Source organism: Spermophilus citellus (genome assembly GCF_964194105.1).
Source record: "Spermophilus citellus genome assembly, chromosome: 6".
Lineage (NCBI taxonomy): Eukaryota > Metazoa > Chordata > Mammalia > Rodentia > Sciuridae > Spermophilus > Spermophilus citellus.
Genome location: NC_138187.1, coordinates 24,015,333 through 24,437,784, shown reverse-complemented (window position 1 = coordinate 24,437,784; position 422,452 = coordinate 24,015,333). Strand labels below are relative to the sequence as shown.

The following is a 422,452-nucleotide window of genomic DNA, read 5'->3' as shown; positions in this document are numbered from 1 at the left end:
CCACACCTGCCTGTCCTCCTGCCATCGAGAGTTTTGGTTCTTCACTGGTGTCGGTGAAAGCAGAACCATCGTTTGATCAGACAGCCCTGGCAGCGAAAGCCTGCTTAGTGGGGGTTCCCAGGTGACTCTGACGGTGTCACTGGTGTGAGTCACAGGCTGTCCTTCAGGCCAGCAGAACAGGGAAGTGGGCCGCCATTTGCTGTGGACCTCACTCTCCACAGGACAATTACTTTGTGACTCACACACTTCCAGGGCCCAGAATTCCTCTTGCTCCAAGCACAGCCTTCGTTGTCACCTTCTGTCTGAAGAGGGACAGCTGCTGCCGCGTCAGGGACAGCAAATGGGCCAAGAATGGAAAAGCCAACAAGGAAGGGGGGTCGGTGCTTTCTGTGTCATTTGCTGCGCAAAGGCTTTTCCCTGTCAGCATGAGCAGACGTCCCCAAGCTCTGTTGTTCTGGTCTCTGGCACAAGTCACAACAGGAGATGCCCCCAGCTTCCAAGCAAGGAGATTTGGGCAGAAGGACAGCCCCAGTGAGGGGGCCCTGGTGAGGGGGCCTTAGTGAGGGGGCCCTGGTGAGGGGACACGGGACTCCTCCGCACTAGTTTCCCAACAGTTTGGACAACAGCTTAGGTTCCCATTCGACCTGGCTTGTACCGCCAGACTTAGTCCATTCTGGGCTGCTATAACAGAACGCCAGAGAATGGGAAATTTATTTCTAAAAAAGGAAATCTACAAATCACAGTCCTGGAGACTTGGAAGGCCTGGGTTGAGGGGCCGCACCCTGCATCATGCCATGGCGAAGGGCAGCAGGGCAGGAACTCATTCTTTCATCAGGAGCCCTAAGGGAACAGCGTGAGTTTGTCTGGGGTAGATGCCCACGGGCTGGTCACTTCTCAGTGTCCCACCTCTCCACACTGTTGTAACGGGGATTAGTCTCCGACACACAGGCCATGGGCAAACTCCCATCAGCACCAGCATCCTCCAGCTGTGATTCCAGACTTGGAAGAACATGAGAGTCACTGTGGAGGAAGGAGCTCTGCACGGGGACCCCGAAGTCATAACGTGGAAGAAGCCGGGCAAGAAAGAGGAAGCTGAGTGACCGCCGGAGCCCCCTCCTCAAGAGCTAACCCACTCCAGGACCACGCCGTTAACCCATCATGATCTCATTACCCCTCAAGGTCCCGCCTCTCAGTGCTGTCGCCATGGAAATCACTTACCTTCCAACATTGGCTTTTCGGGGACACTGGAACCACAGCATGGCCCTTCAGTGCTAGGCTGGCCACGAGGAAGAAGATGGGATTCGAGACTCAAAGGCCGTCTCCACCCTCACTGCAAAACCCAGGTTTTTCAACTCGTCCCAATAATTTTTCCTGGTCACCTCACTTATCACAGATCCCTGGGTTTCTGCAAGAAGCTCTTGTGGGACAGACAGGGCAAAGCACACTCAAAGTGAGGGTCTGGGCTGGCTGAGAATTCCGAGGCAGGTTGGAGCAATTTGGAGGGAGACTCAGTCGGAGGAAGTTCATTCATACAGAGCTCACAAATTCCCAACTCTTTGCACATAGTAAATGTTTTATGGAACTGGACTATTTGATAGGCACTGCGCCAGGAACCAACTGTTCTTCATGGCACAGTTGGCCACTCCTGAGGTGCCTCAGCAGCACCTTATAACCCTTCCCTTCTGGGAATGTTTGTTGAGCATCTATTATGTAACTGCCCATAGGCTGGGGTTAGAGAACACGCACACAAGATCTGTTTCCAGCTTCTGGCACAGGAATAAAGACAATGAATAACAGGATAGAATTGAAATCAGAATAGATTCTGAAGCAGGTACAGAGTAGATATTGAGATTTGGTAAGTAAGGGGAATGGCAATTAAGACCTTTGGATGGTGCTGAGATGATTACTCCAGAGTGCGGAAGCCCTGAAACTTGGATTCCTACCTGCACAATAATAGACTCCAGATAGACCAGAGCTAAAAATAAAAAGAAAGGAAACCATAATAAGAAATTGTAAGATCATGTTTCCCTCTGAGATGGAGAGAGGCCTTTAAAGCACAAAAGCAAAGGAGAAAATCACATAAAAACATCAATATATCTGACCTCACAATTTTTAAAAAAGTCCACACAAAGAAAAAGACGTAAATACTGTCAGAGGTGTCCCAGGTCAGCTCAGGGCTGCGAGTTCACACCTCTGTGCCGCTCCTGGCTCAGCAGGGAGGGATAAAACAGAAACAGGAAACCGAAAGATAGGCTGAGGCCTACGTGGAAGAGGAACATAATTTGGATTGCATTCAGTACGAGCACAAGCAGAAACTAGGTCCAGAGACAGGCTGGGGTGGGGCAGCTGAGACACCTCAGGGCTCTGTCTGAAGATAGGGACTGAGGAGAAGCTCTCCGCACCTCAGGAAAGAGGGGGACAGAAAACACTGCGAAATCCTGCACAAGGAAAATGTTTTCAGATCCTACATCTGATAAAGGGATTTTACTTAGAATATGTAAAGAGCTCCTATGAGTCAACAATAAAAAGACAAGTAAGCCAATTAAAATGGACAAAGGATTTTAATAGATGTTTCTCCAAAGTAGACACACAAACAGCCCTTAAATACATGGGAAGGGGAAGGTGTTTAACGTCAACAGCCATTAGGGAAAGACAAATCAAAACCTAGATGCCCTTCAATAGACGAATGGATAAAAAAAATGTGGCATTTATACACAATGGAGTATTACTCTGCATTAAAAAATGACAAAATTATAGAATTTGGAGGGAAATGGATGGCATTAGAGCAGATTATGCTAAGTGAAGCTAGCCAATCCCTAAAAAACAAATGCCAAATGTCCTCTTTGATATAAGGAGAGTAACTAAGAACAGAGTAGGGAAGAAGAGCATGAGAAGATGACTAATATTAAACAGGGATGAGAGGTGGGAGGGACAGGGAGAGAGAAGGGAAATTGCTTGGAAATGGAAGGAGACCCTCAGGGTTATACAAAATTATATACAAGAGGAAGTGAGGGGAAAGGGAAAAATAATACAAGGGGGAGAAATGCATTACAGTAGAGGGGGTAGAGAGAGAAGAGTGGAGGGGAGGGGAGGGGAGGGGGGATAGTAAAGGATAGGAAAGGCAGCAGAATACAACAGACACTAGTATGGCAATATGTAAATCAGTGGAAGGGTAACTGATGTGACTCTGCAATCTGTATACGGGGTAAAAATGGGAGTTCATAACCCACTTGAATCAAAGTGTGAAATATGATATATCAAGAACTATGTAATGTTTTGAACAACCAATAAAAAAATTAAAAAAAAAAAAACCACAAGGAGGCCAACTGATACCCTGTAAGATAACTCTTATATAAAAGGTGAGCAGTCACAGGTGTTGGTGAAGATGTGGAGACAGTGAGATCTTCATCTATGGCTGGTGAGGACAACCCATGGTACATGGTCCAGCTACAGTGAGATGATCTCAAAGCACCTCAGAATTACTTACCATATGACCAAAAAAACTCCAGAGCTTGGGAACAAGTCTACACAAAAACAAACACCAGAATGGCGTGCATCAGGTGCTGAGGGCTGAACCCTGTATCTCCAAGATCCATACATGGGAGACTCAATCCTGAATGTGATGGTGTTTGGGACCTTGAGAGGTAACTGGGGATAGATCGAGGGTAGGACCCTCTGGATGATCAGTGCTCTTAGGAGACACTAGGGAGCTTTCTCTTGACGGTAGAGGACATGGGGAGAAGGTGCCATCCACGGGCCAGGACGAGAGCCCTCACCAGAAACCAGCCACGCTGGCTCCTAATCTCGACTTCCAGTCCCTGGAACATGAGGAATGAGTTTCTGTTGATGAAGCCGGTTGGTCCACACTGTTTGGTTCTGGTGGCCTTAGCTGAGGAAGGGTTGTTCATAAGGGGGAAGAATTGGGAACAACCCCACGTCTGTCACCCGCTCAGTAGGTAATGATAACATGGTGTATCCACGCAACAGACCCACCTGATTAAATAAAGGAATGAAGTACTGAGACACGCTACGACCCGATGGGACCTGGAAACAGTACGTCAAGTAACAGAAGCCAGATGTGGAAGGCTGCACGTGCTGGATGCCACCCATGGGAAATGCCCAGGAGAGGCAGAGCCACGGGTCTAGGGGCAGGGTCTGGGGGTGAGGGGTGTCTGCTGATGGGTAGAGTTCTTGTTTTAGGGTTGAAAAAATTGTTCTGGAGTTAGAGAGTGGAGATGACTGCTTCGTTGGTGAGTCTACAACCTCTAAAAACTACAGAATTGTACATGTTATAAATAAGAATTGTATTTCATGTGAATTATATCTCAATAAGACCATTCTTTAAAAAAATGTCACCTTGGGGCTGTAACACCCGGTGAGCTGGAGGCTTGAAAAAGGTGAACCCAGACTTGACCCCAGCCTCAGGTGAACTTGACCCCAGCCTCAGGTGAACTTGACCTCAGCCTAGGAGCCTGCCCTGACCTGGACTGGCTCTGGGGGTGGGTTGGTGGTGGACCCAATGGCATCATGACTATGGTTCTGCTATGAGATCCCAGAGAGCAGATGGAGGCAACCGCAGACAACAGAAGGCTAAACAGACGAGAACCAGACAAGACCCCCAGCAACTTTGACTAAACCAAAATGCCAAAACGTAAGAAAAATGGATCTAATGGAAAATAACTGAGGAAATCAACATTCAGAACCTTCACTCCTGAGACACTGAATTTATACAGCCATCTAACAAAGACTTTAAAATATGTATCATCAGGACACTCGAAGAGAAAAAAAAAGCCTGTTCCATTTAAAAATTAAGAAATTGCACAATAAAAAGAAAGAGCCGGCAAAGGACAAGCAGTTTAAAAAAAAAAAAAAAGATCCCATTAAAGCAATATAATCCCAGGAAAGAAATATCACCATCATGGAAACTTTACAAAATGGAAACAAAGGGAGAATTAGTTAATTGGAAGATAAATTGAGGAGTTCACAGAACGTGCATCAGAGGGAGGTAAAGAGGAGCAAAACGTGAAACCGCAGTTAAGGGGCGCGTAGGGTTATCGGAGGAGCTTCCCCATCACCTGGCGGGGACTGGAGGTGCTCCAGAACCAATTAAAAAAAAAGGGAGGCCGTGAAAGAGACTCTATCTTTAAAGAAATAATTCATAGGAATTTTCTAGAATTGAATCAAAACAGTCTTCGAGATACTCCACGCACTGTGCAGGGGAAGCTGCCCAGAGCTCAGGGACGGGCCCTGGGGTGTGTGGAAAGTCGGGATGAAGAGGATCCATGCATGGAAAAGAGCCGTGCAGACATGTGTGGAGAAGATGCTCTCCGTATCCACTGTGAATGTGAAATGAAATTTAAAAGGACCAAATTTGTACATTTCAAAGGCACAGCTTTGTAAGCTTTGGGGAGAAAACATAGAAGTATGTCTTTGCAATCTCTTGGCGGGGGTGGGTTGGGGGTTCAGCAAAAGCAGGCACAAAACAGAAAGGGAAAGACAATGAGACTTCACAACATAAAGCTTCTTCACAATAAAGACAGAAATGAAAGTTAAAAGACGAGTCACACTGAAAGAAGATACTTAGAATGCACAAGGCAAGCGATTACCTGCTGGACATTTAAGGGACTTTCACAAAGAATGTTAAAAAGACGCTCAGAAGAAACAGGCTGCTCTGGTTTGAGTCAGCCCACGGTTCCCTGTTCCCTGGGTCAGAGGCGTCATCCCCCATGTTACATTAATGGTCTTTGAGAGGCAGGACCACTGTGAGGTGATCTGTCCTGGAGGACTCTTCATGTGAATGAATCAATCCGTGAGTGGACTTGGATTTCCTTGCTTCCAGAACGGCAAGAAATAAATGTCTTTATACATTGCCTCATCTCAGATATTCTGCCGCAGTAACAGAAAACAGCTGACTTTGGCAAGCAATGGGATAGGCAGTTTACAGAGGAGGGAAACGGAATGATCAACAGACAAAAGGATTCCCAGCCTCATAAGTAACCCTAGAGATATGAGGTGAAATATCAGTGGATGCCAATTTTCAGCTGTGCAATTGGCAAAATAGTGTTTGACGGTACAGGGAGTGGGTGAGCACACGAAGACACAAATTCTATCACACCGAGAGGAGGAGTGCAAATTGATGCTAACCATTTGGAGGTTGATCTGATTATATCTAATAAAGCAGAAGATTTTTATACTCTCTCAGGAATCTCATTGGAGGGTGAAGGAGACACATTTATGAATACTCATTTTACATGGGTTTGCGTTAGCAAAAAGAAGGAATAACACGAATATTCATCCACAAGAAATTAGATATATAGTTTGTAGCATGTTGAGATGGTGAAAGGTTCTGCACTTGAATGAAGGAGCTACAGCCCCATCGAGCAACACTGGGAAATGTGGGGAAATGCTAAATGAAGAGTCAGGTTATACAAGTGATATGGCAGAGGAGCAATGTACGTGTACTGCATGAATTTAAATCAGGGAAACAGTATCCTCCCAACTCTGCAAAGACCTAAATTTGTAGCAAATATCTGGAATGAAACTACCAAATTTGTGATGCTGGTTAACGAAGTGGAGAAGTCGGTGAGGCAGCTCAGTCAGCCCTCAGTCTTGTAGGACTAACAGACACCAGAAAATTCAGAGCTGCAAAGTAGACCAGTTGCAGAGGCTTTGCAATTGAGTTGACGTCAGCTCAGCCTCCAGAGACTGTGGTTAACAGAAACACTAGGCAGCTGGGGTCCAGCAAGGCAAGATCATTAAGTTCAAACCCACTGAGGGTTCCAAACCCACATCTGCCCTGCTCCAAAACCCAGGGAGGCATTTCCCAGATGCTCAGGGCAAGTTCCAGGTACTGAGGGGCAGATGGATATGCAAATAGTAGCCATCATCACCTTTACTTTGCTGGCGGAGTGGCCACTGCACCCCGAGGCAGAGACTGAAGATGGCACAAAGGTGTGCACAGTGTGGACGGAGATGCTGATGACAGGTGCACCCCGGATTCCACCACTGAGTGCGAGGACAGAGAAACCCGGTCCTGCTGCCTACTCCCATGGGCACTCGGAGAGCTGAGCACCTTCCTCCTCAGGTTGAGTCAGCCTGGGGTTTCTGCCCCGCACACACTTGAACATAAGCTCAGTCCCTGCACCAAGGTGCCTTTACCTGATTCTTACAACAGCACAAGAACCCAGAGTTGGTGACCCAGAGTCTGGGACTGGGACAGGGACTTGGAGACATTTAGTTTACCTGGGCATGGTTTTATTTTTTTAAAATAAGTCTGAGAACTGGGGCTGTAGCTCAGGGGCAGAGCGCTTGCCTAGCAAGTTCAATCCTCAGCACCACATAGAATGAGACTAATAAAATAAAAGCATGCTGTCCATCTGTCACTATAAAAAATTTTTTTAAAAGTCTGAACTCAATATAGAATAATGTTAGAATTTTATAAAGCAAAGTAATGAGTGTTTATTTTTTAATTTTGCTATATTTTAGATGTTTTATGTTTTACAGTCAAAACTTCAAACATTCCATTAGTAACAGACAAACGTAAACTAGGAAAGGGTGGTAGCAATGCATGTCAGATGATCAAGGCTTTTATTATATAACCTGTTCTTGTTACATAAGTAAGTGGGCGGGGCTCCCCAGAGAGAGGGTGGGCCACAATGCCAACCAGCAACTTATGGGCAGCCAACATAAACAACTTCTTGTCTTTGTCTTATGGAGGCTCAATATCACTGCAATAATAATAATAATAATAATAATAATAATAAATAAATAAATAAAAAGCAAATTGAAGCTTCAATTTTTTTTTTTTTGGATAAACTGAATTCTAGGAATTTAGCTATAGGGAGTAGCCAGAGGTACTCATAAAACTTTATGTTCAGGAATATTTTTTCATGGCTAACTGTAGTGGTAGAAAAAAATGCTTCAATAGGTGTGCACCGCCATGGGAGAGAGAAGTCTAGGTGAACTCTTGACTGAGACTATCTTTTTATTCCCCATCACCAGAGACTGACAGCTGTGTCTTAGCTTTTCACTGGTGTGACCAAATGACCTGACAAGAACAATTTTAGAGGAGGAAGCAAGTTTTATTTGGGGCTCACAGTTTCAGAAGTCTTAGTCTCTGGATGGGAGACTCCATTGCTCTGGGCCCAGGGTGAAGCAGACCATCATGGAGGAAGGTCGTGCTCAAGGGAAATAGCTCAGGACCTGGCAGTCAGGAAGCCGAGGGAGCTCTGCTCACCAGGGACAAAATATAACCCCCCAAAGACACAGCCCCAGGGACTCAACTCCTCCAGCCACACCCTACCTGCCTACAGTTACCACCCAGTTAATCCTCATCAGAGGATTAAAGCTTTCATAACCCAGTCACTTCACCTCTGAGCTTTCTTGCATTGTCTTACACATGAGCTTTTTGGGGACATCTTATATCTAAACTATAACACTTTGGTTCTTAAATTTGATGCCATACACTGGGGAGAGGCACTGGGGATTGAACCCAGGGGTACTTGACCACTGAGCCACATCCCCAGCTCTTTTCAGTTTTTATTTTGAGACAGGATCTTACCAAGTTGCCAGAATCAGTCTTGAATTTTCAGTCCTCCTGCCTTAGTCTCCTAAGTACCTGGAACTACAGGTGCACACGACCATGCGTCTGTGAATTTGGGATGTGTCTTACAACCATTGTGGGCCAGCGGGCAGTCATGGCTAGCTGCTGCTGCTGCAAATGTTCATCAAAACTTGCAGAAGAAGTGGTACAGTCTTCTTAGAAGCCTCTAAGTGATATCTAAACGTCATTTGTGCAAACAAGCCTAGATATGCATATTCATCTCAAAGTACCATCTTAGTTCATGTTAGAGTGAACTTCAGATGAATTTAAGCAGGTTAAATATAAACAATGTCAAAATCACACATTTACAACTGAGGTAACTTCTTAAGAGTGACTGAGGATGAATTTAAGCAGGTTAAATATAAACAATGTCAAAATCACACATTTACAACTGAGATAACTTCTTAAGAGTGACTGAGGATGAATTTAAGCAGGTTAAATATAAACAATGTCAAAATCACACATTTACAAGGTAACTTCTTAAGGTGACACAGAGCTAAATGGAACTAAGCAGAACATTTGGAAACAATCAGGAAATGGCACTTTTAATTCAAATGAAGTGTGAATTAGAGCAAATTTAGACATAACTAAGCAATTTATGTCAAACAAGCTCAGGATTGATCTTTTTTTTTTAATTATTTTTTACAGGTCACTAAAGAAAGTCTACTTAATTCTAAACAGTTTATGTGAAACCCAGTTCAAAATCACTTGCTGTCATCAAACAAAACTTGTTTTTGCTCATAATTGCTGATGTATATAGAACTAAACATTTGACATTAAAGGCCCGAGTGCAGACTGGAGCTTTCGTTTAATGACTAGCATCTTAGGATGACTTAGAGCTTATCCAGGTGAAACCAAGCAGCTTATGTGAAATCAAGCTCAAGTCACTCGACCTCAAACAGAGCTCACGGCTTCACACACTCTAGCTGCACAATGAGACAGGAATGTTCCTTGCCCTGGTGGCCCAGCGGTCCTCGGATTTTCCCCAAACCTTCACAGATGGATTTGGGTTGAAAAGGGCCCTCTTATAACTCTCTGGGGAAGTGTTGTGGTGCAAGAAGGAGTCCTAGGTGCTCCAGAGGACTGTCCCAACAGTGACAAATGACAAAGAGCCTGTGAAAATCCAAAGGAATAACCAAGTCTCCAAAAGATGATTAGGTCAAGGACAGGGCTGGCACAGGAAGCAGACAGTCCACTGAGAAACATTTGAAACTCATCCAGTTTCCCCCCAAATCAGGGAAACATGGACCAAGAAATAGATTTGAAATCACCAAAGGTTTGCCAGATGAGGCCATGCCTGGCTGTGAGCCCAGGGACTGGGGAGATGAGGCAGGAGATCCAAGTTCAAGGCCAGCCTCAGCCACTTAGTGAGACCCCGCCTAAAAATAAACAGTAAAATGGGCTGGGGTGTAGCTCAGCAGCAGAGCACCCTGGGTTCAACATAAATAACTAAATAAATAAGTGAATAAATAAATAAATAAGGAAATAGCGGTAAGCCATCCATTGTGCCCTTATGCTCAGGCTACAGTGAAGCAGAAACTATTACGGTCTCTTCCTCAAAGTGTTAACTGAGGCAGAGTTTCTAGAAGTTAACTTGTCAATATGTAAAGAGCTTTGGAAATAGCTGCACCTTTCTTGTTTATTCAAAAACCAATCCAAACGAACAAAAACCAGGAAGGAAAAAAAACTCAAAATGAAACAGGTTTGTTTTCTGTGGGGAGGACCAGGAGGAAGACAAAGGAGGTAAAGGTGGACAGGAATGACTTTTCCCAGCAGTGTCCTCACTGAGGGCCCCAGGCTGTGGGTCTTTCAACCCCAGTGAAAGGAGCCAGGGTGACCTGGAGAAGCAGTTCCAGAGCTGGGGAGGAAATGCAAGAGGAACCCAAAGTGCCTTGGACTGGCAGAGATTGACGTCTCACACAGCACAGGAGCCCGTGACAGATCACAGGGGCCACACCGGAGCCACTTCCAAGGCCAAACTGAGCAGCAAAATAAGTAAATGTATTGTTGGGTTAAAATCCACAGAGTGAAAAACAAAAGGTCTAAAGAAAGAAAATTCAGAGTCTCTATTAATAAAAATAAACAACTGGATAAATAAGTAAATAGGAGCAAAGTGATAGCCCTTGTTTACAGGCTTCTAATTAAAAACACAAAGGATGAAGGAAACAGAAACTCACTATCAGGCAAACCCACAGGGATAATCGTGGTGAGCAAGTTCCACGGTAGATGCTGAAGTTAGCAGCCGAACATTTTGAAATCAGTTTGCATTTCTCTACACTAATAATGAAAAATCTGAAAAGGAAACTAAGAAAATAATCCCATTTACAATCACATCAAAAGCAATAAACGCCGAGGAGTTAACCTAACCGAGGAGGTGAAAGACTTGAAGTCTGCAAACTCCACAGCATTGCTGAGAGAAATTAAATATGAGTAAGCGGGAAACCTCTTGCGTTGGGGACTAGGAGACTGCCTATTAAATGTCCATACCACCCCAAATGATCTACAGGTTTAATTCAATCCCCATAAAAATCTCAGTGGCGGCTTCTGCAGAAACAGAAAACATCAATTAAATTTGTATGGAAACCCGAGGGATTCCAACATGTCCAGAGCAACCTTGAAAAAGAAGAGCAAGTTGGCAGGACTTTGACTTGTTGATTTCAAATCACACTGTACAGCCACCATGTTGGGGACAGGGTGGCGCTGGCAGCTAGGATAGAGGAATGGAGCAGAGAGCCCAGAGAGGAACACCTGTGGATCTTCACCAAGGTGCCAAGGCCAGGCAGAGGGGGCACAGTCCTCCACAAGTGGAGTGGGGGAAACTGAACAACCACATGCCAGAGGACGGAGCTACCTGGACCTTATGAAATAGGCAATGGCTCAGCAAACATGGATTGAAGACCTGAGCATGGGATCTAACACTGCAAACTCCTGGAAGAAAATGTAGGGGAAACGGCATGACATGGGACTTGGCCACCAGTTCTTAGAAGGGGCATCGAAAGACCAGACAATGAAGAAAAATAAAAACACAGGTCTACGTTGAACTGAAGAATTCTGTGCACCAAGGGATATAAAAGACCAAAAAGGCAACTCGCTGAGTAGGAGAAATATTGTTGACTCAGAAATCCGTAAAGGGGCTAATGCTCAGAAAGTGTGAAGAACTCCATTTAACAAGCGACCCAATTAAAAAATGGGCAAAGGACTTCAATAGACATTTCTCCGAAGATGCTCTGAGGATGGCCAGCAGGCACAGGAGAATCAGGAAGAAGCAAAGCAAAAGGACCCCCGAGGTGGTCACTGTGAACACAAAGCAAAACAGAACAGAGAGAGTGTGCCTGGAGGACGGGAGACCCTCGGGCACTGAGGGTGGGATTGTAAAATGGTGCCATCAGCATGGAGAACAGTACGGGTGGGCTCAAAGCATCAAAAAAACAGCCACCATGTGATCTGCAAGCCCGCTCCTGGTATGGACCAACAGAACTGATAGCAGAGACTCAAAGCCGTGCTCACACCCCAGGTTCATAGCCGTGCTGATCCCAAGTGGGCACTGATGGACAGGTGGCAAACAGTGTGTGGTGTACACACTGAGGAACCATCAGACACGTACAGGGCGCGACCCTGGGCTGGAAAGGGACGTTCATGCAAACTCCGGTGATGCTTGAAGAAAACCTGCAGCTTAGTTAATAGTCTTCCACTGATTTTACCCTTCAATTGTTGTCCTGTGGCCTCACAGGACCTTGGCGTTAGGAAGGGCTAAGTTAAAGCTTTACAGGAGCTCTCTGCCGAGCTTTTGCACCCTGTCTGCAAGTCTAGAGTTATTTCAAATGACAACTTTAAAAAAATCCACAATTCTCCCTCCACCTAGGGAGTTCAATGATTCACCAGAAGGGAAATTCCCCAGTGGGACCTGCCTCTTTTCCTCACCAGCATATCCCTACTGCCATGCAGGACCTCACACACAGCAGGTGCTTAATAAGTGTTAGATGAATAAGAGGGAGTGAGAGAGGGACATGCAGGATCAGGTTTTTGGCCAAAGGACCATGGGGGACAGTGCAGCTGACCACCAGACACCAAGGGCAGGCCATGGTGCACAGACACCAGAATGGTGGGCAGAGAAGGCGGCGGTGGGAGGGCTGGGAGATGCTGCCCAGGCCCAGGGAAGCTTTCCAAGTACCGGAACCAGCTCTGCAGAGGAGGCAGGGCCGCTGGGCGGTGTGGAGGGTGACAGCAAGAATCAGCACCCAGACCTGCCCCCCTTGGCACCCCTGTGTGTGCCTGTCTTAGGCGCCACATTCCCTGGAGGTAGCTTCTCTGGGATGGCTCCTGACTCAGGACCTGTGGTAGCAGTACCTGCACTGGTAGGCAACTGTCCCCTGGTATAAGCCCCGGGAGCTACACACACAGCTTCTGCAGCCAGATCCGTCTGCCTTCCATCTTGCTTCTGTAATAGAGGGTTGGGCAAGAGGGGCACAGACACACTTCAATCACTAGAGTTCACCATGCCAGGCCCCCAGTGCTTTTCCTATACTGTCTAACCCTGATAGAACCTCAGCAAGGAGATGTCATTATCCCCAGCTCAGACATGGAGAAACTTGGCTTTGGGTAGGCTGAATATTTCAGGGAGGGTTGTGTAACCCATCCGAACCAGTTTGTGCTGGTGTCTGAGAGCAGCCGGCATCAGGTTGGTGCTCTGCAGCGCCCCACCTCTCTCCCTGGCAAGCAGGATTCTGAGATGCCTGAGGTGTCTCCATACTGCCATGAAAGCTGTGGCCCCCAATAACTGTGCACCTGTCAGTGTGTATATGCACACACATGCACACACATACGTGCAGGATATGTACAGCACAATGCTCTTGTAGATATTATACTCGTCTCTGCACATAACATGCATACACACATTCACAAACACATAGACTCACATAGCATTTTTCTAATCATAGCAAGAAGGTGTTGTCATCCAAGTTTCTGGATCATATTAAAAGTGTGAGGAGAAACTATTAAATCATCTCTCACTGGTACAAGGCTGCTCTCCTAAAATGATTTCTCACAATTGAGTCAGACCCCATCCTTGGGGACAGCACAGGAACTGTCTCCTTGAGAAAGACCAAACTCCCAATCAGCATCAGAGTTTACAGCTTGCTACAGAATTGGGGCCTTGGCTAAAATTGCCTAATCCAGCAAGGGGACCCAGTGCCTGTCTAAGTGCTTTATCTGAACATCCTTCCAATGGGAACTATCCTGAGGGTTCCCTTGGGAGGGTCCAGTTTCATGAAAATCAGACAGGGCATAGTTCACCCAGCGCCATCCCACAGAGAGCATTTCAGACATGCTGAACATAGAGACCCATTTAGAACCACACGGAGACTTCATGCCAGGGTGTTGGGGAGCCGAATGCTGCAGAGCTCTTCAGGTTCCTGGTAAGAATATGGATCAAATGTGGATCAAATGTGCACATGTACCTTCATTTCTGTCCTAAATTCCACTATAGCGAAGAGATTTTTAAAATACACATAAACACAAAAGTACGGGGAAAACAAGAGAAGAGACAGCCACAGAATTTTGACAAAGAGGAGGAGGTGTGTGTGCGTTGGCCGACTCAGGAGGTGGGTGTGGTTTGGATGTGCGTAAATATGTCTCCCAGAGGTCGGTGTTGAAGACTTGGTCTCCACTGTGGCACCTGCCAGGCAGGAGAACCTTCAAGGGTGGAGCTGAGTGCATGTGGAGCTGAAGGGATAAATGCTGAGAGCCATAGCCAAGTAGGAATGATGCATGGCAATTTCCTTCTTAGCCTACCCAATGTTGCTTAGAGGGAGGACTCTCCATTGTGGAAATGGGCTTGCCTTGGACCCAGGTCATTTGCAGTGACATTGCATGAATGTTTGAGAGTTTTGATTTGAAAGGTGACCTTGCTCAGGGATTAGGGCGGATCCGGGTTTAGGGTGGATCCTGCTGGGAATAGGGTGTATCCTGCTGCTGCTCAGGTGCCCACTCCTTGAGTTCTCCCGGGATTCAGAGGGTATTTGGTACACAGAGCCCGGTGGAGGGTGTATTTTCCCCAGAACGTGCGTGTAGAGTGCCGGTGATAGTTCAGGAATACAGAGTTGCTGTTTGAATCTACAAGGCTGTGAGTGGCTCGTGATTTTGTGCCCAGCCAGACTGCGGCAGATAAACATAGTGCTCCGGGGACTGTGGTTAGTCCTCACAAGAAGGTTGTTCTGAGAAGAGCAGGCCTAGTCCCTCTCCCCAGTCTGGCTTCTTATCTCACCAGGTGGTCCCTCACCCCATGTCCTTGTCAAAACCAAGCTGAGGCTAATGCTAAGCCCTCAAACCTTCAGGAATATTAGTTAAATAAGCCTCTTTTCTTTATAAGGTACCCAGACTTGCATATTTTGTGATAGCAACAGAAAATCGATCTAGAGACCAAGTAAGGCTCAATCCCAAGTGACAGTGGGCAAAGCTGAGTGCCATTTTGATGTATACTGCAAAATCCCAAAGAGGCATATAAGTGGTACTTCTAGACATAGGGTAGAGATGTAGAGGGTAAAAGCATAGCTAGAAAGAGGTCCCCTGATCTCAGGCCACTCTAGCTGTTGGCTCCTCCTTTATCCTCAACAAAGACTACAGACTTATTCTATGGAGTGAGCTTTTGGGGTCCACCAGTGCCAGGGAAGTGAGACTCAATGATTATACATTGAATTCTGAGATTCCCCAAATCCCCCCCCCCCCAAATGCTTTACACACACATTAACCTTTAACTAAGATCCGTGTGTTCTATGGCCAATCTGACCAGGTCAAGAGGAGAGATTTACAGCTACTGGCACTGGAGACATCATCCACCTTAAGATGCGCTCAACCTCAGTGTCACCATGTGTCACCCACATGCTGAGAGCTTCTAGAAAGGTCCTCATCCCCAACTGCAGCCCTCAGCAGACCTCTGGGGAACGCCCCCAACAGGGACTACAGACACCAAAACAGCAAGCAAAAGCAATTTGGAGCCAGATAGCCTGGGAAAGGAGAAAAGGAACAAGATAACAAGTCAATTTATCATTTGTGTCTTTGGAAAGGTCAGGGAATAACACATCCAAGAAGAGAAATGAAAAAAAAAATCAGAGAACAAAAGTGGATCTCTAGAAGTGAAACACATTATAGGAGAAAAGACATCCAACGTGTTTGGAAAACACAGATGAAAACATTGCCTAAGGGCAGCATAAAAAGAAATAGAAGGGAAGGATAAAAATGAAAAATTAAAGGACTGGGGATAGAGGTCAGCGTTTGAGTACTTGCCTAGGATGTGTGAGGTCCTGGGTTTGATTGTTAACATTGCAAAAGCGAACAAACAAACAAATAAAGAAAAAAACACCACCCGGGTGTGGTGGTGGCGCATGCCTGTGATCCCAGTGGCTTGGGAGGCTGAATCAGGAGGATTGCAAGTTCAAAGCCAGTCTTGGCAAAAGCAAGGCACTAAGCAGCTCAGTGAGACCCTGTCTCTAAATAAAATACAAAATAGGACTGGGGATGTGGCTCAGTGGTTGAGTACCCCTGAGTTCAATCCCCAGGACCCCCACCCCCCAAAAAAGAAAGAGAAAAACAAAAACTAAATATTGAAGACCCAACATCTGAATAATAGGAGATAAAATAAATATATTATAATGCACCATAGATAAAGTGAGCACATAATATCTGAAATAGATGAATCAAGTGCAGCATCTGTTATTTAGAATCACAGTGATGGTAAATGTCAGAGGAAACCGTGTCTCAGGAAGGAGCAGGGAGGGAGTGGGAATGGGGTCAGAGAGCTGGGATATCTTTTATTACTGTTTGGCTTTTAAGGTACATGCATATGCCATTCTAATTAAATTAAGATAAAATAAATGATGAATAATTATAATTACATAATAATGAAACAAAATGAAAACAGCTTGCCAAGGAAAATTTTAAAAAAGGCTTCCCATGTAACTCCCAGGCTCAGTCATTTGGGGGAGTCAAGGACCTACTCAGTGTGCGCCCTGTGCTGACCCAGAACAGGGGTGCTAGACTCAGAGTGGACACCACTGGCTTTAAGTTCCAGGAGCTCACTGTTTAGTGGAGGAGATGGACACTTCTCAGTGGACGCCCAAGCACCGCCGTGGAAAAGGATGCAGCCTGCGAAGGAGAGAGCACAGAGAGCGAGGGGCAGGGTGAAGCTCATTCTGGTGCTGAGTCTTACAGGACAGCTCCCTTAGCATGGGAGGGGAAGGGGTCGTGCCAGGTGCAGGGTGTCTGAGCTGGGGCACGGGCAAGAAGCAGAACTCGGGGGCTGAGGGAAATGCAGCTCCCCGTTGCTGGAGGGCATGGGGAGGTGAGCCAGAGGCTGGAGGAGCCGGGGTCCTGCAGAGAGGACCTGGAGGGGGATGCAGCATGTGGTCTCTGTTCTGGGAAAGGAGAGCTGACAGTTGTGGTAGACAAGAGCCAGCTGTGTCCCACTCGACTCTTAGATCACGGTGGCTGCTCGGTGAGAAATAGATGGTAGGTCCTGAGGCGAGGGAGAGGGACCAGCTAAGCTTGGACTGCAATTCTCCAGGCGAGGGACAGTGGTGATGGCAGGGATAGAGGAAGAAGACAATTTTATGGATTTTTGGAAGTGAAATCAGCAGGATTGAGATGGACTTGATGTGTGGCAGGGGAGAAAAAGGGACGGAGGAAATGGAGGCTCTGTCTTGAGAGCCGGATGGATGAATATCTAAAGGACAGTAAGGAAATGAAGCGAGGGGAGTTCTGGGGAAGGAGCAAGAGTAGGCAGCGCTGCCCCCATGCCCTGTGGGTGTGGGTTCAAGTCCATCTTGAGAAGGCCCAGCTGCACAAAGCCTCCTGTGCTTCTGCAGATGCCTAGAATGTGAGAGTTGAGGATTCCTAGACGAGGTCTTTCTTGTCTCATCCTCAAAATCGGAGCCTGGAAGTTATGGGGGTGGAGTTCTCGCCTGCCTAAGTACCTTCTCCAGAACTCCTTGAAGACGTGTCTTCTCAGTCTGCAGGTATTTCAAGCTTTGCAGTCCTCACAAAGACGCACGGATTTGTGCACCAAATTATCTTTAACACTCTTTGGGAGGGCAATAATTCAGATAAGATGCTCTGGGCAGAACACTTGACAGGCACGGCTACTGCCAACTCTTGCCTCGAGTCTCCAAGACCGATGGAGTCTGCATCCGGACAGTTCACGCAAACCTCTCCCTTTCTGCCTTTAAAATCTTCCCCTGGCCTGACTTCCAGGATGCACCCTCAGCTCACTATGGTACCTGGATCCCCACTGCAATTCTCTGCTATTCCCAAATAAATGTCATTGCTCTTCAGAGAATCTCTGATTGTTATTTAGGTTGTCAAAATTAAGCACATTGCATTAAAATAAAATCAAAATGCAACTTTGAAATAAAAGGGTACAAACTTGAGAATGTAAATTGAGTGAAAAATTTGAAGATTACCTGTACATGTTCAATAATTACAATGGGGGCCCAGATGAACTAAATCCTCTCACTTTGTACCTCCTGTTGATAGGGGCCTGGAACTTTCAAAAACCTTGTCTCTGGTAGTGATGCTTTAATTTCTGAGAGCTAAGGATGCCTCTACCTAAGGCCCTGATTGACTGGCAGGTCCCCAGAATCGCTCTCTTAATACCAACTGTTATAAACATCTTTGAGTTGCACATTTCTGAACTCATTAAAAATTCTCTTCTAGAAATACCCAAAAATGTCTTTGTTTCAGCTATTTGAATTTGGCTCTGGGTCAGATGCAGTAACTTGCCAGCACAGATGCAATTATAAAACCACGTGGAAATGATTCTCGTGGCAGGTTTGAGTAGTAAATAGAGAGACAGTTTAGGGTAGCGCAGCCTTTTTCGGAAGAAAAGATACTCATTGGCTTACATTATTTTTTATTTGTTATTGAAATGTATAGGAACATTAAATAGCACATAAATTTCTTATGCTTTTAGCTCTTAAGCTGTAAAACCAAAATGGGTATGCAAATCAAATTTAAACAAAATACAGCAGAACTCCAATACTCTGTAAAGCTGATAACATTGAGTGCCCCAAAGCAAAGATACAGGAGGCTGGGGTAAGACTCTTGCTCCTGCCATAAAGGACTAGAAAATAACGGTAGAGCATGAGATTTCACATATCCTTAAAGGCATCACCAAGCTGTGGGTACAAATAACTGCAAATGGATCAATTGCAGAGAGGAGAGAGCCCTTCGTAGGTGAGCAGAGATCAGCAGGCTTCCTTTTTAGGGGCACTTGCCAGGTGCAAGCAGAAGGCAGGGTTTGGCCTTGCCACAGGCAGGGGACTCCAGGAGGAAAGAAGCCGGGGTGATGTCTGAAGACCCCGTGGGCCGGCGTGAAGGATGGGAAGCTAGCTTTTCCTACCCGCCTGTTTTCTTGCACTGGACTTGTACTGAATTCTGGGGTTGAGGGTAAGAGTAGAGTCTGGCTAGACAGGCAGATAAAGAGTCCCTGCAAAGTACTGTGCCCAAGACGAGGGTGCTGGAAAAACACACATGAAATCCAAGGAGAACAGACTTCACCTGAAACCCAGTCCCACTGCAGCTTCCTCCCCGTGAGGAGGCAGCTCTCTCCCAGCCAGCTGCCAGAAAAAGCAGGGTATTGACTGTCTCGCCCACTCAGCAGCCTGGGAAGGTGGGATGCAAACTGCACCCTGAGCTCCAAGGTAATGTTATTTTTCAGAAGAAGTTACCCTGAGGAGCACGTGCCAATGACCATCAGGAGAACTTTATTCTAATACCAAATGTCCACCCAGAGGGGAGCTGAAGCCTTGTTTCCACAGCCCAGGAAGCAGAAGGAATAATCATACAGGATTGTAATCATACAGGATCACCCTTGCCCCTTCATATTGTGAAGCCTTTCCCCTCTCTGAATACGCATGCCCTGCCCAAATAAACTGCAGCTTGCCCCGGTTTCCACAGGCCCCAGCCACAATGCTTCCCACAGGGTCTCCTTATTTGCTGTGAACAGATTTGACTCCATGTACCAGCTCTCCTTTGTGCTCTGTTCTGATTCAATTCCCGCCAAGGGGCAGACCCGCTGAGTCTGGCAACACCTTAAAGGAGAAAAGAAGGTGGTCTGTCAGGAGGAAATAACAATGGTCTCCATCTCTGTGGCTCTTTTAGACACAATGTCTGACAGACAACAAAAAAATTAAGAGATTTGTAAAGAAGCAGGAAAATGTAACCTGGTAATAAAGAGAAATAACATCTTGTTAAAGTAGATCCACAGGTGACCCAGATTTTAGAATTAGCAGGGGACCTAGAAGAACCATTAGAGATATGTTTTCAGAACGCACGGGCAATATTGTTATAGTGTAGGCTTGTACTAACACATAATAGCACATTTCACCATCACGTACAACCATAACGCACCAATCTCACCATCACGTACAACCATAATGCACCAATAAGAAATGTGGAGGAAAAAAATATGGACAAAAATGGATGAGAAGGTACAGAATTTCAGAAAACAAATGGAGTGTATAGAAGGAACAAAATATCAACCTAGAACTTAAAAATATAGTAAGAATGCATGGGGTACATAGGTTGGGGGTGGGAGATTAAAACACTACTTCCAAACTGGTGGAGTGGAAAAAATCAGCAAATCTTTATCCCCACAAAACAATAGAAAACTGGGGAAAAGTGTTTAAAAATTACAATTTTTAAGTCTGTGGGAACTGGCCAAAGGCATCAAAAAACTAAAACCCCTGAAGTCAATGTGAACTGTGAGAGAACAATAGGAGCTGGTGGGGTTTTGGCCTGGGCTGCTCCCATTCTAGTTCTGCGGTGGCAAGTGAAAGATCGAAATTGAAGCTGACTTAATTTGTTGCTGAATGCATAAAAATCTTGGCCCAGGGGCCTTGTGGAAAATGGCAGTGATCTTGGTGGCAAAGAATCAGAGAAAGCCTGCATCATAGCCTGCCTGTTGTTGGAGCAAGCAAGTGATAAGCAATCAGCCAGAAGGGTAAGAGATTCAGGAAATGTGGTGGCCATACTGGACCTGCTATGCCCCCGGGTATCCCTGGTAATCTGCAAGTTTTCATGCTCAAATTGCTCATCTACTGGAGCAGGTCCTGAGTCTCCCATCTGCTAATAAAGGGCAGTGTAGAAGGCCCAGCAGAAAGTACAGATTTGATCCAGGATCAGCTACATGATTTTCAGGGCCTAGCACAAAACACAAATGCAGGATCCCCTGCTAAAAAGATTACATAAGCATGTCAGATGGCAATAACAATGCATTAAAAAAAAAATCTGGAGCCCTGCTAAGCAAGGGACCATGTGTGACCACACAGACTGCGTACCCAGGAAGCTGGCCTCCACTCTAGCTGATTTTTAATGCCCCTGAACTTGGAATGTGTTTCCCAAACTACATACAAATTCACTCGAGACAGGAAGAGACTTACTGGATGCGGTATTTTGTCATCTGCCTTGTCACGGACTGACCACTAAACTATGCTGTTTCAGAGCCAGACCCTAGGAAGGCAAGATTAAATACAAATACCAAAAAACAATGACATAAGAAATAAAATAGCATATAAAAGCATATAAAGAACAACAAAACTGAGTAGGAACACCAGCAGCACCAGCAGCTTCACCCTGTAGAAGAGACAGAATCTACAGAATTAATTCAAGCAAGTCACTGAGCAAACAAAACCAATAATGATAGTGATCCCAGAGGGAGGGACTCAGAAGCCAGAACTCCAGTGGCATACTGCCCAAAATACTTAGTTTTCAGCAACAGCAACATAAAACATGCAAAAAAATAATCAAGGGTGGCCCATACCCAGTAAGCAAAGCAGTCAACTGGAAATTTGCTGCTTATTGCAAAGGTTGGTATTAACTAGGAGGACTTGAAAGCAGTAGAAAACATGTAAAAAGATTAAATTTCTCATCAAGAAAAATATCACTAAAAAATAGACATAAAAATAAATAAAATATAAAATAAAAAAATTCTGGAGCTGACTAGTACTGAATGAAAAATTCATTGAAAGGATCAAAAGCAGATATGATGTGAATGGGCAGGAGAAAAAATCAGTGAAGTGGAAGGCAGGCCAGAAGGAATTATCCCATGTGAAGGACAGAGGGGGAAAGAGAAGTACGCGGTGCCTCCCAGATCTGTGGGAAACCATCAAGCACTCCAACAAGAATTCCAGATACAGATACAAGAAAGGAGAAAACAAAACAAAACAAAACTCAAAGAAATAATGACTAAAACCTTCTGAAATTTCATGCAAAACATTATACATCCAATAATCTCAATACACTCTAGACAAATGAAAAGAAATTCCATGTTCATTTACTAGAAGCCCAGGTGTGTGTGTGTGTGTGTGTGTGTGTGTGTGTGTGTGTGTGTGTGTGTTTTGGTACAAGAGATTAAACCCAGGGGAACTTAACTCCTGAGCCACATACCCAGGTCCCCCCTTTTTTATACCTTTATTTTATTTATTTATTTTTTATGTGATGCTGAGGATCCAGCCAGGGCCTCACTCATGCTAGGCATGCTAGGCAAGGGCTCCACAACTGAGCCCCAGCCCCTAAGCCCTTTTTAGGTTGAGATAGGGCCCTGCTAAATTGCTTAAGGCCTTACTCAGTTGGTAAGGCTGGCCTTGAACTTTGGATCCTGCCTCAGGGTCCCGAGCCTCTGGGATGACAGGTGTGTGACACTGTGCCTGGCAAAGCCCAGTGCTATTTGTTAAGAATGGCAATTCTCTCAAATCAAGCTATTGATTCAATGTAATCCCTATCAAAATCCAGGCAGCCTTTTTTTTTCCCCAAGAAATTCAATAGCTAACATTAAAATTCTTGTGGAAATGTAAAAAAAAAAAAAAATCTTAGAATAGCCAAGACAATTTTGAGAGAGAGACAAAACTTGGAAACTTAGTAGATAGTATTAAAACTTATGAAGCATTCAATCCAGTGTTTTAATAGAATATGGATAGACACATATTCATGGAACAGAATGGAATGTCCACTTGCTTTGTGCATGAACCTCAGCTCTGGCCATGTGAGCACACCCCCAACAGGGAAGGCTTGGGCTGGGGAGGGAGGCCAGAGAGCGAGAGCCTGTGAATGCAGCGTGGGTCTCCGCTGTGTGTTCTTGCTCCCCGCCTGTCCCTGAGCTAGGTAGACACCATCTCTTGGCTGGCTTCTTTCTGTGTGTTTTAAGCATCTCACATCCTGCCAGGCAGCGTCAGCTTCTAGGGGGGATTTCCAAAGCGAGAGGCTACCGGCTCCCCCTGGAAAGGTCTGCTATCCTTTAAGATGTTGGTTTGTTTCAGAAAAGGCTCCCAGAGAAAATTAAAGGAACCAGCCCACATTGCAGAGCCCCAGGAGTCAGTCTTCAGGTGACCAGGTGGACTTTGCTTGCTAAAAATTCATTGTAATGCTAAATCCCCTTCCATGTTTGAACATGCAGTGTTTGAACATGCAGTGTATGAAGCCCAGGACCCCACACTGAGCATGCTCAGGAGCGCACCCTCCTTACATGGGGTGAGGGGTCTCACCCTGCTGCCCTGCGGAGACCCTGCTCTGGGGTCACCCTGGTGCTCCCTGTCCGTGCCTGGTAGGGAACCTCTCCCACGCCTGCTTGCTCCTGGTTGTACTTATCGGCTTTAGACTCACCAAGGCGTGACGGCTCTCAGGGGTTACAGAGGCACACTTGAAACTTGTTGCTGGTGTCAAGGTGCACGGAACCTTCGTTAGCTATGTCAAAACCAGAACTGTCTCTGATTCTTTAGAGGTACTTACTGGAGCAACTCAAGAGAGTTTTGAGGAAGCTAAGAAACGGCTGAGTGTGTGAAACTCAAACTTATTCTAGGAAAAATATTTTCTTCCTAAAAAACAAAATAGGAATGAGCCCTACCAAAAAATTCCTCCTATTTACTTGTCCACTATTGTCCCTCTCTGTGGTTGGGTTTCTTGGTTTTATCTTAAAAATCAAGCAACTTCCTATGGTTGGAATTAGTTTAAACAGTAAAATGTAATTTAATGTTATGTCTCCAATGCCATGTTAAAATTCCATTGCAAGAATTCTAAGATCAGTTTATAATTCAAAGCTCTGTCTTGCTGGGTGTAAAGGTGCCCGCCTGTCATTTCAGCTATGTGAGAGGTCGAGGCAGGAGGATTGCAAGTTTGAGGCCAGCCTGGGCAACTGAGCAAGACACTGTCTCAAGATAAAGTTTAAAAGAAAGGTTGGGCATGTGGCTCAGTGGTAGAGCTCTTGCCTAACAAGGGCAAGGCCCTGGGTTCCACCCCCAGAACTATAGAAAACAAACTAAAAAAGTATATGCCTCTCTCTTCCTTTCCCCCTCCCATGCTTTTTTCTCTCAATCTTTTTTTTTTTTTTTGACCCTTCTCTATCTTTCCCTTCTCTTGCTTTCCTAAACAATTCAGTTCTAAAGCCATCAGATGGGGTGGGGCTAGAAAGGAGGCCAGGTGGGATAGTGGTGGCCCATCCTGGTGAGAAGGATGTCCAGCCTGGGGTGGCCACAGCTGGCCCTCAGTGGATTGATCACCTCCTGTGTGAAGTTCAGAACCAAGGGCGGGGGTGTAGCTCCGTGGTAGAGCGCTTGCCTAGCATGCACCAGGCCCCCGGCTAGATCCTAGCACTGCACCCCCTCAAAAAAAGGTTTTAAAAAATCCAATTCTAAGTTATTGTAGAATTAAATATGAGAGGCAGAACAACAAAGCTTCTAGAAAATAATACAGTAGAAAATTTTCTGTTCCTGGCGTGGGGAACATTTTCTTAAACAAGGCCATGAAAATCACTAATACACACAAGATTAAACACTGAAAATAAGACTTTTGTTCAAGCAAAAAACACTATTAAGAGAACAAAATGGAAATCAATACAGCAGAAGGAGGTACTTGTGGTGCACGAAACAAAAGCTCTCATGAAAGAATACGTAAGTAACTTCTATACATCAATAAGAAAGGGACAGAGAACAAAAATGAAACAGGGCACAAGGTTTGAAGAAGTCCTTCAAAAGAGAGCACATTGAAACCTCCTGTATAGAAAGTCTTAAATCGCATTAGTAATTAAGAAAAAGCAGATTAAACCTTCCAAGTCATCCCAGCACACGTTCCCCAGCCTAGCTGAAACTAAGCAGTCTGCAGGACGAGGGGGAATTCTCATACACTGGTTGTGGCGAATTGTTCAAACCCCATTGGGAAACAGTTTATTTTTTTACATATTAAAGTTAAAAAATCCTATGACCAAAAAATTCACTCTGAAAAGTTCCACCCATTATAAACACATCCTTATGTGCTGAAAGACACGGAGGAGTCTCTTCCACACGGCATTACTCATGCAACATATGTCCCCAATGAAGCAGTCATGACTAAACTATGTGAAGAACTCCCACAAAGCAAAAGGAAAGCCGTCAACAGAAGTGTGGAGATAAATCGCAGATAGTCACTTTATAAAAGAAGATGCCCGGATGGCCAGCGACCATTTGGAAAAGTACTGATGTCATTAATCATCAGAGAACCGCAAAACAAAACCCCATCCAATAACCCCACAGACGAACCTCTTACTCCTACGACATCGGCAGGATTTAGGGCAACTGGGACTCTCGGTGAGGCTGGTGGGAGTCAAGCATTGCAACACCATGTGGCTTTTCTGCTGAAGTCCCCATTGCACCTACCCTGTGGCTGGCGGTCCGAGGCTGCGGTGCATGCCTGCAGGACACGCTACACCGGTCTCAAAGGACCTTCAGGGCACATCTGTAATGGGCCTCATGGGGATCGATGAGGGTCACATGTGTGACATAGCCATTCAAGGCAGTAGACTACAGTGGCAAAGTCAATGAAACAGTGCCCCACATAGCCCCGCAGACCAGCCTCACAAGCCTAAGCTGAAGATGCCCAGAACGACCAGGCGCAGTGGATCATGCCTGAAATCCCCGTGACTCTGGAGGCCACCAAGGCAGGAGGATCTCAAGTTCAAAGCCAGCCTCAGCAACTTAGTGAGGCCCCATCTCATAATTAAAAATAAAATTTAAATTTAAAGTGCTGAGGATGTGGCTTGTTGGTAAAGCACCCCTGGGATCCACCTGCAGTCCAAAAACCAACCAACCAACCAACCAACAGAAATAAAAAAACAAATTGAAAAAGAAAACACCCAGGACAAAGAAAGTCTACTGTGTGGTTTCATTTGTATGTAATAAAAGAGACAGAAACGAGGGAGGCAGACTGAGATCCAAGTGAGACCGGACTTTAGCCAAGTTTTCCTCGTCCGTTCGGTTCCCTTAATTATTGTTTTAATTGTACAAATTTAGGGGGCACCTTATGATAATTTGATACATATACAATAGTCAAATCAGTGTAGTTAATATTTCCATTTCCTTAAATATTAAGATTTTTTTTGCTAATGTGTAGCTGTTGTACATATTTATGTTTGGGATATCTCAGCGAGGACACAACATGCACTGATCAAATCCGGGTGGCAAGGTGTCCATCTCTCACCGTCACTCCTGGTTGGCTGTGTGATGAAGCCTCTACCCCTGGACTTGTGTAAGTGCGTCAACCTGCCCCACACCAGGAACCCCACAAACACTGAGAACTTCCAGCAGCTTGAGGCTGCCTCCCTCCCTGGCCCCTGGCCCCTAACACACCTGCCTGAGAAAACTCAAGGGTGACCAATGACTTTACCCTTTGGCTGTGGCCACACCTGACCATGGGAAGAGTCAGACTTTCTTAGTGCACTTACTAAGAAGGACTTACACTGTGACTCCTCCGTCCCTGGGAGAGGTGCACACAGTCATTTGGGATCCAGAGGGCTGCTTCCTGGACCCCCTCGGATGCCAGAACCCACTGGGTCGTAGATGATGTCAGCGTCTGGCATAGGATTTGCAGGCAACCCACCCAGCCCCTCCCAGAGCCTGAATTCACATCACCTCTGGATCACTTACAGCATCTAATGCAATGTAAATGTTATGGAGTAATTGTTTCACAGAGATGTTCAGGGAATAGGGACAAGAAAAATGTCTGTACACATTCAGTAGAGATGCAGGTTTTTTTTTTTCCCCCAAATATTTCTGCCTGCATTTAGTTGAATCCTGGGATGCAGAGCTCAGGGGTACGAGGGCCAGCTGTCTGTCTTTCTCAAGGACCTGAGATGCTAATCATCAGGAGGTGTGGAGCCCTCTGCCCTCCAGCTGGCCAGCAGTGGGCTGGACTAGTCACTTACCTGACCCACCCTTTCCAAATGTTCCCTTCCCTGCTGCTACTGAGTCCCCCTCTTTCCCTCCCTGCCTCTCACCCGGCCCTTTCCAAGGCCCAGTCTCCTCTGTACAGATTCATGGGCTATTGCCCATTTATTAAGATCTGTCTGTACCACTTGTCTAGGGTCTGGCTTTGCTTATCTTTGACCCCACAGCAGCAAGGGATAGAGAGGGTGGAGAGGACAGAGATGGGAAGTCACCTGGGGCCTTCTGGGGGCTGAAGTTCTATCCCTGACCTGGTGTTGGTTGTACCAGTGGCTAAAAAAAAAAAGAAAAAAAAAAAAAAAACAAACAACGATGACAAAAACAACCTGTCCTTTTTTGATTTGCAAACATTTCTGTCGGTGTGTTACATTTTAAGTTGTTTTAAAGCATTTAAAAAACAATAACTGGATCTGCTACTCACCAGAGGTTTGTATTCAACCCACAGCTTCCTAAAATAATGTGAAGGAAAAGTGCTGTTTGTTATTAGCTTTGGGACAAAAGCTGTAGATTTGGATGTTGCTGGTAGAATTCATTGTAGGAAGAACATATATTTTTGTGTATTATTAGCTTCCTGAGAAGCCACTTGTATTAGATTTTAAATTTTCAAGGTTGAATCATGCATTTGTTGTGGTTTCTGTCTTGTTCTTGTTGCTGGAGGACAGGGAGTGAGCCCAGGGTGCTCTAGCCCTGAGCTACATCCACAGTCCTTCTTTATTTTGAGACGGGGTCTCTAAGTTGCCCAGGCTGGACTCGAACCTGTGAACCTCCTGCCTCAGCCTCTGGAGTAGCTGGGACTACAGGTATGAGCCACGCTGCCTGGATTTCTTTGCCTTTTTTGAAGTGTGTGTGTTGAGCAGTGGACACTCCTAGGGAGCAGCACCTGGTAAACCTTGGCTTTGGGGGATATGCATCCTAGTGTTGCTTTTTGATTTAAATTTTAACAAAAGCAAACACTTATCTGGTGCTTACTATGTGGTGTGTTTTCTCAGCACTTTACATGTGTATTAACTCATTTATTCCTCAAAATAAGTCCTTACGTGTGAGTTTTCTCTTGAGGCACAGAGAGGTTAAGCTATTAGTCCAAGATCTCACAACCAATAAGTGGAGCATCTGGAATCATGTGGTCTGACCTCAGAACTCATGCTCTTAACTGTATGCCATCCTGGTTGTACATTCACTCTTGTGATGGTAACTGAACATTTGACTGCATTTGGTAATAACAATGATGTTCTGTGGCCTTTAAAACCTATAGAGAATTAAACTGAGCATGAGATATTGAGCATGTAAATGGGCAGAGGAAGACCTATGCAGAATCAGAACCATCTGCAGCAGCCTGTCCAAGAAAACCAATCGATTATTTCTAGTAGCCAGCCCACCCATCGATCCTGCTGTCCCAGAGTCAGATTCATGGAAGTCAGACTGCTGTTACTAGTGACCAGTCCAGGAACCCAAACGGTATGGCATGGAGCCCCAAATGGCCAGGGCTTGGTCTATAACAGACAGCTTCCCTGATTTTGGTTCTGCCAAGCAGAGAAAGTGGAATGTGCTCCCTTCCATCGCAGGGATGCCTGCTCTGGGTCGCCCTCTTCCGCCTTCCCTGGACAAGCCCCCTCTTGGACCCCCGAGACACCCCTGCCTCCTTCTGAAGCTGCTGCCAGGCTGAGTTTGCAGCCCTGCAAAGGGCAGGAGGTGGTGGCCAGCTCCTTTGCCACAGCAGACTCCAAGTGAGCAGCTCTACGTGGGTGGTCTCTACGTGGGTGGGCTGTCTTTCTAGAAATGACACCATTTCTGCAAGGAGCGGCCACCAGCAGCCTGAATGAAGTACCTGTGTGAGCCACTGGCCACACTGATCACACCTCCGTGGACACCTGACCAGAGCTGTCATCCAGCTGCACCTGGTCTGCCCCGCGGTTTAACCAACATTGTAAAAACCAGCTCTAAGGGGTCCTGGGTACCACTTCCAAGGCTTCTGCCCTCGCCCACGCTCCTCCTGGTTTACCATCTCTCTTCCCCAATTCTCTCTTCAGCTGCCGCCTCCAGATCCTCTCCCCTCTGTCTTCTGATGCTTTCCAAGCTCTCGCCAGTATCCAAGGCCAGGCCTGGTCCCCACCCCCAAACAATCAACTTGGGAAAGGTTTCCAAGGACAGCCTTGGGACTTCCTTCTGGGATGCAGTGTGCCTCAGGTCACTGGAGGGGAGGCCTGGTCAGGATGGCCCCGCAAGATGGCTTTCCAAAGCCCCGTTCATCTCGAGACTCCATGGCTTCCCGATGAGACAGAATGATGGATGGAGCCCTGGTATTTACCCATTAAGGCAATGAGGAGTAGGTCTAATTTGTGGGATCTCTAACTGATAGTTTGCATTTTAAGGTTAAGATAGTTTATTGCTTCCAGATGGTCAGCTAACTTCCAGCCAGAGGAGCCTTCCTGCAGAGTTTAAGAATAGCTATGATGCAGAGAGAGATTTTAATTATCATGTAAAGGATCCAATTAAAAAGACATACAGAAGTCGGCTTTTCACATGCTCAAGCCTATAAAGATCGGTAGTTTAAAAAATTACCTTAAGGAGGAAATTGGAAAATTATTCAATTTGAAGCAGAGACACTTGAGGAATTTCTCAAATTTGGGACCTGGAAGGAGGCTGCCTGTTCGTACCCAGGCCCTGGGTCCTTGCCTTGCTCCTTCTGCCTCTTCACGGCAGGGGCTGTGAAGACTGCTGTGAAGACTCCTGAAACCCTTTTGTTCTTTATGAGTTTATTTCTGGAAAAAGGCAGATTCTTTTCAGTCAGTTAATCTGACAGCGAGCAAGCAATTGACTGTTTTTTTGCCTTTGAACTGGACACCCCACGGGTTTGATCCTGACTCTTCCCGTTACTGCGACCTTGGACAAGGTACAAGCCCTTTCAGCCTCAGTTTCCTGCTCTGTAAACGGAGGAGCCCCTCTGCTGGTTTCTGGGGCACCTCTGGGATGAGTTTTGCACCTGTGCCTAGTCACAGGTGAGGGCCAGACCCGACCGATGACAGGTGGGGACAGTTCTACATCAGCACTCTCTTCTCTGTGACATCCTCTCCCTGGCCCTGGGGCTCTGCAGCACGGGAGCATTTTGCAAAAGGAGCAGTTGTGTTTGTAGGAGGGAGGTGACAAAGTCCTGCTGGAGGCCAACGGGGCTCTTGGGGCTTAATGACTTGGAACCAAGAAGCTGCTGATGAGTGATACAGTGACCCTGAATTGACACCTTCTTCCCACCTCCCTGCAAGACAGACCTCCTGACTGTTCTCCTCATTTTCTCTGCTTGGCACCATGAGAGAGGGCTGAGACAGAAAGCTGAAGCCGGGCCAGACAGCCCAGGGAGGAGACCCCGCCCGCCGTCCCTCCTGGGTCTCACAGCGTCCCTCACCTCCCTGGCTGCTCTCCTTCCCCTTCCCATCCCAACTCGATCCTGGGATTAATTTAATTAGAATAAAATTGAGGTCTCTGAATATGTCAATCCTTTTCCCGGAGCTATTGTCTCCACAGCCCTGTCTCCTCTGTAGCTCGGCAGAGTACAACAAGCTTGGCCAGATGCTCTGCAAGAGGACACACATCCTTCTCCTGCTGCTCGGAGCTGGGGACCCTCGTGTGTCTGGCACCAAAGCCACTCTCCGTGATGAACATGCACCACCCTGACTGCTGCCCCACAATCCGGGGTGTCTTTAGACTTCTGTGTCCACCTTTGATGGTTGTACCTGTTTTTTGATGGAGCGGGTAGAGGAGACTGGCAGTGGGTGGGGATGATGAAGGAATGAGGCAAGGATTCTCCTTGAAGACCCGGGGGTATCTGGACAGACGCTCCATTTCCACACTCAGTAGGACTTAAAAGGCAGGACGTTGGCCCCGGTCGAGGGATGTTTAATTCATTACCTGCGTGACTATTGTAGCCTTATCTAGTCCTGGTGGGAGTCCCAGGTGGCTAATAACTTCCCGAAGTATCCTTTGCTTTGTTCTCTTCTTCCCTTTCTACCTTCCTGCCATGTTCAGAAGTCAGATTTAAAAGAATGGGAAGAAGATTTCCAGACCGGACCTCTTTGCTCTTGGGAACAAAGCAGAGAGAGAGAGAACTAAGTGCAGCCAATGCTAGCCCCGTCCATGAGCCTCTCCTGTCCACGTGGACCAGCGGGCTCTGGTCACTAGGATCACGGACTCTGCTGGGGGACAGGTCCAGTCGCTCCTCCTACAGACCACTGCAACGGAAGGCGGCTCTCCTGTGGAGATGCAGAAAGGGCTCCCACGACTCGGCACATCAGGAGAGAGGCGCTAACAGGCCTTTCCTGAAAGGAGGTCTCTGAATGACCTTCAAACACGGGGAAATGTCTGTGACCATTCGTCACCAGGGAAAATGCAAATTAAAGCCACAAAGAGATACCATCTCATACCCACGAAAACAGCTGAGATGGAACTGGCTGGTGTCAGCAGGCACTGGTGAGGAGCTGGGCAGCTTCTCATGACACTGCATATGTGGACTTCCAGCAGTCACTACTCATGGGACTGACACACGTGCACACAGAGGCTGTGGGGACCGTCCACGGCATTTTTACTTACACTGGCAAAAGCGAAGCTTACGTGTGTCCATCAATATGGACTAGAGAAAGAAACTGGAATGTCCTCCTATAGTGAGACAGGGTGTGAGTATTTTTTAGCATGAGAAAAAGAAAAAATTATCGATTCATGCTGCGATATGAATGAGGCCTAGGCTAATCATTGAAATTGAAAGAAACCAGATAAGAAAAACTACTTATTTGTATAATTCTGTTTCTATAGAAAACAAATCAGTTTTTCGTAGGATTGGAATTTTGGGAGAGACTGATGACAGAGGGTCACAAGGGAACTTTTTGGGGTGATATGAATGTTCTCTACTTTGAGAGTGGCAGTTGTTACCTTGATGTTTCAGGAACACATATGTGTTAGTCAGTTTTCTGTTGCTATTTCAGAATGCCTGAGACAATCAGTTTAATAAGAGAAAAGGTTTATTTCAGATCATGGTTTCAGAGGCTTCAGTCCCATGGTCTTTGGGCCCTGTTGCTTCACCCCTGTAGCAACATAGTAGCTCACGGCAGAGTGTGTGCAGGAGAAGTCCTGTTCACCTCCCGGCAGCCAGGAAGCAGAGAGAGATGCAAACGGGCTGGGTCCCAACATCCCCTCCAAGAGCACACCCAAACCCAATGTATCATCCAACTTCCTCCTACCAGGCCCCACTCTCACAAGCTCCACCATCTCCCAATAGCACCACAGGCTGCCTCTGGGGGAATGCATCAGCTCCAAACTATAGCAGCACATGTTGGTGAAACATCATTGAAATACACTCTTAGGACAGGTGCACCTTATGTTACATAAATTACACCTTGATGAAGCTGAATTTGGAAAACAGTAGGAAAGCACAACCCCGTCCGGGCCAATACATCAGCCACAAACTTTCTGAAGATGTCGCGTAGGCTAGGGAGTTACTTGTGGAGACGTGACCCAAACTCTTGGCAGGAGGGCAAATCAGAAGCCTTGGTGTTTGCTCAGGAAGACTTTGGTGGCTGTTCAGGAGAACAGGATGGAGTTTGTACCCCGCGAAGTCCCTCAACCACACACCACTGTGGTGTGGATGGTGAAGACGGAGGGACGGCGAGTGGTTCAGTGGTTCTATATAAAATTGCATTTATTATGCTCAGTGTAAAACCGAGTTACTTGAAAGTGGCGGATAATAATGGAAAATCAGAGGCTTCTGAACTCAGAAAATGTCAGCTGGCATGCTTTTGTGGGCCTGCACTGAAACGTGAATATCCTAAGCTTAGTGTTGCTATTACGGCTCTGGAAGGCACAGGGCAGGTGTTTTGATGTTGGTTTTATGACTGGCTATAAAGAAATTCTCCTATATATGCTCATGTGTATTGGGCACAAAGAGGCTTTCTCTTCCTATCGAATTCAAGTATCTCTTTTATTTCTCTTTATAGGAATAAATTTCTGTATACACAATGGAAGATACAAACCAGATTCCTGTGGACCTGCTCACATTTCAGGCTGAAGAACAGACATGAGGGCCACTGTGGGCCATGCCTCCTGACCCATCCAGACCAGAGACCGCGAGCTGATTTCCTCAGTTCATGAACTCCCCCCTCTCCAGCCAGTGCTTGTTGGGAGGGTCTCCCACCAACACGGAGAGTAGATGTGTACTCTGTGTGTCTCACAGTCCTTGGAGTTGCAGGATGGTGAGCAGATCACTAGGTCAATGTGGCTGTTGAGGGGAGCATCCCCAAACGCAGAGGGCATGTCCACAGGATGCAGGCTTTAGGGAGCTGGGGGAGATTTTGCACACACACACACAAACACACACACACACACACACATGCAGACTCACACACAGGCACGCACATGGTACGTACCTCATGGACATGCAAAGGGCCCATCTGGTGAGGAATCACGGGCCCTTGTTGTCCCCTTAACAGTCTCCATGAATGTGCCATCTGCGAATTCCTCGACCTACCTAGGGCTGGAAAGGAAATGAGGATGAAGGCCTGGGATGAAGAGGATGGGATCCTGTCTCCCTCATTTCACCACAGGGAAAGCCATCTTCTGAGTACGAAGCAGAAAAGAGCACTTGAGTATAATTTATTTATTCGCCTAATTTACTAATGTGCATGGATGAGCTTATTGATCACTCTGGCGCAGAAACGGTTGCCTCCCCCGCCCGGGTGCACAAGGAGCTTGGATCTGGCCACGTCTTCCTGGACGTCCACTCTTTGTTCTGCTGCCCCTCTTTTCTTTTGTGCCGTAAGATACCTTCAAACTTCTTGTTGAGAGATCAATAAGAAGAGATGTCATTTGTGAATTTCATAATGACATCCTGAAAGTGGTTGAATAATACAGCAGTCTGTGATAGGAGAGAGGAGGGGAGCCTTCTTGTCTTGCTCTCTGATTTCAGTCCAAACCAGGGTGGTGTCTGTTGTCATTTTCATCTAAGAAGCTGTGTGTCAGGCTCTGTCCCCTGCTTTCTTCAAAGAACCCCTCTCCCCCTGCATAGATGCCTGATGTCTCCTCGCATCCATCCATACCCAGGATCACCCCACCCCTGGCCTGGAGCAGCCTGGCCCTGAGCTGGGTCTCTGGATGCCGGGATGCAGAGAGATCGGATGTAATAATGCCAGGACTCAGCGTCAGGTGAGACGGGGTGGGGTTGGGGGGGGGCGAATGCCACTCGGACTCCATGGCCAGGTTCAAGGCCCCTCCTTTCATCCTGGTTCTCTTCCAGGTCCCTTGTCCCCTGGCTCAGTCCTCCACCTGGGTGCTGCTTGAGAAGTGCTATCTTTTTTCTAGTCGGTACCCTGTCCCAGGAAAACAGACCCCTGCACCCCATCCTGTGGGCCCCTCTATGACCTAAAGACAGAGCCACCTCTGTGTATCTCCTGCTCTGGGTGATCTGCCACTCGTCACCTGTTACTGGTCCTTGGAGACTAGGGTCCCCCTGCCTGCCAGGGCCTCCTCCATCACCTGCCATAGAGTCTGTGCTCCAGTGCCGGCAGGTGCTCCCCCCCACCTCCCCCAGCACTCTGTGGTCATCGCCCCCTGAGTGGCCCCAGCCCCTCCTGCGCCCCGCAGGCCACTCCATCCTCTGCCCTCCCCCTGGGGGTGGAGCTCCTGTGCATGGTGGAGATCAAAAGTGGCCACTGGCAAGGCCCTCTTCAGGTTGCTCTAGGGCTCATTGGCCAAAGTGTGGTGCCCACAACCCTGATGGAATCAGGTGCTTTGGGGAGGGACACTGAAGCACTTAATTTGCACAGTGACCACATATAGTCTACCTCGGCTCAGAGTATATGGACCCCAGACAGACTGAAAACCTGGCTCCTCCGCTCATCAGCTGTGGAACCTCAGCAAGTTACTGATCATGTCTGTGTCTCATTTGTTAAATGGGCATGATAATAATGGCCCCTACCTCATAAGATGCCTATGTGGACCAAAATGAGCGAATGCATGTGAAACGGTAAGTTGAAACGTTAATGTTAAGAGCACGCAGGGATTGCACCTCATGAAAGTTGATTATTTTGTAAATATTAGTATTTAAATTTTAGCTAATTAAAAAGAGAAGTGAGTTTGTTTAAAAAATATGTAAATGATAATACAGTTGATACTTAAACATTGAGAGGTGAGTACACCCAACTGGGAAGGCTGAGCTGCTGCAACAGATCTCCCAGATTCAGTGGTATCCAGTACTTGAGTATTTTCTTGATGTAGGATAGGTACCTCAGGTTAGCAGGTAGTTTTCCTGCATGTGGTGTTTCTGGGCCCCAGGGTCCCTGTGTCTCATTGTCATCATGTGCATAGCAATGACCAGGTTGATGCCTTCAGGTTCTAGTGCACGGAGAGGGGCAAGGAACAGCACGAAGAGGCCCCTGGAGCTCTGATGGTCCCTCCCCCAGAGGCAGTACTTGCTCTCCAGCTTATATTTGAGCAAAACTTATCGCAGAACTCACACCTGGCTGCAAGGGAGCCTGGGAAATGAGTCTATCAGGTCTCAGGCTTTGATGGCAGCTAACTGACTTGGAAGGTAAGTGACCGGTGTTTGGGAAATACTGCTTTTGGGGTGGGTGGTAGGATTCTTCTTGGGCCCTGGGTCAGGAAGTAAAATGGCAGTTAGGGACTCCCCATGACAGGGAAGGGCCAAGGAATTTTGGGTTCACCTCGCACTGGGTTTTACCTTACCCCACTCTCCACTGAGATTCCCGCTCTCTGTTCTCTTATGCAAAATTGGCTACAAAGTGTCGTGCTTTGAAATCACCTGGGGCATTGCAGGATGGGATTAGGCAGAATTATACCCCCACCTACAACCCCACCAAAGATGTCCTCACCCTAATCCTCAGAACCTATGGACAGATCCTCTTACGTGAACAAAGGGACTTTGCAGATGTGATTAAAATTAAAGACCTTAAGATGGGAAATCGGTCTGGATTTTCCAGGTGGGCCCAGTCTACTCCTGAGAGTTCTTATAAGTGGACGATCTTTTCAGACTGCGGCCGGAGAACCAGAGGGATGGCAGCATGAGAAGAACTCAGCCTAACGCTGCTGGCTTCGGAGACCAAGGAAGCGCCATGATCCAAGCAAACTGGGAAGCTCTAAAAACTCATGGTGAAATTTAATCCTGGTTGAAAACAGGCATTAAGAGACGGGATCAGGTGCAGGGATTGCACATTAAAGGTGATTAGGGCAGGAGTGCTTTTCCTCCTGAAGGATTAATCCATTTGCAGGTTAACGGATTAGTGGGCTATTTTAAGAGTGGGTTTGTCATAAAAGTCAGTTTGACTCTGTCTCTTGGATGTGACCCTCTTGCTATGTGGCACCCTTTACTACCTTTGGGGTCTGAGAGGGTCTCCAGCAAGGAAGAGCCCAAGATGTGCCCCTCCATGGAAGGACTCCCAGCCTCAGAGGCATGAGCTGCGCAGTCCTCGACTCCTTGCAAGCCACCTGGCACTCTGCCACAGCCACAGAAACAGACCAGCCCAGACCCAGAGGACCCCCAGAAGGGCATGTGGCCCTGTCAGTGCTTTGATCTTAACCCAGAGAGGTCCATGCCAGACTTCTGTCCTCCAGAACTGTAAGATAGGAAAGCTGTGCTGTTTAGGACACCAGGTGGCCAGGGATTTTTCACAATAGCAATTGAAAAAAATCACATGAGAACCTATATCCCTGGTTGAGAAGAAATGTTAAAAAAGAAAGATGGAGACACCAAAAACCATTGACAGTAACCAGAGGTGAAGGGACATGGGTGACAACCAAGGAGGCTGAGGGACTGGGGACAGTCCATTTACTTGTCCTTGGCCATGAAGTAAGCTAATGCTGGCCAAGGCACAACCCCAAGGATTTCCATTCATCCCTGAAAGTCACCTGCGCTGTGGGGACCCCAGAAGCCCTGCTCATTCCCATAGTCCTGGCAGAGAGCTCGGGCTGTTCAAGTGAACTGTCAAAATCACGCCTTCCTGGGCCTTTTCTCCAAACAAGCTTCCCATTCAGCAAGAAGCTGTGGTTGCAAAGGCCACCCTCCAGAGGCTCCGTGACACCCCCAGGTAGCCAGTCTTGAACCCAAGCCACCAACCTTTACACAGAAGTCGTACCAGCAAATATAAAATGAGGAAAGCAACATGGGGTTCATGAATTCACATCCGCATGGCCCTGGTGGGCAGGTCGTGGGCAAAGAAAACTCCATCCAAAACACCCAGAGCTGGGTTCTAGACTTCAGAGAGAAGATGGAATCAGGGCCTAATAAATGCCTTGAGCTCACCCCCCACCTCCCCCAAGCACCCATCCTTTTTCTGGCCAGCTGGGAACATGACTTGTTGGGCAGGACCAGGACTGGTTGGGCAGGGCAGTTCGGGTATGGGACTGAGTGTGGAAGCCTTCTGGAGCCTTCTGGCCCTTTCACGAATCATGCCTCCCTGAGCCCCTGGTTGTCCCCTGCCTTTGCCAGCTGCCTGGTCCACTGGGGCCTGAGTCCTCTGAGCAGTGTCAGTCTCACGTAGTGGTGATGTTGTGCAGGGAAAGCCCGCCCCTGCCTCTCCTCCATGCACCCAAAGCCAGCTCAGACCCCATCCCTGCTCTTCCCCAGGAGCAAGCGACAGTGACCAGGTACTGCAGGCCTTGGGAGGCTCCTCCTGCTCGCTGATCACTCATTTTCACTTACAGCATACAAAGACAGTCTCAGGGTTCTACAAACGTTTACTAAATCAAGAAAAGATGCACACATCAGTGAGAGGCTTCAGCTGAGCTACATTTCAGGAGAGCATTGCAGGCCAGGCAGCACACAGGGTGTCATCTGGGGGCTGTAAGTGAAAAGATGGGCACAGAGACAGAAGGAGAGAGAGGGCATGTGCTAGGGCAGACGGCTCGACTGGTTTCCCAAGGGCCATGACTCTGTGCATAAGCAAGACAAGGTGGGACAGGCCCAGCTAACCATCCCCCAGGGGTAGGTCACATTGTTTCTCCCAACAAAAATGTAATAACTTCGGTGTTGTGCTTTATTTGCTATTTCCCTCTCCTCCTAGACAATAAGCTCCAGGTGTGCAGAGAATATCTATCTCTGTGCTCTGCACAGAATGGTACACTGCAAGCACTCAATAAATGTTTAATGACTAAGTCATTGAATAGACACTTCATGGATTGGCAGATCAATCTGTGGATGACCTGTTGATTAAAAAGGTGCCCAGATTAATAACTCTTTTGATGGGGCTTCCATGGAGGAGCTGGTAGCACTGGAATTTTAGACTCTTGAGTTTTAGAGGTGATCCAACAGCAGAGAGAAGCCTTGGGTCAAGTTCATCCCCAGGGCTGGTGTGCACTTGGCAGGCAGAGAGATGCTGATTGCTTTTTCAGGGTGGACTGTTGGGAAAAGATGTGGAACAGTGTGATTACGTGTGCATATTTATTTAGGACTTGTGTACACGTGGGACTGTGGGTATGAATTGTGTCTATTAGAACACAGAGGTTCTGTGTCTGCTGCCTGCTTTCCAGTGGGTGCTGTGTGCCCACCCTCTGAGCTGCTGGTGAGCCTGGGGCAAGAGGTGTGGCCTGGATGGGGAACCTGGTGCTGATGCCTGTTTCCCCCAATGCCTAGGCTTCCTCAGGGATGGTGATTTTAACGGCAATAGCAATGCCCAATATTTATTGAGTACTGAGAGGCTGAAATACAAACAATGGCCAGACCAAAGATGGTAGGACCTCACTTTCCAACCCTGCAGCAATCCGCCCAGAAAGCCAATCCGTAACCTCCCAGCATTCTGTTGTAACAGCCAGGCCCTGCCATGAGCTTCTGGATGCCCTGCTTCCTCCCCAGGATCGACCAAAGCAAGCCTAACCAACTCCCCCAACTAGTCACACGGTTAACCTTTCTGGTTAGCCTACCTCTGGCTTCCCCAGGCCATCAGCCTCCAATCAGAGCACACCCGAAACCCTCTGTTTTTCCACGATAAATGCTCCCTTCCCTCTGTGTGCCCTTGAGCTTCTGTCCAGCACAAATGATGGTGAACCACCCCCTTGCAATACCAAGCCCTGAATAAACAGCCTGTGTTTGTTCCCATTTGAGTGGCCTTGGTTTGTTTCTGTGGTGCTTACTGTATGCCCAGCACTGAGCTAGGTGATGTACACATATTTGCCTGTTGTCATTCAGGAGATAGCTTTATGTATGAGTGTTATTGATGTTTACCCAGAGAAGTTAGGTAATTTGCCCACAGTCACACAGGACTTCACTGGTGAGAAGCATACACAATGCCCTGCAGAGACCATGAGCACACAATAGGATAAGTCATTTGTCTCCCCTCTTAGTTCCCCCCACCACCATTACCTGAAGTGGGGAAGTGGATTTGTGCCTTTTTACTGTCTTTAAAATAACTCCTCTACCACAGAACTCAGGGTTCCATGAGAGACCTTGTCCCCTGCTTCTGGCAGAAGTAAGTGGACTGTTGAAACCTCTGAAGGGCAATGAACTCCAGTTTTTTGTTTTTGTTTTTTTTTTTTTTTTGGTGAACTTGCAAGTCTTTTGGCCCCTCTGGTAGACGAGTGTGAGGTGCAAGAAATTTTTAACAAACCAACAGTGAGCAGAGTGAACCGTAGTTGAAGAGTAAAGATGTGTTTGGAATCAAATAAGATGTGTTTGGAATCAAATCCCTCCGTGACTCTGGACAGGTACAGTGAGTTCCTTTCCAGCTTGCTAGAGCAGAAGGCAAGCAAGCCAACAAACCAGTCTCTTGAAAGAGTGTTTGTCGTTCCACCATGTTTTATGACTGGGGAAAAAATTCTGGAGGCATCCAAGATAAAATTCTAACTTTAAAGTCAAAACTGATCTGCTCCTTGGTGACAGAGATGGGAGCAGACCCAGACCTCTGGGTGAGCAGGTCACAGAGCCCTGAGTTCTTTCTCTAGCTGGACTGGAGCAAATCACATGCAGACAGATGGCGCTACAGCTTGAGGCAGGTCACCCAGCCTTTTGGGAGCCTCAAGGTCAGGATGGTGCAGACTCTAAACCTGTCTGTGATCTGCGAGGATGTCAGGTAAGTGGCTCCGTGTGCTCCTGCCAGGTCTGGGGAGTCAGTCACTTAGCTGGAAGAACCTATTACATTCAGCTCCTTCCTACCAATCTGACCTCCATCCATACCCTGAGTCCTCCACCAGGATCTGAGTCCTCCATCAGGATCTGAAGTCCTGAGTGGCCTGAGTCCTCCACCAGGATCTGAAGGCAACCTGATAGTTCCATCAGCCTTGGGTACCTTGTTCCACTGTTTTCAGAAGCAGCTGGCACATGAAAAATATTTAACTGATTATGTTCTTGTATAAACCACTCTCCCTGATCCTCAGATCCAACTAAAGGCAGATCAAAAAAAAAATTTTTTTTTAAATTGCATCCTTTCTGAACAGGTGCTGACTTCTTTCTTGTTATTCCCTACACAATATTACCATAGCATTTACATTGCATTGGGTATAAATAACCTATGCAAATGCTACATTTCACCTAAGGGACTTGAGCCTCTGAGAGTTTTGTTGTGTATGTGTGTGTCTAAGAAGAAGCACCCACAGATACATGGGTGTGGGGGTTCTTTAATTTTTAGGGTCATAGACCACATTGAGAATCTAATGAAAGTTATAGGTATCCCCCCCCCCCGGAAAAATTCCCAGATGGCCACACACATAATTTTTGCTATCTTATTGAGAAGTCCTCACACATTTCTGAAGTCTTCCCGGGCACTTCTGGGGACACAAACTGGACACGGAATGTGCCTTTGAGCAGAATGAAGAGCCCAGCTAAGGTTAGACACCGCCTATGGGTAATGTCCTCAAGCTCTGGTGTGCTCTGGGTTTCCCTGAGTGCCCTGGGTTTCCCTGGGTGCCTCAGTTGGAGAGAAGGGTGATTGGGCGCTCGGTATTGCCCGGCAGGGTGTGGCGGGGCAGGTGGGAGCATGTGTATATACGCATGTGTGAGGAGGTCAGTCGCTATTAGAAGTGTGCTTGAAATAAATGAGTGACCATGAACTCCAAGAGGGTAGAGGAGGAACTGAGAGCTGGTGGGAAGCTCTACACTGGGCAGGAAGAGAGGTGGCACCCGGAGAAGGTGCTTGGTTGGAGTTGAGCATGAAAGAGGTGAAAGACAAGAGCGGCCGCCTGAGCTCCGGGTGGGACTCTGGAGCGGTGGCAGGAGCTGGCCCTGAAGGCGGAGCTCAGGGTGTAAGCGCCACAGGCCCCTGGAGCCTAGTGTTAAAATCAGGGAGAGAAGCCAGCTCTCCGAAATTGGTCTTGCCTGGATCCCTCTCATCTCCATTCTGAAGTCTGTTTCCTCCACTTTCCTTTTTGTCTTTCCCATCTCCAAATATGCACAAGCTCGGGAGTCAGACTCCCGGGGTACCGAGCCCACCATCTCAGCCTTCCCAGCTCAGCCTGAGTGAGGCTTCCAAACTGACTTTCAGATGTGTGTGTTTAAGGTGCTGGTGTTGGCACTCAGAAGGTGACACCCCAAAGTATGGCAACGTTGGCTGCTAAGTACTTCAACCAAGGAGATCAGATGACTCAGAAGTAGCCTTCAAAGCAAAGTCTCTGTTCTGCTTTGTCTAGATGTTGGGTCTCCCACTGTCTTTCTCCCCGAAAGTGAGTCATAGCCACCAGAATTCCTCTTCCCCCAAGGTGGGTCGTAGAAAATAGACCCCCCCACCCCAAGCCAGACATGAAACCTATGGAGTTCCTCTCTCCCTTCTTTGTTAAAGATGCTCATTCCAGAGGGGTACTGCCCTGAGCGGCACAGAGAAGGCAGCAGAAGGTGGACACAGGGGTCGGGCAGGGTTGTCCCTTGGTCTATCACCTGCAGATCAGATCCCTTTCTCCAGTCACCTTTCTGCACAGCTGTCCAGTCTTCATTGAATCTAAACATAAAATAAAGCTGTCCCCAGGTCTGTGGGCCCTCCTACCTGAAGGCTTCAGTGCCACCCGAAACTGTGATGAAACAATGTGTCATGCTTTGCTCTTCTTAACCTGTTATTATAGGAGTGTGGGCTGTGCCCCTTGTGATGGGTGAGGAGCACTGTGCACCTTTCCGCCCCTGTGACAGCTTCCATCTGTAGTGGTTATAATGACACCTGACTCAACTGGGTATTCAGTGGGATAATCTGGGGACCTCATCTGCCTCTGTGCCTGTCATGCCAGAACTGCTTGGTAGCCCAGATTTCTTCCCCCACTTCCCTCCTACCCAACATGTGTGGTAAAAAGTGTCTTTCATGGGGCTTTTCATTTAACTACTTTGTTTCCACTTTCTTATAGTTTATACCAAGCAAACACCATGAGGAGTCTATTGGATGGAGTTCCAAGAGAATGAAATAAAAAGAGGGTTAGGTTTTTAAATGTACTTTTCTATGTTAAAAATCAATATTTGAAATAACAAGCAAAACAACATCGGTTCGCTTAGACAAACACCAAACAGGAATAGAAATCCAATGAGATGGAAACGATGAGGCTGCTGGTGGAAACCACCAAGTTCATTTGGTTTTACTGTCTAATTTTTATTAGTTGGCAGCCTGGTTTCTTTTTCAGGCCTAAGGAATTAAGTGGATCAACGAGGGGGTTTGGATTTCAGTATTTGGAGCTCCTGGTTTTGGAAGGAGGAAGAGGTCATGGAAATCCAGTAGCCAAAGACACATGCTTCTTGTAATAAAATGCCAACCGAGGTGCGGTGGTCACAGAAACGGTGACAGGGACGGTCAGAATTCTCTCCCGGAGAGAACCTCCCAGGCCCGCTTACGGCGGGCCTGGCTCCGAAAGTCACAGAATCCGTGTCTCCAGGCCAGATTTTCCCTCTAGCCATTCCTGGCCACGCAAAGCGGAGCTGCGAGCACACAGAAAGGGATGTCTTCATCACCAGCCGGGATGGAACGAACCCGCCCGCTTGGGGAGAGCTGAGAACCAGGGTCCCTCCGGCGCCGGCCGCAGCCAGCATGACTTGACCGCCCCCATCCCGCGCGGTCCCCGCTCTCCTGGCGCCCCCACCCTCTCCGGGTGCGCGCGCACGAGCCGGCGAGCCGGGGAGCGGTGCGCCCAGCAGCCTGCGGGCGGCCACGGCGACTGGCTCGCGGGGAGCGGGCGGCCGGGGGCGGCGGAGGAGGAGCCGGCGCCGCGGCCGCTCCCCTCGGGCCGCGCCCCGCCCTCCGTCTCCACCTGCGCGTCCCCTCCGGGCTCTCCAGCCCCAGGGTAGTGGGGCCTCTCGGTGCCGCAGCGGCGGTGTCACTGCGTCCGCCAATTGGGAGACTAGGCGTTTGGGTCCTTGGGGCGCGGGACGAGCCGCGCGGCCCGCTCTGACAAGCGCTGGGTGCGCCGGCGCGCGTCCCTCCCCGCCGCGCTGCCCGCGACGTTTTGGGAGGGGGATCGAGAACTGCTGTGACTTTTGAGGTCCGACTTCTCCTTCCGGCCAGCCTTGCGACGCACCAGCTCCGAGACAGGCCAGTGTGCCCGGCAGGCCCCGAAGGCTCCCTGCGTGGTGCCGAGACTTGGAACGTGTCCGAGAGCCCGCGGCGCTGTGCGCGCTGGTGAGTTTGCGGGTCGGGCGGGGTGGCCCCGGCGCCAGGGACGGAGAGGACGTCGCGAGTGGCCCAGGCCCCCGAGTGCTGACCCTACTTTGAGAGTGATTGAGACTTGGTCGTGACTGCGGACCTGCGAGGATGCAGGCGCCGGGTGTGGGCTGTTCCTCCGCCCGGCGTGATGGAGCGGGCCGGTGAGCGGAACAAAGGCACCGGCCCGGAGGAGCGGATCCTCGGCTGAAGAGCGCGGCTCGTGCGCCGCTACAGCTGCTTTGGGCGAGGGTGGTGGCTGTGTGGCTCCCGGGGTGGCGCGCTCATCCGCGGGCAGACGGCGAGCCCTGAGCCCGGCACCTGCGCGCCACTCCCGCCCCGCTCCCGACTAGCTGGGTCTGCCTGCCCGCCGGCCCCGGGGTTTGCGGCCGCCGCGGCCCAAGGTTCAGAGGCGAACCCCTTGCTGGTGCAGAGGAGAGACCCTCCACCCCAGCCCCGACCTTTCGCCGCCAATCCTGTAAGGGGTTGCGCTCTGTGGACTGAGCAGGCGTCTCGGGGAGCACTTCTGCAGACCCAGTGCTTCCATGTGAGCCACTGCTCTCTCTCCCGACCACCCGATCCTCCCGGCCGTCTCTGCTGCCGGAGCTTCTCCACTTGGGGCCAGCAGCGGCTGGGATCCTCGCCCGCCGCCAGGTGTGTGAGGCTCGCACAGCCCCAGGCTGTCCCGCGCCTCACCCGAGTCTGAGGGGGCGCGGGTCCGGGGCGAGGGCCGGCCGGGTTGTTTGATGGCTTCACTGAGAAGAGTCAAAGTGCTGCTGGTGTTGAACTTGATTGCGGTGGCCGGCTTCGTGCTCTTCCTGGCCAAGTGCCGGCCCATCGCGGTGCGCAGCGGAGACGCCTTCCACGAGATCCGGCCGCGCGCCGAGGTGGCCAACCTCAGCGCGCACAGCGCCAGCCCCATCCAGGATGCAGTGCTGAAGCGCCTCTCACTGCTGGAGGACATCGTCTACCGGCAGCTAAATGGTAAGGACGCGCTGGCGCCCACGGGTCTCGGCGCGCTCGGGCGGGCGGTCAGGGTGAGCTCCCGGGGCTCTCTGCGCTGCGCTCGGTGGCCCGCACCCCAGGGGCCCAGCGCGCTCCCTCTTACCTTCCCTGCCCGGTGTTGGGCAGGAGGCGAGGGCTGCTGGGAGAACAAATGCTTGCTTCTTTTCTGTGCCCCACGGTAAGTTTGGTTTTAGCTTGGAAACATGTCAATGCCGTTGGCGCCCGGTCCCCGCGTGCCAGGCAGGAAATCATTCCTTGGTGACTCCAGCCAGAGCGCAGGAACTGGCAGAACAGCCAACTGGGACTGGAGGCGTGGGCCGATGTCTAGGGAGGAAATGCTGCTTGAGCGCTGCATGTAGTGGGGAGCAGAGCCGGTGCAGGGGTGGATCAGCGGCTTGAGTGTCTGCAGAGTCAAGGCCCCAGGTGGTGTAGCTGATGCCCTTCTCTAATAAGTTGAATGGATGTGTTTCTCTGAAGGCGAGCAGCACAGCTAATAAGGAGTACTTCCTGCTGCCTCAGTGGAGGCTGCTCTTAAGAACACTCCCATTTCTCATCCCACGCTGCTGCAGAGGGACAACTGCTGAAGTTCCCCCGCAGTCCTGGGAAACAGGTGTTCAGAGGGTAGCAAAGTGAGGTGTGGCATCCATCTGTGACAGTGGCCAGAATCTGCCTCATCTAAAGAGTTCTTAGGGAGAAGGGGGAGACTTTTAATGTTCCTTGGTTACACCCAGTCCCAGGGACTGATGGTCATTGGACACTTGTTGTCCCCAACATCGGTGTTGCCTACTTGAATTCAGGCAGCTCTGCAGGATCCTAGATGGGTTTATCTAAGGCTCCTCCCTTCCTGGGCTCCTAACTCATATTCTCATGTGGCAGTTCCAGAACTTCAGATGATCATAAAGATAATGCTGATAAATGATGGGTGGGATTCTGCTGTGTGCCAGATACTGTGCAAAGACATCACGAGTGCATTATCTCAGAACGTCCATGTCAGTCCAAGGTGGTTCCACCCCATCCCTATATGGGAAATGAAAAAACGAGGCGGCTAAGTTGTTCCGAGTCCTGCCGTTAGGAAGCAGTGAGGTTTCCAGTCAGAACCCTGCGTCTGGTTAGCCACACAGCCTGTGTTCTTGGCCTATGATGTCCTTCTGATTACGAGGTTTGCTGAAAATAGAAATATGTGGAGGGGCAAGTATAGATGGGACCTGTGTACTGTTGGGGACCATACTTAACTGTTTTCACTGTTGTGAGAAGGGATCAGCCCTGCGGCAGGTGGCAGGGGACAGGGAGGAGGAGGAGGATGCAGACTGTTCTCTTCCTGCTCTCTGATGGTCCCCTCTGGATGATTCCAGGGAAGTTGTGGTCAGTTCCTTGATCACAAGAGGGCCTCAGGGTCTTTCTGCATCAGTCAGGAGGCACCCAGGGGATGCCTTGACCACCATCTGCAGTGTGAAGCAGGTCTGGCCCCTGCCCCTTGCAGGTGGTGTGGCTAGGTGTGGGGGAGCCCACTGGAGCCTTGAAGAAGCTCTTCTCCCAAGTGTCTAAAACCAAAATGAACCAGTGTAAACAGGACCCCACAGCTAATTTCTGGAGGAATCAGAGGCTTAGTAGACCTCATGTTTGGCACAGATACCTGCCATAGATATGTCCCTGGAGCCCAGTGGACAGCCCAAGTCCCTGACTCTTGGCTGAATTCAGGGACACTGGCCACTTTGTGGTCAGTTTCTGTGGGGGATCATTAGCTGTGAGACAGCCACAGCCCCCAACAGGACTAATAAAATCCTACATGGTATTTCCTAAGCGTAACAGGCATAATGAATCCATCGAGTCTCTGCAGTGTCCCTCTGAGCCTGCTGCTCTTACTTGCTCCAGGGCAACTTGCTCACAGTGACCCAGCCAGTGAATGATAGGGCTGGGAGTTGACCCTGGACCATCTGGCTCCAGGATGGAGGTTCTCAGCCGCTGCACTAGAGTCTGATCTTTAGGGTGCTTCAGAATCACTACGAGGGCTTGATAAGACACAGATTTCTGGGCTCCACTTCCCAGGTCTCTGACTCAGTAGGTCTGGAGTTGGGCCTGGGAATTTACCTCTAACAAGCTGGTGACCGGGACCATGACCCACTGCTCCGTGCTCTCACCTACATCACGCAGAGCAAGGGCAGAAAACTCTTTCATGGGCCAACCCCAGCTGGCTGGGGCTTCTGAGAAGCTGAGACTTGTGTCCAATGGCTGGGGGTCTATCTCGTGGGCTTCTGCCATGGAAACAGTTCTCAGGTGGTTGAGTTGGGGGCTGTGGGGGTGGGGGAGGCTGAGTGTTCTGGACTTCCAGCCTCCGTGAGGAGCTGGCAGGAAGGCCCAGTCCAGAGCTTTTCCTGGGCAAGCAAGGAGCTCAAGCTGGGCCTTGGCAGATGTTACCCTCCTAGCCACCGGGTGTAATTTGTAGTGACAGGAAACCTGGAGGAAAAGCGCAGGGCAGGTTCCATAATGGAGAGGGCCTCCCTCTCCCTCCCCACCCTCCAGCCCTCCCTCTTCTGCCTGTGCTTGTTTGGTTAATGCCTGTGGCTGTGCTATTTCTGCATGGAGGGGCCAGAGGAGGAGGAGAGGCTGCCCCTCCCTGGGGAGATGGCCCCTGGCGTCCCATGGCCCTTTGCTCTGCTCCTGTCTGCACCCATTGCCACTGAAGGAGAGGGCAACCTTGACCTCAGCGTTCCTTATTCCTCAGCTCAGACCTGCAACTGGGCTTCTGGTAGGAACTTCCAGGCCTCTGATGCACAGGAGAGATGGCCTCTTAGAAGCTGCTCAGTCCTGTAGACTTCGGAGGCTCCAGGGGAGGCTCTGGGAGGGCCCTTTCCCTGCTGTTATGTGGCTGTCCCTACTGCTGATGGCACAGGAGGTTGTGTTGGGCCTGCTGAGAGCCAGGGGTAACCCAGACTGCCTCCGAATTGACCCCTCTGCTGAGACCTGCTGCCAAGGCCTGGTGTCCTGCCTTTTGGGAAGCAGTTACAGGTTGTCATCTTTTCTTAGTACAGGCGGTGAAGGACCCTTTAAAGAGAAAGCTGAGAAGCTGGTGCTGAGAAGCACAGGTGTGAATTAGATGTTCTCTCCTCCAGAATCTCCCTCACAGCTCTTCCGTTTCTTCCATCAGGTCCCCTCCCCACCTCCTTCCTTGGGCCTTTATTTCCTGTACCTGGACTCTTGTGGCGCTGTCCTTTGACTGAGTGCTGTGTCTTGGTCTCCTCTGTTCTGCTGGGCACACAGTGGCCCAGCTCTCTGATTGGAAAGCAACCACTTCCAAGGGCCCCCGCACCTTCCAGTGGTTCCTGTGTCCTAAGGGATCATCCCAGTCCCCTTGGAGGCTGGTAGTCGGTGCCTGCCCATACAGCTGTAGGGGCATGGCCTGTGTTCTCAACCCAGCCAGACTCATCTGCTTGCTGAATACCCTGCGTTGACCTGGGGGTCTCAGCCTCCACATTGCAGCCCTGATCTTGGAGCTGTGCGGGGGGGGGTCCTGGCTTGCTCTGCTCTCCTGATCCCTTCCCCAGGTGTCCATCCTTTCAGGCTTGGCACAGGTCACCTCCTGGGGGGTGGGGTTGTTGCAGGCTGCACTGTCTGAGCTCTTGCTGTCTGAGTGTTTGAGGCTCGGTCAGTGGCCTGCACTCCTGTGCCTTGGAGTTTCGAGTTCTGAATGAGACGACAGGCTCCGTAAGGGCTGGAACCACACTGTAGACTTCCATCCCTCCTCCACCCCTCAGCACCTTCCATGGCACGTTGGACAAAATGTGGGCCCTTGACCTTGTTGATTGACTGGATGGGAGCTGGTTTTAGGAAGTAAATGAAAGCCAGAGGAGATAACCTTCAGCTCCAAAAGGCTGGGTTGGGTTGGGTGATGTGGGGAGGGGAGAGAGCTGGAAGGACTTGGCTAGGAAAACTGAGTACTTGGAAGCTGTGCTGCCTGTGCCATCTTGTCTGGGCCATCTTGATCCCATCATGTACCTCTGCCATCTCCTCTGTACCATATTGCCTGCACTGTCTTGCCTCCGCCATCTTCCCTCTGCCATCTTCTTCCGCCATCTTCCCTCTGCCATGTTGCCTCCACCATCTTGCCTCCGAATTCTGTCCTTCACCATATAGCCTGCACCGTCTTACCTCTGCCCTCTTGCCCCAGCCATCTTGCCCCCTACCATCTGGAGTCTGGTGTAGTCTTCATCTTCCTGGCTGAAAGGAACCAGATCCTTCAAGGAGCTTGGAAGTGAAGCAGTCAGGTTAGGCACCAGCAAATATCAGTGCTTTTTAAAGTGTATTATTTAATGATATGAATATGGGTTGATATTGCTTTTTGTAGTATAAAATCAACTCATTGATTACAGGAAATAATCAGAGAGAACAGAGAACTTGGTTAAAACACTTTTAAGTTGGTGGCGTGTGGTTTTGTGCCAGCATCAGGCATCAGGGGCAGATGGTTTTCCTGCTGGATTAGCAGGTAACTCTGTGCAGGCCTGTAGCTCTCCGTTGCCTTTCCTGTCACTTTTGGAGGAAGTTACTTATTCTCTTGTTTTAGAGATGAGGAGGGAGGGGAGCAGGGGGGCCATGTGGGTTAGCCAGGGAAGCACAGCCCCTGAAGGACAGGACCAAGACTCATGATCACCACGGCACTTTCCCCGCGTCCAGCCCCCTCCCACGTGCAGGGCAGCTGGAGGGCTGTGGGCTTCATTGTCCCACCCTTCTCAGAGGACCCAGCACAGTGGCTCTGAAGAGTGCACACCAGCGCTCCCTCCCAGAAGCCCAGGGCAGCTCTGTCATAACAGGAAAAACAATCGATTCAAGTTAGGGTCCAAATTTAGATTTCAGAAGGATATTGAGTCAAAGTGGAGTTGCTTGAAGAAATTGAAAAATCTATGGAAACAGAGAGAAATCAAAATTACCTGTCTCAGTCCTGCCCCGAAGCCAGGCAGCTAGAGTCAGAGCCAGATGTCCCTGGATAACTCCCTGCACCCTTCCCGCCTCTGCACAAGCCAGGCTCCTGGGCAAGGAAGGAAAATGGGCACGGGGCAGAGGAGGGGTGGCACCTGGGTCTCCAGGGTGGAGGCAGAAAGAAGAGGAGACCTCTCTTCCTGGATGGCAGGACCTGCCCCACGCTTTGCCCCCTTCCTGCTGGGGCTGTGGGTGTGCCTGTGTAGACCACGGGTGCTGAGTGGTACCAGGATTTCCATGGGAAGGTGGTAGGAGGGAAAGAGGGCAGGGCGGGTGTTCATGTGACCTCAGCCACAGGGCCTGAGCGTCCATCAGCAGAGCCTGGTGTCCTTTACCTCCAAGGACTCAGCATCTGGTTGCAGCTGGCCCCTCCTGGAGGGGTGGGGAGTCGTGCTCTCGGACAGCCCTGGGAGGCGGGCACATCTGTGTTGGCCAGTACCTGTCACAGGCACCCTGCCAGTGGGGCAGCTGTCGCCTGCCCAGCCCAGAGGTAGCCGGAGAGGCAGCCAGAGTCATTCTTGCTGAAGAAATCCAACCCCCTGACCTTTGGCTGGTGCCAAATTGGGAGTGTTCTTTGTGGACAAGAAGGCTCAGCAATTAGAGCTGAGGGTGAGAGTGGCAGAGGGAGCTGGGCACAGCAGGGTCTGTCAGCTGGAGGGACAGCCTGAGATCAGGGCGATTAGGAGGAAGGCTGTGGACATGGGCATCCAGACAGACGGGGCTTGATTGGCACTTCTGTCACCTTTTAATGCTGTGACTGTGGGCATGTCTCTTCCTTCTTGGGCTGTGAATTGGGGTCGTGGGCTGCCAGGGTGAATTGAGAGTCAAAATGCAGAGCACGTGCATGGGCTCACTGGATGGCTGAGGGAGGCTCAGCTCCACAGAGCAGGAGACCTGGTGCTGCTCCCCCCATATCCAGAGGCCTGGAGCCGTCCGGGCCTGAAGCAGGTGCCCAGGTGCATGGATGGCTGGTGGTGCTTGGCAGCCTGAGCCTGCTCACCAGCATCTAATGTCAGTCTCTAGTGGGTCCAGCGGGGTCCTTTCCGCTCTCGTTTTCCTGGGCCGAGACTAACTTGTGGTCCTTCTCTTTGCCTGTGTGGGAGGTGGAACTCTTCCCTTCCTCTCCTCCTCCCCTTGCTTACAGTGCTGGTGGCTTTGGGAGGTTGCTTTTGAGGCCCAGGAGGAGAAGTGGCAGGCTTCCTGCCGTGTCCCCTCGTCTCTTTCCATGGCTTTAGTTACCTGAGGCCAGTGGCAGTTAGAAGTACAGGAAGATATTTTGAGAGAGGGGAAGAGGGAGGAAGAAGAGAGAGGGAGAGAGAGAGAGAGATAGGTCACATTCACATAATTTTTATTATAGTATGTTATTCTGTTTTTTCATTAGTAGTAATTATTAATCTCTCATGAATTTATAAATTAAGGTTGATCACAGTTATATGCTTAGGAAAGAACGTGCAGCCTATTGGGCATGCTGGCCAGCTTTCTGTTACTATAACAGAGATACCTGAGATAAGTCAACTTGAAAGAGGAAAGGTTTATTTTGGTTCCTCGTTTTGGAGATTGCGTTGGATGGGGTACCATATGCCATGGTGGAGTACATGGGGCGAGCACGCCTTTTCACCTCATGGTGGGTGGGGAGTGAGAGAGGAAGAGAACAGGGTTCCACGGTCTCTTCCCAGGGCACACCCCCAGAGGCCCAAGACCTCCCACCAGGCCCCACCTCTTACAGATCTCCACTGCCTCTGGAAGGCTGGGGCACAAGCCCAACACCAGCCTCTGGGGACACTGCAGACCCCTGCCATGGGTCGTGGTTGGCAGGATATTGGTGTCGGGTACCCGCCCAGGGGCATGCTGTATGTCAGTCCCTTCGAGGAGCATGAAGGGTCCTTCACGCTTACTAGTGAGCTCTTCGGGAGAGAGGCGTGGAAAGGGTGCTGACCTCCTGCTGCCTGGCCCTGGAGCCCTAGATGGAAAGACCCCTTGGAGTTTGACCAGGTGCACACCAGGTCCCCAAGTGTGCTGGACTGGGTGTGCAAATATGAGCCTTGAGCAGACACTGGGTAGGCACTGGACCAGTGAGGGCTGGACTTGCACAGGGGCACCAGGAAGTCCTGACACGTGGGACACAGAGCCCAGGGGGGCAGGCATGGAAGTTCATCAGAGGAAATGGACGCTCCTGGAGCTGGGAGGCCTCAGACTCAGGGTGGGGGACCTGCGTGCAGGCAGAAGAGGGCTGGGCAGTAAGTGAGGTGGCTGGCGGTGGAAGTTGCTCAGGGGACCAGGTGGGGGGCTGGCCGGCCAGGCTTGGAGTCCCAGGCTGGTTTGGACTAGGCCGTCGCAGGGGCTTCAGCTGATGCTGTGTTAGGGCTTTGTGTCTTGAGGATTGGGGAGGGGGCTTAGAATATGGAGCAGGTGTGTCCTGGGGTCTGTGGAGTTTGGGTCCAGGACCTGCCATGCATACCAAAATCTGGTGACATCTAAGTTCTTACATTAAGTAGTGCAGTCTTCATGTAGGATTTACTTACGATCTCCTGTGCTTTCCTTCCCTCCAGATTCCCTACCAAACCTGATCCAATGCAGAAGCTCTGCAAGTAGTTGTCACGCTGTGTTGTTTAGGGCACCTTCGCAAGAAAGCAACTCTGGGCTGGGGTGTAGCTCAGTGGTGGAGGCTTGCCTAGCATGGGGAGGCCCGGATCCATCCCTAGAACCCCAAAAGAAAAAGGAGAAGGAGGAGGAGGAGGAGGAGGGGGAGAAGGAAGAGGAAGAGGAGGAGGAGAAGTAGGAGGAGGAGGAGGAAGAGGAGGAGGAGAAGGAGGAAGAGGAAGATCAGGAAGAAGAGGAGGAAGAGGAGGAGGAGGAAGAGAAGGAGGAGGAAGAGGAGGAGGAGGAAGAGAAAGAGGAGAAAGAGGAGGAGGAGGAGGAAGAGAAGGAGGAGGAAGAGGAGGAGGAGAAGGAGGAAGAGGAAGAGGAGGAGGAAGAGCAGAAAGAAGAGGAGGAAAAGGAGGAGGAGGAAGAAGAGGAGGAAGAGAAGGAGGAGAAAGAGGAGGAAGAGGAGGAAGAGGAAGATGATGAAGAGGAGGAGGAGGAGAGAAAGAAAGAAGGAGGCTCTGTCCTTTTTGAGAACAGACACAGTTCCCAGGGTATTCTGACCAATGGCCTCTGGGCTGCCTGGATGCAGAGCCCAGGGCCCAGAAGCTCCGAAGCTGTGGATGGAAAGGGCTGACCCCAGGGGGCCTGTGGTGCTGCCCAGCCATGCCCAAGCGCAGGATTCGGCACTCTCTGAACCTGGCCTGATGCCCACTGTGCCTCCCTTGGAAGCCTCTACCTTGGTCACCTCCAGAAGCAGGAGTTGGCAGCTGGCATGGTTCCATTTGGAAAGTCAGAATCAGCCCTGGGAGGCTGGGCCCTGCCCTTTCCCTGGGGTGGCCCCTTCCTGGGCTCCCAAGGCTCTGAAGCCTTCCGAGGCACAGCCCAAGCATGCCCTCTTCCCTGGCTCCCAGGCTCCTTCCTCCATCCTCTGGAGCCTGTGGGGATCCTTGCAGCTTCTCCAGGACCCCACCTCCCGTCCCCATGGCAGTCCTACCTGCAGGCTCTTCCCAGCTGGACCCTTGGCCCTTGGCCCTGAGGATGGGTCTCCCTCCTGTGCTCTGTACCTCCCAGAGCATCTTCCAGAGAGGAAGTGGGATGGGCTGGAGGGTTCTCTGGAGACCTGGAAAGGCTAGAGGAGTGGCAGGACTCCATGGTGTATCCCCTCTCATCCCCTAGCCCCACTGTCTGTCACAGAGGACAAGAAGCTGGCTCCACCCAGCTGTGACCCCAGCAGCCCACTTTATGCAGGCTGGTCCAGCTGTGGTTGCCACACCCCGGGGCCCACCTGGGGGTGCTGTCGGAGGCCTCTGGGCTCTGGGGCCTCCAGATCTTGTGGACAGGGATGGAGAACCAGGCCCTGGGTGGGACCCACTGTCCTCAGCAGCTCCTGGGAAGTGCAGAGGAGTCTACTCTGCACAGTGGCCTTCAGCTGGATGGGCAAGAGCCATAGTCCCCTCTGCACAGGTGGCTTGCAGCTGTAGGGACAGGAGCCATAGAGTTGTGGATCAGTTCTCTCCTGTCCTCCCCTTTCCTCCCTCTCATGTCCTCTCCCTCCCTCCCCCTCCCCTCCCCCTCCCTCTTCCTCTGGGTGGGTCCCCACAGTTGGACAGGTAGATGACAACTAGCTTAGCCCCTGCCGCAGTCCGGCTGCAGCAAAATAACCAGGGGGTGACAAGCAACTTGTGTACATTGATATAGCAGGAGTGGGAGCCATTTATTGTAGGACAGGAGGGGTATATATACATTACACAAAGCTTATCTTAATTAACATAAACTAGATACAGCAGTCAACCAATAAGGAATCTCCACACTTAATGGCTCGCTGGCGCCACCTCACAAACCACTCCCTCTGGCAAAATGCCAGGTGCCATCCCGACTTGTTTACAGACCCTAACATTTCCCGCTTTTGTTTAATTTAAATAACGACCATAGTGGTTTTTACACAAACACCATAAATAATCTGCTACAAGCAGAAGGGGAGGACACAAAATGCCACAATACCCAGCCAATTGATGGCTCCATGTAAGAAGCCCTTGGAAAAATTATACCAGCAATGACACCGTTAGCAAAGATACCGAGTTACAATTTGTTGTAGATTACAGTTTGTTGTCTCAGTCCAGGTAAAGCAGTGTCTCAATAGATTAACTCACAGTCTAGGTAAATTCTGCAGGCAGCTAGCTTAAATCACAGTCCAGGTAAGTTCTACAGGCAGCTAGCTTGATCTGAAGTCTCATCCGGTTCTCAGCAACACTGGAAATCTCTCTACCCTAGTCCTCACCACACTGGGACCAAGGCAGGAACTCCGGCAATGATGCTAAAGAAAATCCTGTAGTATTCCAGCAGGCGCTAAGAAAACAACCTTCTGAACAATTTAGTACATTATCTCAAGGTTTTTTACATTTGAAATAAGCCTTAATAGTGCTCATTACTCATTAGCTTCCAGGTGTGGGCGAACCATTGTAGTTACTGGCCTTGGAAATGATCAAACTTCAGGGAAGCAGGCCGTCTTCCGCCTGCAGCGCCCCGGCAGCCCCAGATGGCCCCAGAGAGAGTCCAGGGAGTGTTCTGGACTCAAACTGCCACTGGGCACAGGGAGCAAGAGCCTGGGAGACTGTGCCTCCGGGTCAGGTTTGGATTTGGGCTCTCAAAGTGGCGTCCCGCTCCCCGGGCGGGGGGTGGGGAAGAGCCCGCTGCCACCACTTGGAAAGTCCTTGCTGCACCGATTCACGCACCCTCCAGTAACGAAAACTATCCAGTAAGAGCCTTTTGCTGCAACTTTTTTCCTGATAATCCTTCCTCCTCTGAACTTTCTTTTTCTTTCTGACTAGAGTTCCTGGGCTTCCATCAACACATGCCCTAACTATTCTTGGTTCCATTGGGGTGCCTCCTTCCCTTAGTAATTTACCTAACACCCCTTCCATATTTTCGTCACAAAGACAATACAATACACCAAGACAAAACAAGACACAAACATGCTGTATCAATCCTCTCCATTTTCTCGAAATGGCCATATTTCCTCTCGCCCTATCTAGGGACGAGCAGATTTGCTCCCGTCCTATCTTTCTAGGGACGGGCAGCTTTTTTTCGTCACTTACCCCTGAGTGTCCCGGGGCTCCCGGTAGGGGCCACCATCTACCGCAGTCCGGCTGCAGCAAAATAACCAGGGGGTGACAAGCAACTTGTGTAGATTGATACAGCAGGAGTGGGAGCCATTTATTGTAGGACAGGAGGGGTATTTATACATTCCACACAGCTTATCTAATTAACATAAACTAGATACAGCAGTCAACCAATAAGGAATCTCCACACTTAATGGCTCGCTGGCGCCACCTCACAAACCACTCCCTCTGGCAAAATGCCAGGCGCCATCCCGACTTGTTTACAGACCCTAACAAGCCCCCATAGAGAAGCCCCCCTTTAATCATGTCCTGTCATTGCTGACTGCAGTGTGAGCCTGGCTGTGCCAGAGGAGTGGGCCACCGAGGAGCAGGGCTAGGACTGGAGCCAGGTTCCAGAGGACGTCCATCCTCACCTTGGATCAGTGCTGGCTGTGAGAGGAGTGTCCATGAGGGTGTCCTGTGGACATGGGTCGTCAGGAGCCAGGGTGGTCAGCTGTTTCTGAGGACCAAAACCTGTGCACTACAGATTGAGCTCATGGCTTTGGGTCCTTTAACCGGGATCCTGAGTCACCTCTCCTCTCCACCCTTCCCCAAGCCCCAGTCCCAGGCTCTTCTCCCAGGCCCTCCCTGACCACCTTGTCAGGGCTAATTGTTTCTTCTGGGCTCTCCTGGCCTTGGCAGGGGTCACTCTTAGCCCTTGTTCAGGGCTCTTGGTCCTAGTGCATTGTTGATGAGGTGGACCCAGTGATTTGCAAGATAATAGACTTTATTGCCCTCTGTCATTTAGCCACCAATTGCCCAGCATGGAACCTGTTCTCACTTCACACTCCAGACCCAGTGGTGGCTTGTGGTGGCTGACGGTGGCTGGTGGCTGGTGGTGGCTATTGGTGGCTGGTGTGGCTAACTTGGCTGGGCATCATGATGTCAGGCCTCAGGTCAGTATCTCGTCTGGTCTTTTCCTCAAGGTTAGGAGATGGCAGTTGTTGTCCTTGTTGTCATATCTACAAGGGAGGAAGTGCTGTGGGCCGGTGACCACATCTGCTCCTGTTGCTTAGTCAAGAAACAAATCTTGGAGTTTCCCAGGCGGGCTCCCACTTTGGCTAGGATATAGGCTGCGGCTGGCCTCGCTTCAAGAGCACAGTTGTTTTTGTGGTGGCCAAAGAGGAGAGGGGGAGTGGCATTTGCACTGTGAGGACACGTGTCTGCCATTCCCTGTCCACTCCCAGTACAGTGTGATGACAGGACCATGATGATGCTTGTTTGAGGCAGGGTGTCACCTGTTGCCAGGCCGGCCTCTATCTCGCGGTCCTCCTGCCTCAGCCTTCGGTGTGGCTGGGTACGGGTGTGCACCACCAGGCCCAGGCTTCAGTAAATATTAAAGTAAAGCAAGACTCTTGGTTGTCTAAGAAAATCAGTTGCCTAGAATATTTAACTTCTTGGGGATTCTAGTTAACTTAGACCTGGTAAACTTAGATTTCAGAGATTGAAACTACACACCTAACTGTCGATTGTCAGTGTTAACATGCACATTTTTTCATCTCTGAAATTAGAATTCAAGTTCTGATCAGTGACACTGTAGTTTAACTGACAGCAGCTTCTCCCTTATGGGTAAGTAAACTCGCCGCATCTTGCACCTGAGCATCCTGGATTTGATGAAGGACAGTACGTGGTATTTGCCTGTGTATATATCCACCATCTCTCACCACATGCAGCTATTTTTTATTGAGCATCTAATACATAGACAGGTGATCAGTGGTGACTCTGTATCATAGCCACTTATACTAGTATATCCGTTTTACAGACCAGGAAGGAAAAACTCAGAGCAGTGAGTGGTTGTCCAGGGATCCTGTGCCCTATTCTGTCTTCTGCTGTGAGGTTGGTGCTTACTGACCCCTGGGCTGGGTGAAGTGTTGGTCAGTGGGCAGCTGGTCCGGGCGCTGCCTGGGTGGGTCCTGGGCTGTGAGCGGGATGGGTGGGGGAACCTTCCCTCCCTCATGCAGGGCTAGGAGTCACCAGCGTGGAAAGTTGTCAAGCTGTTAATTCTAGGGCTCTAAATTGTGCTGTGTGAGCTTTAAATCCAGCCCTAATTAGAACAAAATGCAAAAAAAAGTGAAATTGATATTAAGTTAATTAAAAGGCTTTGCTTGTATTTGCAAGGACATTAGCTCAGCTAAACAGGAGTGCTGACCAGTGCATGGTGCTGATTCCCTCCCAGGGTGCTCCCGAAGGCTGCTTTCCCTGGCCCTGCCCCGCGCCCTGCCCTATGCCCTGTCTGCCTCCACGTGTCCATCTTGTTGAGGTCTCCTGGCTCCAGCCAGGCTGAGCCCAGTGTGATCCTGAGATGGTCAAAGCCCAGCTCTGAGCAGGGGCCACACCACCTGCCAAGGGCCCTGGAGTGTGGGGGCCTCAGAGGGGCTGTGTGGTCACATGGGCACCTGCTTCGAGAAGATGGGACCAGGGGCTGAGGCAGCCCCCTGTAACCGCAGGGCACCTTCTTCCCATGCCCCCCATCATCCTGATGTGTAGCCCAGACCTGGGTTGGTGGGGGTGTGGAGGGTGGGCCCTCAGTGTGGCACCCTACAGGGAGGGGCGTGTCCGCTATGATCCCTGTAGAGCAGTCCAGGGTGTGCACGGGAGACTGACTCAGGCGGCCCAGAGCTACCCTTGCTCCAGCTGGGGCTGCAGAGGCCAAGCTGGGCTCACAGAGCTGACCCTTAGCTGCCCTGCAGCTCCCTGGGGCCATGACACCCATCAGCAGAGGCAGGTGGAAGCCATGTGGCCTCTGTCAGGACTGCTCCACAGACTCCCGCGGTCTTCTGTGCCACAGCCACCGGCCCCTCTCCCCCTGCTCTGCTTCCCTCCTCCTCCCCTTCCTATTTCTCCTCCCTTCTCTTCTTCTTCTTCCTCCTCCTCCCCTCCCTCTTCTTCCTCCCTCCTCCTCCTCCTTTTCTTTTTTCCCACTTTCAATGGTGGTTCTGCAGTGCACTTCTCAATGGCCTACAAGGTGGGAGGATTCCTGGTCCCTGATTCACTGTGTGGAGCAGAACCTACCCTCCCTAGCCATCTCTTGCTGTCTCAGGGAATCGAACCATTCTTATCCAGGCGAGTTCAGGCAGGACTGGAACACTCGTCTCCCTGAGCCACAGGACAGGCTGTCCCTCCATCTCTGTGTTGGATTGATAGGAACAGAAAATGCTGATTGAACTTAATAATCACAGGGGTGGTGTGGGTGCTTGGATTGAAAGCCACCTATTTCGAAGCTGGCATCTGTATTTGATCCGCTGCTGGCTGTAAAAAGACAGTTTTGTTTACAGAATGACGGAATGATTATAATCATCCCTACTTATGCTCCTTGTGGAGCTGAGGAGTAAGTACTGAAATATAGCTAAGTTGTTTGCAATTATAAACAACCAAATAATATATGCATTGTCCTTATTACAGCTTCTGCTGATAGGAATTGGCATTTTTCAAGATGAGAGAAACCAAAAAGGTTAGTTTAAGAATTAGCAATTAAAGAAACCACGGTCTTTGCTGCCACTGCATTCTAAATCGCGCAAACGATTCTGTTGGTGCGAGTTCCACCGTCTCCTTTAGAGCAATTACAGAGATGCATTCTCAAGATAAAAATGGAGTTCGGTCGGAGAATATTTAAGAGCTCTTTAATGATGTTAAAAACTTTGCTAATTTGTCAAGTTCTTTTAAAATCCACTTCATTTTTTTTTTCCTGCCTACCCATCTTCCCTGCAACTGGTCTGATAACAGAAGATTTGAGAACAGGGGCTGAGATGACTATTAAAAGATACAAGTCTCATGAAATACCTTCTCAAGAGTTTTCCGTTTGACTTTATTAGCTGAAGGTGAGCGTGCAGGAAGACAGAACCCTTGGGCTGTGTTTTGTGCACAAAGCTATTTGGGGAGAAAACCAAGGCAGAACAGCAGCTGTAATGGGTGGTTTGGATTAAACTCTTTCTTCCAGTGCCCCTCAGGGGCTGGTGTGCGTGGGCCCCGGGGAGGAATGTTTTGCTTCGGCTTCTTCATCTTCTGCCTCTATATGCAAATACCAGCCAGCAAGTGGAAGCTAGCGAGTGGCTTGTGAATCCCAATCCCTGTCCCTGACATCATTACCTGTTGTTCCACCTCCTTCTTCAGGACACTGTGATCTGTGCATCTGCACAAGAAAGGGTTGGTGTTAATGGTTCACATTGTCATTGGTGAGTGAGTTCATGAGGACCCCTCAGGAATGGTTCTTGAAAACCCACTCTTCAGGAGAGAAAGTTTGACACAGCACTGAGTTCCAGACAAGAGTCAGAGACATGGCCTTGGCCTTCTAGCTCCCTCCCTAGCCGCCTGACCTAGAGGAGCTTTCATGCAATAGAGTAAGTAGCAGCTTTGGAGTTAGATGGACTCTGTATTAGCTTTGTATTACTGTGACAAAATACTTGAGGTGATCAGCCTATGAAGAGGAAAATTTTGTTTTGGTTTGCAGCTTGGAGGTTTTAGTCCATGATTGGTTGACCCATTGATTCCGGGCCTGTGGCGAGGTAGCACATCATGGGGAGCCCAGGGGCTGAGGGAGCTGCTCATCTCAACACAGCTGAGGAGCGGAGAAGAGAGGAAGGGGCTGGGGTCCCACGATCCCTTTCAAGAGCATGTCCTGGTGACCCGACTTCCTTCCACGAGGCTCCATCTCCTAACGGTTCTGCTGGCTCCTGACAGTGCCACCAGCTGGGGCTGAGCCATTCACTCTGAGCCCGAGCCCTTGGGGTCATTCAGGAGAGAGCTGGGGCGGGGCATGTCACCGAGCTGTGGTGAGCCCTGTCATCCACCTGGTAAACAGTAGCCACTCCTGCGAACAGGACCCAAAGGTGTGAGTGAGGTGGGGTTTACAGAGTCTTGAGCGCCTGCACACAGAAGGCCTGGGCAGGGGGCTGACGCTGTAGTGCTGGCCATCGCTGCCGTGGCTGCTCCTCAGGCAGGACACCCAGCCCCTCCCCACTCCATTTATTCCCATGAAATCCTGGAAGCCCTGGGTGCTTTAGGCACTGTGATTTTGCGGACAGGAAGCACGGCTAGGGATGCAGGGGTACATGTCCATGGGAACGATCTGGCAGAGGTGGGCAGACGGGCTCCTTCTGGCAGCAGGGAATGGGCAGTGGCTCTCCGAGGGGTGGTGGTTTTAAAGCACATCTGCAAATTCTGACATTCTCCCCATAGAAGGTCAAGTTTGGTCCTCCTCCTGTGGATCATGTGCCAGCCTCAGCGACTCCCTTCTAGCTAATAGAATTTGGTGGAAATGATGTTTCACGATTTCTGAGGCTGGACCAAAAAAGGGCATGGAGCTTCTACCCTGTGCTCTCTCTGGGGATGTGTGTCTTGAAACCTGGAGCCACCGTGTCAGAGACTGGGCTCCCTAAAGCCAGGCTGGAGACACCACATGGAGAGGGACAGAGGCCAAGAGCCTGTTCCAGCTCCCACTGGCTGTGCCCAGCGTAGGTACCAGAGGTGGGAAGGAGCTGGCCTTCCAGCCTCTCCCAGCTGATACCACGAGCCAGCAAAGAGCTATCCCCTGCCCTGATTTGTGCCCTGTCCAATTGCAAATTCATGAGCAAAATAAATGTAGTTGCTGTTTTAAGCCACTAAGTTTTTATACAGCAATAAATCATTGGAATACCAGGGCCAAGGCCTTAGGCGTACTAAGGGGTTGTTTTCCTAAGTGTAAAAACTAAAAGACTCCTGAGAGGATGGAGCCCGAGATGCCAACAGCGAGAAACCAGCGACCGCGAGCACCTACTGAGCGCTTGCTTCACGCACCAGGCCCTGTGCCGAGGATGCTGTGTGGGCACCAAAGTCAGTGATGGACGTTTGGGTCGTCTTGGGTTTACCTGCCACCAATGGACTGTGGATAGAGCTGACCGTCAGGTGGGGTCAGGCTGGCCTGCATTTCTGGTGCCCGTCAGCCGAGTCTCTGTGCAGTGTTGGTGGGTTTTAGATGGGGAAGGAAGGAAGGTGGCCATTGTGCGAGGCTCCTTCCCGGAGGGCGTCGCTGGGCCAGCATGGAGCCACGTGCCTGGTCTCAGGGATGTGCTCCAAGCTCATGGTGCCTCACTGCTGGAGGTCTTTGAGCAGAGAGCACTCGGTGGAGCTTGGTTCTACGGGTTCAGATACTTCTGCTCCAGAACCCAGAGAACTGGTGCTTCTAGGGAAAGTTCATGCCGTGAATGTGAGGCTTGCTTCTCCTGGGCATTTCCTGCATCAGTGGACTGTGGTGCTGGTCTCTGAGACTGTCCACAGCGTGGCCTCCTCTGGACCAAAGATAAATGCTGCCCGCTTCTTTATTCTCAGTAAGAAGAGAGGGAAGTAGAGGCGCTTGTATAAATCATGGTCTTACAGCAGGAAAACAAGTCAGCATTCCCCAGGTCCCCAGAGTGGCAGCCTTTCTTACTCCATTCTTCTCTTGGAGACATGCACACACACACACACACATGCACATGCACACGAATATGCACACACACACACACATGCACACGCCCACACACGCATGTATATGCACACACACATGCACATGCACACACTGCTGGTAGCTTCAACCCTTACTGAAGGTCAGGGATACAGTCCACCATTGCTTCCCGGGCCTGCCAGAGCTCGCTTCCAGTTACCTGGGGAGCTTGGGAGAAAGGCACCGAGGCCCAGCTCCTTCCTCCTGGAGCTTTGCATTTTAGAGGTACAGGCTGAACTTCCTGAGTCTCAAGACTGGAGATGTAGATTCTCTGAAGTCTGAAGCCTTTTGAGTAATTGGCATTTTGGGGTTTGGATTTTTGGATTACAGATGTTCAACTGGTAAGTTTTAGGCTGAGGTTCCAAAATCTGAAGTCCTGCCAATCCCAAGCACTCCACCCGGATGAGGGACTGGGCTCAGGGACTGTGCTCTTCTCGAGCTCAGGGTGGGTTCTCAGGGCCTCTGAGGTGGCCGCACCTGTGTTTTGACGTCCAGTGCCCCCACCCCACCTTGGTTTGGTTTCCTGAGGTTTCAGTCACCCACAGTCAGCTGGGATCCAGCCACATGTGTGGATCGTTCCAGCAATGAGCACTGAGGAGTGGTACGGCCCTGTTGGCCCTCTTCTCATCCCCCTTGGTGCCTGGGGATGGCTTCTTGTTGTGGGGTGGACAGGCCCTGGTTTCAGTTCTGAAGTATTGAGCTTCCTGAGGCTGCAGTGTAGACAGGATGAGTTGATTTATGAGGGTGTGTCAGCATCCCTGACTCCTAGGAGAGTCTGCATCAGCCCCGTTTCTGCGGCTCGTGGTCTTGTGGCCAAGGTCGCCGTCTCTCCCCCGGGGTCCCCGGCCCTCTGTGAGCATGGTAGCCAGCCATCCTAGTGCTCCGGGCCCTTGTCCCATGCTGGCCGGGTTGGCTCTTGATTTGGTAAGATGGGTCTCAGAGGCTGCATTCCGTTCTGTTTGCTGTGAGCACAGTTTTGGTGTTTTTTCAAACGTGAGGCTTGCTTCTCCTGGGCGTTTTCCGCATCAGTGGACTGTGGTGCCGGTCTCGGAGTCCGCCCATGCCTCAGTCATTCACAGCCCCCTCCTGTCTCCCTGTTCCTCAGCAGGGCTTCTCCCACCGCAGAGTGCAGCCCTTCTCGCCTGGGACCTGGGGGTTGGCCCTTCCTGGGTGCTATGCTTTGTCCTGCTGAGCAGGGGCCATTCCCTCCCTTACACATGCTGTTCCCTGGCCTGGATTTTGCTCTGTATGTCTCTCCTTTTGCTGCGAGGGACCTTCCCTTGGGAAGGAGACATGTCCCTGCCAGCGGTCCCAGGCAGTGAAGGCTGGTGGCCGGCACAGTGGCCACGTGCAGGACCATCCCTGTTGTGTGCCTGTGTTCTGCGGGATCTTCTAGCCTTCTTCGTGGTTTCCCACTTCTCATGGTCTGTTTCCCCTTCAGCCTTCCGAGACTTTCAAGCTGGGGTTCATGGACGTGGTTCCCCTCTTTCTCTCCTCCCAGGGCGTCGTCAGTTTATGGATCTAATAGAATTACGGGATTGCAATAACCAGAGCAGCCGGCGGAAGGGGTCTGGGAGGAAGCGGGTGAGCTGTGGCAGGTGTGCAGCTCAGCTGGCGAGAGCAGAAGCGGGCAGCCTGGGCTAGGGTGCCTCGCAGCCTGCATCCTGGGCACCTGCGCTGACGGCATTTACCAGGGTGGGCGTCGCCCCCACCCTGGCCAGTCAGTCAAGAGGGTGTCCATGGTGCCCAGGGAGATCGCTCATCTGGTACAGGGCCAGGGAAAGCAGTGTGCAAAGTGGCACTGTCACGACCCCACGGCGTTCACACAATTGCACTTTGCTCGGTGTGTGTAAATATGGTTGCATCTTTAAGATCCTTGGATATTAAGATTGTGTCCAGTGGGTGCAGCCCATGTCCTTGTACAGCATTGGGCACCTTGTAAAGACCTTTGTGAAGGTGGATCTTGTGGCATCTCAACCCTACGGGTTCACCCAACTCACTTCCCCACCTGCTACAGCAGATATGAGGCTGCTTCCAAAGGTCTGAAATGTCACACACCGAGGGTGATGTCCGCCATCAGGCAGAAGCGGTCAAGGTGTGGGCCTTGGAAGGTTCTGCTGCGCTCGCTCGCTCTGTCTAGCTGTTTCCGGTAGGTCTGCATTTCTCCAGCCTGCAGGGTCTTTGTGGGTGGTCCACAGCGAGTAGATCCTGTGATTCTGGAACCCTGCTGACATGGAAGTTCACAGTCCCACCTTCTCCTCTCTTGATTGGCGGTGAGATTGCAAATTTCTTCAGGTGTCAATTATTTGCATTTGTAGAATTTTTAGTTCTGAGTTACAGGTTGAAAGCAGAATGGCCTTGTTGAGTAATTTAGCTGTTGATGTGTGCACCTGTGACCTGTGAGGATGAGCTCTCTGCTTAGGTGTTGCCTTGAGTCTGCTTCCTGAGGGTGAGATGGAGGCATGGCCTCACACTCTCGCAGACCATTCACTTTTGCAAGGTTCTCCCTCATTCTCCATCTAGGAAAATATTCAATGTGTTTTTCTGTTTTTATTAGAATGATTCAGGGGGGGGGGTGGCTGGAGCTGTGGCTCAGGGGTGGAGCGCTTGCTTAGCTCGTGTGAGGCCCTGGGTTCCAGCCTTAGCACCGCATAAAAATAAACGAACAAAATAAAGGCACTCTGTCCATCAACAACTCAAAAAAAAAAAAAAAAAATCCAGAGGGATGTTGGTTGTGACTTTTGTGTCCTGGGGGGCTGAGGTTCTGAGCTTGGTCTTGCCCTGATGGCTGAGCCCTGTTGGCCTTCTCGTGGATCTGAGACTCCTCCTGGTGCTCTGCACTGCTGAGGATTCAGGATGCCTCGCGAGATGTCCGTCCAGTGCCATCCTGCACTGGGAGCCCCGCCGTGTGGTGTTGGGGATGTGACTACTTTAGCCCCCACATTTTCCTTCTCATCTTCTGGTTTTTAAAAGATGCTCATTGTGATTCCACTTGTTGTTCACAACTTCCATTTGCTAAAATTCCTACTTTTGTTTCTGTGTCAAAGACCAGCAACGTTCCTGGAAGGAAGGAGCATAGGATAGACTTTCGGAGATTTTGTTTTGTATTTCCTTTTCTTCATAAATATGCACTTTGATGGATGCCAGAGCCACTGTAATGGAAACTGAACACCTTGCTTCATGCTGTTCTATGACATTTAGTGTCACAGTATGGAGGCCAAATCCCCCCATCCATCTCTCCACCCATCCACCCATCCATCCATTCATCCCCCCATCCACCTATTCACCCATCCACCCACCCATCCATCCACCCATCCATCTACCCATCCACCCATCCATCCATTCATCCCCCCATCCATCTATTCACCCATCCACCCATCCATCCATCCACCCATCCATCCATCCACCCATCCACCCATCCATCCATTCATCCCCCCATCCACCTATTCACCCATCCACCCACCCATCCATCCACCCATCCATCTACCCATCCACCCATCCATCCATTCATCCCCCCATCCATCTATTCACCCATCCACCCATCCAACCATCCACCCATCCACCCACCCATTCACCCATCCACTCATCCATCCATCTACTAATCCATCCACCCACCCATCCACCTGTCCACCCTTTCGTTCACCCATCCACCCATCTATCCATCCGCCCATCCATCTATCCATCCATTCACCTGTCCACCCATCCATACACCCATCCACCCACCCATCCACCCATCTACCCATCCATCCACCCGTCCACCCACCTGTCCACCAGTCTGTCCATCCATCCACCCATCCATTCACCCATCCACCCCATGCCTTCATCCAGAACCAGCTACATATGTTGTGGGGCCCAATGAAAAACAAAAACGCAGGCCCTTGTCAATTACCAACAGTTTTGAGAAGGTAAAAGCAGAGAAGTAAACAGGTGCAGGGCCCTGCTAAGCACAGGGTCCGTGACTGCTTGAAGTCACCTTGAGGTCAGGCCTGTATCCCTGATGGACACCCAGCCCCTGGACACCTGCTGGGCATACCACATGCTCTGTGCCTCAGGGAAAGAGCCCTGTAGACTCTTGTAGCCAGTGGAGGGCATAGGTGAGCTGTCTATGGCATCTTGAGTCCAGGAGGACAAGGTTGCCCAGAGGAGAGAGCTCCCCTGACCTGGCCTCCAGAGAGGACTTTCGGGAAAAGACAGTGTGTGGGCCGTAGGGAGCCTTTAGAGAGTCTGAGCTCTGAAAAGTGACATGTTCCAGCTCACCTGCGGGAAAGGCCCACCTGCTGCATGGAGGACGTTCTGTGGCAGTGCAGGTGCTGAGAAGTGGTCAGGTCCTGAATGTCTGGAAGAGAGCACTGTAATATATGTTGGTGACCAGAGATGAGGTTGAGGGGGAGGGAGCAGCGAGGACAGTCCCATGATGTGGGAGAATGGAGCTGTCACTCACTGCCACGGGGACGGCTGTGGGCGACAGGCTTGGGAGGAGAGGGGACGTCTGGCTTTGCACACATGAAGTTTGAGGGGCTTGCTAAACAGCAGGAGGAGATGTTGAGAGGGTGGTGGGCAGTTCTGGACCTGGGCTGTCTCCAGGAGGTGGGGAGAGGGAGGGAGAGACTCTGCCAGTGAGGGGAGGGAGCCTGTCAATAGATGGCCTTGGTGGCTGGTGGTGGGGAGCTCTCGGTCGGTGACCAACTCGAGGAAGGAGAGGGGTTCGAGAAGGAAGCTGACCAGCCAGGCCCTCTTTCCCCATCATAACCCAAACAGGGGCTTTGGGCTTCAAGCCAGGTTTCCTTCTCTTGGAAAGAGGTGGTCTTGGAGCTACTTCTTCTGGCTAGATTCCTGTGAGACACGGGGAAGGCGATTTCTTTATATTCATTTAAGATGAGGAGAGAATGTGCTGCCACCGAGATGGATCACTGACGACATAGGAGGAAATGACTTCTTTCAGAAGCACCAGCTCTGGAGGCCTGTCCAGTAGGGGCCAGATGGTCAGTGACCTTTTTCAGTGACAGGCCTAAAGAGTTGGTGGGGACAAAAAGATTGCCTTGGGTGGGTCCAGGATCAGTTTGTTTATGTCTCCAGGTGCACCTCAGAATCTCGTCTCTGTCGAGGGGTCCAGTACTCCATTCCTCTGTGGTGGTGTTTCACAGGAATCCCAGGGGACTGCAGAGACGGTCAGCTCCTGTAGGGAGAAAGCGGGTACTCTAGATCCAGTGCCTCTAGACCTGGAGGAGGACATTTCGGGGATCAGAGAGACCTTTCAACCAGTTTCCAGAGACAGTTCTGCGGTGTCCAGCTGTCCAGCTCCAGGGGTGGTGGTAAAATATGCAGAGGAAAAAGACACGTGCTCACGCCCTTCCAAATTAACAGGGGCTTTTGCAGAGCAGGGGACTCTGGGGCAGTGCCCTTCAGGGGGCTGCAGCCTCTGTCTGTCTGGAGCGTGGAGCTCAGCAGGGCAAGGGGCAACCGAGTAGCTAGACTGGGTGAGGCGAGGCTGGGTGCGCGGGTGACTGGGGGTGCTTCCCACTGTCCCGCCTCCATTCACGCCCAGGGAAGACGCGCAGGTATCCAAGGATAGCCGAGGATGTTTGCTGCGCTCTGAAACGGATGAAAGCCCGTCTTATTTCCACTGAGTGATTTAAATATTGCATAGCTCATTTATAATTGAATACAACTGTGGTGGCTCTTCCTGATTTTGAAGGCATTCTCTCCAAAAAAGGCTGTTTTGTTTTCTCTTTTGGAAATAAACATGAATTTGCATAAGAAATAAGGAGCCCGTGAAAGGAATCAATAAAATTAGCTGGAATTGGATTTCGCCCTTTGGATGCACGGCACGTTGCCATTGGGGAGATGGGGAGAGCCAGAGCCGGAGTCAGTTCAAAGAGAAGCCGCCCTTCGTGAAAGCATGACCTACTTCATGAAGATGAATATTTAAAATAAGAAAAGCTTTAAAATAATGCGCTTTACATTGGTGGACCGGAGCCCAAAATAACAGAGAAGCCTAACAAAAAGGCTGTCTTTTCAGGAATTGGAGAGGAGAGGACAGGCGCCCAGTCTGGGGTAGACCTCAGGAACCACGGGGACCCAGGGCGTGGAGTCTGCAGAGCTGGATTTATTTGAGCTACATAGGTTTTTGTTTTGCTCCTTGAGACTGTCTTCCTGGCACAGGAAATCTACCTGATGTTAATATTGAAATTAAACCTGTTTAATGTCTTCAGTTGCAAAAGTGAGTCAAGAATTTTTGGAGTTCCAAGTCTGGCTAGATCCAGAGTCGAGAGGCTGTGGAGTATGTGACTCTCTGCAGAGGTGACGTGCAGACCTCCCTGACTAGGTGTCAGCTGTCCCTGGACTTGGCTTGCAAGGACATGAGGGAAAACGGCTGTTTCCCTCACCTGAAGCCCTCCTCCGTCCTGCCTGTGGGGCCTTCTGGAGGTGGGGGCGTGTCCCACAGTGAGTGGGCCTTCAGCGCGGCTTGCTGGATGTCCCTCTGAGGAGCTGCCCTCTGCAGGGTTGTACTGACCTTATGAATCATTGTCAACTTTCCTGTGCAAATGGAAGTTGGTGTTCCACGCAGAGCAGCTCCTGGAGCCTGGGGGGACTCCCTGTTCGGCCACCACGGCAGTTCTTAGCAAGTACAGGTCGGTCGAATGACCCTTTTCCAAAGTGCTTGGGACCAGCTGTAGTTTGGATTTGGGAATTTTTTTGATTTTAGAAGACTCTTGGTTGAGTACCCTTACTCTGAAATCCAAAATCCTCCACCATCAAAATGTTTAGATTTCTCTTTTGGACTTTCAGATTTTAGATTTTCAGAGTAGGGCCACTCACTCAGCCTATAACTGAATTTGCTTATGAATAACACAGAGAGAACACCCATCAGATTTGTTCAGAAATCTCTATTTCTTTATTCCTTCTTTGGATTTTTAAAGACACTTCTAGCTGGGTATGATGGCACATGCCTGTAATCCCAGTGGCTTGGGAGGCTGAGGCAGGAGGATGGAGAGTTCAAAGCCAGTCTCAGCAAAAGCGAGGCCCTAAGCAACTCAGAGAGACCCTGTCTCTAAATAAACTAAAAACTAGGGCTGGGAGTGTGGCTCAGTGGTCTAGTGCCCCTGAGTTCAGTCCCCGGTACCAAAACCAACAACAACAACAAAAACCCAGCTCTATTGTGGCATAATTTGTATATAATAAGCCACACATGTGGAAAGAGGATGGGTTGGCAGGTCTTGGCATGTGCATAGTGCCATCGTCACCATGGTCGAGATCAGGAGTGCACTGTCTCCCCAGGCCCCCTCTCCACCCCTTCTCTGGCCACCACTGGCCAGCCTCCTGCAGTTCTACCTTACTGTGGTAATAGCTGTGCGTTCCTTGTCCACCTGGTTTCCTTCAGCTAATGGAGAGTGACCGTGGGCCACCCCTGTCCACTGCTGAGTGTATTCTGTGACATGGAGACACCACGGTTGGTTCATCCATTCTCCTGTTGATGGACACATGTCCACGTTTTGGCTCTTACAAGTAACACTGCCGTGGACCGTCACGTGCGCATCTCTGTGGACATGGCATAAGCTCCTGCAGTGGAGTAGCTGGAGTGCACGTGGAGTAGCTGGAGCGCATGTGGAGTAGCTGGAGCGAATGTGGAGTATGTCTGGCCTTTTAAGAAACCTCCGGGCTTATTTCTGCTGTGCCCTGAGCGGGGCTTGAACGTCCCTTTCCTGCGTTCCTTGTCCTCACTTTGACTGTTCAGTCTCTTTGGAGTGTGTCGTGGTTTCTCTCAGCAGTTCTGGTTCCCGTGTCCGGGGGCTGAGGATGCTGGTCATCGAGGGCTGGTGTGTCACCTCTCTTCTGGGTGAAGCTTCTTTTCCAGTCTTTGCCTATTTTTAATTTTTTTGTTCTCCCCTTTTTACTGAATTTTGAGAGTTCTTTATGTACTCGAGAGTCAGATCGCGACTCGAGGCTTCTCCAGTCCGCGGCTTGGGTTTTCATTCTTCTAGTTTTCAAGCGACAGATGGTTTAAATTTTGATGAAGCCAGTCGATCAGTTTGTTTTTCGGTGGATCTTGCTTTGAGTGTCGGATCTGTAACGTCTCCCCCCAGCTCATCCTCACAGACGCTTTCTTCCATGTTTGGCTTGATCAGTGGGATAGCCGCAGGTTCTAGTGTAGAACTACAGGCTGCTTTGAGTTAATTTTGTATACGATGCAAGTTATGGATCAAAATATCTTTTAAATTTTTCAAATGTGCACAAATGTGCAATCATTCCAGCATTGTTTGGTGTCTCCACAGAGGGCCTTTGTACTCTTGTTGAAAGTCAGTTTTCTCTGTATGTTTGGGTCTATTTCTGGACTTGGTATTTGTTACCGTTTAGAGTGAGGTGTCCCCCAAGAGCTCAAATGTGGGACATTGCAGGAAAGTTCAGAGGTGAGACGTTTGGGTTATGAGAACATTGATCTGATCAGTGCACTAATCCACTGATAGGGAGTGACTGGGTGGTGACTGCAGGCAGGTGGGGTGTGGCTGGAGGAGGTGGGTTCCTGGGCATGCACCTCTGGGATGTATATTTCGTCCCCAGTGAGCAGAGTTAGTTGTCTCTCTGCTTCCTGATGGGATGTCCTGAGCTGCTCTCCTCCACCATACCCTGCTGCCATGATGTTCTGCCTCACCTTGGGTCCAGAACAATGGAGCTGGCCATCTGTGGACTGTGACCTCTGAAACTGTGAGCCTCATAAACTTTTCCTCCACTGAAATTGCTCTTGTCGGGTCCTTTGGTTGCAGTGGTGAAGAAGCTAAGTCAATGTTCTGTCCTGTTGCTGTTGGTCTGTGTTTACAGGCCACACTGTCCCGATTGCTGTCCACTTACATACACATGGTGGAATGATCACTGCAGCCAAGCAGATCCACATACCGTCGCCTCACATGGTCACCTCTGTCTGGTGGAGGCAGGTAAGAGCCTCTGAGGTCCGCGCTCTCAGCAAATTTCCAGTGTACAATACGCTATTGTTAACTTCTTTATGAAGTTTTTTGCATTTCCTGAAAGTGAGATTTCTTGTGGGATTTGAGTTGCCGCCATCTTGTTTGGAGTGACCGTCTGTGTCCAGTGGCTGGTGGCCCCAGACGCTGTCCTGTCCTGTGAGTCCCGGGCACCATTACCACTCATCCTTTCATGTGGTTCTTTCTGTATTTCACGGTCGTTTCTTCCCACTCATGCGTCAACCATTGTTCGGCATGTGTCTTGAAGGGGACCCTCTGCAGCTCTCTGGTGTGGTCTCTGTGCGGCTGTCCCTCTGCCCTGGGAGCTCTGGCTGCCTGGGCCGCCTTGCTCCCTGTCGGTCCTCTCAGCCCAGGGAGCCCACTCTGTCTTCTGCGTTCTCTGTTCTTAGAGCACGGCTGGACACACTCTAGCAGCTCACCTCACTCAATGCGTCCCTTGGGATCACTGCGGTTTACTGACCAGTGTCTTTACCGCTGCTCTTTTGTGTATTTGCCTGATATTTTGCTGGTTCGAGTGGAGGGCAGGTTTGGTGCCTGTTCCTCTCCATCTTGGTTGGAAGTGGAAGTCACTTACCTTCTACCAGGTGGTCTCTTAGGTGGTGTGGTGTCCCTCTAGATGGGATGGTACCCAGCCACGCTCTCTGTCCTTTCATGTGAGCTCCAGTGTTGTCCACGCAGATGTCCTTTGTCTTGGATTGAAATCTATCACAACTTGACCACTGCCATTACTTTTTATTGCTTCTGTGTCCCACTTGATGGCCCTGTCTTTGAGGATCATAGCTGAGTCTTACTTAAAATCTTGCCCTGATACTAACTGTTGGCTGTGGCGTGAACAATGCAGGAAAGGGAGCGAGGTTTTCCTTTTCCCGGAGAATATACAGGGTGCTGTTTTCCCTCTTGCCTCTCAAAGGAGTAGCTGGAGAGACGTGTTCTGTTTAAAGGTTGAAGCTGTATTTAAAATTCAGCTTATTCTGAATTGAGGTGTGTGTGTCTGTGCCTGCATGGGCACAGTCGTGATAGGGTGCTTGGCGTTTCAGCCTGGGTTCAGGGTGGGTAATTGGGAGTTCAGGCGCCCCCAGAAAATTCAGTGTGCATTGATACATTTGATCTTCAGGAGAAACAGACTCATATGGCCCCAAACTTCGTTTTCTACTGAGAGTGTATTAAACAAACGCCATGAAGCTCCATAGCTATTTTAAGTATCCCCCTGTCATTTTTACTGCCTGGTGGCACAGATGGGGAGTTCCCCAAATATGCGATTAATAGCAAGCTTCTGTGGGAATTTTCTCTGCTTCAGGAGTGAGTTTGAGGGAGGAACAACATAAGAGAGAAAAATTAGGAGTGTCTTTATGAATAATTATTTTAGACAATTTAAGTCTCATTAAAAATATTCTCATTAGGAATATTTGATTTCCAATTACGTGCAAGTTACAATTGGGGGAGGTGAATCTGCTCCTTGTGGCAGGGCTCTGCTGGGTTATCTGTCATCAGTGCTTGTGGCCATCACCTGGTGTAATATGTAAAATGAATGCAGCCGGGTTTTTAATCTATTTGAACAACTTGGAAACGTGAATCCCACGGTAATGGAATCTGCTATGCAGCGCCAAAGGATTTGTTATTTTGTTTTTCCCTAAATTGTGAAGTTTTGGGCTATTTATTTTCGCTTTATTTGAAAAAGATCCTGGGACAATGCCAGTGACAACTTGGAATTACTTGCAATAATATTAGAAATACTCGCACGGGGCTGAATAGGGCTGTGCAGCTGCCTGGGGCCGACCTCAGGCCGGGAGTCCTCCCTGGGCTCAGTGATGGCTTTTCACCAGCTAATCTTTGTGCCTGCAGTTGTGGAGGGACAGGCCATGATATGAAGAAGGGAGGCATATGGGAGTTCTGCAGCTAGGATAACCTGATGAACGTGCCCAGGCTGATCTCGTTGGCCAGTTTTGGTTTCCCGTTTAGTGCACACTTTCCAGAAGGGTCGCTCCCCGGCCTCCCTCGCCAGCCCACCTGCGCCGCCATCTTGGTTGATTCTTTTCAGCTGTCGGGGTACTTTGTCAGGGGTACTGTCTGGGGTACTTTGCCGCGCTAACAACAGGGACACTTGGTGGAAGGGAATTGAGGGGTAGATGGTTGAAAACCACACAAGACTGTAGAAACCGGGATATGGGAAGAATATGGGAAGAGGGCAAAGAAGTGAGAGCGCACATGAACGCGTGCGTGTTCCTCAGAACCATGGATGAGATCAGCCAGGCTTGTGAGTGGATCCAACTCTATTCTGTCTCCACTGAGATGTCCGGCTGCCCCCAGGATGGAGAGCCACCTTCTAAATGCTTTTCAGCCCCAGAGACACCACAGTTACCTGCCTTCCAGAGGGAAAGCCACTGGGGGGGCCAGGCCGTGTCACCGTGCCCATTTCCACAGTGCCTCCTTCAGTGCTCCCTGAAGGGTGAAAATCTGCTAGTCTTAGAGTCAGACTCAAACTCAGGATCTCTTAAAGATGGAGTGACCTGATTACAGAAATCAGTAGTTAGAGGGGACTTTGAAATGTCCCAGTACAGAACATCCCTTATCTGACATGCTTGGGACTGGAAGTGCTTTGTGTTTAGACTTTATCTTCAGATTTGGAATTTGTGCACGGCCACCGTGAGATTCCCTCAGGGCCTAAGCGGGAAACCCATCTATGCTTCAGGTGCCCTTCACGCGCATCTCCTGCAGGCAGTTTCGTGTAGTATTTTCAGGCACCTGCATTTTGACAGTGACCTATCACGTGAGGTCAGGTGTGACAGAGAGTCAGTGGTCAGAAGCCTCTGGTCATGGAGCGTTTTGGACTTTGGAGTAGGGATGCTGCACTTTCTCTTCCTGTTGGTGTGAGATGGGACTTTTGCCACGAGGACATTGCTCTGTCCTAAGGGCCAGGAGAGGGACTTTGGGCAGAACTGAAAGCAGTGGAGGGGAGAGGAAGACGAGGAGGCGGGAGCCGAGCCGAGCTGAGCCGAGGATAGGACGGGGTTTGCCTTTGGCACGACAAGGCCACTGCATGTTTCTGGCTCTCACGATCGCTGTGGCTCTGTGCTGCGAGACTAGCTGTCTCTCCCTCCTGCGCATCCGCCTGCTGTAACACCGAGCCTGGGGTAGCTACAAGGTGCTGTCCAGGCCATCCCAGGAGCGCCCAGAGCTGCTCTCCATGGAGACATCCTGGGACCCACAGCTGGGGCAGTGCAGAGGTCCTAGGGCTGGCAGCACCATCCCTGGGGGAGCCTGTGCCCCCATGTCTCTGGGAGTTGCAGTAGGGCCTGCGCTGTGGGCCTGCTGGGTGCTATCTGGTGAGGGGCTGGGTGGTCCTGGGCTCAGCGCCTGCTGGGTGCTGTCTGGTGAGGGGCTGGGTGACCCTGGGCTTAGCACCTGCTGGGTGCTGTCTGGGGAGGGGCTGGGTGGCCCTGTGCTCAGTGCCTTCTGAATGTGTCTGGTGAGGGGCTGGGTGGCCCTGCGTGAGGGTGTTCTGTCTGATCTGTGGCCTCCAGAGTTGTCGTCTTTCTTATTAAAAGTGAGCCACACAAGCTTAAGAGTGGGGATGGTCTTTAATTGTACCCTCAGTACCTGGGACAGTGCTGGGCACAGAGTGAAGGCTCAGTCGCTGCAGATGGATGTGAGCTTGTGGAACCTGCAGCTGCCGTGAGTGGCTCAGGAGGGGGCGGGGCAGGGACAGACACTCCTACACCTGACCCCTGCTGACCCTCACCTGGGAGGTTCTCCCGTGCTGCTGGGACCCAGGGAAGGGCCAGGCACAGAGATGACAGATGGGGGGTGTCCTTGAGCCCTTAGGCAGGAGGGAGGTGGCGGTCAGTACCTGGAGCCCCTCACAGTGCTGACCCGAGGAACCAGAATCCCGACAGGATCCGCAGGAGGGACATCTGATGGGGACTTCTCAGCAGACACACTGGCACTGAGAGAGAGCCCTTGGCCTGTCGGGGACATACACCTGGGCAGGTGGCCAGGAGCCCTGGGGCCCGTGGGAAAGGTGGTTCAGCTTGGGGCCCTGGGCAGCAGCAGGAGTCACATGGGGCAGGGGCATAGCTGCCACCGGCAGGGGCTTGTATTCCAACTGTGGGGAGTGATGGAAAGTCGATTTTTATTTTTGGAAAGATTTTAGAGAGAAAATTTTAAATGTGAATAAAAAAGGAAAGTACAGTAATTGAACTGTAGATGAACCAGACCTCTAGGCTCAAGGTGACACTTCCGTGTGTGCATGGGTGTATGTGCCTGTGTGTGCATGCCTGTGTGTGTACGAGTGTGTATGTGAGCATGTATGCATGCATGTATGTGTGTGTGTATGGATGCATAAATATGTGTGTGCATGTGTGCTGTGTGTGTACATGTGAGCACATGTGCACGTGTATATATATCCGTACGTGTGTATGTGTGTCTGTGTACAAGTTGGCATATGCACGTGAACATGTGCATATGTGTGTGTATATGTATGTGTGTGCCTGTGTGTGTGTTTGTGTGTACCTGCCTGTATGTGTGCATATGTATGTGTGTGTGTTTGTGTGTACATGCCTGTGTGTGCCTGTGTGTGTGTGCATATGTGTGTGTGTGTGTTTGTGGGTTTGTGCATGATGGTGCGGGATTGAATCCAGGGCCTCACATGTGCTAGGCAATGCTCCACCACTGAGACTCACCCCTGGCTCCTGTCTTTCTACAGCCTGTCTGTCTGTCTAGTGGTGCAGATTTCCTCCCTTCTTCCCTCTATCCCTCCATCCACCCATATGTCTACCTATCTATTATGGTGTCCCCCATAAGCTCTTGGGTGAGACGTGGAGAGTTTTCGAGGTGAAGTGATGGGTTAGAAGAGCCGTGACCGAACCAGTGGATGAAGCCCCAGGGGGATTAACTGGGTGGTGGCTGTAGGCAGGTGGGGCTGGGGGAGATGGGTCCCTGGGGTTGTGCCTTTGGGTTTTTGTCTGTGCCTGCTGAGCATAGCTGTCTCTCTGCTTCCTGATGGCATCGTCCCCAGCTGCTTTCCTCTTCCACACCCTTCTGCCATGACGCTCTGCCTTACCTGGCCCCTGGGAATGGAGCTGGCCCCCTGTGGACTGAGACCTCACAGAGGTGAAGAGCTGACAGAGCACCTGTGGCCCTTCCCCTGTCCATGGGTTCATGCAGGAGAGTGGCTTGTGTGTATCTTAGAGGGTCCCTCAGGGGGTGTCCCTCAGGGGGCAGGTGGGGGTGGAATGAGAAGGCAGGGCTGAGTTTGGGAGGATGCATGAGTCCACCTGGGAACTACTGAGCCCAATGGCGGGCTGAACGACATGGTGACAGCAGAGTTGGCATGTGGAAAGCTCAGAGATGCTTATGGGGACATTCCAGTGACTGTGACTCTGTAACAAATTGTCCCAAAACTTATGGCTTAAGATAATGACGGTATTTATTTTGCTTGCAAGTCTGCGATTTGGGGAGGGCTTGGTTCTGTCCCCTCACTGTCCCCTGGTGTGGCTCAGAGGTGCGGGTCTGGATCTCCCGACTCCTGCTACTCGTGTCTGGCTGGCCCATGCTGGCTATTGGCTGGGGTCCACCACAAGTGGCCTCGGCCTATGGCCTGGGTTTCTCAAGGTGGGATCTGGATTGTAGGATGAGCGGTGGGAGGGAGTGCAGGGGAACAGGACTGGACTTGCTGACATGGCTTCGTGAGCCCTGGGTCTTCCCTGTGGCCATATTCTGTTCATCAGATTGGGCACAGTTGCAGAAGAGGAGGAGCCTGCAGCCTCCATGAGTTCAGGAGCCTGTGGGTCTAGAGGCACTGCCCAGCCATTTCAGGAGAGGATGGCTCAGCGCCCCTGGGGACTTGTTAGGAGATCCTGTGTCAGGACAGCTCCAGGAACTGAGCTCACAGTCAGTCCAGAGGCTAAATGGGAGCCACGGTGGTTGGGAAATGGCTGGCGAGTGTCCTGCGGGTTCCTGTGCTGGAACGTGTCCTCAGTGGTGAGGCTCAGAGGTGGTGGGCCCTTTAAGAGGTGGGGCCTCAGGACACAGGGGCCTGACCTCCAGGAGGGATAAGGTGTCCTCATGGGACCCTGAGTCAGTTCTCCTGAGAGCTTTGCTTAAAAAGGATGGTGTGGCACCCCCCTCCCTCTGCCTCCCTGACCTACCCTTGATCTCTCCTTCCTGTACACACCATGAAGTCTTCACTAGAACCCAGCAGAAGCCAGCATCATGCCCTTGAATCTTCAGAACTGCAACCTAAACTTTTTTCTTTATAAAGTACCCAACCTCAGGCATTTCATTATAATAATGGAAAAACTGGAGGATGTAACGGGTTTCTGTAGTTGAGTGAGGGGAACCAGGGCGAGTGAAGAATCTGAGGTGACATCTGGATTGCTGCTTTGTGCTTCTGGAGTGAGGATGTCATTCACAGAGAGGGCAATGTGAGTGGCAAGACAGGCTGTTCCAGGAAAGGAGAGATGGTGAGGACCCCTTGACTTGTACTGTGTCAGGACAGCTCCAGGACCTATGGGTCCTCAGATGCAGCTTCCTCCAGCAGTGGACGCCTGAGTCTACCGGGGGTTTTGGAGAGTTTTGCACAGGGGAGGGTCTCCTGGCCTCTCTGCCTCCCTCCAGGAGGCTGGTTGCCCTCCAAGTCCATGCAGAGGCCTGCGGCACGTGCTGCCCTGTGGAGTAAGGCGGGTAGCGCTCGGTGCTTGCTCAGTCCACCTGCAGGCTGTCTGCAGTCCTGGTGGTGTGCTGGGACCTGGAGGGACAGCGACTCTCTAAACGCACCGGCCTTACCCTAAAGAGCTTTGTCTCTCCCAGGGGAGAGGGAGCTGTGGCTGCCACTACATGAGCTGCAGAGGTGGCAGCTGAGGTGACAGAGAGCTACCAGCAGGAGCCTGTGGTGTGCGCTTGCTGGGTTTGTCCTTGCCTCCGGGTTCCACAGCGGGTGGCTGTTGCTGGTGTCCCTTCTGGAGCACAGAGGTCCCTTCTGTCTGAGAGGAGAGGCCAAGCCCTGGCCTCACACGTCACAAGCCTGTGATAGACGTTGGGCTCTCCTGGTTCCCCGGGCTCAGCACCTGGTCCCTTCCCTGTTCTCCACTCCCCAAGGCAGAGGCTACATCCAGGTTTCCCTGGCCAGTGCAGTCACTGGGGTCCCATCAGTCCCACCTCCCTGGGAACTCGGCCTCTGCTCCCAGCTTCCCATGTCCTGGCTCTGATTTAGGGTCATTTTCCCTGGGTGGCTCTGAGACTGGTGACTGAAAATCCGATTGCTTGCAGCTCATAGTGAACGTCTGTAATTCAAGTCAGGGGGCCCCAAGTGGGTTCAGAGAGGCAAGTCGCCCATCTGCCTGGCAGTACGGGCATTGAGGAGCAGGCATTGAGCTGCCCTGGGAAGGCCATGGGGCTGGGCGGACAGAGTTGGTGGAGGGGCGGAAGGGCTTTGGCTAGAAAACTAGCAGGAGTGGTGTAAGTCAGCAGCGCTAGTGGAAGACAGCGAGGAGGCTCCCTGTGACCCAGCCATCCCACTGCCGGGTGTGCAAGGGCCACGAGAGTGTGTTTCTGCATGCTTGCCCATGTGAACACACACGTAACTGTGTGAGGCTGTTGACTTTCATGTCTTAAAATTATTATGACAGTCATCTCATAGTTCCATCCTACCTGTTCAGGGACGTTGGTTGCTTTTTGTCAAGAACCCAGGGTGAACGGTCCATGTGAATCTCCAGGGGTGTCAGGGACAGGAGCTTGGTGAGTAGAATCTGCAGACTGGGAACATTTTTATTGAAGGCAAAACTCATGAAATATTTTGGAAAGAGTAATGGCACTTTTCAATCAGTACTAATCTTTGATGTGAAATAGGTACTTATTTCTATGCAAATTAAGAGAAACAAACTACAAAGGTAAGTATGGTGGCTTGCCAGATGACTTAGGGAATGGAAAATGCGTCATCTTCCAGTGGCTGCTGCTTATGTTTCTTAAAAATTCATTTATCCGTTTCTCACTAGTGCATATGAGTTGTACCGGGTAGTGAGTTTCCCGGGAGACTCCCACACATTCACGTCCATTCCCCTGTCCACTGCCCCTCCCAATGCATGCCCTCCCCTGCCGGCCCCCTTCCTGGTCCCTAACTGTCCCCTGCCTACTTTCAGGTCATCCTATTTATCCTTATTTTTATTTTGCTATTTTCTGCGTAGGAGAGAAAACATGGGATGCTTGTCTTTCTGTGTGTGACTTATTGTACTCCAAACGATGTCCTGTGGTTCCATCTAATTTTCTGGGAATGACAGGATTTCGTTTTTGCTTGTGACTGAAGAATGTGTGACTGGGTGTCCCGCCACCTCTTCCTTATCTGTCCGTCTTTTGATGGGCACCCAGCTGGTACCCTCCCTTGGCTGCCTCCGAGAACAGGAGTGTGCTGGTGTCTCTCTGGAGTGGGACAGTGGGGTCACGTGGAACCTTGTGCTGTCTTCTTCAGTGGCCCTACTAACTTACACCCCCCCACACAGTGTATGGAGCTTCCTTCCCCCACATTCTTGCCAACTTTTGTTATTTACTTTTTGAAAATAAGTCATTCTGACTGGGGTGAGATGCAATCTCTTTGGAGCTGAGATCTGCATTTCTCTAATGGCTAAGAACATTGAGTTCATTTCTGTATTTTGTCCTTTTAAAGCTCAGAGACCACTGTATACCCCTCATTGCCAGTGTCTCCACTCCTCCCTGTATATTTGAGATATCATCTGGAGTTCTTTCCTTCCAGGCTGAGGACATTTCCTTAGATTTTCTTGTAGATTTTCTTGCAGGTCTGCTTGAGACAAACTCTCTAATTTTGTTCCTTTGAAAGGGCCTCCATTACATTTTTATTTTTGAAGGATAATTTTGCTGCATATAGAACTCTGCATGGACAGTTTTTTTTTTTCCTGTGAAGCACTTTAAACATATCATTTTAGTGTCTTCTCCTCCATGGCTTCTGGTGACAAGTCCACTGTCATTTGTATTATCATTTCGTGTATGTAATGGATCTTTTTCTCTGTTTTCAAGATTTTTTCATGTGGCTTTCTTGATATTTTTCCTACTTGGGTTGTGCTCACCTTCTGGAATCCATGTTTGTCTTTCAACCACCTTATTTTTAAAGCCTATTTCTTGACATTTTCCCTTCCCCATTCTCTCCCTTCTCTCCTCTGGGATTCCATCTTGTCTCGGGGGTCCTGAGACTGTGCATTTCTCTTCAATATGTTTCCCCTTTGTTCTTAGAATGGCAGGGTTTCTATTGATTTGCCTTGAAGTTCACTAATTCTGCTACTGTCTCCAATCTGCTGTTCATCCCACTTGTTAGTGTGCTTTTCACTTCTAGAATCCTTACTTCGTTCATTTGTCATCGTTTTTAAATTTCGAAACCCAGGTCCCCATCTGTTCATTCATTGTATATGTATTTTCATGGAATTTTTTGAGTATATGTGTAATGCCTGCTTTAAAGTCCTTATCTACTAATTGCAGCATCTGGGTCATCTTTGGGTTGATCTTCTTTGAAACATCTTTTTCTCAAGAACAGGTTGTTTTCCTGTTTCTTTGCAAGTAGTCATTTTTGATCAATTCCTAGACATTATTAAATATATGTTATGGAAACTGTGGCTCCTGTCCTATCCCTTTCAATAGGACTTGTGTTCCAACAGACGATTATTTGGCTTGGACTCAGACTCCAAATTCAGTGCCTTGTCCGAGCTGGGCAGTGCTGATATCTCCAGTTATTTATTTCATCCTCCGGCTGCTGCTACCCACACCCAGGTCGCCTGTGGCCTCTCATATCTGCGTGTGGGTTCCCAGCCAGCCAGGACTCGGGTGGACGTCGTGCACAGCTGTTATACACAGGATTTCACCCCACACCTCATGGCTGTTTTTGTAGCCCCTGGGTTTTCTGCTGAAACCTCAAACTAGACAGCTTGTGCCTCTTTGGCCCCTGGATGGATTTATGTTGGAGAGGATGCTCAGGTAGGAGGCTGTTGAAAACTCATAAATCTAACCTGCTATGCTTGTTTCCAAGGAGGCTTCTGACAGTTTCTGCCTACTTTCCTTCAGTATCTTTAAATGAGTTGTTTTTTTTTTTTTTTTTTTTTTTTTTTCTAAATACAGTTCTGGCTTGATGATAGGTACCTGCAGGAAGGTTAGTCTGTAAAACTCCTCTGCTGTTACCGGGAGCCAGAGTCAACAGTGAGATTTTGGCAATTCTTTTTATAGCTTTATTGATACATAATAAGCCCTAATATTTAGACTGCATACTTTGATGAGTTTTCATAGATGTTCACCCTTGGGAACCCTCGCTGCATTCAAGGCGGCAGTCAGCTGGGAGTTTTATTAAGGAGTCCCATGAAGATGAGCCATGGGAGTAGGTGTTTCTCCTTGACCTGCTTTGTGTTCCCAAGGTTGTGTTCCAGGCAGTATGTTATGTGGTCCTTGCAATCCCCAGGTGAGTAGCATGGTGACATTGAACCCTCTACCTGTGAAAAACTGATGTGGGCGAGTTCAGTGGCTCACCATTCTCACAACACTGCCCTGTGTGCTAGCACACTGCACATCGGGAAATGCGTGCCTCCTCCTAGACACTGGGGAGATGCGTGCCCGCGCCCTGCAGGTCTGGGGAGATGCGTGCTCGCGCCCTGCTCACCTGGAGAGATGCTGAGCTGTGGCTCCAGGAGCCCATCTCATTTCATGTGTGGAGAGAAAGCTGTGTAGGTGGGATTGGGGGGCAATAGGTTGAAGGTGTAGAGTTTGGAGACAGCAAAGCCCCATGTGAGCCGAGTGGGGACTGCAGTGTGCCTGAGGGGGTGGCTGAGGAGCACAGAGACTTGGCACAGCCTGGGGAGCAGGTAGAAGGAGGAGGGTGGTGCTGGTGGGATGGGAGGGAGAAAGTGTCCTTTAAAGGAAGAGTCGAGAGGAGGAGCCAGGTGGGGGAGCGAGGGAAGGAGTGGTCCAGGCCTTTGTGTCCACTCTTGGCTGTGGGCTTCAGGTGGGATGGACACCTGGAACAAGGTGTGGCTTGGGCCCTGTGTTGGTCTTCTTTTCCTCCATGAGACCTGCCTAGAACACCTGGGGGTGGGGAGTTCAGTTGGCTCTTGGTGTCAGATCCAGTCTGTGGTCGGCGGACTCCATTGCTCTGGGCCTGCAGTGAGGCAGAGCCTCATGGTGGACATGGTGGCACAGGCAGCTCATGGCAGCCCGGGGAGCTCTGGTGCAAGGAGCTGGGGATGACATGATCCCCAAAGCAGCTTCCAGGAATCCCCTGCTCCAGCCATACCCACTGCCTGTGCTGCCACCCGCTGATCCCTTAGTCCACCAGGTCATGAAGCCCTCCGTGGATTAGCCCCCGATTCGCTGCAGCTCTCATGACCCAGTCACTCCAACCCTGCACGTTCTGCATCATCTCCACAGCAGCATCCGGGGACACCCAGTATTCAAACCACAGCATGCCCCAGGGGTTCACGTGCCGGGCGCTTGGTCAGCAGTGTGGAGATGCTGAGAAGGGGCAGAACCTGCTAAAGGCGGGGTCTCTAGGGAGCTGCCTGGGCCATGCCCACCCTGTGACAGGATGAGTGAGTGTCCACAGCACTGTGAGGGCCCCTAGGGGTGGGTTAGTTCCTGAGAGAGTGGGATATCGAGCAGAGCAAGCCTGGCCCCTCCCCACTCTCTCCTTTCCTCTCTCTCTCTCTCTGTGGGGCCTGCTCTCGCTCTCTCTTCCTTTCTCACAAATCTGAACCTTGTGTGATGTCACCATACTGTGACACTGCCACAGGCTCTTCCCAGAGGCCAAACATATGGGGCCACGTGATCTTGAACTTTCAGCCTCCAAAATGGTGAGCTGAAAAATCTCTTTTCCTTCTAAAGTGCCAGCCTCAGGTATTTTGTTATAGCAACAAAAATGGACTAAAATAGTAATTAAAAGTTTTGTTAAAATAAATTAATTGGCTGGTGATAGGGATGAGGGGTGAGGCTTCCTTCTGTACCACTAAGGTAACACTTCCCTTCCTTGAATGTGCATCTGAATCACGTGGAGGGCAATTATGGGTGTCACCTGAGTTTCTGACTCAAGGGTGGGCTGCCCCACAGTCTGAATTTTGACTAGGTGCAAACACTGCCAAGTTACACTTATGCCGCGGGCCCTGGGCTGTGCTTTGGGGACCTTCACACATTCCCCTGCCTGTCCCTGTGCTCCAGAGCTCTATGGCTGCTCTGAAGCAGGAGTGTCGGGGAGTGTTTCACCCTCAGGCTTGTCTCCTGGAGTCGACAGGCACAGAGGTGACTTAGGATCATTAGTCACCATGTAATGTAAAATTTATTTTATTACCCACTTGAGCTCCAGAGCCCAGAGCCTTGCTTCTGGAGCCCCTGGGGTCACTTGAGAGCGCTGCATCTTCTGCGACAGATTCCCTGTGAGCAGACGAGGAGACCTCCCCTGTTACTGCAGAGGCTGAGTCCTGGGAAGGGCAGCACTGGCCGGCTCCAGCAGTGACCGTGGGGGGGTCCTCCTGGGGCTACTTCTTAACCAACAGTAGAATCGTGACGTCACATGTCATCGGGAGGGTGTTCTGGTCATCCTGCCAGTTTGTCGGAGTCTTCTTAAGCTGCTGCTTAGACGCAAAGAGGAGACTGTTCCTCTGTTGGGGTCCCTGTGTGTTTTCCAGATTCACATGCTGTGCCTTTGCAGGGGGAGGGTCACTTTTCTTTAAGCACATCATGTGCATTTCATGCCAATGACCGCAGTAGTGACCACAGTACTGACCGCAAGGCTGGCAGGGCACTGTGGGCCTTGCTGATTTCATGATTCCTCTCTGGTGCTATGAACCAGGGGTGCAGAGTGAGGAGGTGCAGCTTCCCAATTTAATGTCAAGACAGAAACTGAGCAGATAGTCACCCAGGGCCACCATCGTTTCTCAGGGGGCTGGGCCTGGGCACGTGAGGGCACGCGTGCTCTCTGCTGGACAGCTTAGCATTCCGCCCAGCAGGATGAGGCAGCGGGGGCCTTTCTGTCTTCCTACAGCTCTTCCCAGGACAGCTCTTGAAGACAGGCACTTGCCTGGCTCCACCCTCCGGCCTGACCCGATGTGCCTTTGAGACAGTGTGGTCATCCCCCCGTCCCCAACTCTCCTCCCGGTGGCAGGCCTTTTATAAAGTCTCCACATGCACACTTTTGCAGAAGGTCCTCCTGGGCTCACTGAGTTCCTCCCTAGGAGTTTCCATCTGGGGTGACTCTCCTGGGTGAGAATTCATTCCAGGCACTGCTCCCCAACACCCCGAGGGCTGACCCAGTCGACAGTTGGTTAGGGTTTAGCTACGAGGGGTTCCCCTGGGAAGCTCTGCATGAGACTAGGTGGACTGTCCAGAGGTGAAATGATCCGATCACGAGAACTGTAATGTCATCAGTGGATTAATCCATTTGATGGATTAATCATTTGAGTGGCGTACTGGATGATAACTGTAGGCAGGTGGGGTGTGATTAGAAGAAGTAGGTCACTGGGGTGTCCCCTTTGGGGACTCCTTGCTCTTGCTCTGTGCTTCCTGGCTGTCATGAGCTGAGCAGCTTTGCTCTTCCAGGCCCTTCCACTATGACGCTCTGCCTCACCTGAGGCCCAGAGCCATGGAGTCGGCCAACCAGGGACTGAGGCCTCTGAAACTGTGAGCCACATTCAATTCTTCCTCCTCTAAGTTTTTCTTGTCAGGTATTTTGGTGACAAAAAACTAATAGCACAAAGTTCTCTTGGCCTTCCCCCAGGCCAGAACCCAGTCTGCTGATGTCCTGGGAAAGCCAGCGCACAGGACTGGGGATGTGCCCCTTGCACACGGGGCCCTGGGTTCCATCTCCGGCACACGTGCGCATGCACGTGCACACACACACGGCCAGAGACAAAGCAGTAGCAGTAAGAACTACCATGTGGTGCCTTAGGCTGCACTGTGTCCTTTCGATTCACATGTTCAAGATCTGACCTCCAGGACCTCAAAAAGTAACCATATTTGGAGGACACATCTTGAAGGGGTAATGAAGTTAAAATCATGTTGTTCTTACAACCAGAGGCGACTAGGATGCAGAGGAGCTCAGAGGGAAGACACGGGAGACACCTGCCGTCTACAAGCCAAGCAGAGGCTGCAGCCAGTGCCGCCTGCGGCGACTGGGTCTCAGACATCTGGCCTGAGGGACTGAGAGCACTTGGTTCCTGTGGCTCAGCACGTGGGTGGCAGCCTAGCACATTAAGGCACGGGTCAGGCATGGCGAGGACTCCTTGACTCTGGACTGTGTGTACAGCCCAGTCAGTCGACCTTGGCTGCCATTCCAGAGCCACTGTCTCAAGGCCTGCAGCTGGTCGGGGAAACGAGGAGGGAGGGGAGGGTTAGAGGTGGGGCTCTGGACCTGGAGCCACCCTGCTACACAGCCGTGGGACCCTCAAGGCTACCCCTCAGTCTCTGTGTCTGAAACCCGGGGCTCACAACTGCAGCCAGTCACAGGGTCACTGTGAAGTCCCAGTGCCAATCTAGGAAACCAGGGCTCCATCGAACGAACCCTCGGGAGGCCCAGGGAGCTGTTGGGAAGATTGGTTTTGTGCCCTCCAGGAGAGTCCAAGAATCCCTTGCGCCCTCTGAATCAAGAGACATTAGTGACGCTGGGGGTGATCCTTATGTCCCATATCAACCACTCAATCTAGGCTCTCCAAAGGCAGTCAGTCCTGCAAGAGAAGAAACTGAGTCACAGCCCCAATTTTGAACATAGAGGACTCTGCTTTTTGATGGATCTTTTAAGTCCTTAAATTTATATTTATTTTTTCTGAATAACCCCCCTCCACACACTTTTTATTAACCAGAAGCTAAAATGGCATCCCTCTCTGGTAGGGTTTGGATATGGAGTGTCCCCGAAGACCCCTGTGTGGAAGGCTTGGTCCCCAGCTTGGCACTCCTGGGTGTATGGTGGGAGGTCTGGGGTCATTAGGGCCGTGCCTTCGCGGGGTACTGTGGGGCCTCAGCCCCTTTCCCTTCTTTTCTTTTTGCATCCTGGCCACAGGGTGACACTTTCGCCATGTGCTGCCACCATGACATGCTGCCTCACCCGGGCCCAAAGCAGTAGGGCCTGTGGATCATGGAGAGAAACCTCCACAGCCATGAGCCGTAGCAAACCTCTCGTCTCTTTAGGTGGATTACTCCCAGTGTTTGTTGCAGTAACAGTCAGTGACGGGCATACTCTCCCTCCCCTCCTTCCTTCCTCTCCAAGTGGGGATCACTTACCTGCTGGGTCCAGATCTAGGACCCACATGGGCCAGCTGGGAAAGCTTCGTGCTTAAGAGTGCCCTCTCTCTGCTTCTTCTCCCTCTGCTGTAGCCCTGAGTGGATCAAGACCCCACCCCCTGGGGCACGCCAACACTTATTATCTTAACTCTTCTCCTGTGGGCACTTTGTGGCCTTCAGGTCCTAGCTGGAGAGTACAAGAGCTTATACTGGAGTTTGTGCCCAGCAGGTGGACAGGCTCCTAGGATTCACTCCCAATCCCCTCATGCCAACCAGACCTCACTTGCCATTTGGAGGTCAAATGGACCTCCAAACCCGATTTCCTAACCGAGGGGCTGGTGGGTATTGTCTCCCCAGGCAGCACCAAGATGAGGGAGGGATTTGGGCCTCCAAGAACAGAGGCAGCTCCTGTCTTGTGTGGAGATGCTGCTGCCCGGGGAAAGTAAACAGTGCCCCTGAGGCAAGGAAGGCTGGCTTTGCCGCAGCCTGGCAACTCCTTCTCTGGAGACAGAGCTCGAGTCTCTCTTCTTCTTCCCAAAGGTAAACATGCAGGCAGAGCTCCCAGCCTTCGACCCAGGTCCCCTGTCTTGTTTTCTCTGGATTTACTATTTTAAGGCAAAGCTTGAATCTCTGACAGATGCACCCAGCTGCACCCTCTGCAAAAAACAGAGCTGTCTCCAAGTCTTCGTCGGCGCCTTAAAACTGTTGATTGAGTAAGAGAATAATTCAGCAAGGGATAGAGCGCCAGAGAGAGACGCAGAAATCTCTGTGGTCAGTTCTGCTCTCTGCTTGCTGTGTTTGTCTCACTGTTGTCCATTGCCCTTGGTGTTGTTAGAGGCACAGCCGCACTCATGCACTATCTCCCAGCCCTACACGCCCTGCTCTATCCACTGTGGAGTTCTGAGAGTCCAGTTTGTGTTTTGAAGTCCGTCAACGCTGACCTGCAGACAGACTGCTGCTGTCCTGCTCTGTCTCAGAAAATGACACCAGAATGGTGCTTCCCGCTGAGGGTCAAGTCACTCTCAAGTTGAAATGTGCACAGCAAAGCTTGGGGCACATCGATGAGTCCCTGGACACATGTGTGTCTCATAAGAAAGGGGAGCAGGGAGGGTAGGGAGGGCCTTTCTGAAGGGGCCCAGTTTAGAGGTCAGGTGCAGTGTGGCATCTAAGGTGCGTGTGTTGAATCATGTTATGCAGCTCTTGCAGAAGGAAGAAAATGAAGTTTTGAAACAGGAAGGAGGAGAGGACTGGGCAGAGCTATGTCCTCCTGGAAGGCAGCTTGTGGGGTGGCCCTTGGCTGGGGAGTTGCTCCCTCCGTGGGCTGCAGGGATGGCATTCCTAGTGTGTAGGGTTAGATAAGACCGAGGACTGGCTGCTCTGTGGGTCTCAGGCACCGGAGAGAAGGGTCAGTCGAAGAGAGAGGGGTTGGAGGAATGGTGACCACAGAGTGTGGGCCAGTGGTTTGTGCCTGGAGGAAACAGGCCTTGTGATCATGGGTGCTGTGGGCTCTGTGGAGGCCCCCGGACCGTTTTGGGTGGGAGAAGGTTGGTCTCACTCCAAACTTCCTCCAGAGCATCTATGGTTTGGGGTTTTTTGTTTGTTTTATCTTGGCTATATCTTATAGGACTATTTGAACAAAAAAATGTAGATAAAGTAAAACCATTGTTTTCCTGTGAAATCTCAAGATCTGAGACCTGGCCATTAGGAACAGTTGGTCATGAAGAAAAAGTATCTGCCCAAGCTGGCCTTGACTGTGGATGTTAAATGAAGGCCAAGATGCACAGGGTCCAGGAGGGGAAACAGGTCCAGCTCAGAGCTGAGATTCTGCCCTTGTGTTTCTTGGAGGAAATGCGGAGTTTTAAAACCGAGATGTGCTCCGCAGAGCCTCAGTGTGCAGTTTGATCTGTTTGGACAAACGCATACTTCACATGGCTGCCCTCCACCAATACACGGAACAAGTCCTGCCCCCCCCAAAATCCCCGTCCCTTCCAGTCGGCCCCCTACAGCCTCCAGAAGCCACGCTGTTGTGATATTTTTAGCCATGGATTAGTTTTCCTGCTGGAGAGCTCCACACGGCCAGATTACACAGCAGCCTCCGGTGTCTGTGATCCGCCTCCCCAACTCCGCATGTTTTTGTGTTTATCTCTGTTGGGGTCTGCAGTCCTCTTCTGAGCCCAGCAGATAGTAAATATTTCAGACTTGGCAGCCACCAAGGCTCCATGGCAGCTCTGAGGAGCTGTGGCTGCTGCAGGAGAGGAGCTTAGACAGGATGCAGCTGACCAAGGGTGGCTGTGTTTCAATAAAACTTTATTTTAAAAAACCAGGTGACTGGTCTGTGACACAGAGGAGCTGAGCTCTGATGCAATGTCTGTGGTTCCGTCTGCAGAACCGTGTGCTGCTATCACAGTTCATCCATTCTGTGGATGGACACTCCGACCGTGTCCATCGTTTGGCGATTATGAACAGAGCTGCTGTGAATGTTTTTATAAGACTTTTTCATGCTAAGTGACGATTTCTCTTGTGTCAATGCCTAGGAGTGGAATTACCATGTCACGATAGGGGCACATTCAGCCTTACAGAAACTGCACCATTCTGCACATTTGTTGGCAAAATCTGAGTGTTCCGTTGCTCCTCCTCCTCCTCGCCTGTGTTTGTCGGGCTCGGTCTTTTCCATCTAGCCACCGTCACGGGCATGGACTGGCATCTCCCTGTGCTCCGCACTCCTCCTGAGCGCTTCAGCTGCAGGGTCGTGTTATTCTGAGGGGGCTGGAGGGGGGCCTCGCGCTGCGCTCAGCCTCTCAGGCACGGACTGGCCTCTGCACAGACCTGAGGGGTGACGTGGATCCTGACAGGCGGCGACAGAGGCATCTTGGTCTTCAGTCATTACCTGCCTCAACAGTCAGTGGGAATCAGGCTTTGGGGGACGAGGCAGAAAGGTAGACCAGGTAAAGGCCTCGGAGAAGGGAAGGAGGGCAGAACTTCACGCGTCCTGGAGGAGACGTTGGGTCTGGAGGACGTTCTGCCATGGGCTGCTCCCGACAGCGGCGACCACAGTGGCTCCTCGATGCCTGCTGCTGCCCTAACAGCGTCCACACAGAGCTCTTCCTTACCCACTCCCCTAGCAGGGGCTGATCATGGAGTCTGCCCTTCCCTGAAGTGCTTCCTCTCCCCACAGTGGTGCCAAACCGCAAGGTTGGGCCTGTCTCCTTAATTATGTAAATGAGGGGTTGGAGTTATGCACTCTGATTCACTTACTAAACTCGAGGCTTGGAAGGTTGATTGGTCCAGATTAGCTACCTCCCCACCAACCACCTGTACTCGGCCACCAGATGTGCCTTTAAAACCCCCGAGAGCAGACCCTGTGGACATCCCTCTCCAGGGTCCCCTCTCCAGGACCCCCTCTCCAGGACCCCTTCTCCGGGAGCTATGCTTTCTTCCTGTTGCTCTAGTTAATCCTGTTTCATTGCTGTCATCCTGTGTGTATGGATTTTGTCTTTGAATTTGCAAGACAAGGAACCCCCCACTCACACTCCATGGGACCCCATTTTCCCCTGAAGCCCGTTGCCTCTTTGGGTCTAAACACCCATCTTTGGCAGTTTGGTTCCGCAGGTTGGCAGGTGTCAGGGCCCTGCCTTTCAGAGCCTGGAGACCAGGCAGGCCCCTGTGTAGGACGCCCCCCTGGACTCCTTCCTGCCACGTGGTTGGTGCCCCTCCAGGGAGTGTTTGTGTTTGGAGCTGTGGAGTTTAATTTGTGTCAGAAAATAGCAGCATTCCTATTTCATTGATTTCCTTTTTGCTACTTTCATGGAAGGGAAGAATGAAAGCTGGGAAATTAGCTACAGAAATAGCAAGTGAATAATAAAATAATGTGTTGCTGGTGCTTGTGCAGCTGAGAGAGGAGCCATGTTTTCCTGCCTTTTGGTCCGTGTTGACATTTCTCGGTTTCTCGGTTGGTGTGGTGTGGTGTGGTGTTTGTTTCTCGGTTGGTGTGGTGTTTAGGAGATATAAAGATTTCTTGCCTCTGTACCTAGTAATACAGGTAACCCTGTGCAGGAGTTTTGAGCAGAAGTGGTGGTGTTTTGTAAACGAAGAGTCTGAAGGTCACAGGTTTTGGACTTGCCCCAGGTCACTGGGCATGGACTGTGGTTCTAGTTCAATAGGCATTTGCAACCAGTTTCTTGATGGGTCACAAGATGTTTTCATTATTATGAGTTTTACCCTACCTAGGAAAAGGGGCTTTGGGATTTAAAAAAAAAAAAAGAAAAGAAAAAAGAAAAACAGAGGTTGGATTATGAAGGTCAAATAAGGTTCTTCCCAGGATTGTGATGGTCAAATAAGGCCCTTCCCAGGAAGGCAGCATCAGAACTGGAGGAGGGAGAGGGCATAGAGGGCTTCTGGGGAGAGAACTATGCATGGCGCTTCCTCCTGCCTCGAGAGGCAACTTGGCATCATACTGCTGCTTGCTGGGGAGGACAAGCACAGGGTGGGGACACCCCAAGCACTGGGCATGTGTCACCCTGGCTAAGTCATCTAGTGCCCCTGCTGCCACCACTCACCTGAACCATGGGTTCTTAGGTATGATCTCCTCTCTCCCTCCCAGCCCTGAGCACTGCTTGCCATCCATAGCAACTGCGGGTTCCTGGTTTAGCGCCTCTCTTGGGTTACAGGAGCTGCCTCGTGGGAAAAGCAGCAGACACCAGCAGGCCTCAGTGCTGCGGCACCAGCTCACCTTGTGTAGCTCTGTGGGAGCCAGGTCTTCAAGGAACTGGAGGGACCCAGAGATGGGCGAGGGCTGTCTGTCCCAGGGCCTGCAGCACTATGACAACCTCCTTCTTACCATTGCACCATCTTTAGCTCCCAGCACGTGAACTGAGGTAGGAATGTTTGCGTAGCTCTGGCCTGGGGCTGAGGGGTGAGTGGGGAGACCAGGGTAACTCCTGCGTATTGAGCATGTGTTTTGTGTCTGATGCCTGCTCAGAGCTTTACATCCATTACCTGGTTATATGCTTATAACAGCTCTGAGGTTTGTCTTCCGTGACTGTGATGAAATATCTGAGGTTGACTACTTGGTAAGGGAGAGAGGTTTACTTAGCTCACAGTTCTGAAGTCTCACGGGCGTGGTGCTGGCCACAGCTCAGCTCTGGTAAAAACTTCCTGGCTACAGTGTAGCATGGTGGGAATGTGTGTGAGAAGGAGGGATCACAGGTGGGACTCGGTCTCTTAACATCACCACCCTGGGGACCAGGCTTCCAACCCAGGAACCTTTGGGGGACAGACTCAACCATTTCCAGCCATGACAGGTGGGTGCCATGGAAAACCCATTTTACGGGTGAAAGCTTCCTAGAATGTTTAGTGAAGCATCCCAGGCAGCAGAGCTGGGACCTGAGCCTAAGCTGCCTAACTTAATCAGTACTTCAGGAGGAGCCTTGATCACCCAAGTCGGTCAGCCTGTGTGCCTCGACATTTAGGACCAGCCCCCAGCCTTGGCCACCGAGTCGCATTGAACTTCCCCCAGGGGACACATGCCTCTTGTCCTCATGGCTGCTTGAGGGCTCGTCCTGTGTGGCTCCATGGAGAGGGGGCTCCTGAGCACTTGCTGCTATGCCCTCGAGGGCTTTGCCTCTGCTCCTGCTTTGTCCCCTTCCACTGCAGTAAGTCACAGCCATGGTACTACTTGCTGGATGCTGTAAGTGCTAGAGAAATAGCAAGCCTCCAGTATTCTTGGAACCCAACGTACCTGGGTTTAAAGCCTGGTCACGCCACCTGGCAGTGTGTGGCCTCGAGATGGTCAGCTTCTGACAATCTTATTTCTCATCCGTAGAAACAGAGATGGAAACACCACCTTCTGTGGACCCGGCTGTGTAAAGTGAGGAGTGTGCACACAGGGCCGCAGGTAGCTCTTCTGTGCTGCAAGAGCACTAAAGAACCCTCACGGGCTCCCAGGATCTCCGTGAGAACAGAGCGACCTCTGTGCTCCCAGCGTGATTCCCTTTATTCATTGAGTTAGGCTCCGTGCACTCTGGTGGTTTTGGTGATTTTGAGTCTATTTACTACACGTGACCTTATGCTAGAGAGACGGAGAGGAAGCCAGAAGGCTGAACTTCCAGAATTTTCTCTGGGGACTCCTGGTCAACTAGCAGTAAGTGGCAGACGCTAGCAGTTAAGTGATGGCTACAAACAACCCCCCCCCCCCTGCCCCCGAGAGTGAAGACATCATGAGTAACTCTGCCTTAGCTCATGCAGATTGGGAGGACAGCTACCGAAGATTGGCAGACTCTTTCGGCCAAGTCCAGAAGGCTTGGTCACCAGCTGATGGCGCTGTTGGGAGGTGGGGTCTAGTTGAAGGAAGCAGGTCACTGGGGGAGTTCCCTCGAGGGGTATGGACAGGCCCCTTCCTCTCTCTCTCTTTCCCCACTTCCCCACTGACAGGAGGTGAGCAGCTTTGTGATGTGTACACCATGAAGTTCTGCCTTCTCACATGCCCAGAGTGACAGTGACCATGGAACCTTCGGCACTATGAGCCAAAATAAATACTTCCTCCTTTAAGGTTGTTATCTCAGGTGTTTTGTTACAGCAGCAGAAATCTGGCTAACGCAGAGGACAGCACTGTGGTCTTGGTTTCTGCAGGTGGAATAGCTGAGACTTGGTATCAAAAGAATTGTCCTATCTGAATTTCTCCCAGAAGGTCTCTGTGTTTTCCTTCAGAGAGGCTTTATTTTTGCTCCTTCCTCATTTCCCCCTCAACTCTGATCAAAACTAAGTGTGGAGTTCCCTTAATTTATGTGCTGGTTTTAGAATGAACTGGAACATCAGCAGGCTTTAGAATGATCCGGAGGGCTTGTTTTACACAAATTGCTGGCATTACCCCCAGAATTTCTGATTCATTAGTTCTTGGTGGGGCCTGAGAATTTGCCTTCCTAAATTATTCCCAGTTGCTGCTGGTCCTGATTATGCTTTGAGAACCCTATGCCGGCCATCTCTTCTCTGTTGAGAGTGACTCATCTAAGCACCTCACAGTGCAGTTCATACCCTGAGGAAGTGGCAGGGCCTAAAGCCTCCTCTAGAAAGCAAGAACTCTGAATTTTTTCTTTGGAAGATCTCATAAGTGGTGCATTTGTTTTCCATGGGGTGTCTTTGGCTTGCTGTCTTGTTTGGCTGTGTTCAGAACACCACTGTTCTTCCTTTTGCAGTTTTTAAAACCCACTGGAATGTTTAACTGGTTTGAGCAGTGGATTAAGATTCATAATTATCCATCCATCCCCCATCCACCCACTCACCCAACGTAAGGTGCTGTTAGACTGTAGAGCTGTAAGAAAAACTGAGACGGTGTCCCTATGCACAAGGAGTTCATGGTACGCAATAGAACTCTTCTATCTTGTCTCCCTTCAAGCTAAATGTGCTTCCCCTGCTTTCTAGTGACTTGAGATGTTAGTTGATCCATTCAATTAATATTGACCCTTCTTGTAAACACACCTCTCTTTAGAAAATGCTTTGAGAAATCTGCTGACTTCTTGAAGTCAAGGCACCTTGGGTTGAAAATCAGTTCCTTCCAGAGAAACTTTACAGGGCCCCTTGGTGCTGATGTCAGAAGAGTCTCTGAATAACAATGTCATGACTTAGAAACCTCTGAGCTCTTACCGGCTTATCTTCAGAGACGTGTGACTGCTTCAGCTGGTCCGGCTGGTGGCCTGCAGGGTACTCTGTGCAGTGAGCTCTCCCCCGCAGGCTGTGTGCATGCCCTGTGGATCGTCCCAGGGCACCTTCCCAGGGCTCCGCCGACTGGGCGCACCTGCCACTTACTACTATGTAAGGGTACCTCTCAGGCTGCCAAGTGCTGCTGCTGTGAATGTTCTGGATGGTTCCTAGAAGCCAGCTTTACCGTGATTAATCATTCTGAGTGTCCCTGCATCTGCAAAAGTGTTAACAAGTTTGAGTATAGACTTGGGTGGAAATGGCCTGATCATTTATGTCCCCCCTCCGTCCCATCTGTGTTTAACCCCCGGAGCTCTCCACGTGGTGAGGTCACCAGGGGTGCTCAGTCTTCTCTGCTTCTCTCCCTTCTCCCCATCTGGCCAGTGTCTTTGCTCCAGCGTGGCCCGCATGGCTCCGCGAGTGTCCAGAACTCGATACACCTCTTTACTGCTGCTGCATCTTCCTTCGCTGGGTGTCAGGTCATGTCCATTAGTTTCAGTGGCTCCTCCTGCACCGGCCTCTACGGCACAGAGCAGAGCCGACTCTGTGTTCTGAATTGCTTACGTTTAGATGATGTTATTTATGCTTTACTGTCCTTACTGTTACAGTTTCAGTGACTCTTGATATGATTAGTCACACCTCTCAAGGAATTGAGCCAATTTAATTGTCTCTGCCAAAACTGGGCTGAATGATTTTTATTTGTTTTTCTAATTTGGTGTGTGTGTGTGTGTGTGTGTGTGTGTGTGTGTGTACTGTGTCTATTCCTGTGTGTATGTTTGTATGTGTGTGTGGACACATGGGTGTCTATTCCTGTGTGTATACATGTGAGTCTTTCCTATGTGTGCATATGTGTGTTGGCATGTATATATATACATGTCTGTGTGCATGTGTTATACATGTTTGTGTGTGTACATACATGGGTATGTGCATGTGTATATACATGTCTGTGTGTGCATGTATATATGTGTGTGTGTACATACATGGGTGTGTGTGTCCATGAATATGTGTGTAGTGTAGATGCATGTGTGTAGACGCAGGTCTCTCTGTGTGTGTATATAAAGGTATGTATATATACATGGGTGTGTGTGCATGTGTATGTGTGTTTGCAGTGCTGGAACTGGAACTTGGGGCCTCCTGTGTGCTGGGGGAGGTGCTCCACCATCGAGCGGCACCCCATCCCTAATTTAATAAATCACAAAGGGCGTGCCCCCATTCTGATCTGCGTTTCTGTAACTCGTAGCATCCTGAGCCCGTGTTCAGTTCCTGGCCGAGTGCACTTCTGTTCGTGTGTTCCAGCGTGTGCGAGAGGCTGGTGGTTTTCCGTTGTGCGAGACACTGTGTATTTCCACTTGGGTGTGTGTATTTGTGTCTGCACGTGTGTGCTTTAGTAATCTGCATGTAGATTTTCCAGTGCTGATGCTTTCCTCTTGTGAATTTTTTTTTCTGACTTCAGAGAAGTTGATGGTTTTCCCATGTGGTAACTAAAGCCTCTGCCTAGTGGGAACTCCTCTATTTATTGTTTAAACAAATGTTTATGTTCCCTCTGACATCTCTTCCATCACAATGATTTTAAAAACACTTTACTTGGGAAAAGATTGTAATTCCGTTTTCTTCCGGTTGTTTGTGTTGGGTCTGTTGTACTTGGTGGTGTTTTGTCTCTGGATGCAGAGTGGGCATGGAGAGGAGCTAGTATGTCTCCATCTGGTTCTCTGGCTTCAGTCATAATGCATGAAGTCATATTTCATTTCACTTTGTAGTTATTTAATTCTTTAAAAATTTGGATCCCTATCTGGGACTCCTCTACTGCCTTAATGATCTGTGACTTGGTTTTAAGGCATTATCACCATTTACAAAGTGTTTGTTTTGAACATATTCTAGTGCTTAATGAAGAAAAGCCTTTTTTTATTCATCCCTTTTCCCAAAATAATAATGCTGTTTCCCTTTTTTGATTTTAAAATTGCATTTCCCACACAGCAGTATAAATAAATAATGAAAAGTTTTACATGGCAAAGGATGTGTACAAAGGAGCCCGTCCATTCTGTAGTTCCAGGGAAATATAATTATAAAAATTTAAATTATAATTTTAAAAATATTCATCACACAGACAGTATTATAACAAAAGTAAAGAAGATAAAGCAAAAAATTCACCTTAGTTACCTGCCTTTTCTTGACGTGCACACATGAATCTGTTTAAGTCAAATGAAGGCTGTGTGGGTCTCAATTCCGGCCTCTTCAATTTCATATTTAAAATTTCTCCTTTTAATATATAATCACAAAGATTTCTCCATATTAGTATTTGTCTTTTGTACATTTAATTAAACAAAAATTAACAAACACGTGTGTGCTTTTGTGGGGTCGGGTGTGATGTTTTGACTGGTGGATAACGTGCGGTAATGAAGTCAAGCTGATTATTATTATTTTTTTTTTTTTAGAGAGAGAGAGAGAGAGAGAGGGGGGGGGGGGAATTTTTTTAAATATTTATTTTCTAGTTTTTGGTGGACACAACATCTTTGTTTGTATGTGGTGCTGAGGATCGAACCCGGGCTGCACGCATGCCAGGCGAGCGCACTACCGCTTGAGCCACATCCCCAGCCCCAAGCTGACTATTAATGTAGCCATCACCTCATGGACTTTATTTGTGGTGAGAACATTTAAAATCTATATGGTCCCAATTTGAAATTTGACAATACATTACAGTTGACTATGCTGTTCAGTGTATCTCCAAAACTTGCTCCTTTTAAGTGACCCTTCGTAATCTGCCCCCAATCATCAACCTGGGTAGCCGCCAATTCTCTCTGCTCCTGAGAGTCTGACCATGTAACGAGGTCACACCATGTCTGTTTGTGCCTGTCACGTAGCATGGTGTCCCCCAAGCTCATCCATGCTGCAGGGAACAACAGAATTCCTTCCTTCTGAAGGCTGAATAGTATTCCTGTGTGTGTGCGTGCATGTGTGCATGCGTGTGTGCACGTGTGTGTGTGTGCATGTGTGTGTGCAAGGGTGTGTACTGTGTGCACAGCTGTGAGCATGCACTTGCATTTGCTTCATGTTCTGTCAGCTGATGGACGTGCAGGTTGGCCCCACCTCTGGCTGCTGTGAATGGTGCTTCTGTGGACATGAAGTTCAGTTCTCTCTTCTGCACCCCAATTTCAGTTTTTTATATTTACACCCAGAAGTGGGGTGCGGGACTGCTGGATCATAGGGTGCTAGTTTTTTGAGGAGCTCCGTGCTGCTCCCATTCTTACCCTTGCTGTGCGAGGGCTGCCTTCTCTCCACACCCCAGCGCCTGTCTGTCACCTTCTCAGTGATGATATGCAGTGGTGTCTAATCGAGGCTTGGTGGTGGTAGAGCTGTAGAGCGTTCCTTCCCTACACCCACCTGCCCAGGCCCTTCACCTGTTTTCAAGTCAGCTGTCGCCTTGCTGTTGGGTTGGGTCCCTCACATGCTTGGGCATGAACCCCCTCCAGACGCGGGGCCCACAGAGGCTCTCCCAGCCAGTGAGTGGTCCCCTCAGCCCGTCGGCTGTTTTCTATGCTGTGCAGAAGCTTGGGGTAGGATGCAGCCCCATTTGTCTGATTGCTTCTGTTGCTGTGTGTTGGGGGTCGTATCTAAAACAGTCATTGCCCAGGCTGGTTTCCAGAAGTTCCCCTGTTTTCTGTAGCTGTGTTAAGTTTCGGGTTTTAGGTGTAAGTCGTCCATTTATTTTGCATTGGTTTTCACATGTGGTGCGAGGAAAGGTCCCACTTTCATTCCTCTGTGTGGGGACATGCGGTTTCTGTGACACTATGTTGAAGAGACTGTCCTGTCTCCACTGTGCGTTCTTGGCACCATGACTGAGAAGTGACCATGAATGAAGGGCTCCTTGCTGGACTCTTCATTCTGCAGGTTGCTTAAAGCGTCTGTTTTGTGCCAGTACCATGCTGTTTTAATCCCGAGAGCTCTGTGATGTGTTTTGGAGTTACATAGTGTGTTGTTTCTAGCTTTTCTCTTATTGCTTAAGATCACGCTGGCTATCTGAGGTCTTTGGTGGTTCCATATTGAATTTTAGAATTGATCCTTTTTATTTCTATAAAAATGCCATTGGAATTCTGGTAGGGACAGCATTGACTCTGCAGATTATTTGGGTAGGAATGTGGTGGTGCGGGCACTTTAACAGGACTAATTTTTCCAGTCCATGAGCATATGATATTTTTCCATTTATCTGTTTGTGCTTCAGTTTGATCCTTCATTGTTCTGTAGTTTTAAACCATATCTGTCTCCTCCTTGGTTAAATTTATTCACACATATTTTGTTTTTAGTGCTATTATAAATGAGGTTGTTTCCCTGGTTTCTTTTTTTGGGTGGTTCATCATCAGTGTCTAGACATGCTGGATTCAGTAAAGTTGGCAGGATACGGAGTCGACCTAATACGATTTCTCCGTATCATTATGTTTGAGGTACTCGTCACTTTGTGTGATCACTCCCTGGGGTTGGTGTTTAGTAGTGACCTGCCCGGTCACTCTGGTTAAGGAAGTGGGTGGTTCCCAGCACTCTGCTCTGGCGGGGATGTAGTCAGGAGCTCTGTGCCACAGATGGCTTTTTTCTTATTGAGAAGGGTGTCACTTTGGTGGAGTCACGGGCCCCAGCGTATAGACATATGGGTGTTTATACCAATCGCTAAGTTGTTTTCCCAACTTGAGAATCGTATGAATTATGTAGTGGAAACAAGCCACTCAGGAGCTCTGCTGCAGCCCGGCTGCTCCGTGAGCGTGGTACGTGATGTGTACGTGTGAAATCCGCACGGTCAGGGTGGCACTCCATGAGGACACACCTGGGAGCGTGACCTGGTGGCTTTGCCATCATGGGACGCCCCCCAGGTGCCCACATGGAGCTGGGCAGCGTGGCCCACCCCACGTCACAGCTTCTGGCACAGCCTTGGCTCCTGGGCTGCGTGACCCCTGTGTGTCTGGCATCCTGCTGGACATCCGTGGCTCTCAGGAAGGAGAGAGGCCTCCTGGGAGACAGGCTGCTGGTCAGTGAGGAGGAAAAGGGGGCCTTGGACGAAGGGACGAAGGGAGGAGAGGAAGCCGGAACCTGAGGTGGCTCTCTACCAGGGATCCGGCACCTGGGCAGGCAGAGGTCACAGAGGCAGCACCGACGCTCACCCTGGGCTGCCCTGACCCCGTGTGGACCTCCGGAGGGGAATGCCAGGCACAGTGGTGTCCTCACTGAACACGTGCTGGCTTCTGTCTTGTTATTCCTAAGCAGGACACTGGAACAGGGTTTGCACAGTGTTTTCAGTGCTAGGTGACCTGGAGGTGGTTTGCAGTCTGCAGGGGATTGCGTGTAGATGATACACTGTGCCATTTCACTCAGGGGACTCGAGCACCCACGTTGTCTTCGGGGGTGAGGGCTGTCCCAGGGGTATGGACCGAGGGTTGTTTTGTTCCTCTGTGGATTTGTTTTCCAATCTCCTAACAATGCAAAGGTCTTCTGAACCTGGGGGCCTCACAAGCGCAGGACTGTGGTCGGTTGTCTCTGGGAGGTGGCGCACTTTGGGGATGTTGTATGGGGTTGCTGGGGCGTGCTCAGCAGTCTCTGTGCAAGGTCTAGGCTGAAGGCTTTTCATGTATTGCCTCTGAAACTTTCACGGAGCTGTGATCATGCATCTGCTTGTTCATCACAGGAGGGGATACTGAGGCTTCCTGAGCTGTGGTGGCCCGAGTCACATGCAAGTCAGTAGTAGTGCTGCAACGCTTTGACGGAGGTCTGCCTGAGTTAGTTTTAACTGCAGAGTCTTGTTATGGAAGAGTCTGTGGGGTTAGTATGTCAGGCAGGGGGTAATTAAAACTTTCTGAAGTTATAATCGAGGATCGTCAGGGTTCACTCAGTAACTAAGTTTCCTGGATTCAAGATTGGTAAAGCCTTGGGAGAGGTCGACTCTGGGGCTCTGCAGGCCTCTTACTGATGGTGCGGCCAGAGCAGATGGCCTGGGCTTGAATCCGACTCTCCCCTTGGAACTTCAGTGCCCTTGAGTGACTTATCCTTCCTGCACCTCAGTATTCATGTGTGAAACAGAAGCAAACGCCGTTGACCTTCTGGCGCTGCAGCCACCGCAATAGGAGACGGACATGGGCAGTGATTGGCCCCGGGGCTCATGGCTGCGAAGGGAGCTTGCTGCTGGCCATTTGCAGCTGAGGGTTGGGTGAGCCCGGTGGTTATATATAAAACTCAGGCTGCTGCCAAATTATTTTCTACTTTCTTCTATATTTGTGAACTTGTCTTTGGAAAAGGGGTTATGTTTTGTGGATTAATGTAGCTTTCAATATATTTTATCTACAGTCAAAAAATGAAATTGCCAAACAATTCCCTTTTTTATGTGACTTTTATTAAAGTCTCATGACAGCAGGATGATGACTTTCAGGTAAAGTACGTGGCCTGCCCGCTGCTCCTGGTTCTGGAATCACTCTACAGCACCCAGCAAAGCCTTCTGTTTGTTAGAACTCATTGACATCTTTCAGATTCTGGAGAGTTTTGTGAATCTGTGTATCTAGATGGATGCAGTTCCTTTTGATGGGTGCTGCTTTCCCTCCAATTAGTACTCTGTTTAGGTTTTCTGCCCGTTGGCTTGACGTCTTGAGCTTTTGTGGAAAGCCGCCTGACTCTCTAGATGCAGGGGTGTTGTGGTGTGTGAGTCTGGTTGGCACTCACGGTGACGTCCCTGCATCTCGCGCATTGCTCTCTCATTTCTAGACTTCTTGTGCATTCATGTTTCTGTTTCTTGTTTAAATTTTCCTTGGGGTTTTTGTTTTGTTAGATTTTTAAGAATAGGGTGCTCGTCTTCTTCATAATCTGTTCTATTTTGCTTCTTTTAAAATTGTCCTTGGTACATAGTAACCACGCATAGCGGTGGGTTCCTTGTGACATATTGGGACACGCACATCATTGGGCCATCCTCCCTCCTGTGCCTCCCTCCCTCCCTCCCTCCCTCCCCCCTCCCGCAGGCCCTTCCTCCACCTGACCACTCTCCTTCTATTTCCACATGATCCCTTTCTTTCCCTTCCTCTCTAGTTCCCTCATGTGAGAGGAGTCATGGGCCCCTTGACTCTCTGAATCCAGCTTATTTTGCTTAAAAAACTTTTTGCAGATGACATATGTGTTCTTTTAAAACTCCATTGTGCATATAGACCATGTTTCCTTTATGCATTCTTCTGTGACGGACACCTGGGCTGACTGGCTGAGTTGAGATGCGCTGCTGTGACCGAGGTCTGCCTGTGTTCCTGTAGCGTGCTCTCCTGGAGTGGAAGGAATCTCGGAGTAATTTCGACTTGCATTTCCCTGGTTGCCAAGGATGTTGAACATTTTTTCATACATTTGTTGGCCATTTATACTTCTTTTGAGAAGTGTCTGTTTAGTTCACGTGCCTGCCAGCTGGGTGATTTATTTTATTTTTGGTGTTCCTTTTCTCGAGTTCTTTATATATTCTGGATGTTAATTCTCTGTCGGAAGAGACGCGGGCAGAGACATCCTCCCCTTCCACGCTCCCTCTGCACACTCCGGCTGTTTGCTTGGCCGTGCGTGCAGGAGCGTTTGAATTCGACGGCGTCCCACTAACTCATTCTCGGTGTGAGTTCCCGAGGTTTTAGGAAGTCCTATGGAAGAAGTCGTTGCCTGTCACCCCAGTGTTTTCTTAGATTTTTGGAAAAAACAGATCTTTCTGTTATCTCTCCCTAGACATCTTAATCTGTGTTTTATTGGCACGTTTATTAGACTGTGGTCAGGAGTTTTGGCTTCTGCAGGGATCACTTTCCTGTACTTACTGGCACCTAGTCTGTCACCAGTTGTTATTCTAGTTGTTTCTTGTAAAGAGGGAGATACCGTTTTTGTTTGCGTCTCTAGTTCTCGGTTAGTTTGGTCCTATCGGTTACAGGGATAGGTGTCTCTGCTGTGTGCTGAGGCTTCCTGAGCTCAGCAGCGTTTCTGTGGCTTGTCACCTTGGCCAAGGCTCCAGTTCTCTGTGTCACTGCTAGGACTCTCTACATATGTATTTCCTGTGACAAATGTACACCCCCAGTTTGGGGTCATCAGTTCTTGGTGTACCGTGAACGTTTTAGTATAGCTTTGGAGGAATCTATTAAGTGGGTTTTGACTCATACATTCAGTCACCAAGCCATTTTTACTTTTCTATACATATATTTTTTTAAAAATATGTGTTTTTATTGTATTTTTTTTAATGCTGTGTATGTATCCTTTTACCTTCACCTTCATTCACGGGCAACAGATTTCACGGGCAATTTATTAAATCTAGTAAGAAACTCCCCTGACCCCATAAGATAGTAATTAAGTTTTTAAAAAAGATGAGCATTGGTGTCACCCTTGGTCATCCTCTGTGGTTATCCTAGGTCACCCTTGGTCCTCCTCTGTGGTGCTGACTGCTCGTTCGTCTTCAGAGCTCTTTGGCATCTCCTTTTCCTGATGTGAGCACATCGTCCCGGGCATTCGTGTGGCCCCCGTTCTTCCCTTTCCCATGACATGGCTCTCTGTGGCTCTTGGGCAGCCCGCCTGCTACTCCTGTGATATTGCTGAATGCTGCTGGGCAGGGACTCACCCCCGTGTCCAGACGTTCAGTTTGATGGCTCGGCTCAGCCCCGCCATCGGCTCCTGGTGCTGGAGGAGGAGCAGCTGTGGGCCACTCCCCCGTGCATCCCTCTGGGGCTAGAGCTCTCTGCCTCCTGGTGGCTCTGCACCCTGGGGCACTGCGCCTGGTCCTGTGGCTGAGCCTGCTTTGCCTCTCTCTGCTCAGCTCGGCAGCCTTCCCACAGAGCCTCTGGGGCTGGCCTGTAGGTGCAGTGGCCACCTGGAGGCTGGTCAGAAGCGAGGTGGGTCAGGAAGGGGCGAGAGCCATGAATGATTCCTCCAGAGGTGGCACATGTTTAGGCCTGCCTTGTCACAGGTGCTCTTAGGTGATGGCCTTGTGGGGCCAAGAGGGCCTTGGAGTTGGCTTCTGTTCTGAGCGTCCCTGTCCTTGGCAGGGGCCAGTGAGAATTCTGGGTGAAGACATGTTTGCCTTCTTGAAAGGCGAACCGGTCTTTGCTTTTGGACGCATTGAGAAGACATTTCTTGAGAGAGAGAGACATGGGTCTTCCTCTTTGCTGATGGACTCTGGAAGGAGCGTCTTGAGCCTGCATTGTCTCCAGACTAAGCTCGGAAGCTGCCCAAGACCCCCGCAGCCCCTCCCTGCAGCTTCTTGGCCTGGCATTTGCTGCGCCCAGGTGGGTGCTGGCCAGCTCCCTGCTGTGCACCTTGTGCCCGCCCTGGGCCCTTGAGCTCCTCTCTGTTCTCCGTGGGGTGCTGCATCCATCTGAGGTTCTACAGACCAGGGTGCTCCCCGGTTTTTCTGGGGTGTTCTCATTTTGTTATCCGTTCTTTTAAGTCTGCTTAATCCTGATTGATATTCCAATCTCCGCTTTCCATCCTGTCCAGAGCAGATGCCACTGCTGACGGAGCGCCTTGTGGGTCCGGGAGTTGGTTCATTTAGTTAGCTCGTCCCATTCCTGCCCTGCCCTCTGGAGGACCTGGTGCGTGGAGCTTCTGCCAGCAGAAGAGTTTTCATCAATGCTGTTTTTATTTTACTTTTCTTTTTAAATTACAAAGTAATTTGTCATCTTTATTTTTTGGACATTGTTTTCATTATCATTACTTTTCAAAATGGCCTCTTATTATATTTTCCTCTGATGTAACTTACTCTAAACAAATTAAGTCCTCTTGTTGTTCCATAGTCCCTGTTCTCTGCAAGGGAAACCTTCCTAGACCCCCAGGGGGCTGAAACCACGTGGGCCTGACCCTCTCTTTCAGCTATGGGCCCCATAGTGGCATTTGGTCACAGTGGGCTACGAGACTGTGTCTCTGGTGGCTCTGGGAGACCCTATTGCCTGGTGACATCATGGCCGTCTTCCTGTGTGGGTTCATCTCGGAAGTCTGCAGACCCCATGGCTGAGACTGGCCCAGCTGCCAGGAGATTCTGGACTGAGCCTTCTTCTTGTGCGTGCATGCCGGGATTAAGTTTCATTTGTAAGTCAGGCATAGTGGCAGATGACAGCGTTATTAATAAAATGCAAGTCATGGCCGTGCAGTGCATTGAACATCATGCATGTGGTGTCTCTTCCCGGGTCTGGTGACCTGCCCTGTGGTCCACCAAGGGCAGTGGGAGCCAGGGAGAGCTTGTCGGCGAGTGGGGAGAGCTTCTGTGTTGAGCTTTGTTTTTATGATATTGTGACAATAAAGTTAAAACTTCTTTATAAAAAGAGAGGGTTGTGGATGTGCCCCAGGGTCCGTGGAGACAGTGTGTGTCGCCTGGTTTCACTTGTTTTCCACTCCACAGGCCCCTTGGCTGTCCTGCAGGGTCCTCAAGCACATCTCAGATAACATCAGGAGGTGAGGTCCTCGCTGCCACCACGTGGCTTCTGGAAACCTCCCGCCACACGCCTCGGGGATGGAGAGGGAAAGGCCGCGGAGCCTCCCATGGTGAGGAGGGCAGGTTAGATTCTGTGAGCTCTCGAGGGGCCGTTGGGCCACACCTGGGGGCCTGGGGACAGAGGATCTGGGGGCTCCGAGGCTACAGACCCCACATTATTTTGGAAGACAAGAGGGCGTGAATTGGCAGGTCCCTCCTGGGTGGCACTGTGTCATCCCTGTGCCCCAGCAGGGGACATCTTGCCTCTGGTGTCCCCTGCTGATGACGCTGAAGCTGGTGGGTTTCAGGAGATCCATAGACTGGAACTGGTTGGGGAAGGTGTGTGTCCCTTTGCACACGCGTGCCCTGTACCCGTCCCTCACGTGCTCACACTCAGCCCTTGGCTGTCTCAGCTGCTTTACTGGAACGAAGCCCTTGGATTGTCACGTGGTCCTCACACGAGGATACTGGGTGTGACGATCTGACGCTGTTACTGCCCAGTAAGCTATTCTCCAGAAACCATCACCCTATGATTTCCGTGTGTGTGTGTGTGTGTGTGTGTGTGTGTGTGTGTGTGTGTTAGTTTATTTTTACCTTTGGGTGTTTTTTTCTAATTTAATAGTCTTAGCTGTAATTTCCGTCTGTGGGAATAGTGCTTCACCTGCATTTGATTAGCCCGGGTTTTATTTCCGGGCTCCTGCGTTGATCAGCACGCTACTGCGTCTGATTCCCCCGACGCAGAGCCCCTTCTTCCTGCCGGGCCAGCAGGCTGTCTGCGCCTGTGCTGTGGTCCTCGCGCTTGAGATAGCGATGTCGCTCTGCTGGGCCCTCCTTTTCTCCCTCACTTCTTTCAGTCATGCTTTTCTCTTTATTTTTTTATTTAAAAACATAATAATACAAAAGAGTTGTCATTCAGGGGACCACGTGGCACTATCCTGCACACACGGGCAACACCTCAGCCAGGCCAAACCTTCTCTGTCTTTATCTTTCAGGAAGCCCCTGAGCCGCACACGTGGACATTGTTAGTGACGGAGTAGGGAAGGACAGCAAAGTCCCTCTCCCAGTCCTCCCAGCCCAAGCTGATAGCCCTGTGGACAGTTCAGCATGCACCTTTCAAAAGCTTTTCTATGCATTTATCCATAAATATTGACACACAGAAATAAAGATTTTGAGTTTTTATGGCTCTTAAAAAATGATCAGTGAGTCTGTTTGCTTTGCATTTTTCTGCAGTTTACTTTTGCTTCTGTTCTTTTAACCCAGCAGTATGTCCTGAGCTCTCTGCCTGTTGGTGGAATGGCTCTGAATGCTTTCTTGGCCAGGCCGCAGGGCAGAATGAGGCTTGACCAGGGCTTACGTGACTACCTGCTGTTGGTGGACAGGGAGGCTTTTCCCTCTTGCAGCCGCAGTGGCAATTAAACCCTTGACACAGCCCTTGTGAGATATTTATATGCGTCTCCACATAGAAGTCTAGAAACAGGAATGCCCGGTCAACGCGGTGTCCATTTTAAACTGTGAGAGATGCGCCAAGTCCTCTCCCGGTGAAGCCGCGCCCGGCAGCCGGCTCCCGGCTCCCATATCTTGCCCATTTTCCGACAGGTTGTTTGTTGGCATTTTGGATATTAATCTTTCGTCATATTTATTTTAATGACAAATATTTGCTTCCTGTGTTTTAGTTGGTCTTTGGCTTTCTCACTGGGTTTTGTTCTTTAGTCTTTCAGAGGTGGCTGACTTTTTATGCAATACAACTTCTTGAAATGTTTTAATATCTGCAATTCTTCCCCTCTTTGTGATTTCCTTCTACTCTCATCGTTGTTCGTCACGTGCCCGGGGGTGCATGGTTTCCCCTCGTGTGGGAGGAAGGTGCTGAGACGCTCCCCTGCACCTGGGAGCTGAAGCCCCAGGGAGCAGGCAGGGGACAGCTGTTTGGGGGCTGTGACGGGCTAGACCATGTCCTCCTCAGGACTCCTCATAGCTCAGAACGTGGAGTGTCAGGATTGGACCTCTGGAGAGGTAGGAAGGTTCCGTGGGGTCATCAGCATGGCCCTCATCCAGTGTGACTGGTGTCCTTGCCAGAGGTCGGGACAGACACGTGGAGGGAAGTCCAGGGGAAGATCCTTGGCAGGCAGCCATCCTGAAGCCAGAGGGAGGCCTTGGAATGGAACCAACCCCTCTGGCACCTCCAACTTGAACTTGCAGCCTCCAGAGCTACAGAAACATAAACTGCCCACATTTATGCCACCCAGTCTGTGGCACTTGGTTATGTCTGCCCCAGAAGATGAACGTACTGGCTTCAGCTCAAGTTTCCGTGTCTGTGGACCTCCCCTGGGGGGCCGCCAGCTTTCCCAGAGAAGAAACACCAGTCTTCTGCTGGACTCGAAGCTACGAGTGTGCGTTCTGGGGGTTGAGCTTCATGATGGCTGGAACCCCTTGGGGATCTAGGCTTCTCTCTGACTTCCTCTGTTCCCTTTGCTCCTCACCCCTACGTGCCTGGACCCTGTACTGGAGCCTCCAGGGCAGACCTAGCAGCTGTCTGGGTGGAATTGTCATGGAGGTGGGGTCTGGAGGGTGTGTTGGTCTGTTCTATGTTGCTGTAACAGAATACCTGAGGCAGGGTGCTTTACAAAGAATAGAGGCTTATTTTAGCTGACAGTTTTAGAGATTAGAGGGCATGGCACCAGCACTGGCTTGGCTTTGAGGGGACCACATGGCAGCTAGTACCACAGTGGTGTGTGACAGCATTGTGTGAGAGGGTGAGACAGGAAGCCCGAGCAGCGGGGGAGGCCAGTCTTGCTCTTTTATAACAATCTTCGAGAACCCCCCTGCTGGCCATCTCTTCTCTGTCGAGAGTGACTCATCTAAGCACCTTACTGTGCAGCTCGTACCCCAAGGAGGTGGCAGGGCCTGAAGCCTCCTCTAGAAAGCAATAAGCTCTGAATTTTTTCTTTGGAAGATCTCATAAGTGGTCCATTTGTTTTCCACGGGGTGACTTTCAAGTCTTTGGCTGGCTGTCTCATTTGCTTGTGTTCAGAACACCACTATTCTTCCTTTTGCAGTTTTTAAAAACCCACTGTTATATGTAAGTGGTTTCAATAGATCTTTGTGGATTAGTATTCTGGGGTTTATTGAGGTTCTGGTGGCCAGCCTTGGCCTCTGTGCTTGCCCCGAGGGAGGGTGGCACCCAGAATTTGTCCCTTTGCGGCTCCGCGTGCTCCTGCCTCTGGCGTAAGCTTCATTTTTAACTTTGTATTTTGAAATAATTTTAGACTCTCAGAACAGTTACAAAGATAGCAGTGGGAGCGCCGTACCTGCCGGTGGCATCTTACGTAACATGGCACAGTTGCCACCGCCGGAGATCCATGGCTCCTCACTGCTAACCGCACCTGGATCCTGCTTAGACTTTACCGGAGTCCCCCAGAGAGTGCTTTCTCTGTCCTCAAATCCAGTCCAGGACCCTGTGCTGTATTTAGGTGTCAGGTTTTCTTAGTCTCTTCTAGAATCAGTGTCCCTCAGTCTCTCTTGTCTTTCGTGACCTTGACTCTTGATGGGCACCGGTCAGGTCTTTGGGGGAAAGCCTGCTAGTGTTCTATGGCATTGCTTTGATGTGCCCTGGGCATGTCCTTCTTGGGGCATCCTGCCAGGGGTGCCCGCCTGTCTGCCGGCTGGTGACACGGTGCCCATCGGCTGCAGGAGATGACTTCTGCCAGGTTTTCCCGGGGAAAGTTCCCGCTTTGTGGTTGACACATATTTAGGGGAGTACACGGAAAATGTGAAAGTCTTAAAACTTTTTTTTTCCCCCAGTACTGGGAGGTGAGCCCAGACCTGGCGCATGCTGGGTGAGTGCTGTCCCCTGGGCTGCATCTTCAGCCCACAGACATAGTCACCTTGACTGCTGCCGTCTGCATCTGTGCCAGTCACCCCTGCCGTAATGATCTCATGGTTTCTAGTGGTGAATTTCTCTCCTCTTCCTTCCACACACTGGTGGGAATTCTGCTGTAAGGAAGAGGAGTTGTCTCCTCTTCCCCGTTTGCTCGTTTATCCCATCACTTATTTGTATCAATATCGACTTTTAAATATGTATCCTATTTATGGTATAACCAATAGCATGTGTCTGTCTGTCTGTCTGTCTTTTTCCTCAACTTGCTCCAGGCTCGGCCACTGGGGCCCTTTCCACTGGTTTCTGTCCTTTGTCCTTTTGCGGAGTCCCCAGCCCACCTGGTCAGCTCGCCGGGTTTCACATTCTTTGCCTGTTTTGAGATCTGGGTGGAGGCAGGCAGGCTGGGCTCGGTACCCTCCCAACACTGGCATCACAGTCACCTCGACAGTCCCCATCCCAGGGCCTGTGGGAAGGGGGGCTTCTGGCTACTGTCCTCCAGCAAGGGTGAGACCTGACTCTCCTCACGTGCTTGGTCCAGTGTGCTCGGGCCGACATGGCACCTAGGCTGGTGGCTGGCCTATCCCTCCTGGCCAGAGCCGCAGACTGCAGTGCCTTGGACTGAAAATGGTGAGTCCCCATGTTGAACTGGATGGCCCTCATGGAGGGGCTGGGAGGGGGCTTTACAGAGGTGGTCAGGTCATGGAGAAGAACCAGAGCCTTCCCTCAGTAGTGAGTGCTCACCCTCGGGGCTGGGTCAGCTGCCACTGGATCAGCTACTGCCAGAGTAGACTGGTGTGAGGCAGGTGGCCTAGTGTGTGGCCTCCCCCACGTGCCCGCCTTCCTTTCTGCTTCCCCTTGAGTAGAAATGGCACGAGCCCTCACCAGATATGGCGGCCGCCTCCTTGAGCCCCGATGAACTTCTTTCCTTATTCATTTCCCACTCTGGCATTCTTTTAAGGCGACAGAAAAGGGCCCAAGACAAATAAGGAAATCTTTTCTAGGGCCTCTGTAAAGGGGAAGCCTCCTCCTTCTTCTACAGAATTATGAGCAGAGGAAATTTTCCCCATTTCTTGGAGGATGGCTTGCTCTGAAACATCAATGCTGGAACTGCTGCAGCCATTTTGCCACTGTGAGTTGAAACTGGAACTGCTGTCAGGGCCCTGTGCGGAGCCTGGAAGCCACACAGGCAGAGGACTGCAAAGCTAGCCCCGTTTGGAGAAGGAAACCCAGAACCACTTTGGAGCTTTGTTTGAGTTGCTGCTCTAAGAAGCCCCCACTCCCGGCCTCCTTCCAGTCATCCCGCTTATGATGTATTTCCCTCCTGGCACCTGCATTCCTCACTAACATGGTCTCAATCCTTCAGGAATTGTGCATTGCTGCCTTAACTTTGCAGGAAGAGTATGCAGTTGACATTATTATATCTGAATTGATCTGCAAATACTTTGAGGCAAGCACATCTTATTTTCTGCTTCCCAGGCTGGCAAGAGTGTTCTGCGGCTTAATGACAGCAGCAGTTACCTTGGAAGCTGTTTCTGACATCAGAGATGTTAGAGGCTGTGAGCTCGCTGCCTCCGGCCTTCTCTTATTTAGAAACACCAATTAGGCCCAGTCAATAAATAGGGCTGCCTGTGGGTTTCCACACACCGAGTATCCTGTGCCGTGTCACCTGAGACGCTTCCTGAATGTCCTGTGGTGGATGACAGCCGCCCCTTAAACTTCCTATTAGTGCACTACAGTTCTGCGTAGTGTTGGGGTTCGTTTCAACACGGTCGCATGTGCATGGCACATAATTGGCTCCACGTCAGTCCCTAGCTCTCCACCTCCCCTCCCCTCTGCAGCCTCCTGTGGACCAGCTCATTTCATCTTAGGAAATTATCTCATGGAAATAAGGAGACAGTTGTGAGTACACAGGAAAGGAGTGTGCCTGAGGGTCACTGCAGCCTTACCATCATCCAAGCAAATTGGGTCTGGTGTGAGTGACCAATAATGGGCCATTGGTCAAGTGAATCAGGTCACGTTCCTGCATTGGCCTGCTACGCAGCCGTTAAGTGGGGATGTCCACGTGGGTTTCTGGCAGGACACCATGTTCACTGTGCTCATTTATGTTAGGAAGGAGGCGAGTGAAACCCCAGGCACGTGTGATTGCCTTGGTGAATACTGTACGTGGGAACACGCACTTGAAAGTAAGAAGTTACAGATTTTGTCCTGATTATCTTTAATTTTTCTAAGTCAAATCCATATCACTTGTGAGTAATAAATTAATAAAATTAGTTAAAACAGAAGTCAGTCATAGAACACTGGAGCCCTCCCATGAGAACTTAAATTTCTGAACAACGGGAGGAGCTGTTAGGAGGTGCTTTCCTGGTGATTCCTTAGTTTATGCCCACTTCAGGCCTGGGCGGGCGGACTGGGTGTTTGCCTCCCTCCCTGCTGGGGCTTGGGTGTGGCCTGGCTACCACATGCCTGGGGGCTCCATGGCCAGGGCAGTGGTGTGGGAGGTGTGGCCTGGGGGAGGCCTCCTGCGTGGACTCATGCCTGCTGGACGCGGGCAGCCCCTGGGCTGTGTCTCTTCCCACGTCTGCCCTTGCTTTTACACTGACCTCCCTGAGTCAGAGTAGCACAAGTGCCCTCCAGACAGGGCGCCCGGTCCTGGACTTCCCAGCCTGCAGAACCACCAGCCAACATAGACCTTTCCTTAGTAATTACCTGGTCTCAGGCATTCTGTCGTAGCCTCAGGAAACGGACTGAGATGCACCCTCCTGCCCTTCCGGGGCTTGACTCAGGACTGAGATGCACCCTCCTGTCCTTCCCGGGGCTTGGCTCAGGGACTGAGATGCACCCTCCTGCCCTTCCCGGGGCTTGGCTCAGGGACTGAGATGCACCCTCCTGCCCTTCCTGGGGCTTGGCTCAGGGACCCCGGGGTATGGGGTCTTCAGTTTGGAGGGCATCACAGCACAGTGGAACAGGGAGCCGTGGGTCTGGATTTTCATGTGGGAGCTCTCATTTCCCGACTTTGTGGTCCAGGCTGAATCAGGTCTGTACGGGCCTGAGGGAGCTGGCTTCTCCAGCACGTAGGGGTCTAGTGACAAGGAGATGACACTCCTGAGTTGAAAGCACCCTGGAGCAGGCTCCGTGGTCCTCTGAGGTCTCCCTTGGAAAGGAAGCTGGGACGTTTGCCTCGTCCCTCTTTTCCGGAGCGTCTGCGGCTGCCCTGGGTTGTGTTCCAAGGAGCCCTGTGTATTGGAATGGAAGGGAGCTGGGGTGGGTGGTCATCGTGTTCCTTCCAGCCTGAGACCCCTCCTCGGGTCCTGCTGGTTAAGCTTCAGAAGGAGCCTGCGGTCCAGTGGGCAGTTCCTGGGAGTCCTTGGCGTAGACCCTGAGCTCCCCTGGAGGCCCCTCCGGGCGGCAGTCCTCACGCCCCTTTCCATTGTGTTCCACGGACACAGACGTTGGGCTCCTTTCCTAAGCCATGGTCTTGTTTCTTTGGTGAGGGTCCTCCATTGTCCCTCCTTCCCCTGTTGCTTGGTGGCTTAATTTCGCTTGCTCCCACCATTTGATTTGATTTGATGGTGTGCAGCATGAGGTCCCCAAACCTTCTCTGCCCATCAAGCAAACTCATATTTCTGGGATTGATATTTTAACTTAATGAAACACATTCTAACGAGGGCCAGTGGGAGCCGTGGCATGGAAATGGAAGGAGACCCTCAATGTTATATAAAATTACATATAACAGGTTGTGAGGGGAATGAGGAAAAAAAACAAGGAAAGAAATGAATTACAGTAGATGGGGTAGAGAGAGAAGATGGGAGGGGAGGGAGGATAGTACAGGATAGGAAAGGTAGCAGAATACAACAGTTACTAATATGGCATTATGTAAAAATGTGGATGTGTAACCAATGTGATTCTGCAATCTTTGTAATGTTTTGAACAACCAATAAAATAAATAAATAAATAATGAAAAGCACACGGATGGGAGCGTTCTGTGCCTGGCTGGGTGGGCCTTGCGTGGAGGGAGGCGTGGCAGGACCCCGCTGCCTGGCGCATCGGGATTCTCAGGCTACGTGCTCTATGGAGGTGCCCAACAGAGGCCTCCTGCCCAGGGCGCTCCTTTCTCCAGCCCAGGGGAAAAAGAAACAGTGGCCCCAGGAGACCTCAGCTTGGAGTCTCTCCCAGGCCCATCCTTGGGCTCCAGTAGGAGGAATCAGGAGGGCCTTGCTTGGGGGGTATATGTAGAGGTGGGAAATTGTCCGCACCGTCCCCATGAAGGAACCCAGTCTACACAGCTGGTGTCCAGTCTGCCGGCCATCGCCTTGTATTTGCTTCCCGTGACCACTGTAACAAATCACCATGAATGCATTGGCTTGAAAGAACAGAGGTTATCCTGTCCCAGTCTGGAGGCCGCAAGTCCAAGGTCAGCGCCACTGGGCCAAGGTCAAGGTGTCAGTGGGCGCGCTCCCTCTGGAGGCCCTGGAGCAGAAGGTTGGCCCTGCCTCCTCCTCCTCTTCCGCCCACTGCCCACCTGAGCTGTGGCCCTCACCCCATTCTTCAGAAGCTCTCCAAACTCAAGCTCTCCAACATTGCTCCGCCTGCCCCTCTGCTGCCTCCTGCTGGCCATGTGTGTCCAGGTCTGGCTGCTTCCTCCTTGGATGGACACTTAGGATTGCCCCTGGGCTCCCATGTCTTTCTGCAGAGGCTCTGGGGCTTCTGACGTGCTGTCTTTGGGGGCCATTCTCTGGCCGCAGTAGCCTTTCTCTCCCTGGAAGAGCCCCAGTTTGATCCTTTTTGATGAATCCGAGGTGAGAATCCCTTGTCTGAAATGCTTAGACCAGAAACATTCTGTATTTTGTGTTTTTTGGTATTTTGGGAATTTGCGTATGCATAACGAGGTGTCCTGGGAGGGACTCGTGCCTGAAGACTCTGTCCACTCGACTCATATGTCCTGGCCGTGCCGGGAGGTGATGTCCACAGTGCTTTCAGGGCACCCGTGGTTTGACTGTGACTTGTCACGTGAGGTCAGGTGGCGTTGTCTACTTGTGCCTTCCTGTCAGCCCTCAGAGAGCCCAGGTTGGAGGGCCACTTTGGATTTCAGATTTTTCGGATTAGGCTGTTGAGCTGTGTCTTGTTGGAGTCCCGTCTTCCTCGCTGGGTCACTGGATGGGGCTCTGTTCTGGCCCGTGAGGTGAAGAGTGGGTGGCAGGGGTCAGGGCATGCCTCCTTCCTGGAGAAGGGCAGCTGCCTGAGGACCAGACCCATACCCTACCCTTCATCCCTGCTGTGTGACAGCCTGGCTCTTGCAGGGGACATAGCTGTTCTGTAGTCACTCTCAGGTGGCCAAGAGAATCCTGGAGAATCTGACACAGGGCTCGGCCTGGCTGCCCACCTCATCTTCCTGGCTTAGGCCTCTGGGGGTTGAGTGTGGCAGCCCAGGGAGGCTACCTGACCCCGGGGTTCCATGTGGTCCCTTCTGCCTTGGCCCAATCTAGCTTCAGTCCAGCCCAAATGCTCATCATTCCAGCCTTCTCTGTGGCTAACATTGGCCATGTGACAGAGCTGTGACACCAAGGGAGGCCTGTGGTGGGGGAGGAGCTGGGCGTGGTGGTCTGGGGAAGGGTGGGTCCCAGAGTGGTCTCTGGCAGGTCTCTGGCTCTTTCCTCAGACACACAGCAGCTGAGCTCTGGTAGCCACGCCCTTAGGCTACAGGTCACATCCCAGGGTCACTCTGGTAGCCAGGGCTCTGAAGAGCAAGGTCAGGCGGGAAACTGACCCTTGTGGGGACCCTTTGGGACCCTTGTGGGGCCCTGTTCTTGTGGTGGAGTAGAGTCTCCCAGTTATCCCCTCTAGCCCTCATGACCCAGCAGGAGGTACAGAGTGGCTGGACCCTGCCACCAGTTCCCAAGTCAACCCAGCAGACACTAACTCTGTGCTAGTGGCCTGACCCTGTCACCTGTGGGACCTGTGGGAAGTCATGGGGTCGACCCACCTCCTTCCTCAGCTGTGTCTGTGACAGGCTGTGCCAGGGGCAGGGCAGGTCCTACTCGGGTCACTTCACTGCTGAAGGGGGACTGTTGTGGGTTAGACATGAGGGGTCCCCCAGAAGCTCCTGTTGGTGCAGGGGTGTTCCGAAGTGACAGGATGGACCTGTAGAGCTGTGACCTTATCAGTCCATCCTGGCTTGAATGGGATGCTGGGTGGTAACTGTGGGCAGGTGGGGCGTGGCTGCAGGAGGTGGGTCACGGGGTGTCCTTTTGGGGTTTGTTTTTTGTCCCACGTGTGCTGCTTGTGTTCGTCTTCTCCCTCTCTCCCTCTCTCTCTCCCTCCCTCTCCTTCTCTCCCTTTCCCTCTCTCCCTCTCCCTCCCTCTCTCTCCCTCTCTCCCTCTGCTCCTTTCTGGCTGCCCTGAGCTGACAGCCCCCTCCACTGCACCCTCTGCCCTGATGTGCCACTCACCTTGGGCCCAGAGCTAAGGCACTGGCCCAACATGGACTGCGCCTCTGAAACCATGAGCTCAAAATAAACTTTCCCTCCTCTAAGTGTCTGTGTCAGGTATTTTGGTCACAGTGACATAGCTCTGACTAACGGGGAGTAACAGGAGGGAGCCGAGAGCAGCCTCTGTGTCTCTGAAGGGCTCAGACCGAGCAGCCAGAGGCCAGCTGGGCCGTTTGCTGGACCTCACCTCAGAGCAGGTCTCTGGCGTTGCCTGTGCAGGCTGCGGGGAGAACCCCGTGCTGAAGGCCGAGTGGCCAAGGTGTAAGGAAGATCCTTGGAGAATGGGCTGTGGATACAGGGGCAGGAGGTTGGAGGGCAGGGGCTGGAGGACAGGGGGCTGGAGGGAAGGGGGCTGGAGCAAAGGAAGCAGAGGGTACTTGCATCACCCCGCTGGCAGAGGGCCCTGAGGGATGCTGGTGAACACTGGCGTGTCAGTGAAGGACATTCCAGCCTCAGGAGCAGCCCACCAAGAGCAAGAGAAGTGGGTGGGGGTTGTTTGTTTTGTTTTGTTTTTACTCCTGGTGAAGCATTTGGCATGGCTGGGGAGGGGCTGCTGCTGCAGGGCAGGTGAGGTGACTTCCCGATGGCAGGCAGGCTGCCACAGCTCCAGGGTGCTGCACACTCAAGGAAGAGGAGAGAGTTTGGCACCAGTTGGGGGGCAAGAGCTTTCTCCTCCTCCCTGCCAACAGACTGAGGAGGTGGGTGGCTCCCTGACTTCTCACAGGTCCCACGCATGACAAGGGTCAGGCCACTTTCCCTTTGTCCCTTTGTTTGGAGCTCTGTCATGTGGCCACCACTGACTGCAGAGGACGGGCTGGAATGATGGGCATTTGGGACTGGGACCAAGGACACGTTGGGCAGCCCGCGGTGGGCACGATGCTACCTATGGACCCTGCAGAAGACAGCAGCTGACCATCTTCATCATGAGTCACAGGCCTTGCACCCTGAGTGCTTGCTGCCATGAACTTATATCTCTGCAGACCCCTTCAGTGAGCGAGCTAGGGGGTGCCCTTGGTTGTCCACAGAGAGGTCCCAGGGGCCCATGGTTCTCAAAAGTGTTCCCTGGACCAGCACTGTAGGTACCCCTGGGACCGTGTTAGCAGCCCATCCCCGGCCCATTGCATCAGGAGCTCCAGGGTGGGCCCCAGCTGTGTCCTTGCCATCAGGTCCTCCAGGAGATCCAGCAGGCAAGAGTGAGATCACTGACTCGGGACTTCTGAAGCATGGCTCTACCGGGGAGGAGGAAGGGACGGGCCAGAAGCCCGTCCACATTCATAGACCATGCCTCCTGTCCTCAAGCTGGTCTCTGCCTCCAGATTTGCTTTCCCCATTAGTAATAATTAGCCAGATTCATGAGAGGAAGCTCTGGATTTCATCTGTGGCTCATGTGGCAGCCAAGGATTCCTTTGCTCTTTCTTCCTCTGGACCCTAGAAGGGCTGATCTCAAACTGAACTTGGGAAGGAATCTTCTGGGACCTTCTTTACAGAGCAGATCTCAGGGCAGGTCTCTGGGATTCCAAGAATCCCCGGTGGATTCAGCAGATACAGGATGAGCTCAGCTAGCGCATGCTGTGCTGGTGCTAATTTTAATCCACATGCTAAGCCGAATGGGGAGGGCGGGGGTCAGGGTGACCGGAGGGCAGCTGACCTGGAACTAACCTCTAACCACAAACTGGCTGCATGCTGTTGTCTGATCCTGGTTTCCACCCTGGCAGTAGCCACCATGTTCCTACAGCGCTTCCTGCTGCAATGGAGCAGAACTGGCTGGAGCTCTATCTCCTCTGTCAAAACAGACTTCATTCAGGAGGATGGATTCGGAGTCCTGGGGCCCGGAGGCTTGCTGTGCAATGCAGGGTGGGCTGAAGCTGGGGTCTTTTAATGCTTTTGGTGTCTTGTCTTCTCCTGTGCAGCCATTGAGTCGTGTCTCCTGCCTGTGCACGGGATTCTAGAGGTTTGATTTTGACCCCAAGGAGAGCAAGGGCCCCCTGTCCGGGGGTGTGGCTTACAGCACTGGTACCGGCTCTCTCATCCTGACATTGCAACAATACCTCGTTTTGCTGTTTTTGTTTGCTAAGGACCCAGAGTGACTTGGATGGAATTACTGCCGGAATAAATGATGTATGAAATGAGAAATCTTTGTCCAGCGCTGGAAGGGGGAGTGGGAGAAGAAAGGAGAGGCTCCCGCAGAACCGCAATCGTACAGAATTGTCTCCCCGCAGCCAGAAAACAGGGAGAGCAAGACAAAGACGCAGCGGCTATTTTTCTCCATATGTCCTGAAAAGTCAGGCTTTGATGAGTGTCCTCTCATCCCATCAGGCTCCCAGACAGAGAAAGTGGGTCTGAACGAAGGTGGCTGCGCGTGGCCATTAGTGCTCACCCCGGCCCAGCACGGGAGCTCTGGGGAGGGGCCTTTTCCTTCAGGTGACCCTCCTGCCCATTCCCAGTGCCCTCGTCCTCTCCTCTCTTGTGACACTCACACTGAGGTTCAATGGTAGGAAGGGCCTCTGGCTCTTGAGTAATGTCACCTGAGTTCCAAGGTCCAGGTCAGGAAAGCAGGAAACCCAGGCTGAGCGCAGGCTGTGCTTCCCGGGCCCAGCACCAGGCCCCAGAGCCAGCGTCTGCCCGAGGGGGCCTGCACTCCTGTTGGGCATTCCTCAGGGCTCTGCAACCCCACGTCCTGGGCGCTGCCTGGCATCTCTCTGTGGGCACCCAGCTCCTCCATCCAGCACTGGGCAAAGGCGCACTGTTGCCTCAGAACTATAGCCGTCGTCCCCTCTGCCTCCAGGGGTCACCCCCAGGCCCTGCAGGGGATTTGAACAGTAGCAACAGGACACAAAACAGGAGTCCAGGTCAGCCCTCAGCGGGCGCCTGCCCTTGCCCCCCTTGCACTTATGCAGGGGTTTACAAATTCTGCCCTGCTGCCTGCACCCGGGTCATGCCGAGCGGGGGGGGGACGTAATGACCAGACCATTAGAAACGAGCAGGAGAGAGCGGACCCGAGGAGGCAGTGATCCGCACCGCGCACTGTTTGTCCCTGCTGTGAGCTCACTGTGTCCTTGTGGGGCCTGCCGGGGCCTTGTCTGGGCTGTGGCTGTCCTGGCAGAACTCTATGCATGGCCTCCCAGCCTCCCAGGGCAGCTCCGGCCTCCCTGTCCCACCCACTATGTTCTTCCTGGGGAGCTGGGGGTGAAGTGGCACAGAAGTGTCCCACTCATCAGTCCATAGGCAAATCACATCCTGCCTAAACTGTCATTTACAAAGTAGCCTTCCTGTTCCTGAGTGTCACCCAAACAGGCTTCCCCTGACACCCCTGGGGAGGAATGGCTGACACGGGCTCTCCCCACCATGAGTGCCAGCTCCCCCCACCCCCTTCCACTTAATTGGCACTTTCAAGGCGAGGAGGTGCCTCGGGGTCAGGCAGAATGTGGAACCACCTGGGACCAGCCAGACCCCTGCCCAGAGCTAGTGCACAGGAGGGCTCCATAGTGAGCAGGCTGAACAGAAGCTGGGGGTGTTCCCAAGCTTCCCAGGGGCAGGGGTCACTCTGGCTCTACCCACCTGTGCAGCAGCAGTGTGAATAGATGACCACACAGATGACCATATGTGTGATGGGGGACACATGGGGACATCCCGTCCCACCCCTCATGAGTTTGAAATCACTTGAAGAATAAGCACAGGGATCTGGCATATCAAAAATAACTACTTTATTATGGCTAGAAGGTGGCCTAAGGGTGCAGCTTAGATCTGCAGCACAGTGGGCCCCCTGCTAATTCACCCTGTAATTAAGCTTCTTCACCAAGCCCAGCCTGGGTGGACAGCTGCCCTCTGTAGGGCAGGCAGCATGGCAGGAGGTGCCCTGAAGGAGCCTATCCAGAGTGGTTACTCTCCATATTCCAGGCAGGTAGGTGACCCTGGGTCTCGCAGGGCACAGGGACTGTGGGGGAGGGCTGGCTCAGAAGCCACCACGTTGGCACCTGGCTACCTTTGCTGCTTATCCAGTCGATGGGTTTAATATTAGAAGCTGGGGGATACAGGTCCGTCCAGCCCTGTGGATCCCTGAACTCTTTGCTCTTGCCCGGAATACAATCAAGAAATGATGCGTTCCTTCCTCTTTCTGATGCAGTCACAGGCCTGCCCATGTCACCACAGGAAGTTATGGTAGGTGCCTTTAATGCGGCCCCCTTGGTCCCTGTGGCTGCATCTGTGCCCTGGTTAAGCCTCCTCTCTTGAGTGTGGCTTGGACTTACTGGCTCCTTCCAGTGACCACATTGCACCAGAAGTGACCTTAGACACTTCCGAAATCAGGTCATAAGAAGACCGTGGTTTCCATCTTGTGTACATTCTCTCTCCTCTGACACACGTGCACACACGCACACACATACGCACGCACACACACACACCTATACTCACGTGGAACCACCCAGGCCCCTGTGGCGAGGGCCCCAGCCTGTCCACAGCCATGTGTGTGAGCTGGAAGAAAGTCCCCTCATCCCCAAATTGAGCCTTCCCACGAGGCTGCAGCCCCCGCTGACAGCTCGGCTGAGATCTGATGGTCCCGAGGCACCAAGCTGTGCCCAGCCTCCTGGTGGAGACACTGTGAGGTGACGGGCATTGGTCTGGCTGCCAGGCTGGAGTGGCTTACTGCCATGAGAGACAATGGCCACAGGAGTCCTTTCCCTCCTGCACGGACTCCTGCCCCACGAACACTGTGAGAGGACAGGTATTGTTTAACCACCCTGTGGGAGTGGCTTACTCTGCCAGAGGAGATGACGGACCGGGGAGCTCTTTCCCTTCTGTGCCCAGAGAGGCCCCGCGGGTAAGGGCACCAAGGAGGCCCAGCGGCATGTCACTCCCCTGGCCTTTCCCTCCTGGGAGCAGAGCGTCTGTGGGAAGAGGCTCAGCCAAGCAGAGCCCGGGAGTGGATTTTACTCCAGGCCTCAGACCAGGGACAAGCTGGGACACATGATGAGGCTCTGGAAACAGGTTTAAAAATAACTTTGCCAGCTCACACTTTGAAACTGAAGCCGACCACTTAGGAAATGCGGAGTATAGCTAGAAAAATGACTTTTACATTATTACTCTTCAAGAACAAAGTGATAAGTGAATTTGGAGTAAGAGGAAGTGTTTATCTGCAGAATTTATTAAAAGAAAGCTGTCACCTTTGTCTTATGTTGAAATCGCTGGGAGTGAGGACGCAGTTTACTTGAGTTTGGAGGTTTTCAAAGACTTTGGACATATTGAAATAAAAGATCTGTCCACAGCTGCCCAGAGTGGCCTTTCCATGTTCCCCTTAGAGGGTGGACCTCTGGAAGCACATCGAACCCTTTTGGATCCATATCACATATCTGCTGCCCAGCGAGAGATGAGACCCAAATAGACAGGAACCGCGTCGGCCCCAGCTGCCTGGGCCAAGGCCGGGGACTGTGAGCTGGGTGTAGACTGGACACCCTCTCGGGTATCAAATACACCTCCTGGCAGCATTTTGGGGGTCAGGTGGTTCTGTTCTGTGGGCCCTGAGCTGGCTCTGCCAATGGTGGTGTTCTCCCTGAGTTCTTGAGAGTGGCTCCTGCTTCCATACTTTGGCTGAGCTGGGAAGGGCTTTGGTGGCACCGTCCCTTGGGTGACAAGCTGCCTGGGGATGGGCATCAGCTTTGTTGTGCTCCTTGTGCTGGGTGCCACGGAATCAGCTGGGCCTGGGTGGAGCCCCTCATTTCCCCCAGGGGTTGGCATTCCTCTGGGTTCGTGGCACCCAGAAGAGGCCTGTGTTTCCCAGCTTCCCCTGCACATGGTGTGACTGAGGGGAAACCAGTCACGCGCGCGGGGAGCAGAGCAGGATGCTGGGTGCTGTCTTGTCTCCCTTCAAAGCACGAGGCCCGCGCTCCCCTACGTCCTCCCTCCTACGTTGGTGGAATGCAGATGCAGTTTGGTTCAGGTCTGTGGCCCTTTAGCGATCCTGGCCTTGAGCTCTAGCATGGGGCACAGGTGCCATGGTGGTCATCTCCCAGGGACATTCCTGCAAGGGAGAAGAGGAGCTGGCGGTCAGGAGCTGAGCCCACAGAGTCACACAGACCTAAGGGAGCCTCAGCTCAGCCCTCGATTCGCTGTGTGACCTTGAGCAAGTTTCCAGCTCCCGTGTCCCCATCTGTAGGTGACATCTTGGGCTTGTGATGAAGAGAACAGGAGAGATGGTGAGCACTTGTGGGACTGAAGGGACTAGGACGGCGGCAGAGCTGGGCTCCCAGGGCTTGGGCTAGCCCAAGTTGGGCCTTAGGGAAGGATCCCAAGGAATGCATCGAGACCCTCAGGAAAGGCCGCCTGTGTCACATAGCCACTCCCGAAGGCCCCAGGCTTTGAGCCCTTTCCTGGCTCACGGATGACAAACTGCTCAGTGATTATATTCTAATTCTTTGGCGCCCACGTACCCACATCTCCCACCCACTCCCTTTGTGGATCTTTGTCATCATCAAGGAATGACATGACTGAATCTGTGGGTTCCTCGACCCCAACACGTGATCTGCACTGAGTGGGCAGTTCCGTGGGGGCTGCTGGAGCAGGTGCTGGAGAGACTCGCTATTTTGGAACCAGCTCGACTTGGGAGGCAGACGGTGGCTGCCATTTTTATTTGGCACTACCTGTCACCCACGGGTGTGATGGAGGGGACAGGTGGGAAGGAGTCCACGTTCTTTGTAGCATTCCAAGGAAGTCCACTGCCCTTAGGCCATCTGGACGGAGAAGAGCAGCAGAACAGCAGTGCCCAGGGGGTCGTGCTGGGCAGCCCAAGCGTGCATGCATCCTCTAGTTCTGGTGTGTGTGTGTGTGTGGGGGGGGTGCTGGAGATCCAACCCAGAGCTGTGGACATCCTGGGCAAACACCCTACCACTGAGCCCCACGCTCAGTCCCAGTTGTGGGTGTCTGAAGGTGAACAGTTCTGTGGACCCGGGGACCTGACTGGATAGGTGATCAGGTGTTTTGACTGTGATGTGCAAAGGCTAGAGATAATTAAAGTGGAGTCTCTGAGTAAAATAATATTTCAAATTAGCTTCTGGAAATGGAAAAACATTTTTTTTTATTAAGAGTAAAGAGATTGCTCAGTAAAAATGCAGGAACCTATAGGGGAGGGCCAGGCTAGACCACGGGAAGTGTTCAGAGAGCAGAATTCTGTTGCAAAGGTACGTTTCTACCACTGCCCACTGTGGTTGAGATTTCTCCTGGACCCAGAGGCTTCCGGCTAGCTGGTGGCCTCTCACATCAGATTCACACTTTTGGAAAGCCATTTGGAAGTACATTTCATGAGCCATAAAAATATTTCATACCTCTGAACTAGTAATCTCTCTTCTGGGAATTTATCCTGGAGAAATCAATCTAGAAGAAGAGCAAGTGCCGCATGCAAGTGAGAGCTGATTGCTTCATTGCTCCAACACCGAGAATTTAGGAGCCACCTCAAAAACCAGCAGTGACGGCACAGTCGTCCGGGTCATGATATATGGGACAACAGACTCTAATGCATACATTAGTGTTGTCATTATGACCATCATGTAGAAGCATATATTTATCTGAAATAACTGCCTTTTATGATGTAAGTGAAAAGAAGCTTAATGTCAAATCCTGGCCGTCCTGTGATTTACATATAATCAATATGCATGCCTGCGGACCGGTCCTGGAAGGACACTCAGGAACGAGACTTGTGGATGGGCTTCCATGGTGACAACAGGAGAGCCACTTGTCCTTTTTCAGATAGCTTCGTTATGGTCATCATACTGCTGAAGGGCTTCTGCAGAGCCATCTGCACGTGGGAGGAGCACCAGGTGGTAACGGGCAGCTTCTCCCTCCGCTCTGTCCTTGGACAGTCCAGGCATGGGCTCATCTGCCTGCCTCCTTCTGACAATGCAGAGGCTCACGTGGCCCTGGAGGTAGGTCAGGGAGCAGAATGGGACCTGCTGTAGTCCCGGGCTCCACTCTGGAGGTGCGGCCCTTGGCACCTCCCCACGAGGTCTCCTGCCTGCTGTCGGCAGGCTGCCTCTCCACATGCCATGAGAAGCAGAGGGGACATGGGCCTTGGGCCTGGCGTGTCAGGCAGTCAGGAACAGCAGCTGCTCGTCCCCTTCATCATCACAGCGTTTGTGTAATAAAAACAACGAAAGGAGAGTCGGGGCCTGGCAGGGCCTGGCGTTTACAGGTAGGTTGAGGGAAGGTGCAGCTCGTATCTCAGACACACCTCCTGCGAATGAGCGCTTCAGGTCCACCTTGAGCAGCACCTGCCATGGACCTGCTTTCTCATGTGGGTTAACCGTGCCTCCTAGAACTCTGCGCTTCATTTAAAAAAAGCATTTTGATATTTTCTTTTTCTCTCAGTGACTCTGTGGGTCTGTGGGTGGTCTCCCCATTGTACAGATTTGTGATCTCTCATCTTTTTTTTTAATTTTTAAATTTATTTTATTTAGTTGTAGATGGACACAATACCTTTATTTTGCTTATTTATTTTTACGTAGTGCTAAGGATTGAACCCAGGGCCTTGCATATGCTAGGTGAGCACTCTGCCACTCAGCCCAACCCCAGCCCCATTTTTTTAAATTGCAATTCTGTTGGTGCAAATGTTTGAGTGCACACATCCGGTGCCTGTGCATTTGTTTATTTATGAACTTTATGGGTAGAATTCTGATGGGCTGTATTTAAAAGCATGAGGTGGAAAAGATGAAATAAGCCATGTTTAAAAAATGGCTTTCATTCTATTTTATTTAATGGCACAGAAAGCCTTTTTGTTCTCATTAAAATGTCAGTCCGAGTCATATTTCCAACAAAGGCAATGCTAGTGGGTATGCTTTATTATTTTTAAAATCTTGATTTAATACTTTGTGATACAATAATTCAAATGTCTAGTTTTAATCCACTTATTCTGGCTTTGAATAGCTGAAAAGGTACCCCCCAAAGATATGCAGATCAAGTAAAAGAAGTTCATAGTTGGTGGTGCTCACTAAATTATGAGACTGTGTTTTTCAGTACCTTGCATATTTTATGCAAAAGTTTCTGTTGAAATCCAGCTAGCAAATTTCCATTTCTCATGATGCCAGTAAGTTGTCCTTGCACAATGACTGCAAGGTGCTGCATTTCAATGTCATTAGCAAGTGGAGCTAAAAGTTGCTGAAATTCTTCATTTGGAAGACACGTCAAAGGCTGGAAAAATCCATTTCCCAGGTTTTTAAATGTGCGGACCTGAGTTTTTATAAATCAAATTACAGCACTTTTAGCCACAAATCATTAATCATGGAAACATTTCCAAACATCCATTTTCAAAATGCCTCTCCAGCGGTGCAGCGGGCTTTAGTTTTTGTGTTTGGGAAAGTGTCACTTTCTCATTCATCGTTTAAAATGTCATCTTTACCTTAAGGGAACAAATTAGGTACATTTCATTTTTTTCTTGAAAATATCTTCCGAGACTAGGTCATCGCATCCTGAACTTTTTAAAAAAAAATAAAATATTTTTAGATTTGCAACTCTTCCAAAGTTCTTCAGCAGATGCCAGCCAACTTCTGGGTACTGCTGAGATTTAGGCCACAGCCCACTCTATTAACGGAGCCTTGGGGAAGCGTGGCTGTGTCTTGAGGGTCTGTTTTGGAGACTGTGGTCCTGGAGCCTTCTGCACCCTTCCTGGAGTGACACATGAAAGGAATGGAGGGATAAGGTCCCCGTGGCTACTGCGGTGACCTTGCCCCAAGCCCTGTTTTCATTTCAAGCCAAGCAGCCACTCTGTGGCAAGATGGTTTCCAGGAACTAAGGTTTCACTTAAGAAGTCCTTGAATTCAGAAGCTGGTTTACTATAAGTCTTTTGTTACTTGATGCACAGAAATTGCGCCTCTACGTGAAAGGAGGGCGCGGGCGCTTAGCCTTGAGACCCTCCTGGTGGTCAGTGCCTTTCCCAGGGCTTATTTGCGGACAGGCATCTGATGTGTTGTGCGTGTTTTCTGGGTGGCAGTTCGTCCCTCCTTGTCCCGGTTGAAAGTGAGAGCGATTTGCCGGTGGGTCTGCTCCTCTTCTGCAGCTGAGCAGGGAACCTTAAAACGGCACTCTAACTGTGTTCCACCGAGTGTGAGCGCACACACCGCCCCTGCAGCAGGGTCTGAGCACCGCAGAGGCCGTGGGTATGCTGGCCCCTGGGCTGGTCCTACTGCCCTTGCGCACCAGGCGGGCCCACCGGGTCTGGCAGGGAACCTGCGGGCCCACTGGGCTGGCAGGGAACCCACGGGCTCCGTCACCTGCGTGAGGCTTCCTTCCTGTCTGGCTGCTTCTAAGTTAGACTGCCACTGTGTACCGGCACAGCAGTTGAAGCTGCGTCTTAGTGGTGTCAACCCTTTGCAAAGACCTTTAAGTTTCTTACCTTTTGTGAGGGTCTGTTTTGTTAAACCTGCACCTTAGAATCTGCACAGTCACTGCCCAGGTCCTGTGATGGACCCAGGGCTGGTGTCCCTGCTGCCTGCTCTGGTCTGGGGAGGTGCTCAGCAGTCTAGGGTGCGCCGTCCTTCCCCAGGGGAATCGCCCCCAGGGCGGCTGCATGCATTAATCATGCTTAGACCCAATCTGCTTTTCTGGTTTTTAGATCACTAAGGGCTGAGGTAACAGCGGTTGTAATTCAGGCTTGAAACATTTTAACTGTACTGAAACTCAGGTGGTGAGACCTGACCCTACCGGCATATGAGGCTTGCTGTAGTGTGGAGGTTGAGTGGCCCCTAAGGGCCCAGGTACTAAAGATGTGTACTTGGAGGTGCTATGGACCTTTAAGAGGTGGGGCCTTCTGGGAGGTCCTTGGCTTCTTGGGGTGTGACTTCCAAGAGGACTATGGGACCCTTGTCCCGGCCTCTGTGTTTTGCTTCCTGGCTTATAAAGTGAGTTATGCTTCACCACATGCTCCTACCACGATGAGCTGCCTCATTTGAGGCCCAAAGCAATGAAGCCAACTGATCTTGGGCTGGAATTTTCAGAATTGTGAGCCAAATAACCTTTTTTCCTCTATATAAGTTAATTATCTCAGATATTTTGTTATAGTAATGGAAAGCTGACTAATGTACACCTACTTACGGATTTATCTATCCATTTAGAGTGACTAGATGTACATCTTAGTCATATGTTAACTTGGGATGCTGGCCCAGTCCCATAAGAGAGTTAGAGCATATATGGAAAGGTGAGAGAGATATTACCCGTCTAACTCCAACCCCAGTTTTGATTCAGAAGCCCAGCTGGGTCCAGGGTTTTAAATGTGGGACTATGACCCGGTGTGCTCTTCCCAGGGCCCTGGGATTGCTCTGGCCCCCTTGGGTGTGTGCACCCCCTTTGAGCACACAGAGGGTGAAACTGAACCGAGGGGAGTCCTTGCTTGCTCTGGTCACCCGGCAAGCTGGGCTCAGGTGTCAGGGATGAGACGCGGAGCTGCTGCTTCCACAGAGTCACATCCTGTGCAGTCTGAGGAGAAGATTCTAGGTCCGATTTAAAACCAGAGCTTCCCAGAGAGAACACAGACACCTGTGGCCAAGAGGCTTATTCACCGCAGCAGCAGCAGTGACAGATGGTGTCACAGTGGGTTCAGTGGAAGGGTCCCTGTCCATTGCCCACTGACAAAGTGTTTAATGGTCCTGGGTCAGGAACGGAGCTGAGCCTGTGACTTGTACTGGGAGGGACGCCCCCGCAGGCCAACAGTGCAGGTCCCAGGTGGTGCCCGCACTCGTGGGGAGAGTGCCCCCTCTGGAGGGTGTGCAGCACCGCAGTGGCCATGGGGACAGGCCCTTGTGTAGAGAGGTGATGGTCACCAAGGCCTTGTGCAGGTCTCTGGGCCTGGGAAGGGGACGCCACGTGGCCTCGAGACTGTCCTCAGTCGCTCAGTGGCATGGAGGGCTCAGGTGGGAAGGAAGCGAGGAGGAAGAAGCACCAGGCAGAGTACCAGGCTCCTGTCCTCCCAGGCCCTGTGCTGGGGTGTGGGTTTCCTGGGGGTGATGGTTTTAAGTGCTCCCCGTGGTGGCCCCTCTGTCCCCCGGGGGGTGATGGTTTCCAGGTGCTCCCTGTGGCGGCCCCTCCATCAGGGATAGGGGGGCTCCTTTGCAGCGTCCCTGCTGGGTGGAGGAGCGGTCTCTGCTTGACTACTTCTGGGAATGTTATTTGATTAACATAGAAATTAATTTCTTTTATGTAGCTCATAATTTGTGACCTCCACTAGTTTTAAAAGCTGGTGTTTGGAGACTCTGTGCAACTCCAACCTGTTCTTCTTTTGGTAATGGGTGCGGGATTCTTCAATTTAATTCATTCCGTGTTCTCATTTTTCACACGAGTTGTCTTATTATTCTTAACTATTATTAAAAGGAATGATAAAAAGTAATTAACCATCTGGAACAGATTCACGCTTCCCATTAGTCAGGGCATCCGTTATAAAACCTCCCCAAAGTTCAACCTTGGAAATAAATTCTCCAAGTAGGTGGATTAGCTAATGAATTTTTCTTCTCCAAAGGAGAGAGTATTTTTCCCAATGTGGCCAGTGCTTCTGCTGCCCGTTCATCAAAGGGGGAAAAAGTCGAAGTGAACAGAAAAGGGACGGCTTGTCAATATAATTTACTGCGTCAAAGCTGTGGATTTGTTACGGTTTTATGGAGCTTCTGCCCTGTACTTGTCCACTAATATCTATGGATTAGCATGACACCCAGCACCGGCTTCCGGAAGATAGCTCTATATTCATGTTCCGTGCCTCTTCAAGGTCCCCTGAAATGCCCCTGGTCCCTTTTAGTCCCCGGGTGGCTGGGAGGAGGGAGATGGAGATGGGTCTGCTCAGGGCACAATCAAGCAGGCTCCCAGCCCCCAGCTTCTCTGACACAGGGTCCCTCCGTGAGCTTTAGGGGCATTTGGGACTTGACCAAGGAGGACTTCTGGTGCAAGTGTGTCGTCTCTATGGGCAGCAGTTATTTGGAGCTCACAACTTGAGAGGTTTGGTCCGTGGTGGTTGACTGACTCCATTGGTCTGGGCCCAAGATGAAGTAGCACATCATGGTGGGAGGAGAAGAGCTGCCCAGCTCACTGTGGCCAGGAAGGAAGGAGAGAGAGAGAGAGAGAGAGAGAGAGAGAGAGAGAGAGAGACAGAGATGGGGCGAGGGAGTCAGGGGGACTAGGTATGTCCCCACCTCCATTCGCGCCCTGCCTACAGTTACCACCCAGTAATCCGTTCCCATTACTCATCGTCACGTGGATGGGTCACTGATCTGTGCGCAGCTCAGTGTCCTTACCTCACCTGCTCCATTACCTCAGGAGCTTTGGGGGACACCTCCTGTCCAAACATGGGGAACTGGTGTTCGGGCCGTTGTCCATGGCCCGATGCTGCGGAGGGCACGTCCTGGAGCGTGTGGGGAGGTCTCACAGCCCCCTGCGCAGCCTGACGTGGAGTGGGAGGACCCAGGTGCGTTCATGGGCAGGGCTGGGGCTGCGCCTGGACATCAGGGGACTCTGGGTCCTGAAGCGTCAAGGGCAGGCGTCCGAGCTGCAGGTCTCTGAGGGAAGGGAGCTGGATGGAGGCCAGGCAGGTTGTTTTGGGGTGAGAAGGAGCCGTTGCCTCTTCCTGCTCATAGCTTATCTTCTCTAATAGCTTCTGCGAAACTTGTGTGCAGGGAGGGTTTCACATTTTAAGTCCTCTGCTGTAGAGTCTGTGTGACATGGTAAAGGCTCGCAGAGGCCATGCCGCTTCCCAAGGCCACAGAATCAGTAGATGCCAAGACACACCTTGGCAGGGGTGGGTGTGTCTTGAGGCCCGCGGGTACCCCTGGGGCCTCCAGGACAAAGGAATTGCTGGTCTCCACCCTGTGGCTCTGATCTCCTCCTGAGATGGCATTCAGCTGGCCTGTGAGAAGGGATGTCAGCACATTAAAGTGCACCTGGAGCATAGAGACTGCCGTCCCCTGCCCTGTGGGAAGCAGTCTCAAGGAAGGTGCAGAGTGCAGGCGCTGGGTGGTAAGGTTGAGCAGAGATGCCAGGGGTCTCGAGAGACAGTGGGGATTGTGGCCACTGGATAGTTGCAGGAACTTCATGTGCAAGGAGGAGTGATCTCCCTGTGGCCTTGGGGACAGTCTTGGAGTTGCAGTGGCCCTGACCCTGGGTGATCCCTGACACTGTAGGGGGCTGCTTAGCAAGATCGGGGCTCCTGGCCAGAGGGAGGAGCCTCAGGGCACTGGACAGGAGGCTCCTGCTCTTGGTCAGCCAGGCCTCTCCAGCCTGGAGACTTGTGGTCTCCTGAGGCTTCTCTCATCCTGCCCTCTCCCTGACCCTCAGGAACCAGGACCTGGGAAGATACCGGAAGTCCAGCTTTTACAGTGGTTAGTTCCCCGTGTGGGATCTGCCTGCCAAGGGAAATTGGGCCACACCTCTGGTTGGTTCCCTGGGACTTTAACTCCTTGGGGGGCTCTTTGGATTATTTTCTTTTTCATCTCTTGAATGGGTTTGATCCCCCAAAGGGTTAAAGCCCAGGTGTTAGATTTCAGTATAGAAAGAAAATGTCCTACCAACTGTCACAATACCCAGCCATCTCAGCAGGAGGCTGATGGGAGCCCAGCCTTCCCTTGTCTGTGCTTTGGAAGCTCATAATGGGACAATTTGAGCAGTCCCAGCGCCCAGGGTGGTTGGATTAGAGGGTTTTGAAGCTGGCTGGGGGCTCTGGATGACCTGGGTCTGAGAATTGGGCTGCCCTGGGCCCCTGTTGCAGGTCGGCCCTTGGGGTTGCTCAGAGCAGCTGTCAACACCCCACCTGCTGGCCTGGAGGGTCGGGGGACTCCTGTGCGTGTCACTGGGCCCCTTCCTGGAGCCCTGAGTACCTAGGGGTCTGGATCCTGAGTGTCCCCTTACTCCAGATTATGGCGGGGTGGCTCCGCCTTCTACACTGTAATGCCCAAGAGTGTGGGGGAGAGTGGCCCTGCGGGCTCCCTATGCCCATGTCCCTTGTCGTTGGCAGGCAAGTTGAAGAGGGTCACGTGGCATGGTTTGAACCCGTGGAGAATGTTGTGGGTGAATTGTGCTCCCCTGAAGGTCATGTGCTGAAGTCCTAATTCCCTGGACTAAAGAGGATGACCATATTTGCACATGAGGTCTTTAAAGAGGTGAGTTACAGTGAGGTCTTTGAAGTGGGCCATAATCCAATATGGCGGGCATCCTTATCAGAAGAGGAAACCTCTGTGTGCCCATGGGGAAAAGAAGACGTACGGAGATACACGTAGAGATGGCCTCCAGAAACCAGCCTGCTGACCCTTGCATCCCGGGTCTCCAGACTCCAGAAAGTGGGGCAGCTCATGCTGTTGTTTGTGCCACTCAGCCTGTTTCTTTTTTGTTATGGAGGCCCTGAGAAATGGTGCAGGGCAGAGGCCTCTCCACCACGTGTCGACTGTGATAATAGCAAAGCCACCTGTGACCATCCAGTTTTAGAGCACGCAGAGGTCTTCAGGCACATGGCAGGCTTTTACCCCAGGGCCTCTCGCGTGTCAGTGGTGGGGGCCCCAGGGCCTTGGAACGTGCAGTTCTAACATGGTCCTAGGTGACGCGGTGCTGCTGGTCTGGGGGACTGCATATGAGAACCATGGCTTTTAAGGAGCTCAGGACAGTAGGTGCTCTCGAAAGGCCTCTGGGACTGGGAGGGGCTCCTTTGTGGCCTGCCTGAGGGGCTGCGGTTCAGACCTGCCTCTGTCCCCATTAGCCCTGTCTGCAGCCTGACCCTGCCTGTGTCCTGCCTTGGATCCTTTCTCCCTGTGTTGTTGGGCTCCTCTCTGTTCTGGTCTTACACACCCCTCGGGGTACAGGGTAGGTGGAGACGGAGTTCCTGAGGAAACGGAATCAATGCTGCATGGAGACGGAGTTCCTGAGGAAACGGAATCAATGCTGCGAGCCACTGTTCGGAATAGCGTGTGACCCTACAGGTGTAGGGAGGATGAAGAGGGCTCTGTGGCTGGGGCATCTGAGCTAGGGTGCATCTGGTGAGTGGGGACTTCCTTGGCAGAGCAGGGGCCCAGAGGAGCGTTGTCCAAAGGAGCAGCATATGCCAAGGCCCTGTGGTGGGAGCAGGATAGCCTCTCTGGGGAAGAGTCAAGGAGTTAGGGGAGGCCTGGGTGTGGAGGTGTGGTGTGAGAAGAGGAGGGAGAAAGGGGTCGGAGTCCCTGTGCCTGCTGGGAGTGGTGTCTGCCTCCTAAGGAGTGCGGGTGTGCCCTAGATTCATGTTGCTGCTATAACAAATCTTACAGACTTAGTGGCTAAACAACACCCATCTCTTCTAATTCTCAGGGGTGGAGTCTGAAATGGGGTTTGCAAATTTAGACCGAGGGGCCAGCAGAGCTACGTTCCTTCTGGAGGCTCCAGGGAGGATGTGATCTGCTCCGGCCCGATACTCCTCGACTTGCGACCACGTCACTCAGTCTCTGCCTCTGTGGCCACTTGTCTCCTCTGGCTTCGATCCACCTGTGTCCCTCCTTTGAGGACCCTTGTGATGTGTCATTGGGCTCCCAAGAGGACATGGGATAGTTTCCCCTTCTTGAGAGCCATGATCTATTCACCTCTTCGAGTCACTTTGGCCACGAGGACACCATTCACAGGCCCCGGGGGGGAGGGGCATCTTTGGGGGCCATTATTCAGGGCAACTGGGGGATTTTTTTTTTTCAGTGCTGGGGACTGTGCAGGCTGGACGGATGCCGTTTGCCATGCCATGCCCCCGTCAGCTCTGCGGCAGGGCTGGCTCTGCTGCTCTGCTCGTAGGGCCCCAGAACGGACACGGAGCCAGGCTCATGCAGTGCCATGGCATGGGACCTGAGTGGGTTGACCCGGGAGGGGAGGCGCTGAGAACCCACCTGCAGGTGGGTGTGGCCAAGGTCTAGAATGACATCGTGGTCAACAGGGCTGCCAGTCAAGGGGAGGGGCCCAGCTCCACGCTCTGGCCTCTGCCTGGCCTTTGAATCTCACCCAGGAATCCCTCTCTGAGGGTCAGTACCCGTCTCCTCAGGGCATGGCACTTCCTGTCAGCAGGCCACGCGCCCCACGGCTCTGTCCTCTGCACCTGCCTCCTTGGCTAGGCTGTGTCCCTGGTCACCACGCCCTGGCTGTGGTGTCAGCTCTGTGGGGGAAAGACCTGGGCGTCCTCGGTGGCAGGTAAGGGCAGGAACCCCGAGCCTGGCTAAGCTGGGACACCTGCCTCGGGCCCCAGAGGTGACGTTGCCTTGTTAGCCTCAACGTCCTGGTTGTGCGTCGTCGGTCAGGTCTGTCTCCTTCAGGAGGCCCCGGAGTCTTTTAAATGGGCGTAAACAAATCCAAGAGCTGAAAGTGACTTTGGAGTAATTCACCAAGGAGGCACAATCCAGCTGGAACACCAGGAGGCGGTTTCAAGGCCGCGGGCCTGGGTATTTCTGGAAATGTGCTCTCCGCTGAGATCCTGCTTCTGGGTCTGTTTCAGTAAATATCCGTTCTGTTCCTTTGCTGATGGGGTTTGAACCTCTCCGTCTTCTGTGTCTTCTGAGTTTTTAAAAAATTTCATTCCCTTTTATCCTGCTTATTCCTTAAACCCACAGAAGGTAGACTTCTTTATTTAAAAAATAGGGCATGAGATATGGAAGGGGATTTGTCCTTTTGCTTGGGAATCTGGCTTACCTCCCAAAGCCGAGGGCCACGGTTCAGAGAGGTGGAACCCCCACCCTCGGGGATGAGCAGGACTGCGTCTGGCGGCCTCATCTGCATTTGTCCCATGTGAGGGGAAGGTGAGTTCATGGTGGAGGAAGCGGAGGGGAGACAGGTGCTACTTTCCAAATGAGAATCTGAAAATCTAATAGAGGTTTATGGAGCCTGCTGGGCGAGGAGGCTGGCCTCCCCTCCTGGCCGCACACTGGTTAGCCACCGCCCTCAGGGGAGCTTCCTGGGTGAGGGCAGTTTAATGGCAGAGTTCTTCGGAGCACCAGCCTTCTCTGGAGTGAGGGGACCACGTGAACAGTGGGGTGCCGCTGTTTCCTGCTGGGGGACTCTGAAGCCAGGAGGCTGGCGGTGGGAAGGGTGGTCTGCGGCGGGGCTGCCTGACACCCAGCAAGGCAAGCAGCTGTGAGACTCCCGTGGACCGGTGCAGGGGACAGGGAGGGGTTAGGCGGGCTCAGAGGGAGGACAGCACCCAGATGGGTCCAGGAAAAGGTCCGGGAGGCCAGCCAGAGGGCTCGTCGCCTCAGGGAGCTGCAATCAGGCTTTCCAGCTCCGCGGGCCATTCTGTCCCTCCAGTGCCTGCCCCTTCCATCCCTGTCTCCCTGGATGCTCATGACAGACATTTCTAGACATGTATAAGGAGCGAGAAGAGCATCCTGGACTAACGTGCGCCCCTCGGCCTCAGCCATGCTCAGTCTGTAGACCACGCCCCAGACCCCCCAACCCCCTCACCCCCTCTTCGGGCTCTTCTGGCTCTTTCAGCAAATTCATTGGAGGTGGTGGATGTTTGCTAAGTGGACGGATTAAAAAAAAAAAAAAAAAGAGCTGAAGAGTAATTGCCATTTGATCCAGAACAGAAGAGCTTAGCTTTGGTTTCAACTGCTCACCCCTCCCACATGCTGAAGTTCAGCTGCAGGAAAAAAAAAAAAAAAGAAAAGAAAAGTAATCTGAGTCATTTAAATTCTGCATGCTGACTTAGTTTTGTCCTCGTCCTATCTGACCTTAGTTAGTCAGGGGGAAAAAAAATCCTGGGACGGCGTTTGCCAGGGGTTTCATCCTGACCCCTGGACGAGCCTCACGAGCCCCCATCTCCACTTGTGTAATTGCTTCACAGTGGACAGTCTTAATAACACCCGATCCCATTTCCAGAGCAAGCTTCTAACGACTCACTCACTCAGACGTCAGAGCAGCTGAGAGGAACGATCTGGTGCCAATTCATGTCTATTAGATAATTTCCGCCTCTGGGTGCCGTGCTTTCTTTGCACTAGCCCTTAGTTGTGGCAAATGTGTACACTGTGGTCCCAGAGGCTTGCCATCAGTCCTCTAGTGTAAGACAGGGTCTCCCCTAAGGCTCACCAGGTGCCACCACCCTCCTCCTTGCTGTCTGCAGGAGGGTGCCGACATTCAGAAAGGGACAGGGGCTCCCGCAGGGCAGCACAGGCCAGAGCCCCCATGGCTCTGGAATCCTGTCCATCCATCCAGGTCTGCTCCAAGATGGCTCTGCGTGATGTCTACACACCTCCTAGGATGGCTGAAAACCCCGACAGTATCAAGTGCTGGGAAGGAGGTGGTGTGTCTTGGCTAGGAGACAGGCTTGGCCAAAGTGCCTAGAAGCTGTTTTGAAAGACTCTGATCTCAAGGGAATGAATTAAAAATCTCTGTCCCTCATTCAGGGTTTTCCTTTAAGTAAGGATTATTAAAAGGGAACTGTGTATAATAAAATTCTCCCTCTTTAGGTGTACAGGAGGGTGTGCTGTGACAATGTCATAGTCACATATGTCTACCAGTAAGGTACACAATGATGCCGCTGTCCCTAAGGGCTCCCTGACCTCCCTTTGTGGTCAGTCCCACCCCCTTCTTAGACACCACTGGTTGGCTCCCTGTTTCTTGGTCTGCCTTTCTGGGTTGTCCTATACATAGATCATTGCACATGTAGTCTTTGGGGTCTGGCTTATGTCATTTAGCAAAATGCCTCTGAGCTTCATCGAGGTGGTTGTGTGTCCCGGGTGTTCATTCCTGTTTGGTGCCAAATAGTTTCCAAAGTGTGGATGAACATTTGGGTTGTTTCTGGCTTGGGGCAAAAATAAATAAAGCTCCTACGAAGCATTCATCTACAGTCGCTACATGAACATGTGTTCATTTGTCTGGTTAGAGACTAGCAATGGAGTTGTGCATGGCACAGTGATGTCATGTTTTTGGTAAGCAACCACCTAACTGTTTCCATGTTGCATCCATATCATTCGGTGCGAGAGTGCAAGTTGTTCTGCCTCCTTGCAGACACTTGGTATTGTCAGGTATTCCTTTAGCCATTCTAGTAGGTGTGTGGATGTTCGGCAGGTTCTTGTGCATGGTGAGATGGGAGCACAGCAGCCGAAAGTCACCCTCTGCTGTTGTCCCGGTAAAGCGCTCTCCTGCAAGTCATCTGTACTTCAGAGAGTGCCCAGCAGGATTCCCTGGGTGTGGGTCCATTTGATGTCACCAGCCTCTGAAGCTTTGTGGAAGACCTGGGTGCCCTTTCTGGCAGCTGGCACAGTAACAGGGCAGACAGAGACCAACAGGTGTGGTGGGAAGAACACACTCTGGGAAGATGGAGGCTGAACTCTTTCTCCGACACTTCCCACTTCTGAGCACCCTGCAAACCACTCAATCCTGCACTGGCCTGTCCCCCTGTGTGGAGGAGGTGGAGGCCACTGTGGCTGTTGGCCAGTCCTACTGCAGACGGAGGAAGAACCCGAGAGAGGAAAGGCACAACCAGAAAAGAAAGAAGGACATGGCCACTGTCCCTGTCTTGAGGGACCGCTGGTGGCAGCTCAGGAGGAAGTGAAGCCTTGGTGGTGATCAGCAGTGAGGGACTGCTTTTCATCCGCTTGGTCATCTTTAATCATTTTGTGTATTTATAGTTCCACAGTTAAGCCACGAGAGCTGCTCGGAGGAGGCGGCCGTTCCTGTTGTGATTTTTCACAGAAACTTCTCTTTGGGCTGAGGCGACTCCTCCCATGGCTCACCCCTTTCCTGGACACCAGTCCTCTGAAGTGCTGTGTGGCCCTCACTCCAATCTCAACGCCGTCAGCTCTGCTCGTAGAAGGAGCTTTTTATATGGTTCGTGGGTCTTTCCTTCCCTCTCGCCCCGTCTGTTTTACTGCTGAACCTCATTCCCCGTGGGTTCTGACGGGACAAATGGAAGCTTGTGAAATGTAGGCTACATTATTTCCTCCCTGGTTGTAGCTACACACTGAAGGTTTGGCTACAGGGTGGCTTTTGGCTGTCTGGGGACTTGAATCATCGTGGCTCTCCCCCAGGTCTGCTGGCGGAGTGGCTGAGTCCAAGGAAGGTGGACAGTGAGATGTTCAGGTCCTGGCCGATGGTCCCGTCCTCTGAATGTTACAAGAGCGGATTCATAGTTCACCCAGAGCAAAAGTTCTCGAACTGAGGTCTCATTTGCCCTTTGGAGCCAACAAGTGGTTCTTTCTGGGAAGCAGAGAGGGGGCGTGACATCAAGGGCCTTTGACTAAGCAGCCTTTTGATTGGCCATGAAAAGTTGGATTGTTGCTGGCGGTGGAGCACAGAGCGGCATTTCTAGAAGTTTTTCCCCGATGAGCCATTGGTGTGGCAATGAGGGGGTGGGGAATGGCCCAGAGGCCCCACTGACCGCCATCTTCATTCTGCAGATTTGTTTCAGCGATCGCCTCAAGCCTGGCCAGTGTCCATGCACACGTTCATTCCCAGCAGGGCTCTGGGATGGGGCGAGGACCCCTGTCGGGGGTGGCAGGGAACCCAGGTGCGCAGCTTGTGCCAGTTCTGCTGGTGTCGATATCAGGCTAGAGAGTCTGATAGCTGGCTGCCCAGGACCTGAGTACTTACGGCCAGCTCTGTCCAGCCAGCCTGCTGCCCATTTCAAGGGAGGTTCTACTTTCCACGTATGTAACTTCCCCGCAGACCCCTTGTAAGGTAGTGGACGAGGACATAGCATCCAGGTCAGCACGCTCAGTAGCAACCTAAAGTATGTCAGGAGACGTCACCCGTTCGGTTCTGGTGTGAAGGCATCACCACGTCCATGTCCTGCTGCGGATGCCCCAGGTACTGGGCAGAGGCCATCAGTAGGAACAGTCTGGGCCCTGAAGCTCAGGGCTGCCTTCTGATCTGCACTTCAGCCAACAACGGTGCTGTGGTAGGGACATGCTGGGGACGGTGCTGTGGTGGGGACGTGCTGGGGACAGTGCTGACCTGAGGTCTACAGGGGAGCAGGTCACTGCCCTGCCCTCCAGCCTTGGCTCTGGTGCAGGTCGGTGCAGGCCGAGGGCCTCTCCCTGGAGGAACCCCGGGGTGCTCTGTGGTGAGGGCACTGTGCCGAGGTCCCGGGGGGTTCGTCTGCCTCCTCCACCTGGGCAGTGACCTCCCTCCACCCCCTCCCAGCTGCACAGGGACAGCCCTCCTGCCAGCAGTGATTCTGATGGCACCTGGTGCATCACCAGCAAGGCTTCCCACCTCCCAGGCCCGCCTCAGACACCAGGATCAGAAGCTCGGGGTGGGATGCTAACGCTGGCGTCAGCACCTGTGAGAGACCCCTGGGATCACAGACCTGCATGGGCTCACATCAGGCCGTGTGACCACAGCCCAGTGCCAGGCACGTGGACGGGCTCTGCCAGTGGTCACTCAGGAGGGAGAACGCATGGAGGGGTCTCCGAGCTGATGAGGAGCATGGTGCTGCCTGCACTGTGGTGGTGACTGAGCAGGATGTGGGGTAGCACAGGGAGCAGGTGGCCCTGTCCCTGCCCCTGAGTGGAAGGAACCCTGCGGTCCAGCAGGCCCCCTTTTCCTGTGGCTGCTCCGGGCCATAGTTCCCTCCCCGGAGGAGCCAGGCCCTGGCCTACAGTCCTGGAGCCCCCCGGGGACTCGGGTCTTGTGAGTCAGCCCTGCACTTGGCCTTCATTTACTATGACATAAGTTCATCCCTCATCTCGCTGACCAAGCAGAACATCACCACCCGGGACAGAGGCAGATCTGTTTTATTTGCTGGTGTCTCCCCAGCACCTCAGAACCACAGCTGGCATAGAATGGGTGTCCCTGAGTGTCTGTTGGGGGGCAGAGGCTGGGTGAGGGGGGCGTCAAGACCTAGAGCTCTGGGAGCAACCGTGCAAACCCCGGCACCCTGCCGACGGCTCCGCGGTGTCTGAGCGTCCCTGGTGACAAGCAGGGCCATCGGAACTGGACAGCTGTCTGCAGGGCCAGGTGTCCTCCTCTGAGGAGTGGTGGCGACCCCTGTGCCCACGTGTGGGGCCCCTTTCCACTTATTCTTGTGCCGTGGTGGTCACCCTGCAGGAAGACATCTCGCTTACACCCAGGGGAGGGAAACTCAAAATCCAGCGTTTCTTTTCAGGTTGAAGAATTAGTTTGTGAGCAGGGCTCGTGCTGGGAGCCCGAGATAAGGTGCACTTGTTCTTCCTTCCTCTCTGATGGTCCTTTAGAGGTCGGGCAGGCAGCTCGTCTAGGCTTACGAGGTGTCCTCAGGGAGGGATGAGGGGACGGACAATAGCTGGCAGTAGTCACGCCACTTCTCCATGCACCATGCTCCGTCACTGTGCTGGGATTCCGTGCTCATTAACCCCAGGGACAGGTCCCTTCCTCAGGACCCCCGCTTGCAGGCGAGCGCACTGGGGCTGACCGGATCTTCTGAGCTGTCCCAGGCCGGTGTCCCTGGATTGATTCCCCAGGCCTGTTGTAACCAGTTCTGACACCACACGGTGGCTTCAAGCCTCAGAGAGGCATTATCTCAGATTTCCGGAGCCCCGGGTCTGACATCGGGGGTCAGCGGGCCACACTCCCTCCAAGCTGCTGCCCTTGCTGTGACAGCTTCAGGTGCCAGAGCAGCCCACACAGCCGAGGCCGCCCGCTATGGGCCCCAGCTCCAGTCCTGCCTCGCCCTGCATGGTCCCCCCCTCTGGGTGCCCCTGTGTCCCCCTCTTCTTACCCTGACGGACCAGCCTTTGGATATGAGGCCCATCCTAGTCCAGCGTCACCTCTTCTTAACTGAATACATCCTCAAAGCCACTATTTAAAACAGGGTCCCATCCTGGGGACACGGATTGCTGGGTCACTGTTCAGCCCCCATGACCCTGTGTGTTCTGCCAGGCGTCAGACTCGGCTCAGCTCTGCTGCCCAGCGTGTGGGGGGTTGTGTGGAGATGTGCCCAGGGTGGGAAAGGAGGGTCTGTGAGTGGGCAGAAGCCCCAAGGCCTGGCGTTTGGCCTTGTCCATGTTCCCTGTGTCACTTGGCTCTCAGACGTCTGGATCGTGTCTCCACTGGGGACGAGGCCTCTCCTCAACATTCAGTCACCCTCTGACGGCGGGGGACTTTGTTGCTCTGTCCTCTGGGATTCTCACCTGGGCTTTGCTGTTGGTGCTTGGCCTCCTTTTAATTCGTCTGGGCTGTTTTGTTCTGAGCCTGTTTGTACAAGTGTGCAGGATGCCGTTTCCTACCCCTGGGAGCCTGTGGGGGGACCTGAGGAGTCACAGAGGCAGCGGGGAGGGCGTAGGCCAAGTGGGGTGGGGTCCAGAGCCTGGGAGCAGCAGGACCCAGGGATCCCCTCCTCCTCTCCTGTCTCGTCACCTCCTGTCCCTGCTGGAGGTGCCCCGTGAGGCAGTGCACACTGAGGCCGAGGGTGGTGTTATGCAGCCTCCCCGGATCATGTGGCCTTTGGGTGACACCGGGAGAGCGTGTCGCTCTGTCAGCTGTTCGTACTGGAGGAGAAAATGGGTGTGGAGAAGATCAGGACCGGGACATCGATTTAGGAGGGCGTTTACCCATTTGTTAAGATGCTCTTGGTTGCAGGTGACAGAAAACCATTTAACCTAGCTGAAGCCTCAAATGCACCAGTGGGATTTATGAGCTCCAGGAACTGGGAGTCCACACTGTGTCTGGGGGTCCACACCATGTCTGGGGGTCCACACTGTGTCTGGGGGTTCACACTGTGTCTGGGGGTCCACACTGTATCTGAGGGTCCACACCGTGTCTGGGAGTCCATGCTGTGCCTGGGGTCCACACTGTGTCTGGGGGCCCACACCGTGTCTGGGGGTCTCACTGTGTCTGGGTGTCCACACTGTGTCTGGGAGTCCACCCCGTGTCTGGGGGTCCACACCGTGTCTAGGAGTCCACGCCGTGTCTGGGGGTCTCACTGTGTTTGGGGGTCCACACCATGTCTGGGGGTCCACACCATGTCTGGGGGTCCATACCATGTCTGGGGGTCCATGTCATGTCTGGGAGTCCACTCAGTGTCTGGGGGTTCACGCCATGTCTGTGAGTCCACACCGTGTCTGTGGGTCCATGCTGTGTCTGGGCGTCCACGCTGTGTCTGTGGGTCCACACTGTTTCTGGGGGTCCATGCCATGTCTGGGGGTCCACTCTGTGTCTGGCTTCAGTGAAGGCCAGAGGTTCAGGATATGCTGTCCAGACTCTGTCCCCTCTTCTGTCTCGTCCATAGGCTTCCTCACGTGACAGCCCCCATGGCAACTCTAGAACGAGGGTGTTCTTGGGAAGACACATGGGGACGTGGCAGGAGAGTCTTTGGTTGGGCCTGGGCCTGTCTGGACCCATCCCGAGGGTGGGCTCCTAGGGTTCCTGCTTTGCTGGTCTGCATCACACCCCCAGATGGCCTTGGAGGATGGTGGACTCACCTGATCCCCATGGGGCAGCGTTCACAGAGAGAAGAGGGGATCTGCTTTACAGGAGGGTGGTGGGTGCTGGACAGAGAGGAACCACAGGTGCCCGGAAGCGGAGTGGTTTCACCAGTGCAGTAGTTGGTTTTGGCCCCTGAAATCATAAGGAGCCCTAGGAACCCTCGTCCAGCTGTTGGGAATGCCCAGGTTGGCAAGGGTTAAAGGGCAATCAGAGGGAGGATACACCAAAAGGAGGCCCAGCTGAGACAGGACAGTGCTGTCCCACCATGTTAGATGTCAGCAGATGTGATCTGGAGGGAGGGCGTCTCAGTCAGCTCATGCTGCTGTAACAAAAGCAGCACAGGCCTGGTGGCTCAGAGGCCACACTCATATTTCTCACTTTCTGGAGGCTGGGAAGCCTGAGATGAGAGATCTGGGGCTTAGTAGGTCCAAAACCAGGGCCAGCAAGGTTGGGCTCTGGGGAAGGCCCTCGTCCTGGCTTGCAGATGGCTGTTTTGCTGTGTCCTTAAGTGTCAGAGAGGAGAGGGGGGAGATACTGTTTCTTTGATTCTGAGGGTAGCAATCCATCCTGGGGACTCTATCCTCAAACCTAATTACCTCCAAAGGCCCCACCTCCAAGAACTGTCATTTCCAGGCTTGAATGAGGACATAAATATTCAGCCCATGACAGACAGCCACCAAAGGCCAGGACAAAGAAGGGCCAGTGGGATGTTTCAGCCTTGGTTTGTGTTAAAATCAATGGATCGACTCCCTTGGCCTCCCAGAGTTAACTCAGGGGAACTCCCTGTACACCAGGGTTCTGGAGGCTCTCGGGTTCTGGCAGAGGGTCCTGCCCTCAGCCCAAGTGTCCAGGCAGGGAGTGCCCAGGCAGAGCAGGCCCCACACAGTCACCTCAGAGCTCACCTCGCCAGCCAGGAGGGACACAAGGTGCCCTTTAGCTCACAGTGGGGACTGGCCTTAGCCCCGGCCTCCACGTGCAGCCTGCTGAGCTGGGCCCAGGCCCCAGGCCAGGGTGGCCGCTCTGATTGGATCCCGCTCCTGGCTACACTGGCCCAGCATGTGCCCAGGCCTGTGGGGGATGTCCCCATTGTGCCCTAACGAGGCGGTGGAAACAAGCCTCTCTCTTTATCTGTCATCTTCCGACCTGGCTCACCTTCTCCTTTGTGATTCTGTCTAAATTGAGCCCTTTCTGAATCCACGGTGGTGTCAATGTGCGGCTGTTCCCTTAAGCTGGAAATTGTGTCAGCAGTTTTGAATTTGGAGAAAATTATATATATTTTCTGATCTCAGAAAAATCCATTTGGACCTAACCACCTCCTCGTGTGGGAACAATTTATGATTTTTCTACTTGATGTTTTGAAAATTCATTTGGAATAAAAAAGCCCAGTGACCCGTGGATTTCAGGTTAGCGTCCTGGGATGAAGAAGGGCTTCCCGCTGGAGCCGGCTCTATTCTGAAACAAATCTGGCGCCTTCTCAAACCTACCAGGGCCTGGGTCGCAGGCTGTTCCTCGGTGTGTTCAGGAATTCTTCTCGAGGATCTCCAGGCTGCTCCTTGGGGATAAGTGGGAGTCCACCCCAGGTGGGCTCTTGAGGTGCCCCCACACCTTGCTTTCATCAGTGTAAATCCAGGAAGCGCCCCGTGGGTGAGGATGCTCCACCAAGTCCAAACTCGTTTGAGCCACAGTTTGGGCAAAATCTTGTTCATCCTAACACCTGGTGGCAGGCTGGTGGCTCCCGACAGGGACAGGGAGATCTGTGGAGCCCGCCTTATTTTCAGTTCAGTTAACCAAACATTTGGGCTTTGAAACACAACCAGATGGAGACCATTCAGCCTGGTGGTGGTGGCGGGGGGGGGGGTTGGGGGGGGGTGGGGACAGTAATGGGTTCACACGGCCGAGTGGAGGGAGAACAGGGATGAGGCGTATGACTCTTGTTCCCCTATGGCCCACCACGCGGCGCCGGGCGGGGCATGTAGCAGGTGCTCACTGAGTACTGTAGCATGGATGGACGGATGGATAGACGGATGCCCTCCCACCAGGTTGCTGAGCCTGGGCCATGTGCACCTGCCAACAGGAAAGTCATGTGCAAGGGCAGTGGAGGGAGGGACAGAGGGCAGTGGGTGGGGCCTGGCCATTCCCTGTGCTCAAGGCTTGGGAGAGAAGTCTTTCAGCAGAGGGCAGTGGAGGATGTCTGCCCCTGTGGGAGGGCCAGGCAAGGCAGGGGTCGCCGGTGGTGGGGTGGTCTCAGAGAGTGACCAGAATACAGGGGGAGGTGGCATTAGCTGGGGCGGGATCTGTTGGAGCCTCTGGGTTCAGAGAGCTCGTTTCTCTCCCTCCTCTTTATGACCTGTGGTTCTGCCTCTCGGGCTGATTGCTCTCATCGTATTGTGCCGTCAGCTACTCCAGTTCTTCCAGATCTAGGCACTCCATAGAATCATTAGTCCACACACACAGGGCTCCCTCTCTCTGGAGGGAGGTCACTGGGCACGCAGGTGAGATGTCTTCTCTCATCTGTTCCAGATCAAGTGTTTTCTTAGTGTTCTCCAGAAAGGGTCCTCTGAGTCTGAATGGTCTGAACATTTTCTTCCCTCTGTGTGACTCTTTTGCTTGTGATTGTTCAAGTCTGTTTTCTTCTGATCCTAGGTGGGGGAACTTTAAGAGCATTCCATTGTTTTTGTAAAAGAAAATTTGGAGGTTCCCGCCCCCCTAAGTGGGTATGAAAAACATCAGAGAATTCAGTCAGGGATGGTGGGGAGTCAGCGTTTCATGGGGCCTAAATCTTATATGGTTTTCGCTCCCTCTTTAAGAAAAAGGATGCAAAATCAATAATACAGAATTAGGTGCAAAAGCAAATATTTATTTAGAAAGGGAAAATAAATCATTCCAGATTGCTAAGTTAAAAAAAAAAAAAAGCTGGTAAACATCACCAACATCCCCAAATCCAGAAAAATAACAGTTTTCATTAACTACCAGCACACGTTGACAGTCCTTTCTTTCCTACACTTTCTGATCGTGTATCATTGGGTGTTCTCTTCATATGTCTGTAATTTGGAATATCCCTTTTTAATTAAGAGAATAAAATGCTATTCAGTCTTTCTTCAGTATGGTTAACTGATACTTTTTCCTTTGAGTTGGTAATTTAGAAAATTAATTTTAGCCTTGCAACTCAATATCGATAATGATGTAGAAACTGTTAGGCCTGATGTAAAATTTGCTGTCTGAGCTGCATATGTCCAGTTCCTTCCTGAGCTGTAAGGTGACAGGATGTTCTTGCAGCCACTTCTATTGAATGTTGTCGTATATAGAATTCTGTGTCCCCCGATCTTGTTGAAATCCTAACCCCCAGAATGATCGTATCAGGCATGGTCTTTGGGACCTGATGAGGGTCCTGAGGATGGAGCCCTCCTGAATGAAATTTGTGCCCATGTGAAAGAGTCCCCAGAGCCACTTGCCCTTTTGTGCCATGTGGGGACACAGCATGAAGACGGTTCTCCATGGACCAAGAGGTAGCCCTTCATCCCATATGGATTTTGCCAGAGCCTTGACCCCGGCCTCCTGGCCTCCATATCTGTGGGAAATAAATATATGCTGTTCAAGCTGTGAACTTTAAAATACAAGGGAGGCTTTATTTCAGAAGCAACTGGCAGGGAGACAGCCTTCAGTACAAAATCAAAGTGGGCTCCAAGGAACAGAGTTGGGGTCAGCTTAGAGGAAGGAGGCGGTACACTTCCCAGGTCCCTGCCCCGGTTCACTTATGCAAATGAGGGATGCCAGCTGCTCAATCCTGATTGGTTGATTTTATGTGACTGCAGAGGGGTGCAGCTATGCCTGTTCCAAATTGGTCGACATTTACATATGACTGTCAGGTAAGAGTTCATTGGTCAGGTTCAGGCAGCAAAAGGAGGCTTCTCAGGAGCTACTGATTTTGGAAGACTGGCCAGGAATGTGCCTGGACAGGGCTGCAAAATTTAGTTTGTGGTCCTTCTAGGACCCCAGAGTGGGTCCCTGCTCATTATGAATTTTAGGCCCAGTTAGGCATTTGAGATCCTTCTCAAGTTCACAAAGCCACCCAAGAGATGGTGTTTTTGTTATAGCAGCTTGAATGGACTAAAACAGATTCATTTGAACTGATGACATCCCAAGTGTTCTTAGAGCTCTCCTGATCCAGGGCATCTCTGCAACCTGCAGGAGACTGGGATCCATTACTAACACATCCCACTGACACTAAACTCAGTGTGTTCTCAACCTAAGTCTACTTGAGGCGCTCCCAGATGACTGTCCCTCCTTCCACACACTGTGTGTGTGTGTGTGGGGGGGGGATGTAGCAGGGCACTGGACAGTGTGCTGATTGCAATAAAAGTATCTTGCTTTTGCAGATACTTTTGGGGGGTGAGGGTGTAACCAGGGATTGAACTCAGGGGCACTCGAGTCTTGTTTTGTATTTTATTTAGAGACAGGGTCTCGCTGAGTTGCTTAGCACCTCGCTTTTGCTGAATGTGGCTTTAGTTAACTTGAGATCCTCCTGCCTCAGCCTCCCGGGCTGCTGAGATTATAGGTGTGTGTCACTACACCTAGCTCCTTTTGCGGATTTTACAGAAACATCTGACCCTGTGTGCTCATTTCTAGGGTCCTTTAGAGGCCTCAGGAGGGGCTCACAAGTGGCCCAGAAGCTTAAGCTTTGGCATTTTGGTGGTACATCCAGCTCTGCATTCCATGGTTACTTCTCAATGTGCATGTTTACTAAATCCCATGGATGAAGCCCTGGGGTAGCACACCCTGTCTCAAGGTCTCTTCTCTACAGACTTTCAATTTCTTTTAAAGTTTCCATTTTCTCGACTACTCACCCAAAGGATAATTGCGTTTCCTTACATCTGTGTACTGGTTTACCCTTTGCAAGGGCTCACAATGCTCTGTTTTATTTCCTCTCCTGTGAGCTAGACAGGGCCAGTATTCTTCTTGTTTGCAAATAAGGAAACGTGCCCCGAGCTTGCCAGGACTTTTTCCATCTGCCTCACAGGAGGCACATTTGCAGCAGGAGGCATCGAGGTGTGATTGAGGGACCGCTGGGCACCAAGTGGAGACCAGAGCCATCCATGCCAGCCGTGGCAGGAGCTGGCCCTCAGTCCTGTCTTGTCCCTTCCTGAGCCTCAGTGTTCTCCCTTGTGAGGGAGAAAGGGCCTCCTAGAGGTGATCTGTGGGGCTCTTTTTATACATCCTTTTCTTCCACACCAGGAGCAGGTTCCTGCTTCACGTACGCGAGCGGGTAAGGAGCGTTTTCCTCCTTTCTGCTCCTGCTCCTGCTCTCCTCTAATCCCTGGCAACAGCCTGAAGTCCTCTGGGAGTGTCTTTCCCTGCTGGTAAGCCCTGAGCTATTTGGGACTTTGTGGAAATTGCCTGTGTGCTCCTCGGATTTCAGCAACAGATTTCAGACCCTCAGAGATTGGAGGTTGGAGCTTCCCCAGTCTCCCCAGGGTGGCCTGGCTGCAGGCTCAGGGCCTGGCTTGCACCTGGACAAGTTCTTGGGCTGTGGTTCTGCATCCTATCCCGGCCCTTGATGCACACATTCATCCTGAAATCCAGCGGTCCCACAATTCCAGACCTGGGCCAGGGCAACACGGATTGCAGGAGGAAGCCTGAGGGTGCAAGAGAGGGGGTTGGTGGACACTGAAGAATATTCCTGTTCTGAACTTATTTTGTTTGATGAGGATGCCATTTAAGTAGTCTTTTCTTAAAGTAATACATTTTAAAATAACCCTACAGCATGTTTTTGTTGATACGGTTGAACAGGAACGTAAGCTGCACAATTCCATGTGCTCATCTTGCACATGGGAAATGGAGCCGCGGATGAGAGCCCTGGCGGACACCACCACGCAGGCGCGTGGCCCCTGGAGCTCTGGGGTAGCACACCTGTCACTCCTGTGTTGGAGGCCAGCCTGTCCTGTGCTTCCCACATGGAACTGCAGAATGTTTGTCTTTGCAATCTTATTTGCCGCTCATTATTGGGCATGATTAATAAAGAAATTGTTGAATTTGTGTATTCTGGAATTTTTTGCCCATGAAAATATAGAGACATATTTATATGTAACTCAATTTTAAACTTTTTAAAAAACTTTTCCTGTTTTCAAAAAATCTATGTTTTTATTTTGGTAAAATTCTTGTAACACAGAAGTCCCATTTTAACCATGTTACAGTGTGTGACCCAGCTTAGTCACTTACAATGATGTCAGCCCTCTCCAGCTAGCTCCAGGCCACGTCTGTCATTCCCCTGGAAGTCACATTCCTATTAGCAGTGGACTATAGACAGCCTCAGCCTTAGGGGGCTCCACTTGGGGTCTTTTGACTGGTGTGAGAGTGGTGCGTGTTTAGGAGAAGCTGACGCTGAGTCTTGGATCTTGATCTTTTCCTGGCCTGGCCAGTGCGGGCAGCTCCATTCTCCATAGCTGGGCAGTGGAAGCAAGTGGCAGCTCCCACCAGCCCCAGGACCTTGAGGGAAGCAGCTGAGGCCCATGGTGTGCTGTGCTGCTCCCGAGGACACTGGGGAGGTGAGGGGTGGTCAGCGCGCGCTGGGCGCATCAGACCGAAGTTGCCAGTTAACACTGCAGCTGTGAGTGCTTCCCCTGTGTGCGAAAGAGCGTGGTCCTCCCTCTGGCGGCAGGAGTCTCCAAAAGGCATCGGTCCAGGGGGAAGGAGGGGAGGAGCTCATTTTTGAACCTTCCCTGGGTCGGAGGCTTTCTAGCGTGGTGCTGGATGGAGCCTGGAGGAGGTGCTGAAGAGGGAGCAGGAGGGCACATGGACGCCAGGAGGCCCCTGGTGAGCCCAGGCCAGCACAGCACTGAAGAGGGTTGGGCTGCAGAGGGGCAGCCAGCCCAGACCCCGGGGGGCTGGCCTATTACAAGCTCCTGGACAGTTTTGGCAAAAGCAATAATGTTGGCTGCTCGCATTCTGACTTAGACCCTGGCTGCTGTCCCTGAGCGTCCACCCGGCCACCCGGCCCTCCATTTGCAAGTGCCATTTGGTTCTCGCTGTCTCTTGTTCTACCGACTGTTATGTGCAGACTCCAGAGAGCTGTGCTCCTTTATAAAAAGGCAACGATCCAAACGGCACGGGTAAATGGACACAATGCCGGACACAGTCCTCATCCTGGCTCTGTGCCTGGGAGTGCGACCTGGCCCTGTCACCCCCTTCTCTGGGGCTCATTTCCACCCTCGTGGTGTTGCCATCGATGATCTGGAAGCTCCTTTCCTGGGCGCGTTGTCAGGGTTAAATGAGATAGTGCTTGGCAGTTCCTCGACACCATGCCTGCCCGGCGTAGCGCCCAGTGGGTCAACAGCAGCAATGTCCTTATGATCATGAACATGCCAACCCCGGCCACCTAGTTCATCCATGCAGAAGTGCTCCTTTTCCTGCCCCACGTGATACACAAGGGTTCTGGAACACATTTCTTGTCACATGTGGTGGTCACGCACCTCTTGCCTGCCATGGGGCTTGGTTTTGCTCTTTGGACCTTGGCTTTGATCATTTTATTAGAACGATATAGCTTCATTATGACTTTGGTAAACTTTTCAACATGTTGGTGAACTTTTTAACTCCCTCATGAGTTAGCTGAAGGGATTTCAACTCTTCTTACGTCCCTATTCTTCCATGATTTTAAAAGCTCTTTCTCAGGGCCGACCTCCTATCCCGTGGGATTTTGATTAGTATCGAGTTTTATTAAATGCAAATCTTGGTCTGTGAAACCGGCTGCTGGACAGTTCTCCAACTCCTCATCTGGGAGGAGACTGCACTTCCCTTTATCTCTGCGGTTTTACATCCTTCTAAGCTTTTATTGCCAGGACATTCCTAGCCGGTTATTTATGCGTGAATATTGTCACTAGTATCTCCCCATTGTGTGTTCTAATTGGTTTTCGCCTTAGGAAAAGTTGCTTTTGTATTTATGTTATAGGTACCCTGCAGCCAGTCACCTTCACTGGGCCTGTGCAAAAATAGTCAGATTTGTTATTTTGATTATCTCATGATTAATCATATAATTGAATATGCAAATCATGCTAACTTATCTCCATTTTAAGTGTGATTTGCCAGAAGACTGTCTTTTTGATTATTTTAAATAATTTCTTGCATTTATTCATCAACCTAGAGTTTTTCTTCTGTTTTCCGATTCATTAGCTTCTGCTTTTATCCCTATTTTCCCTTCCCATTTCCTGCCTTTGTTTGTTTTTCTAACCTCTTCAATAGCTTGCTGGGTTCATTTATTTTAATTTTTGTGGTTTAATAATAAACATAACTAAGGCTATGAATTTTATCCTGAGTACTCGTGACTCTGAAATGGATTATTTCCATTTTAGATATTTCCTCCCTGGTGTGTAGCAGTAGATTTGATTTTCTTTTTGAATTAATAGGTTTCCTGATCTTTTTCTGCACTGGCATTCTGGGGAAGGAAGTCAACAGCAAATAAGCAGCTCAGAAAATGCCCCTGGAAAGGTACCCGGGACCACCACAGGTGGCCACGTGCCAACGCCAGGAGTGGTCAATGTTGCTGGGCGACACCAGGGACTCCTGGGTGAGGTGCCTGAGGTTCTGGACTCCAAAAGCCTACTGAGTGTGTCACATCCAGATGGTCAGTAGATGAAAACGCTGGTTTCAAACCTTCGTGTAGTTGGGATTTGATTTGTTTGAATATTGCTATTTCTAATTGTGTTGTGTTGCAGGCTGGATGTGGACAAGAGGTTTTTAAGCGGCTTCATGAGGATGACATTGCCATATAAAGGTTGTAGGTATTTGAGGTGCATAGTGTGTTTGATGTAGCAGGCTTTGTGAAAGGGTCATCACAGGCAAGCTGTTTAATGGCTATTGAACCTATCTATTGTCTTTGCATAGTTAGGCTTTTCTCTCCTGCTATAGCAGAGTACCTGAGACTGGGTGATTTATAAGGAACAGGATTTGTTTAGCTTCCTATTCTGGAGAATGGGAAGTCCAAGATGGCGGGAAGCTACCAATGAATTACCTGAGGGTCTTCGGTGGGTGTGGAGCCAGGGATTTAGGGTTGGCATTTCGAACTATATCATGGCTCCTCCCACCCAGTGGATTGCCCAATGCATGTGACCTTTGTCTCCACCCTGCCAGGGAGACTGGAGCTTGGAGTTGGGCATAAGCTGTTGGGAACTGGACAGCCCACCTCCTACCTTATTTAGCAAAGAACATTCCATGGAAAACTGTTGGTGTTCCCTGATATAAATAAAGCCAGCGGGGGCTCCATCTTGCTTTTGCTTCGGCTTTTTTGAGGGTAGGAGCTTGATCCCTAAGGTCAGCTAGCCTGTCCTGCTTTTTAAATTTACTTTTTAAAATTACTTTCCATGTCCCGTTGTTTTTCCCCATTTTCTCTTTCTTAGCTTTTATTCCACAGCCAGCCCCTTCCACCAAGAGGGACTCATATCGGTGGCCTGCATGGGCTGCAGGCAAGACAAGATCAAGGGACTGTGTCTGTTGGGGGAATTCTTGTTGCATCCCAAGAGGGCGGAAGACAGCAAGTGGGAGAGGAGGTGGGGCGGGGAGAGGGGCCGAGGACAGCGCAAACCCTTCCTGAGAGCAGGGCTGCCTGAGCCCATCCTTCTTCAGCTCCAGGCTCTCCACATGTTGCAGTGGGACTCTTGGGGTTTACTTTTTCTTTTTTCTTTCTTTCTTTCTTTCTTTCTTTCTTTCTTTCTTTTTTTTTTTTTTTTTTTTTGGTAGTGCTGGGGATTGAACCCAGGGCCGCCCACGAAGGCAGGGGTTTATTTCCGGGTTCTCCATCCTGCTCTATGGTCTGTGCTTCTGTTTCTACACGGGGACCGCGTGGTCTTGCTTTCTAGATCTCTGATATAATGCAAAGGCGAGAAGTGTAAAACCCCCAGCTTTGTTCTTCCTGCTCAAGACTGCTGAGGTCCTCTGTGGTTCTGGGTGAATTCAGGATTATTTTTTTTTCTATTTTATTTCTCTAAGATTAATGTCCTTGGGGGTTTAGTGGGGATTGCATTGAACCTGCTAGTCTGCTGGGCAGTACAGACAGTTAACAACGTGGATTCTTGCAGTCCTCGAACGCAGGCTGTTTCCAATTATCTTGTAGCAAGCATTCATACGTGTTCCGTGCACCTGGAGTAAAAGCAGAGGGGCTGCGGGAACAATATCAACACACACACATCTACTTGCTTCGTCCTATTTATTCACATACAGATTCGAATCCTGCTCTGGCAGGTTTGAAGAGGTCTGGTCACTGCAGAGAGTTGTTCTGTTCATTTGGTCCCTCCTCCGGTGACCTTGCTGGGTATGTCCTGACGTCCTGTATATCTGAGTCCCTCTCTGGTGCAGGCACCTGTGAGCCTTGCCTGTGGTCAGTCTTGCCCGCGTGCACCGCTGCTCCTCAGAGAGGCCGTGACTCAGATAGCCTTTAACTTGGTGTTTTTAACCCAGACTGTCGTCTGATTTACACGTGTTCCTTGGTCATGAATCATGTTTTAAACCACAGAAGTTCTTGACTTTTCTTTGTAAAGACCTTGTCAATATCTCTCAGTTGTTTTTAAGATGTGTTTTATGGGAGCGTTGAGCTCACACCTGGTGGGTGGTTCCTAGCCCGTGTTCCTGCACAGGACTTCCTTGGTCTCCTCCCCAGCCCTTCTCTTCTCCTCCCCCCACTCACTTGATCTTCCATCTTGCTTTTGTTATTGTTAGTACCCTTTTGTTTTAATGGGTGCTTCCCCACCCTGCATACGGGCAGCTTCCTCCTCATGGTATGGTCATGATGGACACAGCTTACCTTGGTGGAAGCATCCCCCAGGGCTTCCTCATGCACCCCTCTCACCCTCTTGCTCCCCTTCCTCTACTCATCGGTCTCCCATCTATTTCCATGAGATTCCCTTTCTTGAAGTCCCCTCCCCCACTTTCTTCAGCTTCCTCTTCTGAGAGAAAACATCTGGCCCTTGACTTTCTAGGTCTAGCTTATTTCCCTTAGCATCATGATCTCCAGTTCCATCCATTCACCAGCAAATGATAGGATTTCATTCTTCTTCATGGCTGAGCGGAACTCCACTATGTGTGTAGACCACATTTTCTTCATCCCTTCGTCTGTTGATGGACAGCGGGGCTGGTTCCATGGCTAAGCTATTGTGAGTTGTGCTGCTATAACTAGGGATGTGGCTGTGTCACTGCACTGTGCTGATTAGATGTGCACCATGGAGTGGGACGGCTGGGTCGTACGGCGGGTCCACTCCTGGCCTCTGGAGGAGCCTCCATGTTCCTCCCACAGTGGATGCACTGACATGAGTTATTTTAGGTCAGCCAAGTGGCCTCTAGGTCTTGTTTTCACTTTCTTCCTCAGTTTGTGCTCAGTCCCTTTGTTCTTGACTTTATGCACAATGTTAATAATTATTAATTATTTCCCTTCAAATTTAAGAAATAGTGCTTGATCCTGTGTATCTGTCTCTGCTTATGAGAGCAAGAATGAAGCAGTTCTTTGGATTCCTCACTTCATAGGAGACATGCTAGTATTTCTGCCCGTCATGCACAGAGACGAGCTCCTGATTGATGCTTGTTGGCCTTCAGAGTCAGGCTGTGTGTGTGTTATAACATATGATTCCATGTTCTATAAGATATGCACATATAGACATATAACACAGAACACGTAACACATAGTTGGAAGACAATGTGTGTGCATAAGGTAGATGAGTGGATGGACAGATAGATGGATGGATAGATGGATAGATAAAAGGATAGATGAATAGAGAGATAGTTAGATGGATAGATAGATGTATGTATGGATGGAAGGATGTATCGATGGATGGATGGATAGATGGATGGATAGAGCGATAGCTAGATGAACAGATAGATGGACAGATAGGTGGGTGGATAGATAGATGGATAGATAGATGGATAGATGGATAGATAGATGTATATATGGATGGATGGATAGATAGATGTATATATGGATGGATGGATAGATATGTGGATGGGTGGGTAGATAGAGATAGATGGATGGGTAGATAGATAATGTAGACACACACACACACACACACACACACACACACACATGTTTTTCCTGGGGTGTTGGTTGACCTTGGCCTTATTCATGTGGGCCGTGCATCATGCTCTGTGGATGTCGGGGAGGGCAGGAGCCCAATTCTTGGCCTGATTCCTGCCTGTGGGCCAGCTGTCTCTGCTATTGCTCTGAAGGGCTGAGGAGAAGCCTTTCCCTGTCCTGCTTGTTGGCTCTTCTGCTGATTTCATCAGAAGGAATAAGTTAAAAACAATGGTGCAGGCCTGTAATCCCCAGCAGCTCAGGAGGCTGAGGCAGGAGGATCCCAAGTTCAAAGCCAGCCTCGGCCACTTAGGGAGGCCATAAGCAACTTAACGAGGCCCTGTCTTTAAATAAAATATTAAAAGGCTGGAGATGTGGCTTAGAGGTTGAGTATCCCTGGTATCAAAAAACAAAACAGACCCAATCAACAGCCCCTCCTCCAGGGGTCGTTATTCCTGTGGGAACTTCCCTGTCAGCACATGGTGCTGTCACAGCACTTCCCTTGGCCACATTCCCTCCTGGGCTCTTGGTCTTAAAGAAGAGAAGTTGGACAGAAACATTCAGAGTGGCCCTGGATGGAGGTGGCCCAAACGCTCGCTCATCAGTAGGTACATGAATAGGGTCTGTTCAGGCCCGGCCACTGCTCAGCACAGAGGGAGCAAGCCCAGTGAGCCCGCGTCGTGGATGAACCTAGGAAGATCCAGCAGGGCACCACTGTATGCGTCTGCCTAGCAGGCTCAGGACCAGGCTCACACGCTCTCTGGCGACAGAGTGACCGTGTGTGGGGAGTTGGCTGGGGGCTGGGGCGTTCTCGATCTTGCTTGGGGTGGCTGTATCACAGAGTTGACAGCTGTCAGCCATGGCACTCAGGCCTGCGTGCTCTCTTGTGTGCGAATCATATGTAGGTGAACTAGTGGTTACACTGTTTGCAAAAACCAAAGTCGGCCTGGGCAAAAATACAAGGAAATATGTTTATTAACTCATTTTATTAACAAATGAAGTGACTCTGATGCCAACAAGAGCCCTGTATTCCAGGCCACAGGATGGAGGGAGGCAAGCGATAAGAGAAGGCCATTTGAATCCACAGCTTCAGGTTAAATTAGGGAAAGAAGATAAACTGCCCCCCTCCTGTGCTGCGTGCCTAGGGTCACCCGCAGGGCCACTTGCTTCTGCTTTTGGAACCAGCCACCCAGGAAGGAGCAGAGACTTCTCTCCACGGCTGACCCCTGCCCCAGGTCTCGGCCGCTCATAGCCACTACCTTTGCAGGTTTCATGCACATGGCCATGAGTTTCTTCTCCCCGGGATCTTACGGTGAAGCACCCCGCCCCCGCAGGTTGGGCGGCTCTCTCTCCAGCTGCTTAGGGCTCCGCCTGGGGACTGGACCTCTTGGTAGCATCCGTACAGTTCAAGATACCCTTTATTCTAGAGAATTCCTCCTCTTACAACTTTGATTTAACAACACAAAACAAAGAAAGAGGCGCAGAGGGTGAGAGCCTGGCCCAGGAGCTAACGGGCGACTCAGCACCTCCCAGGGTCAGGTCCACACACCATCTGCCCCTCTTCTCTCTAGACCAGATCCTGCAGGTCCCTCTGAGCAGACCTCGGGTGACCACTGCAGCCGACTGTCCTGTCTTCTTCCCAATGGCTGGATTCTGCTATTCCCAGGAGTAGAGGTGTGCTCAGGTCACTGCTTATGGTTTTCAATCTAGTTCCTCCAGATTCACACGTGGCTCTCCTTCTCAGTGATTGTGTGTGTGTGTGTGTGTGTGTGTGTGTGTGTGTGTGTCCCCACCACACACACTTGCTGTTGGTGGGTACTAGTAGAAATTTATTTTGAGTAAGAGGAGATCTGTGAGAGGTCAGAAGGCAAACACTATCTTCACCCCAAATTATGGAAAATAATTTTCAAAAATCGTAGCTGCCCAAAGACACCTGGCAGGGGAGCCGGCTGGTGGTGTCACGGTGGATTTTCATGTCATAGAGCCTGAGGTGCTGGCCACCACCTGCGTAGCTGGGTCATAGAGACCTGAGCGAGAGGGGCAGAGCCTGCAGCCAGTGTCCACAGAGGAAGGTGGCTGTAGCCACGGGGGCTTGGCTGGCCTCGGCGGCCCCTCCACCGAGCAGGCGGGAAGTCCTGAGCCCAGCGAGGAGTGCCTGGCGAGGGCGGGCGGGCTGGCCCCCACCTGGTGCTCAGTCCCTAGAAGCCTGGTTCTCATGGCGAGTCGCTAGACTGCCTCCTGGATGTGGTTGACTTGTGGCTGCACAGGACAGAGCATGGGGCTGTCATGTATGAGCTCACCTCCAGTGACCAGGTCCCCAGCTGACATCTCATGAATCCCAGCGGCCGGCCTGAGGGTGAGAATGGTTCGCTGCATTGTGCAGATGCAGACCTGAAGCCCCCGCAGACTTGGGATTTGCCGCAGTCTCTGTTTTCTCTGGCTAGGTGCCCGCCCTGTGCCAGACCCTGGGGCCTCGGTCCTGGCTCTTGGGGGTGTTCAGCTGCCCCCATGTCATCAGTGCCATTGACCCCACAGTGACAGAATCAGTGGGACTTAGCACAGAAGTGACATGTGCAGAGATGAATGACCAGGGCCAGCCCAGGTCCGGTGTCTTTCCTGTGTCTTTCCGCTTCCGGAGGGAATGTTCAACCTCACAACCACAACACCGCAAACCTGCCCTTCCCCGAGGGCTGACCCTGATGGGGACAGTGACTGCTGTGCTCAGTGACACTGCAGGAAAGGGCGGGAGTTGCTCTGGTGCCACCCCCGGGAGCCCAGGCTGAAGGAGTGTGTGCTTTCCGTCGATGGGAGGCTCCGGGCACCAGGGTTCTTCCCACCCAAGGCTCGCGGAGCGTCAAGGCCAAGAGGACACCAGGATGGGTGTGGGAGAGGACCGTCCCCTCCCTCCTTGTCCCTGTCTGCCAGGGTAAGACAACTGCCTCCGTCTGGATCACTGATTATTGGATGTTGATGGGCTCGGACAGGATGACAAATGGAAGTGGGCCACTTTCTGATCCTAGTAAGTGAGAAACAGCTGTTCTTCCAGCTCCCGAGACACATGGTTTGTTTTCTATGCCCCCAACATACATGTGTGCACGCACACACACACGCGTGTGTGTACCCACTTCCACAAACAGTTATCACATGCATTAGGAAGAATTAAATATCGCACATAATATTTCTAAAAGGGGAAGCCGAGATGAGGGATTTCCAGACTCCTTTACCCACCGACTCCCTATGTCCCCTCACACCCTATGTGGGCTTCACGTTGGCATGCCTGGGACCCACAGAGCATGTTACAGAGGGGGACTTGGGACTGGCTCTCCACTTCCCCAAGATTTTCTACCCTCTGGATAGATCTAAGGGGATGTCCGCTGAGGGCTTTGAAAACTGGACTCCATCCTGCTCCATAATTTATCACAAACCATTTGTTTTGCTCTAATAGGAGCTGTTTTAAGAATGAAAAATATTCAATCCACTTACATTTAAAGTAAAGATTTACAGGGAAGGCGTCCCATTGCCATTTTGTGAACTGTTCTCTGATAGTCTTGTAGCTCCTTTGCCCATTGAAAGATGGAAAGAGCCATTCAATGGTGTACTAGTCAGCTTCCTGTTACTGTAACAAAACACCTGAGATAATTATCTTAGAAAAGATTTACTAACTTCATGGTTTTGGAAGTTGCAAGCTCTGATCCACTGGCCCCACTGCTTTGGCTTCTGGTGGCGGTGCTAGATGGCAGTGTCACGGGTGTGCTCTGAAGCAAAATCACCCACATCGTGAGCCAGGAAGCAGAGAGAAAGAAAGGGACTGGGCCCACAGTCCCAATGAGGGCACACCCTGCCTGAGGGCCTCCCACCAAGCTCCCCCTCCTAGACGTCCCACCACCTCCTGATAGCACTACCCTGGGAGCTGAGCTTTGAGCATGTGGACCTTTGGGGGCTGCTTATCCAAACCACAGCAGTAAATCCTCAGCTAAGCAAGTTGACTAAGCCCTGTGGTCTGATTGATGCACAGCGTCCTGCCCACAGTGAACAGCACAATGTCATGCCCTTAGGTGGTAGGTCTCATGGTAAGGGTTCTTACCACAATAAGATAAAAATGAGTAGGTAGCAGGTGAATTAAGTCGTACAAATAGATTAAAGGAATAATTTCTCTTTTTAATTAACCTTTTTTTTTTTTTTGGTAGCTTCTGCTTTGTTTACCACCTTGAGGAAGATGAAGAACCTGCTCTTGACAATGACTTTGAATAAATAGCCCACGTAGGTGCAAAATGCGATCACCCACAGTGAGCCTTGTAATGCAGGTGCTTTCGATTTCAGAGTGAGAGTCACCTTGGAATACTACACACCAGGGTCAGGGCCTGAAAGACGTAGCGTGCACGTGCAAGATCGTGTGTGTACACCCCACTCTTGGCTGTCCTTGGGGACAGGGTTACCTTGTCTTGTGTCTGAGCTCAGCCTCATAGAATTTATGCAGTGGGAAGAGAGAGCCGTTCTGAGTTGGAGGAAAGTCAGAAATACTATTTTATTGGTTCTTATTAAATTTTTTTTTCAGGAAAATAGAATAACTCTGCTATTGAAAAACCGGACTAAATTGAGACTCTATCAAACTTCCCTCATTCAACATGGCCACTCATTTGTCACAAGGAATAGCAATTTTCATGCATGTAATTAATATACTAAAGTCCTTCCAAAGGCGATAGCTGCAGTGGGCTAGGCACATCACCTTATTTATACCACTTAATTGCCTTCCTTTCATTTCATTCAGAAATCATATGCAAGTGAAATTAGCCTGGGTGTTCTGAAGGAGTCGTCCCACTATCTGAGCTCACAGAATCTGTGTGAGTGAGGGCTGCTTCCCTAGACCCTGGACACTGGACGGGAAGGGCCTGTGGTCAGGCACCCGTGCAGGGCCCACTGACCCGTGCCTGAGAGTCGCAGGGTCCAGTGCCTTTGTTTAATGTGGCGATGACTGACATTTGGCACCGTGATCTGCATGGCCGCGAGTCCCAGGTCCCTGGACCCGGGGAGACCTGCCTTTGCTTCTCTGTGTCGCAGCTTAGGTTGGACTTCTGCTAAAGAGGCCATTACACTTGATGAAGAGCCACATTCCTCCAAGACTTGACCCCAAACGTTTGAGATTAGCCCTTTGAATTTTTCTTTCTAGAACCCTTGACAACAAAGTAGTGCATTTTTCTCTGCAGGATCCAAATAATAGCTTAACTCCTTGGGGACAGCAGCACGGCAAGTGTTTTAAAAACAACAGGGTTGAAGTTATCGGGAGACTGCAAACAAGAGTCTTCCCTGTGTCCCTGCCCGTGTCCCAGGGTGCATTTGTGTGCGTTGGCGCCTATTAGAATACTAACTGAGCTTCTCCCTCAGGAAGGTGCTGGAGCTCTCTGTGCGTTTCTCCAGCTCAGCTCTTCAGGAGGCCTTGCTGGTGGGAACCAGAGCCCCTCAGCTCTGCTCAGGGTACCAGGGGCTTCCATTTGGTGAACTTTGCAACTTCAGAGAATCGGCAGTGTTCATCCACTCAGCGATTCATCTGTTCCTTTACCCGGTGGGGTGTGTGCGCCTTGTGCATCCGCGGAAGCTGTTCTTGTTTTTTTTTTTTTTTTTTTAAGCCCCAAGTTCCATCTCCAGCTTTTCCATTGCATATGGCAGTGGCTTGGGCTTGGGCTGTGTGTGGGTCTGAAGCTGAATGAGGTGGAGGTCGGCCCAGGGAGGATTGGAGGCTCATCAGCGGGCAGACGGGTCCAGGACTTGCTCCTGCCTTGGCTTCATGGGCAGATGACCTCATGACACTGTGCAAGGTTGTGGAGGTGTTGGGCGGCCTGTTGGTTGGCCACTGAGAATGGAGAGGGCTCTGATTCAGGAGCATGGTTTTGCTGGGAAACACCTCAGAATCTCGGATCATCCAGGTCTGTCCAGGGGGCCATTGCTGGCCTTGTCCATGGGCCATGGCATCCTGCAGCGTGGGTAGCTTAGCTTGTTCTTACCCCCAGGGTTCCTGCTGGAAAGTCATCTGCTAAATGAGGGTCCATGATTACCTGCAAGTCCAGTGTCTCGCCTAGGAACCCAGGGGTTCTCATTCTGGTGGAAACAGGCTTGGGACAGAAGTGAGAATGGTAGAGTCGGAGATCTGGCTCTGTTCTGGTGGTGGAGACGTCAAGCTGAGCCCCCTAATCCCTGACTGCACCACTTTCCCCCCATCAATGGTAATTGGATGCTGAGCACATTTTAATTTTGCTATTTCTTTGGTTTCTTCCCCTTCCCCACCCCTCCTTCTTGTAGGACTAGGAGTAACATAAAGCTTTTTTATGTTAGCAAATTTTTACCTTCTTTTTCTCTGGGAAGACTGTGATTGAACTGCACACAAACCCAGCTGCAATCTGAAGCACCGGTTTCTTGGCTGACCCACGGCAAGCATAAATTTTTCTGCCCTTTGGGGTGGCAGATTCTATACTGGAAATCCACTGGAAGAGTGAAATCATTAGTTGCTGTTCTTAAAATCTGGTCCTGTCTTTCCAGGGAGGTGTATCTCTGATGTGTTTGGGTTGAAAGGGGGAATCTTGTGGTCCCTCGTCCTTGCAGCCCAGTGCCTTGGTGGACGTCATGGTGGCAGCAGGGAGGTCTCTGGGCTGCCGTCCCCAGGGCTCTGGGGCAGCCATGTGGTGAGAAGTGCGTGTTCAGCCCCGCCTCTGATTCCAGAAGAGACCAGGACGCTCACTCGGCTGCCTGGGCTCAGGAGACTCGGGGTGACGGGGCTTCCTTCTGATAAACCCATCACAGGTGAAGGTGCCATGAGCTGAGAGTGCCCGCACCACAGTTGAGCCATGCTGCACTCTGCAGAGTGTGGGTGAACCACAGGGCCACTGCCTAGCACCATGAGACAGGGAGGCACCGGCCATGGCCAGCTGGAGGAGACCCAGAATCAAAATCTGAGGGGCCATCTCTACTGAATGCATATTGCTTTAGAACCATCCTGAATAGAAAAATTGTAAGTTGAACCATTGTGAGCTGGGCCGTCTGTATCCAGAGGCTGAGACGCTGGATGAGGACAAGGTCCATGGCCCCTGGCTTCTTCCCAGTCTGGGTGAGGCCTCGCGTTGTCCATTCTGTGCTGCTGGATCCCGGGCACAGCCCACTGTAAATCCAGCATCTGTGACAGTGTGGACTTCACATGATGAATTCATTGCAGGAACAGAAGGTGCTGCCCTTCTTAAACACCCTTTCTGCTCACTCTGATGACCAGCTGCTCCCTCTTGCCCAGGGGAATGGACCAGGCTGGTCTCCAGAGCTATCTGAGGAAGTCTGCTCATCAAGAGCTGCTTCAGGGGGTCTGGAGCGAGAGACCCTCCCTGGGCAGCCTGGGCCTGTAAGAGGAAGAAACTCCCCAGGCCTGGGGAGCAGGGGCTTCCTCAGTGTCCACCCGCAGCACTCGACTCTCGCTGCCCAGTAGAGAGAGAACGAATCCACCTAAATCATAGAGGAGGCTCTCCGAGGAGGGAGTCCACAGTGAGGTCAGAAGGTCAAAAAATTCGGAAAACAAGAAAGTAAAAAAGGAAGAGAAGAAGAACAGGAAACAAAATGTCTCTGAGATAGAAGACAAGAAGTCGAGAGAGCCGAGACGGTCGAGAAAGGAGGTGAGAGATGGAAACCTGAGCCAAGGTCCTTAAAAATGCACCAAATAAAAGGAATAAAGTTTAAGGTAAGTACCTCATATACAAACAGAGATGTGATAAATGGTGGTATAAAGGTGTATTAAGAACTGTAATGCAAAAAAATAAGAGAGCTCATGTATAATGGCATAATTTGGCGTGAACATACTTTATATCCAGAGTTACGAAAAAAATGTGCTGTGAATGGATAATTATGATTGTAATGCACTTCACTATTGTCATGTATGTAAGAAATAAAAATAAATAAGTAAATAAATTTTAAAAAAGAAGAGTCAGAGAGAAGAACGCTTTTTGAAAGGATAAGACAGGAAGAGTTTAAAAGATTCTTAGGCTTCTGGGGATAAAATGTTGAAGCCGGAAGAATTTTTTAAAAAACTCTGAAGTATAAATTACATTAAAAAATTGAAAAACAGATTGTGTTTATCTTTTGTCCAGAACACGAGGAAGAACCCGTGGCCTAGGAGAGCGTCATTTTAGAAACAGGGACACTGACAGGCCAGGTGGTGGAGAGCAGGACCTCGGGTCCCAAGCTGCGTGCTGAGCCTGCTGAGGGCTGGGGCACTTCTGCCTCCTGTGGTTCTGGAGATGCGGGAGGGACAGGGTTGGATGGTGCACCAGGCTGCTGTTCTCGGGAAACGAAGGACTCTGGGGGCCAGGGAGTTGGACGGGCCCTTTAGAACACAGCTCCCTTTTCCATCCCACTGTTCCTCCCTCTGCTTCTCCGTCCCTCTATCATTCCCTGTTTACCTGAATCCACACCTTGACCTCACCTCCTGCCCCACTGCACTACCACTAAGAAACACTAGAGAATTCAGCGGAATGGCCGTGTGTGTATTAGTTTGCTTAGGCTGCTGTAACAACATGCCCCTGGCTGACCTTTTCCTCACAGTGCTGGAGGCTGGGGAGTGAAGAGCGGGTGTGGGCAGAGGTTTCTCCTGCAGCCTCTCCTGGGCTTGCTGCTGCCCCTGGGGTCCTTCTCTGGTGTGTGCTTAGAAGGACTCCAGCCATGTTGGATGAGGACCCCACCCTCTGGGTCTCACTTTCACTTGATCACCTCTTTGAGACCTTGTCTCCAAATACATTCATGTTCTGAGGTACCAGAGGTCAGGGCTTGAGTGCAGGAATTTTGAGGGGTTACCTCGTGATCCTTCCTACGAAAGAGCTCAGCATAAGCTCCTTTTCCCCATGGAGCTCCTGTGAGCTGTTAGCTGCTCTCTGGAGTACCGCACACCTCGTTTGCAGTAGCCGCCTGGTTGAAATCACTTACATGTACCTTGTGGTCCACTGGTATCCATGGGCGTGGCTCCAGGATGCCCAGCCCGACACCCAAGTGTCTTTCAATGGCATAACTTTGGCACAAAACCTATGTGTGCTTTAAATCACCCTAGATGACTTATACTCAACACAATGCAAATGCTGTGCAAATAGCTGTTATGTTGTAGTGTTCAAAAAACAATGACAAGGACAGAAGGCTGTGCGTATTCAGTACAGATGCATGTTTTACTGTATTCGGTGTGCAGTTGGTGGAATCTGTGGGAGAGTTATAAACCCCCTCCTCAGAGCCTGGGGTCTTTCCACTAGTTGGACTGGATTCCTGGTTTACTGCCATTTTGGATATTACGAACATGAATATTTTATTCAAAGCCGTGTTGATCTCCCAGGCCTCACATCATCATGAAAGTCATCCTCAGGAGCCTGTGTGAGACTACCAGCTGAGAGGCAGGGGCCTGTGTCAGCTAGACTGTCAGTTCCAGGAGGTCAAGGCTGAGTCTTCCTGATATGTTTTCCCTCCAGGGATCCATCTGGGTGTTGGAAAGACACTCTTTCAGCAAATTGAAATTTGAAAGAGCAAATGAAAAAACACAATAATAAGGGAAGAGCAGAGGTCCTCCTGCAGCGGGCCACCCCAAGACACATTAGCAAATAAATTGCTCGCGGTTCTCTTTAGGGAAGAACAGTTATCCAGAGTGAAAGCAGACTTGGGAGGGGAAGTCTTCCACTGGATCAGGTGAATATCCTGTAAAGGGGACTTCTGACCATAAAAAATGGCGAGCCCTAGCTCCATAGGGGAGAGAGGAAGCTGGTCTGGGCGAAAATGTGTGTGGACTCCTAGTTTCTGGCTAGGAAGGCAATTTGCATAACAATGATGACATATTGGTTTCCAGGCAGTTATTGCTGTTGGAGGCCCTTCTAGAGCTGCGCTGGGGGAGGGGGGAGCCCCCTTGGAAACCTGGTTTTAAAAGGAAATTAAACGTGAAGGCTTGGGTTGCTGCAGTCCTTAGGCTTGGGAAGGGATTAAAGGGGACATTTTTGTCATGTGAGATGTCAGGAAAATTCCCCAGGAGCTCACTAGGTTGTCTGCTGGGAGAAAATCTTCCCTCTAATGGGTTTTGAAAGATATTGTTTGGCTCCGGCTCCCCACCAGCCACTCTGGGGAAGGGGGGGCGGTACTGCGTTCGTCCTCCCTGACAGTCACGGTTCCTGTCTTTTGGAAATAGAACACCACTGGAATATGCATTTTTTATTTATTTATTTTTTTTGGTCTGTAATTTATTGCCTTGCAGACAATGGAATGGAGAAGTTGTACTAGTTAATTATTCCCAAAGAACAGGAAATTTCATGTGCGTGTGACACAAAACTACTTCTGATTTATCTGAATTAGTAGGCTGAATAGAACAGAAAACGGTGCGGCGGAAAGCAGAGCGGATTTTTACCTCAATGAGGGATGGATGGATGGATGGGTAATGGGTAGATGGAGAGTGAGAGCCAGCAACACGGCCCAGCAGGGGAGAGAAGGCTCCTTGTTCTATGCCACACACAGGCCACAGCAGTAGGACCCAAAGAGGCTGCTTTGCATGTGATGGCCACTCAGCTCTGCAGGGACAAGAAGTTGCCAAAGAAAAAACAAAGAATCCTTCCTGTTTTTTTCCCTCTAAGTCCAACATTTTTTCCCCATTATTTTTACCCAGATGTAATTCACATGTCATTGAGTCCATCCTATGAACATGCACAGTTCACTGTTTCTAGAATGTCTTCACCACTCCAGAAAGAGAGCATGTCTGACCAGCACGGGATGCCATTGGACCCTACCCTGGCTGCTGGTCCTTGGCTTCCCCCTCCTGGCTGGCCTGTTATGTACAGGGCGTGTGGGCAGGTTGCCGTGGCACCTGGTTCTCAGGTTCTCGCTGCTCAGCCTGCTGGCCTCCTTGCTCCCACCATCAAGCTCTGCTCTGGTGGGGGACATCCCAAGTCTTCTCACCTGTAGCTGAGGACCCCTGAAAGGCCCCCGCTTCCTGGCTGCAGTGGTGATGTGGCTGTGAACCATTGGTGCAGGGCTTGCTTGGACCTGGGTGTTCATTGCTCTTGGGTCTGTACCTGCGGGTCACCTGGTCACTCCACAGTTATCCCTTTAAGGAACGAACAGTTTTCTAAAATGGCTGTACCACTGGATGCTCCCATAGCAGCACATAGAAGCCCCTTCAGTGTGGGCGCCTGTGGTTTGCCAAGTACTGTGCTGACCCACTGTGGGCTTCCTGTGTGTTATCCTTCATAGGACAAGGGTCGGAGGCCCTGGGGCTTATGACAGAGGCCAGGGAAGAGAGAGCGGGATCCCTGAGGTTGTGTTGTGTGGCCAAGGGCCTCTCCTGCAGTCCTGCCCCAGGGATTGGTGGACAGATCTAAGTGTGGCCTCCAAGGCAGGTGGACAGGAAAACCACAGGAAGATCAGTCTTGAGTGGAGTCATGTAACAAACCAACACTGGACAGAGAGGCCGTGTCCAGGGCAGGAGCAGGAGCCCTGCAGAGGAACTGCCTTTCCCTGGGCCTGCAACTGGAAGTAGAGCAGGAGCCCAGGGAGGCCAAGAGCCCTACAGGCCACCTGGCCTGGGACAAGTGCAGCCTAAGGGAGAGGGAGGACAGAGAGGGCCGGACTAGCCCTGACTGGTCACTGGAGCTCACAGGTGGGGGGGAACAGCCACACGACCCTGAAGGCCCTGCACGCAGGCTGTCCTGTCCACCCTGCCCCGTGCCCACAGGCCATTGAGGGTGTAGTGTGGAGCCTGGGTGTGTTCTTCTCACAGTCCTGATTTTTTGCTTTGATTGTTATTGTTGACTTTTGCAGCAGGAGGGGGAGGGGGCATAAGTCGACACATCCCAAGTTCAAGGGCCTCCATCCTCCTAAATGAGCACCTGGTAACCTGGACAGCTGCTGTGGCCCCTCTGGAGGGACAGAGGGAGGGCTGGTGGTGCCACCCTCCCCTGCAGACGCTGGCACTGGACCTGTGGGGTTGCCACACATACCAGGGAGCGAGGCCGGATGTCCCGAGAGAGCCAGGGGAATTGCTGCCCTGTACACTCACCGCAGCTCTTCAGGGAGGGGACCCGCCTCTCAACGTGGGCCTTCTTGGGTGCCCCTATCCTGTAGGCCATCAACCCCCACAGGTCTCCAGAGCTCCTCCATCCAGGAGCAACACTTTTTTTATTAAGGATTTTTTTTTTTATAGTTTATTCTACAAACTCTGGCCCTCAAGGTCCTTTTCTCAGGGTTGGAAGATGACCAGCTGAGAAAGTGTGCACAGTTCCTCGTGTTCTGTTGCATTCATCTACCTTGAGGGACATCCAAACTCATCCACCGGTCCACCTGTGTAAACCAGTGGCCTGCGGGCTGAGCTGGGCAGGCCTGTTAACCATGGTGGGCACAGTGTGCGCTTCTCCAAGGAGCGCCCACCTCTGGGACCTCTGCCCCTGGCCTCTCAGCTGGGGCCTCTAGCAAGGGAAGGTGCTAAAACCACAGGAACATCACGAAGGGTGTGGGGAGGTGGACTGGGACCAAGATGGGAAGTCCGTGCTGGTCACTCGATGGCCCGTGCTCTGGTGATGGTGCACACAGAGCCTGGAGGAACCAGCCCTGCCTGGGTGTCTACAGGCGGGAGCAGGGCTGAGGAGCCCGGGGAGCAGCAGGAGGCTGACTCTCCAGAGCTCACGTAGAATTAGCCCAGGGGAGCGGACCGCTCGGGCACCCTCAGTGCGTTTGTACCTCTGTGTGTTTTTAATCCCGAGGCCAGATCTGTATCAGCAGCCCCGTGGAGGGTGGTCACTGTAGCTCAGAAACAGGAGGGGCCTCGTGTGATCCTGAGGATCTGGGTTTTGTGCATTGGTTTGTTTCATATTTATCCAGGGAGTTATTTTGGATCTGCTGCATTTATCAATTCTCCAGAAGTGGCATCTTCCCACTGGTAAATCCGGTGGATAGATTTTAAATATAGTGCTTATATTGCTGTATCTGGGGACCCAAAAAAGGAGCTATTTTGTTGCTTGCTTTCTTTTTTCCTGTGATGCCACAGCGCTCCTAGGTTTTAATCCAGTGCTGAGACCTCACAGTTTCCCATCTATGTGGGTCACACGGAACTCTGTCAGGGAGGCCGTGGCGTCCCTGGATTTCAGAGATGGAGTCACGTGATTCCACATTCTTTGTTTGCTGATGGATGTACCCTCTTGCTGATGTCCTCATTCTGTCACGTTTGCAAACTGGAGCTGCAGGGAGAGGGCCACCGAGTCTGAGCGCCATGAGGATCCGGATCTTCTCTGGTTCCCGTTTCTACCTGACGTGTGCAAGCTCTGTGGAGGGGATCTGGCCAAGGTGTCAGCTGAGCAGGGCTGAGCAGGGCTGGGACTGGGCTTCTGGGACCTCAGCTCTGGCTGGTGCTTGAACCCGGCTGTGAGCTGCTGAGCTGAGCTGAGCTTTCCTTTTTCTCCCCGCAGGGAGATTGTTTTGTGTTGCGATTGCTGACACAGAAGCAGTTCCATATCCCTGTCCTCCAGCACACTCCTGGGGAAGTTGCCCACGCCTTCTGACCGCCTTGCTTCACCCTCCTGTTCTCTCCTAAGCCTCCTCTAGGCCTTGATGCTGAAGTGGGTCCTGCGAACGTCACTTAGGCCTTGACCAAATCCAGCAGTTCAAGCTCAGGTCCTGTCACTTACAAGTGCTCCTTTCTCATCCCCCTGGGCTCTCTGTGCTCAGTCTCCCCCTCCTGGCCCTACGTGGTGGGGTGCCCAGGGCCAGTGCTCAGCCTTCCTTTCCTGTCTGTGAGTTCTCCTCAAGGAACTTATCCTTACATTCCATTTAGACACTGATGGGTCCAGGGTTAGCTCTCCAGTCCTGGCCTCCTTCTGAACGCCACGTTATGTGCTGAACTGCTTCATTTGGGGGTCTAATAATGACCTTCACTTTGCTAGACCCCAACCAAGCTCCTAATTTTGTCACATCCTCTTACACCACAGATCTTCCCTTCCCTGCTTCTCCCTCTTAATAAATGTCACCAGCATCCAATAGACTTTGTTGCTCAGGCCTAAAATGTTAAAGTGAGTGGTGCTTGAAGCCACTCCTCCTCTTGGATAAGCTGAGTTTGGGCTGATCTGGGCCTAAAGTGTGGCCAGGTTTGGTTCTAAGCCGCAGGTTGGACCTGGCTGCAGATCCTCATCCTCCCTGGACTAGGGGGCATCCTAGAGCAGCTGCCCTCGGGGCACATCAACTTTGCTGGGTGAAGAGACCAAGCCAACTGTGGGTTTCAAGCCTCAACTCACGCCACATCCAGAGATCTCGATGGCTGAAGCAAGCTTCATGGCCAAGCCCAAAGTCAAGGGCTAGGGAAGTGCACGGTCCCCAGCAAAATGGTCACGCCCAACCCTAATGGTGTGGCACGTGTACTCTCCCATCATGTAGCAGGCAGAGAATGGATATTTACTGAATAAAAATCTAATGTGCCACCTCAGAGAGGTGCTTAGAGGAAGAAATGCAAGTCGGTAGGTCTCCCGACAGTGCCTTTGGGATAAAACCCTGGATGTGTGTTTTAAAAGTGTTGGAAGTTGCCCCGGCTCCAAAGACTAACTTCCCCATCCCCCCGAGAAGAGCCATCCAATGGTGAGCCCTGCTGGCTCACATGATCCTTACCCACCAAACAGAAAGCACCCCATCCCAACAGTCAAACCCTTCAACCATTAAACTGTCATAGCTGTCAAACCACCCCCCCCACCCCGGCTCTATAAATATGCAGAGCTGTTCCTCAATAAACGGGCATTTTCTCCGACGACAAGCCTTGTTAGTTCTTTCATTGATGCCGAAACCCGGGAGGGGGAAATGCCTCGCTGCTCGAGGGCCCCCCTCTCTCAAGGCTTGCTGTCCTCATCCACTCTTTTGCTACTACTCACACAACACCAGCTCTTTAGAGGTGAGTTCCCCTATAGGGTATCCAACTTCAGATGGGCTATACACAGGGGCTTTGACCGTGATTGTCCGGCAAACCTCTGGCGCCCAATCTGGAGGAGAGAACGCACCCCACCATGACCTTCACGGTCACAATGGACTCTCTGGAACCCGGTTCATGAGTGGGAGGTACTGAGGAGTGGAAGAACAGGCACTCCCCCCCCCTCTCTTTTTCTCTCTCTTAACCACCCTTGTCCCTCTCCTGACCTATGGGGGCATCTTCTTCCCTCCCTGCAGACTCCCCCTTATTAAATTCTGCACACAAGATTGGCCTTACTATCAATTAGACAATCAAAGTCAATGGCCCCCAGGAGGATCCCTAGATCCTGCAATTCTCAGAGATCTGTTTAACTTCTGTGAGCGCTCGAAAAAGTGGAAGGAGATCCCCTATGTCGAGGCTATTTCTCTTGTTCGTTCTCACTCCGACCTATCTGGCAGATGAACCCCCTCCCTACCAGCCTCCCCCATCAGCTCTGTCCAGCCCCTCAGGTGCTCCCCCTGACTCCGTTGACACCTTTAGTCCCCCCAAAATAGGTCCTGCTCCCTAGTCCCACAAACCATGGCCCCCTTAAGAGAGGTTGCTGGACCTGAGGGCATTATCCTGGTTTATGTCCCATTCTCTATGAATGACCTCACGCAACTCGAAGGAAGGTTGGGCTCATTCACCACAGAAGAGAGTTTCAATGGTTCCTCCAGGCTTATAGCCTCATTTATATGTTATTGGCTAATACTCTCCTTCTTGAGGAACATACCAGAGTCTGGGAACTTGCCAGAGCCCATGTGGATGAAACTCACCAAGTTAATCCCAATCACCCTTTGGGGCTACTTGCTGCCCCAGAAACTCCCAACTGGGATTGTTATACACAAGCTGGCATACAGAGTAGGAACCGACTTGTCCTTTCAACCTTTCCGGAAGCCTGGGGACAGTAAGGGCAATGGAAATGCCAAGGGAGTGATAGCGCGTGAGCCAGTCCCTGAGTTATCTGTGAGGTGAATTCTGGGCCATTGTCTGATTGGATAGAAGTGGGCATCCCAAAACGGGGGCTTATGTGAGTAAGCAAAAGATCAACTACCGTAGAGGCCCGTTTGTTCTGCCAGTCTGCAGCTGGGGTTTCTGGCAGATCTGACAAATGGAAGTGGTCTGTTGTAGGAGGGTCTATTTGCGTGGGGAAAGGGTGAAAAAGGAGTGAAGGAAAGTAGTGAGACTCTGTGGACTAGAATGGAATAGAGAGTGAAGAAACTGGAAGAGTTGTTGGGGATCTTTGGGCTGATCCCTGGTGGTAACGAAGAGTAGCGGAGGTAAAGCTCTGATCGAGCCACTTGATCGGCCTTGGAATTCCCCATAGTAGTAAGGGAGGAGTCAGGTTGGTGGGCCTTGCAATGGATTATCCCCAGTTGGGAAGGCAGCCTGGAGGCTCTTAGTAGGCCAGAAATAAGTGTGGAATTAATGACTGCCATCTCTAGCCCCCTTTCTTTCCAAATGGCTGCGTGGGAGGGAGATCAGGATATAGAAGACAAATTATATAGGGAGAAGGTTTTTCCTCTGCTAGCTCACATGCCCTTGTGACAGCTATGAGTTCAGCTTTTTGGTTGGTGGTATTGGGTGGAAGAGGTTTTGCCTCTATGATGGATGAGAGGGAAATGACAGCATACCCCGCCACTTTAACCCCTTTGTGTATAAAGGAGCTACCATTTGAGAACCAGACGAGGTCCAAAGAGGGCAGGGTCCCTCAGAAATGGTGGTAGGGCAGGGTAAAATCGTCTCTAATACCTCCAGGCGCTTGTGGATGGGATCTTGTGAGGGAGAAGATGGGAGGAGGGCGGCAGGGTTTCATGGAGAGAAGGACTGAAAAGAGATGAAGGGATTTTCAAGGAATGAGACAAGGAGGGATAGAACCCTGGGAGGAGGAAGTGACTGTAGCCCCTTGTAAGTGAGGAAATCCTTTAGATGGTGAGGAGATGAGATTGTTAGCGAGGAGCCAAAGGTAAGCTTATGCGCTTCTTTCTGGAGGTCATGGGCTGCTGCTAGGGCTCTGAGGCATGGGGGCCAGCCCCTGACGGTGGGGTTGGATAGGTAGGCCACTGGTGCAAATGTGGGGACATATTCCTGACCCAGAACCCCCAGACTTTGTCCCTGTTTTTCATGTCGGGGAGATGCAGGGCGGGTGCCCGGAGGAAGGCCTTTTTAAAGGGCTTCCCTGCCGCTGAGGTTAGGGGTTCATCTTGGGGGCCCTTGGCCAGAGTATATAGCAGCTGGCGAGGAGGAAGAAATTAGGAATCCAGGCCCTGAAGTACCCAGCCAAACCCAAGAAGGAGAGTATGTCATCTCTGGTCTTTGGTGTAGGTATAGACACAATAAGCTGTTTTCTGTCTGCTGTAATGACCTTTTTCCCTTGAGAGATAGAGAACCCTAGATATGTGACCTCTTTACATGCTATTTGGGCCTTTTGTGGAGAGGCCTCCTTAGAATGGTGCTTTATCATTCCCAGGTCCCATCAATTAGTTAGGGACAGGGACGGGGATGGTGGTGGTGGTGGTGGTGGTGGGTAGGGGCTGATGACTTTGGGGATGAGCAAGATGGCAACATTTCCCAAGGTTCATTTTTCTTCTGCTTTATTCTGATTTCATAATTTATTCTCTAAGATATAGATTGCATATCCTTTTTGTGAAATGCTTGGAACCAGAAGGGTTTCAGATTTCAGAGGTTTTTTTTTTTTAACAATTCAAAATCCAAAATGCTTCAAAATCTGAAAATATCTGAGCATTGAGCATCCTGTTGCCACTTAAAAATTTTCAAGTTTCATTGTATTTTGGATTTTTATATTAGGGATGCTTAACATGTGTAACCAGAACTATTTTCACTCAAAACCTGTGGATCTACAAAAATGGTTAATAGAGACTCATATGCCATCTGTAGGATTGGCAAAGGTTAACGTGACCCTCACTGTCCTGCCTGCTCCCTCCTCTTTAACCCTCCTCACTAGAAGCCTGGCGTGGGGGAGGAAGGGAACCAGCAGGGGGTGTGGGTTTCGTGGCCTGGCCCTCAGCGCCAGGTGCAGGTTGATGCCTGTGTACTTCTCAGGCCGTGGCGGGAGCTCTCTCTAATTCAGTGTATTTCCCACCCCTTCCTGGGGCAGCTCTTTGTCCCTGTGTAATTGTTAGTGATGTGAGGCCAAGTGATTCTGAACTGGGCCACACATCATCCTTCCATCCGTCTGCTCCTGTGAGTCATGGCGGTCACCAGCTCCTCTTCATTTCAAGCATTCTTTCCACCTGCGCACCCTGGCACTCGGGAAGCCAGACCAAGCCAGAGGTGTACGGGCGACCCCTCCCCACACAGGGTTGTCTGTGCCTCAGTTGTTGGGCACTGAGAGTGAGAGGGAGGCCTTTTTTGTCCTCATCATCCTGGTGATGTGACATCTGAGGGTGCATCTCTCAAGGTGTGCTTGGCCACCCGGAACAGGGGGTCAGGGCTCTGGATCCCTTCAGTGATGTGGGGACATTGTTCATGCCTGTTGGGTCTCAGTTCTCTTACCTGCTGAGTGTGGATGGGGCTGTTCTAAGGATCAAACTGAATGATCTTTGTAGAGATTCCAGGAAACACTAAGTTCATAACACATGTAAGACATGTCATTTTGAATAAAACTGCAGTTCGAAAATTTATGGACAGTTTGTTCCAAAAGCACTTCAAGCCCATAACAATGATTCATCTCTCTCGGAACAGCAAATGCTGCATGAACAGCCCTGCTAATGGGCCCAAATGTACCACTGGTGCTGGGTGGGGAGGCACAGATCCAGAGACCTATTAGTCACTAAAGCAGCCTGGGACAGCATTCAGTGGGAGAGGACCACGCGTTATGAATTGAATATTGTCCCCACAGAACTCAGATGTTGAAGCCCTCGCCTCCGCTGTCCAGTGTGATGGTGTTGGGGGGAAGTGAGTGGCTTCAGATGAAGTCATGAGAGGGTGGCCTTCATTGTGGGGCGTGTGCCCTCCTGAGAAGAGGGAGAGGGGCCGGGTGTGGCTCAGTGGTAGAGTGCATGCTCAGCAGATTCGAGGACCCGGGTTCAATTCCCAGCACCAAAAGAAGAGAGAGAGAGAGAAGAGACCCGAGGGTCCACTGCATGAAGAGGCAGTAGGGAGGTGGCGTCCATGAGCCCCCAAGGGCCTTCGTCAGAAGCCCAGTGTGCCTTCACCTTGATCTTGGCCTTCCTGCCTCCAAGCAGTGAGGGACAGATGTCTGAGGTTCAAGCCACCCAGTCTGTGGCACTTTGTGACAGCAAGCCTGTGCTGATGGGGACACCATGGGGATCTGAAGACGGGGTCAAGTTCAGGGGGCTAGAGGAGGGGCATGTGTAGCCTGGAGAGGGGCAGATGTGGGGAGGGGCTGTGGGAAAGCCTTGGGATGTTTGAGGATCAGGTAAAGGTGTGACTCTTTGCATGGAGTAGAGAGGGAGTGAGAACACCCGGCAGAAGGAATTTCTGCAGTTTTATCTAGTTCGGCGACAGACAGGGAATATTTGGGCTCGCAGGCGGTGAGCTCTGTACAGTACAGACTGCCTGGTCATCTTTCTCCAAGTCCTGCTCCAGAGGAGGTTGGGGCTGCTGCCCCCTCGTCCTCCGGTTCCAACGTCCAGGTTGGACGGCAGGGGAATTGCTCTCCTGATAGTCAGGGGACATTCTATTCACGTCTCCTCCACCAGGTAGTAGTTGAACTCCTGAGACTTGACTCGAGATACTAAGGCTAACCTAACCTTTGGGCATTGCGTCTACGAGGCCCTGAGGCTGCTGCAGGACAGAAAATGTCAGGCGCTTCATCGAGACGCAGAGGTCCAGGAAGGTTGGGATCATCTGCTAATAGGTGATCTGACCCAGTTCACGGAGCTGCGCTGCCGTTTTCCGGCCTGTCACCAGTGGGTGTTCACATCCACATGAGGATGTGGGGACATACTCGGGCAGGCCACCTGCACGGCGCACATGTGTTCTCTTAGCCGCTCACTTGCCATCCTGCAGCTCACTCAGCACCTGGGGGGTGCTTACCAGGTGCCAGGCCCAAGGTGAGACACACAGCCTCATCCCTGGATGTGAGAGGCCTGTGCTCAGGAGGCGAAAGGGCCCAGAGTCCCGGGAGCATGATGACAGCAGTGCTCGGGCCGAGGTTCCCTGAGGAGCAGCACCTGCCCTTGGATTGGGTGGTGTTCCGAAGGAGTTCATGGGGTTGTGCTGAGCAGCAGAGGGGACCGGCAGTGACACTGGGGTTTTAGAGGTGTCAGGAGAAGATTGGGCTGGTGGAAACAGAGGACGCAGCGGAGGAGAGGTCAGGCGAGGCTGGGCAGGGATCGTGGAGGGGTGGCCTCCTGCACTGTGTGAAGACTCTGGGGAATTCTAGACAAGTGGCATCGTGTTTGCATGTCAGAAAACTCACCCTGAAGACAGTGTTAGGAGTCGACGGCAGTAGCTGGAGCAAGAGAAGCCATAGCTTAGCTGGGCAGGGCAGCCTGAGGAGGTGGGAGGATGGGGCTGGAGGGAGAGACTGCATCGGGTGTGTCTGTGACCAGGTCACAGCGAACCCCACTGCTGTGTGTGACTGCAATGCACCAACAAGGAAAAGAAAAGACTCATAGAGAGCTGTGGGTCTAGCTTGGTGTATTGTGCACACTTAGCAAGGGCAAGGCCACGGTTGCAACCCCTAGTGTGCGCACATGCACACACACACACACACACACACAGCCATGAGAATAATGCATTTTGAAATACCATGTTGTAAATACGTATATGTGTATGTGAATTAATCAGATGTTTAAATATATATCTATTTAGACATGTATTTAGCAGGTTGCTGAAGTGCTTATTACAGACCTTCACATCTAAGGAGCACTTACCAGCTGAATTGGTCATCACTACTATTTGTATCCAAAACAATGCTGTCCTCTCCTGGCGATGATATTTCCCCACTCACTGTTCTGTTCCATTATCTCACCATCTTAATTATTAGTGCTTCTTCGTGTGTTTTGATAGGTGAAGGTGAGCCCCATGCCTTGGGTGCCCCTGCTCACCTCCGTCCTGTGGGCTTCTGGAGAAGGCCTCTCAGGCTCCCGAGGGCCCATGGAAGCTGGCCTTGAGTAAGCCTGCGATTTTTGCTCTTAAGCTCATGGCTGCGATTGTCTTCCTGATTGTCTGGAGTTTTATCACCTTCCAAACACTTCATCACAGGGTGGGGAGTTACACAACTCCTCAGGGGTCCTTGGGTCTCTCTGTAGAAACCCCCACCCCTGCGGTCCCCCTGAGGTTGGGCCACCTGACCTACCCCGCTCTTTGGCTATGTGTGGGGGGTACGGGGGACATGGCTCCGTTCTGAGCTGTGGCTGAGACTCCATGAGGTGCTGCATGAGCTGAGATGGTCAGATGGCATTATCTGCTGTCCCCATCTATCCTGGACTTGGTGTCCCTGTTTCTGAAGGAATAATGCTGGTTATCTGTAAACTCCTAAGTTTGTCAACTGTGACGCTGAAGGAAATCACGTCCTTCCTGTGCGGAGGCAGTGGGAAGACAGCACCCACTTGATTTACACCTGGGCTCTTTGTTTTTGCTGCACAGTGGAGTCTCTGCAGCTTGGGCCGGATCTGCACAGACCTGGGCAGAGTGGCTGATTCTCCCAGCTGCGAGCAGGCAAGTGAGGCTCAGAGGACTTTGGGCTCCCGTGAGACAGGTGGGTGGCACTGCTCTGTCACCGGCCTGAGACTCCCTGTAAAAAGTGCTCCTCGGCTGGCTGCCCCAGAAACCCATTTCTAAGATTTCTAAAGTGGGGGTCATTTTTATTACTCATGTTTGGAAAATTGGCTGATTCTCTAACAGAAGGAAATACATTGAAGCCTCACCTCCTGGCACACTGTAGCCTCCTCCCAGGAACCATGTCGCGTGGACGGCCATTGCTTCATTTCTTACTTACTATTGCACAGGGCAGCCTCCTTCCGTTTTCACCTCTGCATCCTTGTGGGCCAATGTTGGCACACTTTGTTGTCCTATTTACGATCATACAAAACTGCACAGGAACAAGGAGGAATCGTGTTTGCGCTACGGCGTCTGCACGAAGCTCATCTTCCCGTTCAGAACCGTGTCTCGCTCTGCCGAGTGGGAGCTGTCTGTTTCATTCCATTTAGTAAGATGTCTGACGTTGTTTTAGGGGTTAGTTCCAGGTGGACTGAGCATTTGCTGCTTTCACAAATAGATGGTCTCTGGTGTCACGTTCTCCTTGGTTCTTGCTGCAATGAAAAAGGCTGGTTAGTACTGGATGGACCGCCGGCCTCCATGCTGAGGGCAGACTGACTTCCCGCTGGGAAATGCTCACCCCAGGGGCAGAGGCTGTCACCGCCAGCACCAGTATCCCTTCTCTGCCTTTTGCAGGCGTGATTTCTGGTGGCATCCTTTAGCACAGATTCTCTTTTTATGCATGTGACTCTGCTGCGGAGTCAGAGCCCCTCCTACGCGGAGACTTTCTGATGGACGGCATTCTTTCCCTTTCTAAAGCCAGCAGACGGCTTCAGTGCACCTCAGATCTAACCTCTGTGGTCCATCACAGTGCTGAAGACCTTTCTGTGTGTCAGGCACTGGGTATGGCCGGGTCCTGCCCTAGAGGAGGGCACCGAGAGGGGGCGCCCTGGTAGGTAGGAGGCTGTGTCTTAAGGATCCTGGCAGGACACAGGCATTCAGAGGGAGTGAGGGTGGGGCCCAGTGTGTTTGCAGAGGGGTGGGCCAGTCCAGGGAGACCAGCTAGGGCCAGCTCAGGGTGGTGAGCGGCCCTTGGGCTAGCCACCAGGCTTGGTGGGCAGGAAAAGGGCGTGGCTGGGTGGACGTCACCAGGAGGGCAGGACTGATGGCAGCTGGGGCCCAGAAGGTCTGAAACCTCAAACCCAGGGAGGGAGCTGGGGTTGGCCTCAACTCCCCCATTTCCATCCACCCCTCTCAAGGTGCCTCCTGTTGGTGGGACTCAACCCAGAGGCCAGGGGGTGACTGGCCTCAGCCTCTGTCTGCCCTTTGTCTTTGACTTCCTGCCTCAAAGCCTCCCCTGGCTTTGCTGTCCCAGCCAAAATGGCTCAGGAGGCAGTGCCTGGAGCAGAGGGCAGGGACCAGTCTTCCCAGGCCTGCTGCCAGGCAGCTGCCCGTCCTCTCCCTGCGTGTCCTTCCCTTTGCCTGGGTGACCCCCAAGCCTACAAGTTCTTATCTGTCTGCAGAGACTGCAGCTGCTTTGGGCCAAAGAACCAGGGCCACTTTCAGAGAAGAAGCCGTCCTGGGTGCACAGAGTCCCCCGACTTGCTCCCGAGGCCGGCTTTCCTGGCCTCTGCCGTCGACTGGGGCTCCCCATGTCCTTGCCAGCGGTCTCTGGGGCCTGCTAAGTGAGCACATTAACATTCCACGGAGAATTCTTGCTGCTTTGTTGCACCTTTCTGGCAGATGAAATTGGGGGGAAAATGGGAGCACACGGATCAAGAAATATGTAATTCATGGTTGTCTCCTTGCACCATGAGGAGTGACCTTTTTTGAGCTTGCTAAGTGGGTTCCTTTGTAATGGAGGGAACAATGCCACAGAACGAGGGGGCACATCTCGTTAGGAACTGTCCTTCCCGGCGCGTCCTCGGTGGGTCAGCTTGCCTTCCTGGTCTTCATTTCTGTGTGGTTTTAGAATACGCTCCCTCCCAGTCTGTCTGTCTGTGCCGGGAAGGCTGCCCTTGGGAGCCAGGGGGTAAACACAGCTGAGATCTGTTTAGCTCCAAGGGGGTTTAATGACTTGAGTTGGAAGCTGTCTACTTACGTCAAACAAAAGAATTGTCGAGACGTGCTAACCCAACCATATAGGAAGGAAGAGGGAGAATTGGAAACTTTCCACTGAAGTCACCGAGTTAAGTCTGAGGTCTGTTGTGCCCACCTGATGGTCTCCTTCCTTGAGCCGTGGTGTCTGAAGTCTGTTTTCTGTTGCTAATTACACAGCACTACAGACGGGATAAGTTATTTAGAAAAAAGGTTTGTTTTGGCTCATGGTTTCTAGTGCATGTCGAGGGGCAGCATCGTGAAGGCCTTGCTGGCACAGTCCCTAGGCAGCATTCAGTGACAGATGGGGACCACTGGAGAGAAGAAAGAGAAGACTAAGCGGCTTTTATGCTGGACTCATTTTTGGGACAGCCCATGGGTGGGTTAGTCTATTAATAGCCTGGTGGATGGGGGTCACTTGGAGAGCTGAGCTCTAATTACTCCTGAAGGTCTCGCTCCCTAATATTTCATAAGGGGGACTGAATTTCAACCCAAGTGTCAGGGGGCTGACCGTGTTCAAACCTTACACCTGGGGCCTGATCTGGTGAGACCATGGAGACCGAGTTTGTGGCTCATGAGGAAAGTCAGCAAATACTGGAGAAGGAAAAGGAAGAGGTCAGAATGAGAGAGCGAAAGCACACAAAAGAAGAAAAACACCAGGTGCAGTGAGCACACCTGTGATCCCAGCACTCAGGAGGCTGAGGCAGGAGGATCACAAGTTCAAACCTAGCCTCAGCAATGGAGAGGTGCTAAGCAGCTCTGTGAGACCCTGTCTCTAAATAAAATACAAAATGGGGCTGAGGATGTGGCTCAGTGGTTGAGTGCCCCTGAGTTCAATCCCTGGTACCCCCTCCCCCCAGAAAAAGAAGAAAAAGATAAAAGGATTTAGTCATCTCTTCATCATTTTAAAAAATTATGTAACCCATGTACCTGCAGTCCATTCATTTTCTTTGCTGCATAGTATTTCTTTTCATGAATGTAGTACCATTTATTTATGATTCCTCATCATATTGTCAATGCTGGGTGCTTCCTTTCTGTGAAATTTCCTAGATTTAAAACATGGAGTAGTAGAAAGAGCCATAAGGATGTGTGTGTGTGCGTGTGTGCGTGTGTGTGTTGGGGGTTGGGAAGAATTCTTATTCTGTTTCCATCATTTTTGGATGGTTAAATAATCAATTCTTCTGGGCCTCCATTTGCTCATCTCTAGGTGGCATGGTACTGTCTACCTTGCCTGCCTAATAGAAAAATGATAAAAAAGCATTTGAAAAACTTAAAGCCTAAGCAGTCCCCATCAATGGAGAGAGGGTGGACACCCAGGGAGCTTTGCCACGGGTTCCTGCCAGGATGCTTCCCATTCCGTAAGTCCCCGTCTGGGGGAGACAGTGGGGGAGCATGTGTGTAGGGCAGAGAAGAGGCCTCGAAGCTGGCGGTTCTTGCTCCAGACAGATTGGGATTAGGTCGGCCCTCCCCAGCTGCCCATTGCAGGGCCACAGATTTAACTCCACAGGCCAAATAGCCTCAGGGACAAACAGTAGAGAATAACAATTCAGGAATAAGAATGGTAGAGACAAGAGGGATACCACGTATCCACTGCTTACGTGGAGTCTACACTGTCCGAGGCAGCGCCAGGAGCCTGGGGGTGACCTGGAGCATGCAGGAGGGTGGCCTCGGTGGTTCCAGGCCAACACGGCACCATGTGACGTAAGGGAGCTGGGCATACGGATGTTTTCTACTGCCAAGGGGCCCTGGACACGGAGGGACAGCTGTATCCAAGAGGAACGTTCCTGGGGACTGCTGAGTAGCGTCTGGTTTCCTCTTCCTGCCACTGAAGGGACCCCTGGGTTTTCTACCAGGGCTCTGCCCCCTCCAGGCTGGCGAGGGGGATGCCCTCCTCCCTCCCTCCCCCTCCCTCTCTCCCTCCCCCTCCCTCCCTCTCTCCCTCCCCCTCCCTCCCTCTCTCCCTCCCCCTCCCTCCCTCTCTCCCCCCTCCCTCCCCCTCCCTCCCCCTTCCTCCCTCCCCCTTCCTCCCTCCTCTTTCCCTCCCTCATCCCTCCCTCCCCCTCCCCCTCCCTCCCTCTCTCCCCCTCCCTCCCCCTCCCCCTCCCTCCCTCTCTCCCCCCTCCCCCCTCCCCCTCGCTCCCCCTTCCTCCCTCCTCTTTCCCTCCCTCCTCCCTCCCTCCCCCTCCCCTCACCCCTCCTCCCTCCTCTTTCCCACCCTCCTCCCTCCCTCCCTCCCTCCTCCCTCCCTCTCTCCCTCCCCCTCCCTCCTCTTTCCCTCCCTCCCTCCTCTCTCCCTCCCCCCTCCTTCCCTCTCTCCTCCCTTCTACCCCTCTCCCCCTTCCTCTCCCCTCCCCTCCCTCTCTCCCTCCTCTCTTCCTCCTCCCTCCCTCCCTCCTCCCTCCCTCCCTCTTCCCTCCCTTAGAAACTTAGGGAGTCAGGTGCAGGGTCAATTAGATCAAGCCTGTTAATTCTGTAGTGTGTTCCTCTGTATCTTTGCTAAATTTTTGTCCTGATCAGTTCAGTACCAAGAAATGTGTTGATATTCCCCATCATCATTGCACATTTGTGGATTTCTCCCTGGGTTTTGCTCTATGTATTTTGAAGCTATATTGTTAGGTGAATGTTGTTTCTAATTCCTTATAGCTTCCTGCTGAATGTTTACCTTTATAAAAGTGATAAAAAGTATTATATATATAATAAAAGTATATATATATATATATATATATATATATATATATATATATATATCCCTGCACAGCTATTTGCCTTTATTTCATCTTATGTTAACATGACTACTCCGATGGTTAGTATTTGTCTTTACATCTTTTCTCTACTCATTTCCATTCCATGATTTTTTGTTGATTACATTAGTTTTCAGTAGCTGCTATAACATATTGCCACAAACCTGGTAACTTTAAATAGCAGAAACTGACACTCTGTTCTGGAAGCTGGAAATCTGAAATCAAGGTGTTGATAGGACCATGGTCCCTCTGAGAACTCTAGGGAAGGAAGTGCTTATTTATTTGCAGCTTCTTGGAGTTGCTTGAGGTGCTTGGTGTCCCTTGGTTTGTTGCTGTGTCCTTCACGACCTTCCCAGTCATCAGATTCCCTTTTCCCCTACATGTGTTGGACTCTCTGTATCCACATGCAGATTTCCCTCTCACAAGGACACCAGTAATCTTGATCTTGATTCTATATCAAGGATCCCATTCTGAGTGCATACTAATTTTGAGGGGACACTCTTCAACCCAGTACCTTCACACTATAAAATTATGGAACATGTAAGGTACATAAATGGCATGAAACGCACAAATATCCCTGTGTCTGCCATCCAGCCTAGGAAATGAAACCTCGTGGACAATTGACCTGTCCTCTGCATGTCTCCTGTTGATCCCTCTCTCGCCCTCCTTCCGGGAGGTGCCGCCCACGGTGCTCAGTCTTTCACTGTGTGTATTCTGAACAACACCTGGCTACTCTTGTCCAGTCCAATTTGTGTTTTAACTCGGGTCTTTGGTCCACTTAGTCAGAGTTGCTGACCCATTTGGGTCATATCCACCACTGTATTTTGTGTTGTTAATTGACCATGCCATGCTCTTAGTTATTTCCACTCTCCAACCATTCGTCTCTAATTTTTAAATGATTGGAATTTAATTATTTTCTCTGTTCTCGCTGATGACTTATGATTTTTGATTTAACTTATGTAATGTCATTATACATCTCCAATTTTGAAGTGATACCTAACGAAATCTAAATTTGGTGCCTATTTCATCTCCATTAGGATTGTGTTAACCTTAATTATTCTCATTTTACGTGTTATTATTTGGAACTTTAAGTCTCACTTGGTTTTTTACGCCTTTAAATCAGTACTTGTCGTCTTCTGTGATGTAGGAACACTGGCTTAGACTTACAGCCGTTTTCCTCTCTTGCTCGGATCTCATTCCTCTCTTCCCAGGTTGGTCTCCTGGGTCCAGAAGACCTTGGTCTGCAGAGCGCCCCACGGTGGTGAATGTCTGCAGAGCGACCCACGGTGGTGAACCACTCCCGTTGTGTTCTGTACTGTGCCTGAGCCAGAAGCAGTGGGTTAGCTGGTTCCATAGGGTTGCAGTGGCTTCTCCTCTGCAGAGGTCGAGGCCATGTGTCCGTCCTGGGGCGTCTGCTGGGATGGGGAGCAGTGCGCTGATCATTCATGCGCTGTGAGGACGTTTGAAATCCCCTATTCTATTTGAAGTGGCTGCCACGTTGTGCCAGGGGACAACCCGCTCCTTCCTCTTCCTCCCATAGCATCGTGCTCACTGTCCCCCCGGCCTCTGGGTCCACGGATCTACTCTCCACTTCCAGGGTTGACTCTTCAATTACACCTGAGTGAGATCTTTATGTTCTTCTGGATGCGTTAAATTTTTCATTCCATTATACAATTTTTCTTTTATAGAAGTTTTTATCTTCTCGATGTTTTCCAGACCTGCCTGCTGGGATTTCCCAGTGCCTTGCTCTCCTTTAGGACTTGAATCCTTTTTAAACCACACTGTTTTATGGCCCACCCTTGTCATATCGTTTCACCTAAAGTTATGAGTCCTGGGGTTCTGTGTCTGTTTCTATGCGTTGGGTCCCTTCTAACCCGCATGTGTGGTTCCAGGTGGTGATACCTTCTGCGGGGCTTTCGGGGCTCCTGTGTGGCCTGGTGGAGTCAGACTCCAGCCCAGCAGGCCCAGGTTCGGGGGTCTTCTCTTCCTCCCCACCGGGCACATTTAGAGACCATCTCCTTGGTCATGTCGCTGCGCTGTCTTTGGGTTTATTTTTAAACAATCTCACCTTTCTTCCAGGCCATTCCATCCACTGGCCCAGCATTTGACAGCTGTTCCCATTCAGTCCCACTTCTACAGACACCAGAGTCTCTCACCTAAACAGCTTCACCCATGAGCACCAGCCCCGGGGCTAGCAGCCGCGGCCTCCGTCCTGATGTGAGCTTACCTCGGGAGCATCCCTCCCACCCCCGAGGCTGTGTAGGTCACACGGTTCAATATTCCTTTATTGAACATTTCTGTGTTTTACTGGAAAGTCTTTATGGTGTCTGACCGTCCATCTGATCTTGCTGGAAACAGAGTTGTCAATCATAGAGGGTTTTAATGACTTTATTTCCCTCTCTTTTAACGTGTGCAGCTTCATGGGTTTTAGTGTATTTAAGGTTTTGCAGGCATCACCACAGGCTCATCCCAGGACATCCCCATCAGCTCAGAAACAAACCTGTCATGCTCCGCCTCCTGCCCGGGTCCCCCAGCCCTCCGCCTCCTGCCCGGGTCCCCTAGCCCTCAGCAGCCGCTGCCACATGGTTTTTCTTACGGATTCATAGGTGGCCCAGAAGTAGAACCTTGTATGTGTGCGCTTGTGACCGGCTTTGTGTACTTGAGGTGCTTTCAAGACTCACCAGTGTGCCATCATGGAACGCTACTTCCTTTTTGTTGCCAAGTGGCCCGCTCTGTGCGCCTGGCACATCTTGTTTACCCATCCATCAGCGGACGGCATCGGTCTGTAGGACTAAGGCTGCTGTGAGCATCATGCACAGGTTTCCTGTGGACATCATGCTTGGACGTGTGCCCAGGAGGGCACTGCTGGGTCGGGTGGTGACTGGTGTGGTGGACATCTGCAAGCTCCTCTCCAAGGGTCCCCCCTTTCCGCACCCCCCCTAGTCCTGTTCTGCTGTGAGTGGGAGGTGAGCCTGGCCCCACATCGGTCCTGGACATGGCAGGAGTTTTGAGCATGGTCAACACGATGCTCTTGGACTATTGTCACACACTGACGTGGGGTGTGAGGTGGCAGCAAGGAAATGGGCAGAGGCTCTGGGGCAACCTGCTCTGGGTTGAAGGGGTGCCTGCCGGGAGGGCGGCGGGGAGGAGGCTGGGCCTCCTAGGGGACACGTGGAGGGTGGAGGAAGTTCCCAGGCAGAGATTGGTGTCCTGTGGTTGGGCTGAGCTGCTGGCCTGGCCTTTGCTTTTGCTGACATCATAGAAAATTCATTTCCATTTTCAGAGAAGCGGGAAAGAGAGCAGGACCTTGCCATGGTGTGACGGAGACCCGGGTGTGACTGGGGCAGACTGACTGGCACATGCCCTGGCTCTGGAGTCCTGCCTGGGGCCAGTTTCCCTCCACGGAGGCTGGGGGAGCTGCTCACATCCCTGGTCCCCATTCCTGTGTCATGGTGGCAAGGAAAGGACGGATACCAGAGATGGAGGAGTGTGCTTGTGCGTGCGTGTGTGCTTGTGCGTGTGTGTGTGCGTGCGTGTGCGTGTGTGTGTGTGTGCGCGCGCGTGCATGTGTGCATCTGTGCATGCCCTGAGTTGCTTGAGCATCTGGAATGGCCACGGGGAATGGTGCCTAGGGGCAGAAGTTTCCTAGCTGAGCAGCAGAGCCTCTCCTAACTCTGGGGTCTATACGTGGCCATCCCACTGTCTACCCTACAGTGGCTCAAAGGGGCCGGGTTCCCTGGGGGCTCCCCGTCTCTGGGGAGGCTCCTTTCTGGGGCTTTCCACTCAGCACGGTTATCGCCCTTGTGGCTTCTTTTCTTCTCTGTGATTTATTCTCAGACATTTTGTATTTCCTTTTGCTATTAGATGAAATTTAAATAAAGTCATTAGGTAAAGAGCTGTGTCAGGCCGTTACACGCTCTGAACTCATGATAAAATCAATCTGCGTGTTGCTCTCGGTGCACATGAAACAGAATCCCTGCAGCTCGGCAGCTACCTGCCGTTGGCTCTCTGGGTCTGTGCTGGGCGGGTTCCTTCCAGCAGATGCAGTCCTGCTGTGACGGCCCCCCAGGGAGGACACCAGGCAGGGATAGGCCCAGTCCGCCCTTCCCAGGTCCCTCTGGCCCTGGTCTCCCAGTTCAGGGGAGTCTTCTTCCCTTGACCCGTTCCACTGGAGTTCCCAGGAGGAGGGATCCAGACATCAAGTCTGTGATTTTTCTCTGACAGCTGATGTTAAACTTCTTCACTGAGGCTCCATCTGAGATTGGCATGTACTGGTTGGTGGTTTTTCAAATAATTCTCTTTCTCCCTCTTTTCTAGGCTTATCCAAATCCCTGGGGCTTATTGAAGGTTACGGTGGGCGGGGCAAAGGGGGCCTTCCTGCTACCCTTTCCCCGGCTGAAGAGGAAAAGGCCAAGGGTCCGCACGAGAAGTACGGCTACAATTCCTACCTCAGTGAAAAGATCTCGCTGGACCGTTCCATCCCGGATTATCGTCCCACCAAGTGAGTCCTGGCTCCTCCCAAGGGCTGGCTGGGTCTGGGGCTGGGCTGGACTCTGGGTCTGGGACTTTTCCTCTGGGGCGTCGTAACTAGTAAGTCTCCTCTGGTCTCTCAGCCGAGGACTCCTGCTGCTTGTGAAATACTCACCAAAAAAGTGAAATGGAAACATGATCCGGAAACACACAGGGAGGTCCTCCTGACAGACGCGTGACGTTTTAGATGTCACCATTACCCCTACCTAAATGTCGGAGTGGAGTGCGTCATCTATGAGTCTGCTTTCTGTACAGGATTTGAGCCTATGATGTATTGTTTTTATTATATTTTTTATTGGATGTTGTATCATGAACATTTGGGGATGTTATTAATTATGGAAATTATTTCCATGGTTGGGAATTTAGGTTATTTTCCACTTTTCTTTGTTCTGTATAACACGAACGTTTTCCTGATTCACAGCTCTGTGTGTTTGGATTTGGTATTTATCTTCTTAATCCACATTTCTGAAGGTATAATCCTTATGTCACAGTAGGAATGGTTTTGGAGGTTCTGGGTGTATACTGTATTATTTTCTTCCAAAAACCTTATAGCAATTTCTACTTTTACTGGAATTTTGCTAAAGTCTTCTAATACCTTATACGAGCATTTAAAAAATTTTTTTTAGTGTCAGTAAACTTTTTAAAAAATTTTAGTCGTAGATGGACACAATACCTTTATTTTATTTATTTATGTGGCACTGAGGATCAAACCCAGTGCTCTATGCATATGAGGCAAGCGCCCTACCACTGAGCCACAACCCCAGCACCTGTGCATGAGCATTTTAGAAATGCTTTTCCAGGTCGATAGGCAAGACAGCACATCCCGTTATTGTTTCAAATTACACTTTTATTTTGTTTGAAATTCTTAACTTTCAAAAGGTTTGGCTGCATCTTGGCAGAGAAAATGGCAACCCATAAGGAAAGCTAAAAACAAAAACCTCATGGGAGGTTTTTGTTTGGTGCTCTAAAATGTAGGAAGCATTTTCTTTGTGCGATAGAGGAAGTTTGCATGGGGACTCTAGGTGCTGGGGAAAAGCCCCTGTTTTTCGGGTGAGACTCCAGCTTAGCTTCTCAAACAGAGTCTCCATTTTCTGTTAGATTGGTAGTGTCTCTTTTTTCCATTTAGAGTGTGCCCTTGCTTGGAGAAGATTATTTCCTTTTCAAATGGATTTTGTGCAAATCAGTTAAGTATCCTGGTTACTGAGAAAAATAAATTCAAGATAAAGAAAATTATCTTAAATGGATTTAAAATTGCAGCATTAGCTGAGAAACCTGTTAAGTCTCTCTCTCTGCCTAATAAGCATACATTCGTTTGGAATCACCAGGAAAATATACATCACCCCTGTTGCAAGCTATTCTGTGTTCCTGGACTTGTGCTCTGAAAAACATCTGGCTGTTTTCATTTCCTGGTGTTCTCTGATTAGCCTTTCTTATTTGGATGTTGGCAAATAGACGTGGCCATTTTTTTTTTCCTCTGAGAATGAAATTGCCTCCAACGTGGCAACAGTAAATGGGTAAACTGAACAAATATTAGTGAGCACCTACTATGTGTCAGCTGGTTTTCCCCTGGGTTGCAGTAGAGCGGTAGCTGAGCCTCGGTCAGGGCCTGCTCACTGCCTGTCTGGGGAGGGGGACAGAGGTGCCAGCAGACCCACTCAGCACAAGATGACTGGTGACGTGGGCCCCACTGGAGATATACGCAATGTATGGGGAGCATCTGAGCATCTCCTGCTTGAGATGATGCTTGGCCTCCATCTTGAAGGACAGTTAAGGGTTAGAAATTGAAGAGACAAGGGGTCAGGGTGGACCAGGCAGTGCATCAAGAGTGCTTGTGCTGTGCTCTGGGAGGACTGCTCAGGATTGCTGCATGGTGTCATACAGCAGCATGAACTCATCATTCATCTGATTTCCCTCTGAAACTATTAAAATTAAAGGGACAGAGAAAATGGCAACTGTAAGGAAAGCTAAGCAGGTTAGGAGACAGCAGGGAAGAAATACCGGGGAAGCTGAGCCCTAGCTCCTTAGGAGAAGGGTAAGGCAGGAGGGCGCAGCCGGAATTGAAGAGAGACCCCGGAATTGAAGACGCAGGTGTTTCCCGTGCACAATGGTGGACTGCAGTAGGAGAGCAGCAGTTCTCTCTTCTCGTCCTTGTTCAGCTCTGTGGAGCCAGAGAGTGCCCTTCCCTGCCTGCCAGGACTCAGGAGCTCTAGTTCACGGAGGTGGCTAGCACAGGGGATGCATGCTCTGTGCAGAGGCTCTGCAGCCTCGCTGTGCCCTCGGGCCTCAGACCCTGCAGGGTCCATCTGGAGGACACTGCCTGGCTCAGGGGAGAGGCCAGTAGACCTCACAGTTGGTGGGCACCCCACAGTGATCAGGTTCTGCTCATTGGCTGTTACCCGTGTCCTGTGGTAAAGCCATGTCCTTTGTCACAAAGCTGTCTTGCTCGAAAATAAGGAAGGTGAGACAAGGGCCTTTGATGGGCATCTCAACATCTCTGTCGTAAGTGAGCCGGACAACTGACCCATAGGATGACACTGGCCACAGAAAGACACTGAGAGGAAGCAGCCTGGCATCTTCAGGACTGTGACAGGCCTAGGTCATGGAGAGCTGCAAGTCATTCTGTTTACAAAAGAAGAACAAATCACTCTGTTGTGGTAGTAATCAGAGTAAAAATGAATTTTGGAAGTTAAAAATTGGGAATAAATAATTCGGTAATGGTTTGGAAGACAGAACGGAGGAAACCTTTTGAAAAATAAGGGGTGGGGAGAGATGAAAATAGGAGAGGGAAGATCAAAAAAATTAGCTCGGTCCAATGGGTTTGACTTTCATTAATAGGACTATCAGAGAGAACAAAGGAGGAAATCATCAAACAGGGGACAAGAACATTTTGCAGGACCGCAGGACTCGCGCTTTCAGGTTAGGAGATCCCACGCAGTGACGACGGGATTCACGAGAAGCAAAGAAAACCAGACCCACATCAAAAGATCCAAACATAAAAGTTCAAAACAGCTTAGATGCACAACAAAGTGTCGTGAGAGAAAATGCAGATCAAATGCTGGCCTCAGATTTCTGCATAGCAACATCGAGAGCCAGAAGACCAGAGAGCGACGCCCAGATCGTTTGGAGAGTGAATCATTTTTGGCCTGAGGAGTTCTCAGTGGGCCACAGCACGCTCTGAGCCGGGAGCGAGCGCAGAGTAGGTGGGAAGCCATGCAGGGTCTCCATAGCCCTCCTTCCCTGCCACCTGTTCTCAGGACGCTGCTCAAGCCTGGGCTCCAGGGGGACAAAGACGTGACATGAGAAAAAGCAGAAGTAGTGAAGGCAGATCCCATAAAGATAATAAGAGGTGGCCCCAGGTGACGGCTGTGGAGCAGGCCAGGAGATCGGCCATCCCTCAGTCCTGGGACTGAGTTGTTTGCCTGGTTGTTTGAATGCAGGGAGATTATTTTAAGCGTTGTTTCAAAAGACTTGGGATTGTTCACTGAGAGACGGGGAAAACCAAGCTTGTGGAAAAAAAAGCAAAACAACTATAACTATAGAAACAAAACAGAAGTCCTCCAAGAAAAGGAATGCAGCACTGCATACTGTGGCTCCGCCGTGTGACATCATCACACACACGTGGCCATCGAAGGTCGACTTCAGCACGGATCATGGTATAACTATACAGGAAGGGGCAGAAGGTGCATGAGGCGTGGGTACCGTAAGAAGGTTAAATCTTCCATCTTTTATAGCAGAAAGTCAGTGGAAAATGTGGGAGCCAAGGCAACATAGTTCTTGTTATTTAGAAACAGGGAGATGACAGAAAGGACAGGAGTCTATTTTTGTTTGAATAAAATTTCAATTAAAACCATACATATAAATATACCCCCCCCCAAAATTAAGTGGGCGGTCAGCAGGGTGAGGGTATGGTAGAAGAAAGAGCTGGGGGACAAGGTCTAGCGGCATGGACACAGGAGCCCTTTTCAATTATTCCAGCAGCTCGGTGTTGGGTGAGTTTGAAGCAGAATTTGAGATGAGTCTGCAAGCTGGACCACTGGCCATCCCTGGTAACCAATGGCACCACGGTAAATTCTGAGTGCTACAGAAAAAAGTTAACTGGATTAACCTTTGTTAACTGAAAATTAATCCTTGCCATCCACCCGTAGCCAGGGCCTTGCCCTCGGAAGGGGCCTCTCTGATCTTCCAGCCCTGGGGACATGGAGGCAGCTGCTGGGGTCTGGGAACACTTCCTTCCACAACAGAAATTGGCCCCCAAGGGGCAGGACCCTTCTTGTTAAGCCCCCAGCAGCTCCCACAAGCTTTCTGGGGAGGATTAAAGCAGAGACACTTCATTGCCCTTTCAAACCGACTCTCAAGTTGCTATAATTCTTGTGAGTCTCTCACTACATTGTGCTTGAGATAATTGTTTCTCCGATAACTGTGAGTAGTTTTTTGGTAATGCTGAAATTAACTGTTTACTTGTCATATTTCAGGCAAATGAATCCCAAACTGTTCTTCTCCATTTCATTTTAAATCCGAGATTCTCTCCCATCCACTGGACAGAACTTTTAAACGGGCACGCACCTCCAAGTGTCAATCTTTCCATTTTCATTTCCTGGCTGCTTTGAACCTGAGAAAGATATTATCCCTCAGAACACTTATAAATATTCCATTCCGTTGTGTATTGCTCTTCTCTGTATTTCACGCCTCCATCCACCAGGAGTTGATTTTGGAATGTGGTACGGGCATGCGTCTTTTGTTCCAAATGTCTGTACATCTTTTTACAAAACTGCCTTCTCAAAATAATTGTGTAAACAGCCCTTCTCTTTCTCTTATGTGGAGATGCTAAATGCTTCACAGTTTATGCTTTTTATGTATAAATAAGTTTATTTTTCTAGGTTCTGTGCTATTCTTTTGTTTATATCTCTTCTTTTTCCCCCTATTCTTTCTTTGTTTTATTAAAAATTTTAGCAATGATTGCTTGACAGGTGTCTCCAATCTGCCAGGCTGGGCTGGTCCTACAGAGCACACAGCAAGCCAGTCCTGGGCTCCCTGGGAGATTGAGGAAAGGGATGGGTGGCTATTGGAGTCCTGTGGGCCACCCTTAGGGGACCTCAGAAACCATTAGGAGAGTGAACAGTTCTTGGAGAGGCAGGCTTGGTGCAGAGGCGACCTCAGTCTTTGGTTTCTCCGTGGCAGTTTGCTCACTTAGCCATCGACTCAATACTCGTGTGTATTCATGGGTGCAGCATGACATTCTCCAGGCACTTACGCAGCGTGTGATGATCGAGTCAGGATAATGAGCGGGTCTGTCTCCTTAAATTTTCGTCATTTCTTTGCATTGGGAGCTCCAAACTCCTTTCTCCGAGTTCTCCATGAAAAGCATGAACTTTGGTGACCTGTATTCACTCTGCTGTTCTGTGGCACATTGGAATTCGTTCCTCCTAACTGTGTTTCAGTACCAGCTGTCCAACTGCCCTCTGTCCATCTCCCCATGTCCTTCTTAGCCCCTGGGGTCCATCTTCTACTCTCTACTCCCGTGATGTCACCTTTTTAGCTTCTGCATAGGGTGAGAGCAGGCAGTGCCTGTGTTTCTGCACCAGGCTTATGGCACTTAGCATAAGGATCTCCCCAGTTCTCTCTGTGTCACACCCAGTGACAGGATTGCAGTGTCTATGGGTGCATAATATTCCACTGAGCAGACGCCCCACCTGTGCTGTAGCCTTTCATCTGTCGATGGGTCCCTCGGCTGATGTCACATCTTGGCTGTTGTGAGTTCCGCTGCAATGGGATCGGCGTGCAGGTGTCTCTTCTGTGTACTGATCCTTCCTCTGGATGTTTGCCCCCCAGTGAGATTGCTGGGTCATGTGCTCAATCTGTTTTTAGCTTTCTGAGGAACCTCCATGCTGGTCTCCAATATGTTCTGCTGTTTCCACTCCCACCAACAGTGGGTAAGCGCTCTTCTTCCTCTGCATCCTCGCCAGCGTGGGTCTTGCACACAGCTGTTCTGACCCATTGGAAAGGGGTGAGATGACATCTCAGCTGTGTTTGCACTTTGCAGTTCCCTGATGGCTCGTAATGTTGAACACTTTCTGTTGCGCTCATTGGCCGCGGGGGTTTCTTCTTTTGAGAAAAAATGTCTTTTCACATAATCTGCCCGTCTTCAGTTGCAGGGTCTGGTTGGTGGTTGAGTTCCTTGGGTTCCTGGAGCATTCTGGATGCGGATCCTTTGTCAGAGGAGAAGCCGGCCAACATTCTCCTGCTGTCTCGGACTGTCCTCTCGCGGCCAGTTGTCCCCTTGGCCGTGCGGAAGCGTCCTCCTTGGATAAGATCCTTTTTGTGTCTCTTTGTGCTTGGACTTTGGGGCCTTAGAAAAGTGATCGTCTGTCCTGGATGCCTTGACATTTTCTCTTGGCAGTTTCATGTCTCTGAGGAGCTTTGAGCTGGCTTTCACTCCTGGTGAGAGACAGGGTCTCATATCCTTCTCCTGGGTGTGTCCCGTGTGCCCAGCACCATTTGTGAAGGCTCTCCTTTCGGCCTTCTCGTGTGTTTCCGGAGCCCTTGCTGAGATCCGTGGGCGGCCAATGCCTGGCTCTGTGGGTGGTTTCTGTCTGGGTCCCTGTTCTGTCCCGCTGGTTCATGTTTTGGGTCTTAGGCCTGGGCCATGCTATCTCCTAGGTTTTGCAATCAGGTTTTTTTCCTTTTGCTCAAGATTGCCTGGCTTCTCAGGGTCTTCTGTAATTCCCCACGGATCTGGGCTCCTCTTGCTATTTCTGTGAAGAAGGCCATTGGTATTTTGGTGGGGATTGACTTTGGTCTTAACAACGAGCAGGGATCTCCTGTCTGAAGATCATGTGGGGCTTGAGGATGCTAGCGAGAGGCGTCTACAGGACTAAGTAGTCAAACTGGCGAAAGGCCAAGCGCCTCTTCCCACGCAGAGGCAGCTCTCACAGAGGGGGAGCCATTGCACACACTTTCCAGAGCAGCTGGAAAGGTGTTGGACTTGGGGTCGGGACCTGGAAATGTCCAGCTAGAGCGTAGCATTCAGGTGAACTGTGGAAGAGAAGCCTCCTGTGGGAAGAGGAGGCTGGGTCATGGGTTCTTTCTGTCCCAGCCCTTGTTGGGTGGTCACCGTGTGCCAGCGCAGGGTCTCAACAAGGTGGCATTAGTGTTGCCGTCTCCCACTTTAAACAGGGTGCAGCCTGAGCTGAGAGGCAGAGACAAGCAACAGGGCAACTGGACACACACCCTTGTCCACCCTCCTGGGATTTACTGGGAGCCAACCATGTCCTAGGCGTCACCAGAGAGGGAAGTGGAGGCCCCGTGATGGTGCAGTGAGCATTTCAGTGGGTCCTGCTGGTCTCACGGAAGCTGTTTCTCTGTGACACACTAAGGTCTCAGCAGAGCTGATGGAGGATCCAAGACAAACGGCCTGGGAATCAGCAAAGTGAAGCGGCTACGGGGACCTGGGCTCCGGGGTATGGCCAAGAGTTCCAGCTCGGGAGGGAGCCCAAGCAGCTTCCTTACAGGGAGAGACCTGGAGGTTCGCGCCCTGGGGGAGAGGCAGCCCTGCTCCTGAGGTTCTCTGCAGTAGGTTTTCTTGAGGTCGCCCCAGGACCAGACTCTGCCTGGATTTCCTCATGAGCCGCTGTGTGCGTGACAGCCAGGAGCAGCTGCAGTGGCCCCTGTGCTGCAGCCCCTCTCCCTTCACTTGCTGGGAGACATCGAAGGCCTCCGCCTGCCCGATTATCTCCTAATGTGGAGGAGGCAGCCCAGGAAGCCGTCTGTGCTTATTAAAACCGTTGCTGATACCTGTGAGGTTTTATGGGCTGCCGCCTTCTCTCAAACCCCGCCTGTGATTTATGGGCAGTTTTGACTGCTGTTATCTTCAATTTCTCCTTTGGCCTCCTGCTTATAAATCCAGATGTCAGGTTTCTCTGGAATTTGTTGGCCTCCCTCCGAAGCCTCCCTTTCTTTTATTACAGCGACTTCTAATCTGCGGCGTCCCAGCAACGAGCACTGTGGTGTCACTGTTGTGATGTCTGTGGGCCACCCTCAGGTTGTGTGCAGTAGGCAGATGTGAGTTGGGGCAGGCGTGACATCTGGGCTGACCTTGGGAACATGGGGTTGTGCGTGGGAGTTGGGGTGTTGTGAAGGAGCGGGATGAATCTCCTCTCTGCTCAATAGACAGCGTGAGTTTCCCTGCCCTGAATATTGTCACTGGGTCTGGGGTCTTTGCTGTCTGGGTTGTCCCCAGTAGTTGATATCCTGAGTCTCCCAGGTTGGGTTTCCCAGGTGAAAGCCTGGACTCCCAGGTTAGCCGTGGCCAAGAAGCCTAGGTTAAACCTCCTCTCTCACAGAGTGGGCACAGAGGGCAGCTGTCTGTAAGTGCTTGTTGGTTAAAATAATAAATAGGTGCATGCTCAGGACTGTCCCAGAATCACTCCCCACAGTAATTATTCCCTTTTATTGACTGCCTTTTATGTTTTGTCACTGTGCTGCATGTTTTATTGATCTCATCTAGATTTAACTACCCTCTGAAGTAGCTGTTACCGTCTCTGTTTTATAAATGAGGTTCACAGCAGTTAAGCAACCTGCCTGAGCTTCCACAGCTCGTGTGGGGCAGCATTCACACCCTCCTCTCCATGTGTCCTGAGGCCTGAAGACAGTCCTCCACACCGCCAGGGTGCCTGTGGACACAGCCCCGTCTCACCGTCCACACCCACAGGACACACCCTTATACTCCATGCTGTTTTGCCAGGCAGAAAAGAAATTCTGAGTCTTAGAGAAAAAGGACAGTTTCTCCAGGGAGGAGAGAGAGGGACAGAGTGTGCAGAGGTGTGTGTTTTACCTTGGTTTTCTTTTCTTGGTCCCCTGTAGGTCTCCCAACTACCAAACTTCTGTCACTTGAAGGGGCTGAGAGTCCATTTGGCTAACTTTCTCATTACAGGTGCCTATTCCTGGTCAGATATGGTTGAAATCATCTCTAAGGGACGCAGTATTTTCTTATATAACTCAGGGAGAATAAGTTGTGTACTGTGACTGGGTTTAGGAGATGCCTCCTGCAGAGTTTATTTCATCTAGAGGCCTAACTTCATGCTAAAGCTGGTCCTTACCCAGCCACGGGATGGAAGAGTGAACCAAGGGGTGTGCGGATGGGGGCCCCCTTTTCATATGAGGACAGTGAAACCCCTGAGGTGTGTGGATGAATATTGGCCCCACTTTTATGGGTGCCGTAGGTCTGAAGAAGGTGTTTGGGTGATTAGAAACTTTGATGGGAGAGAGTTTTACGTGGACGTGGAATCTGAATTCCCACTGAAGCCTTGCCTCTTACTAACCATATGACCCTGGACAAGTTACTTAGCCTCTCTGTTCAGTTTCCTCATATATAATACTGTGATACAGTGAAATCTTCTTCATAGAATTGCTGTGGGGATTGAATCGATCATTACACGTGAACAGCATTGACCAATATGTCAGGCACTAGTCTGATCCCTTCTCATTATGCCTTGACATTTGAGAAAAGTGACTTGCAATCAGTTTTTGAGACCCTTCACCGTGCATACCCCTATCCTTAAAACACTTTTTATTAAATGACAGAATTGGGAAACGGCTACCTAAAAAGTGATTATTAGAACATTTTCTGTTGCTATAACAAAATATCTGTGGTTGGCTCTTTTAGAAAGAATCATTTTGCTCCCATTTGGAGGGTGAAGGCCCAAGATTAGGCGGCTTCTTCTGTCCAGCCTCTGGTGGGGCCTCAAGGCTTCATCGCATGATGGAGAAGCAGCAGGGGACAGCTGCGTGCAGAGCAGGGCAAGGCCATCCTGTGGGACTGGAGGGGAGGCCAGAGCAACAGCTCACAGCTCCAGGCCAGCTCCCCCAAGCAGCCCAGCATTCCTCCTTCTGAGGGCGGTGCCTTCTGTGGCCACATGACCTCGCACCAGGCCCCACCTCTTAAAGGCCCAGCACCTCAACATGCCACACTGGGATCAAGCTTCCAGCTCAGGAAACAGATGCACCCAGACCACAGTCAGAGTGGGTTGCTGTGCATATAGCACAAATACTGGACACTCAGACCCAGGGCAATGACTTGGTCCCCAAGACAGCACAGAAATCCAGAGGACGAGGCAGAGACAGACATTGGGGCTGCGCCAGGAGCCAGCCTGGGGGCCACATGCCTTGGGGATGGCACCTCCAGGCTCCCCCTGGCTAAGAGGTCAGGGTTCAGAGCTGAAGGTGGGTGTGCTGGGGACACAGAGGACGTGGACAGCTGGGAGTGGGGCCGGCACCCTCTGCTGCACTGTACTATCCCCATTAGTCGTCAGATCAAACACCACACACACACACACACACACACACCACTCTAATGTAATGTTTTTACTTTTTCTTTTTACAGATTGAAATGTGGTTTTTTTTTCACATATTGAAATAACTTCTCCATGAAAATGACTGAATGTTAAAGAGCACATGTCAGGGTGGTGTTTCCCCAGGGCATTGACAGTGCAGGCAGCTGGGCCCCCTGTGCTGTGCCCCATGGGGCGCCTCTGCCAGCTGGGGGGCTCTGCCTGCACCCTGGCCACCGCAGCCCCCGTTCCCAGGGAGTCTGTGTTTGGGTCTTGTCCCTAGGCTGCTGCAGCAGGTCTTGGAGGTGAGAGGGCAGCTGGAACGTGGAGCTGGCTGCGCCAACTCCGCCGGGCTGCATGGGAGTCCGGGCAGCAGGAAGAAAGCCCTTGGTTACCTCACAGATGCTCCATCTTAAAACCCAAACTGTCATAGCAAGGGACAAAAGGGACATTTCCATCATTGTTTCCTGCTAGTGATAAAGAAGGGGAGAACTTGGAATGAATATGATCATCCAAGCAGAGTGTGGAACATTCTTTGAATATGTGTTAAAAGCTGCAAAAGTGAAACACAGGTGCTGCCCAGAGTGCCCAACCCCGCCCACTCATAGGCAGGCCGTCTTCCTGCACCTCTAGTCCTTACAAAGTTTGCTCCACTGCCTGCTGATGTTGCCAAGGGAGCTTCAAAGACTTGGGGTACCCAGACCACGCCCTGGAACAATTAAATCAGGATATCTGCGGGTAGGTGCAGCCTGAGCATGAGTATTAAAGCAGTTTCTTACTAAAAAGCTCCCCAGGTGACTCCAGTGTCTCCTTTATAAGTGGAGAGCCAGTGGATCTAGGGGTTTCTTGAACAAACTGCATTGGAATCTTTAGGACTGCTGTTTAAAAATGTCATGTCTTAGGCCACACTACAGATTTTATAGACCAGAACACAGCCTGAAAATCTACATGTATAACAAACCCCTTGAAAGATTCACATTTAAAAGGTTTGAGCTGGGTACAGTGGTGCGCACCTGTAATCCTAGTGACTCAGGAGGCTGAGACAGGAGTCGCAAGTTTAAGTCTGGCCTCAGAATTTGTCTCAAAATTAAAAATATAAGGGGTTGGGGATGTGACTTAGTGATAAAGTGCCTCTGGGTTAAATCCCCAGTACAAAAAAAAGAGAAAAATTGATCATCCTGGTACCAAACCATCTACTGAGAATCTCCCTAAGTGGAGCAGGTGGAAGAGAAAATCAGGACAAAACAGAAATTCCTGTGCTTGGTAATTTAGAGCTGGGTTCTACATCCATGGACTCAACAAACCTCATGTCAATAATATTAAAAATAACTGCATCTTTGTTGAACATGTGCAGACATTTTTCCTTGTGATTGTGACCTAAGCAATATAGCATGACAACTGTTTACACAGTGTGTTCATTGCAGTGGGTATTTTGAATCATCTAGAGATGATTTAAAGTACTTGGGAGGATGTATATAGGTCATGTGCAAGTACCATGAGCTTCACCCAAGGGACTTGAGCATCTGTGGGGTCTGGTGTCCCCAGGGCTTCCTGGAAGCAGTCCTGAATTCTGAGGGGCAATGGTACTTTGTTGATGGTTTGCTTTGTCATTTTTCTCTCTCTCTCCATTTGTTCCTTCCCATCTCATACTCTGGAGCACATCTGTTTCTTTAAAAAATGAAAATGAATAGAAATCAACATCAGGTTGAATATTTTCATTTTAGAATTCCACAATCCCTCATGATATGGCTGTTACTGCTCTGGTGTATTTCAGATGTGGAGATAGAGTTCAAAAATGAATAAGAAGCAGAAATACCATTTGCATCATACAGATGGCAAGGTCAAAGACTTAGCAGATCTTTATGACAGTGTTCCTGTTTCCAGAGGCACAGCCAACCCATCTGCCCAAAACTTAATGAATTGGCAAAGTTAATTTAATCTTTTTGGGGGGGATCTAAGAAGGAGTCCAACCTGAATGCATTAAAACAAGGCTGCAGTAAAGATTCCCCTCCATTTCTGTTCTAGAGAACTTTCTGGAAGCCTCAATTTCTTGCAGCGAGAACTTGAAACCAGTGGATAGAAACCTATGCCACCCTTGCCCCTTCTGTGCAAATGGATTTGCTGGGTGGCCTGTTCACAGCCTCTAGGGCCATTGAGCTCCAGATTCACATCCCTCAGAGGTAGGTGTGACTCTGGGAAGTGGAGTTCTTGGTTGATTAGCCACCGTCAAACCAACCTTGGCATTCACAGTGGTGAGTGTTCTTGCTTCTGTGGACCTTCAGTACCTGATGTAAGGAGTACAGGCACTGAAGACTGTGGGAGGAGGCTCTCCTCACTTCATGTTTGTGAATCCCTGTGCCACCTGTTCACTAGGACACTAGACTTGGGACCCACAACCTGTTTCAGGGGGACTATTTGTCCACTTGGTTCCCTGCTTGCTCTGCCAGTGCACTGTGAATTACACAAACCCACCCCAAATTGGCAGGCAGGTGTGCATATGTGTGTATTTTCTCTCTCTCTCTCTCTCTCTCTCTCTCTCTCTCTCTCTCTCTCTCTCTCTCTTTCCTAGATAGCCTGCAGAATTCCAAATTCCACTCTGACTTGTTCAGTAGTCACTTATTGAAATTCTTTCCTGCAAACACTAGTTTCTCTGCCCTAAGAATAATCAATAGAGGCAAATGTCCATGCAATGGCAGGGTCTTTTTATGTGCAGAGTTCTTCCTTGGTATTGGTCTGTGAGTACAGTAGGCATCCTCCAACGGGGCAGCAGGAGAGTGCCCCCATACTTTGTAATAAGGTGAGATTCACGGTGTTGAGAGAGCTGGGGTGGGGGATCCATCAGGCTTCTGGAGCAGCGAGGGAAAGGGACTAAATTCAGGTATTAATGGGAGCGCCGTGTGTACGGAAAGGGAGACAGCCTTAGCAGCATTACAGATGGCATGTGCTTTTGGTTAATTTGGAAGAAATTCTGATCAGCCAACAGAGCTTTGAAGATGGATGCAGGAAAGAGAAAGCTGGGGCAGATGGAAGGAACATATTTGTTCTTGGGAAATCAGTAGGAAATGTTTAATGTCATCATAACCTCATTTGCATAAAAATGGTCACATGCAACATATCGAGGAGAGCGGAGGAAGACGTGATGGAACCGGGCTGTTCCGAGTTCCATTTCATTATGAACAACATAAATAATTCAGTTGCATAAACAAATGCAAAATTGCTTCAAGTAGATGTACAGCACATTATTATTACTTGAGAATTCCTCTAATATTATGTGTGGCGATGACGAAGTGGTGTGATTATTCCTCCATGGGCAACACTTGGCTATGTGTTTGACCCTTTGATAAAAATATCAAGTTCTCCGTAGCTCTCAAGTGTTTTAGGGACACCAGCGGGTTTTTCGTTCACACAGTCCTATTCATACCTCCACCTTGAAGAAGTTAAACAAGCCACGGCTTATCTTCACGTGGAGAACCCAGTTCCACTTTGCACAGGGGTCTGCTAAGCAGGATCCCACCAGCAGAAGTTTGTGTCATGCTAGGTGCATAAATAAATATTTGGAACCCAGGTGGCAGAATTAGAGCCACTGTCTCTGCCTCACAAAGTCTGGTTGGGGGAATTCTTGGATAATTGCAAATTGTCTCATGGAGAAAAATGGATGGAGTTTATTAATTAGATGATTTCAGCAAACACTGCAGGGCTATGTAGGCAGCCTTGGGTGGACACTGTGGGAACTGTAACAGATGTGAATGTCATAGTCCTGTACTCATTTGATTTTCCTCATTAACTCAGCTTATACTCAGGAGTCTGCTTCCTTGGGCCAGGCGCCATGTTGGACCTCAAGGTTACCACAGGAGACAGATAATAAATTGGAAAAACTAAATACGAGATAATTATAGTCTGTGATAAAGGCTTTGAAGTGAATCAGCAGGTGCCGATACGTAGATTAACTGAAAATGTGGGTGTCCTTAGAAAAGTTGCCCTGGGAAAGTAGACCTGAGGGTGAGCCGGAGACTCAAAGGCCTCTGAAGCCAAGATCAGTGCTCGGAAGGCCTTGGGTTGGATGGGCCTGGTTGACTTAGGGACCAGAGGAGAGCCGGGCCAAGGGTTAGGGAGGGAAGAGGGGGGTGGAAATCCGGTCATGCAGATGGTCAGTCGTCATAAAGAATCTGGGGATTATTCCAATGGGAACAGAACTGGGTAAGTGGAAATAGGGTCCTTACAGATTAATTGGTTAAGATGAGATAGCACTGGATTAAGGTGGGTCCTAAGTCCAAGGTGATTGGCGTCTTGTAAGAAGAGGAGAAACCCAGAGGCAGAGACCAGGGAGAGGCCCAGGAAAGACAGAGGAAGGAATTAGAGAGATGCTCCTGCAGGCCAAGGGGCACCCCGTATGGCCAGCAGTCCCCAGGCTAGGAAGAGGCCAGGATGGGTCTTCCCTGGAGCCTTCAGAACATGGCTCTTGATTGGGATTTCTGGGCTTCATGACTTGGGGAGAATAGAATCCTGTTTTTCTCACCTACCCAGTTTGGGGAACTTTGCCATGGCAGCCCTAGGAAGTCCACGTGAAAGGTGGGGAAGCCAATGGAGACTCGGAATAGCAAGTGTGGTGACGCCGCTGGCTGTTGGAGAGAGGGTTGGAGAGAGCCGTGGGAAGGGAGGTGTCAGGCTTGGAAGTGCATCCGGGTGGAAGGTAAGCATGGTGAGATGAGAAAGGTGGCCGAGATGTATGTAGGGTTGATCAAGGAAGACCACCAGGGTTAGGTGGGCGGGGACCAGAGCCACTCCCTGAGACGGGGAAGCCTGAGAAACAGATCTGAGGGGATGGTTGAGAATTCCATTTTGGATGCGTTGAGCTTGATGCTTTGACTTTACATCATGCCATCGGAGTGATCGGATAGGTGATGGGCTGAGTAGGGGCTGTGGATAGGGAGAGAGGCAGGGTGTGGGACATGTACCTTTGGAGGCATCCACCTATGGGTGACCATCCAAGAGCAGAGATGAGGCAGTAGCCCCAGATCGAATGCTGTGTCACTCCAAAATTTACAGCATTGGAAGAGGAGAGAGATTCAGCCACAGGTGTGGAGGAGGACCGGCTAATGAAGGGGAGAGAAATCCATGAGGACGTGGTGACAGGAAAGCTCAGAGGGTGTTTGAAGAAGGCAGCAGAGCCGAGGGCCACTGAGATGCCACCAGTGTTCAGTGGTTTGGTGACATGAGGTCCCCTGGACCTGGCCAGGTGTCCACTTTGACCGGGGTAGTAGAGAGCAAATGGGAGAGAGGAAGGGAGAGCAATCTCCCACCCTTGATGAATGCACTGTGAAAGGGAAGTTCTCACACTTCACACCTGTGGTCTCTTTCCATCTGTCCGTCTCCCTGGATCACAAGGGAGTGGGTGGTGGCCACACCTCCCCTTTTCCTTCTTGTTACTCTGGCTCCTTGGGGTGGGATCTGCCTTGTCCTCCTGCATCTGAATCCTTCAGTGGCAGGATTCCAAGAATAAGGACGTTCTCTTCTGTCACCGGTTCAAGATGATAATACCCTTGATAGAACAAGACTCCTGGATCACGGGTTGGATGCATTGGTCGTGATCTTTTATTTTGATACCGTCCTTCAATTTTTCCGTGCCTTTTATGACCCTGACATTATCAGGGACTGCAGTCCAGCTACGTTGTAAAATGTCTTCAATTTGGATTCGTCTGATATTTCCCTAGAATTTGATCTGGGAAGTACTTTTGTGTACACACCTGGGGTCTCTTGGTCTCCTTGCTGCTGGTGTTGATGTCCGTCCCTGGGTCAGAGTTGTTGTCTTGATGGACATGCCTCTAGGGTTTCTCTACAGTAAGATACTGGCTTTAGGACTGTGGGGTAGGTGTTTACCATGTTGAGAAAGTGTCCATGAATTCCTGTGTTCTTGAGTTTTTTATTAAGATAGGTATTGACTTTGTGGAGCCCTTTCTAACATTTTAGGTACCGATGCTGATAATCGTAGACCTTTTTTCTCCTTACATCTATTAACATTGTGCCCCCTATTATTGGAGTTTTTAATATTGAACCGGTTGGTGTCCCTGAAATGTACTGCACTAGGCCAGGGGGAATTATTTCCTGAACTGTGATGTTGGATTCTGTTCGCCAACATTGGATTTTAAGCATCTGCATCCATATCTCTCCCCCTCTCTCCGTCTCTCTCTCTCTCTCTCTCCTCTCTCTCATTGTCCTGTCTTTAACGGGTTTGGTGTCAATACATTATAAGAAAGAATTAGAAGCTGCCTGTCCTCCCCGGTGCGCTGGGACGGTTGAGGGAGCATTATGACTCTGCCATTTCGCAGTGTGGCAGTTCATCTGTGAAGCCATCTGGGCTTAATTTTTTTTATGGGATAATTTCTCCATGGTCCTCTCCATTTTCCCTGGGGAAATGGGTCTGTGGAAGGTTTCTGTGTCTAATGAGGTCAACTTTGGCAAACTGTCTTTTTAGAAAAGTCTCCGTTTTGTCCAGCCACGGCCACTCACCTTTATTTACATAGAGGTCAACAAATTAGTCTTCTTCCCATTTATTAAAAAAGTTATTTTGTTCCAGTGGTCATTTCCCCCTTGGTTTCTTATTCTGTATATTGGTAGTTTCTTCCTCCCACCCCACCCCCTTGATTACATTACCTGTTGTCTCTTGTTGAATACTTTTTAAAAACCAGAATTTTTATTTATTGATCAGATCTTGCATTTTTGTTTTCTAATTCACTGATTTCTGGGGTTTTTTTGTGTATTTATTTATTACTTTCCTGTGTTTCCTTCGTTTTATTTCATTGTTCTTTTTATTTCTGAGAAAGCTTTCCAAGCTCGTAATGTAACAATAAAAAGTATCTTTATTGCTAAAAGTTTTTAAGGCATTGAATATTTTTCTTTTTACTACTTAAAAATTTCCCCTTGATTATTATATGTGGTGTTATTAATATTATTATTATTGTTATTACTTAGAAGTTATTTAAAATTTTGTTTTTTTTCTCATCATTCAAGATTTGTTTAGTAGGTTTTTAAAATATCCAGATGTATATCTTTTTTAAAAAATAAGATATTAATAATTTTAAAATTAACCACACTGTGATCAGTGAGTGTTGTCATAATTCTATTTTATGAAAGTCACTGTGGTGGTTTGGATGTGAGGTGACCTCCAAAAGCTCATGATTGGATTGTGAGGGCTGCAACCCAATCACTGGGTCGATCCATTGACTGGATTGACAATGGAATGGGCCAGGTTCTGGGTGATTACTGTGGGCAGGGTGCAGCTGAGGACGTAGTCATTAGGGGTGTGCCTTTGGGGTTTATATTTTGTCCCATGTGGCCTGCTTGTTTCTCTCTCTGCCCTCTCCTTCATGGTTGCCTTCCTCCACCATGCCCCTCCGCCATGATCTTCTGTCTCATCAGGGCCCAGAGCTCTGGAGTTGACCAACCATGGACTGAGCCTCAGAAACCATGAGATTCAATAAACCTTTCCTCCTCTGATTGTCCTTGTCAGGCGTTTTGGTCACAGCAGTGATATGCTAACATGGTTACTGCTGTCTCCTTTGTGATTCTTCCTTTCCACTCTCTCTTGGAGTTGAGAAGAAGGTCCCTTACCGGTTTCTGAGACGACAGTTCTGTCCCATTGCTTACGTTGCCCTCTGTACTTTCCTCATTGACTCTTGGCTTGGCTTGGATTGAGAGTGGGGAGTTGTTGTGTCTTATCCCTGTGGATCCTGCCTGGGTTTTCTTGCATCCCTATATTGCTTCCTAGAGTTTGTTACTAGATTATTTGGTGTGTGGATAGGAAAATGGTTGTGTTTTTCCTATCAGTTGTGCCTTTGAGCATTAAAAATGCTCTTGGTCACATTGAATTTATCTCATTTAATACTTTTGCACTTGAACTCCTTTTCATGGTATTAGGATCACTCTCTTTTTCCGTTTGCTTGTTACACCTCCACTTCAGTGTCCTGAGTCACTCAGGTTTGTTGGTGGTAACACAACATGCAGATTGATCTTACTTTGTGAGCAAAACTAGCATTTTTTTCTTTCAATAGCTGAATGGAGACCTTTTGCATTTACTACCATCAATGATCCAAATTTTGTCATATTATTTTAGTCTTCCTCTCATTTATTAAAAAAGTTATTTTGTTCCAATGGTTATTTCCCCCTTTGTTTTCTTATTCTATATATTTGTAGTTTCTTCCCTCCACCCCCTTGATTCCATTACTTGTTGTCTCTTTTTGAATATTTTTTAAAAACCAGAATTTTTATTTATTGATCAGATCTTCCTAAACACTTCCTTATAGTGTTTGTAAGTTATGGAAAAAGACTTGTCTGCATGACACTTTGTTCTTTTATTTTAATAATTTCTTTAGGGGTTTATTTGTCTTGAGTACACTTATCCTTTTTTATTTTATTCTTTTTTATTTCAGAAATTATTTCTTTTTTAAATTGCTCCAATTTGCTATTTAACAACACAATCTGATTTGCCAGTTTTTGCTTTGTTTGGGTGGGGTGTGTATGTGTGCGTGTGTGCGTGCACTGGGCATTGAACCCAGGGCCGGTTCATGCTACACACATGTGCTACCACTGAGATACACTCAACCCAGCTATTGATCATGGCCTTTGACCTCTATTTGCTGTCTAAACAAAGGTGAATGAGCTTGTTCTCCTTTTCCCCTCCCTCTCCCTCTCCCATTTTTAGTTGCTTTACTTTTCTTTTTTGAGAACATGAGTACGTAACTGTCTAGTCCTCCATCTACTTTCCACCTTGCTTTGGTCTTAAACCTGCACTTCACTATAAGCTTCTCCAGTTCTCTCTATTTTGGCAGTCTCTGGTCGGTTCTCCTCAGCTTCCTTAGGAAATCCATGGGGACAGTGTTTTCTGAGTCATTGTATCTCTAAAGCATTGCTTGCTTTGAGAGATGAAGGACAGTTTAGCTGGGTATAAAATCCTCAGTTCACATTCGGTCTTCTTTGGTGTTTCAGAAGTGCTGATCCATATTGCTTTTCTTGGTGCCTTGATTTTGGGAAATTGGATCCCTGTTTAATTCTCGTGTAGTCGTAACTTGATTGTTTGGAGGACGGATGGAATTCCTGGGGGGTTATTTCCCTTTAACTCTTAATGTCTAATTGTTTTCTAGGCTGTTTCTTGAAATTAATCATTTTGGGTCAAATTTTCTAAGGTACCCAATGGGCTTTTTCAGTATTTAGATCTTCTGATCCTGGAACTTTCCTTGATTTACAGTTTTAAATGTTAGTTATATTCCATTGTTTTGTTTGTCCTCATCAGGAATTGCAGTGATGTGTTCTTTTTTGCTGCTCACATTAACTACTTTTTCTCTGGATAAGTTTCTTTACTTTTTTTGGGGGGGGGAGTGGGAAGTGAATCCAGGGGTGCTTCACTGTTGAGCTACACCCCCAGCCCTTTTTTATTTTTAATTTTGAGCCAAGATCTTGCTAAGTTGCTGAGGCTGGCCTTGAGCGTGTGAGCCTCCTGCCTCAGCCTCCTGAGTCGCTGGGCTCACAGTTGTGTGCACCAAGCCTGGCTTGTGTTTCTTTTCTCTTTATCTTGTTTTCCTTATCTTGGGTTTTCCCCTGATTTTCTTTGAAGCCCTTGTTAAGTTTTCTTCTCTTTTTCTTTGTTTGTTTTGGGGCTGGAGGTTGCACCTGGGGCCTCGTGTGCTCAGCAGGTGCTCTACCACAATTCCCTTGAATTTGTGCTTCTCTCCTGGGAGCTTCTGGAGCCCAGGTGGGTCCTCCACAGCTGGTCCTCCCTTCTGGAGCCCCCCTCATTTCTGAGATTTGAATCAATTTTGCTTCATTTCTTCCTGGTTTTCTCTCTCTCTCTCTCTCTCTCTCTCTCTCTCTCTCTCTCTCTCTCTCTCTGTTTTTAGTTCTTGACAATCTGATTAAAGCAGCTTTTCCTTTTCCCAAATGCTTGTTTGATGATAATTAAGTTTTGAGTGCTGGTATAGTTTTCTTTATGCTTTGAGGTACATATTAGAAGGGGGGATTTTTATCAGGTGAAATAGTCTGCTTTTCTGTTTTCTTTTCTTTCTGACAGTTACTTTGTCCACATGGACCATTGATTAATTTTGTGGATTTGGGGCCGTTCAGAGGTCCTCACTGTCCCTAGTGTGCCTCTGTAGAAGCTGTACTTGTGTGTGCATGTGTTTGTGTTGGCAGGGGACTGTGTCACCTGGCCCTGGGGTTCTCATTTTGAGGGGCTCTGGTGCTCCCTCGTTCTCCACCCTCACAGCTCAGAGTCCGAGGTCTGCCCTTGTACTCTTCTCCCAGAAGCAAGGTTGGGAATCCTGCACCCTGGGAGTCCTGCCCTTGGTGCGAATGCTCTGATCTGTGGGTTCCTGTTTCCCATGTTCGCCCCGAAGCTGGACTTCCTCTTTTAGTGGTTCTAAAAGAGCCCCCGCCTGGGCTCCTGCCTGGGCTCCCCCTAGGCTCCCCCCAGCTTCCCTCTTCCTCCTGCCACAGCCTTGCCCTTGCTTGGTGAGGCCTGGCAGTGAGAAAGAGCCCTTTGCTAGTTTGTGTTCATTTTCTACTTATATTTGAAGTTCGGGGATTTTCTGGCTTGTACTAATGCTGTAATTTTACTCCTTATTTTGTCATTTGTTAATTTGCAGGGTACATTAAGAGATTGGAACCCATGGAGTGCCAACTGATGTTAGATTGGAGTTCACACCAGTAGGAATATTGACCTTCCTCAGAGAGTGGCCACATCAGAGTCCCCCCGAGGCTCTGCTGCAGTCCAGACCCCTGGGCTCCACCTTACACAGACAGAATCAGAGACTGGGGTGGGGCCCAGGAATGCGCTTTCCAAGTGCTGTCCCCAGGGCTCCTCAGGCACATCAAGTTTGAGCGTCACTGGTGTGAACAGTAAAAAGTACAGAGCAGGTTCAGGTTGAGTGTCCCTTATCTGATATAGTTGGGACAGGATGTTGCAGATTGAGGAGCTGCTCTAATGGTAGAAAATTTGCACAGGCTTTACCAGGGGAGCATCCTCCATTAGGATTTGCAGACCAGGGGTTCCCAGCCCATTCAGGAGTGGCACTTCTGATGGCCATGGCACTGCAGGTCAGCTGGGAACCCTGGACAACTCCCATCGCATTCACACACCCCAGCATGTCATTCACTGACCTGCTCATCCAGTAAGACCTTCCTAGTCCCCAGGGAGTCTCCAGTCAGATAACTCCTATCGGGGATCCTTGTTCCTTGGCCTGACATGTTGGCCACCAGCAGGTTTGGGGGGGGGGGGATCTCTGTGTGTAATGTACACTCTCCTATTCGGAGGGCGGCACAGGGCAGTCTGGCATGTGAGAATCAGTGACAGCCACGTATTCTCAGCTCTGTTTTCGTGTATGGATGAGGTGATTCCCAGGCCTTGCATATCTGTTCTCTTCACTGGGACAGCTGGGGTTCCACATCTCACTCCGTCACCCCTGGTTTTCCCCGAGGGGCTCCTTGCTTCAGGAACTCCTCGGAGCTGGAGACCACGCTGCTTCTTCCCCGTACACGGGACTCGTGGGGTTGAGCACAGGGTTCCTGTGTTGGTAGACTCCATGTCTGGACAGGGTGATGAATTAGCTGACAGTCCTCACAAGACGGCTGAGAGGGCAGATTGTGCTCAGTAGGTTGATGTCCATGCCCAATGGGTTTCCTTGCGTTTGGACGAGTCGTGAGATTGCACGCAGTTGGCTGGAAAGGGCATTTTGTTTACTTCACTCTTTTGAACGTGGCCCCTGCATGACTTGGCTAGTGGCTTCCCGTCAATTAGGACGGTCAGGTAGCCACACTCTGCCTTTCTCTTTGTGATGGTAAATTATTTACTGAGCTCTAACTTGCTGGATGTTTTAAAAGCTCTCCTTATGCTTGGAGGGCTAAATGAACCGTGTCACACTGGACAGAAAGATCTCACACGGTTTCCATGACATATAGACGCTCCTCCGTGTGCCGTGAGATATCATTTTGATAAGTCCCTTGGGAGTTGAAAACATCACAAATTGAAATTGCATTTGAAATAGCCAACCTAGCGAACGTGGCGGCTTCGCCTCACCTACATCAAATATGCTCAGAAAGCTTACTCGCAGCAGCCCAGGGCCGGGTAAAATCTAATCTAACCCAGGGCCTGCAAATATTCTCCTGAAAATTAAAAAACGGGAGGGTTGTATGGACATCAGGTTGAAAAATGTGGAACCGTCATCAGTTGAGGACCCTCTGTAGGTAGGATTCACCCCACGATGATCACTAACAGTTAACAACTGGGGCTCGCATCTCACCTGTAGTTGGGGGGCCAGTGCTTCATCAGTGGGATTTGTAGTAAGTCTGAGCACTTGGCACCAGCACTGTCTGTACTATGCATATGGTCCTGGAGGAAGCCCCTATGTGTTCCTCACTGTTCTCTGATGTGGCCATTTCCAGTGCAGCAGGTACCCACTGCAAGTGCACTTCGCGGGGGAAGCAAGGCCCAGGGCTCTGGGCGTGCGCGGGTGACCAAAGCCTCCTAACTGGCAGGAGACAGCTTCCGCCCAGGCGTGTCTGGCGGTGCCGGGTGGCAGAATAAATGGGCCGGGACATTAAGTTCCCGTGGAGCTTTCTCCGTTACACAGATTGACTGTCTCTGCTTCGGGTCGCAGATCCCGGAGACTGCGGTGCCGTCTGTGTTATAAATAGCATTTGTCCTGCCTGCAAATGGTCGCAGAGAGGGAGTAGGCTGGAGGAAGGCAGGCGGTGGGGAGCTGGGGGGCACTCGAGGCCGAGCTGGGACGCTACTGGGTGAGTGTGTGCGTGTACGCGCCCACGCTCTGCCCACGAGCGTGTGATCGTGCTTAACTGATCCAACGACTGCATTTCCCCCAACATATTACACCAAATGTACTTAACGGCAATTAGAATGTTTGCCGCCTGCTGGGTACAAATCTCCTTAGAAAACAAAACTGTCCTAAATGGCGGTGTAAGTAATTCTGGAGACTGAAGCTAACGATTTGTGACGCTGTTGGTTCATTTGGCTTCCTGCGAATATCAAGATTAACAAAGAAATTCATCGGTCCCGTTGCGCCTCCATGAAGCTCGCGGAGACCCAGGGAGGTCATCACACATGGCTGTGTGACTCGCAGAAGGGCCTGCTGCTGCCTTATCTCACAGCCTGGGTGCTGAGTTGGCGGTATTTCCCTTGACAGAGGCTTCCCCGGAAAATAGACCCGTCTGTGGGTATTTTTACAGGAATGTCCACCTCACCCTTCTCCACCAACAGTCTTCTCCGTGGGTTCTGCAGGAGACAGAGCCCATCTGTGGCTCTGAAAAGGCAGCTCAGGTCTGGCCCGAGGAGTGAGCCCTGCCTGCTTGGTGGGGGTTGACCCTCCTCCACTCTGAGTGCCCTTTCTCCGGTGTGAACACAGGGCCCAGCCCAAGGTGCTGTCCAGGCCTCCTTCATGTCTAACGTGCTAATTTACTTAATGACTAATATTTTTTGGAGCATGGATGATGTGTCCTGAATCGCACTAGCCACTGAGAAATACAGTGGTGACTGTGAAGCACAGTCCTTTCCCTTGGAGAGGTCTTTTCCAAACACACTGTGTGTCCCAGTCTCTCTGAAGAGACTGGCAGCCAATGCCGGCCACCATCTTAGATGCTTTCTCCCTACAGACTTACCTCCCCTGTCCCCTTTGATCCACTCTCTTCTTTCCGGCTTGGACGACTCCTCCATTCTCTCACTTCTCCTTTCTATGACTTCAGAACTGTCCTCCCAGAAGATAAGTGAGTTGTCCACAGTTCAGAAGTGGTGGATGGGCAAGCCACAGCTCAGGTCTCAACAGAGGTTTGGCAACCCACCCTTTAGGCTCCTGGCCTTAGGAACTTGGTGTTCTCACAGGGGTGTGTTTCTTCTCCTGCTGAGTGTCTTGGCTGGAGCCTCTCACTCTGGCCCTGGTCCTCGTGAGACTCAGGATCCTCCACCCAGAGCCCACCCAGCCTTCCTCCATGAGGTATTTTTGAGAGGATGGAGTTAAGAATATAACACAGCATTTTGCCAAATAATGGCCTTCTTATGACTGTGCCTGTGTACCAGTGGGCAAAGTAGAAGAGTTCATGAAGTTTTGCAGACATGTGATTAATACTTTTCCTTGGAACCCCTTTGCCATTACCTGTTAGAGCAGTTTTCAACCACACAGAGTCAGGGAGTAAGATGCCCCTAGAGGACAGGAGGCAGCCATGCCACTCACCCTCCAGGAGCCATGGCCTGCCTGCTCGAGCCCAGCGCACTCCCGCCTGCCATCCCACCTGCCAACCTGCCTGCCGGCTACATGGGGAGCGAGACCCTTAGCCTGTGAGCTCAAAGCCAGAGGGGTGCGTGTGCCAGGACTCAGTGCCAAGTGAGGGCCCTGCTTTCTGGCCTTCTTCCCACGCCCGTCCTTCCCTCCATTCTCTTAGGGGCTAGTCTGAGTGCACCGTGTCCATCGTCCGTCCACTACTCATCCTGGTGAACGCCATTTTGAAGGGTACTCTGGTGATTTCCTAATGGCCCAATCTGATAGACCATGTATTTATTTTGGTACCAGGGATTGAACCCAGGGCTGCTTTGCCACAGAACCATATCCCCAGCCCTTTTAGTGCTTTATTTAGGGATAGGGTCTTCTGAAGTTGCCCAGGTGGCCTTGAACTTGCTATCCTCCTGCGTCAGCCTCCTGAGCTGCTGAGATTACAGGCGTGCACCACCACAACCAGCCATAGCTGATGATCGGTTTTAAAAAAATGTTCTCTTCAAGCCCCAGTGCCAAATCTCTCTTCTCAGCAAAAGCAACTACGGTCGGCTATTTTGTGTGCATTTCTGAGATTTTTTTTTTTTTTTTGCAAGGATATGCTGGCCATGTCCGTTTTATTTTTGGTCTTTCCAGCCTGCTCTCCAGAGGATTTTGCTGTTAATACATCAGCCAGCAGCACCGGCATGTCCTCCCTCACACTTGGCGGCCCTGGACGAGACCAGTCATCAATTTGTTTTGGCATCCTGAATGACAGCGAAAAAATTACTCACAGTTCTTGGTGCATTTCTTTGATTACTGTAGAGGATGATCACCTTTTCTTATGTTTATCAGATATTCTGGTTTCTTCCGTTGATTCCTGAGACAGGTTTGTTAATCCCTCTCCCTGTAATGGGCGATTTATCTTTTATTTTTGGGGGCTGTTCAATGCATTCTGCTTTCGTATTTAAGTCCTGTTGTGAGGTACAACATGTCTTGGTGGCTATAGATAGCTCTCCGCTCTAGGAGGGTGTGAAATTGGTGTGCCTTCGCTAGAAACCGTGCTTTGAATGTTCATCTTTCCCTGGGCTGGAGACACGCCGTGTGAGACTCTCCTGGGGCTGGGTGGCAGGTGGCATCTCCCAGGTAGTCCTGCAGTCACAAGGCGGGGAGCAAGAGCCAAGACTTAGAGACTTCTGCGTTTCTCCACTGTGTGATTGATCGCTCGGGTGGATCACCAAGTGCTTTTCAGACTTACAATATTTTCAATTTATGGAAGGTTTATCATGATGGAACCCGATCGTAACTCAAGGAGTATCTGAATTTGATTGTCTTAAGAAAAGTCTTGGGCTGGGGATGTGGCTCAAGCGGTAGCGTGCTCGCCTGGCATGCGTGCGGCCCGGGTTCGATCCTCAGCACCACATACCAACAAAGATGTTGTGTCCGCCGATAACTAAAAAAAATATATATATTAAAAAAAATTCTCTCTCTCTCTCTCTCTCTCTCTCTCTCTCTCTCTCTCTCTCTCTCTCCCTCTCTCTCCCCCTCTCACTCTCTCTTTAAAAAAAAAGAAAAGAAAAGTCTTTTATCAATAAAAAATATTCCTCCTTCACCCTGGATCCCTGTATGTCACCCGCAGAAACTGCTGCAGCCATCTCTTATTGATTGCCTGCTTCTCTTGCCTCTTCTTTCCAACGTCCCTTCCTCCCTGTCTTCAGTGTCTTTGGTGAACACAGATTTAGTTCTAGATGAGTGTTAGTTAAAGACAGTGATGGACGGTCCTGGGGCCAAAGCAAACACTGGTGGAAACCCACACCCCAGGCCTCCGCCAAGGGCCACCAGGCCACACATCACCACGGCAGCCGAGAAGGGAACAAGGCCTTCCACCTTGTACGTGGTGCAAAGGGGAAGCCCTTAAGACAGTGGCCCAGGGGCTCGGATGGAGGCTCACCTGCCCTTCTGTTGATACGTTGGTGGGTGATTTCTGAATAGACATCTTCAAGCCCTAAGAGCTCACCTTTAAGGGATGAGGCCAAGCTAGGGGTGAGGCCCCCTCATGTTCGAGGCCTTTGGCAGATTGGGAAATCTGGTCTCACCAGCAACTGGTGAGCCTGCTGGCTGGTCTTCAATTGCAGAGATTAGAGATGGCCACTAATGCAGTGGGTTGCATAGAACTCACCACTTTTTAGGTAAGTTTATGTGGCTAAGGATGCAATGTGTGTGTGTGTGTGTGTGAGAGAGAGTGACATTGGGAACTGAGCCCAGGGGTGTCATACAACTGACCTATATATCCCTGATCCCCTTTTCTTTCTTTTTTCTGTAAAATATTTATATTTTAGTTGTAGGTGGACACAATACCTTTTTTTATTTTATTTTTAGGAGGTGCTGAGGATCCAACCCGGTACCTCACACATTTCAGGTGAGCGCTCTACTACTGAGCCCCAGCCCCAGCCCCCCTTTTCTTTAACTTTGAGACAGAGTCTCACTAAGTTGCCTAAACTGGCCTTGAACTTGTGATCCTCCTGCCTCAGACTCCCGAGTTGCTGGGATTATAGGTCTGTGCCCACCACACTGATAGGAATGTACTTTTTCTTATGGTTTTTAATCAGGATGGGGTAGAGGGCACCTGTCTGAGGGGCATGCAGAGAAGTAACGGGTCAACCTGGGCATGGGCATCCGATCTGTGGGTTCTGCATCTGTGGGTGGGAAATATCTGGGGGAAAATGACATTTGTATTGACAGATGGAGACTTTTTTTCTTGTCCTTATTCACTAAACATAGGGCCTTCTGGCTATTTCCAGAGCCTCTGCATTGTCGTGGGAAGCACGGAGACCTAGAGGTGACGTGGGGATGCAGGAGGGTGTGGTGTGTAGTTTATGTGCCATTTCTCACCGCTGTAGGAAGGGGCCTTGAGCGTCCTTGGGTTCTGGAAACAGAAGGGCTGCTGTGTCTGAGCCAGGGCTGAGGCCATCGAGGAGCTCTCCACACATTTCAAAGTGTTGGATCCAAAAGGAAGAGGCAGAATCCAGGGGCCTCGGGAGCAGCTGCAGATCAGACAGGGTGAGACACCAAGGTCGCGCGGGGCAGGTGGCTCGAGGGAGCTCCTTGGGCAGGAGCAGGTGGCCTGCGTCCCTTTGAAGACCTGGAACTCTCCGCCGAGACTGCGGCTTTGCTGGGCTTGAAGGGACGATGCTCTTTGATTCGGACACGTGCTGCCTGTGGTCCTGTCACTTCCTGCCTTGTGATCCCCATTGTGGACGCTCCCCACTGCGGAGGAGCGAGTCTGAGGTTTAGAACTGGCTTCGGGTGTTGGAGGCTGTGCTGCCTTCCCATCCTCACTGGTCACTCCTGCAGCTGACTCCTGGGGGTCGCCGTGCATCCTGCTTGTGCTCCTGTCCTATCTGCAGAGCCCCCTTCCTCCTGGCCTCCCTTTGCAAGGCCCTCACCTGGATACCACCCCAGGTGCTTCATGGTCCAGATCAAATTTTACATTTTGTTCCAGACCGTCCCTGAATCCCCACTGATCTTCCACAGGTGGAAATGAGCCCCCAGGACGTCCTCCCTGTGACCTTGCTCCTGCCCTGCCATGATGATGATTTACGAATCGGCTTCCTTTATGGATCTGTGAGCTTTTCCAGGGTAACAGTGAGGTTCTTAAATTTCTGTATTTTCAACGCAGGCCCCTGATGGATGCTTGGTTTTGCGAATGTCACAGTTAATGTCTCTGGTGACATGAATACCCTTGTTCTTTGGTGTCTGAAGTGGATCCATGTTCCATGCTCTTATCCAGAGTGTTGAGGCACATGGTGCTGCTGGGCCTCCTGGGATTTCACTGGAAAACCCAGTGGGATGAAAAATACTGGGAATTAAACGGAGTCACATCCCCAGCAGGGGGAGTTGCTTCTCCAGTGACCCATGGGGCATCTTCACAGCGTGATGGATGCCCAGGGGACTTGGTCCTCCTGGGTCACAGGCCCTTCATCAGAGCCTCGGGATCTCAGGTCCAGATGCCCTGCGCAGCCCACTCCCACCGAAGGCCCCTGGAGCATGGCCAGGTGGCTTCCCATTCCTGAGACCACCAATCACAAGGGGAGGAGGCCCTTTGGACCGGAACTGGGAGGTTCCAGTCCCTGGTCCGCTGGCTCCATGGCTTTGGGCCTGGGGGAGGCACTGTGTCATGGTGGCATGACAGAGGGCTCACACGTGGCCAGAAGCAAAAGAGAGCAAAGAAAAGCCTGGGTCCCACACCCTCCATCAGGGGACACCTTCACTGACCCGAGGATCTCTCACTGGGCCCTACGTCCTCCTGGAAGGGTCACTCGAGGAGCAAGCCTTTCATCACATGGACCTTTGGAGACCTTTAGGATCCACCATGACAAATACCTTTTCTCTATTTTATTTACCAGTTTATTTAAGAAACAAGAATTGAGCATCTGGGCTGAGACCAGCTCACGTGCCTGAGGTTATGTCAGCTAAAGGGGCGTGGCCCCTGACCCCACGAAGCCAACAGGCAGGTTGGGAGAGGTCCTGCTCAGGACAAAGGCGGCGTGGAGATGCAGACCCATGCCACCGGCTCTTGCTTTACATCTCTTCTGCTGTTTGTACCAGCAGCTTGAGATGTGAGGGGCGAGCTCCCCGGCCGCCCCCAGGTTGCACAAGGTCTCTGTGTGCCACTTTAGAAAGGAAGCCACCAGCTGAAGGAAGGTCGAGAAGAGCGAACCCAGGTTTATCCTGGCACAGGGAGAGTTCTGCAGGATGTGGAGGAACCAGTGGACGTGGAATTAGAAGATGCAAGTTTTTCTTTGTGCCATTCTGGCCCAGAGAGCAGGTGCGTCTCAGGGTTAGGAAGCGGTCCCCAGAGTCGTCAGGTTGATTTACCAACAGGTGTCAATGGGCGAGGCTGGATCCCAGGCCATCCTGTCAGACATTCAGCTCCTGGGTGGGTATAGCTCCCAGCCCTGGGCTCATGTCCTGAGGCCATGTCACCATGCACATGGCAGTTTCCTCCCTTAGGGCACTGGTACATACCTGAGTGTCTCATGCCCCTGGAGAGCCACACAGTCATGGCAGAGGAGAGTCTTCAAGGGCAGCGATTGGTTTTATGTTTATCATACAAGCCCGTCATGAAGTAATGTCAGGGTAGGAGAAAATCGATTGGAGGCTTATATGATCAGTGTGTCTATTGTCCAGAAGGGGTGACATGGGTCCTGCCACGTCATTCCCCGACATGTGCATTGGAAAAGGTAGAGGAGTTGCCATCTTGGGTTGCCTTGGAGCTGTTTCCAGCTGTGACCTCCAAGGCCCATTGTGGGTGACACAGTGTCTCCTGCCCACCTTGAGGTCCAACCTCCGAGGCCGTTGGACAAGTGTTTCTGTCCCTTCAAGTCTCCCACCCGCAAACATGCCTGAACTAGTGTTTTTCTGTGTTACATTTGCTCATTATAAAAAATAAGAACAGAACCTGTGAAGAGGCAGAAAGGACTTACACTGTCCACCTGGGGACAGAGCAGTGTCTCCTTATTTCACCTTGAATGTCCTTTTACTAGGAAGGGGCTGCCTGTTTTCCTGTATTCTTTGCTCCTTGGTCTCCGTTGTGCCCTTGGACCTGTGTTGGTGTGTTTTGTTTGTCCCTGGGACTTGCTCTTTGGGTTTCATTGTTGAAGAGGGTGAGACCTCCTTCACTTTAGTCATTGCTCTAAATGGTTTTTTTAAAAAATTGTCTACAGTTTGCTGTTATCTTTTAATTCCATTTTGACAATCAGAGGTTTCTGATTCTGATCCAACTAGTAAAACTTAGAAATTCTTCAATATCCGGAATTTGTACAGAGATTTATTTGTATTTTGGTTTTAGTTTCCTTATGCTTAGAGAATTCTGAATGGATCCCTTTGTCCATCTACAGTTGACTTTGAAGCCTGTGTGGAGGGCAGACTTGCTGCTCATCTAGTGCAGACATGGGAGTCTCACACCCTGGGTGGCTTCTCTCTGTGTTCCTTGGTCAGGCAGTGTCTCTGGGTTCGGGTCTGCTTCTCTGCTGTGGGTGATGTTTCGTTTGCGGGTGGGCTGATGACATTGCCTCAGCCTTGCACTGGACTTGGTCCCCAGGTGTCTTCGGGCTCCTCAAGGCCCTTCTCCTGTTGGCAGTCCTGTTATTCATTGTTACCTGTGGATTATTTCAGGCTTGATGTTGGAATCATTTGTCAAGTGCTCTGATTGCTGCCATAGAAACCTTTTAGAGAGTAGCATGTGCCGTATTCTTTAAAGGATAAAAGTAACGCCTGGTTGTGTAGAAACTGGAGACCATGGTGAAATACAAAGGAATAAACGAAGCCGCTGAAAATCTCCCCACTTAGGCCCTTCTGGGGGAGGGGTGCCCTCTTTCTGGCGGCTAAGACAAGGGGCTTTGGAGTAAGGTAGACTCAGGTTTGAAGTCTAGCTCGGACCACTCTTGTAACATTGGACAAGTGACCTGAGCCTCAGTTTTTGCATCTACGGGGGGGTGGGGGCGTATCAGTGCTCACCGTGGAGAGAAGCACGGCAAGCCTACACACTGTGGAGACCTTGCACATGGCTCTCCTGGGGGTGCACACAGCCTTCCACCAGTTCCTTCCACCCTCTCCAGGTCCAGCGGCCCAGCCCAGGGTTTCTCTGGCCCATGCTTGGAGCTGGCCCAAAGCATGGCACCCTGGTGGCTGGTCAGGGCACCTCACATGGGCAGGTCCAGAGCCAGGGGGTCGGGAAACAGTGGGAAAAGTTGAGTCAGAGGTTAAGATGTAGATGGTTAAGATGGGGCTGGAGGGTCGGGCCAGGGGTGCACCTGGGCCTATGGTGTAAACAGGATCTGCTTCACCGCTCTCTGGAGGCCCACAGAGGGAGGAGTCTTTCCAGGGCTCAGATAGGCAGGACTGAAATGGGCCTGCAGGGCTGGGGACAGAGGGGGTGACAGGGTCTGTCCTTGGAAATCTGTGATGGATGGATAGAATGATAACAAAAGTAAGACAGGGACAGAGGTCCCCAGGTGTGAGTTATGTGCCCATAGCTTGACCACACAGGGCCACCCTGAGTCATCACTGCAAGACAAGGACAGAGGTCCCAAGGTGTGAGTGTGTGCACACAGCTTGATCACACTGAGCCACCCTGAGTCATTACTATAAGACAGGGACAGAGGTCCCCAGGTGTGAGTACATGCCCACAGCTTGACTATATGGGGCCACCCTGAGTCATCACTGTAAGACAAGGACAGAGGTCCCCAGGTGTGACTGTATGCACACAGCTTGGCCACGTGGGGCCACCCTGAGTCACTACTGTTACATGGCTGATTTTCCTGCACAGCTGAGCCATAGGTAGGGTTCACAGTGGAACCTGGCTGTAGGGGTGCCCCTGACCTTCAATGTTTTCCAAGATAAGCAGGTTCATTAGCCACGATGACAGAACGAAGCCCCCTTGTCCTGACCATAAGCCCTCCCCTCTCTCTGACCACATCCTCAGGGCCACAAGACACTGTGCTCTGAGCCCCCAGGACTCCTCAGTCTGCCTCCCCTCTGGGGTCCTGGCACCTTGGGGCTGGTCCTAACAACCTGGCTGCTCAGAGCTCCTGGTGCTGGGAAGAAACAGTAGCATGTTCAGGGTCCTCCTCAGTCCAAATACAGGCTCTGCGCTCCATGGTGGCCAGAGCAGTCCAAGGACAAATAGCCCTAAAGGTAACGCGTTTCCCATCACTGGGGAGAGCACAGCTTGGGAACGCGGGACCAGGTTGGTCTTCTGGAGAGGCTGCAGGGGAGGGGAGAAGAGGGGAGGGGAGGGGAGAAGAGGGGAGGGGAGGGGCTTCAGGGAGGGGAGGGGAGGGGAGGCTGAGAGCAGAGGCCCCACGGCCTTCCTTCTCCATGAAGAACCCTGCTGCCATGTGGGGTGTGACCGGCCTTGAAATAAGCCTTCCGGTTTGCTCATTTCCTGCGGTCTTTCCAGCCCTCTGCGGGTCCCACGCATTCCGCTTACCTCCGAAGGTGGCAGGACACACTCGGGGAAGGAGGCTGGGGCCCTCCTGGGCCTCGCATTGGAGGCTTGTGCCCTCTGAACTGGAGCTGCCTCCTTGACTCACTGTCACTTTTAGAAATCCCCTTCCTGAGCCCTTGCTCAGCGCAACTCCTGGGCTCTTCCTGCTCCCTTTCTTCTTCTTCTTTTTGTTAATCCTTATCCTTCTTTTTACTTCAGTTAATACAGTGAGAACTGCGTCCTCCCGCACAGAGGTGTCGACTGAACTGAGAACCCGAAGGAGGCTCCCTCCCACCCCCCATCCCCCGTGTGTGTGTGGGGGGGTGTATGTGGAGTGTGGAGTAGCAATGTGTGTGTCTGTGTGTATGTGTATATGTGGTGGAGTAGCAACGTGTGTGTGTGTGTGTGTGTGTGTGTGTGTGTCGTGTATGTGGGGGGTGGAGTAGCAGTGTGTGTGTGGGGTGTGTGTGTGTGTGTGTGTGTGTGTACCTGGGGGGTGGAGTAGCAGCGTGTGTGTGTATGTATGTGTGTGGTGTTTATGGGGGTGGAGTAGCAGTGTGTGTGAGGGTGTGTATGTATGTGTGTGTGGTGTATGTGGGGGGTGGAGTAGCAGTGTGTGTGTGGGGTGGGTGTGTGTACCTGGGGGGTGGAGTAGCAGCGTGTGTGTGTGTGTATGTGTGTGGTGTTTGTGGGGGTGGAGTAGCAGTGTGTGTGTGTGTGTGTGTGTGGTGTATGGGGGGTGGAGTAGCAGTGTGTGTGGGGTGTGTGTGTGTGTATGTGGGGGTGGAGTAGCAGTGTGTGGGGGTGTGTGTGTGTGTGTGTACCTGGGGGGTGGAGTAGCAGCGTGTGTGTGTGTGTGTGGTGTTTGTGGGGGTGGAGTAGCAGTGTGTGTGAGGGTGTGTGTGTATGTGTGTGTGGTGTATGTGGGGGGTGGAGTAGCAGTGTGTGTGTGTGTGGTGGAGTACCAGTGTGTGTGTGTGTGTATGTGTGTGTGGTGTATGTGGGGGGTGGAGTAGCAGTGTGTGTGTGTGTGTGTGTGTGTGTGCATGTGTGTGGTGTATGGGGGGTGGAGTAGCTGTGTGTGTGTGTGGTGTATGGGGGTGGAGTAGCAGTGTGTGTGGGGTGTGTGTGTGTGTATGTGGGGGTGGAGTAGCAGTGTGTGTGTGTGTGTGTGTGTGTGGTGTATGGGGGGTGGAGTAGCAGTGTGTGTGGGGTGTGTGTGTATGTATGTGGGGGTGGAGTAGCAGTGTGTGTGTGTGTGTGCATGTGTGTGGTGTATGGGGGGTGGAGTAGCTGTGTGTGTGTGTGGTGTATGGGGGTGGAGTAGCAGTGTGTGTGGGGTGGGTGTGTGTATATGGGGGGGTGGAGTAGCAGTGTGTGTGTGTGTGTGTGTGTGTGTGGTGTATGGGGGGTGGAGTAGCAGTGTGTGTGGGGTGTGTGTGTATGTATGTGGGGGTGGAGTAGCAGTGTGTGTGTGTGTGTGCATGTGTGTGGTGTATGGGGGGTGGAGTAGCTGTGTGTGTGTGTGGTGTATGGGGGTGGAGTAGCAGTGTGTGTGGGGTGTGTGTGTGTGTATGTGGGGGTGGAGTAGCAGTGTGTGTGGGGTGTGTGTGTGGGGGTGGGGTAGCAGTGTATGTGGGTGTGTGTGTTTTTGTGTGTGTGTGGTGGAGTAGCAGTGTGTGTGTGTGTATGAGGTGTGTGTGGTGTATGTGCAGGGGTGGAGTAGCAGTGTGTGTGGGGTGTCTGTGTGTGTGTGTGTGTGTATATGTGGGGGTGGAGTAGCAGTGTGAGTGTGTGGGGGGTTGTGTATGTGGGGAGTGGAGTAGCAGCTTGTGCATGTGTGTGTGTGTGTGTGGTGTATGTGGGGGTGGAGTAGCAGCGTGTGCATGTGGGGGGGAGTGTGTGTGTGTGTACGTGTGTGTATGCATGTGTGTGTGTGCGTCCCCTTCCCTTTTAGAGGAAACACTCCTTGTGCAAATCAGGGAGCCGAGTCAGGACATGCTCCTGAGCAAAGCCAAGGGAAGGTGCAGCCATCTCCCCAGAAAAGACCAGCGTGCACAGCCAGGGAGTTCATGCCGAGGAGCAGGCTGAGCTTTGATCAGGAAAATGGCCCCACAGGACTGGAGGGACCCTCACATGGGGCTCAAATGCTGGCATAGGCAGCTTGGCTCGAGCCCGCTGTGCAGGGACTGAGCTAAGGAGGTGTGCTGCTCTCCTGGAGGAACGGGAGCCCAACCAGAGGAAATCAAGCCACTCAGCAAAGTGTGCGCGTCCCCCAATAATGAGCTTCAGAGAGGGCCTTGTGCATCTCAGCCATTCCACCCACATCTCGTTCTGCAGGGGCTGCGGCTGCTAAAACGATGCCGCTCTCCTAGGATGACAGGAGAGACTTGATGAGGAGGGCATCAGAGCCGAGTGCTGGGCGGGCGACGCACTTGACCCGAGCAGCTTGGAGAATCTGAGCCCTGATTAGTAAACGGGGAGAGACAGAAGTGCCGTGGTGTTTGAGATGGGGTCTTTAAGCACTGGGTGCCGCCTCGGATCTCCTAATTGTGGTGGGAAATAAGCGATGCCTTGGATCAGGAGGAGGATGCAGGGGACAACTAAGGAGGGAGGATTTCTGCTGCCTCATTCAGAACCATTTCTCTGCCGAGTATGCTGTTGGGCTCGGGGACACAGAAGGAAGAAGATGGCACCTGCTGTCCTGAAAACCGCAGGGGGGCTGTGGGGGCAATGTGCAGGGAGGGGGGCCGTGGAGGGGAAGCCCGAGCGAGGGCTGGCCGCAGGGTGGGGTGGCGCTGGACGGAGGCGAGGCTCTTGAGGCAGAGGGAGTTGGGGTGAAGTGAGGGAGGCCCTCCCGGTGACTCGAGAGTTTGCAGTGACCCGAGGCTGGGCAGGGAGAAGAGACAAGGCTGTGGAGGTGACACTGGAGCTCATCTCTGGTGCCCAGTGGAGTCTGAACCCAATTCTGAAGGCTGAGGGCGGCCAGAGGTGGATTCAGTAGAGGAGAGACATGGTCACATTTGCCCTTTTAGGAAGATCCTTCTGCAAGATGGGCCTGAGCCTCAGGGGCAGGCTGTAGGCAGGAGACCAGATGGGTGGCTTTTGGTGCCATTGAGGACGTAAGGCGTAGAGAAGCAGGGTGGGGAAGGGCAGAGTCTCCCAAATGTGGTGACTGATTGGGCCACTCGAGTGCTAATGACTTGGCCTCCTGGAGACTGGGTGGTGTCCTTCCACGAAGACCTGAAGGCACCAACAGAGCAGGTTTCAGCTTTGGGCTTGCTGAATTTGGGGTGCTTAGGAGCTGTCCAGGTAACGATGTCCAGAGGGAGGTGGAGCCTTGGACGAGGCCCTGGCAGGAGGCTTGGCTGTGGGAGCAGCCAGTTCCCTCACTGGAGATGTGGACTTGGATGGGTTCACCCAGGGCCAGTTATGAAGACAGAATAGTCCAGGTGGAGGAGGACAGAGACCTGGGCACTTTGGAGCTTAGAGGATGAGCAGAAAAGGGCCCCCTGGGCCCCAGAACAGGTTGGGAGGAAAGGCAGAGGTGGGGCTGGGGACAGTGAGTGTCCCAGGGTCCTGTACATGTCATGCCTAGGGAAAGGAGGGACAGTGTTAAGTACCACAGGAATGAGGGCCCACCAGTCAGGTCGGGGAGCTGCCAGCGACTCTGGCCACAGAGAAGGAGCAGTGTTGGCTGAATGATGTAACTGGATGCCAGGGATGAAGGAGAGGTGAAGAGGGACCCAGGCAGCAAGCCAGGGAGAGGGGAGGAGGCCATTAAGGTGCAAGGAGAGGGAGTTCTCCTTGAGCTGGGAGACTCCAGTCTTTTGTCCTTCAGTGAAGCGTTGGCAGTGGGAGAGGAAAGAGCCAGGTGGGGGTCACCCAGTGCTGGGGCCTGGGGGGCTTGTGGGAAAGGAGGACAAAGAGGGCCAGTGGAGGTGGACGTGACTGAAGAGAAGCACACAGATTTCCATTGAACGGAAGGAACGTGAAGCCAGGGAAGGGCTGGGGGACTGAGAGAAAGCCAGAGGCCGGGACCTGGAGGGCGTGTTGGGGCAGGAGGTAGGAGGTTCTGGGTGCTGAACCTGCGGGTGGCTGAAGGACAGTAGCAGGTCCAGGAAGAGCTACGGGAGTTTGGAAATGGTCGCGCTGCAGTGCCCGGCTGGGGAGTCCTTCCAGGTACCCGGTGTGGCCAGAGGCTTGGAGGCAGTGACAGGAGGAGAGGTTGCAATGACAGCACCCTGATGAGGTGTGACACCTGGATCTGGTGTACTGTTCCTCTCTCTGAAGGACCTGTGCTGGTCAGGGTTCCCCAGAGAACAGAAGCAGGGTGTGTGTGGCGGACGCAGAGGGATGGACAGGAAAGGAATGAAGCTACTGTTTAAGTATACCCGTCCTGAGGGTTCACTGTGGTGGCCACTGTTGGCCCGCCCTGCGGTGGCGGTAAACACACCCGCAGCCGGGAACCCACACCACTGCCTGTGTCCAGGGCTTTTTCATCTGGTGAAACTGTTATGGTGTGGCCCTGAGGTGTCCCCAGAAGCTCACAGTGAGACAATTTAAGAAGGTGCAGGGAGAAATGACTGGGTCAGTGAATTAACCTCTGATGGGATGAACTGGTGGTGGCTGGAGGCAGGTGGGGTGTGGCTGGAGGAGGTGGCTCACTGGGAGCATGGCTGTGGGGTAGATGTTTTGTATCTCCCTCTGCTTCCTGATCCCCATGTGAGCTGCTTCCCTCTGCCACGCTCTCCTGCCATGACAGTCAGCCTGACCTTGGGCCCCAAGGAGATGGAGGGGCCTTCCATGGACCAAACCTCTTCCTCCCTGCAGCTGAGCTGGTCTGAGCCTTGTCACAGCAGTGAAGAGCTGACGGACACAGACTGGGACTCCATGCTCATCCCTCGGCTCCTCAGTCCCCCATCTCTCGCCCCCGCAGCCCCCGACCGTTTCCTCTCTACGCATCTGACTGCTACAGGCACCTCGCCTGAGCAGAATTGCCCTCTGTGTCCTTTTGGGGCCGCCTTATTGTACTTAGTGTGACGTCTTGGAGTCTCACCCATATTGCATCATACGGCTCAGTTTCCTTCCCTCCCAACAGGTGCCCTTGTGTGGCACTGTGTGTCCATCTCTTTCTGTTTGCCCATTCATCCCCTGATGGGTGGGCCGAGTATGTGCTGCCCCATTTTATCTCATTGTGAGTAATGACACAGGTGTCCAAGATGTCTCCTAGACCCTACATCCTCTCAGCTCCTTGGAGTTCCTGGATCATGTGCTAATTCCCCAGTCAGCTCTCCCGGGATGGCTGGTGGCACTGCCACTGCACTCTCACCGACGCGCACAAGTGTCCCAAGTTCCCCTCGTCCTCTCTGACACTGTGTTTAGTTTTGATAGTAGCTGTCTTCATGGGCGTGAGGTGGGCCTTACTGTGGTCTTATTGTTTGTATTTCTCTCCTGATGAATGATGTTGAGCCAAGAGCAAACTACTTTAAGGAATTGGCTCACACAGTGGGCAAGGCTAGGGCATCTAAAATCCATAGGTCCTTAGGCAGCCTGGAGGCCTGGGGGAGCGCTGATGTGGCAGCTCTAGTCTGAGGACCACCTGATGGCAGAAACCCCTCTCCCAGGGACCTCAGTGTTATGTCTTTCAATGGATTGTATGAGGCCTGCCCACACCATGGAAGATGGACCAAAATGTCAGTCTTGTCTAGGATGATACTTGACCAAATGTCTGGGTGCTGTGGCTCAGCCAAAAGGACTCATCAGATTAACTGTCATAGGCCGTCAGATGTCCTAGGTGACTGACATGTCCCTGATGGGGACAGTGTGTCAGAGAGAGGGAAGAGTCTCTCTCCTTGTTGGAGGAAAAGTGAGGTGGTTGGCCGTGGGGTTACCTTGGGCCATAGGAAGTAGGTGGGGTCTTCTGGGGCCTTCACTACCATGATGACAGTGTTCATGGTCATTTCCAGGCTCAGACATGGGGGCTGTTTTGTAGGTCAGTTTCTGAAGAGGAGCCCCCTGTCTCCTGTTGGTTGGGTTGGTGTGGCTTGGCTGGAGATGCCCGTGTCCATGGGAAAGCTTGTGCCACCAGAGCCCGTGGAATCAGGCCGCAGCCAAGGGGAGACAGCTTTTCCCACATGTGACTTCCCTTGCAGATTACCTGGCACCTGGGAACCACCGTTGGAAAATGCCTGCTAAGTGGCCAGGCCATACTCCAGCTTTCTGCATGGTACCCTTTGCCTTTTCTCTCTGAGAATGTAGTCTTTGGGGGTACACTCATAGGGCTTGGTGCCAACCAACAAGGGTGTGGCCAGTGACGTCCAATGTGGCCACCAGGGCCCGGGGAGGTGTGCACATTCTGGAAGTGAAGGGGAAGGGGACACGGAGGTCCCATTCTGAGTTTGCTCACGGAAGCGAAACATGTCAGGGTTTAAAGGGCAGATGCTCCAAGAGCTGGGCGCTGTGTTTGGAAGTGGGTTTGGTGTCATGTGATTGTGACAGGGTTGATAAGGTGGTTACAGAAAGGCTCCTGCCCCCCACCCCTGCTGCAGCAGGGCAAGGATGGTGTGAAGGTGGGGTGCACACCATCAGTCCCAGGGGTGTCCCCACCCCCATCAGTCCCAGGGGTGTCCTCACATGCGCCTGCCCCGGGGTGCAGCGAGTGCTTTCTGATTCACGCCCCCCCATCCCCTGGACTCCTCAGGCTTCTTCCCCTCCATGTGGCTTCCCGTACCCGGGGAGCTTGGGCATGGCTGGAGTAGGGAACCTCGCTAGGAGAACACTGGATCTCTCATCTGTCAAGGCTCTTCGTTAACATGAACTCTTGCCTTGTACAACATCTGAAAATTAAAGAAGAAGAATCTGCGTGACAGGAACTTCCAGAGCCTGAGGGAGCCTTGGGTCCAGGGCTCACCTTGCTGCGTCTCTGAACAGGCTGGCAGAGATTGCTTCCAGAAGGTGATGGAGAGGGAAACAAGGGGAGCCCCCTGCCTCTGTGCTCAGAAGAGCTCTCACTACTGCTCTGGACCTTGCGAGTTGGACCCCGTGACCCCTCTCTAAAGCCAGTTTGCAGCTCCCCTCCCCTGCCCTCCTGCGCACCTGAGCTCGCCTGTCACAGCCCTGTAGGGACATCCTTACTTCTGACAGGACCCAACAAACAAGGGCTGGGCCCTTAGCTCAGGCCCCTGGGTACCTGCCCAGCTGTCTTGAACACATATAGGTACCTTCTACACCCAACCCCTTTCTGGTCCTGGATTCTGCCCCAACCCTGAGGGATGGTGGGGCCACAGGGCCCGGCCAAGTACAGAAGGGCCACAGGGCCTTGGCATGGCTGTGGGCAGGCCTGGCCCCTCTCTGCTTGAGGTCCTTCAGTTGAGAGGTTTCTAATGAATCTTCAAGGGACCCCACAACCAGAAGAGTACCCTGTACAGATTCACAGCCAGGACACCTGGGACTTTGCCCACATGCCCTCCTGGGGACAGGGAGCTGGCTTCTGCATACCCACATTCTAGAGTCCTAGGTGGGCCTGTGGAAAGGGTCTGAGTCAGGTCTCTGCTTCCTTTCCTCCATGAGAACAGCCTCACTGTGAATCTGTCTCTCCCTCAGCACTGGGAGAGGGGGAAAATGGTTTGGATTTCTTTTGAGCCCCCTTGGGCACTGATTGAAATTGATCAAGACCTTAAGTTAGCTCTCCTGTGGACATACTTCTTAAACATGGAGCATTTCTTATTGCTTACTGACTAGATTTTAAAAAGAGGTTCATCATTTCTGGGCCCCAGATCTGGGGCCCCCCAGCAATGGATTCTGAGGCATTTTGCAGTTTTCATGCCATCTACTCCTCCTTCCCTGAGTGTCTTTGAAACCTAGAATTTGTATCCTGCTAGACTGGCCTCACTTAGCTATCTTCACAGCCGGCTCTGCAGCCTGGGATTGGAAAATGTGCCTGAGCCTGTGTATTCTGTGGTGTAGCAATGGGGCAGGAAGCCAGGCTCTGAGCTTGCCTCTCCCATCCCTGGTGCTGGCTCTGGCCATTGCCTTGTGCTCACCCCCAAAGCACAGAGTACTTTCCACCCACCCAAAGCTGCAGGAAGGAAGGAGCATGCGGCCATCCGCAGGGTGCAGACATTCAGGTGTCCTGTGGTTTGGACATGCTGTCTGGGGTCTGGGGACCACAGTGGGAACTGGTTTGGTCTCGTCTCCCAGGCACAGGAGCTAGACGTCTGTGCCCTTTCTCCCCACCATCCACACTTGGGCCCCTTGCTCTGCTCATCTTCTGCCCTGCTGGACATCAGGTTTCTGAGGAGTGACACAGATACACCTTAAGGAAGATGCTCAGAATTTCAGTTCTCTGTCTTTCCAGCACATTCTGAGCATTTGTACATATCAGGCAAGAAATCAGACTTAAGGGCTTTTTCAAAGACCTACCTCCCTATAGAGACCAACAAAAATAGTGCTGGTCCTCATAGCAATGACTACTGCGTTGATATTGTTTGCTAGCAACTGAATAATCAGCAAATAAATTAAGGTAACCGGTGTCCGCCCATGTAGGAAAGGCGAGCCGTTTTGGCTATGAAGGATAGAGTCCTGGCTGTGCTGGGGAGCAGGGTCCTAGGTGGGCCTGTGGGAAGGGTCTAAATCAAGGGAAAGCTCTAGAAGTCTGGCCCTGGTCACAGGGGAGGTACAAAAGGAGGAGAACTGAAGGGGTGGAGGGGAACTGGAGGCAGCCTGGGTCTTTTCATTAGGCTGTACATTGCCTTTTGGGGGACTCTGGAAGGTTCTCCCACCTGATCCTTACAGGGGGCCTGGAGCTGGGCACAGCGAGGCCATTTTAACAGTTCTGCAGATGGAGGCACTGAGGTGTCGGTAGTGTGAGTTACACACAGTGTCACGTGGGCTACGTGGCTGGAGCACTCCTTGCTTCTGAAATCCCCTGGGACTTCTCTCGACCCAGAGTACAGAAGCCTTGAGGACCCTGTTCCCAGAAGGCTCTTGCCTCTCCCGCTTCCCCAGGAGTCACCTGCCTCGGCTGGGGGCTGACTGACAGCTGCCTCTGGCTGCAGCTGGCCCTGGCCTGGGTGGGGAGGTCACTGTGTGTGCTGCAGGCTGGCCTCTTCCTTCTCAGCTGCAAGAGCCAGAGGATGTTAAAAAATTTCCCTGAGTAGCCAGCTCCAGGACTGTGCTGGGAGGGGTGGCATGTGCTGGGGCCCTGCAGGCACGCTGGTGAGGTGCCGGGGGAGAGGGAGCAGCTGCCAGGCTCCAGATGGCCAAGACCCCAGGGGACCTCCTGGGTCACCATCCAGTCAATGCTGTGACACCCACCAGCGGCCCAGAGCCAGTCGATAGCCATCCTCATCTCCCGGCAGCCTCGGAAGTGGATTTACAACGACATGATAAAAATGAGGCTGTGTGATCAATGGATCCCTGGACGTCTCCTCCAGGAGACACCGACGTATATTGTAACAAAACTTTATTTTCCTCTGAAAATTGCCTACATGATTAATATGGCCCGACACAGCCCAAGCTGTTCCGAATAAAAAACAGCCTTTCCTGGCTTCCTCCTCGGGCTGCCCCCACCCGCAGCCCTTCCTCTCCTTCCTCGGTTCTCCCTGCTCAGGGAGCTCTGTGTGGCTCTCACGGGGAGGGTGCTACTTGGCTTTGTTCCAGGCTGGCACTGCAGTGGCTGAGACTGAGCATGAACAAGATCCAGGGCTATCTGGACCCAGCAGTGCTCCTGGGACAGCTGTGACAGGGCTCCCAGCTCACTCCTCCCCACACCACCTGCCACACACCAGAGGGCACAGCCCAGGTCCAGCCTGCCTGGGGCAGAGGGATCCTGCCCTCTAACTCTGTCCTCGAGCTGCTGTGGTGGCCTGGTGCTCCTGCCCTGGAGGTCTGGAAGGTTTCGGAAGAGTGGCCCTGGGCAGCACACTCCCCAGGCAGAGGCCCCTGCCTCTGCTGGATGTTGGCAGATGTGTGTCCCCTCTGGAGTGGCATCTCCGGGAGGGAAGGCAGCACTGTTGAGTGCTGGGCCCACCAAGGGCCCAGATGTGGGAGGAATAGACCCTGGAGCTCAGATCTGAGAGCAGACAGTGCATTTTGGAGGTGAGAAAAGTACTGTTGCATGAGCGGGGAGCCGGACTGGGAAAGGGGGAAGTCCCAGAGCGTGTTAGGCCGACTGCCACCGTGGGGCTGGGGACATGCTCTCCAGAGGAGGGTCCTGGGTATTCTTGCTTCCATTCCAGCAGTCCTTGGGCGGGGGCTCTGGGCCCAGGGGTCATTGCCTAGGTGGAGCATAGAGTGTTCAGTTCAGGACACGCGGGCTCCAGAAGTGGGCTCTGGGCAGGCATGCACCAAAGCTGGGCCAGGAGATATGGGGTGCGAGGGGGATACGGGTAGGACAGGTGGGGATGGACCGGAGACTGATGCTTCCCCTTTGCTTTGGGGAGACAGACATGGAAAAGAGGACCTGAACCCTGAGTACTCCCCTCCCTGGGTTTCACTCTCAGTTCTTAGACAAGGGAGGCCTGGAGGGACCCATGGTGCTGGCCTTGGGAGCGCTGTGTGACGGAGTGGCTGGATCCTCCCGTGTCCAGTGGTGCAGCACGACCTTCCCGCTTCTTCTGACCGGCTTCCCCTTCTCTGTCCCCAGGTGTAAGGAGCTCAAGTACTCCAAGGAGCTGCCCCAGATCTCCATCATCTTCATCTTCGTGAACGAGGCTCTGTCGGTGATCCTGCGCTCGGTGCACAGTGCCGTCAACCACACGCCCACACACCTACTCAAGGAGATCATCCTGGTGGACGACAACAGTGACGAAGGTAGGCCCAGCTGCCTGCGGTGGCCCGTGTCACCTGGATGGAGGTGCCACCTTCCTTCCCAGGATTGCTCCTGGGAGAGTCTGGGCTGATGCTGGTTCCTTACTGCTGGACTTCCTGGGCCAGGGTCTAGAGCAGTCTCCCTTTCTCTTACCTAAAAGAGTGATGGTGAAGGCCTGAATACCTCCGACCCCCGCTCCATTGTTCTTTTCTAAGAAGTGGATAACTAATCCTGTCCTGTTCAGGAACTGCTCATCTCAATCAGAATGGCCTTCTGGGCCATTGGGCCCAAAGCACCATGGGTCAGAGAGAGCGGTGTTTGTAGGTCGTTTGGAATTCAGCACTACTGGGAGCAGTCGATCAATTTAAAAAATGAAACAAGCAAATACCAGGTGGCAAAGCCAAATTTCCCTGGAGGTCCTGGGAGATGAGGTGCGCAGTGAGGAAGGTGGGCATTGCGGAGCGGGCCTCTCTGTTGGTGCCTGGCCCGTGTAGGCACTGTGCCTGCTTCAGGGAGGAAGCCTGCAAGCTCTCCACAGCCAGGACAGCCAGCAGTGAGCCCGCCTGACGGCCGGGTGCTGCCTCTGAGCAGCCGCAGGACAAGGAGAGAACACCCCTGCTTCCAGCGTGCTAAGCAGAAGGGTCACCCCGCCAGGCACTGGGGTGGGGAAGAGGGCAGCTGTGGGGGTCCTGTTTACATCCCGGTCACCTTCAGGAGCCGAGGCCGCTCTGCCCCTTCTGACCGCCCGCTGTTCCCGGGGGCCTCGAGTACCAAGCTGGGCACTCTGCCTTCTCTGGACCTCAGGTGGCTTGTAGACGCTGTCACTGGTGCACTCTCTTCCCTGGTGTCTTCCTTCATGTTGGGCCATCTTATTATCCATGAGACCTGACATTGGTGGTCTTCTTGGGAGGAAGAAGTTCTTCCAGGATTGAAGCTTCTGAATCATCGGGCAGGTCTCTCCTGACCTGACCTCTGCAGGTTCCGTGCTGTGCATCAGAGCTGGCCTCCGGCCACTTCAGCAGTACTCACAGGCACCTCCTGAGACCCCTGGCCTGTGCCCCTCCTGGGACCCCGTCCTGTACCCATCCTGCTGGCTGAGTCCTGCTGGTTCTCAGGTGTCCCCAGTGTGTCCCCTCCTTGCAGCCCCTGAGGGCGTCCCTTCTGGCCATAGTGCTCACTAGCTGTGACTTTGGGGCGTCTCCTCAGCTGGGCTCCCCGTGCTTGGTGGACTTTGCTTCAGGGCCTAGCTGGTGGACCTTCAGTGAGTCTCACCCAGTGAGGAGATGGGTGAGGAAGCCCAGGAGGCGGGGGCTGCAGCCATGCAGCTGGAGGTGGCACAGACAGCTGGAAACCCTGAGCTGGTGACTGCTAGTTAGGCTGCACTGGGCTGAGGATCCCGCTGGGTGCCTCCCTGAGAGGAAGCTCATCAGGGCCAGCAGAGGAGAGCTGGGAAGGCCAGGCGGGCTGCTGGTGCAGGCCAGCACTTGGTGCCCTGTGCTCAGCAGGGGTCTTGGGCTGGGCTGTCCTGGAAGCAGACCCTGAAATCAAGATCTCGGTGCAGAGGGCTCATTTGGACGCAAGGACAGCACCAGGAGCTGTGGGGCTATGGGGAGCGGGGAGGGGAGGGAAGGCAGCCCCCAAAGACGGTGTGCAGCAACAGGCGCAGAACCCCAATGGGCAGTGCCAGGAGCCATGCCAGTTGCCCCAGGGTGAGCCTGCATCGGGAGCCGCGGCGCTTAGGCCCCTTCAGCACTAGGCGCTGTAGCAGCAGATGTTTCTGGGGCTCACCACGAGCAAGCTCCACTTCCAGAGCCCTGCAAGGACCAGGGGTCAGAACAGGCAGGCCCTGAGCCCACTCTGGTGCCAGTTCAGGTCTGAACAAAGACATCCGTGGTGCAGAGGGGGAGCAGAGGTCCTGGGGCCAGTCAGACCTCCAGGCCCATCCCTGTCCCCTCCGCCCTGGCCCCTCAGTACCCAGGGCCGGAGTTGGCTCTGCTAGCACCATTGCTTCCCATTTCCTGGTCTAGTCTCCATATTTTCTCCAGAATGCCTTCTCTCTAACTAGAGGAAGAATTTATTTACTTTTTATTTTATTGAGATGTGCTTTTGTACTGAGCATTATCAAGTGTTGTAAATGTTCTCATCTACGTGAAAAGCCCCCCACACCGTAATCATGGAATCAAATTCCTGCCAGATATGAGTTTTGTGTATGTAGAAAGACTAGGAGTTTATTTTCTCAAGTCTTGTCTGATAATGGTCTTTTAAAATCGCCGTGCACAGTGACCATTCCTCCCTGTGTTCTTAATAATATTCGGTTTATGCCTCTTGTGTTGGTTTCTCTGGCAGCTACCGATGGTGTCTGCACGCCCTCGATATTAGTGGTGGTGGTGATCACCATGTGATGCCCTCTTTATCTTAAAAGCATCCCTTTTTTTTTTTGCCCTGAATTTAGTTCTTCTAACATTAATATTGCCATCCTTGCCTACCTTCGGCTCAAGTTTGATTAAAACGTTACTTTTCCAGTCTAACAGTTTTGTTTTCTGAACTTAAAAGCAATGCGTGCTCTTTGCAGGAAAATATGAATATATGGAAAAGGAAATATAATGGGAAAAAGCAAACACTGAAGAAACTGGCAGGAGGCAGCTGCTCCTTCACGTGCCCTAAGCCCTCTTAAATGCCATCTTACATAGTGAAGATCACAGAGTATAAACAAGTCCATTCTCGGCTTTTCTCTTCCTGACGTATAAAGCATGATCATTTCCCATTTTATTAAAAAAGTGCGAAGGCATCATTTCAATGAGGTTAGAGTGGCCTTTCTCTGGCTGCACGAGGCCATGGTCCAGCTTGGCCCAGGGGTGGGTGAGAGGAGCCAGGTGACTCTACATCAGCCCAGATGAGACGGGACGGCTGCATTTCCCTTGTTAGGGTGCTTGGTGGTGATGATTAAGTCCCATTTCATTCAGCAGCAAATGGAAGTGGCTCAGGCAAAATGGCCAGGGCCACTGCTCAGTCGAGCGTTTGCTCACCACCCTGGTCATGTCTGGGCTGCAGGAACATCTGACAGTTCCTGCGGCTTCTTAGCTGGTGCAATTCTCTTGGGTGCTGCCACACAGTTCTCTGACTCCCCTGGGACTGTCTTGGCAGCTGCCCTTCCTGTCCCTTAGCTGCCTGCTGCCCTTGGGATGCTCAGGATTCTCAGCATCAGGACACCAGGGGAGGTGCCTGCTCTGTATGCCTTTGCCCAAATCGTGCCTTGCAGCCCAGAACTGCTCCACCCCTCCCCGTGCTCCGCACAGAGTGTCCTGACTCCTGGTGGCACCCGGGGCCTTGGAACTGGCACTCAGCTGGACCGTGGCACCTGCCCTTCTCCCCTCAGCCTTGGAAGTGGCTTCTTGCCCTCATTTCCTCTCAGCAGGAGGCTTCACCCCTAAAGACCGGAAGCCCTTCCCACTCTTACGCTGCCTCTGAGTTCTCCACCTGGGTCTTGATCTAGGTCCTCAGCCTTGTTTTGCCCCCTTTTTCTTTGGGGTTGCTGGCGAGGGGACATCCAGGTGCATGGAGCTATATGGGCCATTATGTTTTACATCCCTGTCATTATTTCATGCCTGGACATCTTTTATTTATTTTCCCTTTTCTAATTGAGGTCAAATGCATCACTGCAAAGTGTAGAATTTGGTGGCTTTCGGTGGGTTCACCACTTTCTAATTCCAGAAGATTTCTAGTGTTCCCCCAGAGAAACCCCATACCTGGTATCCCCCAAAAGCTCACATGTAAAACAGTGCAAGAAGGTTTGGAGGAGAAATGATTGGGTTATAGCCTTAACCTAACCAGTGGATTGATCTCTGATGGGATTACCTGGTGTTAATTGGAGGCAGGTGGGGTGTGGCTGGAGGAGGTGATTCACTGGAGGTGTGGCTGTGGGGTAGATATTTGTATCTGATGAGTGAAATCCCACTCTGCTTCCTGATCTTCATGTGAGCTGTTTCCCTCTGCCTCGCTCTTATGCCCTGATGTCTTGGTTCACCTTGAGCCCCAAGGGATGGAGCCAGCCTTCTATGGACTCTGAAACTCTGAGCCCCTAAACACCCTTTTCTCCTCTACAGTCGTGTTGGTTGGGTCATTTAGTCATAGCAGCATAAAAAGCTGACTAAAGCGGGTTGTTCCTACTGTTTGGCTGTTAGCAATAGTGGTGCCCTGAACACTCAGGTGTCAGTATCCGTGTGGACATGTTTTCAGTGTTCTTGGGGACATACCAGGAATGGCCTTGCTGGGTCGTGAGAGATCTAGGTTGACTCTCTGAGAAACCATTAGACTCTTTTCTGTAGCAGCAGCACCATTTCACACTCCCACCAGTGACACGCAAGGGTTCCACTTCCCCACATCCTCGACCACACTAGCTACTTTCTTTTTCTAAAACATTAAGGCCATCCTCATGGTCATGGGTTGGCATCTTGTGGTTTTGATTTGCATTTCCCTAAGACTAATTGTTCGAGCCTCTTCCCATGTGCTTATTTGCCATTGGTCTACCTTGTTTTGGAGAAATGTGCATGTGAGTCCTTTTCCTTTTTTAAACATTTGTGTCTCTATTGTTGATTTGTAATTGATTTTTATATACCCCTACTCTCCCTTATCAAAAATATTCTACAAATATTTTCGCAAGTGTGTTTGCAAATGTTTTCCCTTGTGTGGATTTTCTCCATGTTCTTGATAGTGTCCTTTGATGCACTGAAGTTTTTCATTTTGATTACAGTTTGACTATTTTTCCTTGGGGTTCTTGAACTGTTGCTGACATGTCTAAAAACCTGTGTCTTCACCCAGGTCACAAAGACTTACATCGATGTTATCTTCTAAGAGTTTTATAGTTTTAGCTCTTACATTTGGGTATTTGTCAGTTGTGAGCTAATTTTTATATATGGTTTGAGGTAGGGGGCCAAGTTCATGTTCCTCACAGGGGTGAGAGTTCTCCCACCAACATTTGCTGAAGAGACTCTTCTTGCCCAGCATCTTTGTCAAACCCATCTGGCTGTGATTGTGAGGGTTATGTCCACACTCTCACTGCTGCTTTATGACCTGGTCTATTCCTAACCCTTGATAACTGCTCTTTGGTGATACCTTTTTAAACTGGTAAATGTGAGTCCTTCATCCCTGTTCTTCTCTTTAAAAGTGATCTTGTCTGTTCTGGGTCCCTGCACACACCGTGAATCGTAGGACCCAAGCAGACATTTCTGCAGGAGAAGGTGGTTAGAAGTGTTTCAGGGAATGCGGAGGATCTACCGGCCTGGGAGTGCTTCCGTCTTGATTTTAAAATTCTGTGAACACAGACATCTCTCTGTTTAGATGGTTCTTCCTTAATCTCTTCCAACAATGTTTGATAGCTTCCAGTATCCAAGTCTCACAATTCTTTGGTTAAATTTATTTCCTAAGTATTTTATTCCTTCCGAGGCTAGGATAAACGGAATCTTTTCTTTATTTTCAGTTCAATGCTAGAGTATAAAAATACAAATCAATTTTTGCATATTGATCTTGTATCCTTTATCTTTGCTGAATTTATTAGCTCCAACAGTCCTTCCTTTGGTGGACTCCTTAAAGCTTTCTGTGTGTGTGTTGGGAGGGGTGTATGTGTGTACATATATGTATGTGTGTATGTATGCATGTGTGTGTACGTTTTTTCTGTGCACGCATGTGTGTGTAAGTGTGTATGTATGTGTGTATGTGTGTGCATCTGTGTGTGTGTATGTATGTGTATGTGTGTATGTATATATGTGTGTGCATGTGTGTGTATATGTATGTGGTATGCATGTGTGTATGAATGTGTGTATGTGTGCATGTGCGTGTATGTGTGTGTGTTTGTGTGTGTATATGTGCATATGTGTATGTGTGTGCATGTGTGTATGTATGTATGTGTGTGCATGTGTGTGTGCATGTGTATGTGTGTATGTACGTATGTGTATGTGCATGTATGTGTATGTGTGTATGTGTGTGCATATGTACATATGTGTGTGTGTGTGTATTCATGTCATTTTCAAACACTGATGATTTGCATCTCACTGTCTCATCTGGAGGTCTTTGATTTCTTTTTGTTCCACTTTTCTGGCCCCTCTAGGAACCCTGTGAAATGTGCTTATTAATACACACCTCTTCTCCTGCCAGGTTAAGGACAGGAACGCTGCCCCAGGGGCCTTCCCGAGAGTTGACAAAAGCGCCTTCTAGAGGTGACAGCTGAGTCCCGAGTAGCCCAAAAGCGTGGGCAGGCTGCCCAGAAGCTTGCAGCGGGGTCGCTATGTGCGCCGGGCACTAGATAAAAGGCAAAAATACAGCCAGATGGAGTGGCTGCCCTGTGCTTTCTGTCCTGAGTCACCAGGGCCTGCTGCCTACCCCAAGGAGGTCAAAGCAGATCACATCAAGAGAAGAGGAGTGTCCTCGGCAGACGAGGCAGCCTGTACAGGAGAAGGCCTGTGGTCAGACGTCCAGTGAGCAGGCAGGAGTGGGAGCTGGAGTCCTGAGGCACGTGTGGCCACTTACAGGGAGGCGCGTCTGCAGGAAGGACCTCTGCTGCCCGGCCTTGGCCTGTGCCCTTCTGCCCGTGCCCTTCTGCTCGCTGGGGCCTGGCCTCCCGCCTCCCTCTCCTGTGCTGCATCCATACCATCCCCTTCTGGGTCCGTGGGCCTAATTTGGTAAATCACAGCAGCTGGAAGCCTCCCTGGAAGGCCTGCAGGGTGGGGCAGTCGGGAGGCCACACATGTCTGCAGAGGCCTGTGTTTTGCGTGTGGCGTGGCCTGCTGCAGGTGGGGCGCCTTCCGGCAGAAGTGTGATGACCAGCTCCTTGCTCTTCATCTTCACTGCATGTCGGAAGAGCCCAGGTCTCCGAGTCCTAACTCTGTTCCCACTTTCTGGAAGCCTGTGGAGTCTGCAGTCTCCCCAGAGCTTTGACTCTCACAGTGATGAGCCTCCGCGGGAATCAGTCTTGAGCCATCAGACTGGACATCTGGTGGCTTCTCTCTGGAATCTAATGTCCATCAGTTTGGGGAAATTTCCTTGGGATTTTAAATGGGCAGCCCTTCCCCATTCCCTCTATTCTGAGTCAGCATCTCCCAGGATCCTGGGAACTCCCAAGGTCGACCCCTCGTTTCCTTATCTTTTCAGGTCTTTTTACTCTCTTTGTTCTTGTCAGTTTTATCTTTCCTCCCACTCTTCAGTTTTTGAAATTCTTGCTGGGACACTTTTACTTCCAAGTGACCATCTCATCTTCTGAAGGTCCTACTTGCAGCCTACTGTCCTTATTTGATGGAAGCAGTCATCTTTGCAGCCCTGGGGGACGTCCAGCCCGCCTTTGTTTTGTTTTTAGGCTTTTCCGCCAACACAGTCTGTGCCCAGGTGCCTTCTGCTGTCCATCCTCTATCTCCTATTGTCCGTGTGGAGGCCATCCTCAGAGGCCCCCCGGGTGCCAGCTTTTGGGGATCTCACCAACTGGGCCCACACCCCCAGGAGCTGAGGAGGGGAGTTGTGGGATGGGGCAGGAACTTGCTTTGAGAAGGTAAACTGGGGTTTGGGGGACAGACGGTGCTGGTGGCCGCCCAGTCGTGTGAATGTGCTGAATGGCCCTGGATCATGCACCTCAAATAGTTAAAATGGTCAATTTCACATTCTGTCTGTTTATCAGTTTTAAAAGAGCCAATTAGTTGGACTGGGGCTTTGGATGTGGGGCCATGTGTGTAGGCTGCAGGTGAAGTGGATGTGGGGTCACAGCGACCCCCACCTCTCAACCCCCTTTGCTGCACATTCCTCCATCTGCTTCTCCCTCGTCCCTCATCTGGGAGGTACTGGAGCTGCCAGCCGCCCACTGCAGTTTCCCTGGGCTGCCCTGAGATGGGGTCCGTTCCCCATTGTGGGCTGGGGGCCGGCTGTCAGACTGCTGGGGTGTACAGAGTATTGTCATGATTCCTATTTTGTTTTAGGGATTATTGATCTTGTACTGTGCCTAGTTTATGAATCAAACTTCATCGTAGCTATGCGTACATAGGAGAAAGCGTAATGTTGGGGCATGGCACTCTCCAGGGTGTCTGGAACATGTCCTCCATGATGAGGGGCATTGCTGTCCACGGAGGAGGCCAACAGCTCGTGGTGTGACTGATCTGCTAGCTCCAGCTCATTCGTTAACACTCACCTTACGTCACCCACACCAGGAAGCCCTCCAGGATTTCCCAAGTGTTGCTGAACTGGGGCCTTTCATCTCTGCTCCCTGGCCTCAGTGCATCATTTGACAGAGCACTGGCCATGTGGTGCCCCTGTCCATCTCTAACATGAGACGCTCAATGGCAAGACCTGTGGCCCTCTGCCCTGAGCCCAGGGCTGACATGCTGCTCGGTAGTGAGGGCCGGATGAGCTAAGCTCGAGTGCACAGTGCACAGATTTCCCTCATCTCTGGCACCATTCTGGAAGCTTCTGTGAGTGGCACCATTGTACGTATTTTGGCTTCAGCAGGTTTGCTATTTTGGTGGGGGTCTGAGATGCCATCTGCTAGGGTTTGGGTCTGGGAGGACCCCGGAGGCCCACGATCCAGGGGCTCGGTCTGCAGCTTGTCACTGTTGGTGGGGGTGGAACCCCAGGGTGGTGGTGTCAGGTCACCGTGGGTGCCTACAGAGGGGAGTGAGGCCTGGCCTCCTCCCTCCTTCCCTCCTCCTCCTCTTGGCATTCCGACCATGAGGCGAGTGGTTTGGCTCTGCTGTGCCCTGCCACCAGGACCAGACTTCCAAAGCCACGGGCCAAATAAGCCTTTCCTCTTTACAAGCTGACCATCCCAGGCGTCAGTCACAGTGACAGAGAGATGACAATACAAGCTAGGCCACCACCTGTCCCCAGTGTTACCCTACAGGCTTCGTGGTAACCTGGGTGCTACATGCCTTTCTGTGACATTGCCACGTAGAGGGAGCACTGATCCGCATCTTTGCCTGGTGGCACTCAGAGGCTGAAAGCAGAACGGCCCGGTTAGAAGCTTTTCTGAGGGAGATCGTCCCCTCTGGTCTTCCAACAGGGATGTGGGAGAGGCGCCCACCTGGCACCGCTGGCTGCCCTTCCTGGTGTACACTTGCAAGATGGGAGGATCTTGTGTTCTGGGGAGATAACATTCTTCCCTGTTGGGGAAGTTCTGAGTGACAAGCCAGGAGACATCTTGTTATCACACTGCCACACACTTGGCCGGTCCCTTGTGCAAACCCCGCCTGCCCCTCCTAATCAGAAGCAAGTCTTGTTTTTGCCCCCAATCAGATCCCAGCAACATGGCAGCATCTGCTCGTGGCCTGTCATCGCAGACAGTGAGGCGTTCACACTGCGCTCCCGCACGGGAGATAAGCGGGGAGCTCCAACCTGCGCTGCACACGCCACGTGGCCCCACAAACAGAAGAGTAGAAACAACCAGAAATAGTCTGAAATCAGCGCAGATTCATAGGGAGTCACAGGATGATACAGGGAGTTAGTAGAGTCTTCACTTAGTGCCCCCCTGGGGGACATCTTACAAACAGTCACAACCAGGAAATTATCTCGGGTACAATCCAAAGGGCTTATTCTGACTTCACCAGTTAATGCATGCGCGTGTGTGCACACGTATGTGAGAGGGCGCTCTCTTCAGTTTTTATCACGTGTAGACTTGTGTATCCACCACTGTGTCAAGATGGCTCCCTCCTGCCGCCTCTCTGTGGCCCACCGCCCGGCGACCACTCACCTGCTCTCATCCCCGTGGCTTTGGTATTCCGAGGATCCTCTGTAAGTTGACCCACCGAGTTGTGACCTTTGAGCTGTCTGCGTGCTCATGTGGTCCTCTGGACAGACATTCCCCGGCTCCTCTGTGCCTCCGGTGGCTTCTCCTAATTCTCTGTGAACTCGAGGCTTTGGCTCACATGACAACCTGGGCGCTCACCTGTCCCGGGACCTTTGTGTTGTTTTGCCTGAGCACGTTCACAGCGGAGGCTGCTTGGAGCGTTTGCAGGTAACTATTTGTGTGAAATGCATTTTCTCAGGAGTCCATGTTCAGAGTGAAGGTGTGGGTCTCGGGGGTGACGCATGTTCTGATGGTCCCTTTGGTCATTTATTCCATTTATGTGAAAAGTTCCTCCTTTGGCCTTGGGGACCACATGGCACCGCATTCCAGCAGAACCAGGAGATCATCCAAAAAGTGGGTTGACAGTGTGGCGCTCACCAGGACCTCACCCTGAGGTCCCCTAGACAGGGTCCATGACACAGGAATGCTAGCGGGTCACACGGAGCCCTAGGATGGAGCAAGGGCCGGCCAAGGCTGTCTCAGACTTGCCTCTACCCTGTTGGCTTGTAGACCCAGTCCTTGTAGAGGAAAGACGGCTGCTGGTGTGGCCCAGAGTCTGTATCTTACAGCTTCAGCTTTTGAGTAGAGACAGGTCTGTTTCTCCAGAGAAAGGAAGTGGGGTTCCATCCAGGACAGGTCCCCCTTGGACCTAAGGACGATGGCCAGGGGTACATGGTCAGGAACAGCCTCATCATACCCCAGTTACCACGTGTCCATCAGGCAGCACCTCCAGACAACAAGCTGGGTGTGGGCAGGGTGGACACGCTTGCTGTGGGCTTCTACGGTGCACAGGGACAGCGTGGGCTGTGGCAATGTCACAAGGACCCTCAGCTACAGTTCATGCAAGCTGGGGTGGTTAATGTCCTCTTTGTGAAGGACGAGGCCATGGGTTGGACCCGGGAGAGTTGGCACTGTTGACATGGGAAGAAACAGCAGCCAGAGGAAGTGTCCGGGTGGAGGTCCAGAGGCAGAGGGGCTTGAGACACACAGGGCTGTACAAATGGGAGTCCAGGAGCCATGATGCAGGGGCAGATGGCCGCTGTGGAGAGGGCCCCATCAGAGACATGGTCTGGCTGGGTCCCAGGATTGAGGAGGGGCCATCCTTGATGGGCAAAAGCAGGAGGAGCAGAACAGAAGAGCCAGGGATGTCTCAGTCCTGGATGGGGAGAGGTGATGAACCCAGAGCTCTTGTGCAGGAATGTTCGGAGGGGAGGTGATTAGATTATGAGCGCTGTAGCCTGATCGGTGGATTAATCCATTTGATGGATTGATAATTTGAATGGATTAATGGGTGGTGGCTGGAGGAAATAGGTGGCTGAGTGCCGCAGTCTGGAAGGGCACAAATAACCGAGCCGCCACAAAGCCTTGTAGGTTCAAACAGCATCTCTTTATTCCTGAACTCTCACCCGCACTCTACACACACTTCCCGGGAACACACTCCCTCCACCGGGCTCCGCGCACCAATTCTCCCGGGACCCTGCGAGAACTCAATGGGAACTCCGAAGTAGCGGGCACCCAAGGCAGCAGGATCTGCCCTAATCCTGGAGCCGCCCTATTCCCGGAGCAGGGTCACCTATCAACCATTCCCTCTAGCAAAATGCCAGGCGTCATTCTGACTAAACTGTGGCTCTCAACAGCTGAGGGGTGCCCTTGGGACCATACTGTCCCTGGCTCCTTGCACTCAGGCTTCCTCTGCCCCGCCCCTCTCCTGAGCCACACAACTCTCCTCCTCCATGCCCTGCCGCCATGATGTTCTGCCTCACGGCTGCTGGGGCCATGGAGTCGGCCAACAGATTGAACCTCTGAAACTGAGGTAGAATACTCTCCTCTTCTGGTGCCCTGGGGGGTGTTTAGTCACAGGGATGACAAGCTGGCTGACACAGGGACTGGGCCTCAGCCTGAGTTCTGGGGGGCAGTGAACCATACTCAGGCCTCAGTGCAGCTTGATCGGGTAGGAGTGCTTACTGTCCCTGCTAACTGTCCCCTGACTCCATGCAGCACATCAACAGGCATGCTTGGGACCAGGCTGTGGCACTGCCTTCCCCAAGTGTCCCCAGTCTTCGAGTGAATGTGATTGTGTCCCAAGCGTCCTCCCTCCTTCCATCTTCATCTTTTTTCCACGGTGCTCTCTTTGTGCATGTAGATGAGCAGTGCCTCTGCTCGTTCTTGCCACACGGTCGGGAGCCTGGGGTGCCAGCTGCTACAGAGGTTTGGTATTCGCAGAGCAGCCAGATGTCCCACCGTGGCACCCCAGGCCACATCTGCTCTGAGTGGCTGGTGTCTGTGCTTGTGGCTGTTGTGAGGACCCCAAGTTCTGCAGGCTGCACGTAGAACAGGTTTCGCTGCATAACTGACCTTCACATGGGCGTGACCGCAGGCCCAAGGGTCCATGCTGCCATTGACCTTGAAGAATTCAGGGGTCTGAATCCAGGGGACTCTGCAAGCTGGAGAAGGGGCAGGGCCAGAGGGCTTGCATCTCCTGTTGCCCCATCCCCGCTGCCCGGTGTGTTTGAGGAAAACCGGGGAGGAATGGCTAGGCGCCTGGAGCCACCCAGTTCTCCCAGGGGCTCTCATTTCTGTGTTCTGTCCTGTCCTTCCTTAATGACTGTGACGCTTGCTGTTTCAAGGCACAGATCTGCCAACTTCAGAGCATTCAGAATCGATATCACAGTAAATAAGAAACGTAATGAAAGAAAAACACACTCTGGCCTGTGGACAAATTTTGTCCCTTACATTCACAGTGTTATTGGGACCAGCGGCAGGTGCAGACTTCCCCGGCCTTTTGACAGGCAAGTAAGGGGGTGCTTTTAATTTGGGGGAGCAGCTTGGGGTCCCCACCTCCTGTTGGTGAGGGTCACGCGTATTTGTTGTTTAAAGGGGAGACTGAGTGAGAGAAGCCACGGAGAACCTTCCTTCGGCAAGGAACAGAGGCCACGGCTCCCTCTCCAAGCGCCCTCCGCACAGGCTGAGTGCCGTGTCAAGTGTGGCACTGGGTGTCAGCTCCTCGCGGCTCTTCTTGGTCTTCTTCTCAGTCCTCTTGCTGTCTTTGGCCCTTGCTTTGGTCTCACCGTGGAATCGCCCTGCAGATGCTTCCCTGTGGTCTCCCCGAGAGCCTGCCTCCGCTGCATGTCCGTCTGGGGCCTCTTTTCCGCTCCGGCTGTCCTCCCTGTCCTCAACAAGTGTGTCACTTAAGCCCGCAAAGCCGGGGGGTTGCTCGGAGAATGAAACCTTCGTCCTCCCACCTCCTGTGACTTCATCCCTCATCTTTGCGTGTCTCCATATGGCAGTTCCTCCAGCCCAGGATGGCAGGGCCAGCACACTGCCCTGGCAGCAGGTGTCCTGGGATGCATGGCTCTGACGTCACCTGGCCATTGACACCCTCGTGATCTGCATGGCCCCTGCTCTGGGAAGCACTGACCACCATCAGTGCAGGGCAGCCCAGCAGGGGAGGTGCTGCCTCGGGTCCAGAGCCCAGGCTGGCCAACCTCCCTCGGGCTCCGCCCCTGTCCCCACCCCACCCCACCCCACCATCAGCATGGGTGTCCACGGCTGCAGATTCACAACAGAATGGGGTTCATCATTCTGGAGCCTCATGCTGGCCTGGAGTAGGATTGTTCACACCCGTGGTCCCCCTGGGAACATACACGGGTGCTTCAGAGACACTCACAGGAGCCAGTTCTCAGGACAAGCCCAGGTCAGGCCTCAGCAAGGTCACATGAGCAGACGAGCTTGGGATATCATGACGTCACATCCACAAGAACCAGAGGCAGATAGACAATGTGTAGGCATGTCACTCACAGACTGTAGCCTTGCCAAAGTCACTGGCTCTCTGCCTTCGTCCCTTCAGGCTGCTGTGACAACATACCTTGGACTGGGTAGTTAATAAGTAGCCATCCGCTGTCCGTGGCCTGGAAGTCCAAGGTCAAAACAGGTTTGATGTGGTGCAGATCTGGTCCCCAACCACCACATTGAGGGATGAGGATCGTCCTGTGGGAGTCAGGGGGACACAGACGTTCACGCCATAGCAGCCCCTCTGAGCCTCAGTTTTCTGGTCCATAAAATGGATCTTTCAGAGTCCTTAAGAGGATGGAAAGACCAGGCGCTGGCACACGCCTGTGATCCCTGTGGCTCAGGAGGCTGAGGCGCAGGATGGTGAGTTCCAGGCCAGCCGCGGCAACTTAGCTGGGCCCTGGGCAGCTCACCAAGACCCTGTCTCAAAGTAAAACATGAAAAAGGGGGCTTGGAATGTGGCCAGGAGGAAAAGAACCCCGGGTTCAGTCCCCAGCACCAGGAAAAAAAAGAGTCCAAAGTGCTGATCCAAGTAAGCGGCCACCTCAGCACGGGCAGTGGTGAGCACCCAGTGAGTGTGAAGACAGGAATCCTGGAGCTTGCAAGGCGGCCTGGAGAAACCGTGAAGGGGGTCTGCTCTGGCCGGGTCCTGCTCCAGAGCCTTCGTGATTACTAACATTTTTAGTCAGCTCCGTTGGCAATTTGGGGATATAAATATTTCATTATTGATATAGACAAGCACAGTGTTTGAGATGTCTGAAAAGGATGCTGTCAGCAGAGGGAAGCTTTCCCTGTGAGCAGCCTTGCGCTTGGGGCCTCCCTCCGTGGACACCCTTGGAGGCCATCTGAGGCACCCAGCTATGTGCATGCATTTGGTCAAATTTACAAAATAAGATTTTTCTTTTCTTTTTCAAAAGATGATTCCCTCAAATTGAAAATAAAACCCAAATTCATGTCTGCGACTTACTGTCTCCGTTTGATACAGAAGAAACCCACGTGTCAAGGGACCAAGGTGTCATCCAAGTTTCTCCCCAACCCCACGTTCTTTTTCAGTTTTAGATGATATTTTTAAAAGTTTTGTTTGGTCTTCGCATGGCTGCTATTACACATCTAATTGGCTGGTTATTTTTATTTTAGGCATGGATGTCTTTTCAGGCATACCTGGAAATCCAGGTGTTTCAAGTCTATTTTTTTATGCTCTTCCAAAGCTGATTCTCACATACATAAAACATGAGATTTCTTAGAGAAGAAAAGATGCTTCAGAAGTGTGGAGTGTTCTAATTAATGCTGGTGCTCAAGCCCTGTGTTGAGGTCCATGTCTTCCAAGCTGACTGTCAGAGCCCCCAGCTTCAGTGAGCTGGGAGTTCCCATGGGTCAGCTGAGCTCCGTGTGCGTGAGCGAGATACATGGGCTGGATCTTCCCCTCAGGGACACCTCCTCACTGTCCGGGGGAGCTCAGAGCAGGTCCAGTTGGGAGGACAGGGGTAGCTTTAGTAACCTGTGTGGTATAAAGCACAGGCCAGGAGCAAGGATCCGCCCTGGAGAATCCAGGCCCTTAGGATCCTGGGGCGGAAGGTAGCCAGCTGACCAGAGTGTGCTTGGGGGCAGTTTCTAGTCAACCAGTTACCAACATGGGGACCGAAGCCACATGTCCCAGAATATGTATGGAATCAGATCTTCAGTGAGACCTCGGTTTTGAGTCAACCAGCCCACCTTCAAACTGACAAAGGCCACAGACACAAAGGACCACATACCGTGAGGCTCCGTTTTAAGGGAGTATCTGGAGTAGGCCGATTCCTAGAGGAGCCATTAGCGGGGCTGGGTCAGGAGAATGGGGACCAGTGCTTCAGGGGTTTGCATTTGGAGCTATAGTTCCAGACCTGGGTGGCGGTGATGGCAGCACGACGTTATGAAGGTACGTCGCGCCACTGTGCTGTGCATTTTAAAATGGCCCAAATGGCGCGTTTTAGTGACAACAAGAAAGCCATGAAGAAGGACCAATTAGAGATGTTTGGGTTTGTGTGGGGACCAGCCGGGGCCCTGGTCAGCCCCACTCAGGCTGACGGAGGAGGGATAGTGTGGGTAGGAGCTGGACAATCACACTCCCCCAGGCTCCCAGGTGAGGCCCACTCTGAGCAATGCTGGCTTAGAGGCAGGCACTTTGGTTTTGTTTTTTAATTGGAACACGCCATATGTGCACTTTTCTTGTCCCCAGCTGTCACAGCCCGTGTGTTCCCAGCGAGCAGCATGCCCAACCCCAGCAGCTGCTAGCAGTGAGAGGTGTTGGCAGCACGAGTGGCAGGGGGTGGTAGAGGACCTGATGGCAGCGGAAGGAACATGGGTGGGATACAATACTAGGTGCTATCACAGTCCCCCTCATGGCATTTTTGCTTTCCAGAGACTCAGTTACCTACAGTCTACCTCAGTTAAAAAATATCAAATAGAAAATCCCAGAAATAAGGAATCCACACTTTTCAGTTTGCATGCCTTTCTGAGTAGCCTGATGAGATCTCATGCAGTCTTGCCGTGTGCCTCCTGGGATGTGACCATCCCTTTGTGCAGTGTATCCTTGGTGTATACACTACCCACCTGTTAGTCATAGCCACCTCAGTTACCAGATAAGCCATCATAGTACTGTAGGGCCTGTGTCCACAGAGCCATTATGTTAGTTTAACACTGTCCTTGGTTTCAGGCCTCCACTGGGGTCTTGGAATGCACACCCCTGGAGTAGGACTGTTATTTTAGTAGTAGGGATAGTCAGATGGGAGCAGGAGAGCAGGAGCCAGGAGCGTATGGGGTCCTGACGGAGGGAACAGCCCAGCTGTGAGACTGTTCCGTGTAGGTGCAGCTGGCCATCACGGTCCTAGCTCTGGAAACAGCATGGAGATCCTCACCATTTATGCTGAGGTCATTTCTGAGAGGTCCAGTATTTCAACCAATACAGGATAAAAAGGGTCTAGTAGGTGGGAAAGGCCAAGATGGGACCCTGGAACCCATGTGCAGTAGGGTGAGCCGTATTTCACACACGGGGCCAGTTCACAAAGAGCCAGCTAGCCTGTCACCTATGGAGTCAGGCTCTGGTGTGTGTCCACAGAACCCTGGTCCCTTGGAGCCTGTTAGGCAAGTTCATGGGTGGTGGAGTTTCTAGAAACCTTCGTTTGCACCTAAGTGGCTTCTCCGGAGCCTCCACGCCTGAGGGAGAGGTGGGACGTTCGGCTGTTCCCCTCAAGGCTCACTAACGAGGGGAGGGAGGAGAGGTGAGCTTCCCCCCCTCCCCCCCAGCCCGGCCAGTGTGGCCCCTCCCTCAGGCCACACACCTGCGGAACGGAGGAGCCTTCCGGGCTAACCTAGTCCCTGAGAGGAAGGACTCCACTGTCGGCCTACCCTCTAGGTTGCTGAAAGCGGGGCTCTGGAGAGAATGCCCCAGGGACGCTCTGCGCTGGCTCCGTTCTTGTGCCCTCCTCCTCACCAGCTCACGCTCCCTAAGCCTGGACGACAGGCTGCCTCACTGTTGAAAGCAGGTGTATTTCCCTCGCCAGCCCCTCCTGGTCACGGGCAGTGCTCGCGTCTTCCCTCCCGACTCCCCCAAATACTGTTTATCAAAATTGTGAGAAATGCAGGGATTCCCAAATGGCCCGGGGCCAATCTGATATTGGATTTCATCTAACACTGGAAGGTAAGCATTTATCTCTGCAGAAATAGGTTTTTGTTTTCTTCTCTGAGTTTGCTGGTAAGAAAATATGAAAACATAGGTGAATGTTTTTCCGGCTCTCCCTGTACTATTGCAGAAGGGTTTCTTCTGTGGAGGGTGATGGCCGACCTTAGGGGACGGGCGTGACATTTCTAAGCAATCCAAGCTTAGCTTGGCTCCCATGGGAACCTGGGGGCTGGTTTCACGAGGTCAACCTGTGCACTCTAGGGTGGACTTGGGCTCTTGCACCCCACCCTCACCCTCAGTCGGATTCTCTCCTCTCCAAACCTCAACAACCCAGAGCCCTCTGGCCATCCCAGCTGTGTTCTGTCAGAAGCAGTCTTTCTGGAACTCTCTTCTAAGCCCCTGTTCATCCACTTCCCCATGCTCAGCCTGTCCCTTCAGGCAGCCACCCGGAGGGAAGTCCCTCCTGGTCCCATCAGGTGCCTGTGCTCACTCGCTATCTTGAATGCACCTGGCTCTCCCTGAGGCTGAACACTGGTCACTTGGGACAGGGCGTGAGCCTCAGTCCTCGCAGGCTCTGGGACTCCCTGGGAGCCGTACACAGGCCCCCCTTAGAAGCTCTGCCCTGTGGTGCTCTGCCCAGGGTGGGTTTCTGGCTCTTTCCCTGCCTCCTAACAGTGAGGGCATGGTCCTGCATCTTCCTCTGTCCCCTGGAACAGTCACCCTCTCCTGACACCTTCCCTCTGGGCATTCCTGCCTTGGCCCTCCTCGGCCAGCCCTCCATGTCCACTGGAACCCACCTGTGCCCAGCTGAGCTCATCAACCTGTCCCTCGTGCTCTCTCATTCTCTTCTGTCTTTTTAAATTAATGGCACCTTCCCGATTGCCCAGCCTGAGTCTCGGGCATCAGTAATGCTGTTACTCTGGAGGTGTGGTTCTGCGTTTGTGTGTTCTTTCGCTGGGCTCTTTGGGACAGTGAAAGCACACACCCAGGCCTCTGCCTAAAGACACGGCTGCTCCTGAGACCCAGTCAGTCACCTCCCCCTGGGTTGCTTCAGCTCCTCCCCCGTGGCTCTCTCCTTTGTCCCTTGGCTCCGTCTGCCTGGAGATAGTGAATATTGGAATCTTTGAATGAGTATCTTCTCCTTAATTAGACAGGACATGTCTGGAGGGAGCACTGGGGTCTGAGCTGTTTTTTATTTGCTTTTTAATTTAGGCATGGGCCCCGCCCCTCATCAAGCCTTGAGTTACCCTTCAGGGCAGGGATGCGAGGCCCATTCAGTGTCCCTGGGCTGAGCCTGCTGGCTGGGTCATGGCACCTCCCTCTGTCCTCCCAGCACAGCTCCTGGGCTCCACCTCAGTTGCGTCTGGAACGCTGGGTCCCTGTACCTTGGAAAGTGAGGACGGTGCCTGCAGTTCTGTCAGGGGTAAAACAGTCCCCAGGCTCTAAGGTGATGTTGTCTGCCTAGGAAGACGAGCAGCGTCCGGGGGAAGCTATAAAGTGGATCTGAATTATTAATAACCACAGATTAGTTATTAGAAAGAGCATTTGCTGGATGCACCTTAAAGCCCTCACATGTTGTTCCATTTACTCCTGATGTCCATAAGGCTGGACAACGATTAGCATTGCCCATCATCCCCGGGTACTCTCAGAGCCCTCTATTGTCCCTCCCAGTAGCCTTGGGACGTAGGAGAGGTAGCCATGGGAACGTCTCTCTCTTTCCAGCCTTGTAAACTCTTAGCTTTTCCCTACCCCAGAGTCTCAGTCCCAACCACTTTTATAAGTGAGGACATCACTGGGAAGTTTACATGGGGACCATATAGCCATACATGACATCGGTTACTGAGCAGAGCCTCGAGTACCCCCAGTTGCCTGGCAGTTGAGAGCCTAGAGTGTGTGCAGTCCCCAGGGATGGTGCTCAGCACTCAGCATTCAGAAAGTCCCGTGGGTGAAGACGGTGTGCTGCCCATTGCCTTCAGCAGTATGTCCCTCCACGCCCTGTCCACCTGCCCGGTCCTTCTGGAGAATAAATGGAAGCCAAGCACGCACGCCTCACCCAGTCTCCCTGGCCCATTCTGTGTTGCTGTAACAAAACACCCGAGGCCAGTGAGTTAGGAAGGGGAAGTTTGCTTAGCCCACTGCTCAGCAGGCAGGGCAACTGGAGATCAGGCAGCTGCCTCTGCCAGGCCTGTGCTGCATGTAATGTGGTGATGACGTCACCTGGGAGCAGAGGGTGCTGCAGCCTGCTCATGTGCTGATTGAGCCAGGCTCCCCAGACCTAGCTTACTCCCCGAGACCTACCCAGCCTCTGGAGAAGGACATTAATCCATGCATGAGGATTGTGTCCCTGTGACCAGTCACCTCCCAGAGGCCCCTCCTGACCAGCCAAGTGAGGAATGGAGCCTTGGCAGAGTTGGGGTGGGAACAGCTGTAGCACAGCCTGCTTGCCTCCGTCACGCTCAGTCCTTCCCCTGGGCCTCCCTACGGGGAGCGGAAGTGGCTGTGCCCAGCGTCTGTTCCAGGGCCTCCCTCTCCTGCTCCAGTGCCCTCGAGTTGGAGAGGCCAAGCTCTGGCTTAGCATCCTGCCTCATGGCCTCTTGCCTAGCCTCCTTGGGCTCCAGGGATACTCTCCAGTCCCTGCTAAGGGGCCTCAAACCTCTCTGCAGGGAAGGAGACATATCATAAGTGTCTGCCACAGCCGCTGGAGGTTGGCCATACTGTGCTACCCTGTGCCAGGGAGGTGTCAGCGGCCTCTCTGTCCCGAATCCTCTAACTTTAAATGCACCTTAAAGCCCTCACATGTAATTCCATTTACTCCTGATGTCCATAAGGCTGGACAATGATTAGAATTGCCCATCATCCCTGGGTGCACCTGCTCCTCTGGTCACCTCACTCTCTGGAGACCAGCGAGTGGAGGCGGGAGTGGGCTGACCTGCCCAGAGTGGCCCAGGGTGCCCATGGCCCATGCCTGAAGCTTCAGCCCACCCACATGCTGGACCATGGCAGAGGTCCTCCTCGAGGGTGATGGCACCTGGTCACCAGCCGCCCTCGAGTAGTCTTTTGGGGCAGCCACAGCAGAGCTCCCTGGACCGCAGGCAGTGAATCGCAGAAAGGTGTTTCCCCACAGTCTAGAGACTGGAAGGTCAAGATCAAGGTGTGGTGGGGGTGCTTTCCTTGGGTCTCTCTCCTTGGCTTCTGGACGCCCCTTGCTATCTCATCCCATGGTCATCCTTCGGTGCCCACATACCCCACGAGTCTGCTTGAGTCCCTCCACCTCTGAGACATGAGTCCTTAAGGACTGGGCCCACCCTAATGGCCTCACTTTACAAGCCTGTCTTCAAGCACAGCCACATTCTGAGCTACGGGGCTAGGACTCGAGAGCAGAGTTCTGTGGGGACACGGTTGGGTGCCTGGCGCACTCGTTCCCCACACGAGGCCATTGACTGACAGCACCTTTCCTGTGCCCTTGCCCTTTTGGGTCCTCCTGCCCCATTTATCTAAACACCTCTTCTCTGTTTCTCCTGGGGTCACAAGGCTGCCTCTTTCCAGGCACAACAGCCATCACGCAAACCGCTGACCCTTACGTAGGCTGTCAGGTTTATCTAGGAAGTGACAACGTCTGGTAACGCAGCCTCTCTAGCTTTCTCTACAGTAAACCCAGAGGTAACAGCATTTCTGAAAGGTCCACCTGGGGACCTACTTGCATCAGAATCACCTGTGCAGCTCCTGGAGCGACCCCCAGGGGGAGACTCCGAGCAGGGGGAGATCCTTGGGGTGCACCGGGCATCCCTCCCCTATTCGTTGTCTGCCCAGCCCCCACCTCCACCTACGCGGGAGCATGGTGGGATTGGGTCTCAGCTCTTCATTGCTAGGTGTGTGACCTTGGGACAGGTTGGCCTCCCTCACATTGTATCTTAATTTGCAAAATGGAATTAATCTTGCTAATTAATGGAATTAGTCTAGCAACCTCCTAGGGTTGCTTCAGGATTAAATTAGATCACAAAAATAAAGCACCTTCTCACCCACTCGCTGTTGCTGCCAAGGAGCAGAGGGCGTGTTCAGGTGTCGGCAGCCTTGCAGGATTTCCGCCCCCAGCAGGATTTCTGCTGCTGGGCAAAGACCAGCATAGGCCTTGTCCCTGGTGCATCTGGCCTGTGGCCCTACGTCTGGGCAGCCAGCACACATTCCATGAGCAGCAGTTTGTGCACAGGGAAGTCCACTTAGGAGTTGACCGGCAGGCCCCGGGGGCTTTGGGGCAATAAGGGTACTAGCTAAGAAAGTAGAAGGGCCACAAAGAAAAGACATCCCAAAGGACCCCTGCCCGCCTGCAGCAGCTGGGCTGTGGAAGCCAGGGCCGTCTTCCAGCCAGCTGTGACCCGGTGTTCCTCAGAGTGCAGCTGTTCATGTGAGGCTGCCCTCGGACTGGGCCACCTTTCCACTGGCCTTACTGACATTTACACTTTTGCAGTCACTCAACCCTCTGAGGGTCAGCAGGCGTCGCGGTGGGTTGGTTGCCCGTGGAGATGCCCTGACCGTGGACCTCTTGCTCTTGTCCCCTGGCAGAGGAGCTGAAGGCCCCGCTGGAGGAGTATGTGCACAAGCGCTACCCCGGGCTGGTGAAGGTGGTGCGTAACCAGAAGAGAGAGGGCCTGATCCGCGCGCGCATCGAGGGCTGGAAGGTGGCCACCGGCCAGGTCACCGGCTTCTTTGACGCCCATGTGGAGTTCACTGCTGGCTGGTAGGTCACAGGCCGACACCAGGAGCATTGGGGCCTTCTGTGCCCTTAGAAGGAGCTGGAACCTGGGGGAGGGCACGCTCCACCTGCTCCTCAGGGGCCACTGGAGGGATGAAAAAGGGGTGGTGGAGGAGGCGGGAGTCCTGCTGGGAGAAAAACAGGGGAGCTGACTGCCTGTCCCATCTACCAGCCTGATCTTCGTGCCCAGGGACAGTCCGACACTCTGGGCAGGGGACCCAGCAGTTGTGTTTGTGTTGATCTTCTCCCCACTGATGAGTTCCCTCTTCTCGGGAGGGGGCCTGATAATTCCACCTTCCTGGCAGTTTCTGGCTTCAGGGTCTTGGCTCTGGTCTCAAGGGAGGAAGAGGAGCTTTATTCTCCGTAGATGTGGCCCTGAGGTTTTCCCAGGTAGAAAGAAGAACTGAGGGACAGGGCTGTGCCTGTGGAAACAGAGGCAGCACCACCAGTTCACACAGTGAGACGGCGAAGCCAAAGCAGGACTTCCCCATGGAGAGGAGGGTCCAAGGGCACCCCAGGGGACAAGTCCATGTCACGTCAGAGGCTTGACAGGCTGCACCCAAGTCACTTATTAGAGAGAAGGGTCTTTTTTTTTTTTTTAATCCGCACACATGGCTGCACCTATTCACAGGGTACAGTGTGGTGTTTTACACATACCTACAGCATGCACTGGTCAAACCAGGAACTGAGCACACCTGTCACCTCAAATACTTATCGTTTCTTTGTGTTGGGGACATTGTAGCTATTTTGAAATATACAATAGATTACAGCTAACTATAGTCACATTACTGTGCCCTGAGAATTTAACGCTCTTATCAAACTGCATTTATGTCCCTGTCACTCACCCTTTTCTGACCCCCCCACCCCACCCCCTCCTCCCAGGGCCCAGCTAACACCCTGACTGTGAGGTCAGCTTGTTAAAGAAGCCGAGTCTTGTCTTCACAGAAAAGGTTGATTTACAACCAACGATACCCTTGAATAAGTTGTTCACGGTACCAGCTTTAAAGACCTGGTGTCTTTCCAGGCGTGGTGGCACATAGCTGAAGTCCCTATGACTCGGGAGCTAAGGCAGGAGGAGTCAAAGTCCACAGCCAGCCTCCGCAACTTAGCGAGACCCTGTCTCAAAATAAAACATAAAAAGGGCTTGGTGACGTGACTCAGTGGTGCAATCTCTGGTATTAAAGGGAGAAAATCCTGATGTCCCCACAAGCATTCAAATGTGTCCTCATCTGCCAACTTCCCAGGCCTCTCAATGGAGGCTTCTCAAGGAGCCTGAGCAGATCAGCACAGGGCAGCCGAGGTCCCTGTGGACACGACCCAACCCGGGCACACTGGCATCTGTCCTCACCTCCCAGACCAGTCTCCTGGTTGACAGGCCACCCGTGGTCCCTTCAAGGAGGCAATAGGTCATAGGGTGAGGCGGGAAACAGACCATTTGGTTAGATACCTGCCTCTCTGCTGCTGTCAACGCTGGTGGCTTGAAGCTGAGCGTCTTCAGTCCCTACCTGTCCCCTGAGCTTCTGAGTACTTCACCCTTTGCAGTAGTGAAGCAGGTCCCCAGACCAGCAGCCTCAGAGCTTGTTAGAAATGCAAATCCTCAGGTTGGCAGGCTCCTCCCAGACCTCTGAAGTCAGAAGCTGTGTGGGTCCTGCACCTGCCCTAGCCAGCCCTGGCCACCAGTCACCACCAGTCATCAGGACACACACAGTCAGCTTGAGAATCACTGAGCAGGGAGCCTCCTGAACAATTCACTTGGGGGCCCATGGCAGCTGCAGCTTGGCTTCTCCTGCCTTTAACCCTCCAAGTCTTCACCTCCACCCTCCTTCCCGGCCCCTCCCTGGCCCTCCCCACCCAGCCCCACCTCTAGCCATTTTGCCTTTGAACCGGTTCCTCACTCGCTGGCTCCCTCTTCCTGTTCTGGCTGCCACTGCCCCGGCTCAGCTCTTCATCTCCCCACCTGCTAATGTCCACCGGCCTGTCGGATGTGGGTTGTCCATGGCTCTGTTTGAGAGCTCCTCTGTGTTCTGGGTCACAAGAGATTCTCCTTCTACCACACGCCATTTTGAGGGCCAGGAGGGAGAAGCCAGGCTGCACCTTGCAGCGGGCTACTATAGCTTTGGCTCAGCCGTGACCTTGTCACTCCTGCTCAGACCCCATGGGCAAACCAGCTCCCCCGCAAGCCCAGCCTTCCTGGGAGGTTGGGGTGGGAGCATGCCCCTCCAGGGGGCACGGCGGTCCACAGACATGCCCAGGGAGGGCAGCAGTCCCCAGGGGGAGTTGCCCCTCCTCCTGTGCACAGCAGACTCCAACACTTCACCTGCAACAACATCACTTCAACCAAGGGCTTAGGTCTTTGTGCTGAGGGACAGCACAGGGAGGGCTGAGCTGGGTGCTCTCTACGCACAGCACAGCGACAGGCCATCTGTGGTCCCTTCAAGGAGGCAGTAGGTCATAGGGTGAGGCGGGAAACAGACCATTTGGTTAGATACCTGCCTCTCTGCCAGCTGGCCTTTGTCTCAGTCTCCTCCTTACCAAGTGAGGAGACTGAGACTCCCTGGGCCTCAGTCTCCTCACTTGGTAAATGATGATCACTGCATCCCCTTCTGGAATACAGTGCATGGAAATCATTTCAAATGGTGCCTGGGCCCAGGTGCTGGGTAGGTGGCAGCTCAGAGATTAACAAAGGCTATGCAGCTTGAATAAGGTGGAGTGAGGCCTGAGTCCAGAGGGAGGAAACCCTCCTCCTAGGGGAATTGGGGGGAGCTTCTAGGGAGAGGTGACATTGGATCTAAGCCTCCTGGGTGCTGGGCTCTCTACCAGTGGCCAAGGGCATTCCCAGGGGAGGGCAGAGTGGAACCCTGGAGGGCCGAGTCCTGCAGCTAGGTTTCCAGCCAGGAGAGCCCCCCGCCTGCCTCCAGCTGGAATGGTGCAGGCCAGACGTAGAAGGCAGTCAATGGCCTGGGGTATATTTTATTGTTCGTTTTAAATAGAAAGATGAGATGAGCCCACAGGTAATTCAATAGCTGCAAATGAACAGAGATGGGCTGTGCACCCAGCGCTCTCATTATTCTTCCAAATAATGCAGAGGAACGGGATTTCCCTTGACTCTTTTCCAAAGCCCGCATTCTGGTCTAAGCTGAGAGATTAATGCCTTGGCTTCCCAGAGCCATCTTGTCCTTCTCAAATGTGGGAAATGGCCCCTTCCTGGGTCTGCCTGGGAGACACACGTTGGCAGAGTTGCCTGACCATCTGCTTTTTCCCAGGCCAGCCAGCTACACCTTGAACTTGGAGCCAGATTCACGGTGGAAGCCCGCAGCAGCCTTCAGAGAGAAAGCACGCTAGGAGGCAGGATCCTGCCTGCCTTTGCGTTTAATTAGTTCCAGGCCTTCCATTGCTAACCGATTCAATTAGATCCCTTTTAAGAAATCAATTAAATAATCAATTAAAAAAACTGAAATAGCCACACATGCAAAGAAGCCAGCAAATCGCTTATTAAAACCAGGCTATTCAGGCAGACATGGCCTATTTGGGAAAGGAAATTCAGTGTCAGCCAGCAGGAGCAGCAAGAGGCATAGTGGGCACCCTGAGGGGGGAAGTCGTGACCTGTGTGGCACCAGAGAACAGTGGGAATGTGGGAATCCTACTGTCACTGACCAATAGGGAGGCCTGGCGCTCTGGACTGGGCACCCTGGGTTCTGAGTTCTCCCTTCCACCATCACTAGGGACTCCAGGAGGGCAAGAGCCTGGGGCATGGCCCACACGTCCAAGGCCACCAGGGAGAGTTGATTCCACTTCTCTGTTTCAGGGCTGAGCCAGTCCTGTCCCGCATCCAGGAGAACCGGAAGCGAGTGATCCTCCCCTCCATCGACAACATCAAGCAGGACAACTTTGAGGTGCAGCGCTACGAAAACTCCGCCCATGGCTACAGCTGGGAGCTGTGGTGCATGTACATCAGCCCCCCGAAGGACTGGTGGGATGCCGGGGACCCTTCTCTCCCCATCAGGTCTGTGACAGCGAGCTCTGGCGGGTCAGCGGTCCGTCCCCAGGTCCCAGGACAGAGGAGCCATGGAGTGGGGAGGGCCAGGACACCAGGGTACCAGCAGCCCTGGAGAATGGCGGGTGTCTTAGATCAGAGTTCCCTGCAGAGGGCGGACCCTGCCCTTTGTTCCTTCAGCTGCAGGTCGACACAGCCACACTGAAAATTCAGACTGATGGTCACATTCACACTTTTTATTCTTCCTTGGTCCTTAATTCCTTTAGGGGTTTTGCTTTCTGTGGTCTCTGTTACCATCTGCTAGTCGATTTGAAAATAGGAAGTGGGGAAAATTCCCCAAATAAGCACTTCATTCGCTTTAAATAAGTTGTATTACGCTCTGTTGTTACAATTGCTCTATTTCTAGTTACTGTCATTAACCTCTTACTATGCCTACTTTACACATGGGACTTATTATCGTACCTTATCCATTCATTGAAGGATGTGTGGACAGGAAAACCAGCACGTGAGGTTAGGGACGCTCCAGGGTCAGGCTCTCTCCAGCCAGGCCTTGCACGCCCCTGGTTGGGAGCAACTTTATTTCATGAGACTTGAATAACTGCAGAGTCTCTCACCCTTGTTTGTGACACAGCTCCACACAGGAAGGGACAATAGTTGTGGCGTCTTACATAGGGGAGGGCCTCTGGGAACTCCATGTGGCTCCCACCCCAGGTCCCTGCCTGGAGGGGCACCGGGGTCCACAGGTCTTGTGCCTGCTGCGAAGTGTGAGTGTCAGGGTGTTGAGTGAAGCAGGTTGGCCTCAGTGCCCAGTACTTCCTCCCGATGCTGTAACCAGTGACTGCACCCACGAGGACTCAGAACAGTGCAGATCTGGTCTGACCATTCCAGAGCTCAGAAGTCTGAAGTGGGCCCAATGAGGCTGAAATCTAGGGTCCTCCCGGAGTCCCCTGTGGAGAACTGTCTCCTGGTCCTTTCCTGCTCCTGGAGGCCTCTCCGGCCTCTGGCTTCCTCCTCTGTTTTTGTGCTGCCCTCTTAGAAAGCCCTGTGGTATTTGGGATCCACAGGAACAATCCAGGACAGTGGCTGCGTCTCAAGGTATTTCCCTGAATCACGCCTGCGAAGTACCCGTGACGCTCCGTTCCCAAGCTCCGCAGGGCAGGATGTGCCCGGGGTGGGCAGCGATGGCATCTCCTAAGTGAGGGCCAGAGGACACCAAGTGTCTGAAGTTGGGGGAGCTGGAGATGGGGTCTCTGTTGTCTCATCCCAGTGGTGTGTTTGTTGGTATTAAGGGAAAGGGAGAGGGCCGTGGAATGAGGACTGGCTACAGGTAGCCCCGGATTCTTTCTCGATCTGCACGTTTGCCATAAGAAGAGCCCAATTCTGAGAGGGTCTGTGTTCTCCTGTTTGAGGTGGAAAGTGGGAGGCTGCGTGAGACCTTTCCCAGCCGACTCTCTATCACAATTCAGTTCCCACCTGGACCACATGCAGGGTGGCAGGGCCACGGCTGGGCCCACTGGGAGCTAAGACGAAGCAAACCTCACTAAGTTTTCCCGAGAGCCAGGGCACAGCCTTCAGCTACAGGTAAACCTGAATGGCAAAGCTTGCAGACCCAGCGGCCTCCAGATGTGAAAGGGGTGAAATTGAAGTGACGGACTTCAGGACATTGGTTTCGTGTTTTGGCCAAATGATGCCCCCCACTCCCCAGCCACCCCTGACACGCGGAGAGGTTGGCCATCCGCCGTGACGGTAGCAGAGTGAGGGCGTTGGCAATGGAGGGGAGGCTTGCTCACAGCTTGCTCCTTGGTGCCCAGCAACACCTGTACTGGTGTCTCTGGGGACATCACGCACTGAGCAGAACCAGCTTGTGTTCCATGAGTTATGGTGACATTAACAGATGATTAATATGCACTTTAAAGACTCAGAGTCGTGATCGTGAGTCATTACTGTTGTGTGTGCCTCTGATGCGCCAAACACTCAAGTGCCAATGATCTCCTTGGATGTACATTCACTTATGAATGCTTAATTTGTTAATCGTGGATGGGGTGTCAAATCGCAGGAGAGACATCTGACGGTCCTTCTGACATTACTAACCACAGGGTGGTTTCCTCCTCATCAGCACACGGTGCCTCCTTCTTCCCTTGACGCCAGAATGTTCATAGTTATGATTTTGCTCTCGTGAAGGGTGGGATGAGACCTTCTCTTAATACAAACAGCACCAAGATGGAGGAGTCCTTAGGTACCAGACTCCGTGGCATGCCACATGAAGTGAGACACGTGGCCATGGGAGTTCACGTCCTTCTATCCCTGCTCACTCTCTGTTTCTTCCTGCTTATCTTTTCTTCCTCCTGCCTGACAAAGAGTCATTCTCCAAGGTCTTCTCCCATCCTCTGCTCTCCGTTTGCACCAGAGTGGGCAATGGGCAGTGCTAAAGAGGGCCAGGCCAAGTGCCGGGGAGGGAGCTGTGGGGTGGGGTGGAACCGTGTCCCACCCGAGGAGGGCCTGCCGCCAGCCCCACATGATGGTGCTGGGCACACAGAAGCCATGTGGTCAGGTCCTCAGGCTTCCAAGAAATGCCGTGATCTAGATCCTTCCAGGTGTTGGCAAAGTAAATCCCTCTCCTTCAGGACCACGAGGACCTCCAGCAGGTCCAAGAGTGCATCTAGCCTCTAGGCCCTGGGCACTCGGTCTTTGCTCTGTGTCTCTTTCCTGGAGGCCCCCCTCTCCCTGGACAGCCTCGGCCATGCTCCTCACCCAGAGAACTATGGGCAGCTGGTATGAGGCATTGCTGTGGGCTGGGGGCCAGGGGATAATGTTCCCCCAAACCACAGAAGAAACACAGTCCGTCTTCCAAAGGCTCCAGCCAAGCCTACAGGACAGGACTCCCCACCGGCCCACCGAGTGTCCGCAGCCCCCTGTGCTGGGTCTTCTGTGGGAGGCTTTGGTTAGCACTGACCCAGCTCTCACCTCTGTGTGGAGAAGGTGCCCAGATCCACAGACCAAGCCCTGGGTATTCTGTGGGGATGTCATTTCAGTGACCATCACTAGACCACTGGGCTTAACTTGTCGGGCCTTTTTGACGACTGGACACAAGCTGGAGATCCTCTTCCCCCTGTTTAAATGGATGGAACTTTGCACAAAATTTCCTGGGGGGCACAGGTGCCGTGGGGCCCACCCCAGGAAGCCCTGCTCAGCTTCCTCCCTGGCTTTCCCGGCCAGCAGCCTTTCTGTGTGGCCCACTGGTCTGTGTGCTTTGTGAAGCCAGGTCCACGGCTGTCCCTCTCAGAGCTGTGTCCGCAGTGCCCAGTGAGCACCCTGGACTTAGTGGACATGCCAAAAAGGACCATTGAATGGATGGACAGATGAGGTGACCGGAGGCTCAGGAGAGGGGTTCGGCTCATCAATGATAGAAGAAGGGGGTTGCCCAGAGGTGCTGGGGGGACGAGAAGGGGACATTCGTACTTCCAGGGGGAATCGAGCCTTCGTGGAGACTCAGGGAGTGACACCAGAGAGTGGGAGGAGAACCGGGGTCCAGAGAAAGGGGCAGCCGTGTCCTAGACCAACCCAGGAAGGCGAGGCGTCCTGTGCTCACGCAGGGGGCTCACTGCAGCCTTAGTGAGGAGTCTGGGGAGCATCTGTGCTGAGGCCAGTGGGGTGGGGGGACGTGAAGGGATGGGCAGAGTGGAGAGTGGGGGACACTCAGGCAAGGAGGGGCAGCAGCTGTCCAGGGCGCCCAGGCCCAGGGCACAGGCATCCCTCAGAAGGGGAGACGGCGCCCGCAGCTCAGAACACCAGCAGGTGGAGCTACGGGGCAGCAGCCGTGAGCCACTCAACAGTGTCACACTGGGGACTGTGTCACTCACCTATGCCCAACGTCCTCAAGGGCTGAGCCAGGATGTGCGAGTCAGTCCCCCCACGTGGCCTCTTGCTGCTGTCAAGGGCCGCAGTAAAGCATGCTGTTGTGGATCGGCCACCCGTCCCTGCCCGGCTCCGTAGTGAGTTCCCTCTATTCTTAACAATTGGAAGGCGAACACTCTGAGATGACTCGGTCAGCATCCAGCCAGGCCCCAAGGAGCATCCTGTGCCATCCTGTGTCCTGAATGAGCCGTGCTTCCTGTGACCGGCAGAGCCCCGGTTGCTCCGTGTCTCTAGGAGGTGCCTGCATCTCGGCTCCGTTGTAATCCACGGTCCCAGTGTCCCACGTGCAGCTGTTACTGACCCACACCTTGTGCGGGACGCATGGCCGTGTATCTAAAACCCCTGTGGATCTGTGGCCTTCACCCTGTGTCACTTGCTGGGTGAGGTGGGTCCTCCTCCTGTGCTGGGAGGGAAGCACCAGCCGCCCCGCTGTGACACCACTCTGAGGAGGAAGCCCTGCCAGACCCCAGCAGGTCACGGTTGGCTCCTGTTCACACTGTCCAGGTCCCCACAGGGATCACCCCACTCAGCAAGAGTCAGATCCCCTCCTGCCCCAGGCCGCTGCCACATGGGGGAGCTGCCGCAGGCCTTCTGCCCCTTTCCTTGGGGCCCAGCGGGTGAGGGCAACAGGAAGGAAGGAGGCTCCAGAGCTCGGGACGGTCCTCCTTCATGGCTGGCTTGTGGTACTTGGCGCTGCCTGGAGAGCCGCATCATGGCTAGGTCTTCCTGGGGGTGCGGGTGGGCCGTGGGGGTTCTTTCAGCCCTCGGCATGGCTTGGGCCATCTGAACCACCTGTTGCTGGCTGGCTGGACTTGGGCAGAGACCCCAGGGTGGCCTTCCCGCCTGCCCCTTGTCCTCTTGCTGGTGGGTCTGCGCTGAGCCCATTGCCCGGTACCTTCCTGTGGTTTGGGTTCTGTTTTGTGGATGACCATGTCACGTGGTGATGTTAAGCAACCGCTCCCTCCTCTGCCCTCGGCCCTGGCAGCAGGGTCCACTTCCTGTTCTAGGCATTTCCTGTCCTGCATTGGTCAGCGGGCGCCTTGGTGCCTGGTGCACTGTGTAAGCCTGATGAGGTCCGACCCTGTTGTAGGCGGCTTCGGCCCTTCACCCCTGTGATGGTGGCAGTCCCTTTTAAAGTGGCCCCCGTTCCTGTGCCTCCTGTAGGTTCCACCTCTGGTTTCTGAGTCCCACACATCCTTGTCCCTCCAGCCTCCCTCACGGGGGCCCTCTCTGCTCCACGGGGTGCTCTTCTGTCCTGAGCCCGAGTCCCTTGTCACTGGCAGCCAGGCTTGGGGCTGGAAGGCAGAGCCCAGGAAGTGGGGCTCAGGTCTCGCAGGACCCTGCCATCCCCAGGGGGTACACTTCAGGGAAGCCCCTGATACGTCTTCAAGACTCCACCCACTCACCCATCACAGGCAGTCCTCCCTGGCTGTCCAGGGGACTGCCGGCACCGAGGTTTGGACAGCAGGACAGCGCCTCAGGTTCCAGGGCTCTCGCTGGCTTTGAGAAGGCGGAGGTGGCATCGGTAGTGAAGAGCAGGAAAGTGGGTGATCCTGGAGCCCTGCTGAGGACAGGGGGTGGCCAGGTTGGCCGAGGATGGGAAAAATAAGTGAGGGCTGGTTGAGGACAAGGACAGACCTTCAACAAAGATCCCTCCTGGATCTCGGCAGACCTGCCAGGTGTGCAGCTGTGTTGTTGGACATGTAAGCTCTGTCCTTGTAACTTCATGGACCTGCACGCGAAGAAGAGCAAGAAGAGCAGCCGTGGTAGGCACCAAGGGGATAATGTTTCTCTTGAGGGCAACTGGGTCCCTGGACACCTGGCTCAGAGGCCTGCAGAGGACTGTACGTAGCTCCTCCCAGCTATAGGCTCCCAGGCCTTCTGCCCTGAGGCTACAGGGTCCCAGGAGCATGGATGGGACATGTCACAGCCCCTGGCTTTCAGGGTGTGGGCTAAAAGCTGAGTCAGGTCTCCTCTGTCAGCAGACAGCGGGGCCTCCTGCTCTGTTTAAGTGGCCCTGTAATTAGTGACATTGCTCATTAATAACTAATCCAAGCTGATGATTAACAATGGGCAATCCTTAATCCAACATACAATTTGATGATAAATTATAAAGTACAGGAGTCATTAGAGCTGAGAGACTCGTTTAGTGGGGGAGGACTGCCCACTGTGCATGGTTATGGGGGCTCAGATTCTACGTGCAGAGGCACCTCAAGGGAAGCCATTATTCACCCCCCACCCACCCCCCCACCCCTCCCCCACCCCCCCGCCTGCAGAGGAATATGCCCGGCTTACATGAGAGGAAAGATTTAAGAGAATAATGAGATTTTTTGTTAGACTTTAAAATAGAGGTATCTTCTCTGTGCGTCAGCAGATGTATTTTAGGTACCAATGTGGGCTCAGCCTGTGGTAGGCCCTTCCAGGGAGACTGGTAAGTGACCAGGCCCCTCTCCTGCAGCAGTTCACAGGCCAGTTAGAGGCGCAGACCCCAATGCAAGTGATAACTTGGGTACAGGGAGTGGGGTGTGTGGCCGGGAGGGGATTTTGTGAGTGGAGTGAATGGCAAAGCTGCTTTTCTACATGCCAGGTGCTGTTCTGTGCCTCACCCTCCTCTGGGTTCAGAGTTTTGTGCACTTAGTGGATGGCAGGGCTCTGCGGAGGAGGGAGCTGCAGGACTATCTAATGAAAGACACTTGCTTCTTCACAGCTGAGCACGGGGTGGCCCAGTGGGGGGGCTGTCTACCCTACCACCTGAGCCCCAGCGTTTCATCCCCAGAAATGCAACCAACCAACCAACCAACCAGCAAAACATTTGCTATTTGCTCAATTACCTGGGAAGAATGCCTCAGGGCGTCACAGCGGAGGGGACCTGAAGGGAGCCTCTGCGTGGGCCTCTCACCTCCCAGTGGCAGGTCCAGTAGTCAGGTAATGAGGCTGTCCCCACCCCATCAGTCTGCTCCTCAGAGCAGCCAGCAGCCTGCCCAGGGGTTGGGAATACAGGGCTTTCCAGCTGCGGCACCTGGTTCCTAATGGCTCCAGGTGACAGTACCCTAGGCAGAAGTCACCCAGGTTCCCAGTCTAGGCTGGACTCAGCCACTCGTCTCTGCAGAAGGAGGGACTCTGACGAGGCAGGCCGCGACGTGTCTGTGAGGGTGCCGGGTTCTTCATGGGTACACGGGGACATTTCAGAACCCCCTCCCTCTTCCCACAGTCCTGCTTCTGTGATCTCAGTCACCCACTGTCCATGGGAGTCAGAAAATGCCTCATCTTGTGTGACTCTTTGAGGACAGAGAGACAGCACATGACTTTTATTCTAGTATATTGTAATTATTCTCCTGGCTTAGTTACCGGTGTTAATCTAGTATGGTGCCTAATTTATAAATCTAACTTTCGTCACAGTCACATCTACGTAGGCAAAGGCACAACCTGTGTAGAACTCAGTACTGTCGGCAGGTCCAGGCGTCTCCCGGGGGGTCTGGAGCATGGCCCTGAGGACAGGGAGTCACTGCAATAGAACCGTCTCCCGGGGTCATTGTGGGGTTAACTGAGACACACCTGTGAGGTGCTCAATACTGTGTGGCGCTCGGAGGCCGCCATCGGTACTGGGTCTGGTTCTATGGCGGCTAGGCCTGCTCCTCGTGCTGGGAATCCTCTGGTCCCATCTTCTGCTCTGCTCCAGCTGGTGTGGTCCATGTCCCTGGTCTGGTATCCCACCTGCCGAACAGAACCCTAGATGCCCGCAGAAGAGACGTCTTTAAAGCAAAGGAACGGCAGGAAGCCAGGGGACCTGGCCTCCTACACAGTCCCCTCGGGGAGCTGTTCAGTATGCAGGCACCTGCTTCAGGTGACACAGACGGACTTTGTGGACATTGCTAGGTCCTGGCACCAGCCTGGGCCGATGGGCGATACTTTTGCATGACCCTCTGCTGCTGTGCTGTGGGCACTTTTCCTTTAGAAGGGAACTTCCCAGGCAGCCCCTGGAGCAAGAGCAACATTGCAATGTAACCGCTACAGCGTTCGAGGCAATGACATCTGCCTCATCAGCCAGCATGGGTGACAGCTCAGGGCAGCAGAGAGATTAATATGAATAACGTTGGAAGGGCTCCCCCTCCCCGGGAACCCAGCTCTAAGCTGTGGGCTGCCAGGGAGCCGACAGCTGTATTTTAAATTTAAGGATTTAAGGAAAAATGGAAGACACTTCACCCTTGAGTTAAATGCCCAATTCCTGAGTTACGGCAGGACATAAATAGGGAACACGCAGATCCATTAATTTATCAAGTTGATCTGGCGGAGGGAAGAGTGATGGCCTCGGATTTTTCTTGGGTGAAGATGGATGTGTGTGTTGATGGGGGTGGAGGACAAGGGAGGAGGCTGGAGGGCCGAGGAAGGAGGCCGGCCTAGCCCTTCTGGTGGCTTTGATCCCTCTCTGTCTGAGATTCGGAATGTGCTGTTTTCCAGACCCTCCCAGATGTAGGCCTTCCCTCCTGCCCTTCTTGCCCATCCCTCTATTTCCACCCTACCCTCAAAGCCCCCCAAGACACCTCAAGAAGACTCCTATTTCTTCCCCACGGCCTCCCTTGGCTTCCCTTCTCACCTCCGGGCCTCTTTGGTCCTCCGTGAGTCATTATGTCCTATGGTTTTGAGGGGTTCCTGGGGACAGGGTGGCTCAGGTGCCCACCTGGGCTCAAGTGCGGGCAGCCTCTTCCTGCACTCAGAGGCCTCAGCCTGCAGGCCCCAGGGGGTGCCCCGGGGGGTTCCCTGGGCCATGCCAGTTGCACAGGGTCGGTCTCCGTGGAGCAGGACCTGGAGCCCAGCCCGACCCACCTTCTCTCCTTTGTGGAAATGCAGAGCACAGAGACTCATTTAGGTCGGAGAGAAAGCAGGTGGAATTCTATTGCAAACTCGGGAAGTTCATTGCGAGCACTGAAGGCAGAGCCTGTGGTCTTCCTCGCTGAATGACTCGCTATGGACAGGCCATCATGTACAGGTGACACCCGGCCGCTGAACCCCTGGGCATTCTCCTGCTGCAGACTCAGCCCCATGAAGCCTTCTGGAGCCTTCCCCAGCCTTCCCCAGTGAGAGGTGCGGGCTGTGCTCTGCTGCCTCTGTTTGGAGTTTGAGGACACAGTCCTCATTCCTTCTGCTGCCAACGTGACTCTAGTAACAACTCTGGTGCCAGGCACACGGGCAGTCAGGGACAGCCAACGTCTGCTTCTCCTGGACATCTAGGCCCCGTGTCATCAATCAGTCTGGTGGCACATCCTGGTGGCAGTGGGAGGCCCTGACAAGCTTGTCTGACTGTTACGGGTGATGTGACCACCCACTGTGCTGGACAGAGCCACGGCCCCTTCAGAGTTGGGAGAATAGGCCGTGGGTGAGGTCCAGGGACACTGGCTCCAGGGCTCCTTAGGCACTCGGTTGGATGCCCAGGACAGTCCCCTGGAGCTGGGCCTCTGCATGAAGCTCAGTGGGCCCCTGGGTGCCTAGGAAGTTCACCCTAAAGGACCGAGGAAAGGAACGTCCTCTCAGCATCTTTCACTGACTGAACTTCCCGCTGTCATTTGTCGGGGGTTCAGCTTGCGGGGTGAAGCCCCCTGGCGGTCAGCACACCTGAAGGTTCTTGGTGGACAGATGCAGAAAGCTGACTTTCCTTATACCCCCAGCCTGGAACTCCCTACCCCAGCCCCCTTTCCATGTTGGGGAACGGGGAAGGATGGGTCGTAGCCACTCATGTCAACGGGACACCAAACCCCAGAGCGTTTCCTCAGAGTAACTATATACAGGGGAAAAAAATCACAATTCCCCACACCTCGTAATCCTCTCTGGGAAACTGGAATATTTGCTCGAAATTGTAGAGATATCAGATCCTAAAGAATGGGAGGAGGGCGGAGGAGAAGGCTGAAGCCATGAAATCAGCACTCTGTGATCTACCTCTAGGAGTGGGGGTACAGGTGACAGGGACCCCACCTGCTTCTCCCCCAGATGTTGTCCTCCAGCCCAGCAGAGAAGAATAAGGGCAGACACTAGGAGACAGGCTCAGACTCCTAAAAGCTCTTTTTAATTATGTATTCATTGCAGAATTTATACTGCAGTCATTGTGAATTTCATATTCACTGTAAAAATTAAAAATACAAAAGAGAATTAGATAATCACTCACAATCACACCGCCCAGTGATAACCTCTGTTAATATTTTATGAGTATCTTACATATTTTACATTTTTTTACTTTGATAAAAATTTTACACGTGCGTGTTTAAAAGTCAGACGTGTACTCTGCGGGGCTCTGCCCATGGGGCCGCTCTCCCTTCTTTCCAGTGTACCTTTGTTTACCTCCGACCTCCCAGCAATAGACCTCTGGCCCGTGCCTCACCCTGAGGTCCAGCCCTGGTCTCCTAACTTTCCACCTCGGGAGGCCAGGCATCAGCTCACTCACGTAGGCCCCTCTTCCAGGTGTACCTGGGTTCTCCCTGAGGGTCCCCCCACCTCCCAAGGCCCCAGGTCTCCAATGTTCTGATGCTGAGTTTCCTATGGGTCTGTTCAAGTCCAGCACTAACTTCCCTGAGTTAACCTCAGGCTCCCTGGTCCAGGGCTCCATCCACCAGTTGTCCTCACTGTAGACACCAGCTACAAGTGTCCGCTGATCCACACTGTCCAGTATGGCCACAAATTCGGTTCTTTACGATCTTCCTTCAGGTTTGATAATTTGCTTGGATGACACAGTACTAAGAAACCTCTTCCTGTGTGATTACCAGCTTATCAGGAAGAGCCAGGCAGCTCAGGAAGAGCCAGGCAGAAGAGATGCACAGGCCAGGCCCACGGGGAGGGTGGACAGAGCATTCTTGGCCCTCTCCGGGTGGTTTGCCAACTGGGAAGCTCTGATCCCATGCGGCCCGCGTGGTTGACTAAATCAGTGCATTGGTAACTGCCCTCAGCCTCCAGCACCTTTCCTCTCTCTAGAAGATGGGGAGGGATGGTGGAGATTCCAGCCCTGCGATCCTGGCTTGATCTTCCTGGCAACGGTCCCCATCATAAAGCTACCTAGGAGCCCCTACCAAGAGTCATCCATGTTATTAGCTTACCAAAGATGCTTTGCCAGTCAGGAGAGTCCAAGGTTTTAGAAGCTCTGTGCCAGGACCTGGACCAGAGCCCAGTACTATATGTTATCCGTCCCTTCCCCTCATTGCACTGTGCCTCCTCACATCATTTTCAATACTTACATCATTATAACCATAGGCAGCTCATCCGCATGGTGTACTCTGGTGGTTTCCCCTTTCCTGCAGTGTTTTCCAGATGCTGTTTTTCCCCCTGTGCTGAGGATTGAACCCAGGACCTCATGAGCTATATCCCCAGCCCTTCCTGAACAGTTATTTTTGTTTGTTTTTCCTGGCTTTAATCATTGCCTTTGTGTTTGTTTGCTTACTTTGTTTTCTATGTACTTTTCACTAATTCAACCCCAGACCCTGTGCCACTTGTCGGAATCCCTTCTCAGTCCTCCGAACCACCTTAGTCTATCTGGTTCCTCTTCCTGAAAAGTTCTGGAGTGCTCTGGTCCTTTCATCAGAACTTGTTGCCCTCTAGCAGGATCCTGGGATCCCTTTTGCTTCCCTCCCTGTTGAGTCTCTTGTATCCTGGATCCCATATCTTTATAAAATTTTCCCATTTTATTGATGTTTGTATTCAAGTAATTGTTTTAGTCCTTCCATAAGTAAACATTTCTGGATTACTCCTTCCAACTTCATAAATGGTTTTCTTCTCCAGTACTGACCACCAAACCTTGGGGGTACCTTACCACCAATATGCATCCCAAAACTCTTTTTAATGCTTTTATTTTGAGACAGGGTCTTGCTAAGTTGCCAAGGCTGGACTTGAGCTTGCCATCCTCCTGCCTCAGCCTCCTCGGCAGCTGGGATTGCAGTTGTGCACCACCATACCTGGCCCGCTTCCTATTTTAAATGGTGTTCTCTCAGAATTTGGAACAGTCTTGTAACAATACAGCTGCTGGGAACTCCAGAGCCATTCTGTCTTCTGGTTCTTTAAATGTGGCTTGTCTCCTCCTCTGAAATTGCTCTATTCCACATATTCTGAAATTTCATGATGATGTGGTTTAGAGTTGGTCATTTTTGTCTATTGTGCTGGGCACTCAGTAGGAACTTCCCATGAAAAGTCTCAGACATCTTGGAGATCCTTCCTTCTAACTGTGTGTGTATTCTCCCTATCTGGACCCCTTTCTTTGGGTCTTGAACCTTCCTTTTGGATGATCTTTGACTTTCTTCCTTCACCCTTACTTCTCCCCTCTGTCTCTAGGCTATACATCTAGGATGGTTCCTTAACTGTTTCTCACTCTTCCTGTTTCTGCTTTTGCATTTTTAGTTTCACAGGCTCTTTGATTCTCTGCTGATCTTGTGCCGTGGCACTCCGTTCGTGTTTTATTAATGCAGTATTTTCTCTATCCGAGACAGTAATGCCGTTATTCAAAATGAAAGGCACGTGTGTCTCTCAAACACCATGTTGAATCAAAGAATCCAGGCACAACATTGTGCCTACTGCTTGATCTTTCTGTATAAATTTCAATTCTAAACTCATCAAGTAAGTATGAATACAGCTTCTGAATGCCAGTCATGTCTCCATGGTGTTGTTTTTAAAAGCAACGAATTTCACAAGCAAGCAAATTAATCTGCAGCGTTGGAACTCTGGTGGCCATGGCACAGTGTGTAGGGATTTCTGGGAGACCCATCTGGTCATCTTTGTGTTTTGTCTGGATGATGGTTAGATGGATGTGTTCAGTTTGCAAAAATTGACTGAGTTGAACACTTGAGATCTGCATGCTCTTCTGTGTCAGCTCTACTTCCCTGAAAAGTTTTCATTAAAAATAACAACCTAGGGCCAGGCGTGGTGGTGCACACCTATAATCCCAGCCACTCAGGAACTTGAGCAATTTAGCGAGACTTTCTATAAAAAAAGAACTGGGAGTCCGTCATGATGGTGCGCGCCTATAATCCCAGTGGTTTGGGAGGCTAAGACACGAGAATTGTAAGTTCAAAGCAAAGTCAGCCTCAGCAACAGCAAGGCGCTAAGCAGCTCAGTGAGACCCTGTCTCTAAGTGAAATACAAAATAGGGCTGGGGATGTGGCTCAGTGGTAAAGTACTCCTGGATTCAATTCCCATTACGCCCCCCCACCCCACCCCCCAAAAAAGAACTGGGGCTGTGGCTCAGTGAGTAAGTGCCTCTGGGTTCAATCCCAGGTACCAAAAATAAATAAACAACCAGGGAGCCAAGTGCGTAGCCACAGGGTCATCCTAGCCTCTCGGGAGCCTGATGCAGGATCGCAAGTTTGCAGAGACCCTGCCTCAAAATGTTTAAAAAGGGCTGGGGTGTAGCTCAGCAGTAGGGCACTGGCCTCCTATATGTGAGACCTGGAGCTCTATCACCAGCATCTCAAGAAAATAAATAAATAAATAAATAAGAAAGAAAGAGAGAAAAGAAAGGAAAACTGGCTATTTTTTTCTAACTATTCAGTGAGTTCTAATAATTTTCGTTGATTTTCTTGTTTTTATTTTTCCACGTAGCTAATTACATTATGTACCAGGAAGTCTATCTTTACCTCTTTATTTCCTATCATACATCTTTTTTTTCCCTTAGTTGCAATCTGAAGACCAATATTGAGTATTAATGGTGACAGTAGATCTTTATCTCATTCCTGACTTAATGAAATGCCTGGGGGTTTCACCATTATGACTAATACTAAACTGTTTGTTTTAAATAGACTTTAAGGGAGGGAAATTTTCTTTCTAATGTAGTAGAATTTTTCTGGTAATACATACAGAATGTTTCACATGACATTTTGGCGTTTACTTAAGAGATCATATTTTTTCCTGATGTATTAATATTTTGAGTCGTGTTAATAGATTGTCTAAAATAGAGCCACATGTGTGTGTTTGTAATAAACACTAATTAGTCCTGGAATATTAATTGCTAGTATTTTATTTACAAATATTAACTCTGTCCGTGTGTGGTGGCGCTTGCCTGTACTCTCAGCAACGTGGGGGAGGCTAAGGCAGAGGATGGAAGTTCAAAGCCAGCCTCAGCAACTTAGTGAGGCCCTAAGCAATTTAGGGAGATCCTGTCTCAAAATAAAGAGGGCTGGGGACATGGCTCACTGCCAGAGTGCCCTGGGCTCAACCCCTGGTACCACAAAAAAAAAAAAAAAAAACCCTCCATATTGATTAGTGAAATCTGCAGTTTTCTCTCTTGTGCGCACATCTGCTTTGTTCCCTTGTCAACACCAGCCTATTGAGAGTAGCCCAGCGTCCTAGGTGCTGCCCTTGAGCTGTGCAGTTCACTGGTCAGCAGCACATTCACCCGGTTGGCACCCATCAGAGTGTTGATATGGGCCAACTGGGTGAATATGCTGCTGACCAGTCAACTGCACAGCCAGGGCTGTCAGCTGCTCTGCCTTTGGGTCTGCCTGGGCCCTTCCTGGAGATGGGTGGTGGCCTTTTTGGTGAGCCCTCTGGGGGGCCCAGTGCTTCCTGGGTGGGTGTGCTGGCCTCCCTGCTCCTACAGGAGCTTGGACCAGCGGAGACCAGACCTGTCCACTGTGTTCTAGATTCCCACGGCCCCCCCTCCCACGCACTCTTGGCCCCCTCAGTGGTAACACGGTCACTGCTGTCCCAAGAGGGGCTGACCTGGGCACCCTCTGGTCTGGGTCTGTGTGGCCCAGTCCCTCTGTGCCCCTCTCCCGGACCTCAGGGCTTGTCCCTTTCTTCTTTGTCTCACAAAGCTTTCTGGAGGACACTTCTGCCATTCGCCACTAAAATGTGAAAGCTTCTTTATGTTTAGGATCAAAGGCCTTTTCTTGGTACTAAGGCATTGGTAAGCGTTTTTCCCTCTCCCTTTAAAATAAGACTTAATTTTTAAATCTTTTCCAGGATCGAGCTCCCATTGCTCAGTTCCCCTCTTCCTCAGATTGGCTCTTCTCCCCAGGTCTCTGGCTCTCTCCTGCCCTTCTGAATGGGATGCGATTTCCATTTATTTCCATTTTACTTTCTTTTTGTCTTGCTTAATAACCAACGCATTTAATGGTCTGTCTTCTCCTCCATGCACAGACCTGCCACAGCTCATGGGTTTTTATACAGAGCGTCGAGTTGACAACATTTTCTAAATAGTGAATAATTCCCAGGTTTATTTTATCACCTATGGGAAATTTAAATGTATCTTTTATAACCGAATAGCTTGGTGTTTTAAGTGTAAAATTTTATTCTTGAGCTTTTAGTTTCTTACTACCTCAGGTGAGGGGTTCAGTGAGCCCCAGGCTGGAGGCTCCAGGAGGGTAAGGGTCCTGCCTCCCTGGTCCGTGAGTCCTTCTCCAGAGTGTCACCCCCCACCCCCACCCCGGGATATAGGGCATAAATAGTGTTTTTCGAGAATTCAGTCTGAGCGGCTGCCTGAGTCGGGGGATGCTCACTAGATTTTATTTTGAACATCATTCATCATTCTGTTCCAGCTCTTCTTGGTCTAGCGTAACAACCTGGTTCACAGGCAAACTTGATTCCAAAATCTTTATGACGGACAGTCTTTAATAACCCTCCTTTAGAGCGAGGTGGGGAAGGTGTGCAGCAGGCTGTGAAGCAGGCCCATGCCCTGGCCTGCCTGCAGCCACCGTCCCCTGCAGCCCCACTATCCTCTGCACAGGCACAGTCTCAGTGAGGGTTGAGCTCTGGCCAAGACAGAAGGGACAGTGGGAAAATAGCAGACTGGTTGACATTAGGTCACTTTGGGTTGCCATGTTGTAAAAATCAAAGCAGAGGGAACGTCGTGGTCATGCTGATTGAATCCTGGGAAATGTGGTCTTCTCTCTCTTTCCTGGTTTCTCTGTAGGTCAGGTGACAACTGAGTTTCCCTTTGGTGACATGGGACTTTTGTAAGTGACTCCCCTTGAGTTTCAGTCTGGTCTGCTGGGGCCTCGTGCAGGAGCTTAGTCTAGAACAAGGGCCCCCAGGAGTTCTTATTTAATACAGAGTGGCTTTTTACATTTTAATAAGGCTCTTCATTCACCTTGTCCTTTATTCACTCAACAAACATTTCTTGAACATCTCTGTGAATAAGGCTCTGAACAGACCCAAGGGATAGTCAGCAGTCCTTGTTCCAGGAAGATGACCGTCTCTAAGCTGCATCCCTGCTCCCAGCCAGCACGGGCCAGGGCTGTCCATCTGTGGCCTGATGCCCTGGGCGCACCTTGCAGTGTGGGAGGTGACCTGTTTCAGGTAGCTCTGCCTGGAGAGGCGAACAGATCAGTTTCAAAGCCACTCCATGCTTGGCAGAGGCTGAGCGCAGCCCAGGATCCAGCCCACGCCAGGTTCAGAAGCAGAAGGGAACACCAAGTGACCCGACTCCATCTTTGACCCCAGGACTTGCCTGGTGTCCATGTGGCCAAACCCAGGGAGTCTTGGATCCCCACTGGGATCTCCAGAGGGCTTGCCCACCTCTCAGGGCTCCCAGGAGGATTCAGGTGGACAGTGTGTGACACCATTACCCATACACTGCGGGAGTCACGGGACCCTCAGTTCTTTTTTTTTTTTTTTTCAATTTTTTAAAACATTTATTTGTTTGTTCTAGTTTCCAATACATGACAGCAGAATGCACTTCAGCTCATAGTACACACATACATGGAGCACAATTTGTTATGTCTCTGGTTGTACGCAGAGTACTCACACCATTCATGTCTTCATAAATGTACTTAGGGTCGGGATGTTCATCTCATTCTTTTGTCTTTCCTACCCCCTACCCCCTCCCTTACCCTCCCTCCCCTTTGCCCTATTTAAAGTTCCTCCGTTCCTCCCATGCTCCCCGCCCCCCCCCCATTATGAATCAGCATCCACTTATCTGAGAGAACATTCAGCCTTTGGTTTTGGGGGATGGGCTAACTCTGTTTAGCATGATATTCTCCAACTCCATCCACTTACCTGCAAATGCCATGATTTTATTCCCTTTTATTGCTGAGTAATATTCCATTGTGTCCATATACCACAGTTTCCTTATCCATTCATCCACTGAAGGGCATCTAGTTTGCCTCCACAGTTTAGCTACTGTGAATTGTGCTGCTATCCTGAAGCTTCCTAAAACAGGAGGCCTGGGGGGGGGAACACAGGATATTTGTGCTGCTACGTTTACATTTAAAACACGCCTCCTTCTGGGAAGCCCAGGGCTTCCGTGCCTGGCAGGCATCAGCAGAAGCAGTGGCCCACCCTGTGCGCCCCAGCCGCCACACTGCCACACTGTGACCTCAGTGGAGTGCTCCTGGCTCTCCTACCTCAGGCCACAAAGAGCACCAAAGCAAGGTTCCCTGGTAGGGGACGTCCCAGATCCACCAGGTTGCTTCTGGCCAGTCCCTTTCCAGTGTCCAGATGGGGCAGTGGGCCCTTTTCTGTGCGTCAGTGGAATGACACATGGTTGGTCTTGGCTGCAGGAACGTGGAACGTAGGTCTTTCCTGGTGAAGTAAGAGCTCTGGGAAGAGGCAGAGTCGATGTGCTGGAGGGACCAGGTGTGTCCACTAGAGGGGGATGGCCTCCAGGGAGGGGGATGGCCTCCAGGGAGGGGGATGGCCTCCAGGGAGGGGGATGGCCTCCAGGGAGGGGGATGGCCTCCAGGGAGGGGGATGGCCTCCAGGGAGGGGGATGGCCTCCAGGGAGGGGGATGGCCTCCAGGGAGGGGGATGGCCTCCAGGGAGGGGGATGGCCTCCAGGGAGGGGGATGGCCTCCAGGGAGGGGGCCGGAGAGGGAGGGGAGGGTAGACCCCCACCAGAGTTTTGTTTTTAATCCAGAGCAAGGAAAATGATGGGTCTTTGGAGTTAATCAGGATGGCAGTCCTGGAGAACACAGGATCAGCCGTCTTGGAAGCGTGTTCCGAGCTTTTACAAAATGGTGGCCGTATTGATAGCTTGAACCATAAGCGGGTAGGCCCTTATGTTCTGTTGTTCAGGAGTAAGGATTGGGACTGGCAGAAATTAAGCTCTCTTGTAACAAAGGGGTTAGGTGCTGCTCTGTCTCTGAGTAGTTTGGGTTTAGAAGGTCTGTTGCTTGGAAGGTCAGCAGAGGCTAAAATAGAGTGTTTCAGCTGGGCGCAGTGGCACACGCCTGTCATCCCAGCGACTCGGGAGGCTAAGGCAGAGTTCAAAGCCAGACTCAGCAACTTTGCCAGGCCCTAAGCAACTTCGTGAGACCTGTCTCAAAAAAATAAATAAGAAAATTAATAAATAAGAAACAGGCTAGAGACGTGGCTCAGTGGTGAAGCGCCTGGGTTCAGTTTCTGGTACCAAACAATGTTTCAGGAAACTGTAGAGTCAGCACCCATCCAGGGGTGGAAGTGTCTGTAGCCTCTTTCAGGGGTGGACTGAGACTGGATTCAGTACTGGCCACCTCAGTCCACTGTAAGTGCCCCAAACCAGTGCTGCACTGTTTTGGTTTTCTTCCTTCACTGTGGCAGATAAAAACAAATAGAAGCGAAGCCACCGTCCTCCCATACCTCCAAGCAGGGAGGTTGTTTTGTGTGGCCAGACCTTTGGTGGGTAAGTAGATCACACACCAAGGAAGTGAGTCTGAGACTAAAGAAATGTGAAATTTCTGGAAACCACCTCCGCCTTTGACGGAAACCTAACCTTCAACCCAAAGATACCCCCACCCACTTTCCCAGGTAGCCAAAACCCCAGGTTGTCAAGGGAAAGCCATGTCCCTAGCTCTCCGGGAACATTGGGACAGTTATCTCATGGACGTTAGAGACACCCACAGCCCTAGGGGAATACGGAAGGGGGCTCTGGCTCATCCTAGGGAAGGAGGTTGAAGAGCTGACCTGCTCTACTTGCTTCTCATTAAGAAACTAAAGTGTTTAATGACTTCTGCAGCAAGACCTCTGACGGGAAGGTGCTAACGGAAGCCTTCTTAGCAGCAGAGCTTGGCAGGCTTACCCCTGGGGACCTGGGGGGTCTGAAGAGCAGGCCAGGCCTGGTTTTCTTCCACGTGCACATCAAGGCAGGGCCCTTTTATCTCAGTGGGACATCAGCATACATCATTTAAATTAAAAGTCAGGAGTGGGGCCCACATTAGCACATCCACTGGGGTCCTGCAGGGAGCCCAGAGGCTGGTCTCAAGAGTGGGCGGCCGGGAGGCCCAGGCTCCTCTGCTCCCTGCCCCATGCTGTCCAGCTCTGGAGCATACCCCCAGCAGGCCCTCTCGTCTCAGCACCGTCCTCCAGGTCCATCCCCACAGGTCTCAGTTGTCACCATGGAACTGCTGTCAACCTACTACACGACCCTCTGGGGCAGGACATGACGCGTGTCCTCAGAGGAAGACGGGCTTGGTCGGCTGGGTGTCCGATGCTGCTGTTATGTGCTCACTTCTTCACCCAGAGGCAGAGGTCAGGGAGGGAGCGCAGACCCTGGCACTCTGGGGAGGCTGGTTGGGCACGGCACACCTGGGTGGGTCCAGGTGACTCCCAGCTCACAGCCTTCCTGAGGACCCTGCAGTCACTACCTGGCGAGTGTGTGAGGGCGCTGGTGGCTTCTCCTTCCCTCACAGTGGATGACCCAGGATCCTGGCCCCTGGCCCCTTCTCTATCTCAGGGTGGTCATTCCCCACTTCCAACGATGCTTCCTGTTAACCCCAATCCTTGGAGACTCTGTTGTCCCTGGAATTACAGGGTTTACTGAGCAGGTGCTAGTCAAAGAAAGGACCAGGTCCTGGAACAGGTTTCTGCAACTGCCAATAGCAGGGCTCGGGAGCACTGGACTGGGGTGCTGACCAGAGCTGAGAGCGCTTTGTGATAAGGAGGTTTGGGGGAAAACCACAAAACACAGCATGTTTATAGGGAGCCTGCATTGGCTATAGGTAAGAGTGGGAATAAGAGAAGTAGGGGAAGCTTTGGGGAGGCCAAGGCAGGAGGACCCCAAGTTCAAGGCCAGTCTCAGCAATTTAGTGAGACCCTGTCTCAATTAAAAAGTGCTGGGGGTTTAGCTCAGTGGGCTAAGCCCTGGGCTAAATCCCCAGAAGCAAAAAGAAAAGGAGGCCATCCCTAAGGAATGGTGTCAGTGGCTTCTGGAGTGGTCCTCGTGAGCAGGATGTGGGCACCTGGGGCCTGATGGGATTGAGTGACAGGTGTCATGTGCATTCAGGAATCTAAAACTGTCTTTTGTTCTTTTCGGCCCATAGCTTGATAACTGGTTAGACTTCCCCGTCCCGCCCGTCTCTTCCGTCCCCTGGCCCTTCTAATTAAATGTAGGACATCTCGGAATTTTTCTCTTATCCGTGCCCTCCACTAATAGGATGTTAAAAAATCACTCTGACACTTGTTCAAGTGGCACATAAGACCTTGCTCGAGACAGTCACGATGTGGAGACACTCCAGGCGCAGCTCTGACGACTCCAGATGGGAACTGGTGGCCCAGGCCCTGGTCCCTGATGGAAGATCATCGGAGGAGCCATCGGGGGGGCAGGGGAACTCATGCTGAAGGCAGGCCAAGCCTTCGTCATTTCTAGGGGACAAAAACATCATGTACTCCACACTTCACAGGCCTTCACTGGGATCATAACCGAAGGCCCTGGGTTCATATCCAAAGAGCCCAACCAGGAGATGCGTGAGGGGAGAAACGTTTTCTTCCTGCAGCAGAGAAGGGGAGAGTCCCTCCCCAGGAAGGGGACCGTGGGAGAGGCATTTGGAAGCTTAAACATACTCCTAGAGGAAAGCACTTTGAGGAGGGTCACTTCCTAGGCAGGCCCAGCTCAAGGTCACAGGGCACATGTTCAGAAAGCTCAGTGGAGGAGGCCAAGTTTTCTCCAGGTCATCTCAGAGAATGGGTCAGAGTGACTTGGTGGCCTTTCTGGCCTTCCCAAAGTTCTTCCAAAGAGCCTTAGCTGAACCCCAAAAGGCAGCCCTGCAGGTACCTCAGTGCAGGGGTTTGCCATGAAGGTGCCTGGCTTGCTTGGTGGCCCCTCTAACAAGGGACAGATCAACAGGAGAAAAGCAAGCACACAGGTTTATTCAGAAGAGTGTCTCGTGCATATAGCGAGAAAACTCAGAAATGAGTCAGTCTGCAGAGCAGAACTCCAGGGACGTATTCACGCTTGAGGGTTATACACACCTTTCTCTGAAACAAAGAGAAAGAGGATGTAGAGAAGGACCCAGCTAAGTGGCCAGGAGGGACACTCTGAACAAGCATAATATCTGGTGCAGATTTATGTCATGGCTACTTTGAGTCATGCCCTGGTCCTGCTGCCTTCATGTCACCGTGACCAAAAGCCCAAAAGAAACTACTTAGAGGAGAAAAAGCACGTTTGGCTCACAGTTTCAGAGGTTCAGTCCACGGTCAGCCGACTCCATAACTCTGGGACCAGAAGGAGGTGGAGGACAAGAGCAGCTCAGGACACGGCCACCAGGAAGCAGAGAGAGTCCTGCTCATGGGACAAGAAATAAACCCCAATGACCCACCTCCTCCCACCGCACCCCACCTCCTACAGCTGCCACCCAGTTAATCCCTATCAGGATTAATCCACCGGTGGTTACAGCTCTTTAATCTAATCTTTTCACCTCTGGATGCTCTTGCGTTGTCTAACTCATGGACTCTGGAGGGACACCTCACATCTAAACCACGACAGAGGGGGAGGCCCTCACAAATGGAGCTTACCTTTGTAACTGGCTTTTTTTGGTTGTTTTTGTTTGTTTGTTTGTTTTTGGCAAAACAACTTTTCAGAGCTGCTCTCAGGCCTGCAGTTTCTTAAAATCACAGACTTAAAATAATCCATGTGACAAAGAGGTGTATTTGAGGTGGCATATTCGTGCTTTGGGGTGGCATGGCCTTTAGCCTCCCGTGGGACATGGGTAGACAGAGGTGAAGTGTCCACGTCCTTGTCACAGGGACCTGGGAGCCGGAGGATGCACCAGAACCAGAGACCTTGATTGGCAGGCAGCCTCTGAGGCCTCTGGTTTCCTTTAGTCGCAGGCGCTGGGAAGCACTCAGTGTGTCACACTTTGGGGCTCTCCTTTCTCTGCTACAGAATATACTCCTAAACAGTTCTTAGGGGACAGCAGCGGTGGCTGCTCTTCCCGTTGCTCTCCGTGGCCTCCCCTCCCCCCACCCTGTCTCTGGAGCTCTTCCAGTGCCCAGCCGGTCGCCTCAGCCCCATCGTATTTTCCCCTTGAGCAGAGGACCCTTCTAGGGAGGGTCCTTTGCACTTGGGGATTATAAACCACAAAGAGCCTCTTCCTGTCACAGATGCATATTTTCCAGTTTGCCACCTGTGTCGCTTGTCCTATCTGCATTTTATGATGGCCTGCTAGAGAGGGAGAGAAAGCGCCCACCCTCCTTCCCCAGGTGCCGCAAGGCTTCCGCCCTGGCAGGCCTGATCTGCGCAAGTTTTTAAGGAAGGTTGTTATCTTGGTCCCCTGGGGCTGTGGATCACCCTTGTTATCTTGGTCCCCTGGGGCTGTGGATCACCCGGGCAGCTTGAAAACAACAGAGACTTATTTCTCCCAGTTCTGGACAGGCTCTGGCAGATTTGGTGTCCGGTGAGGCTGCTGCTGTGTTCAGGTTCGTCTTCTTTCTGTGCCTTCACCTGGGAGGAGGTAGGAGGGAGCTCTCTGGGGTGTCATTATGAGAACACTGATCCTGCTCAGGACTCTCGGGGCCGAGTCACCCTCCAGAGCCCCAGCTCCTGGCACCCATGATAATGGGGGCTAGGATTTCAACACGTGGACTGGGGGTCCAAACTTTCCGTCCATAACAGTCAGTGTGGGAGTGTTCACCCCACTCTGAAGCACATGGCAACTCGTGTGTGGACTCTCGTGGCAAAGCCATCTTAATGAGACGTTGAAGGTCACACCTGACCACAGCCCCGTGGACCACCCTTCTGAGCTGTGTGACCTGGATGTGTCTCCTAAACTTTTCTGGAACAAATAAGGACAGATATCAGAGCCTGTCTCATAGGCTGGTTGTGAGAATTACTGAGCTGATATCACTAAAGTATAATCTTCAAAAAGGTAGAATCATGTCTGTCCTGCAAATGTCAAGTGAAACAGAACACGCTTTGTTCAAGTTATTAATAGGAGAATCAGGAAGACGTTCAGACCAGTTCAAGTAAGAATCTGGCTTACGGAGGTGTGTGTTCGCTACAAGAAAAAAATCATTACATAATGCATTTGTACGTCTCTGAGTTTCTACAGCTTAACAAGTGTCCCTACAGTAGCAGATGGAGTGACGTCCCCCACAGGATATCTATCTCCTGATCCCTGGAATATGTGAATGTTCCCTTGTATGGGAAGAAAATATTTTGAGATGTGATTAAAGACTTGGAGAATGGAGAGAAGGGAACTCTTAGACACTGTTGGTGGGAATGTGGATTAGTGCAGCCATTTCAGAGAACAGTAAGTTTTTTTAAAAAAAACTAAAACATAGATCTACTGTACGATCCAGCTATCCTCACCTGGATGTATGCCCAAAGGAAATGAAGTCAGCATACTGAGAGATTCCTGCACATCATGATTATGTGGTCCTTTTCACAGTAACTGAGATATGGAACCAGTCCAACTGTCCACCAACAGACAAATGGGTAAAGATAATGTATTGTCTCCTTGCACATGGAGTACTATTCAGCCATGAAAAATAAAGTCCTGTGATTGGCAGAAAAACAGATGGAACTGGAGGGCTTGTCCTGCAGCTTTTGCACATCTGGGTAGGCCTCTCAGGTGACGCTCTGTGCCAGTTCAGAGGTGTCAGCTGCCATTTGCCAGACTCTGCATTTCATGTTGTCAAAGCTGTAACCCTTCCCCCTTCCCGGTGCACCAAGTCTCATTAGAAATGAATTGTGTAGGGAAAATAGGTTGGGTGCAAGGTCAAGGTCAAGGTCATCTAGGCTGGGCAGACTTTTCTGAAAATGACCCTTTCCCCCACGCAGTCAGGAGCTGGCTGAGGGTCATATTAATAATCGTCAGGCTGCAGATCACCTTGGAGCTGGGTGGACTTGCACCGATGCCTGGTAGCTGGGCACTGGGAAGGGGCGGGAGGCAGGGCTGATGCCAGCAGGTGGTGGGGTGGGGACCAGGACCCGGCTGGGCTCCGGCTGTGTCTGAAGGGGCCTCCGGCCTTCCGGGACCCCGAGTCTCATGCTCTTAAGCTGCTTTCCTTCTTCTTTTTCCTCTTCTTTTGGTACTTTTGGCCCTGGGAATTGAGTCAGGGCACTTAACCACTGAGCCACACCCCAGCCATCATCACTTTTTTGAGACCGGGCCTCGCTGAGTGGCGAGGGTTGCACCCCTTTCTTGAAGCCCGTCAGTCCTTGGTTTCTTCAGTGCCTGATCCTGGGCTACAGCTTGTCAGGCAGCTACTGCCCAAGCACCAACGGCCAGGGACGGAAACCAGCACTGCGTGCTCCACCTGCAGGGTCCAAGTCACGCAGCCCCAACCATCACCTCACCCCGACCACCACACAGCATGGCCTAGTGCCTGCTGCCCTTTGGCCCAGAGATCCCCTCTCCCCTTTGCCCCAGGAAGAAGCAACAGGAGCTGCAGCCGCAGGTGCATTGTTTGCTCAGGGCCCTCGACGTCCTGCCTCCCACATGGAGGTCCACAAAGCCGCAATGGGTTTATGTGGATGTTTTACCCTGTGACTGTGTGGGACTTTTCTGTGCCCAGCCGAACTTGGAGCGAGACTCCAAATAAAAGAAGGGACGTGTGAGATCCTCCCGTTCACAGACGTGGATGGAGTTGGAGCCCACTGTGTGCAGTGTGCTGAGTGAGCCCCTTCGCCCCGCCCCTGGGGCTACTGAAAACAAGAAGGTGGTTGGTGGGGGCGGCAAGGGAGGTTGGCTCCGATCAGGGCACCTGTGTGTGCGTAAGAGCGTCACACTGAACGTGATTAACCAATCGTACATATTGATAAGAAAGTCCGAATGAATCACAGAGCTCGAGATGCAGAGTCATCCCTGCTCACCCAGAGGCCCAGCACCACCCCGAGGGCCCCCAGGGGACTTGACAGACAGAAGAGAAGGTCATGTGATCACAGGTGGGACAGGCGTGGTGCTGCCACAGCCAGGGAGAGCAGCTGGAGGCCTCCAGCAGCTGTAGGAGCAGAGAATGGATTCTACCCGCAGCCTCTGGAGCAGCTGCAGCCTCTCTGACAAGGATCCAGCAGGTGACATTGGACTTCCCCACTGCAGAACCCTGAGGGGACACGTCCCTCTGCTTTGACCCCCGTGGCTGTGGTCATGTGTTACAGCAGCCATGGGCTGGGCTGCAGAGCTGTGATCAGAGCCTCCTGAACCGGCCGGAGTCAGGCTGCATGCGCCATGGAAACAGGTCGTCCTCCCACGCTGCCAGGCCACGTCCTGTGCCCACTGAGAGGACGCCCGGGATGCCCCCCCCATTCCCAAGTCTGGGCCAGCTCTGCAGCGGTCCAGATCCAGTGCCGGGTGTGGCCTGTGAAGCATCTGATCCACGGGCCTTCAGTACGCATGATCCTACCACAGCCTCTCACCTTACGTCGTCATCGCCATGGTCATCGTCATCCCCCTTCCTGTGTGTCCCTGACTGGTTCTGTTCACGTGGAGGGTTGTGTTGGTGGAGGACCAAGGTCCACTCGGCTGGCTGGGATCCTCACCCACTGGAGGAGGGGCGGGATCCGGATGAGAAGAGGCGGCTGACCTGCGGCCCTCTGGGGTGGAGAGCCTCCCCCTGCGTGGGCAGAGCCACGGGGACACAGACAGCAGAGGACCATCAAGAGGGAAGCTGTGTCTTCATGAACAGGGACCACTGGGGACGTGCTGCTCACAAACCCCCAAAGCCAGGGTCCTGTGGCAGCTCACAGGACTTTTTTCTTAGATGACTGAGCAGAACCCCAAGGCTGACCGGCTGCTGGAGGACAGGGTGCAGGCTGCAGCAGGGTTGGGCTGGCCTAGGCTGTGGTCCTCAAGGTGGGCCACCCCTGTGGTGCACCTGGGCGTTCCTTAGGAAGTGGGGACGCTGGCAGGCAACTCCCCCGCCAGTTACCCTCCACAGCTCAGGATTTGCAGAGTCCTTCCTGGCGGGGAAACTCACCGTTCCTTATGTGTGTCCCCTGCCAGGTGCCCAGGAGAGTAAAGGCAGCTGCAGACCCCAGTAACTAGTCCCCTCCCCATGTCCTAGGGAGGGCAAGGTTCTGTTATCTGCCCAGGGGGTCAGCCTGCTAAGTGACAGAGGCAGCCATGCAACCTGGACAGGGCAAGCTGTTCAAGCCCCGGTGACAAGCCCCAGTGACAGACCCTGGTGACAAGCCCTGGTGAAGCCCCAGTCAGTTCCAGATTAAGCAGGCCCAGGGGAGGCCTGAGAACCTGCATTTCTAATAGCTCCCAGATGGAGCTGGGGCCTCACCTGGAGAAGCACTGGGCTGAGATCCTGCCCCTGGAGGTGAGCCGGGCCCTGGGTCTGTGCTCAGGGGTCTCTGTGACGGTCCCCCACCCACAGGCCTGCCTGTGAGCGCTCACCTACACTGACCTTGCTGACACACTTCCTGTCTAGAGGGGACCCCTGACCCCAGGGAGACCCCTGCAGGGAGCCAGCACCCCAACTCCATCACGGTAGGTTGGACCTCATCCTTTAACATCTCATAGTCTGCATTCCGTGGATGGGTCCCTCTTGGCCTCAGGTTTCTCTTTGCATCCAAATAAATCACATGGCTGAAATAAACAAATGGTGCAGCTAAAGTCTTTCGCTGTTGTGAACAGCTTTGACGGTGCTGCTGGTCCCCTTAGATCCAGACAGGGTCCTGCAGCTGGGCTGGGCTCAGGGGTCACGGAGACGAACGCAGTGTGGCCTGGCCTTCCAGCAGCTTGGTGACATGCCTCGTCCAGTTGGTGCCATCCAGGGCTCCGTGGGCTAGCCCAGGGGCAGTGAGTGTGGAGGGCCCTGGCATGGCTCTGTCAGTCACAGTGTTGGTGCCCAAATCACTTGGAGGTTCTTGACTGGGCTCAGCTCACGTCCTGGCGAGACGCCCTGCTCCTGGAGGGAGAAGGAAACCAGGGCCGGACTCTCCGGGCTCTTTCCTCTTCACACCCTTGCCCTGCTCTGTCCCTCCTATCTGCATAATGCAAATTCCCCATGTGAGTCCTCAGGGGCTCCAACAGTCAACACACCTGACCATGGAGGGCATTGGTGGCTGTGTTTGTCGGGCATTGGTGGCTGTGTTTGTCGGGTATTGGTGGCTGTGTTGTCAGGCATTGGTGGCTGTGTTGTCAGGCATTGGTGGCTGTGTTGTCAGGCATTGGTGGCTGTGTCGGGCATTGGTGGCTGTGTTGTCAGGCATTGGTGGCTGTTTTGTCAGGCATTGGTGGCTGTGTTGGGTGATGGTGGCTGTGTCGGGCATTGGTGGCTGTGTTTGTCGGGCATTGGTGGCTTTGGGCATTGGTGGCTGTGTTTGTCGGGCATTGGTGGCTTTGGGCATTGGTGGCTGTGTTGGGCATTGGTGGCTGTGTTGGGCATTGGTGGTTGTGTTGTCAGGCATTGGTGGCTGTTTTGTCAGGCATTGGTGGCTGTGTTGGGTGATGGTGGCTGTGTTGGGCATTGGTGGCTGTGTCAGGCATTGGTGGCTGTGTTGGGCATTGGTGGCTGTGTTGGGCATTGGTGGCTGTGTTGGGCATTGGTGGCTGTGTTGTCAGGCATTGGTGGCTGTGTTGTCAGGCATTGGTGGCTGTGTTGTCAGGCATTGGTGGCTGTGTTGGGCATTGGTGGCTGTGTTGGGCATTGGTGGCTATGTTTGTCGGGCATTGGTGGCTGTGTTGGGCATTGGTGGCTGTGTTGGGCATTGGTGGCTGTGTTGGGCATTGGTGGCTGTGTCGGGTATTGGTGGCTGTGTTTGTCGGGTATTGGTGGCTGTGTTTGTCGAGCATTGGTGGCTGTGTTTGTCGGGCATTGGTGGCTGTGTTTGTCGGGCATTGGTGGCTGTGTTTGTCGGGCATTGGGGGCTGTGTTTGTCAGGCATTGGTGGCTGTGTTGGGCGTTGGTGGCTGTGTTGGGCAATGGTGGCTGTGTTGGGCATTGGTGGCTGTGTTGTCAGGCATTGGTGGCTGTTTTGTCAGGCATTGGTGGCTGTGTTGGGCGTTGGTGGCTGTGTTGGGCAATGGTGGCTGTGTTGGGCTATTGACTTGCAGGGAAGAAGGACTCGGCTTTTGGATGAAGCTGAGGAGAGGGGCCAAGCAAAGACTGTCCTCCATCCTTGGTGACAATGACAGCACTAACAGCTGCCTCCCTACACCTACTGTTTGCCAGGCCCAGAGCTAGGCTCCTTCTATGATTAGTGACCGCAAGCTCAAAACACGCCAGCCGGCCGCGCTGCTGCTGCTGCTGCCGCTACAGGTTTCCAGAAGCAGCACCAGGACCTGAGGCCAGCAAGTGGCAGAGGGGATTTCAATGCAGCGCCCAAGTCTGGTCCCCAGAGCCCGGGTCCTGACCAGGCCTGGCACAGGAGCACATGTCTTGGCACACGCTTGGTGACCAGAGGATGCCCGTGGTCAGACATGGAAGCTGGTTGTTTCTCTACTTGAACTGGAAATAGTAATGCTAACACCTGCCCACGTGGCCCGTCCCCTCCTCTCTCTGACTGGGCAGGGCCTTGCAGGGAGGGAGGAGAGAGTTCAGGGCATGGCAGGAGAGGTGGCTTTGGTCTAGAGACTGATGGAAACGGGAAGCCAGGGCTGGCTTGGCCTCTCCCAGTCCTGTGTCTCAGGGAATGTGGAAGAGGTTCTCAGCAGCCCCTGGAACCTGGGTAGATAGAGATGGACGTCACAGGGATGCCCAGTGGCTGCAGGTTTCAAGGTCAAGGTGCTGGCAGGTTGGTTCCTTCGAGGCCTCACTCCTAGACCTGGAGATGGCTGCCTCTGTGTCTTTGTGTTTGGGTCTATGTCCCGATCGCCTCTTCCTGTAAGGACGCCAGTTTACGTTGGTTCAGGGAGCGCTTTTGTGACCCAGTTTTAACTGACTTCCCTCTTTAAAGACCCTGCCTACAAATACCGTCAGAGTCTGCGGTGGGGGGATCAGGACTCCAACACGTGCACTTCAGGAGGACGCAGCTCAGTCCACAGCAGTCTGTCTCCTGTGGAGGCACCCTGCCCGTCTGGGAGGTGTGCTGTCCTCCTGGGCCACAAGCTGCATCCAGCTTGCCCAGGAGAGTGACGTGGGCCACTGCTGCCCACTCCTGCCATCATAGCTGACTCTGAACGCCAGGCCGGAGGGGCAGGAGCGCCATCTGTGGGAGCTCCCACAGGAACAGGAAGCAGTGGGAGTCCAGGTGCTCTTTGCATGCGTCCCACAGATGGCTGAGATGGGGGGCCACCTGTACTGCCACTCCCTGAGAGGGACAGTGTGCAAGCGGGAGTCCAGCAGGATTCTATTTTAAAAGAATGCATGCACACTGGTGCCTGTGGGATCATGTCTCCCATCTGTCAAGCAAAGCGCTCTGAGTGACAGGCCAGCGTGGTGGCAGCCATTATCCCTGTGGGTGGGAAGACAGATGACCACCACGCAGGGAAAGAAACCTTACCTATGCTTTTCAAAGTTTCTCAAAGAATTTTAAATGTTTTATGATACAAAGGAGAAAAAGATCCATAGAATAAGGGCAAAGCAAACAAGAGGAAGTGGGGGTTGGCAGCAGATTGCAGTCAGCCATGGAGTCGGGACTTCAAATGTCAAGAGCTGCGGGTTTGGGAGTACCAAGGAGAATGTCATGTCCAAAGGGGAGATGGGACATATGCTCGCGGTCAACAGGGCTGGCACCAGGGTCCGAATGTGGTGGGGAGCTGGGCGGCGGAGGACCCTCACTGCATCTGTGAGGCGGCCTGACTGGGCTGCTCGGAAAACCCCGGAGATGGACTTGTGAGCAGGAGCCAGATAGCGGCGTCCAGGAATGAAGAGGGTGGAGTAGATGACATTTAAGTCCCTCTAACCCTGCGGTTCTGTGCTTCCTTGCTAATGCACAAGTGCCAAGCTCAGCCGCGTTGAGGACACAGTGACATTTGATGCTGAGAGCATCTGTGGATATTTTCTTTGAAATCTGCTCTGAGCCGACTCTACCTACAAGATGACCTGCAGGACGTTGGAAGAGTCTATGGGTCTCCATGGCAACTCTTTTGGCAGAAGTGTGTTCTTTTGGAGATGCTGGGACAGGGAGACGGAAGGCATCATTTCCTCATCGCTACGCCCCGTGCCCAGGTCAACTACCACTTCATGAAATGGCATTTTGTGTCCGGAGCTGCCCCTCCCTGCATCTGGCTACTGTCACCTGCAGCGAGGGCCTCACCTGGGCAGGGAACAGGGGCGGGATCCACGTTTGCTGGTGCTTTGCATGAACCCAAGACATTTCTAGCCCCAGGTCACAGTGAGAGAAGCCACCAAGCACTGCAGCATCTTCACCAATGACAGCCACTTTGTAGCAGGTGCTCTGAGGGATTCAGGAGAGACCCTCACACTCAGGACCTGTGAGTAAGACCAATTGCCTAGCCGTTCCCAGACGTGCCTGCTCCTTCAGAGCCCTGTGGAGTCCATATTCGTACGTCCTCTATCAATCCAGCCCTGCGGGTGGGGCAGTGGCTCACCTGCCATCCCAGCTGCTCCGTGGGCTTGGCCAGGAGGATGGAGGTCCAACGCCGGCCTCAGTTGCTCTAGTCCCCGAGACTGGCCTAGACCCATAGGCTGGGCCCTCAGTGAATAGCACAGCGGCTCCCCTGGGTTCAGGACTCACCCTTGGCGTCCCGAGAGCTCTGGGTCTGCGCTGTAGCCCCAGCTTGAACGTCTTATGCTTCACCCTGTCTCTGTCACCCTGCCTTCCTCCTCTCCTTCCCACAGCTCTCTCCCTGCCACAGGGCCTTTGCACATGTGGTCCTGCTGTTGGCATGTCTTCTCCCTCCCTCCCACCAGCCATCCCCCCTCCCCACTCAGAAGGCAGTGCCTCTAGGGCCACTCTGGGCATTCTGCACGACGTCAGCTTCCCCTTTAGCTGTTGGAACCTCGGTGCCTCTGCCTCAGGGTCTAGCACCAGCAGTCCTCCTCAGTGGAGGGACACTTTGATGACATTCCCCCAAAACACAAGCCCTCTGAAGACTTTTCCTAAGGACTTGCACTCCAAAGACTTAGTAAGAGCTGGGAGGACAGAGGACATGGCCACTGCTTTGGCATTGCAGCAGAGCCTGTCCCTCTGACCTCAGCCCCTTTTTTTACCTCTATGGGGGGCTTTGCACCCTCGGGCCCCCTGCTCCAGGTCCCCCTTTCTGTTCCTTGGCTAAAGAAAAATGAGGAATCGGAGCAGACGGGGTCGCCAGCTGGGGTGGCAGGGGCTTGGCGGGCAGGGCCTGGCTCCGGCCCCTGTACCTTCCCCTCCGTCTCCTGGGGTCTGGTCGGACCCTGGAGTAGTTTGTCAATTTGTTTCTTTTCTTACAATGAAAATTAAATTCGGCCCCCGTGGGGGGAAGGTGGTGTTGTCTGTGAACAGCCTGGTGTGTCTGGGAGGCTTGCACAGGCCGGGAGGGTTTCAGGACGGATCTGCTGCCTGGCAGGACACGGTCCCCCAGGCCCCCTCAGGCCCCGAGTGCATATGTCTGCAGGCCGCCCTTGGCACACACAGGACATTAAACCAGCCTGTGTCTGGACACAACTGGGCCCTGAGCCAGGAGAAGCTTGGTGTGCAAGCCGCGTCCCTTTGTCCCTTAATGTGGGGCGATTTGCATCTCCTGATTACCTGTCAGGAGGAAGGAGCCGGAACAGGGCGCCTCACTGGGGGACAGTGGCCGGCAGCTGCAGGGCGGTGCTGGGAGGGCCCCCTGATAAGCCTAATTGTTTTAAGCAGGGGATTGGAGTCCCACACCGCAGATTGGCATTCAGCTCGCAGGCCGTTAAGCTTGTGTGACAGGATAATCGCCTTTGTTCAATGCCCGAGGAGGATATTTTCTGCATTATTAGACAAGTCAATGGAGATAAAACGAAATATTAACTATTTTAAGCCACACGAGTCCACCCTGAAGAAATCAAGCCACCTCCTTCCAGTCCTGCCACCTCCTGGCCCCAGGGAGGTGTGCTGGCCCCGGGAGTGGCCACTGGCTACCTGTCCCCACCCCGGGCAACCCACCTTCCTGGGCTCACTTTCCCCCGGGTGATCTGTGCAGCCAGGGACCTTGTTTTCAGGCAAGGAAAGGGACACGCGAAGCCTGCCTAAGGGCACGGCACATTGTGTCCCCTCGCACATGGCCAGCCAGCGCAGACCCTGGCTCTGGGCTGTGGCCACCTGGTGCTGTGAGAGCAGACACCCAGACCCAGCGTGTGGCTTGGACCTTCAAGACAGACCCAGCCCTCCCCGTCCAGGCAGGGACGCTGGCCCCTGGCTCCTTGGAGAGTGAGGCGGGTGCCCTCCTGCTGGTGCCCAGGGGCCTGCCTGACCAGGGGCCAGCCCTCCAGGCCCCAGCCCCCACCCCACAGGAGACCTTGGCCTCCCTCTGTGCTGGGTCTGGGGTCTGCGGTCTTCAGCCCTCCCTGCCTCGTGCCCTCCCCATGTCCCACGGAGCCCCAGTCAGGGGCACTGCCCACCAGGGTGTCACCGTCTTTGCTGTGTCTTTTGATGGTTCTTGAGCTTCAGGGGCTCTGGACACAGGGATGTCCTGCGGGTGCCTCCCTCACCCTGGCACCTCCCTGCCACGGTCCTCCACTCAGCCTGCACTCGGACGTGTTGGCCTGGGCTGGCTGGTGTGGAGCCAGGGGATGTCATGCAGTGGGCATGACTGTCCCGCCTCTGCTAAGGGGACAGTGACCTCCGGGGGCCTCCCTTGCCCATAGCCTCGCAGCGGGTGAGTCTGTGGTGTGAGCCAGGAGCCAGCCAGAGCTGTGTTCTGGCTCAGGAGCCCCGTGCCTGGGCCTGGGTTGCACCCTGGGAGCCCTGTGCCGGAGTCTGGGAGCCCTGTGTCTGGGTCAGGAGCCGCATGCCGGGGTCTGGGCCACACTCTGTCTGGAGCTGATCCCGGCAGCTGTGAGGGTGGAGGGCAGGCAATGGTGGCCTCTGAGGGGTCCTGGATCACTCCTGGTGCTAGTCCCTGCAGCTCCAGCCTCCCCCAGGGCAGCTTGCCGGCAGGGTCGTCCTCCAGGACTCACCCAGACAGAGGGCTTCCCCCTCCAGGGCTCCAGGGCGTGCGGGAGAGGACTCGGGAGAGGCTGGGTCCTGGCTCCCCTGGCTCCTCCCTCTCCCCCGTCCCAGGACCTGCTCTTTACCTGCCTCCTCAGGGCCACCCCTTTGAGGTGGGGCGAGAAGCCTGCCCCCTCTGTCCTTTCTCTGCAGGGCGTCCTCTCCCCGGCGGGAGGGTGACTAGCAGGTCCCAGGGCCAGGCTGAGAGCTCAGATGTGCAGGCGGGAGGGCAGGAGGGCGTGGGTGGGCAGGGGTCAGCGAGGGAGCCCTGGGGCCTGAAAGTAGGAAGGCAGGGGGCATCCAGATCCCGCGGGCAGCTCGTGGGGACTCAGGTGAGAGGTTCGGGTTTTATTCCCAAAGTGGCCAAAGTGCAGCCCCCCCCCCCCGCCCCCGGCACACCGGAGCCCATCTGTGCTGAGACTTAGTCATTTTGCCCAGGTCCTCACCATATTGGCTTTGGGTTCCTACTTAAAAGCCTCCTTCAACCCCAGCTAGCCCTCATCCAGCCATTAACTCCAGTTTTGTGACACGAGCCCTGTCACCAGCACCCTTGCTCTCCCAAGTAACACTGTGCAAATTAGGAAAAGGTTCCTTTTTCAAGTCACTTTCCTGCCATCTGCTGGAAATTCATCACAATTAATGATATAAATCTACCAAGATGCCTATCAGAGTTGGGCAGTGCACAACCTGCAAGGCCTTATGTAGCATCCCTGAACACCACCCACAACAGACATCTCGGATGCTGCTGCTTCGAGTAGCCAGGGTCCCCTTCTTTTGTCATGCATCTCAGAGTCCTGCTTCTGTGAGACAGTCCTGTCAGGAACAGCCATGCTCTGCTGTACCCTTAGGACATGTGTTCCTTCTGCCTGCATGGAGAGGAGTTCTCCCTGCCTCTGTAGTAGGGCCTGCTCCTTCGCTGCTACCTGGGCCAAGGTACAGTCACTTGGGACCCATTCCCCAGCATCCTGGGGGCACCCCTCATTGCCGGGCTGTGACATGAGGCATAACAGTGAGAGTAGCTCAGGGTGGCGGGTTTTCTACCTGTGCACACAGCCCCTAGTGCCAACCTAAATGCCCGGGCCTTGTAAGATGGCATCTTCCCCATCAGCCTTCTAGGGAGACGCCTGTGGAAAAGTGCTGTGTCCCTCTGGGCCTTCAGCCAAGATGTCCAGGCTGGCAGCTCTGTTGGCCAGCAGCCTGCTGGTCCTGTCCCTTCAGAGACTGGTGGAGAGACGGTGGGGTGGGGGTGCCCTCCGGGGCCCTCTGCTCCAGCTCGTGGAAGTGGCCACTTCCCTGTGCCCGGTCCTGCCCTGGCCTCCCTCCGCCACCCTCCTGACAGCCGGGCCCTGGGCTCCCTGCGTGTGCATGGAGGAGGGAGGGCGAGGGGGGAGGAGGGAGCTGGAGCCCAGGGTGCCATCCAGGGACATATTTCATTGCCATCAAATGGGCTGAGATCCCTCCAGCTAAACCTGGCTGCCTCTTTCCGAACATTGCCTTTTCCCAAAATGGCCAACAGAGGCTGAAACACTGCATTAGGTAGCATTTGTATGCAATTAAAACACATTAAAATGGCAATTAAGTTCCACAAACAGCCTTGCCTGTGTCCCGGGTAGATTGAGCTGCTTGTGGTCTTCCAAGCGTGACCATGGAACTGAGGGCTCCACGGTCATTTTATGGGCTCAGCCATTCCACGGAGGTGAGGGACCCTGAGTTCCGAATCTTTTATTTCTCCTTTGGAAGTTTCACTTCATGTTAATTTTTAGGTCTTTATTGTGGAAAATTTGAAGCATATTTGAGGCAGCGAGAGAGAACAGTCTAGCAAATCTCCCGCCGTCACCGTCTCCAGCAGTGCGCTGCACAGGGACCCGTTTCCCTCTTGCTCTGTCCCCCTAAGGCACAAGCCAACTTTTCCTAAGTGAAAAGCATGCAGGACAGTCGGGCTCAGAGAGACCGACGTGAGTTGGAAAGGCTGCCTGTGTCCAGGGATGTCCTGCAGGTGGCGGGGACCACGGCCCCTTGCCCTCCAGATCTGGTTGGGGAAACAGGAGCTGAACACAAGGACACACCCATGGGGTGGGGCGTGGCTCTGCAGGCATGCTGGGAGCCCAAGGGGGCAGTCCTCTGCCCAGCCAGGAGTGGCTAGGGAGCACGCATCTCACCTGCACAGGTGGCTATGGGCAGGTGAATAGTACAGCCCTGTACTTAAGAGCCAACCCTCCTTTGGGGACCTGGGGCCAATGTCTTCCTGAGAGCTGAGGCCTGGGGTCCTGAGAGGACCCCTGCAGTGCGAATCCCTGCCCCGTCCTGTCCCCTGTCCTCCACCATGCTTCACTAGATGTCCCTCTCGATTCTGAGCTCGGGGGAGACTCTCCTGCCTCCTCGTGGCCTCCAGCTGCAGGCCTCGCCAGCTGCCCCTGGACATGCTGCTTGTCTTTCTGGAAGGTTCTCTGGTCCTGTCCTTGCCGGCTCAGTTTTGCTTAATCCACGGACTCCTGTTCTCATCACACCTCAGTGCAAACTCCTGCTCTGCTGTGGCCCAAATCACCCTCTCGCTTTGATCAGGGGGCCTGGAAGACTTCCCCTCCAGTCTGACCACTCCATGGTTCATCTGCAGAGGATACCAGGTGTGTCCATCAGCTTCGTGTCACTGTGACCAATGTGTCCCACCAAAACAGCTCTTGGTTTCAGAGATTTAGTCCACAGTGGGCTGATCTTGTGACGCTGGGCCCGAGAAGAGGCAGAGCATCGTGGCAGCAGGGTATAGTGGAGGGAGCTGCCCAGCTCATGGTGTCACAGGGATGCAAGGAAGATGCCCCTAACAGGCAGCCCCCAGGGCCACTCCTCCAGCCACACCCCACTACCCACCGTTACCACCTAGTCGGTCCATTCACACCAGGTGGACTGGTCAGTCACAGCATCTCATCCATCACTTCATCCGTGAACATTCCTGAGACCCCAAGCTTCTGGGGGACACCTCAGTGCTTTAGACCCAGGGAGGTGTTGGGGCTGGCATTGCCCCTCTGGAAAACATGTACAAGTCCCCTCATCCTGAGTCCTGAGGCCATCAGCAGACCCCTGCAAGCAGGATGTGGGCAGGTGGGCAGGGAGACCTGTGCAGACACTGCTGCTCCTTAAAAGAAGCTCTCTCACCACAGACCCGGGTCCTCTGTCTCCCACCGTCCCCTTGCGGGGTTGTGGCGGGGGTTGTAGAGTGGATGCCGTGCGGGTGCTCTCTGTGGTCGCCTCCCCCTAGGTCTCCCTCTCGTTTTCCCTGGTTCTGCTTGTCTCTGGGTTGCCTTGGTTTCTGGAGAAGATGGGATCTGACCTCGACGTCATCATCACTGGTGGCTTCCTGTGGTGGTCAAGTTCTAATCCAGAGACGGCTGTCCCCAGGGCTTCCTGGCTGGGCAGTTGCCATCACTGAAGGGCATCCCGACCCACTGTGTGTGAAACAGGGTGCCTCTTGGTAAACTGCAGGATTTAACCAGGAGGCCATGAATCACCAACAGACACAGTCCACTGGGTGTCACTAAAATCAGTGTGACCTGCGCCCGTGATTTCCAGGGTGTCCCTCCATCAACCCGCCCCCTGGGAAGCTGTGTAGAGTTTTCCAAGCCGCTGGCTCTGAGAGTGGTTGGGAAGCTCTCGCACCCTGTTCCCGGGGCGGGGACAGGAAGGGTGGAGGGCCTTCCCTTTATCCCCAGCGTGGGAAGACCCCCTGGCTCCTGCTTGGGCTCTGAGCCACAGAGGAGTCCAGGGCCTGCGGGCAGCAGCTCCACCTTACCCCGCTGGACCGCCACCTTCCCCATGGAGCCCTGTGGCCCCGCACCATGCGGCAGCCTCTCCCCACCTGCACGTGTGGGCTGCACCAGGACCCTGCTCTGCCAGCCGCCAATGCCTGCTGCTCAGTCTGTCTGTGCTTCCTGGAGTTCTCACGTCCAGCTCTGAGCTGAGCACGCCCACCACACTGGATGCCTGCAAAATGGCTCCTTGCCGGTGCCTTGGGTAGCAGGATGGACACCACCATCACGCTGCCAGGAAAGGAGTGGACAGCCAGCAGAGGACGTCGCTGTGCTCAGGACGTGCTGAAGCCACGGCAGATGGCCCATTGCTCAGTGTGGGACGGTTGTGAGCGTCTCGCCGTCAAGTAGATTGTTCTCCCTAAAGCTTCGGTTCTGGGTGGAATCAGAACATTAGATCCAAAGGGCCCTGGAAAGTTTCTCACCCAAATGTCTCATTTTACAAGCAAAAACCAGGGTGCAGTGAGATCAAGGGATTGACAAGGTCATTGGGTTCATTAGCGGTGGGCAGAGGACAGCACCAGGGCCTCTGATCTCCCGTCCAGTGTTCTTTGCTTGGGGCCACGGAGCCTGCTGACTCTGATTCTGTCTCCTCTTGGAGAAGAAAGCAGAAGGCGAGAAGTCCACAGGGTGCTGTGTTCCTGGACATGCTCAGCTCCAGCTGCAAACTGTCCTCAGCTCCTCCTGAGCTCTGCTGGTCCACCCTGGGGTGATGAACTCCACTGGTGGAGGCTGACTCCACCAGTGCTCTGCATGTCAGTGAGGTGGTGAGAGAGCCCGCCAAAGCCTGGTGGAACCCAGTTTCACCAGGGTCATTTCTTGATTGATTTGTGGGTGTTTGAACCAGCAGGAAGAGTCATCCAGGCCAGTGGTGCCCAAGGTTCTCCTGGACCAGCACCATCAGCATCCTCGGGAACCATGCAGATTCCCAGGATCTGGGGTGCAAAAGGGCAGTCTTTGTTTTGCAAGTCCTCCAGGGGTTCTGATGCCATGTATGTATGCTCCCTTCTTCCCACGGTGTGGTCCCTCCTTCCCCTGTGTGCTCCCTCCTTTCCACGATGTGCTCCCTTCTTCCCCTGTGTGCTCCCCCAACCCTGGTGTGCTCCCCCTTCCCTGGTGTGCTCCCTCCTTCCCCTGTGTGCTCCCCCAACCCTGGTGTGCTCCCCCCTCCCTGGTGTGCTCCCTCCTTCCCACAGTGTGCTCCCCCCAACTCTGGTGTGCTCTCTCCTTCCCATGGTGTGTTCCCTCCTTTCCATAGTGTGCTCCCTCCTTCCCATGGTGTGCTCCCTCCTTCCCACAGTGTGCTCCCTCCTTCCCTGGTGTGCTCCCTCCTTCCCATGGTGTGCTCCCTCCTTCCCTGGTGTGCTCCCTCCTTCCCCTATGTACTCCCTCCTTTCCATGATGTGTTCCTTCCTTCCCCTGTGTGCTCCCCCTTCCCTGGTGTGCTCCCCCTTCCCTGGTGTGCTCCCTCCTTCCCACAGTGTGCTCCCCCCAACTCTGGTGTGCTCTCTCCTTCCCATGGTGTGCTCCCTCCTTCCCTGGTGTGCTCCCTCCTTCCCTGGTGTGCTCCCTCCTTCCCTGTGTGCTCCCTCCTTCCTGGTGTGCTCCCTCCTTCCCATGGTGTGCTCCCTCCTTCCCTGGTGTGCTCCCTCCTTCCCATGGTGTGCTCCCTCCTTCCCCTGTGTACTCCCTCCTTTCCATGATGTGTTCCTTCCTTCCCCTGTGTGCTCCCCCAACCCTGGTGTGCTCCCCCTTCCCTGGTGTGCTCCCTCCTTCCCACAGTGTGCTCCCCCCAACTCTGGTGTGCTCTCTCCTTCCCATGGTGTGTTCCCTCCTTTCCATAGTGTGCTCCCTCCTTCCCATGGTGTGCTCCCTCCTTCCCACAGTGTGCTCCCTCCTTCCCTGGTGTGCTCCTTCCTTCCCATGGTGTGCTCCCTCCTTCCCTGGTGTGCTCCCTCCTTCCCCTATGTACTCCCTCCTTTCCATGATGTGTTCCTTCCTTCCCCTGTGTGCTCCCCCTTCCCTGATGTGCTCCCCCTTCCCTGGTGTGCTCCCTCCTTCCCACAGTGTGCTCCCCCCAACTCTGGTGTGCTCTCTCCTTCCCATGGTGTGCTCCCTCCTTCCCTGGTGTGCTCCCTCCTTCCCTGTGTGCTCCCTCCTTCCTGGTGTGCTCCCTCCTTCCCATGGTGTGCTCCCTCCTTCCCTGGTGTGCTCCCTCCTTCCCATGGTGTGCTCCCTCCTTCCCCTGTGTACTCCCTCCTTTCCATGATGTGTTCCTTCCTTCCCCTGTGTGCTCCCCCAACCCTGGTGTGCTCCCCCTTCCCTGGTGTGCTCCCTCCTTCCCACAGTGTGCTCCCCCCAACTCTGGTGTGCTCTCTCCTTCCCATGGTGTGCTCCCTCCTTCCCATAGTGTGCTCCCTCCTTCCCATGGTGTGCTCCCTCCTTCCCCTGTGTGCTCCCTCCTTTCCACGATGTGCTCCCTCCTTCCCCTGTGTGCTCCCCCAACCCTGGTGTACTCCCCCTTCCCTGGTGTCTCCCTCCTTCCCATGGTGTGCTCCCCCTAACTCTGGTGTGCTCCCTCCTTCCCTGGTGTGCTCCCTCCTTCCCATGGTGTGCTCCCTCCTTCCCATGGTGTGCTCCCTCTTCCCCTGTGTGCTCCCTCCTTCCCTGGTGTGCTCCCTCCTTCCCACGGTGTGCTCCCTCCTTCCCCTGTGTGCTCCCCCAACCCTGGTGTACTCCCCCTTCCCTGGTGTCCCCCTCCTTCCCATGGTGTGCTCCCCCCAACTCTGGTGTGCTCCCTCCTTCCCTGGTGTGCTTCCTCCTTTCCATAGTGTGCTCCCTCTTCCCCTGTGTGCTCCCTCCTTCCCTGGTGTGCTCCCTCCTTCCCACGGTGTGCTCCCTCCTTCCCCTGTGTGCTCCCCCAACCCTGGTGTACTCCCCCTTCCCTGGTGTCCCCCTCCTTCCCATGGTGTGCTCCCCCCAACTCTGGTGTGCTCCCTCCTTCCCTGGTGTGCTTCCTCCTTTCCATAGTGTGCTCCCTCCTTCCCCAGGTGTACTTTCTCCTTCCACTGTGTGCTCCTTCCTTCCCCCGTCTTCCTTCTGCAGCCTCACTGACCTGGTTACAGCCAACTGGATGCTTTCTCTGTGTGCAGAGGCCCGGAGGCAGCCTCAACCCTCAGTCCCTCCTCCACAAAGCCCACCTTCACCTCCAAACTCAGGGCAAAACTCTCCCCAGGCCCCTGGGTGCCCTCACTTAGGGTGATTAACATTTTCTTACTTCATTCCTTGCCAAACGCTGTAGTTCTGTCATCTTTGTGGGTCTCTAAGCTCCGTTAGAGGGTAATGGGAATTCGTAGCTGGAATCTTACCACCGTTACCCCTGGGTCCGGCCTGGGTTGCAGAGAGGGGATTGAGCCCCTAATGTTCACTTATTCTGATGGTTCATGGAGGTCTTCATTCAGTCACCTCTGAATTAAGTCGTGTTAGCACAGCTGAAAGCATCTCTTTCCTAAGGAGTGGAGCGTGATATGCAAAATCCAACAGGGACACCATTGCTGGTCATTGGCAAGCGAATTCGTAGAAGAGAAAAATCAGAGCTCTGATGGTGCATGAAATGCCACTTTTGAAATGTGAAAAAGGGCTCTTTTCCCTGGTGATGGAGCCAGTCCTCTGAGCATCTCGTTAGGTTTCAGGTCGTACCTGGAAGGAGACCTGGGTCTGGAGATTTGAAAGCCTGGACTGCGGTGACCCGTTCTGGTCCTTTCTGGCCTGATGACCCTCCCGTCCTCGAGGCTGGCCCTGGAGCCTCGCAGTGCCCTTGGCTCTGTCTTGGGTCACCTTCTGTCTTTTCTCACAGTGCTCTTTTTAGATTTGGTTTGTTAATAAATATTTGCCATCTGTGGCAAATTTTAAAATGCAGCAAAATCTTAAATGCCTCCTTAAAAAGAGAGAAAAGGAACTTGGCCTTTGCTACAGAGAGATCTTCATTCCATCCTTTGACATGCACGTGTGAGCATACATGCCTTGTACCATGCACACCTGTGCACACACTGCCCACACCCACACACAGCACTCGTGCCTGGTGCTTTCCCATGCCCAGAAGGTGCACATGCACACACACACACACTCACACTCACACACATACCACACACACATGCACGCCACACACACACCACACACACACACACACACACACACACACACCACATACAATGCCAAGGGTCCCTGCAGAGCCAGAGTGGGCCCTGACTGGTAGGGAGGCTGTGCTGTAGGGAGACTGTGTTGTGGGGAGGCTGTGCTCTAGGGAGGCTATGCTGTGGGGAGACTGTGCTGTGGGGAGGCTATGCTGTGGGGAGGCTGTGCTCTAGGGAGGCTGTGCTGTGGGGAGGCTGTGCTCTGGGGAGGCTATGCTATGGGGAGGCTGTGTTCTAGGGAGGCTGAGCGCAGAGCCAGACCGACAGCTAGGTGATTAATAACTGGTGAATTTTCGTTGAGTTTGCTTCGCTATTTGCAAAGCTAATTACTCAATCAGGAGCTCATTGTTACAAAACTATGGTTCATGTTTGACTCCTGGGCTTCATAGGGAAAGCTTTTTAGGTATAAACACCTGTAAAATATAAACATACTTTTGTTTTAAAATAAAGATTAATTGCAATAATCAGTGGAGAAGCATTTAATTGAACACCAGCTTTCCGATTAGAAAGCAGGTGGGGACACATTGTCAATTAGTGGGCAACGCTGCCCTGCTGGTCACATCCCTGCTTACCTGTCAACTAATGTGTAATGACAGGGATGTGAAGCAACAGTGGCAAGTCTTAGGTCCCAGCTATCCCTTCAGCACGGTGAGACCTGCTCCCAGGTGTCTCAGGTGACCCATTTTGTTTTGAGTTGGCGTCATCTCTGACCTCTGTGACTTCTACTATACATTTGAGTAGCATTTGTGAATATCTTTGCAGCACTCACGTGCACACGCACATGCACATGCACATGCACACACGTGCACGCACATATACATACACATGCACACGCACACACGTGCACACACACACGCACATGCACACACACACTTTCTCTTAACAGCTTTGCAGGACCATGTTAGCTGGTGTGATGCCACTCCCTGTCTCAGTGTCCCTGAGGTGCCACCTAGGAATCCCGAACAGGAAAGCAGACTTTCTGCATCAGTGTCCTTTGGAAGAGCTCAGGGACTTCACTTCTGATAAGCCTTCCCATTGCTCCTGAGGCACAGTGGTCTGCACCCCACTGTCCAGTGGAACTTCCCATGATGATAAAGGGCCACGCCTGCAGTCCAGCCTGGTAGCCGGAGTGTGGCCAGCACAACAGCTGAACCTCTTACCTAGAACCAACCTCCCGATCTACTTGAATCACTTCCTATGTCAGCTGATGTCTGCAGAGATGGCTTGGGTCTGGGCCACCAAATCTACATTTATAAAACATATTGAGCCCTGTATCAAGGTATGATTGACACCTGGTTGTGCGTATTTAAGGTATGCGACTCGATGAGTTTACAGATAAGAATCACTTGTGAAACCAGCGGTAGGATCAACGCTGTGCCCACACCCATCGCCTCCTGGAGCTGCCCATGCTCAGATGCTGCTGCTACTGCTGTCATTCTCTTGTGATAGGAACACTTACCGTAAGATGCCCCCACGTAGCCAACTGTTAAGTCCACAGCATGGTACTGTTCCCCACAGGCACTCGGCTGCAGCTCCATGTGGTCAGAGCACAGTCCAGAGTGCAGAGCTGGACGGTAACTCGGCAGCTGTCACACGTGTGCATCAGCCATCGTCACAACAGCCAATACGCACATGTGTCTGAGTTTTCCAACCTACATGCCTGATGCTCCTCTAAGTATTTTCCGTGTGGCCATCATTTCAACCTCACGGAAGCCAAGGACTTTCCTAAAGGCGGTGGATCAGAATTTCCAACAGGAGGGACTCAAGCAGGGGTTGGCTGCAGAAGCATGGCAGGCTGAGGGAAGGTCAGCGGGGAGGCCGGGGTGGGGCCCAGTGCATGGGGAGCGCTGTGCACCCCAGAGCTGGTGTCCATGGATGCAGCAGAGACCTGGGCCACTAAGGGCGGGTGGGGAAAGGACACCAGGCCTGCAGGAGCAGGAATCCTTCAGGTTTACAGAGGCTGGGAGATCAGAAGACGCTGGGGGTCCAGCCCTGTCTTCCTTCTCTTGAGGGCTTCAACCCCAGCTGAGGACAGGAAAGGAGTCCTGCATCCTCTTGGCCTCCGGCCCCTGCTGTGCCTGCCGTTGGCAGAGTCTAAGGTTCGGGCACATCTCACCTCTAGTCAACCTCGTCACAATCAGTCAGCAACCCAATCAGAATGTAATCAGGAAAAGGGACTTGGACAATGTCCTCTGGGGACTCCTTGTCCCCTAGCAAAGGGTGGGCTGGAGCTGAGCACAAGGATAAGTCACCGTGTGGAATTGGGGGTGGACGGTCCTCTCCTGGCTCTTCTGTGCACGCACTGGTGATGTCATCACCTTCTGAGCTTCACAGCGTGTCAGGTGCAGCCTGCTGGGGTGGCCTGGATATGGACCTGCAGTCTTGACTGGTCATCCATTGCCGCAGCCGCCCAGGATGGTTCTGCAGGGACACACTTGCGTGGAGCAGGAGCACCCTGTCCCCGGGACTCCCTCCCACTTGGCCGACTGGCCCTTCCGTGGTGAGCTGGGACCCTCTTGCATGCCATTGGTCGAGGCTTGGGGCCCTCCTGAGGGCCTGCTTCTTGCCTTCTTCCTGGTCCTCCCCCCGCTGTGGCCCTCCAGACCCTGCTACTCCCTCCACACCCCGCTACTCCCTCCATACCCTGCTACTCCCATGCAAGGAGGAAGTGAGCAGAGCGTGTGCAGGAGAAGGTGTCTCTCGCGACACCTGGCCACGGGTGCCTGAGCTCTTCCCGGGGAAGCCCGCTGCCCACCAGAGCTGCCTCCTCCCCTGTTCCTGTGAGCACTTTGGGAGGTGGCTGGGAGAGTGTGCCCCAGCTGCGCCCTCGAGCCCTGCATGGGGAGGACGTGCCACCAGCTACAATCTCTCCCTCACTCGAGCTCAGGCCAGGACGTTGACGCTTTACCTCTTGATAGAGGTTTGAGTCATCTGGGAGAATTCATGTGTCACCTGGATAAAAGTCCTCCCCCAGAAGAGGGGCGAGGAGGTGAGCCAGGGGCCAACGCAGGTGGGGACACGTGGTCCTGCCCACGGATGGTGGACTTCCAGGGAGACCAGGGCATCCGTTGCCTGCTCGCCAGGATCCGCCCGTCCCTATGAGCATGTAGTATTAGGCGTCAGGCTGGGAGGACCCCCAGACTGTGCATCCTTGCATATCGCAGTTGATGAGAACAGGAAATATATTTTTTTACCCTAAATTTCTAGTTCTGGTAGCAAATAGCTTCAGAGCTCTTGGAGCCTTCAGGACAATGTTCTCTCGTGCGATTGCAGATTTCCACAGGCTCATCCTCAGGAAATGCTACGCAGGGCAGGTGGACGACCTTGGGCCCTGGGAGCCTGCTCTCTGTCTGCAGACCCTGGAGGCAGAGCAAGGTCCTAGGATCTTGGGTGTGCTCCTGGCAGCGTCCATCATGGGCCGCCAGGCAGGATCCCATCACCATGGCGAGTGGCTCAGAGGCTCTGAGGTCTGCCTTGCAGCTTGGGGCCTTGACGTGCAGTCCCCATGTTGAGCCCCTTGGTTTCAGGCAGCCACCGCACACTTCCTCCTGTCCCTTCTGACTCTCAGCGCACCACATGCCACCTGCGCTCCCAGCCTGGGGTTTTCTTGTAGTCTCAGGCTCCTGGATTTTGTAGAAAGAAGGGAACGTGGAACAGCTCACCCGGGTACAGGAGCCAAGCTGCACCAGAGGGGAGATGGTGGGGAGGACCCCGTGACTCTGATGTCACCCTTCAAGGGGGCTGGGGTGCTGGGGCTCCAGACGGAGGCTCAGCAGCTCTGTGCTCTCCCCAGACTCTGGCCACAGCCCCTGGAATGACCAGGAACTTTGACTTTGACTTTGACTTTCTTCTGTGTTTTCACCCATCTTACCATGGATGAGAAGGTGCAAGGGGGACACTGGCCAGACGCTCTGGCCTCTAGATCTGGCCCTTAGTACTCTTCCTCTGTTCTCCTTCTGTCTCGAGTGCTACCCAGGTTTGTGTTTCCTGCAGTTGAGGACAGCCAGATGGACACATGGGCAGTTGATAAACCATAGTACGTTTCCTTCCATTTCTGTGTATTCTCACCTGCAAAGTCAAAATGCATAAGATCATGTTGGAGAACGACAAGGTTCTGTGGGCAGCGCTGTGACCTGGAGCAGCAGTGCTGCCCACCCGGGGGACCCCTTTCCCACACGCGGCCTGGAGTGGCCGCCCATCTTCATCTCCAGAGCTCACCCCAAACCTCTATGCTGGGCAGAAAGGCAAAAGCATGGATGAAGTCCCCGGTCCTGTGGTCTTGACTTCCTTTTATCTGCTTATTAAGGAGACAGATGTCATTTCTGGGCCAAGTGTCAAAACCCAACAGAGCCACTTAGACTTGGACTGTGACTTAGTTGGTAAACATGACGTCTTTCTGCACCTCAGGCTGATTTCCCCCCAGGTAATTTAATTTGTAGAAATAAATGCATTTAATTTCTGAACGTTGGCCTTTTGGACGCCTGGGCCTGTGCCACCGAAGCTGTGTCTCTGTGACTCCCCAGCCAGGCCATTATCAAGGCTTATTTGGTAATAAAAATCAATGAATCCCATCTTGCAGCTCATTTTAGGACCCGACGGGCTGTCTTGGCAATCGGTCTATGTGGGCACCTTGCTCTAGGAGATGGAAGGCCACCCACAAGGGCCCACTGGCCATGGAGGAGGGGCTCAACAGCCTCCGTAGCCTCTCATCTTGCTCGCCTCCTTTCCCCAGAGATAAGTCGGTGTGTGCCTGGGTTTCTGAGGCCCCTGTTTTGGGGACTGCTACCTCTGGGTCTCTCTCTTTCTCCAGGTGCAGCTGGGCAGCCTGTGCAGAGCCCCAGGCCCTGGACACTGCTGTTGCTGGTTGTAGTTCAGGACTCCCCAGTGGGAGGAGGGGGGCTAGTGGTCGGCTCTGAGGAGTCCAGGTGTAATGGGAGGACACAGGTGAGTTCCCAGTGCCTGCGAGTTTGCCCTCAAGGCTGAGTGCTGGAAAGTGGTCAGTAAGCCTGGAAAGAAGGGTCCTCACATCCTGGTACCATGTGGTCAGCCCAGATCACGGTTCCTCCCCCATCACCAGCCCTGCACCAGGACCCTGTGCTCCTGTCCCTTTGGGACACATCTCTGTCCCTTCCTCTGTTGGCCCATGATCTCCATGGCCTGAGATGCCTTCTGGTGTCCTCTGTGCCTCTTCTGCCTCCTGGTGACTCACCTGTGCTCTGAGCTCGAACCCCGCTCTTCCCACGGCCTCCTCTGACTCCGTCTCTCGGCTTTGGGAGTCTCTTCCATCCACCCTGTGGCTCGCGTCCCGTTGCAGTTTTCTTTTGCATTAACAGGTTAGGAAGACTCCGTGGGGAGGATCGTGGCATGTGCGTTTCAGATCCCGAGTGCCCGGCTTGGTGTGCTGGAGTGAATGGTGGCCTCCCAAGGGATAGCCACAGCCCAACCTGCATTGCCTGTGACTGTGACTGTGCTTTGCAAAGGGTGGGGGTCTTTATAGACGTGACTGGATTGAGGGTCTCAAGGTAAGATGGTCCTGGGTTGTCCAGGTGGCCCTACATTAGATGCCCCATCCCTGTAGAGGCAGAAGAGGAAGAGACGTGGACACAGAGGGGACAGAGTCATAGGAGAATGAGGCTGGGTTGGACGTATGCCATCACATGTCCAGGACCACCGGGGGCTGCTAGAGGCTGGAAGAGACAAGGACGACCCCCACCCCTATCCTGAGGACCTGAGAGTGCAGCCTGCCCTTGCTGTGGCCTTCTGACCTACAGACCCTGAGGTCGTAAATCCGTGATGTATGTGGTCAGTTTGTAAGGCAGCCCTTGGAAACCATCACACCGTGATTCCTGGGAGACTTCAGGTTCCAAGAGCCCCTGGAGATGCCCACACACGTGGATGCTCAGGGCGGCCATACAAAAAGGTTCAGTGTGGGCGTGGCACCTAGGCACGAGCTTCTGCCTGCTTTAGATCACCTCCAGGTGCTCCCATGCCCAGTCCCACGGGGAGGCTGTGGGAACAGCTGTCATGCTGGGTTGTCCAGAGGATAACGGCAGGAAAACAAGTCCATGTGTGTTCGGCACCGATGTGACTTTTTCTGAGTGTCTTCAGTCCTGGTTGAGTGGATCTGCAGATGGGAACCCACAGACAGGGAGGCCGAGCTCATGAGGCACCTGGCACAAGCAGGGCTGGGCTGGGAGCTGCGTAGGCGTTGGGCATCCCACATTAGAGTGTTTAAAGACCTCGGGGAGGGAGAAGATCCTCAGCATGTCTCCTGCCCTGAGTATGTTTCCTGAGTCCACTTGAAACCCCAGGAAGCAGAGTTCCGTTCCACCAGGACGAAGCAGACTCATCATCCCTCAGCCCAGGACGGTCCCTCCTGCTCCTGGTTTTCAGCAGGGACAAGGGGACAGAGAACTGCACTCCATGCTTCATCAGACTGACAGGACGCGGCAGATCCCGAGCACAGAGCAGCACAGGTCATCAATTAACCTAATGACTCATTCAAGCCTTTTAGCTTGGGAGTGAGTTCGGGCTGTGAGAGACGTTTCTCTTCCTTGAAGGGACGAAATAAGTGGTGTGGTCAGTTGCCCTTGTTGGCCTCCGTTTCGGGTGATGCCGTGGCGGGAACAGCTTCTCTGCTGTCAAATTAACCTCCATGGGGAAGAAAGTGTCTCCGGCCCTCCTGCTTCCTCTGGGCGCCAGGGCTGAGCTGCGGGACTCCCAGGAACTGCTGCCTCCTTCATCCCTGGCCCCAGTTCTGTTGCAGGGGGGAGAGGGCAGTTCAGGACCTGCTTTGGTCTCTGATGCTCTTGGCATTGGAAAGCTTTTTCCTGGGGCTGAGTTTTCCAAAGCATCTTTGAATTATAAAAATAGAAAAGTATTTATTCTGAAAAATTCAACCCACTGAGGACGACATAACTCCAAGTCCTTTCATCTCACCTGCTTCCTCTGAGCCGACTGCTCTGCAGCCTGCCAGACCCTAGGCCCTCCACAGATCCTGCTGACGCAGGCCCAGGGACCCGCACCCACAGATGCACGTGGCGCCTTCACCGCAAACTTAACATGCTTTTCCACAGATAGTTTTGTGGCACCTGCCATGTGCTGAACATGGAGGGATCATCTGTCTTATTCTGTATTTTTTCACTAAATAAATGCAGGGGGATGCACGTCCACACTGGAGTCCCATCCCGCCTCGTGCTTCACAGCTGATGTCATTCTGTTCCTCTAGAAACATGTACCTATTGAGCACCTGCTGTGTGCCAGTGCTGCTGCGGGTGCTGGGCTTGCAGAAGTGACACGGCCCTGAGAGTCTGTTTTTGAGGAGCCTTTTGGTCATTTTAATCAGGACCCCAGCTGGACCCTAGGTTTTTTTTTCTCTTTTACAACAAATGCAAAATAGCCGAGGTGCGTGCTTCCTCTCACAGTCTCTTTCTGTGCCACTTTCCAGAGGCAGAGCATCCAGTTCAGGCATGGAGCAAGGCAGAACTACGTACAACCTACAACCCACAATGGCAGTCAGAGCCGCCCGGTGACGGTGTCCTCCAGGGCCATTTTCTTTTTTAGCAGGTGGCTAGGTCACTGTCCATAGCAGCATTAGACCCTTTTCTGTCTGCTTTAGATCAATGGTCATTGCTTGGTTGCTTGGTGTCTGCAGGAGGTGGTTCCTGTCCCCGCTGCTCCCTCAGGGATACACAATCCACAGACCCTTGGTCCCTTGTAGGAAGCAGCTGCTTGCACACCACCTCACACACCTGCCTCACTTTCCTCACCTCTGGGTCGCTGTGATGCTGGGCACACGGCCCGCGCACCTCTTCATCTGCATGGGTTTAGTGCAGCACCCAGCATGTGGCGAAGTCAGGCTTTGCTTTCTGGAAACTTCTGGACATTTTTACTCTCTTCCCCCCACAGCTGGGGTAGTCTCTCTCTGGAGCCTGTGGGTGTAGACACTGGGCAGGGCTGACTCACCCCGTCCTTGCCTGTTCCAAATTCCCTAAGCCCCAGCAAAGAGTTGGGGGAAGCGACCGTGACCACTCGTGTCCAGGTGTGGGAGAGGATTCTTCTGCCCCTGTGCCCACCCAGATGCCCGCTGTCACCCTGCGTGGTCTCTCTGCCCTCCTCCAACGTCAACATTGGGAAAGACCCAGTTGTGGCTGGAGCCCCTTCGCTGAGCCTTCTCGAGACCCCGAAGTGACCAAGCTGTGGATCTAAATGAGGGCAGTCGAGACAGCCTCTGGGACAGACGAGGGCGTCACAGCCTTCTGAGTGCCCACTGCCCCTGGGGATGCATGCGGGGCCCTTCTGGTGCAGACGTTGAGCAGAACCTTGGCCAAGGAGGGCGTCCTAGTCAGTCGGCTGCACAGGCACCCACAGGGCGCCCACCCTACAGGAGACCTTGTATTGGATCCTGGTGATGGCAGGTAGAGCCTGGGCGCATTGGAGAGGACGAGACCAGGGTCTGGCAGGTGACAACTGCAGTGTTGGGGGAAGCAAGCAGTGCCTGGAGGTGGGGCTCTGAGGCCACAGTGGGGGACGCTGCTCACCTTCCTGTGGACCTTCTGGGACCCTGGGGATGTCACTGCTCTCATCCTGAGAAGGGACTGAAGCTGCCCAGGGCCCAGTGGCAGCGGGCTGCCGGGATCCACTTGCCCTTTTGAGAATTAAAATTTACAGCAGGTATTTTGCAAGCAGATTCACGGAGGCTACTTCTTATGGAGGGTGAATGACTCCGGAGCCTCATCAGGTCTAATGCCCCACCTGGGAGTCGTCCTGAACCCGAGGAGCTTGTGGATGTCGGCTCTCAGACCGTGGGAAGCAAGCCTTCTGGCTGGGAGCGTCTCAGGAACAGGAGCCTGTGCGTTCCTGTCGGCACTGGGGGGCCTGGCCTTGCTGAACCGTGCAACCCCAACGTCCTCCAGGGCCAGTGTTGAAGGCTTGACCACCAGCTGGTGCTGTTGCTGAGAGTGGCGGAGCCTGTAGGAGGTGGGACCCGCTGGAAGGAAGTTAGGTCACTGGGGACATTGGAAAGGGAATACTGGGATCCTGGCTCCCTTCCCCCTCTCTCTGCTTCCTGGCCACCAAGAGGTAAAGGTGGCCTCTGCCAGGTGCTCTTGCCACGATGTACCTTGCTGTCACCTGGCCAACAGGACCTGGGCTGGAAACCCTGAGACTGAACCAAACTAAACCTTCCCTCTTTTTAAGTTGACCATCTCAGATATTTTTGTCATAGTAATGGAAACCTAACTAGCAATCTTTTTTTTAAAAAAGAGAGCCCACACTCCAAAAGAATTTCATTTTTTCCTTGTTGTTTGGTGGAAGAGGTTTCGTTTCCAGTGGCTGAATTACAGTTTCAACCCAGGGTTTTGAGTCCGTTCCCGATCTTGTGCTCTGCCTGTGAAGTCGACCCTGACAGAGTTCCCATCCAATGATTTTCCCTTGAAATATGGAGGAAACGAAGGGTGCGTTGTCTCCCCTCCCGCCTGCAACGGTCAGGTTCAGAGTGGCAGGTGGGGGTCAGCTGTGAGGGCTGAGCGTGGCTCAGTGCTTTGGAAGCCAGCTCTGTCTTGCGTCCTTCACAGCTGCACACGCTCTCCCCCTGAGCGTGGGAGGTCCCTCCAGAGCTGAGGAAGCACAGCCCCCTTCTGGGCTGGACTGTGGCTGATTCACACGTGGAAACCAGTTGACTTCTGGAAGCTTCCTCCATTGGCACCACAGTTGGTACCTCCCTTTCGAATATGCTTCAAGAGGGGGGCGGCTCTTGAGTTCTCAACAGTTCTGGTTCTCAGCTTCCTCCAGAGGCGCTGTGTGACTTTGTGAAGGTCCCTCCAGTCTCTGAGCCTCTTCGTCAGCAGGATGGCTAATGTAATACCTGCACCCTTGTCACGCAACATCTTCCAGGATCAGAGGAATTAGGCTAATTAACCTTGAAGCCTTCTTCATAAAGGACAAAGCTCTACTGGAATACGGGGCATTGAGTGACTTCCACTGATCCTGGAAGGACTGGGCAGGACTCCAAGGCTGGCCCGCCGGTGCTGCAGGTGGGTGCCGCCCACCGCTCTCCTCCTCTCTTCTCCGTGTATCCCCTGGGTGCACAAAGGTGATCTCCCTAGGTCTGTCTCTTCATTCCCTCTCTTCCTCTCTTCAGTTACGTGTAACCTATTTGATTGGCCTGCTGTGTTTTAAATTCCAAAGACTGTATTTTTCATTTTCTGAAGTTTTTTGGGTTATTTTTCACTTCTGTCTATGACAAAGAAAGTCAGAATAAATGCCGTTGTCATCCAGCCCAGAGCGCAAGAGGAGATGGCGGGTTTCCTCAGGCGTTGTTGAGATCTGTGTCTGAGTAGAGTCTCTGTGTCATCTGTGTGCCAACGAGGGGTGGAGGTGGCACCTTCCTGGTTACGTTGGAACAGTGGCCTGGCTCCTCTGCACTCCAGTGTTCCCAGTTCTCGAAAGCAGGTGCTCACTCACCTGAAAGCGTCACTGCGAGGTTCAGAGGTGACACACAAGCCATCACGGGAAGCAATGCAGATGCCAGAGTGGTGCCCGGTCCCTCATCGAAGGTGGCAAACTCAGACCTCAGAGCTGCCCTGCAGTCTCTGGATTGTTGCAGAATCTCCTGCAGAGAGACCTGAGAGGGGCGATCAGCAGGGAGCAGCCTTGTTAGTGCAGGTGCTGGCCCAGCGGAAGTGCGGGAGGCTGCTCCAGTAAGTCGGGGTCACCCTTGCTGTCATTCTCCTTCCTGGAGGCTGGCCCCTCCCTCCCCATGGGGACTGGCCCTGCATGGCCAGGAGGGGTGTGGCCGTGGCCCTCAGGACCCCTGGCTTCCTCCAGCTGTGGGCACCTCTGCATCTTGAGGGTCCCCCTCCTGATTGGAGGCTGTTGCCCCTGTTCCTGAGCCCAGGCTACATCCGCCCTCAGCCTCCACTCAGTCCCCTGGAGAGCTTTCTCAGTGTTTGACACCCTCTCCTGAGGGACCGGCAACTTCAGGGTTCCCCAGCCGGAGACACAGACATGCACACGCACACATACACATAGTCACACACAGGCACACATGTGCACTCACACCGATTCACGCAGATGTGAACACATACACTCACACAGACACAGATGGGCACATGCTCACACTCACACACAGATACTCACACTCACACAGACACAGATGGGCACACATTCACACTCACATAGTCTCACACCCCAGGGGGTGGGGCAGGAAGCGAAGCTCCCACCTCTTTCCCTCCTGTCCTCCCCCTTTCCTCTCCCACCTCCACACGCTTACCTGAGCAGTGGGGCTGAGCTAAAGGCCCCGAGGTTGCCCCCGCTGTCCCCTCCTCTCTGTTCCACCAGGGACAGTGAGCCTGCTGTTGGGCTGGGAGAATCCACACAGGGTGGTTCTCAGCTGGCCATGCAGCAGGACCTGACCGGGTGGAGCCATTGCGTGTCTGGGAGGGAGCTGGGCTCAGGTGTGTTATAAGGCTCTGCAGGGGACCCTCAGGTCACGCCGAAGGTCCTGGCCACGCCGAAGCCTTGGTCCTCTGGCTCTGCTGGCGCCATCCGTGACCTCTGGAGGAGGCTCTGGAGCCTGGCGGAGCCGTGCTCTCGGCCTCTGCCTATGCCTGGCCGTCCTGGCCGTCCCCGTCCTGGGTTAGCGTAAGTGTTGGTGTCAGATGGGGACCATGGGTCTCGCCCTTGCTTTTTCGGGTCCTAACGGGCATCCCCTAGGCTGTGGCTGCCTCTGGATGAGGTGCCCCGCAAATGGACTGTGGTATTGTTTGACCACTTTCTTCAAACTACTTTACTGCTAATTTAGCCCTTAAATAAGCAAAGCCATCAGAGACCTGAAGTCCTGATGGGTCATTTGGGCCCTGAAAATGGTCACTCTCATCTTGGAGTCCTTGGGTAAGCCCTGCGGGGAAAGCCCGAGTGTCTGAAGACGTGGACTTGTAGAGCTCACTGGGCTTACTGAAGAGGCGCGGGGCCAGGGCCTGTGGCGCACGCCTGCCATCCCCGCGACCCGGGAGGCTGAGGCAGGAGGAGCGCAGGTTTGAGGCCAGCCTCAGCAATTCAGCAAGACCCTGTCTCAAAATAAAAAAAAAACAATAAAAGACCAGGGGTGAAGTCCCGTGGTAGAGTGCCCCAGGTTCCATCCTCAGTACTGATAAAGAGAGAGAGAAGAGGTACCGTCAGGAGACTTCAGGTGACTCAGGACTTGGATGAAGGCCTTAGTGATCAGGTCACCATTCTCCTTGAGAGGCCTTTGGACTACAGCCCCATGCAGTGGCTGTGTGCAGTGGGTACAAGAAACCTGGGGTCCACCTTCTCTGAAGGGTGGGCGAAGCCACACTGTGTGCAGACCTGCCTCAACACCCCTCCTGCGCTCCGCCCCTCTGGGCTCAATCACCCACTTCTAATTCACTTTTCCCACAGTTGCATTTCTCGAGCCACAGCAGAGAAGTCCTCCATGGGCTGAAGCCCTCTGGCCTCAGCGCAGAGCACGCCTTGCTGATGGTGGGGCTTCCCACACGCACCCCTGGCCCTTCATCAAAGTGCTCCTTGCTGATGCCGGAGCTGGGGGACAGAGGCTGGCTTAGCATGCCCTGGCCCTGCCTCAGCCCCAGCACCACAAAAAAAAAATAAATAAAAATATTCCTGCCTCAGCCTCCGCAGGTGGAGAGGAGTTCTTGTCCCTGTTCTGAGTTGGCACAGGAGCTGATGTGTCCTCCACGTCTCCCCCTCCACCAGGCCCCTACTATCCTTTCCAAGCTACCTCCCACGGCCACCTGGTACCTTGCCATCCAGCTGCACTGCCCTCGAGGGCTTTGTGGTTCAGAACAGAGACTGGCAAGGTCTTCTATGAAGGCCAAGCAGGACACAGCTCAGGCTTTAGGAGCCAAAAGGCAAAACCAAGACCACTGCAGAGACTCCTAAGAGCAAAGCGCAATCTCCACAAATGTTTTATGGACAAAATCCAAAGAAGTAATAATAACAGCTGTAATTTATTTTATAATCCAGATCTACTTATGAGAATAATCTGAATTTTGGGGGGGAGAGAGAGAGACTTTGCTCCATTGAGTGTGGAAGTAAGTGACCCGTCATGAAATAGTTACAGATATTCACCTGTAAAAACCCCCATGACACAACCCGGCAGACAGGGCCGGTAGTTGACTGATGTCTATTCTAGACCTTTCCTCTTTTCCTCTTCCCAAAGCATTTGCCCAGTCACGTCTCATTTCACAAGACAGCTAACCAGACGCTTTAGAGAGAGAGAGAGAGAGAGAGAGAGAGAGAGAGGGAGAGTGTGTGCACGTGTGCGTGTGAAGTGCTGGTGGCCGATAACGTCTTGATGTGTTCCCACCTCTTAAGAAACATTGTGCTTTGATAGAAATCATCTTGCAAATCAGTTTCTCAAAGCCTAAAGAAAATATGATTAACAAAGAGAAAAAGTGTTATCCTGAGAAAATTGCTTATGGGAAAGATCTTACTGGAGCCTCAAGATGGTCTGTATTTCAATGAAGTCAGTGAGCTAAGGAAATGTGTCTGGACTGGCAGCTCCAATCCCACTGGCATTTTCTGCATCTGTGAAAAATCACACTCTGGAGAGACAAGGAGTGTGTTCCTCATCCTCCAGTGCAGACTTCCCCGATCCTGAGGGAGTCTTGGCAGCATGAATCCTCACCCCAGCGAGAGAAGAGCCAGGCTGCCTCATCTGAGGGGAGTGCTGGCCTCGGGTCAGCACTTGTGTGCTGAGGACTGACTGCATTCAGGTTTTGAAAGGCAGGGCACTTACCCTTTGGTGTTTATATGTGCAGCAGAGGCAAATGGCCCCTGAGTATTAAATGACTGCACCGCGCCGGTGGAGAATCCGACACAAGCCAGCCAACTGCTTCCCCAAATGATATTTTTAACGTTTAGCAGCTGCAAGTTCCCAGAAATCTCCAAAGTGGGACCACTTATTCCACCAGTGTGAGAGCTCTTAGCTGCTGCTGGTTTTAGCTGATCTTGTTGAGAAAGGCGTGGGGACCTCGGTGGGTGCAGAGTGGGGGCCCCAAGGCTGTTCCTGGCTCTGTGCCTCGTTCATACGTCTATGTGCTGCCAGCTCACATCCCCTTTGCTGGCATCTGGATCTTGAACGCCCCCCACCAAGTTCACCTGTCAAAGGCGCTCCCCCAGGGTGGTACCACCAGGTGGCCTGCAACCCCAGGGTGTGGGGCCTAGTGGGGGCGCTGGGGCTTCTGGAGAAAGACCCCAGTTCTTCCTCTGCTTTGCTGACCAGGAGGTGAGCAGTATTGCTCCATGGTGTGGTCATTCAGCACCCCCACCAGAGGCCTGAGACCAGCACACCCACCTGATCTACCCCTGGAGCCTTTCAATCCAGAAGCCAAGACAGACCTTTCCAAAGTGGACTGTCTCAGGTGCCTGTGAGAGTGACCGGGAGCTGGCTGATGCCATCCCTGAGCCTCGGTTCTCTGCCCGACAATGGGGCTATTGGTGTCCACCCAGGAGAGCTGCTCTGAGGTTAGAAATAATCACGAGTTGCCCCAGTGTGGCTCCAACACATTGAGGAGCCTAGTGGTGACTCCGCTGGCCTGAGTGGTGTGCCTGCACCGGGCTCTCCCGTCTCCTCCGCCCTGTTGGTCACCTCCCATACCAGCCCCTGCCAATGGGTGGCTGAAGGAGGGCAGCTCCCCCTTAGGACTTGATCTCTTCCTTAGGAGATGATGTCAAAGAGTTCCTGGTGTATGACAGGTTCACAAAGTGCACTGAAATAAGTGAATTTTGATGAACCAAGTTACTTATTGCCAAAGAAGTTGACCTTGCAGTCCTCCCTTGGTGTTGTGGGTCAGGAGGCTATTTCCTGGACCCCCCCTCTATGAATGCCCAAATCCGCAGTGCTCAACTTCCTTAAATAAAATGGCAAGTGGCATAGTATTTGTGCATAATCTGCTTCATATCATCCCATGCTTTAAATCATCTCTGGCTTCCTTACGACGCCCAGCGCACTGTGAATGTCATGCAGATAGCTGTTGTGCTGTATTGTTTAGAGAGTAATAACAATCAAAACCCCCTGGACATGTTCAGTACAGATGCAATTATTTTTTTCAAATATTTTCAATCCAGAGCTAGATGAACCTGTAGATGCAAAACCTGTGGATGCAGAGGCCACCGTGTACCAAAGTACCCAGCACTCATTGTACCCCAAGAGCAAGATTTGTAGAAGTTCCCGTTCCAGGGACAGCGTTGAGTTGTACATGCTTTTCCTGCAGTGGGACCTGGATGCAAAGGTGTTGGCAAGCCAACCTGGGTCTTGGCTGAAACAGAGCCAAGACCAAGGGAAGTGGCAGGTGGTTGAGTCTGAGGTCAGAGAAAGGCAGCAAGTTCTAAAGAGAGGAAGGTGGGGAAAGAAGCAATGGACAGCCATGACTCCAGGGTCAAGGACCATCAGCCTGACATCTTTGTAGGCGTGGACACCAGAGAAGAGAGCCAGGGCTGGCTGGGTCTGGAAGAGTGGCAGGAGATAAAAGGTGGCAAGGCAAGCTAGGTGCAGACATTAGCACCCAGAGCGGGACCAAAGCACTGAGCACAATGCCCAGACGGGGAGCGAGGGACCAGCAGGAGACCTCTCCCCCAGGGCTTCCATCTAAAGACAGCTCGTCACCTGACTTCTGGCTCCTCTCTTTATCCACCTCGAGAGCCTGCTCTCCCCTCACCAACAGCCTGGCCCACCCATGTGTAACCTGGGCCACTACGGCTTCAACACTAAGGGACAGTAAAGAAGAGTGTGTGCTTGGCCGCTAGGTTGGTGCCATGTGCTTTGATACCTTCGCGTGCTTGGGACCTAGTTTAGACTAGGCTCCCTGGATGGCCTCACAGGCAGTTCACTGGGTTCGAAAGTGAATCAATACCTTGGTCCCTGCACAGAATCCTTCCCTTACAAACGCTGATGAGGCCTTCAGAACTGAGCAGGTTCAGGGAGCCATGGGGGATGGGATTTCACACATATACACACACACTCCTAAACACCCATGCAGAGGCACAAGCTGCACCCAGGACAAGCTGAGAAGGACAAGAAAGACCTAAAGTCAGCCTGGGCCACCTGAGGGCCAGGCACCCCTACCCCTCAGCCACTAGCCAGGTTGTCTTTTGCTTTAGTCATATTTCCCTTATTAAAACAAAATACATGAGCTAGTCAACTTAAAAGAGTGGAAAAGTTCATTTGGCTTAGGGTTTCAGAGGTTTTAGTCCATGGCCCTGTCAGGTAGTTGAGGCACAGTCCAGGCCCCATTAACCATGGAGAGACTGAGTCACGGGCAGGCAGGTGATGGCAGAAAGTGGCAGAGCTTTGGGGCAGTGGCAACCCAGCTGCTTCCCCATCCCAGTGGATGAGCTGCACTATGCCCTTAGCCCCTCTGGGCTGTGCTGAGGCAGGGCCTCTCCAGGTAGCCCAGGGACACTCTGTCCATGCCACTGGGCTTCAGCCTCCCTAGTGGATCTTTTCTGTTGTGCAGGACTAACAAAGGGAATGGCCTTCGGCCTCTGCAGGAGGAACAGCCCTGGATGCCCCTGGTGGTCTCTCCCAAGCTCAGGACTGCTGGGAACAGGGGTCTTTACCTTGCAGTGCTGACCCCAGGGCTAAGGATGGAGAAGAAAACCCAGTGTTTGGACTGAAGTTGAAACGTCTCGGGACCTTCTCTAATAAAAAGCCTACTGTTCCTTGGGGAAGAGGTCCTTTTACTCCTGTGGGAATGATTTGAACTCCCATCTCTGGAGTTAGTACTGCTCTGGCGGAGGCACAGATGTCCAACCCTGCGCTCCCTCTGGTTTGTCTGATGAGGTATTTAATGGATAATGTGTCCTGGGCACTACCCTGATGGTGTTGCTTGGTTCCTCCATTGCCCTGTATATTTGTGGTTGTTGGCCCCGGAGCATTGGGCCCCCCAGTCCATTTTTTGGCAATGGAGCCTGATGCTTTTCTCCATGATATCGTGGGTAAACACCTGGTCCTTGTCCATTTTTTGATAACGGAGTACCCTCTATGATGGTTTGAGAATGGCATTCATTAGCCCAATGTCTCCCTTTACGGCATCGTGGGCAAATACCCGGTATTCTACTCCTTTGATACCTAGCTTTGTTAAACCCTTCTCCTATGGGGCAACTCCTTTTAAAATGTCCTGTTTGTTCACAATTGTAGCATGTTTTTGGCCTGGCATCTAAAGCCTGTTGTACTGCAGCTGCCAAGACTTGCCCTTGTTCATTAATGTCTCTACATAATTTAATATATGTGTTTAAATCTCCATGTTTCCATGGTCTAATGACCTCTCTGCAGCAACGATTTGCTTGCTCATAGGCTAGTTGTTTTATTAATGGCATTGCTTGTTCTGTATCCCCAAAAACTCTGGCAGCTGTTTGAATAAGCCTATCTACAAATTCAGCGTAAGGTTCATTAGCTCTCTGTATTACCTTAGATAATTGACCTTGTAAATCTCCATGTCCTTATAAAGTCTTCCATGCCCTAACTGCATCTGCAGCAATCTGTGAATATATAGCCGGATCATATGCAATTTGTTGCAGCTGACCTTCATAAGGTCCTTTTCCTAACAACATATCTAGATTTCTCTGAGGATAACCAGCTGCTGCATTTGGCCTAGCCGTCTCCATGCAAAATTCCTCATTGGCAACCTTCCATAACAGGTATTGTCCTCCATTTTGCACAGCTTTACAGACACTAGTCCAATCTGCTGGCGTCATGTTCAAGTTGGTAATGGATTCGACCAAGCTTATGGTGAAGGGTGCTTGAGGACCATAGGTTGTTACAGCCTCTTTTAGCTGCTTCACTGTTTTGAAATCTAAAACATGGTGAATTCGCTGCCCTCCTGCCGCCTCAAATACAGGGCATGCTAATCTTTGAGGTCCTGTCTCAGGATCCCATCTATCAGCTCCCATAGGCGGTGCTGTTGGTTGGACACTTACGCCCTCTGGTGATAGAAAGGTGTTAGTAGCAGCCTCCTGTTGTAACTTTTCCCCTGATGGCTTTTTTTGCTCTAAACTTTCTTCCCCTTTCTGACTATTCTCGAGAGGCCTCCTCTTTTTCTTGATCTAATATGTCTTCTACCATAACCTGAACTGAAAGGTTTGGACTAGGCAAACAAAATCGTATCATCATCCACAATGGCAATGTGCCAACTGGCAGAGTTCCTGGGTTTTTCTTTTCCCTGTCCCTTAAATCTTCACCATGATGGTCCCATTGTGATATATTCAACAACTCCTCCTTAAAAAGCCATGGGCTACATTTTTGTATTGTATCAACATATGCCCTGACTCTTTTTGGTTTCACTGGAGTGCCTCCTTCTTCTAACAATTTACTTAACATTCTTTCGGTTTGTTTTTTGCTAATTTCTGACCCCATATTTCTGCTACAAGGATAACGCAACTCAAACAGATAACTCAAAACAAAACCGAAGCAAAATGAAACAAAAACGGAACAAAAAATCATTGTATCAATTTTCTCTTCCTCAGGGCCAAACAACTTCAATCCTTGAGCCAACCATTTTTCCCAGTTTGCCTGAGAAAGTTCTAGGGATAGGTAGCTTGAAACAAACAAAAAAAATAAATCAAAACAAGAACACATTGTTTTTTGAAATGGTCACCCATTCTCTCGCTCTCCCTCAGGGGTGAGCAATTTCACTTACCCCCAAGATTCAGGCGTTCCCCGCACGGGCCACCAAATGCCGCAGTCTGGCTGGGCACAAAATCACGAGCCACTCAAGCAGGAACAAACTTTATTTCCAAAACTCCTGCGAACAACGTGGCATTCTCCCGGGACACACCACACCAACAGGAAATCCCTCCTCCGGAAATCCCTCCTACCTCACTTCCCCAACCAATGGTAACTCTCCGGGAATCCCGCTAGGGCTCCAAAGTAGCAGGCCGAGGCGGACAGCAGGGGTCTAATATCCAATTGAATGCAGATCTTAACATAATCATTATCATCTCAATGGCTTACTGGCATCACCTTTCAACCAAAGATGCCATGCGTCATTCCTACTCTGCTATGGCTCTTAGCACTTCTCTCCCCAGTGCTAGAGACTCTGCCTCCACCAGCAGGAGGCAGGAGGGAGAGAAGACCCACCCCCATGCCCCTGCACTCCCTTCTAATACAGTTGGCACCAGCTGTCTCCAGCTCTATGGTTTTACAGTAGTGATACACATAACATGGAACTTACATTTCTATTTCTATCATGTGTAAGTTGGCCATTCAGTGGCCTGGGTACACTTACAACATTGTGCAATGTCACCACCTTGATTCCAGAACTTTCTCACCACCCCTAATGGAAACCAGTCCCTAAGCCCCACCTATTGCTCCCCACCAAGCCCACGGCAGCCCCCATCTCTATGGACCTGTTCACCGGGGCATTTCATGGGAATCAAACAAGGTGACAAGTGGCATTTTAGTCTAGCCTCTACCCCTCACTCGGCGTGGATCCGAGGCCCACCCATGTGTAGCTACATACTTTGTCTGGCTGGGGATACTTTATCTGTAGGGTGGACACGTTTTGCTAATCTGCGCAGCCGTCTGTGGGTATTTGGGTTGCCCAGCTGGTGGGAGAGGAAGCAACCCCAGGGTCTGAGCCACCCAGGGGAGCCCTGGAAGCCAGAGGGAGACCTGGCTTTCCTTCTGGGGGGACAGGGGCTCCTGGGGTCTTAAGAGAGGCACAGCCAGGGCCAAGGCAGGTGCCAGTGGGTTGTCTGGCTGCTGTATGAAAGCTCACGGAGGGGAGGAGGGGCAGGAGAGAGCTGGGCGAGGACGGTAGCCACCAAGCAATGCCATGTCACAGTGCTGAGACTGGTGGCAGCAGAGATGGCTGCAGAATCCCGGTGATTGCGGTGGAGCCTTCAGGGTCTCCAGCCAATTGGCACGAAGGCCAGTGTGGAGGTTTCTGCCCAACACTTGGATAGGTGGGGTTGGTTTCACCAAAACAGGGACAACTGTGGGGAGCAGGTTTGATGGGGAAAGGCTGAAAGTCCCAGGTCAGCTGCAGAGGGGCCTCTGTTGGGCAGGTGGCGGCATCGAGTGGGCCATCGGAGGCACTGACCTCAAAGGGGGGATTTGGAAGCCATGGAGTCTCAATGCTGTTGAGAGCCCTGGAGTAACAAGATGGCCCGTGAGTGAGTGTGATCAGAGGAGGCCCAGGGCCATGCTCTGTGGTCCTCCAGCGTCCAGTATCAGGAGGAAAACAAGTCAGCCAGGTGGAGAAGAGGGACCAGGAAGATGGCTGAGCATGTGGTGCCCTGAGCACCTGATGGAGCCCGTGCCTGCAGGGAAAGGGAGGGTCAACTGCGTTGCTCGGCTGAGCGGGTGCCCATGACGGGCCCTGGGATCTGACGTTGGATCCCGACGACTGGCCCTCTTGACCTTGGCAAAGGCAGTGCAGGGGAGCCATGGGGTCCCACTTGGAGTAGACCTAGGAGGGAGCTGGAGAGAGGGGTAGACACCAGGTGTAGCCAGGCCCCTAAGGGAGCCTGGCTATGAGAGGGAGTGACGAGGGAGGACTGGCAGCCAGGAGGGGCCTGGTCCTGGAGACACCCTGCCCAAGAGGGCAGCTGACCTGTGCCCTGTGGGGGGGGTAGGCATCTACTGGACGGAAGCCCATTGGTAGCAAGAGGGGACAAATCTCTGTTAGTGCAGTGCTCGGCCTCGGCCTAGAGTGAGGTGGATGATACCATCCCAGTGAAAGGAAGGCCGGGCTGTTGAGCCTAGTAAGTGGGTCCTGTGTGGTGTGGACATTCTCTGGGGTGTGCTGGTTTCTTGGGAGGATAGAAAACAAGGTCATGTTGACAGTGGGGAAGGAAGAGGGGACTGGGGCTCAAGGAGGCCGGGGAAGGGGGCTGGAGGAGAGCGGGAGGGGCAGTGTGGAGTTCACGGTGTGTTCAGAGGGCAGCTAGACCCTCGCAGTGCCTGTGGTTCCTCCCACCGTGGCCAGAGGTGCGGGTGGCTAGGGACACAGTGTCCTGTGCACCAACACTGGGCTTTGCCCACCAAGAACCACAAAGTGCGACGTGACTGGGCCGTGAAGAGGGGTGGCAGAAAATGAACTGGGAAGGGCAGGGTGCCAGGGGAGACCTGAGCCTACACCCGCTTCACCCAGGGGGTGCCGCGGAGGGCGCACAGATGGATGGGCCTTTGTTGCTGCTCAGGGACGCTGTGCAGGAACGGAGAGCCCCTCCTGTCCAGGGGAAAGGCCTGGGCCTGACCTCCTGGCTCCCCCGGCTCGTCTCCCTCTCTGAGCTGGAACTCTGGTGCATGTCGCCTGCATTTTGTGTGACAGCAACAATACAAGTGCTTGCTTGTTTTTAATTCTGTTCTCCTCTGTAAAGGAGCCACCTGGCTCTGGCAGATCCTTACTGCAACCACCACTGTGAACAGTTCTGGGTTGGAATGTTTGTGCTGATGGCAGGTCACCAGGTCACCACAGTGGAGGGTGAACAATGAGCCTGGAAGTGCCGGTTCTAGGACCTCATCAGTCCCCAAGTGCCATTGACTGCAGGTCGCATGGCCGGGCAAGTGACGAGGATGCTTCAGAGGGGATGTGGGAGCCACGCTTCACTCTGGGCTTGTTGATCACGAGGACCAGGTGGGCTGACCAGCCACCCTGCATGGGGTGGGAAGTGGCCTCCTGCTGGAGAACTGCTTCTCCCAGACAGAGGCAAGGACGGCCACTCAGCGTCCCAGGTCCCAAGCGGTCTCTCCCTGAACTCACGCCTAGTGGTGCCCCCTGTGGGCAGGGTGTGTCCTGATCATCCACGAGGCCAGCTGGTCAGGAGCAGCCGCCAGGAGCCCCACGTGCTCCCCACACTGTGAGGAAGGCCGGGCCCAGTGTGTGCAGGCCTTGGCTTTCTGCCTCTGTCTAGGGGAGGCCGCCTCTGGGCTCATTTGGGACTCTGTGCAGCCCCTCCTCCTCGCAGGCTCCTCTTGACTCTGTGACAGATTTCTGGTGGCCTTTAGGGGGCCTTTTGCATGACACTGTCCCTGTTGGGTCCACATCTCCACTGCACTAGGACCGGCCCTTACCCCGTATCTTCCGGTTCTGCCAGCCTGGGGTCAGATGGAGGCCTGGCCTGCTGTGGCCTCCCGTGGACCCTGGTGCCAGCCTGGGCAGCTGACCTGCCCCAGCCTTGTGCCCATGAGGACCCACTGAGGGGACACGTCATTGTTCTGTTGTGAGCAGCCCTGTGACTTCTCCTATAGAACCTGGTCCCAGGTACTGAGCAGAGCAGGGCCACAGGGGGAGGTCCAGGCAAGTCCTATGGCAAACCGCCTCTCCTTGCCACTCACCTAATCCAGGTAAAACCAGACTGTACTGAAATACCAGGCTTCCTGGCAGAGAGTGGGGTCCAAAAGGCTCAGAGCGAGATCAGGTCTGCAGCCACTGAGCCCTGGCCCTCCGGCTCTGCCGTCCCCCCTTCCCTCTTCCCTCTTTCCCTCTCTCCTCTTCCCTCTCTGCCCCCTGCTTTTTGGGGTACTAGGGATTGAACTCAGGGGCACTCAACCACTGAGCCACACCCCCAGCCCTATTTTGTATTTTATTTAGAGACATGGTCTCTAAGACTGAGCTGCTTAGCCTTCTATTGCTGAGGCTGGCTTTAAACTCCTGATCCTCCTGCCTCAGCCTCCGGGGTTGCTGGGGTTACAGATGTGCACCACCACACCCAGCCTTCCCTCTCCCCCTTTCTTCCTTCCTTTCCTCCTCCTTGCCCTGCCTCCTCCTCCCTCCCACCCCTCACTGAAGCCCACTTCCCCGCTGTCCGGCTGGCCCCGCCCCGAGGCTCCCCAGGCTTCCCCACCAAGCATGTCCCCTAGACCTGTTTGTTCAGCAGTACTCGGCCAGCGCCTGCCCAGGACTGACAAGGTGGCAGGTGGTGGCTACTGAAAGCAAATGAGAACCTTCAGGGACAGCCTCTCTGCTCCGGGGAGGGACCTAGCAGTCAGGTGTAGATGGGGCCCCCCAGGATGGTTCTGCTGGTGTGACACAGACTTCTGAGCCTCAGCTCTACAGTCACACTCCACAGCCCGGGCAGGAGCAGGACCTGCGTCTTTGAAGGAGCTATGGGGGGCGGGGCTTATGTGGTGGACTGGACGGATCTTTGGGAACCATTCCTGTGGCCCTCAGGGCTGTGCACATGGCCATTCCCTCCAGAGTGTGCGGCCTCTTCCCTGTGGTTTTAAGGTCCCCACTTGCCTTTGGGGTCAGGAAGTAGCCTTGGAAAAGGATCCTCCTACACGGTTTGTTGACCCTGGGCATTTTCAAACTCTAAGCGTAGGCCGTGGGGGAGATTTTGCTGTTAACTCCTCAGAACTTACCAGTTAACACAGGGGCTCCCCGTCCCTCCGCTCTGCAGAAGACATCCTGCCCGAGATGCCCCTCACCCTCCCAGCAGAAGGGTCACTGCCTGCCTGCGGTCTTGGTGACCCGGCTCCGGCTCTCCAGGGCTGACCTTCCTGCAGTTCCCCCCCACCTGTGACACAGCTTCTTCTTTCTTTCTCTTTTCCTTTGAATCCTAAGTAGGAGAAGATGGCACATGTCACTGTCACCACTTGGTTTCAAAGAACAGAAACTAACCTAATACTGTCCAAGTGGAAGAAGGACCTCAAGGTCACTCGGGACTCCTGTGCTCCAGGGGCCAGGAGCAGAGCCACCTGCCTAGCAGATGGTGAGGCCAGGACACCAGGCGGCCACTCTCCACATGGCCTCGCACCTTCCCTTCTCCGCTGTGTGCCTGCTCCGCCCTTGGCTCAGCCACCCACTGCCCACCAGAGCTGCTCCAGAGCGGCAGCCGGAGCCCCCAGTGCGTGAGTCTGCCTGGTTCTGGCTCCGGGAGGAAGGGGATTCAGCTGACCTGGTTTGGGATCAGGGCTTATTTCCGATTGGGTTGCCTGAGACCCGGGGTGGGCTCATGGAGCACCTCTCCAGGTTCTCTGAGGGGGCCAGGCTGGAGGGAAGAGTGACCCAGAAGGCACTGCTATCCCTGCTGCAGTGACGGTGGCACACTCTCCCTGCTGGGGGCGGTGTCCTCTGTACAAAGACACGCTTGGCGGGCAGTTTCTAGAAAAGCCTGGACAGCCCTCACAAAAAGAGGACAGAGGCACATGATTTATTGAGTGCCTGCTGTATGCCCCAGGCACACTGCACGTCTTCTCTTGTTTGGCTCTGTGGAGGTGACCCAGGGTCTCCAGCACTGTGGTGGCTCTGCAGTCACAGTGTTTGGTGGCATTAGACTCTGAACATTGTGCTCTGCCATGAGCCCTCGCCAGTTCAAGAGTGTCCTGCCCAGTGGCCTCCTGCTGGCCCCAGGGGAGCGTCCATGAGCCTCCCGCAGGAGATGCTGTTTCTGGCCTTTGGCAGTGGAATTGCTAGCTCATCCGTGAGGCTTTCTGGAGAGTGTGATCAAGCGTAAGGCCTGAAATCAAGAGCTTAGAGGTTAGACAGGCCCTGAGCTCTTCTCCGCGACTCAGAGCAGGCCACTTGGTTTTCCGGGGCCTCAGCTGTTGAGTGGAAAGGGATCTGCCTGCTTCACAGGGTCGTGGAGGTGGTTACCTGGGGAGTGCACGGACACCGCCTTGTGCTAAGATAGTAATTGCTTAATAAAGGGTTGCAACACTGATTCTTATAACATTATTACATTTATTATAGCTACGTATTTATGATATTATTTATCCTAATGTTATCATATTTACTTTATTTGCTTGAATTAAGGAAATATGTCTGGAGTTTCTCTTCTCTCTGTAGCACCAGAAAAATACCTTAGACATAGTAGATGCTGAGAATTTGTTTGCTGAAAAAAATTTATTACACAAGGATGCCTATAAATCTGGAAACCAAGGCAAGAAAACACTGCAATTGTAGATCCATGCCACCCTGCGATCCTGGAGAGACACAGTGTGGAGCGTGGCCCGTGGGTGTCTCTCATGAACAGCGCACAGTGTGGGGCGTGGCCTGTGGGTGAATGGTGCATGGTCCCTGTACCGTAACTGCAGGACAGCTCCGTCAGCTCCTGCACACAGGAACCTGTGTGATGTCACCACACATGATCTTTCATAGCATTGGTCTGTGACTTTAGCCCCTTCCAGAAGACGGGATTAAGAAGATGCATATATAAAAAAAATAAAATAACAATCTTGGTTTTCAGACATTTGAGGCCCCCGTAGGTGACCTTGCTGAGATCATCTTCCAACCATTTGTTATTGATACCTGTGGGCCCCAGTGGCCTGATCTCTGAGGGCTCAGGGCAGGAGGACGTGAGTGACAGTGGAAGTCACTGCTGTCCCTCAGCTTCTCTAAAACCCTTGAGACTGACTGTGGACCCCCATTCAGTCACTCCGCTGTCCCCAGAGTGCAGCGAAGGCCACTTTCCATGTGTGTAGACAGCACATGTGTGTGAGACCAGTCCCCGAGCAGTTGACCAGGGAGCTGGCCCCTTGCTTTCCTGCAGCCACCAGTAGCCTGATGGCTGGGTGCTGAGTGGAGGCCCCAGGAGAGGCTGGAGTGGAACCGGCACCTCCAGGGGCCTCTGGGTGGATGCTTCCCTGCATCAGCCGCTCTTAGCTTCTCTCTCTCCTGCAGGACGCCAGCCATGATCGGCTGTTCCTTCGTGGTCAACAGGAAGTTCTTTGGGGAAATCGGTCTTCTGGACCCTGGAATGGATGTGTACGGAGGAGAAAACATCGAGCTGGGAATCAAGGTTGGTGAGGTGGCGTCCCTCCCTCCTGACGTCTTCGTGGTGCTACACGGAGCTGCTGAGTCTCCTTGGCACCGTCGGTTATTCTCCTTGGCAGGCAGATGTGTGAGCAGGGTCCTCCGCCTTCTTGAATGGGGAAGGCTCCCCTTGCCCTCTCTGGGGGGTGGCCGGCTTGCTTAGGCCTGGTGGCCTACTCTGGGTGTCACCCGGGGAGTTGGGTTCCCACTCATGCCCAGCTCTGTTCTGTCCTTAAGTTTGTCTTACAACTAAGCCATCTCCTTGAATACGATGTCCATGCCCAGGTAAACTCAGGATGCTGGAGGAGGGACACACCACATCCTGGGTCTCCTGTTTCTCAGAAGCACTTCCCAGGGAGTCTGAAGGAGAACAGGGAGGGAGCCGAGTAGCTGTTACTGGCCGGTCATCCTCCCCAGTCATGGATTTTACTCACTGAGCTCTGTTGGAGCTTGTATTTGAAAAAGAGAGTTTCACTGTGAAATGGGAAAGTTGGAAGCCCCCAGTGTGTCTGGCCTCCAGTTGTAGAGTCAAGTGGGGACTCCTTAAGTGCTTGGTGACGAGTCCTTGTTGGACCATATTTTGGTCCAGCTCCTGAGCCTTGTTCTAGGGTTCTGCACTCTGTAGAGTCAGGCTTTAGCCAGAACCTCCTCAGTCAGGGGTCAGGTCCAGGGGAGCCGCTCCCTCCAAGCCTAAGCCTGTTGCACAACTAACCAGGCTCCTCACCCCTCACCACGCCAGTGAGAATCCCGCCCATCCCTTCGCTTCCTCAGTGGTTTTCTGTGCACTGACCCCACCCTGCTCCCAGCTGTAAATTCACACTTGCTGTATTTGGAGCTGGGCCCAGTTTCTCCCGCTACAGAGTCACATTGCCATTGTCCCTGACTCTTGTGAGGGGCCTGGACGGAGTCTGCTTTGACGAGCTCAGCAAGTGTTATGGAGGGATTTTCTCTTCAATGCAGTAACCACTTTCCAGGAGACCCGCTTCTCCTGCCTGCGTGTCCACCGCCACGCTGGGAAGATGCTGGTGGAAAAGCCAGGCTTGGGTCTGTGCTGGCCCCCTCCACGGCCCGCCTGTAGGGCCCTGGGAGCAGGTGTATCGGGGACACCTCAGAGCGCGGTCAGAATGCTAATTTCCTCTGCATTTGTTCTAACTTCTTGGGTGCGTTTTCTTTTGTATTCAACCCCAGCACAAGCCCTGGGCAGAACCCGCTCCTCAGGAATGCCCGCTCTTAGCATCTGCTCCATTGGTTTATCCCTTGGTACCCAGCCCCTTTAGGACATCCCACTGTCCCCATCCACCCTCAGCTCTCTGTGGATTGAAAGACCCTGTGTCCTCATGATGTGCAGAACATCGGGGCTGCGTTAAATGAAGGGGGTGGCGGGGACCTTCCCTGGATCCTAAAATTGCTCCCCTTTCAAGAGGGCAGGTTCTGCTTCCCGGACTTTGATTTCCAGGCTGGGTTCTTCTCTGGGTGGACTTTGTGCAGGATTCTTCTAGAGCCCAGCAATTCAGAGGCCCATGAGCAGAGCCAGCCCTTGCCTGTCCATCTCTTCTGAGTGCAATTGCCGGACGGGACCTGGGTCCAGCGTGCTGATGCTCAGCCTCACCCTAACCCAACCCGCTCCTCTCTCCCTCCTCCGCCCATCTCCTGCCTTGGCACTTGGGCTCCTCATCCTGGGTTTGCTTATTGGTTAGTCCTCTCTTCCACGTCACTAGGTCGCAGATCAGTGGGGCACAGATCTTTCTCGCCCCAGGTGTGTAGGACCACGCCTGGTCTGTGGCCAGATCAGTGTTTGTGGATTAAAGATTGAACAAGTTCCCTGGAAACCTGACAGGAATACAGGTAGTGGGGGATCGGGGCACCCGCCAGCTTGGAAGGCAGCAGGGGCTAAGGCGAAGGCAGGACACGCGGCCCAAGAGGAGGCAGCTCAGGGAACCCCATGTGGACGCAGTTGAGCTTTCGTTTCTTTGCATTTTATCTTGAAGACTTGAGAAATTTGAGGATCTGGGTGCCGTGAGAAGGGCATCAGGCCCTGGGAGAGAGAAAGGGCCAGAAGCTCAGGCCCGGGAGGGACGGGGTGGGGTGACGCCCTGCCCCACAGACATGCTAGCAGCGGGGCATCTGGGAGGACCCTCCAGAGCTGCTGTTCTCTGGGACAACAGAGGCTGTGACAGCAGCACTTACTGCTCACCAGAGAGAAGGAGTTCATTTCCCACATCCACAAACCCATCTGCTCTTCTTTCTTCTGCACGTGTAGGTTTATTTTTTGATTGTTTTTGTAGGTGTGGATGGACAGCATGCCTTTATGTTATTTGTGTATTTTCCTATGTGCTGAGGATTGAACCCAGTGCCTCCCATGTGCGAGGCAAGCACTCTGCCACTGAGCCCCAGCCCCAGCCCCCTGTAGATCTATTTCTAACAGCATTACTGAGCCTGCCAACACAGAACAATCACACGTCTTTAAGGTGCACAGCGGGATGTTCTGACACACGTACGTTCTGAAATGATCACTCCACCGACCTCATCAACCTATCCACACCTCCTCCATGGTTGCCACTACCGGGGAATTTCATTTAAGATCCATCTTGTTATCAAATTAGAAGTATGCAGCTCAGTGTTCTTACCTGCCACCACCACCCAGTCCTTTACGCCCCCAGGAATGACTCACCCTGCCTGCAGCGACCTGGAGGACAGGTCTAAGGGAGGCCATTCTGCTCGGTGGTGGCTGTCCCCATCCCCAGAGGAGACTGGGACTCCTCAGTCCTGCCTCCAGCCCAACCCTGAACCGAGGGCTTTGTCCCCAGTCCAGGGACCAGCCAGCCTCCGTCCTACTCCTTGGGAGTACCGCAGTGAACCGCCCAGGCCATGGCCCCAAGCTTCACATCTCCATGGCCGTCACCGCCCTGGGTGCCCCGCCACGTCTTCAGGAGAGTGTCTGCAGGGTCTGAGGCACAGTCCCCCCATGGAGTACCATCGCCTGCTTCTTGTGGCCTGCCCAGCACATGCAGCACAGAGGCTAGAGACCTAGGAGGGATTTTGCCTCTCGCGTCCCACAGGCCACATAGTCCTGCCACTGAGAGCTGACTTTTGGCAGAAGCCTTGTTTTTCAGCATTGTTAAAAAATTTTTATTGAGACTTAATTTTAATTGGACAGATTTCATGGGTGGCATGTGACACTTTGATGACAGGTACACATCGTGTAATGATCAAGTCGGGACAATTAACATTTATCATTTCTTTGTGTCAAGAACCTTTGAATATCTCTCTTCCAATTATTCTGAAATGCATGAGAGAAGGGTTAGGGGAAGGAAGGGGAAGGTACTGGGGAATGATATCGGCCAAATGATATTCTTATAGCATGTGCTCCTACAAATACGTAAAGGTGCCACCTATACTGAACCAATGGACGTATGGAAAAAAGAAATACATAAGAGATTGCTATGAGCTGTAGTCGCCCTACTGTGCTGGGTAGAACACCAGAATGTACTCCTCCTGCCTGTTAGGAGGAGAATTCTGAAATGTTGGTAAAATTCTGTAATGTTGGATTTCTACCCTGAGCAAATGAGGGGAATTTAGATGCTTTGTCTGTTACTGTTTTTTCCCCCTTAAAGCAAATTGCTAAATGAAGAATCCAGTCATTAGATTTTATGCTAATTTCTCTTACTTTAATTCAACATTTTATTATGGAAAACTTGAGACATACACAGAAATAGATTCAGCGTAGTGCATCCACGTGTGTTCATCATTCAAGTTCAACAAATGTCAACATTCTGCTGTTTGTTTTTTCAGTAACTGCTTCTCAACTCTTTCAAAGCAAATCCCCAGACATCATGTCATTCCACCTATAAATACTTAAGAATGCATTGCAAATATAGGAAGACTTTTTCAAACATAGGTTTTGCATAGTATTACCGTTAGCACAATTTAATATCCAATTCCTGTTCTCTCAGAAATATTTCTGTTGTTTTTCCTCAAAATACATATTCTTTACAGTTGGTACATTCAATTAAGAATTCAGGGAGGGATTCAAGATGGCGGGCTACAGGAAGGCTGCATTCCTGGTTGCTAGTGACTTCGAACTCAGGCAGTGGGAGTACTGCTTCTCAGCGAAAGATGGATTTCAGTGAATTCTATACTGGACAGTCAGCACGTCTTGGAGACTCAGAAATTTGTGCTCATTGAACAAAGAAGAAAGAGTACTTTGGACCCGAGTAGGTTGCAGCTGCAGTGGCAGCGCAGGTTTGCCACAGAGGGGAGGGAGAACACAGAAGCACAATGGACAGATGTGGACAGAAACACCTGGAATCAGGAAGGCAGCCTGGACTTAGCTGATCCAGAGGCTGCACAGAGAAGAGGTGTTTGCAAATGCTGTCTGTTTCTCCACTGGCTGCAGAGAGCTGAGGCAGGAGCATCTGGAGGCGACCACCCTGCAGCTGCTGTTGTGGAGCTGGGAGGTCATAGAAAACATGGTCACACTGTCCTGGCAAGTGCCTACTGTGTAGCTAAAGGAATAGGAGCAAAAGATGTACAGAGAAGGTCATACCAGGGAGATTCAAGTTGGAAAAGCCAAGAGGATCCCAACTGGTTTTCCCTTTGAGTCTGGCAGCTTATGTGACCAGCTAAGGTGAGTGGGGAATCTGAACAGGCAGGTGTGAACACTCAGGACTCAGCCTGGGAAGGCTGTGTTGGTGGGCAGCAGAAGGCGGAGGGATTGGCTCCCCTGCTCCTGGAGGAGAATTCCTGGGAGGCTCCAGACTCCCTGCAAAGATCAGCAAAGGCCATGCTGTGGGGTGTGTTGATCTAATCTCTCCAGAGCAGACACCACCTATAAGGCCCCTGAGGCCAGATTAGACTTGAGCCTCCAGAACTCCCCTCATAGAACTCGGGAGTGCAAGGATCTGGTCTGTGAAGACAAAACTCCAACCGACAGCTCTTCCATCATACCTTATGCAGGGAAAAAGGAAAGCTGAGACTTATCTGAACCAGCTTCAGTTTTAGGCCACACCAGCTGAGAGCTTGGTGAACAACACAAAAAGAGGAAGGGGTTAACAGATCCCAGTGTGCACTTAATGTGCTCTCTCTCTCTCTCTCTCTCTCTCTCTCTCTCTCTCTCTCTACATAACCCAAGAAGAAACAGAAAGAAGGACAGTTAGTTACAGACAGTAACCAGCCATCCTTGTTAACTATTTTTCATTAAGAATCTTTCTTCCATTTGTTTTTTGTTTGTTTGTTTGTTTTGGTGTTCTTGCTTTGTTCATTAGTTCATGGAGATATATACATATAAATAATTGCTTCTTTTCCATTGTAAGCATTTTTAAAATGTAGTTATTTTTCTTTGTCTTGTCTTTTGAGGGATAGTGTTTTTATCTTATTCATTTTGTTATTGTTATTGTTGTTGTTATTTTTATTTGTTTGCTCTCTTGTTTCTCTTTCCCTGTTTTCTTGAGAATGGGGTGGACATCCAGATATAGGAAGCATTCAGAACCCCAAAGAGACAAATCAAAGAAGAACCTCCTCATGCACATTATAATTAACAAGCCTAACATACAGAAAAAGGATAGAATTTTAAAACCCTCAAGTGAAAAAGTCAGGTCACATTTAGAAGCAAGCCAATCAGAATCACTTCTGATTTCTCAGCATAAACTGTAAAAACCAGAAGGGCTTGGAAGGGTGTGTTCTAAGTCCTTAAAGAAAATAACTGCCAACCACAATTGCTATAAACAGCAACTATATCCTTCAAAGTTGAGGGGAAATAAAACCTTCCACAATCATCATAAACTGAAAGAAGCCATGACTACTAAGCCAGCGCTACAGAACATACTTATGGAAATAATCCACACAGGAAAAATAAAAAACAAACCCCAGGTCTCACAAATGAACAAATTTCATGAGAAATAGGACCAAGTTAAACATTATAAATAAACCAAAATGGCAGGAATTGTTAAACATCTCTATATAATAACACCAAATGGAGTTTGTTTCAACTCTCCAACTAAAAGACATAGAAGATATAGGCTGGCAAAATGATTTAAAGAACAAGACTCAACTCTATATTTTTCCAAGAGACTCACCGCACAGGCGAGGACAGTCACAGGCTGAAAATGAAAGGGTGGAAAATGACATACTAAGTTAATGAGCCTGAAAACAAGTAGGAGAATCTACTTTCATCTGACAAAGCAGACCTCAAACCAAATTAATCAAAAATCACAAAAAGGGTCATGTCATACCAGTAAAAAGAATAATCCAAAAAGAATATGAAACAATAATGAATATTTTTGCCCCATAATGGGTGCAACTGATTACATAAAAGAGACATTAGCCTCAGATGGACCCCAGTACAATAATACTGGATGATTTCAGCGCGCCTCTCCCACCATTGGACAGGTGATCCAGACATAAATATAGAAAAGATTATTTTAATGTGAATAATATTATAAATCAAATTGACTTAATAGACATCTATAGAATATTTATTCCAACACCAGCTAAATCTACTTTCTTTCCAGCAGCTCATGGAAACTTCTCAAAAATAGATGATATTATAGGATCAATGAAACACAGTTGGTTCCCTGAGAATATAAACAAGATTGATAAACCCTTAGTGAAACTAACCAAGAGAAAAAGAGAGAAAACCCAAATTAATAAAATTAGTAATGAAAAGGAAAACATCACCACAGACATCACAGAATTCCAGAGAATCTATAGGGACTATTTTGAAAATTTAACATTCCAATAAATTGGAAAACCTATAAAAAATACATTTCTGGACATATACAACCTGCCAAAACTGAATCAAGAGGACATAGAAAACTTTAACAGACCAATGACTCATAAGGAGATAGAAGCAGTAATTTAAAAGCCTTCCCACAAAGCAAAGTCCAGGATCAGATGGATTCTCCACTGAGTTCTCAGAAACCTTTAAAGAAGAGCTAATGTTAATGCTCCTTAATTTATTCCATGAAATAGAAAGGGAGGGAACACTTCTAAATTCATTGTATGAAGCCAATATCATACTCGTACCAAAACCAGGTAAGGACACATCAAGGGAAAAAACAAATCTACAGACTGATATGATATCCCTGATAAACTTAGAGGCAAAAATACTTAATAAAATATTAACAAATTGTGTTAAATGCCATACTAAGAAGATTGCATAGTATAAGTAAGTTTGTTGATGGTTTAATATATGCAAATTAATAAGTATAATTTATCACAAATAGAATTAAGGGGGATGTGGCTCAAGCGGTAGCGCGCTCGCCTGGCATGCGTGCGGCCCGGGTTCGATCCTCAGCACCACATACAAACAACGATGTTGTGTCCGCCAAAAACTGAAAAATAAATATTAAAAAATTCTCTCTCTCTCTCTCTCTCTCTCTCTCTCTCTCTCTCTCTCTCTCTCTCAAATAAATAAATAAATTTCAGTTTAAAAAAAATAGAATTAAGGACAAAAATCAATTAGTCATTGCAATATATGCAGAGAGAGCCTTTGACAAAATCCAGGACCCATTAATGTTAAAAACACTGAAGAGACTAGAGATAGAAGGTACGTCCCTCAACATCATGAAGCCTACATATGAAAAAATCTCAAAGTCAACCTCATAGTAAATGGGAAAAAAACTGAAAGCATTTCCTTTAAAATTTGGAACAAGACAAGGATGCCCATTCTCACCATTCATATTTAATGTGGTGTTTGAAATTCTAGCCAGAGCTATTTGGCAAAAGAAGGAAATAAAGGGCACAAAAATAGGAAAGGAAAAAGTCAAATTTTCACTTGCCTACAGCTGATATGATCTGATATGTAGAAGATTAAAAAAAAAATCCACCAGAAGACTGCTAGCACTTGGGCTGGGGTTGTATTCACTTAGCATGTTCGCCTAACACCACATAAAGTAAAATAAAGATATTGTGTCCACCTATAACTAAAACATAAATATTAAAAAAGAAAGACTGCTAGCACTAATAAATAATTCATCAAAGTGACAAGTTACAACAAAAACCAACAGCTTTCCTACATACTAACAATGAATCTTCTGAGAAACAAAGTAAGGAAACAATTCCATTCATAATAGCCTCAAAAAATGAAATAAAATAAAATACTAGGAATAAATCTAATCAAGAAGATGAAAGACCTCTACAATGAAAACTACAGAACATTGAAGAACTCAGAAGACGGAAAGACCTCCCATGTTCATGGATAAGCATAATTAATATCATTAAAATGGCCATATTGCCAAAAGCAATATGCAGATTCAATGTGATTACCATCAAAATACCAGTAACATTCTTCATAGAACTAGAAAAACAGTCCTAAAGTTCATTTGGAAAAATAAAAGACCCAGAATAGCCAAAGCAATTCTAAGCAATGGTGGAGGTATCACAAGACCTGGCTTCAAATTATACTACAGAGCTATAGTAACAAAATTGCATGGTACTGGCATAAAAGTCGACCCACAGACCAACAGCACAGAGTAAGAGACACAGAGACAAACCCACACAGCTGCAGTCATCTGATCCTTGACAAAGATGCTGAAGGCACACATGAAGAAAAGAGTCTTTTTAACAATTGGTGCTGGAAAAAATTGGTTATCCCTATGTAGAACGAAACTAGACCCTTATCTCTCACCTACAGAAAAATCAACTCAAAATGGATCAAACACTAAGGGATTAGACCAGAAACAGTGCAACTCCTAGAAGAAAAGAGGATCAGCATTCCAGTAAGTAAAGCAACAGTTTTCTCAATGGAACCCCTTGGCTCAGGAAATAATGCCAAGGGTTAATAAATGGGATGGCATCAAATTAAAAAGCTTCTGCACAACACATGAAACAATTAAGAATATAAAGAGAGAACTTAAAGAATGGGGAAAAAAATCTTTGCTGGTTACTCTTCTGAGAGGATTAATATCTTGAATATATAAGGCACTCAAAAACTTAACACCATAAGACCAAATAAGCCCATTAATAAATTGGCAAATGAATTAGACAGATGCTTCTCAAAAGAAGAAATAAAAATATCCAACATGTATATGAAAAAAAATTGTTCAACACCATGGAAGCTGGAGAGACAGAAGGAAAAGAAAGGTGTGGGGGGGGAATCTCATGAAAATCCAAGGGTGGTCAGTAGAGGAGAGGGACCAAGGGGTGAGAGGAGGAGAGGGAGGGGGAAGTGCTAGGGAGAGAGAAGGACCAAACTGTGCTGTCACACTGTGTGCACATAGGAATATGTAACAACAAATCCCATCCTTGTATGCAACTATCATGCACCAATTAAAAAAAAAAAGGTGCATTATAGAAAGAAAAAATAGTAATTCAGACAAGGAGCCAGGCATGGTGGGGTACACCTCCAAATCAAGTAACTCTGGAGGCTGAGTCAGGAGGATCAAAGTTTCAAGATCAGTCTGGGCAACTTAAGAAGATCTTGTCTCAAAATAAAAAATAGAAATATCTGAGACTGTAGCTCAGTGGTAGAGGGCCCTGGGTTCAATCATATAAAAAAAATGTATTCTTACAGGGTCCAACCACATTGCATTTGGTTGATATGTCTGTTAGGTACCCTTTAATCTATAATATGTTCCCTCACTTTTAATATTTTCATACTGTTGATTTATTGAAAAAACCAAGCCGTTTGTCCTATAAAATTTTGCAGAGTCTGGACTTGGCAGATTGATCTCTCTCTCTTGAGGTCTTTAACTCTTTCCTCTAATCTCTGTTTTCCTGAACTGTAGTTAGATCAGGAAGATTGATTAGCTCCCTCCCTTCCTTGGCTCCTTCCCTGGCTGTGAACTGCCCATCACGCCACATAGGAGATAACTGGATGTCAGGCTGTCACCCTTTAGTGGCATTAAGAGCCGACAGGGACTCCTGGCATCTCCCCACTGATCCATTATAAAGCTCCCCATTGACCTTCACCTGATTAGTGGTCGTAGCAGCCACAGATGAGCATCGCGTGTCCATTATTTCATTAGTGCCTGCAAAATGATGAGTTAGAAACAATTCTACATCTCTTCTGCATTTACAGGCTGGGTTCTTCCATTAGAAAGTACTCTCCCTCTTCGACTATTTGGATACTAGGAAATAGTTTGGATAAGGAAAGCTGGATAAATGCTTCCTTCCTTCCTTTTGCTTAAACATTTCTAGAATAATGAGTTAGTGCCATAGCAACCTCCAAAGGTGACCAATGAGGATGTTGTTTTTCTCATTCTGTAATGTCACGGAATCAAAAAAAAAAATTTCAAAGTATACCTTTTATGTGTCTAAATCCATTATAGTCATTATTCACCTTTTCCCATTCTGTGTGTTTTTATTAAGGTATAATTTAATATAATAAAATTGTGGAGATTGTCAGTCTTCAGTCCGAGGCGTTTCTCTGTGGTTCACACCCTATAATCACCTTGACTAACAGGATATGAACACAAGTTGCCTGAGAAAAATCCCATTTTGCCATTTCCTCTCAGTTCTTCCCATTTCCCCAAATCCTTCCACCCCCAATTGACCATTTTCTGATATTCTTCATCTTGGAATACCTGTGTCTGTCCCAGAACCTCAATGAATGGACTCATGCCTTATATAATCTATTGCAGACAGCTGCTTTCAGCTGAAGAAAGGTTTCTGAGATCTTTCCATATTGTAGTGCGTTATCTGTGGTTTGTTGGCTCTTATTGCTGAGAACCAAGTGTCGCACTCTGTGAACAGGCAACACCGAGTTCACTCTTTTTCCGGCTGAGGGATGCTCTGGTCATTTCTGATCTGGGACGGCTACGAACATTCACTACAAATCTTTTTTGGAACGTGTTGATTTCTCCTGGTAAAATACCTGAGGGTTGAGCAGCTGGAATATATGAAAGGTGTGTGTTTGACTTTGTACGAAACTGTCAACCAGGTCTCCGTACCATTTCCAATGCTGCAGGGCTGTGTAATCATTCCCAGTGTCCCTGTCTTTGGTCATCGTTGGTGTGGTCCGGATTTATTTTTAACAGACATGCGCAGTTTGAAGTGCTACTTCCGTGTGGTTGATCGGCAGTTGCTTGATGGTTGAATATGCTCAGCACCTTTTCCTTATATCTCATATGAATATCGTCTTTTGTCCATTATGAAACACTGTGGTGCTCTATTTTATCCTGATTTGTAGGAGTTCACCATATATGTTCTGGATATGATTCCTTTTTCAAATGTGTGTGCTTGAGTATTTTTTTCCAGCCTGTGGCTTGTCTATTCATTTTCTTCTGTGTTTTTCGAGGGTCTTTATGGTTCTGTCTTTCCCATTTAGTTCTATGATCCATAAAGGCTCCGGCGAACACCTGAGAGAATCTCAAGTCAGGCAATATTTTCTGGACTGTATCCCAAAAAATGATAAGAAAATTGATATTTTGGACTTAATCAAAATTTACAATTTAAGCTCATTGAAACACACCATTAAAAATCAAATAGACATCCCCAGAGCCCAGCGGGTGGTGTGACTCAGGTGCCAGGGAAGGTGACAGAGTGAAAGTCCCTGGGGTACATGGGACCCCAGGCCTCTCCAGGGCTGCCCCTGCCCCACAACCTCAGAGCATTGTGCTTCTGGCTGGGAAGTAAGACAGGCCCAGAGAGAACACCGTCCCTCAGCTCACTGCTGGGAACCCAGGAGCCTTCACAGAGAGGACCAGAACCCTGGAGAGCAGCCAAGTGCTGACCAACCAAGTGCATTCTGCGTTTTAACACAGATAACGTTAGCTCCCTGTCTTCCTGGAACTCACCGTGAATTCGCTGTCTGCCACGAGTACTCGGAAAGCCCCGTCCAGCCCCAGACTCTAGGACGGCAGCTGTTGGTTCTGACTGGCCTTTTGCTTTATGGGTGGTGGATGTGCTCTAATCAAAAATGACCAAGGGCTCCCTTTAGAGAGCACGACGAATAGACTAGTGAAATTCATTTTTATTCATCACTCCATGTATTACTGACTATGAAATAGCATGATACTCTTTATGTAGTATGCTGTATTTTGTTCAACCAAGGGACTCTTGTTGGACATTTGATTGTAAACCATCAACATATGAAGGATATTCTCTCATGAACTGAGAGAGAGAGAGAATAGGCGAGCCACACACTGGGAAAGATTCACAGTGCTTACGGCTCCTTCAGGTTCTAAATAACAAAACCTGAAGTTGAGGGGAAATCAGCCACAGGCTTACACAGCCATGTTGCGGGGCCTCCTTGCTTTCTGGCACAACAGAAGGTTCCAGACTCACCTTGCATGTGTCCTATCTCAGACCTGGGATCAGCCTTGACTCCAAGGATCCCTGATTTCTTCTCATGGGAAGTGGTATTTAGAGACCATATTCCTGTCTATGAGGGTGCTCCTGGCTCATGGATTGTTCAGTGTCGAAGCTTTTCAACAAACAAACCCAGATAGTTCTGAAGTTTTTATAAAGAAAAATATAAATAATTATTTCATACTAATATCTCCAATTCACATGTGATTATAGGATCACAAATCTTTGAATTTATATCTACCTTCACTGTAAAAGGCTGTGAAAGTTCTGTGCATGATCTGACCTAGTCCAGTATGTGTCAGGAGGGACAAACACCCAAACCATAGCAAGGTCAATATTAAATGAAATCCTGTGTACACAACAGAGAGGACCTTCACTGTGGCTGAGCTCTGTGTCTGAATAGCTAGGAATTCTGGGAAGAGGAGGAGGAGGAAGGGGAGTGGGAAGAAAAAAGAGGAGGCAGAGGATTGCTAGGGTATTGATTTTTAAAAATCTAAGAATTTTCAGGCATAACAGTAAAAAAACCTCTACCCTCCTTCCCCCCAAATCATCTTATGGTCATTTTCTAAATCAATTTTCTGTTGCTCTAACTGAATACCATAGTCTGGGTGATGTATAAAGGGTAGAGGTTTATTTGGCTCGTGGTTCTGGAGTCCAGGAAACCCAGAGCAAGGTGCCTTCTGGGCACTTGGTGAGGGGTTTGCTGGGTCACAGCATGGCAGCAGGTATCACACGGCAAGCTTGCCCTATAAACTCCCTAATGCTATCGTGGGGTCCCACCTTCATGACCTCATCTGATCATAAGTATCTTCCAAAGTCCCTCCTCCCAATATCATGGCCATATGGCTTTGGGACTACAATCTCTACATGAGTTTGGAGGGCACAGACACCAGGACTACAGCAGTTGTCCAAGAGAAGCCAGAGAGGAAAAACAGGCCCCGCAGGGTGAAGACAGGGGCCCCTGGAATTCTAAAACTCAGAGGAGAGTGTTGAGAAATATACTCGCTGCCTTCATCGTGTGGAGTCACCCGGAGCAGGATGACATCAGGAAACAGAGCACCTGCAGACAGGAGCCCTCGCTGGCCTGGCAACCTTAATGAGCAGCGAGTGCTCTACTACAGGTAGACTGAACGGGTTCCCAGGGCTTCCCTCCTTAAGTGGAACAGCCAGAGAGGTGCATCAGAGTCACCCCTGCCGTTGCTCGGCCCTGGCATACTGCCAGACACTGTGCCGGGCTCCTCACCAGCTCAGCATGCCATGCTAGTGAGAGTCCTGGAATCACTCAGGACAGACTCCACTCTAGAGGTGATGACGCTGGGATTTGCAGAAACCACGTGGTTTGTCCGAGATGTTGTAGCTAACAAGTAGGCAAGCCAGAGCTCATGCATCTGACCCCCACGTTCTATGGGGCTTCCCACCTCCTGCTAGGAGTATTTACTCATCCAGGGCGCCTCAACCTGCGGCATCTGGAGGGCTGTCAAGACACTGTCAACACTGAGTGACAGTCATACAGTCAGTGCTCAGGAAGTTGCTTGTACACAGCACACAGCATAAAAACCTCTGTTCACAGTCGGAAGGCTGTCCATCACCCTGATGTCGACACGCAGACCCCGGCACATCCTTCATAAGATGCACTGTCCCACAGACAGAGAACTGTAGTTACGTAATAAACAAAAATGTGTTTTCCAACAGCATGAAATTGGATTTCCTCATCCATAAATTGTGTTATATTTATGTCTAAGTTGTAGTTCAGAAACAGAACGGCAATGTTGATATTTTTATAAATGGTGTCTAATGTATTCTATTAAGGGAGCTCTATCTGCTCTGCTGAAATGCATTATCATAATGGCCAAACCACTTACTCTACCGCTGCAAAATTGTGTGGTTACTCTTCTTGGAATTTCCTGCCGGCTCCCAGCCTGCCAGACCTGTTGTAAATGATCGTAGGCGTCTGTGAGTTATTTTATGGGACGCATCCATCTATTTTTACAGCTCCAGAAAGTCTCCGCTCACATTCATCTCCCTGGGAGGAAAGCAATGATTTGATCCTCTGTAAATGGGAACCTGATTGACACCACCCTCTCCAGCTGGGACTCCTGCGATGTGGGTGACTTACAGCTCTGCTTCCAGGGAAGGGGATGGGAAGGTGGCACCTGCTGTGTTGGTTGTCACTCTTCACCATTTCCATAGAAAGGGGGATGCCATTCAGCCTGTCCCTGCTCCACTGGGGGTTGTGTCCTGCTCCCTGTAGAGTGGGGTAGCAAAAGGGGCAGCTACAGGCCACTGCATGTCTGGGGGCAGCCCTGGCCCCAGCATTGAGCAGACAAGTCTGAGCCAACTGTGGGGCTGCGGGGTGCTCAGCCCCAGCACCTCCACCGCAGTGGCTATCACGGGAGAAGGGCTGGGTGTCTATGGACCTCTGGGGTGTTTGCTGCCTGCCTCTGTATTTGGTGCCCCACCCTTTGGCCTGCTGGGGGTGGGCTTTGTCTCCTCTTCCCTGGCTTAGATGCCCAGGGGGAAGATGCCCCTCAGTCCATGCTGTTTGCATCTGGAGCTGTGGACGCTCCCAAGGCCAGGAAGGTGAACCATGGGAAGAGGCTGAATTATCCTCAAAACAAGGAGCTGGGCAGGGGCACAAGCAAGAAGCAGTCAGGGCAGGAGGGGTGGCCAGGGATTTGGAGAGCCCGGCAGTCCAGAGGGAGCATAACAGGCCAGGCCAGGCAGTGCGCAGAGTAGCCCTGGAGGAGCCTCACAGGCTGGGGTCCACGTGGTGTCCAGGGAGCTGCTTCACGCATTCTGTGGTGTGATGCTTGGGTGGACTGGCTGCGTTTAATAAGACAACTCATTGTTCAGCTGCAGAACCCTCTGAGGAGCCTGGATCTGTGCCTGAAGGTGGCTCCCATGTTGCTCCAGGATGTTCTCGGGTTTGGGGAGGGGGAGGGGGGCTCCCTGATTGGCACCACTTGTTCTTGAAGATCATTGCCTAAGTATGACATGATGGCTCATCTCAGCAAGGAGACTACACCAGTGGCCTTCGTTATCCTGGGAACCTTTCTCCCAACAGCTAGTTGCGGGGGAAAGATGGCCAAGTGGAATCCAAACGTGAGGAGAAATCCATGAATGGGAACCTTGTCACTGAAGAGCCGCAAGGAGCCCCCATCTGCTTTACGGAAACTGAAATGGCACCTACTTGACTATTTGGTGATTAACTTCCTTCCCTTTTGGAAATCTAAAGCGGGGGGGGGGGGGGGGGAGCCATGGTGCTTCGGTCAGCTCTACAAATGTAAGAGCGTCCCAACGATGTGCTCCTACAAGGCATCGAGGTGAAGAGTTAAAGCCCACGTTGTTCTGAAGTTGTGCTCACAGTTTTTCATTCTTTCCCGGGGCACATTCAGGTTCCATTTCTCCTCCAAGCAACAGTGATGCCGGGAATTACAAAGATCCATTCCGTGGGTTTAAAAGGGGCCGTGGGGATGTGCAGACCTCAGTGAAGCCCATCATCTCCCCGTCCACCATCCGGCCCCCAGGGACAGGCCAAGTTCTCACCTAGAACACAGCCCACTTCTTTGGCTTGGAATGATGATGGGAACTGGGGCTCTGCTTTGGAAACTTCTCCAGGGAAAATTGCTCCAGAGATGAGCTGGGACAAGGTGGAGGGATTGGCTAGTCTGAGGGCCCAAGGTGGGCATGGGGTCCACTCTGTGGGGCAGACAGGGCTCTAAGGTTTCTCAGGCTGCTTCAAGACCCAGGGTGTAATGAGTTAAGGTAGGAAAAGCTGTACCTGGGCAGGAGGGGGCCAGACTTCTTGAGAACCAGATGATGGAGGAATGGGATGAACTTGAGGGCATTGGTCAGTGTTCCAGTAGAAGCTGTGTAACCAGTCACCCCAACTAGCAGTTATTCCGATGTACTCTATGCATTAGGGATTCATACAGGGATCAGGTTGTGCTCCCAAAAAGGATTTGCTGAAGTCCTAATCACAGGGCCGTCAATGTGACCTCATTTGGAAATAGAGTCTTTGTTGCAGTAAGCAAGTTGACATGAGGTCACTAGGGTTGGTCTTCATCCAGGGGGACCCGCGTCCTGATAAGAAGAGAGAAGATAGGGACACGGGGAGAACACCATGCACAGAGTCTGAGGTTGGGGTGATTCATCAACAAGCCAAGGGACATCAAGGACGGACGGCCCCCACCAGGAGCCAGGAAGGGACACGGAAGAATTGTCCCCTATGTTTTAGAGGAGGCATGGCCTGGCTGCCACCTTGACTTTTGACTCCTAGCCACCAGACATAGGAGATGTCCCCATTCTGTCATGTTCAGCTACCCAGTTTGTGGCATCCCAGGGAATCCAGTCCAGTGAGGATTATCTCTCTTTGATCCAGGAGGGCCAGGCCTCAGCTGAAAGCCTTAGAAGATGGGGGCAGAACCATGTGGCATGTTCACCAAGTGACTGGCAGTGGATGGGCTGTTGACTGGAATCTCAGTTTGGCTGTCAGGTGGAACACCTGCAGGTGGCCTCTCCAGGTGGTCCTCTGGGTGGGCCCGTTTGGGCATTGCTAGAGCATGGTGGTTGATTTCTAAGAGCAAGCATCTCAGAAACCCAGATGGAAGCTGCATCCTCTTTTATGTCCTTGCCTTGGAAGTCACATAATGTCACTTCTACCACAGATACAACTTAAAGGGAGCCCCAGAACCAAGATATGGGATCATAGAAGCCACTTCTTATTGCCAAGGTCTCATTATAGGAGAGCATGTGCAGTGGGAGAGGTAGTTGCAGCAATTTGGGGGAAAATCTAGTCTGGCCCAGTGAAGGACACACTGTCCCACAGCTGGGAGGCTTAGACATTCCTCGGCCAAGGGCAGGAACGGGGGGGTGGTTATCCCCTGTCCACTCTGCCTTCTCCACATGGGGTCCTCACAGTGCTGGTGTGTTCTGCCCGCTGAGAAGGAATTAAATTTAATTCAGTGAACATTTCTGAATCCTGTGCATAGGAAGCAGGCTCAGTGTATGTCAGCTCTTTCTCAGCCACAGAGTGGCTACCTGGAGAGGTCAGCAGATGGAGGACTTAGGCAGACGGGCTGCTGTGAAGAAGGCCAGCCTCATTAGCTCCCCACTTCACAGTCACATGGAAACAAGGTCTGAGAACCAGGAGACCAGAGGCTTCCTGGCCAAGGTGATGAGTGGGCACCATGCAGGACTCCTCTGCTGCCCCTGCTGAAGGCCGGCTGGGCTTGGCAGCATGGGACCTGGAGTCTTCTTCCCCTGGTCTTCTACTTATGCCCACTGGACACAGCATCTTCAGATGCCCCATCTGACTGACCTTGACCCTCGGTCTTTTCCTGTGACCTCCGACACCCTGCCTAACAAGGAAAGCACTGCCGTCTCGTTACTTGCAATGAGGAGAGATGCAGCTTTCTCATTCAGAATCTAGGGACTGCCCACATTCTGAAGAGCCTCCTCTTCACAATGTGCAGACCCTCAGAAGCCTGGACCTTCAGGAATGTGGCTCTGGCCAAGTGTGTGGCCTTCTCTTTCTCACTCATGCAACTCAGTAGCCTCTTGGTAGCAGTGGATGGGTGGTTTCAAGACCCCCTTGGATGCCCAAATCCTTAGGTGCTTTTAAATCCCTCATATAAAAATGGCCTGGTATCTGCCCATAATCCGAGCACATCTCAATCGCCTCTAGGTTTCTTGTGGGTTGGTCTGTTGGGCCTGGTGTGGGAGCCCAGTCTGAACCAACAGTCTCCTGTCTACTGGACCTGACAGATACGGGTCTCGACAAGCAGATGAGACAGATAGATGTTCAGGAAGCCACAGCAGCATGAATGGAGTGTGTGCTGCATCTGAAAGGGGTTCTCCGAGTGGCAGAAACAAAGCTCCACCGTTGTTTGGTGATCAGAAATAATGGCCTCGTTCCCACAGGAAGTTCTCAGCCTCTGCTTTGTTAAGATACCAAGGAGCTCGTTAAAAATACTCATTATGCAACCTGAGACACAACAAGGGCTTCATCTGTGAACTCAAGAAGGTACGTGAACAAACAAACAGAAATATCTGGAGCCTGAGTGGAGAAGGATGTCTGAGCTGCAGGTGCATCTGGACACACAGGGAAGGCTGGGACACATCAGCTCCTCAGTGAGACGGAGGCTCTGCACCCATTCCTCACCAACAGGCTGCGGCACCCGCTGAGACAGTGAGATAGAACCCCCATGCGGGATCCCGGTGACCGTCCAGCCACGGGGACGTTAGGCGTTCTCTCCACGTCCCTCCCAGCTCTGGCATGACTGATGGTGCCCATTCTACCTGGGGTCGGAGGACACCTCCACCTGGTTCTGGTTTGCATTTCTCTGAGGATTAGTGAAGCTGAGCTTTTCCATGCCGGGTGGCCACTCGCATGTCTCCTTCTGAGAAGTGTCTGTTTAGTTCTTCAGCCTGTTTTTGTACTGGGCTTGGACACCTGGAGGTATGGAACCCTTGGGGGATGCTGCCCCGTCCCTTGCCCCAGGAGAGCCTTGCTCTCTCTACCCCCAGGAGCTGCGTCCCCAGCACAGGTTCATTCATTCAGAATCTTGTGCTTGGACTTGATGGTGGGGATCGTGGGTTCAGCATGAGCCAGGATTTGAGGGTGGTCAAGCACCAGAAGGCCTGAAAGAGGAGGACAGGAGTCATGGTCCTTTTTGAGTGGTTAGAGCTGGAGGGGACAAAGGACCAAGTCACCATGGAGATGGAGGAAGGAGGAGGGAGAGAAGGAGCGGGAAAGAGAGAAAGGGGGAGAGAAGGAATTGTAAAGCTGGCAGGAGCGGAATGACCAGCTGAATCATGGGGAACAACATTTATTCATCCATTATATGACGAACAATAATACACACCTTAATAAAGGCATGTGGTTTTAGGTCTTCAATTCCTTCCAAAAGGAGAAGGTAACTGGTTTATAGTCAGTCACAGAATGGATTATGTGCTAAGCTGCAAAATTCCCACAGATCTTTAATGGTGGAAATTTTACCGACATCCTTCTCTGGAAAAGCCCTTCCACCTTGTGAAATGCTCCTAAATACAGCGTTCTTGGATACAGAAGGACACACAAAAAAAATTCCTAACAAGCTGCTAAAAAACACTATAGGTGAGGGCAGTGCGGCCTCAGGAATGTGGCCAGAGGGTGCTCAGGTCATACAGGACAGTGCGGTGGGGTGCACCTGCTGCCCACAGCTTGGGAGGTGGAGTATAGTCCCGTGGCTTGTGGTTCTGGGGAATCTGGACCTTCAGGCCCAGGCAAAGCCCCCTGGGGAGCTGGATGTGGTGGCACACATCTGTCATCCCAGCCACTCAGGAGGCTGAGGCACAAGGAACACAAGTTCAAAGCCAGCCTCAGCAGCCTGACAAGACCCCATGCAACTTAGCAAGACCCTGTCTCAAAAAAACAAAACAAAACAACAACAGCCCTTGACCAGTGGCTGCACAGCCTCTGAGCTTCTGCTCACTCTTAGTCCCGCCCTCGTCCTGGGCTCCAGGTCTCCCACCACGTCCACTCTCTGTCCATGGACCAACCATACGGAGGTCATCATTCAACCCCACGGGGTCTTGCCCCGTCTCCTCTTTCAGAAAGAGATGGAGTCCATTGGCCCGCTCATGAGAAGCCCAGGCTCCTGCCCTGGGTGGGCCCTCAGTGCCCATCGCACAGTGGACCCCATCCAGCTGACATCACCTCTAGGGCCTGCTGGGTGCCAGCTGACCCACTCCAGCCGACCTCTCCTGTTTGGAGTGGTGGTGACATCACCAACAGCCCCTGCTGGCTGGTGTGTTCTCTCCAGTTTATGAGCATCTTCACCGCGTCCAAGTCCTTTTTAGATTTCTGTGCCCCCCTCACCCCCTGGGCCCCAGCACAAGCCCGCAGCATGGAAATGCAAACTAGCTGGTTGCCGAGTAAGGTGGACTCCCCGGGCAGGCGCTCAAGCCCTTGCTCGCTCATTGGCCTAATACATTAAACTCTTGAGGAAAGGGAGAGCCTGGGCATCCCCCGGTGACACCCAAGTGCTGAAGACTTAAATAGAAGCAGGGGCAGATCATGGAGCAGTGATCCAGGACATCCTGAGGCCACTGACTGCAGAATAGAAGTCTCTGGGATAGGAGGGAGCTGGAGGGCTGGACGCTCTGGGTGGAGGAGGCTGGCCCAAAGCAGAGGGAGTGCATGCAGGGGCAGCAGAGAGGTCAATTTGGCTGGATGTCCCCAGTGGGAGGCACAGCAGGTGGGTTTGGGTGGTCGAAGTCTGGGTGCCAGTACTGGCCCTGTCTCTTGGTTGAAGTGGTGGGCACCATTCAGGCCCAGGCAGCCCCTTGCTCCTGGGCACCTCCCTCTGCTTGCCACAGCAGTGCTCCTTGAGTGCATGCCGGCTCCTCTGACCAGGAGCGTCACACGTGGTGGCACCCGTAGGAGCCAAGGAGTCCAGGCCAGACCTTGCCGGGGGGAGCCAGGAAACCACGGACTTGCCCCGAAGGTTGAGGCTTCTCCTCACGTCCAGCTCTGAGGCTAACTCTAGTTCAGCCCATGCCCCACCCAAAATGTGTGCATGTGGGAACAGCCGTTGGGACGCATTGGGTCAGTTGCTTCATACTGTGCTCAGTTATTCCACCCGCATTTCTACATGGACGCCTGGCCTCCAGCTGCTCGCTCTTCCTGTGTCGGTTAAATGAGTTAAACCAGAGCGGTGCAGAGAAGAGACGGGGCAGGCCCTGTGGTGACATTGGACCAAGCCCCGTGGTGATATCCGCCAAGCCTGGGCTCTGAGCACGCGGTGTAGATGACACTCACTGAGGTCTCATAGGCTCAATTCCAAACAACCGCTCGACAGAGAACCCATAGTGGTGGGCTCCTTCCAGAAGGCTGCTTGTCCCCCTCTGTGACAAAAGGCCAGGGGACACCTTTGGAAAGGGCAGGACGGCTGGTCGTGTTGGCGGAAACGCTGCAATTGCCTGGTTGATTCTTCTGCCTCCTTCCATCTGAGCCTCCGGTTCATTCCACACTCGCAGACATGCCCTGGGCAAGGTGGAGAGGACATTCAGCACGAACCACTCAGCAGCCCCCCTGTGTGACTGTCCCCCAAATGACAAGTTTTTGTTTTCTGGAGGCAGAGAATGGAAGTTCTGCTTTCGAGGCCAGTGGCGTCTGCGGGTGCAATCAGAGCTTCCCCTGGGAGCCACAGCTGAGAGGGGTTGACCCAGCCGCCCTCCCCTGCCTCAGGGACACATTCTGGTGCTCGGAACCCAAGCCAACCCTGGTTGTTGGTTCCAATTAAAAAGCAATTGCATTCCCGGCAGTTCTACGCTGTAGCCAAAAATAAGCTTGTTCAGGAAAGCACGCTCATTTCTGAGGGGCAGTTACCCCATGAAGGGCTGCAGGCTGCCGGCAAGAGCCCATCGGGGCACGTGTGTCCGTGATGAAAATCTGAATGTTCAGAGGAGAAACCCAGCGTGGACGAGGGACTTTGGAACCCTCTGCAGCGGCAGGGAGGGTTTTCTGCAGATCACCCGCCGGCACTTCGCAGCCCATTTATTAGGGAACAAAGAGGAGTTGACCTTTTGTCAGGCAGCAAGGGAACAGAGCAGAACCATGTTAAGGACATCAAAGGCCAGGATGCCGGGGGTCTGCACTCACCAGCCTGGCCACCGTCACCGGGCAGCTGCTTCGGCCACATCAGCACCTGTCTTCCCAGAGCCAGCCATCTCTGCTGTCAGGGGAAGCACAGAGCTGGAGGAGTGTCCCAAGCCACTGGGTCCAGGCCTCTCCACGGGGGGAGGGTTGTGCCTGAGTATCTTTAGCCACCTCCCTCTCTGTTGATGGCTCCAGAAAGATATAATTCAGAAAAATCAGGCATCAACACACCCACCCCACGTGATGGAAAATCCTGACTTGTGGCTCACTCACTGAGACTGGAAGAAGTCACAATCTCCCTGGGCACTCACTTCTGTCTTCAGTTCTAATAGTCCAGGACCTAATGACAAAACCATTCAACCTTGTCACCAACAAAGATAGGATTTTAAAAGCAAACACAGTTCCTTAATCGTCAGATCTTTTATAATTGTATTAAGTTGGATTGACCCAAATTTTTCTTTGAGAAAATTACGTGAAGTCAACCTCACACTAAGAGCTTCCCTAGAGTCTGGGCTGGGGCTCAGTGGCAGAGCACCTGCCTAGCCTGTGTGAGGCCCTGGGTTCGATCCTCAGCACCACATATAAAATAAATAAAATAAAGGTCCATCAGCAACCGAAATGTGTATATATAAAGAGCTTTCCTTAAAGCAGTGGGTTGCTGTTTCTCTCAAGATACCTCCTTCAGGAGGAAACTTCTGGCACCACATGGGACTGTTTGGTGGAGACCTGATCCTGACCGGCTTCAGTCTGCTATGCCACACACAGTCCTTGTCCCCAGAGGCTGGGTCTCTTCCTTACTTTCCCAGCCCTCCCCCTGCTGGCCAAAGTCACTTAGATCCTGGGTCATGGGTGTGTCTGTCTGGGGAGGGTGAGAGCCCCTGGCTCCCTCAGCTGTCCACGTTTTAGGAGCCCAGCACTTTCTCACTCCTTACCCCACATTGCTCCATACCTCTCAGAAGGACTCTGAATGGAGGCCAGGAGGAGAGGCTTGGCCTCCACTGGCTTGATGTGAGGAAAGCCAGAGGTTGTCACAGGCTATCTCTCACCTTTATGAAGTAGGAAGAGTTCCAAACCCAGGCTGGACACCCGAAGTCCAGTTCTAAATGTGGTGCTGGGCCGGGCAGGACGTGCCTCTGTAGGTGGGGCGGGTGCCTGTGCCCATGGCCGCGGGCTGGAGGGTGAGAGGATCACATGGTGGTGCTGTGCATCTTGATGAGGTCGAACCATGTTGCCTTCAGCCGCCTCAGGTTCTGCCTCACCCAGGCTGGCCTGGGCTCCCTGGAATGCGGGACTATTCCTGAACCTGAGGGAGAAGCTCATGCAATCCGAAGCTGAAGTCAGCTGGACTCCAGTCCTTCCCTTACGCTCCCCGGGCTGGATGGCCTCCCTGTCCTCCCCTTTCCCTGCCTCCCCCTCCATTTCTCTCCTCTCTTCTTCTCCTGTGGCTCCTGTTATGTGAATGGCCCTCTCTGCTGGCCCTCGTCTCTCTCCCCTCCACCCCTCCTCTGAAACTCCCTTCCCTGTGGTTTGCAGAGGCCGGGGAGCATTTGGGGTTTAGTCTCCTGGTCCACCTGGGCCTTCTCCCTCTTTCCACCCCTCCTGCCAGTCTCCTTTCTCCTGGGGGAATCAGACCTGAGTCCAGGACTAGCCGAGGAGCAGTGCCACTGAGTTCACAGACATGTCCCTTCCTTGACCTTGTGGTCAATGGCTGGGGGTCAGGACATGAGAAGGCCTAGATTCCTACAGAAAGGAGCCAACTGTGCCCTTTAAGAAGCAGAGCTCAGTCCGCATGGTGGTCACTTTTGTCACGCCCGTGGTGTAGTCTCTTGGACACCAGGGCAGGGGCACTTTCTATTCTGTGTAAAGTGTGGGGCACTTGGACTCCAGGAGAGCCCTGCAGATCCTCTTCCCCAAAGTCCAGGAGGCCATCATTTCTCCAAGCTCAGCAGCTGAGGGCCCCGTGGATGGCTGACACCATGCCCCTGGCAGGGCCTGTGCCCGTGGGTGGGGCACTTCAAACACACACTCTGGAAGTACATCCACTAGGGAGTGGACAGGAAGGTGGCCAGTGTCAGCTAAGAGCAAGGCTAGCTCCTGAGCCCCTCGGCCCCAGGACACCCATGTGGGATGTATGCTGGGCCCTGTCACGGGGTTCATTAGTGTGCACCATGAAGGGACCCCAAAGGGGGCGTCTCATCTCTTCTTGCCCCTAGTGAGCTGGACGTGTGACGGGACAAGGCCCCGTCACTTGGTGGCTGGTGGCACGTGGGCACCGTGAGCCTCTCGGCCCTCCTTCCGTCAATACACTGCCCATTTTCTGGTTTCTGAACATTGTCTGAGGCCTTCTTCTTGCCCAGGGAGAAGTTTTACAACCAGGTGGAATTAACAGGAAAGGCATCAAACCTTTGAGGCTGGAAAGCAGTGACTGCCAGCAGCACAAACCCTTGCCCGTGGCGTCTGTGGACCCCTGCGGACCCCTGTGGACCCCTGCGGCTGTGCTGGCTGCCACTGTCTCCTGGCATCAGTGAGCACTTTCCTCCCTTTGGATAAATATCAGCTTTGCTCTGATTCTCAGTTCACATCAGCTTGCAAATTCAGATCACACTGAAACCAAATTACTGCCTTTGGGACAAAAGCCTTTGTCTGGTTGCTAATAGGGGATTTAGGAAATGGCCCTCGAGACAGGATTTGGGTCCAAGATTTCACTGGGTTGCATTTTTTAAAAACTTAGCTAATTATAGGCTTAAGTCATATATTCAGAGGCAGACATGAGACCTACAGCATCCCGTAGTTTAATTGGATGGTTAGTGGAGAGCTTGAGCTGAGCGTGGATCTGGTCTGGACGACTCCCCTCTTCCCTCCTCCTGTTTTCCTCCCTTGACTGGCCCCATGCTCGTGGCGCCCTGACCTCTCCCCTTCTCAGTGTCCTCCAAACACTTGTGATGGCTGCATGGGTGCCCTTCTCTCTCGGGTTGCCCCAGAGGAGGTCGGCGGCTCTTGTATTCATTCCTGTGGCTCCTGGGCAGTCTAGCATGGTGCCTGGCCTGTCACTGGCCTTCAAGAAGAAACTGTAAGGCAGATGGATGGACAGACGGACAATGGAGGAGGATACTTATTTTCTTTTTTTTTTCTATTTTCAAAAACCATGATAAAATCCCAAACTTCTGGGATAGAAATAGAACCTTGATTGTACATTAAATTGTTCCCTGAGCCTCTCTTCCAAATTGGCCTCTTACTGTGTCCCTAGAAAAGGACCCTTGCCCTCTTTTCTGTCCGAAGTTCAGTAAAGAATCTTTCCTTTGATCTTGGTCTTTGAGGCTTAATTTTTTTTCACTCACTAATAAAATTTAAAAATGCCCCTCGTGGATGGATGTCAGAGCCCGTTTACTGTCCACCATGGAAATGAAGAGCCAGTGGACCCCATTGGGCTCCACCCAGCTCCTTTGCCCTGAGGGTTTTCTGACACTTAGTGTTTTGAAGTGATGGCCCCAGAGCATGAGAGCCTGGCGGGCAGGACCAGGAGCTGTGTAGATTTGGAGCACACCATGCAGGGCTGGAGGCCAGCACAGATGCTAAAGCATGGTACCCCAGAATGCCCAACATGGCGGCCCTGCCATGGGCAGGTGGAAGGCGTCCTGTGGGCCAACACCAGGGGTCGCTGCTGAGCTGATGGAGCTGTTCTAGGCACTCTCTTCCTGTGGACCAACACCAGGGGTCGCTACTGAGCTGATGGAGCTGTTCTGGGCACCCTCTTCCTGTGGGCCAACACCAGGGGTCGCTGTTGAGCTGGTGGAGCTGTTCTGGGCACCCTCTTCCTGGGGCCAACACCAGGGGTCGCTGCTGAGCTGATGGAGCTATTCTTGGCACCTCTTCCTGGGGCCAACACCAGGGGTCGCTGCTGAGCTGATGGAGCTGTTCTGGGCACCCTCTTCCTGGGGCTTTACTGGCATACTTTGCCAACTCTTAGTTTGGTCAAAACAACAGAAAATGAGAACATACCTTCCCAGATCACAGAAGCACCAGTTCAAATGCTGTACACAGAGGTCATTGGCTTCCCAAAAGTGGCTGGGACCCTCGGTCTTCAGAAGAAGCTCTGTGGCCCTGGGTATGTGGTCCCACCTGTGAGCCTTGGGGCCTGTCCTCCCTCCTGCCTGGCCTCCCTCAGCTTCCTCTGCCTTCAGTCCCAGTGTTCCTCTCCATGTCACTGCAGCTTCAGATGTGACCCTCCTGCCGTGGCAGCTCCGGGAGGCTGACCTGACTCTGTCTGCCTGGCTGTCCGTCACTCCTGCCTTTCAGAGGACCCTCTGAGGGCTGACTGGAGACGGGATACGCAGGAATTGTGTCCCCCCACAGATGCTGGCCCTTCAGTCGAGCTCTAGACACCAGCGGTGGCTGGTGTTGCGGATGGCACTCTTGGTGACATTGGGAATCCCTTACAAGATCTTGGGCTGGACCCTGAGAGAGTCCCAGGAAGTGAGTCAGGCTCTTCATGCCTGGACTTCCTCACTGGCCCATCTGACCCTGCACCTTACCCGGTCACTGCTGCCACCTCCTCCCGTCTGCCTCTAATTCCTGTCCAAGGCCAAGTTCCTTCGTCAGAATGAGTGTAGCAGGGTCCCCTGATCCTTTCCATCTCCTGGTCTGGATTCATCCTTCCTCGGAGCTCTCCAAGAAAGGGCACTGTCATACTCTCTGAGGCACAGCAGTGACAGGCCCCTGGTGTAGGTGTGCCAACCCCTCCTCAGGTCCCTGGCTGGGTGGCTTTTACTTCATCTCTCTATGCCTCCGTTTCCTCTGGGAATGGGGACGGTGATAGCACCCACTTGCTGTGGGTTTCGTGAGGCTTAAGAAAGTGGAGACAGCTGGTAACTAAAACCCTGTCTGGGACGCTCAGGAAGCGAGAACCTGTGTGTGCCAGGCCACGCACGCAGCCCCTCACCGCCTCCCTCCTCCCTCCTGTCACAGCAGAGGTACACCAAAGCTCAGGCTGCCAAAAGGCCCAACAGATGAGTCTCTGATGGCCCATCTTGTCCCCCAAACCCAATCAGAACCGCAGCACGTCATGTGCACGCACGTCATGAGCCCTGCTGTGACACATAATGATGATTCACCCATAAAGAAGAAAGAAAAAGAGCTCATAACACCCCACCCCCGAGAGGTCGAGAGGCCCGGCAGAAGAGGGCCTGTCACAGACTGAGGGGAGACGTGGCCACTCCGGGTTCCGCTTTATGGCTTTGTGAGGCAACCTCCGTCCCTCTCTCTGTTTAACTGCCTACATCGGGAGCAGGGGTTGATTCCCCCACCCTCCTCACCCCAGGTGGAGTGGGAAGTGGGAACTGTGGCATCCACTCGTCTCCCCGGCAGAGGAGCAAGAGCCGGGCCGTGGGAGCAGCCCTGAGGCCTGTCCTCCTGGCTCTGGTGGTCAGCTGCTGTCCCTCCTTTCTCTTGGGGAAATTACATCAGGTCTTCCCAGAATCTGCTTCGAGGTGGGGGAGGCGTAAAGGAGAGGGGAGGGTGGTTCTGACCCTAGCCTCCCTCGGCTCCGGAGCTCTGGGGACCAGCAGCTTCGGCTTGGGCATCCTGTGCAGGAGGGGACCCCAAAGGTCTGTCGTGAGTGGGCGATGCACCGACCTCCTCTGCATCAGACATCAGGATGCAAAACTGTGCGATCAACCATAAACCTATGAATGATATGTAATAGTAGTGAACCCACTCGATGTTCTTTCATAAACAACACATTTTTGTGAAAAAATAACTATATTTTCCAAAACAGCACAGGCCTGGCAGAAGAGTGAGGCATGAGGCGCTCCATCTTCTCACCAATCTTGGGCTCTCGGGTCACCCTCATCATGATGACAGTGGCACCGTCATGTGACGCGACCCTTGGAAAACCCTTCTGTGAGGCTGGGAGTGGACCTTCAGAGTTGGCAGGGACCCCCCTTAGAACCTGCCTCTGAGCAGCCACCAGGGCGCATCTCCCGGCCCTCAAGGAAGACCAGGCTCCGGGGCCCTGCCCTTGGGCATCACTGGGTCTTCCCTTTGGGGACGCTGTGACTTTCTGGAAGTTGGTATCTGGCCTTTTCACAGCGGGCAGGAGCAGCAGGATGAGGGTGGACAGGTCCCGTGGAGGCCTGGGAGGTTCCTGGATGGACCCCAGGGACCCGAGCGGGGTGGGCCTGAAGCCCAGCCGCTGTGTGACCGAGTCCTCACCGCTGCTTTCTGGGCTCGTCTTTCCAGCTCTGAAGTAAACAAGGCCCTCAGTGTCCAGAGCCCCGATGGTCAGCGTTTCTTGGAGACCTAGACCAGAGAGGCCGGATGCCCTTTCCCTCTGTGTCCTCCAGATCGTCCAGTTCGGAGCCTTCCTCCCCAGTCCCTCAGAACCGACTGGATTTGGAGAAAAGGTCTTTAGGAATTCAGGTACAACGAGGTCACCAGGGTGGCCCTAGGAGTACTGGTGTCCATAGAAGAAGAGAAGCTCCATCCACAGGGGGACGGCCCTGTGACGACACATGGAGGGGACACTCATCTAGGACACATGGACAGAGGCCTCAGAGGACACCAACCTGCCACACCTCCTTCTCAGACATCCAGCCTCTAGAATTGGACGGAGAGCGTAAGCCCCCTTGCTTGAGCCAGCAGCCTGGGCCCTTTGTTGGATCAGCCCCAGGGCTGATCCCCTGCCCACCACTCCCTCCAAGCCCGAGTCCAGGCGCCGTCAGCAGACTCTTGCTCTGGATTCAGTCCTCGGGGGAGAAGGAATGGCCACTATTTAAGGACAGAAACTAAAGATTCTCTTGTAAAAATCCACCACCTGGGCGGCTCAGGACCAGAGCCCTGACTGGGGCTGTGGAGCTCAGAGACAGGAAACTGGGCATCTCGGCACCTGGGATCCAAGGGAAATCAGGAAAGGATGTGGGTTCTCTGGTCTCTACTAAGCTTGCAGAGGGGTGACCCTGGCGCGAGCCTGGACTTCAGGGGGCGTCATGCTCTTCTGCTCTGGAAGCTGCACACACAGGTGGGCGCCTCAGCAGCCAGGGTGTTCCATGAGCACAGCTCTCATGTTTGTTGACTGACTTCCAGTTACCTGTGACCCTGGGGCAAAGGAACATGAATTAATAAAACCTCAGCCTCATTTTTTTTCCCCATAATGTGTTCCTTAGAAAGCTGTTGCCTGCATTGCCAGAGGTCTCCTGCAGAAAGCAGGGGGCTTGTGTGAAAGGACACATTTGGAATCCTGTGACTTGTGCAGGGAATGGGGCTTCTCCACCAGCGGATCCTAGCTCCCAGGGTCTTCCCGGGAGGTGTTGGTGTTAGGTGGTCCGTGGGAGGAGAGTCTCAGATGGCGCCCTCTGTGCTCTGCCCGCTGCACTCTAGGCCCACGCCCTGGAAACAGCTTGTCCACTCGGCCCACAGTGCACACCCTGGCTGCCCTGCCATGCCCCAGGGATGGGCAGTGGGTGGTCACAGGGCAATGGCCGAGGGTCGATGACAGTGGCCACCACCCCTGTGGGCAGGGCTGTGGCTTCCTCCTCCACCTGATCTGTCGGGAATCACAAGACCTGGGGCAGATTCTTGATCTAAAACCTGCACTTGGTTTTTGACCATCATAATCCCTAACTGTGATGGAGGAGGGAAAGAATGATACGGGTATTTTGAGCCCTCAGGCCTCCCACCTGCCGGCCAGCTCCACTGGGAGCACAGAGTTTCTCCAGCCGCCCGAGCCTGCAGCCCTGTCAGCCCAGCCCTCCTAATGGGGTGAAATCAGTTCTTGGAGGGGGTGCAAATCCCTGGTGTACGTGGGCACGGAGCGAGCAGCAGCCTGTCCCTGCTATTAACACTCCCTGGGAGAGCAGGGAGGGGCGTCAGGGAAAAGAGAATCGGAAAATGTCCTTGGGGGGAGGGCAATAGTGGGGAAAAAAGGTTGAGAAACACACACATGTAATGAAAGACCAGATCCTGACTCATTTCCAATCTATCAAAGACTGATACTCATAAAATACAATTAAAGTGAATCACCAGAAAAATAAAATAGGAAAAAAAGAAACAAACATAAGTCCCCAGTTTTCATTATTAGATTCAACGGAAGTAAAATTGTCCTGTCCAAGTGCTATAACGGCTGCAAAAGCTGCACACTCTCAGCTCACTCCCAGCCTCCCTCGGAACCTTGGCAGGTGCTCATGGACGGGGCCAGTCCATGGGCCACGATTGAGTGGCTCCTGTTGGGGGAGCAGGGTCAGGAAGGACGGGGCAGTGGGCTGGGGAGGAGATGAGGAGCCTCTCACACAGAAGAGCTGGCCAAGGTCCAGAGCAGGAAGTGACCAGTGGAAAGAGTGGCCAGCGGGAAGCTGGGACTCTGGCAGAGAGCGAGAGGGCCACAGGGCCAGGGAGGGAGCCAGAGGGGCCCGCACTAGGCAGGGCCCACAGCACTGGCAGTTGGCCTGTTCTGATAAGTGGCTCCTAAAGCTTCGGGGTCAGTGAGCACCTTGAGAACCCAGTGGTACCACCAGCTGTGGGCTCCGTCCCTGAAAACAGCACAATTCGAGATGTCCTGTGAACAGTCCTGGGGACGGTTTCAAGATCCCCGTCAGCTGCCTGAAGTCTCCAGGTTCAGAATCTGGGTAAACAGTGGAGCTAAACTTTCCTCACATACCCTTTTCCTGAGGCTGCTGATGGCCATCACGTCCTGACTATGTGCTGACCCCAGCTCTCTCAGGCCTGCCAGGCAGGCAGGGGACAGTCACCTCCTGGAGGTTTCCAGGACACCCATGGGCAATGCTGAGATGAAAGCCAGACCCTTCCCTGGCAGAGATCCCAGGCTGGAGGAGCAGGTCTACCCCCGAGACTTCCAGGGAGGGCACGGCCTTGTCCTAACCTCTGTGGGACCCCACCCCAGGGTAGGCCCTCATCCCTCCTCCAGCTCGGTATCAGGATGATGTTTCTTTCTTGCTCTTTTAAAAATGTGCATTAATGGCACTCAATGTGCTGTTTCCATGCATGCCAACTACGTGCCAGCCGCGTGCCAGCCACGTGCCAGGATCAGATCAGCCTCCCTTCAACCACCCTCCCTAACGTCCACCCTTCCCAATCTGGACTCTGCATTTAATCCCTTCCAGGGGCTCTTAATAGCTTCACCAGATGAGCTGTGGAGGCCAAGGCCACTTGGGGCTGAATTTCACTGAGATCTGCTGGGCTCGGAGCATATTTAGAGGGTAATTTCATCAGTGTTTGTAGGGAATGTAAAAATGAGTGAGTAAGTGGACCCGTCCCCGCAGAGGCAGCTGCTGTAAGTGGCCCTCACACCCACAAGTGCTCTTCTAAAAACACGGGGGCGAGTCAGATCTGAAAAGTCAGACCAGGAGCCCAACTCAGCAAGAGTCGGACGCAGCAAGGATGAAATATTTGAATCTTTCGATGCAGCCCAGAAATTGTGGAGTTGGGACTGAAACTCCAGGGAGAGGCACCATTTTGTCTGAAGGAAAGAAGTGACCCCAACACAGACCGCGCTGTTGGACTCCTCCCAAGAGTTCAGCGTGGACGCTGAGAATGTGGGCCTGGATGCCCTCTCTTCAATTACATGTTCATTCCCCAGCAATTTGCTGAGCACCTGCTGTCTACCAGCCCCTGTTCTGGCACTGGGAAGATAGGAGTGAGCAAAACAGATGGAGTCCTTGCCTCGTGGAGCAGACAAGCCAATAAAGCTACTCGGTGGAGTAGGGGACGGTATCAGATGCAGGGAGATGGTTCTGAACATGTGGACGGGGAGGGTTTCTGAGATGAGGAAGCATTTAAGCAGAAGACCCAAGTGAGGCAGGAAACGAGGCCTGGTGTCTGAGGGACGAGTGTTCCACCCAGAAGGCACAGCAAGCATAGAGGTCCCTTCTGGACCCATCCAGGTCCAGCACGAGGCCAGTGCAGGGGGAGCAAAGGTGGCAATGAGAGGCTGGAAGGGGGATGGCTGGCCATCTGTGCACTTTGGGTGAGTGGGAGCCCCGGGGGTTTTGAGAGGAGCGACATCGTGGTGGTGAATTTTGTGTGGAACCTTGATGGCCACGGGATGCCCAGGTTACCCACTGTGTCCAGGGGAGATTGGCATTTGAATGGGTGGAGAAGGTAAAGAGATGGCTTCTCCTTGTCCTAAAGCAGATCCTCTGTCATTCATGGGACTGAATGATGCTATTGGATTTAAGGAAAAGAAGTAAAGTGGCAGGGGCGTTGGGCGTCCTGCAGTCCAGGGGGGACCCGTACAGGGCCGATGGTGGGGAAGGAGGACCGCGCCCTGCCTGATTTTGCAGCGGGAATGTACCTCGTCAATGGTCCTTGGCCTGGGATCTGCCACCCAGTCCCTGGTTCCCAGAGCCTCAGACTCACTCTGAGTCACATCCCGGGCTTGTCTGGGCCTCCTGCAGGTGACAGATGGTGGAACTTCTCAGCCTCTATAATTGCATGAGCTGAGTCCCTATGATGAGTATTTATGTATCAGTTCTGTGTATCTGAAGAGCCCTGACTCACCGACAGGATTTGATTTAGACCCCAAGAGGATCTCTCTGTGCTCACTGGGGATTTGGCTGTTCATCAGAAGCTCGGGCCCAGGTAGGCAGGCAGGTGGTCACGAGATGGCTGCTTTGACTCAGACGGGCAAGTGGAGGTGCTGGACTTTGAGGGAGAGGACGATCAACTGCAACCCGCCTAAGACTTTGAGGTCCTGAAGTAACTGACACCCTTAGAGGGGCCCAGATGCCATATAAAAGATCCAGAGGGTTTAATCTAAAAAGAGAAAGAAAAAGGGCTGGGGCCATGGGGACTTTCTCCACACCCCTGAAGAGTGGCCTGCCCAAGGACTGCTCCGGCTGAAGGCACGGAAGGACCTGTGTCCAGCAAGCTCTTTGACGGAGGAACAGGCTGCTTCACCCATGACGAGCCCCATCCCTGCATGGCCAGCTGGCAGTGTCTGGGGGACACTCCCCATTTCCATCATGGGACCTTCACTCACTCAGTGATGTGAACAGGGGTCCTGCTCTGCACCAGGCACTTGCCCACCACTAGGGTTCTAAGATTGGATGGGACTCAGTCCCAGCCCTCACAGAGCAGAGCCTGGGCATTCTGGTAGGCAGTATTCGTGAGGGCCTCCGTCCAGGCCGAGGTAAATGCAATGATACGGTGGTACAAGGATAGATGGGTGGGTTCTTTGTCTTGTAAATTCCAAGAATGAAATTTGTGGACACAAGGGTCAGAGCAAAGTAATCAGATTTATTAGAGTAACAGAGAGGGCAGAGCTTGAGCTGCCCCTGTGGGGACGGTGGGATGTAGGGCTTAGAAAGGGGGCGAGCAACTGTATTTTGCCTTCTTCAACAAATCTGGAGAAAAGCGATTTCTAAGCCTTCGTCAGCACCAGATTGGGTGTGAGGGTTTGTTGGTGCAAGAGGAAACCTGAACTTCCTTTGTTGGGGGTTGGTTGTGTCTAGGGCCTGTGAGGAGAGGGTCCTGTGGCTGGGAACAGCTGGGTCAGAAGCTTGACCCCCACCCCCAGTCCTCTCTTCCTCCTTTTCTTCTCTGAGACCCTTTTCCAGGCTGCCTGTGGGGGGGTCTCTTTGTCTCAGTACCTCCTACCACACTCCAGAGACACAGGCTGTGACCCAGGAAATGCATCTGTGAGTGTGTGTGTTGGGATGAGGGTGACAAGAGGAACCTGAACTTCCCTGGACAGGGAAAAAGTGGCCAGAGTCCAGTAAGCACGAGGGCTAGTGGTGACTCACGCGACCTCCCAGGGCCAGGGCTGGGGAAGCCCAGTGAGGTGGAAGCCCACTTGTTAGAGTGTGTCCCGGAACGCACATTGGAAACTTAATCCCCAAACCACGCGTGGCTGGTGTGTGGAGTTGAGCCCGTGGGAAGTAAATGGGATCAGACGAGGTCTTGAGGATGAGGCCCCCGGTGGCCGTGGTGGCTCTGTAAGAAGAGCTGGGACATCCGAGCTGGTTTTTGTGCTGCCTGGTGCCCTCCGCCATGTTTGAAGCAGCCAGTGGGGCTCCCTCCAGGGGCCTGTGCCCTGCTCCTGGACTCCCAGAGCAGTGAACTAATAAACCTCTTCCTTTTTAAATCCCCAACCCTGTGCTATGCAACTACAACAGAAAATGGGCAGAGCCTGACTTTTTAAAAATCTTACTTATCAGGGATTTTTGCATTATTTATTATTTTTAAAATGTTGATCACAAGACCATTTGTCTTGATTTCTGAGCCTTGGGGGCTTTCCAGGGTTGTTCTTAGAGAACGGCACTAGGAATGTAGCCCTGAACAACACAGACCCTGCTACCCACTCTCCTCCTCCAGGCTCAGCCCAGCTCCGGGGAGGGGGTGCACCCAGTGTGGAGCATTCTGGTACAACGGGTAGGGTCCGTTCCATAAAACTCTAGGAAGTGGTCTTCAAATTGTGGCCTCCCTCCCCTGGTGGCCAGACAAGGCAACACAATTGGTGCTGCAGGCAGGTGCACACGGGAGGCCCCTGCACCCTCAGGACTGGGAGCAAAACTCTCTGACCGGGTGCAGGTGCTGGAGGAGAGAGCAGCTGAGGAGGTGAGGGCGGCGTCTCTGTTCTCCACATCATTATTTATTTATTTAAGAGGATCTGCTGTCCTCTCTGCTAATCTCCCTGTGCCACACCTCATTGCCCCCCAAAAGCCCCCTCGGGTGTCCCTCACTTTTGTTTGGCTGAATTCTTCTTGAAGACCCTTTTCTGGTTCCTCGTTACTCACTGGCCTGGAAACACCAGAAAGACACTGACCCTGCTAGCGCCAAGCCTCCCGCCCATTCTCCAGCTAATGGCCGATCCAGGGTATACCTGGCATTTACAGGTAGAGACCACAGAAAAAGCCCATTTTTAAGGTGCATCTGAAGCCGTGTGCTTGGCTACGTCAGGATCTGTGAGAGTGACCAGTCCCGGACCAGGCAGAGAGCTGAGGCAGAAGCTTGCTAGACTGGGCCACTGCTCTAGGGGGACCTTCAGGCAGCCCAGCCTCCTCTCAGAAGGTTCTTCCCCATCCCTGGGTCTGAGGTTGCCAGGCCAACCCATCCCAGTCTAGTAAGTGCTCCAAGTCTTAGCATCCAGCCTGAGCCAGGGTCCCCTGATCCCCGGGCCCCCAGCCCTGGCCCCCCAGCCCTGGTCCCTAGCCCCAGCTGTGGGATCTGCATCCTCAGGAACAGGTGCCTGACCTCCACACCTGCTCTGAAAGACACAGTGGGGCGGGGACAAGCTCCCTGTGGGCTGTGAGGACCTGGCAGGCACAGGCACTGGTGCTGTCTGAGAGCCCACAGCGTGGCCCCTAACATGCTGCAACACCCCCCACCCTTCCCCTGGGCTGTGGACCCTTGTGGCTTCTCTCCTAGTTTTGGTGCCTCGGTGCACTTTGCAGCCCAGACAGCCAGACTCTGTCCTCCGTGGTGGCCGTCAGCAGGAGGCCAGCTTCATGAAGCTCTACTTCTTCCCTCAAATGCTTTTTGCAGCAGGATCTAGTTTTGCCCCAGGTGGAAGCTGAGTTGCCCTCCCGGCTGCCCTCTGTCCCGAGGCTGCTGCCCTGGGGATCTGAAGTTCTCCAGGTGGCCTCATTAGGGCCACCTGCTGTGAGAAAGGCCCAAGGAAACTGGGGAAGCTGGCAGAGAGCCACCAAATGGACGGCTGATGGAGATGGCCGCTCTCTACTGGAACCCAACTCAGGAGGCCGGCTGGACAGGCAGGCTGGTGAGGACCCAGCACTGTTATGTCCACCGCCCAGAACAAGAGGCCCATCTTGAAGTACAGAGGGTCTTGAAGACAAATCAGAGGAGTTTTCCCTTATCCTGCACCCTATGTATAATGGAATTTAAAGCTGCATAAGCCAGAAATCAAAGGTATTCAGAAGGGATTTGAGAAGTTTAGGAGATTCGAAGATCACAGACGTAATTAGAAAGATCAGGATTATTTTCCCTATGTTTGGGGGACTGATTTATGGGGGATAATGAGGCTGCATGAATTCAAAGTTGCTTTCCACATTCTGCAGCTCATTAGCTATGCACCAAAAGTTAGCTAACTTCTCAGAGCTTCTGATTTTTCATTTACAAATGAAAATTATGAAACTAACCTTATAGAATCTAATTGTGAGAATTAAATGAAATCACATGTAAAGTACCTAGTTCAGGACCTTGCACCTTGCAGATGCTGAAAATAGTAGCTATCAATGTCATTGTAATTATTTTTAAGATGATTGTAATGGCCATGGTAATAGAGAGTGTCCTTAATGTCCCTCATCATCAGGCAAGGCCACAGGGAGTCACTTGATATTCAGAGACCAGACTCCTGTGAGAATCCTGCCTCCGCCTCTTAATGTTTTGGAATTCAGCTAATGCAGGTGGTGTCCAGACACCCTCTGTGCTGGGATTCTGATGAGGAGTAACACAGGTGGCCTGCCAGCTCTCACCCACCTGACAAGATGGGGACAGACGAACATGAACGGGTGGCAGCACAGCGAGGCTGTGGCCAGAGAAGCCAAGGATGTGTCTGTGGGGCTGTGGCAGTGGGGGGCTGTGGCAGTGGAGGGCTGGGGGCTTCTAGAGAAGGCAGCATCGAGATGGGACCTGACAGATGGTGAGAGCCCCACGAGTGGGCAGAGGGGCACTCAGGTGGAATTGCAGGTGACAGGATCCTGGGCCAGAGAGGACTGTTCCTAGGAGACTTTGTGGCTTGAATAAAGGTAGAGGTGGCCAGAGCAGATCAGCAGAGCCTGGTCTTTGGGGTCTTGTGGATAGAAGTTAGGTCCTCTCCTTAGGGCAGGGTGGAGCCACTGATAGGAAGGAGGAGAAGTGCTGCAGGCAGACCTGCCCTGTGGCATTTGATCCCGCTTCCCCTCCATGGATGGCACCCTGAGGAAGTGAAATCAGCATGCCAAGACACCACTCACAAGAGCCATCAACCCAGCATCAGCATCCACTGACGGATGGGTGGATGAAGAAAACATTTTTCCAGCCATGAAAAAGAATGACATCTGTCAGCAGCCTAGATGGAGCTGGAGGACATTGTGTTAAGTGACATAAGCCAGGCACAGAAAGACAAGTACCGCCAACCAGCCTGCCTTCTGCTGGCTAGGGGGAGGCCGCGAGGCTCCCTGCCCGCTGCTGCTTGCCCCAGGTCACCAGCCAGAGGGAAGAGATTTGAGGACTCGACTCGAAGGCAGACTTGTCGCATCCATGAAGACCCAGGGGGGCTTTCCGGGAGCCTGGGGAAGCTCTGGCACTACTCGTCTGCGCATGCGGGGCCGCGGAGGCACGCCCCAGCCTTCCTCCAGGCGCCCAGCGGAAGCCCAAGAGCGACCCACACCGCGTGGTGACCCGCACTTGTGCATCCTGCCTCCAGCCAGGGTCAGTGGTTGGGGTATCCGTGCAGACAGTTGGTTGGTCCCATCCAAGGTCACTGTTGTGTCACGAGGGTGCAAGGGAAGGCCAGTGGTGCAGGCTGAGGTCCCCAGGAGAGAACACTCCAAGTGAGGGACACGGACTAAGCCAGGAGCCAGCGGAGGAGCTTCCCACTGCAGAGGGCGGGGCGGCACAGTCAGTGTTCACACCCACTCAGCGGCTACCTGGCTGGGTTCAGATTCAGTTAATGAATAAGTGTAAAGTGCTTAAAACGCATGTCAGGCCTAGCTCAAGTTACATTGTTACTTTTTTTTTTTTTTTTTTTACTCCTGCAGCCATCCAGTGGCCACAGGGCCTCCCTCTGAGAGGGTTTAGTGTAAGTAAATGAAAGATAGATAGGAAAAGGAGCCTGAGATCATAGTGGTACAGTTCTGAATGGCCGGGGTTACCATGGAAACAGGAACATCCCACCCACAATGAGCAATCTCTTGGCACTGGCTGGATTTCAAGTCCGATGTCCCTGTGCACACAGGCAGCATTTTAGACCAGATCTGGTGAGACAGTGGGACCATACCAAGTGATGTGGGAGTTGAAGAAAGCAGGTGTCCCCTGCCCTTGAGGGCAATAAAGGGCTGGGGGGGGGGGGTCCCTGGCCATGGGAGGCAGGCAGATTGGATGGGAGAGAGGGGTCATGGTGGAGCCCAGGGTGAGCCATCTGGGTAGTCTAAAGGAACAGGGGAGCTGATGGTGCGGGAGGTGAGGGTGAGCGGAGGCTGGGGGGCTGTCACCGGACCTCCCCTCTCAGTCTGGGTTCTGCACAGAGGTCCACACCACTGGAGGGGGAGCAGGGGTGTGTTAAGTGGAGAGAAATGGCTTGGGGAGACTTGAAAAGCTTGGGGCAAGTCACCTGAGACCCTCCCAGGGATGAATTCAGCCCTCCTCTCCTCCGTGCACACAGCCTCAGCTGAGGCTCCACCTCTTCCCCACCTGTGTCCCAGGGGTGACAGAGCTGTCCTTCACCCTCTTAGGCTGCTGTCTGTGTCCTGCCTCCAGAAGCACAGCTGCCAGGCAACTGCCCAAGGAGAGCCATGGGGTGGCCGCCCTCGGCAGGAGAAGCTGGACGTCCCCTTCTCTCTGCCACGGAGGTGAGCCATCGTGTGCAGGCTGGGAAACGTCAACCCACCTCAACCACGGTGCGCTGGGGCAGGCAGCACGCAGGACAGGCGGGAGGCTCATCAGTGCTTCATGGCACCCAGGAAGTCCTGTTCCCCAGGACAGACCGCAGCGCTGGGGCAGCTGCCTGCCTGCTTCTGACACAGAGCTCTCAGCACTGCCTCATCCATCAGAACCCCCCGTCACCTTGTCAGGGCTGGGCTCCCACAGGGCAGGGAGGGTGGCTGATGGCGGGAAGACACAGCCTTCTTTTCCATGAGTCTCTCTGGCACCATTTACTCTGAATAAGGACAATCACTTCTCAAAATCTGAAAACCATGTTATTTAGAAAATTAGGATAAGTGCCAAACAGAGCAAGAGTGGGGGAAATACCTTCCCTCTCAGAATGCCGGGAAGTCAAGGAAGCGGCAGGCCGAGCAGCTGTCCCCATGAGACCTGTACAGTGTGAGTCCTCTGGCTGCTCTGACACTGGTGATCATAGATCTCTAAGTCAATCAATAAACACAGTCCCTCTAAAAGGAAGAAAGAAACCAAAATACCCACGCAGACTTCTCATGGCTGATGAACATCAAGCACCTCTCAGGCCTGATTTTCCTTCTTACAAAACCCTGGTTGTAGAGAGATGGGAAGAAAATCTCTTAAAACCTGCATTTGAGATTTTTGAAGTGATAGCTGGCCACAGCCGAGTCAGGAGTTCTCAGCCTGGGATTCAGCATCTCCAGAGAGTGGATGATGATGCGCCGGGGGTGAGCTTGGCACATAAACACATGTCCCCTTTTCCTACGGTCCTCTTGATATCCGCATTTGCTTCTGTTATGAACACAGGCCGTCCACCTCTGTATTGCTGGCGTACCTGTCTCCAGTAGCAATCAGATGGGTCCACATCACCGTTGAGTCCTGTGGCTATCTGGAAATACCACGTATCTGCTGTGGTTTCAGTCTTGAGTGTCCCCAAGGGTTCAGGTGTTAAAGGTGTGGTCCCCAGCCTGGTGCTACTGGGAGAAGGTGGAAACTGGTAGAGGTGGGGCCAGGTGACAGGTCTTTGGGTTCATCACTGGGGCTGTGCTCTTGAGGGGGATTGTGGGATCCCAGTCTCTTTCATTTCCTGGCCATGGAGTGAAGGTTTTGCTCTGCCAGATCCTCCCGCCATTGTGGCCGCCACAGACCCAGGGCAGCAGGGTCAACCAATCTGGAATAAATCCTCTAAAACTCTGAGCCAAGGGAAGCCTCTCTCTGTGCAAGCTGATTACCCCAGAAAGTTCATAATGCGATCTGCTCCTGACTGCTGTGGCATTTAGGATAGTTAGGAAACCCAAATTAGACCCCGTTGTTCACTGTGTTAAAGAGGCACCTGTGTGTGTTTTAATCTGATCACGGCCTTTCAATGTGATTGGTTTCTTTTGCAGTTCTGCATAGTTTTCTTCAGTGTTTACAAACATATTCTGAGGAGGGGTCCCTGGACTTCACCAGAAAAAGTGCCACGGTAAAAGCGTAAGCGTCTCTGGATTCAGGCAAGGTGATCCCCAGCTCCCAGATTCCCAGTCCCCCTGTCCCCAGGCCCGCTAGCTCAGAACCAGCTACAGCAGATGGGACCTGGACAGGTGTGTCTTCTGAAGCTCCACAGGGGGCTGAGATGCGGCTGCCAGGCCAGAGTCTGTTAATTAGGGACTTCTTGGTTCAGATCATGAGGACCCCAGTGCTTCACATCTCAGAACGTGGGGCTTGGTGGCCCTGCTGACAGTTCAGTGGTGGAGAGAAGGCTCTTCTCCCGCTCTGGGGCAGACGTGCTGGGAGGACCATGCAGGTTGAACAGACCCGGCTCTGAATCAGGGCGCGTTGCTCCGTGAGACAGTGTGCTCGTGAGCCTGCCGGGAACTGCCTTGGCCAAAGTGAACTGGAACCTGAGAAATGAATTGGCACCGAGGAGCCATCAAACCCAGCCCCACACCCCAACACCTTACAAAGGCTCGTTATGGGGAGCCGCTTCAGAAAACACTCAAAGTCCAAATTCAGATCACAGAGAGCTTCATTGACTGGCCAGGGACTGTCACCCACCCATAGAGACCGAAGTCTGTGGGAGAACAGCCACTTCCTGGTCTGTGTCTTGGGAATTTAAGGACGAAAACCAGCTCAGGGACTTTTCTTAGCATCAGGCAAGCAAGCCTATCACAGAAGCTAAGGCAGCAGGTGGCAGAGCAACTCAGACAGCCGCGTCTTGGGTCTGAGCAAGTGCCGTATCCTGGGTTCCAGCAGGTGGTCAGCAGGGGCGAGAACCTACTTCAAAGTCTTGGGTCACCAAGACCACTGTATCCTGGGTCAAGTACATTTTGTGGGGTACAAAGTGCAGAGAACAACATATTATAAGAAAACAGCTTTCATTTCAGCTTCTCAGAAACAGCTCTTGTAGCCATTTTCTGTTTTTTTTTTTTTTTTGGTTTGTTTGTTTGTTGTTTTAATAGAAGGCAGCAAAATGGAGTCTTAGGCCCGTCAGTGGCCGCTCTTGATCCTAATTGTCTTATCTCGCTTATCAAAATCTCATGTCTGTAATCTGTATTTCTTACTATCTGTCCCTCACGCTCTTACTGACTGAACTTACCCAACACACCTCAGGACCACCTCAGTGTCTCCTGGGTGGCCCCGCCCAGCCTTGAGCCCCACCTGGGGAGCCACCTGGGGCAGCTCCAGCTGGTCAGACCAGGCTGGGGGCCAGGGACTCTGGGGGCCGATCCTCGATCCGATCCTCGAGAGAACAAGAGAGCGGAGCGGGTCCCTCCAGGCAGGGCAGGGTGGCCTGGCCCCCAGAGAGCTGCCACCTGCTGTGCAGAGGGACACGGACACGAGGTACACCAGCCTTTAGCCCTGCACCAGCATCAGGATTCTCCCTCCTCGCTTCCTCCCGCTCCATCCCTCCCGAGGGCCCCACATGAGGTCCTGCTGCTCCCACCTCACACCACCGTCCTGATCAGTGGTCACTGCTCATTTTCCTCCAGCACTTCCCCTGAGCTCCCATGGCCGCCTGGGGTTTCCACACATCCCATGTCTCCTCCAGCAGGCCGACAGGCACTGTCAGCTGCATGGCACTGAGGAACCGCATCACGAGCAGTACGGTGCACGTGGGACCAGACAGAGGTCACTCGTGCTGCCGAGCCTTTCTGGCTTCTGGGAGTGGTGACTGGCAGCACCTTTGATCTAGCCTCGACGCAGTCCTAGGATTTGAACTCAGTGCTGAAACCCCACCTCCCGGCCTTTGCAACGCCATCTTAGGAACCTGCCATTAACAGCTCATCTGAAGCCCAGCCCCACCTGGGCCCTGAGTCGGTGCCCACTTCCCGTGATGCCTGTCAGAGCCCATCACATCGCCTCCTGCTGTCCAGGTGGAGCCATGTGCACCTGCCCCACCTGCACAGGTGCTCCTGGCCTCCTTCACCAGCTCACGATGGCGGCTGTCTGATTTCCAGTTCTCCCACTCTCTGTGACTCTGCCTGGCCTTGGACCCTTCTCGGTGCCTGGTGTGGCAGTCTGTTGTGGGGCTTCTCAGGCTCTGTCACGATGGGTAGCTCTCCCCTGGCCCAAGCTTTGGCATTTGCCCATTGGACCTGAGCACTGTGACCTTGAGTGAGGGGCCCTCCCCTCTGCAGCCCCAGTAGGGGGAAGAAGGACATCTCCGGCTTCCCTGGGGCCAGGGGAAGGCTTCAGTGAAGAGCCATCCAAAGTCCTCTCCAAGGACCACATGTGGCAGCTGCGTGAAGAGCCATCCAAAGTCCTCTCCAAGGACCACATGTGGCAGCTGCGTTACGAAGAACACAGGATGTCCTTGTCCAGGGTAGCCAGCTTAGTCTGGGACCACCATGATGGGCTAAGCAGTCCCACCCTCTCCCTAGACCCAGCCCTGAGCTGTAGCAAGCCAGTACTGTCCTTCTTGCCTGTCTCGCAGCAGCAGGTGGCATCAAGCCCAACCATGTTGGGTGAACACGGAGGAGGTGATCGCAACCTCCAAGGGCCTTTTGGATCACACCAGCAGGCAAAGAGGACCTACAGCCCCTGCCCAGCCCTGCGCTATCTCACCACTCTGGCCCTTTGATGCTGGAGACAGAATCAGACGTGATTCACTGTGCTCCCTTGTCAAGCACAGCTTATCCATAACCGAGCCCCGAGCCCCCGCCCCCGGCTGCTCTCTACAAGATGCTCCAAGTAACAGCCCAAGGGGGTTGATGAGCCTCGAGGGAGGCCAGGGTGTTACCACCTTCCCCTCCTGGTGGCCTCCACCCGAGGTCCTGGAGCACTCGCCTGCAGCCTGGCATCCCAGTGCCCAGCTGAGGGATCCTCTCTGAATCGCCTTTGCCTTTCTGGCATTTCTATCTGACTCTAGCCTAGTGGACAGGTGTACGGCATCTTGCCCAGTGACTGTAGGTGAAGTCACAGACAGCTGGGGGAGGAGCACTGGGATGCCCAACACCTGTATGGCTGGAGCTGCCCTGCAGAAGGGAGGGCTGGTGCAGCAGAGGAGTAGTTGGCAAGGCCCACCCAAGTGGAACCCCCTTTGGCATTCCCCTAACACAGAAACCCTTTGTGCCATAACCTGTGGTCCACTGGAGCAAGGCTGCCGGGAGCTTGGACTGGTAAGCCAGCACCAGCATTGTCAGCCCTGCCCAGGGCTCTCCTAGGTGCAGAAGCCATAGAACAGAATCTGAAGAACAGCAAAGTGCCCTCAGACACTTCCCAGGCTCAGTGAGTCAGCCGTGCGTCTCCAACCAGCCTCGTAGTTCCTCATCGTGCACCTGAGAAACGGCTGGTGACTGGCCACAGCACCTGGTGCTGAGGGGCTCTGGCTGCCGTGATGCTTAAATTGAGATAGGTCTTGAGGTCCTTATCTGTAAATCCTATTTCTGAGAAACAGTAATAAATAAAGCAGAAGATTGAAATTGAATTTCTGTAAAAGGATGTTAGGAGGAAAGCTATCATGCATCCGTCCAATTTGGTGGAGAGAACATGCATTTAAAGTGGAGACACACACACACACACACACACACACACACACACACACACACACACTATCTCCACAGCGGCAGAGGGGAGGGTCGAGGGAAATTCCTAGGAGGATGAGCTTGCTCCTTGGGTAAGAGGGTCACCGAGGCCTCCTGGAGCAGATCTACAGGGGGAGGACAAATTAAAATGTTGTCTTAGCCCAAAGTCTGGCTTCTGGAATCAGATTTTACCCAGGACGAAAGCTGAAATGTGCTCACACTTCAGTGACTTGGTGGGGCTGTTTGTGATTTCTGAGTCTCACCAGTGTTGCTCCTAACACTTATGTGGGTGTCAGTGGCTTCCTGGGCCACTTTAATCTGATAGGACGATTCCTGTGAAGAGGGGAGACATCTGGGGACGCCCATGTCCAGATGGAGGTCAGGCTTTTCCCCCAGGGAAGGACCAGAGGGCATCCGGGTCTCACGGGCCTGGCACTCAACACCTGGAGTCCTCTTCCCAGATACAGAATGGGGCACAAAGGCCACCCCCCCCATAAGACTCTCAGGAATGCGGGTGCTGAAGAAGCTGGGGGTCTATGTGCTGTCCTGGGGGATGGCCACAGGGCCTGCAGGAAAGGCCCTTCCCTCTGTACCCTCTGCTCACACTGGAGGACGCCTCCCCCTGGTGCAGGGCGAGCTGGCCAGGTTGGTGGGGACACCAGCACAGTACCAGGGAACAGCACTCAAAGAAGCAGGGTCTGGCCTGGCCTCCTCCTGTGGGAGGAAAAGTAGGAGAGGAACTCGGTCTAGCTGCTGTGGGGCTCAGCTGGGCCGCCCGTCCCTTCTCTGCCTATGAGGTGCACAATCCAGCCCATTCTCCAGGTCCCTCTCCTCTGCCCTGGCTCCTGGGCGCCCTCTCCAGGCTCAGTCCACACTCACACCCTCCAGTCCCTCCACTCATGAGAGCATCCACGGCTCCTTCACTGAGGGGAGAGCACTCATTAGCTGCTCACGTGCCTGGCCCATTCTGGGCAGGGGGACCCTGGACCTGGATGACAGGTGAGGAAGAGGGAGGGTGCACTCCCGCCCACCCTGTGTGCTGAGCTCTGTAAAGGCCACACGGGCATCTAAGGAGACTCTGGCTCTGCCCAGGGCCTCCCCAAGGGAGTAACGGTGGAGCTGTAGGCTCAGGTGTGAGCAGGGCTCAGCTGGCCAGTAGGGGGGAGTGTCCGGGAGGAGTGTAGCATGCAGAAGAGTAGCAAGGACAGAAGGTTGAGGGGGTCGGAGGGCTACAGAGAGGACACTTCAGGGACCGGGGGCCACGCCAGGCCTTGGAGGCCTCACGAGGTCATGGGCTTAATCCTCAGAGCCACTGGAGCCAGTGGGACGTTCGAGGTCAGGGCAAGATCCAACTGCACCACCTGGCTGCAGAGTGAAGGTCGGATTGGATAGGGCTGGGTCGGGAGGTGATGGCTATGGTCCAGGTGAGAGGTGGGGGCAGCGTGGTGCCCGTGGTGGAGGAGGACGGGGCCTGGTGGTCTGGTGGTGATGGAGGGAGGGGGAGGGGCTGAGCCAGGTGGGAAGGTATCAGTGCAGGATGTGGAGGGGGTTGGCCAGTCCTGGGGACCACGTGCCGAGCATGGCGCCAGGACTCTTCCTTGCTCCACCTGAGGGACGGGGCAGGTCCTTCTGTGAGCCTCCCCTGGGGCGCATGCAGGCTGTTTGCACAGAGGGCCTCCCCAGGCAGTGCCTTGGAAACCTCCCGGTGGAAAGCGGCTTTCACATCACGTGGCACGGGCTCTTCTAATGACACGGTAGAAAACTGTCATGGGATTATTGGGGCTCCGAGTCTCCTTATTCCTGAAGGATGCTTTGTGCTGCTCATGAAATACAGCTGGCTTCTGAAAATCGTGAGATAAGCCCAGACCTTGACCATCAGAATCCTGTGAAGTTAGCTGAGGGCCTCGCCGTTGCTCTTAGACAGTGGTGTCCAGAGTGGGCTACGCTCGATAGCCCATTGAGGAAGGAGAGGAGTCTGTGAGCATTGACATTTTATAACCTTTTTGAATTTCTATTAATCTGTCAAATTTTTCAAATGAAGTATCTTAGCATAGTAGTGTGCATGTGATTAAAAATGAATAAAGTAAGTATATTAGACCAAGAGGCCATGCTGTACATTTTTTTAAACATAACAAAACCATTTAGAGGCCAAGGCCTATGGGAATAGCTCACACAGCACAGGAATGTCTGTTGGCTTTGACACCTGGGCCTCTTTCACCTCTCTTCTCATGCCACCGAGGCCACCTTCAGGCTCGCTCACCCATCTCCCTGGCTGCCCTGCTCCTCAGAACTCTATCCAGCAGTTCTGTTGGATGATAGTCTCCGTTCCAGCCCCTGGAGAGAAGGTAGCCTGAGCAGTACCTGGCACGCTCACAGATGCCTGGGCCTTTCCCAAGCCCTTGGACCACCTCCAGTTGTCAGGGGATTGACAGAGCATGTCCCCTGCCCAGCTCCTTCCTGTCCCCGGAACACGAGTGACAACATTACAGCCTCTGAAAAGCTATCCCGTGTCCCCCAGGCTGGGCCCCAGATGTGGCTAACATCACCGTCACCTGGAAGAACTTCTTAGACAACCGCTGGGGCCTCGGTTTTCCCCTGGGAAATGACTGGAGTGGGATCAAGGATTGTATGTTTTAAGGGCTCTCCTGGTGATTTTGGAGGCACCGACAGTTTGGGATGCAATCCAGCGTCTCGTCCCACCCTGCAGGACAGACCATGGGACTCTTGCTGGGAAGAGTATGTTCCCGGAGACCGTCACCAGGCCGTGGTCCAGGGAAGTTCTGGAAATCAACTTCTACTGGGTTGATGGCGTTCTTCCCACAATCTCTAAGTCTCTAATGAACTGGGGAAATATTTATGAAGTGGTAGGAGTCGATTGTGTGGGTGAGATGTCACAAGTTGTAATTGAGCCGAGAGCCCCCTGGAGTGCTGGGCACCCATCCCCCATGGACTCTCACCCCCCAGCACCCTCTTCTCCCAGGCCTGCTGTCAGGAGGCAGAGGGATGCACCCGGCCAAGCTGTACAGCTCCTGGAGTCTCCTGATGTCCCCTTTACCACCTCCTCCTCCTGACCCAGAGGTCTGAGTAGTTAGGACCAGCTGTGTGTCCAGTGAAGGGTGCTTCTGGGTGTTCAGTTAGGCAATAAGAGACTTGGGAGTTACTCCCACCCTTCTCTCCCGAGCCTCACCCAGCCCTTTTCCTGTGATGACAAATCCCTCCCCTTGCCCCACGTCTCCCTCTCTGTTGCCCTGACCCCCTAGCTCTCTGCCTGGCCAAAGCTGCTGGCTTCCTCTCCTGCGTGATGGGAAGCTCTCCTGTTTCTCCAACCCTCCTCTGCTGCTGTCTGTTCCCTCACTTCAGCCAGAGTGACTTTTTCCAAGCCCGTATCCTTCAGCATCATTTAGAAGAAAGATGGATTTCCTAACCTGGCCTGCAGACCCAGGTCTGGCATGGACCATCTTTAGTTTGCGCTCTCCTGTCTCCCATGACTAATCTGAGTCCATCTCTAAGCTCAGCCACGTGGCTTTTCCTGCAGTCGCTGGACTTCCCACTTACAGCACCTGTCTGCTGCTCTGTAAGTCCAGACATGGTGACCTAAGTGACAGATTGGCTCACAATTCTGAAGTCTGGCCGTTGGGGCTGGGGTCAGCTGGATGGCTTGTCTGCTCTTGTCTGAGGGGCATTGACGGGGCCCACTAATCGTCAGAAATGACTAGACATGCCTGGGAGGGAGGAAAATGGGTAAAAATAACTCCTAGGGCTCTCGCTGTGTAGCTGGGTCCACTACCACGGGCAGCCAGTCAGTGGGCCAGCCGGGGTGTCCGATCCCAGGTGGGCTTGCTCATGTGCCCATCCTCAGCCAGGGTGACTGGGGTGGCTGGGCCTTCCTCACTGACCCTCAGTTCCCTCGCAGCAGGGTGGGCTCAGGGTTCCAAGAGGGAGGACATAGAATTGGCCACGCCTCCTAAGCTCAGCCTTGATGGTGTGAGATGTCATTTCTGCTGTATTCTGTGAACACTGCAAGTTGATAACAATGGGGGGATGGACAGATGGGTCCAATGGTTCTGTAAGAGGAGAAGAAGTCCCCTTGCAAAGAAGCCCGGGAACACTTGCTGCCACTATCTTGGATCCCACCTGCTGCCCCTAGCGCCCTCCTCCAGAGTCCTGGCCAGCTCCTCTGTGAGTGGGACGCTGACCCCTTCCCCCACCAGCCCAGCCCTTCAGCCTGCACCTTGGTGTCCCTATGGCAGAGAAGCTTCTCCTGTCCAGCACTCTTTCTCCTCCCAGTGTGCCACATCCTTCCTGGAAGCCAGCTCCATCTCGGGGTGCTGCATCTCTGCTCACGATTATTAGCAAATGCACATCCCCTGCCGTACCGTCAACTCCACAAGAACAGCAGTTCTGTTGGATGACAGTCTCCGTTCCAGCCCCCATGCAGGAGAGTGGAACGGACCCCCGCCTCTACCCGGCCCATGCTGGAGACTACTCCGCCCATGCCGGGACCTTTTGCATGCCAGGCCCACGTTCTGCTGCTCAGCTACACCCCCACCCCCCAAATGGATAATTTTTGATGAACAAACCCATTGATGACACAGTGCTCACTGAGTCCTGAGTCTCTGCACTTCCTGGTGGCTCACTGCCCTCTATGCAGGGCCATCAACCCACCTTCCCAGCAAGGGTGGTCCCAGAGCTTGGGGTGGGCTCTTTCTGGCCTCCTCTAGCCCACCTGGAGGCCATGGTCCTGTTCTGTGCAGGGGGGGGGGGAGCTGGCATGGAGTGGTTTTCCAGTGGGTCAGCTCCTGTGCTCTTTCCTTCCCTCTGTCCAGGAGCTTGCCATTGGGGCTGATAAACTCTAACCTACAGAACAGATCCTCGGGACCCTTCCTTGGGAGCAGCTGCACTGGGAGGCCAGTAGCTGGTTCTTGTCTGCAGGAGACCACCCCCCTTCTGTGGGAGCCCCCCCCATGCTCTCAGAGCACTCAGTGGGTCAGATCCCAGGTGGGACCAGTGCTTTCTCCATCATGGCCCCAGATGACCTGTTGCTCAGGCTGAAAGACTTTTCAGTCCACTTTGAGAACCTCTCCTCTGCTCTTGATGAATGTGTTTCCCTTGATAGATCACCAGCTTCGTGAGAGCAGCAATTTTGGCTGATGACACTCTCCATTCCCATCGCCTGCACTGGAGAGGAGAATGCGTTTGTTTTTCTGGACCTGAGGATCAGACTCAGGGCCTTGTGCATGCCAGGCCCATGCTCTCCCATGGAGCTACACCCCCAAACCAAGAATGGGCAGTTTCTCATGAATACATAAGTTCACGAATAGCTGTTTCTAGAGTTGCATGACTTCCCGATGGCTGGTTGCCACTTAGGCATGGCCGGCCAGTGACCCCTCGGCCAACCCAGAGCAGAGGCCCCAGCACTTGAGAGCCCCTTAGGTCCTGGGCTCCCTCTGTCTCCCCTGCAGTATCTTGCTGCCCCGGGGCTTTCTGCAGCAGGAGGTGTTGGCCTCCCAGTCCGAGGAGTTGTTGGTGCTGCCAAAGGTCCACAGGGTTTCCCTGGGGATTGTGCCCACTCAGCCCTACCACCCCAGGCCCTTCATCCGTCCCCTCATCATTCTGCTCACGGTGCAGGAAGGATGCCCCAGCCCACTCTACAGAGAAAGGGACAAGGCGGTGGCAGGGAAAACTAAGGGGTCCAAGGCCCCAGTCTACTCTCCCTGGTTAGGAGGGGTCAGTGTCCTCCATGTCTATCAGGGAATGGTGGCCCCCTGCTGTAGCATGTGGTTGGACTCAGGGTTCTGCCTCCCTCAGGGTTAGTCACATTTTTGCCACTGTAACCCAAAGTCCCAGCACAAACAACTTATAGGAGAAAAAGTTTACTTTGGCTCATGGCTACAGAGGCTCAGTCCAGTCAGTGGGCTCCACAGCTCTGGGCTGGGACGGGAAGGAAACCATGGCAGGAGGTGGTAGAGGGACAAATCATGACAACCAGGACAGAGAGTGAGGTGTCAGGGACACAATGTCACCCCCAAAGGCACACCCCTGGTGACCTACTTCCCCTGCCGCACCTCACTTGCTACAGTTACCACCCAGTTGACCCGTTTATGTGAGTTAATCCAATGACAGGGCTACGGCCTCACACCTCATCATCTCTCCTCCGAGCATTCTGCTGGGTTTAGTGGGTTTCCGAGTCAGTATTGGGAGCTCGCTGTCCTGGGCTGGGGTCTGGAGCAGGTGGGCACATTGGAAGTGGACGATGGGGCAGAAGGGGCAGAGGCTGCCTCTCAGGCCCAAGGCGGGCCTCTCTGCCTCCCACACACACTCCATCTCCACCTGGTTCTTTCTCCTTTTCTTCTTTTACCTTTTCTTTCTAATTTTAGCTCTGGTCTGCCTCTCCCCTGGTCCTCCAGAGGACTGGCAGTGTGAATGCCCATCGGTGCCATTTTCTGTCCCACACAAGGTGCGCTGCTGCCACTTATCACACTCAGGACACCAAATGCTGTTAGAGTCTGTGGAGATGCTGGGCTGGGCCGTGGACCTGGCAGGGCAGGCAGGATGAAGACAGGAATGCCCTGCAGGCGGTAGCAATTCCTAGATGTTCAGGCCAGCTGCACTGACCTGGCCACTCCCTCCAGGATGCTGGCCTCCCAACAGTGGACGTAGCTTCAGAGCACCAAGCATGTAGGGTGACCCTCCCAGGCTCAGCAGGAAAAACAGGGCAGCTCTGAGCTGGTGCCTGTGGGTGTGTTAGGTGTGCCCAGGCCAGGAGGCCGATGTCCCTGCCACCCAGGATGGACTTGCAGAGCTGCCTGCCCCTCGCCTGGCTCATCCCCTCCCTCTTCTTGCTTAAGAGGCTCGGCTGGCATCTGACACTGGCCCCGGCCTCTCACCACTCGGCCCTTCTCAGTAGCCTGGCCACACCCCAGCTTTGGGACAAGCCTGACCCTGGTGCTTGTGGATGACTTGGTGCTGATCACTTGGCTGTGGGCTCTGTCCCCACCTGGTGTCTCCTTTTACAAGGCAGTCTCAGCTTTGATGAGGCCCCTCATGTGCCTGTGTCTGTGGCCCCTTTGCACTAACCTGCCCTCAGAGCTCCACTTCTCCACTGTCTGTCCACTGGAGCCCCAGCCTGAAACTCTCCTTCCTATCCCATTAGTCTGTGGGTCTTTTCTTAGGCCAGTACCATGCCCTCTGGATTGTGGTAGCTTTGTGTTAAGTTTTGAAAGTGGAAAGTGAAGTTTTCTAACTTTGTTCCTTGCGGGATCTTTAAACCTATTTTAGGTCCCTCATATTTACAAATGAATTTTAGGATCAGCTTGTTTGTTTCTGCAAAGAACCAGGCTGATGTATTAGCAGGGATTGTGTTGAATCTTTAGATCAGTTCAGGAGCCGTAACAATATCAAGCCTCTCTGTCTTCCTCCTCTTTTCTCTACTGGTACCCAGAAACTCATTTTCAAAATCTAGCCCTGCTTGAAATGTTCAGAAATGCTCAGGTTTTCCTGCCTGGACCACAAGAGGGCACCGGGGAAAGGCCCTTCCCACAGGGAGCAGGGCCCTTTGAACCAGGATGCCCACTGTATCCGTGCAGAGGATGATAAGTCCCACTTCACTGAGCTTTTGAACCCCTCAAAAGCAGCCATCCTTTCAGCCTTCCGTCTGAACATCCCAGCACAACAGTGGTCTCTGCCTGGGATGGCATTGGGAGATGTTTCCAGAAGGCCTGGCACCTACGCCCTTGGGTCTCCAAAACAGAGCATATTAACAGCACAATGTACACTTCTTGCATTGATATGGATAAAGAGGGTCCTTTTTTTACTTTAAATTTTCCTTTCTGGGTTGGCAGGGCACAGCTGAGCCAGGTGAAGAAAGCCTTCATGGATGCCAGTTGTGCATTAGTGAGAACTTAAAAAAAAAAAAAAAAAAGTCTTGGGCTTATGGTGCTTTCTTATGCAGAGCTGGACTTTATATCCCAAACTATTGTGTCTGTAGGAATTCTCCAAACCTTCTTTTCTGTGTATTTTAGTCAGGTTAGATTAAGCTATGCTGCAATAACAAACCAATCTTGAACTCTCAGGGGTTTTGTATAATAAAATGTACTTCTCACTCACACTAAATTGGTGAACCATTGCTTTGGGGACTGGGGGAAGAGCACAGGCCTAAGAGAATTCCTGTCTCAGCCTAATGAAATGTTTTTATCTCCAGGTGTGGCTCTGTGGGGGCAGCATGGAGGTCCTGCCTTGCTCCCGGGTGGCGCACATTGAGCGGAAGAAGAAGCCGTACAATAGCAACATTGGCTTCTACACCAAGAGGAATGCTCTCCGGGTGGCTGAGGTCTGGATGGACGATTACAAGTCTCACGTGTACATAGCATGGAACCTGCCCCTGGAGGTAGGTCCCTTTTCACCACCCCGGGACAGTGAGCCTTGCTGTTCAGATCACAGATTCCCTTAGTGAGCCAGAAATATGTCACCTGTGGGAAATCATGAATGCATTTTGGAAAGTTCACAGATGTCAGAGGCTTAGATCCCCTGCTTTGCCTGGGGACAGATGCCACAGAAATAAATCCACTTACAGAGATCAGAGGGTCTTATGTGTTAATCCCTGTCTTATTGCATTAATCTAGTGGTCCTGCTCCTGACCACACAAAGGGTCCAGCAGGCTCTTGCCCAAGCCCTTGGCACGGCACCCTCATCTGCCTTCACTGCTCTCCCCCGGAGCGCCAGCTGCTTGGTGCCACACGCCTGGCCAGCCTCTTCCCTCTCTTCCACATTCCGCTAGAATCTGGCCTGGGAAACTCCTGATGCCACAGTCCCGCAGGCTGTGCTCCAGCTTGGTTTAAGTCCCAGGTGTCACTTAAGAGTTACGGGGGGCTGCCCAAGTCCACGCTTCTCCTCTGCACCTTCATTTCCTCCACTGTAAAGGGGGTGATACCAAGGCCCCCCTCCCAGGGTGATCCTGCAACTAGGGGCACTAGTACGGGAATGTGGCAGAGCAGGGCCTGGCACAGGAAGCCCTATCCATCCCTAGAGCAGGCCTGGGAGGAGGGCATGAGGCTGGAGTGGCCCCAGGAAATACCAAGTGCTTGGCCAGCTAGGCTGTCCCGGGCTGTTAGGATGGCCATAATACAGATGAGGAAAGGCGGCTCTGTGAGGCGCATGTGCTGTGTTCAGGTCATGTCGCAACGCACGGGCAGGCTGTGCACCCCCGTCTCCATGGGACCCTCTGCGCAGCCCTGCGGGGTCTGTGGAATGTCAGTCATTGTCCCTCTGTATAGATGGATCTAGATTGGGGATGTGGCCTGGAGTCAGGGGAGCTGATGGTACCTCCAGCCCAGTGCCCCTATCACAGTGCCGTTTCCCATCCCTGGGGGAGGTGTCTGCAGGCACCTGAAACCAGCTGTAGTACTGAACCCACACAGGCCAAGCGTCCGTAGTGATCGAGGACGTGACATTCAAAATGTTTCTTGGTGCATTTTAGGTTTGCAGTTTGCAGAGTAGAGATGGTCAGCCAGGAAAGTTTATGTGAATATTACAAAATCTGAATAAACCCTGAATGCTGGTTGAAAGGAAAGCAAGGACCAGGAGACGGGCCAGTGACAAATGAAAGACGGAGACCAGGCAGAGATAGACACCAGAGTTTATTGCCAGAGCTGCCCAATAGAGGCCCTCTCCCCATAGACGGAGAGGGCAACACAGGCTTGGGGTTTGGGGCTTTTATGGGGGAGGCTCAGGGATTAGAGCCGGGCGGGTCCTAATGCCCGCTGTTAAGGGTGGAGTTGGTATGAGGGGTGGTGAGCCTTTCTCAGAAACGCCCTTGAACTGGAAAGCGAAATTTTTCTTAAAATAGTGGCTGTCACTTAAGATGTCCATCTAGATGCTAAGCAAGGACCTTACACTGGTCCCAAGCATTTAAAATAAAGCACACTCAACCTGTATGTATTATTTTTTATACATACACACCCATGAAAAAGTTTAATTTATAACTTAGGCATAGTAAACAAAAATAACTCATAATGAATTAGGACAATAATAACAACACATTGTAATAAAAGTTACTTGAAATTACATGAATTGCTTATTTCCAGAATTTTCCTTTTAGTCTATGTGGACTGTGGTTGACCACAGTTCAGTGAAATTGCAGAGAGTGAAATCACAGATGGGGGGCTACTGGATTACTGGTCCCCAATGCTGAGGGTCCCTATCATGATTTTTAAATATGACCATCTTCATCAATCATGCTATATTCAAACCAATAGTTAAATGTTACTGCTCCTGTTTGCCTTGGGATTGGATGAGTTGACTTTAAAGAATTTTTTTCTTTAAAATCAATGTCCCACTGCTAAAAAAATGTTAGCGCAATCATCTGAACCCTCTGCTCTGCCCCCAAGTGCCACCTGACCGCCCTCCGTGGAGGGGCAAGCCTCCTGCCACCACTGATCCGCAGCCACCTGGGCAGGACCGTGGGTCCTGTTCCAGATACTTTATTTCCCTGTCAGCACGCAGCAGCCCATTACAGGTTCATTTCTGTAAAAGCAGAGTGAATTATTCATTAGAGCGTCATTACGAGCTTTGCAATGGGAAATTATTTTCCCTTCTGCATATAATGAGCTTCGCCAGGAGCCAACAAAGGAAAACCACACGTGTGAGCAGAAGACAGACAGGAGGAGGTTACAGGCATTTGTTTTCTTGCCTTAATCAAATAATCCCTCCAATAACTGGCTCTGATGATTCCTGAGAAGAGAAGAGGGAAGGTGGGTGCCTGCATCAGTGCCTCTCAGAAGCCTCTCTCCAGGAAGAGCAGGGTGCGGTCTGGGCTTCTTGCTGCAGGATTCTGAGCACCCCTGGGCCGGGACCCTCCCAGCAGGGTGTGTGTGTGAGCGTGTGTGTGGGTGTGTGTGTGGGGGGTGTGGGTGTGTAGGGCCTCAGGCAGGTCCCCTAAGGCCACTGCTGTGCAAGCCCATGGGCTCCCTCCCCTCCCAGAAAGCTCCTCGGAGAGGGGGCCCTGCGCCTGCTCCAGTGGCTGACGCCCCTTCTCTCCTCTGCTTCCAGAACCCGGGGATCGACATTGGCGACGTCTCTGAGAGGAGGGCCCTAAGGAAGAGTCTGAAGTGTAAGAACTTCCAGTGGTACCTGGACCATGTCTACCCGGAAATGAGGAGATACAACAACACTGTGGCCTACGGGGAGGTAACTCAGGCCACGCCCTGGGCTGGGTCCGTGGGGAGGGGGCGGCTCTGCCACGGGAGAGGGACTGGCCTTCAGAGGTGTGGCCCTGGCAGCGAGGTTCTCCCCAGTGGGGAGGGGGCCAATGCCACCTAACCCCTTCCGGGTGTCCTCCCGAGCTCAGCTCGGTTCTCTCTGAACCCCAGCAGGGCTGGGCCTCCTGACTAGGTCACTCACTCCTCCTGTGTGTCTTGCCCTCCACACAAGGACCTCCACAGGATGGGGACTGTGTTGTCTTGTTCATGAAACTCAGCACAGTGCCAGACACAGACCAGGCCCTCCATAAATAAATATTCAATTACTGTGTGATAGATTAATTGCATAAATATTAGAATAAAAGTTAAAAGCTTGGCCATCTGAAATTATTGTGTGGAACAAATATAACACAAAAACATTTATGTCCTTAATATATAAAGACCTGTTACGAATCTATAGTTAAACCATTCAAGATCCCAGTGGAGAAATAGACAATTCTCAAAACATGAGACGTTCCGATGTTAATAGCAAACGTGAAAATAGGATTTGTTTCTTTCCTCTTAAAATACTTTAAACTGGCACATGGATAAGCATCTGCAGGCCTGTGGTTGGGAGGATGAGGGGATGGGAAGCCTCCCCCTGAGCAGCTTATTGGGAACATTGCAGTGTCCGTACCCTCGGCACTGTAATCCAGTCCTATGAACCTACCTCTATCCTTTCAAAATCGGAAATGACTAAAGCTTTGTGTATAGGGTCCCTAATCCTAGCCAGAGCCAAACAAAATGCAGTTGTCCAAAAATGGGAGGGTTGACTGACTGTGTGAAGGACCGTGAAGGACCATGGAAGAACACAGAGGACCTTGAAGGACCTTGAAGGTCTGTAAAGGACTGCGAAGGACCACAAGGGACTGTGAAGGTCCATGAGGGACCATGAGGGTCTGTGAAGGATTGTGAAGGACCATGGGGGACCATGAAGTTCTGTGAGGGACCGTGAAGGTCCGTGAGGGACCGTGAGGGACTGTGAGGGACTTTGAGGGACCATGAGGGACCATGAAGGTCCATGAGGGACCGTGAAGGTCTATGAAGGATTGTGAAGGACCATGTGGGACCATGAAGGTCCATGAGGGACTGTGAAGGACCGTGAAGAACCATGAGGGATGTGAAGGACTTGGAGGACTATGTAGGACCTTGGGGAACCTTGGAGGATTGTGAAGGACTGTGAAGGACTATGGAGGACCGTGGAGGACCATGGAGGATTGTGAAGGATTGTGAAGGACCGTAGTGGATTGTGAAGGTCCGTGGACTATGAAGGATTGCCAACATCATTATTCTTTTCTGTGTCCCCAAAGTGTACCGAGAGGATGGTTTTTAAGCAGTTTTAAGCTCTGCTCACTTGTTGGCCTAGACATGATTTGGGTGCACAGGTAGGGTCCTCCTGCCCTCCATCTTGATTCACATGATTAGGTTGGTCTGTGGAAGATGCACCCAGAGGGCCCTGGAGGTGGCTGCAGCCTGTCCCTTTGCCCTCTTGCCTTGGTCCTTGGGTGGCAGGTGGTGTGATGGGCCTGGAGGTCTGCGCTGGAGAAGGCCTCGCACACCCCAATGAGATGTGCCCAGGAGCAGGGTGTCCTTGGAGACCTCATCTATTTCCTCCACAAGTGAGTTCTAGGCACCAAGGAGGTGTGCCTGGCATGTCACAGGCCATCAGGAAATGGTTCCAGGTATGCAGATACATGTTGCTAGGGCTTCTCGTGGTGGCCAGGTCTCGCTTGTTCTTTAGTTTTCGTTTTTGGCTTTCCTGCCAGTAATGGCCTGAGAAGCCAGCCCTTGCATCCCAGGGCTACAGAGCCAGCGTCAGTGCTGAGGCTCACTTAGGATGTCTGTCCCCATCTGACTCCTCCGTGAGGTGCCTTGAACCTCAGGTGGGTGACCAGAGTTCCTTACAGAAAGTCCCCTCAGCTCCCGTATGCTGTGGACAGAGGAGTTAGGAGCCAGGCTGGCACTTCCTCCTGCTAAGATGGGGCCTTCCCGTCCTGACATCGGAACCACATGCCCCTCGGCGGTGGGGTGCTGGGGACAGAGTGGGGATCAGCCCCACCAGGAGAGCTCTGATGGCCGTGTTTTCTCTGTCCCTGCAGCTTCGCAACAACAAGGCCAAGGACGTCTGCCTGGACCAGGGGCCGCTGGAGAATCACACAGCCATACTGTACCCATGCCATGGCTGGGGACCGCAGGTAGGAGCATGTCTCTGATCAAGAAGGGACTGGAATCTCCAGCCCACGGGGGCTCTGTGGGACTTCTGGGGACTCCTGTTGCCCTGTACTTGGGTGACTGTCTCTATTCTGTGATTCCACAAGGTGGGGGCTTTCTGGTTGTTTCCCACAGGAGGCAGGGAGTGGGTTCACAGGTAGTTATGTCAGCAAATGCTAAGAGGGCAGTGCGCATGTCCTGTGGAAAGGACCCTGTGAATGAACTTCAGAGTCCCTCCTGGTCTGCAGAGGGGTGCCGCAGGTGCACACGCTGCCATGACCCGAAGGCCTGGCTGCAGCTTGGAAGAAATGAGACGCTTCCCTCCTGAGAAGCTGATGGGCGTGTCCATCCTGAGACAGACATTCATTTGGAGATCAGTGTGACCTGGACTGTGGGTGCTGGTGCAGGAGCAGAGAGCTTCCTGGGCAGGAGGACCGTGTTTCAAAAGCATTTCCAGGGAGCACACAGGCGGTCAGAGGGGCCGAGAGACCAACCTCCAGGTTAAACTGGAGCCTGAAGAAGGGGTTTCCTCTGACGGCTCGGCACTCACCAGTGGTGTGTGTGTGTGTGTGTGTGTGTGTGTGTGTGTGGACACAGAGCTCAGCAGAGACTCTCCAAGACAGGGAGAAGACTCGTCCAAACCTGCCATCAGCCTTGACAGTCGTAAATTTTAAACATGATTCCGCCAACTGAGAGCCACAGAAGAGAGGACTGGTGGTGCTGGACCAGGAGGACCCGAGGGGAGGGCACAAGAGGCAGGAGGCAGGGCCCTCCTGCACCATCTTCATGATGCCCACAACTCCAGTCCAGGCAGCAGGCAGCTGGGCCTGCCCTGGGGTAATGCCACCTGGTGATCTCACTAGACTTGACCATATTTGGGGATATGTCAGGATTCATTTTTAGAACACCTAACTCTCAGGCTTTGCATTGGTCAGCTTTTAGTGACTGTGACCCAAACACCTGAGGAAACAGCTTAGAGCAGGAAGGATCTGACTCATGATCTCAGAGGTTCTGTCCACGTTGGCTGAGTCCATTGCAAAGCAACATGGGAGAGGGGCATGGTGGGAAGGTACTCCGCTGACAGCAGCCAGGAAGCAGAGAGAGAGAGGAAAGGACCAGAGACAGAGATGGCCCCCAGGCCACACCTCCTTGACCCGCTTCCTCTACCCCCACTCATTTGCCTACAGTCACCATGCAGGAGTCCATTCCCATTGTCAACCCGTCAGCTGGATTAGTCCCGCCCGTGAGGCTGTGGCCCTGGAGACCAAGCCCTTCCTAGAACCCCCACCCTGAACGGGGCCACACTGGGGTCCATGAGCTCAACACAAGAGTTTTCTGAGCGATATTTCAAATCCCACGGGCTACATGTCCAGGAGGACGCCTGGCATGTCACGGGCCATCAGGAAATAGTTTAGGACGTACAGATACATGTTCTGCTAGATGGCACTTGGACTGAGTCCTAGGAACCGTGGCATAATAGAGACTCTCTCAGGTAGATATTTGCATAATCACAAAGCAGCCTGAAGAAGTCATCTTCTGTGAATGAGGAAGGGGAGAGATGTTCTCCTAAAAACCCCCAGAAATCTGAGCATCTCCTGGCTCTAAGCAATCTCTTATGTTGGGCACTTCAGGGGACGATTCTCTAAGCCACTCAGGAAGCCTGGGCTGACTTGAGGACCAGGACCTGAAGGGGGCCACACCTGTCTCTTGTGGTCCTGTGGCCACCTTCTCCCTGCCCACCGCCCTCCCTGGCTGCCCAGAACACCCTCCAACGGTCTGGGGAGGACCCTTGAGAACCTGGCCACACACACACACATCTTTCTGGGGCCTCTCTTTCTCTTTTGTTCCCTCCTCTGGGTCCTCCCTCTCAGCACCTGCTGAACTCCAGCAAGGATGCCTAGGTAGAGATGGAATGGACCCTTCACCCCAGAGATGGCCACCCCCCTCCCTTGCCCAGTAGGTGGAAGCCAGGTGCCCAGGCTGCCTGTCCTGCTGGTGTTCCATGGTCTTCAGAGCACAGCGCCAGCCTCTGCTGGAAAATCACTAGGACTCATCTTTCACCAATTCCACCTGCATGCAGAGCTTCTCCAAATGCGTGCGCCTACCATTTAGCTGATTATGGAACAACAAGCCAAATTAGGCTGCCCCTTGCCCCCGACCAGAGAGGACTCAGAGAGGAAAGCTCATGAATAGCCCTGGTCGCGTGCCATGAGCTGATTTTTAAAATGGGTCTAATGTGGTTTTCGGTGCCACCACATGTTCTGAATTAAGCACTCACCCTCAGCATGGCACTCCCACTGCCAGGCGGGAGTCCCTCTGCTGGCTCGTCAGGGTGCCCCTTCCCACACACTCCTTCCAAGCCTGGCATGTACCTTGGTGTCTTTCAACTGACCCTTAAGTGCCGTGGACATGCAGGCTGAATCAGAACTCCTGGAACCAGGCATCTCCCCAAAGAAGGAGCTGGTGTTCCATGGACAGTGTTAGCTTAATTAATGGACTCTGCACTGTAATTTATTATCCAGCAGCAATTAAACAGAGATAAAATGGGCACCGAGGAGGGTGATTTCCTGTCTTGTAGCATGTGTTTGTCAACAAGATGGAAATGGCTCCCGGCCATTTAAGGGCCTGCTCCCTCCAAGTGTCTGCAGTGAGCTCCTTATGGCCTCAGCCCCCCCATAGCTGACTGGTCAAGACAAACATGCACCTCTCTCTGGAGCCTACGTTTTATTTTAAGATTGAATGTCAAGAGCGCAGCCACCCTCTGTGTTGGCTGGGACCCATTTAGAGCAGGAAGTCTTGTCCTGCGAGGCCCACAGGCTCCTCCCAGTGCCAGGCTGACTCCCCCCTGGGAATATGGCCAGGTAGGTCCCCAAGCTGCAGCACCCATGGGGAAGCCCAACGGCTTTGGCTGCCACACGTGGGAGTCCCCAGGCCCTGGGTTTGACCTCCTCTGTCAGGCCAGCTGGTCCACCCTCCCCAGCCTCTGCTTCTGAGAGCAAAGCCGCAAAGGTGTGGTCAGAAAGAGATAACCAACCGGTGGGCAGCGCTGCCCCCAGGGGCCCAGGCACTTGCTGAAGCATCCTCCACAGTCCTGACCTTCCCCAGGGCCCTGAAGTGGCCCTGGAATCTCAGCCACTGAGCTGCTGTCCAAGGTCCTGATGGTGCTGCTCCTGGTCAATGCTCTCCCAAAGCTGAGTTCCAACCCCTGTCCAAGTCAGCTCTGAGCACTACAGGCCAGGGCCACACCAAGGCAGGGGACAGAAATGCCCATGAGGCCCATTTCATCGTCCTCCTCATACTCTGCCTGATGGGTAGTCACCTCCCCCCCCCCATTTTTTAATGAGAAAATGGAGAGGCTGAGCCATGCTGGTTTCTGAGTACAAGTCATGTGACTCGTAGCCTTGGAATCTCCTCTGTGCTGTCCGCAGATTCTGGAGAATATCTCATATCCGTGAGCTCCGAACTGTGCTGTAGCCCACGCTGGGCACTACAGGGAGGCTTATACCAGCACAGGGGATGCATTTGCCGCTGGACTGTAAAGAGCAGGGTGCAGAGACAGGGAACCCAGGGCGCGTTCTGGGAACACGGTGGAGGTGGCAGGCAGGGATCCCGGGCAGTCACGGGAACAGGGATGGAGAACACAGTGTCAGGATGAAGGGCCGGGGCTTCCCGTCCAGCACCTCAGATGTGTCCACAGACTCCGAGCCACCTGGGAACTCGTCACACACATGGCTCACGACTGCAGTCCCAGACAGCTGAACACCGGGCCCCAAGGTCCTATCCAGCATCTCCCAGGACTTTGCCTTCACAGCCACCTGCTGCTGGCCACGAGTCTACTGAGGACAGGCTTGGGTTAGACGTCAGAGGGAGCGGCTCTGCCTCTGCTGGTCTGGGGCATGTCTAGTCTATGCCCAGTGTCTCAGCTTAATCTTTAAAAGATTTATAACACTACCTCAGTTTTTATATAACTGGGGTTTTATTTATTTATTTATTTGGTGCCAGGGATCAAACTCAGGTTGCTTAACCACTGAGCCACATCCCCAACCCTTTTAAAAAAATTTTTATTTTAACACGGGGTCTTGCTAAGTTGCTGAGGCTAGCTTTGAACTAGGGATTCTCCTGCCTCAGCCACCAAGATTTTATATATTTTTAAAATAAAATGTACTCTGTATAATGTAAACTTAGGCCATTTTTTTGAGAGGGGGTCTCGCTGTGTTGTCCAGACTGACCTAAAGCTACTGGGCTAAAGTGACCCTCCTGTCTCTGCCACCGGAGTAGGCGCTGCACACACCACCATGCAGCTTTAGTTCTGCAAGAGACCGTGCAGTCAGGTGACTTGCCTCAGACATGGAGCAGTTCCGTCACCCCAGGTCCCCTGAGCCCTGTGCATTACACACAGCCAGCTGAGGACCCACTGAAGGGAGCCGTTCACGGGAGTCACCTCTGCACTCACGCGTGCACACTGAAGACGTCCCAGAAGGTGCCAATACAGCTTCCTCACTGAGCCGGGGATGGCAGCTTCCAAGAGCTGGTGCCATGACAGAGGTGTGACCCAGGAAGGGCCCTGAGTCACGTGCCCTGGGGAGCTCATGAGCAGGCTTTGGACAGCCAGGAGCTACGGCGTGACGTGCCCAGGTGTGCGTGGCCGTGAGGCTCTGAGGGTGGCTGCAGGCTCCGTCCCGGGGGCTTTCGCAGGAGCAGGCTGGGGCAGGTGTGGCGCCCTCTCCTCTGAGGGCCCCATTGGTGCATCTCCCTCTTCCTCTGCCTCCTGTTCCCAGGGCCTGACATCCTTTCCCTCAGTTTATTCATCACCAGGAGGACAGATGTGAATGCTTTGATCCCATAATTAAATTTAATCTGATCTTGGGCTCATTCTCCCATGGCTTCATCTTTTAAGCGATACATCATCCAAACACCTTGTCACTGTGATGCATTGTGCCAATAAGGCACTCGTGCCCTGCTGGGGTGGCAGGGCTTCTCTGAGCCATTAGCATGTGAAAGGCAACACAGGGGAATGACATCTAGCAGCAAAATGCATCCTATAAGTGCGGGGCGTCCAGGGGCAGCGCCCTGAGAGCCTGTTGGAGTCAGCACCCAGGAAAAGGCGGGTTTGCCCCAAAGAGCAGCCTGCATGCGCCTCCCGCTTGACAGGATGCCAACCCACTAGTCCCTTCCCGCCGTGGGACTCGGGATCCTGGGAAACTGTAGTCCTGTGGGAACCGGGGACTGGGGGACCCAGGGTAGGCGCTGTTCCTGCTGAGAAACCTTGCTGCACATGTGAGATTCGAATCTGGAGGCCAAGCGGAGGGGAGAAAAGGCCATGGGCGCTGCACATCTGAAATGCATGCCAGGGAGGCTCCCTTCCTCAACGCCTCCCGCCCTCCGGGACAATACCTGTAAGCTCACTCTGCCTTGCTGCAGATGGTGGGATGTGAGGAGCTTTTTCTGCCTTCGCTGTGACTCATCTTCTCTCAAACGTTCCTGGGGTTCCTGATTTTACCCCCTGGCGTAGTCAACTCCCCCCTGACACCTGACGCTGAGCAGAGACGCAGTGGCACCCCCTTCCCCACCATTTGCTCTTTGCCTTTGGTGTCTCCACCCCTGGTCCCCCTTCTGATCCCCCTGGCGAGTGGCTGTCATGGTCCACACAGGGATGGGAGTGCTGATTCCTAAGTGGCATCCGGAAGTCATGGGGCGGGGTTGGGGGTTTAGACTTCACCCTAGGAGGACTCATGGTCGTAGGGGGACACTGCCGGTTCCTGATTTGTCAGAATGGATTGAGGAGCTCTTTCCAGGAAGGTGACCTGTGGTCATACATGGCTTCCCAGCGAGGATGGCAGCTAGAAGTTTCGTTTCTCCTTAGAAGTTTAGCTGACTGCTCTGCAGACGCAGGTGTTGTGCTGGGGGTGGCTTGGGTAAGGAGCTCGGGACAGTGAAGGGAGGGGGTTCCCACTTGGCCAGCAGAGCCCTCCTGCTTGCCCAGGGACGTCACTTCCACCAGCCCAGTGAGTGAAACCCGCTGCTCATCTTTCTCTCTTCTTTCTGACTCTAAGGCACAGCGGTACACAGAGTTTGGAAAATAAAAATTTAAACCATCTGCAATCCTTCCACCCCAAACAATTCTTTTCATTACTGAGACTTTTGCTTTCAGCTTTCCTTTTTTTTCCCCCCAAAAGAAACATGTTGATTTGTAGGCTGTTTGCATATCACTGAATTAATAAGGAAATCCTGTTGCTGCTTCTGAAGCGTGGGAGGGGGAGAAGCCCCTGCAGGGAGGTGCTCATGCCATAGCAGGGGGGCTACGGGACAGGCCTGAAACCTCACAGGAGCCTCATTCCCAGGACCCCCGTTCACAGAAGCCTGGTTTCTCTTTGGAGAGGTGGTATCTGTTGGGTGATCATCAAGAGGGTTTGCATCGTGGCAAACCAGGATGAAGGGTGAATCCAAGTGGCTCTGGTTGGTGGAGACATCACAGCCCCTCTGCTGCCATCCACCAGGCACGGACAGCCTCCTAGTGGCTTCCTTCCTGTGGTGTGGGGTGGGCATCCAGGGGACAGGCCTGCTCCCAGGGGCTTCTCTCAGCTTGGCTGCTGCCTTCTGCCCCCAGGGGCCAGGTTTGTGTCTGTGAGACTCCTGCAGGGCCTGAGTTTGGGCCTGGCCACAAGCAACAGGAAACGAGGCCCCAACCTGGTGGACCTGGGGCCAGCCAAAGTCATCGGAGCACCGTAGACTCCTTGTCATGTCACACTCCATCAACACACTGCCCAGTGTGGCTCCCAGTGTCCTTGTCATGTCACACTCCATCAACACACTGCCCAGTGTGGTCTTTGGTGGCCCCTGCCTCTGAGTGAGACTGCAGTCAGTGAATAGCACCTCGCATGCATCCTGTCCCTGAGCCAGCTCACCTGTGGGGATGCTGAGACATGCTGGCCTTTGTCTTCTTGTGCCCATGGGGTCCAGATCACACCTGACCTCACCTTACCCCGCACTCCTCACTGAGCATTACACAAATGTAGTTCTTTGTAAGAAAAAAGTCTGAGTTTGGGAGCCCAATGTCACCACCTTTATTGAGCCACTAAATTTCACGAGGCACTTTAAACAGCTTGTTTTACTTACCTGCTGTGATGTGCAGTGAGGCAGGTGTTACGGCTCTGGTTTGCAAATGAAGAAGCTGAGCCCTTGGAGCAAATGACTCATGTCCGGGTTGGTAGAAACAGCTTCAGGTGTTTGAAGCCTGAGTGTCCATGGGCCAGCTCTGAGGTGGGGGGCTAGCTCTGTGTTGGAGCGCTGGTCCAGCACGCGACAGGGCCTGGGGCTAATCCCCAGCGCAGGGGAGGAAAAGAGCCCAAGTGTCAGGTTTGGGGGTCTCAGAGACGCGGTGCACACAGGAGGATGTGAGGAAATGAGAGTCACCAGGGCAGTGAAGTCGCCCAGAGCCACCAATGGGCAATACTGTCAGTGCATGAAAAACAAGGGATTTGCTCAGCTTCAGCGTGTCCCTTGGCAGAGAGGAGGGGTGGCTTGTGGCTGAGAAACACAGACACCAGCTTCCGGAGTGCCCGAGGGCAACATTGCCAGAAGGGAACTTCCTGAACCCCCAGGGTGGCCTGGGACGCAGCCCCCATGCTCGTTGGCTCTTCCTGGAAACACGCCCGGGCCCAGGTCTAGTAGTGAGAGGGCAGCGGATAAACCGTTCAGGAACTTCCTACAGGGCAGCTGCCCACAGCTTCAAAAGAGCCGAGGGAGGGCTGTGGGGCCCGTCAGCAGAAGCAGCCTTGGAGACCCCAACACTGAGCGGGGGTGACCTTGGGTCCTGGGCAGGGATTCCCGGGAAGTCCTGCCTCTGCAGACAGAGCTGCCCTGACACTCATCTCCTGGCTCTGGTGGTCCTGCTATGGTTATGGGAAGCCACCTCAGGACAGGCTGGCAAAGGGCAGCGGGTCCTCTCTGCTGTCGATTTTTTGTAGATCAAGAGCTATTTCAACACAACAGGGTTTCACACCCGTTCAGGAGGTCCTGGTGCTGAGAGTTGGTGGTTGAGAGGTCGGGAAAGCACAAGGGGACACTGGACCCCGGGTTGACAGCTGCACAGGACAGTCATTTACTGAGATGGGGACACAGGTATGGAGGAGTGACGAGTTCTGTTTGGAGCATGTGAGGCTGGGGAGGGAGACGGGGAAGCCCAGCTGTACCCTTTAGGCCACAAGCCCCCAAGGCCGGAACAGAACCGCAGTGGAAGATGGGCTCCTGGAGTGTGCTGAGGACCCACCCAGATGTGGCCGCATACTCAGTAGCCAGCAGAGCCACCTGGAGAAGCAGAGTCCAGTCCTGCTTCAAGGACCTGTGTGCTTTCCACAAGAACAACAAAACCACGGGTGGGGAGGAACTGCCCATGGAGCATGGAGGCGGCCAGACTGGGCTGAGTGCAGGGCAGGGTTCCTGACGGGGGGGGGGGGGGGGGGGGGGGGGGGGGGAGGGGCAGGGAGTGGCTGTCAGGAGTCCGCAGGGCTCTGTGAGCTGAGCACATGGGAAGGTGGTTGAGGGGAGGCAGGATCAGTGGAAAGGAGCCAGGTGCATCCCTAGAACCTTCTGGAGAATTCAGCAAACACTGAGGGTCAACGCTCAGAATGTAAATGCTCTGTCGTCTTAATTTGAACAAAACTGTGCCAAACGCTATATTTCCCTGGAGTCAAATTGTGGGATATTGGAGCAGGAGCATAGGCTATATATTTTTTTCCTAAGAGAAATTTATGTGCTGGCCTCCTGGAACCATGTGGAAATTGACCAGCCTGTCGGTGCAGATTGGCCCTTCTGATAACCAGGCTTCCGGCTGCTGAGAAAAGCTCTCTAGGCCTGTGGCCCCCGTGCAGGGAAGGTGGGTCTCTGGTGGAGAAGGGCGTGGCGCCCACTGGTGACCCTCACACCCTGAACGTCGTGGGGTGTGTTCCAGAAGTGTCAGCCTGTGGGCCCAGCCGCGGGGAGAAGGACTTCAGGTGAGTGGAACTGTCCCCGCTGAAGAGTCCCAAACCACGAGGACAGAGAAACCTCTGCACCAGGGCACTGGGGAAGGAGCAGCCTCTACAGGGCCGTGGTCACTCCTGAGGGCATTGCACAGATGGACAGACCCAACAAGGCCTGGAGTGTCGCACACTCAGACATGAGGGCACCTGGCCACTCTCAGGTGTGATTCTTCAGATCATCTGCACCCGTTGTCTCGCCTGTGAATATGAGCAGGGCCTCCTGGACTCCTGTTCAGTCCAAGGCCGACTTGGAGTGGACGGTCTGCTTGGGCTGGTGGAGAGCAGTCCAGAAGCAGAGAACAGGCAGGGCCCTCCTCCACCCATGGCCACCTTGAGATACACAAGGGGCAGTAAGCCCAGGGTGAGGGTCATGAGAGCCAAAGACCCAAAGCAGGAATGGGGCATGGGAGTGGCTTTGGGGTGGGATCCAGAGACACCAAGAGTCCGATCCAAAGCATAGGAATCCAGGCAAGGACACAGGGTCTGGACCAAACCAGGAAAGCAAAGGGGAAGGGAGGAGCTGGAGCAGGGTCAGGGGCAACTCAAGCAGCTCCCAGATAGCCTGAGAGCCCCTAGGTACCCAGCTGCCCAGGTGGGCTGTTGAGGCACCAGGTGTCAACCCCTGGACAAGGGTCTGTGGGACAGTAGGAAGCCCAGAGGGTCTGAACTGGAGAGGAGCCAGACCAGGATGCAATGGCCACAGGAGGCCAGCTTGGAATCTGACAGAGGGAAGGAAGTTCTGGGGAAGCACGGCGACTCCCGTTGTCCAGGGGTGGGTGACATGCAAAAAAGTGACATCTGACACAGGCATGCTCCTCTTGTGAGGTTGTGAGGCCCCCTAACCGCTCTGCAAGAGGATCCTGTTATCATTCCCACTGTAAAGATGAGGACAGAGTCCCCGCGGCTGGCATAGCCCACCCAGGTCCACACAGCCACCGAGCGGCAGAGTCTTCCTCAACCTCTGCCCTCAGAGCACCCTGCCTCTCGGGCACCTGTGCAGCCAGGGATGTTGCTTGGTTGGCAGATGAAGGCGGCGAGCAGTTGGCCCCTGGTGCAGATGCAGACCATGCTGAGGAAGAGACAGTACTGGCTAGCGCTCCCCTGCGGCCGGGGACTCCGTTCTGCCTTCCAATTCACACAGGGACAAGAAGGAAATGATCAGTCACTGAGAGAGCCTGCTCACCTGCCCTATGCAAGGATGGGGAGCCTCCAGGGAATTGCCTCTGGATCCCTGGAAGGCCGCCTGGGTACCTCTCCCATCTGCCCTTTCCTACCAGCTCTTCCTGCCCTTGTCCGGGGGAGCCTCACCTCAGAGACCCCAGCCTCTCCACAAGGCTCTGTGGACCAGACCCTGTGACCCAGCCACCATGTCACTGCCCTGCCATACCTCCTGGAACTGCTGCTTCAGGAAAACCAATTTTGTTTGATAGACAGGGCACAAGCACATCTCCCTGTTCATTCCAAGGAAGGAGTGCATCTTCTGGAAAGAGTTTGAATCCAGCATTATGTCGGAGGCCAAAAGGAGGTTGAGGGGGAGGTTCTTGGGACCACACCAGCCCCAGGAGCTGGTCTTCTTGCAGAAGACACAGGGTTCTGGAGCATGCCTCCTGAGCTCCCCACTGGGTCTTCGAATCACCTTTATGGAGGTTTAAGGTAAGTACGATACTAACGTGCCTCCGCTGAAAGGCCAGATCTGAGGAGCTCTGACAGGTGTATGTGCAGACGCAAGGGCCTCCCTAATCAAGACAGAACGTCCCACCCCTCACAGGGCTCCTTGTGCCCTCTTTTCTCTGCCCCTCACCCTCAGGCATCCACTGCTTGACCATTTTGAGATAATTTTTGTCTATATTCAGTTTGGGACCTGGCTTTGGGATCTGCCAAAGGCCACGCAGGCAGCAGCTCCCAGGCCTGTTTCCGCCAAGCCTAGATCTCGGCTCTTGGGCCAGCCTGGAGGGCTCTGTCCATGACCCAGCTGCCTCTTCCCCTGCCTGGCCCAGCTTCCTGCATGCACAGGACAGTGAGGGGGAAAATCTTCTGATATGACCAAGTGCACATGTCCGTGCAGTCCCAAGAAGCCATTATTGTGGGCTTCAGCGAAGCAATCAACGAATGAGTGCCCCCCAAGAGGGTTGGAGTCAAGGGCCACGTCTTTGCATCTCACCTTGCATGTGAGTGGTCTTCCATTGTGAAGGTAGATCCTGTGAAGACAGAGGAGACCCTTAACAGTGACTCTGTTGAAGTCTTGTTCCTGTGACAGCCTACTGGATAGCCCTGGGTTCCGGAGTCCTTCACAATTACCCGCCTGGCTTCTGTTTATCTGGCTCTACCTGCGTATTTTAGTTCTCCCTCCAGGCGGTCGAATGTGGGTTAATAGTTGTGCATGTCTTAGATCAGCTCAAAGAGAACTTTCTTTTTTCCCCTAAATGAGAACTAATTGTCTTTGAATGCAGAGGTTTTTTCCCTAGTGCATTAGGGTCGTGGATTGTGACGTTCATCTCTCCTCCTGGGCCCAACAGCCCCACTTAGAATAATCCCATCAATTCAGAAGGGATTTACACAGAATTTGCTTTGCCGGGTCCCCAGGCCTTGTAACAGTGCGTTGGCTACTGCTGTCCTAAGCTGTCCTAAAAACAGCAGCAACAGCCAAAATGACATGAAGTGCAAAATCATGTGAGTTAAGAGATCCCATCAGGGTGTCAGCATTGAGGACCCTGTGACATGGAGTGGTGCAGGACAGGGATCCTCCCCCCAGGGAGGATAGGGTGGCCTGTTTGTGAGAAGCATCGGTCATCTGTTAAGCCTGAGAAGGAGAGCAGGGCCTGTGGTGGCCTCCCTGGCAAAAGCTCACCCTTCCTGCAGTGGGCAGAGCGGGCAGTGAGGCTGGGGCAGGGGAGGCTTTGAGTGGAGCCTGCAGGCTGGTGGTGTGAACAGAGCCGGGAGGTGGGGAGGCAGAGCCCCACCAGTGAGGACGGCTCTGTGGAAGCTCAGGTCAGACCTGTCACACATGGAGGTCACAGAAGAAGCATCTGGGAGGGGCGGGGGGTGAGGGCAGCAGGAGAGGAAGACAGTACCTGGGGATGAGGAGTGGAGCCTGGGCAGAGATGGGGGTGCTGGTGTACACCTGGGTTGGCAAGTCCCAGGCCCTCGTGAGCCTAGAGGAGGGGAACCCTGTGGCTCCCAACAGAGCCCAGTGGGGGAGCCTGTGCCTCCCCTGCCCCCATTACCTAGGGAGGTGGTGACTGTGCAGACAGCCGCTTGGCTATGACTGTGAGGTACAGAGAGAGGGCATTGGGAGCAGGGTTCGTGGGACTCCTGGTAGACCAGTCCACCACCTAACCCTGTGCGCACTGTGCATTCACAACACAGCAAAGAAGGTAAACAGCTTGGGAGGAGTCCACCCAGAGCAGTGCGAGACTTGGGCACCGAAAACCTCAAAGCATCGTGGAAGATACCAGAGACCTAAGGGCAAAGCTCTCTGTGAGCAGCGGCTTGACTCTCTCGATGGCAACGCTGCCACCGACCTACAGATCTTGCACAATCCTGATCAGAACTCCAACTCCCTTTCTTCCATAGACATGGAAAAGCCGATTCTAAGATTTATATGAAAATGGGAGAGATCAAGGGAAGCCAGAACCCTACTGAGAAAGGAATGAGCTGGAGGAAGATTCACACATCCCAGTTTTAAAACTTACTACAAAGCTGTAATAATCAAGCCCGTGTACTACAGGCAAAAAGAGAGACTCGAGATCAATGGGATAGCCCTGAGAGCCCAGGAATAAATCCTCACATTTACAGCCGATTGATTTTTGACAAGGTGGCAAGACACTTCAATAGGGAAAGAATAGTCTTTTCAACAAACGGTGCTGGGATAGCCAGGTAGCCACATGAAAAAGAATGCATGTGGACCCTTCCCTTACACCAGTAGAAAAGGGCCTCTGATGGATCAAAAACCCAAGCTCAAGAGCTAACAGGATAAAAAGTCTCAAAAACATAGAGGGGTAAGTCTTCATGACCTAGATCTGGCAATAGTTTTTTAGATCTGACATCAAAAGTGTAAGCAACCAAAGAAAAAAACAGAGAAATCGGACTTCATCAAAATTAGGAACTTCTGTACCTTAAAGGATGCTATCAAGAAAGTGAAGACAACATTCCACTCAATGGAGGGATATGTTTGTAAATCATAGATGTGAAAAAGGTCTGGCATCTAGATTAGGAAAAGAATTCTCACAGAGCAACAGTAAAAAGAAAAATAAAGAATTTAAAAAAATGGACCAAAGATAGATGGGCACAATAGCAGGAACCCGTGACCCTAGCCACTTGGGAAGTTGAGGAGAATTGTGGGTTCAAGGCCAGGCTGGGCAACTTAGTGAGAACCCATGTCAATAAGATAAAACAAGCAGAAGATCTGAACAGACATTTTTCCCAAAGCAGATACAAAATGGCCAATAGGCACATGGAAAGATGCTCCGCGTCATTTATCGTTAGAGATGCACGTCAAAACCATAACAGCCACTGTAGGAAAGCACTGGGACAGCTGCCATCCCAAACACAGACAGCAGGATTGGCAGGATGTGGAGAAATTGGTACCCTGGTTCATTGTGATGGGAGTCTGCGCCATGCCGCTGCTTTGGAAAAGAGTCTTTGAAACAAAGTTACCATATGACCCAACAGTGAGCAGTTCTATTCCTAGGTAGATAACAAAGAGACCTGAAAAAATATGCTCATAAAACATCAGGTGTGAGTGTCCATAGCAGCAAGATTCACAATAGCCCTACAGTGGAAGGACCCAAGTGTCCGTCACTGGTAGATGGATAAACAAAGTGGACTAAGAGATGAGGCACGACTTGGAAGGGACACTGAAGCTCACGGATCCATGCGGCTCCAGGACTGGAGAGGAGAGGGCCAGGGGCCGCAAAAGGAAGAGAAGAAAGGCATCACCCAAGAGCGCAGTTCTGAGGCCCTGGAGAGGAAGTCCAGTAAGCAGGGTCACCAGGCAAGGGAACAGCAGGGTACAGTCTCAGAGGCAGGAAGGTCTGCTAGGGATGCAGAGGACAGGGCCGACATCCTTCAGAGGAAGCCATAGTCTGCAGATGGCATCTTGAAAGCTCCTGACCCAGCACCGGGGCAGAGTGGGGTCTGGTTGGCAGCGGGTCCCGGCTCGCCACCTCCTGCCTTGTGGAGGAAAAGCAGACCTGAGATCTGTTGGCCTGACTTGGCCTCCGTCGTTCTTCAGAGCATTGTCCTTCTTCCAGCTTCCTCGTGGAAGCAGCCAGGCACTGGCCTGTCAGTGTAGATGGCTCAGGGCTCTGTGTCTTCCCCCAAAAGGAAATGCCACCAGGGCCCCCATGCCTGCCTGTCCACTCTGATGCCCAAATGGGCTTGGGGCGGGTGTGTGGCCTCTGCAGGGCCTAGCAGCTGGTCTCGCTGTTTCATGCCCTAATGGACCTCAGGTAGGAGAACCTCTAGCTCCCTGCGGCATTCAGCTCCGCTCTTTAAACTTCTGGGTCACAGATACACTCGGCTAATAAATGTTCCTGGCTTTGCTCATTTGCTGCTGGATAATAGATTGATTCATAATTTCAATAAGCAGCTGTGTCTATCTTTCCCCTGAACGTAAAGACAGCTTGCTGTCATTCATCACTTTGCATTTGGTGAATTTAGATATATTCAGGGGACGTTGTTTAGGGAGGGGAGGGTGGGCTTGTGATTTTCTCAACATTTTGCCTGGACAATGACTCTGATTTGGAACTAATTTGGGTGTAGAGCACACATTCACCGCTTCTCTCTCAAGGGCACTTAATAGACTCCCTGTCACTTGTTCAAGGGGAGCAGGCAGGCTCCCTTTGGGGATCAGAGCTAAGGGTTTGTAAGTCACTTTCCCCAGGAGATGAGAATCTTCTCCACCAGAGAAGGCTCACTCATGTCCCCAAGCAGAGGTGCCTTCTCAGCCACTCTTGGGCAACAGCACCGAGGCTCTCTGAAGAGGCAAGGGTCCTCCAGCAACCTGGGATGAGGCCTCCCTCTTGCTGTTCAGCTGCTGGACCAGGGGCCACTGGGTTTCTAGGGAGCCACAGGGAGAGACCAGGACTCAGCCAGGTGACCAAATATGTTCTTGCCTCAGTTTCCTTGACTAGAAAGTGGGGACAATAATAACGTTTCTCTCACTGAGTCCTGAGTGTCACATCACCACTCCCTGTGTGGCGCTGGGAATGACTCAGGGTGCACCTTCAACGTCTGCCAGCCACCTGGCACGTGGGGTTAGGAGAGCACAGACGAGAGCTGTGCTGGCCTCCCCCGGGGGTCCTCACTGTCACCAGCCTGCGCTGCATCCTCTCAGTGAGAACACAGCCCCGTCCTTCTGCTCCCAGAAGCTCGTGGCTGAGCTGGGTTTGAGGACTCCTGGAAACATGCCCATAGGGTCCAACTGGGGGGATGTGGCTTCAGGGTTTTTCACTTATTTTTTTATTTGTTCTTTTTAGATATACACAACAGTAGAGTGTATTTTGACATATCATGCATACATGGAGTAGAACTTCCCATGCTGTGGAGTAACACGGGTCGTGTATTCATGCGAGGAAAGGAAAGATGGCTCCAGTCCACTCTTCTGTCCTTCCTATTCCCATCCCCCTCCCTCCCCTGCATTCCCCTTTGTCTAATCGCATGAACTTCTATTCTTCCCTACCTGCTTATTGGTGGGTTAGCATCCGCATATCAGAGAGAACATTCGGCCTTTGGTGTTTGGGGATTGGCTTATTTCACTTAGCATGATAGTCTCCAGTTCCATCAGTTTACCGGCAAATGCCATAGCTTCATTCTTTATGTGCATATACCCCACATTTTCTTATTCATTCATCAGTTGAAGGGCTACCTTGGTTGGCTCCATAGCTTAGCTATTGTGAATTGAGCTGCTGTAAACATGATGTGACTACATCACTCTAGTCTGATAATTTTAAGTCCTTTGGGTATAAACCAAGAAGTGGAATAACTGGGTTAAATGGTGGTTCTATTCCTAGTTTTCGGAGGAATCTCCATACTTCCTCCATAGTGGTTGCACCAATTTGCAGTCCCACCAGCAGTGTATGGGTGAACCTTTCCCCCCACATCCTTGCTAATATTTGTTGTTGCTTGTATTCTTGATGATCACCATTCTGAAGGAGTGAGATGAAATCTCAGTGTTAAGTTGCATTTCTCTAATTGCTAGAGATGATGAACATTTTTTCACATATGTGTTGACAATTCATATTTCTTCTTCTGTGAGGTGTCTATTCAGTTCCTTAGCCCATTTATTGACTGAGTTACTTGGGGTTTTTTTGGCGTTAAGTTTTTGAGTGCTTTATATATCCTGCAGATTAGTGCTCTATCTGAAGTTCAGGTGGCAAAGATTCTCTCCCATTCTGTAGGCTCTCTCTTCACATTCTTGATTGTTTCCTTTGCTTGAAGGAGCTTTTTAGTTTGATACCATTCCATTTATTGATTCTTGATTTTACTTCTTGTGCCTTAGGAGGTTTGTTGAAGAATTCAATTCCTAAGCTGACAGGATGGAGAGTTGGGCCTACTTTTGCTTATGACCAGCCAAAAATACTATAGCCAGCAAAATCAAGCTTCAGAATTGAATATTGAAATAAAAACATCCCATGATAAGCAAAAATTAAAAGAATTCACAACTAGAAAGCCTGCACTACAAAACATACTCAATAAAATATTTCATGAAGAAGAACTGCAAAATAAAAGTGAAAACAGCAAAGGGAAGAACTGCACTAGAAGACTAGTCAATCAAAGGAGAAACTGATTCAAATTAAAAACCAGAAATAAATCAAAATGACAGGGAATAAAAATCATCTCTCAGTAATAACATGGAATGTAAATGGCCTACAGTCATCAATCAAAAGACACAGACTGGCATATTGGATTGAAAAACAAGAGCCAACCATATGCTGTCTCCAGGAGGCTCCAGTTTTTCAATGATGATCCTCACCACACGGACAACCTACTCTTCTGTGAACATGCTTTCAGCACTTGCTCTGTGATTTGCTTCTGGCAAGAAATGAAATTAATTAGAGTTAGTCCCTGCCCCTCAAATGGGTGAATGCATTTTTAAAAAGTTCCATGGACAGGAAAGGCAGGGCAGGGGAAGCCTCAGCCTACGGGCCCTGTCATGGTCAGGGGTGCCAGGCATACTGTCTCTGGGTTGGTCAGCAAGTGCTACGTAACAATAGTGGCCTCTGTGTCCACAGGTCGGCTGATGGTTCTGGGATCTGGACTGGGCTTAGCTTATGTGGGCCTGGTCCAGTCATATACCCCCTCTCCTCAGCTGGCACGCTGACTGAGGGCTGCCTGTCCAGGGGCCTCCTCCACGTTGGCTCTCGGGTGGGCCAGCAGCAAGCCAGCCAGGGCTACACCCAGGGCAGGAGAAGGGCCCTGGAGCAAGCACAGCTAAAGGCCACACCCTTGCTTCTGTTGCACTCCATAGGCCAAGGTGTGTCACGGGAAGAGAGGACCCACTTCCTGATAGAAGGTGCTGTACAGCTGTGTTGGCAAGGGGGACAGAAGAAAGAGGGCCACTTCTGCAACCAACTTGCACAAAGCAACCCCCAGGATCGTGCTGCCGTTTAGCAGGCCCCTGTTTAGTGTCAAACATAAACTTTTGTTCCCAATTCTGATTATTTTCTTGGAATAGATTTCTAAAAGTGGATTTTTTGAATCAAAGGTGGTAAATGTTTTAAAAGCAAAAAGTACATATTTAGAAATCACCCTGTTGAAATGTTGTAGGAATTACCCTCCCTCTAGCCCTACTAAGAGAGGGGACAGTTCCTAAATTAGGCTAACACTTGCCAAAATGTGAATAATCTTTTTTAAAATGTGGTATCTCACTTGTGTTTTCACTTTTTACTTCTTCCAATGCCTGCCTATGGATTCTAATATCCGTGTCTTCTTCACTGAATTGGCTCTCTGGTCCCTTCCCAGCAGGGTAGAATTCATGAATCTCAATTTACAAAGAGGAGGACATGGGGACTCAGAAAGGCTGAATGTCTTGTTCAAGGTGACTCAGCAGCTGGAAGCAGGGCCAAGCTTCAGAAATCACATCCCTGGTTCCTCCTCATATTCCCACTCCCCTGTGGGCTGGACAGAAAGCTGGTCCTGCAACATTGAGGACTTAGAAAGCACATTAGAATGTGACTCTGGGAGAGCTGTCCCCAGGCCCAGCAAGCTGAGGGCTTCCTGGATGGGGCTGTCCTGCAAGTCGGGTGCATAGGGTGCTTGTCACAACTGAGATGGTGGCGAGGACAACAGGGTGGACAGAGGCAGAGGTGGGCTGCACTGCAGAGCCACGGTTGCCCTCTGGCCTCAAGCCACCCTCACCCCTGCTCTCTCTGCAGCTTGCACGCTACACCAAGGAAGGCTTCCTGCACCTGGGGGCCCTGGGGACCACCACGCTGCTCCCTGACACCCGCTGCCTGGTGGACAACTCCAAGAGCCGGCTGCCCCAGCTCCTGGACTGCGACAAGGTCAAGACCAGCCTCTATAAGCGCTGGAACTTCATCCAGGTGAGGGCTCCACCAACAGGACCATGGTCAGGGCAGTGCAGAGGCTGCAGGCCACAGAGAGAAGTCCAGGTCCCCAGGTCCCCAGCAAAGTGCATCCCAGAGCCAGGTTTCCCACCCCTGGCCAGGCTTGTGGACACAGGACATGTCCCAGGAGGAGTCAGGGGGGCTTCTGTGGGCAGCAGCCTGCCTGGTTCCCACGCCATGCGAGGTTGGGGATTCTGATGGACCCAGAGAGGGGAGTGTGGGAAGGACCCCTGGACCTGCCCAGTACGACGGCCAAGTAAGTCTGGGAAGTCAGACCTCAAATACTCCAGGAGGTTCCTCCTCCCAATTCAGCTACCCCGATGCTCATCTCATGTCCAGCCACAGGAGCTTGGGGAGCTCACTTATGTTCTGACCTTAAGGTCTGCGGGGACGTGCCCGTGACCCCTCTGCTGTGTGAGGGATATTGGTGGAATGTTTTCCCCATGGGGTGTGCCTGCCCAGAGCTGTGGAGGTTAAGAGTCCCTCCCTCTCTCCCTCTCCCTCCTTACCCTCCTCTCCCTCTCTCCCTCCTTTGCCCTCCCCCCTCCTTTTTTCTCCCTCTTTCTCTCTCTCCCTCCCTCTTCCTCCCTCTCTTTTCCTCTCACTCTCTCTCCCTCCCTCCCTCCATCCCCTCTCCCTCTCTCCCTCCCCCTCCCTCCCTCCCTCTCCCCCTCCCTCCCTTCCACTTTCCCCCCCTTCCTTCTTACTCCCTCTGCCCCCAGAACGGAGCCATCATGAACAAAGGTACAGGGCGCTGCCTGGAGGTGGAGAACCGGGGCCTGGCCGGCATTGACCTCATCCTCCGCAGCTGCACAGGACAGAGGTGGACGATCAAGAACTCCATCAAGTAGCCAGAGGAGCTGGGCCACCGGGTGCCCAGCCCAGGACAGGGCCAGTCCGTCCTCAGGCCCAGCCCACGTGGTGGAGAGAGACAACAGGAGCCAACAGGTGCTGGGTGGGGCCCAGGCTCCTGCAGGACAGCCGGGGACCCCAGAGGAAAACTCCATGTCCCCTGTGGCGTTCAGCCACCCTAAGGTTCCTACACCCTGGAAAAGCCCCCGATGCTTCTCTGGGAAACCAGGAGCTCTCCTCTGCATCCCCAGAGGTGGCCTGGGACCGAGGGACGAGACTGTCCATACCTCTGCACCATCTCCCACCCCAGGGTCAGCATCTGGGCCTGGCAGGGTCCCCTCCTCTTCTCATCCTTTGCCACCGCAGCAGCTTCTGAATTTCAACCTCACCCTCAGTGAAATGGGGGGGGGGGGGTGGAGCCTCAGCCACATTGGAGACCCGCCCTCAAGGGGGCAGGAGCCTCCGGACCCCATTTCCACTGAGGTTGCTTCTGCTCAGATGCCCCTTCACGCCCCAAGGCAGGTGCTGTCCCCGAAACTTCCCATCAGGGTGGCTTTGGGGCTACAGCTCTGGCGCCAGGTTCCTATGAACGCTCATGGACCAGCTGTCCGGCCTGTGTCCTGCTGGAGGGCCCCACAGGTGGGAGCCAGGCTGGGGCCACAGTCCTGGCCCGTGGAGCAGCCAGGGCCTCCCTGCAGCGGGAGGGCCGCGGAAGCCAGCCTGGAGCCCGCACAGGAAGCCCAGAAGAACTGTTCTGCTCGCTGCACTGCAGGCCGTGCTGGCCCCTGGGCAGGGAACAGCCGTGTCCTCCTGGGAGTGGGGAGTGTTGCTTCTTTCCAATTGCCCTCTGGTTAGGGTGCACTTGTAAATCAGAGTTAATATATGGACGCGTGCGTGCACGGAGCGAGTGGCCAGGTGCGTGTGTCTGAGTGTGAGTGTGTGGCAGAGCAGAGGCAGCGCGGGGCCTTGACTGCTCGACTTCCCCGATGGGACGAGCTGCTGAGGAGCTGGGGGTCGGCCCCACGTTCTGGTGGAGGACGAGACTTAGCCTGGCCTGCTGTGGTGCCCCTCTGCCGCTTACCCTCTGCCATGGCCGTCCTTGGCCAACCCTGCCCAGAACCAAACCCTGTAGCTGCCCCGTTGCCCTGCGTGGGGTTCCCAGCGTCTCCTCTGGTGACATCCCGTTGGCGATCTCCCCGCCCCATCTCCCACCTGTGAAATAAACACAGTCGTGCTTCCCAGTGGCCTCCGGGGCTTCTTCATTGCTGCAGAGCCCAGCTCGGGAGGGCCTCCAAGCAGCAGTGGGTGGCTTCTTGCCAGTTAGGCTAAGACAGAGCCGTCTGCCCCAGGCACTCCCTCCTTTGCCCCAAAGCTGCAGGGGGTGTGACCCTTGACCCCAGCTCACTCACCCTGGTTGAGCCTGGGTTAGGAGATCAGTGTGCAGGGGAGAGTGGAGGCTGCCAGGGGCAGAGCTCCTGCTGCCCCGGCCTGGCCTGCGGACCCACCCTCCTGCTGCTCCCAGCAGTGCCCAGCTCTCCACGGGGCCTGCAGCAGCAGCACCTGCCTGTGGGATGCTTGTGGGAACAGGAGACCCCACAGGACGTCCCCGGGGTGGAAACACATGGGAGTCAGGCGGGGTCTCGCTCTGCCTGCCCCAGCTCCTCTTCTGGGAGGAAGCCAGAAGACCCATCTGGTTCAGTGTCACCCGACACTCTGCACGTGCCGGTTGCCACTCTGCTTTTGGATCATTTGAGAATTGGAGTGCACCATCATATCGATGGAAAACGTCATCGAGCAACGGAGTTTGTGGGCTGAAACATCAGCGTCCAGGGTAACCGTGGCGTGAAGACAGGGCCAATGCTTCAGGCTGATGTGTCGCCCGTGCCCAGGACCAGAAGCCAGCCAAAGGTGGGAGGGCGCACCTGTACCTGGGCTCCCAACTGCTGCCTGGCTGCTCTCTTTTAGTGCCACAGGGGAGCACTGTGTGTTTATGGGGGTGCTGCTTCAGACCCCCAGGGGGGTCTTTCCCTCTGGCACCTAGAGGGCACCAGGTCCCTGAGCTGGTCCTTGATTCCAGGGCCCAATATCATGGAGTGTCCATCCCATCAGCACAAGCTGCTATCTGCTCCTTTCAGGGATGGCAACCCCTCCAGAGACAGGCCAGAGCATGAGGTCAGCATCCAGGTCAGAAGCCTCTTCACCCCACCCCTGGGGTCCTCCCTGGGCCCAATGGCCATGGGAGTGCCAGGGTCAGGCAGAGAGGAGAAGCTGATGCAGCCGGAGAGGGAGGGAGAGAAGAAAGAAGTGGGCCCTGGGGGCCTCTGGTCCCAGGTCCGGGGAGGACTGACCCACTCCATAGTGCCCATGGCTTGCACAGTGAGCTGCAGAGGCAGGGAGCCCCCGGCCTGGAGCCCCCGGGAAGCATACGCACCTTCCCCAAATGCTGGTGGGGGCAGAAGCGGCGGGCCAGTCCCCCTTAGGTGGCATGGCAGAGGGGCTGGCCCAGCTGTGCCCTCCTGCCCCTGCCCACCTACCCTCTGGTTCGCCGGCCTGGGGCTTTTCTTTCTCCTTCCTCCTTGGTTTACACAGCAGAAAACTTCACAGATGGCACGTCTGATAAATGTCCAAGCCACCCAAGCCCGTGTCTCTGAGTCTACACATCATTGCTCACGTGTTTTGTCCTGATTTTACTTATTCTGGTGAGAAGAAGAAACTAGAAAAGCCCCAGACAGTGAAACCAGGCCGGAGCCACCTTCTGAAGCCACTAGGTCACTTGACTCAGGCTTCACTCATTTTTTTTTCCCATCTGATATTTTTTCTACCATTCTTGGAAAATGCCTGGGTTTCACAGGACACCCAGGCAGAGCGGGCCACCCTTCAGGGCTTTGCAGGACATGAGTTGTCCCTGACTCACATGCTATTTGTCTTCCTCCCATTTTGTTTCAAATGCTGCTCTGGGAAGGGCTGAGTGACAGCTGTCTGGGAGGGCCTTGGAGCCTGACTAGGGAGCCAGGTGGCTCAGGAGGCCTGGACAGGCCAGGTGGCTGGACTCAGGTGCCCCACGCCCACTCACGGCCAGTGAGTCAGCCTCCCTTTTGATTGGGGCTCCAGCTGGGCAGTTGGGCGGCAGGTCCTCGGTCCCTTGCCAGCCACTGCCTCCTCTCCTCGAATCCCAAATTCCCAAATGTTTTGGCAATGCTGCTTCTCGTCCATAAGGCACGTATTCTGGACCTGCGTTTGGGGATCTGTGATGGACCCCAAACTCCAGAGGTGTATTTCAGTTCAGTTCTTCAAATACATTTGAACACCTCTCTAGTGGTTTGCTTTTTCACACATTGGAAAAGGGACGGAGGGGTGGCAGGGAGGGAGCAGGCAGCTAGATGCCCCGGCTTCACCCTTCAATGCTCTTATTTGAGAGAAGAAAGCAGATGCCAAACACTGTCACTCCCATGCCTGGAACGCGGCAGCCCTAGAGGGGTTGGCATGGGATCCAGACGCGCAGGCTGCCCATTCCAGGGTCCTCTCCCCCGAGAGCCAGGGGAGAGGTGGATGGATCTCGCCTGCGCGGCTCCTGGCTGCCCTTGATCTGTGGCCTGCTAACAAGGGCTCCCGATGCTAACTGCAAAGCGCAGAGAGATGAAGAGCAAAGAAGGCCAGCAGATGCCCTGGAGGCCACTGGACCCAGCCGGTGACCATCATCATCCGTAACAAACAGTAGCTGACGTTACTCCAGGATCAAAGCCCCATCTAACCCCTCCCCTAACGGATGCCCACCCTCCCAATCGGTTTCTGCTTCATAATTCTACAGACAGACTGATCGAGGGCGGAAAGAGCCCTTCCCGACAGTGAGCCAGGCAAGCCCGAACCTCAGGGGCCTCTTCCCTGCCCGGACCCCTGCAGCCCTGGAAATGATGGCCGCACCTTCTGCTCCCCGCCCAGGGGAACTGCCCGTCAGCCCCCTCTCAATGTCCAGGCTACCATCATGGCCCAGAGAGGCCACTCCAATTCCCCCGCCAGCCAGCAGGAGAAGTGGCTAACCTGGGCTGGAGAAGCCAGACGCCCATTCCCACAAGCCTGGGCTCAAGTGGCTGGAGGTTTCCATCTGGTGTTCCTCAAGGGAGGTCCCAGGTGGGGTCCTAAAGAACAAAACACAGACCCTCAGGCTGACCCGAGTGTGGCTGCTGTGACTCGTCTCCAGGATGTGTGGATGGGAGTAGCTTCTGCTATGGCTGACTCTTAAAATAAATAAAAAACAACTTACAGGTGAACAGGAGCCGTGCAGAGGGGGTAAGGGGATGAGAGTTCACAGCTGGACCCGCGCCCTCCAGGCTTGCTGACGGGCACTGTCATCTGTGGGGTGTGAACGTGGCACTAGCCACACCAGCACTGTCCTTGCCACACCCGCCTTTCTGGAACACCAGCGTTTTGAAGTGTCCACTCACTATTGATTTATTCCTGTGAGCCCAGTGCCCACCTCTGCCGAGAGTGTGGCTAAGGATAAAGCACAGTCCTGTGGGGCCTGGGACGGGGACGCGTTCTGAGATGAGCGTCACGGTGCAGGAGGGACAGAGGGAACCAAGGCAGCGCTGTGCCAACAGGCCACAGAGGCTCACAGCACCGCGGGGCACTTGGCAGTCGTGAGGACAGTGGGCAGGGTCCTGACTCTCCAGTGTCCCTTGAGGGACGAATGTCTGCATGAAGCCTGCACCTGCATCACTTCCCCCATGACAGTTGTCACAGAACCATTTCACACCATGTGACACGATCACAACCACAGGTCCGAAAGGCACAGTCCACACCCACTGGCCATGCAGACAGTGCCGAGGATGCTCACAGTGGTGTCCAGGTAGTTCTCAGGTGGAGGCCTCAGGTGGGAGGACCTGAGAGGCAGGGCAGAGGCCGGCCACGCCCAGCTGGAGGAGCCGGGAGCTTGAGGAGGTGGGACCAGCAGACCCCCAACAACCTCATCTCAGGAGAAACCTGATCCCACTCACAGTGGTGTTTTGAACCCCTGCTTCTCTGCCCCTTGCTCACTAGGTCATTCCCAACTTGATACCTACACGGAGAAAACAAAACCTGAAGGTGACATTGATCACAGGGTCTTTTCACTTAGTTTTCGGTGGGTAGTAAGGTTTCGCTGGTGGGAGGCGGGAGCCTGTGGAGTGCCCTGGGAGTTCCTGAGGAACCTCCTCAACGTCCTGATGCTCAGAGGTTCTCCTGGTGCGCTGCTCGCTGGTGGCTACATACCCCCTCTCCCTGGTCAGGGGGATCTGGCCTCTCTGCCGGCACAGGGAAAGGCAGGCAGGGAATGGAGGATTCTGGGAACCTTGCTATAGACAAAGAGCATCGGCATGAACTTGGGAGATGGAGGTTTCTCCGGGGCCTTCAGCACAGCCAGTGGGTTATGGCTTGGGTAGGAGGTGTCCCTCGAAGCAGTGGGCAGGCAGGGCGGGCTGGGGGAGGCAGGTGTTGTGAGTGTCCCTGTGGAGGCTGTAGTTTGTCCTCATGAGCATGAACAGAGCTCTCTCCCTGCTCCTGGCCGTCATGAGCTGAAAGCATCCCTCCTGTGCCAGCCCTCTGGCCATGATGCTCTGCTCGCCTGGGACCCAGAACTGTGAAGACAGCCATCTATGGACCAAACCTCTGAAACCGCGAGTCAAAATACACTCCTCCTCCTCTAGTTGTCATTGACAGGTCTTTTGGTCACAGCAATGAAAAGCTGACTAAAACACACAGCTTAGTTGTAAGACACTTCTAATCCAGCCATGCAGTAACACCAACAACAAACAGCTTTTAAATTATTCCTTAGAATATTTGCACTTAAAGCCATGCAAAGAGTTGGGTATTGTGGACATGCCTGTCATCCCAGCTACTCGGGAGGCTGAGGCAGGAGGATGGCAAGTTTGAGGCCAGGCTGGGCAACTTGGAGAGACCTGGTCTCATATTTTTTAAAAAAGGGATGGAGATACATATTTTTTAAAAGTAGAGTGCTTGGCTAGCAGGAGGCCCTGGGTTCAACCCCAGCACTGCGCGCGCACATGCACACACAAACACACACACACACACACACACACACACACACACACAGAAGTATAAAACTTCCAGTGCTAGCCGGAGACACCAAACCAAGTTCCCACTACCAAAGTTCAAATCTCTGGGTTTCTCTGTGCCAACATGAGCCACCACCTGTCTAACTCACAATTTGTGATGCTTGAGTTAGTGTGTACATTTGCTCGTATGAACAAATCTATTTCTCTCTCAGAAAATGAAAAGTTGGAACTAAAGGGTTTTTACCTGCATAGCTTCTTGGAGCCTCAGAGGCCTCTCGATGTGGATCCCCTTGCTCTTTCGTGCTCTGAAGAGTGACCCCAGGGGTGTGGAAGCCAGAGGAAAACTCTGGTTCTAGTGCTGAAACCACAAGAACTGACCGCTGGCCCAGCCCAGCTCGCCTCTGCCCCAGAAGCCCAGCTCCCACCTGCGGCAAAATTGCCCCAACTAGTATCTAGAGATGTTGCCCCAATGTCTAGAGATGCTCCCAGAATTCCTCGAAAGGAGGAATGGCATCCCTGGTCGCTGGAGACCTGGGGCCACTCTCTTTGCTGGACAGTGAGGTTCTAATGAGAAGCCACCCAGTCCTGCTGCCTGGTGGGACTTCCTGGAGGGACCAAGCCTGGGGGGCACCAGGAGAGAGCAGCCCCTCTGTTAGCTGACCAGGTGCTCATGGCACCCTCTCTTTCCATCCTCCAGCCACCTTCCAGGCAGAGGCTAACTGTCTTCATTTACAGGATGAGGACAGTGAAACTCAGAGAGATGAAGAACTTGCCCTGACGTTGTGCCATGTGCCGTGGCAGGTGTGGGTTTCAGGACCCAGACTGTCTCATCCAGCGTCCCTCGTCCACAACCACTAGGCTACACCACCCTTTCCTTCCTGAGGCTTGAGGTATGAAGACTTTAGATTGGATAGGAAGAGGGGCCCTGGAAATGTGCCCAGCTCCCTGCACAGGCCCCTGCCTGCCAGAGGAGCAGACGCTCGCTGACTCTTGACTCTTAGCACATCCGCAGGCCTTGGAGAACCTCTTCCCAAAGAAATGACAGTCACGTGAGCACAGCTGTGGCCACCCTGCTGCAGCCTGCTGCCATGACCAGTCCACACCCACGGCTCCAGCCAGCTGTTGAGCCAAAACACATCTTTAAAAACCACATCTGTACCGAACATGCAAAGACGGTTTTCTTGTCATAATTCCCTAAATAACCAGCGTAACTACTGTGTGCACAGCAACCACGTTGTAGGAGGTGTCTGGCCACCTAGGGAGGATGGCAAGTGGGTGGGAAGGTGGGCCTCAGTCACACCCAAGCACCATGCCGTTGTCACATAAAGGACTTCCGCATCCAAAGACTGTCATCTGAGGGGGTCTGAAACCCACCCACCAGGGACACTAAGGGCAGCTCTGCTGGGAGAGCTCACAACAAGCAGCTGTCCTACCTGAAATTGTCCCAAGAGTCCTAAGTGGGCTAGAAAATACCCTGATGCCCACAAGGTGGGAAGAGGAACTTTGGTAAATAACAAAGTAATTAAGAGGTCCATTAGAGAATGTTTTGATGGTAGAGATGAGACACAGAGCAGAAGGAAAAGACTCTCACTGACCCTGCTGTGTGAGGCAGGGCTCTCTGGGAACAGAATCAACAGGAGGTATAACTACAATTAGAGGGATCATCAGGTTGGCCTACACGACCAGAGCTGGACAGTCCACAGTGGCTATCTGCAGGCTGGAGAGCTGGGAGAACCCTTAGCTGCACAGTCCAAGAGGCTGAGGCCCCAGAACAAGAGGGGTCAACAGTGCTGCCCTAGTCCCTGACCAAAGGCTCCTGGAGAATCCACTCTGGAAAATGAAGAAGCGAGAGGCAGATGTCCTCAGAGGCTCGTAGCAGCAATCAAGAAGCCTTCAGGAAGAATGGAGCTGCGCCTGCTGCTGCGTCCTTGTTCTTCCAATTCTCATTCCATCGGAGCCACCATCCTATTGGTTGGTGCTGCCCATGCTTAGGAAGGGCCTCCACTTCAGTTGGCTATCCCACATGCCAATCATTCCTGGACACACCCTCACTGACCCACCCATCTCTCCTTAATCCCCGGCATCTCTTCATCCAACAAGTTGCTGCTCAAGTTACCCATTACACCTGCCTGGCAGAGGGATGCGAACTCAGCCCAGGGTTGCCGTGAGCAACTGCCCTTCTCTCCCTTCGCTTATCAATATGCAGAATTTCACAGACAGAAGGCAGAACTGGGATAAATTTACTTCCTGCATCATGGTCCAAAAAGCGTCCCCAGGAGCTACACCTTAGCAGCCATCAAGAACATGATGAGATGGGCTCTATTTCAGTTACTCTGATCTGGGTCAGCAGCCTGAAACACAGAGAAAAATAAAGCACAGAAGTGTTAAAAAGCATATCTTAATACTTCATCATGGCCAAAGTCACAGCGTGCCTTTGTCAGCACAGGAAGGACAGGATTCTGTGCATCCCGCATTTCTGGAGGCCGTGATGCCAGATGGCAAGTGTGCTCGCCCCAGGAGATGCCACGGCATGCCTTGGGTGAGCAGTTAGCAAGGACGATTCTTGAGGCTGTGGTTAAGGCCTGAACGTCCCCCGGGCCCAGGCATTGAAGGTCTGATCCCAGCACGGCCCCAAGGAGGTGGTGGGGCCTCAGGAGGTAGGCCTGGTGGATGGAAGGCCGTGTGGGGAGCCCCGAGGGGATACTGACCTTCGCGTATTTCCAGCTGCATGACCCCAGGTGACACCTTCCTCCCCATGTGCTCCCTCCAAGGTGTGCTGCTTCCTCAAAGTCCCCAAAGCAACAGGGCCAGCCGGCCATGGACTGGAACCTCTAAGTCACTTGACTCAAATATTTCTTTTTTTTCAGTTGATGACCTAAGGTATCATGTGACAGTAACAGAAGGCTGACTCACACACTCAATAGTTCTAAAATGTCTCCATGAGAAGAAATGAATCTCACCTATGGAAGAATTCCAAATAAACGACATAGACATGTCCCCCAAAGGAAGGCACACAGCTCCCCCTTCTCACATATGAGCTGTGCCTACTGATTTCTTTCCAAAGAATATGGAAAGGTGGGGAGATAATCCTATTGTGGAGAAACATGCAAACCCTATGTTACAGGTGGTCAAGGTCAACCTCGACCATCCTAAGTCAGGTTGACAGTATCTACCTCAAGGTGACATGATGGAAATGGCACTTTGCCTCTGTGATCTTTCTCCAAAGAGACCTCAGTCCTCTCATGATAAAGACATGGGACTGTGTACAGTACAGGAGCATACTGTGCTCCCTGGGAGATTTCAAGGTCATTAGAAATAAGAGCAGTCTGAGACAATGTCACCTCCTAGCCCAGAGGAACCTAAAGTGCCATGCCAAATGGGAGGGTTCCTGGGAAGGGACCCTGGGAGGGGAAAGAGGACATTGGGTAAAGATCAAGGGAACCCTAATGAACTGGGGGCTCCAGGGAACCATGAGGGGTCCACGATGCTCCCTCAACCATAGCAGAGCATCGAGCTGGAGCAGGATCTCAGTGACAGGGGACACTGTGCACAGCGAGGGCACTGTGAGAACCCTACCTGCACTGTCACTCCATCAATCTAAACCTGTCCTGAAGCCAGGTCCTCTACTAATTAAAGGAAAGTGCTCCCCGGGCCTCGTCTCCAGCAATCCATTCAGGCAGCCCTGGCCGACTCTGTGTGCTAGGGCCAGGGGGTGGCCATCCATCAGTCCAGGGGTAGGGCTGCCGCTCTCTTGCTCTCAGCCATTAGTGACTGTAACAAAGGAGCTGGTGGCCTTGGGACATTCTTCTTGGCAGAGCCATAAGAGTGCGCAATCCAGAGAGCTCAGTCAATACCATTAATGGCTATTGTAGAAAAGCCAATGGGGGCTTGGGTCTGCAGGAATCCATCTTCCTGCTCCCTGGGGAAGAAGGGGGTGTGGCAGAGAGTGCTGGATGTCCACCCAAGCTCCTCTTTCCTAGTTAGGGAATCTCTGTATTGCCCTGGTCAACAAAGTGTCCAGCTAGAAAACTACATCTCCCAGCCTCCCTTGCAGATAGGGGTGGCTAATGAGAGGTAAATGGAGGGCATTGCGTGGAGACTTCTGGAATGGTCTTTAAGAAGACTGACTCATGGGGGAATATATGCCCTTTAGTCCTTATCTCCTCCTTTTCCTGCTTCCTGGATCATGGATGTAATCTCTGGAGCTGCAGCAATCATATTGCAATGACAAGGTGATTCTGAGTACAGTGAAGCACAGAGGTACCTTGGGCTCCAGATGAAGCTACCACACCAACTCGAGCGCCTTATTTGGGTTTCTTTGCATGAAAGAAAAAGTGCAAAGCCTATTGTCTATGCCATGGTATTTTTACTAATCCAGAAACAAAGTTTCTGCTAGTTCAGGAAACATGGTGATCTAAACATGCATGGTATAAAGGCTCAGCCTGCAGGTGAAGGGGATAAGGTACAGGAACCCTCTGGGGCCCATAGTGCCACAGGAGAGTTGGGAACAAATTAACCACTGCAGCACACGGGCGGCTCCCCACAGGGGGTAGCTGTTCTGTGCAATGCAAGGACTGGAGAGAAGCAGCCTGTGTGTGTGTGTGTGTGTGTGTGTGTGTGTGTGTGGTCCTGGGGATTGAACCCAGGGCCCTGTGCATGCGAGGCAAGCACTCTACCAACTAAGCTATAGCCCCAGCCCCAAGAGGAGCAGTCTAGAGAGAGGAGACTAAGGCCCTGGACAGGTGTGGGACAGAATAGACAAGGACTCCCAGCAGGAGCCACAGCGTCCCTGTCGGGAGACATGGCATGGACGAGAGAGCCCTGGGCCAGGATACACTTGTGTGCTATGCCAGGCCTGTGCCACCCACCTTGCTCCTCCGAGACCAGCCACAGGCTGCAGCCATCTCCTGGTCTCCCAAGAAGGTGGGTGGGACCCTATGATTCAGCTTTCCCAGGGGATGTGAGGGATGGACAAGGGTTCCCTTGGGGGATTTACGGGATTGGGTTTGGGGCTGTTACTGCCTTTCAGTCTATGCTAGCTAGGCTGCATATCTACCATGTTAGTCATCTATGTCTGCATGACAAACTACCTCCAAATACAGCACTAGGATCCCACAGTCTCTAGGGGTCGGCCCTTATGTGAAGCAGTTGACCTGGGCCCTCTTATGCCAAAATAAAGATGCTGGCTGCAAAGGGTCAGGGCCAGCTGAGGCTGGGGAACGGCTAGGCATGTGGAGTCCACTGGGGGTGACTGAACTATTACCAGATCAGGTTGGAATGACCATCACAGACTCTGTGACGAGAATGGAACACTTCACATGGAGGCTTATGGAGGGAGGTCAGAACCTCATGAAGTGGCCACGTCCAGAGGAAAAGCTAGTTATCGTGAAGCTCCACGGGGAGGACCCCTGGTGTTGGGGCTGCGAGGGGAGTCGGTCCCACTGCCCCACAGTGGACTTCCACCACTTCTGCCACACTATCTGCCAGGAGCAGGTCCCAGGCCACCCCCCAAGGGGAGGACGTGCCACCGGGAATGACATCAAGAGGCAACCTTCACTGTTCCTTCCAGAAGCTTCTCATTCACAAACTGAGTCCTCCCCATGGCCCTAATGGACACAGTGTGATCTACCTCCCTGGGGCCACTGGAACAGACCAGAGAGCTGGCCAGCCAAAGGCCACCGCGGTCAGGTGGGAGCAGATCTCCGTGTGAGATGCCAGTGCCTTGCTCCACCGGGTCCTCCATGTCCAGCTGGGGTCCAGGTAGGAGGAGTCCCTGAGGGCCAGCCTGTGAGCATTGAGGCAGGACTCCACCGCACCCTCTGCTTCTCCTGCAGGGCCGACCCCAGCCCCAGGCCCCCCCCCAGGAGGACTGTGTGTGACAGCGGGAGAGACAGGCATGGAAAGAAACCAGCATAGGACAGGGACACACAGGAAGCTGGACAGACACAGACAGACAAGCGACACTCTGATGGAGGGGCAAAGAAGCAGCTGAGGAGGAGATGGAGCCTGAGGAGCCACTGGCCGCGGGAGCAGGCCTGGCAACTGCTGGGGAGCGGCCCAGGCTCCTCCAGGCCTGACCGGCGCCCCCTGGTGGACGCTTAAGGGTGTCCCTCCGACCTGCTGCCTGCTGATTCAGGCCTGGGCTGCCCAGGACCCTGGAGGCACCTCTTCAGGGGACTGTGGGGCTGAGCAGGACCCGCTGCAGGACCGCAGGACCGGCTGCAGGAGGAGGCAGGAAGAGCGACGCTCCAGCCCCTCTGCGGGCGCCCAGCGTTAGTGCCCACTGCTTCCTTCCCTCTGCACAGAGTTCAAAAGAAACACCCAGGAGGGACACTTGAGTGATCCCTCCAGATGACTGGACTGATGGGTGCCGAGCAGCAGTGGGTCAGAGGAGGCTGGAATCGGCCTGCACCTTCCTCTGGGCCTTGCCCTGGTGGCTGGACCACGCCCATACCAGCTCAGCTCCAGGCTGACCTTCCACCTCCAGGGATTTGGGGACCTGCCAAGGATCTTCAGCCTTGTCCACGCCATGACCCTCTGACAGTCGGTTGAGCCTATAGACCTGGTCTTGGAAAAACATTTTAGAAATGCATACAGCAGGCACACGGAATAGAGAAATAACGGTGATACAAGATCACACAAATATATGATGGAGTCATATGATGGGGGGTTGAACCAGGGCCTCCTGTCTAGACAATGCTTTAACATTGTCCAGTCATGGGTGTAAGTATTTATTTTGGTCAGGGTCTCTAAGTTGCCCAGGCTGGTCTCCAACTTGCCATCCTCCTGCCTAGGCCTCCTGAGCAGCTGGAATCTCAGGCATGGGCCACCACGCCCACCTCTATACATACTTTTAAATGAATGCATTAAGTAAGGTAAGTAATGGGTCTAATCATGATCTGTCAGATACAATAGCAAAGTCACATGGCATAAATGATTTTGCAAGATTTTGGCACCAACTCTGATTAGACACAAAAATTTGTGATTTCTATCAGTGACAAAGGTGCAGGTAATTCTCACCCATGATGTTGCTGTCTATACTCATAATAGAGGGAAATGCTAAATTTCACTTAGAGGTAAAAGAAACAAAGGGAGTAGTCATTTCCCCAGTCTGCAGACTCCCTGGATCCCACCCATGGAGCCGCGAAGAGTCCATGGAAGTGGTAGAGAGCTGCGGAGTGGGGGCTCTCACCCAGGTCCTAACCTGCCAAGGCAGCAGGGTGCCAGATGGGGTTCTCATTACCCCAGAGGGCTAATGGCGTACAGGAATCAGCGCGCAGGTCCCCTGGCCACTACTACCAATGGCAACAGCAAGATCCCAGACAGCTGAAGTGCCAGACACCAAGCAAAGGTCTGATCTCCTTAGGCCTGTCCACCCCACACTCCTGAGTCATCTCAGAAAACCCAGGATGGTGCAGACTTGCTGGATTGTTTCAGCCAGCTCCCACACCGAATCCCTGGGGCAGGGCGGGGGGCAAGCCCAAGCAGGGCCTGGAGCCTGCCTGTCCTCTCGCACATGCCCAAGGTGGTCTAGCCGTGCCTCTCAGCCCAGAGTTTGTCCTGATGACTGACCGTACTCTTGGCTCCCGGCTTTCTGGCTCCAAGCTCCATTTTGCATGCTGAGTCAGAGATGCTCTCCTGAATTATTTGGAGAATCTACTTCCATCAGTTTCTCTGGTTCAGCCTCAGGCTGTGCATCTGTCCCACAGTCTATCTCCATTTCCATCTGTCTGTCCATCTCCCTGGTCCTCCCCTGGGGCCATGGGTCCTGGCATAGGCTCTCCCATCAGGCCTCCCAGCTGGAGGGTCACCATATCCCTCAAGCCTTGCCTGTTCAGGGTGCTTGGTGGACTTCCAAGTGCCAATACCTGCATCTCTTCCCATGTTCCTTTCCAAGGGAGGTCACTCTTAGTAAACACTGTTGTCTGGAAGCACTGTGAAATCAACACCCTGCTCCAACAGCTGGTAACTAAGGCCTGTTCAGTACCCCAGCTTCCTTAGTCCCCGAGGGAGAAAGTTCTACGCCAAACTCTCTGGGCCCTTTCCTGGCATTTCCTCCATGGAGTTAACCAGTCACCTGCAGTGGCCAGTGGCTGGACCCTGTACCCTTCCTTCCATCCGTCACCTCCCTGCTGGTTCTTGCAGGTCCCACCAGATGAACCCCTGGACTTGAATCTGTCTCGGGGTCCATCTCTAAGGGAACCCAGAGCAAGGCAAAGGGCTCCCCTCCTCAGAAAGTCTAGCCTGGGGTCCTGTCCTGTTTGAGGGGACTCCCAGGCAGCTGGCTCCAGCCACAGACCACAGATTCAGCCCCCAAAGACCCTATTTCGACCATCTGGAGATAGAGGAAGAGGGACTGCTGGGGGGGGGGTGTCACTTCCAAGTGTCTGCTCCTGGAGGGGGATGGGGGGGAAGGGTCAGGAAAGAAGCTGGGTGTGTCTCTATCTGTTGGTCAGGGAGCGGGGTCTGGGGAAGAGAATCTGCCCCCTTTCAGTCCCCAAAGACACTTCGCTGTTTAGATTTTCCTGCAGAATCAGCTCCTCCATGAATTGCAGATTTGACAAAAGACAACAGCATCTGTCTTCAAGACTCCAGCTAAATGACCTGCCCCAATGTCCCTCAGAGCAACACGATAGGCTGACCTCCCGAAAATACAGGGCTGGGGCAGATCCGCTGCTGTCCACAGGGCCTTCACACCCTGCTCGCACCGAGGCCAGGTCTTCGGCGCCGAGCAGACCGACCCTGTGGCTAGAGCAAGAGCACCAAGGCCGGGGGAGGCCAGGGGCTGGGTGACTCTGCCCATCTGGCTGCGCTGGCCGGGACCCCTCACATCCACAGCCAGGCATGGCTGGAACACCCAGAGGGGCGCGCATAAGGATAGGGGAGTGTCCTTGAGCAGAGCCCTAAGGTTACGCACGGCACAGGAACCTCCGCAGACCACCGAGAGAACACAGGACGCTGAGCAGGAGGGAACCCTGCGCCCAGGTCCGGCCTGCTGTGGCGGCTCCCCTGGCTCCACGAAGGTATCGGGAGCAAGCGCCACCTCGCGGCCAAGTGGCGAACTGTCACGACTGAGCCAAGGCTCAGCCAACCTTCTTGGGACAGCCCCCTCCTGGTGGGGGCCGCTGACCTCCTCTTCCTGGGAGCACTGAAGTTAGAAAACATGTCACTACAGTAGGTCACAGCCTGGCCTCCAGGCGCAGAGAGCCTGGGGAGCCGCGCTCGCGGTCCCAGGAGGACAAGGACCTGGGCTGTCGGGGAGGCCTCTGCAGGAGAGGTCAGGGCCCGCAGGGCAGGTCCTGGGAGGAGAGAAGCTGCACTGGCCAATAGGCGAAGAAGGATCTCAGGACCTTCTGGCACGCTGTCCTCAACAATTGAAAAGACGACCTTTGCAACAGAAGAGCTCCTTGCTTTATCGGGGACCCAAGAAAGGGACCAGGATGTGGAAGAGCCCAGTGAGCCCCCAGGTGCCACCGCGGGCTTCCCGGGAAGCATCTACAGATGAAATAAGGCACTTTCTAAGGGACAGATCTGGATGGGCTCTAGAATAGACGGGCTTTGAAACAGGAAGCACCTGTGTCCACAAGATGGGGCCAGAGCAGGCAAATTGCTAACTTTGTAAGAAACCTGTTAAATATGGGATTTCTGTTAAATACTGGGTTCTGGACTGGAATAAACTTATATAACTTTTGTATATTTATTATTGATTGCGATTTTACTGAGTCCCAGCCTCAGTGGCAAGACCTTAAGAAATATTTCCTCATTTAATATTTCTTAGAACTCTAAGTGATAGTTATTACTGTGGTTATCGATGACTGACCACTTAGGCTTGGGCCCGGTAGAACTGACCGGGATGCCACTGTAGGCCTCTGACAGAGTCCAGCTCTCTCTGCTCCCACTGCATGCTGCCCCCACCCTGCCTCTGGCTAGCTTGTTACTGGGTAAAAACTGTGACCACCAATGCACAGTAGAAATTTCACTTAATAACAAGGTCTGTTCTGGTGGCATGTTCTGGTGGCATGTTACACCATATCATGCTTTAGACAGTTTGAAGCATGGCTTCTCAGCCTGGCACTGCCCTCTGGGTATGGACAATTCTTGGCTGGGAGAACTTTATGGGCACGTGGTTAGGGTCTTTCCAGCCCCCGGCCCCTTCCCTTCGGGTCACAGCAGTCCACGCAGCCCTGTTCTAACCAACCCAAACGTTCCCAGGTCTGGCATGTCAGGGATCCCCCAGAGGACAAAATCACCTCCAGGTGGCAACCTGAGCTGAACGCATGTCCTGGTACAGATTTTCAAATGTGTGGTTCATATGGAGGATTAAAGTCTTAGTGCTTTCAAAGTAACCTGCGCGTTTTAACTCTGAGGGCTCGTGTCATCTGCTGGTCCAGGCTGTTGCTTGGTCTCTCTGGAAGGTGGTCCAGGTCTCCAGACCACTTCACATGCCATCTTTGTACCCACCATTGGCATTGGAGGAGCTGCCTGGTGAAGTGCATTCTACGCTCATCCGTAAGCTGGTAGTGCTTAATGCTACTGATTCAACCATATGAAGTGACACTTGTTACACGACCCTGGGTTTGTCTTCACGAGTTTCAGAACACAATTTCAATAATAAAAACCATGTGCTTTTTATGGTCGATTAGTGCAGAGTTGGATTCCATCTCAATAGAACTGGTTTTAAAAAAGAAAGCTGCCATTGTGGATTCTCTTTTTGCCCCTTTCGAAGGCATAAACCCTCCTGCTCTCTTGCCAGTTTTACAACACAGCGGTGTCCTTCTCAGGGACCTGGGAGTCGCTGCCTAAGGTAGAGCCATCGAGGAGGATGAACCCCTTGTCCCCAGTTCCCCTGGGAGGACAGGAGTATAATTTAGAAGGACACCATCACAGATGGCCTAATCACAGAAGGAAACGCTCTTGGAAGCCAGGAATAACTCAGTGCGCTCGCTGACCCCACTGACCGGCCTGCCCCTGCTCCCCCAGGGCCTGCCCGTCCTGCTGACCAGCCTACCCTCCAACATCTCCAGGGCCTGCCCCTCGACTCCTCCAGGGCCTGCCAACCCTGCTGACCAGATTGCTCCCCAATGTCTCCAGGGCCTGCCCCCCACATCTGCAGGGCCTGCCAGCCCTGCTGACCGCCCTGGCCCCCGACATCTCCAGGGCCTGTCAGCCATGCTGACCAGCCTGCCCTCCAACATCCCCAGGGCCTGCCCCCTGACATCTCCAAGGCCTGCCAGCCCTGCTGACCAGCCTGGCCCCCAACATCTCCAGGGCTTTCCCACTCGGGTGCCCCAGTGCTGGGAGCCTGGAGTGGAGCTGGGAGTCTCTCCTAGAGGCGAGGGTCTTGAGTGAGGTCTGCTTGCTGGCTCCATTTTGTCTGGGGCAGCTTCTCTTTGACCCAGCTCTTCTGAAGGTGGCCTGCCCAGTGCCTCTAGTCCACCCTGGACACCCCCAGGATGCATCCAGAGCGCCAGAACTCCAGTCACCACCTCTCTGTCCATCAGTGTGGACATTCTGTCTGCCCCTGACCCTCCCAGGCTCCTCATCCATCCCCCACTTGACCCAGGCCTGTGACATGAACGTCAGGAACGCAGCCTCTGGGCCGCTCTGGGGCAGGTTCCACTGGCTGGGTCTTCACAGGTGTTATCCTGGGAGGCTCCAGAACTCGTGCTGACCTGTGAGCACCATCGTGGCACTGCTGGGAGGTAGGGCCTGGTGAGAGGGCTCTGGGTCGTGAGGGCCGAGATGCACAGATTCCTTCTCTGTGAGTGAGTGCCCACTCCTGTGGGCCTGGAGGAGCTATCCCAAGAGCAGGTCATTATAAAGCAAGGTCACCCTTTGTGTTTTGTCTCTTGGCATGTGCCCACTTGCCCTTCCCATCCTGGTCATAAAGAAACACGATGCCCTCATGGATGCAGCTGCCCAATCTTTGACTTTCCAGCCTCCAGAACTGTGAGATCAACAAACTTTTTTCTTTGTACATCATCCAGTCATAGCAAAAGAAAACAGACTGAAAACAGAAGCCATATTAAGAGACCTTTCATTTCTTCAAATATTCCAGAGCATTTCTTTCGCCTCGGTGTTCAATATCTGGTACTGTGAACACCGGGAGGTGAGGAGGAGGTGGCCCATTTCAACCCCCACTCCCACTTCAAAGAACAGACAGAGATGCAGTGTCTGCCTGTGGTTAGAGCCGAGTCGTTGCAGGATGGGCCACGTGTGACTCAGCAGATGAGACATTGGGTCCAGGAGAGAGATCTGGGACTGTGTTTTGGTGTGGGTGATCTTGGCTGGGGGGAGGTTTGACTCAGGAAAACTTGTTCTCACTCTCTCCAAATGTGTTTTAAAATCTGCTCTTTAAGGTGGTGCTGTTGCCCCTAAGGCTTTCCATATAGCGTCAGGTGTCCTTGGGCTCAGTGACTGTGCATGATGTCATAATAACAGGATGGCCTTGAGATGGAGGCTGTCCGAGTACAGAGAGGTGCATCACTTTCTCCATTTGACCTCCTCTTGCTGTGGACCTATGGCCACAGGGGGCTGTGGCTGGCAGGCAACAGGAATCAACAGGACACAATGCCTCTAAATCCAGAGCAAGCATTTGAGTTAGTTAGTCAAGTTCATCCAAAGTTCTGACTCCTTTCTCATCTTCCCAAAGATAGCCCCACACATCCTCCTAATGACTGGGGTATCGCTGTGTCTGTGTGGTCCAGGGGTCACTGCTGACCTCTGGACCTGCCCCCCAATATGTCCAGGGCCTGCCAGCCCTGATGGCCAGCCTGCCCCTGACATCTCCAGGGCTTTCCCACCTGGGCTAGCCACAGGGACAGGCTCCTCTCAGCACAGACGCACAAAGTCCTGTCAACCAAGAGGCTCCCAGGAACCTAGGGGCCCCGAGTCTCAGTCTCCTAGACTAAGCCTGGGACCCTCCGAGGAGAGTCCTAATACCCCATAGGTCAGACCAGAGAGGTGTTGCCGGACGTGGGAACCCAGAGCAGGGGACAACCACAGTCCCTTATACTCCCTGCAGGTCACAAAACATGCAACACAAGACTTCACTGACTCTTCACCTGCCTTTCCAAGGACATGAGCCAGACAAGATCTGCAATCATATGACACCTGAGGAAGAGAGCTGGGAACGGGGCAGGGACAGGCAGAGTCAGTGCCCCCACCCCTCCAGTCACTGAGGTTCACTTGAAGCAGAAGCAGGCAGGGCAGCATTTCTAGGGCACTCACAGCCCCGGTGTTGGATGGCAGAGGGCACTGTCCTGTCCTGGGGACACACAGGTCTGTGGGCTGCAGCACCACTCTGCTGTACCCAAGGTCACTTTCTCAGCTTTGGGCTGCAAAATGGTTCCCTTGGACATTCCTGCTGCTTGGTTGACCTCGCTCCACCTAGAATTACGTCTTCCCCCTCTCCCCAAAAGCGAAGCATTAGGTATTATTTAACAAATGCTGAAGACAAAGTCGCAGCACAGGGCCCTGGAAGTGCGACACAACCGTAGAACGCAATGACAGCAGCATTGACCCGCAGGAACCCGTGCGGGGTGGTGAAGAAGCCCCCAGCTGCAGCCCTAAGTGGGCCGGGTCGCGCTGGCCCTGACCAGCGGTGGGCACCACGTGGGGACCGAGGGCGCGGCGCCACCAGAGGGCGCGCGGCCGCTGCGGGAGGAGACGGGAGGAGCCAGGAGGAGCCAGGAGGAGCGCCGTTCCTGCGGGTCCACTGTGGCCTGCGGGTCAACCCTTCCGTGACCACGCCCGGAGGGCGGTGCCCCCGGTCCCGCCCTGAACTTGGGCGCCGGCTGGCGGAGGCGCACGGGGCCCAGCTGCGCTGCCGGGGGCTTTTGTCCCGGAGGTGCCCGTTGGGCTCCCTAGCCATCTGCAGACACCTCTCCGCCGCCCCAGGCGGCTTCTAACTGGCTCTCTGGTCACTTGCCCGCTTGGCCTTTGGGGAATTGGAAGAAAACCTGGGATAGTGGCTGGCAAGGCGGCTCTTGGAGCGCATTCCCGAGGGTCCGAGGGTCCCGTGTGCCCAGTTCCCTGCACACCCGGGGGGGGGGGGGCGGTGGCTCCATCGGCCTGCAGCACAAGACTTCACTGACTCCTGCTTGACCACCAGTCGGTAGCCAAATGGGAGACCCGGACAGAGAAACCCTCAGGGCCATTTCCGAGGACACCCGCGCGGCCCGGGTGGGCGCCCTGTCTTTGTGCCCCTGGCACCAGTCTAAAAAGACCAAACTTCAGGACCGTGGTTTCTGGGTTGCCGGGAAGACTCTAGGAGGCGGAGCTCTGAATAAGGGCCCTCTAGGAGGAAAGGAAAGGATGGTGGAGGCCCCAGGGAGAAGAGGAAGGCAGGTGGAAGGGGGAGGAAGAGGCCTCCGTCAGGTCCCGCTCTAGCCGAGCCCCTCATACAGGCGGTGTCCCCTCATACAGGCGGTGTCACACCGCACACGCGGGAGGGGATCTGGCAGCTTCTCCTGAGTGCCCGCTGCCCACATTGATGCCCTGGCCTGCCTCAGAGCCCTCCGCCTGACCCTCTCCTCTCCTGATGTCTCTGGACTCCCCTTGCTCAGAGCACCTGTCCTTGTAGACCCTCAGGTGGACCCGGATGGAGGAGGAGTGCCCTCCTACCCTGGTCTCTCCACAAATTCCCCGGCCCACTTCTTGCTAGGCCCCAGTTTCCCCATCTGCCCTGGAGGCTCCCATAATTTCTAAATCCCTTTCCTGCTCTGACTTTTGAGATAGTCAAACTGTCAGGTTTCTCAACCTTCCCTGACTTAGTCACTAAAACCGCCTGGGGACTCTTAAAATATTACAGCCATTCACTGTCCCCGGTAATTGGTCTGTGGCAGGGCAGCCGCAGTAATTTTTAAAAGCTCCCCAGATGGTTCTAATGTGCAGCCAGGGTGAGGAACCTGGGGCATCTGATTCCTGCTAAGAGCTATTTGCATTCTCCCAGGAGACTGGGAAACCGGCAGTCCCAGCTCAGCTTGTCTCTGATGGTGGAGGAAGAATCAGGGCTGCGGGCAAGGGCAGTCCCCCCAGAAGCTCCTGTGCCCACTAAGCCAGCCGCCAGCAGCACTGGGGGATAATGATCAGCCTGGAGCCGTGACAGGGGCTGTTTCCTCTCGCTGCTGCCCCTGAGCCCCTGCCTCTCCCTGCTCCCTGCCTGGCTGTCCCTCCATGCCTTGGCCCCTATCCAGTGCCACCTGTGCTAATGGCTTGGTGGAGGCAGCGGCCACCCGGGATGGCCTTCCAGCTTCGGCCTCTCTCCCAGGCTTCTGTGTTTTCCTAAGATCCCTCCTTCCTCCTCCAAGGCAAGGTCCCTCTCTTCCTCTCTCAGTCCCCAGCCTGAGGTGGCCACCAGAGCTCTCCTCCCTGTGGGCAGGAGGACCGAGTGGCCAAGTCCCAGGAGGGGACATCTCCAACAGTGGCCTTCCATGGGCCACATGCAGAGCATCCTCCTGTTTCCTGGGCCAGAGGCAGGCTCAGACCCTTCCTGGGAACTGTGAGATTCTGCAGCTGTTAGAGGAGACATGGGGAGGTGTGGGGGAAGAGCAGGCCCAAGACAGGGGGACCTGTTTCCTGTTCCAGCTCAGCTATTAACCACCTGGTTGGGGACCTTGAACCCAGCACCTGTCTTTGGGTCTCAGTTTTGCTTTTCCCATAAAATGAGAGGCTCTCGAGTATTATTTTCAATGCTGATTGGCCGACTTCTGTGACTGTCTGAAGTCCATCTGGGGACTTGGATCTGGGGTCCAGAGAGGGCTAACTGACCTTCAGACGAAAGATGGGAGCTGAAATTATTCATTTCCAGATCATCTGAGTACTGCTTACGTCTGAGACTGTGTTGTAGGTGCTGGGCAACCAAGTCCCTCCCTCCACAAACTGACAGGGGGAGATGCTGAGCCCTGGGTTTGGGGGCCTTCAACCATGTCCTCTACGTCCCAGCACAAGGAGGTGTTGGGGGATCTCCAGTCATGGGCTCTGAGGAGACCAGAGAATCGGCAGAGAAGGTGCCCAGTGGCAGGCTGGGTGCAGGGAGGCAGAGGTGCAGGCAGGAGCTCCAAGCTGCCAAGATTCAGAGAGAAGGGACGGCAGGGCCAGAAGCCAGCCCTGAACTGAAGGCTTGAAGGGTTACAACAGGGAAAGGAGAGGAGAGGTCAGGTGAGCTGGGAGGGGTGAGGCGGACAAAGTCATCTGTGGCTCAGCCTGCAGAGTTGGTGGGCAGCATGGCTTCTGTGATTTGTTTCATTAAACGCATGTTTATTTATAAGTGATGATTAGATCTTGCGTAGCTACCCTATTTTTGCAGGCAATTTATTTATACCTTTATTTTATTTATTTATGAGGATCGAACCCAGCACCTCACACATGCTAGGCGAGGGCTTCACCACTGAGCCACAACCCAGCCCTGCAGGCAATTTTAAGCAGCTTTATCAGGTTTTTAGTGGCCATACAATAAGTGCACGTTTCAACTGTACAAAATTGAACGGAATTCTGGTGACATTCTAAGAAACCTTTGCCTGACCTCGGTCACAAACATTTTCTCTTATAGTTCTAGAAATTTTATAGTTTGGGTTTTACATTTAAATCTTGGCACATCTTGAGTTAATGAGTTTTATTTGAGATCCAGGCCTTGGTCCACTTCTCGCACGGGGATATGAGATTGTGCCTTTGTATGTGGTTGAAATTCAGCTGACTACATGTGTGAGGTCTGCTCTGGACTCCCCTGCTCCTCTTGTCCCTGGTCCATCCTTGTCTGAACACTGCTGTCCTGATGACTGACTTCACATTAAGTCCTGATGTCAGATGGTATTAACTTCCTCTCCAACGTTGCTTTGCAAATTCTGGGTCCTTTGTGTTTCTGTGAAGATTTTAGAGTCACTTTGCCAGTTTCTGCAAAGGAGAAAAAACTGGCATTTTCCTTGATGTTGCCCTGAATTCACAGTTAAATTTGGGAATAGCTGACAACATTGTGTCTTCCTGGCTGGGAGGTGTGGCCTCCACTCTGGCCCTTCTCATTTCTCTCCAGAGTCGAATAGTTTCCAGGAGACGGTGAACACACTTTCAGATTTATTCCCATTTCATGATTTTAGATGCTATTATAACACACACACACACACACACACACACACACACACACATATACAGTACTGGGGATTGAACCCAGGGACACTTGACCACTGAGCCACATCCCCAGCCCTTTTTATATATTTTATTTAGAGATAGGGTCTCTCTGAGTTGCTTAGGGCCTTGCTAAGTTGCTGAGGCTGGCTTTGAACTCATTATTCTCCTGCCTCAGCCTCCCAAGCCGCTGGGATTACAGGTGTGCACCTGGTAAATGATATTTTTAATTTCAATCTCCAGTTGTTTGATCTGAATGTACAGAAATGAATTTCTTTTTTGCACATTGATTTTTGAATCCTTCATATCTTGTGCAAGTCTAGCAACGTTTTTGGTGGATTTTAGCAGAATTTCCGCACAGATTGTCAAGTATCTTCATTAAAGACAGCGAGTTAGGTGACGGCCACCACGGATTCACAGACACTAAAATGATGGTCTTTTGTGGGAATATCATTAATGAAAAACTCATTATTTTAGTGTTTATAAAATCTGCAGGCTATTAGCTAACTCATTCCTGGTGCTAGAAATGTGTGTCTTCTATCTTTTTATCCTTTTAAATCTTCTCCAAGAACCAGGTTTTGGTTTCATTAATTTTCTCTATTGCTTTTCTGTTTATTTTTCATTTATTTTTCCTTCTGATTTTATTACTTCCTCCTGCTTTGATGACTACATTAACATGTCTTGTAGTGCAGGTTTGTTGGTGATGAATTATTGCAGCTTTTGTACGTCTAAAACCTCTGTACTTTGCTTTTTTTTTTTTTTTTCAACAAAAAAAGACATTTTCCCTGGGTGAATAATTCTGGGTTGACAGTTCTTTCTTGGCTGTATTTTAATATGAATTCAACATTGATAGTGCTGCGTTGCCTTCTCAACCCCAGCCTGAAGCCTGCAGTGATCATTACACTTGGCTCTTTGTATAGAACGATTTTCCCCTTAGATGTTTTAAAATCTTGCTCCTCATCACTGGATTCAAGCAGCTCAATGTCCTTCCTGCTTCTCTCCGTGTCTGGACTTCGCTAAGCTCGCTGCGTCCAGAATGTACCGTTTTCATCAAATCTGGAAAAGTCTTGCCCATTCCTGTGGACACCCCTCCCTTTGTACAGAGGCTGACAAATGGGAACCGAGAGCACGCGGCTGTGCACAGCGGTCTCCCACACCCCCGCGACAGGGTCGCCGTCCTCCTCTGTATGTGGTGACCGCAGAGACCTGGCTGCCCCAGCGCTGCCCTGCGCCCGGAGACCCCGCCCCTGTCCCACACCTCGCCCTGCCCCGGCCCCGCCCACTGCTGGGGTCCTGGCTGGTCCCACTGGGCGCTGGGCTCCCCGGGTTCATCCTGTCCTTGCAGATGGCCAGGTTTCTTTCTTCTTTAAGGCCAGAAGCCTTTCCGTGACACACCATGCACTGCCCCAGTCACCAGATCCTTAGGGTCGCTACCTGCGGACCACAGTGGGCAATGCTGCAGATCTCTTTATTGGCTCTGCACACGTTCTGGGAAGCTGGGTAGCGGGCTAGCCGTGCCTTTATGTTTGGGGGAACTCCCCTCCGTGTCCCCAGGGGCCTGCTATCTGCATCCCAGCCAGAAGTGAGCAGAGCTCCCCTTTCTTACCACCACCTGGTGTCCCCTCCTCCCTGGGGGGTGACCTTCTTCACAGGTGGCCTTTTTGCTTCTAGTTTGTTGTTCTGGGTTGGGGAGGAAGCCCACAGCCTCACACTTTCTAGAGCGCTGACCTCCGAGCTGCGTCCCCATTCCTCTGGATGTGTCCTCCCATTGGCTTTGACCATCATTGTTCTCATGAGAAATAGGACCTCAGACCCTAGCCCCTGTTTCCCAGATGAGATCAAGGACAGTGCCTGCCTCCCAAGCCCATGGTCACAGAGAGAAGGGGACCTCTTGTGTTAGAGGTAGGCGTGGGCGGTCCCATGTTAAGCTGGCTGCACTCCTTATCCCTTGAGCTGGGCAGGCCTCCTGTGCCTTGGGAGGCTGTGTGTGAGCTGCCATTCCTCCTCATCTCCTTGGTGGCACTGGTTCTATGTATCCCAGAAACATCGGGATTTCCTTTTAAACCCTGATGCTCCACTCCCAGGGTCAGATACCCCACTCTCTGTTCAGCTTCATGTCATGTCAGTGTGTTGAGAGCCACAGCCAAAGCTCCCTAGCAAACTACCAGTTCATTGGCTCCTCTGCAGGTAAGGCTCATTGGGCTGTTTCCCCCGCCCTTTCAGACCACGGAGCTGCTCATTGGGGGATTCTTTTGGCTCCGCCCACACGACCCAGCCAATGGGCCTCAAGGGCGGGAAGAGTGCGGTTGAGGTGCTCACCTGAAGAGCCGGTGGTGGTAGTTGGGCTCTGAGGGAATTCCTGAAGAGCTCTCCTGGTGCAGTGTGTGTGTGCTCTAAAAATAAAGTTTGTTGCTGCTTAACAAGTGGCTTGTGATTTGTGCCCAGCCAGACTGCAGCATTTGGCGGCCCGCATGGGGAAGACTGAGGGTAAGTGATTAGGTAAACTGCTCACCCCTGAGGGCAGCTCTAGAGGATGGGTAGCCGTTTTAAGATTCTTCTTTCCTTTTGTTTCGCTTTTGTTTTAAGTTGCCTGTCCCTGGAGATGGGTGAGACGGAAGAAAAACCACTCACATCTGAGGAAAAACTATTTGTGTCTGAGGAACAGATAGGGAGAAAGGACGGATGTACATTTCAGGAGGATAGAAAGGCTGTCATAATGAATTTTTGTTCCATTTTTGTTTCATTTTGTCTCGGTTTTGTTTTGCATTATCTTAGTGAGGGGTATCTTTGTCACAGAAATAAGGAATTAAAAATTAGTAAAAAACTGCTGAGGGCCATTACCAAGTAGGAATGACGCATCGAAATTTCCTTGCCAGAGTACCCCATGTTAATTTCGCTGTTGAAAGGTGACCCTACTCAAGGACGAAGGTGGATCCAGGATTAGGGTGTATCCTGCAGTTTGAGGAAGTATAGTATCCCGGTCCTTGGGTTAAGGGCGTTCCCAGTTTAAGACCTTGGGTTTTAGGGAAGTTCGATGTTGAGGATTATTGCTGCTGGAAATAGGGCGTTCCTGCTACCTGAGCTCCCGTTGAGATTCAGAGAGCATTTTGGGAAAAAAGCCTCGTGTAGTAGGTGAATTAGGCGCAGCAGAACTGGGATTGCCCCAGAACGTGTGTAGAGGCCGGTGTGAGTTCGGGAATAAAGATTGCTGTTTGAATCTACAAAGCTGTGTGGTGGCTCGTGATTCTGTGCCCAGCCAAGACTGCGGCATTTGGTGGCCCGTACGGGGAGCGTCTGAAACTTGGAGGTAAGTGTAATTGCTCGCCCCTGAGAATGGGTGACCATTTCAAAAAACAATGTGTTCTTTTTGTGATTTATTTTGTTTTTATTTCAAGTTGCCTGTCCCTAGAAATTTCTCAGGCAAACTGGGAAAAATGGATGGCTCAGGGTTTGAAGTTTGTCAGCCCGGAGAAAGAGAAAATTGATACAGCAAATTTTTATTCAGTTTTTGTTTCATTCAGTTGCGGTTTTGTTCTGTGTTATCTTATTGGGTTGCGTTATCTTTATAGAAGATTAGAAATTAGTAAAAAAAGAAACCGAAAAGGTGTTAAGTAAATTGTTAGAGATTCAGACCATGGAGAAAGACATTTTAGATCAAGCAAAAGAGAAGGTCTCTCGAGCTAGTCAGACAGAGGAAGAAAATTTAAAGGAAAAGGGGTTATTAGGAAAAAGGCCACAACAAGAGGCTGTTACTAACCCCGTTTTATTACCAGAGGGCGTAATTCAACCAACAGCCCCACCGATGGAAACAGCTGAGTGGCCCTCAAACCCCGTAGTTGATAAGTGGGATACTGAGACAGGACCTCAAAGATTAGCATGCCCTGTACTTGAACAGGTAGGAGGGCAGCGAATTCACCATGCTTTAGATTTTAAAACAGTGAAGCAGTTAAAGGAGGCTGTAACAACCTACGGTCCCCAAGCTCCCTTCACGGTAAGCATGGTCGAATCCATTACTAACTT

The 422,452-nt window shown here is 52.3% G+C and overlaps 1 protein-coding gene and 2 long non-coding RNA genes across 5 annotated transcripts; all 3 read left to right on the top strand.

Annotated features, from left to right (window-relative positions):
• The first annotated feature begins 43,698 nt into the window (after window positions 1–43,698).
• GALNT17 (polypeptide N-acetylgalactosaminyltransferase 17) lies at window positions 43,699–396,499 on the top strand. 2 transcript variants are annotated; one of them, XM_081296841.1, is made up of 11 exons: window positions 43,699–44,405; window positions 182,500–182,683; window positions 225,919–226,085; window positions 247,905–248,079; window positions 251,900–252,097; window positions 318,780–318,897; window positions 370,576–370,761; window positions 373,422–373,559; window positions 375,709–375,804; window positions 394,218–394,385; window positions 395,132–396,499. In XM_081296841.1, exons 1-11 carry the CDS (start codon window positions 44,168–44,170, stop codon window positions 395,258–395,260), a joined length of 1,797 nt encoding a protein of 598 aa, XP_081152967.1. In that variant the 5' UTR covers window positions 43,699–44,167; the 3' UTR covers window positions 395,261–396,499. The 2 variants fall into 2 exon arrangements, with proteins under 2 accessions (XP_081152967.1, XP_081152968.1); XM_081296842.1 differs by lacking the exon at window positions 43,699–44,405 and adding an exon at window positions 127,632–127,728.
• On the top strand, window positions 114,373–121,729 carry LOC308650664. 2 transcript variants are annotated; one of them, XR_014022378.1, is made up of 3 exons: window positions 114,373–114,612; window positions 115,030–115,294; window positions 116,216–121,729. It is a non-coding gene; the product is annotated as an uncharacterized lncRNA (long non-coding RNA). The 2 variants fall into 2 exon arrangements; XR_014022379.1 differs by having other exon boundaries at window positions 114,374–114,566.
• On the top strand, window positions 209,541–210,928 carry LOC308650665. The gene is made up of 3 exons (XR_014022380.1): window positions 209,541–209,699; window positions 210,181–210,340; window positions 210,815–210,928. It is a non-coding gene; the product is annotated as an uncharacterized lncRNA (long non-coding RNA).
• Window positions 396,500–422,452: the final 25,953 nt, after the last annotated feature.

Coding starts and splice junctions, on each gene's coding strand:
- GALNT17 (XM_081296841.1), top strand. CDS start 44,168: ATGGCTTCACTGAGAAGAGTCAAAGTGCTGCTGGTGTTGAACTTGATT. Junction 248,080..251,899: donor GTGGAGTTCACTGCTGGCTG/GTAGGTCACAGG, acceptor TCTCTGTTTCAG/GGCTGAGCCAGTCCTGTCCC. Junction 318,898..370,575: donor ACATCGAGCTGGGAATCAAG/GTTGGTGAGGTG, acceptor TTTTATCTCCAG/GTGTGGCTCTGTGGGGGCAG.